The sequence below is a fragment of the Cheilinus undulatus genome, linkage group 4 (assembly GCF_018320785.1).
Source record: "Cheilinus undulatus linkage group 4, ASM1832078v1, whole genome shotgun sequence".
Classification (NCBI taxonomy): Eukaryota; Metazoa; Chordata; class Actinopteri; order Labriformes; family Labridae; genus Cheilinus; species Cheilinus undulatus.
In genome coordinates, this window is record NC_054868.1 from 7,802,012 (window position 1) to 8,378,727 (window position 576,716).

At 39.5% G+C, this 576,716-nt stretch overlaps 1 protein-coding gene across 3 annotated transcripts; it reads right to left on the reverse strand.

Annotated features, from left to right (window-relative positions):
* Window positions 1-9,968: 9,968 nt before the first annotated feature.
* Window positions 9,969-473,654, reverse strand: sorcs3 (sortilin related VPS10 domain containing receptor 3). 3 transcript variants are annotated; one of them, XM_041785632.1, is made up of 27 exons: window positions 472,809-473,654; window positions 293,124-293,191; window positions 223,287-223,386; window positions 205,515-205,673; window positions 146,537-146,610; window positions 141,493-141,557; window positions 140,718-140,836; window positions 131,042-131,131; window positions 127,764-127,943; window positions 116,906-117,052; window positions 111,707-111,809; window positions 107,577-107,653; window positions 105,071-105,162; window positions 103,793-103,900; window positions 97,315-97,432; window positions 97,102-97,235; window positions 90,580-90,693; window positions 87,637-87,808; window positions 72,163-72,349; window positions 55,337-55,470; window positions 48,278-48,401; window positions 46,197-46,309; window positions 26,449-26,580; window positions 24,532-24,631; window positions 20,174-20,279; window positions 19,210-19,370; window positions 9,969-12,682 (listed from the first exon to the last, which is right to left on the reverse strand). In XM_041785632.1, exons 1-27 carry the CDS (start codon window positions 473,484-473,486, stop codon window positions 12,624-12,626), a joined length of 3,714 nt encoding a protein of 1,237 aa, XP_041641566.1. In that variant the 5' UTR covers window positions 473,487-473,654; the 3' UTR covers window positions 9,969-12,623. The 3 variants fall into 3 exon arrangements, with proteins under 3 accessions (XP_041641566.1, XP_041641567.1, XP_041641568.1); XM_041785633.1 differs by lacking the exons at window positions 293,124-293,191; window positions 472,809-473,654 and adding an exon at window positions 225,581-225,617; XM_041785634.1 differs by lacking the exons at window positions 293,124-293,191; window positions 472,809-473,654 and adding an exon at window positions 225,477-225,575.
* Window positions 473,655-576,716: the final 103,062 nt, after the last annotated feature.

The following is a 576,716-nucleotide window of genomic DNA, read 5'->3' on the forward strand; positions in this document are numbered from 1 at the left end:
GAAAAAAAGCATTCCATATTTCTTCCCTCTCAGATTTTGTGAATTTAATAACCTCTGGGGACTAGATGGGAAGCTGCGAGGGACCTGATGTAGCCCCCGGGCCTCCAGTTGATTATACCTGCAGTATGTAGTTAACGAAGTTTGGCGCAACAAGCTTTGCAAACCTGAACTTGAGGATTTTCTGCCATTTTTCTTTGTAAATCCTCATGAGCTCACTCACTCAGGTTGGATGCGGACTGAGGGTGGTCTGGCATTTTCAGGTCTCCCCAGAGATGTTTGATAGAATTTTGCTAAGTCAGAGCTCTGGCTGGACCACTCTTCACAGAGTGTTCCCCAAGCCGCTCCTATGTTGCTTTGGCTGTGTGCTTAGGGTCGTTTTCATGTTTGAAGGTGAACCTTTGTCCCAGTCTGAGGTCCTGAGTACTATGATAAGTTTTTCATTGAGGTTGTTTCTGTACTTAGAAACACCCCCACAGCATGATGCTGCCACTCCCATGCTTCACTGTTGGGATGGTATTGGTCAGGTGATGAGCGGTGCCTGGATTCCTCCAGACATAACATTTAAAACTGAGGCCAGATAGTTCAATCTTGGCTTCATCAGATCAGAGAATCTCATTTCTAACAGTCTGAGAATCCTTCAGGTGCTTTTTTTTTTGCAAATTTAGAGTGGGCTTTCATGTGTTTTGTACTGAGGAGAGGCTTCTGTCTAGTCACTCTGCCATAAAGCCCAGAGCAGTGGAGGGCTGCAGTGATGGCTGTCCATCTGGAACTTTATCCCATCCTAAGCTCAGTCAAAATGACCATCGGGTTCTTGGTCACCTCTCTTACTAAGGCCCTTCTCCATTTGCTCAGTTTCACTGGCTGACAAACTTCTTCCATTTGAGAATTATGGAGTCCACTGTGCTCTTGGGAACCTTCCGTGCAGAAGATGTCTTTTTCTTATCCTCCTCAGATCTGTGCCTTGAGAACAGCAGCAATCATCACGTATGAAGTCAGAAATTGTGGATTTACATCCTGTAAATATGACAAAATTGATAAAATACTACTATTCCTTCTGCTATCATGGCTAAATCTTTTTCCAAGCAGGGGCTGAGCTAGGGATTTTGGGCCCCCCAGAAAGAATAATTCTCACTCATCCCCCGCCCCAGTTAACCAGGGCGTGCCTCAAGGCTCTGTTCTTGGACCTCTCCTTTTCACCATCTACATGGTTCTACTAGGACAGATTATTCACAAACACGCTCTCAGCTTCCACTCTTATGCAGATGACACCCAACTGTATCTCAGCACCAAACCATCCACTCAGCTCCCTCCCCACTCCCTGGTAAACTGCCTCCATGACATCAAAGCCTGGATGACCTCTAACCAACTCAAACTCAACAGCAATAAAACAGAGCTCATGGTTGTGGCCCCCAAAGCACTGCTGCAGAAGGTTGGAGATCTCATGCTCGATGTGGACGGGACCTCCATCTGTCTGTCCTCCGACGTCCGAAACCTGGGCGTCATCCTGGACTCCACCCTCTCCTTCCAGCCCCACATAAAGTCTGTCACCAAATCTGCCTTCTATCATCTCAAGAACATCTCCTGGCTCCGACCATCACTCCCTGATTCTGTGGCTGAAACACTCATTCATGCTTTCATAACCTCCCGCCTGGACTACTGTAATGGAGTCCTGTCTGGAGTTCCCAGCAAAACCCTGGACAGGCTTCAGTACGTCCAAAACTCTGCAGCTAGAGTTCTCACCCGCACTAGACCCTGGCAACACATCACTCCGACCCTCATCCACCTCCACTGGCTTCCTATCAAGTCCCATATCAACTACAAAGTCTCCTCCTCAGATACAAATCTCTCCATGCTCTGGCTCCCCAGTACCTTTCTGATCTCCTCCATCCATACACACCATCCCGCAACCTTTGATCTTCAGACACCGGCCTACTTTCCATGCCCAAAACCAAACTCTGAACCTATGGAGACAGATCCTTCAGTGCTGCAGCTCCCACCCTCTGGAACACTCTTCCTGCAGACATCTGTAGTGCTCCATCTCTGGACATTTTCAAAAAAACGTCTCAAGCACCACCTGTTCACCACAGCCTACAGTCTTCACTAAACCACCCCTTACACTCATCCTACCCCTCACATAGTTTGTCCATGTCTATGTGTTCCTGTAAAGCGTCCTTGGGTTTCTTGAAAGGCGCTATATAAATTCAAGATATTATTATTATTATTATTATTATAGTACACAGGGCCCCCTGTAACCCACTAGCCAAGCTACAAATGTGTCATTTTACAAATATCTATGTATTTTAATGTAGTTTTGAACCATAATTTCCCAATATACAAGCAATAATTTTTCTATGGTTAAATTAAATTTACTTGCATTATTTTGCAGTGCTGGACTACACCATTTGGACTTTTTTAAGAGAGGAGCAGGGGCCCCCGTATTGTATTTTACTCTGTTTGATTCAAATTTCAGCCTGTTGACCAATTCATTTAGTCACTTTTGATTCAATGATCACACTTAAAAAATAAATAAAATCACACTTTTCATTGCATGCTTCTTAAGGGCCCCTCCCTACAGTGGGCCCAGGTAATCAGTACCCCACCCCACCCCCCGCTGCCACGCCCATGTGTCCAAGTACATCCCTGGTTATGTGTGAAGGCTCTAGAGGAAGCATTTTCATTTTTCTTCTTTCATCCCATATCAAGAAACTTACCTCTGTGATTCTGAAGGACAAGTTTGTAAAATCCCATTTGTAAAGTGTCAATGGGGCACACAGTGGCTGACTCATGAAGACCACAATCCTGCAGCTCACATTTTCAATCATTATTCCTTCCTATTTTATTTTCTCTTTGTATTTGTATTTGTACTTTGAGGGGTTGGCTTTCACACATATACAAGAGATGCTAAAGTCCTTGGGTGGTTGAGTTTTAAAGGTCAGTTGCTTCCAATATCTGGTGCCCTTTGTAGTATTAGTTGAGGATAAATGCAATGTGGATAGTGTTTTGAGTGTTTTGATGGCTGCTTCAATCAGCTGTAAGAATGAACCTTTCAGAGTAAAAAAATCATAGAGCCAGGGGGTTTAAAAGGGAAGCCACATGATCAATTTCAGCTCATTTCCATCAATAATTGTACTTTTATCTGCAGGGCAAACTTGGTTTGTCTGCAAACGCTAATAGTTTAGTCAATTATTAAACCACCTCACATGGAAATGAAAAGGCACACAACAATATAGTCAGTATGCACCATTGCTTAGAACAGTGAATCTCAACGTTGGGGTCAGGACCCCAACTGGGGGTTGCGGGACACTGACAGGGGGTCTTTAAACCACTAAGAATATTGTTGAATTACACTGTTACTACTTAACACTGGTTTTGCCTAATTTTAACAAATTTTTGTTACTTTTCCCAACAATTTTAACACATTTTTGCAACTTAAAACCCATTTTTTGTCAGTTTTAAACCCTTTCCACCACATTTTTCTGCCTGTTTTTGCCACTTCTAAACCATGTCTTGCAACACTCTGCCTATTGTTGGCTCTGTTGACACATTATTGCCACTATTAACCCCTTTTGCCCCCATTTAAGCCACATTTCACAATTTGATATTCCCATTTTTGCCAGTTTCTGAGTTTTTCTGCCTCAGCTAACCCTTTTTTGCCAGTTTATATCAATTTTCATCACATTTCACTAAATTTGTACCTATTTTTGCCACTCTAACACCATTTCAGACACTTGAATCGCCTTTTACCACTAAATATGCCTGTTTTTGACACTTTAACCCATTTTACCATTTTTTTTTTGTTATTTTGCCACTTTTACCTAATTTTTGACATTCCTAACCCATTTCTGCTACTTTTAAAATCCAGTTTCACCACCTTTCCCACCATTTTTAGCCAGTGTTAACCCATTTTAGCTATTTTTAATATATTTTAATTCTGTTTTTAACAAAATGATTTACATTTTTAAAAGAGGGCTACTTACTACACAAATGAATCAAAATTTGTGTCTTTAAAAAGAGTGGTTATTTTTCAGGTTAAATATAAAATACCACAGCTTAACTTTACAATGGACTATGATTTTGTTGGCCCCCAGTTTGGCTGGGCCCCAGAAAGCTCTCCCATTTTTCCCTCCTTATGGGCAGCCTTGTCTCCTCATGACTGTTCTTGAATGTGCATAGCTGTGTTCAACCACCTTCAGGTACAGTGGGGGTCCCCGGTCTCTAGCACCTTTATTTTGGGGGTCATGGGCTGAAAAGGTTGGGAACCCTTGGCTTAGAAAAACATTCACTGTTAGCCCTTGTTTGTGCTTCAAGAATCAAAAAACCTTTGTGCTATTTTTCCCTCAATAAAATCTTCACAGCACCTTAAAAGTTCTGATGCAGTGCTTGGATAGGCTGCAATCAAGATCTCAGATTTACCACTAACATCCCTCATTTGTCAGTTCAAGAGCTCCATTGAAGGGAGCATGAAAGCCAAACAGGCAGGTGTCAATCCATGCTCAAATTTTAACCTGTGCATCTACTTAAATTACAGCGGAAAAATGTCTCCTCAAAAGACAGCATCTGGTGGTAGTCAGCTACTGCTGAATGACTTTCAGGCTGAAGAGGCTTTTAGAAATAATCAAGAGCTTGTAGATTTTCTTTCTGTTTAGATTGGGCCATAATACCATGGAAATACAAGATACCATATGTTAATGTTCTATAATTGGAAGCATCTGCTCTTGACAAAGTATTCATTTAGATTAAGCAGCATCATTTACTCATAGAATTGGTGATTTTATATATTGCTCATCAGAAACAGTAGCTTTTTTAGTCAAAATATGCATCGTATGGTTAGTTTTTTAACTAAAGCTGCCAAGTTTTCTAATATCTGGGTACCACTAAATAAGGAGAATTTCAGGGTTTGGGCTAGGCCCCTTATCTCCAGTGAAGGCCAATCTTAAAGGTCATATATTTTACCCTTTTAAGACAAGTTTATATTGGTCTCAGAGGACCCCAAAAACATGCCTGTGAAGTTTGTTGCTGAAAAAAACACTCCAGTATTGGATTTTTTCGTGTCCAAAAAACCCCTCTGTTTTAGTCCTGTTCAGAAGTAGCTGTTTCTGTGTCTGTGGCTTTAAATGTTAATGAGCGGTCTCTGCTCCTGACTCTGCTCCTCCTAGGAATTGGATGTGGCTCTCCTGATCCTCCTCTCAGCTGCAAGCTGAGATTAGGAAAGGAGGGCAGAACTTTATTCTAAATGGGAGGGTCAACCAAATCTGGGGGCGGGGCTAACTCCCCACATGACATCATGAGGGGAAAGTCTGAGAACGGCTTGTTTCTGAAAGGTGGAGAAAGAGAGGGAGGGAATGGATTTTTCTGATTCTTGGAGGGATTGTGGCCAGGAGCACATATTCTTAATAGAAATAAGTGACCGTCAATGCTTCAGCATGCCAACGCATTTTGGATAATGATATGCTGCCAACTTTGTGGCAACAGTTTTGGGAAGGCCCTTTTCTATTCCATTGCACAAAGCAAGGACTACAAAAACATGGTTTGATATCAAAGAACCTTACTGGCCCACACATAGGCCTTTCAGACCAGCAGGGCTCCTTGCTGGTCCTGGTTCTTAACCTAATCTTAAACTGGCCGGTGCGTTCAAACAACAAAAAACATTGGTTTGCAACCTGAAAAGTTGGTTGTCAGCTGGGACCAAAATATAGTTGGTTCTTCCCTGCAAACTTTGACCTCATCAGCCGGCGTATCCTATTCTAGGTTGTGAAAGCAAATGGAGGGGAGAACAGAATGGAAACTGGTGTGAATAAACTGAAGGAAAACACCAAGGTTCTGAGAAGCCAGAACAGAACCAGAGCCAGAACCAGAACCATGTCAGAGCCCTGACCTCAACTCAACAGAGCTCCTTTGGGATGAACTGGAGATTGTGAGCCAGGCCTTCTCATCCAACATCAGTGCCTGCTCTAAAGCAGGGGTTCGCAACCTTTTCAGCCCGTGACCCCCAAAATAAAAGTGCTAGAGACCGGGACCCCCACTGTACCTGAAGGTGGTTGAACACAGCTGTGAACAATCAAGAATAGTCATGTGGAGACAAGGCCATCCATAAGGGTGAATAAAGGGGAGAGCATTCTGGGGCCCAGCCAAACTGGGGCCAGCAAAATCGTAGTTCATTGTAAAGTTAAGCTGTGGTATTTTAGATTTGACTTGAAAAATAACCCATCTTATCAATGAAATGATCTCAATGAAAAAAAGAATTAAAATGGGTTAAAAATGAAAAAATGTGTTAATATTGGCAAAAAAAAAAAGTGGAAATAGTGGCAAAATTGGATCTTAAAAGTAGCAGAAATGAGTTTGAAGTAGCAAAAAATGGGCATAAATAGTAGTAAAAGGGAATTAAAAAAGTGTCTGAAAAGGCTTTTAATTGGAAAAAATGGGTGGAAATCTGGTGAAATGGGAAGAAAATCAACATAAATTGGCAGAAATTAGTCTCTAATTAGCCTTCCTAAAAATGGGTGTATCAGATAGTGAAATGTGGTTAAAATGGTAATATTGTAAAAATTGGGCATTAAAAGTGATAAAATGGGGTTGATAGTGATAATAATGGGTCAACAGAGGCAACATTTGGCTTATGTGGCAAGAATTGGTTTAGAAGTGGCAAAAACAGGCATAAGAAAGTGTTGGAAAGGGTTTACAATGACAAAAATAAGTGTTAAATGGCAAAAATGTGTTAAAATTTGGCAAAATTGGTGTAAAGTGGCAACAGTGGAATTTAAAAAACATTCTTAGTTTTTTTTAGGGAATCTGGAGACCCCCTCTTGGTGTCTCGCACTTAGTGTCTCTGCTCTGTAAAAATGAATGGGCACAAATTCCCCCAAAAACCTTCCAAGGAGAGTGGAGGCTGCTGTAGGAGTAAAAATGGGACCAGGTCCGTATTAAAGTACATGTATTTGAATACAGTGTGATTACAGTGCCTGTGGAGTAAGGGTCAGGTGGCCGGATACTTTTGTCTATATAGTGTATGTTAGCGCCTCCATGTCGTGTGTACAGAGGAGGAGCAGAGTGACAGAGAGTGCTGGTAGATTTTCAGTCTCTCGGTGTGCTTCGACTACAGATTGGTAGCGGTACATTGAGTCATCATTGCAGCGTAATTTCCAGCGAGCATCATCTTCTTTACACCCTCCAGTTCACAGGAATTTCATCAGCCAGAGAACAAATGCACTGATGTACAAAAATACATTTATTTGAAACAATTTCAAAATGACAGTTTCTTTACCGTAGAAATATCGAAATAAAGATGAAACAGAACATTACTGATGATGCATGCATTGTAGATTTTTGTGCACTGAAGAACATTACAATGCATTTGCCTTCTGTTAAATCATGAAAAGAAGAATCTCTTTCATTTCAAGTATAGATTCTCCAAGAGATGTCCGAGCATAATGTGGCATTTAAAATGTCAGATGAGACTGCAATTTCCATTGATCAAAGTGTGATTGAATGCACAATGAGGAGATAAACTCTCTGCAACCGCCCAAAGTGTGTACTGAGGACAGTTTCAATGCTTCCATGCAGATATACAGCACTGCAGTTTTAGCTGCTTCACTTTTCTTTCTTGACACACTTTTGAATTGCTGATTCGCACCCATCAACACTTACAACATCAGCCTGAATATGAACCAGGGTTATCATTGTGTATTTCTTTACAATTTCAAAGCTATAAGAGAGAAGAAAGGGAGTGGAGGGGATATATGGGTTGGATGGAGGGTAGTAACGTAAGTATGATTGGAGTTGCTTTTTTGATATTTATGTTTCTGTTTTCCTAATCCTGCTTTGCTAATAAGAATCTCAACAAAGTGACGCCATCAAAGCCCCCATCCAAACAAACTCCAGCCAAGCAAACAAGCCTTTCGCTTGTGACGTGAGTAGAATCCAACAAAGCTATAAAACAATCTTTGTTCAGTGTGTATTCTGTCTGCAATAACAAGACTCTGCTTGGCTGTTCGGTTGGAGATGAGAATGCTCTGCTCCAAGTAATGCATATGTGATCTGACAGACTATATCTTTGTGCAGTGTGTTTCCTGCCCCTCTTAATTCTCCCGCAAGTGCCGTTTACTTGAGTGGGAATGCTCTGTGTGGAATGGGTGGGGGGGGTCTTCTGCTCAGCATTACAGCTTTCTCTGATTATACTGGATAGTTGGGAGTAAGCTGAGGTGGCCTTGTTTTGTTATAGGACTGGAGGACACAAAAAGGCTGCATAAGAAATGGGTGTGGTCTCTGAATCAGGACAATTAAGCCACAGTGGACGCACCCTAGATCTACATCTTTCTAAGGCTAGCAAGGGAAGACTGACTATTTCACACATCCTTGGGCAACCCCCGATAGATGCTGAAGGATCCATAAATGTACATAAATGTTGTCTAGTAAAACCACCACTATAACAGTATCCACACTGATCTCCTCACCAGGCACCATTGTTAACTGGTCTACAGCATCTTTACCCACATCTCTCTCCCATAGCTACTGCCTCATTCTCCACTAATGGTGCTGAGTGGCTGGTCATTCTCTGGCTTTGCAAGATGGATCTGCCTGAGGACAGACAGGGAATCTGGTCAGTGCATCTGCTTTGTAAGGTTGGTTATAGGAACATATCCCCATAAAACACAACTACCAACCTTAGTGAGGCTGTGAATTTAAGATTAGTGGGTTGTGAGATTTTCCAACAAAGTTTATAGAGAGACTGACAGACTTTGAGGCAAACTTTACCCTTCATGGATCTATGCTGCTATCAAAGCATATCCTCCCTAAGATAGTGTAAAAGAAAAAGTAACACTGAGGGAGTTAGTGACCAAAAATGGCAGCATACAATTAAAATAATACATATCAATATTTTTCCAACTGTTTTTGCATGAACTTTTAAGAAAAATTAGATCTGATCATAAATATCAAATATTATTTTTTTTGTGAATTTCACCCTTTAAATGACAGTTTGAGAATCAATTTTATGCATTATTATTTTTCCAATTGTATGATTAAAAAAAGTTTAACACTTGGGGTGTTCATGACCAAAAATAGATGCCATACAAAAATAGAAATAAAAATACTTCATACATATATTTCCCACTTTATTGCAATGATTTTTCATTCGAGATTAGACCTGATCATATATATATATATATCAAATATAGATTTTTTTAAGGAATTTAAACCATTAAAAAAACATCTTCTTCATACTACATGTAAATTAGATTTCCTTGAAGGGGATTATCCCAGCATTTAAAATTTTAATAATGAACAGGGCGCAGGTGGCTTAGTGGTTTAAGGCGCGCCCCATGTATGCGGTTAGAATCCGGCCTGAAGCCTTTTACCGCATGTCTCCTCCCCACTCTCGTCCCTGTTTCCGACTCCACCCACTGTCTTCCTCTATCAAATAATGGCACAAAAATTCCCAAAATAAATCTTAAGAAAAAAAAAAATTAACAACAATTTGGACTGTATGCATTATTATTATTTTTTAATTTTGAGTTTTTAATAAATTATTACACTCAAGGTCTAAGTATCCACAAATGGAATAACATATAAGAAAACTAAAAAAAAATAAAAATAAAAATAAATAAATACTTCGAATCGAAAAAAGGAATGCTCCCTTAGTTCAGCATTAGTTTTTTTAGATACAGATCAGAGCTGTTCATAATAATGAAATGGTAATACTTGTTGGGAATTTAACCCTTTAATGTGCAACAAACTTTGATTTTTGGGCATTATTATTATTATTATTATCTTAATTTAAAGATTTTAAAAATTGTTATAACAGTGCAGTAAGTCTGCAATTTCCCCTCCAAATATCCAAAAAAGGCTGGCATTTTATGACAAACAGGATAAACTGCAAATTTCAAGCAATGACTTCAGAATGAAAGCCTAATATCATAAAATGTATGCTTTTTTTTTTTTTTTTTTTTTTTTTAACTTGGATGGCTGGAGGATCAAAAGTTTTAATGGGTTTCAATGGGGCATTTTTGGTCACCAACACCCTGAGTTAATACAGACAGGGTACAGAGTTTCTTGTTGACCTGTTACAGGTTCTAGCAGTAGAATTTCTAAATGCTATTGACAAAAAAGTACCCTCAAAATGTATGCTGTTAGTATCAACACAGTCAAAATTGTCAAAAAAGCATACACAAATGACCAAAAAAAAGCCTCTGAGGGCCAAGCTGAGATTTGTTAGCATCAGAGTTTATCAGTTTCATCAGTTTGTCTACAGTAACTGGAAGCATAATGCAAGAAGCTATTCAAACCAAGCAAGAGGCACACACTCCTGAGAATTACCCTTATAATGTACCACATACAGTGCCTATAAATGGTATTCACTCCCTTTGATGATTTACCTTTTTATTGATTTCATAAATCAATTATTGGTTATATTAATTAGCTTTAAAAAGAACTCCTCTATGTCAAAGTGAAAACAGATTTCTACACAGTAATGCCAAATAAACAAAAATGTATACAGTAAAATAAGTGACTGCATAAATACCCCCTTTAAAGTGACTGACCTAATTCAACAGAGGTCCAGCCTTAAAGTGCCAGTAGTTTCACAATTAGTGAAATGATGTCTCAACTGACTGTAGCATAAAGAAACCTGTTTCCTGAAGGACCAATCACTGGTTAATCAGAATCCCTGGCTAACATTACACTATGATGACAAAAGAACACTCCAAGCAACTCAGAGAAAAGATTATTTCAGGGGGATGGATGCAAAGAAATTCCAAGGCACTGAACATCCCCCAGAGTTCAGTAAAATCTGTCATAAAGAGCATATGGCACATGTGGAAAGCTGCAAAGATCAGGCTGTCCTCACAAACTGAAGGAGACTAGTGAGAGACCACCAAGTCACCTATAATTACTCTGAAGAATTTACAAGCTCTGCAGACAACAACTGTTGGCCGGGTTCTTCACCAGTCAAAGCTTTACGGGCAAGTGACAAGAGAAAGCCCATGTTGAAGGAAACTCTGATTAAATCTGAGACCAAAATGGAGCTTTTTGGCTAAGACAAGACACCAAACACTGCACATCACCAGAAGCATGACATCCTCACTGTGAGACATGGTGGTGGCAACATCATGCTATGGGGATGCTTCTTGGCAGTCGGCCCTGGAAGGCTTGTAAAGGTAGAGGGTAAAATGTATGCGGCAAAATATGAAAAAATCCTGGAGAAGGATCTTATTCAGTCTGCAAGAGAACTATGACTTAAAAGATTTATTGTCCAGCAGAAGGTTGACCTGAAAGACACATTGAAGCTACAAAGAAATGGTTGAAAATCAACAAGGTGAATGTTCTGGACTGACCAAGTCAAACCCAGACCTCAGTCTAAAACAGAAGAACGGAGTAACGTTGCAGTGTTCAGATGTGCAAGCCAGATTAAGACCTATCTGCACAGACTCAGCGCTGTGAGGTGAATATTCATGCAGTCACTTATTTTACATCACATATTTTTATTCACTTTACATTACTTTGTAGAAATCTGCTTTTGCTTTGACATTAAAGATTTTTTTTTTTCCTCTTTTAAATGCCAGATTATTATGGCCATGACTGATATTCTAAAATTGAAGAAAGGCTGAAACATTCAACGGGGTGAATACATTTCAAGGCAGTGAGTTTGAATTCAGTAATGTTTCTCCTGTCAAAGTGCACAATGTCAGTCTGATCAGTGGAAGCCACAATATGTTCACTACTCATAATAAGTCATCTTTTCTGAGGCAGAATGAGAACTGTTGTAACAGAGGCAGGAATGCAATAATGATATTGGCAAATAACCTTTTTATCAGACTGTAATCAATGTAAAAATGTCTAAATATCTATTGTATATGTTTAATGAAAATATAAACATATTGAACATGATCACGTTCATGTTGATCCTTTTCTACTAAATACATATTGCCCAACAGTTACTGAAAAAAACAAAGCAAAACAGAATTCTGGGCAGAATCGATTGGGCTCTTTTTGATGAATGATTAGAAAATAACTATATACAACACTTGCTTATCTACAACACAGAGATCGTGTCCTTAATAAGAACATGCACAAGTCAAGGACCTTAGCAAAACAAAGTTGATTTTTTTAAAGTAATGTTCGACTTTAACACACTTTCAAAAACAGACCATTGTCAGATCTTCTGTCCTCGCCATGGTACTTAGACTACGAGCATGTAGAAAGTAATAATATATACATTAAACAGAACTGATGATAATTTTGTACATTTTAATAATATTCCCTGTTTGACTGAGACTCAGACATTATAGTCTATATATAGGCAGAAATGATTTTCAAAGCAAACTTCTTAGGAAATTTACAGAACTCTTCATATGTTTTGACAAAGATATTTCACTCTGCAAATGAATGTCGTTATGTAGCTTATACATCCACAAAACGGAATATGTTTCTCCATTACTTACAATGAGCTCATCAAGTAAACTGACGTCTGCAGCATGGATGTTGTTGGACGAGGCATCCGTGCAAGTCTGTATAAATGAGGTCCCTTAGAAAACTATTAACATCAGTTGTGTTGAGAATTACAAAACAGAAAAAGAGAACCCTCGACACAATAATGCTTCGCTCTGTACATGAACCGCTGCGCTCCGGCTTTACACGCTAGTACAGTTTGGAATCTCCCTTGTGCTCTCGCAGGCATTGCCCACTCCTCCTGTGCAGAAATACAAAAGGACAAAAACAGGGGAACAACATAATTAGCTTGGTGATTAATTCAGCCTCTGTGCTTTAATTAATGTAAAACAAATAACTTCTCTGACAGTGACACATTATTGTAATTACTGAACTTGCTCTGTGTTATTTTATCAAAGGCGCTGAGGCTCATAAATAGCATGGAAATGAGAAAATGACCCAAAATGAAAATGTGTCTTTTCTATTATTCCTGCTGAACGAATAGGCAAATACAGATTACAGTGTTTGTTGTTGTTAGAAGTCTATCATTTTAATTTGTATGATGATGAGACAATAGGACAGCTGCATTATATGAATGTATGAGCAGAAGAAATGCATCTATCCAAGGGACAAACTTCTGTACATTATGTAGATTCAGCCACCACAGGGCTCTTAGGGATGGAAGCCCATTTCCATCACTTGAAAAAGAAAAATGGGAAAGCTAGGCAATTAAAAAAAAAGAAAAATAAAGTATCCTAAGTCATAATAACGAAATCAAAATTATCAGATAAAAGTCAAAATTATAAGACGAAAAGTCATAATTATCAGATAAAAGTTGAAATTATGAGGAAAAAAGGCATATTTATGAGATAAAAAGTCAAAATTATCAGGAAAAAAGTCAAAAATGTGTGATAAAAAGTCAAAAAAATAAGATGAAAAGTTTTGAGATTAAAGAATAATGATGACTAGATAAAACAAAATTATGAGATTAAAAGTCATAATGAGATCAAAAGTCATTATTATCAGTCCTAATTATGAGATGAAAACTTGAAATTATGAGAAAAAAAGTCAAAATTCTGAGATAAAAAACTCAAAAATATTTTTAAAAAAGGTAATACTAATGAGATAATAGACACAACTATGAGATAAAAACACCTTATTATGAGATAAAAAGTCATTATTATCAGATAAAATAAATCCAAATTATGATAAAAATTCACAATAATGAGATGAAAAGTCAATTATAGGAGATAAAAAGTCATAATTTTGTGATAAACAGTCAAAATTATGAGATAAAAAAGTCCTAATTATGAGATAAAAAGTTGAAATTATGAGATAAAAAGTCAAAATTATGAGATAAAAGTCAGAATTATCAGATAAAAGTTGAAATTATGAGATTAAAAGTCATAATTATGACACAAAGAGTCAGAATTATTGATAAAAAGTAATTATTATCAGATAAAAGGTGAAAATTATGAGAAAAAAGTCAAAATTGTCAGATAAAACTCTATTTATGAGATAAGTCAAAATTATCAGATAAAAGTCAAAATTCTGAGATAAAAAGTTAAAATTACCAGATAAAACTCAAAAATATAAGATAAGTCACAACTATGACATAAAGAGTCATACTTATTGATAAAAAGTCATTATTATCAGATAAAAGTCAAAATTATGAGACAAAAGTCACAGTTATGAGATGAAAATTAGACATTAGGAGATAAAGGTCATAATTTTGAGATATAAAGTTGAAATTATGAGAGAAAAAGTCATAATTATGACATAAAGAGTCATAATTATCAGATAAAAGTCAAAATCGTGAGATTAAAAATAATGTGATTATGAGATTTAAAAAATGAGTTTTTCAGGATAAAAATTGAAATTATGAAATAATAAGTTATCTCATAATTTTGACTTTTTTTTCCTCTTAATTTCGACTTTTATCTCGTAATCATGACTAAGATTTTTTTTTAAATAATATTGTGAATTGCTTGACTTTCACATTTTTGTTCTTAAGTGGCAGTAATGGGCTTCCATACTTAAGGCCACCCATAAGGGGTAGAGGGGAAAGCTGGAAGGAGGGGTCCATGGAGGTTAGCATTAACACAGTCCATCCAGAGTTTCAGCACTGATAACATGTATTTGAATGACGCCTGAACACTCACCAGTATTTACAAAAGAAAAAAGGCAAACAGAGAAAAGTGTGCTCACTTCATCTAATGCCTGTTTCTGGCTGGGTGTGTGTCTGCTACAGCAGGCACACGTGTGCTGCAGGTTGGCTGTGCTGTCACAGCCCTGACTTTCTTACCTCATAGAATCTCACGACAAGTAATTTGATTGATTGTGTACATAGATCTGTCAACATCCCAGTCCTCCTCATGTTGATACAGCCACAGTCTTAAGACATTTTTTGAATTTCCAGGGTAGATGATGCCTTTACATCTGCTTATCAAAGATTTTTTGGAACCATTTATAATTACAACACTATCATGAATTACTAAAGCATTAGGGGATACATATTTTATTATTTCTAAAGAATTACAAACACCTTTTTGTCATTTCTAAACACACTTGAATGCTTTATTGATGCATTCATAAAAAATGTAAGAAGGAGAGCAAAGGAGGATGGTCAGCTTTAGGTTAAGGGTTAGGGTTACTAATGCTTCACCAATGCATTTACACAGCTGCTTTCATGAATAACCATGTATTGTAAAATCTAGATAATTAAGTCTCCCAGTGCTTGCTGCTGAAAAACATCCCCCCAGCATGATGCTGCCAGCACCATGCTTCACTGTTTGGATTTTATTGGGTTGATGATTAGGGTTCCCTGATTTCATCCAGACGTAACATTTAGAACTGAGGTCAAACAGTTCAATGTTGGTTTGATCAGACCAGAGAATCCTGAGTCCTTCAGGTGCTTTTTTGCAAACTCCAAGCAGACTTTCAAGTGCTTTGCACTGAGGAGAGTCTTCCGTCTAGCCACTCTGCCATAAAGCCGAGATCAGTGGAGGGCTGCAGTGATGGCTGTCCTTCTGGAACTTTGTCCCATCTCCACACAGGATTTCAGAGTGACCATTGGGGTAACAGGGCCCTTCTGCCCTGATTGCTCAGTTAGGCTGGCAACCAGATCTTGGAAGAGTCCTGGTTATGCCACACTTCTTTCCATTTGAGAATTATGGAGGCCACTGTGCTCTTGGGAAACTTAAGTGCGGCAGAATATTTTTTGTAGCCTTTTTTTTTTGTTTTTCTTTGTCATGATGAGGTACTGAGTGTAGATTAATGAAAGCAAAAATGAATTTAAACGACTGTAGCATCAGGCTGCAACATAAATTTGAAAAAAAGTGAAGGCGGTCTTAATACTTTCTGAATATACTGTACATCAGGGTTCATCAAGTACCCAGACAGAGACTGGGGTCCGGACTTTCAAATACACCAAAATTTAGTAAATATTTTGGTCTGGTTAATATATTATTGCAGTAGTATTTGTATTTTCTTTCTAATCGCAGGACATTTTTAGGCATTACCAGTGAGATCTGTCCCTATTATCTATCATGCAGCAGACCACAAGGAGACAGGTCTGACAACAGAGTTGGCTGGGCCCCTGAAAATCTCACAGAATGGGCCCTCCACAATTGCCATTAAGTACTAGTATTAACTCATTTTAACCCCTTTTTTTGCATCTTTAACCTAATTTTTGCAATTTTTAACCCCTTTAAACCACTTTTCTGGCATGTTTTATCCCCTTTGAGCCATTCTTTTCCATTGTTGTCACTCTTCTTCTTCTTTTTTTGTTTTTTACTTTTTAACTTCTTTTCACCCATTTTGCCACTCTTTGACCCTTTTTTGCAACTTTCCTGCCAATAATTTCCCTTGTGTGCCACTCTTGAACACCTTTTCACTAATTTTCCAGGCTATTTTTGCTGTATTTTTGCCACTTTAACATATTTTTCCCCCTTTCTGCTTCCTTAACACAATTTTTCGCCATTCTTTAACCCATTTTCTTCATTTTTTAAAACTATTTTTGTCATTTGTAACCAATTTATGATACTTTTTGCCCCTTTTTCCCTCTTTAACCAATTTTTGCTTCATTTTTACCTCTTTTCACCACTTTATCTGGTCATTTTTGCCGCACGTCTGCCAACCCCAACCCTATTTTTAAAAATTTACTAATAATGACAGTAAATTAATGTGAAACAGATCAAATGTTAAGTCATTCTCACACTTTTTCAATATCTAACAGCTGCAGACATTTGAAGCCAAAGGATACTACTAAAACTTGAGCATCTTCTTTTCCTCCTTTTCTGAATTTAATGATCTTTCGGGGGCCGGACAGGAAGCGTTGGGGGCCTAACATGGCCCCCGGACCGCCAGTTGATGATCAGTGCTGTATAGGTTTTGTTTGCATTCAGTATAACAATCAAAACATATTTAATTCTAGAGGGAAATTCCAAATCTTGTCCATTTTTAGAGCGTTTTTGCAACATACTATAAGAACAGTACTATCTTTTCAGTCTATTATTCTGGTCAGAGTTCTTTTTTTTATATTTTCAGATTCAGTGTGAGCCTTAGCCACCATCGAGTTGAGCCTCTACATGATTTTAGAGCTGACAGAATCGTCTCTGTGGAGGATTACAAGTTCAGTGCAAAAGATAACAATGGACACTGAGCTGAATAAAAATATTTAGCTGTGCATGAAGCAGAATACCAATAACGTTGGTGCTTGAGGATGTCCACTGCTTTGTAAAACTGAAAGTTTTCTGTTCTCTACAGTTATCCTGAATTTTAACACCTAGGTCAGAATCAGAAAACTCATAAACTGTGAAACTACAGGAGCTTCATCCATCTGGTAAACTATCTCAGAGCCTTATGAATCCAGGAACAGCACTTGCCAGTTGACCTGAGCTGCCTTCTGACGGTAAAACTGCAAAACAGACTGTGTTGTAAGGTCAGAGAAGGCGGTATCAGGCTGCTTTGCTTTGACGGCATGCTGCTTTAGTGGCAGATTGAGATATTCTTTTTAAACGAGTCATATTGTGACCAAACATAAACTGATTAAAGCCTCTGTCTGAGCTCCTGCTGGCTTATTGAATCTGGAAGCTGCATGCCTAAACATGTTATTAATTATTCATTGTTCTCTATGCTGCAGGCATTGCTAGAATCTATTCTTTACTATATTAAAACCCTCCCAGGACTGTCTCTACTCTGTGGCTCCCTCTGCCTCCCTCCCATAAATAATTAAAAATGTGGAAGAAAATTAAGTTGCCAATTCTCTGTTTAAAAAATAATTCAAATTAAACAGCGAGAGGGCGCCTGGGGTGGTGACTGTGCACCCATTCATTCTATACTGTGTTGATACTGTGTTCAAAGCTAGGAAAACAAATCTGGTCTCACATGAGCAGGCCAGAATCTGTTTTAAAGCAACATTATGTAACTTTATCCCTTAAAGTATTAGTGTTTTAGTCCAATTCAGCAGGGAACATGGCATTCACCCATTTCCAACGAGCAGAGTGGTCATTTTCTTTCTGCACTATGTAACTTTGGGAGCGAGCCATGATTCTCTTGAGAAAAAAAAATACTGAGTAGTTTTGATAAGCTAGCCACTCCTTGGAAGGTTCACCACTGTTCCAAGTTTTCTCCATTTGTGGATAATGGCTCTCACTTTGGTTCACTAGAGTCCTAAAGCTTTAGAAGTGGCTTTGTAACCCTTTTCAGATGGATAGATATCATTAACTTTGCTTCTCATGTGTTCTTGAATTTTTTTAGATGGCGCCATGATGTGTTGCTTTTTAAATCTTTGAACCTACTTCACTTTGTCTGAGAGCTTCTATCTAAGGGATTCTGGACTCAAGAGGTAATCAGACCTGGGTGTTGCATTTACTCAGGTTATCTTTGTCTAATATTAACAACGTTTTTGATGATCGGAAATATTAAAGTGTGAACAATATGCAAAACAAAAAAAACAAAACAAAACAAAACAAAACAAAACAAATCTCAGGAAGGGGGTTATATAATTTTTAAAGCACTGTAATTATCAGTCATCAGATCACAATTAGAACTGAGTTTTGCAAAGTACATTTTCACAAACAGGGAATTTGACGTGGTGTTTTTGTGTAAAACAAATAAAGAAGACAAAGGACATTAGCAAGAGGATACAGAAACAGCAGTATTTCTGCTGATGAGGAACTAAAGGTATAAATAATAATAGTTTCTAAACATTTAGAATAGATTATAAAGAACAGAAACTGTATGGTGCAATGAAGGAGCTGTGCAGATGTGCAGATTGGTGATCAGTTATAGTGCAAAAATCTAAAGGAATAAGATCCACACAGTGTAAAGTAGTAAACAGAAAATCTGAAGTCTGGTGTGTTTAAGACGTCTATAATTTTTGTCTTCTGGGTCCGAACTATGGAACTATGAAACTGCTGCTCTGGCTTGGACTGTTGTCTACATTGCTCTATTGGGAATAGTGTTGCAATGTTTGGTCAGTACCCAAAAGCTTCATGGGAAATCTCAGAAATATGCAGTTTACACATCTAGCATAAATGAGCCTTTATTGGAACTGGCTTGGTTTGGAGAGAACTTGCACAGGCTCAGGTTTGGCTGGGCAAGAATTTTGAGTCCAATCTAGGCTCTTATGTCAACTATGGTCTGAAGCTAAGACTTATGTGTGTTACAGCAATGCAGTTAAACTCAGAGACTAACAGCGGGCACCAAGATGCACCAGCCAGCAGGTACAGTCATTTCAACTGATTGCAAATCAAATGAAATTCAATGTGAAATCAGTTTACTTACTTTTAACCCTGGCCTCCAGCTCCTTCTCCATGAGCTCCTTGGATGTCGAGAACTCACTCAGCGTGATTTTAGGCGTGCTGTCACCCTGACCCACCGAGCCAATCATTTCCTGCTCTTTCTCCTGGTTCACCTCAGCGTATATGTTGATCCAGGGTATTTTTCTGAGGGTTTGTACAGGAAAAGATTGGCAAATAACACATAAATTACAAAACCATGAAATATTAATCAAAGCTGGAGTGAAAGGAAAATGTTTTATCCCAAACTGTGAAAGTTTGACCGGCAAACTTTTCTTAAAACTCTCCCCACAAACCTCAAAGAACCTAGTTCTGTTTTCTTGTGCTTTGGACCTTAAATTTCAGTCATTCGAGCTTTAATTACATCTCAGTAACTAATTCATAGGCAAATTACAGTAACAGTGGTATCTTTTCCCATCTGCATATATAACACATAATATACATCTTTATTTAGTCACTAACCAATTTATTTCCAATTACTATTCATTTTAGTTATTAATTGCTCCGTTTTGTCAGCTGTGAGATTCCTTGAAAAAAAATGCATCCTCTTTAGACTAATGGGAAAAATTTCATATCCATAATTAATGACAGCTTTTCCATTTCCTCCGACTTTTCAAGAGAATCATTTTGAGAATGAATAATTTATTCAGCAAATAACAGCCGAGGCACAGCAAGTGCATATTAAACCCTTTAACGACCGTTTTCTCTGCATTTTATCACTGATTGGTGCCGGTGCCTCATGCATGGGAACCCCGGGAGAAGTTTGTCTTCAACCCCCCAAGGGGGACGTGTCAAATTAAACTCTCAAACATGACTGTGATGGATTGGTTTAGGCTGTGCTAATCTGGTACCATCAATAATGGATCAAATGGTAATAGAGCTAGAGTATAGCAGGGCTCTATGTGGACATGCTGTGAGTCGCAGGTGGAAGTAATCACAAAGGTGAGCACCTCTTGAATTTGTAGATGAGGAAGACGGCTAGGCCGAGGAACACCACGGATAGGAGCATCAGCATGGCTGAGCTGCTGTGTCGGGGGTTTGAGTCCACCAAGGGTGCTGTGGGAGGGAGAAAGAGCACAGGAAAATTAATAACATCTTTCTTTTTTTCGTTCATCTGAAGGATAAAAGAGAAAAAAAGTTTCTCTATACTTCTCAAGGCTTTGATTTCTGTTTTGGCCTCTCAGGGAAATATTTGCCTCACTCACTGTTAAATGCTGTTTGGTTTTCAGGTTTTAGCTGGAGAAAAGCAGCCTAATCAGCCAAAATGTACTCACTGAGAAGGTTGAGATTAAACAAAAATAATTAGAATTGAGACCTGGACCTTTAGCAGTCAGCTGCATTCACAACAGAGGCCTTTGACTAAAGAGGAGAGGGACCATCCAGCTTGTTATCAGAACACATTTCTAAAGCTTGCATCTCTGATGGTATGAGGTTGCATTAGTGCCTATGGCGTTGGCAGCTTACACATCTGGAAAGGAACTATCAATACTGAACGACATGCAGAAATTTTAGCGAAACATATGCCTCCATCCAGACATCCTCGCTTTCAGATCAGATTTTATTAATATTGATGCTATTTTTGATTCCTGTGAATTTTCTTTTGAAAAAGTAGACGATATGGGTTTTCATTGTTAACCCTTACAGCTCACAGCTATTTTTTTCACCATCATGTCTCGTCTGGACTTTTTTCCGTAAAAAGCTTGTAAAACAACAACCCTGTGGTGCACAGTCAAGCTCTAACATCTTTTTTCAGGACAACCTGGGCTTTAAGAATATATCTACTACAGTAATGTCACTTGAACTTTTAAAAAGTTATAGGACTCTAAAGACAAAAGAAAAAAAATCGGAATTTGAAACTCAGAGATTTTTATTCATAACACACAGAAAACATCAGTGACTAAGCCTTTTCTTTGCACAGACTTGTTCTCCCATCTCATGGGGACACAATGATGAAAAAATAATCATTTTGTGACAGTTTTCAAATTATTTACATATACACAAAGAAAAAGTCCATGCACTGTTGTTGAAGTTAGATTCATTTGTGCCATTCCTCAAAGCAGTAGAGACTCAACTGGTTGACTGCCCCTCCCACAATGCATAGCGGTAAACAACATGGCGATGCCCTTGGCTAGAAGGTTGAAGTAAATGATCGAATATGGATATAAAAAGGATAAAAAAGAAGCTTATTATCCGATCTAAGAATGTGGATTCAACCTTTAAAGACCATGAAAGGTCACCAAAGTTCCGGGCTTGCTAGAATGGCGTTCTTTAGGGCTACGGAGACATCAAGGGTAGCAAATGAATGACAAGAAAGTCAGCTTTCAAAGAGTCAGAATCTATGACTTATGGTTCAAAAGTTATTAATGTTTTTATAAACTTGTCTCTTCTTGTTATTTACAACAACACCGTCCTCAGAGACCCTGGAAAGCCAGCCAAGTTCTGGGCTCAGCTACAAATGCATGGAGAACATAATCAGAATGACACAACAGAGAGCTTTCAGATTAAAAATAAATAAATAAATAAAAAAACAACAACAACAATTAAGTGCCTATGACTTACAGTTCAAATGTTAACATGTGATTTATAAAGGCATGTGCCTGGATCTGTGCCGCATGACCCTGAAGGTTAACTCAAATTTCATTTAGTCTCTATCTCTCTGAACATTGAACCAGAAGTATGCCAGCTTCAATGATAGTCGATGACAGAAACACTTCAATTACCGGCTATAATAAACAGTTATGATTACTAAAAATGTTAAAAATCAAGTGTTTGAGAGGAGAAGATGCTAAAATACACAAAAATTCTCTTTTTTGTTGGAAATATTTCAGCTAAAGTAAACTGCTCTCTGGAACTTCAACCTCTGAACTTGAATTAGAATACAATACTACTGCTAATTTTCTTTAAAAGGTAAAACCTTAAAATAAACAAAAACTAGTCTCTGGATCCTAGATCTCTGGACATATAGAAATAAATTAAAATCTTGTACAAAATTAACTGCTCTTGTGCAAAAATATGCATGCCGTGCATGAAATCACTGTTCAACAGACGCTGCATATTGCTGTTATAACCACTTTAGCCTGTTTTTGTGACTGTCTGCCATGTTTGCTTCCTCAACCTTTCTATTCTTGTTCAGGGTGACTGCCTCTCGCAAGACTGCGTTTTTTGAAGCATGCGGAAATAAGACGTTGATAAGGGAATTGTTAACATTAAATGTTAATGTTGTACTGGGTTGAACCAACTGCAACCGGTTTTTGATTCCCATCCCTAAGAAAGACAATGCTAAACCCCATATTCTATCCATCACAACAGCATGGCTTCACATTCGAAGCGTCTGGATGCTGAATTGGCATGCCTGCTGTCCAGTTCTTTCACAAATAGAAAACATTCGAAGCATCATTAAAAAAAAAACAGCCAAAATGACCAAGGACTGTTGAGCAGTTGGAACCCTACATCAGATGAGAATGGGACAACATTCCTCTTCAAAAACTCCAGCAACTGGTCTCCTCCCTTTCCTGAAGTTTACAGACTGTTGTTCAAAGAAGAGGGGATGCTACACAGAAGAAAACATGGCCCTGTCCCTACTTTTTTGAGATGTGTTGCTGCTATCAAATCCAAAATCAGCTCATATTTTTCATGAAATGGTAAAATGTCTCAGTGTCAACATCTGATATGTTGTTCCTGTTCTTTTTAAAATAAATATGGGGTTTATGAGATCTGTAAACCATTGCGCTCTGTATCAATCTACATTTTATACATTGCCCCAGCTTTTTTGGAACTGGCGTTGAAGATAAAGTTGCTCAAAACAATCATCTTGACTATTTTATTTCAATTTGGTTAAATCTGCTTCATTTACATTACAAATAAATGTAACAAACAGGGTATCTAATAATAAACACTCAAAAATGTAAGATATTGTTATTTTATGTTTATGTCAAAGTTTCCATTAATATGCAAAGTGCAGCTATTCTTATTTTTCCTGGCTGCACATTCCTATCAGCTCCTATGTGACTTTAAACCATGTTTATTTTGATCCACTGCTGACTATGGTTAATGGAGGTATAGAAATGACAAGAAAGGCAAAAAATGAGATGATACTCTTATCTTAATGCCTCATATACCATGAGCTGAGGTAGCGTGAAATAGAAGTTTCTATAGCTGGACTGAGAGGATGCTGACAGCAGATAATTCCAACATTTCTGTTGGATTTGAAATAGTCGACTGCACATGCATTTATTTCAAACAAGAACCCGACCAAACAAGCCCTCACTATGATTAATGTCACACTTGGTCTCATTACTTTGAGGAGTGCATTAATGTCCTCCATTGTAAGGGAACCACACTGCAGTTCACCATGTTACTGCGCTACTCCCGAGCCCATCAGCTCAGATGCGGCGATGCGTACAATGTTGACCTTTCTCAAGGAGCTTGAAGGCTTTTTAGACCTTTTCTTGGAGGGTGGAATAAAAAGAGGGATCCAGCTGTGTACACCTGTGATGTCATTAGAGTGCAGCACAGAAGCGAACGTTGCAGAGCAGCACATGCCAGGCTGTTAAACCTGGCACTTTGAGCTGCAGACAACTGTGTGCCTCCAGAGACTGCACGCCTAATGAAACCAGCCAAGCAATGAATACAACCTAAGATCTGTCCAGCACTGAACCATGGGAGTTACTGAGGCCCAAGCCAAGAAAAAAGTTTTTCAGACAAGCAGCCACATTTATAATCGATGTGCCTCCATGAATGCAGCATTGATTTCATATTTATAACAACATTTTGATTTTTTTTTTTGGGCAGCAGCATACTTTTCTTTTCACAAACATCCGCCAACCTCCTATTTCCAACACCACAAAGCTGAACAGTGCTGCTGACTCTTCCAGAAATTTGGGATTCTGCTCCTGCCCTGAAATTGTATGCTGCTCCTTCTCAAGGACTAAATAATCAACATAATTATACTCAGTGTAACACTCATTTTGTGGTTGGATGGCTATAAAAGGAATAGAACAGATGTTCAGTTTTTGATGGCAGGCATAAAAGATCCCTCATCTCAAGGAGCTCCACTTAAAATCAAACCCCACCCGATAATTCCCCTCGTGTTTGCTCGCCTGGGATGGAGGCAGACTGACAGGAATTTTAATTGGTGGACCAAAGAAAAATCCTTGTTGTCAAAACATGGTGATTAGAGCAAATTTCTCTGCACTTCTAAATGAAAAATAGAAAATGCAAGGGCACGCTCAAATCAGCCGTCCAAGTAAATGGAATGGTGGATAACTGGAGGGCAGTTTTGAAACCAGTCAGAGTAAATGATTCTTACCCAGTGTTAACTGTGTGTTGTACACAATCACCCTCACACCAGGCTTCAGCTCGAACTCCACCAGATTTTGGTTCAGGGCACTTACGATTATATCAGATGCCTGTAAACACACAAAAAAGAACATTTATGTGCTTTTTTACATAACTGACATGATTTTTCATATTTTTCGGGGGCTGTCAAGTGATATTTTTCAATGTATAGCCATTTCAACCACTATTTAATTGAACTATTTTCCACTTTAAAACACAAAAAAATCTATATTGACAATATGAAGCAGCTTTCAAAAGTGTGTTAAGTGATCAAATGAAGTCCAATATTTGCCATTTATGTTATCAACTCTTATATTTATGAGTTAAATACAGTGCATTCACAAAGTATTCAGACCCCCTGCACTTGTTTTCAATTCTGTTATGTTTCAGCCTGATGCTACAATTTAGATGTATTTTTTTCTTTCAGAATTTTAGAAATATATGCAAATTTATTAAAAATACAAAACTGAAATATCACATTGGCATAAGTATTCAAACTCTTTGTAACTACACTGTAAACTGCGCCCAGGTTCCTCCCATTTCTCTGGATCATTGCCAAGATGTTCCCACATCTTGACTGGAGTAAACTGATTAGGCATGATTTGGAAAAGCACACATCTGTCTTCAGAAGGCCTCTGACAATGATATCAGGGCAAGCCATGAGGTCAAAGGAACTGCCTGCAGAGCTCCAAGACAGGATTGTTGCAAGGTGCAGATCTGGGGAAAGCTACAAAATATTCTGCTGCACTGAAGTTTCCCAAGAGCACAGTAGCATCCATAATTCTCATATGGAAGAAGTTTAGCACAACCAGGACTCTTCCAAGAGCTGGTCACCAGACAAAATGAGCAATCAGAGGAGAAGGGCCTTAGTAAGAGAGGTGACCAAGAACCCGAATGGTCACTCTGACTGAGCTCCAGAGATCCTGTGTGGAGATGGGACAAGGTTTCAGAAGGAAAACCATCACTGCAGCCCTCCACCAATCTGGGCTTATGGCAGAGTGGCTAGACAGAAGCCACTCCTCCATGCAAAATGCACAAAAGCCCACTTGGAGTTTGCAAAAAAGCCCCAAATAAAAGCCAGGCTTCCATCTAGCCACTCTGCCTTAACACTCAGATCAATGGAGGGCTGCAGTGATGGCCGTCCTTGGCTCAGCTTTTCTGAAGGAAAATGGTTAAAAAACATTGACTTAAGCCCCCTACAGACAGTGCATTTTTAGCAATTGTATAAGTTTCTGGCATACTACACTGCTAAACATGAATTAACATAAAGTTTTTGTGTGCAGACTGTATGATGACAACTCCTACTAATTGCAGCTGAATCACAGGCAACAACGTACATCGATATGCAAGAAATAAATGTCATCCATTTTATGCCACCAGTGCTGGGGTAAATAATGAAGCAAAGCAACAATGAAGCCGTTGTAATTGTTAAGAAAAACATCTGAGATCAAGATTTTCCTCCTTGTTGGAGTCCCACAAACTTCTGTATTTGGTATTGCATCCATTCTAATGCTAACTTGTATGTTTGCTGGCACCAGTGCCACATTTATTGTTATGTTATTTCTTGCTACTTTCCTAGTGGTTGGTTAGCAGACGTAGGTTGTAGCAGTTGTCACATTGTGAGATGGTCATCCTTAATTCCTGACACTATCAGACTTTTATCCCAGGCTCTTTGGCATCTTTTAAAACAAAATGAGACAGTCATCACCTCAGTAGAGTCATTATTTTCCATCAGTGTGTGAGCAGATGCTACGGTGAGTAGTATCAACCTGCTGCCTTTCTATGGAAGATAAATTAAGGTGCATCTAAAAGGCCAAAAGAGCATTGTGATTAACACAGACTGAAAGCCCTCATTTTTGCATATGAAAAGGAATCGCAAGCCACATACCTGTTCAAGCTCCTCCTCTTTCTTTTTCTTGCCCTCTGATTGGTTCTTGTGAGGTAGCAGAAAGAGCTCAGCTGCTGTAGGAACGCCAGGAAACACGGCCACCAAGAGCTGCTCCTCAGGGAAGTCGGACACCTGGGATAAGATGGAAATATGCTTTTTAGGTAAAATACTGTCATTATTATTATCATTACAGACTTTGTGAACCATTCTGCATTCATTACTGATATTACTGGTATATAAAGGTGTGTGTCCTGTTACATCTGGCATACGTAGAACTAACACATTGTTTTAGACCAACAGTCAAACATGGTGGTGGTAGTGTGATGGTCTGGGGCTGCTTTTGCTGCTTGCTGTAGTAGATGGAACAATGGATTCTGCTCTCCAAAAAAGACCTGACAGAGAATGAATCATCAGTTCATGACCTCAAGCTCGAGCGCACTTGGGTTATGCAGCAGGACAATGGACCGAATAATACTTGCAAATCCACCTCTGAATGGCTTAAAGAAAACAAAATGTTGGTTTTGGAGTGGACTTGTCAAAGTCTAGACTGACATCTGATTGAAATGCTTTGGCATGATCTTAAACAGGCTATTTATGCTCAGACACCCTCCAGTGTGGCTAAATTTAAACAATTCCGCCACACTTTCACACTTTCCAAACACTTGCTTGCAGTTGTTGCCACCATGAGTGGCACAACCAGTTAGTACATTAAGGGGGCAATGACTTTTCCTCACAGGACCACGCAGGTTTGGATGGCTTTTTTCCATTAATAAATGAAATCATTATTTAAAAACTGTATTTTTGTATTTAATTAGGTTATCTTTGTCTAATATCAAATAAGTTTGATAATCTGAAACATTTAAGTCTGACAAATATGCACAAAAGGTAGGCTTGCCACTCCTGGGAAGGTCCATTTGTGGATAATGGCTCTCACCATGGTTTCGCTATCCCAAAAGGCTTTGTTACCCTATCTAGACTATATCCTGCTATTTTTGATGTCCTCCTGAGCACAATGGAATCATTCCTGAACGTCGTTGTTCCATGTTTGGAGGATGTTGCAAGAACGTTGGGGGTCTTAGTGTTAAAGGGATTAGAACCGAGGAGGAGTACTGACCACTGATGGCTGGTCCAGTGTTAAAGATATTTTGGTATTTTTAGTATCAGTTCTACAGGGGCCCCAAAGGTATGGGCCTAGGTCGGCTTCACCCTTTCTACCCCAGGTTCCCTGCATATTTGTTCCAAGCACATCATAATTCATGTAAACACAATGCGCTTTAAATTATAATGCAAGAGGTAGATCGGTACCTTTATTCCATTTCAAATCCTGACAAACTCTATCGTGTTCTCAAGCGCCATAATTCAGTCTGTAATTGCTTCCATCCATAATTGCCTGCAGATGAGTCACTGCTAGAAGGTCAGTGATGCACATAAAAGCAGCAGCAGTTCACACTGGTCAGAATCTTTACTTTGCAGACTTCTCGCTGTCTGCATAAAGCTTTGTTGTCTACATTTGATGCATTTTTTATGTGCTGTTTAGTCCTTTGTCACATTCTTCACAAATAAACTGACCTGCAACTTCATTTTTTATTATTTCAAAGGAAATAAATCCAGTGTAAAATTTCAAACATGACTGCCTTGGATATTACTTTTTATGTATGAGAGTAGAAACAATAGTAGGAGGTAGACGGCATGACTTTCAGACAGCAGCAGAGATAGTTTCTTTTCAGTCGTCTGTAAGGTTGGGTGACGACCTGTATTTCGTTTTTTGTTTTATTTGAATCCGTCCGGAAAATGCAACAGTTCACCACGAGTTCACATGCCAGTATTGATGCAAACAGAGAGAGAAGCACAGAAGTAGAAACGGAGAGAAGCAAAAAGATGAAGGGATAAAAAGAGAGGGTGGAACACACAAATAGCAACAGAGTGAGAAATAAAAGGAGACAGTGTTTTTCGAGTATAATATTTGGGAAAGAGCAGACAACAGGTTTGGTATTCTCTTTTTATTTTTCATTTTTAGGTTCTGGTTTTCAATAGCACAGTCGTACAACCTGATATAAAACCAGCAAGCCACAACAATTTTCCATCATCAGATATATGGATACAAGAGGAGGTCAGCTACAGAGTACATGCTGCTGGCTTTAGAAGGAATTGATCTGAGGGAACAGCCTGATATCCATGGTAATGCCAAGCTAAAAGTTAAGGCTAAAATGTGAAGACTTTTTGTGGACTAAATCTAGACTAAAATGTTTTTGAGTATTCATTGACCAAAACTATTAAGTATAGAAATTACTAAAATGTGACTAAAACTAAAATGCATTTAATCTAAAGACTAAGACTGAGATTAAAATTAAAAATAGAATTTGAATGCGTATCCATTAAAGGGAGTTTTAAAATCTAATCTCCCATGAATCCGCTGCAGGGAAGCTTGACGCTCAAAACCTGCTGCGTGTTGGTACGGATTTGGTTACATCTACGGCAGTTGTCTTGATAATTTTGAACAAAAGACAAAAGCAACGGATGATAGTTCAGGGGCAAAGTCCGTACGTATGGCAAAAGCCATGTATAAGGGTGTAAGTATGATGACAGGATCTCGTCTCCACTTCAGTCCACACGTACCACGCCATGTTGTCTCAAGTGACTGGTCATGTGACACCATATGTCACGTCCTGTGACTTGTAAATGCAGAAAAAAGTGTTTCCATCACATTTTTACACCATACTTCTATATCGAAATGCCTGATGGGCCAAAAAACAATGCTGGTGCAATCATACACTATGTTTAAAATTTTCGAAGCGTTTTATTTTTCACCCAGAAAGCCTCTTTGTTTGGCACTGTGGTGGGAATTTCTAAAAAGACAGGAAAATTAAGACACCAACAACCATCAGCAGGGGAAAATTTCTGGATTTATTTTGACACCTGCAAGTAGACACACCAACCATGACCACAGAGTGGCCATGGCAGAATGGGCCCCGGACCTTTCGTCCAGTGCTCTTTTATATTCCAGTTTACAACAGTCATTTGCATACCTACAATTAAGGTTACGCATAGATTGTAAAATATGTTGTTAAAAACCTGTTCCCCGGCTTAACCCCTCCTGGGCTAGAAACCCTCAGATCAAAGATCCTTTTGGTTGTCCCCAAAACTTCCCCAAGGGGGGGAACACTTGGTTAGACATTGTTTTCATTACTCTACAAGGTTAAGACACAATTTTCAATTACAGCTCTATTTTGCGATGTATGCTACTGGCTGTCTTCTTCCGCCTTCTTCAACTTTCCAGAGATAAATTGGAAAACCCGACCCTGACCAGAAAAGCTGAATGGAAATTTGTCATCCAGGTCAGTTCAAGGCTATTGCTTTATTCTTCTAATGGCTGATAATTAGACAAGCTAGAAGGCTTATGCCACTACTATTGCCAAGTAACATTTACAACCTAATTTCAAAAATACCGTAATATCCCTTTAGTACACAAACTTTGTCAACATAAGTTGCAAAAGAGGGAATTGACCTATGGCTAAGTCCTGCCCTCAAACACAATGAGCCAATCACAGTGTGTATAGCCATTCTATACACTCGGACAACTGCTGCCTGGACGTCCATTGAAATGAATATGAAAAAGTCAGTTTTCGTCGGGTTTCATGAGGTTTTTTTTTTAGATTTTAAGTTTAAAAATAGTCAAACGGTGTTCATGGGGTACATGCGACTCCAACACAAGGCATCCTGAGAGGCTGAGGCGACAGAGTGTATTTTTTTTAACCCTTCCCTAAGCCACATCTAAACCGAGAAAAGTGTCTTCTTTGGATATATAATTGTGCGGTAGACCACAACATCAACTCGACGTGGATAAAATTAACACGGCTGTCTACATCTTTTCTAAGGTAAGCCAACATTGTATTCAAGGCTACATATTGTCACTTTACTGAAAAGAAATATAAAGTTATTTTTAACATCTCTAATGTTAGCTAAAGTTAGCCTAACGTTAGCTCCTAGCTGCGTTGTTCTTTGTGTCATGTTGTTTGTTGGGAGTTCATTGGACTATTTTGTTCTAGTTTTTGTACTTTGGGGATCGTACATCATTGTTAGCTGTTGTCCAAAGGGCTCTGGGTAAACTAATGTTAACTCCTGGAGCTTAGCTTCATGAACTTATCTGTAAAAGCCGAGATAACAAAGGTTGGCAAACATTATGCTGAATGATTCAATGTTAATACTCTAGCACCAAACTAATGGAGAGACACTCTTGGTAAAGATGGTAAAAAGGTTGTTATATTTTTCTCATATTCTGAGTCTAAAATCTTAACTTCAGTGGTACTTGTGATGCTCATCCGCTATCTTCTGGTCTGAGATTGTGATGGCAATGAGATGCGGTTTATCATGTTTGCACTGGGACCTGTAAATGGCTTGTAACTGAAGCTTTATATCGACCTTCTCAACAATAAAATGATTAATATATCCCTCCAGTGCGTAGTTCAGACCCTTTTGGTGACTTCTAGATGATATGTGATCTTTCTGTCTCCAAAAATCATTAATGGCCTCCAGTGAAACGTCTCCTACTGTGATACCTGCAATAGCGTCTGTCACTGAATGTTCATTGTTTGTCCAAGTGAGTGGACGGGGCGTGGCTTAGCCATAGGCCAATTATATGGCTCGTCTTTTCAAGGCCAAGGTTTTCATGTCCACAGTGTCTGCAGTAGGATTCCTTTACATTGTTTTCATGTTATCTTGGTGATAATTTTTCTTGTGAAACAGGAAATATAAAGCCCAGGGAGGTATGTAAAAACAATCTTACTGTTGCCACTGACAAGTCAAATTTGAGAAGTGCTCTGAAATGTAGGTTGTGAATGCTCTAAACCTGTGTTGTTCAGTGTTAAAATTAATGATTCTCTCACTTTATCCACATACAGATCAAATAATCCACTTTTGTCACTTCTGGATGAAGTTATATATAATTATCTTATTTCCACAAGCTTTTAATTAGCCAACAAGTCATTTACAAGAAGAAAATCACTGGGGTGAGAAGACTAAACAACAAATTCAGAGATGGAGAAAAGAAAGTTAGTTGTATCTGTCCAATCATGACCATATGGTGTTCTCTTGAGGGGAAGAAATTCTCTATATATCTTATTTTGGAGGAAATAGTCCTAGTCACAGTCTCATACTGTTGATATAACTGTGAGTCATTGGGAAAACTACTCTCTGGCATTCAATTTAACTATTTAAAAAACTGAAGGGAATAATTTGATAAAAGCTTTATAAATAAATCCACTTTCAAGCCTTTCTTACCTGAAATGGGAAAAATGAGGCCTTACAACTGTGTAGGAAAAAAAAAAAAAAACCCTTTTAGGCTCCTGCACTTTACCATTTTATACAAGAAAAGGGAGGCCGGACCTGGGTGGTAATCACTCTTGATTTTAGAGCCTGTGATGTTTTTATGTTTTCTCAGTGGCCTAGGCAGACAATGGAGTGGGCATAGCCAAAGAACATCAATTGTCAAACACAGAAATCCCCATTTGAGCACCAAAGAAGTGGACAAATGATAGCCATGGGCATGACGTGCATTGAGAGCAGCGGAGGCAGAGGGAGAGATTAAGTGAATAGGATGACAGAAGATGCAATAGGCCCTGAAAGGAAAATCAATACTCTTTGACCATGCTAGTTCTCATCGCTATCAGTCATTAGTTTAAAAAAACCTGCCTGGGTCATACTGAGCGCTCCCATTTGATGGTTTGCAAATGTACTGCTGGATACAAAAGAAAGATTTAGTTAGATGTGAGGAAGAGGTGAGACACTCAGTGAAGACGCTTACCTGCTGCAGGGGAGCCTGGCTCAATTTGGTTTGATATAAACATTCCACAGTGCAATATTTTGCAGGTTTATTTGAAGGAATACTATTTGGAGGAGATCAGCTCTGGAGGGATTCAGCAAAGAAATGAAACCATATGCATGCAAACTGAAAGTTATTGCACCTCTAGATACTGTTCATATTTTTTGTGCTCAACTCACTTCTGCTTTCATATGCTCTGTTTAAATTTAATATGCATAAACCCCTTGAGATGTGCCATCTAATTTTTTTGGCAATTCAATACAATCTTAAGGCAACACTTGATCTGGATTAACCCAGTGTTCATGGGTTGTTTAGTGCTACAGCCAAGCTAACGCCTCTGTGAAGGTATACACTGGTACACTGGCATGTAGACTTTCGACTCTTTTGCCTTGAAATAGCAGTTTTAAAGACGATCCAATGGTGCAATAATCTTTCATCGGGTAAGGAGTATGTGCCGGTTTGACACTTCACCACTGATGACCATCATCCAGGCGTGTGCCAAACCCATGCCCCATCTTTCCAGTGGGACGTTTCCATTACATTGAGCAGCTTTGCTCTGATTGGTTTGACTTTGCACAGCAACCCTGAGTGGCAGGGGATTTGCTTTTCCACCACAGCTGAGCTGATGATATGATGACTTGATTCAATGAGGTTAAATAGCTGAGGTACAAAGTTTGGTGTAGTGATTGCTACTTAAACATGTCTATGAGTCATCCATGAATGATGACGAACCGCTGTGACATCACTGTGGCATGCTTGGAGGTGGGGTGGGCATGCTTGGGCCCTGCATCAGGGCAGGACCTTTCTGGGTGCTGCACGGTGTAGCCTGGAACAGCCAAACTGATCTTGTATCTTGTTTCAGTATCGTCTAGCTGTACATTTCATGCATAACACAAATTATGATTTGAAATGTGCCACTCAACATTCGGTGGTAAGGCTGCAACAGCTGATCTACATGAGGTTGGTCATTGGGGATGTGTAACAATCCCAAATTTATAGAGTACAGAACAACATCCAGAGCATCAACTGCATAAAAACTGTAACAAGTATCAGGAAAGGTTCAAATTCAACATTAGACATCTCCCTTTCTCATACATAAACCCTTAGAGCTCACAGCTATTTTAGTCACCATCATGTCTCCTCTGGAGTTTTTTCTTAAAAAGCTTTTAAAACATCAATCCTGCGATGCATGGTCAAGCTCTATACATCTTTTTTTTTCAGGACAATCTGAGCTTTAAGAATATATCTACTACAGTAATGTCACTTGAATTTTGAAAAAAAGTTATAGGACTCTAAAGACAAAAGAAAAAAACATATTGGAATTTGAAAGTAAAAGATTCTTATTGATAACACACAGTGAACAATAGTTACTATGCATTTTCTTTGCACAGACTTGTTCTCCCAAATCTTGGGGACAAAACAGTGGAAACAATAAAAAGTTTTTCAATATATCTACATTTATACCAAAAAGTCTATGTGCTTTTTGCAGTTAGATTAATTTGTGCCATTCCTTTAGGCAGTAGAGACGCAACATCTTGCTTTTGGAGGACAGCCCCTCCCACAATGCATTATATGTAAACATTACCCTCAACAAATATGGCGCTACCCACCAAAGAAAGGCAAAGTACATGATCGAAAATGGATTAAAAATGAACAAAAAGACACTTATTATCCAATGTAACACCGTGGATTTTATCTTTAAAGAATCTGAAAAGTCACCAAAGTTCCGGGTTCGTTAGAACAGTGTCCTTACAGAGGGTAGCAAACAAACGGCAAAATGGTCAGCTTTCAGAGGGAAAAAAAGATTAAGTGTCTATGACTTATGGTTCAAAAATTATTAATGTTTTTCTAAAAAGTGTCACTTCTTGTTGTATACGACGACGCTGTCCTCAGCCCGGATAGTCAGCCAAGTTCTGGGCTCACTAGAAAATGTTCAAAAAAAGTTCAAAAAATTACCAAGCAATTTACAAAGGGGTGTGCCTGCAACACAGATCCATGCTGCACAAGCTCTAAGCGTTAAGGGTAGGGATGCTTAACTTTCCTTCTCTGTCTCTGTCTGATCAGCTGTTGTGCACAACATTGCATTTATTTAATGAAAATTCATCGTGCATTTTTATGTCTCTGCAGCCATGCAGCACCCTCATGTTATGTTTCAGAAATGCCTGATAGTACATTACAGACTTCCGCCGATCCTGTGTGAATGCACCGCATCCAACACTGATGTCAGGGGGCACTACAGAGGTCCACAGGCTAAAGTAGTCCCATATGAATAGTACTTTGGTTTATGATTCTTTTTTAAAGTATGAAGGCTAAAAAGAGGCTTCATGCATTGAGACATTTGCAGGAGTACATGTACAAAATGACTATTTGTCTACCCTGTGATCTGTTGTAATCACTTCCACTCCAGGTAAATCGGTTAAATTGTGAATAGTGCACTTAATGTTTATATGAATTTTCTGATGACATTTGCAGTAAACACATCTATTTAGAGCTGAAAAGTATTAACCTTCCTCTAGTCCCATTCATTCCTAATGGCTGTCCCCCACTTTCTGCCCCCCATCAGGCATTCCAGTGTCACTGGGATCATGTGACTGAAAATAACCTACATGGAGGTCCATTGTATAACCAGCCTTAAAATATAGAGATTTAAACATGTGACTCACTTAAGTGGAAAAAGTGAAGGCTTCAGGTTTGGAGATCAGGTTTGGAAGAAAAATGCTATTAGGGAATTCTTAAAATCCCAAATGCCCCAAGGTTATTTAAGTGTGTGCTCATTATAATACAGTTGTTAAAGTGTCAGGATAAAAACATAACATGACTGCATAAATAACTAACCATCAACCAGCTTGATAAGAAAATGTTTGAGGACCTTTGGTGAATACTGTAAATAAGGAGATAAAAGCTTGAAAACTAGCAGTAACCTTTAAGGAAAGCCTTGGCGAGTAGGGACATTGTAAACTGAGTAACATTAAGGGAATGTGAGCAAAGGGTGACTCAAGACAGACTGAATGAAATGAAATAACCTCGATTACTGAATGTGCATTCAGGAGTGGTTTGCAGCCTCTCCAAAACAAGCCCGGGTGAAGAGTGCAGAGTCATGACTTATAAGCCTCAGCAGCAGGGCCGTGCAGCTCCCCAGTTAAATGGACCTTGACTCTGATTGCACGTTGTTCACTCTCTCATCTCCTGTTTTATTGTTGCAGAGATGTTTACTGTGTTAAAAGGCATCGGTCGTTGGATTGGCCTCTGTCCCGAGCAAGTGTTCTCAACCCTGACAAAATTTGAGAAAAATAACCCTTCCTGTCTCCTCTCAGATAATGTGTTTATCTGTAAATGAACCTTGTGTCAGCTCCAGGCTCAGCGCGTTGGCAGCTGATGTCAGATTCTAACAGGATTGTTGGAAAAGATTAATATAAACAAACAAGTATTGAAGTTGTCTCACACAAAGCTCGGTTTTAATACTTCACCTCAAGAAAGTCGCCGTAAGAATATTCAGGGATGGAAAAGTAGAGGGACTGCCTGGCAGCTCCACAAGGTATGTGACATATGTGTGAAAATATCGACCCTCATTGTTAGACTCTGTTATTAGATTTCATCCATTCAGGTATCTCCTTGCCTTTCAGCCTTTGGAGAATATACACCTGTATATACCTGTTTATACCTGTAAAATACACTGTGGGAGGTAACAATGACGTATTGGAGAGGAGCAGATGAACCACACACCATTATTTCCTGGAGGAAGAACTTGACATGATTCACAATATGCAGTGTTACTGGATGTTATTTTCAAACTCCTACTGAGGTGCACTGTGAGCTTCTACAGGAAGGATTTACTAGACCTGTGGGCGACTACTGATTCCTCCTTTATCAGTGCAAGTACGCTTTGTAAAAAATGAATTAATGCACAACTAATCATTTGGTCTGGCATTGTATTAAACAGGTTCACGATTTATAAATCCATCTTAAAGGACAGATCTTTTTTAAGAATAGTGAGAATGCAATTTGGATCCTGTAACAATTTCTAATTGTTATACTGAAGAGATCAGCTCTCAAAGTCTGATTCAGGATTTGATTAAGGTCATAAATGATCATGTTTTATCCTTTTTATTGCAGTAACTACATGCTTGTAGAAAGCTTAGTGGGTAGTAGTCTTACACTTGTGGTAAAGAAAAATTTAACTTTTTTTTTAAATTTTTTTTTTAACCATTGTCTGTAACTACTTTCATTTACTTACAGTCGTTGATGTTGTGACTTTTGATTGACCAGAAGTTCCTCATTTCTTTCATGTAGCCAAATAAGGAGTAAAGGGCCTCTAATTTAATACAAAATAAAAACATAACCAAGAAATTGTTACTGAGAAACTCCATTATTGTTAACCTTAAAGGGGACATATGAGGCAAAAATCACTTTTTCTGGCTTTTCTAACACAAGTATGTGCCCCTGGTCTGTCCACAATCCCCTTAAGTACCAGAAAAATCCATTCCCTCTCCCCCTCTCTTTCTCCACCTTTCAGAAAATTTGTGCTGAAACAAGCCGTTCTCAGATTTTGCACCTAGTGACCTCACATGGGGCATAAGCACCCGCCCCCATGTATGGTCAGCCCTCCCCCACTTGGAGGAAAGTTCCGCCCTCCTCTACTGATCTTCTCAGCTGGATAGCTCAGTGGGTTACCATGCGGTACGGGAGATTGATGGTCCGAATCCCAGTCAGGTCCTAAACTTTAGATAAAAGTGTCTGTAACATCAGGAGTGCTGCATTGTTTCCTGCAAGGAGTGTGGTCAGGGGCAGAATCAGCTAATTACTATTTAAAGCCTCAGACACAGAAACGGCTCATTCTGAGAAGGGCTCAAACTGAGGGGATTTTAGACATGCAAAAATCTAATACTAGAGTGTTTTTTTTCAGCAATAAACTTCACAGGCATGTTTTGGGGACCTCTGAGAACAATATAAACTTGTCTTAAAAGGGTAAAATATGTCCCCTTTAATGAGGCAACTTACACAGGTAGACTGGGTAACTTCAGTTAGTCATTTTGTACATGCAGCCCTGCATATTTCTGAATGTATCACAGAGAAAAACACAACATTTAACTGAATTTTGGAGTTGCCTCCTACCTGTAAGTGATTGTTTCACATTGTCAATATAAAACCCCAATTCCACAAAGGTTGGGGCGCTGTGTAAAATGTAGATAAAACATAATTCAATGATTTGCAGATTTCCTAAAACCCATATTTAAGTCACAGTAGAACAAACAAGAAATCAAAGGTTAAAACTGAGATAATTTACCATTTAAAGAAAAATATTAGCTCATCTCAAAAAAGTAGGGACGGGGCAACAAAAGGCCTGAAATGCAAGTGGGACTAATGAAAAAAGCTGGAGACTAATTTGCAACTTGACTGGGTATAAAAAGGATAATTTTAGAGTGGCAAAGTCTCTCAGAAGTAAAGATAGGTAGGAGCAGTGGTGTGCATGGGGGTAGATCGCCCCCCCCTCATGGCCCAATTGTTGAAAAACGCGTGCTAAAGTGCCCTCTTGGGAGCTAAAATGCATGTTAAAGTGCCCTCGAGAGCCAAAACGCGTGCTGAAGTGCCCTCTTTGGAGCCAAAACGTACACTAAAGTGCCCTCTTGGGTGCCAAAACGCGTGCTAAATTGCCCTCCTGGTTGGCAAAACACACTAAACTGCCCACTTGGGTGGTAAAAATGTGTGTTTAAGTGCCCTCCTGGTTGGCAAAACGTTGCAATGACTTTTATGTTGATCTATATTGAGCCAGAGCTATATCTCACAGAACCAGTTTGGATTATCTGGTGCTAATATGGTGTTAAATGCACTAGAATACTAGAAAAGGCATCTATTTAATTGAAAGTGTTCTGGGGGAAGACCCCCAGACCCCCTCGGGATTTATTTATTTATTTCTGTGTGTTCTTCACAGTTCAACATTGAATCTACACAGTTTTTGTGGATGCTGATCCTAACTACAAACTAACTTGAGTAGTCTGTCTAGTTAGTCTGTTTTAAGGCTATATAATGTGCCATATAAACATGTCTAAAGTGGCCTCAAAAACACACAAAGCTTAGTGCCCTCTTCAGTGGCGAGAATGCGCTGTATGAGCCCTTTTTTTTCTTTTCGCTCCTGCCCTTGAAAAAGTCTGTGCACGCCACAGGGTAGAAGTTCACCAAACCTGCATCTAAAATTATGAAGAAAATTCAGAAAAAAAGTTCTTCAGTGTAAAATTGCTAAGACTTTTACTTTCCCACCATCTACAGTACATCCATCCATTTTCTATACCAGTTATCCCGTTGGCAGTCACGGAGGAGCTGGAGCCTATCCCAGCTGTCATTGGGCGAGAGGCGGGGCACACCCTGGACTGGTCACCAGTCAATCGCAGGGCTATCTACAGTACATTTACAATTTACAATGTCATTTAACAAACACTTTTATCCAAAGTGACATTTGAGAAAGGTGTTCTTGTTCCTGGGGCCCACACTAGACACTCATGCTCTGACTGAGATTTGAACCCCAAATCTCCTACACCACAGTCAGCGATGTAAACCACTGAGCTATCCAGCCACCTTTAATACCACAAAAAGATAAAGAAAATCTGGAGAAATCTCTGTGAGCAAGGGGCAAGGCTGAAAGGCCCTCAGGTGACACTGTATCAAAAGCAGGCATGAATTTGTACTGGAGATCACTGCATGGGCTCAGAAACACTTTCACAAATTGTTGTCTGTCAACACAACCATGCTGAAAGTATATAGGGGTTTTAGAGCAGCATATGCTCCCATATAGACGTCTCTTTCAGGGAAAGTCTTTCATATTTCAGCAAGACAATGCTAAACCACATACTGCATCCATCAGAATAGCATGGCTACACAGTAGAAGATGCTAAACTGCCCTGCACGAACTGGTCTCTTCACTTACCAGATGTTTTGTTTTTAAAGAAGAGGGGATGCTACACAATGAGTGAATATTTTTCCTAAAATGGTAAAATATTTCAGTTTTATCATTAAATATATTGTTCATGTTCTATTGTGGATAAAATATAGGCTTATAAGATTTCAAATCATCCAAATAATTGCATTTTGTTTTTATTTTACACAGCATCCCAGCTGTGTTGGAATAGGGGTGGTACACTTAAACAAACTTTGAAATGCAATTCTGATTCCAACCAACTCTGTGTGTTACTGCAGTAAGGCTAGCCTGTCCTGGGAAACACAGGAAGTGAATTTAAGCTTAAAAAGCCTGTTTGTTTGGAAGATATCCATTTGATCCGTCCATCTCAAACTGTGAAGCATCATATTTGGTCCAGATAAACAGTTGGATATTTTTTAAGGGCTGGAGGAGGACTGTTGATGTTTTTCTCCATCACATAAAAAAGTGGAATTGAAAGAAATCTCTTGGAGGGGGATCCCACTCATTCAAAACCTGGTCATATATTTGAGTCCAGATGATGAAGAGGTGTATAAAGTCTGGAACTGCTCCATTAGTTTGCTTTAGCCGTCAGCTAAGAGAAGACTGTGATAACTTTTATCTAATCCTGAGGGGAAATGTGTACCAAAGCATGCTTGTTTTTGCAACTGATGGACTCATACACTAACTCAAATTGTCTGAGAGGGTTATGTCTAACACAAGAAACTTGTTTTTGGCTAAATGTATATTTTAACAGGTGTCATCGTTTAATGATTCTTTCACAGCAAAGCAGAAAGGATGTCTGGAAATGCAGATTATGTGGATGCTAGTGCACCACTTCATCAGTTAAGGAGTTATGCATCTGAAAATCTATGCAATTCAAAAAAACAGCAACATAACCCCCAGGTTCCTGAGAAATGTAGTGAAAGTAGCGAGGTCATTGCTTGTTGCTCTACTCTTGGCGTGCAGAGCTTTTTATCTACTTCAGGAAATGGCATCTGAAACTGAACAGACCAAATAAAAGTATGAGATAACAAGAGCTGAATACTTATTTTATAAGCTCTAAGTTGGAAGCAGACAGACAAAGCAGGCCAGTAGACACTGACACTGCAATCATCATCTGGGGTTTTTCCTCGTGGTGGCAAACAGGCTGTTCCAGCTTTAGGCTAAAATTACCCCACATTTCTCTATTGTTCTGGGGAATTTACCACTTGAGCCAAATGCATGCATTAAGATAATATCAATTATCTTAGGAGACAAAGTTCATGCCTCAATTTTTAGTCTGTTACGTCACTGTACCTCAAAGATGTTTCCTGTTGTGTGCTGCTAATCTCAGTTCTGAGGAATGATGATGTAACAGGGTTATTAGCTGTGCCTAAACTGTAAAAGCATAAACACTGAGCACCACAGTATGAATGAGACCGTCCAAACTTTATTTGGCCAAATATTATCGTGGGGTGTCGAATTTTTTTGCTTTCCCAAGACTGAATGTTAGCTCCAATATAGCATGTTAGCACATTAGGCACTACCATTTAACAGCAAAATAACCTCCACAGAACAAAAAACACAAAACAGGGATGCTCCTGGTAAGCTGAGTAAAGAGCAAAATCCAGATAACAAATAAGCTGGTGCTAAATTTACGTGTCAGTTAAACTATCCATCATATCCTATAAACATGAGCCTGAAAACCTGGTCAAATGCTCTTTTAAACCTATAATGAAGCTTCGCGTTACTAGTAGCAGTGGACGCGGCCTTCCTGCCAAAGCTTCTCCCTGAAACTTAGATGGACATAAACATGAGAAGCTTAGCACTTAGCATGTTGTAAGGACAGAACAGTATGACAGGATTTTTAATTTAAAAATGGAAATAATGTCCTATGAAGGCTGTTGAGGGTTATACTTCTGTACAGCTATTAAACTGAAGTGATGAGTAATCACATTAAGGTTGATATTAATCTGCAAAGGGGAAAGAAAGCTAGCAGAGCTAGCTGCTATCTTTAGCCACACTCTAATCCAGTGGTTCTCAAACTTTTCAGCCCACAACCCCCAAAGTAAAAGTGCCAGAGACCAGGGACCCCCACTGTACCTGAAGGTGGTTGAACACAGTCATGTACATTTAATAATAGTCATGTGCAGACAAGGCTGCCCATTAGGGGGGAAAATGGGAGAGCTTTCTGGAGCCCAGCTAAACTGGGGGCCAGCAAAACCATGGTCCATTGTAAAGTTAAGCTGTGGTATTTTATATTTAACCTGAATAATAACCACTCTTATCAAAGACACAAATTTTAATTCATTTGTTTAGTAAGTAGTCCTCTTAAAAATGTAAAACCTTTTGTTGAAAACAGAATTAAAATTTGTTAAAAGTAGCAAAAATGGGTAAATAATGGCGAAAATGGAGGGAAAGGTAGTGAAATTGCATTCTAAATATAGCACAAATGGGTTAGAGGTGCACAAAAATAGATAAAAGTGGCAAAAAAATGACATAGTGGTAAAAGGAGTTTTAAAAGGGGGTTAAAAAGAGAATTAAAGAGTGGCTGAAATGGCGTTAAAGTGGCAAAATAGGTGGAAATTTGGTCAAATGGGATGAATAATTGATACAAACTGGCAAAAAAGGGTTAGCTGAGGCAGGAAAAGGCAGAAAAGGGTTCAACTAGCAAAAATGGGCATATCAATTTGAAAGAGATTTGGTTTAGAAGTGGCTAAAAAAGGCAGAAAAAAGTGGTGTAAGGGTTTCAAATTGACAAAATTGGTGTAAAGTGGCAACAGTGTAATTTAAAAAAATATTCTTAGTTTTTTAAAGGCACCTGGAGACCCCCTGTCTGTGTCTCGCGACCCCCAATGAGGTCTCGACCCCAATGTTGAGAACCACTGCTCTAACCAGCATACCAGCCGTGCCATGTGCGCACTGACACATTGACTCTGCGATGAATTTGACTGTTTTCTGAGCATTTTCTCCTCCTTAGGCTTGTTGGTTAAATGTAATTTCTTGTAGACCAATAAGGATAAAACGCTCTTGGAACATTCTTACCACAAGCCATTACAACAAATGGCTAACCAGCAGTCAGACAATGTTGGAATACACATAAAAACTATAACCTTGCAAAGCAGATAGATACACCCGTTTCCTTATTTTTCACTGGCGAATCCATCTTGCAAAGCTCCCATCTGAACCGTTTGGGCCCGGTTAGAAAGTGACAGGACCAATCAGCTACGAGGGGCAGTAATTTCAGGTGCAGCAGAGTCGTGACATAAACAAGCAGCAGCAAGTGCTGGTGCAGTTATGGAGGAAGAGGTTAGCGTGGCTGCGGCTAAAGGGCCAGTTTTATCAGAACTTGACCACATTTCTCCGTTAAAAGAAGAACAGAGAACTGCAGTGAGTTGTTTTTCTTTTCAAAACTGACAAAAGTCGAGTACTTTCATGTCTATAGTTGCAATGCTTCGCGTTATTCCTCAGTAGCTGCGCACACGCAGCTCAATAGCGGCTACGTCACGTGTTTTGTTGCTCTTATTGGCCCGTAGAGATGTGACAGACAAAACATTCATCTAATCACACTCTTACAATTTTTCAAAGCCTCTGCCTTTTCTCAAACATTTCCTATTGAAGCTTTCCCAGATGGATGTGTTAAAAAATCCATCTGGCATGTCAGTTATAAAAACTAAGCATTTCAGATAAAACTGATGTCCTTCCAATTTCTCATAAGCTGATAAACTCAAATATTGCCGTTGTTTACTTAAAACCTTAGCCTAATGGTTAAAACCATGTGATGTGTTAAGCACTAGACATGATGCATCATGTAAACAAATATAAGATAAAAATCTGCCTGGGCCTTTTATGGCCTACATTGATGCAGTCTTGTGCAAAAACTTAAATAATATACAATAGATAAAAATCATATCTATAAATATTTTCTATTGTAAGCTGAGAGCTATTCCTGAGTCAATGTGCCCATATTGTCATAAAAAAATAAATACGCTTGCCAGTTTCAGCAGGCTGCAGTTACAGGCTACTGTAACCTTAGTTGGTGCTTATGGTATAATGGGAACTCAGTGGATAATTTTACTTTGAGGCACTTGTATGTTCTTTCATCAACAAACTAAACTGTGGCTGAACTAATAGAGAACATGCCATTTTTTTTCATGTCAGCCTCAGTAATCAGTGAAGTACACAAGCCAAGCTGTGATTGCATCAATTTCCCTGGTGATTAATTTCAGAGAGAAATTTCCAGCTTCAGTCGAGTGAGTTCAAACAAAAACAAGACTAGACTGTCCATGGGGTCGTTCATATCGATCCTGTCTTAATAATTTAACTGCAGCTGGTTACTCCTGCTCTTGATGGAGTTATTTATGAAAAGAAAAAGTTCAGTTTGGGCTCTTAAAAGGGAAATGTATATATGCAATATCAAAGCCAAAAGGATTATGAGGAATCCAGAATAATTTCACTGTGATTAAAATAAGAAACCTAGCTAAACAAATAACATCTTTGGGCCAGTAAAGGAAAAATAGTTCGAAAACAGTAAGTAGTTTAATGGGATACTTCAACATTTTGGCAAATTTGCTCATTGCCATAATCCCTATAGTCTTACTAGTAGGTTCGTTACCCTTAGTAGGGGCAAGCTGTTTTTAGATCGGTGGTGCCGAGTTAGGATTCTTAGGATGGTATCCCGGCTTTCCCTCATCAAACTCATCAAATACACAATCCAATCAATCCACACAATCCAACAACTCCAAAACACTCTCGTGGACAAGTTGTGACCTGTACATTCAATACGCTATGAAATAATCATGGAACATTACGAGACGGAGATGTTTTAAAGTTAAATGCAAAGCCGGAACTACACTCCAGACGTGGCTGCTGCACTGTGTCACTCCGCCCAGTGGTTTACTCAAGAAATAGTTCCCAGTATTTGCTTCATGTGTTGTAATGTTACATAATTATTAGTGCTGTCAAATGATTAAAATTATTAATCAGATTAATCACAGGGTTGTTGTGGATTTATTTAGATTAATCATGATTAAATATTCATTTTTAATCTATATTAATCGTGTTTCATTTTCAATAAGCAAACAGACTCAATCTCTGACAAACGTATGCTTCGTGTTAATGTGGTGTTTTAAGCTGGAAGTGCTTTGGTGAAAAGAAAACTCCTTCCTGCAGAATGTGCATAAAACTTTATGTTGCTCGACTGCTCCATCTTGGTGTTTTTTTTTGTACTCAAATTTCCCATCGAGAGGGCCAATGTGCTGTTTAGCGTCTTCCATTTTGGGTTGGTTGGTCACTACCGGATCAACGGCCCATTTGCGCATGCTCGATGGCATGCTCCATGGTAACCCTACTTGGACAAACTGCCCGAATTGCGTTGCCAGAGACGTTTCAGGGATTTTGAGTCATTCTGTGCTGTAGATGGGTTAATTGCGTTAAAATTTTAAATCAGATTAATCATGATGATGGATTAATCCGTATTAACACGTCAATTTTGAAAGCCCTAATAATTATACGTTATTGTTTCATAGCGTGGTGAATGTGCAGGTCACAACTTGTCCACGAGAGTGCTTTAAGGGTTGTTGTTGTGTATTTGATGAGTTTGATGAGGGAGAGCTGTGATATTATAACAATCTATTGCATTGGCAGAGCAGCTGGAATCTCAGCACCGCCGATCTAAAAATAGCTTGCACTGAAAACTAAAGGTAACGAACCTATTAGTAAGACTATAGGGATTATGGTAATGCGCGAATTTTGCCAAAATGTTGAAGTATAATTGTTGAAGTATCCCTTTAATTCAATTCAAGTCCGAATTCAGTCTGGTGACATGCAAGATGGCATCTTCTCATCCTTACAGTGGCAGTCCTGAGTCCTCTGATGTCATTTAAAGGTGGCACAGCATTAGCTTTGCACACACTGCTGGAATGCTGCATTCAAGACCACCAGACAATCCAGTTTCAACTTGACCCAATGTTTATTACGCACATGAAAACCAGTCTAAAACAAGTTACACAACTGAGAAGAAAAGCAAATGAAGAGGAACTCTACATGCATATCATTCCTAACAATTGGCCCTGACACATCGAGCTCCTTTGGGATGAAGGCGCACCAGGCCTTCTTGTCCAACATCAGTGCCTGGTCTCATAAATGCTCTACAGCATGAATGGCCTCAAGTTCCCACAGAAACTCCTCAAAATCTTGTGGAAAGCCTTCCAAGAAGAGTAGAAGCTGTTATAGCTGCATAAAGGGGGCAACTCCATATTTAAGTGCATGTATTTGGATACAATGTCATTACAGTCTCTGTTGGTTTAATGGTCAGGCCAACCATGTGTTAGATGTTAATCAGGCTACTACTGACTTGAATTTCTAGAGTTTTTACTGTTATCAAACAGGAAAACAGTGATTATTTGTCTCAATGGTCCTGGCCTGAGTCTGGGTTATCCAGGTTATAAATGAGCTCCACTTCACTCATTTAAATAATCCAGCAGCAGAGCCCACCTGCAGCTTTATCGCTCAATATGTTGGTGAGACGGCCAAGAGCCCATTACAACTAAAGCCGTCCACTATTCATGAGCAATGAATGGGTAGATGAGTAACACTTAACAATGATGGGTTAGCGTCCCACACACAGTAAGAGCACTTACACCCCTCCTACGATCAGGCACATTAACACACACAGAAACACATCAGACACAGTGACAGCTACAGTCGCACCACGAGCCCCCAAACAAGACCCTGCACTTCAAGTTCTGAGATCATTTAATTGGTGACTTTTAGAATTAAAGTGTAAGCAACGATGAAGCCATCTTGGGAGGGCAGGAAAGCAGAGGCGGCGGCACACCTGTCTCATGATGAATCACAGGGTGCCCCCGGGGGCGTTCTCGTGCCGCACCACTGAGCCCAGAGCATTAGGCAGCAGAGGTAATAGGGGAATAAGAAATAACTGAGAAATATCAGGGTGAAGAAGAAAGGAAGAGATAAGAAGACACACAGAAAGATGGAAAGAAGAGAAGGGGAAGGACAGAGAAAATGAAAATCACTCACTTGGAGCAGAGCCTTCTTAATTACCCTCCCCACATCCTGTCTCCACTCAGGTATGTCGGGGTTGAACTCATCCAGATTAGGGGAGAAAGATAAAAGCAGAGATTTGAAGAATTCTGTTGAGGAGAGTCAAGGGAAAATCAGCCATTAATTCACGAGGATCCGGGGGCATTATTCTCTGAGAGCAGTGCCAACTGTCATTTTGCTGGAGCTGAGTTTCAGGTAGTTAACACTTGATGAAAAGAAGAGGCTTTCTCATATCCCCCGCACTTCCCTTTGGCTAAATGTACCAGATGCACTTCTAGATAATTAGAAAATGTCACAGCTTTACGCCTGCCATTCCACTGGTAATAAATCACAGCATCTTAAAGATACTTGCTGCCGCATTACTTCATTTCAAATGAAGACATATTCTTTAGAGGTTCGAACAGTAATGTGATATATCTTACACAAGTAGGGACAGTTTTATGTGTGAGAGAGCAGAGTCAGGCAGTGATGTATTCTGAAGATTCTGATTTACATAAAACTACATTCTCAAACACAGATTAGACTTAAGAGAAGCTCACAGACCAGATTTGAACAACATTTTAAAATAAGGTACACAAAAGCTAAGGTGAGGAATGAGGATCTAACTAATTAACCATTAGTTAACATGTAGCTTCCTGTTGACCATCATACTGAGCCGCTGCTAAGTTTACTGGTAAACTGTCAGTTAGCTACTAGAAACTATTATAGATCGGTGTAGGTTTTTTAGGTGGTTACTCATTCCTTCCCTGGTTAACTAGCAGTCACTTGATCATTCTCTCCCTTAAAACTATGACAATCTGGTTTAGGTTGATAATTAGAAATACTATTTTTTCTTTGGTTAACGAGCAACTAATCACTCATTAACCAGTAACCATGCCAGTTTGGTTTAGGTTCAAAAGCAGTTTATTATCATATAATTTCTTGTTTCTCAAGCCTCTGGTTCAGGGGTGTCACAGTCAATCACAGCAGGGGTCAGATTCTGAATTTGGGTCTAACCTGAGAGCCCAACAGAGTCAATATTCAGATAAGATTAGATAAGATAAAATTTGGAATCATTACTTTAAAAGGTCAAATATGAGATAAAATCCCAAATCATGAGTTAAAAAGGCACAAAATAAGAGATAAAAGTCAAAATACTTAATTTAAATGGTCAAAATGTGAGATAAAATTCCAAATCATGAGATTAAAAGGTCTAAATATGACTTAAACTTTAAAACTGTCATTCTGAAAAGGATAAAATATGAGATAAAAAGTCAAAATCATGAATTGAAAATTCTAAATATGGAATTTAAAGCCAAATCCATACGTTTAAGTTGTAATTGTGAAATGCAAAATTGAAAATCTGAAATGAGAAATACGTTGTGCTGGCAAACTGCATCACTTCAGTCCTGACGGACGTGGCATCTTAGTAGTAGTAGTCTACAGTAGTAGACTTAGAGCTGCGGTCTGCAGTCAGACCACCCTCAAGTTACTCAGTCTTTGCCTTTATTCTATACCTATAACTAAGCAACTTTGGTATCAGTTACTAAGCAGTTAGAAATCTTTCTGTTCTTAGTGAACTAACACCTACTTAGACATCCACTACCTGGTAATTATACCTATTTATTATGGGTTCAAACAGCAGTTTGTTACTAGTTTATTAACAAACCACACCTTACTCATTTGATCCCTGGTAACTTTAGTTATTTACTCATCCATTAATTAGTTAAGCAGCATTTTGTTATCATTTATAAAACGTCACTGCAAATTTCTGTGTACCTTTTTATAAAATGGGTAATACTTTTCTTGTCATTAGTAACTAATTACACATCCTTCATAAATAAAGTCATACATGCTTTATCATGCATTAAACAAGCATATGCAAAGAGGTATGGCTAGAGTAAGGGTTACTAATGCTTGCACCAAAAGAGCACTAATCCTTCACTTTATAAAAGGCATATAAATAATTGACAATGCTTTATAAATTATGAGCCAGGTATTTACAAAGTGCTACTGTATTCAGACCTGTTGACAGCTGCTCTCAGCTCTATGGACACAGTCAGAAAGCACCCACTCACCTTTGACTGCTATGGTCTTTGTATCCTGCAGGATGGTGTTGGCTGCAGCCACTTGGACTGTGATGGTGTGCATTCCCTCACTGTGGAAGGTGTATGAAATACTCCCCTCCAGCGTAATTACTGGCTGCAAGCACAAAGGGAACACAATTTTCACAGTATGTCCTCCAGTTGTCTTTTTTTCTTTGCTGTTTAAAGGTTTTTTCTGTCTTCTAACTATTTCTACATTTGTCTGACCTTCCTGACTCCCATGGCTTCACATCCCTCCTCAGCCTCCCTTCATAACAGTTATACATTTTCTTTGTTTTTTTTTTTTTTGTTTGTTTGTTTACCAGGTTATCCTAGTTACCATGTACTTTTTCTTGGGTTCTGCCCTTGTGCTTTTTCTCTACTTGAACCTTGATCTGCCTGCCTACCACCTACCTGTTTCTGGTTTGCCCACCTGTCTGCCTTAATGACTGTTAGCTAGCTTTCTTTTCCAAGTCTTTTAAATGCACTACTCCAACAGTTTCCATCTACTTATGAGTCTCTAACCTTGAGTCTGACTTTCTATACTGGACACAAAATGGTGTCATCCTTTTATGAGACGACAAAGAAAATTTGAATACAACCCCAATTCCAAAAAAGTTGGGGCGCTGTGTGAAATGTAAATATAAACACTGAAAAAAATAATACAAATATCATCAACCTAAATACACAATAAGGCATAAACAACATATCAGATGTTGAAACTAAGACATTTTAACATTTCATGAAAAATATAAGCATGGTTTGAATTTGATTGCAGCAACACATCTTAAAAAAAACTGAGGGTGGGACAACTAAACTGGAGGACCATGGAGGTCAGCAAAGTAAGTGTCCACTGTAAAGTTTAGCTGTGATATCCATATTTCATATTTAACCTGAATAATAACCACTCTTATCCAAGAAACAAATTTTTAAATTAATTTGTGTAATAAAACTTTCCTTAAAAACAGAAATAATTAATGTTAAAATTTTTTTTTAAATGGGTTAATAATGCCAATAATAGGTGGAAAATGTGGTGAAACTGGAGTTGAAAAGTAGAAAAAAATAAAAATTCGAAAAATTGGGTTAAAGTGCCAAAAACAGGCAAAAATAGTGGTAAAGGTGACTAAAAAAGCTAAAGTGGCTAAAATGGCTTTCAAGTGACAGAACTGGATGGAAATTTGGTGAAATGGGATGACAACTTATAATAAATTGGCACAAACGTGTTACCTGCGACAGAAAAATGGGCAAAATTTGGCAGAAATTGACATATCAAATGGATAAATCTGGTTAATATGGGCAAAAATGGGTGTAAAAAGTGGTTAATGTACATCGATGCACTTTGGATAAAAACATCTGCTACATGACATTGTAACATTGTAATAGTGGCAATAATGGGTCAACAGAGGCAACAAGAGGTGAAAAGTGGCAAAACAGGCAGAAAAAAGTGGTGGAAAAGCTTTAAAATTGATAAAAAACATGTTAAAAATTGAATAATTGGTGAGAAAAAGTGAAGAAAACAGGATAAAATTTGGCCATATTATGTAAAGTAGTAACAGTGTAATTTAAAAATGATTCTTAGTTTTTTGAAGACATCTGGAGACCCCCTCTCAGTGTCTCATGCCCCCCAAAAGGATCCCAACCCCCACATTGAGAACCACTGATGTAAACAAAAAGCCAAAATGCAGCAATAGGCTGAAATCTGTGAGTACACAGGGCTGAAAACAAACAATAAGATAATATGCCTCTGATGACAGAACATTACTGCATGATATTCCTTTCAGGTTGGTCCTGAGGATGACTTTGGATTCACTATCAAGCAGGGATGAATTATGGATTATCCTGGATTTTTTTTAAAGAGAGAATTAGAAGGATATGTTTAGGTCAACCAAAGATCAACTCCATAATTAGTCAGTGATATCCATAAGTATTAAAGGATTAAAGAGATTTGGAAAAAAGCTTTTTAGCTCCAGGGATGGCAATGTCAGCCTGTTCTGTAATCTACAATGTTAGTCCACACTAATGAATGAACTCTTCACTGAGGTGAAGTTCAGTTTGATTCTGATGTTCATGGTTCCCAAAGGAGAAGGTCCACTGGCATTTGGGCTGAGGGCTCACCAAGCTACCCCTTATCAACTTGAAGTGATACAATCCCACTTCCAAAAAAGTTTGGGCGATGTGTACAAAGTAGCACCAGTGATTTTTAAATCTCATAAACCCATATCATATTCACATTACAACACAAACAACATTTGAAATGATGACACAGGGAAATTTTACCATTTCATAAAAATATGAGCTCATTTTGAATTTGATGGCAGCAACACAGCTCAAAAAAGTAGGGACAGAGCCATGCTTACAATTCTTCTTTTAACAACTGTCTGCAAATGTCTGGGAGACCAGTTACTGGAGAGGAATGTTATCCCATTCTTGTCTGATATATTCTGGAATTGTCATTTTATGATGCCCCAATTGTTTTCCATCAGTGAAAGGTCTGGACTGCAGGAAGGCCAGTTCAGCACTCTTCTACTGTGAAGTCATGCTGTTGTGATGGATGCGGTAGAAGTTCTCTGGATAGAAGCATACAGTCACTAGAAAAAGTATGTGAACCCTTTGAGATTTCTTGGATTTCTGCATAAATTGGTCATCAAATGTGTTCTCTTCATCTAATTCACAACAATAGACAAACACAGTCTGCTTAAACTAATACTGCACAAAAATGACGTTTTCATGTTTTTATTGAACAAAACATGTAAACATTCACAGTGCAGGGTGGAAGAAGTATGTGAACCCCTAGGCTAATGACTTCTCTAAGAGCTAACTGGAGCCAGGAGTCAGCCAACCTGGAGTCCAATCAATGTGATGAGATTAGATGTGTTGGTTAAAGCTGCCCTGCCCTATAAAAAACACACACCAGTTTTGAGTTTGCTCTTCTCAGAAGCATTACCTGATGTGAACCATGCCTGGCACAAAAGAGCTCTCAGAAGACCTACGATCAAGAATTGTTAACTTGCATGAAGCTGGAAAGGGTTACAAAAGCATCTGTAAAAGTCTTGATGTTCATGTGTCCATGGTAAGACAGACTGTCTACAAATGGAGAAGGTTCAGCACTGTTGCTACTCTTCCTAGGCATGGTTGTCCTGTAAAGATGACTGCAAGAACACAGCAGAGAATGCTGAGGTAAAGAAGAATCTTAGAGTGTCAGCTAAAGACCTACAGAAGTCTCTGGCACATGCCAACATTTGTGTTGACAAATCTACAATAAGTAAAACATTAAACAAGAATAGAGTTCATGGGAGGAAACCACAGAGGAAGCCACTGCTGTTCAAAAAACACATTGCTGCACGTTTGAAGTTTACAAAAGAGCACCTGGATGTTCCACAGCACTACTGGCATATGATGCTTATTTTTCCAATAAGGGATAAAATACACAACTTTATATATATATATATATAAATATATATATCATCCCCTCATGTCTTGCAACCCTTTTTGGGGTCCTGACCCCCCATTTGGGAACCACTACCGTAGATGGTGGTGTATTGAAAGTCTTCACAGAGACTCTGCCTCTGTAAAATGCTCCTTTTACATCCAGTCATGTAACTGACCTGTTGCCAATTAACCTAATTAGTTGCAAAATGCTCCTCAAGCAGTTTTTCATTTGTATAATTTGCTTTTCCATTTCAGATGCTGTTTGTGTTCTATTGTGAATAAAATGGCTTCATGAGATGAGAAACCATGGCATTCTGTTTTGATTCATACTTCACATTGCACCCACACTTTTTTAGAATTGGGGTTATTATGATCTTCAAATGTCTTACAACACACACACACAAAAAAATCATCCAGTACTTCCTTGACTGTTATGAGTGCATTAAATTAGGAGAATTTGGAGGTCTTTGTTGTAATGCCCTGGTCACACACAGTGTTGACACAATCAGCAGCACATACCAGTCTAAGCACAGCCTCACAGACCTGCTGGCTGTTTGTACATTCATGGGTTTCTGTCAGATTAGGAGCAGATGTTGCTGCTGCCTCTGGTTGCTTGAATGTAAACATGACGGCAGACATGTCAGCCAGGTCTGCGGCGGTGTCAGGCAGAGGGAGGGTGGACTGCTGCTCTGGTGGATGTGAGCAGCTCATTGCTGCTGCAGTCAGGGTTCAACTTTTATAACTTTCCACTCCGACTCACTGTGTGACTATGGCAACGACAGAAACTGCTGTGAGAGAAATGATCCAAGAACGGATTTCAGAGGTGTCTGAATGCTCTAACAGAAGATTCCTTCTCCAGCTGAGAAGAGGGAGATCTGAGGGAGAAACATCAGCTACAAAATCTGATAATCCAATCTGGGATGATAATCAATATTTACGATGCTGACAGGTTGAGGATATTTCCTCTAATGGTGATACTCCTGAGTACACACTCATGACAAATTGCAAACTACAGTTATGATTATCATTCTGAATCATAATAGCCTTCATAGGATTATGGTAGAATAAACTATTTGTTACTGGCATAACTTATGGTGTGTTTTTGAAGAATCTTTGGTTTTATTAGATTAGTATTAGCAAACAGTAGTAGTTTCAGTGCTCAGTGACTGAGTTTAAAAACCTCATCAGCTGATGTATGTCGCTGCACTCTCAGTGCTCTTGGTTGAAAGAATTTCAGCTTTTGCAACACTGCCACACTTGTCAATGGTACTCCCTCACTGATCAAAGAAAATGAAAGATTTATGATTAGAGATGCAGCAGATTTAACATTTTGACAAACGCCATCCACGGGTATGAGGGATGAACCAATGTCAGTTGCAGATGTTTGTGTCCTGATAGTTTAATGCTGCAATTGGCACACCTATCAGCAGGTTTAGAACCCCACTTTGATGTTATACATACCATAAACTATCATTTGAATCATACATAATAACTGTAATTTTATTGCTAAAATCTAACAGTAGATTCTGCATCTCTGGTTAAAATGAAAAATTTAATTAATTTTTATTGTCTAAATGGTTTTAATTATCAATACTTGTATGAATATGGATCAGTGAGTATAAAAACATTAATTAAAACCAGTTTAATGTGTTCATTTGGGGGGTTTATTCCAAAAACTTGCATATTCCTTTCTACTTCTATTGTCTTGTCAGACATGCCTCTGGCAATCTAGTGGAGACATTTATGTACGGCCACCCAGTCAATGTGGTGTTTACTGGGGTGAGTTGTGGCACGGTACAATTTGTGTCATGATACTCGGGTCATAATATAACAGTATTACACTATATCACGATTCCCTGATATTGCAATATATTGTAATATTCTGAACAGTTAACTTAAAGGTTAAACATTTTACTCCTCTAGGACAAGTTTGTGAAAAAAACACTCCAGTATTGGATTTTTGTATGTCTAAAAAAAACCTCTCTGTTTCAGCCCTGCTTAGAACGAGCTGTTTAGGTGCCTGTGGCTTTAAATGTTAATGAGCTGTCTGACTCCGCCCCTGACCCCGCCTTCTCAGGAAACTGATGTGGCCTAATGGATGTGGCTCTCCTGATCCTCCTCACAAGCTGAGAAGAGGATCAGGACAGGAGGTCGGAACTTTCTTCCAAGCGGGGAGGGCTAACCAAACCTGGGGGCGGGGCTTACTCCCCACATGACATCGTGAGGGGAGAATCTGAGAAAGGCCTGTTTCAGCACACATTTCCTGAAAAGTGGAGCGGTGGGGGGGGTTCTGATTCTTAGGGAGATTGTGGACAGGCCAGGGGCAGATATTTCTGTTAAGCCTTAAAAAAGTGTATTTTGCATAATATGTGACCTTAAAAATAAAAGATTAGAGAGGGTGAATATGTACTGTATTACATAATATTGATCATCCAGGAAGGAAATTAAGTAAAAACTACTTGATTACAGAGCTAAGAGGAGTTTTTACCACCTCCTATACCTCTTTCTACATCTTAGGCACAGCTGTGTTCACCCTGTGGACATTTTGCAGTATCTTATGACATGTCTTCAAAGTATGCACCGTCCACCTAAAGCCAGCGTTGTCAACCACATTACAAGTGCAGCTCTTTAGAAATAAAATGCACAATCGATTCCGTGAGTACAAGCCAATCAAGATGGAGGAGAGTCATCCAGCGTAGTTTGTTTCGACTCAAAAGGCGTCTGTGGCGTCCTCTGTGCTGATATTTCAGCGGGGTGTCTTGTAAGATGAGATTGCAAGTTGGCGAGCTCCATCCAACCACAGTTTCACTTTGCAGGAAGCTTATAAAATGTTACAGAGTACTTCAGTGTCTTACCAACAATAAACTTTATCTACATTTCACCTTAAAAGGGATAAAGATAAGTTTAAATGTTTTTAAAACCTTCTATGGTTTTAATTGTGTCTAGTGTTGGTGCTGCAATTGTGGTTATTAATAAACTTAGAATTTCTCGGATCTACCCTCAGACAAAAGAATTAAAGTTTTTTAAACCCACCATGGATCACAGTATACAGCCAGTGGTGCACATTTACTGGTTTGGCTTTAACAGTTCGACTAGGGAAGACGATACCACAGTGCCAGCCAGGTGCCAGCCATGCCATACTATGGCGCGTGAGGATATATGCGCCTGCATAGATGTGCACGGTCACTTCTTTAATCACTTTAAAAGCATCTTCACATACAGGAAGAGGTGCTGCAGGTGGAAATGGAAAGACACTCTCAAGGCATTTATTATAAAAGTGTGCTCGTTATGCAGCACCGTCTGCATGACGGTAATTAAGGCAATACCATGCTATTTTTCAATACCCCAGGATATGTATTACTGTATTACTGCCTGTTGCTCACATGCAGCCTTGTGGACATTTGCTGACAACTTCAGGAGTTCATGTGTAAAGAAATAAAGCCTTTTGTGTCATTCTGCACCATTTTTGTGTAACAGTAATGTTGAAAAGTTGAAAACAAGTCTTGGGATTCTCTTCAAACCACCTTGAACTCAAGTTAAATGACACTTTTAAGTGGCATGAAAACAAACTTAGACTTTGGTAATGATAATGAAGTGGTAATGAGCCTTGTTGTAAAGAATTACCTCAGTATTGTTGCCCAGCCACCAGAAGTAGGTAACAGTCCGTGAGTGGCTGGGTAAGACAACTGCCGTGATGTTCACCTCCTTGTTCCTTATGACCACGAAGGGGGCGAGAAGCTGGACATGCTCCACTGGACCTAAGAGAGAAACACCACAGAGGAGATAAAATCCTGAAGGTCATGTCTAATGAGACACTGTTTACTCTGGGCCTTTAAGCTAGCTGGCAGGGTCTCAGCCCTTAAGTACATGTGTTGTAAAGGTTGTTTCAGGTGGAGAAATACTCCAAACACCATCACTTTTAGATGACAGCGTGGCGCGTATGGGCGTTCTCTCACAGAAATAAGACCTGCATCTCAGGTGGAGTGATAAATTATCCAAAGGTGTGCATGAAAGTGTGACCGTGTTTCTCTGTGTCTGTGTGAGATAAACTGGCGGGGGTTTTCTATCATCTCAGTGCATTCTAGGATAAGATCCACCTCCATGACCTGAAGATAATCAGTGAACGAGAGAAATAACAAGATTTGATTAGAAGCATTTAGAGACAATTATAGATTCCCAAAACTAATTTTCTAATAAAGAGAAGCTCTGATCTTGTGTCCTTGTGTGATGTATATTAAACAATTGATTGAAATTTTTTGTTTTGCTTATAACAGAATCAGACTTTTTTATAGCATTTTCAGAACATGTTGTTTCAGAACAGTGTTTGCTTCACTGAGAAAATTAAAGTGAATTAGCTGCTGTGGAGTTTTATGGGATTCAAATACTGGAAGTGGCAACACATCATAGAACTCTAACACCTTTTATAATGCAGTGGTTCTCAACAGGTGGGTTGGGACCCAAAAGTGGGCAGGGAGCTGTTTTCACAGGATTGCAATTGCCTTGCAGTTAGCATCCAATGTGAGAGCTAGTCTTCTCAAAAGTGGTCCTGGTTCAAGTCCAGCCAGTTGCTCCTTTCCTGCATGTCATTTGCAACACTCTCTTTCTTATTTCTTTATCCTTTCATAGGCCATTCTTTGCTGTTTTCAGCTCTGCTTTTTGGGTCATTTTTCTGTTGGAGGACCCATGACCTGCAACTGAGACAAAGCTTTCTGACACTTGGCAGCACATTTAGCTCCAGAGTGTCTTAATAGCCTAAAGATTTTATTGTACCTTGCACAGATTCAAGACACCCTGCGCCAGATGCAGCAAAGTAGCCCCAGAACATAACCGAGGTTCATCCATGTTTTACAGCAGCTACAGTCATCTTTGTAGGCTTCGTTTTTGAAGAGGATATTGGACTGTCTTATTTCATGAGACGCTCAGGATCAGTGCCACGATGAGCGCGCCAATAAATCAATTAGTCCATCTACGTAGCCCTCAGTGGCTTTAAGTTTAGCCTAAGCCACTTTAGTCATTGTCTTTCTAATCTTCTAGGACAACTGTCTCCTTAGCTTTCTCTGGTCCATATTCAATGTGGTACACACCATGATACCAAACAGCACAGTGACAAATTTTCCTCCTTAGTTAAGCAGACTGACTGATTACAAGTTTGAAGACACTTCTGATGCTGATTACAGAATATACTTTCATTTAACACGTCCCTATGGTCACGTCATTTTACATCTTTTCTAAGGGCATCATCAGTTTGGTCCAGGCCAGTTTCATAAGTTTGTTTACAAAATTATTTTTTTGAACCACAATTCAAAAGTAATGTATGATTTTCATTATTAATTTTCAGTAAATTCTTATCTATTATTAAATTAGTCTGTTTCAAGTTATTTCAGTAAACATTGGTTTTTCTTTCTTTAACAAAAGGGTACCAACTATTTTGTCCACGTGTGCAGAAATTACCCCTAATTCAGATGATATAGTCCTCTGCCTCGGTGCTAAAATTAGTTATAACTCTGTATAACATAGTCTAGTAGATTATTGATAAAGTGAGTTAACATCTGCTTGAATCTCAAGGCCATTTAGAGGATGAGTAGGTTACCAACACTAAAACAGAGAACAAGGTAGCAAAGACTAAGTTTAATGTGATAGTTTTGGATAATGATGCAGAGGGGAATTTTTCCTTAAAAAAAAAAAAAAAATACCCAAAACTCAAGCTTGACAGGGTGATGCAGGATGTTTTTGGTGAGCCAGTAAAATGCATTTGAAGGGCTTTTAGAGCACTGGATGTATAGTTTAATAAAAGACAGAGATTAGTATTTTAAGTTACTGGTTGAGTGTTGAAGCTGTTGATAATAAATTATTAGTTGGTCTCTTACAATCGTTATTCATGACAGCAAAATATGCACTGATTTTGGTTTCTTATGAGACCAGTCCGTCATTTTATTATTTCTTACATAAGCTTCATTTGACCTCACCGTTTCCCTTTTTTTTAATCTGTTTGTGCAAACTACCCAATACCACCCCTGTCTTGTTCTATAGCCACAATGTAGACTACATGTTCTGTGCTGTGCTGCTGTGTTGATAACACCTCTAAAACTACATTTAAAGAAATACCTGGCATTTTACTGTGATCTTGTCTGTGTCTTATACCTGTCTTTAAAAACAAGGGGTGGAAATAAACAAAGAATGCAACAAACTTGAATGCCATTGTTCTCTAGTTCTTTTGGAGCTTGATTATTTATAGTAGGATAAATGTTCAGCGAGTCAGACAGACTCAGCCAATTAGAGAGTGTGAGGCTTACACTGACAGGTGTGCTTAGATCGCCTAATAAATGAGACATACATAGAACCATTTTAACAATGTGCACACTGAAATGAAAGACTTTATTCTTTATATACATTTCATTTTATGCTGTTTGATTCTACACTATATTTATATCTATGAAATTGTAAAAAAGAAGTTAGAACAATCCCTAAAAGTTTGCATTTTGCTTTAAATCTTGTCTTGTGTTTTCAGGGGAAAGTTCCTCAAATGGCATGCTTACTCTCTGATTTTCTCATTCTGTCTGTCAGCAGCCATTGCTTTCTTCAGGAGAATCTGGGTTTTAAACAGATGCACACTTTGGACTGATGATTTAATGATGAACTGTTTGAAAAAAAAGTCCTATAGAATGAGTTTGCATTCCTGAATCTCAGAGAGCACAACCCTGACGCTGTTATCTCCTGTTCACAAAAGCTGTGGTAGCTTTCATCAGTGTTGTCAGCTTAGTGTCAAAATCAACAAAGTTCTTAAGAATTTCTATTTCCATTCCTATAACAATTGGAAACAACCTGTACAGATGTGCCATCTCACCATCTCATCTCTGTTTTTACCCCATTCATTCCCTTTTTCCACTCAGTATGACCATAGCAATGCAGAAAAGCTTTACTGTTAGTGTAGTAGAGTTGTAATACACAACAGCTCAGTCTGAGTCATCAGCGTGATTCACTCTGACACTAAAGAACTTCAAGGTAACAATCCAAATGTTATCAGTCTGTGTCCGTGTTAATGTGCAGCACAGTAATCAGGAGGAACGTTCGCTCTCTGTTGTATGTCTGGGGCTTTAATATCAGCTGTGTGCTGCAATGGTTTAACTCAGTTTAGCATAGCACTGCAGCGACTTGTATTATAACAGCTTAAACAGCTGTTTAAAGGTGTGTTCAAACTGATGACTTGCTTGTTTTAAGTCCATGAAAATTCAAAGAAACTGGCTGTGGCATTAAACAAGGTCAGAGAAGCTGCTGTAACTACAAAAGCGCTCGGAGAGCGCAGAACTCCGCCATTAGCCCTATCTCCCAATAGTACAGAATCCTTTAAAAAAATCCTGGATCCAGACAGTGATCTGGATCAGTCCCAAAATCTAATCAGTTCTTTCTTATGCCATTTCTGACATTTCCTGAAAATTTCATCAAAAGCTGTCCATAACTTTTTGAGTTATGTTGCTTACAAACAAACAAACTAACCAACAAACAAACAAACCCACCTGATCACATAACCTCCTTGGCGGAGGTAATAATAGTTGCTCTGTACACTGATTAGCACCGATGCTAAACCTAAGTCAAATCAATGATCAATGGTTACTTCCAACAAGTTCTTCACAATGAAGTCCGTGGTTATTTTGCTCTCGCCTTTGTTTGTTCACACCTCAGCAGGAGAGAAATGAAACTTTAAACTTCAGGCACAGTTACATAGAAGTAAAAACAGGAACTTTTAACCCTCTGGTGGTGTAAAATTGCGACACTCTAAAATAACGGGATACATTAAAAGCAATAAAAATATATACATGAATATTTTTCCCACTTTTTTGCACTGATTATTTAATCAGGATCTGACCTGATCATACATATCAAATATTGATTAATTTTTCAAAATTTAACCCTTTTAGTGCCAGTTTTTATGCAAACCCCGCAATGTTTTCATATACTACATGCAAATTAAATTTCATTAAAGGGGATCATAATAGACATGAATATGTTAATAATGAACAAAAAAAAAAATCATGCAGTAATTTAAAGCAATAGATAAATATCAGACCTAATAATAAAATTTAATTATGATTAACTGTTAGAAATTCAACCCTTTCAGAGCAAGTGTGCCTCCCCTCCCACCATGTTTACAATGTAAAAAAAAATACATCAATTATTTTATATACCAAAATGCATGTTGTTAGCAAAAACACAGTCAAAATAATAAAAAAGATAACAAAAAATTATCAAAAAGCTTCAAAATGGCCCCAACATCCTTTTAGAGTTAAAATTATATTTTGAGATTTTTTATTTATCTTTTTTATTTATTATTATTATTATTATTATTTTAATGGACCATGTACAATAATAAACATAAATGTCACCATTTGATAAATTGAACCAGAGTTAGCTTGAAGCTAATTTACATCTTCAGAGTCTCAGGCATGCCATAGTTAAATTCAGTGTGCCATCACAGGCTTGGGTTGTAACACCTGAATATGCATTTAAATGCATTACCATACCACAGAGGTCTATAACATTACATATGGAATTATTATGGGTAAAATGAGTACAAATAGGTACACAGTTCCATACACAAACCTGCAAATGTGTGCAAAGATTTGTAAACATGTAAAAAGGTTTGCCAATCTGTACAACAATCCACAAATGCACCTATCTGCAAATGTGTAGACCAATTAGTTATTGTGGACTATTGTGAACATTTAGTTGTCAAAATACTCACAAGACATCAATTATAACTGACGCCTGCCTCAGTTGGCTGTCAATACATGTGACTTTTGCACCACCTATGCAAACGCGTACCTGCAGTAGAATTGTGCACACATTTTTTAATCTTTGTACAAATTTTCAAATCTTTTTACATACTTTATTTGCAAATCTTTGCATGCATTTGTGGATGTGTACACTTGTGGATTTGTGCCCAAATTTGCAGATTTGTGTACAGATATGTGCATGCATTTGCATTAGTTTTGCAAGACTAATAGCTCCATATCAGCGTTAGTCATCCGACCATTCAAAGCTTTCACACCTCAGGTTATGCTTACCCATTCACTCCACATTCACACACTGAAAGCCACTTATTCATACATGTTTCTGACGCAGAAGTGGGCAATGTGGGCTTAAGTGTCTCGCCCAGGGATATTTTGACATGTGGCTGTGGGAACTGGGAATAAAAAAAAAAAAAAGATGTTCAAAAATCTGAGTAGGTTTGCAAGTCATGTGTTGACTCCTTAATGAAATGCTAACTAAACATTAAAAACTCCTAAATGCTGTCATGTAAGTCTTACATAGGTAATGCTGCAAACCTCTCTACCAACAACTGAATAGGACTTGACAGTGGTCCAGGTGGCTTTACACTAATCTGAAGGATGAAGTTTCCTGCTGCGAGTGGATGTATTACACTACTTTAGCAGAAAAACTCCTACCAAAGGTTTGTGTAGCACTGCAGTCTGAGGTGTTTCTTCTTGCTGTGGCTCCTGTTAGCTTTCATCCTCTTTAACCAGAACTAATCTTTATCCCCACTCTCAGATGCTCACTGTGTATGTGCTTGCGTCGTGCTTGTGTGTGTGTGAACAGGAAAAGAGAAGCGAATCATTTGGTCGTAAATATGCTCAGCTGGGAAATGACTGTAGTAGTTTTTAGTTTTCCCCCTGAAAGCATCAACGAGGCTGCAAATAAATCGGTCTAAAATTACTCCGAAATCTGAAATGTATAAATAGAGAACACAGTGGCAGACACACCGGGGCGTCGAGAGGTTAAATATGACAAAAATACAACCCCAATTTTAGAAAAGCTGGGGCGCTGTGTTAAATGTAAATCTGAACAAAGTACTGAATTGTGAATCTCATAAACCCCTATTTTATTCACATTAAAACACAAGCAACATATCCGATGTTGAAACAGACATTTTACCGATTATGAAAATTGTACGCTCATTTTGAATTTGACAGCAGAAACAAATCTCAAAAAAGTAGGGACAGGATCATCTTTCTCATTATGTAGCAAAATAGACATTGTCTGGATGGGAGCATATGTTGCTCTAAAACCTCTTTCTATGTTTTTTAGCATTGAAGGTGCCTTTCCAGATGTGTAAGCTTCCCACACCACAGGCCAGAGATGTCCAAGCTTTTTTTTTTTTTTACTTTTTTCACTGTCAGAGCCACTTTGATATCCCTCTCTTTGATTGTATTATAATTAATATAACAAATAGAATGTAGGTTAAGATATGCATCGTAATTAGCTTGACATGATTTGTAAACCAGACCTTGAGATGTAGCAGACAGCAGAATAAATAAGCGCCATGCATGCAGCTATTTGCTGCTGTAATCCTTTTTCTTCATCAGTCAAGATTTTGTTAGAAATTTGATTGTCAATATGTTTACCTTGTTGTCTCAAATTAGTCTTGTATGGTTAATGTCATTTAATTCTTTTTGTCAAAATGTTTGTTTACAGAATTAACACAGACATACCGCCAAATTTTGAAAGTACAGTCATTAGCACAAGTGTCATGCTCTAATGTGGGTCATGTTTTGTTTTATTTTAAGAGTTTGCTGCAAGACAAATTTAATTGGGCCACAGATGGTCCCTGGGCCATAGTTTGGACACTCCTGCCATAAGCACTAATGCAATTCTATACCATCAGAAAAGCAGGCTTTTTAACTGTGCGCTTTTAACAAGCTGGATGCTCCCTCTCCTCTTTGGTCCACCGTACACAACGTCCGTGGTTTCCATAAAGAATTTTAATTTTTGATTCATCTGACCACAGAACAGTTTTCCATTTTGCCTCAGTCCATTTTGAATGAGCTTTGGCCCAGAGACTACAGCTGTTTTTCTAGACCACATATGGCTTTGGTATCTTTGGATGATACAGCTTTGACTTGCATTAGTGGAAGATGAGCCCTCAGATCATGAGTATCCAGTATTAACATTTTTTACCTACCTCTCAGTGATATCATGTACCGTAGATGGTGGCATATTCAAAATCTTTGCAATTTTAAGTTGAGGAACATTTCGAAAATGTTCCACAATTTTTACAACCACTTTTTTTTCACACATTGGTGAACTTTTGCCTGTCCTTACTCCTGAGACACTCTGCCTCTCTAAAAAGTTCCTTTAACACCCAGTCATGCCACTGACCTGTCACCAGTTAGCCTAATAAGTTACAAAATGTTCCTCCAGCTGTTTATTATAAGTACCAGCTACTTTTCCAGCCTTTTCTTGCCCTGCCCCTACCTTTGAGATGTGCTGCAGCCAACAAACTCAAAATGAGCCTATATTCATTTATTTCACGGTATGGTAAAGTACGACAGTTTCAACGTCTGATATGTTGTTTATGCTCTATTGTGAATAAAACACAGGTTTATGAGATTTGAAAATCACTGCATTCTGTTTCTATTTACATTTTACACAGCGCCCAATTTTTTTGGTATTGAGGTTTTAAATAAAAGACAAAATTAGGAGAAAAAAGGGGATTGCACGAATTTTGAGCAGTGCTTGTATGATTCCCTGAGATTTAAACAGTCATTTCATTGCTGCAGAAAACTCACCAGTTATATTAAGCCTTTGTTAATGGTGGTACAGTCATTGGTTAAATGACAATTAGCAGCAGTGGCCTTTGACGCGCACATCTATGTCTGTGTGTGCCCACAATAAAACTTGCATAACAAGTTTGTCATGACCTTCCTCCCAAAAGTTGTTCATCACAGCTGCTGTATTATATAAGAGGTCAGTGCAGTTCACTTCAGATGAGCAGAGCACAGATCAACAGTGTGGCTGTCATTCAGTTGAACATATTTCAGCACCTGGAGCTAAGCAACGGAAAAAATATACAACCGAGCAGCTCACATTGCTGCTTTGGGTTCAGTGTTTGTCTCTCTTATGAAACATCGGTGGGAAAATAAAACCTAAAAACATCTGATTGTACAAGTATTTTTGAAACTGCACAAAGCGGGGTTGTAGCAGCTCATAGAACAACAGCTTAAAAATATATGCGCACTCCATTTTCAACTGAAAGTATGATAGAAGCACCTTGCTCGAATGATCAAATCCAATGCAATGGTTATGCAACATTCTCCCCTTTATGGAGAAAACATTGTGCACTTATTGTTGAAAGTGTTTAAAAGATGTGCATCAACTTGAGCTGAGTGCTTTATCATTATACCAAGTTTAACAGGTAGATATAAACAAGAAATATCAAAAGCACAGCTCACTTCATCTGCACCATAAAATACAAAAACTCTATGGATGAAGGCTACTGTAGTATTAGACTTAATTTATTTTCGCAAGTGTACCTTTAGGCCAGAGATACCATCTTTCAACTACACAAAGACATATGTTCCCTGCATTGATCAGCTGTGCATGTCCTCAAAGGTAAATTGGGTTCCCTGACAATTACATGGACCTGATATCAAGTATACAAAGCAGAGCCCGAGGACACATCAGCTTGGTTCAACAGTGATGGATGTGAAACTGAATTAATGCCAAAGGTATGTTTATGCAAAGGCATCTAATGACAGTGACTTTTGTTTTATAGCTCAGGATATAGTGTCTGATTAACACCGCTGAATCAAATAGGAAAGACCTATTGTTCTATACAGATAAATAAAGTTGTCTTTGTAGATTAACATGATTTGGTTGTGCTTGACTGGTTAAATACTGTTATTTCTGAACACTTCATGAAGTGCACATAGCGGATGCTTTAACATTTTTAGCAGCTTAACATGAAAGTTGAGAGCTGTACTGTGTGAATTTGTTACATAAATAATAAAGTGAAGATTTAATGAGAACTACAGTAACCATCTCCTGTTTTAGCAATAGTTTTCTTTCCTCCAGCCTTTGTCGTTATTCCACATTTAACCCTTAGAGCTCACGCGGCAAGGATCCATGCTGCAGGTGCACCTTTGGTAAACTTTTGTGGCAATAATACCATACATAATTCCTTATACGGACATCCTGGGGTGTGTGTTGATTGGTCACATTTTCAGGTTTTAAAAAATGCGTTTCTGCATTTTCTTATGTGTTGTCATGTCAAAGTTATGATTAATTTCATATTGCACTTTTTTTTTTTTCAAATCCGAGGATGGTGTCGTGGTATATGACAAGAAGAGACACGTGTTGTCCAAAGTTAAATAACTTTTGAACAGTAAATTGTAGGCCCTACTTGTTTTTTTTCCTCTGAAAGCTATCTATTGTGCCATTCTAATTACGCCATCCACGCCTTTTTTAGCTCTTACAGAACATTTTCTAGCAAGCCTGGAGCTTGGCTGGCTTTTCAGGGTCTTCAAAGATTAAATCCACACTGATATTGGACATCTTATTATCCATTTATAATCTATTTTTCAATCGTTCCTACAGTTAGCTGGTTAGCCTGCAGCCGTATTGTCTGTTTGTATCCCAGAATGCATTGTGACTGGGCTGTGACAATCAATGGCAGGCTGTTACATCGTTACATCATGCTTTGCTGGACAGTTCATGTGTAGAGACTTTAAAACTGCAGAAGACAGCCTGAATCACTTATAATAGAGAGAAAAAGACACAGAGAGGCTGTGATTTGTCCCTAAGAGTCACTGCTCTTCAAATAATGACTCAGTTCCCAAAAGTGCAAGGACTTTTTTGTGAACATGTGATTTTGAAGACTTTTTGTCACAGAATTATCATCTTTTAATTCTTTAGTCCCAAAGAGAGAACAAGCTTGTGGGAAAAACGTCTACAGTCCCATGACTTTTTAAAGTTCAAGTGGCAACACACATATTCTAAAGTCCAGGTTGTCCTGAATAAAGGGTTTAGAGCTAAACTGTGCACCACAGGGTTGATGTTGTAAAAGCTATTTAAGACAGACAGTGCAGGTGAGACACTATGGTTAAAAAATAGCTGACAGCTCTGAGGGTTAAAAATCCAAACTTTTACCTAAAGAAGAGCCATTTAGGAGCCAAACAATCAGCCCTACTGAGCTGAGCCAAAGGAGCCACATCCCTAAAAATGAAGTTTAATGAGCTCTACCATGACAAAACTGTACTGAACCAAACTGGACCGCTTAGTTGAAATGGAGGTACATGTTTGGGGTGTGACACTGTCACCTGTCCAGGCTTTGATAGGCTTTTTAAATTCCTACCTGCTGCAGTTCTCTGTGAGCTTTCCAATTATTTGCCTGAATGAGTCACTACTTTCACTGCACAGAAGTAGTTTGAGAATCTTTTATTTTCGCACTTTTAATGGTTGGCATAAGACAAGGTTAATTTGTTTTATATAGAAATCCCTTCTTGCCCCTCGTCAGGAGTTCTCTGCTGCTGCGTGATATCATCTACAATGAACTAATTACAAAAAGCTGGTTTAACATTCTTTTTTACCTGGGCATGAGTAAAGTATGTGACTGGAAATAGACAATAAAGCAAACATGGTAAGTGTCACCGTTGAGGGTCAGTGTTTTTCACTGCCAGTATTAAAATGGAAAAAGAGCATCATCATGTAACATGCTATTTCCTCATTACTGTTTAAAAATAGCACAGAAAAACACAGAAAATGTTCCCAAGCCTCTTTCAGCCAGTTCAAATTAAATCAGATTCAGAAATGGTTAGGGTTAGGGTCGACCATATCCAAAAGAGTCTGCAACAAAGTTAATTCAGTCATATACATTTGCTGGAATGTTAATCAATGTACACTGTCCCTTTGCAAAATAAATTAATAAAGAAATTAAAACCATTTTTCATTTTCCATGTTTTTTTCTATTTCTATTTTTTGTTTGAGTATAATTCAACACAGAATCAATAAACATAATTTTATGTCTGGATCAGAGAGAGAAAAATTAGAAGATGGATCAATGAAAATCTGTGTATCATTCATTCAGTTTATATTTAATTGTTTATTAAAGAAAACAAAATGGTATTGTTTTTATTTATTTGTTTCTGGAACCAAACCAAATAATAAAAGAAGTCTTGTTTTCTCATTTTTGATTAAAAACAAACAAACAAACAAAAAAAGATTAGTAAAGAGTATTCAATTTAATTTAATTACAGCCTGCCATTGGTTGTCACACTCTGTAACAATGCACTGTAGGAAATAGCTATGGTGGCTATGACTGAAGCGAGCTAAAGGGAATGACCAAAAGACGGATTATAAAAAGAATAAAGGGACATTCAATGTCTGAGTTTCTGGTGTGGATTTAATCTTTGAAGACCTGGGAAAGTCCCCCAGGTTCCAGGCTCACTAGAAAACCTTGGATAGCGTCATTACAATGGCACAATGAAGGGCTTTCAAAGGAAAAAAGGAGTAAGAGACTCTGATTTATGCTTTCAAAGTTATTTAACTTTGGATAACACGTCTCTTTTTGCCATATACAACAACACCAGTCTCAGATGCTTCTTATATAATTTATGAACAACGTTCATCAACGCGTAATTAAACTGAATTCATAGATTTCACCATCTACAGTCCATAACATCATAAAGAATCAGAGAATCTAGAGAATTTCTGCATGTAAGGGGCAAGGCTGATGATCAACACTGAATGTACATGACCTTCAACTCCTCAGGTTGCACTGTCATCATTCAGAAAAGGATATTACAACATGGGCCTGAGAAACACATTTTAGACTCTACCATACAAAAGGAAAGAAAGATATCAACGACATCTACAGAATTAAAAAAATGGCCTATTTTCTCATTTTCATTTCTAAAACAAGAAACTATTTGCCTTAAGCAGTCAATTTCACTTTAATATTCATTTGAGTAACTCGGTGCAGGTGTTGTGCTCAGATAGGCCTCCCGAGAATCACATGCCAGTCATTAAGGAGCACAGTGCTAACTGTAATGATACACTGAGCACAAACACTGCTAGTGTGATGTGTCTTTGTGCACAGTGCACAAAGTGCACAGCAGGGAGGGATCCACGAAGCGACATAATAAAAGAACCTCATCAGGTCACTTAAATATTGACTTGGTTCGCTTCTATCTTATTAAAAAAAACAATTCTTCATGTTTTGACCCGCGCATCTCTTGTTGAGAAAATAAGGGGAGAATCCCTCAACCCTCTACACAAACATTCTTTCACCCACATGATGCAGAAACAGCAGAGATCAGATGATGCTGCTGTTTGTCCTTATAAAAAGGTGAAGGCGTTTGTGCTCTGTATATCATTAGAGGAAGTGTGCGGTCCCCAGTGATGGGCACGTGATTCTCTGGATGCTTTTCTGAGCACAACACCTGCAGAGTTTTCGCAAATGAATAATGTAATTAAATTGACTGCTCGTGAATCTACAATGAAAGCAAAATAAACCAAAATTAACAAAACTTAAACACAAAAGGATAGTAATAAAAGAACATATTTACACAAAAATATACACAGAAACACGTACAAAAACGTGTATGCATACATACATATATCCACATATACATGTGGATGCGTAAATGTGAATGCATACACACAAATGTAAAATAAAATGTTATTATTATCCTTTAACAGTATTTCATGTGATCACATATATTATTGGTGTACTTATACAAGTAAGAATACAATAAAAGTCAATCAAGAAATTGACTGCTCATGGCCATTTTCTGATATTATTCTTTGACCTGAACATAAACATTAAAAGAGAAACTGTTTCTTGTTTGTTTGAATTTGTTTCAGAAATAAAAATGAGACAGCGAGACGTTGGTTTAAATGATTTGATTTGGTTTTAAACAACAGGTAAATGAACAACGAGCCATTTTTCATTCATCTGTTATTCAATTATCAATCAGATAGCAACTGAACAAACGATACACGGATCACTGAAGATGGAAAATGAATTTTTTCCTCCTTGTGTGACCTGGTGCAGGTGTTGAATCTAATATATCCTACAGCCCCAGTAATCTCGGATAAAGATGCTTGGATAAAAAATTGTTCTTCTTTTATTCATTTTAAGAGAAAAAAAGAAAACAGAAACAATACTGGGTATTTATTGTCTTATTCTAAATCATCAAACTGCCTGAAAGGGCGAAGAGCACGTCTTTTCCCATGTTTTTTTCCCTTTTTTTAAATGGAAGATTGGGAGACTGCTTGTTTCTGATTTTACATTTCAAAATAAAATCTGTTGACCACACAGCAAGATGAAGAGAGGTTGACTAGAATAAAATGAAGGATGTGAATATCCCTCAACTCTTAAGAAACTGTCTGTGAAAATAGCGGAGGTGGGGTTTACAAGAGGGGTAGACCAGCTTCCCTGCTGCTGATGATCAGACCTACTCTGAATTTCTCTCTCCATTCTGTTGCTTCCTTGAGCACAACTCTCATGCTGAATGTGCATCCAGCAAGCACAGGGTTTTGGCAGGCGGGGAGGAAGAATGGAACTGAGACCAGAAACAGATGCTTGCTGATTAAAAGCTTGTAGCCATTTTCTGGTCATAGAAATAATAGGAAGAAGTAGGGCACTGAAGCATGTGGTGCACATGTAACAACTCCCACAGCACAGCCGATTGCACAGCCCTGTCTAACATCAATGCCATACTCAAAACAAGACAGGAAGTGTTTTAAAACTCGTTCTTCTGAAAACTTCTTCATCCTCTTCTGCTTCTTCTTTGTTGTGTTTTACAGTGGTTGAGAAACATTTTATGCATCACCCTCACCACTGGAGTTTGAAAGCAACAGGAAGTCTGAGGTTCATGTTATATTCTTGTTGAAATGAGTTGAGATGAGTTTGTAATGGAAAAAAGATTATTGATTGCATGCTAAAGTGTCAGATTAGGTTGTTACCATCACCTGTTATTCCCAAATGCACTCATAGCAGCAGGACTGATGGTTGGAAATAAAGGGATTCACATTAAAAAAAACAGGTAGGAAAACATGTTTGAGTTCTCTTTACAAAAAATAAACATGCTGAAGAAAGGACCATCATTTTTCTGTGAGCACAGAGCTGAGAACAGCAAACCTAGAGGGAGTTTGATGTCATGTTTCTAAGGAAAGTATTCGAGAATGTATGAGAAAAGACATGTTTGCTTTCTGCTACAGTAATGTTTAGATGTCACCTTTAAAAAAGCAGCACTAATTGGCCTGCTGACTTGTCAGCCTCCACAGAGGCTCATCTGTCTCACTGCTGCGGGTTGTCATGACTATAAGACGTCTCAAGGCAATACTCACAGATCTGAGTTTTTCTTTTTTTAGCAGTGTCTGTTGTTTGAGGTTAGAAACATTTTGCTGCATGTTTCACAACATCCCTGCTTAGCTACAAAGGTGACCACAATAGAAGGAGTTAACAACTTAAATAATGTTTATTGTTCTTTAAAAGCCTTTTGTTTAAGCCTTCAAAATGTGGTCATGTGGTCTATTTTCTTCCCAGTTACAAACTGATAATAATAGAGGCCATGCTGGTCATGAATCAAATACCTCCGTTAAAAACAGTTCTGGTGTAAAATAGAAAAAACACACATGCTTCTGGATCTAATTTGTTTTTTAATTTTTTTTTAACATGCCAGTTTCTAAAGCAAACATATTATGTCCTTTTCCACCTTTAACACCCCCTGTGGTCTAAATGAAATAGCTGTGCTGTGCTTTGATCAATGCATGCATAGGTGTAACCTCCAATTTCCACTTACAGTGACGACACCAGGTCAAATTGTACTGTGTGGCACATCAGTGTTAATTTTGGCAGCTATTTTTAATTTGAGTTGTAATCTTTAGAAGAAATGTCTTTTAGTTTTAGTCACATTTTAGTCATTTCTATCCGTTTAAGTTTTGGTCTAGTTTTAGTCAATGAAAACTCAAAACATTTTAGTCTAGTTTTAGTCCATAAAAAGTCCTCATATTTAAGTCTTTACTTTAAGTCCAGTCTTGCCTAAATCTGGTACCAAGTCATGGTAGTGTATCCTCTGCAAGCTGCCAAACTGGGGGTCCCTGCTTTCTACAGCTGAGAGGCAGAATAGCAGCAGATGCGTTGTTTTTTGACAGATTTACCCACAGTGGAGAAATAACACAGATTTTGAATGCGTGATGAAAACTACATTTCATTTCAGTCTAGATTTAGTCATCTTGACAAAACTAAACTTACTTTTTGTCAGTTTTAGTCATCACAGATTTATTTTTTTTCGTCTTAGTCTAGTTTTTGCCATGGAAAAAAAGGCTGTGGAAGAATATTTTTTGTAATAGTTCTAGTCGACGAAATTAACACTGAGCACATTGCTCCCTCTCTAGTCTATGAGAGCATTTCCACAGCCAGCACACAGCAGCAGCGTGTCCCTGGAGCGCCACTCTGCAGGTCTGTTTTCAGTAGAGGCCGCTGCCAGACCGGGTCAATACCCGTTGATCAGAAAACTCCCAACAGGAAGTCACAGGTGTAGAATATCTGGTTCTTTCAAAATACAACACAAAGCAGACTCTTGATTGTAAATCATCACTATATCAACATTACATCGTACCCTGTAGCGAGAGCAAAGGGTCACTAAAAGGCTAGTGCGTCACAGAGCTACAACGGCGCCATTAATGAGGAAAAGTTAAATTTTGAGGACATTTAGTCAAAGAATTTTACATAAAAGATCCTTTTAGTAAACACTAACCTTTTAACTTCCTAATGAACTCACCCAATGGCAGAAGCAATAATATCATGGACTTATACCAGAGAGGACGATAAATTAACCCCAAAAGGTAAAATCATCTGCTGGTGACATAATATTCCTGCTTGAAATCGCAGTTCTTGAAGAGAACAGAAATCTCCAGCAACACTTGTAGTTAAAAGAACAACTTTATTAGACCTATGTGTTACGGCATATAGCCTTCATCCGGGTCATCCTGAGTTGTTCTTTTAACTACAAGTGTTGCTGGAGATTTCTGTTCTCTTCAAGACACTCCTCATCCTCCGTGCACCTTGGGAGCTGGTGAAGTTGTGCCAGATTTACCCACTTCAGATCTACTGAAATCGCAGTTCTCCCACCATTTCTGCCCGCTGATCAGGGCTGCAAGCCGCGGCACAATGCTCTAGACATGCTTCCGGTGGGCGAGGTCTCTTGCCTTCGGTCGGAGCAAACCCATGGCGCAGTTGTCGTATGTGGAAATTAGGAAACTCTAGAAAAAAGATAACTGTTTCATTGGTGTGCATGTAAACACACTCAATGTGAAGAACGATAGACAGCCTAATCCACTCAGAGAAGCTGCACACAGAGGCTCAGTGGTGGAGTTTAGATGTAAGACTGTTTGGTTTAAAAGAAAAGAAATGAATCTGCTTCATGTTGCATATCTGAGTATCTGAGTACAGATTAGTCCTACTAACAGCTACAGAGAAGCAGAGTGGTCTGTTTTGGTCCGAGAGACTGGTGCTCTGCTGGACATCTATGCAGTCTGTATGTCCCCTATTCTCACTTTAGGTGTTTAAGGGCTCCTGGTTAGTACCTCAGCAGCTTTGTTAACTCTTCTCTTATGGATTTTTTGGTGTCAGGACGGCACGTGTAAATTTTTCAGAGAGCAGCACTTACATGTGACATGCAGGAAGAGTGTCGTGCTGTCATAACCCAGCATGTTTTCTGCCAGCGCTGTGACACGGAATATTCCAGCAGACTTGTAGACATGTTTGATCCCCTCCTCCGTCCAGCTCAGGTTGGAGTAGGACACAGCTGTGCCGTCGCCGAAATCCAACTGGATGTTGGTCCGCAAAGAGTCACCCTGAAACACAGCACGGGAGGGATTCAGTCACATGAACATAATACACTGACATCACATTTTCACATGAAACCATCCATCCAAAAGCAAAAATCATCTGATGGCTGCTTTTAAAGAGAGGGACTGTGATGGAGCAGAAATATGTGGCCTTTGGAAATTATAATTCACTCCATACAAAGACAGAACACTGAGTGGACTGATGATGCTGAACTTTACATAAATACCCAAGAAATGTAAGACTCTGTAGACAGTGACATCAGAGCATTATAGCACTGATTTACACTCATTACAGAGTACCTAATCGCTCTTTACTGCAAAGACAACAAAAGCAACTGGTCAAGTTGGATAAGTCACAAATAATAAATCAAGACACATCTCTTTACGTGCTCCTAATGCCATGTATGTATTTGTGTCTCACTCTGTAAAACTGAGTTGCTTTATGAAAGATTGCTGCACTATTAAACCTGCCTTACACATTAGCCAGCCCAAAAGAAACCCGGCCCAGTCTCAGCATGTGGCTAATGTTTATTTTGTAATGTATATGTACAGGTCATGATAAACCATATTGGCACCTTTCTTGTAACTGTTACATTCAGCATGGTGTGAAGCACTAAAAAAATACACTGAAACGTATGTAAAAATAAAAAGAAACATTCTATGAGATTTAATCACCTACAACAGGGTGTTCTTACTGTATGTCTGAGCCACATTCACTTCAGAGAGAAGGAACAGTTATTTTCAGAAGGATTGAGAGTGGCCAGGCACAAATTTACAGCAAACCAAATATTAATAAGCAGCGGAGCAAATATTAATATACACAGCCCAGAACTTCAATGTACCTAGCCAAAATATTAATATACAGCACTAAAAATATGATTGTGAAGGCGGATGGTCTGCCTATTTGAGATTATTTTTTCTGGGGAGATGTTGAAATAATACATTAAAAACAGTGAAGCTATATTAAATGACATTGTTCAATGTGAGAGGTTTCATGGTCATTTATGGAAGAGCTGAGTCAAAAAGTCATTGGTTTAACATCTCTACGCTTACAAGCAGATGGTGGAGCAGTTGGTAGAGACCCAAACAGAGCTAAACAGAGTAAATTTTAGACTTGATCAGAATGCAGGAACCCCTGAAAACAAAGTGAGTATTGGATTAAAATCATTCGCATGTGTATATTTACCCCTCTGCTGTTCTCAACTATTTTGCAATATGAACTTCAGAAATGATGTCAATTTTGCATTCACATCATGTTGGTCCCTCCTTAGAATGCCAAAGCATGAAGGCATGATTACTGACAGACCTATTAAATCAAGAAATCCCTCAGATAGAACCTGTCAGACAAACTGAAGCCAGCTAAAAGATCTCAAAAAGCTACAAAACATGCTGCCATTTAAAGAAAGTCAAGAACAGCTGAGAGACAAAGTCATTGGTGACTATCTGGAAAGAGTTACAAAGCTATAGCTAAAGCTTTGGAATGCCACTGAAACATGGTGAGAGCCATTATCCACAAATGGAGAAAATTTGGAACATTGGTGAACCTTCCCTGGAGTGGCTGGCCTACCAAAATGACTCCAAAAGTGCACGACAACTCATCCAGGGGGTCACAAAAGAACCCAGAGCAACATCTCAAGATGCAGGCCTGCAGGCCTGACTTGACTCAGTTAAGGTCAGAGTTCATGATTCAACAGTAAGAAAGAGACTGGGGAAAAATGGCCTCCATGGGAGAGTTCCAAGGCCAGAACCACTGCTGATCAAAAAGAACACAAAGGCTCATCTCACATTTGACAAAAAAAAAAAAAAAAAAAAAAAAAAAAAAACTTGATGGTCCTAAAGACTTTTAGGAAAATATTCAGTGAACTGACCAGACAAAAGTTAAACTTTCTGAAGGAGTGTGTGGAAGATTTACTGGTGCTTGCAAAAGTTTTGTCTGACTCATTTAGCAAAAAGAAAAAGAGAAAGTTTTGTCATAAGGGGCTTTGTTTCAAAGAAAATGAACAAAAACTAATTTGCAAAAACAAACTATTCAGTAAACAGAAATAAATTAAAGAGTGAAAAACCATGAAAGTTTGTTCAAGGAGTCCTTGCAGAAGCTCAATTGTTAGGATTTAATTCACAAGTTAAATAATTATGACAGTCAGATTTGACTTTTAATGACCTGCTTGTCTGTTCCTAGAGATTTATAGTGTCACACTCATCACATTAGTTGCTATAAAACCACACTAAACACATTCGCCTCGGAAAACAAGGACAGGGAATTCTGCATGCGTATCAGTGAGTGTGTACACATGTGCATCTGTGTACATGCAGCCCATCCCACCATGTTTGCCTTTGCATGGTGTGTGAGTCTTTAGCTGCTTGCACGTTGTCCTCTGGGAATCACATCTGGCATTATCCGAGGATCAGCACACAGCACGAGCGTTGGTGGCTCCAGCTGCCACAGCGACCGAGTCTGCTCTCATCCCGCAGGCCCAGGAAGGCAAACTCCCAGGCTCCCCTTGGCACATTGTAGCGCAATGCTACAGGGATCTTCATTTGTAATACTGCATTAGCGTGCCAGCCATGCCAAAATGCACAATAAAGCAAAATACATACAACCATTGTTCTGTCTCTTCCCTGCTCTTTAACTCCTTCATTTTCTCGCTCCCTGACTCCCTTCTTTGTGTGCTACGGAGTGTGAAAACATGGGAGGCTTTGTTGTGGCTCTTGAGGATATTTTATGTCACTTTGCCTGGAAAATGATATCGTCGATGAGTAGCTGGAGAGAATAGAGAACAGGGAAGAACAGGATTTGACAGTGTAGGCATTGTTAAGAGCTGTAATGAGCTGGCACACTAACAGGACTCTGGCTTGGTGACACCGATGTCACTCAGCCTTCCTCGGTGTCTGCTGTCCATTCTGCGCTCACGCTTGCTCTCTATATCAGCCACAATGGGACTGACTAATCTGCATGAGACTGATGCTGGCCCGCCGCTCAAAATGTCACTCTTTGTGTGCGTGTATCTCCCAGGGCAGAGCAGATCCAAATACATCATGGCTGGAGCCTTGAGGCTAGGACGTCAGTGTTGGTTCGCAATGAAAGCGCTGTTGTACGTGGTGACAGGAGTTTGGAAACACAGGGCCACCATTTGTAGAGGTGGGCAAAACCTGAAACCACAATGTCAGTGTGATGCGTGACAAGAAAAGACATCGCTCCAGAGAGTTATTGTACAATGTCACTTTTGTTCCCATAGATGACACAGCAGAGTCCCTTTTGTTTTACTGCAGCAAAGATGAATGTGTGCGCTGCAATATCCAGTCAGTGGCAGATTAGAAAAAGGTATCGGACTTTCTCTAAAATCAATGGTTAAGCTTAGACTAACAACATCAAATACATAAAAATAAGTTACATGGTATTACATGCCTCGCATTAAAGCATTCCCTATTTAATCAAGGCAATCATTCTTTACCTTTTTTTTATTGAAGTCTTGGACTTTTTGTTGGAAAATGAAATTTAAGGTAGTAGTAGTTTTTAGCAGGAAGCAATTTATATATTTATTACAGCATCAAAACATCCAAAATGGTTTTGCTCTTTTTACAAAGTATACAAATTAATGTGAACCAGGGTTTTTCCGATACCATTTTTTCATTCCCGATACAATTCCGATACCAAGGTTTTGCATATTGGCCGATACCAAGTCGATACCAGCCTGAACTTTCTGGACTAACTGTGCAGAGCACAATTTTTTTTTTTTTTTTTTACTGAGTTTTATTCCTAAATATTTACCCTTTAAGCGCCAAAGTTGCAAAATTGCGACAAGCAATATTGCTGAATAAAACAGACTGTAGCCGCAAATGTGGTGCCTAATGTTGTTACCACTTTACACCAGGAGATGGCGGACATGAGTAACTTCAATCCCAGCAGCATATGTGGGCGTGTTTCTTTTCAAAGTTTTGGAGAGAGAGAGTTTGAAGATGCACCGCCAGTCAAGGAGACGAGGAAGTGGAAGAAGTAGTTGTAGTCGATGCATGAAAGAGAAAAGAGAGTGAATTTTAGCCAGAATTCTCACAATTTCAGGAGGAATAGTGGAATATTCACCCCTGTGACAGTGACGTTCAGTCATCCGGTGAGACCGAGACGTCAGAGCCACATGAACTCCGTTCGCCATGAGAGTCCCCAAGCAGCACATACCAAAGCCAATGCTTTTCCTCATGGTGGCTGGGGTGGGGACATGGTGGGGGTTGCAGGGGTGGTCAAAATACAAACATTGACGGAGGTAGTGGGAATAAAAAAGCACCACGGAGGTAGGGGCAGATGTGGTGGAAGTAGTGGAGGTGGAGGCCGCCTGGTGACATCAGAATATGCAAATTACATAAGTTAATTTACTCCCACCACAAACTTTGGGTCAAACTGAAGAGTTTTCTCATTTACAGTATGCCTTTATCTCTAACCACTTTCAAGCTACTGCTTTTTGAAATCTTGATATCACAATTGAATATTTTCTTGAAGAAACTGTGGTGCCCAAAGGGTCAAAATAAAAATAATACAGGGAGCTGCATCTGGGCGGCATGATGTGATTATAGAACAGCCTTCAACTGGCTGACAGACCCCCACAAAGACTACACAATATGGCGGTTAGCATTTACCTTAGCATTCAAGCAAGTGGTTATAAATGATCATCAATCAAGTAAATGGATAAAAAAGACTTTCAGTGTTGCGTTTACTAGTGTGGATTTAATAATTAAAGTCCTCAAAAGTCACACAGGCTCCAGGCTTGCTGAAAATGCTGCCGCAAAGGATTCAAAGGCATCAACAGTGTCAATGGAAAAGCACAACGGCTAGCTTCAAGAGGAAAAAAAAGTAAGAGCCAATGATTTATGGTTTAAAAAGTTATTTAACTTTTGATAAACTGTGTCACTTCTTGTCGTGTACGACATGCTCTGTTCAGATTGGTGCATAAACTCATGTACCAGCCAATACCAATACCTGCATTTAAGTAGTATCGGGCATATTTCCAATACTGATATTGGAATCGGATAAACCTTAATGTGAACCACTGTTAAAAATATACAGAGGGGTTAGGCTGCAGATCTCCACTTTCAGGCATCTCTTCAGACCTGAAGTTAAACTTGCATTGTTATACAGTTGCTGGCAGTAATGGGCCTTTTATTAAAACGCTGTCTTCTGATATGACTCTTGGAACAACCACACTGCCAAGTCAACACATTGACAATCACCAAAACTACAACACCAATTCAATGCAAAACCACATACCGCATCCATCACAACAGCATGGCTTCACAGTAGAAGAGTCTGGGTGCTGAACAGACCTACCTGCAGTCCAGACCTTTCACCAGTACAGAACATTTGGAGCATCTTAAAAAGACAATTCCAGCAAAGACAACCTGAGACTGTTGAAATGCTAGAATCCTTCATCGGATAAGAGTGGAACTAACCTGACACGCCAGATGGATGTGTTTGACACATCCATCTGGAAAACCTCCCATAGACAGCATTTGGGAAAGGGCAGAGGCTTTAAAAAAACACTTGGAGGGTGACTGGATGAATGCTCTGTCTGTCACATCTTTACAGGCCAATCAGAGCAACAAAATACGTGACGTCGTAGCCGCTACCAAGGAATAAACTCCAAAGAGAACTGCATAACGCTAACCATGGCGACTACAGACATGTCAGTACATGACTTTTGTCGTTTTTGAAAAGAAAACAACTCAGTGTTGTTCTTTGTTCTTTTGATGAAGAAATGTCGTCAAGTTCTGATAAAACTTGCGTTGGCAGCATCCAATACTGATCTCTTTCGCCATAATTGCACCAGCCTCTTGTTGCTGCTTGATTACGTCATGATTCCACCATGCCCAAAAGCACTGCCCCTTACTCCTGATTGGTCCTGTGACTTTCTAACTGGGCCCAAACGGTTCAGATGGGAACACTGCAAGATGGATCCACCAGTGAGAAGCACAGAAGCGGTCTAATCCATCTGCTTTGCAAGGTTAGAATGGGAAAACATTCCTCTCCAAAACTCCAGTAACTGGTCTCATCATTTCCCAGACAATTTCAGACTGTTGTTAGAAGACAGGATGCAACAGAGTGGTAAACATGACCCTGTCCCTACTTTTCGAGATGTGGCGCTGTCATCAAATTCAAAACGAGCTCATATTTTTCATTGACTGGTAAAATATCTCAGTTTTCAATTCTGATATGTTGTTTATGTTCTATTGTGTCATATAAGTTCACAAGACTTGAAAATTATTACATTTTGTTTTTTTTTTACATTTTACACATTGTTCCATCTTTTTTGGAATTAGGGTTATATGATAGAAACATGCTGCTCCTCCAGCTCACTCATAACATTGTCTCTACTCCTTCATGTGAGTGTGTGGGTTGAAGCTGCTGTTAGAGAGCTGAACCCAGAGTGTGATGAAAATTGGAGGAGGGTTTTGATTTCTAAAAATAAAAAATGACTTATAAAGTCAAAAATAAAGAAACTTATTTTTAAGGTTAAACACCTTCAGTTTTCCTCTGGCTTTATTCTGTTTACATTATATAGCAAAGTAATGTCTCATTGTTGTGATTAGGTATTATAGCCTTGCTTTTATTATTTACCTTAACAACAGAAGAGCTACACATCGGGCTGCTGTTGGAGATGATGGTGAGCTTTCTGAACTTACACTTCAAGTGGGCTGTTTCAGCCTTGTAGATGTTATGTCTAGCTTCTTTTTCTGTTTAAGAAAGCATGTGCTCCCGAAATGCTCTGTGATATAAAAAGTGTTAGCTCTCTTTAACAGACACCGATATTTCTGACATAAAAGTCAATCAAAAGTGTGACTTGATTTCGGAGGGCACTTTTGGGATGGCTGTGTCTCAGAGGGAACTGTCTTCTGATCTCTAGACTGACAGTTTGATCTGCATCTGTAGTTCAAGTGTTCTTTGGCAAGATGCCAAACCAAGAAATGTGCTGCCTGCTTTTTGTCAACAGTGTGCCAATATGTGTGAGTGAAAGGGTGGCATACTGCAAGGTATTAAGACCAGTCTCAAGACCTCTTCTTGAATGTCTTGGTCTTGTCTTGGACTCGAGAGCATTTTTACTCAGTCTTCCCTTGGTCTTGGACTGGCCGGATTAATGTGATAATAAGGAGAAGCACTTGCTAAAACAACAACAAGCTTCAGCTGCAAAACTCTGATATTATTCTAACTTATTTCTAGTCAGAGATATCCCTGAACACTTACTTTAGGCCTCATTCACCTAAAAAATCTAGATAACATCTCATTTTCAGATATTTAAAATAATTCTTGACTTGTCAGTGGCTTTTCAATACATACAAGGATTTATTTTTTACAAGAAAATAGCCGAACAAATTTTTAAGATTTGAAATTTTTGCATGTTGTGCTTTGAAAGAGTTGCAGACACCTTGTTTTTAATCACTCAAATTTTATTAAAAAGAAAACTAAAATTAAAGAGACAATGCTCTTTAACTGTTCAACCTTGTCAATTGATTTATATGGTTTTGGTCTTGGTCTTGACTCGGTCTCGACTTTCAAAAGTCTTGGTCTTGTTTTAGTCTCGGTGCACTCTGGTCTCAAGGGAGTCTTGGTCTTGGTTAGTGTGGTCTTGAGTACAACATTGAGCAAGGTACACCGAGTGTTAAGGAGTTGATCAGTGGTTGGCTGTCGTATTTACATTTTACACAGTCCCCTAACTTTTGTGAAATAGGGGTTGTACTTTGTTTTTTTTCTCTTCATCAATTTGGATGTTTTGGACTGAACAACTGTACCAGGACCCACGGTAGGTGTTCAAACTCTCTCATCAGATGTAGCACCTTAAATGTTAGTAGAACGTAAACTCCACCGCAAGATGAATTGTTCAAACAAGGCTAAGTTTGACCTTCTGCAGAGGTGGTGCAATCCCCACTTTAGCTCTAGACAAAAGTAAATTAATGCAGAAGCTGCAGAAAGGATTTTGTTTTTGTATTTCTACTTATTAGTACATTATTCTTCTGTTTGCTCTACCCTGATGCTTCCAAATGAGCCATAAATAGTTCATAAATTCATCCTAAATATAACATTTTAAAAACATTTTCTGGATACCCAAAGAAATATGAATTGTTTTATTATCTTTCTTGGACCATCACTTTACTTTATGAAAACCACCAACCAAAAAAGGAGGAATTTGAACATCTGTGCCTCATGGGAAATAAGACTAAAAGGGTGTTTACTTTTCATCTAATGTTTTGTTTGCTCATAGCTAGACATCTAATATAGTGGCTGCTCTGAGTTTGGAAATAAATGCCGCGGTAAAAACTTCCGCCGGGAATCCTCAGCAGTCGCACCTGTCATGTTTGATCACAGTGTTCATGTGCTGGGCATTTCATCTAGCTTTGCCATTGGGGAAAAATGTATTTTCACAAAAATGTAACATCTGAGAACAACAATGGAACATTCTCTAACAAATGTGACTAAAGTGTAAAACAGAGGAACGCTGAGATGAATTCAAAGTGACAAAAACAATTGTGAAGGAGATCACAGGGATATTAAAATAACCATGCATAAAACGATGGGTACTATGACCACAAAAAAGGGAATGTAGCACTGACTTAACTACAATTCAATAGTTATTAATAAATCTTTTTAAAGTTTTCAAGCCTTGAGGGGATAATTAGATAGAAAACACAAAACCTTCAATAACTTCTCAGAATAGTAACTAAAATAATGTCTAGAACAAAAAAGAACCCTCTCTCAAGTTTCCACACTACAGCTGAGGCACCGAGCTGGTGAAGCTCTTCTTACAATCAGAGCCAATTCTGATACTGAACCGGAGGAAGTCAATGCTCACTCTGTCTCATGATCTGATCCATGCAGATGGCTTTATCCCTTATTAATACACTTTGATATAAAAACAACAATTATTAGAGACTTTAGTGTCTAATTCTTAACACAGAGAAAGCAGAAGTGGTTAGATAAGTTTTGGTATTGTGGCTGTTCTGAGATCCCCCCTGCTCTTCCACAAGCCTATAACCTGTGTCTACAAGAAAGCCTAAGGCAGAGAGAGACATGGCAATACACCCAGAGCACAGCACGCATCATTGACTGACATTTACTAAGTCAGATGCAGAATGAAGGAGGAGCTGGGGTGGAGGAGGGTTGCAATAAGTGGCTTGCAGAGGGGGCAGCAAAGAGTAGGCAGCTTAAATATGGCAACATGAGTGTGCTAAGCCAAATAGTGTGCTTGGAAGCAAATCAGCTGGCCATTAGCTGATGAGGCTTGAGATCAGCTGAGCTCAGTTATGGCAGTGCTGTCACTATAGACTTAATTTCATTCAGAACCACTATGTCAAGAAACACATGACTACCAGCTGTAAATATTTCTATTTATTTCTCTTTAGCAGCCCTTAATTTTGCTCCTGTTGCTGTTATTTAGTATTGGGTGGTGTGGCTGTGCCTGCCCTCTATGAGCCTACATGAAAATCATCAAACAGGAACAGCACACACTCCTGCGTGATGCTCCTTTGTTTGTTGTTTCTGATTTTTTGTTGTAGTGTTTTTTTATTTCTCATTTTTCTTTTACTTTTCTGCTTTTATGTTTGTCATTTTTTGTGTCTTATGCTGAGTTTTTTGCTTGATGTTTCTCTTTTTTGGTTTCTCTTTTTATAGCTTTTATATTTTGTGTATCATTTATGTTGTTTGTCTCTTGTTTCTCATTTTTGGTTTTTGGTTCTCACCTTTGTGTCTATTTACCAGTTTTTGTTTTTTCTAATTTATTGTTTTAGGTATCTAGTTTTTTTTTTGTTTGTTTGTTCGTTTTCTTGTTTTTTTTCTGTTATCCATTTCTTTTGTTTGTTTCATGGATTGTGTCTCATCTATTTTTTGTTTGTTGTGTTTTATTTTTGTTATTTCTTGTTTTTTTTATCTGTTTTGTTTTGTTTCTCATTTTTTTGTCTCATTTGTGGGGTTTTTTTGCGCTTTTTGTTTTTTTTTTTTTCTCATATATACTGTTTTACATATACTCTATTTTTCCTTCCTTGTTTTTCATTTTCTAGAAGGAAATGATAAAATGAAAACAACAATAATAATAATTAAGAGAAAACATTTTTATCTTACCGTTTGGATCAAAAAAGGAAAAAAAAATCTAGAGAGTATGAAAAATTCAAATGTTACAGCCACAGTTATCTGTCTTTTGGATCTTCCTTTTTTGATGTCTTATTGTCCTTTTCAGCACACTTTGGTTATGCCATTGCAAGGTCTTCCTGCAGCTATACTGATGTAAAATAAGTCCACCACTGTGCTTTAATGTCTCATTTCAGTATAAAACCTCACAGACAGCTCTTGGAAACTTGCACCTTGGTTGTCAAACATTTCACCCTTTAGAGTTCCCTTACTTTTTTTTACAATCCATAATAGTTTCCCTGTTTCTGTGGTCAAATCTGGCAAAAGTCCCTTCTTTTCTTTTCTTTCAAAATAAATAAAACAGGGTTTTATCCAAACAGGAAGTCAAATACCATTAGTATAAGACCTTAAAAACTCAAAACTGTTAAAATATAAAATGTGGAATCTGAAAATGCAAAAAAAACAAAAGCATGATTAATTGCAATTGACTACAGATATGAAAATAATTGCATTTGAAAAAAATATCTATAGATTTACACTTTTCAGATTTAAAAATGTATTTGCGTTGCTTTTTCAAAGCCTTGAAAAATGTTCCAAAGTGTTCCAGAAACTATGAGCATGGTTTTAGATTCTGTTGCTCATAGAATGGCTTCATAAAGGTGTTTAGATTTATGTCTTTTAGCTCTGTGCATATATACCCCCATATTTACATAAGGCCATTCAAAGTTAATGTGATTAATACTAGACAACTATACTTCTCTATCCACCTCCATATCTCCATAATGTTGATACTCTGAACAACAATCATTGAACTGGTGACAACAAATTAAATAAACGAGTCCATTTAATTCCCAGCATCCTCACTTTGATGCTACATAATGTGAAACAGCAGTTAAATATCTCCTGATTGGTTTGTGCTTTATGTCACTGAGGCACGATCCATCCAGTTCACAGCCAAACACTTCGAGAGAAGTCAGTCTCTTTCCAAAGCACATCCATGGATGTAGTTATTGTTTTGTGGCAGAGGTTTCACAGTGACTATTAAACCTTTTCTGTCTAGTAAATGCTGTGATATTGACTGTATCATATCTCATAACTTGTCCTTTTTTGGGATTTCCGCCAAGAGTCTTTCAGCCATTAAATATTTAAGGGTCTTAGCTCTCCCCATGAAATACAGCCATCGCAGCCTTCATGAATATAAATTAAAGTCTGAATTCATCTTGAGAATTTTCTCAAAGACGGCTGATGCCACAAGGATTCTTTAAAACAGCTTTCTTTTATCACATTGTTTTGCCACCCACCTTTCTGCCCACCCCCTCCCCCTGATGAAACAAAATAGGCCTCAATTCCTCGACTCATCACTCTGCAATATGACAACTGGGCACAGACAGCACCTTTGGGGACATACACTTACCTTGAGCTGTTGCATTATCTGGAAAACACTCCAGTTGCTAATGCCCTGCGGCCTGTAGTTAATATCAGCGGAGCATATTCTAGCTGAAAACTTATGAGGAAGTTTCCTTGTGATGAGTCCGCCTGGCAGGCCTGGCTCTAAACACAGCATCTCTCGCTCACTAACAGGGTCTCTGGTGAGGTCTTTTACTTTTGCTTCTGGCTCAGAACTCTTTCTTTGTGTGGGCGATTTGGAGCCATTTGACTCTATTAAACTTAAGAGAGTGTTTAGAGCAAGGCCTCTGTGGGAATCACTAGACCCACTAAAACTTTAACATTCCTGCTTCAGGGTTCTGTGAGCTATATTTGACAAGTTTTACAAAGTAATACACCTTTTAACTCGGTTTCTTTATTGTGCAGTGACAGGCATATTGACTTTTATTTCATTCTTTTAAACCACATATAGATAATGTTTAAAGTATTATATCGACCACACAAACTTGAATATAGGCCTCACAGGTTTCTTTGTTGGAACTTTTGGGCCTTTCATGTGGTTTTATCTGTGATACATTCAACAAGTGAATCAACAGGGTTCCTTTTGCAGTCAAGTGAATCATCAAGGTATTTATAACATCTTAGGGTTAGATTTGTCTGGAGTTTTAAGATACATTTTCAACTAAACCTCAGCCGACCAAGTAAAGAGCCCTGAGGGACCCCTAATACAGCATGCAAGTAGGGCTGGGTGATATCCAGTATACTCGATGTATCGTGACTTTTGCCACGCTCAATGTATAAAATGACTATATAGCGAACATCGAGTGTTCGCGTGCATTTCCCACAGGAGTTTCACTTCTCCCATTGTCCCTGAACATATCTCTCTTACAGCAGAGCTCACTCCCATGCCAATCCAGAAAACTGTCCTCTGTGCATGATGTGCATTTTTGTATCAGTGGAGAGAAACATGGGAGAGTGAAGGAAGTAAAGAGAGCTGCAAAATGAGTTAGTGGCATTCAGAGATGGACAACAAGGAACAGCACTGGATCTGTCGTCTGGCAGTGGTTATGATTTAAAAAGGAAGAGGGAAGAGAGAAGGCAGCCCAGCAGGGGACAAATGCGATCCACTTCTCCACAACTACAGAGCCTCATCTCAGTTTTACAGTTTAAAACACTGCTAATGAAGAGTTTAAATGTTTATGCCTCTATACAAGCGTTTTTCCCAGGAGAGTTTCTTGAATAAGGTCTAAAGATGCTCTTATGTCATGAACTTGTCAGAAACTGGTCCAGGGATCATCAGCACAGATAACAGGACTAATATAATCAAAGCTGTGAGTCTGACTGGTGGACGAGACCAGGGGTTCCCAAATTTTTAAGCGCATGACCCCCCCAAAAAACGGTGTCAGAGACCCCCATCTTCCCTTAAGGTGGGATAAAACACAAGATACTACGCAAAACATCATGTACAAAACTTGCATCTTTGGTAGTTTTTAGAACTTTTACTTGCATTTAAGCACAAATATCACTTAATAACTACATTTTGATTTTAATTTGAACTCATTTTAACAATATCTTTAAAAATAGTAGAAAAAATGTATGATTTTAAATAATTTAAAATGTCTCTTTGTTTTATGGAAAGCATCCCCCTTCACTGTCTTGCAATCCCCCTGGGGGTTCCGACCCCCACTTTGGGAACCACTGGACTAGACTGCAGGGTTTTGGTCTCTGGTTGCATGCAGGATTGATAAGCTTTGTATGGGTTTGTTTCACCCTTAATGAGGAAAAAAATTCTTCTATATCAGCAATAGTAAACAGAAAACAGAAAACATTTCAGAACTTTCCATACACTGTAAAAGACCCAGTATTTCACAATTTGTGTATTTTTTTTGTTTAATTGTTTGTCTTTTTTTGTGCCTCCTGGGATAGTATAATATTTTGCTTTTTCAGTTACACGGATGAATATGGTCAGTGAAGTTATAAGTGTGGAAGGGCAATTATTTATATAGCAATGAAATCTAATTTTTATATATTTCTCCCTAACTGTCAAAGAGAAACACCTGGGCAGGTGTGGGCGATGAAGACTTCATGAACATAATGTTTTGTCAGGGGTTTTGTCTCTCTTAGGCTGGCCACACACTACAGGATTTTTACATCTTAAACTATTTGAACATGGGAGATCACAGACATAAGGAAAATTTCAAATGATAGTTCATTTTATAATCCTCTAAATGCACACACCATACATCTCAGCCAGACTGTCAGACCACAGGAGACCACACATCTGCCAACCTGCCAACGACCTCACAGTGAAGATTCCCCTCACACGAGATTTCACAGAATATGGCACAAGAAAAACAAACATGGATGTCTATTGATATCCTCGAAACAATCATCAAACAGTGAAAACAATGAGGAAGAAATCCTGGCTGGGATGAAGGTACGCTTGTGTTTATATTTGTGAGTGCATAACATCCTGCTCGCTCTCATTGGTTGCTGTGGTTATTCTGTCTGGGGCACTAGAACCACTAGAACTAGAGCACCTAGAATTGTGGATATCGAACAGGTTTAAAATTTAAGGTTTAAGATCAGGGAGGTTTTAATTTCAGATTTATAACTTATTGTCTCAGATTAATGACTTTAATTTCAGATTTATGACTTTTTTCTCAGAATTATGACTCTATCTCAGATTAATGACTTTAATTTCAGATTTATGACTTTTTTCTCAGAATTATGGCTTAAATCTCAGAATTATGACTTTTTTTTTCTCAGAATTATGGCTTTCATCTCAGAATATGACTTTTTATCTCTGAATTATTGCTTTAATCTCAGAATTATGACTTTTTTCCCCCGCCCTAATCCTCTTCTGTAGGTTTGAATGCTCTAGTGACCAGTACAAAAATGTGGGGACTACAGACATGCCCCTCTCACATAATAGGAAAGTGCAAATCTGGCTTAAAGTCAGACTTAAAATTGTGGCCAGCCTAACTCAGTTGAACAAGCGTCTGACTGGCACTTTGCTTATCTCATTTTGCAGACTGACCTGATGAAACATGATTTTTGTCCACATCTACAGAGTCCTGTTGTTAGGGACTCCTCTAACTCTGGTCAATTAACCACAGAGAACCAAGGGAGGATTTTCCTTCCAGCTATAACATTATGCTGGCAGTTGTCTTCCAATTTAGAAATTGTGAGGTGAGCCTGAGCCATTTAAAAGGTTTAATTTTGGACATTGATTAGCTTCAAAGAGCTTGACATTACTATAGGCAGACTGAAAACAGAGCAGCATATTGATGTTACCAATCCAAACAAACCATGTTAATAAAATGGGTTATGTTTTGTGAACACAGATAAACACAAATGATCCTGGAGTCAAACATGAGAGAAAAACGTGAAGAAGATACACATTGATTTTGTTCTGAATGCAAGACAGAAAGATCTCAAGAGAGGCTCGATGTTTTACCCTCTGGATATTATGCAAATCGGGCAGATACTAAAATCTGAGGTCTGTTACATAAACAGAAGAGATGGATGATAAAAAATATGCTCAAAATGCTCTAAGGCTGCCCTTGCAAGTACTTTTAATGTACAAAAACACATTGTGCAGCCAAGAACGCAACTTCAAATGCACGGTGAGTTCATGCCAAGTCTGCTTAATGTAAAGGAGAAAAGTATTGCTAATCTGTTGAGGAAAAAGAAGAGTGGATATGGTATCTCCCTGATGTTTCTTCTTCCTTAAAGAGAAGGCTTCAAATCAACTGAGTAAACCAGTGCTATAGAGTGAATTAAGAGCCATATTTGTGCTTACCTCATCAAGGTGCACCAAGAAGGTGACATTATGTCCCAGGTTGGCAGTGAGTTTTCCATCCCTGGTGGTCACCTGGAGTCCTTTCGGAGGTCTGTTGGGACACTGCTGCTTTCTGGCTGTGTACATCTCTTTAACCCCTTTTGTGCAGTTGTTCAACACCACTTTACGGTACCTTCAGAAAGATCCAAAAAGAAAATTAACCAGCATCCCTCTAACTTCACTGTCTTCCTCAAGTTGAAGAGGCTTTTGATTCAATCCTCTGGATGCTTCGTGTGCCTTGTGGTTTAGCAACAATTTTGTTGAACTGAGCTGAGTGTTGCCGTCGTACAGCTGTCTGACAGCAAAAATTTAAAAAAAGAGACTGGAAGACAACTGACAACACAAGCTGTGTCAGAGGCTGAGACACCTTTCAAAGCTTAATAACAGTGGTAGTGTATAAAACACTACCATTGTGATTAAGACTTGCAAGGTGTTACTCCAGTGGGAAGCTTCAAACAAACAGAAGACACAGCCTGCTGGAAGAGGTGAGGCAACAGACATGAGGGAAATAATGACAACATAAGTACAGTCTTGTTTTAAATATAAAGCAGGGGCCTCTGGGAGTGGTAACATTTACTACCTTACTTAAGAATTTTAGCTATACTATATCTGCATATGAACAACAATTCAGTTGAGTTTAATCACATTGGAAGCAGAAAGTTAAATGCTCTAATCAACTAAAAAGTGATTGAAAATGCCTTTTTGCCACTACTGTTGATCCATTTTACCACTTTTTTGGAACTTTATGCCACAGTTAACCCTATTTTTGCTACCTTTTGCCACTTTTTGTGAAATTTTGTTACTGTTTGGACATTTTTTTCCATCACTTTTAATACCTTTTCACCACCTTTTACCAACTTTAACCCTTTTGTTGCCACTTTTCTGCCACTTGTGATCTATTTTGCCACCTTTTTGACACTTTCAACCCATTTATGCCACCTTTTTGCCATTTTTTTCCTACTTTTGCCTTTGTTTGACCACTTTTTTGCCCATTTTGGCCTTTTTTGTCACTTTTAGCCCATTTTTACCATAACATTTAAATCTTTTAGGCCACTTCTAACTCATTTTGCCACTATTTTGACTCTTTCAACAAGTTTTTGCCAATTTTAACTCATTGTTTGACTACTTTTTTTTTTGTTTTTTTGTTTTTTTTTTTACCAATTTTCACCCATCTCTCACTTTGTTTTGCCCGTTTTTGCTCAATTTTGCCATGTTTTTTGATCACTTTTAACCCATATTTGCCCACTTTTGCCATCTCCATGATCCCCCAGTTGGCTCTCTCCCCTTTACCTCCCCATATAGGCCACCTTGACTGTAACACTATTTAAAAAGTCAATTTTGTATCAACTAAATATGGTGTGCCTTGGGGTTTTGGCTTAACCTTAGGTATGCCTTGGGTGAATAAAAGTTTGAAAAACAAGTGGTTTAGAAGCATGAAACATCCTAAGGTCTCAGTTCTCAGGTATCAGTTCTTAGATAAAAAGCACCAGGAATCAGGAAAACATGAAACATAAATGCATTTATGGATATGTTTTCCGACACCTTTTCCATGATTTCTCCCCAACATATTAAAAACCAACTCATAAATTCTCTTGAACTGTTATTAAAAAAAAGAAGGCTCCTCCTCCTGAATGCTCTGGAAAGGACACAAGGGTCTTCTAAGGAAAAGAGAGTGAGCCAGATAATAGGTCCTGATAAATGCTCTACAACTTATAATACATTGATGAATAAAGGCTTTTATGGTGTAATTAAAAATATTCCAAGCTGAATGCTAAAGTGGCAGCAGCCATTGTTTTTGGCTTCCCGTAAAATGAAACCCTGTCCGTAGCTTCCGACTCATTCCCCTACAATAACGCTGATTGGTCAGATCTGATTTCAGACCTGATATACTCATTTCATAATGCAGCTTTGCAAGATCAATCAGCCTTATGACGGACATGAAATCTAGCCAATCCTTCTGCTTTGCATTGTATTCCTTACTGAACCAGAGCTGCCAAAAAAGTGGGCTGTCACTGTTGGGTTCAATTTTTTTACCTACTGATAATTTTCAGTAAAGTTGAATTTTTGTTTTCCTACATTTGGACTAGTTTGTTGGCCTGAATCCAGATATTACTTTAACTGATTAACCCTTTAAAACCTATGGAGCAATCATTTGCATATCTTTTTTTAACCGCGGGTAAAATTGTAACCAAATGAGATAGAGCAGTAATTCTTTTTGCATGTACAACCGGAGGAGTAACACTAACATATCACACTTTCAATGTCTTCCAGAGTACTGTTTCTTTCTAGAAATATCCTTGCTTCTTTTGCAGAAATGTAGTTCAAAGCGCACACAACAAAAACATTATAATATAATATAACTTGGGCTATAATCACGTTGTTTTCTTGCAGGTTACGAGTCACACTTGCATTGTATTGCATGCTCAAAAGTATGTGGCACACTTAGAGATTTGATTGCACTACTGTAAATATTTATATAAAGATGAGTTTATTTCAAAAATGAAGTTATGAACATACTCAAAATATTTTTTTGTGGTTTTAAACAATCTTGTGCAACTTTTTTACAATCACAATTTTGAGGGATACAGCTATGACATCTCTGTATTTAGGAAAATCTGTAAAAAACACAAATAACATTTCATCTTTCTTGCATTTTTTTGCACATTTGAGCAATTTAATTTGTTATTATGGAGTTATCACATACATATCATTAAAATTTAGATTCTAATGATTGTATTGATGTATAGCCAATTCAAATATTGAAAGAAAATGGCACTACAGCATGTTAATATGTGAAGATATTCTCTGGCAGGCTTGTTCTATGGTAGGTCATAAAGGGTTAATGAGAGAGAGATTATAAAAACATCTGTAACTCAAATATCTCATTTGGTAAATCTCACTTACCCTGTGCTGTTGAAGTAGTTTTGACCTTGGCTGCAGCTTCTGGACACGGTGGAGGGATTGAACCAGAAAGCCGGCCTGCAGTTCCCATCTCCGCGCCGCTCATAACCATAATCACTGTTGGACAACAAAAAGCACATCCAAACACCTGATCAATATCAGCATGTGCAAAAGGACATATTGCCATGCAGCGTGTTCCACATCCCTCTCTGTTTTTATTACTGCTGACCAGGGACCTGCTCAGCCCAGAGACACATCATTATTATGTATTGATCAAGGCCTGTACACAACAGCAGTGTCAAACAGTACATATGAAATCACACCCTGGAGGGGAGATGAGGAGGATTGTTTGTTCCCATACAAGGATGACTAACTCTTACTTGCCCGCTGGCGTTTGCAATCACAACATGATTTACATCTAACAAAGCAAGGTAAGCAAGTGCCCATTCTAATAAAGAGTGTGACATTGATTTGTCAATTAATCACCAAGCCCAGCACATAAACAAAACCAACAAGCCAGTGGCTGACTAGTGCACTTTGATTCTGTGGTTACAGCAGTGTGAACTGTTCATTAACAAGCTGTCAAAGCAGATTGGCAACACAGGTGCATGTGGACAAAGAGGTTAAAGGTTATCATGGTGTCTTCTGGAGAATGAGAGGGTATAGAGGCGCATGTGGTGAAGTGATGTAGTTTCTAGAAAACATTTAAATGTTAAAATAACTTTATTTGCTACTTAAAAACAGCAGGCTAAATGTTCTGTTTTGATGCTGTGATGATTAGTTGTGTGCACTTGGTCTGCATGGGGGAAGGAAACTCTATTGATTGTTCCTGCAAGAACTTTTTATTGACATTTTTAACCAACTTTTGAATAAAAACTGCCTAAATCAGTGCATTCCATACGCCTCTTCACTCTCTGATTTCCTGGTGTGTGCATATACTACCATCACATCCAATAACCTCACTAAAAAGGTTTCTTAAATGGATTTTGAAAGTTCATTATTGACTTACAGCGCTGCCTTCCTGACTTTGCATTTTGATGCATATTTTTCACACTGATCAGCAAACAAATTTTAATATTGGTGTTCAATGTATTAAGGTGAATAAAATCCAAACCTACTTGGCCCTTTGTGAAAAAGTAATTACCCCCTTATGAATCGTGAATTAACTGTGATTAAAAATGTTTATCTGGAAAGCTGGGTTCAATTCTGCCAGCCACACTCAGGCCTGATTACTGCCAGACAAACTGAATCAAGAAATCCCTTAAATGGAACCTGTTTGACAAAGTGAAGTGGGCTGACCAATCAGCGATGAGGGGCAGTACTTTCAGGCGTGGCAGAGTCGTCTGCTATGCAAGCAGTGACAAGAGGCCAATGCAGTTATGGTGGAAGACATTAGCGTGGATGCTCCTAAAGTGCCAGTTTTATCAGAACTTGACAACATTTCTTCGTTAAAAGAAGAACAAAGAACAGCATTGAGTCTTTTTCTTATCAAAAATGACAAAAACGTGGTTTGCGTTATGTAGTTCTCTGTGGAGTTTACTCCTCAATAGGGGCGCACCTCTGTAGCGGCTACATCACGTTTTGTTGCTCTGATTGACCCGTAAAGATGTAACAAATAGAACGTTCATCCAATCACCCTCCGAGTTGTTTTTGTTCAAAGCCTCTTTCCCAAACGCTATCTATGAGTGGTTTCCCAGATGGATGTGTTTCACACATCCATCTGACGTGTCAGGTTAGAACCTTCCCAGGAGTGGCTGAAATTGGCAAAAATTACTCCAAGAGCGCATCAGCGATGAATCATCCTGGGAGTCACAAAAGAACCCAGAACTACATCCAAAGACCTGCAGGCCTACCTTGACTCAGTCAAGATCAGTGCTCATGATTCCACCATAAGAAAGACACCGGGCAAAAATGGCATCCAGTAGAGAGTTCCAAGGCCAAAACCCCTGCTCTTGTTGATCCCCAAGACTTCTGGGAAAATATTCTGTGGACTGGCAAGACAAAGTTTAACCTTTTGAAAGCCGTGAGCCCTGTTACACCTAGAGTAAAACCAACACAACATTTCATATAAAGAACATCATGCCAGCACTCAAACATTGTGGTATTAGTGTGATGGTCAGGGCCTGCTCTGCTGCTGCAGGATGTGGGTCACTTGCCATAGTTGATGGAACCATGAATTCCTCTCTCAAGGAGAAAATCCTGAAAGGGAATGTCGGGCCATCAGTTCAGGACCTTAAGCTTTATCCCATTTGGGTTATGCAGCAGGACAATGATTCGAAACGCACCAGCAAGTCCACCTCTGAAAGGCTTTAAAAGAAACAGAATGAAGGTTTTGGAGTGGCCTAGTCAAAGTCCAGACTTAAATCACATTGAGATGTTGTGCCATGACATTTAACAGGCCATAGATGCTAGAAAACCCTCCAATGTGGCTGAATTAAAAAAAAAGAGAGTGGGCCAAAATTCTTCCATAGGGATGTGAAAGCCAGTTATCATAAAAACCTGCTTAAAGCTTTTGTTGCCAAGGTTGGCATAGCCAGTTATTAGGTTTTGGGGCAAATTACTTTCTTACATTCGGTCAGGTAGGTAATAAATGAAATTATCATTGAAAAACTTCATTTTGTATGTGATCAGTTATTTTTGTCTAATTTTGTTTTAATTTCTTTGATGATCTGAAACAATAGCGTGACAAATGTGAAAAAATAAATAAATCAGGGGCGCGCAGATGGTCGAGTGGTTTAAGGTGCGCGTGAGGCCCGGGTTCGAATCTGGCCTGTGGTCCTCTGCCGCATGTCTCTCCCTCTGCCCTTAACCCTGTTTCCAAGTCTATCCACTGTCTCTGCTATCTAATAAAGGCATGAAAAGGCCCCAAAATAAATCTTAAAAAAAAAAAAAAACAGGAAAGGGGTAAATTCCTTTTCACCGTTCTGTAAACGCACTGAGACAGAATTACAGGTATGGATGTTTGCTGTTTTCACAAATTTTAAGATTTTCAACAAACTAGCAGCCATGTTTCATATCCCTCCAAAGTGGATGCAGAATCTAACAGAAAAAAGTCAGATTTCTATTCCAGTACTGAAAATTATACCATATTGGCTGCCATAACAGTGAAATTTCTTTTCCAAAATCGGGATCTCTGTCAGTGTCAGACATGCTATATTTGTCTGACCTTAATATCTGGGACTGAATGTGCACTAAGATGCTAAAACTGCTCTGTCTACAGAAAAGGTCTGCTACTTAAAAAGAACCATTGTTCCATACAGGGATAACAAGTATGTCCTAAGGCTCAGTATGCGGCAGGCAGACTCTTCACACCTCAAATTGAGTAAAAAAGGACCTAAGCTGTTTTTCTGTATTGATTTTTTAATACTCTCATTTTGGGATTTTAGGCATGCTCCAGATAATTCCCTGCAGAGAAGAGATGGGGCAAGACAGACAGACACGAATCAGCCTCAGACACAGAAAAATAAAACAAACTTCACACGCGTTCAATGGGAACCAATTAGCACTCACTCTCTGACCTTCTCCAAACACTATTTACATAACAGCTGTATGTTAAAGATGGCTTTATTCTGCTCACTGTCATTACAGGATAAAAAATATAACCATTAAGGATTTGCATACAAATTGAAACTATTTACACCATCCCCTGAATTCCCTCACCACCACTACCCATATCGTCTCAGCAGAATTACTGAAGTAGCACCGACGGATGCCACAGAGAAAGACATTATGAGCAAAATGTGTAGAAAGATCCCAGTTATCAGGTTACTGGAAAAAACACAAAGCAAATGGAGTAGATTAATGAGACGTGAGGAACTTATGTAACAGATTCCAATTAAATGGTTTAAAAACTGGCACACCAGGATGAAGAGTGAGTATGGTGTTGATATGAAACTTCTGTAAGCGTCTGTTGTTGCACTGCTAATTCATTCAACATGATACAAAGGGAGAAATCACTCAATTCAAATATTATTCTGTCTCTCATCACTTCATTTCTCTCCTGAAACAAACAAAGAAAAGCACACTGCTGGAGAGCTGGGTATTTCCCACAGCCTCAGAATTGAAAACAATTCCAATGTATATTGTTGTCCCTGCAGAGATACAGATGTTCAGAATATGGCCACAAATGCTGCAATGGCAGTTAGGCAATAGGTGGCATTAAACAAAGACACTGGAACTTAAGGGTTTATTCAAACACCTGGAAGTTGGGGTTGGACATAAGTCATGAAATATGCAAGCAGTTTTAAAACAAGGTAAAACACTGCAGCAACACCAGTCTTCATCAACACCAAATAAGACACTAGGCTAATAAGCCGTAAGCATCAACAGCTAGGCTCACAACACCAGATCGGTTTGGCTCATCCAGACAAGCACTGAATGACGCTGTAACTCCTCAATTTCTGAACAGGACCACGGGATCACAAGCAGAAGTTTAATCTATCTGTAAAGATCTGAGCTGTACAGAGTAGCTGATAAAAGGATTTAGGAAGCCGGTAAAGGAGTGTTGATCATGCTGTTTAATCTGCACTCATTGGTTTAGCACAGAAAACTGTGGGCTGTACATTTTACAACCCCAGTTCCATAAAAGTTAGGTCGCCAAAAACCTGATATATTAAAAATACCAAATACATTATTCACAATAGAGCATAAACAACATATCAGATGTTGAATCTGAGACATTTTACCATTTCATGAAAAGCTCATTTGAATTTGATGGCAGTAACACACCCCAAAAAAGTAGGGACAGGGCAACAAAGGCCTGGAAGGAGAAGCTAGTCGCAAATAATTAGATTAATTTGCCAGTAACGTTGAAGTAAAGATTGAAGAGGTTCACCAACCTTCGCAAACTCATGTTTACCATTGTGTAGCATTCCCTCTTCTTTTAACAGTCTGTAAATGTCTGGGAAGTAACGAGACCAGCAGCTAACGTTTTGGCTGAGGAATGTTGTCCCATTCTTGTCAGATGTAGGATTCTAGCTGCTCAACAGTTCTGGGTTGCTGGACTGCAGGCAGGCCACTTCAGCATCTGGACCCTTTTACTGAGAAGCCATGGTGTTATGATGATGCAAAGTCTTGCAAATCCAAGTGGGTTATTCATAAAGCAGAACCAGAATTTTATTATTGTATGAACAACAACAATAAAGACAACAGAGGGAGTCATTTCAAGGTAATAAATTATTAAAATTTGGTGCATTCATGAAATGCTTAGAGATTGTAAAAAGAATACCTTCAATTTATTTCTTGAATCTCTGAGGACCTAAATTTCAGTCTTTTACAGTGTAAAATTTGCTTTTGCTTTTATTATGTACAACAAATAAAAGCTAACTGAAGTGAATTCACTGTAGGATAAGTCCATTATCCAAAATCAACATGGGAAATACACAGCCCTACTCATGATACTATACATTTCACAAAACACATTGATTTTAACATGTCCTTAACAGAACTCACTGCATTACATGTTCTTCATTGCTGTGTCTCTTGCTGTTGTTTGTGATACAGAAAAAGGAGTCTTTTTGTATTCACAGGGATGCCTCTTTGCACATCTTTAACAAACGCAGGCACAAAAGTTTCTGTGATAAAGCCAATGGGTTGGAATTAAACAGCGTGACTCACACTCCCTACACAACTGCCTGAAGCTGTCATTACTAGCTTCGCTGTATTGCTCAAGTCTTCACAAAAAACATAGACATACTACTTGTAATCTACTGATCCCATTCAAAAGTTGAGGGGAATGTTGGCATGCAGACTAAGCTATCAGATGTCAAAGCATTTGAAGCACACATAGAGGTGAGGTGGACATGTGTAAATAATAGGGTGCAACAGACAGAGAACGCTTTTAGGTGTACCAGCTGTGCAACAGGTTTGCATACCATCTATAACAGCAAGATCAAATGAGTCAAGTTTAACTCATTAATCAATTTCCTTAATGTTATGCACTGATGAATATCCTTTGCAGTGCACTTTAAAAGTTTCACAGTCTTCCCCATGATTGCTGTGCACAAGTTTTGTTTGACAATAATAAAGGCCGGTCTCTTATTGATGCCTGTACCAAATAAAGGCAGACTAGACTAACATAAATAAAAGCTCTGGCTATCAATACAAGTTTTAAGGTAATCTAGATCACATGCATGCAGAAGTCTAAGGAATGCAATGTATTAACCATCAATCCTCTCAATCACTCATCTATATTTAGAAGGATGCACCCTAAAAATAACATTGGCATGAGGACGTGTAGCAGCTCCTTTTATCCGTCTACTTCAACAAACAGGAGCTTTCACTTTGACTTAGTAACCTGTAGAGTCACTTTCAGATTGTCTTCAACACCCACGTTTGGCAGCCACCCAGGACAAAACAATTAAAACACTAACATACAAAATCCTACAAAGATTAATGAAAAACACTTCCTTCTAAAGGACGCTGTCATTAATGAAGCTCTCCTTCAGCAGACAATGAGGGGAAACATAATCTCCCTGGACGATTATGAAGAAAGGAGCTATTGAACAAAGGCGCTCATCCTCTTACCATTCAAAGTCATGAGCTCGGCAAATACATGACTCAGCTGAGAGGATCCTGGAGTAGTCTCTTCCCAGCATGCAGTAGTTTCCAGGCCTGCGCTTCATGTAGATTTGTTTCTGTCCCATCACACATGGCTCACCCTGTTGTAACAATAAATACTATAAGGGTTTTTGTTCTCTTTTCAGGCATAAACGTTCACATTTCAGGCAGTTGTACTACCTGGTTGTGCAGGTGCCAGGTTTGATAGTCTTCTTCGGTGCATTTCCTGCTGTAGATGGACTTGTAGTCTATCTTGATGAGCTGCCACTCTGAACGATGGCTGAAGTGTCCAAAAAAGCTGTAGAGGCAAATCACAAAGTCATAACATTTTACAATCACTATTACTAAAAGAAAAAAAAGTAAATGACAGCATATGAGACTATTAAAATAATTGGAAACATAATTGAAAGCCTAAGTTGAAGATTAAAACACCATTTTTATTAGAAAATGCTGCCTTTGCCATGAAATTTCTTCTCCATTTACTTCTCTCAGACAATGAGTTTTTCATTTGCAATTATGATTTCATTGTCATCAGACATCCTACTTACAAGTTTTAATTTGTTAGTTTTTTGCCTCTATTTGTTACCACTTTATGTCTCTATATTTCTCTGTTATCTATGAATAAAGGCAAAAAGCTCCTAAAAAGATATTTTTAAATAATATATCTATGTCTTTACAGCATCCAAGCACTGGATATAGTGTCACATCGACGCTCTCACTGCATCTATTAAATATTATCTTCTCTGCTCTCTGTATTTCAGTCCCCCTTGCAAACAACATGACATCTAGGGCTTTTATTTTGAAGGGTTAACAGACGTGTGGTGCTTTGCAATGGTTTGACAGCGATAATACAACTAATTCTGGTCCAGTGCTAAAACAAGTCAAACATTTCAAACATAGATATGGATATTACAAATGCATCACTGTCTAAGACAAAGCTAACAAGCTCTTCTAAGAAAGAAAAGCAAGAACATTTTCTCAGAGACTTGGAGTCCGTTCGAAAAGTCCAAAAAATGACCTCCTAAGTCCTTTCCTATCCACTTTTCCTTAACCCTGGTGAAAAACGTCACTGGGTCAAGGAAGGCTGGGATTAAGAGGACAGTAAAGGAGAACAGTGGTGATTAGGGAATCTGACTGCACTTTCCCGAGGCGGTTGTTACAGATGTGATGTGTGTTATTTGAGTAAAAACTACAATTTAACATTGATGGACTGCAAAATTCACACCTATCACTCGGTGCGTTCTCCGTGTTGTTGTGTGCAGCGAATGAAATGTGAAAGCTTTGGTGATAAATATGAGCTCATTAAGATTTTTATATCCTAAAGTCTCTTCAGGATGAGGAACTGTGACTGTGAACATCTAGAACAGCAGAAACAATAAGACTAGATGAAAAATATTCAAGTCCTTTAATTTCATAATGTATTAAATCGTTTTGTTTTATTCCCTATCCATCATGTTTTTCTTTTATTCTCTCATCTGTGAATTTCATAGTCTACTCTGGTTCTCTCTTTCTTTCAGCTCATTATGTGAGAAATTCTATAAACCATGTCTTACTTAACATGTCCTTATTATCATTTTGATGATAAATATAATAACAATATGGCAACATGCCAACTTTATTGCTTGAATTGGTTGTGATTTACAAGCTTTTATCATATTTACTTCAATATTTCAAAATAATGAAACAAATGCAGTTTGACATACTGACTAATCGGTTTACTGTTAGAATAAAAATGGAAATGAGAAGAAACGAAATCGTTGTCATATGTGGAATGAAATAGTTTACATGTCTTTAATATTCCTCTGTTAGTCCCTGTTTCCTTCCATTTATTGCATGAATCATAAGTTTGACAATGAATTTTACTGTTTAAATCAGGGCTAGTAAAGTTACAGTGAAATTGATTGCATGTTTTGATGAGCGGTCAACAGGCAGGTCATTTTAAATGAAGTTCATGCAAAGAACTGTGGGTCATCTGTTCATCTCTCCTTTGGTAAAGGATGGTCCAGTGTTTCCTAGGCTAAAGGAGATAATAAAGGAAGTAATGAAGCTCCTTTCCTTATCAGTTAGAGATTTCAAATGGCCTTTATCACGGCCGACACTAAAATACCTCCGGGTCGTTTCTCTCAGTTAGGAACCTTCCTAAGCAAAATGGACTAATCAAACGCATGCACCTGATGCTAGCTTTTGCCACATGCAGCTTTAAGTTGGTCTGAGAAGAAATTTCTTCCAAAGAACAGTCAGTGAATGAGGCCCAATAGTTTAGACTGCTCAGTAAGTCATAGATATGCTAAATGGACAAAAGCATTTGGCCACACCCATTAATTATTGAATGTATTATTATGAAATGTATTCCCCCAGAAAGGGGCAGGCCAGGCATCGTTTGGGCTGTGTTGAGTGTCTGGATGGGTTGCTCTTTTCCATAGCTGGAGAGTCAAGAACTTCCAGTGGCATTAATGGAGGCACAAAAACTGTGAGGTGGGATCTTCATGGAATGGGTTTCCATGGCCAAGCAGCTCAGTGCAAGCCTCAGATCACCAAGTCCAATGCCAAGCGTCAGACAGAGTGGTGCAAAGCACACCAGTTATGGTTCAGTGGATGTCAAGAGAACATTACCTGCCTGACTGCTTTGGGCCAACTGTGAAGTTTGCTGGAGGAGGAATAATGGCATGGAGCTGTTGTTCAGAGTTTGGACTAGGCCCCTTATCTCCTGTGAAGCATTGAAGACATTTTGGACAATGCTATGCTTCCAACTTTGTGGCAACAGTTTGGGGAAGGCCCTTTTCTGTTCCATCATGACTGTGCACCAGTGCACAAAGCGATGACTATAAAGACATGGTTTGATGAGTTTAATTTGGAAGAACTTCACTGGCCTGCAAATAGCCCTGACCTCATCCCATTGAGCACTGGGATGAACTGGAATGGAGATTGCGAGCCAGGCCTTCTTGTCCAGCATCATGAATGGGCACAAATTCCCACAGAAACACTCCAAAATCTTGTGGAAAGCCTTCCAAGAAGAATTGAAAAGGGGGACTACTTCCATTTGAAAGTACATGTATTTGAATACAATGTTAACACAGTCCCTGTTGATGTAATGGCCAGGTGTCCAAATACTTTTGTCCACACAGTGTATCTGAAATAATTAAAGCCCCCAACAAACTTCTCACATGGCTCCTTTCTGATAACCATTTTAGGTCAAACGAGAACATAATCCAACACTTCATGACTGACAAAGATATTTTAAAAGAAAAAAGACAACCCCACCATTTGCATCAACCATCTTACAACCCTTTAAATTTACATTGTGCTGACAATGATTTTGATCCTGCACTCCTACTGTACTTTAAGAAGGTATTTTTAGTGTTTGGATTGGCATCTGTGTGGGTGTAAATACAAATTTACAACAGAGTGGAACTAGAATCAATTAGAGGTGTTTTGGTCTCTGTCAATCAGATTTTTACAAGTACACCCACACAGTTCTGGTGTGACAGTTTTTAAGATAAAACTCCAAATACAAAACAGCTGAAGACGTGTTGAGTCAATAGGCACATTGTCTCTTTAGTTGTGTCTCTTTCTTGTGTTTTTCACCCCCCCACCCCCACCCCAGAGATGCACAGAGAAACCCGAGTAAATGAAGGGAGGGGGAAAATAAGATGTTTTAAGTGGCACGAGAAGTCCTCTGCAGCACCACAGGAAGTTACAGCTGTGTATAATTTTGGTAATAGCCGATCATACATCAGCTGATTGTGTCTGTTCTCCTGTGTTTAAATCCTAATAAAATACAGACTATAATAGTATTTCAATATGACTGCACTCGCAACATCCAGGGCCAAAGCGTTGATGTTTTTGTTGAATTTGGATTTCTGTACTCTTTGCATGAACATATGAGGGCATTACATCTTGGCTTCCCTACAGTTATAATTTCTACAATTAGAATTTTTCAGATGTTAGTCCAGATTTTTTCGAGGTGGGATATGTTTGCATATTTTGGAGAGTTTGAGTTAAGGCTTTGTGGGGATTCACTTTAAGATTTTAAGGTATTTTAATAAGAATTTGAGGAATTCATTTATAGATTTTTGGGGATCGATTTGAGATTTTCAGGATAATTTTGACCTTTAACATTACCTGATTTTTCATGGAAATTTAAGGGAATTTGTTTTCATTTTGGGGGATGATTCTTTAGAAATTTTCTGTAAATTTCCATTAGAATTTTTGGTGGTATGTCTTTGAAAATTTGGGAAAACTTGATTGGAAATATTGGATGGGATTTCCTTTGAGTTTCATGAGTTTTTTGAGAGGTTTATTAGAATCTTTTGAGGGGTTCACTTTGTTTTTTGTTTTTACACTCGATGGAATTTGGGGAATTTATTTTCCCATCCCTGGGGAATTTGATTTAAAATTTTGTGGGAAATTAATTACCTTTGAACATTTCCTGAATTTTCAGGGAAAATTAAAGGAATTTGTTTAAATGTTTAAAAGGAATTTGTTTGGAAATTTTCTGTAATTATAAATGGATTGTTTTTGGGATCAATTTATATATCTAATTCTTTGGGGATTTGATGGGGCACTTAGAATGGAATTTGCTTTGAAATTTTGGGATATTTGCTTTGTAATTCTCATACAACACTTTTGGGGATATATTTGTACATTTTGGAGATTTTTCACTTTAATTTTTGGGACAGAGATTTGCTTTGAAACTTTCTTTGGAATTTTGGAAATATATTTATAAATCTTTAGGAATTTATTTAAAATTTTGGAGGTAATTGGTTACCTTTGAAAATGTAAATTATCGCAGAAACTTAGAGGATTTGTATAAATGTTTTGGTGTTTTCTTTCCCTCTTTCAATAAGTATTCTGTGATTTCTATGAATTTTGTTGGAATGTATTATTTGTACATTTTCTTTGAAATGTGGGGGAATTTGCTTGAAAATATTAGGAATTTTCATTCAATTTTAGGGAACATTTTTATTTCAAACAGTTGCCTTTTTCAGAAAGTTTCACTGAAACATTTTGGGATTATTTTAGGAACTTAAGGAGTCTTTTATGGAATTAAAAAATTTTTTAAATTTAGATTGAAAATTTTCTGGAATTTATGTTAGATTTTTATGTTTTGGAAATCTGACAAAATTTTAAGGGATATTTTTCCAAGACCTTCTGAATTTTTTACGGGAATTAAGTCCATACTTGGCCTCAGCCAGTTACAGTGGTCAGTCATCAGAAAAAAGACAGCACCAGACATCTCTTAATGGCTGACACCAATTCTAACTGACTGAATGTCCCCCTACCAACTGGTCAACACAAAACCTAAGGCCAAAAACCTGCTCAGCAATGTGTTGTTTCTGCAGAAACAGGGGATGTGTTGTGCTTCTAGTGAACCTTAAAACCATTCTCTCTGATAACGAAATTAAATGAAATATTCTTTTTTGTGTTGAACAGTAAGATAACGCTATTGCCCTCACATACAGATATATGTTTCTGGTGAAAAACCAAAGCTGAGGTTTGAACTTATCAGGTCCTACTTTTACCAAATAAGTGGCAGAACTAAAAATGTATTCTAAACAGGATCTCAGGTCTCAGGATGTTAAATGAACATCAGTGCTTCTTTATGATTGTTGCATAAAGAAACCCACTAGATTTCTACATTTTGGAGAAAATGTCATAAATAGTTCTCATGTTGGCTGCCATTTCTGCATTTTGCAGTCTGGGTAGTGATGCCATTTCACTGCATATCTCCCCCCGAGTTTAGAACTTATTCTAGGAAACAATGCAGTCAGTTCAGCTTAAATAAAAGGAGCATCAACATTCAAGTGTTTATTTACATGACAGAAAAGATTTCTGTAACATGATTGGGTTTTTTGTATCCATCCCCTGGCTTATACTTTTCAATAACCTTTTCTCTGAGTTGCTTGGAGTGTTCTTTTGTCATCATGGTGTAATGGTAGCCAGGAACAGTGATTAACCAGTGACTGAATCTTTCAGACACAGGTGTCTTTATCAGGTGATCCCCATTTCACTAATTGGCTGAGCCTCCGTTAAATCAATTCAGTCATTTTAAAGGGGGTGAATATTTATGCAATCACTAATTTTACCCCACCCTATTTAAAACATCCGAAGGGGTTAACACTCTTTATACTAGACTATAATACCATTACCACAAAGGGCACAAAAATGCAGCCGTATATTTAGGCCACATTTCACAGGCCTACTGAGGAGTGAGAAACATTGTTTTAGATTTGACTCATGCTGCACATTGGTTGCTTTTTTTAGTCTTTGCTATTCTATCACTCCAAATTATTTTTTGTAAAGTTTAAAGGTGTAATATGAGTAGCTTTAAGTTTTAATTGAAGCAGGCTCATTAAGAGGTGATTCTGTTGTGATCAAACACATTTTTCAGCTGACCTTATGTCTGCAAAGGTCTGACTAACAGCCTACACAACCCTCTACCTGCCACTCACAAACATGGCTTAATAACGGTTAAATACCACTGAGCTTTGTATGGACGCCCTCTGTAAAGGTCCACCATCCGTCTCGCCTTTCTGCCGAGAAGATGAAAACCCCTCAGGGCTGAACAGAAAACAAAAACTGCCATTCACCTTTCACTCAGCCAACACCACCCCCTTAAAGGACAGAGAAATCATCACCCTCTGAGTACTGGACTTACGTCATGATTTGGTTCTCAGCCCCGGCCTCCACCAAGACTCCATCCACGAACAGAGGCACCGATGAGAAGCTGTGCTGGGTCCACTGCCTCCCTTCGTCAAAGCTGACCCTGTGTGCGAGTGTCAGAACACATTCCCATCACAAGCCCAGCAACAGCAATGGCACGGAAACAGACACTCTCTATTAGAGCCCGGTCATAGAGGGGGGTTTAGGTGGGGATCAGGATGACTGGCTTGTCCTAACAGGCGAGTCTCAGAGTCTCAGTGCAATTAGCTACTGTAGCTTTGGGTAAATATGAAAAGCTGAGCATTAAAGGGATATTTAAGAGGCAGACTGTCTGCTTATCAAAGCGAAGATGCCCAAAGCTGCTCTCAGATGCCAGAAAGAAAAAGAGCGACATCTCTGGTCCTGGGTGAAGTCGACGCAGGGGTGAAAAAAACAAGACCAGAATAGAACTGTTTCATGTCTCAGTGCAAAACTGCAGAGCGAGGAGGAGGCAGCAAAGAAAAATTGGACAGCTTTCATCATCGGGGCCCGGGCTCTATTGATTCTGACAACTTATCAACATTGGTGCTGAAGTGAGAACAACTAGGAGTACCTTAGTGTGACATGGCCTGTGTGTGGAAGAAAGAAAAGCCTCCCTTGTTGACTTCAAACACCCCCCACTGCCTTCATTTGGCTAAAAGCACTGACAACAGAAACGCCGTTGACATGCACCTATTATGAGATTCAGGCCGGGGAAGTGTTTAACTTAACGCTGGCTTAGAGAGCTACACTGCTCCATGGCTGCTGTACAACGTCTGTGGAGATACACGGGCTTCTTTCTATCTGTCATTTTTTTCCCTTCTCCTCTACCATCACACTTAAATTGGTTGAGAGACAAAAACCCAGCAGGCTACACTTCAGTGGCTCTAAAACTAATTTCAGAATCGTTGCGAAAGTGACTGGAGAACAGATCTGGTCTCACTTGGATTAGCCTGCACTGAGGCAAAGCAAGGCCCCCGATTTGGCAGGAGGAAGGCAATGTGTTAATGAAAACACTAAAAGAGGTGGGGAGGGAGGCTCACACTGTGGGCTGTTAATGATAAGTGGCTTGAAAAAAAATTATCTTTCCAAAGGCCACAGTCTAAGTGCATCGCTAAATGGATCAAGTTTCACATATAATATAAGCTCCCTTTTTGGACCATGAGGGTCGGGTTGACCTAAAAATAGCTGTGGAAAATTGAAAAAAGCAATTTAAGACAGGAAGACTGTCCAAAAGTTCTTTAAGTGGACGTACCACAAGTGTCTGGTTGGCACGGATGGCTGCTTGACCGCAACAAGGGCGCCTCCTTTATCCAGGAACCACACGTTGTGCTCCTCTTCAAATATCTGGACAGACAGGAAGAGATTAATCCCAGAGAGTAAAACATGGAGCTAGTGCACTACACTCAAACAATGATTTAGGAACAGTTAGGATTAAGAGCTTCTCATTAAAGTACAAGGAGCACAGATGCTGATAACTTCCCTTATCACCTTTTAAACCCCAAAACTGAGGATCACAAGTCTGTAATTATTGATTATTGATGGGTCACGTTTGTTAGTTTTTAAGAATGGGGTAATGATGAAGATAGCCATCCAGACTCTCACCATTTAGGCTAATTTTTCTTGATAATCAAGTAAATGTCATGTAACTTGGTTCTGTCATGCTATGTTTCATTGCAGGATGAAGGAAACCATTTAATTGTTGTTGCAAGTAAAGTCACCTCAAAGTAACAAGTAACATCTAAGGACTAGACTGTCAATAGGCTCTATGCACGGCAGGGTGTGATGAGTTTCCAGAGGAGAATATGACAGCTTTACAACTTCCCCCAACGTTACGTGCTAAACCAAAACAGAAACGAAACTATACTGCATTTATTCAACAGTGTTTTGTTTTTTTTCCGATCATTGTTTGTGTTTACTCTTTATCACAATTGCATCCAAACGTGCAAAAATGATGTTTCAAAATCTGATTTGTAGCGCTTCTGGACATCATTGCTGTGTGCTACAATGTACTAACCTAGTGCTTCACACACCCATCTGGAAAACCACTCATACACAGGGTTTGGGAAACGGCAGAGCCTTTGAAAAAAAACTTGGAGGGGGATTGGATGAACGTTCTGTCTGTCACATCTTTACGGGCCAATCAGAGAGACAAAAAAACACGTGACGTAGCCACCAGTGAGCTGTGCCCCTACCGAGGGAGTAAACTCCATGGAGAGCTGCATCACGCAAACCATGGCAACTGTAGACATGTCAGTACACGACTTTTGTTGTTCTAGAAATGAAAATAAATCACTGCTGTTCTTTGTTCTTCTTTTAACGTAGAAGTGTCACGTTCTGTTAAACTGATGCTATAGCAGCATCCATGCTAATGTCTTCTGCCATAATTGCACCAGCCTCCTGTCGCTGCTCGCTTATGTCACGACTCCGCTGCGCCCAAGTACTGCCCCTCAATGCTGATTGGTCCTGTCACTTTCTAACTGGGCCCAACGGTTCAGATGGGAGCTTTGCAAGATGGATTCTCCAGTGAGAAACTAGGAAACGGGCAAATCCATCTGCTTTGCAAAGTTAGCAATGTACATCTTCAGCTATATTTAACTCGTCATTGACAGTCAGCTTGGGTAACTCATGTAAACAGTGAGTAAACCGCAACAATTCTGCCATCATGCACTGTTCTCTCCTGCATTTAATTTCCCGACCAGAAGTTTGGGAGCTGCCTAATGCCATATGCGGAAATGATTTGTGCATGGAGCCCATTTGCTGATTCACACCACTGTCCAGTAGGTGGCAGTAACCAGGTTGAAGCAACCGAACCTGGGGGCGAGGCTAACTCCCCACATGACATCATGAGGGGAAAATCTGAGAAGGGCTTGTTTTAGCACACATTTTCTGAAATGTGGAGAAAGAGAGGGGGTAGGGAATGGGTTTTCCTGATTCTCTGGGGGATTGTGGACAGGCCAGGGGGAAATATTGTTAGAAAAGCCTGAAAAAGTGTATTTCGCACAATATGTGAACTTTAACAATTAAACTGTTTACAACTGTTTTTTAAGTGTTTATCAATTACTAAGTTTAAAAAATCAGAAACTGATGTCATGGCAATTTTTAATGTCTTTTTTTCAGGGGGTTACTAGGCTGAAAAGAAATTATCTGGGGGAACATCACTGAAAAAAGGTTGAGAACCAGTGCTTTAGAGTGATCCGAGGGCATATGGAAATACAAATGCTTGGTGCTGGAGACTGTTGTTTTCAACATTTACAGCATCACTTGTTTACAACTTTACTGTAGTGAAATGCAGGTTTTTGTTCTTTATGATTGTTTTATTAAATACAGAGACCCATCATAAAATTGCAGAAACGGCTTTCTTCTCTAACTGTGAAATTTGTGGGAAAAAAACGCCTCATACTGATCGTGGGCTCCTATATTGAATCCAATAGAAATCGTATCATGGCAGATTTGTGGTATCAGAAAATATCATAGTGTGTCATGATGAAACAGGTGATTTACACCCCTTCTATCCACACATTTCATATTTTATTCAGTAAACTGGCGCCCTCTGTAGACCAGAAATAATGTCTTTACTGGGTACTCTTTTGAAGTTGCTGTTTTCCTTTCTTAAAAAAGGCTGCATTGGTCCAAAGTTTGAGCCGGATAAAAAGACATCAGAACAGAATATAGATCTGGAAAGCTGGTAGCTGTTACATCAATCTGTCAAACTGTTGAACAAAACTGTCAGTCTGTGAAAATCTCAGCATGAAGCTCACCTGTCTCCAGCTATTGCCAGCATCTGATGATATGTACATGCCAACATTGTTGTAGGACAGCTCAGCTCCAATATTTCCTGCAGAGGGGAAAAAAGCCAGGGAAAAAAACGAATACTGTAGTGAGATCACACAGATCATACATGTTATACATAGATGCTGCCAGTCACATCACATCTGTGTTATCTTGAGGCTTTTCTCCCATATCAGATAACCAGGGTTAATTTCTACCTGCACCAGTACTTCACAGCATGTTGAGGGCGGTTGCCTCCCTTGCTCTGACAACATACAACAGATTCTTTTTCTTTAGAAAGTGAAGCAGCTTCCCCTTTTCTTACCCTGCTCTATGATCTTGGCCACCGCTCAGCAAATAGGCACGTGTTTGATCTGGATGGTGTTTGTCATGTTGGTGAGATGATCTCTGCACCAGCTGACGTCTTAAAAGGCACAGCGGGCAAAGTGAATCACAGTGCCAAAGCAAAGACTCGGCCAGCAATACACACGCGCACAAACACACACCAACAGCGACACACTGTGCAAGCATGGCCGCCAAGATGAATGTTTATTCAGACTTCTCACAGACCAAAGACAAAACAGATAGATCTAAAGACAAACGCACATGAACTCACGCACACACGCATTACACAGCACCCAGAGCGAAGGCAGACTTTTTTATGCTGACACTCCACTGCTGCTCACACGTCTGTTTTCTTTTTTAAATCTCTGAACTCATCTTTCTCTCTTGCCTCAATTTTTTCAAAGGTTTGTGCACTTGCAAGAACACTGATGCTGCACATCATAAATGCTGGCATACAGATGAGGGAGAAATTATGAGCCACCTGAGAATGTCAGTTTTTCCCAAGTATTTCCCAAGTACTGTTAAACAGAGCAAGGAATTATTAACACAGCTTTTGCAAACATCCTAGTTTTATTTTGGATGATTACACAATTCTACTTTGCACACAGATATAAAATAATTTCACAAAGACTCGACTCTACCAGGGTCTAAATTATTAACCCCCCTGATGCTATAGTTGTTTCTCCTTTTTGCTGGATAACAGCCCGCTGTCGTTTGTTGTAGTTCTCAACAAGCCTCAGACTTGTCACCTAAGGAGTCCCAGACCTTCTTTGACCAATCTCACAAGCTCCTCCAGATTTGATGGTCTTCTGGTATGGACCTTGGTCTTCAGTTTGACCCACTGACTTTCAATGAGATTCAAATCAGGGCTTTTAGCAGGCCAGTCTGTTAAGTTCATTCTTAAAGTTCTTCACCAGGAGCCACGCAGAATCCTTCCATCCTTCTTCTTCATGATTCCTTCCACCTTCACAAGATTCCAAGTTTCAGACATATGACGCACAACATAACACTCCTAATGCCATGTTTCACTGTGGGGATGGTGTTCTTTTGCCCTCTTTCTCTAACGTGAGCAATGTCTCTATGGCCTAGAGCTCTACTTTAGTCTCATATGACCAAATGACGTGCTTCCAGTATGCAGGATCTTTCTCCAGGTTGTCCTCAGCATACTTCAGTCTGGCTTGAAGGTGTCTCTTCAGTGTCTCTTGATCTGCAACCTCCGACTATTCCTATTCGTGGCTGTAGTGATAGTCCTCCGCTGCTAAAATTCCTGACTTGGCTAGATCATTCACTAGTGTCTTGGCAGTTGTTCTGGGGTCTTAGACACATCTCTCACTAGTTTTCTTTCCAGAGTCTTTGAAATCTCTCTCTTCCTGCCACTTCCAGGCTAGTTCTGGTCCGTGTGGATCGCTTTGAATTTCTTGATGATCCTTCTCACTCCAGCTCTTGAAACTTAGAAACGCTGTGATAACCTTGTAGATCCTTCTCCTGCTTTTTGAACATCAACATTTATTCTTCTCAAGTCTAAGCTGTTCAATCTGTTTTTGCTACGATGCTTTCTCAAATGCGAGCTCAAACCCTTATTGATTTTTTTATATCGTGTGGTGAATTGGAAGATGAGCCTCAGTTTTCACTTGATTTTACAGCTTTGAGCACTACTAAATTAGAGCACATCAGCAAAGAGTTCAGTTCTACAGTGGGGGTAACAATTTAGACCCTAGCAGTTCTTGTTTTTTGTGAAATAATTTTGTTTGTGAGTTTGAATTAAAATGATGTAAATGTAAGATGTTTGGAAAAGCTGTGTTTATTATTATTTTCTGTTTAACAGCACTTGGGAAATACTTTACAGAAACTGACATTATCATGTGGGGGCTAATAATTTTATCCTCATCTGAAAATGTATCCAAACAGCTGGACATGTGATCGTCAGAAAGATGCTCCATGTGACAGAAAAGTGCAAGCTTGAGAGTCTAGTATGTTGTCTGGAAGCCTGGCATATGCTAAAAAGACTTTAAAAATCTTTAAAACAAATTAATGTGAGTAACCTCATACATGGCAAGACATACAGGCAGGTTTAATCGTTTTGTTCTTGTGCAAGAAGATGGCCAACAGGAATGTTTGCAGGCAGTTATTTCCTTATTTGGCTTAATGCCCATTTAAATTGTGTTTAACTGACTAGTCTAAAGAGGACCAAAGGCTCAGAAAACTGCAACATTCATCACAGGGTCATTGTGTCAGTGAGTATATAATGTGAAGCTGCTGTACCAAGGTGTGGCTAAAGTTAGCAGCTAGCTCCACCAGCTTTGGTTCATCTTTGCAGATTAATATTGTGCTTAATATGGTTCATCGCCACTTCAGTCGAGTAGAAAATAACCCTCAACAGCCTACATACAATTTTATTTCCATTTTCAAGTTCAAAACACTGTCATACCACACTGTTCCTACAACACGCTAACTGCTAAACTTCACATGTTTACGAGTGTTGGGCAATCAATTGAAGCTACAGTGACTACATTCAAAGCCACTATGCCTTGCGCTCTAGCAGCATTGTCCAGCTGCTCGTTCCTCAGGTCAGGACTGAATTGGGGAAAAAGGCGTTCAGTTTTGCTGCCCCCTCGGCATGGAACTCTCTCCAGACTGACTTGAAATTGTCTGAACTCATTTCACTTAGGGCATTTCGTTCAGTTTTAAATGACAGACATCGTGAGACCTCAGAACAGTGCCTGTGTTTCTGAGTCATTTCTGGGTCATTTCCCATCACTTTATCTGCAAACACCTGTGCACTTTCTATAGTATTGTTTGTTTTTAACTTATTGTTGCGATCTGACACTGAAATGTATTATTTATTGTGACGTGTGCTGCTGACCTCTTGGCCAGGTCGCCCTTGTAAAAGAGATCTCGATCTCAATGGGAATTATCTGGTTAAATAAAGGTTAAATAAAAATAAAAAAGTTTTACAAGAGAATTTTACAGGCATTTCAGGCCCCTGTTCTTGAAAAGTGCTACACATTCAGTTGAACTAACTTGTGAATCTTTTGCCAGCTAATTTATATCAGAATTTAGCCCTTTAAGCAGCTAACTGACCAACACACCACACTAACAGATCTGTTCACCAAGATCCACAGTCTCTCTACTCAAAACTAGAAATTTCACGTGGTCAAATGTGCTAGCTTTTAGCTACTTGCTACATCCATTTTGGTAGCATTTTCAGTCCAGCTTCTTCCCTTGTGGTATGTTTTATGGTTGTGTCTGTTGTCACAAATCAACAAGTCTTCATTCCATATCTGTCGTCCATCTACCTTTATACTTCACATTTATATCAGAGTGGCTCTGATTGTCTTCTGAGCTGATTACAGAGGTAAAGATCACTCTTGTACACCACAGAAAAATCTGCCAGGATTGTCTTTAGAACCAGACAATATTCAGGCCTTTGCTGACTTTTGGTGGAGACGGAAGAATCAGGCTGAAAGTCGGCTATCTTGTAGTGTGGGCCAAGCTCAAGGCAATTTTCAAATCCTAACCAACTTTGAAAGCCAACTGTTTGAAAATGTTTGAATACAGGTTTTTATTATTATCACAGAACATCTGGGATATGTGACCTACAGAATAATGCCTGTTGAAAAAATTGAGATCCTGCATCCTGAAAATTGAAACATTGTTGAATCAATTAATGAAATGGTAAAGTGGTGATAACTGCTAATAATAATATAATATGCTACTGTTATCCTATATTTATTTTTTTTCTAGTGTAAAACTTGTGTTATGTATTCCGTCTTACCCGTGGCGACGATTATCCCTGGTGCAGAGTTCTTGGTGGAGATGGTTCCTGACAGGTACGGGTTCTCTGACATTTGCAGCTGAAGGTGGAGCGAACAGAAAGGCTACAGAAAAAAAAAAAAATTACAATGACGAATATCCACCTGTTATTTTTCATGTGAAACACCTGCACCAAACATACAAACCGCCTTAATGTCATGAGGCAGACTGTCGGACCAGGGCCACCCATAAGGGGGGTAAAAGGGGAGAGCTTTCTAGGGCCCAGACAAATGGGGAGCCAATGAAGGTCAGCAAAAGCATGGTCCATTGTAAAGTTAAGCTGTGATAATCATATCTTACATTCAACTGGGGTAGTAACACATACCACAGAAACAAAAATTAATTTCATTTATTTGTGCAGTAGTGCATTAAAACCTTTTAAAAAAATGTAAACCCCTTTTCTGGTGATCTTAACAATGTGCATGAGTAAATTGACTAAACCACTTGGAAAATAATGTCAGACTTCAAAGCTAAGTCATGATGTTCACAAATGTAAAGATTCCAAAAAATGAAGAACAACCTGAGACAACTTTAAGAGAAAAAAAATGCAAAATGGGTTTGAGGTAGCCAAAACTGGCAGGAGAAGTTGTGAAAAGGGGTTAAAATTGTCATAAAGGGTTAAAGATGGCCAAAAATGTCAGGATAGTAAAAGGGGTTAAAAAAGTAAAACAAAGGGAAAAAAGTGGCAAAAGTGTCTTAAAACTGGCAAAAATGTTGCAAAATATCCAGATAAAGCAGTGAAAGGGGGTTAAAAAAATCACAAAATACTGACTGGGAGAGGAAAAGAGGGGCATATAGTATCATAAATGGTTATATAGAGGCAAAAATGCCAGAAAAAAATAGTGAAAATGGGTGAGAGAGTGGGAAAACTGGGCAAAAAGTATCAAAAATGGGTTAAGACTTGCAAATTTTTTTAAATATTGGCAGGGATGAGCTAGGGAATAGGGTCAAAGTTTTAAAAAAAAAGAGGGGGGGAAACAGTGGCACAAATGTTGCAAAAAAAATAGTAAAAAGATGTTGAAAAGTAGGAAAAAGAGGCTAAACTGGCAAAATGGGTTAAAAGTGTCATAGACATAGCAAACTGACCAAATATAGAAAGTAGTGAAAGGGGTTAAAACTGTCAAAAAGGGTTAAAAATGGCAACAAAAAAAAGGTCAGGTAAAGTAGAGAAAAGGGGTTAAAAAAGGTCAAACAAAGGGAAACAAGTTGCAAAAGTCTGTTAAAACTGGCAAAATTGTTGCAAAACATCCAGAGAAAGCAGTGACAAGGGGTTAAAAAGTGGCAAAAATGGGTGAAGAGTGTCAAAATCTGGGTTAATACTGGAAAAAAGGTGGCATTAATGAGCAAAACAGGGATAAAAGGGGGTTTAAAAGTGTGAGGATTAAATTATTTTGATATCAGGATCAATAACAGCTTGACAGACCAATGCTACTGATTCAAGAAACATGCCTCAATATTATCTATGAATCACAACTGTGACAGGCCCATTCACTGGTTTGTCAGGGGCCCAGCGAGTCTGGTCAGACCTTCATCAGGTTTATATTTTTGTTAATTCTGAACAAAACTAACCCATTAGCTGCAGAAAATGTTAACATCTTTGTTAATAGGGAATGAATGGGTAACAGAGTTGCATTCTTAATTAACTGTCACTGCTTCTGGTGAAAGTCCATGTCAGTTTATTTTCAGTTTTCAAAAGGAAAATTAAACCGAAAAATTGGAGTTCTAAACACTGTTTATCAAAACACACATTAAATTGTCTGAAAAATATAATCTCTTAACTACACATCCATTAAAAATACAGATAGTTTTCACAGGGGAATGTTAAAGTAAACAGTTTCACAGTATGATTTAAAATTAGAAAATAATAGGGTCAGAAAAAATGAAAGGACAAAAACAAAACCACCACAAACAAGCTTGATTTATTTGTCTCACAAAGTGCACTGACTGTGCCTTCATAAGTTTTGCTAATTGCATTTAATCTGTCATTAATACAAAGAGCCATGAAATTTGCATTTAAGTGTGACGACAAGTCTCCGAGGCATGCACACAACAGAAGACAATTACATTTGTTCACAGAGCAGAAAAAAAAAAACGTGTCTGCTTTCATCTTTGCAGCAGACAGCGTGTGACTGGTGTAAGGACATGGAGGGCAGCGGGACTGAACAGGGTAATCAGAAGGAATCCACAGCAGTAATTAAAATGTCACACAAATGCGCAATCACAGGGAACCTGTAAGCCCTCAAATCACCTCTTAAACAGCAAGAAGTCCCCTGAATGTCTCTACCATGACTCCCCTGCTTTGTGTGAGTATCAGGAAAGCTGCCTAATGAGGATGGAGACAGAGGAAGCATGTGCACTACATCTGCATCAGTCTGCATATTATCTGCCTTAATATTAGGGCATCTACAGAGTTTATTACCTAAACACGTTCATTATACACGAAAATTAGCTTTTGCCCCAAAATTAGTAGATTCATTTCAATATATGGAAAATTATCAATGTAATATTAACCTCAAGAAGCTCAGTAATTCTTTTTTTCCTCTGTGGGGGATACGAATCACCAGAGGATATTTTAAAACATTTTAAGTTATCAAACTGAAAGCTAAAGTGGCACGCAGAAGACATCCTGTAACACGGAGCTAGCCTAGAGGTTAATCCTCGTATGTTTAGGTTAAAGTCAGAGTTTCTGTCATCAAGCTTGCTCTGTGTAACCTGGCTAGAACATTCCTACTTTAAACTTTAGCAAATGATCACAGTCAAATAAATAAATGATACATAAATTCATATCCTAACAGGATTTCAGTGGCTATCTCAGTAACCCTGCAAGATGTGAGGTGTAGTGTTCAGAACTTTCGTGGGTGGCTTTCTTAACTTTCGTGTGCTGACTTTCTTAACTTTCATGTGCTGACTTTCTTAACTTTCGTGGGCTGGCATTCTTAATTTTCGTGGGCTGGCTCTCTTAACTTTTGTGGGAAGGCTTTCTTAACTTTTGTGGGTAGGCTTTCTTAACTTTTGAGGGAAGGCTTTCTTAACTTTTGTGGGTAGGCTTTCTTAACTTTTGAGGGAAGGCTTTCTTAACTTTCGTGTGCTGGCTTTCTTAAATTTTGAGGGAAGGCTTTCTTAACTTTTGAGTGAAGGCTTTCTTAACTTTTGTGGGTAGGCTTTCTTAACTTTTGTGGGTATGCTTTCTTAACTTTTGAGGGAAGGCTTTCTTAACTTTCGTGTGCTGGCTTTCTTGACATTTGAGGAAGGGCTTTCTTAACTTTTGAGTGAAGGCTTTCTTAACTTTTGAGGGAAGGCTTTCTTAACTTTCGTGGTCTGGCTTTCTTAAATTTTGAGGGAGGGCTTTCTTAACTTTTGAGGGAAGGCTTTTTTAACTTTTGTGGGTAGGCTTTCTTTACTTTTGTGGGTAGGCTTTCTTAACCCTTTTGGGTGGGCTTTCTTAACTTTTAAAGGAGGGCTTTCTTAACTTTGTTGGTAGGCTTTCTTAACAATTTTTGGCAAGGCTTTTGTAACTTTTATGGGTTGGCTTTCTTAATTTTTGGAAAGGTTTTTATAACTTTGGTGGGTTGGCTTTCTTAATTTTTGGAAAATTTTTATTACTTTGGTGGGTTGGCTTTCTTAATTTTTGGGCATGCTTTATAACTTTGGTGGGTAGGCTTCCCTAATAATTTTTGGGAAGGCTTTAAGAACCTTGTGGGTTGGCTTTCTTTAGGTTTTTTTCAGGTTGGCTGTCTAAACAATTGTGGATAGGCTTTCTTTATTTTTGTGGTTAAGGTTTCTTAACCCTAAGTCTTCTGACTTTAAAGAACTTTTTGCACTGGCTAATTTAATGTTTGTGTACAGATTTTGTATTGTATGGGACTATTTACCAATCGCAGCAAGTACAGGTGGACAAGGCATGCTGAGGACAATCTTTTGCAATCCACTGGGAGGCATCAGACAGGCAACAGTGTGAGTAATTTACGTTATTAAAAAGGTGTTTAAAAAGGTCATTTTTTGTATTTCAAGAATGTATTTGTTTGATTTGTAGTTTTTTGTTCTTTAAACATAAATTATAATTTATTTGTAATCACAGCAGATACTGAATGTACGGCTTCATAAAGCTTTCTATGTTGATTTTTTAAAGATATTTTTGGCTACCTGAAGAATGATAAAAGAAACCTGTCACAGATTAATCTGATTTTGAGCTAATGTCAGGTTGGCAGTGGTTTAGTTTGGTGTTGGTGTGCAGATGAGTCGGTTCTAAAATCTAGTGCCTTTTTTAAGCAGTTGGAGCTAGCTCCAGGTTGAGAGCTGTTTTTTTTTTCATCTGTGTTTATTGCTGTTTTAAAGACACAATGAAGGCAAAATGGTATCAAGTGAGGAGCTTTTTGGAGGACTGGCTCTTCTTACTGAGCTGAAACAAATAATCTGGATCTCTTAAAAGAGCCAAAAGTCCTACGTATATATCCCTGAGCAAGGCTTAACAGACATACATAAAGCCAGTTTGTTTTTTATTAACTAGTTTAATAGTGCAGATCACATCAGTTGACAGACTGTCTTTAATGTGAGCATTGCATCTGCAACCCCAACCCTGATATTTCATGGTCCAGGCCACCTTAGTATGTAGTCAGAGCTACTGAATATCTATCAGGCTGTTTTCAATAAGCATTGAGGTACATCCAAACAACGCTTCAAGGATTACCACTTTGTTCCTAAACACCCAAAGCAGATAAATACAGTATATGTGCTAATGCATTGTTTAAACTGGCTAACAGGGATGCAGGCCAGCTTGTGCATTTTCGCAACACACTTTAACAGCTTTTCACCATCTTGCATTTGAAGAAAACAGCTGTATACTATGTAAATATACATTGTAGAGTTCTGGTTTGATCAAAATGACTCATTAGTTTAAGTGGCCAGAGACAAGATGACTTGCAGGCTCCAAGTCCATTCTCAAAACTATCAGGAAAAACTCTGAGCTTAGCTACAGCAAAGATTACAATCATGGAGACGACAGATGGTGCTTACAGAGCGACACATCTGCACAAGAAATGCATGTTGTGGACTGTGTGTGATGCAACAGAAATAATCCCAAAAGGAAGAATGTTTAAACCTTTTTCCCTCGGGGGACTGTAAAAACTAGATTTTACAGAACATTTAATGCAGAGTATCTTACCAGTATGCAGTGAATGTCATTTCCATCCAGGTCTGTAGCAGGAGCCTGCAGGAGCCTCCAATCTCTGCCTTTATTGTAAGTGATGAACGTCTTCACTTGGTTGTCTTGTCTCTTGTTAGCGATCAGCATGCCTTTGATTCCCGCCACCTGGTGAACACAGAGGACACAGCAACTTGAGCCAGAGAGTATTTTTGTATTTATTCACCCCTGCAACAGTTTAGTTCTCCACTGCAGATGATGAGGCAAAGCCAGCCACCTCATCAGAAAGGGCATTCTGGGTATTGAGGCAGTAATCTTCACGACACTAGCTCAGTTAAATGCAAATGGTGTGCTTATCCTTTCTTGCTGGGTCCGACAGTCTGGCAGACACCATCAGCAGAGTCTGCTGCGTTTTCTTCTACTGAGCTAAGTGCTATCTGTAATTGTATCCTCACACGTCTCAGCAATCCAGACAGTCCAAAATGATGACTGTTGGGAAGTGACACCTTGTATGTTTCCTTGCAGTCACTCTGAATCCCCCAGAAACACGTAAAAACACATACATACTCATCACTTCTATCCCAAAATCCTCCCTGCTAGCTGTCTCTCAGGGATTAGACATATCCCTCAACCCCACCAAAGTGTGACATGTAATGGAAAGGACAGAGTCACTCGGAGTGGTTGCCATCATGAGGGGCTCCAGTTGGATGTGTTTCCCTCCCTGCAGGGCCTCGTCAGTGTAAGTGGCACTAATAGGCATCACATCCGACATTTTCATAGGAACATGACGCTGGGGATGGATGCTGCTAACGAGGGTCCCTGCATCCTTGTCCAGCCGGACCTGTCAATCACTACGGTAATTATTTAGTGCCTCTGCCTCCTCTATCACTCACAGTCGTACACCTGCACTCAAACAAGAACCGCACGTCACTCCCACCATGCACTTCTTTCAACCCGTCGCTTACACCTCCCACACTCTACATTTTTAAATTGAAGGACACAGACATGGATTTGTTCTCTACAGCACTGATTACTATAGCACAGATACATTAAAGAAAACTGACATTTGGGACAATTTGCTCATTCATTGCCTTGTAAAAAGTCAATTTAAAGAGGCACCAAAAACCTGCGAAGTGCCAAAATGAGGGGGGAAAATGTAAAAAGGACTGAAATTGTGCAGCCGCCTATGGTCAGAGAGGGTGAGCTGAGATGAATGAGTCAAAAGCATGGACTGAAAATACATGGATGTCACCCGGTGGGTTCTGGAACTAGTCACTGGCACAGATCAGACCAAAGACTTTCAATGATATAATTTGAGGACATTGCAAAGGACAGTTAAAGGTGTATGAGCTGAGCTGTTTGCCTCAGATCATAATAATATATGATTTTTTTCAACTCTGTGTACCATGTAGTCATGATAAATAATTTCACCCTCTGATTCCATACATTCTGCTTTAAACAGGAGCCCCACTGCTCTCTCCCTATCAAACTCCACACAAATTCCCTAAAATTTCAAAGGAATTTCCTCAAATTACTTCAAATATTGTCCAAATGTTTTGGTTAAGCTTTATCATAAAGTCCAAACATTCCAATGAAAAATTTCCCCAAAAATTCAATGGAAATTCCTTGAATTTTTTTTAAAGTTTTTTTTTTTTTTTTAAAGCAAATGACCCCTTCAATTTATTATCGAATTCTCCCAAATTATTCCATAAAAATGATTCAAACACATTTCCTGAAAATTCCTTGAAAATTGAACATTTCTTTTCTACTATATCCACTTTTGAAAAAGTAACAAAAATAAATAAATAAATATTAAAACAATTTTGAAAAAATTCAAGGCACATCTCCCAAAGTTCTGAATCAAATTCGCCCAAAATTTGAAATTCCAAATAAATATCTTATACTTAAATGAAAATACTCAAGGAAATCTCCCCCAACATCCAAAGAAATTTTCCAAATTCCCAGGAAAATTATTTAAAAAAATAACTACAAGCTAATTTAAGTATCCTGTAAAAAGATCCGATAGATTTATTCAAATATTCCCCAAATATTTCAGTGAAAATTGATAATAAAGCCTAGACATTTCAATGGAAAATATCCCCCAAAATTCCATGTTATTTCCTTAAATTGGGCTGTAAAGTTAGCTTTAGCAAATGTAGCTAATGCTAACATAGCTAAGTTAGCTGTGTAGGAAACAGCGTGAGCTTACATAGCTAGCCTAGCTGTTAGCTTTAGCTATATTAGCTAAGTAGTGTTTTATGTGATTATAATATTGGTGTATTTGATTTGCAAAACTGCTAAAGGTGTACAGTTATAGCTATTTTATTTATGTAGCTTACTTAGCTAACATAGTTTCGAAGCTTTAGCCTTAGCAAAGTTTTATTAAGGTGTTTTCACGAAAAAAAAAATGTTTCTCCTTTAGGCAGACTGTGCAGTCAGTTTATTAAATTTTTTTTAATTTGGTTTTTCAGATTTTTCATTTTTGTATCCTAACCCTAACCAAAAGTTTATCAGATTTGACCTAGAAAGTGTTAGCATGTGTCTCCGTCCTGACAGAGGTGGCATCTTACAGTAGTGGTCTGCACAATGGGGCATCTGAGAGCTGCAGTCTGTCTTGGCCAAGGACCATAATGCATAGTATTAATTCGATCAAAAGAAAAACACGCACTAATTATGGACCTTTAAACTGCATAACGATTCTAAGTTATGCATTACACGCTTTTCTATTTTCACTTAGCACCCTGCTGCTGTTACGGACAGATAATATTATAGACATGGTTGAATCCAAATCTCTTAAGGAGCAACAAGTTCACTTTTATTCTTAGAGTAATGTCTTGTAAACATCAGAAAAGAACAAAACCAAAGGAAAGGCTTACAATGCATTGTTCTTTTCTTTAAAAACACTCCACACAGCTTACTCAGAGTCTGAAGGCTTAACACAACACCTTTGAACCCTGTTTAAGGCCTACGAGCATTACTTCAAATAATCCTCCTTATTTGCTGAGACTGTATTCACACTGGACTCGGCTGACTTGGTCTAATTACCATACAATAGGGAGAAAAGAGAAGGATGGTGAAATGATGTGTCAGCATTTACTGCACATCAAAGCTCTGTGGACTTTTATTTTTGCATTTCAGACAAATGTAAATTTAGCCTATGTAGCCATGTGTATAAGGGAAATAATGTAATCACTGAGGGGTGTATAATTTGATACATCAATAAACCTTCAATCTACTGTGTCTATGGTGTGTTGATAAGAGTTTCAACCCCGAAAAGGTAAAATAGTCCTTTGTTGATCTCTGCCCTCTGATCTGTGCTATGTGCAGCGTTCTAGATGCACTTTCAGCATGGAAGGTCGCCCCCCTTTGGTCTAAGCAAAACCGTGACTCTATGGAGTGCGACTTACCCGTTGTATGTGGAAATTGCGGGTTACGCAAATTTGTGACCCCTGAAAACTGTTCTGCAACCCACTTTTGGCTCCTGACCCACCAGTTGAGCCCCATTGGGTTAGACAGAGAGCCCAAAGGTGGTATAATTTACATGTCATGTGTTTAAAAAGTCTTTTTCAATACAGATTAACTAGAAAATATTTTTCTTCATAATATAGTAAAAATATGTGTGAAGGTCACCAAGAGTAGACTCTGTGTTTAATTTCTCATTTTTATGTTATTTATCTAATCACAACTCCCACATGGGCTATTTTGGTAAAGCACTTTTCTACTACAGTGCTCTACAGGGAAATGAAAAAAGTCAAAAGACAAATACATTTATTATGAATTACTGGTATTTCTGTATAAAGGGTAAAAAAAAAAAAGTTATTGATCAACTTTCAGAAGTGTAGTGATTTTTCTTCTGACTGTCTGATAATTAATAAACAATTTTGGCATGCTTTTAGCTCAAATCTTAGGATTTAAAAAAAAGCCAAAAAGACAAATAATGTTTGAATATTGAAGGTCAAACATGTTAGCAAAGGTTGAATTTCAACAAGTCAGATGCAGACAGAGCAACTGGTTCATCCATTAAATATCCAATCTTCTCTGTTTACTCTGTTTTTTGCTCAACTGAATTAATATGAGCCGTTTGCCTAGAAGGCTGGAGAAGGTCAATTATTTTAGAAGCATTCCTCGTGTTTTTATTAACATCTCCACCCTGTCTTCACAGCAAATCAATTTTCCCACTCCAAATGAAATATCTGTTTGGTAATTGGTGAACATACTTTGTTTATAAAAGCTCAGTTGTTGTCTTCTAACTGCTAAAAGCCCTTTTATTCCCCATGTCACATTCACCCATTCACTGATGGCAGAGGCAGCTCTTTATCATGGCCATCAGTGTAGACATGTCAATATAATACCAATACATTTCAGAGTAATTGATAAGAAACTTGAGGGGTTATTTGCTTTGAAATTTTTAGGTATTTTCATGGACATTATGGAAATGTATATGTAAACTTGGGAAAATTTCATAGGAATTTTGGGGCGTGTCCCTTGAAATTTTCAAGAATTTTCATGGAAATTTCAGGAAAATTGTTTAAATGTTTAGGGGGTCATTTTATTGAAATTTTGGTGAATGTATTTGTAAATTTAGGGGAATTTGCTGGGAAATTTTAGGGGGAATTTGCTTTAAAATCTTTAGGTATTTTCATGGACATTAAGGAAATGTTGGGGGTATTTCATAGGAATTTTGGGGCGTGTCCCTTGAAATTTTTTAAAGAATTTTCATGGAAATTTCAGGATATTTGTTTGGATGTTTGGGTTGTCATTTTGATGAAATTTTGGGGAATTTGCTGAGAAATTTTAGAGGGAATTTGCTTTGATATTTTAAGGTATTTTCATGGAAATTTAGGAAATGTAAATGTAAATTTATAGGGATTTGACTGAAAACTTTGGGAAGTGTCCTTTGAAATGTTCATGAATTTCATGGAAATTTCAGGGAATTTGTTTAAATGTTTGTGGTGTCATTTTGATGAAATATTTTTTGACTGTATTTGTAAACTTAGGGGAATTTGCTAAGAAATTTTAGGAGGGATTTGCTTAGAAATTTTGAGGTATTTTCATGGACATTTAGGAAATGTGTACATTTGGGGGAATTTCATAGAAATTTTGGGGTGTGTCCCTTGAAATTTTCAAGAATATTCATGGAAATTTCAGGACATTTCTTTTGTATGTTTGGGAGTGTGATTTTGATGACATTTTACTGAATGGACTTAATTTAGGAGAATTTGGAGGGAAATTTGTATTTTCATAGGAAATTGTACATTTTGGGGAATTTCACTTGAATTTTGGCAGTGTCCTTTGATGCAATGGAAATTGAAGAGAATTGGTCTGGATTTTTTTTTTCATTCATTTTGATGCAATTTTGGGCCATGTATTTTTAAATATGAGAGAATTTGACAAGAAATATCGGGGTGAATTTGCTTGAAAATTTTCAGGAATTTCTATTGAATTTTGGGGGAAATTTTAACTGGAATTTTAAGGCTGAAGCATTTGGCGCTGGATCATTTGGAGAACATCTGAAGGTACTTTTATTAGGACTTTTTAGCAAATGTTTAATAATTTTCACAGAAATTTTGGATAATTTCTTTGAGATTTAAGGGAATTTTTTCAATGAAAGTACAAACCACTGCTAAAATGTGCAGCCACGTTAAATGACAGCTAATGGTTTATTAAAGACTTGAAGTTGAAGATCTTTTAAAATGTGCAAATGTGCAAAATTATTTATTTTGCTGTCATTAACAGTTATTTAAAGGAAAAAAATCCATACCAGTAGGTCAGATCAAGATGAAATCTGAAATCAGAATGGCTAAGTAAATTGGAATCAGTGCATTTCTAGGCCTGTTTTTTGTTGATTATTTGATCAACAAGATCACACACCATCAAATCACCCGACTGGCTGCAGAATGTCAGCCCTACTAAACAGGGATAATTGTACTGATTCTAGAATAAATATACCACCTTTTACAAATAGAAATAGTTGCATTCATAAGTTTTTTCAATCCACATAATGAAAGCAGCAATAAAATTCAATCAAAAAATCCAAATATACATAGCTCAAAAGAACCATAGCACAGGCAACTTTCCAGTCATTGCCAGTTAATTCAGTATAGTTTTAAGTGCTGTCTATTAGCATTTCACAATACTTAAATCACAGAGCTCATTTTGAATCGCTGCTTTGACAGTTTAAATGTGCCACATCTTCATGAGTGCCGGCATCATCCTGATCATTTAATACCCACCACTGATAACACTCTTCTCTAAGTCTCCAATCAATCATTCAGAGCTGATTGTAGCAAGAAGAGGGGGGGATATTAATGATTTATAATGTCGTAAACCCACGCCAATCAGGGCGATAATTGTCAAAGACCCACCTGCTAAACCAGCTCCAAGACTGATGGGAAGTTTAGCGAGTGATGCTGAGCCCTGATGTCAACAGAAAATTAGTTTGCACAACAAAGGCTCCTGATTACAGAAATTGCCCTTATCCAATCTGATTGACAATAAAATAATCCCTCTAATTTAGAAGATAATTGTGCAATTTTCAGTGTGGAAATAGCATAATTGATTTTGGAGAGGAGGACCCAAGGAGAGCAGAGACAAGACTTCTAAATGGAAGAACAAAACAACTTTCCCATACTCTGCTGCCTCCCCTCTGGTCTGACTCGGGCTGCATCTTCTCTCTGGAACATTAGGTCTGTGAAGTGCAGTTTGTCAGAGTCTAAAAGCAATAAATGGGATGAGTTCCACAGCATATATCTTCCCATGTGTAATGCGTCTGATACTAGAAACTGCAGAGTATCATCTATCTCTTGTTTAGGTTCTGATCAGGAACAGAGCTGTGACTGCTTGACAAACAGAATTAAACCTCCTTATCATCTCGTACTGCATGCTGAAATACCTAAACTACTGTTGCATGGTAATGGGAACATTCTCAGAGCCACACATACACACCACGTCCTGTGCTGGAGAGGTAATGGCATTGTTAATTACCATACTGCTGCCACTGCTGCTGGCCAATATCTCACTTCCTTTACTCTCTCAGTCACACCTGCCAGTGTGGGAGTGATAAAATGGGTTCAACAGGGAGCAAAGAAGAGGGAAATTCTACCTCCCTGCTATGAATGCTAATGCAAACACATACAGCGGCTATCCAGTGAGATAACAAGGTCATTACAAGTCCAGAGGTGCATGGCAGTGAGGCCCATTAAGCATGTTCCTCATACTGTATGTCTGCTGTCAGGAAGATTGACGACAACAGCCTGCAATGCACACCAGCAACACAAGTAACAGGCACACAGACTCAACAGCATGTGTTTGCAAAGAAAAAAGTGGGAGACCAATCATTTTGCATCTACTTTCTTTAACCAACCATGGCCTGATGTGACCAATCAACACTTTTATTCATAGCAGACAAAGGGCTGTGTCCACAGCTGAATTTACAAAACAAAACCAATGTAGTCAAGCGTTTCTAAAGGCATGCATCCTGAGAGCAAAAATAGCCTCAGTGTCAGCCTTTTAATCAGGGGGCTCACAGCTGGAAATAGTTTTGATTTTGGAATGGCTGAAGCCTCCTACCTTTAAGCCCGTTTTAGACTGGAAGCATGACGCGTGTTTTGACGGCGACATGGCTGATTATCAGTTGCGCCACTTCTCAAGTGCCTGATACAGGTGCACAAGACGTGGCGCACAAGCAGATTGTGCATATGCACATGTGCATTATTTGATGAACAGAGAGCCATATTCACTTGGTTGTAGCAAATATGTACGTCCGCATTGGTAGAATATATTTGTAATCTGTTTCTAGGCTTTCTGTTTACAATACAATGTGTCAGAGGAAAGACAAACACAGTATGAGTGCACTTCTGGTTCAGCTTTTCATAGTAAAAGCCCCGTTCAAGATTTCTTTGGAAAATGCTTTTATTTTGAAGGGTTCACGATACGCTTCCACTATACACTGAATCAAGTCGCTTGGTGGGGTGTATTGGGGCAAATCTTTTGAAGAATGACAGGGTTGTAACAGTATAACCTTGCAAAGCAGATGGATTCGCCTGTTTCCGTGTTTCTCACTGGCAAATCCATCTTGCAAAGCTCCCGTCTGAACAGTTTGGGCCCGGTTAGAAAGTGACAGGACCAATCAGCGATGAGAGGCAGTACTTTCTGATGGGCGGAGTCATGACGTTTGCAAGCAGCAACAAGAGGCTGGTGCAATTATGGCGGAAGAAATTAGCATGGATGCTGCTAAAGTGCCAGTTTTATCAGAACTTGATGAAATCTCTTCATTAAAGGAAGAACAAAGAACAGCATTGAGTTTTCTTTTCAAAAACCTCGGGGCGCAGCAGGATAGCAGCTACATCATGTGTTTTGTTGCTCTGATTGGCCTGTAAAGATGTGACAGATTGAACGTTCATCCAGTCACACTCTGAGTTTGTTTTCAAAGGCTCTGCCCTTTCCCAAACGCTGTGTATGAGAGGTTTTACAGATGGATGTGCGAAACAAATCCATCACGCCGAGAGAAGCAGGAGAGGACACACACGGGACACTCAAGCAGCAAAACACGCAGCCAGTCTGGTGTAAATCTCAGCACCCCTAAAAATTAGGAAGTACATTAGCCAACCTGATTTTCAAAATCAGAATGGTATTTTGCATTTTTTTTCCTAGCTATCATATGGAATAAAGTAGTAATAATCAGCACTTTGTCAAACTTATGTGCCATATTATTTATTCTGAAAAAGGGAACCCCCTCTACCCTCTCTACAGCAGGTTTAGTCCAAAAACCATGCACAGACATCAGGTAAACAAACACACAAGATGAAATCACTCCATTCTTGGATTTATGTCAAAAAAGGAAGTTAATAATTGAAATGATAGTCATATAATTAGGTGTACTACTTGAAAGCAATATTCATTCATGCATTAAGAATTCATTCAACCTTTATTTAATCTAGAGAAATTATTGAGCACCTGCCCTCATTCTCAATGACATCTAGAGTATAATTTAAACAAACAGACAAAAAGATAGGAGAGGAAAAACACAAACTGGATAAATAAATCATGAGCATCACAAAATAAGCAGACTGCAGTCAGAAGTAGTTACAATTATGAGAGGAGTAGGTTATAATCATGTTTTTTAATTCACCCATGCTGACAGGTGTGTTTTAGTGTGCTTTATATTTGTAAGGTGTTCCAGCTGTGTGCCTTAGCTTCTTGGCACCTTAAGTGTCAGCCAGTTACTGAATCAAGTTGGGTAATGACCGGGGGGGTATGGGGTAGGCAAACCAGGCTATTGCGCCTCGGGCCTCTAGATGGAAAGGGGCCTCCCAGAGACGTCCGACATTGGTCAGTATCAACAGCATCATGGAATCCTCTTTAAACACTGCAAGGACAACAAGTCAGGAGTCCCCCAATGGGGCCCCCTACTAGCCACTGGCCAGCAAGAGGGCTGCCAAATGTGTATTTCTGGTGGATGGCAATAATTGGTGCCCACCATGAAGCGAATCCATCCTTCAGGCCATACCCAAAGAAAGAAAAGGCAAGAGGAGGATGAAAAGAAAAAAACGAGACAGAGGTAAATGAGAATGTGTTACATTACACATCCACAATCCCCTCAAGTACCAGAAAAATCCATTTCCTCTCCCTGTCTCTTTCTCCACCTTTCAGAAAATGTGTGCTGAAACAACCCATTCTAAGACTTTCCTCTCATGATGTCATGTGGGGAGTTAGCCCCGCCCCCAGGTTTGGTTGGCCCTCCCCCACTTGGAGGAAAGTTCTGCCCTCCTCTACTGATCCTCTCAGCTATGAGCTGAGATGTCGGATAGCTCAGTGGGTTACCCTGCTGACTACAATCTGGGAGATTGATGGTTCAAATCCCAGTCAGGTCCTAAACTTTGGATAAAAGTGTCGGTAACATCAGGAGTGCTGCATCCATTTCCTGAGAGGGGCGGAGTCAGACAGCTAATTACCATTTAAGGCCACAGAAACAGCTCGTTCTGAGCAGGGCTGAAACAGAGGGGTTTTTAGACATGTACAAATCCAATACTGGAGTGTTTTTTCAGCAATAAACTTCACAGGCATGTTTTTGGAACCTTTGAGACCAATATAAACTTGTCTTAAAGGGGTAAAATATGTCCCCTTTAAGGCAAAATATTAGCTGTAAATATGGGCAGAAATGTTCATATCCGCCAATATCGCTATCATGCCTATAATATTGTGCATCCCTTGTTCCAGCAGGTGTACTGACAATTGCACCCCTGAAGTTCTGATTCTAAATTCAACCCTGCTTACCACTTTTGTGTCTGAATAAGACAAATGTGAGGAACCTGAGGACGTTTTTTATGTGATAGTTCAGATCAGAGTGAAGTGGATGTCCATAGGATTGGAAGTAAAATAGGGCATAAATATTTGAAGGATGAAGCTCAAATATTTTTGAGTAAATGCTAGTCAGAACCAGTTTTACAGCAGATTTTTTGATACGAAATCAATAAGCAACACCAGCGGACAAATTCAAAGAGAGCTATAAATCACTATGTGACTGAAAAAGGTTCCAAACCACACAGTATTTCTGATTTACCAGCAGTGCCTTTGTGTTTTATTTTAAACAGATGAAGTTTCTTACTTTATTACCCTGAAAAGTCAGGTTCAGCAAAGGGACTGCTGAATTACTTATGGAAGAATTTTGAGATACTGTACAGTCACATTTGGAACTATTGCACAAAGAAATCTCTGCTCTGGTGTTAGTGTGTTAGTTCACACATGTGTGGGTGTTTTATGGCAAACCCTAAGAAGAAGAGTGGGAAATTAATAGTCCCTGCAGCTTTCTATTGATTCAATCATCAAAAACCTCGCTGTATGTTTCCCCCCAGGAAGACCAGTGTCATTAGCAGCCTACCTCGTACAAGTCCAGCATCTGGTTCCCTCCTATTCCCCTCGTGGTCTTGACATTTTCCATGGCCAAAGTGAAGTAGATCCCTCTGGTGTCAGACAGGTAGAGGTTATAAGTGTCGTTCTGGTTCCACTCCTGCACCGCTGCAAACACTTGCTTCTCATCAGTGCTGACAATGTGTAAATCCTATCAGGGAGCAGAGAGAGATTAAGAGGAGTTATGACTGGAGGCGGGAAGGTGACGGATTAGAACCTGCTGACCCTGTGGGACTGGTCATGAGATCAATGCTTTGGTGTGAATATAAATGCTTGATGACATACTGTAAGGTATAGCTCACCCTGGTGTGGTGTACCATAAGAGTATGACTTTAAGAAGACACAGTTCCGGATTTAAAGGAGGAAAAATGAAGACGAGCTTTCAGATGCCTGTGGCTTAATGCAGATTTTTTTTCAACCAATCTACATAAATTTACCATCTTGACAGAATTAATTTTAAAGGCTCCAAGGAAAAAGAAAGAAGTACCAAGTCTATTTTTAATTAACCCTGACATATCTAAATGAAAATTATTTCACAGTAACAGTGTTAAAAGTGGAGCTTGACCCATATTAGCTGACATTAGTTGATATGTTGGCAGTGTTTTTTTTTGTGTGTGTGTGTTTATTCCCCTGATTGAAGAGAAAATTTACCTTTAAGACAGCATATTGTTTAGTTCCAGGTGATTCAATTTCAATTTAAGCTTCACACAATCATTTAAAACAAGATGATCTTGGTTAAATGATTGCAGGCCAATACTGTGTCAGAAGGGAAATACAGCACATGCTAAAACTTTCAAAATAAAATCCAATTCAACTTCCAGTTAGTGATGGGTTAGGGTTAAGGCAAGGGTTATGATTCCAAAAATTAAAAAGTCAAAACTCTGACCTGCAAAACCTAATTAAAAAACATTTAATAAAGCCGACTAAACAGTCTGCTTACAGGAGAAAGGCTTGTCTTCCATGCAGCTGATGCTAAAGCTAACAAAATGACGTTAGCATATAAGCCTATGCTACATTTGTCAAAGCTATGTTAGCTATGTTAACTACATAGCTTATGCAGCTATGTTAGCTTTAGCTATATTTGCTAAAGCTGCATTTCCTTAAGCTAATGTTGCTAAAGCTAAAGCCAAAGTAGCAACACTGACTTACGTAGTAACGTTAACTACAGTAGTTACATTAGCTTTAGCTAACAAAGCTAGAGTCAGCCACCTTTGTGTAACTACTTGGATCTACACATAATTCAATCCCAGATTAGACCTCTGACCTTTTGTTTCTGTTTTGTTTATGAATTGTTGCTTAATCTGTAATGTTTGTAATTTGGTTATTTTATGAATGTAGGTATCAGACTTTATGAATAAGGCTAAATCAATTAATTAAAAAAATCCAAAATATTATTCAGGCAAAGTATGTCACTCTTGTTCTGACAGAGGTGGCGTCTCATTAAAGTGGTCTGCAAGAGTGAGCGTATGAGAGCTGCTGCCTGTACAGACTGTATTGACAAAGCTGACACCAAATGCATCACCTGCCTCCAGTCAGTCATGAAAAACATCAACTGTGGTAGGCTCAACCTGGAGAAGACAGTCATTGTGCATATTTCTAACCAGTATTAATTTTATTGACAAAAATATGACTTGAAATGTTTATTGACTGCTCTTTTTCCATAAAGACGGGGGCTAAAACTGATTTTTGATGATAAAACGTCAGAGGAACATGTGGCTTTCATCAAGGAGACTAAATAAGACCAAAACGTAGCTGGACTTCAAGACGTTCAAAATATTTCTCTGATGCACAACACAAGCAGGGATAAGTTATAAGTGTATGTTTTTACAACTATATTTGAATTAAAGTATTACTAATGCTTCAATACAAGTGTTTGACATTTGTCATGACTTTATAAATTGGCTGATGAAATCTTTATCAAAGGTCCTGACTAAAATGTAAAGACTTTTTATTGACCAAAACTGGAATAAAAAATGTTTGAGTTTTTCTCAACTAAAATGAGGCTAAAACTTTAAAGAATGTAAATGTTTAAAGTGTGACTAAACCTAATGTTGTAATTAAAAGATGAAGACTGAGACGACATTTAAAACAGCCATCCTAATTAACACTGTTTTTAAAATTATAGCTCATTATAAATAAAAGTAAGTACAGATCTATAAATCTACTCAAGTAAAAGTAAAAAGTAATCCATTTAAAATGTAGCCAAAGTACCGAAGACTGAGTGCTGAGTAGCTACCAAGAAGCTTTCACAGTGAAATATGACCTGTCCTTAATGTGAAACAACAACAAGAAAATAGAGATAAGGTTTGACATAAAGTACAATGCAACAGCTGTTGTGGAAGGACATCTGGAATCATGCTCTCTCTATGTGCATGTACTGATCTTCATGTGTTCTGAAAGCCAAACGACTGGTCGTTTTTATGTTGTTGGCAGAAAGCTTTGACCGCCTTGTAACGACTTTAGTCTTTATTTTCTTACTCAGTGCTCGATGCTTTTAAAAATTGAATTAAGTATAAATACTTCTCTCAAAATATACTTCAGTAAAAGCAAGTGATTTTAAAAACTACTCAAAAAATTACAAGTACACAAAAAGCTGCTCAGTTACAGTAATTGAGTAAATGTAATTAGTTACTGTCTACCCTGGTTGTTATCTACAAAATGTGTCTTTTTTGTTTGTAAATCCCTCAGTTTTTCCTCAAAGGAAAACCTCCATGGTTGAAAATTGAACCCAAAGTGAAAGTGGATAAAACTGCAGTTCCTCTAGTGTCCACTTGAGGCTGGCAGCAGAAGCAGCAGAGGTCGCATACACATCCATGTTAAAACTCTGATTTTTACAACAGAAACGTGTTTACAACCACAATGATTTTGGTTAACTTGTCGCTGTGGCTTGTACACTGCCTTTTCTGAATTATTTTACATTTTGTGCCTTCATTCTTAAATGTTTTATATACATGTTTTGTGCTGATTGCTTGTCAGCTTGTTTCCCATGCTTTGTCTTTCTCTGAGTTGTGTTTTGGCCTCTAATTTGTTCTCACTGGTAATGAGAGGGGCCACATCAAAATCACTTAGTTGTAAGCCCTGGTTGAACAAATTCAGTGGCATTATTGCATTTATTTAAATAAGCAAACTTAATACATAAACATTTGCTATTTGCAACATTTGCAAATTGTTGTCTTTATCAGTCTCATACATTTAACACCAATCAGACTCCGTAAAATTTCTTGTCAGTCAAACTGAGCTGCAACTTACCTTGGGCAGAGAGTACTTGGGGAGTTTGGTTTGTATAAAGGATTCTCTCTTGTAGGATACGTAATAGGTGGCTCTTCCTGATGTAGGAACCTATAACAGAAAAAAGAAGTATTAATTCATTGTGTAGAGCAGTGGTTCTCAAACTTTCCAGCCTGCGACCCCCAAAATAAAGGTGCCAGTGACCGGGGACCCCCACTGTACCTGAAGGTGGCTGAACACAGCCATGAACATTCAAGAATAGTCGTGTGGAGACAAAGCTGTACATTAGGGGGGGAAATGGAAGAGCTTTCTGGGGCCCAGCCAAACTGGGGGCCAGCAAAATCATAGTTCATTGTAAAGTTAAGCTGGAGTTTTTATATTTAACCTGAATAAAAACCATTCTCATCATAGAGACAAATTTTCAATTCATTTGTGTAGTAAGTAGCCCTCTTAAAATGTAAATCCTTTTGTTAAAAACAGAATTAAAATATATTAAAAATAGCTCAAAAGGGTTAATAATGGGAAAGGTGGTGAAATCAGAATTTTGAAAGCAGCAGAAATGGGCTAGAAATGCCAAAGATTAGATAAAAGTGGCAAAAAAAAAAAAAAAACAAAGAGGGTTACAGTGGCAAAAATGGGCATTTTAAGTGGTAAAAAAGGATTGAAAAAGTGGCTGAAATGGCATTTAATGGCATAAATAGGTTGAAATTTGGTGAATTGGGAAGAAAATTGATATAAACTGCCAAAAAAGGGTTAGCTGAGGCAGAAACTGGCAAAAGTGGGCTTTTCAAATCGTGAAATGTGGCTTAAAAAGTTGTAAAACAGGTTAATAGTGGCAATAATATGTCAACAGAGCCAACAATAGGCAGAGAGTGGCAAGATTTAGTTCAGAAGTGGCAAAAACAGGCAGAAAAAGTGGTGGAAAGGGTTTAAAATTGACAAAAAAATGGGTTTTAGGTTGCAAAACTATGTTTAAATTGGCAAAATTGGTGGAAAAGGTGATAAAAAATGAGTTACAATTAGGTAAATGTGAAGTGTGAAAAATGTAATTCCAAGATGTTCTTAGTGTTTTTAAGGCATCTGGAGACCCACTCTCAGTGTCTCGCGACCCCCAATGGGGTCCCCACCCCAACGTTGAGAACCACTGGTGTAGGGTACCCCCGCATAGCTTTCAACAGAAGATTATGATTAATTTTAGCAAAACTCCTCTTGTTTTTTATTGCCTGCTGTGCTGAAGCTCTACTGCTGGACGAATGCAGAGAACGCATCAAGGCCTCATGTCTGAACTCATTACTGACACCATATTTTATGTTCTCTGATCAGTTAAAGTGATGGGTGATAGTGCACATCAATCTCTCCATCTCCCTCTTTGTCCTCTCTAGCAGTCTCCAGGCTTGCTTTCAGAGGATTCTGGCCTCTCTAGGTGTCTATGCATTTAGTGGTTTCAAAGCGGACTTTGGTAAATATCTCTTAGGACAATCAATAGTCTAATTATTCTTTGTCAGGAGAAATCTTTAAATTGTCTAACCAATGCTCATCAGACGCTAGGGAGGAAAAAAAGCCGTTCTTAATGGTCTAGACCCTTTGCAAACACTCCAAGCTGTTGGGTGTTAGCTTATGCGGTGAGACAACACACAGCCGGTGGGTGCCGAAGCCCTGTCATTAGCCTGAAGGCCACGGAAGCAAAGCATTTTATACACATAGAACCATGCAAAGTAAAGTAAGCCTGCAGCTTTATAACCCCACCAGTCAATAACGTCAGGGAATTCATTAGAGGCAAACCTTCAAATCAAACCTGTGGCTCTCTTCTAAGGAGGAGTGATATCATTATTAATGTTGTATGACTGGGCTGATTCTTTTACTGATCAAGTAAGTGCTCTGAATGGCCCAGAAAAGAGAAAACAAGCTCAGAGAGGAAATACAGCGGCCTAGCGGTGAGCACTACAGAACAGTCCCACATGCAATCGAGTGAAGAAGCAGGAGATCGATGGCAGGGTAACCAGAGGCAGTTTGAACTTTAAGACGAATTGGTATGATTGATTTTTTTTTCCTTCCCATCTCTTTCAGGATCTTTCATCTGTGACGCATACGTGTTTAAATGTGAAGGTGCTAGAATTGAAGGGGCGGTTTAGGTTGAGTACCTGTGAGTTTAGTTGAGACTACGGAGAGGTCAAACAGCATTGAAGGTTCTTTTGAGAACAACTCTGTTTCTTTATCTAATGCTGCCAAGGCCAGTGAGGGTTCAGGAGTTAGGACTTGTCTACAGTTGGCTCAGGTAAGTAAGAATCTTGGAAAAGTCTCAACTCTCCTCTGTGTTCAACATTTAGTGGGATTAAAGAACTTGGAGAGTAACACTTTATCTACAACTGCTACCGAAAATAACAACCAAAGGAAACTTTTTTTGAAACATGCAATTCAGGCCCGACTTCAACCCTTTTCAGGGCAAGGAACCGCCTGCAGTCACTTCAGTAGACTTCCATCCCCATCTCTCTGTGATACAGTAAACCAAAGGGATTTTTCTCAGCCAATCAGTGGAGATCAGTCAACACCACAGGAAGTGACATTACAGCATCTGGCACCAATGAGCACTGGCCCTTGATAAGTTGATTAAACTCTCTTTATAAAGGTGAATACTCATGATAAGTTTTGTTTAGGTAGGGTTTCTTTCAGTTGAAAACCGGAAGAACCGTTTTTGGACGTACACCCATTTAAGGGGTGTAAAATGTGTATATGTATGTAAATATATATATATATATATGTATGTAAATATATATATATATATATACACTGAAATCAGGTGTTCCAATCTATTCCATGGCAACAGTGGCATGCAGACTGTTTCTACAAACATCTGTGAAAGAATGGGTTGCTCTTATGAGCTCAGTGAATTCCAGCGTGGTACTGTGATAGGATGCCACCTGTGCAACAAGTCCAGTGGTGAAATTTCCATCTCCTAAATATTCCATAGTCAACTGTCAGTGGTGTTATAACAAAGTGGAAGTGATTGGGAACAACCGCAACTCAGCCGTGAATTGGTAGGCCACGTAAAACGACGGAGTGGATGCTGAGGCGCATAGTGCGCAGAAGTCACCAACTTTCTGCAGAGTCAATCGCTACAGACCTCCAAACTTCATGTGGCCTTCAGATGAGCTCAAGAACAGTGCGTAGAGAGCTTCATGGAATGGGTTTCCATGGCCGAGCAGCTGCATCCAAGCCATACATCACCAAGTGTAATGCAAAGCGTTGCATGCAGTGGTGTAAAGCACGGCGCCACTGGACTCTAGAGCAAAGGAGTCGCATTCTCTGGAGTGACAAATCGCGCTCCTCCATCTGGCAATATGATGGATGAGTCTGGGTATGGCAGTTGCTAGGAGAATGGTACTTGTCTGACTGCATTGTGCCAAGTGTAAAGTTTGGTGGAGGGGGGATTATGGTGTGGGGTTGATTTTCAGGAGCTGGGCTTGGCCCCTTAGTTCCAGTGATAGGAACTCTGAATGCTTCAGCATACCAAGAGATTTTGGACAATTCCATGCTCCCAACTTTGTGGGAACAATTTGGGGATGGCCCCTTTCTGTTCCAACATGACTGTGCACCAGTGCACAAAGCAAGGTCCTGAAAGACATGGATCATTTTTTTTTTTTTTTTAACGCATCTAATTCTGACAACATCAGAGCAGACCCCCCCCCCCCCCCAGGGCTGGGAGCCAATGCTCTTTGCTCATTCAGGCACATTAACACTGATATGTATTTATGATATGCATGCCATAATATGTATGTGAATAATGCACATTTTCCTAATTCAGCAAACCTTATAAATAAATAAACACGGAATTTGAATTATTTGTACTGAGATGTTGGGACCCAAATAGATCAGTGGCACTGTTCAGATTAAGAAAAAAGGGGTGGTCTTGGGCTTTATTTACCACTGAATATGGTCAAGAAAGCTTGTAGCTTTGTTGTGCTGGATTTCCTATATGAAAAAAAGACAAGATAAAGCCCAGCTAGGACAGACAAAGAAGAGGGTCTGTTTAAATGTAGGGAGCCATAGGGCCTCAGGCCTCACTTTGAGGCCTGAGTAATGTCACTAATATATAATTTTAATGACATTAAACCTTGTGTATATACATTCATAGAGGACTCTCAGTACTGAAAATGGATTCATGTTTCTAGGCAGATGTCAGATGGACAGGTGAGGGGATCAGGGTTATGGCTATTGTTTTCTGAACTGGGGTCATTGTTTTTGGAGGACATGGGTCATCCTTTCTCTCCAGCAGGAGAACGCTGCATCAGTTTAGGATCAGCTGGTTCTGAAAATATTAAGTTTTACTTGAAGACGATAGGAGGAGGGTGGCAGCAAGTAGCGTGTTAGTCGAACTGTGGCCTTTTAGAAAATAAATTCTGAGCAGGGGAAGAGTTGAGCATTAAAATGTGACCATATAGATTCTGTCTGTAAGTACAGGTGATAAAAACACCTTAAGCAGAAAGAGTAAGAGCAGCTGTTGGAGATAAATCTGAATAAATGTAGAGCTGTGGTAGACTATGTGTAATTATGCTGACTTCTCCTGTTGACTTTTAAATGTATGAAAGCTCATTTGCACAATGTCAAAGGAAATAATATTCATGCTGTGGATAAAATTAAAATACAACCCATAAATTGCATCTGCATTACTTGAAATTCAGGACATTAACATTTCAGATTCTTCTGCTGTACAAATCATGATTACAATGACACCCTGGGCAGCGTAAAGGGTGAATATTTAAGTATTGTACTTCGCTTATGAAAAAATCCTGAATTCAGGCAAGAGGGATTTTTGACCTATTTTTACTGTCATTTATAAAATTGAAAAATATTCTGAACATTTACATACTTTTGTTGGATTTCCGGACAGTAAAACTGTACTAAAAGTGATGATGTGGTGCTGTTAAATTTACTAATTCATATTTCTAAAAATGAATGTTTAATGTGGCTGAACCAGTTCTTATGCTGAACAAGATTTAGTGGAACAAACAACCATGACTGTCTTCATAAACTTCAATTTAAAACTTGATAAGACTGTTGTTTGAGTTTTCTAATTAAGAGATTCATTAGCCTTTGTACAAATGAATACCTTTTACTGTTAGAAGATATAACAACAAGCAGCCTACTGGCAGGGTCCGAGCCAGAAGGTGCAAACATCCCATTCTAAACTGAACAGACGTCCTAACTCTTATAAGGCTGTCTCAGACTACACAAAGTCAGATTTAAGCCTCCCTGCAACGTTGCAGCTCATCGTCAAACATCCAACCCAATTATGGGCATCTGTAAAGACAATTGCTGTGGTAATGTGGCGTAATTAATGACGAATCCAAGACGCCCAACAAACATGATTCAACAAGATAAGTATGTCAGATTTTCCTTGCATGGCCTGACGTCAACGACATGAATCCCTCCTAATAGGAGAGTATTGCTCCTTGTATTTCTGTCATCATTTACCAGAGTGACATTAAACAAGTCCCCACTTCTTCTTCCCCAGGGGATTGATGTGTAAAATCCAGGAAGATTGTTTGTATTAGCAGGATAAATTTTCTTGACGTTATCACATTCATATGCCAAGTTCTATATGAAAGTCGTCTTCTTGATTTACATCCAGATGAGTCCATAATTGTTTCCTGTTTGGTTTCTTCTTGTTTTCAGAGCAAAAGACCACTAGAATCATACAGAGTGCCTCTGTTGTAGCTATGATCCAGCTCTTTGACCCGCCCCCTTGATGACCGGTGAACTTGCACAGTCATTGAGACAGTGGTGATGTCAGAAATACACTTGTCTATGCTGTCAGCCAAGACGGGGCAAGAATTTAGTTACATAGTTTGACATGGTACCGTGGTGAAAGACCAAAAAATGGCCTTAATATGGTTCTTCCTCCATTAATGACAATGCAGGTCACATATGTGGCACAACTTATCAAATGCACAGTGCAGGACTGTTTCCTAAAATCCACTTCCACTCTTTTTCTGACTAACCTTGCAAAGCAGATGGATTTAACCATTTCTGTGTTTCTCACTGGTAAATCCATCTTGCAAAGCTCCAGTCTGAACTGTTCGGGCCCAGTTAGAAAGTTACAGGACCAGGGGCAGTACTTTCAGGCACAGAGGAGTCGTGACGTCAGCAAGCGGCAACAAGAAGCCGGTGCAATTATGACAGAAGAGATCAGAAGAACAAAGAAGACTATTTGGGTTGTTTCCTTTTCAAAAACAACAAAAGTCTACAGTCGCCATGGTTCGCATTATGCAGTTCTCTACGGAGTTTACTCCTCAATAGTGGCTATGTCACGTGTTTTGTTGCTCTGATTGGCCCACATAGATGAGACAGACAGAACGTTACAATCACCCTCAGAGTTTTTCTTTCCCAAACACTGTCTATGCAAGGTTTTCCAGATGGATGCGTGAAACAAATCCATCTGGCGTGTCAGGTTACTTTCTGACCATGACTGCCCACTCCTGCATCACGTATGTCTACCATTTGCTGTGTAAGTAATGCATTATATACCCTGTGGGTCAGATCCACAAAGAATATCTCTGCTTTTTGTGCATGCTGGACATGTAGAAATGATAGAGAAAGGAAGCCTCCAATCTACAGAGCACAAGCGAAGGGGAAATCAATGCAGATTGCCCTCAACCTGCATGCAGATTGCTCTGCAAACAAGTGCACCTGTCCATTTGGGGAACAATGAAAGAATATTAAAAACTTTGGCACAAAATAGTTCCTAAAATAGCCCCCTTCCTATGCAAATTAACCCTGAGTGCAAATAGCAACTAATTCACAAAGACCAACATTAATCACCAGAGACAGTGGGGAAAATTTTACGTTAGCTGAACCCATGTTTTAAATTGACACTATCCTTCCCCTTTCCAGTTCTTACTGTGTACCCTGAAATAAATGTGGTGTTTGGAACAATGTGATGTTTGAGTTTCAGCACAAAAGTTTCTTTTCCCTTCAGTTACCACCCACTGAAACTAGCTTATTTAAAGTGACTTTTTTATGTCTTTCAAGTAGCTGACACCTTGACAAATCAAGGCACTTCACTGTGAGACAAGAAAATACATAAAACTAATTAAGTACACATAGAAAATAATCAAGGTGGAAATAACTCAGTGTTACAGAGCACATATTGTACTCAGGTCTGCTGATGTAGAAACAGTACAACCACCCTTGTCTTAATGACTGCTTGAACCCTGCCTGTATGAACATGTAGTCAACTTGAACCGAAAGACCTGATGTTCATCTATTCATTGTTTACCATATACAATATGTGACAGTGAATGCACACAGGAGATAACATAAAAGAAAATTTGAGACTAGTAAGCGTTGTGTAATAGTTCACAGACTGATGCCATACAGTCTTAAGGTAAACAGTGCTCATCTGTCTTTTCTTTCAATGCAACTACTGACAAAAATCAAGACACAACACTATAACCACTCTGTGTAAAATGTAAATAAAAACAGAAAATAATGCTTTACAAATCTCCTAAACCCGTGTTTGATTCGCAATACTACATTAACTACGTATCGGATATTTCAACTGAGACATTTTAATAAAAGATATTAGCTCATTTTGAATTTGATGGTCGTCTTGCTAAAATACGCAAGTCCTTCCCTGAAAGCAAGGGACTTTGTCTGGATGGGAGGATAAGGTTGCTCTAAAACCTCTGTATACTTTTCAGCATTGAAAGTCTTTCCAGGTGGGTAAGCTGCCCACGCCATAGGCACTAATGCAACCCATACCATCAGAGATGCAGGCTTTGAACTGTGTGCTGATAATAAACTGAATGGTCCCTCTTCTCTTTATTCCACAACACACAACCTCTGTGGTTTCCTAAACAAATGTCAAATTTTGATTCATCTGACCACAGAACAGTTTTCCATATGCCTCAGTTCAATTTAAAAGAGGTTTTGCCAGAGAAGTCTTTGATTTTAGTTCAATTTGTTTATATTATATGGACAACCTGAAAGCAGAAAAAAAAGCTTCCCCCACCCAAGTTCTCTGGTCCCCCCCACCATGAGGTCCCAGATTGGTTGGGAACCAATGCTATACATAGATGATGGGATATTCAAGGTCTACACATTTTTTCTGAAACTTTTCTACAGTTTTAAGCCACTGTTTTTCACAGATTGGTGAACCTCTGCCTATCTTTGGGGCGGTCCACATGGAGATGAGTTTAGGACTAACTGCAAAAGTATTTCATCGTATCGGCATTTCATCCACATGGTACTGGCATTTTGGGAGCCCGAAAATACTACTTTTTGAAAGCAAGTCCCAGTATGAATAAATCTGTATACAGCAACTGTCTTGTCTCCATGTGGATGACCAGGCTAGTCTTTCCTGAAACCATCACGTCAACCTGCATGTGCGAGCCCAGCCAACAATGATGACAGATTGCATAATTGTGTTCCTGTTCCTGCACTTCATCTACCACCATGAACATCAAAGGGTCATGGAGAACAGCAGACGCCACATGTTCTTAGATCCATGCAGAGCACCACTAGAAGGGCAGCCAGGAGAAATTTTGTGTGGGAGAACATTTTTGGATGTTTTTTTTTCCATCATCTTCTCTGTTTTTTGTGCATATTGTGTTAGCGTGGCAGCACGACTTAAATGCCTGGCATACATACTACAGTATTTAATGTTTTATGATTACGGAAAACTTTTTCAAACAGAAATGCCTTCATTTCTGAGAGGCTCTGCCTCTCTAAAATGTTCCTTTTAGACTCAGTCATGTTTCTGACTTGTTGCCAATTAACCTAATACAAGGCAAAATGCTAACCTGGCATGCCAGATAAATTTGTTTCACTCATCCATCTGGTTAACCTTACACAGACAGCGTTTGGCAAAGGCCAGAACCTTTGAAAAAACACTCTGAGGGTGACTGGATGAAAGTTCTGTCTGACACATCTTTACGGGCCAATCAGAGCAACAAAACGTGATGTAGCCGCTACTGAGTTGTGCAACTACCAAGGAGTAAACTCCATAGAGAACTGCATAGCGTGAACCATGGCGACTGTAGACGTGTCAGTACACGACTTTTGTCGTTTTTGAAAAGAAAACAACTCAATGCTGTTCTTTGTTCTTCATTTAACAAAGAAATGTGGTGAAGGTATGAAAAAAGTACGCTATAGCAGCATCCACGGGAATGTCTTCCGGCATAATTGCACCAGACTCTTGTTGCTGCTGCTTATGTCACGACGCTGCCGGGCCTAAAAGTACTGTACGCTGATTGGTCCTTTCACTTTCTTACCAGGCCCAAACAGTTTAAACATGAGCTTTGCAAAATGGATTTGCTGATAAAAAAAAAAAAACATAAACGGGCAAATCCATCTGCTTTGCAAGGTTAGCAAAATGCTTTTTCAGCTGTTTTTCATCATAACCATTTACTTTTCCAGCCTTTTATTGCCCCATCCCTACGTTTTTGAGATGTGTTGCTACCATCAAATTCAAAATGTGCTAAGGGATTTTGGTAAAATGTCTCAGTTCCAACATCTTTTTTTTTTTTTTCTTTGGTTCAATTTTGAATAAAATATTTGAAAATCAATGCATTCTATTCTTAGTTAAATTTTACACAGTGTCCCAACTTTTTTGGAATTGGGATCATACATAGGCTTGTTATGGGTACTTTCCATCATGTACCTTATATTAAATGGGGCTGATGGTTTGGAGGCTTACCTGTATGAATATGTAGTCGTCTTGAACCACCAAAGAGCTGATGTCGATGAATCCGGAGAATGGGTAGTTCCTGTTTGCTTCTGTGCACATCTGAGCTCTGCATGTGACATACTGAACATCTGTCACATTGGAGGGAGACACACAGAAAGTGTGAGAGGTTTAATAAGCCGTCATGAAGTACAGTATATTCTATGTATGCTGCATTAACTACAGAATAGGTAGGGGCATAATCTAATGGTGTGTTTTTTTTTTCAGATAAAGAGGGGTTTATTTATTTGTCTGACTTCAGTAAGACATGAATAAAAAAATAAACAAGTGTGTGGGTGTCGTTGTACTCCAGCTGTCAATGTTGACTGATATTTTCTCTGTCTAATTTGCTTCTCATTCCAGTGCAAGATGTATTCTTATTATGTGCACCACAAACAAGCATCTCCGCCTGTCAATCATACCAGAGTAATATGGGAAAAAAGCAAGGCTTACGTCTCACAATGATTCCACTTTGACATCACAGGCTGGTATAAACAGTTTCACCTATGTCACCTATAGAGGCCTGTGTGGTACTGCCATTCAGAGTTATGGAGCTGACATTCAGCGAGGGAAAAGGATGAGGAAGAAAGGCCATATTAATCAAGAATCAGCACTGGGCTTATTGGAGGGGTGAGCCGTCGCCGTTTCCTGGGGACGCCGACTTTTCTCCAGGTGGAATTCGTTCCCATAGAGACCTGTTCATTACTCATCTTTGATGTTTGCATGTGTATGTGTGGAAAACACTCACTTCCATCTGCTGTATGAGCCTCCATGTGGACCAGATCAGGCTCCTTGTCAAGACCCGAGACAGACCTTTGAAAGAGTGACAGACCGTGGGAGAATACATAATCATAATGACAATGAATTCAAAGGGATGTAAAGGACAAAAAGAAGAAGAAAAAAGAGCAGAGGATTGTCAGTGCAGAGGGAACATGGGGGAAGGAAATGAAAAATATCAAACAGCCAGAAGGATTCTGCTCCACTCACTGCTATTTCTATCAGAAAAGCAAAAACTAAAGGAATAGTTTGGTAATTCTGAAGACAGGTTGACTGACACACTTTTCAGTATTCCCATGCATATGAAAATGATTCATCCACTTGAATGTTTAACCCTTTCATTGATTTATAAATCAATCGTGGTCAATATAGTTTGGCTTTTTTGACAAAAAATATAAGAAAAACTCTTTAATGTCAAAGTGAGAACAGATTTCTACAAATTAATGTCAATTAGACACAAATATGTGATGTAAAATCAGTGACTGCCTAAATATTCGTCCGTTTTCAGGAGATGCATCTTTGGCTGCCATCACAGCACTGAGTGTGTGGATAAGCCTCAGTCAGGCTTGCACATCTGGACCCTGCAATTTTACTCCTTTCTTCTTGGCAAAACTGCTCAAGCTCTGTCAGGTTGCACAGGGGTCCAGCCACAAATTCTCCCTTGGCTTGAGGTCTGGGCTTTGACACAGCTACTCCAGGACACCAGGTCACGTTGTTGTCTTTGGACCATTTCTGCGTAGCTTTCGCTGTTTGCTTTGGGTCTTGTCTTGCTGATAAATTAATCTGCTTACAAGCCGTAGTTCTCTTGCAGACTGAAAAGACTGTCCTCCATGAGTTTCCCATATTTTGCCGGATTTATTTTACCCTCTACCTAACTTTCTTCCACTTGACCATGGATTTACTGTAGTCCAGATTTTATATGAGTTTTCTTCAACAGTGTCTTTCTCTTTGCCACTCTCCCATAAAGCTTTGACTGGTGAAGAACAGCTGTTGTATGCAGTCTCTCCCATCTCCACTGCTGAAGCTTGGAACTCCTTCAGAGTAGTCATAGTTGTCTTGGTGGTCTCTCTCACTAGTCTCCTTCTTGTACACTCACTCAGTTTGTGAGGACGACCTGATCTAGGCAGATTGACACATGTGCCGTATTCCTTCCATTTCTTGATGATGGATTTAACTGACCTCCGGGGGAAGTTTAGTGCCCTGGAATTTTATTTGTATCCTTCCCCTGACTTATACTTTTTTAATAACCTTTTCTCTGAGTTGCTTGGAGTGTTCTTTTGTTTTCAAGGTGTAATCATAGCCAGGAAAACTGATTAACCAGTGGCAGGATCTTGTACAGCTCCTGCTGTCCCAGAGCAGTCGCTGGTTTAAGTCAGAAACATGAAACCAGTCCAGTCATCTGACCATTTAACACCTCACTAGTTTCAGCGCAAAGGCACAGAGATCTTCTTTTACCTCCAATTTCAATATACAGCGTGCGCCCCGCGGGTTTGCTCCGACCGAAGGAGAGTGACCTCGCCCACTGGAAGCGAGTCTAGAGCGCAGGGCCGCGGTGCACAGTCCTGATCAGCAGGAAGAGATCATGGGAGAACTGCGAGTTCACGCAGGAATAGTATGTCAACAGCAGACTATTTTACCTTTTGGGGTTAATTTATCATCCGTTCTGGTATAAGTCCATGATATTATTTGTTCCGCCATTGAGTGAGTACATTAGGAAGTTAAAAAGTTAATGTTTGATTAAAGGATCTGTGGTTTTATGCAAAAATCTTTGCCTAAATATCCCCAAAAGTTAACTTTTCCCTGTCAATGGCGCCTTTGTAGCTGTGTGACCCACTGACCTCTCAGTGACCCTTTGCTCTCACCGCAGGATGAGATGTAATGTTGATATAGTGATGATTTACGATCGGGAGTGCGTGCATTGTCTTTTATTTTGAAAGAACCAGATGTTCTACGCTTGTGACTTCCATGGTTGGTGCTTTCTGAACGACAGTGAATTTACGAGGTTTGGCAGCGCTGAAAATAGACCTGCAGCGTATCTGAAACGAAGCAGAGTGGAGTGGCGCTCCAGTCACGTGCTGCTGCCGGTCTGGAGCGCCAGCTCTGATAGACTAGAGAGGGAGTGAAGTGCTCCGCAGTACGAGTCACTGGCGTTCTGCGGCTCGCAAGCTGTATATGGAAATAAGGGGTTACATAGTTTTGTGCAGATGAGAATGAAAAGATTATATATATATATATATATATATATATGTAACCAGGTGGTAAAATGGTTGTTTGTTTTAGCCACTAGGTATATTTGGTTCTATGGTTCTAGCATTCAAATCTACATTTTATGTTATTTTCTATGTGTTGGATGTCATTTTACTTTTTAATAAATGGTAGATTGTAAGTGGTTTTCCACAGGGAGTTTCAGATTATGGGCACTAGGTGGCAGCATCGGCTTGTAAAAAACGTCACTCCGCCAAGTGCATTATGGTCTTTCTTCCCTTTTTCCTGTTTCCACGCGATCATTGGCGGTTCTGCTGAGATGACCCCGCTGTTTCTGTGCTCAAAAAATGGTTAAAACAGTGAGTAAACATGGGCATCTTGTTGAATATTATGGTAACCAAATGTTTCTGTAAGTATCTTAACAAGATGATGTGTTTTAGGCTCTGTAGATGTTTACGGATTTTCCACGGACACTGTTTGATTCTGAAGGTAATGGCGGCTAGTTTAAAAGCATATGGGAGTTTGTAATGCTAAGAGTACATGATGTACACCTTTATTTATTTTTGTTTTAAAGGAGGAAATTGGAAAGGCGACTGTAACCTGTGCCACTGTCATATTTTTGTAGTGATTAAAATGAGACTTGTGCTACAAGAACCCCAAACTATTGTGTCCTGTGTGGATACTAAATTCTACGGGCTACATAAAGTAAATTTTGGTTTTTAATTCATTGGAAGCTTAAATTACAATGCATAGATTTTTTAAAGATGACATCATGCAGCAGTGGTGAATGCCAGATGGGGGCAAGAAGTAATTTCTACATAGAGAAACTCTACTAAAAGGCTGTTTTATGCAAAATATGAATGCCAAGCATTCAAATTTTATTATTATATAATATGTAATTTCTAAGCGTCTTATGGGTCCTGAAAGTAGTTGCACATTCAGTGCAGTCCGGTTTGGTTTAGTACAGTCTTGTCATGGTTTAGCTCATTAAACTCTGATCTCACTTGTGTTTCCTCAGCTGATGTCCATCCAGCCTTGCCCTTGTGAAACCAGTCTCTTTTAAGAGATCCAGATCATTAGGCTATACTTAGTGGAGCTGGTTGTTTGGCTCCCATATAGCTCTTCATTTGGTCTCAGTCTGGCTTTTAAAATGTGGATTAAATAACGACAAAAGATGAAAGGAAAGGAAACTGGCACTTAAACAGGAACAAGCAACTGTCACATTAAAGAGCTGCCCTGTAGGACAGGCTTGTTCATTAAAGGTACATTATCACTTGATTGCTTACCCCACAAAGTTTCAATGGTTCATTGTACATCACCGTTTCAATTAAAAGCATATTTATGACACCATTCATTCCTAATGGCTGTCACTCACTTCCTGCCCCCCATCTGGCATTCAGGATCATGTGATTACAAAGAACCTATTTATCAGCAGCAGTAATGTCTTTGACTCTCTCTGCTTTCACATCTAGAGGCTTTTATATGCTAGGGGAAGGGAGAATAAGCTTGTTGGTCTAATAGCTCTGCTGCTCTTGCAACTGAATCAAACTTTCATGTGTTTTGTTGTTCCTGCTTCTTCCTCTCTTTACCCATTTAACAGTTGCTTGATTGGTGTGAGAATATTTGCCTTTTTTCAGATGCATTCATCATGTGACTGCATGCACTTTACCATGAGCCCAAACACAAATACTTACAATTGACAGGAACTGCTTACAATGCCACTTCAAGAATACCAAATTATGACTTGAACCTAACACTGAAAGTTTTCCCTTCACTTTAAATTGTCCAATTATTGCAATCAAAGGCTATCAACTCAAGACACAAACCTTTCCAGGAAAAAGCAGCAAAACAAAACCATGCAAATCTTTTCCTCCTCATTGCCTTGGTGGTGCAGGGTCACTGCATTGTCAGACTGTGAGTATATCTCTGTGTAAAATCTAGCTTTATTGTTCATTTCACTGCTCGTGGATTAGACCAGCTTTCCCATTGTGGCAATATTTCATATCCCTTGGAGGCTGATGAAGCCATTGTCCAAATACAGCCAACTGGAGGCCTGCCTAACCATTGCTAGAGGCCCCTTCAGTGTTCAGATGTCCTTGAAGGGGCTTTGGCCGTGAAGGGCGAAGCCAGCGATGGATTGTGCACATTATTTAGGATTACACCACAATGGCACGGAAGATGCTCCAGATTTATGCAAGTTCCAGCGGTTGTAGCCATCGGCGATCCCAGGCACACCACAGTCACCTCAGAGACGAGGTTAGGAGCACTGAGTTGGAATAGATCCGGGCCTACATTTGTGATGAGTGTGCACTTTCAAACATAGTAGGTACACTGCAGGGGATGTGAGCTGCGGACGTGACTGGATGGGAAGTGACAGCGACGTCCTGGATCCATTATTAGTCATAGCTCCTCATACTGTACTCAAGCTTCGGTATCTGCATGAAAACCAGCCCCCTCTCCTTCTGAAAATAATAATTCAGTATTTATGTACAATATGCCTGGTATGAGCAGAGCTTGTGTGTGAAATGAAGTGGAATGCGACATTCCCTCACACTGAATGCAGAGCGTGTTCCGACGGAGGAGATTAATCTCCTGCCTGATTGTATCAAGGGGTTGAAAATGTGCAGGATTTCAGCAGCATCGTCAGTCAGTCGCACACCTTGTTCTAAGTCATCAGTATCACCTGCTCAGTGGCGCAGAACACTAGTAACAGTCTCTGCATTCCTGAGTAAACAAAACTTTAGAGGAGGAGGGAAGGAGTGGGATAAAAGAGAAGATAAAAAGAGAAGATGTGAGAGAGAGTGACTCACCAGTAGAATCTGTTCGGCGTGACGTGTTCGTGGATGAGCTGCCATTTTCTTCCAAAGTCCACAGAGCTGTACAACTGTGGGGAATCAGAGAGAAGACAGTCTTGTGAGGCTGGCTACACACAGATGATTTCAAATCTTAGTTGAGTTTCAAAACATGGGAGACCAAATACAAAAGGTCAGTTTTAACTGATTTTGAACATTATAATCCCCTCTATGCACAGTTGTCCAGCCTCAGCTGGTCTAGCTTCAGGACCCAGGCTGCCTATAAGTGGGGGGATAAAGAGAAGAGCATTCTGGGGCCCAGCCAAATGGTTCAAACAAACGATGGTTCACAGTAAAGGAAGTGGCAAAAAAAAAAAAAAGTGGCATAAATGGGGAAAAAAAAGTGGAAAAATGGCATCATGAGTGAAAAGTGGCAAAACATGGCATAAAAGGTGGCAAAAGTTGGAACAAAAGTGGCCAAAATGGACGGGAGGTGGCGAAACATAAAAAAAAAAACTTGCAAAAATGTACAAAAAGGGTGACACAATAGCAAGAGGTTCAAAACAATGGGTAAAAGCGGCAAAAATATGGTGAAACAGGATAAAAGTGGCAAAAATGAACAAAATATGGGGACACAATGGAAAAAGGTTGCAAAACAATGGGTAAAAGCAGCAAAATCATGGCAAAAACAGGATAAGAGTGGCAAAAAAATCTCCAACAGTGGCAGAAATGGGTTAAAAAAGTGGCAAAAACATCTGCAAAATGTGGCAAAAGTTGGAACAAAAGTGGCCAAAATGGGCGGGAGGTGGCGAAACATGAGCAAAAAATGGCAAAAATGGACAAAAAATGGTGACACAATAGCAAGAGGTTGCAAAACAATGGGTAAAAGCAGCAAAAACATGGCAAAAACAGGATAAGAGTGGCAAAAAATCTCCAACAGTGGCAAAAATGGGTAAAAAAGTGGCAAAAACATCTGCAAAATGTGGCAAAAGTTGGAACAAAAGTGGCCAAAATTGACAGGAGGAGGCAAAACATGAGCAAAAAGTGGCAAAAATGGACAAAAAATGGTGAAACAATAGCAAAAGGTTGCAAAACAATGGGTAAAAGTGGCAAAAATGGGATAAAAGCAGAAAAAACATCTCCAAATTTGGCAGAAATGGGTGAAAATTGGCAAAAACATCTGCAAAATGTGGCAAAAGTTGGAACAAAAGTGACATAGACAGGCAGGAGGTGGCAAAAAATGAGCAAAAAGTGGCAGAAATGGACAAAAAATGGTGACACAATTGCAAAAGGCTGCAAAACAATGGGTAAAAGTGGGGAAAAAAATATCCAAAAGTGGCAGAAATGGGTGAAAAGTGGCAAAAAGAAGTGGCAATAATAGATGAAAAAAATAGCGAAACAGTTTTAAAAGCAGCAAGAATAACTAACTCCAACATCAGAACCCAATTATAGCTTGTCACACTTTTCAGCTTCAAAAACAGGCAACTGTATGATTTCAAGTCAACCCTATGGTTTTATGCATGTATTGCAGAGAGAAAATTATTGCAATGTCAGTTTTTTCCACTATCATTTTCCCTATGTTACAGAGGTGACAACTTGCAACCAATGACAGAGAATGATCATGGCTCATCACCAGGAAGCAGTACAAAACATGAATGGAGTGCAGCAACAGAAGAGCATCTTCCTGTAGCAGTCCCCACTGCATTATGTAGCAGTCTTTCACATAACATCCAACATTTCCTTGGCCATAGTGGCGCCATCGTGACAGCCCCCATAACAAGACATGTCCCATTGCATTTATTAAAGTCAATAATTTATCTGGCTTTGAAAACTGTTGTGAATGCTTGGAGGTAATGTAAGAACTCAACTATATAAATAACAGAGGAGCAGTCATTTTTAAATTATTCTAGACATTTCAGTGCAGAAATTCAAGGACATGTGTGCCTTGTTATCTCATGAAACCAAGATAAACAAGTCTATATCTTGTGAAAATAAAAATTCTCTCACACCAAAAGGGATGAAAGTAAAATCTATGCATTTATGCCCACTTTCATACCTTCCGTACCCCGTACACGTAACCACGGCATGGGATATACACTCCTGATTCAAATTTTAAGACCAATTGAAAAATTGCAAGAATTTACATTTTGCACTGTTGGATCTTAAGAAGGTTCTACGTAGAGCTTCAAAATGCAAAACGACGAAATGGGAATGAGACCAAAAAAAATGTGAGTAAGGAATTTATTGAAAACAAACAACTAAACTGAAATAGGCTGTTCATCAGCTGATCAAAAGTTTAAGACCATAGCTAGAGAAAACAGAAAACCCCCTCAAAACAGAAATAAAAGTTTCAAAAAAGGACTCAGTAATGAGTAGCTCCACCATTCGTGTCCACCGTTCTTCAAAAATTTGTTGGTCATGCTTGATGCGAGTGTGTCCAGGAGGCTAGTGGGAACGTTGCTCCAAGTGGTGAAGATGGCTTCACGAAGGGCATCCACTGTCTGGAGCTGATGTCCATTTTTGAAAAACCCAGTCATTACCACACAGACGAGGGCCCTCAGTCATGAGGGATGCCCACTGCAACATCTCCAGCTGCTGTTTGACGCCCCTGCACAACCTGAAGCTCCATTGTTCCATTGAAGGAAAAAGCAGCCCAGATCATGATGACGCCCCCTCCACTGTGCCATGCTGTGTAGAAAACATCTCAAGTGGGATCTTTTTGTCGTGCCAGGAACATTGGAAGCCATCAGGACCGTCAAGGTTACATTTTTTCTCATCAGAGAATAAAACTTTCTTCCACCTTTCAGTGTCCCATGTTTGGTGCTCCCTTGCAAAGTCCAAACATGGGACACTTTGTGGCGTAGAAGAAGATGAGGCCTTTGAAGACGTTTTTTGTTTTTTTTAAGCCCTTTCCTCGCAGATGTCGTCTGATGGTTATTGGGCAGCAGTCGGCACCAGTAATGGCCTTAATTTGGGTTGAGGATCGTCCCGTGTCTTGACAGCCAGCCAATCGGATCCTCCGGCTCAGTGCCGGTGAGATTTTTTGGGTCTACCACTTGACTTTTTTGTTCCATAACCCTCAGGATCTTTTAAGAAATTCAAAATGACTGTCTTACTGCATCCAACCTCAGCAGCGATGGCGCGTTGTGAGAGGCATTGCTTACGCAGCTCAACAATCCGACCACGCTCAGACAGAAAGCTTTTTTGCCTTTGCCATCAGGAGGTCATGACAGTGTGAATACCTGACAGAAAATAACATTGAATCAACATTTTTGCACAGATTTTGGCTTTTAAAGGCTGTGGTCTTAAACTTTTGATCAGCTGATGAACAGCCTACTTCAGTTTAATTGTTGTTTTCAATAAACTGCTAACTCAATTATGTTTTTTGTCTCTCTCCCATTTCTTCTTTTTGCATTTTGTAGCTTTACTTAGAACCTTCTTAAGATCCAACAGTGCAAAATGTAAATTCTTGCAATTTTTCAACTGGTCTTAAGGTTTTTATCAGGAATGTACTACATCCAGCTATGCAGTACTCCATGGATGTTTAGGACTCAGACTTAGGATTTTGACTTTTTATTTCATACTTTGAGCACATCAACTCATGATTTTGACTTCTCATATAATATTTTGAGCTTTAAGATTCATAATTCTAATTTTTAAGTCATAATTTGACCTTTTTAACCAATTATTTTGTATTTTACCTCCAACTCCCAACTTTGCCTTTATAATCCCACAGTTTGACCTTTTAAACCCACAATTGAAAAATTCGAATCATATTTCGACTTTTAATTTCATTATTACAAATTCTATTTCATATTTTGACCTTTTAAACTCATGATTTTGACTTCTTTCCAATATTTTTGCCATTAAAAAACATAATTTTTCCATTTCAATTTCATGTTTTGACCTCTTTGAACTAATAAATTTACTTTTCTCAGATTGTGAGCATTTACAGTTAACCTTATAACTTTTTAAATGTCAAAATCGTTTATCATCAGTGCTAAGATTTTTTTTTTTTCATATTTTATTACCATTGAAACAAGGTTGACAGTTTATGGTTAAAAAGGTGACGCTTTTATGCCCTCAGGTTAGTCCTGAATCCAGAATCCGGCCCCTGCTGTGATTGAGTTTGACACTCCTGCCTTAAATTGTCTCGTGTGTAGCCAGCCTTAGAAAGATGAATGCTTGTCCCTACAGTGTTTGAGCTTCTAATTAGAGCGGCTGATTTAAAAGTTGTAACAGTGACAGGCGTGTTTGAGACATGGCTGAATAATTCAGGATGGAGGTTAGTTGAAGGCCATAAAGCATCATTGAGGATGATGGGCTGACAGCACGTTGGCTGCTATCATCATTACCCACTGCCCATTTAAGAGAACATATTATCACTGATACAGGCATCACTAATCCCTTCCCTTTGTACAAATTAGAGCTATAGGTTCCAATTAGGCCCTGCTTAGGAATAATGAATGAAAACTGAAATAGAAATGACACTAATGTCGCCAAATTTAGCTTGATCAGCAAATAATTTGGTTTGATTCAGTAGGTTTCAAATGTTTCTCCTGCATGTAATAAAAAACCCACAGTGCTGTGGAATGAGTGCACACAAGTTCAAGGAATGATACATAGCACAGCTGACGTGAGGGTGTAAAGTACGTGGGCAGTGGCCCAATTTCAAGGCGCTAATTACATTTTCTGGTGCTCTGGCAAACAATTAATAACCCAGGTGCATTTCCCAACCGTGTATTGATTGATTTTGTAGAGGCGGCTTCCTTCTACCTCGCCCTGCATGCATTGTTTTTTTCCTCACAGTGCGGCTGCCCCAGTTGAGCTCTATGCTAATGTTCCTACTTGTTGTCTCTCATCGCAGCAAATCTCACACTTACTCAGATAAAAGGATAAACATTTGTCACCAGATGCAAATTTATTTATCAGCGACACAAGGGGAAATCTATCTGTGTCAGCAGGTGTGTCTTCCATTTAAAAATGACACTGGCGGTGCTCTCAAAACGCATTCAGCAAGAGTGCCCTACATTTGCAGATTGGAGCAGTTATCTGCTTCTGATTTGAAATTGGCGTGATTCTTCTGCTCTTCACATGAGGCTGTCAGGCCTCCATCATGTAATCAGCACTTGAAGGGCCATGTGTCTTTTTGGAGTGTTTGACAGTGATCGCTGGCGGGTGAGCAAAGCATCCATATCCGTGTCCGATGGAGACAGTGCTGTGAAAAAACAATTTGCCTCCTCCTGATTTCTAATTTTTTGCATATTTGTCACACTTAAAAGGTCAGATCATCAAACAAATTTAAATAATAGACAATTGTAACCCCAGTAAATACAAAATACAGTTTTTAAATGATTAGTTAGTCTGTTAAGGGAAAAAAAAAAACCAAACCTACCTGGACCTATGTGGAAAATGTCACTTGTTAAAATCATGAAGTAGCCACATTTTTTTGGTAAGCTGAGTTCAGTGTCACTAGCCACACCCAGACCGGATTCCTGCCAGAAATCCCTTAGAGAGAACCTGTCTGACAAAGTGAAGTAGGCTAAAAGATAATGCTGCCATCTGAAGAAATTCAAGAGCAGGTGAAGAACAACATCACTGACGTCCACCTGTCTGGCGTGGACTGGCGCCCACCATCTTTAAATGAGTAATTCTCTGTAACTACAGGTTCTATCTGAATGATCAAGGTACAATAATGACAAGGGCATTTGTGAAATTTTTTCAGAAGTGTAAATGTGTGTATGTATGTTACTGGGTCAGAGTGAACCAAGTTGGCACACACATTATTAATGGAAAAGTTCATTTTCGCCTAATTTGTTTGCAATTTTAGCAAATACATCCCATAGAAATAATGCAGTTAAAGTTCAAAAATCTCTAGGAGAGTTTCGACTTGTATGCCACTAGAGAGTTATGAGGGCAAAATAAGAGATTTTAGTAAAAAAAAAAAAAAAATCCCCTCTTGTGCCATTTGGGCCCAATTTGGTACTATCTGCCATTTGAAAAATCTCAGGTATCTAACTTTTTTTTTTTTTTTTTTTTACTCATATGCCATTATAGGTGGTCACTGCATCATGGAATTATTTTTTTACCCCCTCAAATCACCCAGACCCCCATATAGTTCCCTTTTAAAGAAATCTTACAAAGGAACTAAAGTTTGACACCAAGAGGAGCAGATTTATTTTCAATAGCAGAAAAAAACAACACAAAATAAAGAGCAGTAAGCTAAAAGAAACTGTTGATGGAAATGAATCTTCAGCAGAGACTGGCCTTTCAAATGAGACAATGTTTGTGTCTGTAGTACCAGGCTCCTTCCAATAGGGGGTGTCTGGCTATGTAGCACTACGGCCGCTATATGTGGTCATTGATTTTAATCCTTTTAGAGTTGTTTGTGGTGTAGGTAGAAGTGGTTAATTTGAGCTTGAAGCTGAGAGTCTTTTGTTTAATTTGCTGTGTAACATGACTATTTTTGTGCAAAACTGGAGTGCCCAGAGCAAGTTTGTTCGGATCAAGGCGAGCAGGACCAAATTTGGTCCCGCTAGGGTTCAAGAGGTTTTAAAAACTCATTCGAAGGGCTTTGGGATTCCAGGCAACCATGCTGAGAGCCATCCATCCATTCACTGCTTATCCCATTGGGGTCGTGGGTCCCAGCTGTTATTGGGCAAGAATGGACTGGTCGCCAATCAATCACAGCCAGTTTAGAGTCACCAATTAAGCAATTCTTTGGTGGTGGGAGGAAGCCAGAGTACCTGGAGAGAACCTATGCATGTGCAGGGAGAACATGCAAACTCCACACAGAAATGCCCTGATGGGGAAGAAAACCTTCTTAATGTGAGGCAACAGTGCTAACCTCTGCACCATCATGCAGCTAATGTTGGGAGCCATTATCCACAAATGGAGAAAAATTGGAACAGCGGTGAACCTTCCCAGGAGTGGCCAGTCAACCAAAATTACTCCAAAAGTGCATCGACGACTCATCAAGGAGGTCACAGAAGAACCCAGAACAACATCTAAAGACCTTCAGGTCTCACTTGATTCAGTTAACACAAACCAACACAAAGGCTCATCTCACATTTGCCAAAAAACATCTTGATGACCCCCAAGACTTCAGGGAAAATATTCTGAGGGCCGACGAGGAAAAAGTTGAACTTTTGGAAGGTGTGCTTCCTGTTACATCTGGAGTAAAACTAACACAGCATTTAATCAATAGAACATCAAACCAACAGTCAAACGTGGTGGTGGTAGTGTGATGGTCTGGGGCTGATTCAGGACCTGGACGACTAGCAGTAATTGTTTGAACCACGAATTCTGCTGTCTACCAGAAAATCCCGATGGAGAATTTCCGGCAATGTGTTTGTGACCTCAAGCTCAAGTGCACTTGAGTATGAAGCAGGACAATGACCAGAAACACCAGCAATTCCATCTCTGAATGTTTAGGAAAAAAAAAAAAAAAAGAAGACTTTGGAGTAGCCTAGTCAAAGTCTAGACTTATTGAGATGCTAGAGTATGACCTTAAACCGTCCGTTCATGCTGGAAACTCCTCCAGTATGGTTGAATTAAAACAAATCTGCCAAAATTCCACCACAGTGGTGTGAAAGACTCATGTGGCACACCCAGTTGTTATATTTATGAGGCAATGACTTTTTCACTTAGGGCCAGGTAGGTTAGCTCTCTTTTCCTTTAACATTCATCATTTAAAGAGCGCAATTTTGTATTTACTCAGGTTAAATTTGTCTAACATTAAAATTTGTTTGATGATCAGAAACATTTAAGTGTGACAAGATTGCAAATAATACAAAATTTAAACAAAACATCAGGAAGGGAACAAATACTCTATCACAGCATTGTAGATCACTGTAGAGTTAGTTTGGAGCCAACATTTGTCCAAACCTTTATGAAATTGAATGCAGTTTAATAAAAAGTATGCATTGGCATCTATTCAGCAGAAAATGAGATTCCTTATGCCTCACGTCTCAGTTAGAAAAGGTCCCCCACTGGAGCCGTTGGGTGGGTGTATCAGGGCGACAGGCAGGCTCCCTCATCACTTTGGACAGTGACATATGACGCCAGCAGGCAGGCTCAGCCTCTCCTCCCTCCATTCATCAGTTCAATGACATCTTAAATTTTAAAGCTTCTGAGCTGTCACAAAGTAAGCTTCATAGTTTCCTACTCACTTCAATAAATCAAACACGCAGCCGGCCAGCTGCCACGCCACCGATGGAGTCTGTGACAGCGGATGGAGCCGACAAAGAACGACAGCTCACTGGTGATTGAGGAATTACAGAGAGCACCTTAAAGCTCATCTATTCACACTGATGCATTAAGAAAACATTTGGGTCACTTGGATCATGTATAAAGTGAATGTAAGGTTGGACATTTATCTCCAAGTCCTGTGAGGTTCAGTATGTAGTAATGAATAAAAAAATCCTTAATCAAGGTTTTTCCACAACACAAGCGATTTGAATGTAAAATAAGAAGTCACCTTGAAAGCTTAATTACCTTTGAAGCCAGAGACAGGTTTGGCTTTTCAACTTCATGCTCCTGAAGAATAATTAATCACAACCAGAACCGGGAATATGTTCATAATCTGTTGTAAAAATGATACATTAAAAAAAAAAAAAAAAAAAAAAAAATATATATATATATATATATATATATATATATATATATGGACTGGCCTTCACTGGAGAAAAAAGGCCCACCCAAAACCCATAAAAAGAGCCCATACCATGATCCGTTTCCACCAAACTTTACAGTTGACACAATGTAGAGATGAGAACTCTGGCTCTTTTCAGAGATCTGGATCATTCAGTTCAGTTCAGCAAGACGAGCCGGCTGTTTTGGTTCCCAAACAACTCTTTTTTGGCTTTTGAGAAATCAGAAAAATGAAGCATTTTTGACCAACAATTGATATGCCTGCATGTTTTTGTTTTTTTTTTAATTGTCAGACTAAACCTTTTAGTTCTCAGAATAATAAATCTTTTACATATTGCTTGATATAAAACAACATTTTCTAGTTAATCATTTAATAGTTCTATAACTATTTAATATGCTGAATGATGGTAGTATTTTGTTTGTAGTGCAAGTAGCATTCTGTTATTTCTATTAAAACAAGCAAAAAACATGAAATAGCACTGATTTGTAAATAATATCCCAAATAAATCAGACTTTAATTGGAGCAGGGGACAAAAAATAACCTTTAAAACTCAAAGCAATAATACGTTTTACTAACATTCTGAATAAAAACTGTTACACACTCTTGTACCAGTCCTTATTTATAAGGAAATCAATGTAACTGGTTGCTTAAAATTATTTATATTTTCTCCTCCCATCTCTCTCTCTCCCTTTCTGTGTGGAGACTGATTGGTGTATGGACCCCTGAGTAAAGTTATCCCTCCTTCCCTCTTGCTTCTCCGTTCTCCAAATCTGATTGGTTAAAAGGCAAGCACACACGCACACATCAAATCAACCACAGCCTTATGTAAATAAGGAAGTTTCTTTATGGATAACAGCACTGCCACATTAAAGAGTCGTCACATAGAGCCAGCTTGTTGGCGACCAACAGCACAATGCAGTCAGGTGGATACTGTTCTCCCGGTATCCGCCAATTAAACCCAGACTCACCAATCTGACAGAGAAGCATGTTTCCAAACTCCACAGATCACATTTCCACTGCTCCACCAGTGTCAGTGGGCTTTACACCACTCTATCTGATGCATGGCATTGGACTTGGATATGTTGCCTGTAGCTGCTCGGCCATGGAGACCCATCCCATGAAGCTCCCACTGCCCAGTGTTTGTGCTTACATTAATGCCACTGGAAGTTCAGAACTCTTCAGCTATGGCAGGGGTGTCGAACTCATATCAAGTCCAGGGCCAGATTTGCTCCGATGAGAAGTCCTGAGGGCCGGACTATTAAGGCCAGGATTGTGAAAGTCAATCATAGATTCTGAATTTAGGCCTTACATAAGAGCCTAACAAGGTCAACATTTAAACATAAACTGTCAATTTCATTTTCACCATTAGTAAAATATTTAAGAAAATAAATAACACTGATAATATATCATTCTGTGAAGAAAAAAAGAATAAAAATGATAAGCTAAATGGCTCAAAGTCTGAGATAAAGTCAAACTTATTTGTTCAAAAGGTCAAAACATGGAATTTAAAGGCAAAATGTTATTTTTAAAAGGCAAATAAATGAGACAGAAAGTCAAAATCACAAGTTTAAAAAGTAAAAATATGACAGAATTTTTGTATGTTTTGTTTAAAACATGAAAAAAGTCAAAATCATAAGTTTAAGTCAGAATTGTGAGATACAAAATTGAAAACATGAAATGACAAGATTAATTTATTTTCCAACTTTCCTGAGTTTTTATCTAACCTCTTTTACTCTTAACCAGGAAACACTAAAAATATTACTGCACTTTACTCAATTAAATCAGTGATTTTTTTTACACTCAACACTCAAGTATTAAGTAGATTTCAAAGCTTTGTAATTGAGTAAAATAAATCATTAAAAGTTAGTAAATATAACTTATATTTTCAATTAAGACTACATAAATTGAGTTAGTAGAATTACCAAATTAAACTGAGTAAATGTGATTGAAACACTTTGTAAACCAGAAAAAAAGAGGAACAACAACAACAACAACAACAAAAATAAGTACACACTGCTCTTTTTTCTTTCTTTTTTTTTTTTTTAACTAATTTTGTCAAAGTTTTATAAGTGGTGGAATTTTTTTTTTTTTTTTTTTTTGAGTAATCATTACTCATACAGTTATGTTGGGTACTTTCCATAAAGCTACATCTTCTTCACATATCCACAACTGCAAATTTCCCTTTTTTCTTTCACGTACGTTAACCTTTAATGTTAACGCCTCCCATGGTAGTCCAACTTAAGCGGCTACAAATGACAAAGTGAAAAGTGCACTCTGAATCAGGAAATCCTCTTTTGTCATCTTCAGACTACCATTCACTGTAAATCATTCCTGTCCCCTACAGGCAGAACTTTTCTCACTGAGTTAGTGTCCTCACTTATAGTGCAAAAGTGTCTAATGCCCAAAGGCATTCTGGGACAAAAAACAATTACAAAGATTCAGTTCTGTTCACCTACAACTAAAACTGTTCATCACTCAGAAAAATAGAGTTGAAACAGCTATTTTGGATTTTTAAGTTATCACAACCTTTTTTTCTTTAACCAACCTTCAACTGTTCATTCTCAGTGTCCTTATGTGATGCTTCTGTAACTGCTGTGTATGCAAAAGTAAAATATTGTTTAAAATTACTTTGTAGTCTTGTTGTAGTCCTAAGTCTGGTCAGACAGAGAGTAGCTGTTCCTGCCAAAACTGCACCATTTGAATCAGAACCGTTAGAGAATGACATCACTCACTCAGTTATTTGGAGTAGATTAGTCAGGTCACTAATAATGAGAAGAACTGTCTAACATTTTTTGTTCTGAAAACTGATAACTTTTCATAGTGTATACTAAAATATATTATTGAAACACAAGGAAATGATTAAAGATATTCAAACAATTTAATCTTTCGGTCAAGTCATTATTTTAATCAAATTAACTTGTTTAACATATGTAGATTTCACTCAAAGATTCACATCTAAGTTTTACTCAAGAATATTGATCATTTTAACCCAAATACTCAAAATAATGATGTTCATTGGTTTTATAAGGTAAAAATACCTGAATATAACTGTTAGATTTACTCTGCCCTTGAATGATTTTTTTATAGTGAAGGACAGTCTTCTAAGGAAAGAAAGTGAGCCAGATTATGGATCCTGAAAAATACTCTACAACTATTAATATTTATTAATAGTTGTCATTAAGCATTTTAAGGTGTGGATTAAAAAAAAATGGTGCGTGCTATGTATTGCCTGTATTTCAATCCTTCTTACATCCTTGATCAGATATTAGGTCTTTAAGGGCCTTGTCTCTGTAGAAATCTGTTCCTGGCAGCGCTGCCTTCATCACATTTAGCCATCAAACAATTTAAAGCCTCCTGCAGCCACACAGGCATAATGAAGTGGGTTTGTACCAATACTCCTAGTTTAGAAGTTACCCAGTGCTATTTGATTTCAGCATATATGTACAGGGAATAAATCCTAGGGTTTATGCCGTTGGTATTTGTTTTTTTCTTGATGCAGCTTTAAAATGTGCTTTACAGGAAACATCTACATGGGGAGGTGAGGTAAATCAAACATAGATGGAGCCTAAATGAGAAATAAATTGATTCAAAGTCTCATCCCTCACAGGAGAGCACACACATCAACCACTCAAAGATGAATTTCATGAAGCATTTTCATGCTTTTTTTCACTCTTTTTTAAAGGTGTGCAGAAAATGCTTGGGGGAAATGTACATTATTGCATTTGCTTTTGCTATCTGACTACTTAAAGGTTGTTGTAAGTGCACTTTGGCTCAAGATGAAAAATGAATCCTGATAAAAGATGAATGACTTGTCTGCTGTGGCTGTCTACCCTTGAAATCAATTAGAGAAGAGTCATGGTGTTACTGGTGTAGAGACATGTCCCCTGTGGACAGTGTGACACGAGTTTTCATACCGCTCTCGCACACATAGCACAACAAGTGACCCTACTGCTTGTTTTCTGCTACAACAGGCTACTTGTTAGCTGTAATGGGACTGTACCATCTACCAAATCTACTGATTGTCACACAGTACCGGCTAAAATGATAATGATGTCTTTCCTTGACTCTGGCTGTGAGGAGTGAAAGAGCCTGCAGTGAAAAGGATGCTTTAAGAAGACAGAGACAGAGGGACAAACCATTATTCTCACAGCAGAGGATGAAATGTACTGGACCTGTGCAACCAATTAGTGACAGGAAGCCCATGTGGGACTGTTTTTTGACCCTGCACATGCCCCGTTCCTGCAGGACTTCCAACCATTACCAGATGCACCATGCTTCTCTCGCCTGCTCCCACCGCGATTCTGATCACTTTTCCCCACAACAATGTTCTCCATTGACAGGCTGTCTGCTTCAGACTGCTACAAAAAATAAGCTATAATGGATTTTGCTGGAGGCAGCGGGAAGAAACCGGAGACAAATGTTAGAAATGGTGTCCGTGCTTCTCCACTTTTTTTTCCCTTTATGCTGGTTTCCCATGGTAACAGATCCAACCAGACACTGAAATGCTACCCTTCACACTGGCAGTGATATGATAGTTTATATAACTGAGCTGTAATAAAATTTCTTTATGATAATGTCATTTTGTTTCATAAACTTTGATTGCAATAGAATTAAAAAGTAATTAAGTTTCCATATTATCTCAAATGATTTCTAGCTATGGATTTTGTTTGTCCGCATTTTAAGATACCTGCTCATGATGTTTCTGCCTCCAGCCTGCTATAACAGAGATTAATGGGATTTCATTTTGAAAGCACTTATACAGACAATTTAAATTAAAACAAACTAGAGGCATTTGTTTTGTACTTTTTATGACAACTCTGGAGATTTAGGAGAGATAAATTACTCTCCATCATCATTTTTTTGTTTGTTTTTCCACACTGCTTCATTGTAACCTTGCAAAGCAGATGAATTTACCAGACTCCATCTCTGTCATCTGGCAAATCCATCTTTAAAAGCTCCAATCTACAACATTTGAGCTGAACCGAACTCAACTTTGCCCCTTTTTTTTAGTAACTGATTATAAGTCAATAAAAGTTAAAGGCAATATTTATGGCATACATCACCTATAAAAAAACATTGGACCCTTTCATTGATTTTATAAGTCAATCTTGCCTAATATAATTTGACTTTTTTGATGGAAAAATACCCCCCAAAAAACCTCTAATGCCACAGTGAAAACAGATTTCTACAAAGTAATGACAATCAAATAAAAATTTGCAAGGTAAAATTAGTGATTGCATAATTATTCACCCAATTTAAACTGACTGATCTGACTCAACAGAGGTCTAGCCCGTTGGTGCTATAGTCTCACAGTTAGTGAAACGAGGATTACCTGAGTGCAGTGAATGTCTCTCAAAAAGACACCTGTGTCTAGAAGTTCCAGTCACTGGTTAATCAGTATTCCTGGCTACCATTGCTCCATGAAGACAAAAGAACACACCAAGGAACTCATAGAAATGGTTACTGAAAAGTATAAGTCTTGGGATGGATACAAAAACATTTCCAAGGTACTGAACATCCCCCAGAATTCAGTTAAACCATTAAGAAATGGAAAGTATATGGCACATGTGTAAATCTGCCTAGATCAGGCCATCATCACATACTGAGTGACCTTGCAAGGAGACTGGTGAAAGAGACCACCAGTACCATGACTACTCTGCCTCAGCAGCTGAGATAGGAGACTCTGCATACAACTGTTGCTCTGGTTCTTCAAGCTTTATGTGACAGCAGCAAAGGGAAAGCCACTGCTGAAGAAAACTCAGATTAAATGTTGACTCAAGTTCACCAAAATGCATGAAGGAGACTCCATGGCCAGTAGAAGAAAGATCCCTTGGCTGATGAGTCCAAAATGATGCTTTTTGAACACCAGACAAGACACTTTATTTGGCAGACACATCGCTACAAACACAGTAACCCCACTGTGAAGCATGGTGGTGGCAGCATCATGTTGTGGGGATGCTTCTTGGCCCTTGAAGGCTTGTAAAGGTAGAGCGTAACATGAATGTGGTAACATATAGTAAAATCCTGGAGGACAATAATATTCAGTCTGCAAGAGAACTACGACTTGGGAGAAAATGTATTTTTCAGCACGACAATGACCCAAAGCATGAAGAGAAAGCTTCACAAAGAGCAACAAGGTGAATGTTCTGGAGTCAAAGCCTAGACCTCAGTCCAATAGAGACTGTGGCTGGACTTGAAAAGGAATGTTCATGCCCGATCTCCGTGCAACCTGACTGAACTTGAACAGTTTTTCAGAGAAGAACAGAGTAAAATTGCAGTGTCCAGATTTGCAAGCCTGACCGAGACCTATCCACACAGACTTAGTGCTGTGATTGCAGCCAATAGTGACTCTACTAAATACTGACTTTAAGGAGGTGAATATTTATGCAGTCACTGATGTTTATTAAAGTTACATTACTTTGTATAAATCTGTTTTCACTTTGATATTAAAGAGGGCTTTTTTGTACTTCATTGTCAAAAAAGCCAAATTATATTGTGCATTATTCATTTATAAAAACATTGAAAGGATGAAACATCCAAGAGGGTCCATACTTTTTATAAGCACTGCATGTTAAGCCCTCAAACATGTACTGGAAGGCTCCTTTGTCTGCAAAGAAGTATGCATATGTTGGCTGCAATTGAAGGAGTCTTTGAAATGCCATTGACACACTGCTAGTAACTGACCTTCAAATGCACACTTTAAAGGATGCAGCCTTTACTAATTAACTACTCATGCTACATTGTTTTATACTGACTAAATGAGTGGTGTAGTGAATAGCTAAGAAATATCAGCCCCAAAGCCATGAAAATCAGACAGGAGGATTCTGAACCTACACTGTTTTTCCTCATGTTTCTCAGGATGCCATTAATGTCCAGGCTTTATGACTTGTTTGCAAAGTGATCAACAAGTCTTTTGATGAGATTTTAGATTTAAAAAAAAAACAACATATAGAATAGAGAAAAGAAATTTCCCACTTGGCAGAGAAAACATATGACTCAGTACGACTCATTTTCTGACATGGCTTATGTCCTTATGTGGATAAATGTGTGTAAGTTTGAATATAATCTTTTCTCTGACACTGCAAAGCAAAGTAAAGGATTTCTGCCCTTTTGACATTTGCACAGTTCAACATTGAAGCAACACTGTGCCACCCAGAAAGCTTTGAGTATTTACATCCAAGCACAAACAGCTTCAAAGACATTAAAGTTCTCAGAAAAAAAGACTCAAGAGTTATGGGAATTATAACTGCTCCATTATAAGAAGCAGTTCTGCACAATTTCTATAAGTGACTTTTATAACTTCTAATTAAGTCTCCTATAAATTCTTGATGCATCTCTGTACAGTGCTTTCAATCAGAAAGCTTCTTTGGCATCGGGGCGTTCCATATGGCAGAGCAAATGAGGGCTGGTTTTATACCCCACAATTTATGGAGCCTGCAAAGTACACAGCAGTAAGGATGCCCCTATGGAGCGAGGTATAGGAAAAGATGTATGCAAATGAACCGTCTGGACAGTTCTGAGGGAAGGAGGATAAGAACAGGAGTCTTGTTTCACTGAAGCACAAAAAATAAAGAGCAACCCAATTTCAAAAAAGTTGGGACGCTGTGTAATGTGAATAAAAATAGAATGCAATGATTAGTGAATCTCGTAACCCCATTTTTTATTCAAATAGAACATAAATAACATTTTCAGACGTTGAAGTGAGACTTTTTACCATTTCATGAAAATATTCGATCAGTTTAAATTTAATGGCACAACACATCCCAAACTAGTAGGGACGGGGCAACAAAAGGCTGGAAAAGTAAGTGCTACTAATGAAAACAGCTGGAGAAGAATTTTCAACTAAAAAGGTTAATTGGTAACAGGTCAGTAACATGACTGGGTATAAAAGGAGCATTTTAGAGAGGCAGAGTCTCTCAGAAGTAAAGATGGCAGAGATTACCAAACCTGGGATAAACTGCATCTAAAAACGGTGGAACAATTTCAGAAAAATGTTCTCAACAAGGTAGCAGTGTTACTTAACGTATCTGGAGAAATCTCTGTGCATACAAGACAAGGTAAGGTCTTTATTTGATGCCTGTGATCTTCAGGCACTTGCATTAAAAACAATCATGATTCTGCATGGTGGCACAAAGGTTAGCGCTATTGCCTCACAGCAAGAGGGTTCGTGTCTGTGCAGAGTTTGCATGTTCTCCCCGTGCATGCGTAGATTCTCTCCAGGTACTCTGGCTTCCTCCCACCACAAAAGACATGATTGTGAGGTTAATTCGTGACTCTAAATTGGCTGTAGGTGTGAATGTGAGCGTGCCTGGTTGTCTCTATATGTCAGCCCTGCGAATGACTGGCAACCAGCCAGGGTGTAAGTGGTATGGAAAATGGATGAATGGATGATTCTGTATGGGGAATCACTCCATTGGCTCAGGAACACTTTGAGAAATCACTGTCCATCAACACAAGCTGGGTTTCCATTACAGTTTTTCACAAAATAAAAGCGATATTTCTAAAATTTCAACAAAGTACAACGTTGCTTGGAATATATTTCCATTGAAAAGTGTTTCGGGGATGAACCTCATAATTCTTGTAAAATCTCATCTCGCGAGCATCCGCTGCAAGGAAGCTGGACGCTCAAAACCTGTTGAGTGTTGGTACAGTTATGATTACATTGATAATTTTGAACAAAAGACAAATATGACGATGACAGTTCTGAGGCAAAGTCCGTATGTATGGCAAAAGCCACGAATAAGGGTATAAGTAGGATGTTAAGTCCACACGGGTACACACATACAGCGCCATGTTGTCTCAGAGTGAACTGGTCATGTGACACTGTACATGATGTCCTGAGACCTGTAAATAAGGAAAAAAGTGTTTCCATTGCCAGTGTTTTATTGCGCTATTTATTGTTTGCACATTTCTAAAGGTAATGGGAACACAGCTACAGTTGGATGTGCCGTCCACAAATGCATGTTAAAACTGTACCATGCAGACAAGAAGCCGAATGTAAGCTTAATCCAGAAACGCCACTGTTTTCTCTGGGCCAAAACTCATTTGAGATAGATTAAGGCAAAATGGAAAACTGTTCTGTGGTCAGATGAAACAAAATTTGTAATTTGTTTTGGAAATCATAGATGCCATGTCCTGTGGACTAAAGAGGACAGAGACTATCCAGCTTGACATTAGCACACAGTTCAAAAACCTGCATTTTTGATGGTATGGGGTTACATTGGCACCCATGGCGTGGGCAGCTTACACATCTGGAAAGGCAATGCAAATGGAAAGAGCTAAATTAAGACACTGTCTGCTTGGGAGAGCAGTTTGCAGTTTCCACCCTTTCAGGTGGATTGCACACTAACTTGCAGTGTTAATTTTGGCAGCTATTTTTAATTTTAGTCTTAGTTTTAGTCTTTAAATGAAATGCATTTTAGTTTTAGTCCCATTTTAGTCATTTCTATCCTTTCTTACTTTTAGTTGACAAAAACTCAAAATATTTTCGTCTAGTTTTAGTCCGTTAGAAGTCTTTACTTTTAGTCCAAGCATTTATTCTGTTGCTGAAATCTGGTACCAAGTCATGGTAGTGTGTTCTATGCTCTCTTTTAAACCTGGGGTCCCTGCTTTCTACAGCTAAGAGGCAGAAGAGATAGAGCTGCATTGTTTCTGGAAAGATTTACCCACAGTAAAGAAATATAATTGATTTTAAATGTCCAACAAAAACGAGATTAAATTTTAGTCCAGTTTTAGTCATCTTGACAAAAACTAAACTTACTTTTTGTCACTTTAAGTCATCACAGATCTATTTTTGTTAGTCATAGTCTAGTTTTCGTCATCAAAAAAAGGCTGTCGATGAACATTTGTAGTCATAGTTTTCGTGGACAAAATGAACACTGTGACCTTATTCTCTCATTTGCACAAGATTTGAGCCTGAAAAGCAGCTCAATTCTCTAGTAACTCAGGCCCAACATCTTTGCCGGATCAGGCATACAACTAAGGTTGTATCAATGCTGCTCTAAAATAACAAGAGAATGTGCACTGAGACACATCATCACAGATAAAGAAGATCTGAAGTTTTTCAAAGTTGCTGCATTATTGCCTCAGTTGTGTTTAAAACAAGTTACTTATGTTGTTAGAAGATGGAATGTAAAGGATAAGGTGAGGTAAGAGGGGCTGTATTATCTGTTAAAGACACTTTAAACCTTTTTGACAGATTAATCCCCTGCCAAGGTTCCTTTGCAAACTTTTCCAGAGATAAGAAATAGATGTATGACTCACTGTCCAAATTACCTCCACCTCAAGTCGAATAATCAACCTACAAGTGACATTTATACCAAAGCCTTCACCATTTTTTCAAGAGTTGTGTTTTTTCTTAACTGCATAACCAAAGGAGCATAATTTACTGTGATTATACATCCAAGAGGCTTTGAAAGATGGAAGCTTTCATTAGAAATGATGGCTTGTCATTTGTAATTTCATGCTTGTAGGACGGTAATTGACCTCATAGTGTCATGCTATTACACTAACAGTCTCAACTGATGTAACAAGGAACATTAAGATGTACAATACAATTATTTCTTTAGCTAATCAAAAATGCTCCATATGTGTTCATGACCTTTTCTTATTTCAGAAGTGAAAGATGAATACAGACAGTGATTTTTTTCATCCATCAGAGGTGCAGTTCTGTGTACAGCTCTTGTCATTGTAGTTTAATGATGATTATAATTAGAGTGAATATCCTTTACCTAGATAAAATATTTATGTCAGAACATAAAGAGCATCTTGCCACATGAACTCTGGGGATTTTGTAATCCCTCACTGCTTGAGCATGCTCCTCAGATTAAAATACAGCCCATATGATCTTCAATGTCAAACACTAACATGTGCCCAGCCAAGTCTAACAAATGCCTCCCCTGCGGCTCTGTGCTCACTTTCATAATGCACCGCCTCTTCTGGGTTCCCTCAGTAATTCTTTGTTCTGCTATCTTGTTGCCTTCTAGCAACATAACAAATGATAGCAGGTGGCCCACCTGCCTGGCAGCAACACAGGTACTGTTTGTGCTCTCAGATGACAGTGAGACGGGCACTTCAGGATTTTATCCTGCTCTGATGACCCATCTCTGTAACAACATGTACTCAGAAAAGCAGCTACCTATTTCCTTCATGTCATTGTGGGTCTATTTAAAGTCCTCCCAGTGATTTAAATCTGAACCACAGATTTTGAGCCCCTATGATTTTTACTCTTCTATGTACATAAAACCCCCCAAAATTGAGTCAAGGCTTTGATATGCAGTGATCCCTCCAAAGATGTAGGTCTTTCTAAAAAGATCCAGGTCCACTGAGTAGTGAGGATGGAAAGCTGTGACGAAACTGTGAGTTGTCACAGAAGTCGTCACACTTAGTAAGCAGCGTCTCTGTATAAACATCGATGTAGTCTCAGTAGCCCAGTGAGGGCAGTCAGCATCTGAAAAATGCTCAGACTGTCAGTTAGCCCAGCAGGAGGCAAAGAGGTGGAGCTGAGGCGGGCTCCAAGCCTGCCGCAAACATCAACAACATACTGGCCTGTCTTTCAATGCAGTCACACCACTAGTTTCGCTTAACTCTTAAAGCCACTTCAGACTAAAAATTCACAACTTAACTATAGTGTCTTAAAACTCTGCAGGGGGGACCTTTGCAGCAATGTGAACTGAGCTTAATGAAATTTTCATTAAACTTTTAAAACTGTGTTTAAAGTACAGCTTCCATTTTTTCACTTTTATCTGTCAAAGACATTGTGGTCTTAAGGTATGTTGCACAGATTTTTTTAAGCGGTTCCTATCAGTTGCATTGGCCTAAAACAGGAAAAGGGCCTAGGGGCTTCTACTTTTTCCTGACCTTTTCCCCAGAGCCCAGATCATAAAAGGAGAATCGTCATGAATGAATGCAACTGAGGGGGTACCTGATTCAGACTGTCTGGTCAGGACCACCAGAGGAGGCAGGGCAGACATTCAGGATAAAACTGTGAGAGCCAGGCGAATCTTCCTTGTCCCCAGCTTCAACAACTCTTTGCTATTTTTGTCTGACATACTGCAGCAACAGCTAAAATAGTTTAGACCCTTTGGGCAGAGAACTGGCTGTAAAAACCTCCTGTATAAGGGGAGTGTTTGCAGGATCTAACAAGACACACCGGGTGTTGGCTGCAGATTTTATTGGTCATCATCAACAGTCTGTACATTGACACTCGTCACATGGGTAAAATCTACCAAGTGAAAGTTTAGTTTGATTCATTTATCTGTCTTTTCCTGTCCTCTAACTCAAACCTTTCCTTGATCCTGCTACATTCATTCAGGGTCAAGAAAAAGTGGCTTTCAGGGTGTTTTTTTTTGTTTGTTTGTTTGTTTGTTTGTTTGTTTTTTACTTTTAAAACAATTTTGGTATTGGCTGTATAAGGTACTTGACAACAGTGTTAATTTTGTCGGCTAAAAATGTTCGTCAACAGCCTTTTTTTTCTATGACAAAGACAAAGACTAGCCAAAAATAAATCCTTGATGACTAAAACTGACAGAAAGTAAGTTTAGTTATTGTCAAGATGACTAAAACTAGACTAAAATGTAATTTAATTTTTCTGGGACATTCAAAATCAATGATATTTCTCCACTGTGGGTAACAATGCATCTGTATCTCTTCTGCCTCTCAGCTGTAGACAGCAGGGACCCCAGGTTTGGCAGGGTGAATAGATCACACTGCCATGGTACCAGATTTAGGCAAGAGAATAAATACTTGGATTAAAAGTAAAGACCAAAATGTGAAGACTTTTTATGGACTAAAACTAGACTAAAACTATTAAGGGTAGAAATGACAAATGTGACTAAAACTACATTTTATTTTCCACCCAAGAAGCCTCTGTGCTTGGCACTATTTTGCAATGCAAGCTTTGGCTACCTACCTGCACGCCCTTCTGCGTTCAGCTGTTTGGATGTAGGCTTCTTCAAAGGAAATAACAACAAACTTAGCAAAAACAAAAATAAAATTTGTGATTTCTGCTTTAGTGTCAATGACGTGCTGTTTACTGTGGATTTGACAAGATAATTCAATAACTTAACTTTAAAGTAAACTGGAGAGCAAGAGAGATCCCGAGTTACCTGCTGGTGTTAGTGTGTAAACTGTTAGCCCACAGGGAGCTGCTGCTGACATAAGTGGGATTTAAAAATACTTCTTTAGGATTTTTCTGAGGATTGTAGCTCACAGATGCCTGCAGCCTGCATCACTCCCAATCCAGAGTTCCCTGCTTTACTGAACGCTGGTGTTTCAGGCCTTCTTCAGCTTTCCAGAGATAAATTGGAAAAAAACAATGCCGACCAGGAGAGCTAAATGGAAATGTTTTATCCAAGTAAGTTAATGGCTGGAAAACTTAGCTGAAATAACTAGTTTTAGTTTAGTTTTTTGTTGTTGTCTCTGACAAAGCCCCCAGACCCAAGTAGCTGATAGCTGAAGCTTGCATTGCAAAATAATGCCAAGCACAGAGGCTTTCTTCAAAAATATTCATATAGCATACAATTCAGACAACATTGTTTTTTCACCCATTTTTATCTAAAACTTGCCAAATGCCCTGAAGTGACTGTACCCATTTGTAGTGCTGTACAGCCTAGCTTCCCAAAGGCACCACTGAAATCTCTGGGGAATAATGCCACCACTATTGCCAAGTACTTTATACAACCCAACTTCAAAAATACAGAAAACATCCCTTTAATATGATTGTTTTGTTTTTGTTTTTTTTTCCCCCTCACGAAGACAATCAATCTCTCAGCCTCTGTGTGTGAGAGATAGTGCTGTTATTTGAAGCCAGAGGCAGGAAATACCCACTAAGTTCAGCTATTAATGCCTGAAGGTACATTAAACAATTTGCAATGCATTAGATGGGTCAAAATGTACATAAACCAAGGCCTTATTATGTTTGCATAATAGAAAGTGTCTACTTAAACATGCCTTCAGGAAATCATTTTTCTCCACTTAGCCATAATTATGCTCCAAAATGCTAAGCCCATATGCATGAGAGGGAGTCCTGTTATCTCCATTGTCCTAGCAAGTGTACTGTCTGTATTGTCCCGATCATGTGTTTCAAATTAAAGTCCATTAAAAGAACCCCGGGAGGGCGGTCCCACTGCAGCTCAGTGGAGCGCTGCAGAGCTGTCGCAGCTCAGGACAAGGAAGCTGAGCACTAAAGATACCTGCCATCTGGAGAGTCATTGAGTTGAGAAATGCACTGAAGTAGCTGAGCAGCCTTTTTGGCTCAAACTCAACTCCACCTTTCCGATGGGGGCAAGAAAGGGCCGGAAAGTGGATCTATTCAGACAGAAACACTTTAAGAGATTTGTAGGAAGCAATTTGGTTTGTGGAAGGATTAGGATCTGCCGTTTTGAGTGGGTAAAATACCATGATTGATTTTTATGCATCTGCATTCAGTACTTATTTCTGCATGTATGCACTGTCCCATTTAATTTAGGGAACAAGAATGCTTTCAATTCATTTGATGGTTTATACCAGTGAGGACACGGCGATTGCCTTTCTTTATTCAATCAATTAATTTTTAACCTTTTTGGCCCCCCAAAAATAGATTTAAGTACAGCTTCAGTATGTTGCCATTCTCTAAACTGTGTCTACCTCAGAGTGAGACAGAGAGCAAGAGGGACACTACCTGATATGTTTATCGAGGCAACTCCTGTTCAATATGTTTGTGTAAGTTGTGGAAATGCAGCTTTTAATTGTTGTTTTTTTGCTTCAGCGCTAGCTTGTTATAATAATTCAGACAGGAAATATGTTGGACTAGTCCTTGCATTATTCTCTCTCCTTCTGTTGTGATACTTACCTGAAGGTAGAGGAATAATCACAACATCCTGTCTCAGCGTAACGGATGACATTCACACATTTAAATCTCTAAACTACTGTAATAATCAGGATTAGCAGCTCATTACTGTGGAAAATGCCAGGAAATAATGGGGGTCAGGAATAAGGTGTGAATTACTTATTGTTTTATATATACAACCTCAATTCCCAAAAAGTTGGGGTGCTGTGCAAATTGTAAATAAAAACAGAATGCAGTGATTTATCAATCTCATAAAGTTCTATTTTATTCGCTGTCTTCGCCTGACACCCCTACATGGGTGTAGGCCATTGACACACTTGGGGGGGGGTACACCCCAAGTGTTGCTACCTTGTTGTGGTGGGGTTGCCTGCATGCCTCCATGACTCTGAAGGCTATATCGGAGGGGGTTTATACCCACAGTAGGTTTAACCATGCTAGGCAGGTTTCTGGAGTTTTCTGGAGTCTAGAGTTTCTCGAGGCCAAACAAAAAGCAGTACCTGGTTCTCCAGGTTGGGGGTTAGGCGTGGGGCTAACAACTCCACCCCAAAAAGCATCTTACTGTTTATTTGCGGTAAAACATAAAAATACACATCAGGTGTTGAAAGGGAGACAATGTACCATTTCATGACAATATAAGCTCCTTTTGAATTTTATGGCAGCGTTTACCATTGTATAGCTATGATTGTTCTTTTAACAACAGTCTGTAAACATCTGAAGCAGTGTTAATTTTGGCAGCTATTTTAATTTTATTCTAGTCATATGCCCCGTCTATACGTCAACATTTTGCTTTGTTTTCCGTTTCCATTTCCAAAAAGTTCCACGTTCAAACAACGTTCCCAAAATGATTTCCATTTACACAAGACTGCGGGAAACACCAAAAACGATGTAGTATACATGTCAGGCCAGTCGATGGCGGTGTGATTTTCGTGCCTGCACCAGATTCTGACTCGACCCATACGCCCTTTCGACAGCGTATGGGTCGAGACAGAATCTGGTGCAGGCACGAAATACGTTTCCGCTGATCCAGGTGATGGTGAGGTAAATCAACACTTTGTTGGAGAAGTACAGTTAAATTCAAAAGAGTGAGGAGCACGAACATTACACTGGTGTCGGCCATCTTTGTTTTGGGTTTCCCATCCGCACGTGTTATAAGCCTATTTGCACATGGATATTTACTGCAGCCACAGTGCGCATGTTTGTTTTCAGAAAGTGCCGTTTTCCCTGTTTACATGGAGATGGAGATGGGGGCATTTTGAAAAACTTCCACTCTTGAGCCTGTTTCCAAACAGTTCCATTTTCGGGCACCAGAACGCTGTTGCCGTGAAATGGACAGCCAAAACACTACAAAACTTTCGCATTTTCACTTGAAAACTTGTCGTGTAAACAGGGCGTTAGTCTTTAGATGAAATGTTTTTCAGTTTTAATCACATTTTAGTCTTTTCTACCATTTTTAGTTTTAGTCAAGTTTAAGTCTATAAAAAGTCCTCACATATTAGTTTTAACTTTAAGTCCAAGCATTTATTTTCTCGCCTAAATCTAATACCAAATCAAAGTAGTGTGTTCTCTGCACGCTGCCAAACCTGGGGTCTCTGCTTTCTACAGCTAAGGGGCAAAAGAGATACAGATGCACTGCATTTTGACAGATTTACCCACAGTGGAGAAATGTAATGGATTTTGAATGTCTGACAAAAACTACATCACATTTTAGTCTAGTTTTAGTCATCTTAACAAAAAACTAAACTTATTTTTTGTCAGTTTTAGTCCTCAAGGATCTATTTTTGTTAGTCTTAGTCTAGTTTTTGTCATGGAAAAATAGACTGTCCACGAAAATTTTTGGTCATAGTTTTAGTTGACGAAATTAACACTGATCTGAAGTGAGGAGACCAGTTGCTGGAGTTTTGGGAGAGGAATGTTGTCCCATTTTTGTCTGATGTAGGATTGTAGCTGCTCAAAAGTCCGGGGTCTTTATTGCCAAATGTTTTATTTTATGATGTTTTCTATCAGTGAAAAGTCTGGACTGCAGGTAAGCCAGTTCAGCACCTGGACTCTTCCACTGTGAAGCCACGCTGTTTTGTTATGGATGTGGTATGTGGTTTAGCATCGTCTTGCTGAAATACGCAAGGCCTTTCCTGAAAGAGACATTGTCTGGATGGTAGCATTTGCGCTCTAAAACCTCAGCATAATTTTCAGCATTGATAGTGTCTTTCCAGATGTGTAAGCTGCCCACGCCGTAGATACTAATGCAACCCCATAGCATCAGAGATGCAGGCTTTGAATTGTGAGTTGATATCAAGCTGGATGGTCCCGCTCCTCTTATGTCAGCAGGACACAGCATCCATTGTTTCCAAAAAAGAATTTCAATTTTTGATTTATCTGACCACAGAACAGTTTTCCATCTTGCCTCAGTCTATTTTAAATTAACTCTGGCCCAGGGAACGTGGCATCACTTCTGGATCATGTTCACGTATGACTTCTTCATTGCATGCAGCATCTTTAACTTGCTTTTGTGGATGACATGGTGAGCTTTGTTGACGATGATTTCTGGAAGTGTTCTTGAGCCTGTGCAGTGATTTCCAGTACAGAATCATACCTATTTTTAATGCGGTTAGGGCCCGGCGGTCATGCAATATGACCTTGTTGAGTCATAAGCAGTAGATTCCCTAGTGTTTAGGTCACTCCACATATAAATGGCGGCCCGGGTTCAAGTCTGGATTGTGGCTCTTTCACCACATCATTCCCCACTCTCTCATCCCTGTTTCTGACTCTATCCACTTTCCTATTTCTGAAATAAAGTTTAAAAAAAAAAAAAAAAAAAACACTCTGAATAAACCTTCAAAATAAATAAAGAAATGTTATCTGGGTGTGAAAAAACTGCCACTAATCTCTTCACCAGCCACTATTGTTTACAGACTTGCAGAACAACCGAACCACACCCATAGCTAGCATAGCTACATCTTTCTCATCCAATGATGTCTCCACATAGTTCCGCCATCCTCTGACTAGGAAACATGAGTTCAGCTTGAAGTATTGCAAGATGGATCTGTCTGGTGATAAACATGCTATCTAGCCAAATCATTAGGAAGCCCTAAGTGTTATTTGATGAAAAAGCAAAGCCAGTTGTATAAGTGCTCTGCTTGCAATTATTTAAATAACACATCTAAATGAGAACAAAGTCGTCCTACTTTTAACCACTCCTCACTATAATCACATTGTGATAAAAGTAGAATTTGCACTGATTTACTCTGCATGATTATACGACAACACTACTTTGTATGCGTCCATATTAAAGCTTTAAAAGCAGAATCATATTAAGCAGGGAGAAAGGTGTCAGCTGAGGATTACAATGACAGCAAAAGATCCTAAAAGGAAAGCACTCAGGGATGTATTCTCACTGCTTCCTATTAAATTAGCTTTAAATTGAAGGAGCTTAAACAAAGAGGACCCTTCAACACAGGAATCTACAGCCACAGACAACAAAATCAGCCATATTAGGAATGTTAGGAAATGGAAAATGCAAATTCCTAGTTGATGCAAATGAAAAGGAAGAAAAGAAAGACGGGAAAACGAGTAATCCTGAATAATGTCTTCCCCCTCTCTGCCTTATTGAGTCTGATGTCCCCATTGCATTTCTGAAAACGTTTAGCCAGGATGCAATTCAGCTAGAAATAATTAACAGCATAAATTTGCATCATTAGGGTGGATTAAGTCAAACAATGTTTGCATGTCGAAGGACTGAAGGGACCGTACAGCTCTGTCTGAGACGAGGTTCCTTTCACATTCTAGGTGGGCTGTCGGCTGCTAAGCTGAGAATACTCCTTCTTTATCTGGGAAACAAATGTGCCGACATATTATTTTGGGAGAAAAATGTTGGAGCAGATTTGTATGTTTGTGTATGCCGGTGTGTGTTCGTGTCGGAGAACAGGAATGGAAAAGAATGGCAATTACCAGCAGCAGGTGGAGTGTTTTAGTCGTCCCCTGAGCCTCTTCCAGTCACAACCTTAGCTGCCAAAGTAACTTGCTCATTTTCCTCGACAGAGCATTTTCCATTTTCCAGGCTCACTCTGCTGACTGCAAACACAACGCTCCAAAATCTAAGGCCCTGACAGAGCGGGACAGCTTATCCAGATTGTGCCTTCACCTGTTTCTCGGTATCTCTGCGGAGCATTCACTGAAGGATGAGTAAAAAAAAAAAAAAGCACTCTGTGAGAAAAAATACAGTTTCCCCCAGAAATATTTGTCCAAATGTGTTCAGCTCTGAAAGGCTGACCTTTGTCATTTTTAAAGGCGAGTGTAAAAGAGACATCCCACATGATTTCCATAGCTACAGACACTAAAGGGTGAGGGCAGATCTCGAAAGAAAGTGAAAGGAATGTGGAAGGATTTTTTTCACTTACTCTGAAGTGTTACCTTCTGTCTGCTCTTCAATGTTCATTTAATCCTTCTGCTGTCACTGTACCATCACCCCCGTCTCTCATTCTTCCTCTTTCTCTCTGCCTCTCAGATTACAACGATGATTACTGTTTGTACTTTTCATTTGATTAATGTTGACAATGCAGACGACAAACCAAAAACATTCTGAATAAATCACAGAATTTTGTCAAATATATATGGGCAATAATTACCACACCGTAAACCTAAACTGGTGAACACTTCATAATAACTGCATACTATTATGTATCAGAAAAGCATTAGTAAACACGAGGGGTGTATGGTTCACGGAGCTCACTGTTCAGTTTCAGCCTTGGTTTTGTGGTCATGGTTTGGTACGGGTTCAATTCATCTATGAAAAATAAAAAGTCCCAGATTTAAAATTCTAGAAGCCCCTGCCTTATTACCATCATAATTTCTTTATTAATGTTAGTGCAGCTTATATTTTTTTAAAACATGTTTAAAATATTGATTTGAATTAGTCAATCAATACTTTGATCAATCTAGAGTTATTGAGAACTATCAGTGAGAGTTGGTACAGCCTGTGATATATTAAACATAAGACAAAAAAAAAGAGAGAGAAAGCAAATTAATAACCAAAAAATGAAAACTGTCTAATATCTCATGATTTAAAAAATAAAAAATAAATACAACATAACATGCAAATTAAAATATGTGCTTTTTAGAGCAATGTATCATATTTATGATTTATGAAGCATGCTGTAAGAACGCTTTCAATCAAAAGCCAATGCAGGGAATACTTGTGCAAAATCCTGACTCATCTACATCTGTGAATGACCCCAGACTGGCTGACTTCAAGCGTGGTACTGTGATGGATGCCATCTTAATGCGAAGTTTCTGTCAACTCTACAGTCAACTGTAAGTGATATTAGTAGGAAGTGGAAGTGTTCAGGAACAACAGCAACTCAGACATGAAGTGGGTCAGTGCCTGCTATGGTGCAAAAAGGCAGCAAACACTCTGCTGATGCCCAAAGTGACACACATCTGGGATAGTTGTTACATGGCATTAAGGAGTTTGCCCAAGGTCCCACACTAGACATCCACTGTGCCACAAATGGGGTTCAACCCCCCACCTCCTGTGAGGAAGTCAGCTATGTAAACCACTTAGATTCAACAGCTAAAGACATCTCAACTTCATCTTGAATTAATGTAACAACAGGGAAGCAGCAGCTTCGTGGACTGGGTTTTTATGGCCAATCCGCCGCATGCAAGCCACACATCACTAAGTCCAATGCCAAGTGTCAGATAGAGTGGTCTAAGGCACATGGACATTGGACTGTAGAGCAGTAAAAACATGGTTTGATGTGGAAGGACTTTCCTGGCCCTTGTCTGACCTCAACCCTATCAAGCACCTTTGGGAAGAACTAGAATTGAGATTGTGCACCAGGCCTTCTCGATGAACATCAGTGCCTGACCTCATAAATGCTCTACAGAATGAGTGGGCACAAATTCCCACAGGAACTCAACAAGAACTTTTCCAAGAAGAATGAAAGCTGTTAAGTCCATACTAAAGTGTATTTGAGGGAAATGTTATTACAGTCCCGGTTGGTATAATGGTAATGTGGTTGAATACTTTTGTCCATATAATGAGGCCCATGTCATGGTTGTTTGAGAGTTTCCATTATTAGGCCGTACACTTAACTCTGGGGAAGGCTGTTCTTAAGTGTCTCAAAACTATTTACAAATTTCCGTCTCTTACAGAAATGCACAGCTGTGCACTTGAACTCAGATCCTACCAAGGTCAGAGCCGTCCAAAGAGGCCTCCTAAGACCTCATAATTTCTTCAGGGAGCGAGCGCCTGCGACAACATTACCTGAACTGAAAATGATTCAGTCAACTTAACTCAGTCATCACCATTAGTCAAGCGGAAGAGTAATTGAGCTCATCCCCATTACACGTAACACAACAATATGGCACGGGACGACATTAGGAGCAGGAGGGGGAGAAAGTGATGAAGAGCTCACTGGAATGAGATTGGATTTAAACAAGTGCCGCCGCTCCTGTCCTGGGGGTCTTACACGGATGCTCTTTGAGCGCATAGGTGGAGGCTGCATAATGATGAGACACTTAGTTTCCCTACCGTTCAGATTTATGGGCTCTGAGGCCTGTTACGATCATTAGGGGGACTGTGAAAGGAAAAGGGAAATGGGGTTGAGACTATATGGCTTGGGAGGAGGTGGAAATTGCAGAGATTTTTTTCTGGTAGCACAGCACTTTTGAACCATAAATCTTTGATCCTCTCCTCCCTATTTGTGCAATGGCATTTTATAATGGAAGACTCCCTATAATTTCACACTCCAATTAGTAAATTACTAATGTTCTGATACGCGAGGCTGGAGGAGGTTATAAACAAACAGGTCATACCCTGAGGGAACCTGGTTAACGGAAGAAAAAATATATTTCACACAAGGTAATAAAAATAAGTGGCGTTTGTTTGATTGTGGTGGAGATTAACCAGAGAACCCTAAATGAACTATATCAGCACTGAATTAGCAGGTTTAAAAGAAAAAACTCCCCTCAAAACAACAATCTAATTATTAGTTTTATCTTTGCATAATGCCTGTAAGTAGACCAGAAGAAACTTCACTGAGCTGCATCTCTGGAAAAGGATTTACAAACATCAGCAAAAACGAAGATGAACTGGAGTCATTAGGCGTTTGGAACATGTTGAATTATTCATTTTGCATAATCACCTGAAATCAACAGAAAAATGTATTCCTGTGTTACCTGGGGTTCATTTAAAAGAAGAACAAAGCCAATATTTTTAATCTGAGGGTTTATAAAACCAGAAATTATCTCAATATGCTGCTTAATTGTCCAGTGAAACCAGACCATGGAAAACACAACAGGACACAATTATTCTGCCACATAGATCTTTGTCTAGATGTGTAAGCAGGCACACAAAATCCATGATATTTCTCCACTGTGGGTAAATCCTTCATAACCCAGCATATCTGTACATTTTGCCTTGGCTCTAGGGTTTATCAGGCACATAGAAGACACTAGCATGATGGCTAGATTCAGACAAAGAGAATTCATGTTTGGACTAAAAGTAAAGACTACATTTTAAATGCTTTCTATCAACTGAAACTCAACTAAAATTTCTTTAATTTTTTATCAATTAAAATTAAAAGACTAATCTAATTCAATGAGATTAGTACAACCTGAGGACCTCTGGTAATGTGAAATCACATTACCCCTGCAATATTAACACGGTGCAAATGGAATATTCTTCTTATTATTATTATTATTATTATTAGTAGTATTATTACTATAATAATAATAAGAAGAAGAATAATAATAACAAAAATAATATAATTGATAATTTTATTAAAATTACGGTTATTATTATTATCATTATTTTATTTTCTATTTTTTAATCACTCTTATTATTAATTTTATTAATAATATTTTTATTTTGTATTATCATTGTTGGTGTTATAAAAATAACACCAACAAAGATAATAACAACAACAACAACAACAACAACAATAATAATAATAATAATAATAATAATTTATTATTATTATTATTATTATTATTATTATTATTATTATTATATTAAGACATAATATCATCAAATAACTACATGTTCTTGAAAAATAAACAAATTAAAAAATAAGATAACTTTTTTCATTAAATTATTGTCTATTCTAAATCTGGTCTGTCGCTTGTGTCCTGTTGTGAATAAATTGGTTTGATGAGGTTTGACAATCATAGATATCTGTTTCTATTTACATTTCCCACTGCTCCTTAACTTTATTTGAATTGGGGTTGTATTTAAAACTCATGATTTGGGATCAGGAACGCTCAGACATGCTCGACATGGAACAGTGCAGTAATAGTTTTGACACCACATACTTGGGGATTATTTGGACAAAAAAATCATCTGGAACGTGCTTGGGATTGGTCCACACCCTAATCGTTGATAACTATCATTAGAATATCATGCAGAGTGTAATTACTATGACTAACATTTTGCCTCTGTGCCCCAGCGCTAAAGAAAGTAAATGTTTCAGTGTCTCTTGAGCTTCAAATAAAAAAAACTGATAACACTTCAGGGGCTTAAAACACTACTAGGAACATAAATCAATACAAAGCTGGAGCTGTTATTTTGAAAATCCAATTTATTCTCCACAATATAGAGCTGACACATAGCAGTGACAAGAGCGTTCCAGTCAGGATTGGGTAAATGATGTTCAGTGCCCCCGTGTAGCCCTCTGTTTCCTCACACTGACAGCATTACTCGTGGGATGACAATGACTAAAACAAATATCTTAATCATCTGCAGCTCAAAAACATACACCTTGACTCCTCGCTACGAGAGAACAGCTCAGAGACGACCCCACATTTGTTTAGCTGCCAGCGGTCTCAGAGACAACTGGAGTCAATGATTTCAATTGTCACATCTGCCACACAGCAGGGCATAAATATGCAAACTGTTGATGTGTTTTCCATTACCTCTGTGCTATCTGAAAACGAAGAGGTTTGCTGCAAAGGAGTGATTTTAAGCTGGTGTGTCGTATCTGAGCTTGGCTCTGCTGAAGCGTCATTGGAGCAGGAGATGAGGAATCACACGAAGGCCTGTTTGAAAACTGATAAACAAGCTGATAAACAGATCAACTAATATCTATTCATCTGTTGTCACACCAGTGGAGGATGTCAGCGAAGCCTCTATCACAGATACAAATTAGTTATTAAATAAGAAATCAAGCGTGATCCATCAATCTTCATTTGCTCTCATTTATTGGTTCATTTCCCCCCTCTGTTCCATGGTCTACCTCTCTGCCACCACCACCAGCCTCACACGCACACACCTGCCAACAGCCCCCTCACCTTCAGCCTCTTTCCTCAATCCCGTTCACCTGACAGCTTTGTTTCTCCTCCACGAGGAGCAGAACGTGGACTGACAGCCCCGCACAGCTCAAGTGGAGCAGCCAGGTAAGCAAAGTGTAAAGGTTACGACGGACGCTGAAATATCAAAGGCTCCTCCGTCAGCCCCTGAATTCTAAACATTTTCAGAGGACACGGGGTGTTTTACAAGGACAAAGACACTATCCTTTACCTTTGTCCACTAGGGACAAAGACAGCACTCATGGGATCTTTTGACTCTCTGGGAAAATCTTCCAGCTTACCTTAAAAAGATTTTTTCCCTCATTGTGTGAAATCCATGGTATACCGCTGTGTAAATCCACCTTTTCAGTTAAAGAGACTCCTCAAACTTTTGGAATTTTTGAGTTAATGTAAGGACTGCCCTAAAAACATGTTTATTGGATTCAGTTGTTTCAATCAGACCACACATGCCACAGGTGTATAAAATCAAACCTCTAGCCATACAGTCTCCATTTGCAAGCATTTGTGACACGAACTGGGTTGTTCTAAAGAGTTCAGTGTCTTCAAGTGTGGGATTGTGATGGATGCCCCCGGTTGCAATAAGACTGTTGATGAAATTTCTTCCTTGCTGGATATTCCACAGCCAACTACGTGATATTATTAGAAAGTAGAAGTATTTAGGAAAACAGGACCTTAGCCACAAAGAGAAAGACCACGTAAAATCACAGTGGGTCAACAACTGTGACAGCACATGGTGTGTAAAAGGGAACAACCATATGCTGATTCCATAGCTGAAGGGTTCTAAACATCCACTGACATTAATGTACACACAAAAACTGTGCAGCAGGAGAGACATAAAATGGGTTTTAGTGGCTGAGCAGCTGCATGTAAGCCTCACATCACCAGGTCCAATGTCAAGTGTAAGATGGACCCATGTAAAACACACCCACACTGGACTGTGTAGCAGTGGAAATATGTTCTGTGGAGTGACTTATTATGCTTCTATGTTCAGCAGTCAGATGGGGGAGTCTGGGTAAACAGGACCTTCCTGAGTGCACTGTGCCAGCTGTGAAGTTTGGTGGCGGAGAGATAATGGTATGGGCTGCTTTTCAGGATTTGGGCTAGGCCCTTTATGTCCAGTGATGGACAGGTTTAATGCTTCAGCATCCCAAGACATTTCTGACAATGCTATGCTTCTGATTCTGTGGCAACAGTATGGGGAAGACCCTTTTCTATTCCAACATGACTGTGCCCCAGCGCAGTCATGTTGCCCAGACCTGCACAGAGCCCTGACCTTAACACCTTCAAGCACCTTTGGATGAACTGGAACAGAGATTGCAAGCCAGGCCATTTTGTCCAACACCAGTGCCTGATGTCATAAATGCTCTTCTGAACTTTTGGGCAAAAATTCCAACAAAAGAAACCCCAATCTTGTGGAAAGCCTTCCAAGAAGAGTGGAGGCTATTATAGCTTTAACGGGGGACCCACTCCACATTGAAGTGCATGCATTTGAATACAATATCATTACAGTCCATGCTGGTGTATTAGTTGGGTGGCTGAATACTTTTGTCCATATAATCTAGGTAACATAAGAGAAGTCACTTTTTAAATTCATGTATACATTTAGGGCACAAATTCTACATACTCTTCTGTAAGGCTCAGTGGAAAAAAAGATGCAAAATGGCGCACAAGCTGGAAGTATCTGCATCTGGAGGTTAACAGAATACTGTGCAGTTTTCATCTTTGGACACCACCTTTTCAGCATCATTGGTGACATGGATAATCAAGCAATAACACCCTAAAAACACAGCAATCTAGACCCATCAGATCGGTATGCTCTCTTGAAACACGCTCCCTGCAGAGGGCGTAGTTTGCCAAATCTTTTGATGAGGAAAGATGAGCCGTGGAGCTGAATTTCAAATGCCAGTCACATCTGTCTCTGACAGGTTTTGACACCAATTAGGCATCATGTCAGTTTCAAATAAGACAACAGTACCAATTAAATGTATTTAAATATAGAAAAGCCAGGGCATGATTGACTGATGTGGGCAGTGGCACTAGTAATGGTTTCAATTTATGTTCCAGACAATCAACTAAAGTTTCTGGATGCCTCTATATACATTCCTAAGAAAGAGTACCAGGTTTTAAATAACACACTTATCACATTAGGGATGCTCTTCTGCACTCATTACATGGACACCAGTGCGTCACACTGTGAATCAACGAGGGCCATGGTGTTGTGACTACTTCTAGTGGCTATAATTCTTTGTTACACCCTCAAAACTCAATTGCAGTTTAAGTCAACTATGCAGTGTATGTACCAATTTGGCATTCAAGTCCTTCTAAGCATCTACCTCACTAACACCCCCATGGTTACACTTAAAAATCAGGTTATTTGTAGATCATCCACTCCAGCTTCATTCTCTAGTCTTAAGCAGGTTGTGATTAGTGACCGGCACAGGGAAAAGAAAGTCTGGCCCTGCAATGCACTTTTACTGGGTACAAGATTTATCTAGGTCAAGATGTATCTAGGTCAGGCAGAGAGAAGTATAATTTTCAGTGAAAGATGTCAACTGCAGTTAACTGGAAATGCATAAGTTAAGAGTAGTGTTTGTTTTACATATTTGTCACTGTAATGGTGTTGAAAAGAAACTACAAACACAACTTGCCAAATTTACTTGCTGGATGTCGGCCAGTGGAACTGACTAGTTGTGTCGCCATCTGCAGCCCTTTATGCCACACTAGAGTCCATTAAAAATGCCCATAGAAATTACTCAGAGACTGGCAGTCACCTGTGCTTACCAGTGGACCAACTATAGGGCTTTTTGTCTGAGTTGTTTCAATGTGTGGTTTACTCTTTTGAGGAGGTGCATGCTTACCACCACTTTAGGCCTTGGCAGAGGGCTCAGGGCTATGTGGGAGTTTGATATAGCTTTGATGCAGAAGCATCAATCAGACATAAATGACTGTTACAAAGTACATTAGATGGACAAAAGTATTCGGATGCCTGACCATTAAACTATAGGGGATTATAATGACATTGTATTTGAATACATGTACTTTAATATGGAGTTAGTCCCCCTTTTGGTGCTATAACAGCCTCTACTCTTCTTGCAAGGCTTTCCACAAGATTCTTGAGTGTTTTTAGGGAAATTGTGCCAACTCATTCTGTAGTGCATTTATGAGCTCAGGCACTAATACTGTGTGGGAGGCCTGGCTTGCAATTTCCAATTCCAGTTCATCCCAAAGGTGCTTGATGGGGTTGAGGTCAGGGCTCTATGTAGGCCAGTCAGGTTCTTTCACACCAAACTCATCAAACCATGTCTTTATAATCCTTGTTTTGTGCACTTGGGCACAGACATGTTGGAGTAGAAGGGGGCTTTCTCCATACTGTTGCCACAGAGTTGGAAGCATAGCATTGTCCAAAATATCTTGGGATGCTGAAGAATTAAGATTGGCTATCAGCGGATACAAGGGGCCTAGTGCAAACTCTGCTACCAGAGAGAAGCATTCCATAGAACATGTTTCCACTGCATCACAGTCCAGTGTTGGTATGCTTTACATCACTCCATCTGACACTTGGCATTTGACTTGATGATGTAAGGCTTGCATACAGCTGCTCAGCCATGAAAATCCATTCCATAAAGCTCCCGCTGCACAATATTTTTGCTTACATTAATACCAGTGGATGTTCAGAATCTTCAGTGTCTTTTATGCACCTTGTACATTTGCAGTTGTTGCCCCGCTCTGTGATTTTATGTGATCTTTCACTTTTTTGGCTGAATTGCTGTTGTTCCTAAACACTTTCTAATAATATCACACACAGTTGATCGCGGAATATCCAGCTGGGATGAAATTTCATGAACCATCTCATTGCAAAGGTGGCATCCATCACAGTACCATGCTGAAGTGAGTGAGCTCTTCAGAACAACCCTTTTGTATCACAAATGTTTGCAAATGGAGACTGCATGGCTAAATTCAATAATTAACAGGTGAGACCAAATACGTTTGACCATATTGTGTATTTCCAACCCTGGTTGCCTCTTGATTTGTTCTGTAACAGGCCTGCTGTGGCTAATTAAAACTAAAAGACTAGCACAATACCCACTAGTTTTGTATTTCCCATTAAATCAGTGCTATATAAAGGGCAACCTTTAGCAAAAGCTGCTAACTTGCAGAAAAGTTTCTTCCCCTTTCTGTTGATATAGTCCATTGTCAGCTTGGCAGACCTTCTCCATCTGCTGTTTTGACAACACAGTGACAATACATATCTGCTATTCCATCAGAACGTGATACCCCATCTGTTCTGCCTCTTCTTGCCATGTAGCCGTCAGTGCTTCACTGTATCCATAATTTCCCTTTGATTTCAGAGCTGCTTTCCTCGTTTCATCATGCAAGGTGCCACTCAATCACAGTAAACCTTAGCACATGATTCAAGGCTATGCATAACCTGTTGTCTTCTGTAGGTTTCAACCAAGTTTTTTTTATGTTGAACTCTGTTTGTTTCGGTACTCTATATCCTGTTAAATGTAGTATTTTTTCCTGTGTGTGTGGATTTAATCTGTTTTATAGTAAATACAGTTTCCACAAAACTGCTTATGACCCTGTCTAAGCTGCAAATGTTGTTTTTTAAGCATAATTCTACCACCAGGAATTAACCTGCCAAAGACAGCCCCCTCTCTGACCATTTAGTCATGATCTATTGTATTATTACTGTGCAACTCTAAGCCATCCATCACCTGACTAATGACATTAATCCTCCGTCTGTACCGGGCTGCCAACTCAGGGCCATAGAGAGCTTTGCCGGAGTCCCATATGTGTTGGGGTTCAGACTCAGTAATGTAGTTGCTGTAGCCACTGAGTCACCAGCTTTCAGTGAAGGCAGCCTCAGCCTTAATGGATTGCCACTCCTCCAGTGGAAATACAAACACACAAATTAAATGTTTGCCTGGACCTAGAGGCTGTTGTGTACCATCGTAGGGTAATGTAATTGTGCTGCAGTGTGAATATGCACTACATTTCCATGTGGATGACTCTTTATGAGGTTAGAGCTGAACCAATAAAGCCCCTGTCCTCGTTAAACTCAAGGCTTGCAATGTGAAAATATACCCCAGTGGCTCTCTTTGTTTCTCTAAAGTACAAGTTTGGTTATTTGCTGCTTTGGGTTCAAAGGAAATGCAAGGAGGGGGAATTTCAATTTGTCAGCGCTCTGCTTGTGTTTGTGCAGGCTGCTCAGACCAGCGGGAAACATGAAATATACCTTCTGATTATGTTTGCCAACGCATGGCAGACCACTGTTCAGAAGTGGCAGGAGCCTGACAGACACATTTTTGAGACACAAGCACAAAAACAAATGTGTCAGTCATACATCCTGAAAGCAGACTGGGTTTTAAAGGGCACAGTTTACTAGTTTTAATGAGTCAATATATAGAATACAAGACTGTGGTGAAAAGGGATATGAGGCCCACTGGAGCTTTATCTGGTGTTGGATCTGTGAGGATGCTATTAGGGGTTTTTCGGCTTGGTTGTGAGGTACAGCAGGAATCAGTTAGGCTTTTTGCCACAAGAATGTGGTTTAACTCAACAATAATCATGAAAATGTTCACAATCATTGACAATCCACATGACTTAAATAGTGGTTTTTCTAAAATATTGGATGTGGTTTTTATTTTGGCTGTTGGAGGGAATATACAACCCCGATTCCAAAAAAGTTGGGGCGTTGTGGATATTTTAAATCTAAAAAGAACTAAATTATTTCCAAATCTCATAAATCCATATTTCATTCCCAATAACATAAACAACACTATAACATTTTACAAGTTCATAAAAAATATGAGCTCGTTTTGAATTTGATGGCAGCAACACAGCACTAAAAAGTAGGGATGGGGCCATGTTTACATTGTGTAGCATCCCCTCTTCTTTTAACAATTGTTTAGGAAGTGAGGAGACCAGTTGCTGGAGTTTGAGAGAGGAATGTTGTCCCATTCTTGTCTGATGTAGGATTCTACCCGCTCAACAGTTTTGGGTCCTCTTTTAATTTCCTGATGCACCAAATACCTTCTATTGGTGAAAGATCTGGACTGCAGGCAGGCCAGTTCAGCACTTGGACTCTTCTAAGGTGAAGCCATGTTAGATGTGGTAGGTGTGAGGGCGATCACACAGGGCATTCACTGAGGGTGAACCAATCAGTGCTTTGCCAGGTGTATGTGTGGCTGATTCAATCAGGGCTGTGCCAGGTGCGTGTGGCTGATCAGCACTGAGTGAGACCAGGAGTGGAAAGCTTATATATGCTCTTGGGTTGCAGCACTCAGTGCAGACTCATTATCTCACCTTCAGAGATATTGAGAGCATCTTCTCTGGGTTCTCCTTGTGCGTTTCTAGTGAAGTTTCTCAAGCATTGTTGACTCTTGTCTCAGAGCATTTTCCTTAAAATTACTAGTTACCCCAGAGTTTTAGTTTGTTGCTACTGGAGACATAACCAGCTTTCCTTTGTCTCTCTCTTGAACCCCAGTCTGGGAATCTTTGAGTTTCTTCTGAAGACAATTGTCTCACCCTCCCTAGAAGTCTGTTTCTTTTCAGCTGCACGGCAGCAGTGGTTCTGTTTCCCTTGTCAACTATTTATTAGAACCGGAGTTTATTGGTTTGGCTTGTTATCATTTTTGCTTTGGTATTCTTCCTTTTCCCATGTATTGCTTGCGATGTAGTGGTAATTGTTTTAGGATAACTTTTTGAAACCTGCTGTCTGCATTTGTGTCCCACTGCCCCTCCCTCTTGACAGTATGTGGTTGTCTGCATTGGAGCATATGTTGCTACAAAATGTCTCTACCCTTTTCAGCATCGATGGTGCCTTTCCAGATGTGTAAGCTGCCCACGCCATAGGAAATAGTATAACCCCATACCGACAGAAATGCAGGCTTTTGAACTGTGCACTGATAACAAGCAGGATGGTCCCACTCCTCTTAAGTCCTCAGGGTACGGTGTCCATAGTTTAAAAAACGAATTTCAAATTTGGATTCATCTGACCACAGAACAGTTTTCCATTTTCCCTAAGTCCATTTTTAATGAGCTTTGGCCCACAGAAGATGGCAGTGTTTCTGGATCATGTTCACAAATGGCTTCTTCTTTGCATGATACAGCTTTGGGGATGACACGGTGAACTGTTGACAGACAATGATTTCTGGAAGTGTTCCTGAAATCATGCAATTATTTCCAGTACAGAATCATGCCTGTTTTTAATGCAGTACCACCTGTGGGCTGAAGATCCCCAGCATCCAGGACTGACCTCTGGCCTCGTCCCTTGCGCACAGAGATTTCTCCAGATTCCCTACATCGTTTGATATTATGTACCATAGATGGTGGGATTTTTAAAGTCTTCAATTTAATGTTGAGAAAAATTTTCCTGAAGTTTTTCCACAATGTCAAGAAGCTGTTTTTCTGCAGACTGGTGAACCTTTGCTCATCTTTACTTCCTGCCTGTCCTGTCTGAAAATGCTCCTTTTAAACTCAGTCCTGTTAATGACCTAATGAATAGTTGCAAATGGTCCTCCCGCTGTTTTTTCCATTAGTACCACTTAATTTCCAGCCTTTTGTCAGCCTGCCTCTACTTTTTTGAGATGTGATGTTACAGTCAAATTAAAATTGAGCTAAAATATTTTCCCTGAAAATCTAAAATGTCTCTGTTTCAATATCTGATGCGTTGTTTATGTTCCACTGTGAATGAAATATGGGTTTATGAGATTTTGCAAATCATAACACCCTGTTTTTATTTACATTTTACACAGTCCCAACTTTTTGGAACTGGGGCTGTAAATTTTTTCTAGATTACAGATTTATTGCTGATTTTCAATACATAACCATGCATCTTTAAAATAACACTATTCTGCATTATAAAACCATTTTAAGCCCATTGTGATGATGTGAATCAACTCCTATCAGTGTCTATCTTGGACACTGCAGTTCCAGTTCTTCTCCAGACATTTACACACCAACAAAGGTTAATTCTCAGATCTTGGAGTCCTCTCTGATAACAACATAAGGCAAAGCAGAGGTCCTAATGGTTATAATAACAACAATTATTATTTATGACAGTCAGCAGCAGAGAAAATACTCCACTCTGTAATGGGTCAGTTACTCTCATTAGGAAATAGCTGATAACTAACAATGTTTGATTACAGTGTACAGCGCTGAACTCTTCGTCTCTGACGCAGTCACTAGATGAGTTAATCACTGCATAGTCCATTAGAGAGTCATGGCCTTGTCTCTCAAGTTTGTTGAGGCGTAAGCAGCAGTATAAGAGGAATCACTGGAGTGATAGAAGCTGGATGATCATAAATAACTAATGCTATTCAGATGTGTTCATTTTTCCTACACTGCCAAAGCATAAACCTGAGCAAAATCTTTGTTGGCCTGATTAACACACTACTCCAAGGTCTAAAAATAAAAAAAGACTTGCTTGCAAAGATATCTACCAGTTGGCAGGCAGAATTTACCTGCTGGGTTTCTCAAAATAAAAACCCATCTGCAATTATCATTTATCACTTTCTGATAAATGGCCTACCAGTAAGAAAATCATTATCTCCTAAACTTTAAGTGTTGGTCAAATGGACAAGTGGATGGGCACATACCCATAAAGGCCCACCCATGGCTGGTGGTTAGTCTAACTTGGGTGGTTATAACATCATGGCTGATTACTGACTGCCCTGTGGAGCAAATGAATGTGATATTAACTGAATCACACAGTTTTACCAATCTTCCCAAGGGCATCCTTCAACATCTAAAGATGCCCCCAATTCACTCATGACCCTCTCTGACCTCAGCATCAACTTTCTCAACATTTACTGCCTGTGCAAACAGTTTAACCACTCTGGTTGTGGCCCACAGGAGACTCTGGAGGAGAGAAGTCATCGACTTTAATTGACATTTCAGTCTCAAAAGTGACACTGCTGCTTCTCAATTTGTTGCTTATGGTTAAAAAAAAAAAACTAGCTAAACAGGATCATCAGTTAATGTGTGTGTTGCATAGATTCAATAATGACAGACCGAAGACATGAGTGGACATGTGTTATCTCCTTCCACATCACCCAACCATGTCCATACAGACACTATAAGGACTAGTGTATTTGGCCACACCTGTTAATTATTTTTCAAATGTTTCAATAAGACCTGTTGCCACAGGTGTATAAAATCAAACACCTAGCCATGCAGTCTCCATTTACAAACTTCAGTGATACAAAATGGGTTGCTCTGAAGAACTCAGTGACTTCAAGCATGGTACTAAGATGGATGCCACCTTTGCAATAAGATGGTTCATGAAATTCCAAAAGAGGGGCAAGTCTGGGTTTTGCAAATGTTGGAAGAATGTTACCCGCCTTGAATATTGCATTGTGAAGTTTGCTGGAGGATGGATAATGGTATGGGGCTGTTTTTCCAGGGTTTGGCCCAAGCCTCTTATCTTCAGTGAAGGACAAAAAATGCTTCAGCATACCAAGACATTTAGGACAATGCTATGCTTCCAACTTTGTGGCAACAGTTTGGGGAAGGCCCTTTACTATTCCAGCATGACTGTTCACCAGTGCACAAAGCAAGGACAATAAAGACATGGTTTGATGAGTTCCATGTGGAAGAACTTGACTGGCCTGCACAGAGCCCTGACCTCAACACCATCAAGCACCTTTGGGGTGAACTGTAAGCCAGACCTTCTCCTCCATCATCACTGCCTGACCTCATAAATACTCTACAGAACAAATGGGCGCAAATTCCCACAGAAACACTCCAGAATCTTGTGGAAAACCTTCTAAGAAGAGTGGAGGCTGTTATAGCTACAAAGCGGGCTATCTCCGTATCAAAGTACATGCATTTGAATACAAAGTCATTACTGTCTGGTTGGTCAGGCAGCAGAAAACCTTTGTCCAAACAATATTTTTGTTTTTAGGCATTTTTTTAAATTTAATTCAAGGGTAGATTCACCTTAGCAAAAAAAAAACAAAACAAAACAAAACAAAAAAACTTGTGTTTAGTTACAATCCAATATCTGCAACATATGACCTCATATGCTATATGTTTGTAAAGCAAAAGTGCTAGAGGGTGAATATATCGGGAAATGGTCTCTGTCTGTGCTGTGGTCGCAGTAAAATAAAGTACTTTAGGCCCAATGCCCTGACACATAGTCAGCTGGGAGCTCAGACAGTTTACAGGGAATAAAAAACCACAACTCCTATTCATCGTATGTGTGGAGCCGCTTCCCTCCACTGTTCTTCTGTGTCTGCCTGTTTACATAACTCACTCACTTGGCAGCAGCAGCATTGGCCTTATTCTCAGTAGCCAACTTGGGACTACATCAATGAGTAATTGTCTCCACAAAAAAACCTCACAGAAGAGATAAGAGCCGGGAAAGGTCAGCTGGAGTTCTTAATCTAAAAATACCTTCATTTACTTCAGGAGCCGGACTGACCTGAATGTTAATTTTTGAAAAGTAGTCATAAAAGAGAATCAAGAATTACAACAAATACTTCACTCCCGCCCATTTGTCCTGACATGGGTTTTGAAGCCTCACTAAAGACTTTCACTCTTCCTTTTTAAAGTTAGGTCCTCAGGGCTGCACTTAACCACGGTTAAGCACCGACTTACAGCTGATTAAATTCAGAGTGACCCAGTCTGCAAACTATTAGCCAGTTACAAGCTGAAAATGAGCATATTAAAGCTTCTAGCTGCTGGCTCAACAGTGGAGATGAAGCGTCTAGGCTGCAGGGGGAAATCAGGTCAAATTAAACAACCTTTAATATCAGTGTACACCTCTTTTAACTAACGAGACGAGGAACATATTCTGTATCTGCAATAACAGCCAACGGCAGGGGGTTTCACTCTGTGGATAACACATGAGGAGTAGTGTTTTAAGATACATTCATGTGTTTTCTAACAGATATTATTTATATTAATGCAGTTTATTTTGATGCAGATTAAAAGAGTAGCTGCACACCAGTAGGTGGTAATTTTTGAAAATGCAAGTGTGCATTTTGTCCTTTCTTACACAAGCAAACAGTCTTTAAGGTTGCTGAAAATTACCTTTTGGACCTGTTCCAGAGTGCAGATTTTTAGAACCTCTGGACACTGTTTATGTATAAATGAGGAAAACAGAGTCTTTTGGCTCATAACATGAAACTGTGCCGTGTTTTTTTCCTCTGTTTTGAGTCACCAGTGTGCAGTGATTTACTTTTATTTACATGGTTGCTTACTGTGTGGTGGTTTACATTGTTAACTGTGCTATGTTCAAGAACAGAGGTGCCTGGTTCAGACCTGATTCAGGTTAGTGGGATGACTGCAAGAATGAAAATCTCTTTGTAGAAGGAAGTGAGAAAGTCTTGGCATGTCAAGGACAACAGCGCTGTCTGTGAGTGAGCTACTTCACCTGCTCAGTGAAGGACAGACTACAGCTGACATGGTTCGCCTTTAAAAGCACCTAACAGTGCATTTTTGCATTATCATGTGGACCAGGATGCTTTTGAGAGGAATATTTCTCAAATTGACTTTATTTAACTAGCAGAAAAACCTCATTGAGATTAAAAATCTCATTTACAGCAATGTCCTGGTCAAGACAGGCAGCAGAACATTTAACAAAGACACAGACACAAAAAAACCAAAGCAATTACAATCACAGAGATACCAAATCTGAGTCGCAGATCAGAAAGTCATCAGTCAAAACATCTACAACCTGATATAACATCCTCCAGTGCCTTCAATCTACCTTTAAAAAGATTAAAGAAGGCCAGCTCCTTAAGACATAAGAGCCGTTTTTACACAGAGATTCAGCATTAAAGGCGAAAGGAATGCCCGTCTCTGTTCTGCAATGAGCAATTCACACAAAGGTGTAACAGAGCCGTGCACGCCCGAGCTTACACACACACCCCGGCATCCTGTATTCAGATGGCAGCCGCTGCCCAAGCTGCTGCTTTCAATGAAACTTGAAACTCTGGATTTCTCGGTTCAAAACTTTGTATTTTCTAAATGAAATACGGGAAAAATAACACGAACATTCATTTTGATCGATTAGATCCAACAGACTTTTTTCCTCCATGTTTCTGAGTTGGAGGTCCGACTTTAAGCAGTGTCACGGCGCACGTATTTGCATCGGAGGTTGGAAACTTCAGAGTACTGAGCTCACTTGAACACATTATGGAACTTTTCAGATGCTGCTGTGAGCAGAGATGTGTCTGCTCTCTCCTCTCCTGTGCAGAGTGTGATCACCCCTTTAACCTCGCAGTCTCTCCAGTTAATCCACATTATTCTTTGTTTTATCCCCCTGTTGTTTTCTCTGGTGGAATGCTGCTCGATTAAACCGCGCTGGTTTTTAAATCTCCCGTTTATGGAGACAGCACCTCACACTCGCCATTGTAGAATGCTGTGACGTCCTTTCACACTTGTTGTAAAAAAGTCTGTTACAGCTCTGATACTACCTCTTGATCCGGATCAGAGGTGGGGCGAGATCGCCCCCCCATTGCTGAACGGTTGCTTTCATACAGAACGGCGTTGCGGAACGAAGGCGTAACAAACACTGAAAAGAGAGGCAGTGTGAAAGTAGCTAAGGTGTCCTGAAGAAGATTCCAGGCTGCAGGAGCAGCAAACCTGAAACTCCTTTTATTCATTTCAAGACAAACTTTGGGAACAGAGAGCGGCAGTAAATTTTGTGACTGAGTCACAGGCTGAAGATTGAATAAAGCCTCATAAATAAGAATATGCCAATGATTTAGCCTACATGTCATCAAAGAAGGCCAAGCAACTCAGTTGTACAGGGTACAATGACGAGCTAAGGATGTAAGGTTCGCTGTAAACCTCAGTTCCCCATGGTACACAGTATCCAAAGATTTAAGGCATTAAGAAGATGGATGCATTTACAGAACATCACCATAATCAAAGACATAAAAGTGGCAGAAACAACCTTTTTTTTTTTTTTGCTTCAAACAAAAAACAACACTTATTCCTGAAATAAAAACCCAGCCACAAAGTTGATCAATATGAAGCTTAAGAGTCAAAGAATCATCATTCAAGAATCCAAGATATTTACAAGATGACACAGACTCAATCACATCACCCTGAGACGTAGTGACATGAGGAAGGTTCAGCTCTTTTTTCTTTGATAGTGTGTGTAGATGGGTTTATTTTGGAAAACAGAGGTAAACCATCATTTTTAAAGAATACCCACCTACATGTAGGCCTTGTATTAAAAAAATGCTGGAAACTCCTGCATTTATGCATTTATTGTTTATTAGCATGGGGAACAAGTTAATCCATTTGCATACACACTATATCATTTATAGCCTGAGATAATTTTATTCATTTATTCATTTATTTATTTATTTATGTTTGCACTAAAAAGAATTACAGCTTGTGTGTACAGCTTTCACAATGTGAATTTGTGCAGGTGAGGTAAGGAAACAAGATAAGTGCTTTTAATTTGCCTTGTTAAACAGATGGGCTGGCTAGATTCCATCAGGCAAAGCCATCTTGCAAAGCTCCAGTTTGAAACAACTGTGTGAGTCCTGAAAAAGCTTCTGACCAATCAGCTTCATTCAACCCTCTAAGCCCCATTCTATTTTAACTATTTTGTCTTGCCTGGACTTTTTGTCATAAAAAGCTTGTAAAACATCGACCCTGTGGTGCACAGTCAAGCTCTAACCATCCTTTTTTTTCAGGACAGTGTGGGCTTTAGGAATATTTATGCTGCAGTAATGTCTCTGGAATTGTATAAGTCAGAAATAATTCAGACTTTCTTCTTAGAATTCTGACTTTAATCTCAGAATTCTGACTTTTTTCAGAAGTAAATAAAAAACAAAAACTGCGCGTCATTTTTTTTTCAGTGGCCCTAATCCTCTTCCGTATCTTTCTGTAGTCTTTGATGCCACATATTTCATCTATTTATAACATATGGTATTTAAAAGTATATGAATTTTGACGCTCTCAATAAAAACAGAAATGTTTCCAATCCTTTTGTTCAGTTTAGACTGTGTATAGGAGATTTTTGGAAGTCACTGGGTGTCTACAACTTATATTTTTTTGCTACATATATCATGTCAAGTTCCATTCACCCAAAAATATCAAAGTATGACATTTGGTCCATATCGCTTGGCTCCAATCAGAAGCAGCATGAAAAAGGTCTAGCTGAGGAGGTTATCATACCTGGCTGGGCCTCCTGCTTTAGATGCTGCTGTGCCTTAATGATTATTCAGATTACATCCACATTAGCCACAGTCTCTTATAACCTGTAATCTTTTCACGCATTGACCTGGACTGCCTTGTTAATGTTGATTTGAAAAATCCAATTCAGTGCCGCCTCCACCTTTTTGAGCTTTCTACTCTGCTTGATATATATCCCACCTTCATGACTGAGATGTATTTAATCACAGAGATCAATAGCTCATAGCATCATTGATCTTGTAAGTCTATTTTATGGGCCAACAAGGACACCTCCTGTTTTGTAAACGCTGTAATTTTAAAGATAACATAAGCCACTGAGGGCTGTTTTTAATTAACATTAGGGAGAATGTTTTGAAGTTATGTAAAAGCTGTGACTGATGACTAGTTTCTAGTCCTTGCAATCCATCTGAATAATTTTAGATTTTTTGCCCAGAACCTTGGCTGAAGGCTCACAGCACCTCTCTTTCAACTACACTCCTACCCAGACTTCACAGGGATTTAAACTTCTTGAACCTGGCTACTGTGTGCACCCTAATAGTCGCTCCTGCAGTCTAAAATAGCAGCAGCTGAATTTTCATGCAGACTTTTAATGCTGGAGCAAAGAAGTGGAGCTCAAATTAAAGTTTTGATCTCTAAGACTTTTTTTTACCCTTGGTGTCAGAATGGTTGATGTGTGAAGTAAGATTTTAAAGTCAGGGTAATACTGTAGAGTAGAAAATGATTCTGAGAAGCCAAAAAAGAGTGACATATAATAAATATGACATTTTATGTGATATATGATGCACAGCTTATTTTACAAGGCCTTCATGTCTGTCAAGCATAATTAGTTCTCAGAATATCTGTCTGACTGTGAGCTCTTTACACTGAAGTTTCTGGTTTAGGCACAACTTGCTGGAACTTGGGGGACCCCATTTTTCCTTCATACTGCCTCTAATCTGCATGGCACACACTGAACTAGATTCTGGAAACATTCCTCCAAGATTCTGGCCTATGGTCCCATGATAGTATTGCACAGTTACTTCAGATTTTGGCTGCAATGATAGTCTGTCCATGTGCATCCCAGCAACATACTGCAGCATCAGCATCCTTTGTGACTTTGTGCTGAAGATGTTACTGTAATGTTTGGCCTTCCTTGTAGCTGCATGGCTCGCTTCTCCCTCTCACCTCCTTTGGAGCTTAGATAAAACCCCAAAAATTCCAGCCTAACCCTTCCTGAGCCTTCCCGTGCAAGTTCTCCACAAGCCTGGCTTGTCCCATTAACTGTACAGTATTTATGGGCTGGCATGATTTAAACCCAACATTTCTTTAAGATGGTTTTAAGAATTCAACTTTGAACTTTGTGAAAAAGTATTTTTCTTCTTCCTTGTTAACCACATATTTTAGAGAACAGAGATTAATTCCACTAGCCACGTCCAGGCCAGGTTACTGCCAGAAGTTGAACCAAGAAATCCCTTAAATAGAACCTGTCAGACAAAGTAAAGTAGGCTAAAAGATCTCAAAAAGCAACACATCATGCTGTCATCTAAATAAATACAAGAACAGATGAGAAACAAAATCACAGACATCTATCAGTCTGGAAAGGGTTATAAAGCCATTTCCAACTAAGGTGAGAGTCATTACCCACAAATGGAGGAAACCTGGAACAATGCAGAACACTCCAAGGAGTGACCGACCTACCAAAATAACTCCAAGAGTCCTTCAACAGCTCATCCAGGAGGTCACATAAAAAAACCAGAACAACATTTAAGACCTGCAGGCCTCACTTGACTCAGTTAAGGTCAGAGTTCATGATTCAACAATAATAAAGAGACTCTGCAAATACAGCATCCATGGGAGAGTTCCAAGACCAAAACCACTGCTGACCAAAAACTTACAAAGGCTTGTCTCACATTTGCCAAAAACGTCTTGATGATCCCCAAGAAATATTCTGTGGACAGACAATTCAAAAGGTGTGTGTCCTATTACATCTGGCATAAAACTAAAACAGCAGTTCATAAACACCAACAGTCAAACATGATGGGGGCAGTGTGATGGTCTGGAGCTGATTTGCTGCTTCAGGACTTAGACCACTTGTTTGAACCATGAATTCTGCTCTGTACCAGAAAATCCTGAAGGAGGATGTCTGGCCATCAGTTTCTGACCTTAAGCTTAAGACTGCTTGGGTTATGCAGTAGAACAATGATCCCAGACACATCAATAAGTCCACCTCTGAATGAAGGTTTGGAGTTGCTTCATCAAAATCAAGACTTAGTTATAAACAGGCTGTTTAACCCTCCAATATGGCTGAATTAAACAATTCTGCAAAGAAGACTGGCCCAAAATTCCTCCACAGTGATGTGAAAGACTCATTCTGAAGTGCTTGCTTGCAGATTTTCCCGCTAAGGGTGGCACAACCAGTTATTAGACTTAGGGGGCCATGACTTTTTCACATAGAGCCAGGTAGGTTTAGATGTCTTTTCCCAATTAATCTGAAACATGTCAGTGTAACAAATATGCAAAAAAGAAAGAACCCTGTTCAGATGAGATCTTAAGCAGCAAACATAGAAGCATGAATTACAGATGTGGCCTATTTGTTGTTAATGATGAACAGAGCAGTGAGGATGAGGAACTGACACGCAGACATCACTGTGCACTGAATGCTCAGAGAGCATTTACAGTTTGCACCGCTCTGTACTAACTTCAGTGATAAACTGAGTTGCATTGAACAGATGATCAATTGAAATATTTGCCTCTTTTTCCTCCACCTGACTGTAATTGCAGGCTGTGCTCCCTGTCCCTCACTCAACCCCCACTGCACTATTTTTATATGTTTGTGGAGCTAAGCAGGCTGGCAGATCTCCAATTTTGAACACCAGCTTTCCCTCATTATGTCAAAAACATACATTTAAAAAATCTACAGTGTTAGAGAAATCAACTGTGTTTTAAAAGAGCCATAATAACAGAAACACAACCAGCAAACCCAGGCATCATGTCTCATGGTTTATGCAGTGGGTCTGCACTTCGGTAGGTCATTTTGAAATTTTTACAAGAAAAAACTGCCAAAACTGCAAAAATCAAGGGTAAAAATATAATTATGTCTTTGACTCCCCTTGAGCCTGACCCACACTGAGCCATTAAGGAGTGATGAGGATCATGGCTCGACCTGGTTCCAGACCACAGGCTGCATAGGACTGGTATCAAGCTCAGGCAGAGAATCTAACTTCTAGTCTCCCTGGAGTGTCTCTTACTGAATTCTGTGTTTTGCCAAGTAATGACAGCTAAGATTATATTTACCCTCAAAACAGCTCTTTCTTCTTCTACACTCACAGAAATATTCTTAAGATTTATGTATGTCAATTGCATATAAAATTTCCATCCATTTGAATTACTTAGATTAAACATAAACAGGCCAATAAACTTTATGTGCTGGATATTTGTCACTCTAGATCAAACTGGATTTATGTTAAATCTAAGTAATTCAAATGGATGGAAATTTTATATGCAAATGAAATACATAAATCTGAAGAATGAGGCCTAAATATTTCTGAGTGTAAACTCCACAAACAAATACATCTGTTTTCATCATCCTGTTTCCTGGACCTGGATCCCATTTGAGAGGTTTTTTTTAGTCATTTGATTGACAGACCAGGGATGATCTTTTCTCCACATCCCTCCACCACAGGAACCCACAGACTAAAGACTTGTTATTAATGTGTAACATCAATGTTTATGCCAGGAGTTTAATATGGCCCAGCCAGTGAATCCCAAAGGCCTTGAGTTTATGATCCCTTGATTAGAGCTTTGTGACAAGGCACAGACCTGCTGGAAGTAGCCATCAGAAGATGGGTACACTGGTTGTAAAAGGATGGACATGGGCAGTAACAACATTCAACTAAGCTGTGGCATTTAAATTTTTCTCATTTCATACTTAGGGGGCCAAAGTGGACCAAGAAAATGTTCCAAATACCATTACAGCAGCAGCAGCCTGAACTATGCATACATGGCAGAATAGACCCGTGCTTTCATCAAATTATGAACCTATCATCCAAATGTTGCAGACGAGGCAACATTTCTCCAGTTGTCTATTGTCCAGTTATAATGAGCCATCTGCAAATTTCAGCCTCAGTTTCCTGCTCTAAGCTGACAGGATTGTAACCCCGCTTTAAGGATCAGTGTGTTAAGAGATGTTCTTCTGCATACTTTGGTTGTAACGGGTGGTCTCCTTTCTCAAACACTTCCTATTGGCAGTTTTTCAGATGGACAACTGCCAGTATAACCCCAATCCTGAAATATAACCCCACTTCTGAAAAATTTAAATGCAAACATAATGCAATAATGCCACATCTCAAAAAACCATGTTTAATTCACAAAAGAACATAAACAACATATCAGGTGTTGAAACTGAGATATTTTACCATTTCATGAAAAAATATTACCTCATTTTCAATCTGATGGCAGCAACACATCTCAAAAAAGTAGGGACAGGGCCACAAAAGGCTGCAAGTAAGTGGTGCTAATGGAAAACAGCTGGAGAAGCACTTTGAAACTAATTGGGTTAATTGGCAACAGGTCAGTAACATGACCAATTATAACGGGAGTTTTTAGAGAGGCAGAATCTCTCAGAAGTAAGTTTGCTAGAGGTTCACCTATTTGAAAAACTGTGTCTAAAAACTGTGGAACAACTTCAGGAAAATGTCCTCGACTTAAAATTTCGAAGACCTTGAATATCCCACCATCTGCAGCATTTAATATCCTAAAAAAAACAGAGAATCAGGAGGAATCTCTGTGTGCAAGGGACAAGGCTGAAGGTTGGTATTGGCTGCTGGTGATCTTTGGGCTCTCAGTTGGCACTGCATTAGAAACAGGACTAATTCTGTACTGGAAATCCCTGCATGGGCTCAGAAACACTTCCAGATATCATGTCTGTCAACCCAGTTTGCCATGCTGTTCATAAGTGTATATTTCAGCTGTTTAATGCAAAGAAGAAGCTATATGTGAACATAAACAGAAACACTGCCGTCTTCTCTGGGCCAAAGCTCATTCAAAATGGGCTGAAGCCAAATTTAAAACTGTTCTGTGGTCAGATGAATCCAAATTTGAAATTTCTTAAAGAAGCCACAGACGCTGTATCATAAGGCCTTAAGAGGATGGAGACCATCCAGCTTGTTATCATTGCACAGTTCAAAGCCTGTGTCTCTGATGGTATGGGGTTTTATTAGTGCCTATGGTGTGGGCAGCTTATACATTTGGAAATTAACTATCAAAACTGGAGAAAATAAAGGTTAAACATGCTACAATCAAGACCTCGCTTTCAGAGAAGACCTTGCATATTTCAGCAAGACAGTGCTAAACCACATACCACAAACCATCCATCACAACAGCATGGCTTCACAGTCCGGTGCTGAACTGGCGTGCACAGAGAAAACATTTGGTGCATCATGAAAAAGAAAAATCTGGCACAAAAGACCCAGGACTGTTGAGCGGCTAGGATCCTACATCAGACAAGAATGGGACAACATTCCTCTCCCAAAACTAAAGCAGCTGGCCTCCTCACTCTGACAATGTTCACCATTGCCACACAATCTTAAATTGTCCTGTCCCCTATTTTTGGGACTGGGGTTGTATATCCCATACCATGAATATATAAAACTGTCTAACTGGCATGTTAGGCTGCCTCACTGGTGCTGACACATAGCATTAACTTTTGATAAAGTGATGAATATTAAGCTTATTATGGGACCACACTTTTAATTGTGGTCACTAAGGAAGCAGGGTTACATCCCAGGCCCTGCTGATGGCTGGATTTGCCAAACGCTTTGACTGATTAATTTCCAAAGTGGACATTCCCGCTTTGAAAATGCACCAAAGACTTCAGCTGGTACTATCAGGACACACCAGGGCCTAATTGTCTTTGTTGTGACATACTGTAACACCAGATGTAAACTTATTAACTCTGAGCTGTCTGTGTGCCAAGACAAGTATGAATTCCAGGTGTGGACAGAGAACCGTGTTCTCTGTGAAATTAGAATTTCATCCAAGTCGAAGTCTGACTTTGGCTCATGCCCTGACAACCTTTTCAAAGCAGTATCACTGACAAGCTCAATACATCTACCACTGTTCGCCAATCGTCACCCTCTTGCTCTGTGACCCCCCCTGCAGGGCGATTGCTGCGGCTCTCGGGTCAGAGTCATTGACCTTAATGGCAGACTTGAGCTGGGAACAATCTCTTTTCACTGTGTGAAGATGGTTTGCAGAGCTCCATGCTGAGCGTTAAAGCCCAGTGAAGGTGACACCATGATGAAGACTGGTATGGAAAATGCTAGGCTGAGAAACACTTTCAGGGACTGATGATGTTTTGTGGCTGATGTAGTACAAACCATTACATCTGAAATAAAAGCTGTAGCTCAAACACTGTAACAGCCAGGTCTCAGATAATAACTCGGGCTAGACTGTTCAGAGAAAAAAGGGGGCCAGTCAAAAATCAAGCCAGGGAAAACAAACACATTACTGCTACCTTTAAAGTAATGGCTTGCATGGTGTTTGCAGCATTGTGTATTTCCATCAGCGTAACAAACCACTCTGTGTCTCTTGTTGGCTACAAAATAATATTTCTGCTCACTGAGAAGTCATTTGGATTGGCTTTCACAATGCAAGCCTTCTACTGAAACAGGCCCTGTAAATAAACCAAGTGAGAGTTTTCTGTGGCTCATGTTTTCCCAGTATTGTACTAGGAAGGTTTCAGAGAATCAGACAGCTAAGAACACATTATTAACAGGATGGGTATTTGTAAATTGTCTTAGAAATAGCTCTCACAAAACTGGAGCCTGTTTCATTCAAAAATAAGAATGTATAGTCTGTCTGCGAGCAACAGTATATATGAACATTCATGAAAAATAACATTTCTGCATCTGGGCTACAAGCTGTCATCTCAAAGCTACATCAGCCAGAGCTCACACAGTGCAAAAACTTCAATCTCAGTATGTGTTTTGTCTAATTTTAGGTAACATATATGTATCAACACAGTTATGAAATTCTAAATTATCACAACAAGACCTCAAATTCCTGTAATAAAGCTGAGTTCAGTTTCACTGGCCACACCCAGGCCCCATTACTGCCAGACCTGCTGGATTAAGAAATCCTTTAAATAGAACCTGTCCGACTAAAGTAGACTAAAAGATCTAAAAGAGAAACACATCATGGTGCCATTTTAAATAAATACAAGAACAGATGAGAAACAAAGTCATTGGCATCAGTCTGGAAAGGGTTACAAAGCCATTTCCAGGGTTTTGGGACTCCAGTAGACCATGGTAAGTGAGTCATTACCCACAAATGGAGAAAACTTGGAACAGTGGTAAACCTTCCCAGCCTTTCATTAATGACTTGTCCATGAGGTCCCAGTAGAACAAAGAGCAACATCTAAAGACCTGCAGGCCTCACGTGACTCAGTTAAGGTCAGTGTTCATGACTCAACTATAAGAAAGACACTGGGCAAAAATGGCATCCATGCGAGAGTTCCAAGACCAAAACCACTGCTGACCAAAAAGTACACAAAAGCTTGTCTCACATTTGCCAAAAAACCTCTTGATGATTCCCAAGATTTGGGTAAAATGTTCTACCAACTCATGAGACAAAAGTTGAACTTTTTGAAAGTTAAATTTGGCTTAAACCTAACAGCATTTCATCAAAAGAATGTCACACCAACAATCCAACATGGTGGTAGTGTGATGTCTGCTTTGTTATTTCAGAGCCTGAACCACTTGTTGTAACTGATGGAACCATACATTCTGCTCTCAACCTGAAAATCCTGAAAGAGAATGTACAGCAAGGTAAGAAATTAGCTTTTTTGCGTATCTGCTTTGGCTGGTGGATTCAAAACCCATCAGCTAACACGAGCATTAACAACCAGCTACAAGTAACAGAGATAAAGCCCTTGCTATAGGTCAAAGTGGTCCATGCCGTTCTGCACAACATGATACAGTTCTACTTTATCTGAGAAATGGTCATAGGTAGATTCACCCACCCAAGTCCACTAGAACTCTGCTCGGCATAGGCCTTTATCTCCCACCTGCTGTCTACACTTCCCTTTTTTCAGCTTCTTTATTACTAACTCAAAATCCTTCCATGCCGCTGATGTTACTGAACCTTTATTTCACCAGAAAAACCTCACTGAGATTAAAAATCTGTTTTCAAGAGTGTTCTGGTAAAGATTTCCCTGCATTGTTTCCACTAGCTTTAGACTCCCTTGGAGATAGGCTTGGTGTGACGGCATCCACACTGATCTCATGAATATTCACACGCCTTAATTAGCCATGTGCTTGCTGCCTGAATAGATAGACAACCCCGGCACTGCTCAGAAAGTAGGTGTAGTCAGATGACTTTGAGTTTATGTTGAAGAATTCTTGCAACATATCTTCTAGGTAACACAATACATCATACGTATGTATATATTCAGTATTTACTAAGTGGTCATTGGCATATTTTCAGGTGGATATTTTGACCATTAATGTTTGTACCTGCCAGACATCAGCCTTTGAAACCAGCCAAAAATCGCCCAAAGCCGGTTAAGGGAAACTCAGGTTTAAACACCTTTCATGGTTAGGCCAGTTGTAGCACTAATTATATGACACTGGGGGTCAATCCCATTCCTACTCCTCACCCTTATCTTAGCCCTTCCTCTTGGTTTTGCGTGTTCATGTAAGGTGAAGGGGTGTCCCATCTCTCTTTTGAATTGAGGGCTAAAGGCTATAGCCCCTGAATGAAGAATTTTCAGGACCACACTTGAAACCAAGGGGTATGATTAGTTTCCAACCATGTACTGCATTGACTTGAAAAATGGCACTACAGACAATGTAGGAGACCTGTAAATGTTAATATTTTTGGCATTTATAAATTATTATCGAAAAAACAGTTGAGGTTTTCTCATATATTCAATCTTTAACTACTAGGGATGTGAGTTTATTGTGTTTTCAGTAGGAAAACATGTACAACAGAACTAGTGACTTTATAAATAAATAGAGATCAACATGGAGATCCATAGTATGAACAAGATGGTCGAAGCTTTATTTCCACCCCGATGACACAGATATTTATCAGCAATGTGTGATGATGAATGCCAATCAAGTGGTGTCTCATTTCTTAAGGGAAGGTTTTCACCCCGTACCCCTTACCACTCTGTTTCAAGGGGCAAGGTGAAGGGGTAGACTAAGGGGAAGGGTTAAGGGGTAGAAATGAGATTGGCCCTTAGTCAAACCCTCAGAGCACACAGCTGACTGCAAACATTTGACAGCAGTTCTGACACTAAGAGGAGTCAGGGTCCTTCAATCAATTAGTGGTTAGGTCTTCTCGTTTCTGGTCATAAAGTCAGTAGAAACAAGCAAAAATAGGCCTCAATTTATTTTATGTGCCATCACAAAATGAATTGGTTATGTTATTTTTATATGTCTGCCACAGTGGTGAGGTTCAGAAAATTCTCAACACAATGTGCAAAAAAACTTACATTTTGGCTGGTGATAGTGCTAATTTCTCACCCCGATATTCAGCCATCAGTTTGTAGCCTCAAGCCACACGATGCCAGATGTCACAAATGCATGCGGGCAGTTGCTGTCCAAGGGTGGCACAACCAGTTATAAGGTTAAGGGCAGGGGTGTCCAAACTTTTTCCATTGGGGGCCACAAACAGAAATATATAAGGATGGTGGGGCCACTTTCATATGCCTCACCTTGATATTAACTCATTGAGTGCCAATGATGTGTGTATACGTCAAAGTGTTTTTTCAACGGCAGGCACAAGGGGGCACTCTCACACTTGCTGTGAGTAATTTTGAAGCTTCTGGGATATGTAGTCGGAACCCGGAAGACGGTAGATCAAAAACAACTGAGATCAGAGCAGGAAGTGGAGACGCAGGGATGGAGGTAATCTAAGCTCAAAGTTCTAAAATATTCAGTATCGGCACAAAATGCCCCCCAAAAAACTGAGGGATCAAGTGGCCAGTTTTGCCAGCGGACACTGGAAGAAACTTTAAACTTTTGTGTGAGAAATTGGTAACTCACTGAAACCGACAGTGAGCCCGCCATCGGCGCTTTCATTCATCTGCTTTGGCCGGCCAAGAGGCTAAAGACTGCCGCCAGGTCTCCCCTGTGCGTCGGCATCCACTGGCCAGCTGGATGCAAACAGCGTCGACACTTCAGAGATGGACTTTTCCGACCCAGACTCTGAGGAATGGCTGCCGAGTGAGCGGAGCGGATCTTGATCTCCGTCCCAGAGTGATGGAGGTAAGTTAACGTTAGGAACCCACTGATTATTCAGCCAAATTTATCAAATAAAACCATCACTTATGCGTTCACTCATGTGATTTCAGAAGCAGACCTGAGAGAGGAGTAAGCCCCATGCAATTCTGTAACACAGTGTTGGCAGAAAAAGTGGTAAGAACAAAAAAAAATCTATATTATATATTATATATTACATATTATAGATTATATTACTTCTATAATTTACAGGCAGTGCCAGGGGACACACAAGCAGGAGAGGACATGGGCGTATGGGGGGTCCCTGGCGGCAGTCCAGTTGTATTGTACTGTATTTTGTATTTATTTTATTTATTTTACAATAAAATAACATTTGTAATTCAATTTTCAGATGTCTTTTATGTCATTGAAGGCAAAATTATAACATTCAAATCACAGTTCTGCTTGACAGACTCTCTTTCATAAAAATGTTTTTTTTTCTCAGCTTTCTAGCAAAAAACTGGTCTTTTTGGTAAAACTAGCCTCTATTCAACTTCAGATAATTCAAGAATGGAACAAGGTGCAAACAAACGTTTTTTTTTCCATGATGAAATAGAGGGTTTGCTCTTTCATTTGCGCTATTCTGTGTTTTCAGAGTCATAGTACAAAATATTCTGTGGGTCTTGAAAGATGACTCAAAATGGCCAAAAACGCTGGCACAAGCCACTTCCCATTTTATAAAAGGCTGGCACTTAATGAGTTAAAGTAAGTTAAACCAATCTAATGTTGGTTAAAACATGCTCAGTGATTGGGTATGCTTAAATGGCTAGTTGATTGCTGATAAGGCAAATAGCCAATCATTTGGAGGATTCTGGGGAGGCCAAACAGATTTCAGGGGACCTCTGAAGCGCTGAGCACTAGCTCCCACTGGCTCCGCCCATGGAACATCATTGGTGCTGCTATTTGCTGCTGTAATCCACTAGGGAGCTATAAATCAATATATCTTCACTATTTGGTAGCCATGTGTTTAATATTATAGTGTCTCAATTTAGTCCTTAAAAAACAGTATTAAAACATGTCAAAATGTTTGTTTACAGTATTAGCATGGTAGCACTGCCTTGTGCTGAAATTAAGAGGAATAATACAGTCTAGCAAAAGTGTCATGCTCTATTTAAGGCAATATTTTAATCAAACAAAAATGGGCCACTGGCCACATTTGGCCCCTGGGCCATAGTTTGGAAACACCTGGTTTAGGGGGATTACTTTTCCACATAGGGCCAAGTTGGTTTAAATTGGACTTTTTCCCCTTAACAAATGAAATTGTTTATCAAAAACTGCACTGATTTTTCACTCATGTCATCTTTGTCTAATATTAAAATTTGTTTGATGATCTAAAACATATAAGTGTGAAAAATAAGGAATCAGGAAGGGGGTAAATACTTGTTCACAGCACTGTATTTAAAGGTAATTGTCAAAGTTGCTTGGTCTTGCCTTTATGATGTGACACATCCAATATAATATCCTTCATTATAATGCTATGGCCCTGCTCCTCAGTGGATCCAGACGAATATCAATTTGGTAAACTGATACAAACAATAATGAATCCAGACATTATTCTTCCATTAATGGTCTCAAATGATGGTTCTGTTCCCCCATAATTTACACATTTAAGCTATTCAGAAGGCTTCATACTCCGCAAGTGATAAATACCCATCAGATGAAGACTGCCGTTCATTTTGAAGAAGTACTGAGTGTAGTACAAAGGTAGAAATGTGTCTCAATAGACCACATAGATCTTATTATGATGAGAAGAGAAAAGACAGACGACATGGAGTTCAGTCTCACCTTCTGGTCGTGACTGTAGGCCAAGGCCCAGTCCTCCTCACTGGGGTGGAATAAAAGGCTCAGCACAAAGAAGGAGAGGCGGTACTTCTGGTAACTGGCCCCTTCATCAGAGCTGATGAGCACGCTGCTCTCAAACTCAGGATCTGTCAACACCATAATCTGCGAGAGCCGAGAGAGGAGATGGAGAGGGAGGGAGGGGGCACACATGCAAGGGAGTGGGGGGTTTTGAAGATGAGGGAGGGGAGGATTTGAAGGGTGAGATGGAGTAAAGATAGGGAGATGAGAGAAGGTAGAAGAGAGATGTTAGAGGCAGGAGCAGTGTCAGCGGAATAAGGCATGGCTTCTTGGCACACGTCAGGCTTCTGCCTGGCAAACATCTCGTCTACATTTCCAGCTTCATTTCATGAGGGCGACTCTGTTGCCATGGCTCTGTGGCTCTTTCTTTGCACTGTGAGGTGATGAACTGAACTTTTCATCCCGTTTTTTCAAAAATAAGATCAAGGTTGTCACAGTAACAAGACATAATGAAGCACGTAAAACAAAAATAGACATGAGTGGTTTGGGAAATCCTGAGAGCCTTCTCTATGTATGAAAGAAACATGGTGGAGCTAATAATCTTGTGACAATGAAGCTCTGTACAAACAGAAGCTCATGCACCCATGCATGAATCTACATATTCAGTATGTTATTTTCTTTATCTGCCCGTCCTTTTGCACATTATTTCTTTGCATTCCTCCCTTCTGGGAAATTGTACTTTCAAATTTAACAGCACCCTAGTAGTAGCCCCTCATTTCATGCTTGAAATATTTCCAGCAGAGCTATCACAGCTATTACAAAATTCAATAAGAACAGGAATTCCACAATGCATATTTCTTTCTGCTAATGACGTTTAGAGTCTTTGTGGAAGGAGCAAAAACGGTCACAGAAAATTCTCCTCGACTAAAGAGGAGCTGTTTGAATAGGTGTGTAATATATTTAAAGAACGTTGTATTCTTTTGAGGCAGACTACTGAATACATGTGTTCATTAATGAGAGGCTTGAAGGATTAATCCATCCGTTTATCCTGCAGACAATTCATCAGGACAATTCTGCAAATTTACCACAAATAATATCAAAAGGGATTTGTGCTACTACTTATAAGTGTATCAAGACTAGATTGAAAATAAGAAAAAGGAAGGTTTCGAAGGACATTTCATATCACAACCCCACTTCCAAAAAAGCTGGGGCACTGTTTAAAATGTAAAAACAGATTGCAGTTATTTGCAAATCTCATAAAACTCTTCTTTAATTACAATAGAACACAAACAACATAACAGATGTTGAAACCGAAACATTTGAACATTTTATGAAAAATATTAACATGTTTTGAAATTTGAGTGCAGCAACACATCTCAAAAAAGTAGGGACAGGGCAACAAAAGGCTGGAAAAGCAAGTGATGCAAATGATAAAACAGCTGGAGGAGCATTTTGCAAAAGGTCAGCATGATTGGGTATAAAAGGAGCATTTTAGAGGGGTAGTGTCTCAGAAGTAAAGATGAACAGAGGTTCACCTATGTACTACAGCCTGTGTCTCAATGTTGGGGGAAAATTTTCGGAAAAATGTTCCTAAATGTGAAATTACAAAGTCTTTGAATATTACAACATCAACAGTCCACAATTTCATCAAAAGATTAAAGAGATACTTCAACATTTTGGCAAATTTGCCCATTGCCCATTGCCATAATCCCTATAGTCTTACTAATAGGTCCGTTACCTTTAGTTGTCGGTGCAAGCTATTTTTAGATCGGCGCTGCCGAGTTGGAAGCTGCTCAGCTAACGCTATGATGTCTTATGGTATTCCGGCTTTTCCTCATCAAACTCATCAAATACACAATCCAACAACTCCAAAACGCTCTCGTGGACAAGTTGTGACCTGCACATTCACCACGCTATGAAGACCGCTTTAGTGGTCTTCCACATTGTGGCTTAGTTGCTGCTGTTCCTAAAAGCTTCCACTTTCTAATAATATCACACAGTTGACTGGAGGATCCAGCAGGGATACAATTTCACAAACTTCTTGTTGAGCTCTTCAGAACGACCAATTTTATATCAAAAATGTTTGTAAATGGAGACTGCATGGCTTTGTAACTGTTGCAATGGGTCTGATTGAAACACTTGAATCCAATGAATCACAGGTGTGGCCAAATACTTTTGGTATAACTTCAGGCTGTTGCTCTTCAGAAGCTGCTTGCTACCATTTAAAGTATGGTGCAGCTTTAAAAGGGACATATTATGCAAAAATCACTTTTTCAGGTTTTTTTTAACAAAAATATGTGCCCCTGGCCTGTCCACAATCCCCCCAAGGATCAGGACCAGGACCCCACACACACACACACACATACACACACACACCCCTTTCAGAAAATGTGTGCTGAAACAAGCTGTTCTCTGATTTTCTCCTCATGATGTCATGTGGGGAGTCAGCCCTGCCCCCAAGTTCAACTGGCCCTTCCCTGAAACAGAGGGGTTTTTAGTCATACAAAAATCCAATACTGGAGTGTTTTTCAGCAACAGACTTCACAGGCATGTTTTGGGGACCTCTGAGACCAACATAAACTTGTCTTAAAAGGGTAAAATATGTCCCCATTAAAACTGCATATATTCATCAAGTATAATTGGTCTGAGTGAAACTAGAACACCCATGTCTCTTTAAGGCCCGCGTGCAGGAATTGTGGGTAGAAGCGGAGCTCGTGGCTCAAATGGATGTGTTCTCTCTCGTCACTTCAGTTTGGATTGGAAAAACAGCAGCACATTTGTCACTGACACAGATGTTAGCCCTCTTTCCACAGCTTTAACCGAGAACCCTCCCTGGTGGTGATTTAGATAAATTGTTTTTCATTAAGCACCAATAAACAGGCAGCAAATTCTCAACCTGGATTCCTCATTGGCCAGCGCCCACAGATCTTACCATTCATTACGTGTCACTGTGCAATGCCAAAGCCTCCTGATATCTGCCAGTGTCTTTGGGGCTTGTCAGATGTAATTTGCTGTTTTTAAAGCAGTAATCATTTTCTATATTATTATAGTAAGCGGCAGAGTCCATTATGAATGGGAAATTACATTTTGCAGTGCTCTTTTTTGAGTCGGCTGTCAAGGCTTTCAGTTAAATTGAAAAGCTGAAAAGCCTTGTAGAGGTGGATGAACATACTGTGTGTTTCATATTAAAATATTCTCTTTTTTTCTTGTCAAGCGTGTTATATGTTCTTTGTGCAATTGTGCTTATCTTGTCTCAAACCTCAGCTCAGAAATATGCTTTTTTCAAAACTGGAACAGCTCCTTGAACACATTGATGCATTCACATTACTCATTTATCATCATATAAAGAGTGAAAACAGCCCCAACATTACACATTACCCTAACAATCCGGTTCTGTCTGACGCCACTGCGATTATAAAGAACCCACAGCCATTTCCAAGCCAATACAAAGGCGGGAAAAGGAGACGTGGCCAATTTCTCTCCTGCCTACGAAAACAATCAACCTGAAACAATAATTACTCACTCCCAAAATCACAGTGACTGATGGCATTACAAGGGGGTGATTAAGATTTCCCTCACAGCATCCACTCAGCCTGTGTGAGGAGGGTAACAATACTAAATCGATAGAGGTTAGGGCGATAACCGCTGTGTTTTATCAACCTGATGTTGAGCTGTGCATAAGCTGGAGCACAGAGATAGAAGCAGGTAGTTGTCGGATCATGAGGTAAGTAGAGGTATGGATCAGACAGGGAGGGAGAGAGAGAGAGACACCCTGCGGCAAATGAATCACGTCACGCCAGATCAATTGAGCTTAGTCTGCCTTTGACGGGAGGCTTTAACAGAGAGTTGTCGCGGCAATATGCTCATTAACCATGGATCAGGACTTAATCACCCACATTTAGCTATCATGTTTTCACTGTCTCGCTTCCTCAGTGGCATTTTAAATGTGCATGTCTTTATTTTCAAATTAACCCAATCCACCAGCCATTCAATCAATCCGCTCAAGCTCTATCTTGCAGAAATGACATCAAAATATAGCCGAGAAGATTCATGGGAAGCGTCATTTTCAGAGGCTTTGCACTAAATGCCATTACTATCATTCAAATCTATAATGTGACACGGGAAAAGGTCACCGCTTCAACTTTTTCCCTGGACGATGTAAAAGGGAAAATTCCACCTGTGCTTCCAGCGGACATGTAATGATACTTTTATTGAGGTTGATAGGAATACCAGAAAGAGCAGCAGACGATTTTATCTAACTGTGAGTGATTAGGCATCTACACAGCTCCTTTTTTCGTAAACAAGGCCGCCTGGAGGCTTGGAAGCAATGCAGGAGCGGAGCCGGGTAAAGTTTCATCCATCTCCAGGACGGCAAATGGAAATAATTTGATCAGGGATAAGGTGCAGAGGGGGAATGGGACCATGGCCAGTGCTGGAGCTCAACCATTAGAGTAAAATATTCCCGTGGGATTGTTACATGTTCCTGGATACAATGGAATTAAATAAACTTTTTCTTTATTTTCCACTAAGGCTGTCATTTGTCTTGAACAACATCTCATTTAATAAAATGCACCCAATAGAATGTTGCTTAGCTTTGGCTAATGTTATCTATATTTATCTAGCTTTATTGGTTAAAAAAATATGATTTAGTGAAGCATTCATCAAATCTGTTTCATTTTTTTTTTAAGTAAAAGGACTGCTGTTCTTCATGAAAAACACCAAAGCAGTTACTTTAATTATCTTAGGGGCGGCGCCACTAAAGCAGCTTTTCTTCAAAGTTCAGTATGCTGTGGCCCACCAAAAACCCTTCTGCAACCATAACATGAGACTCCCATTTATCATTATTTTGTTTCATTAAATCGTAATTTCAATGCAAACACTCAGCGTTCAGATACATTAACATTACACAGAAAGTGTTCGTGAGGTCACAGAGTACAGAGATAATTTTGACAGCTACTGTATTTTTAATTTCTAGTCTCCATCTTAGTCTCCAGATAAAATGCCTTTTAGTTTTAGTTACATTTTAGTAAATTCTACCTGTTTTAGTTTTAGTTGACGAAAACTCAAATTTTTGTCTTGTTTAAGTCCATAAAAAGTCCTCACATTTTAGGCTGAATCCCAATTCTCCCCTTAACCCTCAATCTTACCCTGAAGCTCAACCCTCAGTTTTAACTCGCCCCTCAAAACCAAGTGTAAGGGCCATCTCGTGACTTAGAAATGGGACACCCCTTTATAGCAGTTACAATTTCAGACTGTAGAGGGCTGTAATGTGCAAAAACTGCGTAGTCTGTCGATTCAGTGGAAGAAGAAGAAGAAGAATGCGACGTCACGGTTACCGGCTTACAATTGTAAAAATAAAAGTAAATGTTACAAAAAAAGCAAATAATCCATAAAATAACATTAAACTGAGATATTGGAGTGGTTTTCATCATTTTTAGATCTCTATTAACAAAGAAATTTACATTTGTAGCTCGATTTCTTCCCCGCATTCGCTGCTGTCTTTCTTTGAGTGATAACCCTCAATACCAAGGGAGCTCCAGGAACATCTCAAAACTGAGGGAGATAAAGCCCTCAAACTCACCCCTCAACTCTCAGGAGAATTGGGACAGCCCTCGCACTTCGCGGGAATGCACATTTTGTGACTGAGGGTTAAGGGGAGAATCGGGATTCAGACTTAGTCTTTACTTTTAGTCCAAGCATTTATTCTCTTGCCTAAATCTAGTACCAAATCATGCTAGTGTGTATGCAGCCTGCCTAATCTGGGGTTCTTGCTTTCTGCAGCTGAGAGGCAGAATAGCAATAGATGCATTGCATTTTGACAGAGTTACCCTCAGTGGGGAATTAGAATGGATTTTGAATGTGACAAAAAAACAAAATCACATTTTAGTCTAGTTTTAGTCATCTTGACAAAAACTAAACTGACTTTTAGTTCATTTTAGTCATCAAAGATCTATTTCTGGATAGTCTTAGTCTTTCCCAAGCAAAAAAGTGTTGACAAATTTTTTTAGTGAGAGTTTTAGTTGAAGACATCAACACAGATGAGCCACTGCCATTCAGTTTGTTTCAATCAGGCATCTGCAAAGTCACCTAAAAATGTATTTTTTAAATAATTATCTCTGTAAACATTTGTTGTGGCCAACAATGTCTTTTAATGTCCCCAAAGACACTAATCAATCCTTCAAATCAGGAAGTGATTGGCATAGTAGAATGTTTAACAGAATCCAACACCACTTAAACTGTGACACTGGTTCTATACATCAGACAAAATAAACGATCAACAGGTGACGTGTTGAAAGTTCTTGTTGTGTTTTGTTACTTCTGTGTCTTTTCTGCACATGATCAAATTTCTTCCCGTTTACTACAGCTATCTGTCTATGAATTGTTTATGCTTCTGCACAATGAAACAACTGTGCCATTGCTCAGAGTGCAGACTGCACTTGATGCATTTGATTATTGTTTTGAAAGGGACACAGTGAGCGCATATGGATGATGGAGGGATTATCTTTCAGCATGGCTGTTGGATGAAAATATAAATAACATCTGTCCTAAAATAGTTTGATTTACCTGTAAAAAAAAAAAAAAAGAAGAAGTAAAGAAGACTGTAGTGTCTAATAACAGACTGGTGTTGTCTCAGATAAACAGCTGTGTAGTCAACATCACTACTGTAGTCTGTTGCAGTGTGAGCTGCTGTTAATCATCATGGTTAAAAAAAAATCCTGAACATTCAAATAATATAATTAATAAAATACTGAATTACAAAGCTAGAAGTTAAATGCCAGAATGACTCCTCTCAGCTCTAACTGACCACTGACTGGTTTCTAAACTTACTAGTTTGTATGATAATAATGTGTTTTACATGACATTATAGCAACCCTAGAGACGAAAGTCCGTGGTCTCTGCATTTGGCTTTATTTCCAGTTTCTGAATTGCATATAGTCATCTAATCTGCATCTACACATCTCAGCATGAATAAATACTCTGACAGAAATGTTTATTGTTTTTCTGTCTCAGTAGTGTCGTTATCGGAGCACACAGCCACTGATGTGCCACCTGGCCTGAGGCAAAACACATGCAAAGTACACTCAAAAAAAGGAGCTATTAGCAGACTCAAATCTTAGGCTAAACTTGCTACTTTTAGCACAGGCACAAAAAAATCTTAGTGGATCTACCCTTTAAGCCTCCTTTAGACTGTGTGATTTTTAGCAATCTTACAGGTTTATGGCATGTCACAACGTGCGACATGAATCTCATATGACATCATGTTCGATGCGTGCAGACTGTTATGATGACAACTCCCACTAAATGCCGCTGAGTCGCAGGTAACACTCGCTTACACCGATATGCAGAAATAAACTCTATCAGTGTTCACCACATCAGTGTACATCATCCATCTACGCCACCAGTGCTAGGGTAAATGATGAAGCATTCCTTATTGGAATCCCACAGACATTCACTTTTTGGCATCATCTCCACTCTAAAGCTAGCTAGCTTTATTGTGGTGCCAGTGTCAAGTTTATCGTCATTTCTTGCAGCATCAGAATCAGATTTGGGCTTTATTGCCATGTAATTTTTCACATTCAAGGAATTTGACTTGAATGGATTGTTATATAAAAAAACCCTAGTGGTTTGTTGGTCGAGGTAGCAGCAGCCACATTAGTAGATGGTCATCCTAAATTTCTGACACTGTCAGATTTTTATCCCAGGCTATCTTTGGTTGCAAGACCATGACAACAGCTGTTTGTCCACTTGTTTCACAGTTGAATGTAGGACACGACCAAAGATATCGCCCCGATTGGTCATCTTTTATCTGGGACAGCCCAAAATCACAGAGTATACCAGGCTTTGGAGGTCTAATGTTTTACATTGGTGGGTGCACTCCATTGGAGCCCATTTACCTGTTTTTTTGTTACATTGCTGTTGCATTGTGTGGGTTTCTGACTGTAAATTTTAGTGGAACTCATTGAATATTTTGATGGTTGGACTATTGAATGACTCAAAGAGAAGAAAAATACCATGAGTATCATGATTGATTGATTGTACTTTATTTACCTGTCATGCACAAAAAGTGCCCAACCCCTCATGGGTTTATAAGACACCCAAAAATACAATTGCAGTGTTGAGTATCATTAGTGTCTTTTCTCTCCATGACGGTCACTAATGCAAGTGGAGAAGTTTGGTTTTCTAAACTTTGTCAAAAACAAACTTCAGTCAGTGAGGCAGACTGAGCATCCTAATACTTGTGTCCACAGAGCATGGTCTTAGAATAAATAACTGAAGAGTTTACAGTGGAAAAAAGCATGTGAAAGCACCTGTGCTTCTGAAAGTAAGACAACAGCTGACTTAAATGCTGTCTGTGTGATGATGATGATGTGGGTTTGTAGTTGAAAACACTGACTTTGCTCATTATTGCCATGCAAACAGAATAGCTGTAGCTGATGTCTTTACTTTTATCTTTACTTATTGTTGACATCAGATGATTGTCTCATTCAGGTGTTTCAGTTTGTTTTAACTGATTAAGGCTCTTTTTACCTAAGAGGTATACGTATGTTTTTTCAACCCTTGCATGTTTTTGCAAACGAAAGGAGAAAATATGTTTGCACCAGGGACTAGTACTGGTATTTTGTACTGCTGTTATAAATATAAATATGTAGGTATTTATGAAGACTGCATCTCTTTAACATGCTGTCTTTGATGTTTGAGAGAGTGAATTTTATTTCCTATCTTTATTTTATCTTATATAACTGAAATAACAAAACGAAAAGTATGTCAGATCAGCAACAAAAAGGACCTCAGGGACTATTCCTGCTACGCCCTTGATGTGGAATTAAATTTCCTCCACATAAAATAAGGCAGAACGAGTGAGTCATAAGGAGTAATCAGCAGCTGCTATGATCTGTTCCTCACCCTGACATGGTTTCGCTCAACAGTGCGGGATCCTATTAACTTCCACGCCATGCAAACGCATTCAGGGTCAGTACCTTGGCTCGGCCTCGAGAAAGTGAAGCTGATGAACCCGAGCACCTTCACGACTCCCAGCACGTCCTCATCACACGCAGGAGTCAGCCTTTCTTTTCTGTGAGTCTGTTCCAGTTTTGTTTCTACAACAATTATCTGACATGGCAGTTAAACCAGAATGAAGTCATTATTTTCAAGGAGAAAGAGTGTTGTCGAAAGTTTTTTAACACATGTAGCATAGCAGGAAATGTTCTCAACTCTATTAACAGTTAGCAACGACTTGTTCTTTATGCTAATGTCCAATAATATTCAAAGCTTCTGAATTTTTCATAGGTCCTTGAATCAGTGAAGACAAACATCTCACATAGCTACTTATTCATTGTAATTTATGCCAACATTTCTTATTAAAGACCAGAAACACTGAGGTTTTTACATATGAATGAAATTTATAATTATTTTATGCCACATTTGTGGACATTGTCTAAAAATCTAAATTTATCGCGTTACTTTTATTGCCTGTTAAAGTTTTCAAAATTAAAACTGCTGTTGAAACACCATTATATGAGAGAAAATGTGACTTTTAGAGCCTTAACACATTTCAATTACAACTTTATTGTACTGTATTGTATTACTTTAATAGTGATCTTATCACGGTCTGAAATAATGGTGCCTTAATAATGCCTTTTTTTCCTCTTTCGTTAACACTTTATGAGGTAAGAAACCATATATGGTCACTTCAGTCGACTTCCTCTCTGTGATACAGTAGAATCAGTCTCGTTTTTCTCAGCCAATCAGTGGCCCCATTCGTCTCAAACTTCCTGTTTCTTCCAGAAATTGCGTAATGCAGTTTTACATCTCTTTGGTCCCACACAAACTGCCCTAACATCAGAATTAACCATAGTAAGTTCATGAAACTCACACGTTATAAAGGTGAATAGTAGCGCTACATGTCATGATAGGTGTTATTAGCATGGGATTTCTAGCAGTTACTGGAATTTGGGTGTAAAATGGAGGTGCAATATTTGATCATACATCTGTTTAGGGGTGTAAAATAGTTTATATATTCAGACATATGGCCAGATTCATTTAGCAAGCCATACTAAGGGTATTATAATGACAATTACTTATTGTAAAATAGGATAACAGTCCTCTGTAGTTTAGTTAAATGTTTCAGGTTTGTAAAAAATTAAAGAATAATGCTGTGGTAAATGTTTACTAATTTATAGGAATTTTTAAGAAATAAATAGTAAAATAGGAGTGTTTTAGTTTGTTTTACAACTTTATTACATTTTATCATACATACAGTATGTGGTTTTGTAATGGCATTGTAAATGAAGAAGTTACATCCGCCCCCTTCAATCTATCCTTTTGATGCTGTTCAGTTGTCTTTCATGTAGTTCAGCCTTACAGACAAAGGGGACAGACTAGTTTTAAATCTATTTGTGATGTGGTCCAGTTCTGACAAAGGTGAGTTTTAGTTGTACTGTAAGCTGGTATATATAAATTAAAAGAAATGAAACTTTTACAGTGTCTATATGAGTCCTCACCACAGAGTATTGATTCTTTTTGGAGTAAAAAAAAACATCTTTAAATTTCTTTTTAACACTAACCAGTGAAACTGTAGCTCAACACTTTTTTGTAGTGTTAGAAATCTCATAGTGTAACATTATCAGAACAAAAAAAAACAAAACAAAACAAAACATCCTTTCAATTTGGGTTTTGATTTAAAATTTTGTTACAATTTGTAATTATTTTGATATTGTAATGTACTATTATAAATACTTTCAATTTTTATTTTATATTAAACACTAGTGACATTGTCAGGCATTTTTCTGTCAAAGATGAAGCAGGGGGACAAATACAGAGCTGGGAATCATATTTTGGTTAGAGTCAGCTCATTATCATTTCCTACAGATAACTCAATGCCACATGTGTGAAGTCACTAACTCAGTGGATAACTCCACCCATGGTGCAGATGTGACTAACATCGACAACAACACTCCACCAGAAACATGACTAAACTAGAAAAGCACTCAGAGAGAGCAGACCTCCACCCTTAGCCCTATCTCCCAATAGTGAAGAATCCTTTCAAAAATTCCTGGATCAATCCCCATGTGCCCCCCACCACGGCATTCGCTGATTACTCCCTCCCTGGTGGGGTGGACACGTGGTGAGGCAAAGCAATGGGTGGACTGTCATGGTGGAAGCATTGCCTGCTGGTGCCAACATATGCACTGACAGTCTCACCCATGGTCTCACTAGACAACTGGAAGTCATGGCAGAGAATGAATATTCCTCTATTCCTCCCAGCATTGTGAGTATTCTCACTACAATTCGCTATCTTTCTCTCTGTTACGCTCCGACTCATCTCCTTGACCAGGCATGTGTCTTTCAAACTCTATAAACTCCAAAACTTTGAATAGAAACACACCCAAAATGCTGCTGGGATTGAAGTTACTAATGTCCGCCATCTCCTGGTGTAACAGCGCAGACCTCTGCCATTAGCCCTATCTCCCAATAGTACAGAATCCTTTAAAAAATTCCTGAATCAAGACAGTGATCTGGATCAGTCCCAAAATCTAATCAGTTCTTTCTTATGCTATTTCTGACATTTCCTGAAAATTTCATCAAAATCTGTCCACAACTTTTTGAGTTATGTTGCTAACAAACTGACAAACTAACTAACCAACAAACTAACTAACAAACTAACATCCCACCCGATCACATAACCTCTTTGGCGGAGGTAATAATCCCAGCAGTGATAGCTGTACAACATGCAACATCTTAATACATCTACAACACATCTAACCACACAAGGCATGATGGGAAAACTCTGTACCCCAGACTTGAAATGGCAGTTTGTGTTTCTTGAATCAGTTGACCCTCTACAGAGTTGAATTAACACTGAATGCATTTAAAGTTGCAGTTGACCTTTAGGGCTACCATACATTGAAGATGTTTGAAACAAAACCCCAAAATAAAGCAAATCAGGGAAATACACTCATGAAATATGAAACTAGTAGATTATATATTGCACTCTGCATTTTCATCAAAATTTTCTTTATTAAAAAAAAGAAAAAAAAAATCTGAGCCATTAACTTTAAAGTGCTTTTTCTTCATGGTCTTTATGAATGATCCCTGATTTAATGTGTTGTTTTGAAGTTCAAAGCAGTTTGGATAGTATTAGTTAAAGTCAAAGGTCACCTGTAATTGCTGTTTTACTTCAGCTTTGCAGGATCTGACTGAGAAACACTGTTGAAGTGTATATTGAGTGGAATGGCTTCTATTCCCATTATATCAGCACTAATTGCCTTTAATTATCATGTCAAGCTCCCTGTAAAATCATAATGTTAATGCCTCCTGCTCTGTGCAACCAGAGGAACAGATCAGTTTGATGCAATGTAAACTCTGCCTCCACCATGTGCATGGAATCTGTTATAAGAAGCTATGGAATGCTAATTTCAGAGCTGGATCAATTATCATATTTTATATGATTTCTGAAAAAGAAACTGGAATTAAAGATGTATACTGTAATAAAAAATGGCCCTTGGCAGTCCACTGTGGAGAGTGAACTCCCACTCTCACTGAGTGCCCTTCAGCCCTCTAACCTCCACCTCTATACTTTTACACGTCTATCAATTCATTGTTGAGAGCAGACGGGTGGAGTCAACATTTACTGCCTGATTCTGGGGGCTGTGTGTTTTTTTTCTCTTTCTTGAATCACACTGTGTGTACTTCAGCTTTTTCTGTATACAAATCTTTGCAGTATGTGATGCAGAAATAAGTATAATCTTTAAAAGGATCATTAACCTCCACAGTTCAACTGAGCTAATGTGAATTTTAATGCCAGGAAGGTTAAAAAGATCTTCTATAATTCACATTAAATTAACATAGAACTGAAGCAGATGGAAGAAAATGAAGCTAAAACCATCTGATCGGTTTGCTAAATTCTCTGATGTCAGAAAAAAAAAAAAAAAAACATTATTGACAGGATTCTCAGGCAGATTAAAAATGTTGGCAGATGGTTGGCAGCTGGCAATGCTCACACGTTTTTCTGTCTTTTCTGTCACTTTAAGTCCTTAAAAATCCACATTTGGTGGCTCCCAGAAACATTTGCTGCAGGGACTTGGATAGTTTTCTCTGTCTTACATCATTTTATCCAGAAAACGTACATTTATTTTTTGGATGGCAATGTCATAAACAAAGTAATTCTGCTGGGGTCATCTATTGAGCTTCCTACAAGAAATTCTCAAATAAAAGGTTGTAATGAGAGAAAAACACAATGACAGGAAGGGGTGTTCCCTGGGTATATGGGTAATATTTCATAATTTTTTTTTTTCATTTAGTAGAATGTCTAGATTATACCTGGAACAATTATTACCATGTCTTATTTATTTATTTCAGAATAGGATATTCCAAACTTCACTGCAATAAGAGCAATACAAAGAAATAGTGAAGAAATTACAAATTGATCAAAAAAAAAAAAACATAGATAAAAGTTGTTTAAAAATACTTAAAAATGGCAGCACAGTCTTGCAGTGGGATAAATTTTGTAATGAAATGCAAGCAGAAGAAATCTGAAATATGCCTTGGCAAAGCCTTTGTCTTAAATTGATAAATTAATGCACACCTTGCAACAACCAAACATTAACATTATCAGCAGAAATGCAGCCTAACCTGACAGAAAACCCTCCATTTGGGAAAAGGCAGAGCCTTTGAAAAAAAACCTTGGACGGTGATTGGAGGAACAGGTCTGTCACATCTTTACAGGCCAATCAGAGCAACAAAACACATGATGTAGTCGCTACTACCAAGGAGTAAACTCCATAGAGAACTGCAAAACGCGAACCATGGCGACTGTAGACTTCTGTCGTTTTTGAAAAGAAAACAACTCAATGCTGTTTTTTGTTCTTCTTTTAACAAAGAAATGTCGTCAAGTTCTATCAAAGCTTACACTATAGCAGCATCCACGCTAATGTCCTCCGCCATAATTGCAACGGCCTCTTGTCACTGCTTGCTTACATCACAACTCTGCCGTGCCCGAAAGTACTGCCCCTCGATGCTGATTGGTCCTGTCACTTTCTAAACTGATAAGATGGGAGCTTTGCAAGGTTAGCGCACTACCCGATCAGCTAACAGGGGGATGATAATTATAATAATTCGGGGGGGGGGGTTGCTCCTGGATTTTTGACCAATTGGTTTTCTGGTTACGCCCAAATTTCTACAGAGAGAGCAGAGCCAGGAGCAGAACTTTAAGGCCTTTTACTTTGTAAACTGTCAGACAGCTGTGGGCTGTATGAGGTACTTGGTGAAGGTAGTGCCTACAGAGATTTCAGTGTGCGTTTCCCCTTTAATAGGAAAGTGACTTGAGAAGCTAGGTTGGTAGCTCCATTCATGGGTGTATTTTCTCAGCATAATTTAACAAGTTTAAGGTAAAAAAAAAAAAAGGGGGACAGAAGGCAATGTTGGCTCAACTGTACGCTATATGTTGCATTTTTGTAGCATTTTATTTATCACCCAGAAATCCACTGTGCTTAGCCCAATTAATGCAAGCTTTTACTATGCTCTTCCCCCTCAGCATATCTGATCAGCTGTTTGAGTCTGGAATCGAACCTGGGATGCCCACATATATTAAGGTGGGCCTTAAACCACTAGGTCATCTGCGACCCAAACAGTCTATTCTGCAGAAAAAACACCACTAAACTGAGTTCAAACGGCTTATTTCAGATCACTTCAACAGCTGAAAACAACACACTGAATAAAAAACACTTATTTCAGCTCATTTTGCACCTCACCAGCTGACACAGCGTTTTCATAAGGTAAACATATCTAGTCGATGGTGTCCTGTCTAGTTAACAGCCATTAGATGAATTAAACCACAGTCATAAACCTTCTTGGAGGACTGTGACAGAGCAGCTCACTGACACACAAACAATGCCAAAGGGCACATACATATAGCCTGGCTTCTCAAAGCGATTTCTTATTAAAGGGGAAATGCACACTAAAATCTCTGAAGGATAATGGCACTACTATCCCCGAGTACCTCATACAATCCAACTTTAAAAAATCCAAACTATCCCTTTAAATCATCATGACAACAGCAGGGATGACTTTCCAACAGTAAAGTGGGCCACACACATGATAACCCTGCTGATTGTTGGGCTGAGTCCTCCCGCATGACCAAAGTCAGCAAAGGCTCGATAATCAGTATTCTGGGTTGTGTTGAGTGAATTCTTCCCTCATCATCAAGATCGGAGGTGCTCTGACTCTACAGTAGATCCTAAATATAAAATATTGTTATATTTAATATACTGAATATTAAGTATTTATGAGCAAAAATCCTGTTGTGTGAGACATGACCATCAATCAGAGGAATAGCCAATCAGGCAACTGATCTGATACTGGTGTAAACTTTCTGGCCTGACTGTTCTGTGGAAGACTAGCCAATTACTTTAGCCCTACAGTGAACTCAAAACATGGCTCAACAAATAGAATCATAATGTGCAGCCTCTCTGTGACCCCTAAAGTAGTTTTATGCTGATGAGTGTGAATTTTACTGCTAAATAGTAAAATAAAAGTAAGACGGGGCTGCATCACAGGATCTCTCTCGCTTTCTCTCCATCATGCTCTATTCAAGCAGCATGGCGTGATGACAGAACAGCCTGCTATTGGCTGACAGACCCTCACAAAGGGAAACTAATATGACAGTTAGCATTAAAGCTAGCAGTAATAAATGATTGAAAATGGATAACAGGATGTTCCTTACCAGTTTTACTGGCGTGGATTTAATTTTTAAAGTCACAAAAGTCACCTGAGTTCCAGGCTTGCTAGAAACACTGCTGTAAGGGATTCAAAGGCATGGATAGCGTCAATGGGACGGCACAACAGCTAGCTCCAAGAGGAAGAACAAGCAAGAGGCTTGGATTTATGGATTGGAAGTTATTTAACTTTTGATAAACTGTGTTCCTTCTTGTTGTGTACTACAACGTCAGTCTGGAAGGTTTTTTAACAAACACATATAGAGAATGATTCTCATGCAGCCTCCAAACTCTTCTGCTGCAGAGGGGCCTTTGGTTCTTCTTCACTGCTCTGAAAACAGCTTGTGAACTGATTTACAGTTTATAATGCTAACATTTAGCTTGGCTTACCCGCAGTTTCCACATACGGCGGTCATTCAGTCAAACAGAGCAGGCCTACTGCCTGCGCGCCAGTCCAACCAGCAAGTCCCTTAAGTGCCACTCCGCTGCGCTTCATCGGGAATACATTGCTGGTCTACAATCACTATCAAAACTTGTCAATTCCCGTCAATGAGAAAGCTCCAAACAGGAAGTCAAAAGCATAGAGTATGCGGTACTTTTAAAATACAACACAATGTGCAGACTCCAAATGTAAACCAACACTATACATTGTGTCTCATCCTGCTGCAAGAGCAAAGGGTCATCAGGAGCTGGCCGTTGCTGAGGAAAAGTTAAATTTTGAGGACCTTAAGCCAAAAAATTAAACGTATAACCACAGATTCTCTAAGCAAACATTAACCTTTTAACTTCCTAGTGTACTCACCCATGGCAGAAGCAATAATATCATAGACCTATACAGGAATGGATGATAAATCAACCCAGAAAGGTCAAATAAACTGCAGCTCCTGCTTGAACTGCAGTTCTCCCAAGATCTCTGCCCTCTGATCAGGACTATGCGTCACTCTAGACACACCTCTAGTGGGCGAGGTCTTTTGCCTTCCATCAGAGCTAAACTTTGGCACTGCAGAGCGCTGCGCAGCTGTTTTAAGTGGACGTTGCAGGTGAACAAAGCAAAATAAAAAGTTGAACAAAACGGTATCGGATCAGTGCATAAACACGTGTAGTCACTGATACGATACCTGCATTTTAAGCAGTATCAGACGTATTTCTGAGGACACTGGACAGAAATTGCAACTGCAATAGACTTAGCATGCAGCTAACAGCTAGCCACAGTAGCGCCTTCACTTTAGAAGGACCCTGCATGATCAGACAAGTTCATCTTATTGGATAGATATTTGTATCTCCCATAGTTATATTGAACTAAAACACTCACTAGATAACTGCATTTTTAGTAATTTGAGCTTATAAACGCACCAGAAGGTTGCCATGTTGTGGTACGCGCTGTGACATCACAGCGCCGCTGCACTCTTCGCCGTTCCTATGCAGTATATATGGAATATCTATCCTTTTTAAATCATGTTTGACTGTGCAAGATTTGGCGTTTTGAGAGACAAGACCTCTGTTAGTGAACAGAATCTGTTAATGTGTGGTGCTGAGTTGATCCTCTCCTTCTACATCACACACTACACAATCTAAACAGAAAATCAGTGACTATCTGTTGCCATGTGTGGAGTCTCTCACATTAAAAATATTGGTTAAGATTATAAAAGTCTTTATGTGTGTTGCAGGCTTTACTGGTAAGCAGCTTGTTTTCTGATTTTGGATGTATTTCAAATAAAAAGTCTGTTGGCCGTTAAATACACCGACCATTTCTTTGTTGTTTTTATTTTCTAACATTTGGTTTTGTTTTCCTCTTTTTTGTATCATATTACTCAGCAGGCAGTATCATATATCACAGCTAATTCTTAACAACACGCGATGAAACAAACTTTATCAGTCACTGCTGTTTCAGGATTAAGGAAACCGAGGAGTACAGATCCTTTGCTTTCTGTCCTGTCAAACCAAATTGTCCTGAACGGCACACATCAAAGCAGAGGTACGAGCCAAACCATTACACCCCTTCTACCAACAGAGACTCAAAAATAAATGTAAATAACTATCTTACCTTTCGTTTGTTAGTTGGGCAGACGTACAGGTAACTCAGAACAGTCTTGGATCCCACTTTGTCATTCATCCTCTCATACGTGGAGCCGTAGTCAGTGGATCTGTATTGGAGGAGATAAAGGGAAAATGCACTCAGAGGCAGGCAAATACTATAGCAGATAAAAGCATAGCACTGACAATCTAATGGGTAAACAAACAGACTAAAGACTACTGGGACTTTGCAGGATTCATGTCAAATGATATTTACTTTGCAGTGATGAAAAAGAAAGCAATATCACACCCTGCAGGAAAAACAAAAGGCAGATAGAGGCTGGTGTGGTATATACACAGTTACTGTGAGCTGGGGAGAAACCTCTGGCATTAGAACAAGGGGAGGTTAACCAATCATCTATAGCTGCCGACTAAAATGAACCATTGGAAAATGTCTGGGGACCCGACGCTGTTAATAATTAATCCTCTCCCGATAACTACTATGAAATAAAATATGACCAGAGCAAAAACATGTGGATGTTCCTGGACCCATGGGCTTTAATAATTTAACAGTGGGAATGAGCCTGTTAGCCAGCCTAGTCCCTAGAAACTCCACATGAATCCATCATCACTAGTAACTACCAAATCTGCCTTCAAGTAGAATATTACAGCATTTGCAGGACTTCACTCGCTTTGCTTTTTTCTAATGTGAAAGCTGCATTTATGTGCCCAGGATTTTCAAATATTTCTCTCAGTGGGGACAGAAGCACCCACCCACAACCGTGGCAGAACTCCCATTTGGATTGGCAGGCTACTTCACGGTGTTGTGAGAAAAGTAGAGATGATACCTATTTCAGTAGTCGTTCCTTTTTTTGGTTAAAGCCCGCTGCTTGTAGTGCTTCAGCAAGGAATGGGGATTCAGGGTAATTGCAAAGAGCTCCCCGTCATTCAGATACATCCCTGAATGCCTCTTACAGACAGCAGTTGCTGCTGTAACAAAGCACAGTAATGAATCTGACTGACAGCATATTAAAAAGGATGTACAGAGGAGGCTGAGATTGATCCGCATTCAAAGCGGGGTGATGAACTTCACAGTTGGCCTCTGTGTAACTCTGCTGGAGCCTCCTGAGAGGAAACTTCATAAATAACACCAAAACATATGCTGTTTTTGGCATGACGCGGTGAGGTCTGCTGCCAGGCACGCCTTCATCATCTGGTCACCGTAAAGCAAATGCTCAGATGTTTTAAACGGAGAGTGCTGAAGTATTTGGCGCGGACACGAGGGAGATGTCAGCTCTTGGATGTGAGCCGAGAGAAAGTGTGACCCCCTGCGAACATGCACATACTGCAAGAGAGCTGATCAATATGGAGAGGAGAATGAGCTGATATTATTAGAGGAGATGGCAGAATGACAGAGGAAGTTATCCATTCTCATCATACTTTTTGGACCGCTCTGTGGATGGTAATGGAATTAGGAAATGGTTGAGCGAGCAATGGCGAGTCTACAGGAGGAATGAGTGTACTTCTTTTCAACAGGTAATGGTTTAATTCAACACACTTTAATCCTCTGAAGACTCTATTCCTGTCTGGCTTCTGCATTCTTGAGACTCCTCACACCGCTAGTTCTGTTGATCTGGTCTGACTCATGGACCAGTTTGTTGTATCTGTCTGGTTATCTCTATTCGTCTTATTGGGACATTTCCAAGCTGACCAAAATGCATGATATGCAAAGAAAGTGCTCTCTAATTGCCTAATAAAAACCAGATTTAAAAAGAAAAACAGAAGAGGAAATTAATAATTCTGGTTCACCAATAAGATAAGACAACCTTAGATGATTGGCCTAGCTGCTAAGGTAAATCCTACCAATGGGAAACAGTGGATGTATATTACTTCTGTATTCCACTATAGACAAAAGTCCTCAGCAACTAGGGGTGTAATGTTCCTCGGTTTTGAAGTCACTGTTTGGTACGTTTTTGGTACAGTAATTACAGCGAATAAACAGAATTAATTTTTTCTTTAATTTTATTAAATTGTATTTAATAAATTGGCTGAATAGATTATATTAAAATTATTAATAATGCTGCAACCTCCTTCAAAAAGCTCTTCAATGAGTAAAAATACTAATGAATGAATAAATATATTTTTTAATTACTAGTTTATTTTAATTGATCTGTTGACATATTTATATCCATTCTTTAATTACTTAAATTTCCCAACCAACCTGGACATGTCAGAGTTCAGGAAAATCCAAAAACAAAAGGCAAAGGACCCAAAATGCAGATAAAATAAAAGACTTATTTAATGAAACATAACAAAATAACTTACTCAAAATAAATCCAGGAATCAAACTCAAAGTCCATGAAACAAACCAAAATCCAGTGGAGGCACGAAGAAAGCACGAGGAGTAACAACGGGGAAGACATCTGACGAACCAACAAAGGACAGGGAGAAACACAGAGCTTAAATACACAGGGAGTGATTGCACTATGGAAGACAGGTGAGGACAACGAGACTCAGGTGAAACTAGTGAGGGTAATCACAGAGGAGGGAAACTGAAGCAGGAAGCAAGACTGGAATCACACACAAGGGAAGGAAACTATAAAGTAAAACAGGAAACATGGAACACTACACAAGACAGAACCAAGAACTTCACAAGGACAGAGAGACAAATCCAAACACTAGAACTAGAACTAAGGAAGCCCAGAAAACACAGGAGGATACAAAGAACCAAACACAAGGAGGGAAACTCAAACACAGGGAGGAAAACTGAACATGGAATAACTAAACAAGAAGCACAGGGAAAAACTACAGATGAAACACAAGAAGTAAAACTAAACATGAGACACAGGGAATGTAGAACTAACATGAAGCAGGGAATTACTAAACCTGAAACACGAGGAGTAAAACTAGACATGAAACAAGGAATAAACTAGACATGAAATACAAGGAGCAACTAAACATAAAACACAGGGAATAAACTAAACATGAAGCACAGCGGAAAACCTAATACAATAAAAAACTAGAAACATGGAGATCAGCACAAAATACACAGAAACACAAGGACTAAAGAAAACATCAAGGAAACTAACTAAACACGCAGAATCATGACAGAGCACATCATCATACAACTGTAAGTTAGCTTGTTAAGTATGCTAATTAGCATCTATCCTGCTGATTGCAACACAGACTTCAACGCTGGATTACTTTTTTAATCAATGGGGCCTAATGCAAAGTTTGGGAGAACTTTTCACAGCCCATCTTGGCAGATAAAGAGGTTAGAGTTGTGTGAAATCTGAGGATAACTTTACCAATGACGCCGCTGCAGACATGATGGCGGCCACCCCCCATCCCACACCCCACCCGAAGCTGACAGTTGAAGGTACCACATTTAGAATTATTTTGACTCACAAAACCAGATCACCATTGTTAGAATAAAAAGATGTTAAATCATGGGAAGTTCATGACTGGCTGGTGAAACTCATTGTTGTTTCTCCTCATTACAGTGATGTTCTTGTTTGATTGGAGCCTTTTTAAAAAGTCTTGATTGATCCACTGGATGGCGTGCTGTCAGCGACACACCTGCTGATTAATGTCAGCGCTACTGTTGTTGTCGTTGTCCACTGTTGTTTTTTACTGGGAAACAAAGTGTTCCTAAACAGGACACTTTTATCTGGGAATATTCAGGTTGTTGCTGTTGTTTGTTGTGGTTGTGTGGTTTCCAGGACAGTGTGACAGTGAATTATACTCTGGTTTTCTGTCTGTGTAGAAGCTTCGTTCCACACGTATCCGTTCAGTACACATCTGTACCGTACCAAGAGGCCCGTACTGAATCAGTACGGTACGAATACACGTCCCTTTACACCCCTAACGGCAACACTTGTCAAGTATTAAATTCAGGTATTTTAGGCCCCCTCCACACAGAGATGAATTCAGAAGTATACGCAGAAGTTTTTTGTTGTATCGGCATTTCATCCACATGGAACATCGTTTTGGGAGGCCGGAAATGCTACTTTTTGAAAACGGGTCCCGGAGTGAACAAATCTGTAAACGGCTACCATTTCGTCTCTGTGCGAACAGCGAACTGCATCTTTCTTAAACAAATATGTCATACACAGAATAGCCCACTTAAGCCACATGCGTGGGTCAAGCCAAAACAACAATAACAGATTACAGGGTTGTGTTTGTGCTGCAGAAGCTACTGAGCTTATTATGGCTTCTACAGCAAAATCTGATGCTCCTTTACCACCACCGCAAACAACAAATGGTCATGGAGAACATCATACACCAGATATTCTTAGATCCACCGCTGAGATATTATATTACAATAGATTATATGCATGCTCTGTAATCTTCTCTCTTTTAGGTGCATTTCTGTGGCTGCGTTACAACGCCATTTACAGGCTTGGCATATATACCACATCATTATTAATGGTTCCGTGCATACGCAAACATTTTCAGAAATGATCCTGTGACTACAGAAAAACATTTTAAAAATGAAACCGAGATATATCTTTTTTGTCTCCATGCGGACAAGGCCAAAGTCAGGCCTGTTGCCACTGGTGTTTAAAATTAAGCACCTAGCCATTCAGTCTCCATCAACTGTCACCTGTAAGTGATGTTATTAGAAAATGGAAGCATTTAGGAACAACAGTAACTAGCCACTAAACTGAAGACTGTGAAATCACAGAGTGGGATCAACGACTGCTAAGGGGCATAGTGCATAGCAGTTGCCAACACTGTTGATTCCAAAGCTGAAGAGTTCAAAGTTCGTTATGAGCTTGACTGCATTGTGCCAACTGTGAAGTTTGGTGGAGGAAGGTTAATGGTATGAGGCTTTTCTTTTTTAGGGTTTGGACTTGGCCCCTTATCTCCAGTGAAGGACAATCTCTACGCTTCAGGATACTAAGACATTTTGGACAGTGTGATGCTTCCAACTCTGTGGCAACAGTTTGGAGTAAGCCCTTTTCTATTCCAACATGACTGCCCCAGTGCACAAAGTGAGGACTATAAAGACATGGTTTGATGAATTCAGTGTGGAAGACCTTGACTGGCCCACTCAGCGCCCTGACCTCAACCCCATCAAGACCCTTTATCATTAACTGGAACAATAAATGTGAGCCAGGCCTCCAACATTACTGCCTGACCTCATGAATGCTCTACAGAATAAATGGGCACAAATTCCCACAGATGTACTCCAAAATCTTGTGGAAAGCCTTCCAAGAAGAGCGGAAGCTATTAAAGCTGCAAAATGGGACCAAGTCTAAATCCAAATACACATGTTGAAAACCAATGTCCTTAAAGTCCCTCTAGGTGTTGTGGTCAGGTGTCTGAATACTTCTGTCCATCTAGTGTATTTCTCACAGCAATAGTCTGATGAGTAGAAGAGAAAGGCTCCATCAGGTCATGTTCTCACTACAAACCAACCACAGAGTCCAAATAAAATCAGACCATGACCCATCCTTTTCCTGTGGTCTCAGTCCGGCTTAGACAACACCAGAGATCAGAGGACAGCTGTCACAACAGTGCAAAAAAAAATAAAAAAAATAAAAAATAGCAAACAAGCTTAAATTTGTTTAAGCTGAATCAAAAGGTGAGCTGTGAAAGCACACCTGGTTCATCTGAGAACAAAGGTAAAAGTTTAGTCCCTAAGGGTTAAAAAATAAATTTTGAATTACTGAACTGAGGTTCCACTACCTAATGAAAGGAACAAATAGAACAGCAGTGTGTACAATAAAGGTGCAGTGATGCAGCTTCTATGGTGAAAATAAGTGGTTCTGCAGAAACCAAACTCCCACAACCTGAAAAACATAATTAAAAAAAATAAATAAATAAAATAAAATTGTTATATGCTATTTGTTATAATAAAGATCATAATAATAAAACCAAATTAAAGCCTCTATATAGCAGTACAATTGATTCAATCATTGGTTCCACTGCTTGAAAAACCAGATAACATTTTCTTCAAGTAAATGAAGTCATAATCAAAGTCTTTGTAGCAGGATCAGCCGGAGCTTCGGGACACGTCGAGGCTGCCCTTGGCTCGCTAATCATATTAAGTCTTCAGGAAATGACAACTCCAGTTTGACCTTAGCTGTATTATTAAGCATTCTCTGTGATGCAGAGAGGATTATCCATGCTGTTTTCATTGTACACCAATTACTGCAGTGCCTTGTATGACTAAAAAAGCTTGGCTGTATTGTTTTCTGATCTTTTGATTTGAAGTTAGCTGCTTTTTCTTGTGTTACCTTCTTTTTGTTATTGTACATTTAAAGGTGGGTTTTATTATCTGTAACCCTAGGAGCGCTAGTTTTAATAAGGCTATACAAGAATGTGCAAATCCACCTCCTATTTGCTTCTGGTTGCATATTTCACTGGAGAATAAACCTGTGAATGTGAAGACCTTGTGCTACACTCCACTTCACTGACACCAGTTTTATGTTGGCTACATCACCTGCCACCTCCTGCACAGCGGCAACAATAGGCAGGATGTAGCATTTATTCCGGCTGACATCCTGTATGCTGACGGTCGGACAGGTTGGTGTGTGGAGAGAAGCATTTCTGCCTTTTTGCTCTTTGCAAAACACATGCAGGTGTCATGTGTCACCACTGTGTGACGCTTTGGTTTCTATGTCACTGTCTCACAGCAGAGCGCACAGTCTTCAGGCTCCAATAACTCAGCCTCAAGAGCTCTACGTGATGCGGAGGCATGAGTTAAATAGTAAGATGGTTCTGTTGTGAGCTGAGACTAATGATCTAAACACCAACAGAGAACTTTAACCTCCCCAACCTTTACATTTGGGCTTTTCTACAACAGAGTAATAACTCCTGCTATGCATTTATTTAGATAATTGACAGTGAGTTCCATTGAAGTTTCTGGAGGCTGGTGCACTACTATTACCAAGTACCTTATACCAGTGGTTCTCAACATTGGGGTTGGGAATCCCTTTGGGGTCATGACACATTGAGAGGGGGTCTCCAGATGCATCATAAAAACTAAAAGCTTTTGAAATTACACTGTACACTTTACACCAAGTTTGTCCAATTTTAACCCCTTTTCATCACTTTTTCCTCAACAATTTTGTCAAATTTTAACACAATTATAACCCACTTTTGTCTACCACATTTTTCTGCCTGTTTTTGCACCTTCTAAACCAATTCTTGCCACTATCTGCCTATTGTTGCCTCAGTTGATCCATTATTTTCACCACTTTTTAAGTCAATTTTAGCCCATTTTAACCACATTTCACTATGTCATAGGCCCATTTTTGCTAGTTCAACCCATTTCTGCAAATTTCTGACTATTTGCCTTCCTCAGTAAACCTATTTTTACCAGTTCATATCAATATTTCATCCCATACCACCAAATTTCCACCCATTTTTGCCACTCTAAAGGGAACATATTGTGCAAAAATCACTTTTTCAGGCTTTTCTAACAAAAATGTATGCCCCTGGCCTGTCCACAATCCCCTCAAATACCAGAAAAAAAAATCAATTTCCTCCCCCTCCTCTCTTTCTCCACTATCAGAAAATGTCTGCTGAAACAAGCCGTTCTCAAATTTTACCCTCATGACTTCATGTGGGTAGTAAGCACCCGCCCCCAGGTTTGGTTGGCCCTCCCCGCTCAAATTTCACCATCTTTTGTCATTATTAACCCATTTTAGTAATCTTTAACACATTTCAATTCTGTTTTAAACAAAAGGAATTTACATTTTTAAGAAGACAATTTACAATTACAAATGAATAAAAAAATATATTTTTTTGTTTCTTTGATAAGAGTGGTTTTTCAGGTTAAATATAAAATATTGATGTCACAGCTTAACTTTACAGTGGACCATGATTTTCCAGACCCCCCAGTTTATCTGGGCCCCAGAATTCTCTCCCCTTTATCCCCCCTTATGGGCAGCCTCGTCGGCAGATGACTATTCTTGAATGTTTATGGCTGTGTTCAACCACATTCAGGTACAGTGGGGGTCCCTGGTCTCTGGCACCTTTATTTTGGGGGTTGCGGGTTAAAAAAGCTGAGAACCATTATAACCACTTATACAACCCATTTAAAAAATACTGAAATGTCCCTTTAACATGGGATAGTATGAGAGAGATCTCTATTACTTGTCTAGTGTGGAACAAAAAGACAGTCAAAGGAGGGTCTAAAAGCAGGCAATGAAGGCAAGGATACTTGAATTATTATCATTTTTATACAAAAGGCTTTTGATTAATGATCAGACCAAGGACAGAAACTAAGAGAACAGTTTAATGCATGCAAACTAAATCAACGAGTGGGCAGGAAAATCAAGGGTGCAAAATAGGGCAAGGTCCAAAAAAAACAAAGAAAAGGTTCATTTTCACACCATCAGAGGCTCGAGAGCTTAGAACAAAGCATGAAAGAGAAGTGGAACGGCGATACAAACTTAATACATTAGGAAGGTGAAGCTAATCGGGCAGAGGTGAAACAATGAAGAAATTTACACAAAGAGAGATGAGAAACACGAAAGAAAACAAACTGGTAACACAAAGTAGTCTTGACATCACATGCAGCCTTGTAAGGCTTCATTCTGTTCTGCAGAAATGTTCCATTCAACATAAAGACAATCAATAAAAAGCTTCATAACATTAACTCCTGTGCTTTACTTGATTATATGCTCTGTAAAAAGGTTTTGTGGTGGAGAGGGACTTTACTGCAGGGTAAACAGACCGACACTAATTGAAGGTTTTATGAGAGTATATCCTCTTTTACTTCGTCCTATAAGAAGCATCCCTGCCGTTTCAGTACTGACCTTATGCAGGCTTTTGGGCCTCAATCCCCAACAGTTCATAGAGAAAAACCTGCTCTTCAAAACCTTCTGAAATTTTCAAGAAGGTTCTGACACTCATGAAAGTTTTCCCATCTTGGATTTGGTCTTATCTCACAAAAAAACACCTAGAAGCACCATTACGAGAATGCAGGTTTGAAGAAATCTGCTGTTTAAGAAAGCTTCATAAATCCTTCTAAGGCTGGCGAAACGCTCAACTGTTTTCAGATATTAACTGATTTTAAAAATGTGGTAGACTACAAATACAGGGGCAGCTTCAACCAGTTAATTTTCCAATATTTTAAGAGGGGACGGTTTCTCACAGCAATGCGCATGATTCAAACTTGACTTCACAAGAAAGCCAAACATGCTGGCCAGCAACATCCTGACCTGTCAATCCTGGCGTACGTTCTGCTTCCAGCAAAAGAAAAACACTTAAAGGAATATGGGTGAAACCCTGGTGGTTTTGTTCATGTTCACTGACATTTCTGCTTAGTGACCCTTTCCAATCCACTCACTCTCATTGGCTGTATTCCTCTGAGGCCATCTGATCTGAAATTATGAATATCATACATGTTAGATTTTCATGACACAGGATTGGTAAGGCTCCTACTCAACCTGAGGCAGTGAAACAATTGACACCACACAATTAAAGACATTTTGACAAAAAAATTGGTTTGGACTAGTCTGAAAGGGTTTTGGCCAGCCTTAGTTTTATCTTTGGATCTTACCAAGAACCAATTTTTTGTAAGATCTTAGAAAGATAATGCTCAATGAGGCCCACTAACTTTGCATATGCCTCTTAAGCATGCTTGTTTGACTATCTAAGCATAAACATGCAAATGTTCACAAACTCTCCAGTGCTCAGCGGTTATTCTTAGATCAAAGGTTATGTTGCATAACCATCATTTTCTGCAAACAAAGGCATCTTAATATTAATGAAACACTGCGGAGGAAAAAAAAAGTCTCTTTTTAAACAAGTATTGAATCTGATCCAGTGTTAGTTTTGGCAGCATGGTTTCAGTCTTAAGACAAAAATAGTTATAGTCACATTTTAGTCCAGTTCACCCTTCATAGTCTAGTTTTAGTCGACGAAACTCTAGAAACACTTTAGTCCAGTTTTAGTCCTTACATTTCAGTCTTTACTGTTTAGTCACATCATGTTTTCTGTCTTAGAAGTAGCCAAATTGTAAACATTAAAAACTTGTTTTATACAATCAATAGCCTACATGTAATAATCTGTGTGAAGTGATGAAAATACTAACATATATTGGACAACAGACTTTTGTGATGAGAATCATTCATTTCTATTCATAATGGTACTCTCATTAACACACCTTAATTATCAAAATCTTTATTGATATTAGGGATATTAATAGGAATATTGGGGCACTCTAGGTGGGAAAATGTGACATGTTTTTAACTGTGAACTCATGTTTGATATTTATTTTATATTACTTTATATTACTTTAAGAACAACATCAACTCAGCCATGAAGCAGAAGAGCACATGAAATCTGAGAAATCTTTTTTTTTAATATATCTTTAAAATGTTTACTAATAATAGCTGACAAGTGAATTTTTGCAAAAACAGATCAAATGTTCTAAAACTAATTCAATATTAATCGTTTTGGTGGATTTAACAGCTGCAGAAATGTAACACCAAAAGATACTCTTCCAACCACAGCATCTTCTTTCCCTCTTTTTCTGAATTTAATGATCTTCTGGGGTCCGAATAGGAAGCCTCGGGGGGCCTGATGAGGCCCTCCGGCCGCCAGTTGGTGATCAGTGGTTTAGATTATATTTAGGAAAAACCTCACTGCGGACTGATTGGAGCATCTCATTGACAGATAGCACACAGGCAGAAGCTACCTTTCTGTCAACCAGAATGCTAGCTAGCTAGCTGACAGGAAGTCAAGCTTAGTTAGGTTGATCCAAAGTTCGGTTGAGACGGCGATTTCAATATGGAGGCCACCACGGATTGGCTTCAAGAGCCGTTTGAGTTCACCTATTGAAATCGAACAGCTGCCGTCACACAGGCTTTGTCCAATTCTTTCTACAGTCTATGGGTGTGATGTTAAATAAATTTCAAATGACATATCTACTCTAACATTGCCAGATTTACGCTGCAAAGGGAGCTAAATGAGCCAGACCTGGCGTGAGATTTGAGCGTGTTGTATGTTCACGTTCAGATCGATAAAAGCTGATATGTGCACAGCAGCCATTGTACACCCACATCTCTGCCGTACCTGCATTTGATAAATGAGGGCCACTAAGATGCACGTGTTACAGTGACATTTATACTGATAGCTTAGATTTATAAAGCACCTTCACAGTAAGCAGGACACTTTACAGAAATTCTGATGACAAAACACAAACTGACCATACGGGATGGGGAGGGGGTGAATAGGTGGTGGTTGAGGAGTTTTTCAAGCATGTCTAAAGATGGAGCATCGTGAATATTTTTAGGAAGGATTTCCAGAGGATGTTTGCTGTAGCGCTGAAGGCCCTGTCTCCGTGGGTACAGACTCTGGTGTTGAGGATAGAGAGCAGGCCGGTGTCCAGGCACTGGAGGTTCAGGAGTGTGGTGTACGGATGAAGGAGGTCAGAGCGGTGCTGAGGAGTCGGGGCAAGGAGGGATTTGAAGGTGAGAGGAAGGATCTTGTACTTGATGTGAAACTAATTGGAAACCAGTGAGGGTTTGGGTGGTAGGCTCTGTGGCTTAGTGCAGGTGAGAACCTGGCAATGAGTACTGTAGCCCTGGACAGGACTCTAGACAGGACTCCGTTTCAGTAGTCCAAAGAGGAGGTGAGTCTGAGAGCTGTAGCTTGAGCTGCCGTTGGAAGGTGATACACCTAAAATGTTTAAACTCTGTCAGTGTTAGAAGTTTTACTCAAACTAGGCTCATAGTTGTAGCAACCTAGTACAGACTTGTTTTTGAAAAAAAAAAAAAACAGCCTGCTTCCATTTTTATTTAGGCGAGCAGTGAGCGAGCCCTCCTGTGGAATTATTGGCTGTTTCATGCTTGCAGGAAAGATGAAGATAGAGGCTGGAAATGTTTTTTGTGCATATCAGTGAAAGAGATTAAGGCAGATTTGAATCAGGATGTTGAATTAGACTCTCTGGAGTGAAAGATTTTCTCAGTAAGTCTTTGACCATGAAACAGACTTTGCAGACTGGCAAAATTACAGTTTGTTCTTGGAAGAGTTGGTATTTAAAGAGCATAATCAATTGCGGTACATAATAAAGCTTTCCCTGAACACCCTCTTTTTTTTTGCAGGCTGTCTTTAAAGTTGTGAAGAGTTGGACAAAAAGAGATTAGGAAAGGCCAATAAATGAGACTTTTTATGAAAATGAAACAAATTCAAACGTATCTAAATGGCATCTGCTGTATCCACACAGTCACAAAGTGGAGGTTTCCATTTGTTTCGTTTGCGAAGCCCTCCATTAATTCGAGAGCCAGAGAGAGATACAGTGTGGTACATTGCCGTGTGTGAACATCAAATGATTGGGAGAAAAAGCAGGCAGAAATTGCATTAGGGAATGTTTGTGAGGTTTTGCCAGATGGCTGCCAGTAAAGCAGAACAACTCTGCGTTGGTGTACAACACTGTTGACCATGCTCTCGGGAAGAAAGAGAGGGAGAAAGAGAGAGAAAAAGAGCTATTCACTTCAAAGACTGAAGGATGAAACTAAGTAAATCATCTTAGTTTCTCGAGCTGGCACATGAAACACAATCACCCTGAAGCATGCAGGAATTAAGAAGCAAAGTCTGCTGCAGTACTGTTCAAATGAAAACAAAAGGTTACTGATCTTAGCACTCCATACTGTGAAGCTGACATTGGCTTGGTTGCTGTTGAACACAAACTGTTTGCAGATGCATGCATGGGCACACGAAATGGTAAAGAGACACAATGAGAACAGAAAACACCAAATCAATATTCATCAGACGTCCGAAGATGAAGGCATCATCAGGTGGCTGTCGCAGTTGAACGGAAGCAGCAACAGCTCAATTGACTGTCACGCAGAGACGCAGGAGGCTCAGAAAGCAGGAGAGGAAAGGTTTCTTAGCAGGGAGAACCCTGCGGCAAAATCAAGCCTGAAGACTCTGAACACTCTCTGAGTGATGCGCCTGAAAAACATTCTCTGCACTGGTGAACCGAAGCGTTCTCTGCAATGCTGAGGGGTCAGAGGTAGAGACGCCTGAATGCGTTGCAGACATTTCCACTGCAATTGTCTGAAATGTTGCAGTCTTTTGCTCAAGGAACCCACTCCAGAGGGATGACAAAGCCAATTCTGCTCCAGACACAGGTCCCTGACACTAGCCTGCTCTGGATACAATCCAGGGAACTTTGGTTGAACAGGAAAAGAACTAAAGAGAGCTGTCGACAGAACAAAGCGTAGGAGAGTTTGATGACAAAGGGTGGTGTTTGCACCTGAATTTGATTGCTTTAGTCTGAATCATTGTTGCATAATTACCACAGGTTTGGTCTTTGTTCACATGGGAACATTCAGACCAAAATATGTGATGTGTGGATGTCTCTTTCTTTATTCATCTTTATCATTCCTTACAAATTAAGATGTGTTTTAAGAGCTGAATTTGTTAGTCTTTTTCATCATCAAACTTTATATGGTGCACTTTTAGAACTTAAGTTATTGGTCTGAACTAAATTTAAACATTGGTATGGGCTATAATTTGTAAATAGAAGAAATGTATAAGAAGTTGTAAAAGCAAAGAAATATCGCAAAGCCCTGATAAAACTGGCGCTCTAGCAGCATCCACATAAATGTCTACCGCTATAATTGCACCTGCCTCTTGTCGCTGCTTGCTTACCTAAAAGTACTGCCCCTCATCGCTGATTGGTCCTGTCGCTTTCCAACTGGGCCCAGACTGTTTAGAAGGGAGCTTTGCAAGATGGATTCACCCGTGAGAAACATGGAAATGGGTGTATCCATCTTTTTTGCGTGGTTACCCGTATCATGCATCCATAAAAATACTCCTGCCTGGCTGTGGCTGATCCAGTAACAGTTTCCAAGTTTAAAAGAGATGTACATAGATTGATCTTGGCTCTGATCTTTTTTTATATTATGCATTTATTAGTGTAGGCAAAATCTGGTCTTAAACACATGTCCAACTGGCTATGGCAGTTTGTTAATTCCAAAAAGTGGGCTGCTTCCTAAACCTGACATGCCAGATAGACTGGTTCATATACCCATTGCATGGGATGTATTTCACATTCATCTGGAAAATCTCCCATACAGTGTTTGGGAAGAGCAGGACTTTTCATAAATTCTCAGAAGAGGATTAGACAAACATTTTGTCTGTCACATTCATTACAGGCCAATCAGAGCGACGAGACAAAATAAGGTAGCAGACACATGCAGCTCTGGTAGTAACCTGAGCTAGACAGACAAACTCTGTTGATTGTGGATAAAAGTCAGTTTGAGAAAAGTGCAAAAACATCTTCTATCAAGAAAAGCTTTCAGTGTGGCTTTTTGTTCTTGTGTTAATAAAGATATGTAGCTCAGCTCTGATAAAAGTGCCACTATACTATAGCTACATCCCAGCTAATTTCTACAGTGGTGGCAGCCATTGTAAATACCAGCTTAAGGCTCATTTACATTCTTTGCACATACAAAAATGATTCTGTTTTAAATGTTACAACTGACATTGCCCTCATACTAATGAGTGTCCATTACGTTGAAGTGGACATTTAAAACCTCATCCACTGGAGGTCTCCATCTCTCTCGGAGCTACTATGATGCTGCTTCATCCCCCCTTCAACTGTAGAAAGTCTGTCTTTGTGCCCAGGTGTTTCCATCATTCAAAATAAGGAGAAATGCCACAGAAAACTCTGCCTTTTTTCAAATAATTCTTCTTTGTTTTATTTTGCTACTCTAGGTTGAACTGTTGGCTGCATTGCCCCATGGTTGTTCATGGTGTTGCTACATTTGATCCTCATCTGTACGCTTCGAGAAAATGGATGAAAGGCGGACGAAACACAGAGTACACAGACAGAAAGGTCCATCTGTATCCGTATGCTTTTCAGATGTAGAGCCTTAATAGTCCAACTAAACCCCTCCTGTAAACACTGCAAACTCATGCTGAAGCAGGTCTGGAGAACAAAAACATCTGTCATGAAACAAGTGTTGTTCTTTGCACTTTATCTAACATAAAAAGGTTGAAACATTCTCAGGCTTGGCTCAGTTGATTCAGATTGGAGCTTTGCAAGACTGATTTGCCTGATGATAAACAGAGAATCTGGACAGTCCATCTGCTTAGCAAAGTTAGAAGGCAAATGAAATACTGTAGCTTTAAATTTAGGTCCAACTGTAGCTTGAAAATAGTATGTACTGGAGTTTCTGAAGGTGTTTATCCAGACAGTTCAGGAAAAGGCATATGATAAACCTTTTAAACCCTTAAAGCCAGAAAGAGCAATGTTTCGTGCGGTTGAGTTGGATTGAGCTCATAATACAAACAAAGTCCACCAGTGTCTGAAAAAAAAGGTATGCCGAGACCTCCTTTTATAAGCAACCTTATTATGGTTGTTTGGTCCACGGCAAGGATTGACTGACAGTTTTCACACCAGCACTAACGAACAGTACTAACATGAAGGAAGGACTCAAGTTCGTTTCAACTGAACCAAACTGAAAAGGAGTAAAAACACCCTTAGAGACCAAACTCAGGTCAGTGGATTGTTATTTATCCTTACTATTGCCACTGTCTCTTTTTCTTTATAGAATTGTACTTTGAATAAATTTGCTGACATACGCTGTACATAAAGAACAAAAGATCTTTTTTTTTTTCAGTCAGGTACTTTGTCAAGTTCTGGTGTTCTTTTCATGTTTGTGTGGGTTTTTTTCTCTGCTTGATCTGATGTCCTCCCACTCCTCAGACATGGCACTCTGCTGAATTTAAACCTCCACACTAAGCCCTGATTTACTGATCTGTAGGTCAGTGACACTCAGGGTGCTTGGTGAAAACTAAACTGGGTTGAGGAGGAAAGTTTTCATCCAATTCTTTATTTTTTTATTTATTTATTTATAAGGCAGTGATACAATTGATTTTACTATTTGCGATGTATTGCTAATTTGGAATTTATATGGTAAAAAGTATTCTGCATCTAGGTTGGTTAGGTTTGACTATTTACAATATATACATTAACTGATGAGTGGAGACTCCAAACAAAATTAGATAGCAAAGCTTGCTTGGGAAGTTGAAGCCCCATGAAGGCCTCTTAACTCTGCCTCAAACCCCATAGTGCCTTAAAGAACCATTACTGCTTCAGCCTATTTTTGGATGTGCATATCAATGTTACAAAGAACACATATGTTTAATGTTTTCAGCAAGTCTTAGAAACATTCCTTGCAAACATTTTCCTGTTTTTTGTACCGTAAAAGCAGGCCTGGATAAGCATACCCAGTTTTTAAATTTAAGTATAAGTCAACCTCTGCTTATTTGTTTATGACTCATTTGAAGTAAAGAATTTGATGTGTTTTGATTATTTAAGAAGGATAAAGGCTCATCTTTGTTCAGCAATTTAACAAAAAGCGCCATTAATTCTGTCACTAAAACTATTATGAGCATAGACAACAGTTCTTCAAAATTAATGGTTTATGTAGTGGCTATTTTTCTGAAAGAATTTATTTTGTTTTTCTGTTGGATGGCTTTTACCTCTGCAGCTGATGCACAGCCCCCCAACTGAGGAGCAAACAGCATTTTCCCTCCCAGCAAAAGAGAAAAATGAGTCAGGACAGGGATGATGAATGTCACAGAGCGGTGACAAAATGTGTGATGAAAGCTCTGCACCATTTTAGCACAGCAGACTCTCTACAGTTATAGTAGTATGCTACTGTGTGAAATAAATATGCTAGTTTTGAAAAAAAAAATATACACAAAAAACACATGAATTTCCATTTTAAGGTTACATGGAAGATTTGATAAGATACTTGTTTCAGATTTAATAACATTCAATTGTATGATAAACCAATGTAAAATCCAGGATCATGCTCTAGAACTATACCAGCGTTGTGCTTTTGTGTTCCTTTCTTTTTGGTGACTGGTGATCTGAAAAGTTCCAATCACTTCCATGGCCACAGGTGTATAAAATCAAGCACCTAGGCATGCAGACTGTTTCTACAAACATTTGTGAAAGAATGGGTCGCTCTCAGGAGCTCAGTGAATTCCAGCATGGTACTGTGATAGGATGTCACCTGTGCAACAAGTCCAGTGGTGAAATTTCCTCGCTCCTAAATATTCCACTGTCAACTGTCAGTGGTATTATAACAAAGTGGAAGCGATTGGGAATGACGGCAACTCAGCCACATAGTGGTAGGCCATGTAAAATGATGGAGCAGGGTCAGCAGATGCTGAGGTGCATAGTGCACAGAGGTTGCCAACTTTTTGCAGAGTCAATTGCTACAGACCTTCAAACTTCATGTGGCCTTCAGATTAGCTCAAGAACAGTGCGTAGAGAGCTTCATGGAATGGGTTTCCATGGCCGAGCAGCTGCATCCAAGCCATACATCACCAAGCGCAATGCAAAGCGTCGGATGCAGTGGTGTAAAGCACGCCGCCACTGGACTCTAGAGCAGTGAAGACACGTTCTCTGGAGTGACAAATTGCGCTTCTCAATCTGGAAATCTGATGAGCGAGTCTGGGTTTGGCGGTTGCCAGGAGAACAGTACTTGTCTGACTGCATTGTGCCAAGCAGAGCATGTGAGCAGAGTGGAGCGGGAGCGAGTGGGGAGCGCGAGCGGAAGGATTTTGGCCAGAGTGCGGAGCGTTTTTTTCAAAAAAGCTGGACCGGCACCTTATCTTGCGCTCCATTCCGCTCCAATTTCGCTCCGGTACCGCTCACACCATGCGTCTGAAGCATGTCTCACCCAGAATGCATCTGCAAGAATTTGTATCCGTGCACAGTGTTGATATACTAATATTAACACCATCAGCATTTTTTAAAAACATCAGTATTTCCCAGTGTCTGAAACCGAGAAGATGGTAATGGTAATGCGCTTCCATGTTGTCGTTGAGTGAGCGGTGAGTGATTGGAGTGGATCAGATAGATATTTGAGTGGAAGGTGGAGCGATAATGAGCGGAGCGGCGTGAATCCCCTCTGAGCGGACGAGCGGGCGCAAGGAACAGCTCTGTGAATGAGGAGCAGGAAATCTCATCGCTCCACTCTGCTCACATGCTCTGGTACCAAGTGTAAAGTTTGGTGGAGGGGGGGAATATGGTGTGGGCTTGTTTTCCAGGAGCTGGGCTTGGCCCCTTAGTTCCAGTGAAAGGAACTCTGAATGCTTCAGCATACCAAGAGATTTTGGACAATTCCATGCTCCCAACTTTGTGGGAACAGTTTGGGGATGGCCCCTTCCTGTTCCAACATGACTGTGCACCAGAGCACAAAGCAAGGTCCATAAAGACATGGATGAGAGAGTTTGGTGGGGATGAACTTGACTGGCCTGCACAGAGTCCTGACCTCAACCCCATAGAACACCTTTGGGATAATTTAGAGCGGAGACTGAGAGCCAGGCCTTCTCATCCAACATCAGTGTGTGACCTTGCAAATGCACCTCTGAAAAAACTGTAAAAAATTCCCATAAACACATTCCTAAACCTTGTGGAAAGCCTTCCCAGAAGAGTTGAAGCTGTTATAGCTTCAAAGGGTGGACAGACGTCATATTAAACCCTGTGGATTAAGAATGGGATGTCTCTTAAGTTCATATGCGAGTCAAGGCAGGTGAGCGAATCCTTTTGGCAGGATAGTGTATTTGTGTGCATGTGTGCATCAGAGGAGTGTTACCTTTTTCAATTAAAATAAGTTTAAATAATGTAAACTGGTTCATTTTAACCTGTGTAATCTGAACTTTGACCTAGCTCACACTGAACTACACACAATCATTAGACATCAATTGTGTAGTGTAAAATCTTCAGCGATGAATGTAAACTCTTTCAGGTTGTTTTGAGACTTGCTGAGTGTCTTGTAGGAAGCATTGGACATGTTCCTGTGACTCATGCTGGCCTGACCTCTTACTTGGACACCTCATGTTGTTTCTAACCTTTCTTTGATATGCCACCCCAGTGTAGTTCATCTTGTAAAAGGCACCTGCTGACTCTGAAATACAGTTTTTATACAGTATGACATCAGCAACGGATACAGCTTACAACAGTTACAACCTACGTATCTAAAAACAGCCTTGTTTTTAACCCACAGTAGATGTCTAGACATCAAGACAAAGTGCCGATCAATGCTCGGTGACTCAGAACTGCCCACAGTGGACGTTGTAACATGTTAGTCTGTGTGCTGGCCCTGCAGCGACTGCTGACCTGTCCTGGGTGTTTCCTCTGTGTTCTGTCTGAGGCACAAAGTAAAAGATTTCAGCCTCCATGTGAGGCTGAGGATGAGCAAACAGGGAAAACGAAGGGATGGATGAGTTGCCCGGGGCAATTAGTGTGTGACTTGCTGCCTGTGTACTGCCTCATTCAACCAATCGATTATTAAGTGCTCTAATCCCAAACACTAAGCCGGCACTTGAGACAACATTCAGGCAGACCATGCTGTTGTTATTTTTTGCTGTTATGGCAGGAATGGTTCACTTTGAAATAATGTGTCTTTGTGGAGAAGCTTTCCTGACCGTTTAGACACAATAGAGGAGAAAAAAATAAGTCCTGCTACTGATAGGAATCCTGGCTCTTTTTAGAGACCCAGATCATTTGGCTCAGCTCATCAATAAATGCTCTTTCAGCTCCCAAATGGCTCCTCATTTGATACTATTTTGGCTTTTATTAAAACAGAAAATTAAGCAGTTTTTTACCCTTTGGCCGATATGTGTAAGTGTATTTTGGTCAAATTGTACTTGATATTTATTTCTTGAAGCAAATCTCATTATTTTCTAAAATGGCCTGTCTCCCCAGAATGTCTTTCAAGGCTGAATGAAATACTTGTGCGTGTCATTAAAGGTCACATATTAGGCAAAATACACTTTTTCAGGCTTTTCTGACAAAATATGTGCCCCTGGCCTGTCCAAGATCCCCCCAAGAATGAGAAAAATCTATTCCCCCCATCCCCTCTTTCTCCATCTTTCAGAAAATGCGTGCTGAAACAAGCCGTTCTCATATTTTTCCCTCATGATGTCATGTGGCAACGCCCCCAGGTTCGGTTGGCCCTTCCTGCTTGGAGGAAAGTCCAGCCCTTCTCTCCTGATCAGGAGAGCTACATCCATTTCTCGAGAGGGACGGAGTCAGACAGCTCATTAACATTTAAAGACACAGAAACAGCTCGTTCTGAGCAGGGCTGAAACAGAGGGGTTTTAGACATGCAAAAATCCAATACTGGAGTGTTTTTTTCAGCAACAAACTTCACAGACAAGCTTTTGGGACCTCTGAGAGCAAAATAAAATTGTCTTAAAGGGTAAAATATGTGACATTTTTATTGTTTTACATTTAAGTCAAACCACTACATAACATGCTCTAATCCTGCCTATTTCCCCTTTGGCTTCACCCCCCAGCTCAGCTTTGGCAGATGATCGACATGAGTCTAGTTTTGTGTGAGGTTTTAGGTGGTAAAGATAGTTTTTCTAAATGTTGCTTAGTGCTGTGCTCAACATGTTTATTTTCTCTGCAGTAAGATTACAAAGTGCTCCATAGGTTTTATATTTCATACAACATTATCGTTCATCATCACATACCCTTTATTAAACCACTGTCTTGGTGAATACTCAATTCTGATTGGTTCTAGAAATTCCATTGTGTCCATTAACTTCTGATATATGGACACCATTCGAACTTCACAAATAGTTCCGGTTAATAAAAGAATCATTATACTGTTCCAAATTAATGTGCAGCAGCCGTTAGACGATAGGAGTAACTATAGCAACCTGAGGCAATCATATTTTCTGAGCAGGGACTAAGAGCCACCAGCCTAAGGAGCCTGCAGCCTGGCATCAACCGTCACTTAACTGACTTATAAAATAACAGACTCCAGGTTTAAGACGAGTAATGTAAGACGGTCTTATTAGTGTTAATTAAAGGTCTTCATTTATTCATAATTTTTAGTAGTGCCGCCAAATAATTGACCCTTTTTATCGTGGTTAAGCTCATAGGTTTTAACCTTGCAAAGCAGATGGATTCGCCAGTTTCCATGTTTCTCACTGGTGAATCCATCTTGCAAAGCTCCCGTCTGAACAGTTTAGGCCCGGTTAGAAAGTGACAGGACCGATCAGCGATGAGGGGGAATAATTTCAGGAGTCGTGACGTAAGCAAGCAACGACAAGAGGCTGGTGGAATTATGACAGAAGACATTAGTGTGGATGCTGCTATAACGCAAGTTTTATCAGAACTTGATGACATTTCTACATTAAAAAAGCATTGAGTTGTTTTCTTTTTAAAAACAACAAAAGTATACAGTCTTCATGGTTCGTGTTATGCAGCTCTCTATGGAGTTTACTCCTCAGTAGTGGCGCACTTCAATAACAGCTACGTTATGTGTTTTGTTGCTCTGATTGGCCCATAAAGATGTGACAGACAGAACGTTCATCCAGTCATCATTGGAGCTAAAGGATCTGCCCTTTCCCAAACACCGTCTATGGGTGGTTCATCAGATGGATGTGTGAAACAACAGGAGAATGCAACAATGGTGACAATTCGCAAGCTGACATGACGTCAGTGCAACCCCCTATTGTTGTGTGTAGCTCCACCTTTTTAGGATGGATAGGCAAGATTGGTACCCCTACGGAAGGGCGCTGAAAAGTGGTACGTTACAGGTCGTTTTTGTTGGGACCCTTTTGCTCTGTGGAAACGCAAAAAAATGTGTGCCATTTCACACCAAAGTGAGCCGGACTGCTTGGTAGAAACGACCTATATGTGATTCCTGATGCTTCTGCAGACAGCCTCAAGTGGACATTAGAGGAACTGCAGGACTTTGCACTTCCATATTGGCTTAATTTTTCTGAGGATAACTAATGTTTGCCCATGTTAGCAGTAAGTATCAGCACACAGAAGCCCTGGTGTTCCAGTTTAACTGGTGTTAAATCAAACAGTGACAGTCAAGGTACAACTTTCCGGGGGCATGGCTTTTGAGGTCTTCTGATTTGCCTTCCAAATGATGATAAGCATGCAATTACACTACAATTTATTGGTGCCTGTGGAGACATTAATGTCCTGAGAACAATGCATGCAGAGGCACAAAATAAAGTGTAAATAATTGGAATTAATTTGTAGGTGGCTGCACAGCTGGTAGTGACCGTTAAGAATGTCTTGTTTAAAGTAAAGCTTGTTTGAGCATGATCATTGTTTGTATTTGATGGATTTGGGGATAATTTGTTGTTTCATTGCTATTAAAAATCCTGTTTTGGTTCAAACAGTTCATGTGTTTATGGGTACGCACTAACCTTACATGCTAGATGGATTTGTTTCACTCATCCATCTGGAAAACCTCCCATAGACAGGGTTTAGAGGAGAGCAAGGCCTTTGGAAAAAAAAACTTGGAGGGTGATTGGATGAACGTTCTGTCACATCTTTATGGGCCAATCAGAGCAAAAAAACATGTGACATCGTAGCCTGCTACCGAGGAGTAAATCCATAGAGCTGCATAACGCAAACCATGGCGACTGTAGACATGTCAGTACATGACTTTTGTCATTTTTGATAGGAAGTCAGCTCAATGCTGTTCTTTGTTCTTCTTTTAACAAAAAAATTTCATCAAGTTCTTACAAAACTGGCACTTTAGCAGCATCTACACTAATGCCTTCCGCCATAATTGCACTGACCTCTTGTCACTGCTTGCTTATGTCACGACTCCACCGCGCCTGAAAGTACTGCCTCTTGACACTCGGTACTGTCACTTTCTAACCAGGCCCAAACTGTTTATGGGAGCTTTGCAAGATGGATTCGCCAGTGAGAAACAAGGAAATGGGCAAATCTGTCTGCTTTACAAGGTTAGGTACACACTGTACTAATAATATTTTTTGAGCTGGCCTGTTTTGGTTTAAAGAGAATATTGATGGCAGCATTTTCAATATGGCAGACAGGGCATATTGGACTCAAAATCCCCTATCAGTAACCAAATGGCTGATGTCACCCAGGCTTTGTCCAATATTTTCTACAGTCTATGTCTAAAACATACAAATACATGTTAGATAAGAGCTCCTCAGTAGAGAGGATGGACATGCTCACTTTATTCACTTGTGATACAATCTGTTTGCTCATGTTCGATTAAAGGGGACGTATCAGAGTCTATGCCAACCTTTTAATACAGTCCCCTGTAAAACATCTGTGCTGTGCTTTGCTCAAATTTCAATGTGGATCGAGCACCAGAGGAGTTTATTAATAAGCTCTATAAAGCCTTTCTCAGAACTGTCTGTTGGTCTGTGTCTCTGATATGAGAAAAGCTGTGGGCTTCCATGGTTGTAGGCAGAGATTTAGACTACATTCACTAAAGTATTCGGACACTTTACAATTAGGGACTATAATGGCATTTTTATTGTGCTAATTTTGATAGGTCAATATGTCAATTTTTTCTGATGAAAGACAGTGGAAAGCCAAGGTGCTTAACCGGATTAAGGCCAGGGTTCTGTGCAGGCCAGTCAACTTCTTCTACACTGAACTCATCAAACTATGTCTTTATAGTCCTTTCTTTGTGGAATAGAAAAGGGCCTTCCCCAACTGTGTCTTGGTGTTAAGATTGCCATTCAGTGGAGGTAAGGGCCTAGCCCAAACCCTGAAAAAAGGCCCATTCCATTTATCCCTTCTCCACCAAACTTCACAGTTGGCACAAAGCAGTCAGGACATCACCCATCTGACTGCCTAAAAGAGAAGCATTAATGACCACTAGGGCAGCACAACAGGTGTTAGCGCCTGGTTCGCTTCCCGGTCAGGGCCTCTCTGTGTGGAGTTTGCATGTTCTTCCTGTGCATGCATGGGTTCTCTCAGTACTCCGGCTTCCTCCCACCACCAAAACATGCTCGTTAGGTTAAGTGATGATTCTAAAAATTTTGCCTGTAGGTGTGAATGTGAGCATGCCTGGTTGTCTGTGTCTATATGTCAGTATGAGTGACTGGTGATCAGTCCAGGGTGTACCCCGCCTCTTGCCCAATGCCAGCTTAGATAGGCTCCAGCCCCCCCCCCCCGTGACCCCCAACAGGATAAGCAGTATGGAAAATGGATGGATGGATGAATTCATCACTACACAGAACACATTTCCACTGCTCCACAGTCCAGTGTTGGCATGCCTTATGCCACTCCATCAGATGCTTGGTATTGGACTTGTTGATGCGAGGTTTGCATGCAACTGCTCGGCCATGGAAATCCATTTATGAAGCTCCCACAGTAAAGTAGCATCAGTGCCAGTGAAAGTTCAGAACTCTTCAGCCACGGAATTGACGACTTTTAATCGCCTTTTAATCGCCATGAGCCTTAGCATATGCTCCATGGTTGCACATGGTCCTCTGCTTGTGCCTCAGCACACAAACCATGACTATAAAGACATGGTTTTGATGAGTTTGATATGGAAGAACTTGACTGGTATGCACAGAGTCCTGACAGTAGGGATAAACTGAAATGGAGTTTGCATCCAGGCCTTCTCACCCAACATCTGTGCCTGACCCAAAAAATGCTCTACAGCAGTGGTTCCCAGGGACCCACCCAGGGGCGTGAGGCTTTGCTTTGAGGTTGCCAAAAATTAGATTCACCCATACTAACTAAAATCATAATAAAACACTTGTGAATAGTTCATACAAGAGTCTCTTGAGAAGAAAACATTTGTGTAAGGCTATTTTTGACAGATTTGAACAATGAAAACTCTTAAATTGGAGCCCTCAGCTTCTCTACAATACAAGTAAGGGGGGCTCATAGGAAAAAAGGTTGGGAACCACTGCTTTCCAGGATGAACTGGCAAAAATTCCCACAGAAACATTAGTCAATCTTTTGGGAAGCCTTCCTGTTGGTGTGATGTCAGGTGTCTGAATACTTTTGTCCATATGACATAAGTTTAATCAGTTTTATTTAATGTAGACATATCAGTGTGAAGATTCAACATTTTGTATGTTGAAGAATATCCGTGTGTCTGATTGTGCAGTCCACCATTGTAAAGCCAGCATGTCACAAACATGTGTGCAAATGCACACTGCTTTTCCTCTGCCTTTGATCAGAAAGAAAAATGTTTTTATGACAAGAGAAAATGTATGAGAGTTAGCATGCTGAAAACCCCTACAGAATAAAATAGTGACAATACATGAGATCTGTGAGATAGGAAAGAAAAAAACATGAAGATTGTGCCGCAGCACGTCTTATGCAAAGGCAGAAAAACATCCCTCAGGTTTTAATAATCACTGCTCCCATCAGCAGAGCATATCTCAGCAAGGGGAGTCATAATGTACAAGCTGTCAAGGAGTTTATCTGTGGAATATACACTCACCCTGAGCCGCACTCCTGTGAAATCTTGCATATCTACTGAAGCGAACACACAATCCTCCTCAAAGGGGGCGCACAAACACACATATGTGTGCTGGCATCTTTCCATGTTTTCACTTAAGGCAACTGCTTCACAATCTCTCCTCTAATGCAGAATCCACTGAAGCATAATTGAAAATGACTTTGGAGAATCGACACATTAAGATGAGGAGATTCTGTATTTGCAGGTGTTTGTGTGGGACAGTGCTGTGTCATCTGTGACACGTGGGAGCAGAGGACGGTGAAGCATGAAAAAAATAATGGAACCTCAAAAGACTGAGCAAGTCTGTCTTTCTTTCAATAGATTAAGAAATGTGTTTATGTGTATATCCGCTGTTGTGTGTGTTAATGTATGTGTCTGTGTTAGTGGGAGATAGAGAAAGGAAAATATAAAAACAACCCATGTGTGAAACAAATAGAAAACAGGAAATGTGCCTGCAGACCGTGCAGCAATTCATGCTGCTGCTTCTACAAAGAGAAAGTAGGAGAGGATCCTTCGGTGTAAAAACAAAGGATTTCACATAACAAACATGGACTGGGAGAGTGTGATACATGTCAACAACAAAATAGCCAGAAAGCAGAGAACGTGTTTTAAAAGTTGCATTAAAATGTAAAATTGTACTAAAAAAATCACCCTCACAATATCCATCTGCCAGTGGGCCTTACCAAAAATAACCCTGGTCGCATCACTGCACAATGCCTGACGAATGCAGCGTGGAGGAAATACCTTAAAGGAACAAGCAGAGTGGGACAGAAGTGCTGACATTCAAAGATTGCTCTCAGTGACAACATTTGTCGTGTATCCCTCTCACAGCCCGTGTTCTCCATTCAACCTTGACAGCTGGTAGGCAAGTGTCTTTGCTTTATCTCCTTCCCGGAGCTCAAGAACGCTTTTTCCAGAATTAATCTTTAAATAAAGTATCAAACTTTTAAAAAATCCCTCTATACCTGATGGTATTTTTATGAGGTCTAGGAGGACATTTTTGACATTACAAAAGATAAATGTGCTTTTCACATCAGCTGAGGTTGTCGGCTGCCGAACTCGGCCATGTCATCTCATGATTTAAGGTTTTTAGACAATGAGTGTGGTTTTTCTGGATGTGTTTTTTGAAACTTGAATTTCCAGTGGCCCTGAAGTGCAAAAACACCCCATAGAAATTCAAAAAGAACAAAAATTAAAGGCACAGTCTATACTATTCAGCCTAGTAGCTGAAAAGCTGAATTTTGCATCTTGCACGTTTCTACTGTACCACAGAAGAGACCAACAGATGAGCAGTTTTTAATTCCACTGATTGCCGTTGTTACCACCAGAAGTGAGCATTGCAATCTAAAATCTGACTGTCCATTGACGCTAATATTCTCACACTCACAATGATTTCAAAAGAAAAAAAATGTAAAAAAAAAAAAAAAAAAAAAAGGAACAGAGAAATCAATGAGACAACAGGACAACAAAAAACAACATGAACTTTGTGACTCAAATCATCATTTACTGGACAGTAGGCCCAAGCGACATGGCATAAATATCACGGCAGAAGTGGACTGACAAACAGGGACACTAGAGATTTCCCAGGTGGGCCAGTGTGCCTGTGGGCTAGGCAGGGAGAAAAAACACTCTTGCTGTGACTGTGGGACAAGCTGTTAGCTCTGATTTGGCTGTACAGGTAGGCAAACTGTGTGCAAACCAAGGGAAACCACACAGATGTCCCTCTCTTTTCCTTCACGCTACTTTCTTTCATGCTACACACTTCGAGTACTCGGTATGCTCCCCCAGCTGATATGTGCAGGTTTACCTGCCTTTGCACATTACGACACATCATGACACATCTGCAACCTGCAGCGGCACCTGATAGTGCAACCTATCAGTTACTTGGTATGGTGACCTATGAAAAACACTGAAACTTGATAGCCTGGTTCATACACAAAGGATCTGAGGCCTCAGTCAGGATGTCATGCATGATTAAGTCTGTTACACCATGAACTCACGGCGATCACATGATCAGCACCATGGACAGCACTTCACATCAGTGAGCTGTAACAACAGTGAGAGCTTAGAGGGCATTACACTCTACTAACTCATCATCAACAAATATTCAGAGAAAATGAGAGATAAACAGCTGCTGCAGAAAAACAAGTAACAAAACAACATATATTTATACACTATATAAACCTGAGAAAGCAGGTTGAAGAGCGTGGATTTTTTTTCTCATCACTGTGGTGTCTTTATGACTACAATGATTTAAACAGAGTGGACACCAGCAAAGGAACACTGACATGTACAGGTACAATGAGTGGGGCTGGGTAAGCAATGATATCATACCTAAATTAGGTCTAAAATCAGGTCAAATACACCTGAAATCGGCCTTTACACCTTGGAGCTTGTTTCTTTCTGTTTCCTAATATTTGCTGTGATTTTGGTGATGAGTCCATGGAGTCTGAGTGCTACTCTTCTTGAGAATTCAAACTTGAAGACATCATTGTCCACATCTTTTTAAAAGCGCTGTGAAAGTCATGAGAATCTCTTTGTGCACTGCCGCCTGTGGGCCCGAAAATAGAGATTTAAACAGATTCTCTCAGTCTTTTGTTGATATTAGGTACTGTGGATAGTTGGACAGTCAAAGTCTTTGAAATTGTGTGTTGAGGATTATCTTTCTGAAATTGTTCCACAATTTTTAGCACAATCTTTTTGCTGAACATCTGCCCATCTTTAAATCTAAGAGATTCTGCCTTGCTTAAACTCTCCTTTTATACCCAGTCATGTTACTGACCAATTAACCTAACTAATTCCAAAATTTCTCCTCCAGCTGTTTTTCATTAAGTACCTCTTACTTGAGCTTGAGTTTTTCATGAAATAATAAAATGTCTCAGTTTTAACATCTTATATGTGGCTCATGTGCTATTGTGAGTTTATTAGATTTGCAAATGATTGCATTGTTTTATTTAGATTTTATGCAGTGCCCAAACTTTTTTGGAATTGGGATAAGTATAAACAAGATAAGTTTACACAAAAAAATCCCAAACTTGGCTTTTATTATGAACAGCTATGACATACCAATGAGGAAATGCATGTCTCCTCAAACAAAGTATTTTCCTGTGTATTTTGGCTGAGTTGCAAAATAGTCTAGCCTTCTATTCTCTAGATCAGTGGTTATCAATCTTTTCAGCCTGCGACCCCAAAATAAAGGTGCCAGAGACGGGGACCCCCACTGTACCTGAAGGTGGTTGAACAGTCATGAACATTGTAGAATAGTCATGTGCAGACAAGGCTGTCCATTGGGGGGGGGGCTGGAGGCCCATGGAGGTCAGCAAAAGCATGGTCCGTTGTGAAGTTAAGCTTTGAAAACCAAATTTGATATTTGACCTGAATAATAACCACTCTTATCAACAAATATCTTTCTTTAGTAATTTAGCCTTCTTTAAATGGAATAACTTAATAGTATAATCAAAATGAGTTAAAAGTTGTATAAATTAACCAAAAAAAGGTGATAGTGACAAAAACCGGCACAAAAATTGATAATGGCTTTAAAGTACAGAAAAATAGGTTAGGGTGGATAGAGGCAATAATGGCTCAACAGAGGCAACAATAGGCAGAAAGTGGCACGAATTTGTTTAGAAGTTGTAAAACCAGGCAGATAAAAGTGATGGACAGGGTTTAAAATGGACAAAAATGGGTTTTCAGTGGCAAAAATGTGCTAAAATGTACCAAATTGGTGTTAAAAAGTGATGAAAAAGGTTTACATTTGGTAAAATTGGTGTGAAGTAATTTAAAAAATATCCTTTTTTTTTTTTTTTAAGGCATCTGGTGACCCTCTCTTAGTGTCTCGCAACCCCCAAGGGGGGTCCCGACCCCAAGGTTGAGAACCACTGCTTGTGCATCCTTGCACCATGCTAAGAATGAAAAAGTCAGATGCAGAGACAGAGTGCATCTTTTCAGTTCAGTCTTTGACTTTCTGCAGTTGTTAGTACATATTTTTCTATTATGTTCCTTGGCTAACATCCACTCTCAGAACATGTCGAGGCTTGTTTTCATGAAAAACCAAGAGGTGCGTCACTTTAAATGAAGTTCACCCAAGAAACTGAGGGTCATATTTCTTCCAAAGGATGGTCCAGTGTTTTTTTTTTCTTTAAGGAGATACTAAAGGAGATACTAAAGGAAGCATGAAGCCACTTTCATTATGTTTTAGAGAATCTGGACACGTTTTCACGAATTTCTGGATGGGTCATCTCTACAATGGAGGTCAATGAGGTCAGGACCTCTGTATTTTTCCGAGGTGTATACCCATTAAAATGCCAAAGAAATGTCTTGCTCCTCTGATAACAGTTATTGATTGTGTGGGAGGGTGGATGATGAAGAAAGTGCTTTTGCTGCAAACAATCTTTGCTAGGTGCTGTGGTTTTTGGTGCTCAAGTATTCACTGTATTCAAAGAACATTTGGAGACCGTCAGATACGACAGACAAGGGGACACAACAAGATCACGTTACTTGTAAAGTGATTGTTGTTTAGTGTTATTCATCCTCAGTCAGACATCATTTGAGGTGTATAGAGTGATTTTAATGGACAACATGCTATTTAAGTGGCATAAAATCATATACACTACCACTCAAAAGTTTGGGATCACTGGCAAATTTCTTTGTTCCCCAAACAAAAACATGCAGAATCCATGCAGTTGAAAAACAGTTATCAGCAACTGTCAGTCCTCTGCATCAATCTCCTAGTCTGGCTGCTAATCCAAGTTAATCATGCTGCACAGCTAAAAACCATTTTACTAATAAGGGAGCAAAAAGACTGGACACTGGAAGGCGAAAGAAGGTGTTGTGCATGGATGAGTCCAAGTTTGAGGTCTATGGATCAAACAAAAGAACATTTGTGAGATGCAGAGCAAATAAAAAGAAGCAAGAACAGTGCTTAAAACCATCAGTCAATGGAGGTGGAGGCAGCATGATGGTCTGGGGTGCTTTGGAGGTGGTAGAATAGGAGATTTGTAAAGATTGGAAGGGACCTTAGGGAAGAAAAGCTATCACATAGATTTTGCAATGCCATGCCATACCCTGTGGACAGCACTTGCTTGGGACTAATTTCATCCTACAACAGGATAATGACCCATAACACACCTCCAAAATGTCTAATTTAAAGAGTAAGCAGTCAGCCAGAGTTCTGAGTGGCCAGCACAGTCTTCAGATCTGAACCCTATTGAGCTGTTGTGGGAGCAGCTTAACAGTATGATATGAAGGAAGACTCCATCAAGCCACTTCATCTTGTTGGAGATGCTCCAGGAAGCATCTTACCTTGAAAAACTGACAGCCAGAATGCCTAAGGTCTGCACTGCTGTAATTGCTGCAAACTGTTTTTTACTATGAAGATTAAGGAACATTTTTCATTAAAATCATTATTTCTAACTCTGACAATGTCAGCATGTCCTGTCATTTGCTTTATTTCCTATTCACATTAACTTCATGAGTTTTTCCACCAAAACAAGAAAAAATACAAGTAATCCTAAACTTTTGATTGGTAGTGTACATAAAGTTCCCATTTCTGTGACGGTGAGGGGAGGTCATCCCAAAGCCTGGTGCTGTATTTAAACCCTCCTTCAATTTAGAGAGGCAGAGTCTCTCAGAAGTAAGGCTGGAGAGAAGTTCACCAGTCTGCAAAAAAAACTGCACCTAAAAATATGGGAACAGTGTCAGAAAAGTGTTGCTAAACGCAACATTGCAAAGACTTTGAATATCTTACCATCTACAGTCAATAATATAATCAAAAGAGTCTGAGAATCTGGAGAAATCTCTGTGCACAAGGGACAAAGCCGAAGGTCAGTATTTAATGCTGGTGTTGTTCGCTCCCTCATGAGGCGTTGCATTGAAAAAAGGCATGAATCTGTACAGAAAATCACTGCATGGACTCAGAAACACTTCCTCAAATCATTGTCTGCCAACACAGCTGGCTGTGCCATCCACGAATGCACGTTAAAGCTGTATGATGCAAAGAAGAAGTCACGAACTGGAACACGATCCAGAACATCATCGCTGGGCCAAAACTGAAGGCAAAATGGAAAAACTGTTCTGTGGGCAATCCAGCGTGGACAGTGAGTGTGAAATGCTGTGCGATTTTACATTTTGTCTGACCTTTGCAAGCAAGAACATGGTGTTGAGTGCTGTAACAAAGTATTATCACTACCCACTCCTGGGCAATATCCTGCACACAGAAAAACAGACCATTTATCAATTTCAAAATAAATCACCTGGTACAGACTGCAGGTTGCTAATCCATCACTGAATCAACATTATGCCAAAGCAGAGAGCAAATGAATGACAAATCAGCTTGGAAACAAGAAGCAACATGTTCTTCATATGTGTCCTCTTAATCCTGCTTGAACATGCAAACTCATGACCCTGCTCCTCTAGGCCAGTGGTTCTCAACCTTGGGGTCGAGACCCCCTTGGGGGTCGCGAGACACTAAAAGGGGGATCTCCAGATTCCCTAAAAAAATAATGAGAATATTTTTCAGATTTCACTGTTGCCAGTGGTATTAACCAGTTTTCATCTTTTTTTTCCCCAAAATTTTAACACATTTTTGACATTTAACACTTATTTTTGTCATTTTAAACCCTTTCCACCACTTTTTTCTGCCTGTTTTTGCCAGTTTTAAACCAATTCTTGCCATATAAGCCTAATGTTGCCTCTGTTGGCCCACATTTCACTATCTGATACGCCCATTTTTGCCAGTTTGACCAATTTCTGCCAATATCTGCCTATTTTTTCTTTCTCAGTTAGCACTATTTTGCCAGTTTATATCATTTTTTTCTTCCCATTTCACCAGATTTCCACCTATTTTTGCCAATTTAAAGCCTTTTCAGCCACTTTTTGATTCCCCTTTACCACTATTTATGCCCATTTTTGCCTTTTTAGTTATTTTTTGCCATTCTAACATAATTTTTGTCACTTCTAAACCATTTTTGCTTCTTTGAAGATCCAATTTCACCACCTTTTCCACCATTTTTTGCCATTATTAACCATTTTTTAAATTTTTAACCCATTTTGTGTTTTATTTTTTCAACAAAATAGATTAAAATTTTTAAGAAGGCTATATACTACACACATGATTTAAAAAATATATTTGTATCATTTTTAATAGTGGTTTTTCAGGTTAAATATAAAAGAAGGATATCACAGCTTAACTTTACAATGGACCATGATGTTGCCGACCTTCATGGGCCCCCGGTTTGACTGGGCCCCAGAAGGCTTTCCCATTTATCCCCCCTTATGGACAGCCTTGTCTCCTCATGACTACTCTTCAATGTTCATGGCTGTGTTCAACACCCTCCGGATACAGTGGGGGTCCCCGGTCTCTGGTACCTTTATTTTGGGGGTCAAAAGGTTGAGAACCTCTGCTCTAGGCTGTGATGAGAAATGGACTCAGTGGGTGTGCTGTAAAAACCACAGCTCAGAGGGACAGACTGCTGAAACCCTGAAGAAACTGTGGGTGACACTTAAATAATTCAGAGTCATTTCACTACGGTAAGAGCCTTACCGACCAAAAAAAGGACCGTTTGTTGTACCCTGTGTCACCCCACCCACTCTGGGGGGGAACCAAGTTTCACCTGCAGTCAGTCACAGATGTTATTGTACAGTTTGTGATTAAAATCTTAGTCAGGGTGCAGACTCTTGAGCAAAAGAAGCCCCCAGTGTATCCTTCAACCCTGCCAAGCTGGCGGGCAAGGAACAACCAGAAATGACTTCCATTCATTATTCATAGCGCGAGAAGGCCTGAGAAAACAGCAATCTGAGACTAGATTATTATAAAGCCTGAGAGAGGCAGTGCACCGTAGTAGATAGTAGCCTCAAGTTTGTGCTTCAACAGCTCTCTGGAGTGTTGTTAGAGATGATAGCTGATATGTTGGAGTCAGGAGAAAGAGGAAATCCAAGCGCCAAAAAGGGGACTGAAGCTGGTGTACTCACAAACACGTTTATTCGCATTATCTTATAGAATATTGGAAATTCAATCAATGTTTGCATCTTTTTAGATATTTTCTACACAGTTTAATGAAAGATTAAGCTCTTAAATTTTCAAATGCAGCTTCTTCTTGCCAATTTGGCCAATAAATCCACGGATAATGAGCAATTATGAGATGAAACAATACAATCAAGTTGCCTTATTTATTAAAAGTAATACTTTTATTTTCTCCTCTAACTTCAGCTTGTTGACACAAATGTTCCTGTTCACTGAATACATTACAGCATAATTTGATATATTTTATACTTTGATTAATCACATTTACCATCATTTTCCTAAATAATTTTCAGAACAAATCATGCTATTAGAGCTCTTGTGAGGAGGTCTAAGTGATGAAACAGATTGAAATAAACACTGATTCCTCTTTATGACCCACAAAACCAAATACGATTCATCATAAAGAATAATTACGTATCTATAGGTTTGCAATAACATGATGCTGAATGTTTGGGTCAGGAACACAATAGTAAATCTGGAACCGTCCCTACTTTTCTGAGATGTGTTGCTGCTGTCAAATTAAAACAAGCTAATTTTTTCATGAAAGGGTAAAATGTCTCAGCTTCAAAATCGGATATGTTGTTTATGTTATATTATGAATAAAACCATTGCATTCTTTTTTGGAATTGGGGTTGTTAAAAGTGGCATATTTTACCCCTTTAAGACAAATTTATATTGGTCTCAGAGGTCCTCAAAACATGCTTGTGAAGTTTATTGCTGATAAAACACTCCAGTTTTGGATTTTTGCATGTCATAAAACCTCTCTGTTTCTGTTTGTATCTGACTCCACCCCTAACTCCTCCCCTCTCAGGAAATGGATGTAGCACTCCTGATCCTCCTAGCAGCTGAGAGGAGGATCAGGACAGAAGGGTGTCACCTTCCAAGCGGGGAGGGCCAACTAAACTTGGGGGCGGTGCTAACTCCCCATATGACATCGTGAGGGGAAAATATGAGAACGGCTTGTTTCAGCCATCAGAACTGGACAAACCCTGTGTGAGGTCAGCCGTCTGTTTACGATAGGTGGACTCAAACGGCTCTTGAAGCCAATCCGTGGCACCTTCCATATTGAAATCGTGGTCTCAACGGAACTTTGGATCAACCTAACGCCCACCCACTTAGTTTGACTTCCTGTCAGCTCGCTAGCATTCTGGTTGCCAGAAACGTGGCTTCTGCCTGTTGAGCTATCTGTCAATCAGATGAGACGCATCAATCGGTGCATAGTGAGGTTTCCTAAATATAATCTAAACCACTGTGGTACAAAAAAAACTGACCCCCGTGCAGAGTGAGAACATGAAGACATTAGCGAATGAGACACGTTTGTTTTTTTTTTTTTAAACCAGGCTGTAAACCAGTTTATTTTTAGTGTTAAAAACGGCTGTTTAACAGGTCTTCAGATGGGACTGCAGCCAGCCTCAAGTGGACACTCGCTGTATTGCATTTTTTTGCACTTCTGCATTAGCTTCATTTTTCAGGACCAGAGGTTGCAGCTTAGTTTCAGCATACATTTTCTGAAAGGTGGAGAAAGAGAGGGCAGAGGGAATAGATTTTCCTGATTCTGTGGGGGGTTATGGGCTGGCCAGGGGCGCTTATTTTTGCTAGAAAAACCTAAAAAGTGCATTTTGCACTTGTCACCTTTAAAGTAATACTATACATGTCATTTGCGAATCTCCAGACTTAATGCAACACAATTCTGTTACAGTATGTATTTATTGCTGAGTCATTGAGGCCCACCGTGCTGTAATGCATTGCCAGCTGAAGCACTAGCCTCACTATTAGTCTCAGTGATGACACTCATTAAGCAACAATATTTGTTCCATGTTTAAGAAGCTTTTGCTTAAAGAGCAGCTGTGAGAGACCTAATGCACATATGTTGTTTTCAGAAATAAACTGCTTGCTGGAACAAAAAGAGAATATTTACGCCTGGTTCATCAGACCACATAAGGGAGAGAAAACACAACCACTGCAGTGATACACTATGGAGTATTTCATCATTAAAAAAGGAAATAAATATTTGAAAGAGGAACAATGATTTGGAAAATTGCAAAATCTGTGTGGGGACAGGGATTGAATTACCAATAAAAGTAGGCAGAGTACATAAAACCTAATGAACAGGCAGGAGCAAAATGCCATTCCCTTTTAATATCAACTGTATCATCATATCTAGTTATGTTTACAGCTTTGCTGTGATTTTTTAAGTATATTTTGGTATTTTCTGTGCCTTATACTGCTGAAAAATAGCTAACATAGAGCTCACTTCATCCACATTCATCAGCGATACAGCATGAAGTATAAGGTCTGACTTGAAGTTAATGCACTACCCCATTTTCTTGTCTCCATTTCACACATTATTGCCTCGAACTTATCGATCCCATGGCATTTAGAGATAGCTTAATGATCCGCCTGTAGACCTGCTGAGTAATTCTGCAAATAGACAGGCATAGCTTGCATTTTAAAAACTAATACAACTGATGAGACAAACAGAGAATGAAATATGTTTCTATTTTAATGTGTTTCACAGACAGCAGGGACCTTCGTGAATCCTCTTGCGTTGTAATGGATGAGAGCTGCAAACAAAGTTGATTTATATCTGCTATAATTCCTGTGGATTTATGCACATCATGCTCTCTGTCTGCGGAATCGGAATTTTATTTTTTATTTTAAATCATTCCCTCCATTTTTGTCACCAGAGAGTCTCTTTCTGAGGTGAGGATGAATGACTCACATATACAGGCATTTAGCCGAGCACCAGCTGTTTCTCTGGTGGAGACTTGGTAAAAAGAGGAGTGATAAAAGCCAGGCAGGAGTGTAAGAAGTCTGAGCACGCTCTGTGAGTCTTTTGTTTGATCGTCTGCTCATTTGGCGGCGTGCATCCTGTTGCAGCAGCACAGGGTAAACACACGTTTTGTTTCCATTTCCAAAGAGAAGAGGGGAAAGTGTTCTCCTGGAGGGTGAGTGGGAGCTATCCTTCACGACTCTGCAGCGCCTTTATCTGCTACCTTTCTTCTCTCTGATAAGGAGCTTCGCAGCCAATCATGTGGAACTTATAACTCAGACATGTGAAAGTGAAGTTTTACAAAGGTAAGTAAGGAGACAGGAGGGAAATGTGGATGATAAACTTTCTGCCAACCTTTTAAAACTTTCCGTGCTGCACGTATACTCACCGTTCACACTTTCAGCTCTGGCAGCGTCTCTCTGTGTTGGCAGCAACCTGTTCATCATATCAACATGTCTTAGCCTGTGGCCTGTGTTGACTATATGTTGAACTGTTGTGCAGGCAGCAGGCAGCTGGTAAAAAACAAAACACGCACCTAGCTGTAGCACCCACGGCACTGGCCACATCACCAGCCACCACAGTCCAGCTCAACGCTGCGGGCTAAAAGTGTCAGAGTGTTGTCCTCTATGGGAATATTTATGTCATTTCAGATAAGCAGCAGAGTCAAAGCTCGCAGGCTACTCCTCACTGTCGTCAAACATGGGACAATTTGTCACACATTTGAGGCTCTAACTGGCCTCTATGCTGAATTAACTCATGAATTAACTGTAGAGAGTTTTATTGGTTTTTAAATTAGTTGGTTAAAATGGACGTGCAATGTCACCTTTGTAGTTACACCAAACCTTTGGCTGATTAACCCAGAGAGGGTGTTGAGGCTATCTCGCAGCTTTTTGGACTTTTTGTTTTCTTGTTGACTGTGTTATTGCTAACAACACACGTTTTGGAGGGTTTACTTTAAAAAAAAAAAAAAAATCAAAGTCCATAAAATTTTGAAAATTTTCACACAGAACCTGTGAAAAGTCCATAATGAGCTCTACACACTTTTTTTGTAATTCTCAGGGTGTTCAAGACCAAAAATGCCCCATTGAAACCATTAAACAATTTTTGATCTCCCAGCCATTACAGTTAAAATAAATAAATAAATAAATTGATATTTCAGTTTTTCTTGTGTGTCACCAAATTTCAGCCATTTTTTCCATATTTGGTATGAAGGTTTAGTGCATTCTATTTTTCCTAGTTTCCTAAAGGGGCACTGTTGTAACAATTTATTAAAATCTTCGGATGTAAGAAAATAATTATCTATTAAAATTACAGTTTTTGCTCAGTGTTAATATATTCAAGGCTATAAAAAAACCTTCAAGAATATTCAATTTGCATGTAGTACATAAGATAGTATGTAGGATCTTTGTCTTTTTTTATGTTGCAAACATCAGGATTTTTGTTGTTTTTTTGTTTGTTTGTTTGTTTGTTTTTTTGCATTTAAAGGGTTAAAAAAAATCCCAATATGATAACTATTTTATATTCATGATCTGGTCTAATCTTGATTTTAAAAATAAATTGCCAAACAGTGGAAATTCTTTGAATGTTTATTTTTTTACTGGCATTATGAATGGCATCCATTTTTGGCCTCTTACACCACGAGTGTAAAAAATGTAATGAAATCTTGAAATTTTAAAAATACTAATGCATACAGTTCAAAGTTGTTGTTCATTATTACAACATTCAGGGAAGCTGTGATAATCCCCTTCTTGGAAATTCAATTTTCATCTACTATAAGAAAAATAGTTTATTTTTTGTGGTTTTTTTTTTTTTTTTTTTTGTCTTTTTAAGACTTATTTTTGGGCCTTTTTCATGCCGTTATTGAATAGAGGAAGGACAGTGTATAGACTCAGAAACAGGGAAGAGAGTAGGGGGAGATGCAGTAAAGGCCCACAGGCGGGTAAGAACCCGGGTCACCCGTGAACATGGGTAGGGCCTTAAACCACTCAACCATACGCGTGCCCCATGATTTGGTCTGATCTTGATTTCAAAAGGAGTAATACAAAAAAAGCAAATTTGTTTATGTATACTATTCTTATTGCTATTTACATAAACTGTCTATTTTTTATTACCCTGGGTTTAAAAATGTATTAAAATCTTAATATTGAAAAACAGAATGACAGTGCATTAAAATCAAAGTTTTTGCTCAATATTAACATATTCAAGGCTGTAAAAAAAAACATAAAACCTTCAAGAATATTCAATTTGCATGTAGGATATAAAATGGTATAAAAGATTTTTGTTTGTCTTTTTTTGCGTTGCAAACAGGTTGTGATAAGCCACTTCAGGGAAATCCAATTTGCATCAAGTATATGAAAAATATTTCAATTTTTGGGGTGATTTTTCATTACAAACATCAGGGTTTTTTTTGCACTTTATCTGGCATTTAAAGGGTTAAATTTCCCCATATTAACTGATATTTGATATTTATTATCAGGTCTGATCAGAAACGTTAAAAAGAGGAAAACAAAACAGCGTGATGAGAAAAAAAAAAGCCCCACAAAAATGTAAAAAACAAAAGATGTTCTTTTAGGAGTAAATGTGTCACTTTTATGATTTGTGCGATTGCATAATCTTCAAATGCTGCAGGATGCTCATCCATTTGTTACTAGCGAACAGTAAGTGCAGCAGTTATTCATGCTCAATGACGTATCCCTCTTCTGATGTTTTAAGTCACTGTGGGTTCAATTTTTCATACACTGTCACTTTAATCTGTGTGGTTTAAAGTTCCCTTTCGCTCCTGTCATCATTTATTAGGCTTCTGAGTTGTGATAAAGTCGATATATCATCTTGATGAAATATCTGTGGGGCGCTTTAGTCAAAATATAATACGGAGGTTTTTGATCCTGTATAAACCAGCTCAAAACTAAATTTACTTAGTTTTGGTATGTTCCTCTTTAAATGCAAATGAGACCCTTCTCACCCCATGCGTCTCTTCTATTGGCTGTGCCAACATGAGTGCATTTGTGTGCTTCCATGATTGTGGGTGGAAATGTATGTGTGGAGATTCCAAGTGAGGGGCAGGTATCATAATAATGACTCAATTTAACTTCACAGTGGGCACAGATTCTGAGCAGACTGTCAGACTTCATGTTTTTAGACAGAGGCAGACTATAACACCAAGGACAGGGCTAGCTTATTTCTTGTTTTTATGGGTTTGTAGATGCTGAGAATACCCAAATATATGTGCAAGAATACTAAAAAGTGTTTTTTTTCATATTTCCCCTTTAAAGTTGGCATATTACACCCCTGTTCCACCTCTAAATTCAGTCCCCTGTTATCGAAATGAAACTTCTGTGCAGCATAAGCACCAGAGGAGGTCTTAACTGTCCTTACTTTGCACACTTAGTCTGGGTGTTTGTCTCTTTAAATGTAAACGAGCACCCTTTCGCCCGCCTCTCTCTTCCGTGTGGGGTACTGACACAAGCTGAGCTGTGCGCCCCTTGCCTGTGGGTGGAGATCCATAGGCAGATATATGAAGTAATTGGTATTATTATAGTGACTCATTGTCACAATGGGCACAGATTCTGAACAGGCCGTCACATTTTATGATTTTCAGATGTAGGCAGATCACAAACAAAAGGACTGGACTGGCTTATTTCATATTTTGTGGGTCAGTAGATACTCTGGAAAGCCAATACATATGCAAAAACACTCAAAAGGTTTTTTAGATTATTATTTCATATCCTTTATGAGCCTTTGAAGAGGCAACCAGCCTCTATCTTCCCTGTGGTGTGGGCAGCGGTGTGTTTTCATGGCTGTGAGTTGAGATTTAAGGTGGATATACCAGCCAATGTGGAAATGCCAAAAAAATAGCTGTTTCTCAAGTCTTCACTTTAGGCTTCAGAAGTCACATGTATACACACCCTGTGTTAAACTGCTCACTTTATTAAGAGCACCTAGATGCAGTGGAGAACCTCCACTTCACACCAGATCGGAAAATCTCCCATCGCATATTTTGTCTGTGCAAAGTGATACTTAAATTTGGATCATAAATCAATTTATTAAAATTAATGTTACGCAATCGCTGTGCTTATTAGTCTAAAAACTCTTGTATTTTTTTTTGTCTACTTGTATTTCCTTATGTGTCAGACCTGCCTACATTAATATGGCAGCGATGCACAAAGAAAACAGCAAAGTGACTACAGATATTAGAAGATGAGATATGGCGGCACTCGTCCGACTTCCGGTATGAAGTGGAGGTCCTCGGCTGCATCCAGGTCCCTCTCTACTTTTTGAGTACTTTTTGAGCAGCATAATACATAAAAAGTGGCATGCCTGATATGACCCCAAACCGGTGTGTCACAGCTGAGGCTTTCTGATTTAGCTCCATCTCTGTCTCCTACATAGACTGGACAGTATTTTTAATATGCCCACTGCCATGGATGACCTTTAGTGAGCAAACCGCTCAGACAGTGTGCAATGCTGGCCAGATGTATTAATCATACACTATATGGACAAATTTATTTGGCCACACCTGTTAGTTATTGAATTCAGGTCTGTAAATCAGATTCATTGCCACAGGTGTATAAAATCAAGCACCTAGCCATGCAGTCTCTAGTTGCAAACATTTATGATCATTCTGAAGAGCTCAGTGACTTTAAGTTTGGTACTGTGATGGATGCCACCTTTGCAATAAGACGGGGTGTGAAATTTCATTCCTGCCGGATATTCCACCTTCACCTGTGATATTATTAGAAAGTGTAAGTGTTTAGGACCAACAGCAACTCAGCCATGAAGAGGAAGACCACATAAAATCACAGAGCAGGGACAACAACTGCTAAGGCACATTGTGTGTGAAAGTTGCAAAAGTACAACTGTCATACTCAAGTAAAAGTCCAATAACTTTGGTTAAAATTCAAGTAGACTTACAGGTCTGCAACTCAAGTAAAAGTAAAAAGTAGACTGTTAAAAAATACTAAAATAATGAGTAGTTACTATTGGCTATCCAAGAGGCTTTTACAGTGAATATAATTTCCCTTGATGCGAAAAAACAAACATTTATTATAAAATTGGACTTAACCCAAAGTAAAATACAACAGCTGTTTTTGGTTGAAATGTGGAATCAATCTGGCATTACATGTTACTGACCATCATGTGTAATCAAAGCCAAACTACTGGCCTGCTTTTTAAATTGCAGTCAAGTACAACATTAAACCCAAAATATATGTACGTATAGATAAAATTAAAAACTACTCAAAAAAGTTCAAGTCACCAATGTTCTGCTGATTCCATAGCTGAACTTCCACTGTAATGTAATAAAATGTGCAGAATGGAATGGGTTTCCATGTCTGAGCGGCTACAAGCAAGCTTCACATCATCAAGACCAGTGCCAAGCATTAGATGGAGTGGTGTAAAACACCAACACTGGGCTGTGGAGCTGTGGAAAGGTGTTCTGTTGAGTAGTGAATCACAACACTGTTAGCAAGCCAGATGGGCGAGTCTGGGTTTGACTGCATTGGCCAACTATGAAGTTTGGTGGAGGAGGGATAATGGTATTGGGCTGTTTAACAGGGTTTGGGCTAGGCCCCATATCTCCAGTGAAGGGTTATCTTAATGCTTCAGCATGAAGAGACATTTTGGACAATGCTATGCTTCCACCTTTGAGGCAACAGTTTGGGGAAGGTCCTCTTGTATTCATACATGACTATGCCCCAGTGCACAAAGCAAGGACTATAACGGAGACTCGAGCCAGGCCTTCTCATCCAACATCAGTGCCTGACCTCTACAGAATGAATGGCTTTCTACACATTCTTGTAGAAGGCCTTACAAAAAAGTGGAAGCTGTTATAGCTACAAAAGAGGGACCAACTCCATATTAAAATACATGAAAACAATGCAGTCCCTTGGGGTGTAATGGAGAAGAGGCAAAATACTTTTGTGCATGCACAAACAGTGCTTGCTCAGAGAGAGCAGGTCTTGAATGTGACCTCAAGATTGAAGCCTCATGATGAAACTCTCTAACAGCTGTACTGACAGCAGCCAAATGAGTATGAGAATGGGAAAAGAGCCTAGGAGTCTGTAATTAATAAGGTTAGATTTTAAATAAACAGGATCAATACAAATGACTTTTTCAGTAACAGTGAGGGAGATTTATGCATTAAATCTGAGGTAGCCCATGAAGAGGACACAAAAAGGTCGCTGCGATTCCCATGAAATTTGTTTTAAAAGAGAATGCATGCGATAAATGTTTTTCAGGGCGCCTGTAAATCAGCGCTGTCAGGATTTTCTCCAGAACCATTAAATTTATGATGCACACAGCCATGCTTGTTAATGTGATGGCTTTTTCAAGTCAAGTCAATGTTATTTAAGCAGAGGCAAATAAAAACAGAAGTTAACTCAGGGCACCTTTCACACGAGGCGGGTGTAGATGGAGCTCTAAGTCTTTATAATTTATGTTCACTGCAGTTTGACAGCTCAGTGAATTATCCTGTTCAACTAATGTTTGGCTTCTTTGGGACCACTGTGATCTTTCAAACTGCTTTTGTGAAATGAAAAACCACTGACCAGGACCAGCACTGTATGTAATTTTAAATCAGCTTGACATTTTAAGGTGAACTCGGGCTGGTTCACAATATTCTGTATTTTTGTCATGGTCTCATTGATTCTCCTGCTCCAGTGATTCTATGTTCCTAATAACTCCTGGAAAACTTTGTTTACAGAAAAGCAAATTTCACTGTTAAGGTCATTTTTCTAAAATGATGCTCTGTTGCTAAACAAGTGCTGTTTTATTAAGAATTTAAAGTCCCCCTGCAGCAAAAAAAAAAAAAAAATAAAATAAAAAATAAAAAAATAGAGCATTAGCAGCACTGATTCAACTTTTGCATCAGAAAATACACAAAATCCTGCAGTCAGCATAGTGCAAAAACTCAAATCAGAGCAAGTTTATTTGTTTTTCTCAGTCAGAAATATCTCATCTCTCTTATTTTAAATGCATACATTTGAAAAGTCCAGCTAAACATCTTGTGCCAAGAAACAAAGTGCCAAAAAAATAAGGACTGTGTTGGAGTTAACGATTTCTTGCTACTATCTCCTGTGATTGGTTTTCTACTTTGGTTGTGGTACTCACACTGATACTGAGGTGTGTTCTTGTGGATTTCTTTAAGGACTTGTGCTTTGTGTAGTATGAGACGCTGCTGTCTATACTAAGAGAGCTGGACTTGGCAAACTGGCCATTAAGCAGATGCCCATATCTGTCATCAGTCAAATCCATCTTGAAAAGCTCCAGTCCACAACATTTGTGCTGCACTGAATACAGTTTGCACCAATCAGTGTCAGCTGAGGAGAACAAGGCAGTAACAATGGGCGGGGTTTGGTTGTATTCCAGGCTGTTTGCATGGCGGTGATTACCTTGGATGTAGCTTTTGCATAGCGTCAGTATTGCCTTTTCACTCTTCTGCTGACCTGCTTCAGCAAAAGTTTGTGATCATTACAGGGTGAAAGGGTTAAAGAGTTGTGTGAGTGGTTGTGCACAAGGGTTGCTAGTGGAGTGATTAGCTCGGACTTAGTCACTTAGCAGTTTTGTCAGAACTGGACATTTCTTTATTAAAATGAGGGCAGAGAGCAACACTGAAAGCTTTTCATGACAGAAAAGCTGTTTTTGCTCTTCTCCCGGTCGGCCTCGACACAAGTTGGTGATTGTTACAGGTGGGGTCGGCCATTGTGTTGTGCATTGACCACATTTCTTTTTAAAGCAAGAGTTAAAGCTTGTCTTGGCAGATAAGATGTTTATGCACGTCTCTCAACCGGTCTAGGCATCAATTTCATTTACAGAGACGCTCCACCATTAAAAATCTACAGCAGCGGTAGCCTGTAGGGCTGGGCAGTTAATTGCAAATTAGATTAGATAGCAATATGGCCTGCTGCTATTTTCAAATCGCAGAAGTTGCAATATTTCTTTAACTTGAAATGTATCAAAATACCAGTTTAATAAATCTATTTTTTACAGCGGCAGAGATTGATTTTGTGCACATTATGCAAACATTCAAGTGTCAATTTTTTTATTATAGTTTACAAAAATCCTACTTTTTTGTGTTTTATGTATGTTTTTCTTAATCAAAATGAGAAATAAAAATGATAACGCCCTTAAGCAAAGCAGATGACATCACATTTGCAATATGAGCAAAAATTGTTCGCTCATTCTATCGAAAACTGATGAAGCCGTTACTTCACGAAAGTCATACTCCAGCTGTGATCTGCTTGTACTCAGCCTCACCCCCCCCCCTCCTTTATAGCTTAAAGCTTGTTGCACCCCCATATTCAGATTCCTGCTATTATGGAGTAATTGCTTCAGAAATTATTTCATTGATTTCAATACACATGGTCTTATTTATGGAAGTATTTATTGCTTGAATTTGTCAAAAAAATACATAAGATTAACCCACGAAGAATCGCATAATAAATTGCAATCGCAATATTTGGGGAAAAAATTGCATTTAGATTGTTTGCAAATGGTTCAGCTCTCGTAGCCTGTCAGCTGAAAAGATGTGCATACACAGAATGTAATTTTGTCTTGTCGCTCTGATTAGATGGCATGAAAGTGACAGACAGAACGCTGCTCCAATCACCTTCTGAGAATTTTTTAAAAGTCCTGCCCTTCACCAAACACTTTCTATAGGAGCTTTCCCAAATGAATGTGAATTACATTCATGCAATAGATATACAAAACACTCTATCTGATGTGTGCACCAGCCCATAGAGAAGGGGCAGTGGTCTATTAGTTGTTCTTTATAACAATGGTAATATCAGTGAGGTGTCAATCAAGATTCCAGAAAAGTTGCAAAGACTGCAGTCCGTGTCGGTCTGATGCTTTATGTAAGTTCATGCTGAAGAGGAGAGGCATGAGTGACAGGAAGGCAGAGGTACATCTTGAGCTCAAGGAGAGCAAAGCAGTGGGTGAGTACGCTCTCCAGAGCAGTGATTTTCAACCTTTTTTCTCCCTGACACACACCAAAGATCAAGCAAAAATCTCTAGGCACACCATATCTATCTTCATACAAAATAGCCTCTGTGAAACATGGTACAGTAACTTAAAGGTCACATATTTTACCCTTTTAAGACAAGTTTATATTAGTCTCAGAGGTTCCCAAACATGCCTGTGAAGTTTGAAAAAACATTCCAGTATTGGATTTTGTTATGTCTAAAAAAACCCGTCTGTTTCAGCCCTGCTCAGAACGAGCTGTTTCTGTGGCTTTAAGTGTATTACTCCACCCCTCTCAAGAAATGGAGGTAATTTAATGGATGTGGCTCTCCTGATCTGAGCAAAGGGTTAAGGGGGGGAGGGCAGAACTTTCCTCCAAGCTGGGAGGGCCAACTGAACCTGGGGGCGGGGCTAACTCCCCACATGACATCATGAAGGGGAAAATCTGAGAACGGTTTGTTTCAGCACACATTTTCTGAAAGGTGGAGAAAGAGGGGGAGGGGAATGTGGACAGCCAGAGGCACATATTTTTGTTAGAAAAGCCTGAAAAAGTGTATTTTGCACATGTGACCTTTAAGCTTTTGTATAGTTGTTGTACTAATCAATGGTTGCACAAATACCAAGACTTGACACACAGTATTGTGCCTTGCCACACCATTTGAGAAACACTGCTTTAGAGAATCATAGTGTAAGCCAATGGTATGGAATCTGGCCAATTTATCTGCTTTTCAAGGTTAGGCAAGCAAAAGCTTCCTACCAATGTACACTATGGAGAAGTTGATGGCATCTATAGCCTGCTGTGTTTTTGCAAGTTTTATTTATTTTTTTTTATAATTAAAGAAATTTGTTTGACTGGATGAGCTACCAACAAGGAGACAAGCCCTGGTTATATTTCTACAGAACCCCTTCAAACAAAGAAGACTCAGAGAGGAACAAAGAGCATATCAGTGCTGTTAGACCTTATCCTGATTCTGACATTATATAATGTACAATGAATGATGCATAAGGAAACAATTAAGTTTTCTGTAAAGCCAAAAGAGGCATCCAAAGCAGCTACAACATCCATACATAAGGCTGACAGGACCTGATAAGTGACCCACTAAAACCTTCGCACATCACATTGCAGATATCAAATGGAAATAGAGTTAACATTTTACTATTTTTATGATATTTAGACAGCCAACTGTAGAAGCATCAGCCTTGCCATTTGCAGAGCACTTTCATTGAAGTGCTCTTGAAAAGTTCGGGCGAGCTCAGGCTGGCGAGGTTTTATACGGGAAATACCGAGTCCAATTGCAAAAGGTCAGAGACATCAGGTGGGTCTCACGGAGAGAGCCAAGCCCTTATTATAGGCACTGACCTGTGAAATATCACACAGCCTGTGAGCATGCTCAGCAAAATGATGCAATTTGAGAGGATGTCACTCCTCACCCCCAGGTGACCCCATCCTGGCTCAGCGAGGAGAAATGCAGTCTGCAGCCAGGGAGTGATAACGCAGAGTTATCTCCACTTTCTCTCTCCTACTCTCTCTTTCTCTAATGGAATCCTGTTTTAGGAAAGGGAATCCCCTCAGACATGACCGTCCTCTTTGAAAGTTAAGGTGGGGCTGATGTTTAAGGTTTTTTGTTTGTTTGACGGTGAAAATATAAGCTCCTGGCATCTGCACCAACCCAACCCAACTGTTATGATGAAACCACAGTGCTGCACAGCCCAAGACCATGTTTTCACCTCTGCTAGCTGAGATAGCACTGCTGATAGCCTGAAAGGCAGCCATGATGGTAAAAAATGTATCTGGTATATTTGAGCAATTATCTAACCTGACATGTCAGATGGATTTGTTTCGCACATCCATCTGAAAACCTACCACAGATTGTGTTTGGGAAAGGGCAGCGCCTTTGAAAAAAAAAAACTCGGAGGGTGATTGGATGAATGTTCTGTCTGTCACATCTTTACGGGCCAATCAGAGCAACAAAACACATGATGTCGTAGCTGCTACCAAGGTGCACCACTACCGAGAAATGAACTCCATAGAAAACACGAACAATGGAGACTGTAGACATGATTTTTTTTAAAAAAAGAAAACAACATAATGCTGTTCTTTGTTTGTCTTTTAACGAAGAAATGTTGCCAAGTTCTGATAAAACTGGCCCTTTAGCAGCATCCACGCTAATATCTTCAGCCATAATTGCACCAGCCTCTTGTCACTGCTTGCTTACATCACGAATTTGCTGCGCCCAAAAGTACTGCCTCTTACTCTTAATTGGTCCTGTCACTGTCTAACCGGGCCCAAACTGTTCAGTTGGGAGATTTGCAAGATGGATTCACAAATGAGAAACACGTAAACAGGCAAATCCATCTGCTTTGCAAGGTTAACAATTATCACTATCAGCCAACATTTTCTCCTTGTCTTTCTTTCTTTATGTATTTGATTTTCCTTTGGTTGTTCAGTACCCCAATTGACTTGTGATGCTTTCTAAACATCAGATTTTAGTTCCATAAAATCGCCAACACTGCTGATATCTTTGCTAAAGAGTTCTGAACTTCCACTGGCATTAATGTAAGCACAAAAACTGTGTGAAAGGAGCTTCATAAATGGCTTTCCATGGCTGAGCAGCTGCATACAAGCCTCAGATCACAAAGTCCAATGCCAAGTGTTGGATGGAGTGTTTTTGTAAAGCACACTGACACTGGACTGTGGAGCAGTGGAGCATGCTCTGTGGAGACAAATTGTGCTTCTTTGATTGCAAGTCAGATGGGCAAGTCTGGGTTTGGCTGAATATTGCCAGCTATGAAGTTTGGTTTTGGAGGGATAAAGGTGGTACTCTTATCTCCAGTGAAGGTCAGTCATAATGCTTCAGCACACCAAGACATTTTGGATAATGCTATGCTTCCACCTTTGTGGCAACAGCATGTAGAAGGCCCTTTTCTGTTCCAACATGACTGTGACACAGTGCACAAAGCAAGGACTATAAAGACATGGTTTGATGAGTTTAGTGTGGCAGAAGTTGACCGATCCGTATAGAGCCCTGATCTCAACTTCAACTAGCACCTTTGGGGTGAACTGGGACGGGGATTATGAGCCAGCTCTTCTTGTCCAACATCAGTGCCTGACCTCATAAACACTCTACAGCAGGGGTCCTCAAGCTTTTCAGCCCATGACCCCAAAATAACGGTGCCAGAGACCTGGGACCTCCACAGTACCTGAGGGTGATTAAAGCATAGTTGAACACAGCTATGCATATTCAAGAATAGTCATGTGCAGACTTAAGGATTTTTAAAATGTTACTTCGATTAGAGTGTCAATCTCACAAAGTTACTGTGATTTTATTTATTATTTATCTAATTCTATATTTTTTTATATATATAAAAATGGCTAGAATATACCATTTGAAATCAATTTTGGAAGCCATCTGGCGACCCCCTCTTAGTGTCTGGCCACCCCTTGGGGGTTCTAACTCCCAGGTTGAAAGGCCCATTGCTCTACAAAGTGAATGGGTGCGAATTCACACATAAGCAATCCAATATCTTGTGGAAATCCTTGCAAGAATAGTGGAGGCTGTTATAGCTGCAAAAGGGCAGCTAACTCCATATAAAAAAAAATGATATAGTAATGCCATTACAGTCTGTGTAGGTGCAATAGACTTTTGCACTTTTGTGCATATGATAAAAGGACTAAACTAGGGTTCACTTTTTAAAAAATAACGCTGAAAGTGGGAATCATACAAGCTTTCATGTCTCATTGTGCATCAGTGAAACTGTCTTTAAAATTCTCATCAAGAGACGAACACCATACATGAGTGCAAGACTGCATTTTTATTCTTTTACTTGTGTAACAGTCAGATCTCAGATGTATTCGTCCAAAGTGAGGCAGCAGAGGTTGAGACATCCTGACATCAGGCCTTATATGGGTCAGTCCCAAGACACACTTTTGAATTATGCAACCATGTGCAGTGTGTTTGCCTTTATTCCTTCCTGCCTGGTTTTTGGTCAAAGAGATGAAAAAAGAGCAAGATGACATCTTTAGTGGTTGTATTCTCTACTGTAAAAAAGCTGAACCAGAGGCAAAGAAGGCATTATTCAACCATTGCTCCAGTCTAAGCAGGACTCCCCTGGCAAGTAAACTGACATTAAAATTGTTGGAGCTCCCTTGTAGCTTCTTGCTAATCATTTTTTCAGACTAGAGCGAGCTATAGAGCTGAAATAATCTCCCCTCCAGCAGTCCAACTGTTGCCAAACACTCCATAATCCTTGTCATTTCAGTAAGGCGTGTTTTTTTTTTTTTTTTTTTTTTTTAAGGGAGTTATCACCATAATGAACATTTCTTCATACAAAACATCATTACAAGTCTAATCAGCATTTTAATAGGGGACAGAATAGAGTGAAGAGAATGCCTTTTTTGTATTATCAGATCAGCGTTAATTTGCTGAAGGCGAGCATAAGACCAATTAAATCAAAATAATTAGACTGATCATATGCGTTGAAACTTTGCATGCCTTAATGTGATAAGACAAACTCAGTACGACTGCAGCAATGTTCCCCGGAGGGTGCAGAGAAAAGCCTGACAGTTAGAGCATGGTTGTTGGTGGTACATTGGCATCATCATTTAGCAGTTCAATAAGAGAGAGAGATGCTCAGTCTCACAGATATTGATTCTGCAATCTGAGACCACAGAGAGAGCATGGTGATTGTTAAACTGAGAGGTGTTTCACTTGATGCACAGCAGGTAAAGATGTAGAGCCTTACTCTAAGTTTCCAGTAGAATTTACACCTGAAAAATACCACACCTCTGAAAATACAGAGTGTTACAAACATACAGGGATAATCTTCAGGTGTGTAAAGTAATATCATCTATGAGTCAATACCTCAGAGACCCAAGGGGAGGATTTCACTCCGTTGCCTTATATTAAAACCTCAAACCAGTAACCTTAATGCAATAAACTCACATAAAATAAGCTGCTTTATACGGCCCCTTTGAGATTTTTCTTAGCTGGTTATGAAACAAACACAATTCAACACAGATTCCTCTACATGGTCTGCAAAAGCAAACCAGGTATTACAAGTGCATCTCAAAAAATACAAAGTGAAATATTTCAAGACTTCTTTTAAAATCTTGATGATTACAGCTTATAGCTCACACAAATCTAAAATCTTCTCTCTCATAATAATAGAATATAACAGAACATTCCTCTGAGATTCTCTACAGCAGGGCTATTCAATTACAAATTCAATTGGGCCAAATTTTAAAATCAAGACATGTTCGGTGCCCAGTAAGTAGCTGGTAATGTCAAATTTCAAACCAATACAGACCAATTTGATGAAAAATATGCACTTTTTATTCATAGTCTCCTTTTAAAATTTGGCAACATGACAAAAGCCCATCAAAAAGTGCATAAAAACACAACATCAGTGCTGTATTTGAACATAACCTGAGGTAGTAGAAATGCTTTTTTTCACTTGAATTAAAATAAAATAAATACAATTAAGAAATAATATATAATCAGTAAATAATTTTGGTCACATCTTACCCAGGCATATCTTTAAAGTGCATTAAAACTAAATTTACAGAGCTACAGTTGAAAAGGACGTGTTTTATACTTGGTATTTTGGGGCTACTTCTGTCAGTATCGCTAGCCATGCTTCAAAACAACGCAGTGCGTTGTAGGTAGACTGTTGCTAGGCTACGCAGTGTGTTACCTTTATGGTTTGAAATACTGTGAGATTTTATGAAAACCAGCGAAACAGGTTTCCCTCTGCATCTCTGGCATGACCACAGGCTGGGCCACTTGGGGGTTGGTTCTGGGCCACTTATTGAATAGGCCTGATCTACAGGTTTCAGGTCAGACTAGTTGGCTGGCTAATCAAACGCAGTAACACAATGGTCAGCAAACCAGTTTCTCGTAGTTTTGGCTTCACTGTGTTCAGGTGCCAAGTCCTGCTGGAAAAGGAAATCAGAATCTCTGTGATGCTTCTCATTGAGACAGGAATTGCTCTTAAATCTCCTGGTAGATGGCTGACAGCATTGACTCTGGACTTGATAAAACACAGTGGACCAACAGCAGCAGATGACCTGGCACTTCAAACCATCACTGACTGTGGAAACTGAAAACACTGGACTGTAAGCCCCTTGGATTCTGTGCCTCTCTGAACTTCCTCCAGACTCTGGGACCTTAATTTCCAAAAGAAATCTAAAATTTACTTTCATCTGAAAACAGAACTTTAGACTGGATCTTTTTCTCCTTAGCCAAGGTGAGAAGCTTATGATATCTGCTACTCAGGAGTGGCTTGGCACTAGAAATATGACACTTGTAGCCCGTTTCCTGTACCCGTCTGACTGCGGTGGCTGTTGTTCCACTGACCCAGGTTTATTCGGTTGATAGTATATCACAGTTTAAATCAAAAGCATGTTGGTGAAATTTTTTTTTCTTTTACATGTAAGGGCTCAGCTAGCCTCTTAGCTCAGTCTACCCTCATCTCGCTAGACCATGTTAGATGTTGGGAGGTCTGCAGGACGGAGTAATTTGCAGCATTGATTGCTCCAAGCCAGGTAAATCAGTTAAACTGCGGGGGAAGTGAAGGGATGGTACTCCATGTATTTAGAAATATTCAGATGATAATTGCATTGTACAGGTTGATTTAGAACTGTAAAGTACTTTCTTCAGATCAGAGGCACTGCAATGCAACTTTTTCTTATGCATACATTGCAACTGCAATCAAAAAACAATACACGATACACTCATTCTCTTTGACCACACTATCCTCCTCAAATGCTAAACCAAATACCTAAGCATTACCAGAACTGCTCTCCTAGTCTCAGTCTTACCCCTCAGACAGTCACGATCAGCAAGTCCCGCTCTCCCCCAACCCTTGTAAACCAAGGCGTACCCCAAGGCTCTGTTCTTGGACTTCTTCCTTCATCATTTGCATGCTCCCTCTTGGTCACATTATCCACAAACACGGTCTCAGCTTCCATTCCTACGCTGATGACACACAGCTCTATCTACACCACACCATCCACTCAACAGTCAACAGTTTGCAAGAAATTACAACATGAATATCAACCAATAAACTCAAACAGAGCTTATGATCGTAGCACCTAAAGCACTGCTAAGGAGGGTTGGGGATCTCGAGCTAAATCTGGACGGTAGTCTCATTCGCTTATCCTCCAAGGTCCAAAACCTGGCTACCATCCTGGACTCCACCGGTCCCTTCCAGTTCCATATCAAATCTGTGACCAAAACTGCCTTTTTCTACCTAAAGAACACCTCCAGACTTAGATCATCTCTTACAGACTTGGTATACGCATTCATCTCCTCCCGTCTGGATTACTGTAACAGAGTCCTGTCTTCAGTACCAAACAAAGCCCTGGAGAGGCTCTGCTATGTCCATAACACCACTTCCAGAGTTCTCACCCACACCAGACCCTGGCAGCACATCACCCCTATCCTCGTCCATCTCCACTGGCTCCCAATTAGATTCCAAATCAAATACAAACTCATCCTTCTCACTTACAAATCCCTTCATGTCCCTGTGTTGTGTCTTGTATTTTCTGTAAAGCGACCTTGGGTCTCATGAAAGATGCTCTGTAAGTCCAAGCTATTATCATTATTTATTTATTACTATACCAGTCTAGTAGACATCTCCACTCTGTATAGTCAGTGGAAGTTATACTTCATCACGGCTGTGGCTGAAACCCCTTCCGTCTGAAAGCAGCGCTTCTGCATTATTTTGTGTCTGTCATTCACAGCAGTCACCAGATGCAGTCAGACGTTTGGTTTGAGATTGTGCTGTTTGTTCTTGTACTAAACCATTACAATATTTAAACCTTTGCTTAATTGCTGCAATATCTGACTCACAGAGGATCATCATCAAATATTAATTAAGGACTTGACATTTGCTTTGGCGTACCTCAGTGGGACAGAGAGACCGCAGCTCATCTCAATCTTTTCAGTTCAGTGATTTAGAGAGGCACTGAGTACAACTTTAACTAACTTTTATATAATAGTGAGAATAACTGATGCAGAGGCTGTTCTGCAAAAAGTACAAATGTCAGATTTATACAATGCTAGGAAGGATATCTAAGCTGACTTTGTTGTTGGCATTAATTTTCCCACGTTTGAATACCTGCAAATGAGTACAGGGCTTGTCATATTTGATCAGTTTCCTTCTACTTATAGACAACACTCCAGAGACCAGATGAGAGAGGCTGAAAAACTTTGAAGAACTGTTTTGCTGAGTTGATTTATTGTCAGCAATGAGCAGCCTGCTTTGTTTCTCTCTTCTCGACCACGCACATATCAAGGCTTCTTTGAGAAATTATGCACAGACAGACTGATCAGCTTTCATTGTTTAAGGTCAGAATGTTCATTAAAGTTGACAGACTGACTGGGCGATACTTTGAGGTGTTGCCACTGCCTTGACCTTTGCAAAAAAGGCTGCGTTAGACTTGCCATTTGAGACGTCTTCCTGAGAAGTGATAAACATTCATGCCAACTGCTCGCCTTCAGCCGGTATCAGAGCTGTGATCTCAATTAACCGGCAACAGAAAGACGAATCGCAGACTGGAGCTGACATGAGTCAGCCAAGTTTCTTAGCACAGCCACAGATGAGCTGATTCAAGAAAACTGCAGCTTTAACAAAGAGCTTGCCCTTCATCTTCCCTTGTTTTATTCTAACTTTCATCATATTTCTATATCTTTATTATCTTTTAAATCTCAAATGCAGGTAGTTGCTTACAGGCAGACTGTTTATTGTCTGTGTTTTTTAAAACACAATCTTGCATCTCTTCAGACAGTGACATATTGGCAAGTGAAGCTTAGACGGACAGCTGCTCCCCTCACTGTAGGTTTATGGGTGAGTGACAGGGCCGGGAGTGCTGCCAATAACGCTGATCTTCAAGCAGAGTGATGTCCCTGTCCTCACATCATGGATAAGTTACTTCACCTGATTACATCTTCCCCACAGAGTTAAACTGTCAGGCACATTTAACTGTGATGATAGATCCGGGGTTTGTGTGAGTCCAGTCATCGCTCGTGAGCCAAAATTAGGACGAGAGTAGCAGAGGGTAACTGTAAGACATACTACTCATGTGCAAGAAGGTTTTAATGTCTGTCGGTGTTTAACCTGCTAGTGTCATTATAAACTATTTTGTCCAAATGAGTAATTTTTCACATTTTATTTAATCTGTTTTTCACAATAGCAGTGCGTACAAATGTATTACCTTTCAACCCTTAGAGTTCATGCAGGATCTGTGCCACAGGCAAGCCCCTTGTAAATTGCTTGGTAACTTTTGAACCCTATCTCATTGGCACTTGTTTTTTTTCCTCTGAAAGCTCTCCGTTTTACATTTCTAAAAAGGTTCTCCATGCATTTGAAAGTTTTCTAGTGAGCCTGGAACTTTGCTGACTATCTTGTGTCTTTAAAAATTGAATCCACACCAGTAACTCCATTTTGCGTTTGTTCCTGCAGTTAGCCCACTGCCATATTGTCTATTGGTATCCCAGAATGCATTGTGACTGGGCTGTGACAACCAATGGGAAGCTGTTCCATCGTCATATAATGCTTTGCTGAACAGTGCATGTGTACAAACTTTGAAACTGCAGAAGACAGCCTGAATGACTTATAATAGAGAGAAAGAGACACAGAGAGGCTGTAAATTGTCCCTCAGAGTCATGCCACTTTAAATAATGGTTCAAATTCCCACAAGTTAAAGGACTTTTTTTGTGAAATTGTGAATATTTTGAAGTTTTGTCACAGAATTATCATTTTTAATTCTTTAGTCACACCCTTAGTCACTAATTTGTTATTATTATCATTATATTTTATAACTTTTTGAAAACTCAAGTGACATTGCTGCAGCACACATATTCTTTAAAGCCCACATTGTCCTTAAGAAAAAGAAGTTTAGAGCTTGACTGTGCACCACAGGATTGATGTCTTACAAGCTTTTTAAGACAAAAAGTCCAGGAGAGACACAATTGTGGAAAAAAATCACTGTGAGCCCTATTTGCCCACTTTCAACATAGTCATAAAAATATTACACATATTAACAATTTTCCAGCTTTTATGTGTTTATTATTTCAATAAAGAAGAGTCCTGATAAAACTACTGCTATTTTTCTCCTAAATTAAACTATGACATTGTAAAGTGCTGGATTATGTTCTTTTATGGCTGTGAGGCTAAAAATGGGATTTTTATGAGACTGAGTAACTCAATGTCTTATTAATGTGATACATTTTAAATTGGACTCTGCACAAAATCTTATTGTGCAACAAATGCTGATACTAATCTTTGACATATTCAGGACCACCATCATTGATAATGTAGAAAATAAAGGTCTTTTTGTGTGCTTTTATATATGAAACAGCAGCATTATACATTAAAACTAGCAAATTCACACAAGAGCTGTCAGAATTAATGCAGCCAATTAAGGTAATTAATCTGTGCATTTTAAAAGAATCTTTTATTGCAGACATCACATGCTTTAGTCTAAATTTTAGTACACTTTGGTTAAACCACTGCAGTGTCTCCCTGCAGCCACAGTGATGTAAAATAAGTCCATGACCATAGGTCAGATTTCATTTTAAAAACTCAGCAGACAGCTGAGTTGACAAATCAGAAGTCATCTGAGCCTTCTGTTATCAAATGTTTACCTTTTTACTGTCGTCTTATTTCCTTTACAATCCATAACAAGTTCTTTTTCATGGTCTAATCTTGGCCATCCAATTCAATCTACCCGAGGTTTCAAACAAACTAACCAATGAGCAAGCAAAAAAAATAAAAATATATAAAAGGTCTGGAGCCAGGAGAGTTAAATATCCAGGGCTTTGCTAAACTCAGGAAGATCTGGAGACTTGCTACCTAGAAATTGCTTAACAGGGAGTTATATGGAGTTTTTTTAATGCCAACTTTATTTCCAAAAATTGAAACTTATAATTTATGCAAAGTTTCCGTTTTTTTCTCATACAGAGTACCATAAATAACAAAAAAGTCATTAACCCTTTAAATCCTACCACGTCGCCAATGACGCACTGTTGAAGCAAACTTTGCATGATTGCATGACTGTTTGTGTTATCGGAAAAATTCAAACAGTTTCTGAAAGCCGAGAAACTGTGCTTCTCAGCCAGCATGTGGTTATTACTGTAATTTCCCCTTTTCTCACTAAGATTCTAGCATAAATTTCCCCCATTTTTGTGTTTTTTCATTTTAAACTGTTAAAACACTCTTAACATGCAGTAAAATGTGTTTTACCCATGTTAATTATTTTTCAGTCGTCAAGTTATGATTATAAGGGTTTTCTTCGTTTTTTAAACTTATTCGGCCGGGAGCTCCTGGTTTTAGCTGTCTACAGTCTCATCTACAAACCAGAAGTCCCAACATGCAGTAAAATGTAAATTACTGCCATATATTAAAAGTTCTAAGTATTGTGGAAAAATGGACAAAAGCACATATTCACAGGATATTTTCTGGGCGCCTATGGTTAAAATAAGAAAAGAGCCCAGAAACTCAGGTTTTAAAGGGTTAAGGAGTTATTAAGTTATAAAGGATAAGAAAAAAAGATAGATGGATTTGGCAGCATACTGTATGATGAAGCAAATTTGAGCCCTCCCAGTTAGGTTTGGTTCTTAACACTACTTTACTTCCTCTTGTATAAAGTATCAATTTATTTTAGAGACAATACAATAGAAAAATAACAGAAAAAAGATATGCTCAGGTCCAGAAATAAATCAGTGTAACGACTGCAAACCATTCATCACATTTTAGTCGACGCAATGCATCAATGAAAGCTCTCCAAATCTCCCTGATTGTTGTGGGTCTCTTCCTTATATAATTGAGGCTCTTCTCTGGAGTACAGTATGATGTCAGCTCATTGAGCCAGTGTCTTTGTGAGACATGGAGGTCAAATTTCCACTTTATCAAAATGCATTTTTTACTGGCAGTGCTGACAATCAAAATAAAGCACTTGGCATAATTATTTTTGTGTAATGACCGCGAATCTCCAAGGATCCACAATTTAGGGTCTCTTGGAAAGTTCTCTTCCCCCAAATAACTGAGAAAGTTTTGATGATACAGCTCCAAAATTCTTTCATCACTGGACAATGCCAAAACTTAAGACCTGCATTTGTTGCTTTATAATTCTGGCAAATAGGCAAAATATTATTGCTCAATTTATGAAGCTTTGCGGATGTATAATATGTCCTGGGCATGATATTACATTGGCTAAGTCTGTTTAGTGAGTGGTTTTTCATATTCATAAGTGTTGTTGATAAGGATTGAAATGTTTGTCCTTTAGTAGAGGTATGTAAAGATCTTAGCAGCTGTTCCTCCAGAGGAGTTTCTGTTGGTCCTGCTGGAAAAAAAAGATGAGTCTGCTTTAACCCAGTGTCTGATTTGCAAATACACAACATAAAATTAGAGAATGCACATCTATATATAAGTGTCTAACAGTTTTTAGTCCATTATTGATTCATCTTTAGAGAATACTAAAGGAACTGGAATGTCCAGGTTGCTCCATAATGGGGTGTTTTTAGAAAGTGACCCTCTGGGTTTGAAAGTAGAGTTAGCCCCCATGAAGTAAATATTTTTCGTATTATTGGGTTCTTGGTGATAGAACTAAGCACATCTTTCTTACTCAAAAAGGAAATACAGAGGTGTGGGTTTGCAATTCATAATGCTAGCCATCTGCTCTCACTTTCCTCTGAGTGCAACCAAGTCCATAAAGACCTAAGCTAGGAGGCACGGTAATATTTTCTAAAATTAGGAAGGTTTAAGCCACCTTCTGAAAAAGGCTCTGCAGAGTGGAAAGCTTGACTCTTGTTGGTTTTTTTGCGCCACACCAATGATGATATGATGGAATGCAGTGGAAGAAATATATACATTTAGGTCAAATGTACATTTTCATTGTTTTTCTTCTTCCAGTCAAGGACGGAGATAAGTCCATCCTCATACTGTCTGTTATGTGAAAAACTAATCCACTAGAGGTTGTTGTCTCTCACATAGCTACTTTGATGCTGCTCAACTGGTCCCAAAGAGTGATGAAAGAATGGTCGATCCTCTGCCCAGTAAGCCCAGGTAAGCTTAAATCATTGATATACTTGTATTTTATAAAAACAAAATAATTATTCTTCTATATTTCCACAGAAAATCTTGATGAAGTTAATTTAAATGTGGTTTCTTCATCATGTTTGCTACTCTGGGTTGAACTGTTGGCTAAATTGCTCAACACTGCCCCCTGATTGCTGGCGGTATTGCAGCGTTTGACCCATATCCGTACGAAAGCGGACGAAAAACCGACAAAATGAGTACGGATGTATGTGGTTCAAAGGTAAAGCTTTTTGTATTAGTAAATGAGCCTGAGGCCACCCCGTCGCCCCACCTATGGTCTGCATCCAAACAGGAATTTAATGACCCCTTATTTTAAGACAATGCAAAAATTCAACATTTAAAAAAAATGTTTTAAATGCATTTAATGATATTCTTTTTTAAAATGCAACATAAAGGAGATTAATTCAGATTAACTATAGAAATTCTGAGATTAATTAGTTAACAATTGAATTCTTTTACAGCCCAGTTTTAATATTTAGCAGGTTTTTAGGAGTGAAGATCTAACAAGAAAAGCTGGTAATTTATTGATAGCTACTCCTAAAACTATAAAATTCACATGTATAAGATTGGTACCAACATTAGCATATAAAATGTCACACCAGTAGTTCTACCACACATCATAAGCCGGCAATCTTTGGTCATGTGCTGGCAGAGAAGTTCCCATTTTCCCTGAAGCTTTGGTGAAAGGGGCTCTTAAATGTTCACATATTGCTATTACCTACTTCAGTGGGAGTGAATCTTTCTTTACTAAACCACAGAAAACACAGACGTAGATGGAGCTCTGGTTAGCCATGAGTTCTGCTTTTTCAAGCACTGAAATCAGGGCCAGGTCAGCTTTGATTCAGATCAAGTGAGGACTATTTAGAGCAACACATGTCAGTTTGAAGCTTCATGTTGACTGCTTTGGAAATGACATGTCACTAGATTTTTTTTTTTTTTTTTAATCTCAGCAAGGGATTTATTCCCATGGTGCAATTTTACACAAAGTCAATATGGAGATGTTAATGTTTACACAAAATCTGTTCATCTGGTTTGATATCAGAGACAGCTGGTGCATCATTCTTTAGGGCTGTGATGTATGCGTATTACTTTAAACACATGATGGCAGTTTAATTGCCACTTCAGGACTAATAGAATGATCACAGAGATAGTGTTGTTTTGAATTAACAACTGCTTTTATTTAGTTAAATAGATTGTTTTTTAAGTTAACATAGAACAATAGTTTATTAGGAATATTTCAGTATTTTTGAAGCTGGGTTGTGAAAGGTGCTTGGCAATAGTAGTGGCATTAGCCTCTGGTGATTTCAGTGAGTGTTACCTCTTTAGGCAGGATGTGCTTCAAGAAGCCATAGGCTACACAGCACTACAGTTTCTCTATGTAATATAACAAGCCTTAAGTCAAAATGAGCCAAAGCACAATGTTTGCCAAAATGTACATTTTTAAGCTCTTAAATTTTCCCCAAGAAAGCATCTGTATTTGGCACCATTTTGCAATGCAAGCTTCGGTTTTGTGCTCTTCTGCAACAGAGTATCTGTTATCAACACACAGTTCAAAAGTCTGCATCTTTGATGTCTTGCTAATACATCTGGAAAGACACTGTCAATGCTGAAATATAGAGAGGTTTTACAGCAACATGCTCCCATCCTAACCTGACAGATGGATGTGTGAAACACATCCATCAGGTAAACCTTCCATAGATAGCGTTTGGGAAAGGGCAGAGCCTTTGAAAAAAAACTTGGAGGGTGATTGGATGAATGTTCTGTCAAGCCTTGTTTACGGGCCAATCAGAGCAACAAAACACATGACGTAGCCCCGGCTGGGGTGTGATGCTTCTGAGGAGTAAACCTCATAGACAGCTGCATAACACGAACCCTGGCGACTGGAGACATGTCAGTACACGACTTTTGCTGTTTTTGAAAAGAAAACAACTCACTGCTGTTCTTTGTTCTTTTTTAATGATGAAATGTCGTCAAGTTCTGATAAAATTTACGCTATAGCAGCATCCATGCTAATCTCTCCTGCCATAATTGCACCAGCCTCTTCTCGCTGCTTGCTTACTTCATGCTGCGCCCGAAAGTACTGCCCCTTGTCGCTGATTGATCCTGTCACTTTCTAACCGGGCCCAAACGGTTCAGATGGGAGCTTTGCCAGATGGATTCGCCAGTGAGAAACAAGGAAACAGGCAAATTCTTCTCCTTTGCAAGGTTACTCCCATCCAGACATTGTCTCTTTCAGGCAAGACAATGCTAAACCACATACTGCATCTATCACAACAGCATGGCTTCACAGTAGAAGAGTCTGGGTGCTGAAACGGCATAACTCCAGTCCAGACCTTTTATCAATAAAAAAAATGTGGACCATCGTTAAAGGAAAAAAAACAGCAAAGAAGACCTAGGACTTTTGAGCATCTAGGCCTTACATCGTACAAGAATAGGACAGCATTCCTCTCCCAAAACTCCAGCAACTGGTCCTCTCACTTCCCAGATGTTTATAGACTGTTGTTGAAAGAAGAGAGGATGCTACACAATGGTTAAGATTGCCCAACTTTTTTGAGATGTGTTTTTTCCATCAAATTCAATATGAGGCAGGACTTTCCATGAAATTTAATCAGTGCCCAAATTTTGGGGGAATTGGGGTTGTACCAATTTCTTTGAGATTTAAATGTTTAAAACAAAAAAAGTTAACTAAACCAAATTTTGAAAGTACTGCAGAAAACAGTGATACCATGCTGGTGTTATTTTAGATGCAGCATCTGTGTGCCTTTATGCTTTTGTGACATTTATGCTTTCTGCTGACTATGCTGTCTCCAGCAGCCTTCATCCAAGGCAGAAAGCTTTGAATATTATTGATGAAACAAAGATCCAACATTCATGATTGTTTATTCAAGTGGGTTTGTTCTCAAAACAGAATCCCTTCATAGCTGCATTGATTATTTCAGCTCTCTAACAGAGCACAGCCTATAAAGGCACCATTGAATATAACATGAGAAGGCTTTATCTCACATGGGTCGATCACTGAGTGTGAATGAAGATGGCAAATTTTCAGAACTGGTTTTTTTTTTGTTTTGTTTTTTTTTGAGAAATGCATCACAAGTTTGTCCTCACCCAAGTTCATTTCAGCTCCATTCAGTTTGCATTATGATGGTTTTCACCTCTCCTGTAGGCTACATCATGTCCTCTCTCTGCCATCTGTGGTGGTTTCAACGGGGACATGTCTGGGGGACTTTATGTAACTGTAGGGATCATCAAAGTGTACCGGGACATACTGTAGGAGCTCTTTTTCTAAACTTTTCTTCGTTGTATAACAGGATAAACCTGGGAGAAAAGCGAGCTAAAGTTTGAGAGGACAGAAGGTACACACAGTTTATACACGCAGCATGTGGAGGCTTATCACCAAGCAATCGCTGAATTATTTACCAGCTTTAGATAGACTCCTTTATGATCCATAGAGTCTGCAGTTAAATCAACTGTCTTTTCTACAGACTTTCAGTCTGCATTTTCTTTGCGCATTTTCAAAAGCCAAACATGCTCTTTTTTAGCCTCCGGGTCTGAATTACATAGAAGCTGTCTAAATGTCATAAGCGGCTAGCAGTCACTTCTGCACAGCTTCTCAAACTACTTCAAACTGGGCAGAGTAAGCAAACTTGATAAGTTCAAATGTTTGGGGCTTTAAAGGACTGTCGGATTAAAAAAAAAAAGTGAAGATGTAACACTGCTTCTTTATCTTACAGCAAATACAGCTGCAGAGACTCAAACCCATGAAAACACTTTATGTAATACTGCATCTCTGCAGACAGAGTCATCAATAACAAATAACATTGTAATTTTATGAAATAAAAAAAAAAACAATGCTGTGAAAACATCCAGTTTGTTCAGCGTTCTTCATAAATAATAAATACAATGTTTTTAAGACATTATAGTTATTTATTTAATTGTAAACATTACACTTTTCCAAACTGACAATGCAAAGCATGCAGGAGTGCATGAACAAAATGACTAACAGAAGTCAAATGACCCCCTGTTAGCATGACAGCTCTTAGTTTAGCTGCTCATTTTAAAACTAACTCATTTAAGGTAAACAGCAAACCTAAGAGAGCCTGTTATTGTTAAAGCTTTACTTTGTAATTTGTTCTACTACTTTACTTCATGTCAGGATAAACAAGTGCTTTCTTTGAGTAGAGGTGTGAAGAGATGTCGCAGGACTGAGACGTCATAAAATTTCTCGTCAAGGTGAAAAATGTCTTGTGAGATTTAGAGGCTGCGTAGATGCAGAGCGCTGCCATAAAGCGGTCCAACTGAAGTGAAAAGCTGTTCCTGAAACTTTAAAATCAATTGTATGAAAATATGAAAGCAGTAAAAAAAAGGAGTACAGCTGATTGTCTGTAACCTGTCTGAATCATCACTCACTCATCAGAGCTGCACGTTACCTGCAGACTAAATCTAAGGAAACTAAATCCTGTGTTAAAACCAATCCACTGCCACTAAATATCTGTGGAAAGTCACAGTGAGAACAATTCAGTGTAAATTAATGATGTGCATTACTTCCTTAACAAATACTCCTCTCCTTGCTGCCTTAACTCTCCTCTGTTGATTGTGTGTGTGAGTCTAGCTGGTCTGTAGCAGCTACACCTACAGCGCTCTCCACCCTGTCACCTGTGTAGGAGCTAATGTTGGAGACGCAGAGGCTGACACACGGTGTAAGGAAGTGATATTCAGCTTCTTTTGATAACCTGCCAGTACAGCATACATTTTGGGACATCCTCAGCTCTCGGTGTGAGGTGTCAGGTGTCATATGAAAAAGCATCAGGTCTCAGGAAAAAAGGCATCAGGTAAAAAAAGGGCCAGGTCTCAGCAAAAAGGTGCAAGGAAAACAGGCGTCGGAAAAAAAGGCATCAGGTCTCAGAAAAAAGGATTCGGGGGAAAAAGGTGTCAGGTCTCGCGAAAAAAGATGTCAGGAAAAAGGCGTGACCTGATGCCTTTTTTCCTGACACCCTTTTACCTGAGACAAATTTTCATATGACACCTCACTCTGAGACCTGAGGATGTCCTAAAATGTAAACCGTATGCCAGATTTATGTAAAAAGAAATGGTTGGGCGTAAGTTTCAAACCTTGAAACAGGGGTGAGTGAAGCTTAAGATTCAAACAGTATGAACAATGCAAGTCCAAGACTGGTAGCGTGAGGAGCCACCAGGAGAAGTGATAATCGACCTGAATTGGAGTATCAGTTTTTTTCCAACCTAGTCCTAGACATATGTGTGATCTAAGTTTTCCAAGTCATCAATGCCTCCAAAAATAGGTTTAGTTTAGGTTAGGTTAGGTTTTAGGTTTGAGTTGTTTTTTGATAATACTGTATAATAAAAAAAAACTACCTTTAGTTAAATTTAAATAGTTTTAATCGATTAATAACTATCAAAGTCAACTTTTTGTAGTTATCAAAGTTAATATTTTGATCCTAGCCTCTGCAGATGTGTCTTTTGCTTAAATCACACACTAATGTGCTGAGGTGTCATAGGGAGGAAAAAGTGCCACTTCAAGTGACCTACTTTAAGCAAAGATGTCAGAGCACTGAATATTAACTTAATATTACTTAAACATACTGCATAACCTGCAGTCCTGAGGAGCCACTGAATGAGAGATACAGGGAGAAAGTGGACAGAAACACAGACAAAAAAATACTCCTTGGATCCTAAAGCCCAGGAAAAACTCAGGTTAATTAGTTGGATGTTTGACTTTTACCCCTGACCTGCTCATTTATTATAATCACCAAAGACATTTGTAGTTTTTATCCTGTGTGGACTGACCATGTCTGTAATTTCTGAAGTAAAATTACTCCAGAGAATTATATTCAATATTTATATTCAAAATTTAAGCTTAAAATATTTTTTTTTTAAAATGAGGCAGTAAAAATCTGCTCCAGGAATGTGTGGGTGTGTCAGTTTAGTGAGCTGAGGCCACTCCCACTCATGAGAAATACAGTCCTCTCAGGTTAAAAAAAATGCTACAACCTAAATGGAGGAACCATTTATCTGCTCTGCTCTCAGCTACCAGAGAAACATTTATGTCATGACAGACGGACGGTTTAGAGCTAACAAGTCTCAGTTTGATTTTCTCATCCTGTATTAACTCTTCAGGTTTTCTTTATATTTAATTTTCCCTGAGTTATGTGACATTAAGTCTCTCTTCTGTCAATGAGACCTCTTATGCCCTTCAAAATAAAAGTCTTCAATGATGATTAGCATTGGAGGCTTTTATTTTCATAGACATGGCAGGAATAGAATGTGTCTATCATTGTATTCTTTACTAAACCTTATCATCGTGATGCTAACAGACATGAGGGATTAAACTGTTTCTGTTTGTAGGGAGACAGCCACAGTTGGCTTTTTTAATCATCCAGCCAGGGGCGTAACACAGGGGGAAAACAGGGTACTGATTACTCGGGCCCACTGTGGGGAGGGGCCCTTAAGAAGCCTGCAATGAAAAGTGTGTTTTTATTTATTTTTTCTTAGTAACTAATGTCATTATTGAATCAGAAGCAACCTAATTAATTGGCCACAGACTGGAATTTGTATGTAATAGAATAGAATAAAATACCAGGGGCCCCCTGCCCCTCCCTTAAAAACATCCAAATGGTGTAGTCCAGTGCAGCAAAATAATGAAAGGTAATTTAATTTAACCATAGTAAAAATGTTGCTCATAAATGGGGAAGTTATGGTAAAAAAAACATACATCAAATGCAGAGATATTTGTGAAAATGACCCTACATTTGTTGCTTGGCTAGCTGGTTAATGAGGCCCCTGTGTAATATTATTTCCTAAATCCAGCACTAAAGACAAGTGAAATATGGCTTAAAACACACTTTCAGCAGGTCAAGATGTTTGTTCTTGCTGCATCTGGTTCAAGTAATAACTCCCTCCAGCATTTAGCCTGCCCCCTTACCTAATGCTCAGAGTGCAGCAGCCTGGCTCTGTGCCAGAGCAGAGACAAAGTCTTTCTCCTTCTTCAAATCTCTCTGTAACGATGATATAAATGATCAACAGGACTCTGTGGCTGATTGATTTAGGAAATTTACCTCACATTGAACAAAAAAACAGAATTTAACTGGCTGTTAATGCTCAGTTATGATTGAATCAAGGTTCTGGTGGTCCTCAGAAGATTTGCAGGTCTCAAAGTAGGCCACCGTGCTCTGAAGTCTGGGATCACTGTTCAAGATGGTTTTACACCATTCTGCCCAATCCACGCCCACTTAGAAGGATCAGCCTAATTCAAGGCCTGATGTAATGAAGCCTTGAGTAAGGTCATGCAGAACATGGTAGTCATACGCACAGCTGTGATCAGCTGATGTCCAGCTGATCCTCATTATTGCCTCCCAGCTCCCACAGCCAATCACAGCTCTCTCTCTCAACACAGTGGTGTGTTTTAATGCGAAGCACTTCTCACCAATCCCTGCTTTTATTAATGCTGATGCATGCGGCTGCTGCTACTGGCAAAGCTCAACCTCCTCCACCCTAGCCTCGTCCTTTATAGCAAAGCTATTCAGATTCTTGCTATTATGGATTAATTGCTTTTGAACTAATCTCATTATATTCAATATCATGATTTTATCTATCCATTTCTACCTATGCACTCCCTGGAAAGTCAAAGCATGCTGCATGACTAACACAGAGCCTTCTCCCCTAAGTAAAACCGTGTATCCATTTTGCAATAAAATGGTTATATGTAAGACGAGAGTTTTCCTGAATGAAACAGATTATTTGTCAAAATAATGCACATGTGTGTAGCAACTCAAAACCTCCATCATCTTGAGTTAAAACCCTCAAACTTTTTCAAGTTTATGATTTTATTCTGGGCTGCCTCCAACATCATATCCACAATAGCCAATAAGAGTCAGCAGACCAGGAAGCATCACCAACAGGATGTTGGGTACCTTTACAGCCCACAAACATGGCAGCCTACAAAAACAACTGTGCCCTGAGCCAAGTAGAATATTGAAAAAGAAGACAAGCGTAAGGAATTATGGTAACACTGCGAGGGCCTGTATAATATTTCATGAAAGACATATTAGAGTAGGGCGAATAGCCAACAGAGAGCGTTGATTGTTCATAATAGCTTTTCTGCTGGAGTCCCATTTTATTCAATGAGTTTCTGAGAGATTTGTTAATGCAACCGTTACTACAAACAGCAGGTGTGTGGTTGTGCAGTCAGGCTAAATCTCTGTTGTGTGCTGCTGGATGATAAAATGTTCAAAGTTATTTAAAAGTGTCCCTGTATCTGTGGTATTCCACATCTATAAAATCATACAAAATTTTAAAATGGTTTCATGTCCAGCCAGTCTTAGCAGTGACAAGCAGAGGTTTGCTTTCTCATGTGTGTCTCCTCCCTAAGTTGAATTTACCTCTCTGAATAAGCCCTGAATTGCTTTGAGAAAAAAAAAAAAAAAATACTGCTGAAGACAATTTAGCTTCTCATAACTCTCCAGCCTTTATTCAATCCAACACTCTTTGAATTGCTTTTACCAAGCAATGCCTCTGTGCTGGTTTGCTCGTCAAGCATTCAGTTGTTGTGAAGCAGTTTACAATCATAGGTCGGAGATTTCACTGAAAGCCTCTGCAATTTTGAGCTTTCATGCTTTGATTTCAGTGCTAAGCAGACAAAGGCAGACTTGTCAGTTTAGGATAAAAACAGTCAATTTTTTGTAAAGTGGAACGACAACTTCAGCCAGCAGCTCTTTCTTAGCTGTAACACAATCTTCTTAGATTTGAAAATGGGTTACATGCAGTTTCAACTCATCAGGGATATGTTACCCATCCCTCTGCTATTGTGTTTTTACTCTTTACAAGCAGTCATGTTGTTTCAGGAGTGTGTGCACATGTGTATGTGTATTTATTTTATTCCCAGAACAAGCGAGGAAGGGAAGGACATGAGAAAATGTGCCAGAAACAAGAGAATGGCAAACAGCAGCCTCTATCCTGAGCGCCCTGTTTGACCGTGCGTGACACCAGAACATACTGTTCACAGCAGCAGAGGAGCCGATACGGGAAAGGATACTAAGAAGTGCACACAGGAGGGAGGAAGCGGCTCATCTTTCAAAATAAGTTGAAAAAAAAAACCAAAACAAAAACAAGATGAAGAAGTCCTGGTGTACAGTGGCATAAAAAATTCTTATACCCTTTTCTGGTTTATTTTTCCAAATATATTTGTCACAATTAAATATATCAAACATCAAACAAATTTTGATATTAGACAAAGATAACAGAGCTTAAATACAAAATGAAATTTTACACAATGGTTTCATTTATTAAGGCAAAAAGCCATCCAAACCTCCCGGGCCCATTGTGATAGGGAATTGCTCCCCTTGTTTAATAATGAATTAACTTTAATTAACTGCATTTTTTTTGGAAGCTGAGTTTAATTTCATAAGCCACACCCAGGCCTGATTACTGCCAGACCTGTTGAATCCAGAAATCCCTCAAACAGAACCTGTCCGACAAAGTGAAGTACGCTAAAAGATCTCAAAAAGCAACACATCATAGCGCAATCTAAAGAAAATCAAGAACAGAAACAAAATCACTGGCATCCATCCATCTGGAAAAAGGTTAAAAAGCCATTTCTAAAGCTTTGGGACTCTACTGAACCATGTTGAGACCCATTAACCACAAATGGAGAATAGTTTGAATCCTCCCAGGAGTGGCAGGCCAACCAAAATGACTCCAACAGCGTATCAAAGACTCATTCAAGATAAAGTTTTGAGGAGATCTGAGGCACTCAGAGGGACTGTTGGCTACAGAATCAGAAAAAACATGCCAACATGTTTCAGCCTTATGGGCCTTCATCAGGGCACATGTTGGCATGATTTAATGATTCTGCAGCCCTCATGAAATAAAGGCTTGTTATCAACAGTCCCTCTGAGTGCCTCAGATCTCCTCAAAATTTTAAGGTGTATCCCCACACTGAAGATCACCAGAGAGACACAATTTTAAAGCATTTTTAAACTTCTCAAAACCCATGCATCACTCCATGCAACTGCTTTTCTACTCATCCAAGATGTTTCAAAAGAACTCCGAACAACATCTAAAAACCTGCATGCCTCACTTGACTCAGTCAAGGTCGGAGTTCATGATTCAATCATATGAAACAGACTGGGCAAAAATGGCATCATGGGAGAGTTCCAATACCAAAAGCACTGCTGACAAAAAAGAACAAAAGGCTCGTCTCACATTTGATTAAAAAAAAAAAAAAAAAAACATCTTGATCATCCCAGAAACTTTTGGAAAATATTCTGTAGATTGACAAGACAAAAGTAACAGTATTTCATCAAAAGAACATCATGCCAGCAGTCAAACATGATGGTAGTAGTGTGATGGTCTGTGTCTGCTTTGCTGCTTCAGGATCTGCACCCTTTGCCATGATTCATAGAACCATGAATTCTGCTCTCTACCAGGAAATCCCGAAGGAGAATGTCCAGCCATTAGTTTATGACCTCAAGCTTAAGCACACGTGGGTTATGCTGTAGATCAATGATATGAAACACATCAGCATGTCAATCTCTGAATGGCTCTAAAAAACAAAATGAAGGTTTTTGGAGTGGCCTAGTCAAAGTCTGGACTTACATCTGATTGAAGTGCTGTGGCATGACCTTCAAAAGGCTGTTCATACTTGAAATCTCTCCAATGTGTCTGCTAACAATCATGCTAAGAATAGTGGCGCAAAATTCCTCCACAGTGATGTAAAAGACACATTGCTATTATAGCAAACACTTGCTTGCAGTTGTTGCCACTAAGGGTGGAAAAACCTGTTTTTAGGCTTAGGCTGGCCACACACTAGATGATTTTTAAACCTTAAACGATTTTAAAAACGTGGGAGACACAGACATAAGAATAACTTTGAACGATTTTTCATTTTTAATCCTGCAAACGCACACGCTAGACGAGTCAGCTAGACTGTCAGATCACTGGAGACCACACACCTGTCGACCTGCAAGCAACCTCACGTGATCATGTGACTTCAGAATAAAAAAACACTGATGTCAGTCGATATATCCTCTTGCTGTCCCTCCACAAGAGGCTGTCCTGGCAAGCGTTACAGGTGCAGCAAAAATCATGAAACAAGGGAAAGACTGCAGATGAAATCCTGGGTTTATGGTTATGAGCAGTGAAATTACGTATGATCCGTCTGGTGACACTGCCCCATCTGCTCGCTCTCATTGGTTGTTGTGGGTACTTCATCAGAGGCACTACGACCTAGAATCATAAAAATCAAACATGTTTGATATTTACGATTCAGGGTCTGGGAGGATACAATGCGATTTGGAGCAGTAAAATTATTGTGTTGACACCACACACATGCAGACTATTTAGACAAATAATCATTTGCAACAGGCGCCACTCGGGGTACGCCCCCACGATCATCAGAGGAGGCAAATTTGCCTCAAATAGGGTTTAAAATCCTGTAGTGTGTGGCCGGCCTTAGGGAGCACTTTCTTTTTATGTAGGACCAGGAAGGCTTGGATGGCTTTTTCCTTCATAAATAAAATCATCGTTTAAAATCTGAATTTTGTATTTATTCAAGTAATCTTTGTCTAATATTAAAATTTTAACTTTAAGTACAACAAATATGCAAAAAAAAAAGCAAATGAAATGCAGTGAGAGACTATTAGTTAATCAATTAGCTGAGACATTAATAAAAATCACAGGCTCATCATTCCAGGCTACTTCTGCCCAGTGGCATTTCCGGAAGCATTACGAGTTTCAAAATCATCTACAAATGAATATTTTAGCAGTTAAAAGCTCCTGTGTACTCACCTCCAAAGAGTGCTCTCAGTGACGCTGCCAATGTGGAAGTCGTACAGCTTGGTCAGGATCAAGATCACCTGTAGAAAGAGGAGAGATTTAATCATGAAAATCTTTGAACGCTCTTAAAAGGACATCAAACACCAAGAATATCACCTTAGTTTAATTATTGCTCATGATCACTGTCTTTGACCAGTTTTAGGATTATATCATCAGGTCTACAGGTGATGATCAATAGAATATAGGATCAGCAGGTTGGATAGCTGTACTGGACTGCAGATGCATACAGCTGACAGAGGCAGAGGCTCTCCCTACTGACTGATCTACTTTATAACTTTACAGTCTCTGTAATTCTCCTATAAGTGCAACTATTTGTCTTGTTGGCTGTCGTAGTAATATGTTAATTACAGTGAGATTAAGATCTGAAGAAATGCACTAGATGATTTTAATCACAGTAATGTTTTGTTTAAGGCCCAAGTCAGCATGCCGGAAAAACTGTTTCACATATCCATCTGCATGAGACATATTTCACTGCCATCCAAAAGGTGTCTTTTATAAAAATCTTGGATGGTGACTGAAGGAACATTTAGACTGTCACATTAATTAATTAAGGGCCGATCAGAGCAACAAAACAATGCAGTAGGCATCCACATTCAAACATCTAGTTGAAGCCAGCTGGTACCGGTACAAAAACAGCTTTCATTGCAATTTGTTGCTTTTCTCCTAATAAAGAAATTTTGTCCAGTTTTGATAAAACTGCCACTATAGCTGCATCTACACTTATCTCTTCACTGGCAGTCATTGTTTACAGGCTTGAAGTACAGCTAAACCACATTTATTGCTACTGCCTAGTTCTCTTTAAATGGCACTGATTGGCACAGGTTCTTTGCAGATGATGCTGTCAGGAGCAGAGAACACTACTTGGGGAGCAAGAAGTGATTTCTGCATAGAAAAAGGCTGCCAAAAGGCCATGTTTTGAGCTGTTAATGCCTATGTCAAGCATTCAAAGTAGAAAAATATAAACATTTTTAATTCAAGGCTATTTTTGTGTCCCAAATGACATTCTGAGAAAAAAATAAAATAAATATAACTCACAGAGAAAAAGTAGCAATCAGAATTCAAAAAGCCTCAGTCTAAAGCCCAGATTAACGGTGTCACACAGCGCTTTTGTATGATTTGTTTCCAACGCATTAACACATTTAGCACCTTAACCTCTGATCTTGCTGATAATACCTCAGCTGATGTCCATTCAGTCTCTCTTGTTGTGATGGGAAATCAGTCTATAAAAAGATTCAGACTATTTGGTTCAGTTCAGTAGAGCTGGTAGTTCGGTTCCCAAACGGCTCTACGTGTCACAACAGTTCAGCTTTGGCAGAGCTCGGCACTCAAACTGGAGTCGACTCCCAAGAGCGGGTTCATAGGGCTTGTTCATAAACAGCACATCTTTGTCCTGTCGCTCATCCCACAAGGTTTATTCAGTTGATAGCACCTCACCATTTCATTTAAAAGCATGCCTCTGACTAAATAAGGATTTTTTCTTTATGTTACAGAGACTCAGCTGTCCTCTTATCCCAGTATAAGACTCCTCAAGACTCTTCATCTGTCTCTAGGTTACACTAGATACTAGAAGGTCTGATGGACTGAGTAATTTGAAATATTGATCCACTCCCTGCCAGGTAATCGGTTAAACTGTGGAAAAAAGCTAACTTTTTTTTTTTTTTTAAGTTTGGGGATTGTGCTGAATCAATGTAGAAATTTTCTGAGGATATCTGCAGAGTAGAGGTCCATTTAAACCTGTGAAGTACTAACTTTGCTCTGTTCGCATTCATTTCTAATGACTTCCCCCCACTTCCTGCCTCCCAATGAGGTATTTTGGATCACATGATTGCAAACAAACTACCCTTTAACCAAAGACAAACATTTTAGAATTCAACTGTTGAATATAGCCAGCCCACTGGCTTTGCAAGGTTCAGCTCACATAGCAGGGCTGCAGCTTGATACTACTCACTGTAGTATCATCCTGCTCCCTTTTGCGAAAAAAGGACCCTGCTTGCTTCAATATTGAAATTTTAAGCAGTTAACTTTTTTCTTTAACCTTGGTAAAGCTAGTATAGTTACTCCCAATCTAGCAGAAGTTCCTAACTATCTTACACAATGATAGCATTTATTCACTCAGTCTCATGACACTACAAATTACAAATTAAAAGTAAAATAAATACCAGGGTTTTTTTTTTTTTTTTGGTTTGTTTTTTTTACGATTCTCTTGCATTAAAGGTCACATATTTCACCCCCTTTTTTGCATATCTAAATCAACCCTGTTTCAGCCCTGCTCAGAACGAGCTGTTTCTATGTCTGTGGCTCTAAATGTTAATGGGCTGTCTGACTCCGCCCCTCTCAGGAAATGGATATGGCACTCTTGGAACTTAGGAAAGTTCGGCGGAACTTTCTTCCAAGCAGGTAGAGCCAACTGAACCTGGGGGGCGGGTCTAAATCCCCACATTACATCATAAGGGGAAAATCTGACAACGGCTTGTTTCAGCACACATTTTCAGAAATGTGGAAAAAGATTAACCTGATACTGGGAAACGTTTGAGAAAAGGCAGGGGCTTGGAATGAAACTCGGAGTGTGAGGGTGAATGTTCTGTCTGTCACATCTCTACAGGCCAATCAGAGCTGCGCTTGCGCAGCTACTGAGGAATAACGCGAAACATGGCAACTATAGACATGTAAGTACTCGACTTTTGTCGTTTTTGAAAAGTAAACAGCTCACTGCTGTTCTTTGTTCTTCTTTTAACGAAGAAATGGTTTCAAGTTCTGATAAAACTGGCACTTTAGCAGCATCCACGCAAACCTCTTCCTCCATAACTGCACCAGCTCTTGCTGCTGCTTGTTTATGTCACGACTCTGCTGCACCTGAAAGTACTGCCCCTTGTCGCAGATTGGTCCTTTCACTTTCTAACTGGGCCCAAACGGTTCAGATGGGATCTTTGCCAGATGGATTCGCCAGTGAGAAACAAGGAAACAGGGGTATCCATCTGCTTTGCAAGGTTAGAAAAAGATACGGGGAGAGAATGGATTTTTCCAATTCTTTGGGGGGGACCCAAATATATGTTAGAAAAGCCTGAAAAAGTGTATTTTTCATAATATGTGACCACACCAACTGAACTTCATTGGACTTCATTGAGTCATTTTGTACTTGCCCTCCTGTGTGTATGATTATGCATGTCAGTGTTAAACAATGTATTTAACAGAAAATAAATAAATAAATAAAGCTGTCTCCTGCCTGTAAGCCATAATTTTTGACCACTTAGATGTAGCAGTGAAGCACATATTTAAATTATAAATCAGGACTGAAAATCACGAGATACTTCTCCTTCTGAAAGCACATAACAAAAAATTGGTGTGCTGTAAACTTAATTCTCCTCCAAATCTGTAGGTCTTTTTCATGAAGCTGCTACTGTTAATAGATGAGCATGTTGGAGCAAATTCTTTCTATAATTAACAGACTGTAACCATCACTATGTATGTCACTTTGAAACTTTTTGTAGTGATGGAGCATGCTGCTATCTTCGCCCCTGTGGAGAAGTCTGATCCAACAGACTCAGCATTCACAGCTTTGGTCTCTCTGCTCTTTTTGAAAGATAATCAGCAGGCAGGGAACTTTGATAAGCTCTGTGAAGTTCTCCGAGCGAAGCACAAGACATGAAGGCCGAGCCGGCTGTGACAGGATCAGTGGTCAGCTGTGATTCTCCTCTAAAAAGTGGAGAGGAGAACAACTCGAGTGCAAAGGGACAGCTCAAGAAGTGAACTAGTGTGAAGAGGAGAGGTGATAAGCTTAATTAGAAGAAAAAACAAACATCCTTTAATACACTCAACCATCTGGTAAAATCCATAACTGATATGTGCCTCTGGTAACAGAATGAAGTCATTGACGCATGAAAAAATGAGTCAACCAAATGTGAAATAAGTGTGCACACACAATTATTAAGCATTTATCGCACACTTGACCTGACCTCAGCGAGGGAAAAATCCTTTTACATAATAGATGCTATTTTCATCTGTCAGTCCACGTGTTGTTTGGGTTACTTTTTCCTTCCCTGCAAAAATGACCGCTGCTTGTCCTCATTAGCATCACTTGTTAGTATTTCCTTCCCTGAAACAAGCTTGTTTAAAGCATCCTGACAAGCCTGACTTGAATCACATGGCTGGGAGGGGAGGGAGTGGGGGGGCTGGGAGGTGTGGCTGTGTCTCCTCTGACGGGGATCAGCAGTCAGGGCTACATGAGGAGAAACTGAGTCTCTGTACAGTTTGAAAAAGAAGCCGTGCCCTGGAACCCTCGACCTCGCCGAGTGCTCATGTCCTCTTGAAGCTTTGAGGCCGGCAGACTTCTGAGACCTTTCCACCCCTGGCTGAGCTGCACTGTCCCAAAAAGCCCTCTGAGCAAGCTAGCCGCTCACGAGGGACCCTTGGATAACTCTTGTGGGGAAGATGTGCCACACGCCCGAGGGATCCTCATGCTAAGACTATGAGCATATGGTTTAGGCCGAGAAGGAGTACAGTGCCAGGAAGGGGCAGTGCTGGATATGATGAAAATTGATTCTTGCCATGCAGCTGCAGGTGTTGTTACTAGATCAATGATCTAGATGATGATCATGATCACTGATCATGTGCCTATTTTTGTGACAGGATGGGCTGTGTGCAAACACAAAAGGCACATTAGAGTGAAAAGAGAAGTGGCAATATATCAGTGATATCCAAATTTAACTAAACCATAATCACTCTTTAGACTCAAAGAGGAAAAAATACACTGAGATAGTTCTTGAGTGGATGCAGCGCTGCTCCAAATGAAAATTAAAAAGGCAGTCACCAATAGTGGATATCAAATATACAGTGCTGACAAAAAGTATTCACCTCTTTGAATGTTTTACCTCTTTATTGATTAAATAATTCAATCTTGTTCAATATATTTGGCTTTTTAAAGCCAAATTATATTTCTACAAAGTAATGTCAATTATATTTAAAAATGTTTGAGGTAAAATAAATGTGACTCAAGTGATTGTGAAATAAAAGACACCTGGATCTGAAAGGTCCAATCACTAGTTAATCAGTATTCCTGGTTACCATTACACCATGAAGACAAAAGAACACACCAAGCAACAAAGAGAAAAGGTTATTGAAAAGTCTAGGTCTGGTGATGGATTAAAAAAAATCCAAGGCATTACACAACAAGGATGGGACAACATAGGAGGAATATAGCAAATATGTGAATCTGCCTCAATTCAGTGAAACACCAGTGAGAGAGGCCACGAAACCACCTATGACTGCTCTGAAGGAGTTACAAGCTTCAGCAGCTGAGATTGGAATGAATCAACTACAACAGCTGTTGCCTGGGTTCTTCAAAGTTTTATGTGAAAGTGGCAAAGAGAAAGCCACTGTAGAAAATTAGAGTTTGCCAAAAAAGCATTTAGGAGACTCCATGGTCAAGTGGAAGGAAGCTCTTTGGTCTGAGGAGACTAAAATGGAGCTTTTTAGCCATCAGACAAGATGCTAAACACTGCACATCACCACAACCAAACCATCCCCAAGGTGGTGGCAGCATCATGCTGTGGGGATGCTTCTTGGCCGCCGGCCCTGTAAGGCTTGTGAAGGTAGAGGTCGAAATGAATGTGGCAAAATTTAGAGGAAATCCTTGAGGACAATCTTATTCAGTCTGCAAGAGAACTGCAGCTTGGGAGAAGATTTATTTTCCTGTAAGACAATGAGCATACAGAGGAAAGCTTCACAGAAATGGTTTAAAGCAGTGGTTCTCAACTGGTTGAGTCATGGGACCCACCATCAACTCATCAAGGAGAACTGTGACCCAAATTTTGGAGATCTTTTTGGTCTATCAGATATATTTAATGAAAAAATAGTAGAGCATGGGCCTATGACAGTACAATGTACCAAAACAATGAAACAGGACAAAACGGGCATGTTTTATAGAGTCTCAAAGATAATTTGGCAGAATTTTTTCCCCAGGCAAACATCCGCTACCCACTGAAAAGCGCTTCGCGACCCACTTTTGGGTCCCAACTCACCGGTTGAGAACCACTGGTTTAAAGACAACAACGGGAATGTTCTGGAGTGGCTGAGTCAAAGCACAGACCTCAGTCCAGAAGAGAATCTGTGGTTGGACTAGAAGTGGGCTGTTCATGCCCAATCCCTATGCAACCTGACAGAGCCTGAGCAGTGGTACTTTCTGTACGATTAAATGTGAGAACATTCTATCATTTGAAGCAGTGATACTCAACATGTGGCTCTTTTGTGATTATTTGTGGCTCTTTTATGTCTTAATTTTAAATTTGATTTCCCCAGAAATCCTTGGAAAGGGGAAATTTCTTTGCCCTTTTTTTTTTATCATTTTTGCCACTTTTCACCCATTCAAGCTACCTTTGGCCTTTAAATACAACTTGTTTCTTACTTTTTGCCCATGCAGTTTTGTCAATCTTAACTGCTTTTTTCCATTTTAGACACTTTTAACTCTTTTTTTTTTTTTTTTTTTTTTTTTTTTCATGTTTTTGCCACTATTGGACCATTTTTTTGCCACCTGTAACTCATACTTTGGTAACTTCTCACCCATTTTTGCTACTTTCTGACTCTTTTCTCCCCATTTTTGCTGTTTTTTCATCATTTTTGCTATCTTACACCTATATTTATTGCTACTTCAAGCCGTTTTTGCCACTTTTCACCACTTAGATTGTGGCTCTTGCAAAGGAATTTTTCAATACCTTTGGCTCTTTGGTTGAGCAGGGGTGAGTAACACTGATTTAAAGCATGTAGTATCTACTTAAGTATTACACTTGTTTGTATGGTGGCTGGCCAGACCTCCATACTAACACGTCTTTCAGCTGTTAGAGATGTGTCGTGCTTCTCAAGAGGGTCTTAACGTGCATCTGAAAACTATCTTTTCATCATCCTTCAAAGACTCTCTAATTAAGATTGAATGCATTAAAGCTGTCTTTGTGACCTCGGATGAATTTCTCACAGTTTCAGGAACCACATCACAGATACTCTTCCTGTTTATTTAAATCCTTGCCCTTGAATTTTATTTTCTTTTGTTTTGCAGACAGGTGCAACTGAAGGACAAAACTGCAGCACACATTAAAAAGAAAAAAAAAAAAAAAAAAAAAAAACTTCATCTAAAAGCTCAGTTGCCTTTAATTATTTAATCAAAGTGTCAGTCACATTGCACCTACATTAACCTCTTTGCTTCTGCAATTAACCAGAAAACATATGATTAGCAGAGCTAAATGTCCTTCTGTCCTCAACCCAAGTCAGAGTGCCAAATTAAATTTTGGATTTCGTTCCCTTGTAGCTTTGTAATGAAAGTGCTCGAGGATTTTTTTCTGTTTTCGTTTTGCAGTTTATCAGTGATGATGTGAAGAGTTTTCACCTTCAGTTAAAGATGGTGGGAAAAGATCGGCTCGGCAAGGACATTATAATCCTCTTTTTCATGTAGCCAAATGCAGTGAAATGGTTTTTTTTTCATGGTGAAAGATCTGATAATTTAAAAAGCCAAAGCTAAGCCAATGTTGACTCTGTCCAAGGTGGTTGGCTTTGATTCATATTTTGAATAAGGTAAAAAAAAAAAAAATCTGTATTCAAGTTTCTTTTCATTTTCCAACTAAATCAGTTTCTCTTAGTTTTACTTCTGGGATTTCTTTGCCCAGCTCTTTGGGAATGATCCAGCACTTGGTACTTGGTAAATAGTTGTTGTGAAGCCTAATGAATGGCAATTAGTGATCCCACATTTTCCTTGATTCATTGTTGCTGTCTAAAAACAAAAAAAAAAAAAAACAAAAAAAAACAAAAAAAAAAAAACCAAACAAAAAAAAAAACTACATAAACAACGTATATTTTAGGTACTCTGCCTTAAACTCTACACGGCAGCACTTGCGTCCAATTGAACCTGAAGCACTTGATGGCACTTACTGATGTTGTTTCTTCTTGTCTAGATCATTGCTTGTGTTGTTCTTGCTCTCAAATGTACGTCGCTTTGGAGAAAAGCGTCTGCTAAATGACATTGTAACATTGTAACATTGTAACATAATTGATTTCAATCCTCAAATTTAACTCTTGAGTCAACAAGCTATCATCAAATAGCACAAACAACACAACCTACTCATTGCAAAAGGCAGAGATAATTGCAGTGCCATAAAAAACTATTTGCCGCTTTTCTGATTCATTTTTTATTTTATTTTTTTGTAGAATAGTCACACTAAAGCGATTCAGATCATCAACCTGATATGAATATTAGACAAAAATAACCAGGGATAATATAAATTGCATCTTTTAAATGATGATTTGATTTACCAAGGGAAAAAAAACATCCAAATGTACCTGGCCCTATGTGAAAAAGTAACTGACCCGTTGATGAATTATTAATCGACTGTGATTAACCACGTTTTTTGAAAGCTGAGTTCAGTTTCAATAGTCACATGCAGTCCTTCATGCTGCAAGACATGTTGATTTAAGAAATCTCTTATTATTATATATAGAACCTGTCTGACAAAGTGAAGTAGGCAAAAAGATCACAAAAAGCCACAGTGAGAGCCATTATCTACAAATGGAGAAAACTATGAACAGTGGTGAACCTTCCCAGGAGTGGCCGGCTTACCAAAAGTAATTCAAGAGTGCATCAACGACTCATTGAGGAGGTCCTAAAATAACCCAGAACAATGTCTAAAGACATGCAAGCCTAACTTGACTCAGTTAAGGTCAGAGTTCATGATTCGACAAGAAGAAAGACGCTGGGCAAAAACGGCATCCACGGGGGAGTTCCAAAGCCAAAACTGCTGCTGACCGAAAATTACAGGTTTGTCTTGCATCCTGATGATCCCCCAAGACATTTGGGAAAATATTCTAATGACTGACAAGACAACAGTTGTTATATCTGACTATAAACTTACAGCATTTTCATAAAACGAGCTTCATATCAACAGTATGAAACAAACTGTGTTTTGAACCCCATGTTGATGCTACCTCCAAGAAGGTTCAGCAAAGATTGTTCTTTTTGAGGAAAATGAGAACCTTCCATGTTTCTACTGAGATGATGACTCTCTTTTAAAGAACTTTTATTGAATCTGTTTTAACCTTGTGTATTGTTGCATGGTTTGGAAACCTGAACCTGTCCAATAAGAACCGTCTCACTAGTCTTGTTAAAACTGCTGGAAAAATCTCAGGAAGTCAGCAGGCTGGGGTAATGTCTATGCATAACAGACAGGTCCTGAGGAAGGCTAATGCTATTCTGGATTGTCCTAATCATCCACTTGGAAACAAGTTTGAGCTTTTGCCCTCAGGCCGTCGTTTTAGGGTTCCTATGAGGACGACTAAAAGACTTCAGGTCTCTTTTATCCCCAGTGCAATTTATTTACTTAATGGCAATTAGCCCTAAGGTTGCTCCTGTTCTTCTTGCACTATTATTGCTCATTTGCACATCCACACAAGGCACTTTTTTGCAATACTTGATAGTTATTTTCCATTTTTGGTATGAGCTCTAGACTAAACTTCAGTGATTTTGTGTACGTGTATGGTGTTTCTTATATTGTGTTGTTTTTTTAAATTTGTCCGACTTTTAGACTTTCTGCTGATGTTGTCATTGTGTACCTTGTCTTTTGAGTGCCCCTGCTGCAAAACTAATTTCCCTTCATGAGACAATAAAGAGATTCTGATGCGGATTCTGATTCTGACAGGCTAACATGGTGCTGTCAGTGTGATGGTCTAGGTCTCCTTTGCTGCTTGCTGTGATTGATGGAACCATGATTAATGGGGTCTACCAGAAAACCCTGAAGGAGCCATCAGTTTGTGACCTGAAGCTCAGGAGTACTTTAGTTATGCAGTGATGTGAAGAACTCTTTGCCAGTTGTTCCAAACGCTTGCCTGCAATTGATGCTGCCAAGGATGGCACAACCAGTTCTTAGGTATCGGAGGCCATGAGTTTTTGTATGTGGCCATTAAACATTAAAGTATGACAAATATGCAAAAAAAATGAGAAATTAGGAAGGAGCCAAATACTTTTTTACAGCACTACCCATCTGAATGTAAAATCATATAAGCAACAGGTATTGCTGGTCTGCCTCTCCCCTCCCCCATCCTGATTGGTTCCTGAGTGCACACACCTATTTATTACTCTTTTCTTGCTCCATTTTCCCTGCACAAATGCATTGCATGTACGTGACACGGGGGTTTTCTCTCCCTGAGTTTTGCAAACAAACTTTGTGACTCATCCTATGGGCCTCAAAGTCAACCATCAAAGCGACTCTAAAGACTCAGAGTTGAATCCACATCTGAAGCATATGGAGATGATTTGAATTTCTCCCACACACACACAAAAAAAAAAAAACACCCAAAGACATCTGCTTTGAACACTCCTTTCTGAACAAAAGTGTTGTCTCTGCCTTTGATTGCAAAATGTCCTGGTACTCTATTATTGACTGTCTCATACACAACTGGCAGCAAGCTTTTAGCGGTGTGCAAACAAACGTCAGGCCAGTCAACACAAAAATGGCAGCTGGAACTGATCATTATCTAGAAGTGATTAAGCCTCTCAGTAGCATGTCAACAGCTGAGCAATTACTCTGTCAATTGGCGAGAGCTGTTTATGAGACACATTGTCAACTGGTGGCAACAGAGCAACCAGTTAACAGCAAGGCAAGGCGGAAAGACGCTGAATCCTTTCACACAATCTGGCATGACTATTGGGGAAAAAGCTGTTTATTTGATGGTAAGTGGATGAATACACAGAGTTTTTTCAATAATTGTAAGGGATAAGAGAAAGAGGTGAAATAAAGAGGCTGACAACAATAGGATCCATCTGACATAAGAAAAGCAACCATCATCTGTTCTTTTGTTTTCCTGCTACAAACAAACAGGGCTGGGCGTCAAGAGCTTCCACCAAAGCATGAGTCAACAGGATAATGAATACTCTCACTGAAAACCTCAACAACAAATACACATTTTCTGGAGACTGAGGCTGCACAACTCAATATTTTCCCTACAATCAATCACAAAGAGTAACTGATTGTGAAACAAATGAAAAATTACATTATTACCATTCTTTTAGTCATTAAATTATTTAAGATCTATGATTGCTGGCAACAGTAATGGCAGTGACAAGAATGGGTAGGATGAAGGGATCACACAGAGCTTATGAGAGAAAATGTAAAGTTTAGTGTGGAATTTGTGCTTTTTAATACCCAGTTCTCTATCTAAAAAGTTGGTTATATCCATATATAAGGGTTATGATGAGATGCACTGCCCTGCCATGGTACTGTGATGGATGCCACAGTTTTCAATTAAACAAAAATGTCATATGTCAGTATTTCATATCCCACAATCAACTCTAAGTGATATTATTAGAAAATCAGAGCATTTAGGAACAACAGCAACTCAGCCATTAAGCAGAAGACCTCATAAAAAAGTAATGACTGCTAAAGTAAATGTTGAATGTCATAAAGTCGCCAGTGCTTTGCTGAGTGCAAACCTCACATCAGCAAGTCCAATGCCAAATGTCAAATGGGGTGGTGTAAGGCACACTGAAACTGGACCAGGACAATTTCAGAGGAAATCCTATCTAGAATTTCTAATCGGTTTCCAGAAAAAAAAAAAAAAAAAAAAAAAAAAAATCCCCAATTTCCATAAAAGCATCTTAAAAATTTCTGAGCAAATTTTGCCAAAACTTTGAAAATATTTCTGAAAATGTATCAAAAAATCCCTAGATTTCAAAGTAATTCCAAGCAAAATCCTGTAAAATCCACATCCTTTCACAAATTAATGGTAACAACATACCTAAAATTTCCAATAAAAATCAGGAAAATTCCCCCCCCCAAAAAATTAAATAAATAAAAGCATATTTCACAGAATTTCAAAGCAAATTCCTTTCAAGAATTTTAATCAAATTCCAAACATTTTACAAATAATTTTTCCCATAATGCCAATTAAATGACAGAATAAATTTTCCAACCATTTTAACAAGCTTCATCAACTTTCCATTAAAAAAGCCAAGATTTTTCAGAAGATATTTCCCTTTCTTCCCAAAATGTTGCAAATTTTTTCCCAAATTCCCAGTTAAGTAAATCACTGTTTTTTAAAGAAAATTTCCTGAAAATTTAAAGTGAATTTTTCAACATTCAAAGCAGATTGCTTTAACTTCTTTGGACATTCCAGACAAGTATCTCTCTGATAAAAAAACGAATAGCATGAATTATAACTAAGTTGTAAGAAACCTAAATGTAAAGTCTTCAGATGTACATGCAGGGTCTCAGGAGGTTTAAGAATCTTTTTGTTTGATCAGTAAGTGTGTTTCAGGCTGCAGAAGAGGCATCAGTTGTAACCTGTTTTTGTTGTTATGGCAACAAACTCTACTCGCCATGGCAATGATAAGACAAAATACATATTCAATAATCATATCAGGCTGAACAGACTAGACTTTTCAAAGCAAAAGCAAAATCCCCCCTTTTATAGATATCCAAACTCTTCAGTCCTCCGTCATTGAGGATGGAAGATTGAATCTCCATCATTCCATCGTTCTTCTCATTAATGTAACCTTTGTGTGGTGATATCTCTCCACTCTTTGCTCAACCATCTGTCCTTTGTAAGGAGCCATCAGTGTCTCATACAGTGCATTTTCTCCATAGAAGTAACCTTAAATGACAGCATTAAGCCATTAGTCTCTATCCTCATTGTCTAGCCTCCACTTCAGCTTCTGAGATCATTCTTTGGAGAAGAAGAGGATTACATGGGAGCTTTGTGTGTTGTTTGCCATGATAGAGTGTGCTGAATGCCTCCTTCATATGTCCATGCAGGCCGTTTGTGGATGATGGGAAGAGAGGTAAGATGTAAAATGAGTAGTGTTTGCGTGTGTAAATGCAGTCCACCAGGGTTTGTTATAGCAGTTGGCGTGTTGTATTCCCAACAAGGCCACACCAGGGAGAAGGCCGCGGTACTGTGCTCCTTCTGGACATCACTCACTCGGCTTCCTCGCAGCATCCTCCTTCTCCTCCTCTCTCTGTCACTCTGCTGCTCCATTCTCACGCTCTCTGTCTTCATCTCTCTGTATCTGAATCACTTGCTCCTTTTTTTTTATTTCTTCTTCCTCCTCCTCTATTTCTCCCCGGAGTGGAGTTTCTCTCATTTATTGCATCCGTCATTTGTCTGTCGTTCCCCAGTTCCCTCTTTCTCGTCGGCCACATCTCACCCAACCATTACCTTACCGACTCAGAGTGTTCCTCCAGACTTAATCCACTTTATCTCTGTTTATCTGGGCTTGTCTTTTTTTTCCGTCTTCCTTTTGTCTCGCTCCCCCTTAGTTTATCTTCATGCCTTCTTCTTATCTTTATTCTCTCAGTTGTTTCTCATATTGTCTTCCTAATGTGTCCCAACCTCTGCTCCTCACCTTCACACTGTCACTTTTACTCTGTTTATCTCTTGGTAACGCTGCTCCCCCATGTCTCCCAGACTTTTTTCTTCCTTTATCTTGTCCAAAAATTCTGTACGTTTGACTTTTTAGGTGGATAAGCATTGCAGTTACATTTCATCTATTATACTGAGAAAATCCCTGATTACCTTTGTTTTGAAATGAAGGAATTGTTCAGTTTCAGCATGAACAAGCAAACCTATAACTACACAATCCCCACCTGAGAAACATGAAGATACAGCATCCCAATTCCATAAAAGTTGGGACACTGTAAAATGTATATAAAAACAGAATGCAATGATTTGCACATCTCCTAAACCCATATTTTATCCACAGTAGAATAGAAACATTGCATAAGATGTTGAAACTGAGATATTTTACCATTTCATGAACAATATTAGCTCATTCTAAATTTTATGGCAACAACATATCTCAAAAAAGCAGAGAACGGGAAAAAAAAAAAGGCTGGAAAACTAAGTAGTATCAATGAAAAATAGCCAATAAGGTTAACTGGCAACATGTCAGAACCAAGACTGGGTACAAAAGGAGCATTTTAGAGAGAGAGAGTCTCCAGAAAGTAAAGACGGGCAGAGATTCTGCAAAAACTGCATACATTTGCTAAGACTTGGAACATCCCACCATCTACAGTAAAAGGTTTACAGAATCTGGAGAAATCTCTCTGCTTAATATACAAGGTCAAAGGTCAATGATGCTTGTGATGCTTGTTATCTTTAGGCCATCAGATGACATTGCATTAAAAACAGACATTACTTTGTACTGGAAATCCCTAACCTTGCAAGGCAGATGGATACGCCCGTTTCCTTGTTTTTCACTGGCGAATCCATCTCGCAAAGCTCCCATCTGAACCGTTTGGGTTTAGAAAGTGACAGGACCAATCAGCAACGAAGGGCAGTACTTTTAGGTGTGGCGAAGTCGTGATGTAAACAAGAAGCACCATAAGCTGTTGCAGTTATGGAGGAAGAGATTAGCATGGATGCTGCTTAAGTGCCAGTTTTATCAGAACTTGACAACATTTCTTTGTTAAAAGAAGAACAAAAACGACAAAAGTCGAGTACTGACATGTCTATAGTTGCCATGTTTCATGTTATTCCTCACTAGCTGCGCATGCGCAGCTCAATAGCAGCTACGTCATGGGTTTTTTTTGATGCTCTTATTGGCCCGTAGAGATGTGATACACAAAACGTTCATCCAATCACACTCCGAGTTTTTTTCAAATCCTCTGCCTTTTCTCAAACATTTCCTATTGAGGCTTTCCCAGATGGATATGTGAAACAAATCCATCTGGCATGTCAGGTTAGGAAATCCTTGCATGGGCTCAGGAACACTTTTCACACATCATTGTTTGTCAACACAGTTCGCCGTGCCATCCAAAAATGCATGTTAAGCTGTATCGAGCAAAGAATAAGCCACATGTGAACACAATTCAGAGACGCCCACGTCTTCTCTGAGCCAAAGCTCAGTAAAATGGACCAAAGTAAAATGGAAAACTGTTCTGCGGTCACATGCATGAAAATTTGCAATTAATTTTGTTGACCACGGATGCACTGTCCTGTGGACTGAAGAGGAGAGGGACCATCCAGCTTTTTATCAGTGCACAGTTCAAAAGCCTGCATCTCTGATGGTATGTGATTACATGAATGCCTATGGCATGGGCAGCTTACACATCTGGAAAGGCACTATCAATGCCAAACAATATATAGATGTTTAAGAGCAACATATCCTCCCATTCAGATGTCTCTTTCAGGGGAGGTCTTGCATATTTCAGCAAGATGATGCTAAACCACAAGCCGAATTCAGTACAATAGCATGGCTTCTGAGTAGAAGAGTCTGGGTGCTGAACTGACCTGCCTGTAGTCCAGACCTTTCACCAATAAAAAACATCTGATGCATCATAAAACAAAAAAACCCTGCAACGAATACTCAAAACTGTTGAGCTGCTAGAATCCTACATCAGACAAGAATGGGAAAACATTCCTCTCCAAAAAACTCCAGCAACTGATCTCCTTGCTTCCCAGATATTTACAGACTGTTGTCAAAAGAAGACAGGATGCAACACAATGGTAAACATGGCTCTGTCCCTACTTTTTTGGGATGTGTTGCTGCCATTAGATTCCTAATGAGCAAATATTTTTTCATGCAATTGTAAAATATCTCCATTTCAACATCTGATATGTTGTTTATGCTATTATGAATACAATATAGGTTCCCAAAATTTGCAAATCGTTGCACTCTGTTATGCACTCATTTATGGATGGCCTGATAATGAGGGAGAAAAGCTGTTTAAAAATGTTGCTTTACAGGTTTGCATTGCAAGCAGCTTGCAAAGATTGCTTGCAGTGTGTAGTGGGAAGGTAGCGCCACTTTTAACTAGTTTTCTCCCTAATTATTGGAAATTCATCCAAAAGACAAAAACATCTTACGGCTTCATAAAATTTCTAGTGTGACCAGACCGTACGGGTTGTGGAAGGTTTCACCTTTGAAAAATCTGGAAAGATTTAAATTAATATTTGGTGCAACACTGGAAGTAAGAGTTGACATAAAATCCAGAGACCAACCTTCAACATCTGAAGGGATTTTTCTGGACGGTGGATGGTTTCATTGGACATTAAGTGTTACATCTCTGTTATAGATAGACTCATTGTTACTCTGAGAGCTGCTACTTTGTACCTGCTGCACTAATCAGTGTCTTTCTACATGAACGAAGACTTAAATTACTCTTTTAAAAAGTGACTGTTAGCGACAAAAACACAGAAAAGAGACAATACTTTCCAGTTTGCCTCCGTCTTAATGAGCCCTTTGGTCTATTTTAGACTGCTGTTTGGCTTTTCTTGCCCACACCTGTCTTTCATCTGCCTCCTTTGCAGCCACAGGAGGGAAGATTGTTTTTGTAACAATAGAGACAGCTGCTAAGTAACCTTACTTTTTTTTTTTTTTGCTTACATATTCATCCAGACAACCTTTAAAGGTGATAGCATGTCAAATCTGCCTGTTATGCTCACACAAGTGGGAAAAGATCCCTAAATCTTCTAGATAATTCTCACTTAGTATTTAAAAGCCTTAGGCTTGCAACACACTAGACAAGAGCCTCCCTGATGAAGAATGATAAATATCAAATGACTGAAATTCCCATTTCCAGACTTGAATGCCTCCAGCTAAATACCCACAGCAGCCAATTAGAGCAAGCAGACTGGCAAGCGTCACCGACTGGATCTTAGGCACTTGTAGCACCACAGCTCCACTTAACTGTGCATCTTCAGATCTTGTGTGATAGCCAGAGGAGGTTCAGGCATTATAATTCTTCCAGTCGTGTGTTTCAATCAAGAGTTCAGACTTTTTGCATGCAGTTAAGGCATTGTAATGGCGAAGAGCACTCTGGCCAATCACAGTACCAGTGCGGACCAAAACATGTCGGCCTCCTGGTGAGTTAACAAGCTCAGGTTTACTCAAATTGCTGATATCTAGGACATCTAGTGAGTTTTTTTAGTTCAACATACAAATATATATCCACTAAGGTGAACCTGGGTTACTCTTAACGTCCATCCAACCATTTTCTACACTAATCATGCTGTTTGGAGTCATGGGGTGCTGGAGTCAATCAGCTGTCATTGAATGAAAGATGGGGTACACCCTGGACTGGTTGCCAGTCAATCACAGGGCTGACATGTAAAGACAAACCATCTGGCAAGCTCACACTAACGCCTGCAGGTAATTCAGAGTCCAGTGAGCACATATTTGGTCTGTGGGAGGAACCTGGAGTACCCTAGGACAACCTGAGCATGCACAGAACACATGCCAACTCCACAAAGAAGGACCCAGTCTGATCTGGATCCAAACTAGAGAGTCAGAAAAGCATGTGTAGACGGATCTCTTTGTGTGAAATCTTGGTGTCTGACAGCATGGTATCTATTTTTCTTTCATGTGGGTCATTAGGGGTCTCATGTTGAGATAAAGATATAGGGGCCTGCAAGGACAAAAAGGTTGAAAATGACTGAAGTGTGAAGGCATGCACAGGTTAACACACTATGATGAACTGCTTGCCACTGGTTGATAGCCCCTCATAAAAAATTCTGAGAGAACAATATGGCATTTGGCATTAGCTGCTAGCATCAGAAACAATCAAAAAAGGATTAAAAAAAATCAATAAGAAAGACATTCAATATCACATTTACTTGTGTGGATTAAATCTTTAAAGTTCCCAGAATGTCACCCAAGTTTCAGGCTCACTGGAAAAGCTTCTGTAAGGAATTTATAGGCATGGATAATGCCATTGGGATGGCACAATGGCTAGCTGCAAGAAGATAAAAAGCAAGAGGCTACAATTTGTGACTCAAAAGTTGTTGACTTTGACACTTCTTATCATATCAGACAACATCTGGGAAAGTTAAAAAGCCTTTTTTTCAGCATACGTTTTTCTCCTACTTCCTCCAATTTACTAACCTGACACACCAGATGGATTAGTTTCACACATCCATCTGGTAAACCTTCCATAGACAGTGTTTGAGAAAGGGCAGAGCCTTTGAAGAAAAAAAAAAAAAACTCAGAGGTTGATTGGATGAACATTCTGTCTGTCACATCTTTTTGGGCCAATCAGAGCAACAAAACACATGTCGTCATAGCCACTACTGAGGAGTAAACTCCATAGAGAACTGCATAACGTGAATCATGGCGACTGTAGACATGACAGTACATGACATTTGAAAAGAAAACAACTCAATGCTGTTCTTTGTTCTTCTTTTAACAAAGAAATGGTGTCAAGTTCTGATAAAACTTACACTTTAGGCCTCTGCCGAAAGTACTGCCTCTCGATTGGCTGATTGGTCCTGTTACTTTCTAACCGGGCCCAAGCACCACATATGATGACAACACAAGCACCATTTGAAATAGAGCACAGACAAAAAGCATTAGAAGCATCCCTGTTTAAAAGAAAAGCTTGTTAGTATTGAGTATTTATTTCTACAGCAGAGGAAAAATCTGCAAGCAAAGCGATGTCAGTGTGCATCATTTATGTACTGCCTCTGCATTGATTCAGAATAAAACATGAAAACGTTTATTCCAAATACCTCTACTCAAGTTACTTTAAAGTACCTTTGCAATGATACAAAGGTATTTTATCATAAGAAATAGATTCAGTGTTGCTGCAGCCTTTTTGTCTGAATAACTTTGAGTTTAACTTAACAATAGATGGATATCATTCCAGGGCCAGAGCCCTTCATTGGATTGCTTTGTCATTGAACACTTAAAGTTTGTGCTCAAGCAGGAGACATTGCATTCAAAAGCGAGGGGATCAATATGGTGCTACAAGGTGAGGGGACAGTCAATTGATAAAGAAATCAAGTGGTCTGCATGGTGGTGGTGAGATTGTGAGTTTTATCACCTCAGCTGGACTTGAGAGAGGAATAACCTTCCCAGCACACCGAGATAAACCTGTCGTATTACCCCGTGCAATCCTTCCCCCAAAAAGTTTTCCATTTCACACAAGCGTGCTATATCCTCCCTCAGCTTCAAAGACTGGAGATAGAAATGTTACCATAACAACAGCTGTCTGTAAAGCAGCTGCAAATGCTCACAGAGCCCCAGCCATTCTGGGTCCACAGTTTCTAGAAGTCGAGAGAAACCCGCTGCTATCTCCTTCAGAGCGGATTTATAATTTGTCAAAAGCAGGGATATTCTGGCATGGGAGAAAATGAAGCGCACCTAAAGTCAAAAGGAATTGGAGAGTGAGGTTTTTTTTTTTTTTTTACTACTTTTTGCAGCGCTACCATGAGCTGCCAGCATATATGCACAGCTTGATATTGAGCTGCTGTTCTTAGCATTAGCTGCCATTCTGAATGATAGCAGTAGGCTGGAACATAAAATAAATAAGAAGTGACAGTCCTTCAAATTTGGATGTTTTTGCAAGTATATTTTGGCATTTCTTCCTACTTCATGGAAAAAATTCTGCAATGTTTCCTGCAGAGAGCCACTTTTACAGTGGAAGGTAAGTCATCGGCCTCATTCCAACACCTAATTAGGCCTAACTAACTCTAAAAATATTTGCAGATTCAGAAAGAAACTGTCTTTGTCTTAAACAAACAAAGGAAAGGCACTTAGGCACAGCTACTCAAGTCTTTGGTTAATAGGAGAATAAATTCAAAGTCATTATTTATAGTTTAATTTGCATTTGGCTATTTAAGGCATTTGAAGAGCATGCAGGACACAAGTTCTCCTATATGCCCATTATTTCCTTTCCCATGATGCATCTGTCTCTCAGGCCAGCTCCGGAGGAAGTCAAGCGAAGCAAACACTATCTGGCTGGCTGTGAAGCCGGCACTGGGGGTTAGAGCTTATCTCAGTGCAGGCAAGGGTGCAACCAAAACAAAGGCTATGTGGACTCCCTGACTTTAAGCCCATCATATTTTATAACACAGAGACAGACAGAGAAATGGAAGCAGTGGCATTTCATTGACACAGACTCAGACTTGCCAGACATCGCAGTGAAATCAAACATCCTGCATTCTTCTAAGCCAATCCTGATTATAGAAAAAAAAAAAAAAAAGAATGTGAAACCACAAAGCTTATGCCATTAAACACATGGAGGGTTTACCCAGCAGGAGTCCGCAGTGACAATCTGGGAGATGTTCAAAGAATTTTCCATCCCTCTAAAGGAGACTGTTTTCACCAGAATGCAGCCCCGTGTGTTCACTAATTAGAAAACAGGGGAAGCTGCTGCAGTGTAAATGGGATGCAAGTGATACCTCGTGATGAAAAATGGACTGCGGCACAGAAAAAAAGGAATGTCACTAATAAGATGCTCTCGGAAATAGCCTATTAGTATGTGCACGACTGTTTGTTGCTACAGCATGTTCTCCCACAGAGAACTGAAGTAGTGTAGGCTAATCATCATTACAGTCCAAGAAGAAGCAAACAAAGAGCAAAGCCCTTCCATATCAAAGAGGCAATTTGTCAAAGTAAGAAATCAAAATGCAATGCTTTATTTGCCTGCTAGACATGCTACATAATAAGCTACCTTTTTAGAGATTGTACTAGCCTGTTTCTCCTCTTGAAGTGTTGTAATGAAGTCAGCAAACATCAAGTCTGAGATAAAGCTGCTGTTTCAGCAACTATAGTGTCATGAGCATTCTTGTAAACATACTTGCCTATATGTGATGCATGTGACCGCAGGACACCACTAGAGGGCACACGAGAGTGTGGGCCACACAGCTACCTGATGTGTGTGATGTAAAGTATGAAAATGGGAACACTCTAGAAGATTTTTTTATGTTGATTCTGAAATAAGAACTTACTAAATATATAAGCATTAATAACCAATAGTGACATCAGAACAGCTCAGACTAATGATTGCTGGTCAAAACACTCCATCTCCACTTTGTTTCTACAGTGTTTTCATCTGCACATGTGCGTAATGCTCCTGGTTTATCCATTGAAAGACCCCGTAGAGTGAAAATAAATAAATATTTCAGTTCTGTGTGTCAAATAAAACATCTCTAAGTTTATAAATTAAGCTTCAACCTCCTGAAAAATTAGGCAGCAAATTCTGCTCCAGAAAGGTGTGGGCGTGTCTGTTGAATAAGCTAAAGCCACTGAACAGAGTGCAGCTGCCTGGCTCTGTGCCAGTGAAGAGACTAAGTCTGTTTTCTGGCTCAAATCTCTGTTATGATACTTTAAATGATCCATAGACCACTGTGGCTAATAGATTTGGCAAATTTACCTCACAATAAACCAAAAAAAACAGCATTTGACTGGCTATTAATTTCAATAAAGGCAGTGACATCAGCTAACAATGGACTGGACTGAGATGAACTGCTCTGTGATTTTATATTGTAGTGTTAGAGGGGCGGGGTCATTCCCTACTGTGGGCACGTGACATCATGAGCCCACATATTTGCCCCACCTACATGAAACCAAGCCAGGAAAGAGGTGAAAAACTTAAATCCTAAATTCAGTCACATGTAGATCTCAGTGTTTTTTTCTTTGCATGTTTACTAACAACCATATTTCAACATATCTAGTGTGCCAAGACAAACATTTTGGATTTCACTTGACAGGGTCTTTAATTCAAAACAGTCTGACCGCAGCTCTCAGACGCCCCCCTTGCAGACCACTACGGTGAGACGTTGCCTCTGTCAGGACAGCTCATGCTACAAACTTACAAAATAAAATTGGATTTAACTTCCAGTTAGGGTAAGGGTTAAGATACAAAAAGTTAAAAACCTGGCCTGCAAAACGTTGCAAAAAGTTTAATAAAGTTGATTAATCAGTCTGCTTAAAGAAAAAAGCTAGCTCTCCATGAAAACAGCGTAACACAGTTAACGTAGCTATGAAGCTAACAAAGCTATGTTTGCTACATGCACTTTTACAATGTTTACTACAGCTAATGTAACTACATTTGCTCTTGCTTTTGCCACATTGTTGTTACCTATGTAGCTAATGTAACAATGTTAGCTTTAGCAAGGTTTGCAAAAGATCAAAAATAATTGGGCTAATATAGCTACATTGGCTTACCTTGCAGCATTAACTGCATAGATAGAGTAGCTACAGTAGCTTTAGCTGAAGTTAACACGAATAAAGCTAAAATAGGTCACATATAATTTAATTTCAGATTTAACCCCTAACCTTTTTATCTTTTTTTTTTTTCTTTTTTTTAAATGAAATGATGCTTAGTATGGGATGTTTGCCATGTTGTTATTTCATAATTCTGGCTTTTGTTTATGGATAAAGTTGATTTTTTTTCTATAAAAAAGGGAAATACAGTAGATTAAGTCACTTCTGTCCTGGCGTCTCACAGTGGTGATCTGCAGAAGGGGGTGTCTGAGCTCTGCAGTTAGAAGACAGACCCCTCTTTATTAATTAGGGACTATTAATTCTTAACATCAAGTTGACTGCTTTTGTAGATGTTGTGTTTACAACAGACAGATCAAGTATGGAAGCATATGCTGTTTCAGCACTTCACTGCTCCAGCCTTGGCCCTGAACTGCCCTAGCTCACTGATGGATCAGGCTGCATCAAGGTCATGCCGCATCTCTCCAGATACCAGCTGGGTCACCTGCTGACAACGTAATGTTAATAGCAGCAAATGCCAGAATTACAGATCTTGTTTACTGATGACCTTTGAGTGTGTGCTGTATAGGCTGACCCGGCTTAACCCCACTGATATAGATAATGAATAGATTTGTGTTAAGTAAGTTGGGCCTATTCCACGACCATCTGGTTTAGACAAAGCACGATGGTATCTGAGGTGCATTGTAACTTCATTCATAAAAACTGTTGTTAGTGAGTGAGTAAAAGCACTCACAACAGTGTAATGTGCGAAAGATTAGTGGAGTGTCCCCTTAAAAGGTAATTCAGGATAAATCAGATCATTTCCACTAAAGTGGTGAAATGCTGCCAAGAGGAGACACTCTGCAAACTGCTCCTCCATAATCTGCTTGATATTCTTCTGGGAGTCTAAAAATTGGGATGATTTTTCTTCATGTGGAGAAGACCATGAGGAGGAGGATGTAATTTAAAGTTCTGGTAAAAATGCCAAAGAAAGTAGGGAAAAAAAAAAAAAAGTAGCTGAGAAGTTTTCACCTGACAGACGCAGTATGCATTTTCTGCTAGAGGGAACAAGGTGGACGAATGGTCTACAAGTGACAGACACCTGACTGTGAAATGTGTGAGAGGGAAATATAAGTTTTTGGCAGGAAAATGGTCCGTGTTTTTAATAATTTGTGTGAAAAACAAATTCCCACGTGAAGAGCAACACCAGAGTGTACACGGTGTCAGCGCGAGGAGTCAGAGCCAGGGTGGGAGGTGTCGCCCACCCACAGAAATCAGTAATGAAATGAAATGACACCTGTTTATTTCTTGCTTTTGTTTTGATCTAAGGCTGGCAAGACTGGACGATTTTCAGATCTGACCTGATATAAAACATGAGAGGCCACAGACATAAGAACGTCCAAATGAACAGTCTAGATTATCCAGTGTTGGCCCGCAGCCCACATCAGGCCCCTACATCTTCCCATGCAGGCCCCTAGAACCTGATCAAATTTAGAAATATACAGAGGAAAAAAATATGATGAAGTATATCAGGTGTCTTTAAAAAATCTTCAACCCCCCACAAAACAACTGAGATTGAAAAAAATGTCCATGTTGGTTCAATATTTGATACATTTTACAGAAATCTGCCTGTCAGCCATTACTGGAAAATGAGATACATGATAGAGGCATACTCATTCAGTCTTTATTAACACTGTGGTTTACTTTAGAATTCAGGTGTTTTCCTGCCTAAGAATCAAAAAATAAATACCTGTTTCTTTTTTCAACAGTTAGGACATCGAGAAATAACCAGGAAAAATATCTCAATCGCCCCCTTGTGGCCGGCGATGACATATGGACTGATCTCATTTTAAGATACTTAATGTGGCATACATTTGAAAGAGAAAAAAAAAAAAATCAAAAAGAAATATTTTAATTCAACCAAGAATTGTCATAAATCTGCAGATCATTAGCTATGATGTCATTAATAAATATCTTACATGCCGTTTTCTGAAATCAGGGTGAAGCATGTTGTTTTTCATGGATACATTTTGACTGCAGTGACTCACAATTTTTCTTTATTTTACCAGTGTACCATGACAGAAAAAAGCCTGAGAAATGCTTAGCAAGACCCTGAAACATCACACCTGTGATCTGTAGTAATGATTTCACAGCTATTATTTCACTAGCTCAGTTCACAGTGACATGAGCGCTGCACCCTCACTACGAATGTCAAAGAGGTGTCAAAAGGAAGATGACATGATACACCCTCTTTGCGATTTTTTGAGGTGATAAAAGGTGTTAAAAGAGGTGAAAACAGGATCAGCTGAGCCAGCAGGTGAATGCAGACTTTGCACATTTCTGATGGTGTATGAGACTCCTGTTGTGCCATGCTCTCATACCATCCTGCAATGGTAAAATGCACTGTGAAGGACCACGTAATATCACACCTTGGTGGTAACCACAACACTGTCTCACATACAGCTGATTATATTGGAAAAAAACACTGGAATATTTTCTTTTTCTTCTCTCTGTCTTTATTTGTAGGCACAGGAATGGTAAGAACATGTGCTGTCCCTGCCTGATACTTTCCCCATTGGCCATGGAAGGGCAGGGCTATCCCAGATATAAATAACAGCAATAATGACAAGTGTGCCCCTGCCATTAAGAGACCCTACAATAATGTGAACCTGATATTGATAAAAGCAGCAAAATACGCTCATAATTGAGTGTCTGCCTCGAGCACCTTGCTGATGTATCTACAACGTAAGCAGAGCTCAGTTCTCTGATTGCAGATGGGTATTTGAGACAGGATTTTGATGGAGATTAGTCATAAAAACAAGAAAAGACTTTATTTTAACCAGCGTTAGTGCTTCTGTTCTCATCAAATAACACTGGAGTGACAGCATGACATGTTTCGTATCATGTGACTAACATTGAATTTCCTGTGATGGGACTACTGTTCATGAGCTCATTACCATCCCTTTTGTAAAAGGAAATATTGCTCAGTCTCAAGACATAAAGACAGCGGGACATCACTCTTGTGGGTGGAAATGTTAGCAACAAGACCAGCACCAACGAGTCCACAGCAAACTCAATCACAGCAGGGGCTATATTCTGGATTCAGGACTAACCTGAGGGCCTAACAGGGTCACCTTTTTAACCATAAACTGTCAACCTCATTTCACCAGTAATAAAATACAAAAAAAAAAAAAAAAACTTAGCATTGATGATAAATGATTTCTAAATTATAAAAGTTAAAAAGATAAGTTTAAAGGCTCACAATCTGAGAAAAGAAAGTCAAAATCATGAATTTCAAAGGTCAAAATATGATTAATTTTCTAAAATGTGAGTGATAAAGGCCAAACTATGGGATCAAAAAGTCAAAGTTAGGAGATAAAATACAAAATAATTGTTTAAAAAGGTAAAAAAATGACTTAAAATTTAACATTATGAATCTTAAAGCTCAAAATAATATAAAAGAAGTCAAATTATGTGTTGAAATGCGCAATGTACAAAATAAAAAGTCAAAATCCTAAGTTTGAGGCCAAATTGTGAGATGCGAAATTAAAAATATGAAATTAAAACACAAATTACAACATTCCTGACTTTTTGTCTAATTATTTTCACTCCTCCTGTTACAAGGGCGGGATTTGGCCCCCGGGCCTTGAGTTTAACGCTCCTGAGCTAATACAACAGATATGTTATTATAAAATAAACCACATATGAGAGGGCCCATTCACTTGGCTTTTCAGGGGCACTGCCATTACTATGGGCAGGCCTGCTTGTATGAGACATTTCTGTGGCATTTGTATTGTTACCATAATTTTTTTAAAAAGTATTTTTTAATTGGTGTTCCTCTTGTCTCTGTGCATGGTTGTGTTTATTTGTATTAGCATAGTTGTAAGCAGCAGCAGTATGCAATATCTAGTTAGTGACGCTTCTTGGTTTGCTCGCTCCCATTGGCTATTGCTGGTTTTCGGTCAAAGGCTGCCCTATCTGGAAATGTTAATATCAAAGATTTGAATCAAATCGTGGAGGCAGTAATGCAATCATATTGACACCCCACACTTGAGGATTATTTGGACAAATAATCTGTTTAGACAAGCCTTGAATCAGGCCATGCCCCCAGACTGCTGGAGAAGGGGGCCAGGCCAAAAATTGGGCCTTAAATCATCTAATGTGTAGCCAGCCTATGACAGAAGGACACGCTGGGTTCTATTATCACAATGAGGACTGCTAGCTTTGATTCTCAAAAAGGGTGAATCACCCTGACAGCTGAAGGTCTGAACACATCCTCCAGCACAAGCTCCCATTAATCTAATCAGAGTCATCTTCCACTGCAACGAGCCGGGATATGGTTTTCCACAGGCACATCATTTCTGATTAGAGCAGCATATTGCTCTTTATTCTGCAAACGAGCGACAGGAATTAGTTGGAGTCTTTCATTTACATCTTCACATTATTTCCTTTTTTTTCACACTGTTACTCTGAGCTCGGGTAATTTTGTCTCCCTGGTGTCAGCGGTAGCAGAGGAGAGACGGTAGGCAGACAGCGTTAACTGCGGGCGTTCTCATGTGTCATCGGGAATCTTCTCTGAGGTGACACTGTATGGAGGCAGCAGGACAGCTGATTAACACCAGGCTCTGTCTCAAACTCTTAAATACACTCTCCCCTCACTCTGACTCCTGTCTCTGGATTCTGCCAGCTAATGCAGGTGTGCCCGCCCCGACTCTGCAAACACACTAAAAGCAGAAGAAGTGAGTGGGGCGTAATTAAAATTGCAACATGTTGTCCTTTCAGAGACATTATGTTATCCATCAGGCAGTTGATCCATCGGCCCGGCTCGACAGAGGCGGCCCGCTGATGACTCAGAGGCTGCTTACACCAACATCTGCTGTGACAACGCTGGGCTAGCTGACACCAAAATGTGCTGCTGACGCCATCCTGCCGTGCCATCCATTACTGTAATGCCTCTACCTGACTGCTCCGCTGTTTGGAGAGTCATTTCAGGTCAGACTGTTTTATCTTGATAGTCTTGATAGTTAAAACTTTGAAAGAGCGAGAGATTTTTTTGGCCATGCACCATCCCTTTGTAAATAGTTCCTGTAACCTGAGAGATATCAGTCATTTTACAGGAAGGACCGATAAGAGGGTGCACTCATGATCATGAGAAACCTTTCATGCAATTTGTCCCAAGGCTATAGCTTGATTACTGTAACTGGTAGTGGTGTTGAAAATGACAATTTTAACGATGCATTGTGATGCAGACATGAACAATTCTGCATTGCTGCAGAAGCATAAACAATGCAGATGGATGCTGCTTTCCCCCTACAGCTGGACCTACCATCAACACTCAAATAATGACTGGCTTTCCTTCCAAACAGGGCTGCTTTCAATGCATTTCAGTGGTACTCTATTTTACATAGTGCAGCTTTTCCTGTCTTTGCAGTAGCAATAGTCACATGTGACTACCACTCAACTGTGCTCACACGTCAACCTGGAAATACTCTCTGCACTCTGCAGACTGCACTTCGGACAGAAACACATACAGTCATGGACAAAAGTATTGGCACCCCTGGAATTTTTCCAGAAAACACAACATTTCTCCCAGAAATTTTTGCAATTACAAATGTTTTTGGTGAACACATGTTTATTTCCTTTACATGCATTGGAACAACACAAAAAGAAGAAGGAAAAGGCCAAAATTGACAGAATTTTGCACAAAAAAAAAAAAAAAAAAAAAAAAATGGGCTGGACAAAATTATTAGCACCCTTTTAAAACTGTGAGTAAATCATTTTATCTCAAGCATGTAATGCTCATTTAAACTCACCTGCGGCAGTAACAGGTGCTGGCAATCTAGAAATCACACCTGAAGCCAGTTAGAATGTCTAAAAGTTGACTCAACCTTTGTGTTTTGTGCCTGTGTGTGTCACACCAAGCATGGAGAAGAGAAAGAAGAGCCCAGAATTGTCTGAGGACTTGAGAAGCAAAATTGTAGAAAAATATGAACAATCTCAAGAGATCTTGAAATTCCTTTGTCCACTGTGTGTAATATAATCAAGAAGTTCATAACCCATGGAACTGTGGCTAATCTCCCTGGATGTGGATGGAAGACAACAATTGACAAAAGAAAGCAACACAGGATAGTTGCAATGGTGGATAAACATCCTCAGTCAACTTCCACACAAATTCAGGCTGTCCTGCAGACTCAGGGTGCAAAAGTGTCAGCTCAGACCATACGTCGTCATCTGAATGAGATGAAGCGCTATAGCAGGAGACTGAGGAGAACCTCACTGCTGACAAAGAGACATAAAAAAAGCCAGACTGGAGTTTGCAAAAATGTACCTGAGTAAGCCTCAATCCTTCTGGGAGAACATTTTGTGGACAGATGAGACTAAGGTAGAGCTTTTTGGAAAAGCACATCATTCTACTGTCTACAGAAAACAGAATGAGGACTACAAAGAAAAGAACACAGTACCTACAGTAAGGCATGGAGGAGGTCCAAAGATGTTTTGGGGTTATTTTGCTGCCTCTGGCACTGGGTGCCTTGACTGTGTGCAAGGAGTCATGAAATCTGGAGACTATCAAAAGATTTTGGGCTGCAATGTAGGGCTTAGTGTAAGAAAGCTGGGTCTGTATCAGAGGTCATGGGTGTTCCAGCAGGACAACGACCCCAAACATACCTAAAAAGCACCAAGAAATGGTTGGAGACAAAGCGCTGGAGAGTTCTGAGATGGCCAGCAATGAGTCCGGATCTAAATCCCATTGAACACTTATGGAGAGATCTCAAAATTGCTGTTGCAAGAAGCTTCCTTCAAATCTGAGAGACCTGGAGCAGTTTGCAAAAGAAGAGTGGTCCAAAATTCCAGTAAGAAGCTTGTTGATGGTTCTAGGAAGTGATTGGTTTCAGTTATCTTTTTCGCAAGGGTGTGCAACCAAATATTAAGTTGAGAGTTCCAATAATTTTGTCTGGCCCATTTTTTGAGTTTTGTGTAAAATTATGTCAATTTTGACTTTCTTCTTTTGCTTTTTTTGTGTTGTTTAAATTTCCATAAAGGAAATAAACATGTGTATACCAAAAACATTTGTAATTGCAACAATTTCTGGGAGAAATGGTGCATTTTCTGGAAAAATTCCAGGGGTGCCAATACTTTCATACATTCACATCGGATGAATATGTTTAAAATCTGTTTCTTGATGACCTTGAAAGGCCTTCAGCTAAATTTACTAACTTATGTAAAAATAATAACTTTCCTCTATTCCCATTCATTCCACACAGCTGTCCCCCCACTTCCTGCCATCCATTGGCCATTCCTTTGCCATCAGGATCAAGTTGTTGTAAACAACCTGTTCCCAGAGAGTGACACAATTAAGTCAAGATCTCAGGGAAATAACCAAAATGTAATTTTTATCACAACAAAACTGAGTTATATAAAATGAATGAATTAATGTCTGCTCAGGGCTTCTGTAAATCTGTTTTTTCCTGGCTCAGTCACAACCCGCTGAACCCACTTCTAACTGAGTAGTAATTCATTAAATGTCTAAAATATTTACACAACCCTGCCATTTAAGGGTCAAGGGGAAAACATTTCTATAATAGAGACTAAAATGATTTTACTGCCATGTTAACATCTCTGTGAGTTTGAGCTGAGCACAGTGATGCTATAGTCAAGATGAAATATTTCAGGAAGGCTTAGCTGCTGTCCTTAGTCTGTCCTCTCTACTGTAGCAGACAGGTTAGAAATTACAGGAAGGAAGGACTTACACAACCAAACATAAAAATAAACAGCAGACTGCTTCAATGATAAATATTTCAAATGCAGACCTCAGTCTGAATTCTTTCTTCTCCGAGTTGTCTATTATTGAGTTTAATTCTGCTCGCTAACATGCTTTGAATAATAGTGCTAAACAGATAGTCCTCAGTTAGTAGCATGTTCATTTTCCTGTTTAAACAACAAAGTAAAATATACTTGTACTTTTCACAGGCACAAACACTTAAGATGTTGAGTTTAAGGCGATATTTAAATCTCCAAATATGTGACTGAATTTGCAAAGAAAGAAACAAATACACTGGTTACGATAAAGTCATTTATATATTTGGCTAAATTATTGTTACAGAATTCCAGTTTTTACCTTTCTACATTCTACTTTCCAGTGAATGTGATTATTTTAATGATATTATTTGATCATTTGACTATAGCTGTCCATTAGGACACAATTATCTCCAGATATTTTTTCCCTTAATGTGGGAGTTTTAAAATCATCTTCAAATATGAAGCACTGCTGAAAATAGTAAGATTATTATTATTTTTTACATTTTTGGTTATAATCATGAACCAGAGTATTAAGAAAACAGACATGGCTGTTGTCAATGAAAAGGTATTTTGAGTGTGGCATGATCTGTGTAGTATATGATCTGTGACTTCACTGCACTGAAATTAGTGTCTTAGTGCCCCATGACGGGGCTGCAGGAAAGTTAGGAATGTAGCATCGGTGATGATATATTAGTTTTTGATTTTGATTTGATTTGATTTGATAATACTTTATTGTCAGAAGCAAGATCTGAAATTTGTTTTGCATTAAAACAGCAGCTCCGTCATACACAATTCAAGGGACGATATACATAGACATACATATAACATTCAACAAGGACAATTAACAAAAAACCGTCTACCCAATTACGACCTCATTGATTTTGTGTGATTTTGTGAATTAAGCTCCTCATTTAGCTTTAGGATGGACTGATGTATGAAGGACTGTTTGAACCTGACCCTATTAAAGCGTGGCACAGAGTACCGACGCCCTGATGGTAACAGTACATATTCTTTGTTTAGAACATGGCTGGGGTCGGAGATGATGTTCTTAGCCAATCGCATGGTGTTATTGTGATAGGCAGCTTCAAACAGTGCGTCCAGAGGTTGGCCCACAATCTTTGAACAGATTTTAATCAAGTGTCTTAGTTTTTGAAGTGTGATTTTGAAAGGCAACTGCCATATTTAATTCTAGCGCTGTTATTCAATTTTAAAAAAATCATGATGAATCACAGCATTTCTTTAATAGTTTAAGCAAGTTGTTGCCAAACTTAGTCATATGGTTCAAATGTGTTATTATTCTTTTAACATGTTAAGGTTTCAAGATTAATTGCAGGGTTTAATGTTGACAGCTCCATTTAATACCTTAAATACTGTGGATTCTTCATTGATGAGCCGCTGTCGTTTAAGCTTCATATTGAGCAACTTGTGAAAAAAGTTTAAGTTGCAGCTGGGTATTTATTTTAGAAGTCTTATTTTTTTCTTTTACTGCAAAGAAAATACTTGTTGCTGCCACTTTTACACCACTGATTGATTATGATGATGCTCTAGATATGCATGCATCTTCCATGTCGTCATTTTCAAAGCTGAGGCTTCATCATTAGCATATCTTTATTACACAAGGTTATACTAAATCTGCTTCCATATAACTTGTGTGATTTCATTCACATGAAAAGTTCTGGAAGCTACAGCCTGACTCAGTCACTAGAGTTACTTTGCTATCTCCCAAAGTCCATCTTAAAATGTGTAAAAAGAGTTTCAGGTATGCTGCTCCTGCAGCCTGGAATCTGCTGCAGAAGACCTTATGTCTTAAAGAGCTGGTCCAAACTCTTTTAAAAGTAGACTAAAGGCACAGGAGGATGATGCTTTCAGTTGTAGATGTTTCGACTGATGATTTTGCGCTCTGTGACTCAGGATCAGTTGGTCTGTGTTTGCATCTCTGTCTGTAGCTCTGTTAAATGTGCTGCTGCCTGTCCTGGTGAGGATACTCTTGTAAATGAGATTATTGATCTCTATGAGTTTTTCCTGCTTAAATACATTTTAGATGTTGAAAGACATTTAAATATGGGTGTTAATGGGACTTTTGGGGCTTCTGAAGACAGCCTCAGGTTGATACCAGAGTATACGCACATTATTTTTTTTCCGATTTCTCCAGATCTTTATTCTCTAACAGAGGGGGTTGTGGCCTGATTTTCATCCTCTCCCCGCCATGCATATCTGTATGATTTTCAATGTAAAACTATCCTGTCATGACGAAAATGACTGAGCAAACCGCAATTTCCAGATCAATACAATAAGTAGGGCTGAAAAGAAAAGTTGCTTCTTATTTCATTCAATAATACCCAGAAAATCAAGTCTGAGATTTGATCATTCTCTAAGTATTTATCTGGTTGAAAAGAGTGAAAGTAAAAGGGATGAATAGTAGAAAAATGACATGATACAGTACATTGTAATAGTTGGATTACAGAGTTTGGACTGAGCTGACAGCTTCCACAGATCCACTCTCAATCTGTTTAATGACTATTTTTCAAAGACAAATATCTCATCTTTTCTGAGACTTAAGACATTATTCCAATAGAGCCGTGGTGGAATTTAAGAAAAGAAAATCCCAGAGGAAAAAAAAAGCTCTGTCCATCCTGTTAAAATCAGCTCATCAAACAGCATAGTTCCATAGAAAGCATAACTGTCACTGCGGTGCAGCTCTAGAGAGACGGCACTGCTTTCCGTCCATCTGACATACTGGGGACTGGAGCTTCAGGAAGCCAGCATGTCTCAGCTCATCATCCAGTGCCATGGAGGCTCATGGGCAGTGGGCATCACCTCGCGCCAGCAACAGTAGCCCAGCAAGCATAACAGTTGGTGCCATGTGTTTTTCTGGCATGATTCATTTTGACATGCTGAACGTCCAGCATCCTCACAGCCAAGGCAGTTTAAGTGAGTCATATCTGAGAGTCAGCTAAGAGTCCAGAGTGATGCTGTGGTCTGCTAGTCTGCAAACATAAGCTGGCATAACTGTGTTAAGGGTTGGGCAGGCTTTAAGGACATGAAGATGAAATGGAGGATAACATGAAGAATACATTCTATTATACAAACAAAATCAGCTGTCTAGTTAACACTGGAAGGAAAAAAAGAAGTCTGCATGTCCATCTTTAGTGAACAAGATGCTTGAATCTTCACCATGAGTAATGGACACCATGCCTTCTGCATTTGTGGGAAATCTTCTAACACATCATCTTGATGTTGTCCTCTGTCAGTGTGACGGTGAAGACAGCCTCTTTCTACATTAAGAGCCAAATTTCAGTGCACTGCATGGACCAAAGTCACAATATTTGAATCTGAATCTCACCAACACAGTATGTGTAAGCCCTCAAACTCCACAGTTCCCATCTACCTAGCAATCAACACGTGAAGCACACTCCAGAGCATATCGCTCTATTTCTTGTCAACATTTTCAAATCCACTGCACATGCTCTGGTCAGTCTCCAGTATGAGTTCTTTGCACATGACATAATGCAGTAGCAGATGGGGGGCAAGTAGTGATTTCTGCATGGAGAAATGCTGCCAAAAGGCCATGTTTTGAGCTGTTGCCAAGTGTTCAAAATATGAAAATTAAATCACGTTTAAGTTACTTTTGTGTCATGAAAGTAGTGAAATATAAAGGCAAAAATAAAAAAGGAAAAAATGTTTAAAAAGCTCAGAAAAATAAGAGCAGGGCGGAATAAATAAGCACCGTCCAGATCTGGCACTCATATGGGAGCTAGCTACAGTGGCTCACATAAAAGTGTCATTTGCACATCAGGCTGAATGCTCAAGGGTCTGCAGCACTGAGTAATTAATGATATTTATTATTTCCATGTCAGGTAAATCACTAAAACTGTGGAAAAATTTCCTTTTTGTTAGGTGTAGGGATCGTACTTAATGTATATAGACATTTTTTATGGTAACTGCAGCATAGATAGAGAGCTATCCACTGGAAACATTTTCACGACCCACTTTTGGGTCCCAACCCACCAGTTGAGAACCCCTGGTCTTAACCTCCACTCTTTGTTTTGCTTACCACAATGATACACTATGTCACAGAAAACACAAGCACAGTAAGAGTACACTTACAAGCTTGTGCTTTTCAAAGTAAAAGCCCAGTTTAGCATTTCTTTAGAGAAACTTCCTTTGCGTGTACAGAATGCTTTTATTCTGAAAACCTCTCAATATAATTCCCCTACACACTGATTGAAGTCACTTGTAGAGAGATTTATTGAGGTAGAACTTATGAAGAATGACAGTGCTTTTACAGCAGGGAGATGCAGCCAAGATGCAGCTTACACGTGCTTTAGTGTGAAAGCTGCAACAGCAGAAGCCAGTCTGAAACAGCCGTGACGGCTGTCCCCCACTTCCTGCCCTCCATGAGGCATTCCTGTGTCATCGGGATCACTTGATTGCAAACAACCTATGCGCCAGAGGCACCACTCAGCTCTGCTCTGATCTAGATATGCACTGGGTCTATTTTCAGCATAGCCCACTGCCAAAACGTGTCAACCCACATAGATCAGAACCAAGAACAAAAGCACCGTTACAACACAATGCAAGGACACCTGATATTACAGCTCATCAATATATCAACATTACATCGAAAGCGCTGGGACAAGCCACGGCTCACCAGCCCGTCAGAGAATCACAGAGGTAATCTGACAGCATGGGTGATGAAAAGTTATTCTTTAGATGGAAAACCACAGGATTTTATATGTCACCACACATCTTTTATAGAAAATGTAAACCTTTAACTTACTTATTTACTCATATATGGTAGAAGCTAATAAAGTTAGGTTCAGGTTGGGACACAGCAGGAAGCAGAAGTAAATTAGACCTTTTTTTTGGAACTCTTGGCAGTTGCAGCTCAATCTTTGTGAAACAGACCCTGAGGTGTGTCATAGTCTGTGACAGCACATAGATGTAAAGAACAAGGATATCACTGATTTCCTGATCAGAAACACTAAAAAATGACTGAACCAGAATAACTCTGCTCCACACCAGCCAGTTTTAGAACTTCCTTCAATGTGATTTCGACTGTTTCTGATTGATTTATAAGTCAAATAATCAATTTTCTTTGATGAAATTAAAAGGATCAAACTTTTCCATGGTACATGAACAAAACAGCTATTTACAAAATCATGCGTGACATGACTTCAGTGACTGCTTTACAAGCCCAGTGCTCACATGAGGGAATTAAAAAAAAGAAGCCTTCACTTAGCCCGCCAAGCTTCAGTGCAGCTGTGAGAGACTTCCCCTAAACCAATTAGGGGAAGAAAAGGTCATACAGTAGCCTTGGAGAAAAAGAGATAAAAGCCTGATTGGATTTGTTCATGCTCTAATTTTGACCATCAGACTTCTCACAAATGATACAACTGAGCAGAGACGAGAAGATGAGAGCCTCTTCCTGCTTTAGTCCGTCTAGTGCTGCTGATAAAAAAGAGCAGACTTATCAAAATGAATTGCCAGCACACAGATCACTGTGTTCGTGTGATGCAGAAAGATGAAAAATGATCACAATCTATAATGAAGTTTGGTGAGAATAACAACAACATGAGACATGAGTGGCTTATCAGTGAAAACAAGAAAAGAGGAGTCGGCCGCTGCATGGAAAATCCCAGCCTGGATGGTGCAGCGTGCACACACAGTGTTTGTAATGAGAGCATGAGGTTTACTGTGTGAGAGTAGAGCGCAGTGCATGATATACAGCTCAGACTTACACGTCCCCTGCAGGTACACTTACACGCTCACATTTACCTTGATTAAATTAATTATGTGAATTTGCTGCAGCATGCAGACTGTGTTTGGCAAGGTTGTTCCTTGAAGCTTTGGTGCCCCAGGCCAAATATCCAGACAAACCTGAGGCGATTCATCTTTTAATCACATCCAATATCTTATGAAAATCAAACTGTTTTCAAAAATTCAGAATTCAGTTTCTAATTATAATATTAGACACTTTCAGTGATAGGAATGTGTGATCAGTCACTGTCTGCAAATGATCAGAGCATAACAGTGTATGCATTTTAAATCATTGGAAAATAAAAACACTGGGCCTTATCTATAAATAAAAATGTACTGAATATTGACTTGAGAAAATCAGACATTGATTTTGAATTCAACAGAACAAACTGAAACAGGCCTGGACTAAAATGATGGTTCCCTTAACTTAATATTTTGTTGCACAACCTGCTGAGGCCATCACTGTGATTTCTGCTGTTAATGAGACTTCTGCACCTGTCCACAGGTATTTCGGCCCACTCCAGCCATCTCAGGCTTGAAGGGTTCCTTCTCCAAACTGCCTGTGTCAGCTCCTTCTACAGATGATCAGTAGGATTTAGATAATTGAAGGCCACTTCAGAAGAGTTTAGTGTAAGGTGCTGTTAGTTTAAGAACGGTGGAGCTTGCTGATGGATAAAAAAAAGTGCAAAAACATCTGCCAAGAGAAGCTTTTAGTGTAGCTCTTGTTTTAATAAAGCTCTGATAAAACTCCAGGGCCACCCATCAGGGGGAAAAAAAGTTATGCTTTCTGGGGCCTGAAGAAAGAAGGGGCCAGTGCAATAAGTAAAACACTGTCCATCCTAAACTTAAGCGAAGCCAACCAGAACCTTATTATTTACTTTTAGGTATGGTAGCAGTGTTAATTTCATCGACTAAAACTATGACCAAAAATGTTGGTCGACAACCTTTTTTCCATGACAAAAACTCAACTAAAACTAACAAAAATAGATCTGTGATAACTAAAACTACAGAATGACTAAAACTAGACTGAAATGCATTTTAGTTTTTGTCAGACATTTAAAATCTGTGATATTTCTCCACTGTGGGTAAATCTGTCAAAAAACAATGCATCTGTAGCTATTCTGCCTCTCAGCTGTAGAAAGCAGGGACCCCAGGTTTGGCAGAGTGCAGAGAACACACTACCATGATTTGGTCCCAGATTTAGGCAAGAAAAATGCTTGGACTAAAAGTAAAGGCTAAAATGTGAGGACTTTTATGGACTAAAACTAGACTACAATGTTTTGAGTTTTCCTCAACAAAAATTAAAAAGGATAGAAATGACTAAAATGGGACTAAAACTAAAATGCATTTCATTTAAAGACTAAAACTAAAATTAAAAATAGCTGCCAAAATGAACACTGTATGCAAGCAACTTTTTACTTTCCTGTTTCAGTGCAAACCGCTTCATCTGAAAGTGACACAACCCTACATTTAAATCATTTTATTTTTTGTCAAGACAGCATCATAATGGGTGCACCAAGGTTACAAAGGTTTTGGATTGGCTGGGTTTGTTAGTTTAGTTTAGTTTTTCTCTTGCAAAAATGCTTCCATTTTAGTTCAGTTTTTATTAGTTTTAGTGTCAGGGCTCAGTGAACATCATACATTTTTAAAAACATCCCAATCCCTGTCCAATCCAAATTTCTTTATACAGCACATTTAAAAACAGCAAAATGCTGACCAAAGTGCTGTACAGTAAAAATTTAAAACAATAAAACATAAATGCAGGACCAAAGTAAAAACTGGAGGACATAAATGGATCAATAAAAACAGAAAGGATGAAAAAGCTAAATTCCCAAACAGAGTCAAAAGCCAGGGAGAAATAGTGCATTTTTAAGTTTGATTTAAAGACAGGCAGCAAGGGGGACAAAGAGGAAGAACATTCCAGAGCTTTGGTGCTGCTACTGAAAAAGCTCAGCCACCCCCGAGCTTCAAGTTTGACCTCGGGACAGGCAACATATTTAAACTCTTCACTTATTATTAAAAAAAAATGTTTGAATAAAGCTCCAGACATAAAACTACCACTGTGTAAAGTCTTAACCAATCATTTCAGGCCATTTTACACTCCCCAGGCTTGGGTGTAGGTGCCTGTCAGTCTGGTTGTGTCGAGGTAGGACTAAGGATATTTTGTCCCTGTTTTTATTTTATTTTAGTTAGTTTTTGGGCACACTATACAGTTTTAGTCAGTTTTTCGTTTTTTGGTAAAGCTTAGTTTTTATTTAGTTCCAGTTAACTAACATGATTTTTGAATTTTAGTTTTAGTTATTTAGTTAGTTTTAGTTAACTACAATAACCCTGGGGTGCACTCATTGTGTCTAACTGCAAGTCAAATAATGTCAGAGTGGTAGAAATGCCAGGACTTCAAAAGTTGGGATACCGAAACAAGGAGGAGAAAGTCCTTGGATAAGGTTTGACCCAAGGAACTTCTTTGGAAATTTGTCTACTACGAGCTCCAGAGACAGCTGCAGTCAGGCCAAAGTGTCAAATATTAGCAAGGAGGCGAGTGCCAACACTGATATAACACACATTCATTCATATTAATAAGTGATACATGGTCCGCCCCATGTACTGGGCTTTCAGGGGCCCAGCCATTTTTAAATTCATTTTTTTAAATTCATTTTTAACAGCAGCAGGCGTACATCTTTATGTATCAGTAACATTGCATGAATTCATAATGGCAATTAATGATAAAACTAGAAAAGCACCCAGAGAGTGCAGACCTCTGCCATTAGCCCTATCTCCCAACAGTGAAGAATCCTTTAAAAACATTCCTGGATCCAGACGGTGATCCGGATCAGTCCCAAAATCTAATCGGTTCTTCCTTATGCCATTTCTGACATTTCCTGAAAATTTCATGAAAATCCACCTATGACTTTTTGAGTCATGTTGCTAACAAACTGACGAACAAATGAACAAACGAACAAACCCACCCGATCACATAACCTCCTTGGCGGAGGTAAAAATACATTGCAAACCTGCAGCTAGCTATTCTTAGTTTCAAAAACCCCAACCCTTCCCTTCCCCAGGGGTCTTTCTCTGCAGTATCTAACTCAAAAGATCTTTACAATACATAAAAAGGGCCCAGCCATTTCAGGCCTGGTTGCATCTGAGCTAAACGCTACACTGACGGCAGCCGTTCCTGTCAGCTTCCAGTACAGCCAAACCCCTGCCCATAGCTACTGCCTAGTTCCCCTCAAAAGACGTTGATTGGTCAGATCCATTTTCAGACTGGAGCTTTGCAAGATGGATTTGCCTTATAGCAGACGTGGATCTGGCCAATCCAGATACTTGCTTTGCTGCATAAGCGGGTTTAAAGAACACATTTGTTCTTATGAATGGTTGGTGAATGAGGCCCATCATTAGGCCCAATGTCAACAAGTCCTCTGTTTGAATGACATCCAGTCATTTTTCTCATGTGTTTTGTTTATATATTCTAAAGTGATACATTTTTCACAATATTCAGAAAAAGTGCACAGCCCCTAAATCTAAGGAGTGATGTTCTGAGAGTAAAAAGCTGAAAAATCACTGCACCTCCTGTTGTTTGGGCATTTAATCTGCTTTGTTGCCTCGAATGCAGAAAGAAAATAAAGGATTTTCTATTGATGCAGAGAATTAGGACCATTAGGTCTCATTAAGGGACTCGATCAGCGCCTGCTCGTGTGCTCTTTTTTTTCTGTTCTTCAGGCTTGCTCGGGAGATAGTGAAGGCCTGAAGTGATCGTTACAAACAAAAGCACATTTATTCTTTCTGTCAGCCGCTCAGACTGTGGATGCTGCCAATGAATCTCTAATTTCTGAAGCCACTGAGACGAGGAAATTTCCAAAAAAAGCACAGAGCAAAGCAATGTTTGTTCTACTTTTACTGCTGCTGTTGTTGTTTTGGCACCAGGGAAAGAAATAGATAGGGAGGCTCAATTGAGAAGAAATAGTGGAGAGCAGATTATCTGTTTGATCTTTTGTTTTTTTTTTAAATATCAAATTGATTGGTATCACAGAATCCAAAATAAATGTATGGGTGTGTATGTAGAGCTGCTGTTTAAAACACCAACTTACATTTTTGTGCTGCCATTTTTTTGTGTTTACCAGGCGTCTGCACGTCTTTTGCATCTTTTTCTTTTGTGCACTGCGACATCTAAATCTTAAAGGTTCAGCTTGACTATGTGCTGCACTATTAAACTTACTTTTCAGCTGCCTCTCTCGGCTGCTGTTCTCGTTATATCTACAGCAGCATTGCTAAGCTATAAATAGGGATCCTCAGAAAAGCGGGGTAATAAAAGTGTCAGGGTTTTGCGATGAAGAATGATGCTTCTGCTGTTAAGTTTCTCCATTGGGCTGATGTATCATTGGGGTTGAGCTCTCATTATCAACTCGTAGGATTATAGGCCCTAACTCTCTCCGAGGACGGTACTGTCTGCTCTTCTTGGATCAGGTGTAATTCTGCAGTTCAGAGACTCACTGCCGGCTGAATGGGGACATATCTATCCTGTGCTGCATCTCTCAGACCGCCCTCCTCCTCATTCTCTGCTCTCTTTACTCTTCCACTCCCTCCCGAATGTCTCCCTGCCGTGTTTCCCCTCTTGGCCATTTTCCTGCCCCCTATCTCTATCGCCTGCCTTCATTTCTTTCATGCTGTCTGAAAGTTCAAGGCTTTCATTGACTTTGCTGACTCTCGGCAGACTCTGAGGACAGCTAGAGCTCTGAGTTCCAATGCTGAAGCTGACACCTCTTCTCAATTAAATCTGGGACTTTAGCCGCAGTGTGTGGTGGCTTTGGTGGTCAATTAAAAGAGGGATTTGGTCCTTTATAGAAGCACATCGAGCGGGATAAAGGAACAAATCCGGTGCTTCGCTCAGATTTAAATTAATATCATACATAAACATACGGCATCCTTTATAAACACTTATCTTAAAAGGGCATCCTGCATTGCCTCCCATAGTAGGTTAATTACTGACCTTAGAAAGTAGCAATTAACCCTTTATGGCCATACAGCAACAATGACTTTATCTCAGTTCAACAATCCCAATTCCAAAAGTCAGGGTGCTGTTTAAAATGTAATGTGAAAACAGAGTGCAATTTCACAAACCCCTTTGGTTCAGGGATATTTCGCCATTACTTTAGCTCATTTGAATTTGGCAGCAACACATCTAAAAAAAGTTGGGACAGGCCATATTTACCTTTGTTCATCATCCCTTCCTCTTTAACCTCTTAAGCCCAAGCAGGACCAAATTTGGTCCTGCTCACCTTGATCTGAACAAACTTGCTCTGTGCACTCTGTTTTGGCACAAACATAGTCATGTTACACATCAAATTAAACAGAAAAAGCTCAGCTACAAGCCCAAATAAACTATTTTTACCTACATTACAGACAACTCTAAAAGGAATCACATCAATGACCACATATCAAAGTAGCCATAGCGCTACGTAGCCAGACACTTCCGCCCCTAAAGGGATGGTGCCTGGTACTACAGACACAAACATGGTCTCATTTGAAAGTCCAGCCTCTGCTGATTCCAGCCATATCCACCATTAATATCTGCAAGCAAAATTTGCAGAGTTATAATCAAAAATGCACATCAATCACTAACCTGACACACCAGGTGGATTAGTTTCACACATCCATCTGGAAAACCTTCCATAGCCAGCGTTTGGGAAAGGGCAGAGCCTTTGAAAAAAAAAAAAACTCAGAGGGTGATTGGATGAACATTCTGTCTGTCACATCTTTACGGGCCAATCAGAGTAACAAAAGCAACCAAGGTGTGCGTGCGCAGCTACCGAGGAATAACACAAACCATGGTGACAACAGACATGTCAGTACACGACTTTTGTCGCTTTTGAAAATAAAACAACTCACTGCTGTTCTTTGTTCTTCTTTTAACGAAGAAATGTCGTCAAGTTCTGATAAAACTGGCGCTTTAGCAGCATCCACGCTAATCTCTTCCGCCACAATTGCACCGGCCTCTTGTTGCTGCTTGCTTACATCGCGCCTGAAAGTACTGCCCGTCATCGCTAATTGGTCCTGTCACTTTCTAACTGGGCCCAAATGGTTCAGACGGGAGCTTTGCAAGATGGATTCACCAGTGAGAAACAAAGAAACAGGTGTATCCATCTGCTTTGCAAGGTTAGTCTCATGTAGGATTCCAGCTGCAAAACAAATCTGGGTCTTCTTTGCCAGATGTTTTTCTTTTATAATGCACCAAATGTTTTTTATTGGTGAAGGTCTAGACTGCAGCTAGACCTGTTCAGCACCTGGACTCATCTACTATGATGAATGTATATGTGGTTTCAGTGAAATATGCAAGAACTTCCCAGAAAGAGCCGTTGTCTGGATCAGTTTGTCAATCAGTCAGTCTTTGTTTGCATGGCACCAATACATAAGTGAAGCAACCTCAAGACACTTTGCAAAGATGGCAGGTCAGGACCGCACTCTCTGATGTAGCCTATTAAGACCAGCACTTATCGCCATTAGCCACGCAATGGCCTATTTAGCCTTGTCACAGTGACAAGGAAAAACTTTTTCTTTAAAGGCCAGGAATCTCAAGTAGAACCAGACCTATGCTGACAGCCGTCTGCCAAAGCTGTGCATATGTTGCTCTAAAACCTCTATATACATTTCAGCATGCCATAGGCACTAATACAGCATCCCATCAGAGATGAGGCTTTTGAGTTGTGTGCTGGTAACAAGCTGTTCCATGGTTTCCAAAAGGAATTTCTCATTTTGATTCATCTGACCACAGAACAGTTTTCCATTTTACTTTAAGTCTGTTTAAAATGAGCTTTGGCTCAGAGATGACGGTGGCATTTCTGGATGGTGCTCAGATATGGCTTGTTCTTTGCATGATTCAGTTTTAACTTGCATGGCCAACTGTGTTTACAGACTATGATTTCCTGAACCCATGCATGGATTTTCAGTACAGAGTCATGCCTGTTCAGGCATCAAATACTGACCTTTGGTGAGTAAGTAAAGCTACAGACCAGGTGTTGACAAGATCCTCTTATAATCATCCATCATACTAAACAAGTGTTAGCATGGATCTACATCTATCTTTTAGGGATGCTGTGATTATATGGGAGTGATTTTAATGTAACATTTATAGTTTATGTACCACTGGCTTTAAAGACCAGCCAGTTTCCTTGTTTGAGCATTGTTGAGCAGCCTCTTTAAGCAGACTATTGCATGGTATCCAAATCTGGTATATTTGTATTCACACTGATCAAAAGAGCTTGACTTTGAGGTCAAGTGTACACTGATCCAGGCCCAGGGACCTAAACTGAAACCACCCTTGAGCTCACCGAGAAAACATGGATGCTTTCAAGAAAGTTTGTGACTGCTGTCGAAAGTAAAATCACTGATTTCAAAGGGGATTCTGAAGGTGTTTACAGCCCTTTATAAGATGAAGAGGTGATTTAGAAAAGTAATCCTGGCAAACATTTCCATCTGTGTGACATCTTCGCAGCCTTACTCAGCAATAAAAAGAGAAATTAGAGAGATTTAGGGATCTGATCTTCAAGGATTACATCAAAGATTTTCTTTCTTCCTTCAAAGTGCTGTGAATCAAATATCACATGAATTTATCCTCTAGCTGCAGACACATTTGACTTTCAGCTACAAACAGGAAAATCAGGGAGACATGCATGTTATGAAGCCATAGAATACAAGAAACATGAGTGTTTATGGTAGCTGAGACATACGCTTTTACTGTGAAAGTTTTTGATACCATATGTTTTTAAATGAATGTAATGAAAAATAGCACTGAGGAGTACAGGAGCTTTAAAAATGACATCTACATCATGTGAAAGAGGCTTAGGGTAAAGGATTAACCCATCAAAAATAACAAGAATACCCCACTTGTGGTTGCCCATGTGAACTACAAGTGTGGATCAGCCCACAAGAGTACCATATATGGCCCATCTAGAGATCATTGCCCATGCTTACTACAAGTAGGATCTATCATGGATCTCCAGAGATGGGGCCTATATGGGTCTCTTAAGGGCTGATCCACACTTGCAGTTCATATGGGCAATCACAGGTGGGGTCACCATGGAACCAGTGGACGAACCCACATGGGACCCATACTGTAGCCTTTATGTGGGGCCCATAAGGACATGTTGGCTGGGTGGTAATGCTCTGGATGTCTTTGCATATTATCAGAACCATGGGACAAAAAGTCCACACCTTTAGGGCAGAGTAAGGGGTAGATATGCTGAGTAAGCATGGCCTCCCTGTCAGAGTTGCTATGAGCCTCTGGTCAAGCTGGGGTTGTCCCAAGGGCCTGTAAACTGCTGGCAGTCACCAGCCATGACTGTATGTCTACACTTTCTGACAACCTCTATCTATACACTAAACTCAGCGTTATTAAAGAGATGTGAAAAGTTGTAAAGATGTGAGCTAAAAGCATAGTTACTCACCATAAGATTGGTGGTTTCTTGTGCTAGCGCTTGCTTTAGTAGTTATTGGCAGTGGAAAACAACATTGGTGCACCAGCTCAAAATTCCTCAAGTTTTTCTGATCCAGCTGATTTCAGAAAGGCTAAAGTGACGCTCCGGATTTGTTTACCCATACAGAAGTATGTGTAAATAAAGGCCCTCTCAGCTGATTCAGTCTCTAACAACAAATCACAGCAGTGTCATAAACAGCATCCCGAATAAACAGGTTGTTCTTTCCCAGAACCACAAACTGGATCCCTGTGCTGAAAACTAACTTGTGTTTTAACCAAAATGTGATTTTGCAGAGCTGCAGATCATTAATTTTAAATATGGCCAGGGGACAGTGCACTTAAAGAGCATGTTCTCTGATCTTACGTGTGAAAACATGCAGGATACCCAACTCACACGAGTCAATGAGGAGCTATGCTAAGGAAAAGGTTGTCACACATGCATAAAACCTTTCCTGATTTGCTAGTTGACAAACTCTGTCTCCAAACCAAAATGTGATGTGTGAGATAAAGTCGTTTCTTCCTGCAGTCCGTGCACTTTATGTTCAACTAAAAATAAGTGCTTAAATCTGGCTGTCAGCCCAAGAGGGGCTTTGCTGAATGATGGTAAACACAGGAGAGCTATGTGTAAGAGAGAAAACAAACATAACATTTAATTTAGCGGGTAGAAGAAAAACCCAGAGCCATGAATCTGCGTCCTTACATGACAGAGAAAATAGGAAGTGCTGCTTGTATTCTTCTAAAACCCAGGAAAAAGGAATTTGTGTTCAATTTAAAAATCAATTAAACAAAGCCGCTGGACCATGGGAGCTAAAAGGTGCACAATTTTAAACCTGGATCATGTTTTTAAATGTGTTTTGCCTGGCTATGAGCTGAAAAAGAGCAGTAATTCTCTAAAATCAATGCTTCATTTAGGCTTTCATTTCTCATACTTGTTTCTGTGCTTGAACGGCTTGACTGCAATGCTGCAAAGTGCATTTACAATCAAATCTAACCTGCCTCCTTACAACATTACATTTCTATAGAAAGAGCAGGGCTTCTTTTTTATCTATTCATCCACTTCACGATTTCTTTATGCAATACATGAATGAAAGCATTGGCTCTCATTCAGCCAGTGCTATCAAGGATTTTGTTATTTTAGCGCGCAGACAGATCTCCATGCCTTTTCATCCTAATGGCTCTAGGAAACTGAATAAGCCATTACACTGCCTCCTGATTACATTTCCAGAAGAAAAGAAAACAGTAAAAGATTACGCCAAAGAACATCTGTCAGTGTATCCATTACAGTGCAACAGTCTGACATAATCTTTTAGAGCCTGAGAGGTATGATAGCTACACAGATTTAGAGAAAAACACAAATAAAAAACACAATTCGTGTCTGCCATGTTCCCAGAAGAGATATAAATGAGCATTTAAATGGATTATTGTAAGTCTTTATGGGCAGGGGAGTCAAACTCAATCACAGAGGGGGCTGGATTCTGATTATAGGTCTAACCTGAAGGCCTAACAGGGTCCACTTTTAACCAAATTCTTGCCAGTAATAAATTTTGGGGAAAAAATTGGCACTGATAATGAATGATTTTGAGATTTAAAAATCAAAATGACAAGTTCGAAGGCTCAAAATCTGAGATTAAAAAGTTTAATTTATTAGTTCAAAAGTTCAAGGGTTTTAGGCAAAAAATAGGACTTAAAATTTAAAATAGTGCCCTAAAATCTCAAAATAGGAGATAAAAAAGTGAAAATAATACATTGACAAAGTCATTAGATGAGATAAAAGTCAAAAAAATAGATTGAAGTCATAATTGTACAATGCAAAATTGAAAATATGAAATTAACACACAAATTAGTTTCTTTTCCCACATTTCTTTGTAGCTAATTATTTTTACTCAGTCATAATAAGAGTATGATAAGATCTTGCTGGCTGAGTGTAACTGTACCATGGGCCGGATTTGGCCCCTGGGCCGTGAGTTTGATACCCCTGCTTTAAGGGTTTGAGGAAGATTAATTAGCAAGTCTTGACAGGAAAATCTAGGGAGTAATTTCTCCAGAGTAAAGAATATTTTACTCAAAAATGGTAAAATTTACTCTTTTTTGAGTGTATTTATTACCAGCCACCACCAGAGTTGGAGTAAAGAAACAGAGTAATTTCTGCTGGAGTAAAACTTAAACCAAGTTTCAGCTCAGCTGGTGTCACTCATGGCTGGTCACGGCTGCAGTTTGTTAGCTGTCCCAGCTGCAGCTAATCCTCTGCAATCAAGACCTCCTCACCTGGTGATGAATTTTCAGACACCTGTGTACTACAGCTTCTAATCAGGTAACCTGGCTCCTCTTCAACCTTTGATAATCTAGTGATTTTTCAGTGACTTTTTGCCTTGTCAAACTCCATTTTGTACTTTTATTACAGTGTCTCCATCTCACTGCCAGTGATTCTGCCAACCACCGGCCAGCTCAGCATCATTTGCACTGATGTAGTCAAATAAACTTCTTTAACCTCACTACCTCATCTCGTACTCTGCACCTGGGCCCTTGTCGTTTGTTCATCACATTTGTTTCTGTAATATTTGAACACTATGTCTAATACATATAAGCAAAAAAAAAAAAAAAAAAACTCCTTTGTTGTCATGCCCTTTATAGGTTGAAAGGCAGATTTATCTATTAAGAGGAAATGTAGCTCTTTATATAGAGGAAGATTAATCTATTTAGAGTGAGATAAAGTTCTACATAAGCATTACTCAGTTGTAAATGGAGCAGAAATTGTTCCGTAATGGGTAAGAAACATTTCTTAATGGAATGAAAAACAGCTCCGAAAAGATTAAATATCACTTAGTATTAAGAAAAAAACACCTCTATAATGAGAAAACTAAGGTCTGTATTACTCTGTAGTGAGTACAGTTGCTGTAGGGTTGTTTTTAATTTGTTCATTATGGAGCACATAATCATCATTTAGAGTTAAATAAAAACACTTTTTAGAGTAAAAACACTCTGAAAACATTACTCTGTAAAATTGTATTTAATCTGAGTAAAATTTACTAAGGCAAATTTACTGTGGGGGGCCAGTATCAGATTTCAAATGCACGACTCTGACTCTGACTCTGTTTGGTCAGTGTGAATGTAAGCATACTGGCACCATGTCAGAGTCTGCTTGAACAGGTGAGTCTTGGACACTAGAGAGACAGTCCTAAATGTCTCCTTTCCCTCAGAAACCATTTAAAACCATGCAGCACAGACTCAACTCAGTCCTCTGAGCTGCATGGAATATGAGACAACGAAGAGGGTTATCAGTATCTCAGAAAAAACTTCTAAAGGAGGCCTGGAGGATGGACTTCAATGCATGAAGCAGTTACAAATGTCAACCACAGTTATTGGATTTACAATAACCTGACACGACAGATCAACTGCCTCATAAGATGTATTTCACATTATCTGGGAAACCTCCCATACAAAGCATTTGAGAAGGGCAGGAGTTTTCGAAAAATCATCAGAAAGTGACTGGACTAACGTTCTGTCGATCTCATTCATTACGGGTCAAACTGAGCAACAAGACAAAATGAGGTAGCAAGCATGAGCAGCTCTGGTAGTAACCTGAGCTTGACAGTAAGGCACTGTCATAGTTTGTGAACAGTGGATCTTTGCTCTTATTTTAACAAAGATGTGTGACCCAGTTCTGATAAAACTGCCATTATACTATATATCTATACCACTGCTAATCGCTCCACCAGCGGCAGCCATTGTTTATGCAGCTAAACCCCACCCATAACTATCCCAAACTCATGCTGAAGCAATGGGAGAAGAGCAGAAACATCTTTTCTGTCACAAAAAGATTTCAGTGCTGTTCTTTGCTCTATATGGAAGAAAGAAATTGTGTCCATGTCTGACTGAACTGCTTCTATGCTATAGCTACATCCAAGTTAATTACTACACAGGTGGCAGCCATTACTACCCTATCCCAGTACCACTAAACCCCGCCCATAACTATCCCAAACTCATGCTGAAGCAATGGGAGAAGAGCAGAAACATCTTTTCTGTCACAAAAAGATTTCAGTGCTGTTCTTTGCTCTTTATGTAATAAAGAAATTGTGTCCATGTCTGACCGAACTGCTTCTATGCTACAGCTACATCCAAGGTAATTACTACACAGGTGACAGCCATTGCTACCCTCTCCCAGTACCACTAAACCCCGCCTGTTGCAACTGCCTCATTCTCCTGAAATGATGCTGATTGGTCAGGTCTGTTCTCAGATTGGGTATAATCGTTTTGACCGAAGCGTTGCATGATGGATTTGCCTGATGACTCCAAAGAATCTAGAATGTGTAATTTTTGGTGAGCTGCAGGTATTTCCTGGGCAGAATAGATAGGAAGAGGATAAATAGAGAGCGACTGTATGTTTACCCTGTGTTAGCATACTCTTCAGAGTTGCACATGCACGTTGATAGTCCCACCAGGAGAGGATAAGTGAGGCAAACATGCTCCCAGTCTAAAACAGCTGTGACAGCTTCAAATACTAGCTGCCTTTATCCCAGGCTCTTTTTGCCCTCCAGGTCTTTGTGCTGGTCATGTGACTCAAAGCTATGATAGACTGTTATGCATGAAAATATTGCTACTTAATTTTAATCAAAGAAAGTAAGTGTTTAGATTATAGTGTTGTGTTTGTAACATCATTAGGTAATGCCCTAAAAAGCCTCCTCCCATACTTCACCAATACACAATACACTTGATGAATTAAAATGGCAGAGTGCCCACAAAAAAAAAAAAAAAAAAATCTTCAATGGAATTGTCCACAGTCCACAAACCACAGAGGGAGAATCATTATCCTGAAAAGCTATTGATTGTTACATTTTTAAAGATATGAGTGAGGATGCTGGGTTTGAATAAACAAGTCACTTTGGACATTTTTGTCAAAAAAAATTCATTTTAACTGTGCCGTCACATTGTCTGTGTTGCTGAAAATTGAATGATTTTTCTATAGAAAGTTGTTTTGGGATAAATTTGGAGATTCAAATTCAAACTTTCTAAAGGCCCTGAGTGTACCAATTGTGCACCCTAAAAAGCCATTCAAGACAAAAAAAATGTCCACTGTGAAAACAATCATTCAAAATATACATATAAAAATGTTTTCTACACATGTATTGCTGCCATGCTTGCCTTTGAATAAGAGATGTTTGATCTCAGTGAGACTAACCTGGTTAAATAAAGGTTAAACATGTTTGAAAAATTATTTTAATTGACTTCAGTCCTGACAGTAATTATCAAATATATTATATATTAATATTTCAAAGATTTTAACCCTTTTAATGCCAGTTTGAATACATGTTGTCACTGTTTTATAATAATCATATGTGACAAAGTTGTATTTATATATATAATCTATCTATCTATCTATCTATCTATCTATCTATCTATACACATATATAATTCACAATGGTGGTCTGGGATTTTTTTTTTTTTTATGTTCTTGGGTATGTTAAAGATTGGCAACAAAATTGGTTTTGATTCATGTTTTCTTTTTTTTTTATTATTATTATTTTATTCCAGGGTCTAATTTAAAGTGTTGTACTCTGATGAACCATTTATAGACATGTTACAGCCTCTTAAAAATGATCAATTCAAACCACAAAAATAAGGCTCATACAAAAGAGACCAACAACATATAAGGACACAGACAAATGATTTGGAGTTTCAACAAATTTTTCAAACTTTATTTTATGAGCAAAAATTAATCAGTAAGTAAATCAATGAAATTAAAAGGGCTGCAGCTGCCGGCCAAATAGAACAAAGAAGGGGTGGTGGACGTGGCTAACCGCGCAATGGGCCATTGGACCAGCCACCACCCCTAACTAAACCTACCTGACCAACAGAACCTATTTGATCAAGAAATCAACGAGAAAATAGGACTACTGAACCACTACAGCCAAACTAAAATAACAAAACCCAGCAATCTGGACATGCATGGGGGGAAAAGAAGGAACAGGAAACCAAAACGCTTGGGAAAAAAAATAATTAATTAATATTCAACGAAAAAGAGAAGGTGAACCAAACAAACAAACCTCAGGTTTGTCCAGGGAGTGTGTGTATGGCTCTGTGTCTCCTCTGCTCTGCATGCTCCTCTCCCTGCCACTCTAAATACTCCCCTCCTCCACCCTGAGTGCTAGCAGCACTCAGATGGGCTGCAGCCACACAGGTAGAGGGAGGAGGGAGACCAGAGGGCCAGGGAGAGAGAGGGCATGCAGCACTCTAGGCCACACGTAACAGACAAGAACAAACCCACTATGAAAAACTAGATATAAAAAATAATAAAAAAGTACTTCCCCAATTTTTTTTTCAAATAAACTGGCAAAAAAATTTAAAATATTTGAATGTTGTGGGGATTTTAACACTTTAAATGCCAGATTAAATACAATACGCAATGGTTGTTTTTTCTGAATAAATTACAAGAAAAAATGTTGATTAAAAATAAATAAAAATAATGTCAGGAGTCTGGGGATTTCTTTTCAGCATAGTCCTGGATATGTCAAAGATAAAAAAAAATAGATTTTGATGCATTCTTGTTTTATGTGACTCAAAATTTAAACTTTGCACCCTATTGTTCAAAAACGTCTGCTTACAAAAAAAAAAAAAAAAAAAAATGCTAAAAAGGATATTACACAATAATATCCTTCCACTCTTTTCAGAATAAATCTTTCAATCAATTTCAGTACAAACCAGAACTGCCAAATATTCAATGATTTTTTAAAATTATTTTTACCCTTTCATTGCCAGTCTGAATACATGGTGCCACTGTTTTATATGAAAAAAAAAAAAAAACACAAAATATCAGTTTAGTATTGATATAATAAATGATGGAAGCTGGGGTATTTTTTCAAATGAAAGTCTTGGGTATGTCAAATATTAGCAGAAAAGGGATTTCATTGCATGATTAGTTTCTGAAGGGTCCAAATTAAAATTTTGCACTTTTATAAGCCAAGCATGGACAAAAAAACTGCCATCAGAATAGTATGCATTCATTTATCTACTCTTTTTGGATTAAATCTTGTAAAAAGCTTCAGTCCTGATCAAAACTACCAAAAATTCAATTATTTTCAGGATTTTAACCCTTTTATTACCAGTCTGGATGCATGGTGCCACTGCTTTTATGAAAATATCACAGAAAAATGAGTTATGATGGAGGGGCTGGGATATTTTTTTAAATATTACAGACTTGGGTATGTCAGCCATTAACAACAAAATTGATATGATGCATGTTTGGTTTTTCATCATCTCAGATTTAATATTTTGCAAACTAATAAGCCATTCATGGACAAAAAAGACCCTTTTACTCCCATTGTTATCTTGTTTTTTTATCCTCTCTGCCATTGCAGAATAAAACCATGCATTCTGTAATGCCAGTGATGCATTTTTGTCCTGGATGGCTTATTAAGGTATGACATTTGAATGATATCGGAGGGCTGAAATGTTCACAATATATTAATAAAAGCATAATCCCTTGAACAGAGCATCAAAAATAACATGGCATATGCTGTAAAAAGCTCAATGTAGCTCATTTAGTCCTCAGCCCAGAGTCGTCCAGTTTCAGCTTTTAAAAAGGAAAATTGTACAACACACAAGAGTTTAAACATGCATATTAGTGCGAGTTTATCCAGTAGTCCAGTTGTTTATTCATGTGAAATTCTTTTCTTTTGAAAAATTCAGACAGCAAAGCAGCAGCTGCGTTCTATTTGCAGTGAGTGTGACCTGTTGAAGGTCAGTCTCTCCTGTATTTACATAAAAATCCTCTTCGGTTTTAAATGTTTCACTTGTTGGAGAAAATGAGCTGTATTTGTTTTCTCAGCAGGCTCTGTTGGAGGAATCTGTCAGGAGTCGGAGCTGCAAGTGACCTTTCCAGCAGCCAACACTCACAGCAGCCTCCAGTCACCTCCTCAACTTTAGCTTGGCGTGTTAAGACTCCGCTGAAGGCTCCCTGACACCCACCAGCTCCGGCACATCTCCCTTTGGATGCACACACGACACACACAATACACACTTGTTTGCACACACAAAGAAACCACAAAAAGCTGTCTGGAGACTCTGCCAACCTTGTGTACGCAGTCACCTCTCAGACGCTGGCTCTCTACTCCCCCTCTCTCGCCTCTATCCCTCCACTTTCTTCACAGCCACAAGCAAACACACTCAGTGGATCAATCTTCTCCGATTGGATTGATGGCCCGCAAGCCTTCTGCTGACTAAGGCGATGCCAAATATGGTGAGTTATTGGGGAAATTATGCTTAGCTGCCACTCTATCTGGGAAGGAGATCCACTTTGTCAATCCTGATCTTTAGCTGCTGTCACCGCAGCACCACCCAGCTTGCCTCTGTGACCCGGCGCCGCTAATGCAGACAGAGCAGATGTCACCACAGGCGTGATAAATGCATCCCAATGAGTTCAGTTGTTGCTTGTTTTGATCAATAGAACCGAACACCAAAGAAGGATGTTATGTTACTGAGATGAAATGTAGTCAAGTACAGGAAATTAAAGCACATGGGTGTTGAACTATTGGAAGTAAAACAGCTGGTACTGTGCACTTTTTTCTGACAGAAACAGTCAAAGGAATAAGAAATATAGAAAACAAGTGCCTGCGTGTGGTCTGAGGTTAGAGAAACAAAGGCACACTGAATTTCTCTTTCCCTTCATGCCCGGTCATTTCCATATGTCCCCCTTGCTCTCCTGCCCATCCATCACATTTCACTCTGGGCAAGACAGCTGTCTGAGGCTGAAGCATATTCACAGTTCAGCAGTCCATCAAATTGCACCAAATACAGTAATTCTTCAGTCAAGCTAGAGGAGGGGGAGAGCAGGATTGAGGGGCACGAGGCAAAAAGCATCAAGGAGGCAGAGTCATGTTTGTGAACTAGACGAGCCTTAACCATTCTCAGGATTTGAGAACAAGTTTACTTTGTTTTACATGCAATACATGACTCGCTAAATTTTTGTCTCTATACAAGTGAGGCTGTTTTTCTTTCAAATGAAAACACTATTCATACACTATGTATTTGGATACCAGGCCATTCATTTTGGTGTGTTTTTGTGGGAATATGTGCCCATTCATTCTGTAGAGTAGTGTTGCTCAACCAAAAAGCCGAATTGTTGAAAAACTACAATCTAAGTTGCCACATGAATTCTAAGGGTTAAAGATGTGACAGACACAACGTCTATGGCGGTGGTTCTAAACTTTTTCAGCCCGTGACCCCCAAAACAAAGGTGTCAGAGATCGGCGACCCCCACTGTACCTTAAGGTGGTTGAACACAGACTGGGGGGGCAGTCAAACTGGGGGCCAGCAAAATCATGGTCTATTGTAAAGTAAAGCTGTGTTTTTTTTATATTTAACCTTAATAATAACCACTCTTTTTAAAGAAACAAGTATCTTTTTAATTCATTTGTGTAATAAGTAGCCCTCTTAAAAATATAAATCCTTTTGTTTAAAACAGAATTAAAATACTTTAAAAATAGAAAAAATTGGTTAATAATAGCAAACAATGCTGGGAAAGGTGGTGAAATTTGAGTTTAAAAGTAGCAGAAATGGGTTAGAAGTGCCAAAAATTGGATACAAGTGGCAACCCCCCCCCAAAATGACAAAAATTGGTTAAAGTGGCAAAAACTGGGATATTACGTTGTAAAAGGGGATTTAAAAAGTGGCTGAAATGGCATTTAAGTAGCAAAAATAGGTGGACATTTGTTGAAATGGGGTGAAAAATTGATTTAAACTGGCAATAAAGGGTTTGCTGAGGCAGAAATAGGCTGAAATGGCTTAAACTGACCAAAATGGACGTATTAAATTGTGACATGTGGTATAAAAAGTGGTAAAGAGGGGTTAATAGTGGCGATAATGGGTCAACAGAGCCAGCAATAGACAGAGAGTGGCAAAATTTGTTGTAGAAGTGGCAAAAACAGGCAGGAAAAAAGTGGTGGAAAGGGTTTAAAACTGACAAAAAAATGGGTTTTGAGTGGCAAAAATGTGTTTAACTTGGCAAAATTGGTGGTAATAAAGTGATGACAAGGGTTGAAATCTGGCAAAATTGGTGTAAAGTGGAAACTGTGAATTCAAAAATATTCCGAGTGTTTTTAAGGCATCTGGAGACCCCCTCTCAATGTCTTGCGACCCCCAATGGGGTCCCGACCCCAATGTTGAGAACCATTGGTCTATGGAAAGTTTCCAAGATGGATGTGTGAAACACATCCATCTGGTGTGTCAGGTTAGTCTGATGCTGCAGTCAAAAAAAAAAAAAAAAAAACACACAATACCACATGATAAAAAGTGAAAACAAAACTTTAAAAATCTTTACAAATGTATCAAAAATATCACGTCGAGTATTCAGAGCCTTTGTAACATCATTTGAAATTGAGCACAGGTTTCTTCTGCTTTCTCTCGATATTGGTTGATATGTTTCTTCACCTTGATTGGAGTCCACCTGTGGTCAGTTAAATGGATTGGACCTGATATGGAAAGGCACACACCTCTCTATGGAAGACCTAGCAGCTGACAATGCACATCAGATCAGAAACCAAGCCATGAAGTCAAAGGAACTACCTGCAGAGCTCAGAGACAGGAGTGTTGAAATGCACAGTTCTGGGCTACAAAAAAGAAAAAAAGAAAAATCTGCTGCTCTTAAGGTTCCCAGGAGCACAGTGCCAGGACTCCAGGTGGACACATTTATATTCTGAGGAGAGGGTTCTGTCTTTGTCCCATCTCCACACAGTATCTCTGGAGCACAGTCAATAGCTACATTTCATTACAGCTTTTTGCAAAATTAAAGCGATACTTCTCAAATTAGTACAATTGTGCTTTGATTGCGTTTCCATGGAGGAGAGTTTTGGGCATAAGCCTCGTAATTCCTGTAAAATCTCATCTTGCCAGACTCTGCTGCAAGGAAGCTGGACACTCAAACCTGTTGCATGTTGGTAGGGTTATGATTACATCCACAGCGACTGCCTTGATAATTCTGAAAAAAAAAAATGAAGGCAATGATGTTGTTCAGCAAAGTCTGTATAAATGGCAAAAGCCACATTTAAGGGTATAAGTAAGAAATGTCTTGGTCTCCTCTTCTGTTCACGTACTGCGCCATGTTGTCTCAAAATGACCTGGTCATGTGACATCATACGTTACGTCCTGTGACATGTAAATGTGGAAAAGTCTTTCCATTGTGATATATTTCTATATGGAAACATCTGGAAAACCTCCTCATGAGGGTGTAAAAACTTTTTAGCGATATTTAAGAGTTTTTTTTTAATTTTTTTTAATACAGGTGTTTCCGTTACCAGTTTTTAATTGCACTATTTCGATTTTTGTGCATTTCTAAGGGTAATGGAGATGCAGAGTGATCATCAGATTCTTAGTACAGCCTTTCTCTCGAAGTCAAATGCCTGTTCATGCTTTTCTTATTAAAAAAATGTATAAATTATTTAATAACTGCTTTATCATCATTTTAGTCAATATTTGCAAATCTTGTTTTGGCAGCCTCAGAGCAGACAAAGGCTAGGATCTTTGGCACCCCTCCCGGGCGGTCCCGGACCCCAGGTTGGGAACCAATGCTCTAAGGCAGGGGTTCTTGACCTTTTCAGCTTGCAACCCCTAAAATAAAGGTGCCAGAGATCAGGGACACTCACTGTACATGGAGGTGGTTGAACAACCATGCACAATCAGTCATTTCCAGACAAGGCTGCCCATAAGGGGGGATAAATGGAGGTCTGCAAAATCATGGTCAATTGTGAAGTTAACCTGCAATATTCTTATTTTATATTTAACCTGAATAATTACCAATCCTAAAAAACAAAAATATTTTTGTATTATTCTTTTGTGCTGTAGTAACTAGTCTTCTTAAAAAATGTTAATCTGTTTTCTCTAAAACAGAATTAAAATACGTTAAAAATGGCAAACACTGGTGAAAAAGGTGTTGAAAGTGGATTCAAAAGTAGCCAAATTGGTTTAAAGTGGCAAGATGGGTGGAAAATTTGGTGAAATGGGAAGAAAAATGGGTTAAAACTGCCAAAAATGGACAGAAATGGGTTAAACAGGAATGAAATGTTGTTAAAATGGGCCTAAAAATGGTTAATAGGAAAAAAGAAAATGGAAAGAATTGGTTTTAAAAGTGACAAAACTTTCCAAAAAAAAAAAAAAAAAAAAAATGGTGGAAAGGGTTTAAAATCAACAAAAATGAGTTTTAAGTGGCAAAAATGTTTGAAAATTGGCAAAATTGGTGTGAACTGGCAAATATGTCATTTAAAAAATATTCTTTTTATTAAGGCATCTGGAGACCCCCTCTCAGTGTCTCATGACCCCAACATTGAGAATCACTGCCTGAAGGAACCATTTGCTTTAAATTCACCAGACTGAATTTTAAACATGCAACTGTAATTAAATACAATTAATTCTTTCGGGCTAAATTTTTTTAAAGAAAATATTCAATTGTGATATCAAGATTTCAAAGGGCTGCAGCTTTAAAGTGGTTACAGATAAAGGCCTTCTGTAAATGAGAAAAATCTTCAGTATGACCCAAAGTTTGTGATGGGAGTAAATTCACTCATCTAATTAGCATATTCTGACATCACCAGGCAGCCTCCACCACCATTGGCTGTGCGTTTTTTCCCAAGTCTTCTAACATGGCTGCCCCTACCTCCACGGTATTTTTCATCCCCTACCTCCATCACTATTAGTGGTGTTTTGACCACCCCGATACACCAAACCACGTCCCCCTCCCTCCCACAGTGAAGCACAGCATCAGCCTCAGTGTGTGGCATTGGGAGTATTCTCGCTACAGTTCGCTCTCTTTCTCTCAGTTACGTTCCGACTACAAGCACCGCTTCCTCGTCTCCTCAACTGGGGGTGGGTCTTTCAAAACTCTCTCTCTCCAAAACTTTGAAAAGAAACAAACCCACAAGTGCCGCTGGGATTGAAGTTACTCATGTCCAACATCTCCTGGTGTAAAGTGGTAACAACATTAGGTACCGTATTTGCAGCTGGAGCCTGTTTAATTCAGCAATGTTGCTTGTCACAATTTTGCGACTTCGGTGCTTAAAGGGTTTTACAACCCTGATATAAATATTTTCAAAACCAGAACCAATTTTACATGTTGTTTATCTGTGAGGATTGGCTGCTTTGCTTGTTTTAGACAGTTGAACCTATACTGCACTCTATGTGAAAAAAAATGTTGCTCAAGCAAGAAAGTCACTGTAATAGTCCACAAGGTTGCAGAGGACGTGTGATATCAGGCTCTTGAGATCCAAAGGGAAATCAAACGTGAAGGTGCGAGATGATTGTGGGAAAAAAGCTTGGTTTGTCTACTTTGTTGCTGAGGGTAGGTCTAATAAAGTGGCACCACAGAGAACAGCTTTATGATTTCATTTGGTATGCCCTCCTTAAGATGCATGTTTTTACTAGCGTTTTAAAGAGCATAAAAATAGAAAGCACAAAGGATTAAAACAACAGGATGGAAGATAAAGACTGCTCAAGGGCTAAAGCACTTCTCCTTTTCTTCTAAGAGCACAAATAAAAGCAGCACTGCAGAGTGATATTCAAAACGTCATTTTAAAACATGAGGTACAACCATTTCATTTCCTGTAAACACAGCTGGACTCTTGTGAGAGGTTTATTATTGCTGACCTCTTTCTTTCCCCCCTCTTTTCCCTTTGAGAGGTTTATGACTTTTTGGAAAGGCCTGGATTGGAATGGGCCTTTGTTCTCGCTTGGGCATGTTGATTCTTCACTTCAGAGTGCCTTGTTAACCCACTCAGCCAGCACATGAGTGCACTTTACTTAATGCATGGAGGTGGCACCCAGCCAGCTGCTGCACAATTTTATATTATGGCAGGCTTCACTCAAATCCGCTCTATTAAAAAGCTGCCAGCTCCCACTCCCGCAACTACTCATTATGTCGTGATCAACCTGTGGCAGCCTTCTGCACCATCGGCTTGTCCCTCTTTTCTTCCTCGAGACAGGCCTAAGCATCCGCAAGAATGCAAATGAAAGGAGGATTATGCAGTGAATAAAAAAAGCATGTCATAGGGATTCAGTCCCATGTGGGATTTCTTGAAAGCCCTGGTTACCCTAGAAGCATGCTGCCATCAGAGGCAGTAGCTCCTGGTTGGTCACCTAAAGACAAATTGGTTTGAGGTGAGAGGCTAGGCAATTCATAGACCCCTATGTTTCTCATGTGGGAAAGACTGAACCCTCCCCTGAAGCAGGGGCAGCTTAAGAATAAGTGCTTTACTCATGGGCCCTGTTTCACTCTGCTCAGAAAAGGAGAAAAATGACACTGCTGCCATGTGAGAATACTACCTACAAGGAAAGGTGCGGCCTGTTACATAGCTATTCAGAATGCAGGAATAAGTTCAAGCTTTTCTGGGCTGAGTCGCTGCTTTACATCAGGTATGCCCAAGCTACGGCCTGGTGGCCAAATACGGCCCATGGTTCATTTTTTATTGGCCTGCAAGATTTTCTAAAAATAAATTTAAAATGGCCCACATTACAACATGAAGCTTGTGGTTGACTTCTTCTGCCTTCTTAGATTTGACACTGGATAGTGCAGCTGTGCTCTGTAAACAAACATTTTACAAGAGTTCAACTGCAGTACCGTGCAGAACTTTCAGGCATGTCCAAGCCAAACATTGAGACTGGTAATGACAAGTAAACCCATCTGAGCGCGCCAAAAGGCAGGAAGGAGGATTGTTGTTCCAATAGTGCTCTGGATGTAGTATTTTGTTATTTAATGCACAAAAAAAAGCCAAACCGGTAACAAAAGAGGAGCTGTTTGGGTGCCGATAAACTGGCTTTTATTACTGAGCAAAGCCAAATGGTCCAGATCTCTTAAAAGAGACAGATCTTCCACCCAGTGTTAATTTCATCAATTAAAACTATGACTAAAAATGTTTGTTGACAGCCATTTCTCCATGACAAAAATTAGATCAAAACTAACAAAAGTTTAGTTTTCCTCAAGATGACTGAAACTACACTAAAATGTAATGTAGTTTTCGTTGGACATTCAAAATCGGTGATATTTCTCCACTGTGGGTAAATCTGTCAAAAAACAGTCTAGCTGTAGCTTTTCTGCCTCTCAGCTGTAGAAAGCAGGGACCCCAGGTTTGGCAGAGCACAGAGAACACACTAACATGGTTTGGTGCCAGATTTAGCTAACAAAAAAAAGTGCTTGGACCAAAAGTAAAGACTAAAATGTGAGGACATTTCATGGACTAAAACTAGACTCAAATGTTTTGAGTTTCCGTTGACTGAAACTAGACTAAAACTAAAAAGGGCAGACATGATTAAAACGTGACTAAAACTAAAATGCATTTCATCTAAAGACTAAAACTAAGACTGAAATTGAAAATATATGCCAAAATTAACACCACTGCAAACAAACATTTTACAAGAGTTTAATTGCAGTGCCATGCAGAACTTTGCGGCATGTCTGAGCCAAAAATGATGGCTAGTAATGACAAGTAAACCCACCTGAGGGCGCCACTGGACAGGAAGGAGGATTGTCATTCCAGTAGTGCTCTGTATGTGGTAGTTTTTTTATTTAATGCACATTGAAAAGCCAAACCGGTACCAAACCAAGAACTGTTTGGGTGCCAATAAACTCGCTTTAATTACTGAGCAAAACCAAATGATCCAGACCTCTTAAATTAGACAGATCTTCCATCCAGACTCGTGAGACTGGATGGGCATCAGCTGTGGAATTACAAGAGAGATCAGGGTTTACCTGGCCAAACTGTGCTTAGCTGTACTGATCCAGCACTTGGTGAAAATGGACCATACAGGAGCGTTTTGTGATACCACACCATCAGACTTCAGACTGAGCTTTATAATCTGTCAAGCATGTCAATTCAGCTCAATTCAAATGGCTTTATTGGAATGGAAATCATAACTTTCATTGCCAATGCAGTTCACAATGAAAAAGACTCACAAATTTACACATTCAAATTGGCAAATTCAACGATTTCAAAAATTCACAAAATCAAAGATTTCAGACTGTTGGTTGAGAGGACACTGAATGTCTCATGCCTCTGTGAGCTTTTAGAACTATTCTGCCTGAATGTGTCAGTACTTTAAAGGAACCCTGAATGATCAGACAAGTTCAGCTTGTTGGAAAGATATTTCTACCGCTCATATGCATATTTAACTAAAAGAAACTCACCAGATATCCTAAATATCTGCATTTTTAATAATTTTGAGCTTATAAACTCACCAGGAGGCCAAGATGTTTTGGTCCATGCTGGTACTATAACGTCACTAGCGCTCCTCACTGTTGCTATGCAGTTCAGACGGTTTTGCTGCTTGCAGCTGTTGCTGCCATAACAGCTTTCATACCAGACACGAGTTTGCTGCATGTTTGCTTTGTCTCCCAGCTGTCAAAGCTCTGTCATTCCTCCTAAGATTTACCTCAATAAACCTCCCTACAAGTGACCGGATTCAGTGTGTAGTGGAAGTGTGCCGGTAGCTTTTCAAAATAAAAGCATTATGTACATATAAAAGGAAATAAATGCAAATAAATGCTAAAGTGGGCTTTTCCTTTGAAAAGTGCAAACCGGATGTGTTTCCATACTGGGTTTATCTTTACCTGCAACATTTGGAAACAGAAAGCTTCATAGATAGTCAAAGTTTTGGGATCAGCTTTATTAAACAGATGTGTTTAGCTCCTGGTCTTCATCTGGTTCATCAAGAAATAGATTTCAAACATATTCTACTGATGTGAGCATAAATATTTGCTACAACAAGGTAAATATGGCTCTGTATTTATCATTTTCCTGTCTAGTTTGACCGATAACCGCTCATGGTGTAGGAAGAAATTGAAGAGGCCTCAAATCTTAAAATCCTCTGTGCATGAGACGTGCAGCGTCTCTGAGATGCAGCCCTAACACTGGCTGCCAGTCTGAAACTGCAGTTACTGAGAGCGATGCAGCTCTGTGACGTCACACTACCAGTGTGGACCAAAACATGATGGCCTCCTGGTGAGTTTATAAACTCAACTTTCTCCAAATGCAGATATCTAGTGAGTTTTTAAGCTCAACATGGATATGAGAGATAAAAATATCTATCCAACAAGATGAACTTGTGTGATGCAACAGATTGGGGTTTGATTAGCAATTTGATTAGCTAGCATGACTGTAAACAGCGCAAAACTTTGGCATTTTGAGGAGGCAAGGTTTATGACCTTTACTGCAACCAGTTGCGCTGACATAATGCCACTCTATGCTCCTTAAGGTTAAACACAAATATTGTAAGTTTTGCTGCCAGGAGGCTCTCAATCCAAACGATGATAAAGTGTACTATGGTCTGGCATGGTGATGGTGGTAGATGAAATTGACCAGATGGTAAGATGCAGATAATTTAAAGGGTAAAACTGAAGCAGCTTTTCAGTGTAACACTGAGACCAGGGACAGACTACCAGACAGAAACATTAGTTACATTCTACAAGGGCTCTATGTAGGTTCCCTTAGTTTGAAATAGAAACAAGACCCAGACACAGTCATTTGAGAAAACTTGTGAATGTAGTGACACATTTAAAAGTTAAGAGGAAGTTGGAGAGCAGATGAGCAATGCTTAAAATTGAGCATGTAGAAAAAAGAGTCAGCCCTGTTCAGAGTTCTGGAGCTGGCATGTCTAGTCAGGATGTACTTGAGGGCTTTATAAATGAGTCTATTTCAAGGACAGGATGGTGAACTCAGGTATGCCCGTGTTGTATGAAGTAGGTCTACTCTCCTTTGCATTTATACAAGTGGTGGCAGCAGTGTGGAAAAATCTCATACTAAGGGTTCTTGGTAGATGAAGTTTTTTTAAACTTGAAAACACTCGAAGACATGAGATAAGTTAGGAAAGAAAATATTTGTCAAAACCAGCTAGAATGAAAACATCTAGAGCCACACTTCTCTGGTTCGAGGTCCTTTAGCCTCTTCTTAAAAGCATCCAGTCCAGACTAGCTCATTAAGGTTTCACAATAGGGACCCTGGCCCGGATCCAAGTTAACCTAACCCCAAGGTCTGGTTCATTTTATTCAATTTTGGTGAACTATAGGGCAACAGACTTTGTTTCACTTGAAAAGATACTTGAGACTCGTGTACTTGAACATAGCGTGCAGGAGATGTAAATGCATCCGTGTCAAGGACGGGGGCTGTCAGCGTGGAATTGTTGGATCGGCACACAACAGGCCCATGTCATGCTCTGGGCTGCACAGTAGAGGTGTCCCATAACCATAGCAGGAAGAAGTCAGTTGTCTGCATATGATGTCTACTAATATGACTCAGGTAATGCTATTTGTGGTTGCCATAATTGCTTCTTCTTTCTTGTTCTTGGAAGATTTGCATGCCAACTACTGCCACCAAACAAACAGTGTGCATGCACAAGAGTTCTCTGTGATGACATTTGATAGATCAGTGCATTTCTGAACCCAGCAGAGGCCTACACATCTTCCCAGTATGCACCTCCACCATAATGCTTCTAAAACTCAAAACCACACAGACCATAAGCATTATGATTGGTAGAAATATCTTATTTCAGTGTTGTTTTTGCCCTTTGATTCAAAAAGCAATACTTCCAGTTCTGATTAGCTGCTACAGCATAGCTATAGCCAAGCTAATCACTGCACTAGTGGCAGCCATTGCTATTAGCTCTAAGTACAACTAAAACCTGGCCTTGCAAAGCAGATGGATTCACTCATTTCTGTGTTTCTTACTGGTGAATCCATCTTAACAGGACCAATCAGGAGTAAGAGACAGTGCTTTCGGGCGCAGTGGAGTCGTGATGTAAGCAAGCAGTGACAAGAGGCCGGTGCACTTATGGCGGAAGAGATTAGCATGGATGCTGCTAAAGCATAAGTTTTATCAGAACTTGACGACATTTCTTCGTTAAAGTAAGAACAAAGACCAAAAATGAGTTCTTTTTTCTTTTTCTTTTTTTTTTTTTTTATGAAAACCGGCAAAAGTCATGTACTAACATGTCTACAGTTGCCATTGTTTGCGTTATGCAGCTTTCTATGGAGTTTACTACTCGGTAGCAGCGCACACCTACAGTACTGTGTAGAAGTTTAAGGCATGTTTTGGCTGAAATTTGAGGCTAAAGTAAGCCGTTTAATGGTGAGTACCCCCACCTGAGGGCCCCATCATGGTCATGCTCTGGATGTCTTTGTACATTACCAAGGGCGTGGGAAAATAATCTGATGAAAACAAAACAAAAAACACATCTTAAGAGCGGAGTTATGGGTAGATGTGGCACTTAAACATAGCCTAGGGTACTGTTAGGGCGGGTAGGAGGGTTGCCACAACCCCCTAGTTGTTGTGTGTATGTTCTAAGCACCTGAAAACTGTTAGTGGTTGCTGGGCACATTACCAGGGGTGCAAAGGCCTGGACAAAAGAAATGTTAAGCTCGACATTGGCTGCTGAGCGACACACATACATGTTGACACTGACTCTGGCCGCACTCCCTCCTCTCTTCAGCCCAGGGTTGTGGAACAACAGGACCTGTGAAGAACCGTTTGCGCTCTACATGCCTAAAACTTCTGCACAGTACTGTACATCACGTTTTGTTGCTTTGATTGGCAAATCCACTACCTTTAAAGGTTATTTTCCCCATTTCAGTTTTGAAATTTGGAAACGAGAACATGAGAAGGCTGTAGATTGTAAGTTCCTGTATTCTTCAGATAAGTAAAAGGTATGAAGGAAGAAGACCTAAAATAGCCTTGTAGATAAAAATATGCCTATATTTAAGTCTATGCATGGATCATCCAATAAGTGCATACCACAAACAATGATGAATAAAAGCTTTAAGGGCATTTTTAACCAAGAACACACAGGAAGGATTATTTGTACTTTGATTATCAATCAGAACGAGCTAAAGGAAAGTCTCACTTGCTGGGCCTGCAGCAATGACAGATTCAGATATGCTGTGGTAATAACTAAGTGGGTGGCTTTGTTTACCTATTAATATGTTTCCTTTCATACCAATCAGAACATCCATTTAAGTTTCTCATGAAAGGAAAGTCCTTTAGGTAAAATTAGGTTATGAACTGAAAGAAAGCAATTATACCACTGAACTACAGTTTAATCACATTCACTCATTAGAAGTAAACTGGGAAGGGAGAGAGAAAAATGACATCAAAGCAGGAGGAAAAAACATCAGAATAAACACCCAGTGAGATTGTTTCTACACCGAGATGGAGAAGTGTTGCATTTTCACTGTGAAATGAATCGCTACTTGTCATGCAAAAACACAAACAAGCGACGGCAGTCTGGACAATGAATACAGATTACATATCAAATATTAGCACAGTTAATTAACTCCAAATCATGGCCGGGTAAACAGTGCAGCAGTCTTGGAATATCAGTCCCTGGCTTTGAATGAATGTGTCAAACTGACAGTAATTTCCTACCATTTCAAATTTAATGGAAACGTTTGAAACTGGCACCGGCAATGACTAGAATTCTAAGTCATTTTATTGAAGAAGATCATGCTGGAAATGAAACGCCAGTGCTGTGACACCACCTGAGACTCCTAACTTTTATTCAGATGTTAAGTTTGCAAAAGTCTACCAACTTTCCTCCCAGTAGTTTTCTCTTTTTTTCAGAGGAGAAAATCAGTCTCAAGATTTAAATTATGTACTTGCAGAAGTTCACAATGCTGTACCAAGATCAACAAATATTTCACTTTTTTCAAAACTGACAGTAAAAGAGTGTGCTGTATTTTGAGGAACAATCTTTTGGTTTGATGTGTCTGCTTTCACACATATCAGGGCAACCCCAATTCCAAAAAAGCTGTGGCACTGTGAAATGTAAAAAGCAGAATGCAATGGTTGTCAAATCTCAAAAACAGATTTATTCACAATGAAACATAAACAACATACCAGATGTTGAAACTGAGACATTTTACCATTCAACTCATTTTGAATTTGATGGCTGCAACATATTTCATAGAAGTAGGGACAGGGCAATGTTTACCATTGTGTAACATTCCCTTTTCTTTTAACAGTCTGTAAACCTTGGGAGAGGAATGATGTCCAATTTTTGTCTGATGTAGGATTCTAGCTGCTCAACAGTCCTGGCTCTTCCCTGCTGGATTTTTGGTTTTATGATGCAGCAAATCTTTTTTATTGGTAAAAGGTCTGGGCAGCAGACAGGCCGTGCTGTTGTGATGGATGTGATATGTGATTCAGCATTGTCTTGCTGAAATATGCAAGGTTTTCTCTGAAAAAGAGATTGTCTAGGTGGGAGAATGGAGCCCATAGTTTCCAAAAAGAATCAGAAATTTTCATTCATCTGACCACAGAACAGTTTTCCGTTTTGTCTCACTCCACTGTTGATGATCTTGAACCTAGTGTTTCTGGATTCTGGTCACATGTGGCTTCTTCTTTGCATGATGCAACTTTAACTTGCATTTATGGATGGCACAGGCTAATTTGCAGAGGTGTCAAAAGTATTCACATTCATTACTCAGGTAGAAGTATAGATACTAGGGTTTAAAAAGACTTCTGTAGAAGTTGAAGTATCAACTCAAGCTTTAACTGAAGTAAAAGTATATAAGTACTGGTTTCAAAACTACTTCAAGTATAAAAGTAAAAGTAATGTAAAGGGAAAAAAATTTCTATTAAGGACAAAGGCTTAGGCTGCGCCACAGGGGCCAATTCCATTCTACCATTCAATCCCATTCCATTTCATTATACTTTTCATTGTATTCTACCATTCCATTCTACCATTCCATTCTACCATTCCATTCCACCATTCCATTCCATTCTACCATTCCATTCCATTCTACCATTCCATTCCACCATTCTATTCCATTCTACCAATCCATTATATTCTACCATTCTATTCTAATCTACCATTCCATTCCATTCTACCATTCTATTCCATTAAACAATCCTTTCTATTCTACCATTCCATTCCATTATACATTCCATTCCATTCTACACTCATCCATTATACCATTCCATTCCATTCTACCATTCCATACCATTATACATTCCATTCCATTATACATTCAATTGCATTCTACTATTCCATTCCATTATACATTCCATTCCACCATTCTATTCCATTCTACCAATCCATTATATTCTACCATTCTATTCTAATCTACCATTCTACCATTCTATTCCATTAAACAATCCATTCTATTCTACCATTCCATTCCATTATACATTCCATTCCATTCTACTATTCCATTCCATTCTACCATTCCATTCCATTCTACCATTCCATACCATTATATATTCCATTCCATTATACATTCAATTGCATTCTACCATTCCATTCCATTATACATTCCATTCCATTCTACTATTCCATTCCATTCTACCATTCCATACCATTATATATTCCATTCCATTATACATTCAATTGCATTCTACTATTCCATTCCATTATACCATTCCATTCCATTATCCATTCCATTCCATTATACCATTCCATTCCATTATACCATTCCATTCCATTCTACCATTCCATACCATTATACATTCCATTCCATTATACAATCAATTCCATTCTACTATTCCATTCCATTATACATTCCATTCCATTATACATTCCATTCCATTATACCATTCCATTCCATTCTATCTTTCCATTCCATTATACAATCCATTGCATTCTACTATTCCATTCCTTTCTACCATAGTGAACTACCCCACCTCCCCAAAAAGCATTTTTCTAAAGGCCATAATGACTATAATGTTATATCAAAATTTTTTAGTTTTAGTACAAGGCAAATACATTCATGAACCATATATGTGAACTACCAATCTCCTCACTGGTGCTTGGTTGGGACATTTCGCTCCAGTTCTCTTGAGTCTCTGCCATGGACATCTTCGTATTAGGCTACATACGTCTGCTATTTCCTTGCTGGAGTGTGATGTGATTTGTGTCATGTCCGAAGGTGCAATGGATTGCGTACAAACCAATAGGGTGTCAGAATGGTATTATGTTTATACTTCTCATCCAACCACAATCAAATTCACTCTATCCGGATGGCGCGATTTATCTGGATAGTTTTTTTTTGTTTTGTTTTGTTTTGGGGTTTATTTGTTTTTTTTTGTTTGTTCTTTTTTTTTTTTTTTGAACGATGTCAAGCTGGAAAGAAAACAAGCTGAAATAAAATAGGAGTAATAAGGCTATTTTTAAATGTAAGGAGTAGAAAGTACAGATAATTGCATGAAAATGTAAGGAGCAGAAGTAAAAAGTCTGCTGAAAAATAATTACTCCAGTAAAGTATAGATACCCAAAATTTCTACTCAAGTAAGGTAACGAAGTATTTGTACTTAGTTACTTGATACCTCTGCTAATTTGATAACAGGTGTTCCTGAGTCCATGCAGTGATTTCCAGTACAAAATTATGACTGTTTCAATGCAGTGTCATCTGAGAGCCTGAATATCATCAGCATCCCATATTGACCTTTGGCCTTATCCCTTTTACACAAAGATTCCTCCAGATTCTCTGAATCTTTAGATTATATTATGGAGTGTAGATGATGGGATATTAAAAGTTTTCACAGATTTGCATTGGGGAACATTTTTTTGTAATTTTCCACAATTTTTAGATGCAGATTTTTGCAGATTAGTGAACCTTTGCACATTTTTTTTTTTAAATTCTGGAGACTTTTTCTCTCAAAAATGTTCTTTTAATACCCAGTTATGTTTCTGACCTCTTGCCAATCGTACATCGACCTCTGACCTCTTGCCAAGCTGATTTTCATTTGTACCACTTACTTTTCCAGTCTTTTGTTGCCCTACTTTCTTGAGATGCCATCAAATTCAAAATGTGGCAATATTTTTCATGAAATGGTAAAGTGTCTAAGTTTCAACATCTGATCAGTTTTTATGTTCTATTTTAAAGGAAATATGGGTTGATGAGATTTGCAAATCATGACATTCCACTTTTCTGTGCATTTGGCACAGCGCTCCAACCTTTTTTGGGATTTAGATTTTTTTTCTATTTTAGTGGTGGTGGATGTTTGCCTTTATTTGAGAGACAGGACACTAGATGATTTTAGAAATGGGGGAGAGAGACCAGAGAATGACATGCAGCAAAAAGTCAAAGGTCAGATTTGAACCCAGGTTGCCTGCTTCAAGGATAACAGCCTCTGAATATAGGGCGAACTAACCACAAGGACACTGCTGCTACTGGTTTAAGAAGATTTATACAGAAGAATGAAGTCATATGACCCATGAAATAATCATGGAACATTACAAGACTGAGAAGTTTTGAAGCTAAATGCAAAGCCGGAACTACACTCCAGACATGGCTGCCGCACTGTGTCACTCCACCCAGTGGTTTACTCAAGAAATAGTTCAGAGTATTTGCTTCATGCGTCGTAATGTTACATAATCATACCTTATTATTTCATAGCGTGGTGAATGTGCAGGTCACAGCTTGTCCACGAGAGCATTTTGGAGTTGTTGGATTGTGTATTTGATGAGTTTGATGAGGGAAAGCTGGAATACCGTCTGCTTACATTGAGTTGGCACATCAGGTCCAAACTCGCAACAGCGATCTAAAAATAGCTTGCACCGACAACTAAAGGTAATGAACCTATTACTAAGACTATAGGAATTATGGCACTGGACGAATTTGCCAAAATGTTGAAGTATCCCTTTAAGAATTTCTTGGATAGGACCCCCAGAACCCCCTTTAACTGTCCCACACAGTTTTTTTATGCTTCTGACGGCCATGTTTGTGGATGATGTTACACATAGATTGATTGTCCACTGTGAGTTACAGCTATTAAAGTCCAGTCATAACTTCAATATAAAAAAAAAAACAACAAAAAAACCCACACTGCATTATGAGAGCTGGCGAGTCATTCCCTGTAATGTTTTATTAATGCAGCCTCTGTGCCTGAGGGGTAAATGTTTCTTTTGTAGTGCCACATATCCACTTTAAGAAATCAATCATTCTGCTCACTAATGGCAGATCATCTTCTCTGGCATGCTAGCAACATCTTTTCAAAGCATCCTATCCCTGAGCTTTTGCACTCTGATCAGACACTGCAGATTAAAAGAGAACAGCGTTGATGGAGATGAAGCCTTTTCTGTGCTGTAAGGTCTGAAAAGGGTTGATGAGAAAAACAGAATAACTTTCACTCTTCCTATTAAGCAGGTATATTTCATATGAGCCTTTTACACCAGGGCACGTTGCTGTTATTTGGAGACTGGATTTATTTATTACAGCACATTTTAAACAAATTGAAAAAGAAATGATGTGGTAACACTCAACTTTCAGCCATCTCCTTTTAAATTATTCAACACTGTTTATAGGAACGTCCATGACAAAGATGCTTGATGGGGCTTAGGTCAGGGTTCTGTGCAAACCAGTCAGGATTTTTCCACAAAGAACTCATCAAACCATGTCTTCACAGTCCTTGCTTTGACACGCTGTATATGGAAAATCGGGGTCAGTCATTGACACAAACATACTTGCTGGCATCGACACCCAAGTCTGGGGAGTGTAAAATGGCCTGATCTGATTGGTTAAGATTTTTCACAGTGGTAGTTTTATGTCTGGAGGTGTATTCAAACATCATCATTAAGTAAATAAATGATAAATGAAGAGTAACTTGTTGTAACATGTTTTTAAAAATGTATGACGCTCACTCAGTCCCGACATCTATCCGTAAAAAACTAAAACTAACACTAAAACTAATAAAAACTAAACCAAAACGAAGCTTTTTTGCAAAAAAAGAAAAAAAAAACTAACAAACCAGCAGTCAAAACTAATAAAAACTAAACTGAAATCGAACACAGAAAGTGAAAAGCAAATATTTAAAATCCCAAACTATTATAACCTTGCTATATACGCGGGTGGCCCGGGTTCAAATTCGGCCTGAGGCCCTTTACGCATGTCTCTCCCCCACTCTCATCCCTATAGAGTCTGTTCCTACTCTATCCACTGTCCTCTTCTATCAAAATAAAGGCACGAAAATGCCCAAAATTAAATCTTAAGAAAAAGAAGCTAACAACTGCCAGTGACTGCCACTGAACACTGCCTGATCAACAGTCCATCACTGGCAGCAAAACAAAGCCCTACACTTACACCAGACTTGACATTCTGTGTATAAGAGACTTCTTTGATGACTACTGCAAAGGAAGCTTGCAAGGGAAGTTATATCAATGCAGATTTATAAGATGTACAAACCTGCAATACAGCAATTTCTATTGTCTGTTCAAATGCTGATCAATCAGATGAGTGTATAATAAAAGTAGTTTGTCACATTCCCTTGGTTTTTACATTATTTAAACCTAAAGCATAGCAGTATGATATTATAGAAGTATTTCAACATCCCACCAGAGCTGGAGTTAAAAGAAAATGGCCTCACTGCGAGTCTGATCCCTCACAGCCCTCCAATCCAACATCACAGCCAACACTGGATGTTGGAATACTTGAACTACACAGAGATACCTCCTCTGAGAATGATACCCCATGTCTTTGAGGTGGAAAATCTGCCTCTGCACTACCTTGACACATACTGCCTTCAGACTTGATTGTTATGGATGGTGTGATTAAACTTAACAGCTGGGGACAGTCTGGAGCACATCCAGGCACAAAGGCACGAACAAAAGTGAAAAAGATGTTCCAAATCTGACGTGAAACTAGCAACAGCAGGAACTCTCAGGCATCCAAAGGAGGCCTTAGATTTGCAGCCAGCAGCCTGTGTGTGAGAAGTGTGTGAGAAGTTTTAAAGTCTCTGCAAACCTACACCTAGACTGGTAGTGATACCTTATGGTTTATGTATGCGCCTTTACAAATGAGGAAATAACTGCTAGGTAGCCAGGTAACAAAAGAGCAATTAACTGTGAGTAAATCTTAACTAAAAGCAATGTTGTTACTAGGTAACTAACAACTAGGTAACCAGGAAAAGTGTACATACTAACTGTTTTTAACCATGGTACAAAGAGTAGTTGATCACTAGTTAGTCCAAATGGCATTTAGCATGGTTACTTGGTAAAGAACTCAGTAACTAATTTCTAAGTACTCTCAAACCACTTAAAAATTAGTAGGTAACTGTTAGTTAATCACGGGGTGAATGCACAAATAACTTTTTGGTAATGCAAACAAAAATAGGCATACTTAGTTACTGATGTGTAACTACTTCCAGTAAAGACTAAAACTGACATAAATTTAGGTAGAGGATGAGCAACTAACTCCAAAAAATGTCCACAAAAATGGCACAGATACTAGGAAATGAATGGGTAAATAACTGCTAGTCATCAAGGGAACAAACTGATAGCTAACTTCTAAGTAATCAACACTAAAATGTGCTTACTTTATAGTTAATGAATGAAACCTAACTGCTAAGTAAGCAGATAATAAATGCCTATTTACCTGTTGGTTTGTCAAGGAACAAATGCACAACTAACTGATGAGCACTGTACAGAAACTGCTATAGTTTCTACGTGACAGATGAGTAGCTACTGCTAGTTACTCTACATTAAAATGGATGTAGTTTCCAACTGCCAGGTAACCTGGGAATATATGGGTATTTAAAATGCATTCATAAATTATTAAGACCACCTTCACTTCAAAAAAATTTTTGTTGCAGCCAGATGCTACAATCATGCTAAACGACATCCCCACAGCATGATGCTGCCATCACCATGCTTCACTGCTGGGATAGTATTGGGCAGGTGCTGAGCGGTGCCTGGTTTCCTCCAGATATAACATTTAGGCCAAAAAAGTTGAATATGGGTTTCATCAGAGCAAAGAATCTTGTTTCACATAGTCTGAGAGTCCTTCAGATGCTTTTAAGCAAACTCCAAGTGGACTTTTCTGTATTTTGCAGTGAAGAGAGGCTTCTGTAGAGCCACTCCACCATAAGCCCAGATCAATGGGGGGGCAGCAGTTTATTTATTTATTTTTTTACCTTTATTTAAACAGGAGAACAACCTCAATGACATTAAAAATGTCTTTTTCAAGAGTGTCCTGGCCAAGACAGCAGCAGCACAGCCAAAGTTACAGACAAACAACGGGTACACATACAAGTGAAATAAAACAGTAACCAGTACACTGAAAGAGAAAGCAGCAAGTAATTGTTAAAACCAGCTATGATCAAACACATCATTCAAAACATTTGCAGACAGATCTGGCTGCCTCCAAGTCAACCGACCTCCTCTGAAAAGCTTCCAATGAGACCAGTTCACTAAGTTTTAGGTCTTTCTGTAAGTCATTCCAGGCAGAGGGAGCAGCAAATTTAAAGACCCTATTTCCCAGCTCAGTTCTGACCCTGGGGACAGACAGTAAGAAAAGATCCCGAGATTATAAGTTCTAAGCAGTGACAGTTGTCCTTCTGTAACTTTGTCCCATCTCCACGCAGGATCTCTGGAGCTCAGTCAGGGACAATCGGACTTGATCACCTCTCTTGCTTTGGCACTTCTCTCCTGTTTGCTCACTTTGGCTGGGCGACCAACCCTCAGTAGAGTCCTGGTTGTGCCAAACTTCTTCCATTTGAAAATTATGGAGGCCACTGTGCCTTTGGGAGCCTTCAGTGCAGCAGATGGTTTTCGTAGTCTTCTCCAGGTCTGTGCCTTGAAACAATCCTGTCACTGAGCTCGGAAGACAGTTCCTTTGACCTTGTGGCATGGTTTTTGCTCTGAAATGTATTTTCAGCTATGTGGCCTTAGAGAGGTTCTTTCCAAATCATGCCCAATCAGTTGAATTTACCACATTTGGGCTCCAGACAAGGTGTAAAAACAGCAACAGTAAAATTAGATCTAAAGCAATTAATCCATAGTAGCATGAATCTGAATATGAGGGTGCAACAAGCTTTATGTTATAAATGAGGAGGCTGGGGTGGAGGAGGTTAAACTTTGCTAGCAGCAACAGTACTGTGGTGCATCAGCATTAACGCAAGCAGGGAGTAGTGAGAAGACTGTCGTATTTAAATACACAGCTGTAGTGAGAGAAAGAGCTGTGATTGGCTGTGGGAGCTGGGATTGGCTGGCCATCAGGTGGTCATGGCTGGGGGTATGACTACAGTGTCCTGCATGAAATAACACTGCGCTTAATTCACCTGTTATACTATTGCTTTACAGACAAATGTAATGTGATTGCAGAAATGCATTACTTTGTACCACGTCGCACCCAACACATATTAATAAGTGGTTAACAAGCAGTTAATTTCTACTCCATTTCCTGGTTAATTAGCAGTTAGGAACTCATATGTTAGCTAGTGACATTGCCAATTTCTGTGTGCATATTTTTAAGTGTTACAAAGAGTGACTTCTCAACATGATTACAGTAAAATAAAACCTACACAGGCACTCCTGTCTCTACCAATTTTTGATTCCTTTCATACAGCAAAGCTTTTATCTACATTCCTATCTGCTTTATTGGTTTGTGAAATTCCATCTATTTTTAGCCTCTCAGTTCCTGCTAAAATCCCACGGCCCTCCCGCTGAGTTTTCTTTCAATTTCCTATCTCTTTCTAATTCTCTGATATCTGGAGGTTTACAGGCACCATAGTCTCCTAAAACATCTCTGTTCATTGTTGTGCATATTAAGATGCAACCTCTAAACCAACTCTCTTGTCGCTGCTCTTCATACAATACCTGTCTGACAGACCTTCCCTGGCTCCGTAGGTGCACCAAACAGCAGCGAAGGAAATGCAGAATAGCCACAGAGCTAACCTTGACCACAGCTGTGACTGTGGGAGGCTGATGGAGGAGCGGGGGAGTGGAAGAGGAAGAGGTCATGAACTGCCCCTCTGGTGCTAAATGGATAATTCAACTCTATTCCACTAAAACACCTACTGGAGCCAGGAGGCAGTGAAGTTTGTACAATACCTCATGCCATCAACAACATAACAAGCTCCATCACCTCTTGGAATAAAGGAATGAAATGGTGGGCAGCCCTCTCCACATAAACACCTCCTACCCCCACTTTCTTTTCTATTACTTATTTCTGCCGTTCCCTGCCTGTAGCTCGATACAATCCATCATCTTCTGCTGCGGCTCAGTCTCCTCAGGTTGAGCAGTGAGTGCTCAGTGCACCATATGGCTTCCTTAACAAAACATTTCTCCTCCCTGAATCCAACTCTCTCTGCTCAAGTTCTTTTGACCTCTTGTTATTTATAGACAAGATACGGGGCAAACCACTTAGGGAAACGTCGCATTTTTAGCACACATGAAAGAGTCAGAAATTATTTCCCTCTCTTTGTGTCCTTGCCTCTTGGTGTGTTTTCATTTCTCTTTCATTGCACCTTCAGATTATTCTGGGTGTTTTGCCAAACATACCATTCTCCATGGCTCTGTCATTTATATTTCAAATAGAAGCTTCTGATACTTCTGATTTGGCAGTTAGGAACTGGCATGGTTCGCGCTCGCTCTCGATATGAAATAAAAATGAGTCAAAATGCAAAAGTAATGCTCCAGAAAGGGACTCTTTATCCAGCCAAAGAAAGAAGAGCAAGAAGCGGCTCTTTGTGCATTATTGATAGAAGTGTTCTCACGCAGACTTTAATAACTTGTGACTGAGCAGATTCTGTTTGGGTGGAATTGGTTTAGAGTTTGCTGATGTCAGGCGAAAACTGCATTATAGCTAAATAAATGTTTGCATGACTTGAAGCACTAACAACTATTGAAACGAGTAATGGTCATATGGGATTAATTCCAAATCCAGTTAAAGGCCCATTGTACTTTAGTCAACTAGTCTAAAGTTAAGGAAACATCAGGGCTTGGTCAAAACTGAGCACTTGTTATTTAACCCTCTGAGGTTGCACACACAACACTTCTTTCTCCAAAGTCAAAAGTTTACACACATGTCCGTAGTATTCTGTAGAATTGCCTTGAAACTGTATAACTTGGGGTATCTTTCCACAAGCTCTTCACAAGAGTTTGCTGGACTTTTGGCACATTCCTCCAGACAGACCAGTGTAACTGAGTCAGGTTTGTAGGCCACCTTGCTTGCACATGTCTCTTCAGCTCTACCCAAAAATATTCAATAGATTGAGATCAGGGCTTTGTGACTGCCTCTCCGAAACATTGACTTTGTTCTCTTTAAGCCACTTTGTCATTAATTTGCTGGCAGGGGTGTCCAAAATGCGGCCCGCGGTCTATTTTTGGTTGACCCCAGTGTTAATTTTGGCAGCTATTTTTCAATTTTACTCTTAGTCTTTTGATTAAATTTCTTTTAGTTTTAGCCATGTTTTAGTCATTTCTACCCTTTTAGTTTAAGTCTCGTTTTAAAAGACCTCACATTTTAGTCTTTACTTTTAGTCCAAACATTTATTTTCTTGCCTAAATCTGGTACCAAATCATGGTAGTGTGTTCTCTGCACTCTGCCAAACCTGGGGTCCCTGCTTTCTGCCGCTGAGAGGCTGTAGATGGTTCATATTTTGACTTTGTATCATGGATTTTTAATGTCAGAAGAAAACTATATTACGTTTTCGTCTAGTTTTAGTCATCTTGACAACAACTTAGCTTATGTTTTGTCAGTTTTAGTCATTGCAGATCTTTCTTTGGTTAGTTTTAGTCTAGTTTTCTTCATGGAAAAAAAAGGCTGTCGATGAATAGTTTTAGACATAGTTTGGTTGACAAAATTAGCACTAATGGCCCCCAGCAAATTCTAGAAATAAAATGAAATATGGCCCCTCTTCCTGATTTCTTGGCTGATTTCTTTAGATTTTTCCAATGATGTCACACAAGGAACAGTGTGTTAGAGGTGTGCCTTAATCCACAGGTGTGCCTCCTATTAATTCAAATGTTGTCAACAAATCTATCAGAAGCTTCCATAGCCATGGCATCCCCAATTCTTAAAATGCACAGTAATCTTATAATATACAAACTTCTGGCTTTGAGGACTGTTAATATCTTGTTCATTTGTTTTGAGACAAACATGCTGAGCATAACTTTGCTAGCCATAAGAGTGAAATACAGCATAATTGTTCTTATTGATGAAAATAGAGAATTCACCCAGACCATGACACAAGGATCTTTATAGGAGCCTTTTGTCCTTCTGTTAACTTCTGCTGTTACAGTTGACATATTCAAACAAGCACATGCATCGTGTTCTTTCTATTTATATTTACAATGACTGTGTTCTACAGCATTATATGTATCTTTTCAGCCTACAATTGAAGGTCACTGTGTTTTTCTTTATGGATGAAAAGAGGAAGACTGGTATGAAAAGATGTATACAGCTCATTATATATTCCAACCTCAGGATGTACAAGGATTAGTCACAAAACCATTTATCTATAATGTTGTGTGTTGCTTTATCCTGTTTTTAATGGAAGGATTATTTTGTACATTAGATTGGCTCCATTGTTTTTCTCTGACTGTATGTGTTTATCCCTGGCTTACTGATAGACCCAGCACCAGATAATGATGGGTTGCACTCGTCTCCATAGCTTGTGTGTTGCACCGTAACAAAATCTTCAGAAGAATTCAACATTTCTCAGGTGTTGGTGTTATCAAAAGTGGCACGAACTGCTGCAGAAACAATCAATACCCTCGGTTTCTTCAGCATGTAAACTCAATACCTCTCCCAAAACTTAAATGCCACAGATTCTGTAAAGTAAAACACAGCAGCTAAAATGTGTGGAGGGAAAAAAAGCAGACATAGGCGCAACGGCAGCCAGACGGTGGAACTGCCAAACATTAATTTAGGAAAATCATTAAAACCACCTTCAAAGACCTTATCGAGGCAACTTGTTTCTCGGCTGCCTCAAAGGGGTAAACATATTCCGTCAGCAGCAAAACAGTTTTGTTAAGACGCTCACTTTTGTTGTAAAGTCAAATGAAGGATAAAGAAACAATCCGTCTCATGTAGCTCATTAGAGGAGAGATGAGCCGGGTGCTCCCAGCAGAGTAAGACCCATCAGCTGTCAAACACCTGCTTTCTGTGTCTGGAAGACAGGCAGACAGGGAGCCTCACAAAGCGGAGTGCAAACTGTCGGTGCCACTGTAAAAGATCCAAAACAACATCAAGAGGAATATGCCACATCATTATGACTGCAATCCAGTCGGCAAATACAGAATACGATAACAGCTCAGAGCCTTTGTTGATGCACAAAGCGTCGTCAGCGCTGTAAAAACAGGGACAAACACCTGATGAAGCTTCATTTAGATACAGTAAAGATGTGCTTCCACTCCAATCTCTTATTTAACTATGCTCCTGTTGGAATGACACACAAAGCAGCTCCTCTGCAGGCTTTTTTCCAGCCTTCCAACCCTGAAAAGGTCAGACTGAGTGAGGAATTCATTAGATCTACGTTTCCATGCCAAGGGTGTAAAGATGAATTGTCCCTCAGGCTAATGCTGGTCCCAGGAGAGCTTTGAGGAAATCCCTGCTCGGTCTTTCTGACCACCTGTACTGATCATTTTATGTCAGAGTAGTTTAGACTAAAGGCATTAAAACCAGAGCTTTAACAGCTTTACTCAAATATGCATCAAGAGCTTTTCTATGCTGCTATTGGCTCAATGCTAGCAGACATTTACATACATAATGGAATAATAATGTACTCATATTTAGATATTCCTTAATTCAACACCTGCCAAACCATGATCTAAATAATGACTGCTTTAATCACATGCAAATAAAAGCATTTCTACTTTCTACATTAAGCTATATTTTGAGGCTTTTTATGCCTCCATTCAGAGAGGAGGACGGAGTCAGAAATGGGATGAGAGAGTGGGGGTGAGACATGCAGGAAATAGGTGCAGGCCGGACCTGGGCCACCCACGTCCTTATGGGGCAGCCTAACCGCTAGTCCGTCCATCCATCCATCTTCTTCTGCTTATCCGAGACCACATCATGGTGGTAGCAGATTGAGCAAGTTAACCCAGACATCCCTCTCCCCAGCAACACTTTCCAACTCATTCTGGGGGATCCTGAGGACCAGACAGGATATATATAATCCCTCCAACACATTTGGGGTCTTCCCAGTGGAACACCTCTACAGGGAGGTGCCCATAAGGCATCCTGATCAGATGTCTGAACCACCTCAACCAGATCATTTTGATGCTAAGGAGCAGTGGCTCTACTCCTAGCTCCTTCTGGATGTCTGAACCCCTCACCCTATCTCTCTCAGAAGAAAACCCATTTCAACTGCTTGTATCCACAATCTCATTCTTTTGGTCATTAACCAGAGTTTATGACCACAGGTGAGGGTTGGGAGGTAGATGGCCGGTACATTGAGAGCTTTGCAGCTCCCTCTTCACACAATGGTCCAGCACAACGCCTGCAGTACTGCTTCCGCTGCACCAATCTGCCTGCCAATCTCACCCTTCCTTTCACCCTCACTTGTGAACAAGACCTCAAGATACTTGAACTCCCTCACCTGAGGCAGAGACTTACTCACAATCTGGAGGGAGCAATCGTCCATTTTCTGTCAGAGAACCATTTCCAGTCTTCTCCTTACATACTTCAGCTTTAGTTTGTGATAGTTTCAGGTGGGATTTAGTTGCACTGCAAGCTGGTAGCAGTGACCAAGGCTGCCCATAAGGGGGGATAAAGGGGAGAGCTTTCAAAGGGCCCTGCCAAATATGGCCAGTGGAGGTCATCACTATCATGGTCCATTGTAAAGTTAATAAAGTTAATCTTAGCAATGTGGATGGGCACATTGGCTAAACCATTTGGCAAGTAATGTCAGACTTCATAGCTAAGGTTATGCACAAAAACGTCAGGTTGATGGAGAATAAAGAAGAAGAAACTGAAAAGGATTTTAATTAAAATGAATAAATAAAAATCGCAAAAAGAGTGAAAATTGGCAAAATTTGATTAAAAGTGGCAAAAATGCAGGAAAAAAGTAGTGAAAAGTGGTTACAGAGTGGCAAAAATTGGTTATTTATTTATCCAATTTGCATACATATATGATTACATAAAAGCAAACTAGAAACATATAAAAATGTGTCAGGAGAGGTCAAGAAGCCATTAGGCTTATACAGGGGACCTCACCTTTCTATGAGACAAAAAGGGAGTTAAAGATATGTGTAGAATGGGGAAAAGCGGCTAAAAAAGTGGCCAAAATTGGTTAAACTTGGCAAAATGGGCAGCTTAAATACATCACAAATGGGGAGGTCCATTCACTTGGATGTCCAGGGTTCCAGCCAATTCTTTTGTCAGGCCTGGCAGTGACTACCACCGGTGAAGCTATCACATGGAATGCAGCTTTATTGATAGTTTTTATCAAATCTGGTCAACATTTCTTTATTGAAAGAGGAGCAAAGAACCACAATGAATGTTTCTCTTGGTAGGGAGGATGATTTTTCACTTCTTCCAACCACCGTCAGCATGAGTTTTATCCAACAACAAGCTCCACCACTCATAAAATATGACAGTGCCTTACTTCTAAGTTTATGTTATCTAAAATCCTTCCCTTTCAAAACACTTAAGGGGTTTCCAAGAAGAATGGATATATGAAACAGAGCTCATCCACTCCCCAAAAATATATAAAATCTGCAAGTCATCAATTCTCTGAGCTAAAGGGATGAATACATTTCAATTCCACCTGTCACTGCAGCCTCATAGACAAAATCTTAACATTTTAACACAATTTAGTGCAAGATTCTCAACAGAATTTTTTTTAAAACGTTTTCATCCCCCTGAAACTTTCCCCTGAGTTCAACCGGCACTTCAACTTTTCTTAGTGTTGGAAACTCAACTTTCTCTATGGAGCTAAGGAATGCTGGAGATGGAGCGGCATTTATATTTAATTTTGAGTTTTGGTGTGACCAGTTTCTGATTCATGTCTGCTTTCATAAGAAAGAAAAACAGCACTTCTATCACATATTTTCTCCTCTGGAAATTTCTGTTAACATAAGGCATTCAGGTTGCTAGTTATTCAGATAAACCCCGAGTCTAAAAATTCTTCGAAACATCACAAATGAGCAGAGTTATTGTGATATATAGGGCAAACCCCACAATCCTCCCTCCTGCAACATAACCGAGAATCTGCTTTATGCTCTCACATTTATTAACACCATGAAAAACTAAAAATCCAACATTATTTGACAGCGAGAAAATGTAGGAAGTAAAATTACTCAGTATTACACCTCACTTGTGGCTAAATTCAACCCTTAAATCACACACGTCTTGGCTTAAGAGGAAAGCTCATTTTGTCAGAGGGGTAAATGATCTTCTCGCTCCCCTGCCTTTGCCTTGTTTCACCAAGAAAAGACTCACTCTTAATCTCTTCATGAAATGAGACTATAAACAATGAGAAATTCACCAGACATCTCCTATTCCATTCCACTGGAAAAGGTTGAAGTTAGCCTTGGGCGAAGCTGTTAGTGCTTCATGCTCCAGCAATCTGGCAACTACTTCTGTTGGGGAACCTTCGTGCAGGGGTGAGAGGGTTGTGTATCTTGCCAGGCAGCATGATATGTTTTTCTTTTTCTGTCCTTTCTTATTCTCTCTCTCTCTCTCTCCCTCTCCCTCTCTCTCTCTCGCTTGTGTTTTTAAAATCAGTCCTTGGGTTGGTGGTGTACGGAAGAGAAACAGAGGGAATATGGGTGCTTTAGTTCTGTCGCAGACACATTTCAAACAAGCCGTTCTTTGTGACTGATGCTGCATTCAAGCAAAATGGAATCTGAATTAGCTTGAATGACAGAGATTGTAAGCCGTGCCTGTTCATATCTAAGTAGGCAGCTAAAGAACAGAAAAGCACATAAAGAAGGGCTGGCTGTATTTATAATATCCATTATCTCTTTATGTCGACTAGACAGGCTGAGGATCCTATCTTATAGAGGATAACCTGCTCTATCCTCCAGTTTGTTGTCCATATCATGAAATCTCCATGGTCCATTAAGATCAGATTGAACTTCTTTTTGAATTGATTGGATGTTGCTATCAGAACAGATACATTTGCCTACATTACATGCACACATAATCCCGCCTATGGAAAAGCTGCTGCATACTCTTTTCACCAAAACCGATGTGACCACACACTTTTACAAGTCATTATGCTTTCCTTCTAAAGGCAGCTGTCGTTGAGAGTTATATTTTATCTCCCTCCCCTCTTTTTCTGCATCACCCTGTTTTCTCTTTCTGCTTTTCCCTACACCTTGCGGAGTGGTTTGATCGGCCAGATTCCATGCCTGTCATCAGGTATCTTGCAAAGTTCCAATCTGAAATGACTGTTCTGAAAACAAACCTGACCAAACAGCATCATTTGAAGCACATAAGGCAGTAGCTACGGGTGGCATTTAGTACTGCTCAAAGCCCACAGTGGGCTGAACAGCGGCACAGGGCTAAGTGCTGTTGCCACTCAGCAAGAAGGTCTGGATCACATTTCTTTATCAAACCAAGAGCAGATGTTAAAAATGTTAATGCAAAGCCTTCCCCAACAATTTCAAAAAATCCTGGAGGAAACCCTGGGCCAGCCATAAGGATTAAATGGGAACAGAGGAAAGTTAGTACTTCACTAATGTTCTATATGCATTGAATACGATCCCTACACTTAATAATGAAGTGATTTTTACCACGCTTTAACAGATTTACCTGGCGTGGAGGTGAACATGATCACAAATGATTCAGTCCTGCAGGCCTCCTAGCGTGTTAAGTCGTCTAGCCAGATGAAGGGAGGCAAAGGTCTAGAGCTGTGGTTCTCGATTGGTGGGTAAAGACCCAAAAGTCAGTCGCAAAGCTCTTTCTAGTGGGTCGCAAATGTATCCCTGGGAAAAAAAAAAAAAAAAAAAAACTGACAAAGACTGTCTTCATAGAAGCCCTAAGTGGACATACAGTAATTTTTAGTTGTAGTTTTTTTTAGATTTTCCTATGATTAAGAGTGAAATTAAGTTTTTTTTTTGAGAATTTTACCTTTTTATATCCCCTTTGTTGGGGAATAAAGCTGCTTTACCCAAGGAAACTTTGAGGGATTACCAAACTTCCATGCTATCTCAGGAAAATGGATTAAAATAAGATGTATGCATGCAAATCCTTCTGTAATAATATGCTTTAATGTGTTTTTTTTTTCCCCATTGATTTGCTAAATAGTTTTTTTCTATTTAGAGTCCAAACATCAACAATTTTGGGGGTGTTCTTATGTTTTCATGATGCAATGGTAGCCAAGAATACTGATTAACCAACATTCCTGAAATAAATGATTTTTGTATTTTTTGGGGGGGCTGTGATTTCTCTTCAGGAGAAGGTGGTGGGTCCTGATGTCTGACCAGTTGAGAACCGCTGGTCTAGAGAAGTCTTGTACTGAGTTAAGAGGCTAGATGAGGCCTTTTCACATATAAAAAGTTCATGTTTGTAACAAAAAATGCTTTTAATCGAAACAATGACGTACTATCAACCAAAAAAACCTTGTGGGATGAGCTAATGAGTGACAAGGCGTTTACGAACAAGCCTGTACTACAAAGGAGCCCTTTAATGCGAGTCACTGCTAGCTCCTGTTTGAGTGCCAGTTTCCTGTCTCCATCCTTATAAATTATTTTATCCCTGTTTAAAAAAAAAAAAAAAAAAAAAAAGCTAAACTGTGACCAAATGAAAAGTCATTTGGGAGCCAAATGACCAGCTCTACTGAGTTGACCCACATGATCTAGATCTCTTAAAAAAGGAAATAAAAAATGCACTGCAATATTGCCTACATGCCAGGTATGTAGTTGAGCCAAGCTTTGTGATGAAGCAACATGCACTTAGGCACATCAGCTTATTTCTGCAAAGTTAATTGAGTAAATTAGGAAAAAAGTCAAATGGGAATTAGCAGCACAAGCAGAGCTTGGTACTCTGTAACTGTTATTGCTGTCCACCCACTAGCATGTGCCTATCAGCCACAACTGAACTACTATTGTGTTTGCACACTGAGTCCGTATTTTCATCTCATATTGATGCACATTAATAAGAAATAAGATCTAATGTTGTCTAATACGTTGGACTTCAAAACCTTTGTCAGACATTCTTTTTCTTTTCTGGACCAGGTAAGATGTTTGTGTTTTTGGCATCTATCCCGATCATTTAATTACAGGATTGACGTTTTAGAGCTGCAGCAGTAGTTTCTTTCCCTTTTTCTCTCTCCCTCAGTCTGAAACTTTACTTTGCTTGTGATTTGGACTGAAACCATGGAACATAAATAAAGGCCAAAGTTTGTACTCACAGCCATGTAGCAATGAGACTCAAATGAAAAGTTGCTCTTTATCTCTTCAACTTGGAACATCGTCATGCAGACAAGCTTGTGCAAATAATCAGGTCTCTGTTGACCCAGTCTTTCTCTTTCCAGCCATAGAATTGTTTTCACTGCTTTTTTTCTATGCCATCATGTACTGCAAATTTTTAGAATGAATAAAAAATAAATACATTGGACTTGGTGCAAGGTTTGACCGTGTGACATGTTTTAATATCAGGTTACAGATCCAAAAAAAAACATAAAAAACAGACTTGGTTTTTTCAAAGACCTTTAGTCTCTGTTTTCCAAGGAGACTCTACTGCAAATTTGCATGACCACTAAACGATAGCTTTTGCAAAATTTTGCACTTTGGCAACCACTTTAAACAAAAACAATTTTCAGGCACCCAAAACAACATTGTTGACACAGCCAGAACACAACAATGAATGAATTCATTGCCATGTGGCCTCTCTTTTATGGTCAGCCTAAACTCAGCATGAGAGGATCTGCAGTCTGTGGCATTTCTATGCCTGCTTTATGCAGCCATAGTCTTCTAGCAAACTCTCTCGCCAGGCCTTCTGCAGACAATTCCTCTGCTCATTAACCTTTTTGCTCCAGCAGCCCCCAGGGGCCCAATTTTTTGTGCACATTTGCTTCTTTTATGTAACTCGGGGTCCGCATGCTGGGCCGTTTTACTGCTTGACCAGATGCCTCCTATCACTCCCTCTGAACCTCTTTAGCACATTTCTGCCTTCTTCTATCTGCCTCTGTCCTCTGATAAAAGTCTCCTATCGTGCTGGTCGCAGAGTCCTCCTGTTCTCCTCTGCGAACCACCAGAGGGTATCCTCTAGCTCTGCTCTGTCCTAGCGCATTAAATCAAATATATGTCCTCTTTAAGCAGACGAAGCCTTATGCCATCCCTCCATCTTTCAAAGGGAGAATCTCATAGAAATTCAATGACAGTCATACAACAAGCTTTTTACAACAAAACAGCTAGGCAAGGGAAAAAAACAAATAAAAGCACTAGACATTTCAATTGGGGATGCCAGATGAAATTTCCAAACTGTTATTTTTCTCTCAACACTTGCTTAGTACCACTTAAATGCAAATTCTGGTTTCTAAAGGGCCATTGAAGATAATGTTGAGGAATAAGGTAGGTTACATTCGGCAGAGAAAAAAAGACTACTCTGATTCGAAAGAAAGGTGTAGAGTGTAATGCTGAGGTCTTAGCACACTGTCTGTTATGATGGTCACTCTTTAAGATAAGGTGATCACAAAGTCAGATAGGTTGTTTCCACCAGGCGGTCCGGTTCAGTTTGGTGCGGAAAGGCACACATTTATTTGCATTTCCATAGAGCAAAAGTTGGAAAGGGTCCCGAAAAACGGACCTGTACCACCCCACTTTTAGGCACCCTTCCGTATGGGTACCAATCTTACCTATCTGTACCAAAAAGATGATGCTACACACACAACAATAGGGGTTTGCACTCACATGCAGGGCTGCAAAATGTGGAAATCTGCATTGGGAGGAGCGTGCAAAAGCGGGGGAAAAACTGACGAATATCTGCTTAAATCTGGGATATTTGGACTCAACAGAGATCCAAACTGTTTCCTAGTCTGTGGATATTGATATCTGGCCACAAATCAAGTTTCCTGGTGTTTATCTGGACCTGATTTTAAGTACACAAAGCAGAGCCTGAAGGCTCACATCAACCTGGTCTATCCGTGATGGATATGAAACTAAATTAATGCTAAAGTTTTGTGAATATGAAGCCTTAGATCAGTTGATTCTATGTACTGTAACTAGTTATTCATTTACTTCTTACTTTAGGTAACCTGTGAAAACATCGCTCTGTGGTTGTTGGACGTGTTTATAAAACTTCAGGCTGCAGCCTATTTTAAAACGGATTTCTGACTTAGTTTAGTTTGATTTTAACACCAGCTAAACTTTTACCTTATTATTAATGTGGCAAATTCTCACAGTACAGCTCTAAGCTTTCATATTTTGTTGTTAAAACTGTTATAGACTAGATATATTCATATATTAATGTACAGTTATGACACAAAACGATCTGTACTGACAGCTGTTAACATAATTAAGATGTATTTATTTTTTAAAAGCACTGTCCTGCCCATCCCAAATGCTTTGGAAAGGAGGTTTCCCAGATGAAGGTGAAATGTGTATATGAAACGAACTATCTGGCCTACCATATTTCTATTTCTCGCCAACATTTCTCTTTTTTCAGTCTGTCATGGTAATCTTTCTTGGGTGACTGATGTGACAAAACAAATCTTTGAAGGTTGAAAGAACATGTTGGACTTCCTCTGTTTGGAGGTTCTGAGGTGTCCCTAAAGTGTGGCCTTGGTTTGTCATTCACTGTGACTCACCACATAGGGATAAACAGTAGATTTTTTTAGGCCTGATGGGTCCCGAAACCCTCCGTTAGCTGGATCCAGCTATGTATATTAGTGCTGATAATGTGTAGTCTGACCTTTGCATCAAAATGAAAGTAAATCTTAAATTTATCGGCATTTATTAGGCCTATATACTTTACTTGTTGTTGTTGCTCCCTTCTCAAACATTTATAAATCTGTAAAACAAAATCTTTCCAGCTCTAGATGTATGAATTCATAACACATAACCCCGACTGTCAGCTCAGACATCAAAATAGTGAAATCTCTTCTCAATATGCAACCCTCTGTCTTCAAAAACATCCCATCTTAGAAATCGTCTCACCTGCAAATCTCCTCTGAACTCCATCATTCCTAATCCCTGATAAGAGTTCCCTGCAGTCTGAGTAGTTTGTTGTGTGATATGTAACTCAAATGCCTGTTTAAGACTTATTATGACTGCTAATGTGGAGAGCTGAGCTTAACTTCTGTTCTGCATTAAAACTCCTCCAAAACTTCCAGCTCCTTTGAAAAAACATGTTTTGAAATAAGGCTTTTCTCTTTTCACCTAACCTGACATGCCTGACATGGACTGTCTCATATCTCCATTGCATGGATATATTTTTCATTCATCTGGGAAACACAGAGCTTTTCAAAAAATGTGGCCCAGATCTGATAAAACTGCAAGTATACCATAGCTACATCCAAGCTAATTACTACACCAACGGCAGTGTGATTAGCCCACAGTGCAGCTAAACCCCACGCATAACGACCACAAACTTACCAAAGAAGGTCTATGGAAGAGCGGAAACACCTCTTCTGTCATGAAAAGCTTCCAATGCTATTCTTTTCTCTTTGTTTAATAGAGAAAGGTTGTCCAATTTGTGATTAAACTGCCACCATACTGGAGCTACATACATCCAAGCTAACAGCTACACCAGTGGCAGCCATTGCTTCCCTCTCAGTACAACTAGTCCACTTGAAGTTAACCTTGGAAAGCAGACGGATTTGCCAGACCCCATGTCATCATGTCATCAGGCAAATCCATCTTTAAAAGCTCCAATCTACAACTCTTCTGCCGAACTGAACACTGGTCAGACCAATCAGCGTCATTTGATGAAAACGAGGCAGTAGTTATAGACAGGATTCAGTTATACAAGCCTTCTACAATGGCTCCCTCCAAAAATGAGATAGTCTCGGATGTAGCTACAGCACAGCAACAGTTTTAACCGAACTGGACCAATTTTATGAATGAAAAATAAGAGTTAAAAAAATACTAAACTTTACATGACAGAAAAGATGTTTTCCCTCTTTGGCATGTGTTTACAATCCTTCCAGGTGGGGCCTGTAGATGTATATAGTTTCATCGACTGGACCACATTTTCTTTCAAAACAAGTGCTAAGAGTCACACCAAAAGCTAGTCTTAGCAGAGAAGATGTCTTTACACTCCCAACCAACCTTGGCATGAATTTTCTTCTCAACTGCAGCAGTCTGGCAGTCCAGGCGCTGTGCATGCGCACAACCTCATTTATCTTGTCGCTCTGATTGACCCGTCAGAAATGTGACAGACAGAACGTTCCTCCAATCACCCTCTGAGAATTTTTTGAAAAGTCCTGCCCTTCCCAAACATTCTCATTCTCCTTAAGTGACATTGATTGGTCAGGTCTTTTTTTAGACTTGGCACAATCATTTCATACTGGAGGCAAGGCAAGGCGGATTTACCTAATAAGACATGGAATCTGACCAAGCCATCTGCTTTGCAAGCTCAAGTTCTGCTTTTCAAAATCTAATTTTAAGGTACAAAAGTAAAATAATCAAATGATAAGGAAAAAAGGACTAGTTAAAAAAAGACTGATATGAACAGAAAGTGTCATAATTGTTGATGCTCAGGATGTTTATCAGTTTTATCATGGTTTTACAACACTTCACAGAAAGACAGATAAATTAGAATAGTTGCTAGTTAATGAATGAGCAACTAAGTGTAGAGTCCTACCTGTGTCGGATGGGTGTAATCTTGCAGTTTTCTGAGTTAAAAAACAAATACAGATCAAATCTGGATGTGAAAATGAACCAAGAGTGGCAGCCTCACTGCTGCATCCCAAGATTGGAGGAGATGTTTTAAAGGGAGTCATTCATCTTCAGTTCATCTTAGCTAAAAAATAAATAAATAAATAAATAAATAAAATTTGAAAGAAATGATTGAAGCAATTCTGTTTTGACCTCTGAGAATAAAAGGTTTGACTGATGTTGTCTTCAGTGTATTTCATATGTTTATGTGTTGTTCTAACCTTGAAGGTTTTGGAGGGCTTGACATTATTTTAATTTTACAAAAGGGGGAATATAGCCACCACTGGCTTAAATATCATCACAAGAAACAGATACAACTTGTATCAGTACAGTGTTTGCCTCTGAAATATCATAACATAGAGAAGTAGGGCAGAATGGCCAGTGTGGTAGTTACACCAGACCTGTACTCGAGTGCATGTCTTGAGTAAGTGTACTCACTCTCAGTCATATTTTGTCCAGGACATTCTTGTAAATGTGATTTTTGATCTCAATCGGTTTTCCTGGTTAAAAAAAAATAATAATAATAAATAAATGAAAATGAAATAATATATATATTTTTAATTTTCTTCTGGTTTTTTTGTTTTGTTTTGTTTTGTTTTGTTTTGTTTTGTTTTTTTGTTTGTTTGTTTGTTTGTTTTTTGTCTACACAAACAAACTTCCAACAAAGCATAAGCATGCTGTGGCTGATGATGAGTAGATACTGACATTTGTGGATCTGAAGTGCAAACATTGGATGTGTTTTAGACCAGAGCATTGAAATGAAAGAAGCGAAAAGCCCTGCAGGGCTGTGTGAAACTGCAGTTTGTTGCTTTTTCATCACCAGGAATGACTTTCTACTCATTAAATATTGATAAATTCTTAAAACATTAAAAAAAAATTTAAATGCAACTTAGTGAAGAAACATGGGTTTATCATCCTATTATCACACAGTAAATATAACTGACTGGATTTTTTAAAAGATGAGAAGAGTGCAACTTTGCACAAATGTCCACTCTGACTCAAGAATGAACTGAACAGATTTAGAGACTAAAGACAAAAGTTCAGGTCACTGGGCCTCATGTTGATCCTTTGCTTGTAGATGGATTAACTAAAGAATGCAAGGAGGGATTTTCTGCACATTTTGCACAGTTGCCAAATGCCAAGGTCACTGGCCCTTATGTTCACCCCTTGCTAGGGAAAGTTAACCCTTTGTCAACCAATTTAAGGCTGCAATTTAGACTACAAGGACAAAAGTATTAACCACACATGCTAATTATTGCATTCAGGTGTTTCAATCAGACCTGTAGCAACTGGTGTACATGATTATGCACATAGCCATGCTGTCTCCGTTTGCAGAAATTTATGATAAAAACTAAATATTCCACGGTCAACTGTAAGTGATAATATTAGGGAATAGAAGAGTTTAGGAAATACAGAAACTCAGCCAGTAGAAGACTATGTAACATCACAGAGCAGGGTAAAAAATTGCTAAGTCACATAGTATGTAAAAATCGCCCTGCTTGCTAATTCTAGCTGAAGAGTTTTGAACTTCTTTGAGTTCTGGTATTAATGTAAGCACAAAAACAGTGTGATGGAGCTTCATTTAATGGATTTCCATGGTTGAGCCGCTGCATGCAATCCTCACATCACCAAATCCAATGCCAAGCTTTGGATGGAGTGGTATACAGCACACCATCACTGGACTGTGGAGCAGTGGATGGTTACCATCCTGAGACTGCTTCTGCCAACTGTAAAGTTTGGTGGAGGAGGGATAATGGTATGGGGCTGTTTTCGGGGTCTCGTCTTTGCCTTATGTCTCCAGTGAGGGCCAGTCTTAATGCTTCAGCATACCAAGACATTTTGGACAATGCTATGCTTCCAACTTTGTGGCTACAGTTTGGAAGCCCTTTTCTGTTGCAACATGACTGTACCCCAGTGCAAAAGCAAGGACTTTAAAGACATGGTTTGGTGAGTTCAGCTTGGAAGACCTTGGCTGGCCCAAACAGAGCCCAGACTTCTGCAGGGGAGAATTATCTTCAAACTTTGCAAAAATGTCTACTCCGACTGAAGGATGACATGGTTGGATTTTGGAGGTCAAAGGTCATGGTCATTGGGGCTTTGTGCTTTGTGCAAAAATGACACCAGCCCTTCTTCCTGACCCACCACTGTATTTCCACCACTCTGTAATTCAAGTTTTATTTCAAATATACAAGGCAACTCAGATGTATACGCATGTTTTTTTTTTCATCCAGTAGCATTTTTTATCCCCAGGACAGATTGCATTAAGTCTGTCACATGGTTGGACAAGCTACTTGTAAAATGTTATGACCTTGGGCACTGATTACAAGGGCTGTAATTGTACTTGTATAAGTACTGAACAGCCACATTTCTGGGAGTTGCATATGCCTGAAGGGACAAAAAAGGTAGTTGCACATGGCAGTATTTACCAACCAATCAAGGTGGAAGATTGGAACTGCTCGTAACTGTTTTTTTTTATCTGAAATTGACAACCAACAAAGAAGAAGAGGAAGAAGCCGAAACCACAAGGGACTTTGATTTGTCCTGATTAGCCAAACCAGTACTGAACCATGACCCCAAACCAAGGTATAAACTAAGCAATGACCTCTGTAAACCATGACAGCCCTGCCAGTTACTCTACCAGTAGGTGAGCTTCCCCACACAAAATCTACCACCAGATTAATATTACACTGCAGACAAAAGAATGTGGAAATGGATGGTAAGAATGCAAATTTGACGAAAACTCCTTTAAATTCAGCTCTCTTTGCATCCACAGTGAAAGCCAGCTGAAAAAGCAAAGTTTTAAATCTAATTCTAATGCATTTGGACATACTTTATTCATATATGTACTACAAGCGTTCTTGCTTCCCTCGATGCTGTTAATGTTCTGGTGGGAGTTCAGGACCTTTAGTGGAGTAGCGAGGCATCAGCACTGTTTGGATCTAATGAAGCAAAACCGACGCTGCTATCCATTTGTGTTCCATTTTAATGAAATGACTAAATATTGCCTTCAGGCTTAGATCTCAGCAGAGCAGTAAAGAATGCAATACCCCGAACAAAAAGGCTTTCGTGTCTTTACTCATCACACCCCACGTAGCTGCAGTATGTCACTGAATTTAAGCACTTTTTTGAAATCCAATGTGATGAAATTGTTCTCAATATCCTGCCCTGAGGTTGCTCAATAACAACATTTGGAAAGCCCTTTGTTCTTCATTAATGTCTGTTTTCTTCAAAGACAAGCTTGATGAAAAACCATTCAGTTGAAATACCGTGCAACACCTTGGCAAAAACGTTTTCATTCTGTAGTAGTACAGTTAAAACATAAGGCAAGTATCCACCGACATAACTCTACACTGTCATGAAATATTTATCATTCTGCAGTACGCAGCGATTTCCTGCATTATCACACTTTAAAATTTATCATGAACTTAAGACAACTTCCACTTCCCTCAGTTCACTTTTCTCCCTCATTGTCTTCTTTCCATCTTATTCACAGATCATCACAAGCTCCAACTTTTGTCATTTCCAATGTCTTCCTTATCCTCCACAGACATTCTTGTCTTCCTCATCTTCTTCCCACCTTTAGTTTCATTCCCCTGTCTGTGTCACTTCTACTTCCTGGGCCCCAGACTGCCGCCGCTGCTTTGCATTCTAATGAAAACTGGGTAAATGCAGAGACATCCCAAACAGGGTCCTTTGGCACTGATTGCCTTAATCCTATAGCTCCCTCCTTACATCTGCCTCTTTCCTACAATATCTTTGCAAAGTTCCACACAGTTTCCTCAGACAGTTAGTCTGTTCCCAAAGATGTATTCAGTCTCTTCACCGTCTTATCCCCAAATGTCTGCTTTAAAAAAAAAAAAAAAAAAAAAAAAAAAAGGTGTTTTCTTTCAAGTCTTTGCAGAGAATTTTGTGACTGTAGGACCCGTGCAAATATGGTAATACCATATCCCGCCGTATCAAATAATAGCTATAGTATTGCTTTAATTACTATCGTGAAGACAGTTCTGTGCAATGAGTGAAGATTTATAACAAACTCCTCAACAATATGTGTCTTTTTCCACCACCAGCAGCACTGCCTTTGTGTGAAGATGCTTTAAAAGTGATGACTGAACTCCTATTCATGATGTTAGACCATTTTTGAAAAAAAAAAACAAAAAAAAAACAGAAAACAAAAAACAAATGCAGGCATATACCACCCGCACATATAATTGCATGCCATAGAACGGCACTGACGCAGCACTCAGGTTCTCCTGAAAGCCAAGTTGTCAAACGTGCATCAATGGCTGTAATATCTTGCATGGTAACAAGCATTAAAAAAACATTTGAATGCTTCTTTCTGTGTGTAGATCAGTCAGAAATGATTGTTTCTTAATAAGCATAAGTGCCACACTCTGCAGCAAAAAAAAAAAAAAAAAAGAATGTCATGAATGTCTGTCATGTTATATGTCTGGGTTTGATACTCATATGCTGTGTTGTGATTGGTTAAACACTTAAAGGTAACAGGCCTATTGTTTTGATTCTCAGGAAGGAAGAAAAAAATATTTTAAGAGGAAAGCTGATGCAGAAAACTGCAGGTTTAATCGCATCTGAATTGTTGGTCTTGCATCATATTTCCTAATAACAGATAACAGGTACCTTGACATGCCAGATGGATTTGTTTCACTCATCCATCTGGAAAACCTTCCATAGATAGCATTTGGGAAAGGGCAGAGCTGTTGAAAAAACACTCAGAGTGTGATTGGATGAACAATCTGTCTGTCACATCTCTACGGGCCAATCAGAGCAACAAAACACGTGACGTCATAGCCGCTACCGAGGTGTTAACTCCATAGAAAACTGGATAACACCAACCATGGCGACTATAGACATATCAGTACACGACTTTTGTCGTTTTTTTAAAAGAAAACAACTCAATGCTGGCGCTTTAGCAGCATCCATGCTTATCTACTCTGTCGTGATTGCACCGGCCACTTGTTGCTTCTTGCATGAAAGCACTGCCCCTGGATGCTGACTGGTCCTGTCGCTTTCTGACCAGGCCCAAACGTTTCAGATGGATTTGGCAGTGAGGAACATGGAAACTGGGAAATTCATCTGCTTCAAGGTTAGATGACACATTCCTGTACAACACCTTAAATGTAAGGTCATTCTTGTTAAAACTAGACAAGATGCTATAAAAACCACAAAATCCCACTCATAGATATTTTTATACCTAGAATGGGAGATATCTCATTTAAGAGAAATTCTTGATTTCATTTACTCGAGTTTCACTGGATAAGTCCCTGTCTCCTCCATTAGCTGTGTAGGTAAACAGGGAGCACTGCACTACCACTTCACTGATGTGGCTAAATCTGAGTGTAAACAAATGTTGTCTACAGTAGATAACTCAGCTATAATAGGTAGAATCTTTTTGTGTGCCAGAGTGGGAGAAACTGCACCCCTAACTTTCAATGGTCATGGCAAGAGTATGGCAGCATTGTATCAAAGAGAATTAGTGATGAATTAACAGATTGGCCAGATTCCATGTAGTGTAGGTCTGTCTTGCAAAACTGACTTTTCTTCTCGGGCAGAGAATGGTTGCATCTATTAGCAACACTTGAGGAGGCTGAGGTGGTAGTGACAGACGTGCTTTCGTTGTACTGCAAGCCTGTAGACATAGCTGGTGGGATAAGCTGCATAGTGGCAGATGTATAAGAATTTACCAACTGGCTCCACTGATGGTGAACAATGATAACGGCTGCCTGTTGAGCTGTTTGTAATGTAGTCCCACCTACTTCATCTTAACTGTGTTATTCTGATTAGCCTGTAATGAATTTGACAGATAGAAAAGTCATCCAGTGAGTTCTTTTTGAAAGACTCTTCCCTCCCAAACCCCATCCGTGGAGTGTCGCCAAGATGGTTGTGAAATATCAAGCCTGTCAGGTTAGTGACGAATCATCACTATGTAGGGATTACGCAGCCTTGTTATCATGAAGATAACAAGGCTTATCAAAAAAGAGGAAACTGTCAATGTCTTAGAGAAACAGAGCAGAATTTCAGATTGTTTCTACAGGTTGCTCACAGTGAACATGCTATATATTTTTTGCCTTTAGTCTCACAGTCTTTATGTTCAAGGTCTAAATAATCTAAGAAGACACAGTCTCTCATTTCACAGAGAACTTTTTGTTCTATCTGCCAAACTAAACAGTGGCAGCCAGGGAGGGAGGAATCCATACAGCAGATTGAAGGGGGAGTCAGGATAGCTGGCCTTTCTCTGCAGCGAACACTCAAGTTTGAGAGATGACTAGAGGTTTTCTAAATGAGCCTGGTTCATTTTGTACACCCACCCTTTCACTGGTGATGTGTTTGAGCAAGCGGTGAGTTGATACGCTCCACAAGGTCTGTTAACTTCTAGTCTAATAAATAATCAACTCGGTTGGCTCACAACAACAAAAAGAATCTCATTAAGAGTGGAGCACTGTTGTTAACTTTTTAAATAGCTATTGAAACAGCCTTGGGCAAAGACTGCAGAACTTTGATAAGTTACTGTTTGTCAGTTGTTCACTCCACTCCAGCCCCATGTTTTAGTCTGATCTCCTCTTATCACACAGGATCTATCGAGGGCAGATCTCTGAGAGCACAGAAACCATTTACAGTATGCTGAAACATTCAGAAGGTTAATTTAAACTGCTGTGGACATTAGCAGAGGTCTGGTCATGATGACATTGGAGCTGTTTGTTTGGTAACTCCCAGTGGACGTCCTAAATCTAATTAAGGTCAACTCTGCTCCCAAACACTGCTGTGACATTTCTTCCCTTGTCACATTACTGTGCTTTCTGGGATTTCATCTTCTCCAAGAGAAAACACAGATGGCACTTCGGAACTGATGTGTTCGGGACTAAATGGGCCATGAACATTTCAGCTTGACCTCCTGCAAGAGTGCCCATCCCTAAAAGAGAAAAATGCATGTCACCTTTGTGGAAGTTTTCTTTTTGCAAAGCTTTGCTTTCCTCCTTTGTTTCTATAAGTCAGTCAGAGGTTCCACTTATAAACTTGGTGCAGTCCTCGTCAGTGCAACTTTCTCCAAGTCAATAAGCTTCGTGCCAGCATGACTTTAAGTTCTAAGAGTTGAAGTCATTTGCAGTTTCATGTTGTGACTCCACAGGGAAACTTCAAAATGGACATATGGACAGAGGCTATGAGACTGTGAAAGTCATTGCAATTAGTTTATTTCCTTATTGAGGCCATCAACAGCTTGTCAGTGCGGCATTTCATTGCCACGTTCTCAGCAGGATAAAACTAACAACACAAGCGGGAGGGGCAATAACAGCACCTGTCATGTTAAAAGCTTCGACATTCTGTCTAAAGGCTAAATATTATTATAATGCATTTATTTATTTATCTATTTATCTATTTGTGCCCACACACTGAGGGCCTGATATGCAAAAGGACTATATGGCTACTGTGTCTACCAAACCACTGCCAAGGAAACCAAAAAGCAATGTATATTTTACAAAGCATAACAGATGGTAAAATGGCCAACTTTCCATGGTAAGTCTGTCTGTCTTTATTTCTTTCTTATCAAGCCAGCTGCCCATGAAGGCTTCTCCTGAATGATTTACTTTTCATTTTTCAAATGTTTAAATGAATGACTAGGTCAAAATTCCCTGGATGGGGTTGTTTCCCTGTAGTGTGCTTGTAAATATTTTATTTATTTTTTTTTTTTACAATGTTAAAAAAGTGAAAAGTGGAAAAAAAAAAAGAAATTTTCTTGTATAGGCCATAATTTGCTTTGAAAATGAAGAAATCTGCACAATAAAACATTGTTTCTAATGCTGACCTTTTTTGATCCACTCATGTAAAGTGCAGGGTCCAATCACTTGGACATCGTAGGTTAAAAACCAACAAAACTTGCCTGACATCTGGTCAGTCTGGTTTAGCAGTCAACTGGAAAGTGACACATAAATTTCTAGTTAATTAGGAATAACAGTGCTCCTTTTACCTATTTCCTGGAAGGATACAATCCCACAAATCTGCAGTAAAGAAGTACATATTTTTGACACTGATCAGCTGTTAATAAAAGTGTCAGTGGGACATTTGATCAACATTAATTTGACTTAGAAGTGGCAATGTTTTTGTAATTCTTTGTAGAAAAAAGTAGTCAAATATGTATCTTACACTGCAATTGGGCAAACAAAATGCCATTATTTTGTGTTGGAGTGTTTCTTGTGGCATTTTTTATCTTTCTTCTGTCCGAAACTAAGGATAATTGACTTCCTGTTTGAATACAGACCTGCTTTTATTGGTAGACGGAGGAAAAAGTACCTTGTTATGCATTAACAATGAAATAAGACAGCATTAAAAAAGGTTTAAATGACTTCTGACAGGGCTAGGCAATAAATCGAAAATTAGATTAAATTGCAATCGCAGAGGTTGCAATATTTCTTTAACCTGAAATTGGAGGTAAAAACAGTGGTGTAAAACTTTTTTTTTTCTTCTTTTGCAGCAGCAGCAGCAGCAGTAGAGATGTTATGCATTACATATCACGCAATCACTCAAGTACCATTTTTAAGAATCGCCTACAAAAAAATCCTACTTTCTTCATTTTTTTACATTTTTCAGATTAAATATGCAGATGACATAAAAAATGGCTCTCCTTTAATACAATAATTCATATCCAGTTTGCAATACAAGTCAAAATAATACGAATTAGATATGTTTTAAAAATTGTTCAGCCCTAATTTTATCTAATATCGTATTGGTTATAATACATAATGACTTATTGCTTGTATTTGGTATTTGTTAGAAAATAAATAAGATGAGGAAAATCAAATCGCAATTGCAATATTGGGGGGAAAAAGTATATATATATATATAGTGCTTAACAAATTTATTAGACCATCTGTAATATTTGTCTCAGAGACCATCCAGCATCATGAAGTGTTTTAATGCGGACTCTTTCATTTTCAGTGAGCTCTCTATGTTTTACCAGTTTGAACAGGAATGAGGGATTTCAAACTGAATTCACCTTTTTATACCCAAATTTGAGCTGGCTCACTGGGCTTCTCTGAGAAGTCAGAAATTAATCAAGCAAGTTTGGGGTGGTCTAATAACTTTGTTAAGCACTGTATATAATAGGAAACTGCAGCCAATATTCCCTGAGATATTAGTATAAATAAATTAATAAATAAATGGAAAAGAGAACGAATCTACACAAACAGACAGCTGATAAACACAGATCCTCTGACCACTGTTGTTGCCTGGATCAAACTGTGTCATAACCTTCCTCTATGTCTCAACATGTGACTTGACACATCCTGCATCATCATGTATGTACACACACTGTCTGCTGACTCAGATATATTCTCATCAACATGCACGCTGACCTTTCTCATAGTTCATGCAAGTGAAATGGTTCATCTGATTTGCTGCAGCCAGTTAGTGTGACACCACAACAAACACTGTGACAAGAGGATCATTTCATGGCTCCTCATCTGCACAGTTAAGCATACTGTAAATTCAGATCATATGCTTGAGTACATCTCCCCAACCAAGTGCACTGATGTGTTCAGCTGTTAAGGATTACAGATAAGAAATCCCACTGCATAAAGATCCAGAAGCGTGAAAATGCTGAGCATTGACATCCTCCTCAAAAATGTTATTTATCTGTTTCACTGATTCAGTGATTTTGTCTGTTAGTTTGCATGTAGAAGGTACAATATGTAGAAATTTGGCACTTATATGTCTAAATTAATTTTTAAAAATTACTATTTTATTTATTTTTTTAGGTAAATACTTGCTTACATTAAATCAAGTATTCCCAACAGTTTACAAAGCCAGAGAAATTCTTAATTTTTCTAGTTTAACAGGATGGACTTGGGCTTTTAGCGCTTTTCTAGTGATCTGATTCCATGTGGTTTGGGGTTCGATTACCATGATTGCTATTGTGTTATTCTGACAGTCTGCCAGCAATGCAGCAAAATGCAGTGCAATGTTGTTCCCCCTTTTTTCCCTTTTTCTTACAACTGATGCACTATGATGCCCATAAATGCATTGAAATACACAGAGATAAAAAAAACATCAACATTAAAGCTTTCTTCCTTATTTCTTGGGGGAAATTATTAGACCATCTATTTTCAACAAGAGCTCCAAGCCAGAATGATCACAGATATTTTTGGTCATCTGATGTTGTGCGTACAAAGTGGCCCATTGTGCAACATTAAGTTTCGTTCTGGGTTTTGTAATGTCCGATTTTCCATCTAAATTTAAACTGTGTATAGCTAAAATCCGTCAGATGCATCACTCCAGGCTGTTCTCTTTGTATTCTGTGTTCTTTTTCCATCCTCAAACTCTAACCCCTCACTTGTCAAAAGTCAAAACCTAACCCACAACTTTTAATGATACATAGCTCACCGCGTCCCTTTAGATCTCTCATATTTTGACTTCTCATTCCACAGACAGATAGAAAGCAGCACACAATGATAATTGTGTCTAAAGTGCATTCCTGTGTTGGAAGTTTATGTTAACACTTCTGCAACTCTAAAGATGATGCATAACTCTGCCTTGTTTTACTATGTGTAAACTCGGTTCATTTTAGACTTTTTTGATCCAACGCTATAGGATGAAAGTTGATGCATTTACTTTTTATTCCTTTTAAGGATAGATTAAAAAAAAAAAAAAAAACTTAGAGCAACTTTTTGCTGGAGAAAGAAGTTTGTAGGCATTGCAGGGGGGCACCAGTAAATGACCCATGCAATAGCCGAGACGGCTTTGAAGAGGCTTTAAAGCCACTGTGAGCATGTTTGTTTCCCTCCCCATTTCTCTTAGTCAGCATTCACTACCCAGTACTGGAAATATTTTGTTCCATCCAAATCCAGATAAACACATCAACTGGCCCAAATCACTTTGAATAGGGCTAGAACTGGATTTTGTCTGTCAGTTTAGTGGTGTATCAGGGTCAGAGCATAATCACCAGTGGTAAATTGATAAGCCCCAGAACTGATTCCATTCTGTCCACTCTGGTGTAAAATTAACACTCCTCCAAATGTCCCACTTGCTCTCAGAGTTGTTTAAGCCAACCCCTCCCTATTCATAGCTTTTACATGATGTTACACTTGGAACCGCTCCATGCTGGGCACCGACTTCATTACACTGCAGAGAAGGTGACGTCTCAGATGCCACCTATGTGGTCAAGCCATCGTTTCTGTTCAACTGAGCACTGATCAATGAGGAGACAAGGCCGGGTTATAAAACAAGATTTCCAAAAAAGTTGGGGCGTTGTGTAAAATGTAAAATGACAAATCTCTTCAACCCATATTTCATTTACAGCAGATCATAAAGAACATATCAGATGTTGAAACTGAGACATGTTGCAATGTCACTAAGAATATAATGTCATTTTGAATTTGATGGCAGCAACACATCATAAAAAAGTAGGGACAGCCCATTGAGTAGCATCCCCTCTCTTCTTCTCTTAACAGTCTCTAAATGTCCGGGAAGTTGAGAGACCAATTGCTGGAATTATAGAGGAGGAATGTTGTCCCGTTCTTGTCTGATGTATAATTCCAGCTCTCTGGAATATCTTTTTTTAAGGCATCCAAATGTTTTCTATCGGTGAAAGATCTGGACCGCAGGTAGGCCAGTTCAGCACCTGGACTCCTTACCCATGCCTGATGGATGCAGGATGTGGTTTAGCGTAGTCTTTCTGAAATATGCAAGGACTCCCCTGAAAGAGACGCCTGGATGGGAGCATGTGTTGCTCTAAAAACCTCAATCTACTTTTCAGCATTAATAGTATTTTTTCAGATGAGTAAGCTGCCTACGCCTGTTTTTCAAAAACGTTTTTACTAGTGACCAACTTTTTACAAGCCATCATGACCCAATAACTTTGTTTGTCGTACATTATTGCTTACCTGTCTGCCTTCTGCGCCATACTCAGCAGGTTGGTTGTGCTGATAGCTGGTGATAGCTTAGATAACTTAATTTCTTGACTCAATCTGATCCTAACCTGGTGGTTTCTGTTTTACAAGCCTGGAAGAATCCACTTCAACTCCATCACATAGGCTTTCTTTGTAAGCTCAGCCCCACGGACCTTCAGTGGCTGTCTGGTCTGGAACAATGCCTTTATTTTCATTAGCCAAGTATTACTAACTACACATTAGTACTTTTGCCATCCAGTGGTTGGTTGTGCCTTGTTTTGCATTTTATTATGGTGGAGAGGATGAGTGTTATTTGGAAGAGCGCTCCTCATGGCTATAATGTGTACTGCAGACATCAATCTCACACTACTGTCGCAGAGAAATTCTAAAAATTTATTTGGTGACCAAAAAAAATTTCCCACGACCCAACCATGAGTCCCGTCCCAGACTTTGAGAATGAGTGGCCTATGCCATAGAAATTAATGCAACCCCTACCATCAGAGTTGCAGGCTGAATGGTCTCTCTCCTTTTTAATCTGGGTAGAAATGATAGAAAAATTTTCAAAATTTGATTCATCTGGCCACAGAACAGTTTTCCATTTGCCTCAGTCCATTTTAATTGAGCTTTGGCCTGTTTCTGAATCCCATTCACATATGGCTTCTTCTTTACATGATAAAGATTTAACTTGCATTTGTGGATGTCATGAATGAACTGTGTTGACCAACAGTGATTTCTGGAAGTGTTTCTGAGCACACATGGTGATTTCCAGCACAGAATCATGTATGTTTTTAATGCAGTGTCGCCTGCGGGCCTAAAAGATCACGCGCATCCTATACTAACCTTCTCCATATTCCATGACTCTTTTGATCATATTTATGGACTGGAGATGATGGGATATTTGACACCCTTGTAATTTTACATTTTTCTGAAATTCTTACACAGTTTTTAGATGAAGTTTTATTTGCACATTGATGATCCTCTGCCCATGCTTACTTCTGAGAGATTCTGCCTCTTTAAAATGTTCCTTTCAAACCCAGTCATGTTACTGGCCTGCTCTTCTAGCTGTTTCTATTGGTACCACTGACTTTTCCAGTCTTTTGTTGCCACCTTCCTACTTTTTTGAGATGTGTTGCCGCCTTTAAATAAAGAAAGTCTCCGTTTTACATTTGAAATGACATTTGTGATTAAAATACCGGTTTATGATACCTGCAAATTATTGCATTCTGTTCGGTCGATTTTTCACCACACCCCAGCATTTTTGGATTTCAGGTTGTACTTCTCCCAACTGGCTTTGGCAAGAGTTTGCCTCACTAATAACAGCTGGTGTTAGATTTTGTTGAGATGGATGTGAAATAGGTGCATATGTGAAACAATCTATCGCACGTAATCTCAATAGCAATGTTCTTTCTTTTGCATCTGCTGATCTGCTTGAGCATATTAATCTGATGCTGGCTGTGAAAAAAATAACATTACTTTATTGTTATCGAGGAAATAAAAGACAGGAAGAAAATAGTTTGGTTGAAGCTACAAAGGGCCAATTTATACATTGTTCAACAATGTATAAAGAAACACAACTGACACACAAAAGGCTCGCAGTACTCTAAAGACCTGCTGATAATTGTCCTCACCTAGACAGTGAAAGCATTTCATCTGTCTGAAGAGATAATGATTTCATCCCTCTCAACAGCCCTTAGAAGAATGCTTGAGCTGAAGAGGGACTGAGTGCTCAGAATATAGCCAGAAAAAAAGCTCCATTTAATATTTTGAACACAGACAACATTATCCAAGCCAAACTTCATCTCACTTGAGTATAATCACAGTATAATCTAATGCAAGCCTATTGGCTGGGAGACGAACTGCTGTCCACAGATGGAAAACCTCAGACCACAATCAGGGATGCTCTCTATCCTGTAAAAGCTTCCTAACAAGATCAGGGATTGAGTCATCCACATTGTGAAAAAGGGTTCCCTTATCTCAGAAACCAATTAATGGCAGGAGCTTGAATGGTGCTCACCATGGGAACTTGCTAACGCAACACTTTCGACACAGCTTGACAGTTAAAGAACATCACTCATGAGCATGATCAAAGCGCAGATGTCGAAGTATGTGGCGTGTTCTTTTGCACACTGATGTGCAGGGATATTTTTAGCCTACTTGGAAGAAAGATGAAGTGATTAGAGTGAGTCAGTGAAAGGATCGGGAACCTATAGTTAGCTTATTAGAAAGGAAGGATTAATCTGAAAGATGGGGTATTTAGTTTACAGTTCAATGCCATCATTAGAGGTACAATATGTGGATTTTTTGCACTAAAATGACAAAAGCTATGTGATGCATTTTAAGGTGACTACGTGCATTACTTTGAACATTTTCAACAGTGTTCAACATCAGAGAAATCATTTATTTTGTTATCACTGTAATGGGATGTGCCTTGTTAGTCAAACATATACAGTGCTACATCACAACCCTTCACTCCAGGAAGGGTCATCTTCTGTTATTGTTTTGAAGAGCCTCCTGGTAGTGGGATAAACATGCTGTCCATTAAGTTATGAAAAGTGCATACTCCACTTATCAGGAATGTGTTGGCGGTGCCAGCAGGCTAGGCAAGTCAACCCAGACATCTCACTCCACAGCAACATTTTCCAACTCCTCCTTGGAGATCCTGAGGCGTTCCCACGTTGGACAGCATATAAACCCCTCAAGTAGGTTCTGGGTCAGCCCTGAGGTCTCCTCCAAGGTGGATGTACCAGGAAGTCCTCAACAGGGAAGTGCCCAGGAGGCATCCTGATCAGATGCTCAAACTGCCTGGCAGTGGCTTTACTCCTAGTTCCCTCCGGATGTTCAAGCCGCCCACCCTGTCTCTAACACTGAGTCCAGCCCCCCTCAGGAGGAATCTCCTTTTAGCCGCTTGTATTCAGAATCCCATTCTTTCAGTAATTACCCAAAGCTCATGACAACGGGTAGGTATTGGTACGTAGATCAACCAGTGCATCTAATGCTTTGCCTCCCAGCTCAGCTCCCTCTTCACCAAAACGGTCTGAAACAACACGAGTAATCTCAATCTCACATTCCATTATACCCTCACTTATGAACAAGAGCCCAAGATACTTGAACTCCTTCACTTGGGGCAAAGACCTACCCACTGCACTGAGGAGGCAATCCACCATTTTCCAGCAGATAACAATGTCCTTAGACTTGGAGTTGTGGACCCTCATCCCCACCACTTTGCACTCAGCTGCAAACGCCTTTACGCAAAAAGCAGAGATGGAATTCTGAGGTCCCAAACAGGAAACCTTCTTCCATCAGGCTGAGCTTTGAAATCTGCTCCACGAGAATCACAAACTAAAGTGTTCTTTTATTTTTCAAGAAAAAAGTCTTTGCTTTCTTTTCCTTGCTTTAAAAAAAAAATAGTTTTTTCAGGGTATGCAGCAATAACAGGGGAAACAGTATAAAAGTCAAGGCTTCACATGAATATTTTAGTAAACTTTTGCCTTCATCTGATTTAATATTAAGCAGAAACTTTGCAAACTCCTGAAAGAGTCCTGTCTTTTTTTTACCTCACGTCCAAAGCTCATGTAATGTTGAAGCCCTGGTCTACTTCATTAATCTCTGAGAACTAGAACTACCACATGCTGCTTATTTGCCTCTGTGAGATGTGCAGTTGCCAAACACTGGAATTACAGAGATGGGTCAAGATAAGGCTGAAGGCTGACTGATGAAAGGAAGGGCTGAGGTGGATTTGTGGGAGGGTTTTTGGCAGAAATGTTAATTCTCCAACGCTGTGAATGCATGTTTTTTTCTTGAACTACTTAGTTAAGTGTATGGGGCTCAAATTAATCGTCTGAACCCTAAAATAATATGAACCATTTTGTCTTGTCTGGGCATTCTGTCATAACAAGCTTGTGAAACTTCAACCCCATGGAGCACAGTCAAGCTTGAAACATCCTGTTTTTTTTTTTTTTTTTCCAGAACAACCTGCTTTAAGAATATGTGTGCTGCAGAAATGTCACTTAAACTGAAATGGAAATTAAACCTAAAAGCTTTATTTGTGCCATTATTCAAAGGTTCCTGTCTGCAGAGACACAGAGGGCCACATTACAGCTCTCTGTCTCTCTTTCTCTCCCCCCTTTGAGTCATTCAGGCTCTCCCCTCTAGTTTCAAAATGTTTCCACATGCGCTGCTCGGCAATTCATGATGTGACGACAGACAGCCATTGGTTGTCAAAGCATGGTCAAAATACATTGTGGTAAACAAACAGACAATAGGCATTAACCGCTAGATTTAGGAACAATTAAAAAATTAATTTTAAATGATAAAAAGACGTCCAATAGCGGGGTTACTGGTGTGGATTTAATCTGTAAAGATCCCAGAAAGTCACCCAAGTTCCAGGCTCGCAAGAAAACTTTCTGTAAGAGCAACAAAAAGGTATGGATAACATCATTAGAATGGAACAACGGAGGGCTCTTAGTGGAAAAACAGTTAGCTTTGATTTATGGTTCCAAAGTTATTTAACTTTGAATAACATGTGTCTCCTCTTGTCAACAACACCAGGCTCAGGGAGTTAGTCTCTGAAAAATACAACTACCATTTGCTAGATTTTTGCCTCTGGGGGGTGTGCAATTGCCAAATACTGGAAGTACAGAGGCAGGTTAAGAAGAAGGCGAAGGCTGACTGCTGAAAGGAAAGTCTGAAGAGGTATTTGTAGTAGTGTTTTTGGCTGAATCCTTGATTCTTCTGACATTTTGTTTTAAACTTTGGATTACATAGTTATAACAGAGGCAAATCTACCTGCAACCAATTTTTAGATTAAGTGGAACTGTATTAAACACAGAATCATGTAATGTCAGAGAGTTGTAGGTCGTTTGGGCTGGAGGCGAGAACACCATCTTACTTCCCCGTAGCCTGTGCTAACCTAGCCTATAGCAGCAGCAGCAAAGATGACGTCAGCTGCAGGGGAGAGCCATCAATGAGAGGAGGACAGCACTGGACTATCCACAGTGGACACTTTTGTCTTTCTTTGGGACTTTGCCAAAAAAAAAAACAAACAAAAAAAACACACACACAATGGTTGGATTTCATAGTTTAAGTGGAGGTTACAGTTGAGATCATCAGTTGATAGGCCTAATATTGGATACTTGATGGTAAGACTCAATTGTCATTCATAACATCAAGTTTTAAGGTTGTCTAGTCAACAGGGCAATGTGAGCTTTTTGTTTGGATGATTTCTTGGTGTTTTTACTGGAGGTTGGTATTTGACTCTTGTAAGCTGCTGAGCCATGGAGCTCACTTGAAACTAGGTGTTGCTGGTGTTTATGTGTAACATAGGTGAATATGGTGCAACTGGCTGCATGTGTGTGAGGAACAGCTCACAGCTGTCATTATGCTTGTTAAGACAACTTTCCCAAACATAAATAAAAGAATGTCTTGTCACAGTCATGTCCAAGGTCGGGTCATGAATAATATGAGTCAAGCGGGCTGTGATAACAGGGTAACAAGAACTTGGTCTTGGTTTCTAATGTGTTGAACTTGAACCAGTTTCAGACAGACATGTTTCTTCAGTCCTGCTTTAGCTTGAACATGAAGCCATGTCACAGTGTTTCTGTTTTTTTTATGGAAGTGACACAAGGTTTCGGGCTCAGTGATAAATCATGGGTGTAGTTAATATGACTGTAAGCCAGTACATTGTGTTAGGGTTAGGGTTATTGCTGTTTTTCCCGCTGCGGCTCCATCTCTTTGCTTGTTTCTTGATCAGATGTTAGATTAAGACAGCAGTTTCAACATGGTGACTGCAATGGATTGACATCAAAAGATCATCAAACATCACTCAGGCATCTTAAGAACTCTGGAATAATCATGGAAGTACTAACACCTCTAACTAACACCTCTTCTGTTTAGCAGTGAATTTAACCAATGATTCACCCACAATGTTCTTTGTAAATGTTTCAGCTTCATGAAGTTATTAGTGCTAGTTAGTCCTGGGGCACTTTGCTTTACTTAATCATAGCATGAACAAGGCTGAAAAAGATGAGTGACAAATACAAAATAATGTCCTCTGTGTTTATAGTTGCATTATGTTCTTCCACAAAGACCCCTCCAGTCATTACTGATTCATAGCTTTTCAGATGGTATACTTAAGGCAAGCATGGAAAATTGGTTTTAGAAATGGCACATGAATAACCATTACCATAAGATTGGCGTAGTAGTAGTAGGAAAATGTGACCTTATGATAAACCGGCCTGCGTAAATGTATCTAATGAGACTGCTTAATGTAGGATCATTCTTCAGTCTCTGGCTGTACACTGTCAACTGGAACAAAAGATGGTAAACCACCAATGAACATGTGAACCATTTCTGCCTGTCTTTGGTTCTTCCTCTCATCAGTCAGCATTTGCCTCATCTCTTTCTTTTTTTTTATTTAGCTTTTATTTTTTTCTGTCTTTCACTTGGGAGTTACTGCATATTCCTTTGGACAGCGAAGAGTTTGTGGCCCCGGCCTTTTGGAACAGCACATTATGTTTGTTCATGTGTGCTTTTAACTTAACAAGACTGCTCCAATTCAGAAAAGTCAAGTCGGAAACATTTAAAAGCTTAGCACCACAGTAAGTATAACTGTGTTTAGTAGGTTATTTCTTTTTTTCTAACATTGCTTCTTGGCTCTAAATCTTAAACCTGTTTATTTCCTTCCAAATGGTGCAACATTTGTAAGGTAGATGCATTTGTGGGAGAGCTAAATATGTGGGTTACACACATAAAAAATGTGCCAAATCTTGTCTGCCGATACCAGCTTATTTTGCTGATTCTGATTCTTTTTTGGTCTTCTGGTTCCCCATGGTACTGACCATCAGGTACCTTACTGGCACCTGTTATGTTCAGCGATGAGTCAAGATTCTTACTACCACAGTTGGATAGTCAAAGAATGGAGAAGATGTGGAAGATGATTGCTACCCTGATAGAGTAACGTATTTTGGTGGAGGTAGTGTGATGTCTGGGGCAGCATATACCTCACTGGCTTGTCATCATTGGAGGCAATCTCAATATAGAGGAATTTTAAGACTAGTTTTTGCAACCAGCGGCAATCCCATATCTCCACAGTCTGGGACTGACTCTATCCTCCAAGATAGCAACACACACACCCCCATAGAGTGGGGTTTATCAGAGACTACCTCCAGAATTTGGGAGTGGAGAGGATTGAATGGCCTGCCAGCAGTCCTGACCTCAACTATATTTAAGACTTGCGGGATCAGCTTGGGCAGGCTATTAGTGCCAGAGTGACCAACACAACCACATTTAAGGATAGGTATTGTTTGTTGCTGTTTTTTCTGATACTGGTACTAAGCTGATGCTTTTTATACGGTACCGATGTCTAAACTGTGCCTGAATCACTACTTTTGAGAGGAAAAAGGTGTGTTGATAGTCGGCAGGAGACTAAAAGCCGTCTGGGTATCGTAAATGATAGACAGAATTATCTTTAAAAGATGCCAATTAAATTTTGGATGAGTAAAGCAAGCTGATGTAACTTAACACATAAATCACACAAATTCCATGACAATGTTCTTGCCTTTCATTGGGTTGGTGGGGTACTGAACTTAAGTATTGATTTCTGTGTTTTACTTTGGACTGGTAAGTATCAGATATGTTGATACTGGTTCCATGTCTGTATCGGATTTCGATACTCATCCCTAACCACATTAGGTGCATCATGACAAGTCCTGATTGAAGAATGGGATGTCCTCCCACAGCGCTGTGTGACCAGGCTGGTGACCAGCATGAGGAGGAAGTGCCAGGCTGTTGTGGCTGTGTATGGTTTTTCCACACTCTACTGAGGCTCCTCTTTGTTAAATGAATAAATTGTTAAATTAACAGTATGCCTTTTTTCTTCAGACTTCAATCATCCAATCCACCAAACATCAAACAAGAGTCAACAGCAGAATAAGCTGTTTGGCATTGGCAGAGATTTGGCAGATTATTCATGGGTGCAACCCACACACTCAGCTCTGCTGCTCATCCCACAAATGCATGTTCCTTACAAATGTGGCACCATTTAAAAGGAAATAAAAAGGCTTTCCAACAGTATAAGATTTATAGCCCAGAAGTATTGTGACAACAAATAAATAACCCACCGAACACAAATTTTCTTACTTTTTGTGCTAAGTTTGGAAAACTTGAGAGTTAGATTAAAATAACTCTCTTGATCATTGCCTCACTGAAAAGCATTTTATTAAACTTACTTTAAAAACAAGGCGACAGCTGTGGAGAACTGTATATATAATAATTTGACTGATCATTTGTACCAAGAAGAAAAAGAAACAGATGTAGCTAAACAGCTTTAAAGCTCTCCCTTTAATATTACTTCTGTTTGAAATAAACACCTTCCAAATTAAAGCATAAATATCTTCAAGTATGCTTGTGCAATCAGGGACTTTGTGTTATTTGACTGCCTAAGTACCTCTATATGAAAGACTATGAACAGACGGAGCAGCTTGGCTCATGGACAATCTCATCCAAGTGGTGCTTCAGTGTTTCTACTGCTCTTTTTTCTGTGCATCGTGCTTTTTTTGGGTAAGAAAGCACCGGATTCTCTTAAAAGCTTGCCTGACAACAGAGTACTGTGAATGTTTTTTAGGTCTACTTCTTCCTTGGTAAGGTAATACTACTCACTGCTTTTCAAATGCATCAGCTACAAATGTAGATTTGTTTTTCTAGGGCTGGAAGAAATGGATAGAAACTTTTGATATTTCTGGTACACTAAAACACAGGCAATATGTCTGATCACTTGATAGCTCATGCCACAGGTGTCAAAGTCAAGGCCCTGGGGCCAAATCCGGCCTGCATGATGATCTCATATTTCTGTTATAACTGGCTCATCAGTCTGAGGTCTGAAGATTTCCTCAGGTATAAAAATGTGAACTTATCCTCGATGATTTAAAATATCCTTGTTAAGTCACAAAATCTGAAATAGTAAGGAGTGAGAATATTTAGATAAGAAGTCAGCAATGTGGGAAAAGAAATTAATTTGTGTTTTAATTTCACATTTTCAATTTAGCATCTCACAATTAGAACTCAAACTAGGTATTCTGACTGTTAATTTCATACATTAAGCATTTCAACTCGTAATTTTGACTGCTCATAATATTTTCAGCTTTAAGATTCATAATTCTAATTTTTAAGAGATATTTTGACCTTTTTAATCAATTATTTTGTATTTTACCTCATACTACCAACTCCAAACTTTGACTTCATAATCCCATAGTTTGACCTTTTAGACTCAAAATTTAAAATTTTGAATCATATTTTGACTTTTATTTTCATGAATACAAATTTCATTTCATGTTTTGACCTTTTAAATTCATGATTTTGAGTTTTTTCTAATATATTTGCCATTAAGAAAAACATGATTTTGCAGTTTCAATTCCATTTTTTTGACCTTTTTAAACTAATAAATTTACTTTTCTCAGATTATGAGCCTTTAAACTTCTTTTTTTTTTAATGTCAAAATCATTTATCATCAGTGCTAAGTTTTTTTTTTTTTTTTTTTTTTTTCATATTTTATTATCTGTGAAACAAGGTTGACAGTTTATGGTTAAAAAGGTGACCCTGTTAGGCCTCAGGTTAGTCCTGAATCCAGAATCTGGCCCCTGCTGTGATTGAGTTTGACACCCCTGGTTTATGCAAAGGGATGGAGATCCAAACCTAGTTTCATAAGGATCTGGTTCTAAGGTTTTTCAGAACCTGGAAATCAGTTCTGTTTTTATTGATTAATATTGCTATCAAGTTTCCATCGAGTGGGTTCTGTGTGGAACATCTTGACTGACCCGCACAGATTCCCTGTCCTCAACCCCACTGAGCACCTTTGAGATGAATGGGAAAGAAGACTGCAAGCTAGACCTCCTTGTCCACCATCAGCCCTTGACCTCATAAATGCTCTACAGCAGTGGTTTTCAAACTTTTTTCACCAAGTCACACCTAAGGTTAAGCCAAAATCTCAAGGCACACCATATTTAAATCGATATATATACCAAATAGACTTTTTAAATAATGTTACAGTCAAGGTGGCCTATAAGGGGAGATAAAGGGAAGAGCTTTCTGGTGCCCAGCCAACTGAAGGATCATAGAGATGGCAAAAGTGGACAAATAGTGGCAAAACAAAGTCAGAAATGGGCAAAAATTGGTTAAAAAAAACAAAACAAAACACAGTGGCCAAACAATGGGTTCAGATCAGTAAAAACTTGCTGAAAGCGTCAAAATAGTGGCAAAAATGGATTACAAGTGGCCAAAAAGGATTAAATGTTGTAAAAAGGTGGTAAAAATGGGTTAAAAGTGATAAGAAAAGACAAAATTGGGAAAAAAAAGTGGTCAAAAAAGGCAAAAGTGGGCAAAATTGGCATGAAGTTGGCATAAATGGGTTGAAAGTGTCCAAAAGGTGGCAAAATAGATCACAAGTGGCAAAAAGTGGCAAAAAAGGGTTAGATTCATAAGAGGTGGTAAGGTTGAGTCAAAAGTGATGGGAAAAATGGCAAAAAATGGCAAAACAATAGTAAAATTGGATGAAAAAGTGGCAAAAAGGTAGCAAAAATGGGTTAGATATGGCAAAAAGTTCCAAAAAAGAGTGTCAAAAATGGGTCAAAAGTAGTCATAAGAAGTGGCAAAAAAAAAGCAGTCAAAAGAAGTGGCAAAAGTGGGTAGAAAAATTGGTTAACTTGGTTAAAAATAGCATGAATTAATAACTTTAACACCAATTTAACCCAATCATAGCTTGCCATGCTTTTCAGCTCTTAATGAGATAACTGTTAGCCAGGATGCTCGCACCAATGCTACTGATCCAACACACATACACTGATATTATCAATAAATCCCAACTGTGGAGGTCCCATCCTCTGGGGTTTTTCAGGGGTCCAGATCTGTGGGCAGGCCTGGTTACAGTATAGATTCCCACCTAGACTTGCCTTAAGACACACTAGTGCGCCTTGGCACACCATTTGAGAACCACTGCTCTACAGGATGAATGGGCACAAATTCCCTAAACACTCCAAAATCCTATGGAAACTCTTCTTAGAAGAGTGGAGGCTGTTAAAAGCTCTGTCTCCATTTGTGTTTACTGATTCAAAGTAAAAAGAAAAACTGGTCAACTACAATGGTCAGTTCTAATCCTTCACTACTGGAACTTGACCAGTGGAAACTTAAATAATGTTGAACTTAAAGGACACAAGGCTGACTCAGACTGTCTGTGGAGCTAAAACGGGCCAAGACATCTTTTGCGGAGAAAGATTGGTGATACGGCCATGTTCAGGGACACATGCCTGATTATTAAAACTGATGGTAAAAGATAATACATTACAGGCAAATTAATAGGCATTTTAAAAGACAAATGAGACAATTCTAGCAAATGGGTAATGGCTCATTATATTGTGGGGTGATTATTCAGTGAAATTCAATTTAAGCGAATTCAGCTCAGGGAGTCATTATGCTCAGAGTGAGTCCTCGGTGTGCAATTGCACTGCCATGCATGATGAGAAAAATTCCAAAATGTACTGAGGTGACCAGATGGGTCAAACAGGGTCAACACAGAGAGAGGGACAGAGAGAAAGTTCCTGCCACATGCAGTGGGATCTCAGTCTTTCACAAAAACCCACAGCGACATGTTCAACTACAAATAAGCACAATGTATTTATATGAAATGAATATTCAAGTAAGGTTTTGCAGCATTTGCATTGCTAACTAGCTGGAAAGCTAATAGTGGAGCAAACATCAATTCAACCTTGAAGCAGCTAACATCCACTGTTGTGCATTTACTAATGACCAGCTGGAGTCGGACATGACCTCAAAGTAAGAGGATGAAAGCCTTTATTCAATGAAGATTAGATATTTGCTTGATCTCTGAGTGGAGATGTGGTTTTTAACTATGACCAAGAAGACAAACCTTGACCTGAAGGTTGAATGAAGGAAGACATTAGGAGAGAAAGGCATGGACATATTAAGGGCATCCTTTGACAAAGTTAAATAAACATCCTAGAAGATCATTCAACTTCTGTTGTAGGGCTGCCCTAACTTTGCAAAGTAGATAGATACACCCCTTTCCATGTTTCTCACTTGTGAATCCATCAAACAAAGCTCCCATCTGAACCGTTTGGGCCGGGTTAGAAAGTGACAGGATCAATCAGTGACGAGGGCCATTACTTCAGGCACGGCGGAGTCTTGACGTAAGCAAGCAGCGACAAGAGGCCGGTGCAATAATGGCGGAAGAGATTAGCGTGGACGCTGCTAAAGCCTCAGTTTCATCAGACATTTCTTCCTTAAACAAAGAACAAAGAACAGCAGTGAGTTGTTTTCTTTCCAAAAACAACAAAAGTGGTGTACTGACATGTCTATAGTCGCCATGGTTCGCGTTATTCCTCAGTAGCTGCGCACGCGCACCTCGGTCGCGGCTACGTCATGTGTTTTGTTGCTCTGATTGGCCCGTGAGGATGTGACAGACAGAACGTTCATCCAATCACACTGAGTTTTTTTCAAAGCCTCTGCCCTCTCCCAAACACTTCATACTGAAGGTTTCCCAGATGGATGCGAAACACATCCATCTGGCATGTCAGGTTAGGGCTGCTCAATTCTGGTAAAAAAAGAAAAAAAAAAATCATATCCAGGATTTTTTTTTTTTTTTATTGATATTGAGATCGCCACTAAGCAGATTTGATTTTACAACATCTGCAACTCTGCGTGAATTACAGTTGATTCAAAGAATGTTGTATTTCTGGTCAAAACTGTCTGATGTTATTTTGCATTTTTCCATATTCAAAGTGATAAAACAGACCTAAGGCTTACCACCAAGGGAAGCACAAATGAGCTATTTTAACCTAAACACAGCAACCGCTGATAAGAAATACTCTGAGTCTATGAGTTCTTCTAAAAAGGCCACCAGTGTTGAGGAAGCGACAAGTGCTGTTGATATGATGAGCTATCAGCTATTGCTGAAAGCAAATTATCCCTCATTTGGCATACACTTAATTGATTTGATTTTGACCTAATTTTTTAATAGCCCTCATAATGCTGATGAAACACTTGTGATAACACATTCTATAAGAGCTTATGTAAAGCCAAAGCATCTGCAGTAGGTCTGTAGATTGAAGTCCATCACGTCCACATATTCTGCCTCTGCAATTCTTTACTTGTTTCTTTCTTCCCTTGGAAATCCACATTAGTGGACAGATATTGGATCTCCTTTACTTTCAAACAGAGGGTTCCCTTCTAATTCCATGCAAGTTCAATGGCATCAGCACCCTTCTTTGAGGACTGACAAGGTGGGATCCCGTCGCCTCTCCTGTTTAATGTGTACATGAATGATCTTTCTGAGCAGTTAAAAGTGGACATGGGGTGGGTGATGTATGCTGTTGACTTGGCCATCCCATCGCCTTACAGGGCAGGCTTACAGAAACTTGTCATAATCTGCTCCAGTTATCTAACAAGCCAGATAGACAGTTTCAAATAGCCACTGCATAGATATATTTCACATTCATCTGGGAAAGTTCCCATAGAAAGCGTTTGGCTACAGGTGCCTACAAGTGGAGGTGGACCATCTGGTGACCTGTTGCAGTCAACAAAACCTAGAGCTCAATGCTCTAAAGACAAAGATGGTTGTAGATTTCCAGTGGACTATATCTGCTTGCTGTGGACCCTCATCACCCAGGAGCTGAGCATCAAGAAACAACATGACAGCTTCCAGAAGATGATGGTGCACTTCTACACCACCATCATCGAGTCCATTTGCTCTGCTGAGAGGATGTTCAGCTGCAGCCTATCTCTCTATGACCTGTACATCTCCATGATGCAGAAATGCACAGAGGTGTTCTGAAAATATTGCAGCAAACCCCACTCACCTCGGCCACTGCCTTTTTTGAGGCCCTCCCCTCTTGCTGTTGGCTGAGGTTCATTGGGACCAAAATCTCCCACCACACAAAGAGTTTTTCCCCTCTACTGTCAGCTTTATGAACAGTACTCTGACCCTCCCCCCACAGACTCACTGACCCCAGATTCTGATTCTGAGTTTCTTATCACTCATGTTGAAAGTATAGTTACTGTAGAAGCTCTTAAAGGACTTCTCTCAAAAAGGGTACCTCTGTTAAGAAACTCTCAGTGGTGTTACTCACAGAATGACAGAGGGATTAATAGAAGAAGCAGCACAGTGTGACGCCCTGTGTATAAAAAGTACTCTATAGGTGTGTGATCTACAGACAGAGAAGATAAAAAGTGCTACTGCTAAAGCTATACACCATAAATGTCTTTCTCTATTGCAAAATAACTAAAAAAAATAAAAGATGCAGATTTGTTTCCAGCTATATATTCTTTAATTAATCATCCATACTCAGCTTCTATTTTTGTCTTCTGTTTAGAAGTGTGTCTGTTTAAAGCCTCTCCTCACAAACCTTGTCCAAATTTACATTTAAAAGAAAGCACAAGCTAGATTAAAGATTTTAAAGTAATCTTTGATCTGCCAGATACAGAGAAGCATTCTGTTCACATTCATGTATGAAGGCATTAACTATAATTACCCTGATACTTGCATCCTACTGGCCGGAGTACAGAAAAGTTAAAAACTGTTCTGCCACACTGTGAAAGCCACACTGAGTTATGTTAGTCACTAACAGTTCTTAAGTTGGGGATTTCCATTCAGGAAATGTGTGTTAAAGGTGCAGTGCGTAAAATTGGGGAATATTAGCAATCAAGCAGGCAGATTCTAGATTGCAACGCTCAATGGCAACAGTGGCAATCGGAAGAATTTCCAAAAATAGGTTTCTGTTATAGGTTGTTTGCAGTCACATGATCCTACAAGTTTTTGGGTGGCAGGCTGTGTAGGACAGCCATTAGGAATAAATAGGAATAGAGGAAAAGTTAGACTTCTACGCTGCAAATATCATAATGAAATATCTACATACATTTAGTAGGATCCCTACACTTTACAAAAAAGTAATTTTTTTCCATAGTTTAACTGATTTACCTGGCTTAGAGGCAATCAATATCACAAATTACTCGCTCTGTGGACCTACTAGTGTTTAGCATCATGTATCCAGATGAAGGGAGACAAGAGTCTAGAGGAGTCTTCTACTGAGCTAAGAGGCTAACTGAGCCACTTTAACCTGTTTTTAAGAATCCTAATTTTGTCACAAACATGTTTTTAATTGAAATGGTGATGTAAGATCAACCAGATAAACCTTGTTGGGTAAGTGACCAAGTAATGATGTGCTGTACATGGACGAGCCTGTTCTGCAAAATGGCTCATTTATGTGAGCCACAGTAGATATAGCTCCCATTATACTGCCAGTTTCCCCCCTTTCATCCTTTGTTGCCATTTAAAAGGCCAAACTTTTAAAAATTGAAGATCCATTTGGGAGCCAAACAACCAGCTCTGAGTTGAGCAAAATGATCTGTATCTCATAAAGGGGATGGATTTCTCTTCCAGTGAGAGAGACTGGACAGACATCAGCTGAGCAAACACGCGCAAGTTTAGAGTTTAATGTGTTTAACTGTGACAAATGGTACTGAAACAAACCACCATACATGAGTGTTGGGTGTCACAGCCTGTCCAGGTTTTAAGGAGGGTTTACTAATTTTGCTGCTGTTTCTCCATGAGTTTTTTTTTTAATAACTGGCTGATTATTTCACTACTTTCAGGACACAATAGTAGCTTAAGAATTAAGAATGTTTTAATTTTTGCACTCTGAAGGCCTGGCATAGTCATAAGGAGCTCAGAATATGGCCTATAGGGAGATGTTTCTTTATGCAGAAATGATTGCTCCTGCGGCTGCATGACACCATGGCAGACTCTATGGAAGGGATCCTCTCTATGTAATCATACAAGGCTTATTATACAGTCAATAAAAAAAGACAACAATTTTAAATACTAAGATGATTAAACATTTATTCAGAATGGCCTACTTATAAACTATTACTTTGCCCTGCTAAATGCAACTAGGCTAAATATTACACAATATACCAGGCATATAAGTTAGCAGCTTTTACTGAGTCAGCCTATTTGCAGAGATGAGAACAGTCTATCAAAAATTGTAACGTTGGTACTATTAATCCTGTAACACAGACGTTACCCAAGACAGTTCATCAGTTAACCCTTCATAATTACCTGAAGTTAAGTATTAACCATTTTTCTAAAAAAAAAATCTTAATTTTTAAAGCGTCAATAGATTGAAGTTCTTCAGACAACATGTTCACTTTTAAACTTTAAATGACACAGTTACATTCAATACATTTTTTTTGAAGATTTACAAACAACATTTGATGTATAATGTCAAATTTCATGACCTAGAGGTCCATAAAGTTACATAGATCAAGCAGCATTTCACAATTAAAGCATGTAGTGAGGAGACAGGAATGTGGACTATGTCTGATTGACCTCACCCATTTAGTTACTGAATCCTTCATTTGAAGCCAAACTGTGGAAGTCTGTGGAAAGTCCTGCACAGCAGTGTTTGATCCACAAGAGGAAGAATTTGAAAGATATAGTCCTTTTTAAACTTGACATGCCAGATGGTTTTGAGTTACACATCCATCTGGAAAACTTTCAGTACTAGGTGTTTGGGAAAAGGCAGAGGATTTGAAAAAAAAAACTCAGTGTGATTGGATGAACGTTCTGTCTGTCACATCTTTACGGGCCAATCAGAGCAACAAAACCACATGATGTAGCCGAGACCGAGGTGCGCAGCTACTGAGGAATAACATGAACCATGGTGACTGTAGACATGCCAGTAGCGTACTTTTGTCGTTTTTGAAAAGAAAACAACTCACTGCTGTTTTTTGTTCTTCTTTTAAGGAAGAAATGCTGTCGAGATCTGATAAAAATGAGGCTTTAGCAGCATCCACGCTAATCTCTTCTACCATACTTGCACTGGCCTCTTGTTGCTGCTTGCTTACGTCACGACTCCGCCGCCCCTGAAAGTACTGCCCCTTGTCACTGATTGGTCCTGTCACTTTCTAACCGGGCCCAAATGGTTCAGACGGGAGCTTTGCAAGTTGGATTCATCAGTGAGAAACAAGGAAAGGGGCGTATCCATCTGCTTTGCAAGGTTAGTCCTTTTTATGGTCTGTTCTGAATTTCTAATGAAGTGTTAATAAAGAGAAAGAAAAATAAAAAATAGATTAAAAACAAGTAAAGACAGAAGAAAACTAAACAAGACCACAGTCAAAAAGAAGACCTTAAAAGATGGTTTAAATCCAGTTTAAAATGAAGATAAATCAGTGTCTCTCTTCCACTGTTTACAAAGTTTTAAAACCATATTTCAGCCTTCATGCCAGGAAATAAAATGTATTAATGGTATTCATGAAATGGAATATTTCAATAAAACAAGTTTTAAAATTCAGAGAGTCTCAGAAATCTGGTCTGAGTTGTCTGAGCGTGTTGCACTGAGGGGATCTTGAACTTCTGACCGGTGTATTTTTAGATTCTTGGCAAAGGCGTTGACATCTTTGATGGTATTCATGTAAATACGTCACAGCTGATTGTCTGTGTGTGTCTATGCTGTCTGAAGATGGAAACCAAGCCCAGCTGGAACCAGACTAATCCCTGCAACTGCTAAATGCAATTATTTAGAAGCAAAGCTTCTGAAATGTACAACAGTGACATTTGTAATTGTGCAGGGAATATGCAGATGCTCTCCTAAGAGTGTTAAATACCTGAAAATCAAGTTGAGCTAAATGACAATTGGCAAAGCTCCTTGAGTGTAATGCTTGTGGCTCAGTCTGAATTAAAAGGGGATTTTCCGACAACTCTCCGTGAAAGAATTCTTCTCATCACCGCTTTCATCTGTGTGTGTACAGCCTCTCTGTTCTGCTCCGCCGTCAAAGCATGAAACCGAAACTATATCCTCTGAATGGAGGAGCACTTTCCACCAGGCCGAGGGACAAACAGTGCCAGCTTTGTCTCGCCTTTGAGCCAAGAATGCTAATAAACATATCTGAAGGCTCTCCATCCAGGAAACAAACAGGAAATATCTTAATTTATAGATTGTTTATGGGTCGCTGTGATGTGTCTGGGTAAACTGCTGTGCATTCATCAATTGCTAATTTACTAATGATGATGATAATGTTATCTCTGTCTTCATCATTCTGTCCTGGTTGATGAATCAAACTGGTCAATGAGATTTTTCTTAGGGTCTTTCCGCATAAAAACGTCACCCTCCATTCACTGCTTTGTTGATTGCTGTATTGAAACCTTGAGTTTCATGGTAAGCCCATCGCCATGCTGACGACTGCTTGCCTGATGAAGGTCTAGTACTGAAACACTGCAAATAAACACCCTTTTGCAAGGTGGACAGTGTGTGGGAGTTTTCCTTGAACCAGAGCCAGAAAAGACCAGATTTAGTTGAGAAGGTAGTGTTAGAAACAGTTTGGGAAACACTTAATCAGTGTAGCAGTGTCAACAATATTCTTGACACCTTTGTTTGGGTGTTACAAAGAAATCAATGTCAGATCAACATGAAGAAGCTAACAAAGCACTTACAGTGTGCTCTCAGACTGACTGCTGTGCGAATACAAATACAAAGTTAAGCTCACACTGATTAAAATGAACACGTTTTACAAAGTGGAGTCGCCGGGGGCTCTAAAGGGGTTGTGGAAACTTGGAGGGAAAAGGAACAAACAAAAAAACAACCCCTTATGTTATTTTTCATAATTATCTTTTAAAATGTTACTAATGGATATTAAAATGCTTCTCCTATATGCAAAGACAAATGGCATTTTTATGTCCAAATGTGGCATGAGACTGCAGGGCTATGTGCACACACAGAAGGCCCACAAAAATGAACACCCACTGGACACCAAGAAAACAGGCCAATATAGTTCTAAAGTGGAAGTAGTGTTGCTTAATACAGTGGTTCTCAACCTCGGGGTCAGGACCCCCTTGGGGGTCGCGAGACACTCTGAGGGGGTTTACCAGATGCCTTAACAAAACAAAGAATATTTTTTAAATTACACTGTTGCCACTCTACATCAATCTTACCAAATGTCGACACTTTTTCATCAACACCAATTTTGCCAATTTTAGAACATTGTTGCCACTTAAAACCCATTTTTTGTCCATTTTAAACCCATTCCATCCCTTTTTCTGCCTGTTTTTGCCACCTTTAAACCAGTTCTTTACACTCTCTGTCTTATGTTGCCTCCGTTGACCCATTGTGACCCCATACATTTTCCTAAATACAGAGATGTCATAGCTGTATCCCTCAAAATTGTGATTGGAAAAAGTTGCACAAGCTCATTTCAAACCACAAAAAAACAAAAAAATAATAAATAAATATCTTGAGTATGGTCATAACTTCATTTTTGAAATACACCCATCTTTATAAACTTTGGCAAAAACAACAATAAAACAAAATGGTGCTCAGTTTGCAAAAAAGAGTACATTTTTATAAGAAAGAAACTATTTACAGTAGTGAAATCAAATCTCTAAATGTGCCAGATACTTTTGAGCATACATATGTTTGCAGAAGACCATGTTAAAACAATAAAAAGTGAAACTCGTAACCTGCAAGAAAACAACACGTTAATAGCCCAGATTATATTATACTATATGGTATTTTGATGTGTGTGCTTTGCGCTACATTTATGTAAAGGAGGAAGGATATTTCTAGAAGGAAACAGTGCTCTGGAACACACTGAATGTGTGATATGTTAGTGTTACTCTTCTGGGTTTATATGCATGGATAATTATTGCTCTATCTCATTTGGTTACAGTTCTGCCCATGGTTTAAAATAGATGGATGCGCTGCAATCCCGTAAGTTTTAAAGGGTTAATTTAGCACAAGGATAAGGACAAAATGAAACCCTCTTCTCCATCATATCTGTTCTCAAATGCAGAGTGCTCCTAGGTGTGATTTAATTTTGTTTCCAGCTAAGATAAAAATTTTGGTGAACACCACAATCTTCTTTTTAATTGTTCAAGTGGTTTTAAGGACAAATTTCTTCTGAAGAACAGTTGTGAAAGAGGCCCTTTGTTGAAAGCAGATGCTGTCGGCCTTGACAGTTTCACCATGTTTTTAAATAATATATTAAATTATGAATGAATGGCTCAAACAGATCAACTAATTATGATTAAATGACTTTGAGAGAGTAAGGCGGCCTTGTGACTAACATCAGACCCCGCATGGTTAAAGACCGGGTTGACACGATGGGAGAGGAAACACTCTCGCTGTGGGTGCATGGTACAATTAATGAACTGATGACATTATATATTTATTTATAGTCATTAGGATTCAGGGCCTGAGGAGTCACATCCTCTCCCTGCCAAGGCTCTCTAAGGAGCATTCATTTTGTTTGGTCTACATAACAAAGAGAAAAATTAAAAGCTGGCATAGAAGCCCCCAAGCTCACAAAGCTCTAAGTTTGCTCTGTTGACAGAGAAGCTTAAGCTGGGAGAGGGAATTCTGTGACTGAATGTTTATAGATTTAATTAAATTACAAGACGAGACAAAAAGCCCAAAGGCAAAGCTCTATAGTGTTTAACAGAGGCTGAATATGGCTATTGTTTGGAGTGAACAATCAGCTGGAATACCTCTTTGAGTCTGAATACTGCTTTATATTCTGCACAATATGCTGACTTAGAAATGGTATCAGTGGGTTTATTAAGTAATGGCTGCACTGTAGAACAATTCTCAATAGTGTGATCGGGGAAAAGAAACAGCAAGCATAAGAGAAACAGGGAGAAGTTGTAGAGAATTTGCGAGTTTGCATTTGCAAGAGTTTTTTAATTAATGTTGCACGTGACTGCTACATTTATTATGTGAATAATATATGCTGTAGGTGTGCAGATCATTTATCTGCACTGCCCTACTACCTCCTTTCACAAGCCAGAGGTGATGAACTGGCATGGAAGACTGCCATCATTATGTTATATCATCAATTAGTCTCATCAATTAATCCGATGACATAACATGCCCTCTGACTGCACTGAGAGCTCATTCTCACTGTGCCCTTGCCCGTGTGTATCCCCTGTGACAAAAGCCACAGCGTTGCCAAGCCCTGATATTGCCGCACGGAAGGTCGTGTTAAACGGAGGGGCTCGCCCAAGTGCTGATGCTATTCACTTCTTACGACGCAATACCCTCCTGCCCTCCCCTCCCAATACAACAGGTCTGCAGCACAGCTCAGCCTCTAAAACTATGACCTTTGTTCGCATGGTGTAAATGTCAGTGAGCATGTGAACTTCCAGCATGAAATGAGTGGAGGTGGGTGAAATGATCGAAATAGAAAACAGCATGAAGAGATAACCAGAAGCTGAGGTCAGGATTCAAGGTAAAGGAGCTACAAATCAGCTGTCAGTCTGTTAAGGGTAAATATCATGGAAAACCCCACTTGATTGTACTTTTGCACATACATTATATGGACAAAAATATTTTGCCACACCTGTTTATTACTGAATCCAGGTGTTTCAATCAGACTGATGCTACATGTGTATAAAATAAGATACAAAATGGGTCGTTCTGGAGAGCTCAGTGACTGTGAAAGGATGGCACCACTGCAGTAAGACAGTTTGTGAAATTTCAACCCGGCTGGATATTCCACAGTGCTGATTCCATGGCTGACGAGTTCTGAACTTCCACTGGCATTAATGTAAGCACAAAAAACGTGCAGTGGAAGTTTCATGAGCAACTACATGCAAGCCTCACATCACCAAGTCCAATGCCAAGCATTGGATGGAGTGGTGCAAAGCACACTGACACTGGAATGTTACTTTACCTGCCTGACTGCATTGTGCCAGCTGTGAAGTTTGGTGGAGGAGGGATAATGGTATGGGGCTGTTTTTAAGGGTTTGGGCTTGGCCAGTGGGGGATGGCCAATCTTAACGCTTCAGAATATCAAGACATTTTGGACAATGCTATGCTTCCAACTTTGTGTCTACATGTTGGGGGAGGCCCTTTTCTATTCCAACCTGACTGTGCCCCAGTGCACAAAGCAAGGACTGTAAAGACATGGTCTGATGAGTTCAGTGTGGAAGAACTTGACTTGTCCACACAGCGCCCTGACTTCAACCCCACCAAGCACCTTTGGGATGAAGTGGAACAGAGCTTGTTAGTCAGGCCATCTCATCCAACATCAGTGCGGAACCTCATTAATGCTCTACTAATGAATGGGCACAAATTCCTTCATATTAACTCTGGCGGCTGAATATTTTTGTCCATATAGTGTCAAGGTAAATGTGACCTAGTTCTCTTTTGGGCAATTCCCCCAGTGAAAATACACCTATTCATGATTAGTATTATTCTGAGAGGCAGAGGCATGGCTGCATGTAGTTTACACTGCAAAAATGATTCACACCATACTTGGCATTTATAATGTTATATTTTCTTATATACCAAAACACAACATTTGCTAATCTTGAAATGCAATGACACAAGAAATGATCCAAATTATTTTGGTCCTTTCTCTTTGTGAAAAGCATGCACATCAACAGCAAATCCACTTGCTGCGTGACCTGCACAAGATGAATAAAACAGCATGAAGCTTGAAACCAATTGGAAAAAAGACCAGAATCATAATGTGATGATGAAAAGAATTGAGGCTGGGATATTACACCAACGTTAAATACAAAATCCCCTTTGCATGTCTGGTTTTTGCTCGTTATTGTGAGAAATATATTTAGAAAATAGGTGTTCATACTGACAGTGTTCTCAGAATTGCCTTGGAAAAAGAAGCAGCAATGCTCAAGATTATGTAAAGTTCATGCAAAGTAAAACTGAAGATTGTACTCCCACTCATTTATTCTCATATTAGTTTGAACCCTCACCCCTTGTTGCGCTCCCAGAGGGCAACTGGCCAGGTGTTTTTCAGGGGGTTACTGGGCCAGCACGACGCTGCAGGGACGGCGGTGAGTGAGTACTGAGGCAGAAATAGGTCAGCACTGAGAGAGTATGGCAAATTGGCAGTGACACTGAACCCCCAGTGGAGCAGGAGAATGTGAGGAAACAGTGATGCTCTTTAAATCAAGAAATATCACAAGTATCTATTTCAGAAGTTTACAAAAGTGGCATATTTGTTCTTCAAAGAGCTGCGTGTTTATTAACTTAAGTGCTGAGACTCTGAGTCTTGAATAGAAATGAAGTGGTTCAAGAGTTCATGGCTCACAGGCACAGCGGCCTCCTGCTGTGATGAACTCTTAATGTAGGTTAGAAAGGTGGGAAGAGAGCATCAAAGACGGCGTCCAGCTGGAAACACACAGAGCTGTGTTTCCCAGCCTTTGTGTGAAGAGCCTGTTAAAGTACACACAATAAAAACCATCACTGAAAGCAGAGGTAAATCTTTAAAATGTGCATTTTATAATTCATTAGTCAGAGTGTTGCTTGAGAGAATCTGAAAATAGAATTAAGGGAGGAGAGAGAGAAGAGATGTGGATTTTTTTTGTATTGAATGGAGTGTTGATGTTATCATCAAGCCTATTTTCTCTTAAAAGATTGTCAGATTTTCATTTGTACTACTACTGATCTTAGTGAAAGAACCTGGATCATTGAAAGACTGCAGGCATTAAACTCTCTAAATATATTGTAAACATTACACATTAGAGAGATTTTCAGAAGCACTTTTCTGATACAATCCTGGTGCTGAATATCATTCCAATCTTGACTCACATTGCTTGATCAAGTATCAGTAACAAAAGGTCGAGCCATGGGGTGGTCAGTTCTACGACCTGTGCATTTAGCCAGCCAAAACAACATCCAGGGTGCTAAGCGCTCTGGAGGTATTTAATGCTTACTGTGCTAACAGCTTCTATGACTACAGGCAATTTCTGCACAGTTCAATGGTCAAGGGTTGGTGGTTTGAGCATGAGTTTATACAAAGACGTAATGAAACACAATTCAGTCAGGAGCACTCTCACACATTTTACCATTTTATTGCAAAATGGGTATACGGTTTAACTTGGCAGAGAAGGCTCCACTCAAAAGATGCATGAGTATGCTACGTAGGTAATGTAGCTGCAGACTGCATGCCTTGTGCAGTTTTTAAAATCTTAAAGCTGATGACGCTACATTAGCCTTATACTATTTTGCTAAAGCTAAGTAAGCTTGGTTAGCTACAAAGCTACAGTATGTTACCTACACAGCTAGATTAACATTAGCTATGGTTGCTGAAGCTCATGTTGCTGTAGCTAAAGCAAACGTAGCTACATTGGTGTATGCAGTAACACTGAATATGTAGCAAGCGTAGCTATGTTAGTTTTAGCTACAGCTAAAGCCAACCACAGTTTGAAAACAGGTCTGTACATATATGAACCCTGGATATGATGACTGTAACTGCCAGATATTTATTATTAAAAAGTTAAATATACATATCTAAAATGGGAAATATGATGGGGGGTGGCTTAAAATAGTATTGTGTTGCAAGTCTTTTTTGATGTAAAAGCTAAAGGCTTACACTCTGACACCCAGGGCTACAACAATATAGTGCAGTGTTGCAGGCTCTGACTATAAACATCCAAGGATCACACACCAGTGACTTCTACTAACAAGGAAATGCTTTATCAGTCTATTAAAGTGCATGATATATTAAGAGACAAATAACATGAAAGACATAAACAACATGGGAGTCCCAGTCTACTTTGTACATAGCTCTCTGTCAACAAGGGTTGACGGCGACAGCAGAGGGTGAGTGCTATTATTGGGAATGGTACACAGAACTGTACCCTCTAATCTCCACATACAATGGATACGCCATGATCCGCCTACAAAGCACACTGTAGAGAAAATCATTCCCTCACTACTCAATTGGAGAAGATCTACTGCAAATGCTTTGGTACGTCTCTGAAACATCGCTGGAGAGCCATTCCACTCTGCAGGAGATACCCATTGGATCTATTTTCACCGCTGGCTGCTGCCAAACCACATCAATCCATGTAGAGCAGATTGATCAAAACAGCCTGGACAACGCGTAAAGTCTCCAGTCAACTTAAAAATACAACACAGTGCATTGACTCCTGATAGTAAATCATCACTTTGTTGCATTACCACCCATCCTGTGGCACAAGCAAGAGGTCATCGGGTTGTCAGTTGGTCACAGAGCTATACGGCACCACTGAAAAATAAAATTTAACTTTTGAGGTGGAAACCCATGGAATTTCACATGAAACCACACATTTTTATAGCAAACATACACCTTGTTACTTCCTAATGTATACACTTATGGCAGAAGCAATAAAATCATAGAGTCATGTAAAAAGTGCTAAATCTCTTTACTAGCAAAGGCGTTTGGCCAAGATCCAGGTAAAAAACAGGCTGATTTGATCCAGATCCAGGTCAAACCTGTCAAAATTCAGCCCAGATCTGGATCCAAGATGGCATATGTCGTGCCAGTTTTGAGCCAGATCTTGGCCAAATGTTTTTGCTATCAGAGATATTGCAAAGATATCTGCTGTACCAGTTTTGCACCGGATTCTGGCCAAGTTTTAACTTGGTTTCTATTTATTTGGACCCATTGTGCAAAATGGCACTGGGGCAGACCCGTTTTCTCAGTTTGGACCAAAAGTTGGAGTACATCCCACCCATGTCTGGTCCAGTCACATTTTTCTATCTGTTAGGTTGTTTGACAAAGTTAGGAAAAACCTGCCACTGTCTTACACATATAGCTCCCAGTCTCATTGTCACAGCAAGGAATCTTGATTTAACACCGGTAGCAGACTGGGTCACTCAGGATTGGCTCAAGTGTAAAGATCTATAATGTCTTCGGGCTGCCAGTTGGAGGTGTTGAATGGTAAAAATGGGGCTGGGTTTTCCAGTGGGACTGCGTAAACGTATCTGTTGCATGCATTTTAAGGAAACCCGTGGCTTTAAGGGTGTTTTTGACTGCATGGAGTGGCTAGCTGGCAGTGCTGAGGACAAGAGCACCTCGAATTTCTATGAATAAAAGCTTTGCTCCCTTATATCTACCTCTATTCATGGTGCTGCTTTTAGAGAACTGCCATCAGATTTTATTAGAAGTGCTGCTTTAGTGGTAGAATTCATTTCTTTTAACTCAACACTCACATTGATACCATATAAGTGTTGAGTTTTGCAAGGCCAAAGAGCTGCTGGCTCCCCTTGGCAGAGTCCTGTTTCCTCATTTAAAATTACAGCGCTTATTCCATTAGCCTTTTAAATAATCTATTAGCATCAAGCTAACAAACAAAATTGGTCCATCTGTGATAAATTCCCATCACTGATCTTTCTAAATTATCCTCTATACTTTGTTATAATGTTTCCTGTATAAGAGGTGGTGAGTAAGTACTGCTTGCTGACATTTAAGACCGTGCCTTTATTGACTAAAAGAAATGCTTCAAAATGTTTCTCTTCTCCAGCTTTGATTGCAATGAGAAAAATGCAGTAGGGCCTCTTATTTCTCCTTGCCTCCAAATCACTAGAACAGCCTCTGCTCACTGCTCCACAACTTACTTTTCTACTTCACACTCACTGCTTTAAGAGTTGTTTTCCAGCTGAAACTGTTCCCAGCGAGAAAGCTCCCAAAATCCACAGTACTCTACCGGCTCAACACCAAGCCGAGGACGGAGGCAGTTAGCATTTAGCAGCTAGAGAGTCAGGCTTTTCCCTCAGGACTTGGCTGGGAACTAAAATAGACACAAACATGACTCTGAATCAGTTATTACGTTGGTCTGTACCTGCTGGATGTGAAAATAAGCAACTGTTTGCTAACAAGTTTGCCCACATTAACTTCAGAGGTGTTGATGTCCCAATTTAGTGTTCACAGCTTGTTTGCGCTGCCCCCAAGGAGTGAGAAAAAAAATAATTATTGCAGGATTAAGGTGGAAAACACACAAACAGGACAATTTCAGTCTGCTGGCTGATCTTTTGTAGTATATTTCCTGTTACTGTGATGAACAGTTTTTCAGCTACGATGGAAGTTTCAGGAGGAATTATTTAGAACAATATGTGGCAATGGAGAATACACACAGTATTAACTAGTTAGCAAACCTGCAGAGATATAACAATCTGTAGGTTAAAGAAATGGAGTGGTGGTTGAAAGGGTGACTGCTTAAACTTTTAGAGCAGTGGTTCTCAACTGGTCCGGCCTCAGGACTCCCCAGTCTCTTGTGACAGATCATAGCCCAAGTTTCCAAAAAAAAAATAAAAAATTCAACAATGCATGTTTAGTTGATTGAATATGCTGCAGTTTGGAGCAAGATTGGACCAAAACATCTGATACAAAAAAGACAAGGGACAAAACTGTCAACTTTTATACCCTCTTTCCCCATCATTATGTGTGCATTTTGCCAATTTTCCAGAGATCTTGAGAAATTACTTCATTATCACGGGAAAAGTAGCTATTTATTGCAAGAAAAGGAGATAAATTAGTTGAAATATCGATCAAACATTTAAGTTGATTCAAAAGTGAAACAGGGTAAAAGAAAAGGTATGAATGCATGTCCAATAATCACTTTAGAACTTTTGCAACCATTTTTTTCAGATACCTAGTCACACTATTAAAAAGTAACAGCATTTTTGGGATAATCAAATTCCACTTTGACGCTTTTTCTGTCTTTATGTTAATTTATGCAATTTGGGCACATTATTTACAATCTAAATACTACATTGGCCAGGAGGTCTCACGTAAATGCATGTCCAAAAATGCTTTGCATTCACAGAAAACACCAATGCAAACAAGTGAAATACAACCCCAAGCTATAACCTGAAAATGCAAAACAGAAATAAACCGACAATAGAAGTCTTTGCTGTAACAATGCTGCCATTGGCTAATTGTGAAGCTGCCTCTGTCTGCGAGCTAACCAATAAATGAAATCCAAAAAGAAGTGCCAGTTAACCTAAAGGATGTACAGTTGTCACAGTAAAACAAATTCTAAACATGCATAACCACAAATGATTTTTGCTTTATCAAATTAATTCTGACTTGTTTTTGTAACTACAGTTTGACCCAGCGTGTATCTCGTCTCATGTTGATGACACCCAGGAAAGCAGACAAACTTGTTTTAGAGCGCTACCTCTTTTCATTCCATTTTTCTTTTTTGTCATTCTTATCACTTTTTTCCTCACTGCACTTATAACTTTAGACCATTGCGCCTCACAGATGATACCAGGGGCTAGGGATTGCAACCCTCCTCACAAATTTGGCTTAGAAACCCAGAGCACACTCGCAAAACAATATGAATTATGAAGGGAACCAACCCAGCCATGAGCAGTTAAGCTGATGCTTAGCAGCAGAGAACAAAAACAACATAAGCACAATGTAGAATTAATGAATAGCTGCGTGACAAAAGCTTTTTTCCCAAATGTATTATATTATGACAATCGAAGCTGTTATGGAAATAAAGTCTCAGTCAAGTTAAACATGATGAGATGAAATAAAAAATGTAAAATCCAAAAGGATGAATATTTGCTGTGTCAGTGAGCTGTGAAAGCCTGCACTTCAAAAAGGGACTGAAGATGAGTGTTGCAGGAGCTCAAGTGTTTATCTGCTTTTGTCTAATCTCTGTTAAACCCTGTTTACTTAAAGAGGAACTTAAGATGTGAATATTCATGTTGTCATATACAGGCAGACACTGAGATAATCAGCTTTTTAAAGCCACTATATTACAAAGGTTCAAAGTAAGTGGTGTGCAGCAGCCAAATTGAAGCAAACGATTATAATGTGCAAAGCAAATGTTCTCTAAATCTTTCTGTCAAAAGTAGTACCGTGTTGCACTGTGTAGAAAATTGCCTAAACTTCTATGAAAATTCAGATCAATAATCTCACAGACTCTAAGAGCAGGATTTATTTTGTTGTAGGGAAGCCAAAATGTGATGTCCTTATATGCACACACAGGGTCTCAGGAGGATGTAGCTTGGACAGAAAACAACAATTTACAAGTTATTGTGAGTATAAATGCTTGTTGTGCGTGGTACAAATGAGTCTACTTTGTTTTCTATTTGAATGGTATACATTTCCTGGGTGTATTTATCTATTAAAAGCAGAACGAGTGGTGAATGCATAGAAAGAGAAAACTAAGGAGATATTTTATATTGGGATATTTGCATTTTATTTTTCACAGCAATGTTCTGTAACATAATCCTGCAGAACAAAAGGACATTTAAGAGATCATCAGTTTTATTTACAGTAGTGTATTGGCCATTCTACCAAAATGGTGAAATCTGTGGTCAAAAACAAATGTCTAAAAGTGGTTTTAAACATGTATATTGAGCAATGTTTAACTAGTACCTCATTAAACACAAACATAAACTTCAGATATTTCTAAGCTACATTTCTGTTAAATACCCATTTACAGGATACTTTTCATCATCAAGTGGGTGTCCCAAAACTCAGGATTTAATTTCAGAATAATATTGACTCAATTTTTGCAAATTTTTCAGTTTCATTTTTCAAAAATACATCTTGGATATATTTCTTAAAAAATATAAGTTTTATAGATGTGTTTTAACCATAACACTGCTGCCACTACCATATGATGGCATTATCAGAGGTGTCAAAAGTATTCACATTCATTACTCAGGTAGAAGTATTGACACTAGGGTTTAAAAAGACTTCTGTTGAAGTTGAAGTATCAGCTCAAGCTTTTTACTCAAGTAAAAGTATAAAAGTACTGGTTTCAAAACTACTCAAAGTATAAAAGTAAAAGTAATGTAAAGGGGAAAAACTTTCATTACGGACAAAAGCTTAGGCCGCGCCACAGGGGCCAATTCCATTCTACTATTCAATTCCATTCCATTTCATTATACTTTTCATTCTATTCTACCATTCCATTCTACCATTCCACTTCATTCTACATTCCATTCCATTGCATTCCATTCTACCATAGTGCATTACCCCAGCTCCCCCCCAAAAAAAACATTTTTCTAAAGGCCACAATGACTATAATGTTATATTAAAATGTTGAAAAATTTGGGATGCACCTGTTTCAGCCGTATTTATGCCCATTGAAAATGAACACATTTTAGTACAATGCAAATACATTCAAGACTGGTGCTGGTGGTTAGTTGGGACATTTCGCTCCAGTTCTCTTAAGTCTCTGCCATCTTTGTACTAGGCTACATACGTCTGCTATTTCCTTGCTGGAGTGTGACGTGATTTGTATCATGTCTAAAGGTGCAATAACCTTGCAAAGCAGATGGATACGCCCGTTTCCTTGTTTCTCACTGGCGAATCCATCTTGCAAAGCTCCCATCTGAACCGTTTGGGCCCGGTTAGAAAGTGACAGGACCAATCAGCAACAAGAGGCAGTACGTTCAGGTGCAGCAGAGTCATGACGTAAACAAGCAGCAGCAAGAGCTGGTGCAGTTATGGAGGAAGAAATTAGCGTGGATGCCGCTAAAGTGCCAGTTTTATCAGAACGTGATGACATTCCTTCATTAAAAGAAGAACAAAGAACTGCAGTGAGTTGTTTTCTTTTCAAAAACGACAAAAGTCGAGTACTTACATGTCTATAGTCGCCGTTATTCCTCACTAGCTGCGCACGTGCAGCTCGATAGTGGCTACGTCACGTGTTTTGTTGCTCTTATTGGCCCGTAGAGATGTGACAGACAGAACGTTCATCCATCACACTCCGAGTTTTTTTCTAAGCCTCTGCCTTTTCTCAAATGTTTCCTATTGAAGCTTTCCCAGATGGATGTGTGAAACACATCCATCTGGCATGTCAGGTTAAGGTGCAATGGATTGCGTACAAACCAATAGGGTGTCAGAATGGTATTATGTTTACACTTCTCAACCAACCACAATCAAATTCACTCTATCCGGATGGTGCGATTTATCTGGATAGTCTTTTAGGTTTTTTATTTGTGTTTCTTTAAACGATGCCAAGCCGGAATGAAAACAAGCTGAAATGAAATAGGAGTATCAAGCTATTTTTTAAAATGTGAGGAGTACAAGTAAAAAGTCAGCTGAAAAATAATTACTCCAGTAAAGTATAGATACCCAAAATTTCTGCTTAAGTAAGGTAACAAAGTATTTGTACTTAGTTACTTGACACCTCTGGGCATTATTTCTCAAAGATAAAACATATTAAACCATTTACCTTTTACAAGAAACATATAATTACAACTAGAGAAACATTCAAAAATAAAAATAAAATATCGGGTAACTGTCAAAATACACAGCAAGTGATAAAAAATGTAGAAATGCTAACCTTGAGTGTCCATCCATACGCAGGTATAGAAATATGTTAGGATTATTTTCTTTCAGGATATTTCCAACCTGGTAGAATTGTCCATATTGTATAACATAACAGTGTTTCCACTGTGTTATTCAGTGAAATACATCAAATGTCCTCATATGAGGACAAAAATTTTCTGAAAACTAGTAGTTGTTTAGATTTAATGTGTAGTTGTTTTACTGCTCAGGTCTAAGTAACTCCAAATAAGTAGGAGATATCAAAAATACATAACAACAAGTATTATCTTGTCTTATCCAGCATAGCTAAGGTATTTTCAAACAAACGTATACTTAGATTTTTGCGCTTCCTTCAGAGGCTGATGTGACATTTTACAAGTGAATGCAGTGCATGGTGGGAAATTCATCATACCCCAGTTTCAAGTGTGGTCCTGAAAAAAAAAAAAACTTTGTTTCAAAGTCTATGTAGCCCTAGTCCTTGATTCAAAAGAGAATTTGGATACCCCTTCATCTGACATAAATGCACAAAACCAAAGGGAAGGGCTAAGATAAGGACGAAGGGGTAGGAACAGGATTGACCCATAACGAGTCAGCATACCAAGACATTTTGGACAATGCTATGCTTCAACTTTGTGGTAACATTTTGGGGGAAGGCCCTTTTCTATTCTCACATGACTGTGCCACAGTGCACAAAGCAAGGACTATAAAGCCATGGTTTGATGAGTTTGGTGTGGAAAAACTTGACTGACCCGCACAGAGCACTGACCTCAACCCAGTGGAGCCAGGCCTTTAAGTCCAACAACAGTGCCTGGTCTCATAAATGAATGGGCACAAATTCCAACAAAAACACTCCAAAATCTTGTGGAAAGCCTTCCAAGAAAAGGCAGGCTAACTCCATATTAAATTATGTGTTTTAGAATACAGTGTCTTTACAGTCCTGTTGTTTCAATGGTCAGGGAGCCAAATTCTTTTTTCCATATACAGTAATGTACCTCTGATGGTTGATTCACTCTGTAGTGTGTAGCACCTTTCAAAATAAAAAAGCAACAGAGATGAATACCATGTCCTGATTTGAAATTATAAAATAAATCCAACAAAAAATCTAATTAAATATGTGTATCCTGGAGAGTTGTATCATATTCATAATTTAAAAGGTCATGTAGTTGTTAAAGAACAGCGGGTGTAGGGGTTATCTGTGCTAAATCACTGCTTGGCTCATAGCTCTGCCCTGTCATCTTGATTATTTCTACACAACAGCATGTAACTTTTCTTCTTTATATGTTTTGTTGAGCCTGCTCCACTGTCATTTTGTGAATCAGTGGTTAGAAAACAGCTACAGGAGTTACCGCAACCTGGATTGGAGTGTGCATAGCGTGCTGAGGCAGTTAAGACTTATATGTTGTGTGGCTACCATGATGTCTGAACCTTGACTATCCAGGATGAATACAGATATCTCTAAAACCACTATTTTAATGGTGTCTAGTTTAACCAGAATTGAATCGAAGGGCAATAAACTGATCTGAATGTGATCAGGCTTGGCCAACTATGTTGTTCCTTTGGTTTTTCAGGACTTCTGGTATTTTCTAATGACCCATTTTTGCTTCACAGTGGTTCATTTTCTGCACTGATTATTGCAGCAGGAGATCTCTATGTGGAGCCAAGCTTTGGAAGTGCACTGACTGTGAGACCTTAGGATTGACAGTCCACCAAAAGAAACCCACTTTAACTTCCAGAGTCTTGCAAACATTAAATCTTAAGCATGATACTAAGAGAAATGAGAAAATAATTATCTTTACTCTGGTGTTGGCGGGGCTTTGACAGACGAGAAAACACACAGTATCTGCTGGGATGTAATTTAACTCCATGTCAGAAAAGTCCAGCTACATGTAAATTGACTGCTGTTAATTAAAATGGTTGCATGGTATTTCCTCATATGGGCACAGCCTCTTTAGAAGTAAAAAGTGGAAAGATAAAGGTAGACCTTGAGCAAATTACTAAGCGAGACAGAGCGGAAGACATCATGAGGGAGACGAGGGAGGGGCGGTTTGATTAGACGGGCTGCATTCGGTGTGAGGGCCGTTAATTACCACTGCAGTTCAAAACAACCTCCCTCTCCTGCTGAGTTCCTCCCTCCTTTTTTACACCATCAGCCACATGCTCTGTCACACACTAGGGTCTCTAGGGCCTGAGAAACGCATCATATCCTCATCACCCCAGATTGGAGCAGATCACCCTCTCACCCTGTAATTAGCTCTCATCGTCCAGAAGCTACGTTCAAAGTCCTGCAGCGTCTGCTGTACAACGGTCCTTCTGGATTTCCTTAACACTGGAAGGTACTTGTCAATGCTGTTGTTTACAGAACACATGACAACACTTACTTGGCCTTGTAGGATCTGTGGACCTGCTGAAGAGGTTGAAGTCATTCTGCACCTTGACATTACCATATCTTTTCTCCTGACTTAGGTTGCATTAGATGTAAAAAGTCATCTTGAATCACTTCAGTGGTAAACATCATGTCCTCTAACTATGAAAAGAATGCTAGCTCTATCATGAAGAATCTTCATTCAGACTCAAACCTTTTGACCAGGAGACATTTTATATTCCACACGGCTATCTTTTCAGTGCTTAGAAATCTTGTCTGTACTTACTTCATTGATAATGACTAATAAGAATCAGACTTTTATTGCTAAGTACATTTTCATGTATGAAGAATTTGACTTGAAGAACCAGGTGCATTGAATGTTGAATTAAGCCACTGTGAAACTGCGTTATTTGAGATGACTCCTCTGAAGTCAGTAGTCCCACTCTACCCATTGTATTGAGGTCTATTACAAAAACAAAAGATCTCTGTAGGGAGAAAATTAAACTGCTCACTAGTTGTTGATTCTGCTAAACATTTTCATGCCCGTGCATGGGGGGAGGGGGGCTATGAGTGCTTGAACACCTGCTCTTTCAACCCTGATTTTCTAAAGTGTCCCTTCTTCAGGTCTTTTTTAAATGTTGTTCAATTTTATTCTGAAGCTACATATGAAGCTTGTTTTGATCTTACCTAAATAAATAAAAATATCCATCTATCTATCCGTCTTTATCTGCCTATCCAAGGTCTGGTTGCAGCAAAGAAAGTCAACCCAGACATCCCTCTCCACAGTAACATTTTCCAGTTTCTCCTGAGGGATTCCACGCCACTACCAGGCCAGATGGGATATATAATCCCTCCAGCAAGTTCTGGGTCTGCCCCGGGGTCTCCTCCAAGTTGGACATGCCCAGATTACCTCCAAGGGAGGCGACCAGAAGGTGTCCTGAGCAGATGCCCGAACCAACTCAAATGGCTCCCTTCGATGTGAAGGGTGAACTCCGCCCACATGTCCCCCAGATTTAAAGTTGCCACATCGCCGCCAGGATGACAATTCATAGCATGCCCAATAACCATTCCTGCTAGTGAATCACACCTCTAGGTTCCTACGCGCACTTATACCAGCAAGCTGCAAGGAAGCTGCACGCTCAAAGCCTGTTGCAAGTTGGTACAGTTTTGATTGCATCTACAGCAGTTGCCTTGATAATTTTAAACAAAAGACGAAGGCAATGGAGGATAGTTCTGAGGCAAAGTTAGCAAAAGCCTCATGTAAGGGTATAAGTATGATGTTAAGAAAAGTCTTGCTCTCTTCTTCTGTCCACACATACTGCACCATGTTGTCTCAGGGTGACTGGTCATGTGACACTACGTTAAATGCAGAAAAGTGTTTCCATCAAGCAAAAACTTTAAAGCAATATTTGAGTTTTTTCAAAATGTAGGTGTTTCCATAACCAGTTTTTTGTTGCACTATTTAGATTTTATGCATTTCTAAGGGTAATAGAAATGCAGCTTCTGTCAAACAACTTCAGCACTAAAGACAATTCAGTGTTAAAATTACACTTAAATCAACTCAGAAATGTTTAACCCTGAGATACCAACCCTTCCGTTTTTGCTGCTTTGGGATGTGGTGTGGAATTGTTCTCTCACCATGTGCTACTGTGAGGTGGAAAAAGTACAAGAGTAAAGTACTCAAGTAAAAACACAGTTACTCTGGTTAAGAATGAATTTCTGGGGGAAGTACTGATTTCAAAATGTACTCAGTAATCCCCCCAGAAGCACTACTCGATTACAGTAATTTGAGTAAACATAATTAGTAGAATGTAAGGATTAATAATCATGATTTCAATATTGATGAAAATAATGGTAATTAGGATTTTGGCTATAATATAACTATGACTTAAATTCATAATTCATCATGAGAGTTTACAGTTTTCGGGGGGTTTTGTGTTTTTTATTTGCCAAAAATGACTCACACTAAGAATCAGTGGTGGGCAACTTACTGAAAAAAGTAACTACTTAGATATAAAGCTTATTTGTGATAGAAGTCAAAATCATCACAATTAGTTCTTTTTTCATAATTATTCAGTCCTAGTTTAATCTAATTTGTGTTGTTATAACAGAGTGATTTATTGCTCGTGTTTGTTGGACAAAAGACAAGATGAGGAACTAAAGAAATAATTGCAAATAAAATTGCAATCGCAATATTGGGGAAAAATAATCACAATTGGATCATTTTCCCATATTGTTTAGCCATAAATCAAGCTCATGTTGTTCTGATTATTTCTGCAAACTGATGCCAAACTTTCATCCATCATTTTTTTTTTTTTTTTTTTTTTTGGAACAGGATCAATTTTGCTTCAGTCCACATTATTTAGATGGGTGATTCATTATTCAGATCAGCACCTGCTGCTTCCTTCTCACTCGCTCACCAACCTTCCCTCTCTCTCTTTCTAGCACTGAACCTTCACTTTAAACACCATCATTTGCCTGTGTATTTTGTGGATATCATCCATGGAAATATAACAGATAAAGGCATAAGTTTGTAGCCTACTCACAGGTCGTAACAGAGATGGAATTAAAAAAAGTTGTTGTCCATCTCTCCAACCTGGCATGGCTCTACGGTGCATGAGTGTGTGATGTATGAAGCTCTCTGTCAGGTTGGATGGATTCAGGGGGATTTTAAAGGAGTGACGGAGCCACAGGCTACAGAACAATTCGCCACATTGGATGAATTTTTGCTGTGAAGGCAAATAAAAACACAAGTGTGCACGGCTCGTGACACTTTTTTTTTTTTTTTTTTTTTTTTTTTACAGGCCTGAAAAAACGCATCTGAAAATAACAGACCCAGCTTTAAGCACCTGCCCCTCTAAAGGTCTCTGCACAGACCTGAACATTTTTCTGCAGTTGCCAAATGCCAATTTTCTTCAATGTAACCTGATAGTCAGAAAATAGATCAAAAAGAAAAACAAAACAAAACAAAACAAAACAAAAAGCTAATCAGTAGAATTCAATGGTTTTCCCGTAGCTTTTACTCCAGACATACACAGCATCTCTCATCTCTGCTTAAAGCTTGCATTGAGCAGTTTTGTGAGCACATTGTGCTGTTCTGTATAGAATCAATCTGCTGTGACAACTTCCTGGTACACTATATGAGAACTATCAAATGAAGTAATACTGATGCCAACGTTTGTACTAGAGTTTAAGATAAATGGCTCAAAACTCTCTCACAGAGGGTTCATATCTGTGCCAGGGAGGCACGGCAGCCATCTTCCTGGAACAGGAGCCTTTTAATGCAGTACTCTAATTGATCAGCATTCATCCCTCATCCACAGTGGATTTACGGAGAAGCAGCCAGTGGCTGCCATAGTGCTGCCAGACCTAAAGAGAAATGGCCGGAGGAGCCCTTCCATCCACCATTCACACCGGGAGGTTTCAGACGCCATCACCACATGGGTTGTTTACTAATCAAGATTTACGCCATTTGTTTGTATATATCTATAAATCAGCTGTGAGTGTATGTGAATGACCATGAATCTAAAACAGGAGTAGATCTCTAATTGCCTCTCACAAGGCTGAGGCAAATACATACCATTGGTTTTACCTCCTAGAGTTTCATGTAAAGCTATGGGGAACCATTGCTTTGTTTTTAATTGCTATATAACCCTGGCTTCTGGGGATATTTTCATATTTACGCAGCTTTAATAGCAAGTAGAGATCAACCCAAGTGCCAGAGGCAAGGCTGTTGATTCATCAACCACACATTCAACATCATGTTTAGAGAAATTTAATGTCTTTAAAGTCCCTGTTGAGAGACAAATGTGTTTTCTAACTTTGGGATGAAATGATCCAACCACTAAACTTAATGCGCCTCTGAAGACACATTTTCAGATTTAAAATGTCGTCCTCTGATTAGGGTGAAATGTCAAAGTCCCTGAGGTTTAGCCAGTGGCTTTCAAAGATGGATAGAAGAGGATATTATACGTGTCAAATGGAAGGAGAGATATCGTCTCAAGGTCGCAAAGTGAGACCAAGAAAGACAGAAGGACCCTTAGAGGAGAGAAGGAGGTGCAGAGGCAGGGGAAATGGTTTAACTTCCTGTCCTTGGGGAAATCTCCATCCATCTGGGGAGCTGTAGGGAGAGCAGCCAATTCATATGCACTAACAGGCCCTTAATTTGGAGAAACATATGCCACTGCTAAGGACCTTTGGCATCAATTCACATGGAAGAAATTGGTTGTTATGGTGGGCATTGGCTAATAGGCTAAATGAGGCATAAATAAGAATATTCATAAGTGATGTAAACATAACACTCTTCCATATCAATGCATGTATTCACACCCCATTATTCTCGGTGACACTAAGACATATTGAATTTTACACATCACCGTATGGTAATTTTCAAAGACCACAATCTGGGCACACATACTGTAATCCATGACACAAAGTGGCCTTCATGTATGGGGATAGATAAAAGTCAACCATAAATCATTCCTTAGCCAAATCCCTGTCTGAAGCTGTTGATTAAGCAAAATCAAAGGATCAGGATTTGCACAGGTAGTACATCAACTGTTATAATTCTGGCTTTAACATGCAACCCAATTCCATAACATTAGGGCACTGTGTAAAATGTCAATAAAATGCAATGATTGTCAAATCTCACAACCTTATATTCAGTCACAGTAGAACACAAGCAACATATCAGATGCTGAAGCTGAGATATTTTACCATTTCATAAAAAATGCTAGCTCATTATGAATTTGATGGCAGCAACACTTCTCATAAAAGTATGGACATGGCAACAAAAGACTGGGAAAGTAAGTGGTAGTATTAAAAGAAAGCTGGAGGAGCATTTTGCAACTAATAAGGTTAATTAGCAACAGGCCAGTGACATTTGGAATTTCCCCTTGTGGAACTAATATCTTATCTTATGATTGGGTATGGAAGGAGCATTTCAGAGAAGCAGAGGCTCTCAGAAGTAAAGATGGACCGAGTTTCACCAATCTGTGAAAACTACTTATAAAAATCATGGAACAATTTCAGGAAAATGTTTCTCAACATAAAATTGCTATCGCTTTGGATATCCCACCATCCACAAAACACAGCAACATCAAAAGATTCAGAGAATCTGGAGAAATCTCTCTGCACAAGGGACAAGGTCAGTCAAAAATGGATGCTCATGATTTTCATTCTGTGCTGGAAATCACAATCAAATACTTGTCTGCTAAGGCAGTTGGTCAATCCATCCACAGATGCAAGTTAAAGCTGAAGAAGAAGCCACATATGAAGATGATCCAGAAACGTCGCCATCTACTCTGGGCTAAAACTCATTTAAAATGGACTGAGGCAAAATGGAAAACTGTTCTGTGGCTGCATTAATCAAAATTTGAAATTATTTTTGGAAACCATGGGTGCCTAGCCCTGCAGAGCAGCTTGACGGAATCTCTTTGTCCAGATCTCTTCACCTCTGGTGCAATGCCCAAAGACTGGCAGTGATTTTTGATGCTTACGACATCCATAGCATGACCAGGACCAGTATCAACCCTAACACCTGCCTGTACAGTGCTCTTGGTCAGTGGTTCCCAGTATTTTAACTTTGAGCCCCGCATTGGGAGAGCTAAGAAAGTCCAAGTTCTTTAAAGGCAGACATGCAAAAAAAAAAAAAAGTGATAAATTGTGGTGAAATAAATACCAATTTTCATTTTTTTACTGTTTAAATGTAAACAAAATAGCCCTAAATAAACATGTAAGACCTTTACATGAACTATTCATAAGTGTTTCATTATGATTTTAGTCAGTATTTGCAAATCTTATTTGAACTGCCTCAGAGCAGATAGAGCCTTGCGTTCACCACCGAAATATCTGGCGCCCCCTAAGGGGGTCCCAGACCCCAGGTTGGGAACCAAGACCCTAAGCCCGGGGATCATCGACTCAATTCACTCATGGGCCAGCTTTTTCTTGACAGACACTTTGGGGGCTGGACATTGAAATAAACTAAACTAAAATCAAAATTTTGGTCGAGCATATTCTTGTAAGACATTTTCTTCTTTTCTTTTTAAAATGAAAGGAACTTTATGCTTTCAACAGACAGGCATATACTTATCACCTCTTATATACTTATCACCTATACTGAAGCCAGCCACAAGGGGGCGATTGAGATATTTTAGCTCCATTTTTCTGGAGCCCTCTTGATGTCTACCACTGAGTTTGATACTAATAAGCAGTGGTGTGATTGGTCAAATACACATGCAGGAAACAGATCTTTCGCGTAGATTCTCAGAGAGCAAAATTGCACTTAAAGAGCCTTAAAAAATGCAGCTTAATCAAAACAAGAATGATAAGAAAGACAATACCTATTTGCTTCTTGTTTGAAAAGGTGCTAAGGTAGGTTTTATTCAAACTTTAAGAAAAAGTAAAACAATAGCATGCCATCTTTTTGCCTCCTCAAAGGGCCGGCTCAGAAGCTCTGTGGGGGGCCTGATGTGGCCCCTGGGCCTCCAGTTTATGATCACTGCCCTAGGCCATGTTTACTCATCAAATCCACCCCTTTCTCTGCCCTAAAGGTGTGGACTTTGTTATTTCTTCAACAGATTATTTTCCCATGCCCCTGATTATATGCAAACACATCCAGAGCGTTACCAGGGTTGTGTCAATCCTCATTCCCAACCCATGGTGCCCTAGGGTAACCTTGCGAAGCTGATAGATTTGCCCGTTTCCGTGTTTCTCACTGGCATATCCATCTTGCAAAGCTCCCGTCTGAACCATTTGGGCCCGGTTAGAAAGTGACAGGACCAATCAGCATTGAGGGGCAGTACTTTCGGGTGTGGCGGAGTTGTGACTTAAGCAAGCAGCAACAAGAGACCGGTGCAATTATGACGGAAAAGATTAGCGTGGATGCTGCTAAAGTGCCATTTTTATCAGAACGTGATGACATTTCTTTGTTAAAGTAAGAACAAAGAACAGCAGTGAGTTGTTTTCTTTTCAAAAATGACAAAAGTTGTGTACTAACACATCTACAGTCGTGTTATGCAGTTCTCTAAGGAGTTTACTCCTCAATAGGGGTGCACCTCGGTAGTGGCTACAACATCACGTTTTGTTGCTCTGATTGACCTGTAAAGATGTGACAGACAGAATGTTCATCCAGTCACCCTTTGAGTTTCTTTTTTCAAAGGCTCTGCCCTTTCCCTAACACCGTATATGGAAGGTTTACCAGATGGATGTGTGAAACAAATCCATCTGGCGTGCCAGGTTAGCCCTAGGAAAGCTTTCTCACCACATCCTCGCCTTACATCAGCTTCAATTTTTGGCCCCTAACATGCCTGAAAGTTCTGCACAGTACTGTACAAGAGCAACCAGTATTAAATATTTAGAGACAATTTCATTGCACTGTAATTTCCCCAAAGCTCCATCATGGGCTTGTGCTGTCGAGACCACAGTCATCCACCAAGAGCAATTAGAAGAGATTAGAAATTTCTCTCACTCATTGTATATTGGAAGCCCCTGCTTTCCCGCGCAGAACTTGGAGTTTTGCATAGCAACCTAGCTGGATGCATTTATTTCAACAGCATGCACCCCTTATTACAGGCATGCATTGGAATAAAATTACGTACTGTATGCCCATATTTCACATTATACAAACATGACGCACTCAGGCTAGAAGTAAGTTGAAGATAAGTCAGGCATAGAACATGAACCAGATGGTGCTCTCAGCTTCAAATTAATTTCCCCAAAGGGACACTAAAGTGTATATAAAATTGTAAATTTATTCTGGAAAAAAAAAACTTGAAAGGTAGTCTCATATTTTGGCAGGCTCTTCTGTAAAATTATTCATCAGTTCCAAACAAAATATTTCTAAGAGAAAGAAGTAATGTAACTTATCTTGACAGCACTGAATAATTTTCCCTATCTTATAGCAGTGAAAACTCTAAGATAAGGATATGTTTTTGACATCTTAATCTGCAAAGAAACCAGTAACACTATCCATCAACTAAACACAGCAGATTTACTTGGCATGTGCAGTATTTCTCTTTTAAGCACAGTGGTGCAGAAAACAGCTTAAAATGGCAAAACAGAAGCAAAGCACAATCAACTTACAGTACAACTATGTGGAAAGGTCAAAATAAAGGAATAGCTTTGTTTTATTATGGTTCCCTGCAGCGATGAAACAATCTTGGCCACCACTACACAAAAATACAAGTCCCTTCTCTTTGAATAAACAGATTTCCCAGAGGCCCCTGCACAGCCACCATCCGTCCAAGCTCTGTCTCCTGCTTACCGGCCTGAATAGCACTAACATCTCAACGCTGATTATTCACGCCCAGCCGTAGCTGCGATAACGCCACAGTGTCAAGCTTGCACTTTACTCTTTTACAGTCGCTCCGAGCCTCAACTCTATCCCTCTGCAGCACAACGCCACGGTGAGAGAAGTTTTCTACCACTGTGGCAGCCCCAGAGGGAGCGCAGAAAAATGTGGAGTGGGCTCTTTCAGTAATTTCAGTCCTGGCCCCCACCATGCACATCAGAGCCTGAGGAGCAGATATGGTCCGAATTGTGAATCCACCCACACTGCATGTCACTCTCTATAACACGGGAAGTGTGAGCATGCTATCTACGCCGACCACACATACATACATGTGCACACACCTACTCATACACAGAGTCTTGCAGAAGCACACAAAGAAATAGAAAACTTTGCATTAAAATATGATGTAGTACATACACTGTAGATAACAACAGCTATCAGATATCCCGACATTGTTAATGCACTTATTTCAGAGAGCCTCCAGTCATGCTTCTGTTCTAATTATCTTTAATCTTGTCTCGATGTTGCATCTAAGGTTGGAGTATGAGTGGGAGCTTGGCATGTTGGCACGCTTTTTGTCTGCCTCCTGATAGAATGCTTTCCACTCGGCTGAATTACCCACTCCATGATGACTCGATGCAGCAGAGCAAAAAATGATGCTCCCCAGACTCCCGTATTCAGATTCAAATGGATTCCTCAGCCCCCCAACCCCCCCCCCACCCACCCCCACCAACGCTGCAGTAGTAGCAGGAATATAGCCTGTTATAGATCAAGCCTTTTTGATATGCAACTGATAAGAGGAATCTACTATGGTAGGAGGATTTTTTCAGATCGATTCCAGTTGATTAAGTACCTATGCATATGTGCATGCATATAGTTCTGGGATTTGACCTCTCATAGTAACATGGCTATTATGTATTGCGTATTATGGATTAATAGAATGTGTATTCTAGAGTTAAAACATGCTTTTCTCTTGACACTGTGTTGCTGCATTCTTGATAAAGTCTTAATGAAAAGATCACTGACCTCAATAGGACCAACCTGGCCAAATAAAGGTTGAATGTACAAAAAGAAAACATGATGTCACCCACTAGAGCAGTGGTTCTCAACTGGTTGAACCCTGGGACCCACCATCAACCCCTCAAGGAAAACTGCCACCCAAAATTTGAGAGATTTTTTGCTAATCAAATGTATTTAATTTAAAAAAAAGTAGAGCTTGGGTCTAAGACAGTACAAAAGATGCAACAAAACAATGAAAAAGGACGAAACATGCACGTTTTAAAAGAGTCTCAGAGACAGGTTGGTGTATTTTTTTCCCAGACAATCATCTGTGACCCACCAAAAAAGGCTTCGTGACCCACTTTTGGGTCCCAACCCATTTTAACAGAAGCTACTGCATATTCTGTGCATTTCGGAGCCATTAAAGCTCATAAAGACCAATAACCAATATAAGAAATGATATTTATAAACAACAAAATAAAAATTGTTCAGTGAAAATTCTGAATTTGTGTAAATAAGTAAAACAGCAATAAAGGTGAGTTTTATCTCTGATGACTGCACCTATTACAGATCATGTGTGTATAAACTAATAATATAAGCACCCCCCAGTTTCAGTAAATTAGAAGAAATTAGGTCTCTGCACACTGAGTCAGTTATTTTGGGATGCTTTTTTTTGGAGGGGGGTATGCACTTGAACCTTGCATACTGAGTCTGCTTGGTTTTATCTGGATTCACTGCAAAAATTCATAGTGTGGCCAACTGTTAACCTTGCAAAGCAGATAGATACGCCCATTTCTGTGTTTCTCACTGGCAAATCCAACCTGCAAAGCTCCCATCTGAACCGTTCGGGTTCAACCAGCGATGAGGAGCAGCAGTAATTTCAGGCGCGGCGGAGTCGTGAGGTAAGCAAGCAGCAACAAGAGACCTATATGGAGTTTATTCCTTGGTAGCTGCACACGTGCACCTCGGTAGCGGCTATGACTTCACCTGTTTTGTTGCTCTGATTGGCCCGTAAAGATGCGAAAGACAGAATGTTAATCCAATCACTCTTCAAGTTTTTTTTTTTTTTTCAAAGGCTCTGCCCTTTCCCAAACACTGTCTATCAGTAGTTTTCCAGATGGATGTATGAAACACATTCATCTGGAATGTCAGGTTAGCAAACTGTTTCATACTGCGATGAAAATATGCATGGAGGAAGAGCCTGTGGCTCTGTCACTCCTTTAAAATCACTTTGGATCCATCCATCCATCCTGAAAGAGATCTTCATACTGCACCAGATTGTACCTCACAGCTTTACCAGAGATGGAGAGCAACTTTGTCACTCAGTCTGTGTTTAGTGTTTGTGAGAACAAACGTATTCCTTTACCTGTTTTATTCCATGATCGACATCCACATCATACAGGAACAAACCCCAGTGTTTAAAATGAGGTTTCAGTGCAGGAGAAGGAGAGAGAAAGGGAAGGGGGGACTAAGCGAGAGGGAAGGAGGCAGCTAATCTGAATCATCAATCACCATCCAAATGACTTGACCAATGTAAAATAGGCTATGTAAAAACTGAATCAGTAGACAGAGTCGGTGTACAAACATAATTGGAATATGAGATTTAATTTCTTTTAACATCTGAAAAAACTGACTTAGTGTGCAAAAGCCTTAAGTCTGCACTTAAAATCTTATGGAAGTAAATGTAACTATGTCAAACTAAATATACTTACAGTTATTTTACTGGGACTAAAGTAAAGCTGCATTTTAAAATAATATGTTATAAGACTATATCATAACTACTGATCGATTGTTTTAATCACTTAGCTGTTACAGATTGTTAAGCTGGACCTTATCAGTATATATAGCTTAATTATAGTATCACATGAATGTTTAATTATACTTTTATTCAATAATCTAAACTATTAATCAAGTCATATAAATCAACAGTTTTAATAAAACTGCGGTATTTTTTTCCCTCTTAAATGTGGTTTTGTAAAGTTATATGCAAGCATTTATGAAGCACCTCAAATCTACTGTACTCGAGTAGATTCCCACTCTTGGACTGACAGAGACCAAAGATACAGCATTAAGTCTAAAGCAGGGGTGTCCAAACTTTTTCCACTAAGGGCCACATACAGAAATACATAAGGATGGAGGGGCCACTTTCATATTTCTCACCTTGAGAATATTTAAAAACAATAAAAACAATATAATGTAGGTTAATATATGCAGAGTTACTGAGTAGACCTAAATGGCTAATTAACTCCTAACAAGGCAAATAGACAGTTATTTTCAGGATTTTGGGGAGGTCAATCAGATTTCAAAGGGCCCTGTTTGGCCGAGCCTACCACTGGCTCCGCCCCTGAAATGTTTCTGGTTCTGCTATTTGTTGCTGTAATCCATCAGGGAGTTAAAAATGAAGATACTGTTATGATTTTGGTTGCAAATGTATTCACTGTTTACAGTTTTGTCCCAGTTTAGTCACAAAAAAATGCATAAATACATTTTTGTCGAAATGTTTGTTTACTAAATTAACAATTATGAAGTTCAATACAGTCAAGCACAATGTTGATGTTCAAATGTGGGCCGTGTTTCATTTTATACCACAAATTTACTGAGGGCCAACCAAAAATGGACAGCGGGCTGCATTTGGCCCCCAGGCCATAGTTTGGACATCCCTGGTCTAAAGTCTATTACAGTGATTCCCTTATCTCTATAGAGTTGCAGACACAGCTCAATGCTCTATGCTAAATGCTAAATATACAATGTGTAGATATCAAATACTGATATGCCAAACTTATGGAGCTTTCCTTGCAATAAATGTGCACTACACAGATGCGTGTACATTCTGATGCTTCCAATCCACATCTGTCTTATTTCCATGTCTTTCGGCACATTAGAAGGCTACATTAGCCTTGCCTTTCAGCCTGCCTACACCCCAATGTACATTAGGTTTGAAAATGTAGATTACAGACTACTGTGCAGGATTTGTGGAGTACAGTATCTGATACAACAGACCTTTAAGCATCTTTATTACAATGTTCAAAAAAGAAAACAACTGCAGGCTTCACTAAACTGCTAAAATGTGTGCTTACTTTGGCATTATTTGATCCTCATTAATTCCCCTTTCTGAACATATTTGTGGATGTGCTGCAGTTCAATTCAGGATAATACCATCACTGGAAAGAATAAAATTACACTTCAACTGTGCCAAGGAATGAAATTGCTCCATTACCAAGTGGAATAACAGGACAGATTTTAATTTAGATTGTTTTAATTTCCATGCAAAAGTGCCGTTCAGTGCTTGTGCAAACTCGCACATCCTTTTATTAAACAGTTTAATTGCAACCATGTGGTGACTTACTCCTTTTTGTGTCACTGATTACCTTGACCATTCACCTCTGTCACTGGCTGCCAGGCGCCAATCATGCTATGAGAAGGCGGGGGGATGCTGGCAACATTCCCCCTGACCTTTGAACCTGTGTTGACAACTCAGCCGCATCAATCCACCGCAGAGACTCATACGTGTCACATCTGGCATAGTGATGGCATGAGAGTAATGCATTGGGAGGCGTTTATGTGACAATCTCTGCAGGAAAATAAGACAGCATGGGAAAAATGAAAAATGTATTTCCATTTTCTTTTGAAATACAAATCTCAGCATGAAAATATGATAATTTAACTGGCAAAACAATTTACAATTTGTAAGACTGAACTTGTTTCTACATTTAAACAAGAAACCGTGTATGTTTTAATGGTCTTATGCAATCTAGGTCACATCATCCCATCTCTCTTTCTCCTTTCCTGTCAATCATGTGACAGGAAGCAAAGTCTTAAAATAAGCAAACAGCCCAGAGACAGTCAAGTGGTAGATTCCACATCTGGAGCCTCACTGGTCAAGGACAAAATCCCAACCCCCCCCCCCCCAAACCCAAGGTTTCATTTGCAGTTGGAGAAATGTATGAAAACATTGCGATATTATTAAGGATTTGTCTGATCTCACTCTGTTCTTTATTTTTCTTTATTAGTGAGAGGTTTTCTTTTACCTAAGAAGACACCTTTAGGCCTTAGTCTGTAGTCAATCTATAGTCTTTAGTATGGAGAGCAGTTATTTCCGCTATCAACTTTTAAATCAAGTAAATGCAAAGAAATATATTTTATGGTATTTTCTTGTAGATTTTTTTAAACAAGTGCTTTTACAACAGTGTGGTCTGAAGCTTACAAATGCTCATTCTGTGAAATATAGTGTTAAATGCTGTTTAAAATTCAGGAATATGCAGGAGTGCATGTACAAAATGACTCAAGTCCAAAGGAAGTAAGGATCTGTTAGTCTGAAGACAACCAGGTGGCAGCCTCCATGGTTGAGAACTGAAGCAGTGCATAAAATGGCACTTCTTTGAGTGTCCATTTGAGGCCAGTTACAGAAGATCCAGAAATCACAAACACTCTCCATGTTAGAAGGCCAGTTATTATGGTGGAATTAAAAAAAATGTGTATAGCCTGGTTAAAAAAAAAGTGACCTTGGTTCGAACACTTATGGGCAAAAACTGTATGTGGGTGTTTGTGTTAACTCGCCCGTAGTGGTTTTAAAAAGGACCCAAGTTATGTATAATACAGGGCATTGTTGGTATGAATACAAGCCAGGATGGTGTAGCTGTTTGTAAGGAGCTTAAGGCCTCAGCTTCACCTCTTTGACCTAAAGTTAGGCTAAGATGGCGTTTTTCAATATGGCAGCCACAGATGAATGGTGATGTCACTCAGTCTTTGTCCAATATTTTCTACAGTCTCTGGCAGGGGTGGGGTGTCTTTGTTCATCCTCATTCTTTAAATTTAAAATTGTGTTACAAGGACTTCTTTAGTCATCCTTATACAATGAAGTCTTTTCAAAGCACAAAAGTTTTAGGTCTGAAATATAATTTATATACTGGTATCAGCTAAAATGAATCTGTAAAAATCAGAATATCACATTAGGTCGGGTATGGGAGCATGCGCTGGTTTGGCACTTTGCTGTGTCAGCCTTGGTCCTGCACTGCTCTGGCCTACACGTGGCATCCTCCAGGCCTGCACCACGCCCATGACCCATCTCTCCAGGTATCTTCCAAGCTGCCCCCTCCACAATGCCCACAGTTATCCTCGGTGTCTGGACTAGCCCAGTGGGTCCTGGGCACCCAGTATATGGTGAGCTAGATCAGGGCTGGGAAAGAGCGCCATGTGCCCATAAAAGCGCAGGTGCTGTTCTAGTATCAGGTAGCTGACCCTTCCTATACCTGCTCTCCTGAGCACGTCAGCATTAGGCGCATGGTCTCACCAACGATGTACAAAAATGTGCCTTGTGCCTTGGAGTTGTCACAAAAGAGTCCAGTCGGCATCTCTGGCCATCAGTCAGCGTCAAGGCCTCATAAGAATATAGTAAGACCTGAATGACCAAAAGACTAACACCACACTGTCTTGCTCAGAAAACCCATCATCCCATGTGCGAGTCCAAGCCTGGATTACACTGCCAAGGTAGGTGAACTGTTGTACAACTTCCACGTGCTCAACATTCACAGACACAGATTCAATGGCAGCATCCAAGGCATCCCCTAACGCTTGAATTCTTGTTTTTGAGATGTTCCTTGCTCAACAAGAGTCCCCACAAGAATCACACACAGTCCATACAGGTACTGAAGAGCATAGAGCTAAGACGCACCCCTGCCTTACCCCAAAATTAACTGGGAAGAAGGCAAGAGACGGAGCCAAAACACTTCACAGCACTCTTTGTGCAAGAATATAGAGCAGGCATCAGCTGGATAAAGGTACAGGGGATCTGTGGAGCTCCAGAATCCTCCAGAGGGCATCTCGACTCACTGAGTCATAGTGATGCATAGTATGCAATTAGAAGAAGCTGGTAATGTTAAATTTTGAACTAATACAGATCAATTTGATGAAAAATACACACTTTTATTCATAGTCTCTATTTTCAGTTTGGCAATATGACAAAAGCACAAAAAGTGCATAAAAACAAAACAACAGAGCTGTATCTGAACATAACATGAGGTTGTAGAAATGTTTTTTTTTCACTTGAATAAAAATAAAATAAATATAAAAAAAACAAAACAAAACAAAATGAAATTCAACAAATGATATTTTGATTGATCTTACCAAGGTAGATCTTTAGGTGCATAAAAAGTAAATCTGCGCTGAAGCTACAGTTGAGAAGGCCTTTTTTTTAACCCTCCGTATCTTGGGGCTACTTCTGTCAGCATCGCTAGCTTCAAAACAACGCAGTGCATTGTAGGTACATTGTTGCTAGGCTACGCAGAGTGTTGCCTTCATGGTCTGAAATACTGTGGGAATTTATGAAAACTTGCGAAACAGGTTGCCCTCTGCATCTCTGGCATGACCTCAGGCTGGGACACTTGGGGGTTGGTTCTGGGCTGCACATGGACCCCAGGCCATGAATTAAATAGGTCTACTGTACAGGACTAGCACTGGTAATTTTTTAATAATTTCAGCATGTTGTAATTTCTTTTTAAAAATCTTTTTTTGAAAGGTGTTGTGTTTTTGGTGGCCCTATATCTAATACAGTAAATTAAATTCTAAAAAAATATATTTTTCATTTTTAAAAGTTGATGTAGTGCCAAAAAGATTATACCAAACATGAGCATGGTATATAGTTTCTGAGCGGTTTATTTTGTCAAAAGAAAATAAACAAAATAGCCAGTGGACCTCTAAGGGTTAACTACAGTGTGCCCAAATTACAAAATAGTATGCAATTAAAATAATGTCATGTGTAATTTCAAACTCATGATTAACATGTGAGCCCTGACATCAGCAATTTTAATGGTTTTTTTCTACATTTAGAGTAAGCAACCTTTGCATTATGATTTTATTTTTACCTTTGCAATGCCAAATCGCTTGTTTGCACAGAGCTTACTTTTCAAAGTACTAATAAAAAGATAATCTTGGATTGGCTTTTTTTACTTGTCAAAAACAAACAGAAATATGTCGTTTTCCAATATAAGACATATCCACAGTACAATTAAGCAGATGCATCTTAACAGCTGGTGGTACAGATGCAGTTCTTCTCAAGCTTAGTTAATCAGTTTTTGTTTTATCATTATCAAAAAGATTGTTGCTTATGAAAACTGTTGGTTTACAGTTAATTTCTAGAGTGTGTCCTGATAATGAGGCAGCAGGAGAATGATAAGAAACTACTCTCTGTAAGTCTTAAATAACCAACAAAATGCTAAGACAAACCTTGGAGACGTATCCCAGATGGAACAGGAAGGCTGAGCAACGCTGTTGTATCCAGCAGGGCAAAATAATAAAGGTTAACTGACACAATTTCTTTAGGGAAAATGAATGACAGAGAATTCATATGCCACCCTGTGACCACTGTATCCTGAGGCGCAGCACTGCTCAGATTTAGCTCCACATAAATTCCCTCTCCCAGTGATGGCTGAAACTAAAGCTCCTTAAATGCAGAGATAGGCTTCGGAAGCAAAGAATCTTTACTAGCCGGATTATCTCTCTTGTAGCAGCCCGCTCTACAAATGCTTTTCTATCTGGTAAACCATGTAGCTCTAAATTCAATTAGGGCCACATAAACATTTTCATGTGTGGCAAGTGAGCTGTGAAAGGGCAGCGCACAGGCTCAGGCTGCAGCTGGGAGAGACGAGCAGAGCCGGATCTGCTTCTGAGGAACAGAGGAGGGAAAAGATTTCAGATGCTGCAGGAGATGTGCTGTAATATTTAGCATGCACAGAACTCGCTGCTTTGTGAGAGTCCAAGAGAGCGGCCGTCTCTTTATCGCTTCGTATGTCTGCAGCTGTCATGTTTCCATCCATCTCTCCAACCCCATGCCTCCCCTTCTGCCCTCTCTCATCACATACAAACACTGACTGACAAACAGTGCAAACACCATATCTCTTGATTTCTATCAATCTCTGAATCCTTTTAATCTAGCATGAAAAGCAGTTTTCTTTGCAGGATTTGTCTAGCAGCATTCATCCAGCAACACCCAGCATTTACAACGAGCAGCATATTCATCATTTAGTATCTCAGTGCACTGAAGCTGTACGAAGCACATTGTGGCTACAGCTCTAAAATAAGGGTAATGAATAATCAGTGGTTTCTCCCTCTCGCTCTACTTCTCTCCATGTCCCTCTGTCCTGCAGCTCATACTACACTTCATTATTCTTAAGGCTACCCACTCCCTCTAGTGATGGACAAAGGCACTGCCTAAGGAGCAGCCGGCAGGCAGGCAGGCGGCAAATGTGGGACCACAAGAATGACAGGGAGAGCCGGCCTCCCTAGCTGCATGCTGGATGCCGTGCCAGGGCTGCCGGTGGGAAACACAGCGGCGGACTGAGAGGAACACTTGTGTGACAAGAACACACTAAACAATCACTACCTTCTGCATAAAAATGACTGAGTGCAAGTTCTGTTTTAGGGAGTGTGGAGGGCTGAAGTGCTAAAAGGCAGAAACAAACAGAAAGGACACAAGACCAGGAGGAAAGCAGGCATGCACCAGGGCTGGGAAAGAGAAATGTATTTCTTAAATATGTCAATTTCAAACAAGGATACAACTGTATGTAGATAGATTAGGCTGATTCTGAAAGAAGTAGATATGAGGCCTAACACTAACAGTAATATGCTTATGACCATACAATCTGAATCTGAAATTAAAAAGTAGAAGTCTTAAGTTGGCCAAACACTAGACAATTTTTAATCCAAGTTTCGGCCAGATTTGCCTCCTCTAACATTCAGTTAGGCATGTCCCAAGCTGATTATTTCACTGCTCTCTACCTAGAAATGTAAACGTCTAATCTTTCATGGCTCCAGGTCTGGCTACCTACAACAGAATACCCATAACAACTGATGAACAACCTTTATTCTTTCCCTGTTTGTGTGGTGTGTGGTCTTGTGTGATCTTGCAGTCTAGCTGAACCATCTTGCATGTGTGCTCAGAGGATTATAATGTTAAAAATCTGTTGAAACAGCCCTTATGTCAGTCTGACTTGCACAAATATGTTGGCAACATTTGGATAAGTGGGCAGAACTGGCGAGTAGCAAGGGTTTCCATCCAATTTCCAAAATGTTCCCATTGTATTTCTGGAATAAAGACGTTGCCCTCTCACTTTTGGACATGTCTGGTGGTCGTAAAACCTGACACACTGGTAAACCTCCTATAGACAGCATTGGGGAAAGGGCAGAGCCTTTGAAAAAAACTTGGAGGGTGATTAGATGAACGTTCTGTCCATCACATCTTCACGGGCCAATCAGAGCAACAAAATACGTGACGTTGTAGCCGCTAGCGAGGTGTAAACTCCATAGAGAACTGCATAATGCGAACCAAAGCGACTGTAGACATGTCAGTACATGACTTTTGTGGTTTTTGAAAAGAAAACAACTCAATGCTGTTCTTTGTTCTTATTTAATGAAGAAATGTCGTAGTTCTGATAAAACCGACGCTAAGACCAGCATCCACACTAATCTGTTCTGCCATAATTGCCCCGGCTTGTTGACGTCATGACCCTGCCACGCCTGAAAGTACTGTCCATCTACGCTGATTGGTGCTGTCACTTTCTGACCAGGCCCAAACTATTCAGATGAGAGCTTCACAAGATGGATTCGCCAGTGAGAAACACAGAAACTGGCAAATCCATCTGCTTTGCAAGGTTGGTGGTTGTAGGCCTCCACGAGAAATACATCTGTAGGATGGTGAGAGCACAGCAGTGGGTCAAAAAGAAGGGCTGGTTTTTGACTTTAGGTTTGAATCTCAAAACATTTTCAGTTTATCCTTGAATCAGAGTGGAAATTTGTACAAAGTTTTAAGAAAATTCCTTTCAGCATTTTTGAGATGTGTGCAAAATAAAGGGATGGGCATGGGGCCCCAAGACCTTGACCTTTGACCTACAACATCAAAAATCCAATCAGTTCATCCATCAGTGGACATTCATGCTAAGTTCGAAGAAAGTCCCTCCTTGTGTCCTTGAGCTATCATTTTCACAAGAATGGGGCCAACAGATGGAGCCATAGATACACTATATGCACAAAAGTATTTGGCCACGCCTCCTAAATATTGAATTCAGGTGCCACAGGTGTATAAAATCACACACCTTAGAATGAATCACCTTGCCTTCAGCTGATGAAGACTTGTGTGAGATCAGCGGATCTCAGTTATATGGCAGCACTTGACTCCATGGCCTGCCTGAACTAATGCTATACACTTGATTTACTCTAACATGTAAGAGGCTGTTTTGTATAGATATGGTTTTGGTGTGCCTGGAAATTTTGGCTTGATCTTAGGTTTGCCTTGGGAAAAAAAAAAAACAGATTGAAAAACCACTGCTCTACAGAATGAACTGGCACAAATTCCCACAAAAACACTCCAAAATGTTGTGGACATCTTTCCAAGGAGAGTGGAGCCTGTTAAACTCCATATTAAAGTGGATGTGTTTGAATGCCATGTCATTACAGTCCCTGTTGGTGTAACGGTCGGGGTGCAAAATATTTTTGTCAATATAGAGTATTTAACATCAACTCAACTAAAACATATGGAGAGGTTATTGTTGGACCATATTGCCCAGCCCTAATACACACACAGACTCACACAAACATTCTTGATTAAACAGCTTTCTGCTGTGAAAAAGCATCTTCATTTGTATTTAAGTGGCACAACGTGATAATTACCTAGGCTGGGTTTCTCCTAAACTGCATGCTTCTCTGTGGGTTCTCAACAAGGCCTAGTTTCCCTCAGCCTCCACTCCACTCATCCATCTCCCCGGTGTGGATGATATAGCGCTGCTTTCAGTTGCAGCCCTACCTCTGCGAATGTTAATAATCATACACAGCCTCCACTTTCACATCTGCATTCCCTGCACTTATCAGTGGGATATCGTCTACCGAAGATAAACACGTGGGGCAAGATAAAATAGAAAAATTCCAGGTCTGTAGCTTTAATAACCCATCAGTTATTATATCAGATTATGTGTCCATGTCCTCAAAACTGAGAAGATTGGCCACTTAGAATCTGGCTGCATGCATAGGTACATAATGAATATAATAGCTCACTCCAGAGCTGCATGTGCTGAGCAGATTAGAAGGTGAGTGCAAATTCAACATGCTGAACTCAATAGAATTCATTAAATAAAGTTGATGGAGAGCACTCTGCATGCAACAAATCATTGCTTCTGTTTGAGTGGTCTCATTTAAATTCCATTATGTCCTTACACTGACATGTTTAAAATCAGACAGGGACTGGAATGAGATCTATCCCCTTCAAGATAATTGATACCGCCAGAGTCTGGGCAGACCACACGGCGAAAATGGGGCATTATTCATAATTCATCAAATTTTACATAACTGACTTACTTTTGAAGATTACACAATAACAGTCATTGTTCGGGGGGGGGGCCGTGGTCAGCCCAAACGACACATGCATTGTTGAAATCTCTCACATGTGTTTTGTGTGAGCCCGGCAGTGTGTTGACAAAGCACTTATCAACCACTGTGCGTGTTTAGTGTTGGATCCAGGTGTTTCCAGAGTAAACATTATCTCACTGATGCTGGCATGTTACAGGTTTTCTCTATTTCCTGTCGTTTTCCAGCCCTTCCTCCCAATGAAAAGGTCAAGCCTGAGCTAAGGCTCCTGCTATTACATTGTGACGGCTCTGAGATAATGTGTGATAATTAAAAAGGCTCTGGCATATGGCTAGCATTGCTAACATGCTGTGTGAGTCCATGGGAGCTATTTTTGCCTTGTGGGAGAAAGAAAATTAACTGCTGTTTTGGACAGAGAAGCACTACTGCAGTCAATGCTTGACAAGGTTAGCAAACTGTAGGAAAGCGCTTATGCTCATCGACAAAAAGGACTTTAAAGACATTTAAAATATCATCTTTCTTTAATGAAATTACTTTGTATGGTCAAGGTGAGCAACTAAGGGCATACCAAAGTTTCACAGTGAGGAAACTTGTGATGACTTTTTCTTGCAGGCAGTGCAGGTTAACGTAGAGGTACAAAAGAGAGATGTGCAGGGATGGGCAATAACAGCATGGTGGCATCAGCAATTTTTCTACATTTTTCTCTAGCCTTCAGGTCACCTCATTGTTTTCTAAATCAGTTTTTCCGAAGCTTAAATGTTTTATAAATTGAATTGTGCACTAGCATCCAAACAAGCAATTCTCCTCAAAAAGAAGTGGACGAGTGCAGCAGAGCTCACTGTAATGGTCTGAAACAGGGCCGTGTATAGCTTTCTGGGGGCCCTATGCAAAATGCTGTTTGGGGGGCCCCTAGTTTGCAAAACTACAGTAGAGAGATTCCTAATCCAGTAGATGATCCACGAACATGCTAATGATGCATGCATGCATGATATGCATGATAACATCTCCTATTCAAATGGAACATCTTAAATTGAGCCGCTCAAACAAAATAACAAGGAAAACAAAAGTCATCGATATGTCAATAAATTAAACATATATTGAGTGTTTTTTAAAACTGTTTATTTTAAAAGCAAGAACATAACTGATGTCACTCACTAACTAGCTTTCATCCGAGACTAGTAGAGGACAAATTATTTTGTGACCAAGAAAAAAAAAAAACAAAAAAACAAGAAAACTTTTTTTTTTTTTTTTTTCCAAACAGGAAATGGATCTGCCAGAAAATACACTGACCCAGTCATTCCCATGCTACCTGTCAGTGAACCTCACTCACTGCGTGACAGTGGAGGTCAACGATTTTGACTTAATTTGACTCAAAAACACCCACAACAGCTTAGCATTGCGACATATTTCATTCTGATACCCTACTTTTATTTTTAAGCATATACAGTAATGGATAAAGACATGTTATCTTAATTCTCCTCAGATGAGGCTAAACATTCAGCTTTGGGGCCCTATGCATTTGCACAGTCCGCGTATAGCAAGAAACAGCTCTGGTCTGAAATCAAACATCTAAAGCCTTGTCCACACTTAGACAGGAAATTCTGAAAACTAAGGTTACCCTCTCTTCATTTATAAAAATTATCCTATCCCCACATGCTTACCTACAATTTTCACATACAACAACTGTTGCTGCACCGAAGCACCGCGGGTTTGCTTTACCGAAGGCGAGCTGCCCTGATCAGCAGGCAAAGATCACGGTAGAACTGTAAATTCACACAGGATTAGCATGTCAACCTTTTGAGGTTAATTTATCATCCATTCCAGTATAGCTCCATGATATTATTGCTTCCACCACTGGGTGAGTACATTAGGAAGTTAAAAGATTAATGTTTGCTTAAATGATCTGTGGTTTTATGTTTAATTCTTTGGGTAAATGTCCTCAAAAGTTAACTTTTCCTCATCAATGGCGTCGTTATAGCTCTGTGACCCACTGACCTCTCGGTGACCTTTTGCCCTCACAGCAGGATGAGATGTAATGTTGATATAGTGATGATTTATGATCAGGATATTTTGCATTGTGTTGTATTTTGAAAAAAACTGATATTCTACACTTGTAACTTCCTTTTTAGAGCTTTCTGATCGACGTGAATTGATACGGTTTGGCATCAGCCACTGCTGAAAATAGACCTGCAGCATACCACGGACAAAGTGGAGTGAGGTGACGCTCCAGGGGACGCACAGCTGCCAGGCTGGAGCACCGGCTGTGGACGCTGTATGTGGAAATTGGCAGTTAGGCTGGTATCAATGCATCAGTAGTTACATTTCTGCCTCAGATTAGATGCACCAGTTTAAGTGCATGTGTTGTGTTAGCAGAGCAGAGTTATACGTGACAAATAACAGCACAGTCTGAGTCTAGTCATCAGCTCGTTTTGCTCAAGCATCACACGCAGCTGGGTAACTGGTCAAACTTCACCACTTATGCTGTTGTAATCAAGCACAGTTAAGAGGTAAACTATGTGCTCTTTCCTCTCCAAGTTTAATGGCTGCAACAGCAACTTAAAGTGAGTGCGTTGTCCTGTTTGTGGCTTAAACACATGATGCATACTGCATTGGTTCACCTTAGTTTGAATTTAGCCCAGCACTACAGTGATTCATCTTCAAACAGCTTAAGCAACTGTTTAAAGGTGTTTTAACTCATGACTCTCTTGTTTTAAATCCTTGATAAGTCAAAGTTTTACAATCAGATAGCTTGTATACGTCTGACTTGGATATTTCTGACAGTATGGCTAATAATCAAATCAGCTATGGAGAAAATAAATGAAAGTTTTACTTCCAGAACCACACTGTTGAGCTACTTCTGCATGACAGTGGCATCACTGTCTAATCCTTGATGTCTACATCTCTGCAGCTGGTAAGCGTGCATGTATACATTAAGCTTAGCATTTGTTCTTGCAGGACAGGAGAGTCATACACCCATCTGCAATCAGCTGATGGCTATCTGATTTGAATCATCCTCTCCCAGCAATCACAGCTTTGTCTCTCGACATAGTGGTTCATTAAAACATGACATCCTTCTCCCCAATCCCAAATATAAGCAAACATAAGCATGTGATACCAAATTCACCACAGTAGGGATGTTCATTTACTTTTCAGGTAAGCATTAAAACATTTACTTTTGTTCCAGGCTACCTGATAGAAATGTTCTCTACATTTTTGGTGTGTCAGACGCACTGCTGCTGCCAGCGGTGTGTAAGCAGACTTGTTAACATGCACACCAAAATGAAACCTGAGCCGTCACGCAGCTGCCATGCTTGCAGCCAGTGTGAACTAAGAGTAAGTCAAATTAGTTTGACAGTGAGTGTAATCCTTAAGCTAAGATTTGCAGATGATTGTCACTGTCCTCCACACATTGTTTCTTGCCAAAATGGCAGCCCATGAGGAACAGAGAGACTTGTAAGAAGTGGAACCCATCACAGAGTCATTTGATTTATTGCTGATGTCAAATGGATTGATAGATGCAGTTTTATTCCTTAAACCAGAAGAAAATACAGCACACCAAAAAGCCAGACTGAAGCTGAACTTATTTTCACTGTAGCCTGAGGGCACATGACACACCAGGAATGATACTGAGCACCATTGATTGTAAAGACCTACTATCAGTCTCTCTATGACAGGACTGGGGCAGCACAGTGGCTACCTTTTCTGAGAATTACTAGGATTTAGAAGCTTTAAACTTCTACTTTGGGGCTCAAAATGCACTCAGAAGAGTCTGGTTTGTGATGACTTCATGTATTTTTGATCAACAAATGGCACAGCAAATGGAGGCAAATATTCAGAATGCACAAATTACGGCTGCAAACCCAAGGTGATAAAGCTTAACATTAAAAAAGAACAAGTCCTTGTAGATGCTGTTTTTTTATGTGCTGCTCTCAGCAAGACGAGCCACACTGCAGAAAATCACTGTGCTGTTGATGCAGGCAAAAAGAGGTTTGCAAGCTGAAGCACGTAAAAAGTGTCAGACCAAGGGTATTTATTTAGTTACACGCCTGTTACCACTCATTACTCAACATTACAGCTTGTATTCACTGCAACCTGAAGTGACGACGCTGTGAATAAAGTGCAGGAACAAACAAAGGAAGTGGGAAAACGAGGAGTGAGTGTCCAAGTGGGGCCACTTGGGGACGTCTTTATTACAACAGGAAGAATAAGACAAAATATTTAGCAGTGCTGGGTAATGTAGGAGTGCTTTATGTTTCATTACAGCTTTATTATATTTACATTCAAGTCTTTTTCAGTAGTGTCCTATTTTGTCTTTTATCTATTTGCTGCAAGCAAACTACTCCCTGGGGAAATGGTTAAAAAGCTGAGATGCTGCTTTATCAGTTAACAGCAGCACAGCTGACATCTTTCGCTTCAGCATGCTTCCTTGTTTTTTTTTTTTTTTACAAATTACCGGCAGCTTGCACTCGTTCAAACATACAGCACACTTAAGAGTTTGCACAGACTGGGACTCTGCAGTGGGGTTTTGAAGATACAGTACTTGCTACATTTTCAAAAGAGCTAAACCAGTGATTCCCAACCTGTGGGCCACGGCCCCCTGGTGGGCCGTGGAGGTATTGCAAGTGGGCTGCCAAATCATTTCCAAAATAGTATGATGTTTGTGTGTGGGGGGGGGGGGGGGGGGTTGTAATTATATAAAAATAAAAATATACAGAATAGTGTTGCTGAAAACTCCCTGCCAGAGTCGTACATGTCAGAGAGAAGACGTCCAGCAGTGGAAAAATGTGATCCACTTCTCCACAACAATGGAGACTTATCTCAGCCTTACAGTTCAAAACACCGACAACGAGAAGTCAAAATGTTCCTGCCTCCAGACAAGCTTTTCCCCCATGAACACACAGGAGAGCTTCATGAATAAAGTCTAAAGATGCTCTCATCTCATGAACTTGTCAGAAACTGCTCCAGCATTCATCAGCACAGATAGCGGACTAATATAATCACAGCTGTGTCTGAATGGAGGACTAGACTGCAGGGTTTTGGTCTTCATCCATAATTGGTCAGTTTTGCTTCACCCTTAATGAGGAAAATAATCATTTTATAATCATCAGTAGTAAAAATAACACAGAAAACATTTCAGGACTTTCCTTACACTGTAAAAAAATGTTTTTTTGATTTATTAGTGAAAGATTGAATGAAGTCCTTTTCAAAATAAAACAGCTAAATTTGACTTTATATTGATTTTTACTTTCTGCATATAATTTTATTAAAAATCCAATAGAACAGTCTATTTTTATCACCAAACTAGTGCCATTTGGGGCTGAATTTAATACAGCTGCTGAGAGGCCATTTCAAAATATCACGATATATTGTGTATCGGGATATGAGGTCAGAGGTGGGCCGCGGAAATTTTTGAAACTTAAAAGTGGGCCCTGAGTTGGAAAAGGTTGGGAACCACTGAGCCAAACTATATTTCCTATTTCAATAGTTTATGTTGCATTTATATGTTTTAAGATTCTTCCAACTTCATCTGTCCTTTGGTGAGTGTGATGTTGAATGCTGAGAGGAGGAGCAGAAGAGCCACATCCATTTCCTGAGAGGGGCGGAGTCACAAAGCTCAGCAACATTTAAAGCCACGGACACAGAAACATCTTGTTCTGAGCAGGGCTGAGACAGAGGGTGTTTTTAGACATGCAAAAATCCAATACTGAAGTGTTTTTTTTTGTTTTTTTTTTTCAGAAACAAACTTCACAGCATGTTTTGGGGACCTCTGAGACCAATATAAACTTGTCTTAAGAGGATAAAATATGTCCCCTTTGAGAATGTGTTCGCCAGGTCTGGGCATGGTGTTGCAAGTATGGTTGGAAATATTAAAACTGAACTTCATTTGAAAACTTATCATATTCTTCAAATATAAGAGCAGCTTTTAGCTACAATTAAGACTGCTGTGTGAATGATGGAGCTTTACTTCTGGTCAGAATGTGAAATGTTACACTCATACATGAAGCTCAGGATGTTAAAATTGTTCTCATGACTTCAGTGCCACTTAACAAAAAAAAAAAAATTAATGAAAACTAGGAGCATAAAAGCAAACTCAAAATAAGAAATACAGTGTTAGTGCTCAGAATTTCCTGGGAGAGGACTCCACACCTCAATTATGTTGTAATTGTATTTAATAGTTGGCATTCAATCATTTAACTTCATTCATTTCTGAATTACAAAAGCCTTTTGCCATCAGAACGTTATCACACCTTTGCACTAAAATACATCTTCTTTAGAGAAGCAGTTAATATATACAGAAGTAGTTGTTCATTAAGACATGGGTGTCCAACAAACGAGCACCAAAGATCTCGGTGGGGGCACAAGGCTTTGTCTGCTCTAAGGCTGCCAAAATCAGATTAGCACATATTGACTAAACCATTAAAATGTTAGTAAAATAGTTTATACAAAGGTCTTTTGGTGTCATTTTTTTTACCATGCGGGGAGATCTCACCTAGGGTTGAACTATTTTTGGGAAAATTTTCTGATCATTTCTCTTGCAATTTGCTATTGCAATTTAATATGCGATTACTTTATAAGTTCTCAATCTTATGCTTTTTCAACAAATACAAGCAATAAATGTTTCTATATTTTATGCAGCAAAAACTGGGGCTGAACAATTCTGAAGAAGTCCTCTGTGATTATTTAAGCTCATATTGCAAATTTGATATACAGTGCATTGAAGGAAATCTTATTGTCATTCCCGTTTTGATTAAGAAAAACATACAAAAACAGAAAAGTATTCTAAACAAATTGGCACTTCAGTTATTGCATGATGCTTAGAATATAAACCTCTCTACTGCAAAATATTATATTACACTGCACCTTCTGTGATTTAGAAATTGCAGTGGGACATATTGCGATTTAACCCTTAGAGCTCACAGCTATTTTTCTCACCATCATGTCTCGTCTTGACTTTTTGTCTTTAAAAGCTTGTAACACATCAACCCTGTGGTGCACAGTCAAGCTCTATACATCCTTTTTTCAGGACATTATGGGCATTAAATATTTCTACTACAGTAATGTCACTTGTTTTTTTTTAAATGTTATAGGACTCTAAAGACAAAAGAAGAAAAAAAATTGGAATTTAAACACAGATTTTCATTTACAACACACAGAAAACATTTGTGATTAAGCCTTTTCTTTGCACGGACTTGTTCTCACATCTCTTGGGGACACAACGGTGAAAAAATAAAGATTTTGTGACTAACAGTTTTCAAAATATCTACTTACATGCAAAGAAAAAGCCCATGCAGTTTTGCAGTTAGATTCATTTGTGCCATTCCTCAAAGCAGTAGAGATGCAACTTGTAGACTGCCCCTCCCACAATAGCTGTAAACAACATGGCGAGGCAAAAAGCCGAAATGGATTAAAAAGGGATAAAAAGACGCTTATTATCGGATCTAACGATGTGGATTCAATCTGTAAAGACCCTGAAAAGTCACTGAAGTTCTGGGCTCGCTTATGGTGACTTGTGGTTCTTATGGACTTATGTCACTTATGGTTCAAAAGTTATCAACATTTTTTATGAACTTGTCACTTCTTGTTATTTGATACAACACCGGCCTCAGGGACCCAGGAAAGTCAGTTAAGTTCAGGGCTCTGTTCTGTAAGAGCTACGAATGCATGGAGAACATGATTAGAAAGGCACAACAGAGAGCTTTCAGATTTAAAAAAAACAATTAAGTGCCTACGACTTACGGTTCAAACGTTACCATGTGATTTATGAAGGCATGTGCCTGCAGCACGAATCTGTGCTGCGTGAACTCTAAGGTTATTCTAAATATCCATTAATTGCGCAGCCCTAGTCTCATCTATTCTTAGGTAAATGCAATCTTGTTAGATTACTCAGTTACTCGCCACAATAATCGATGGAATACTCAGGTACAAAAAAAAACTGATAACTGCTGCCCTAATCACCCTTAAGCTGAATAATATAAAGATATGATATTAGTCCAGCCCTATCAGAGACTTTTCCATCCAACATTTCATCTCTAGAAATGTCACACCTGGAAGCTGCTGCAGTCATTTCCAAGACGTTTGCATTTCTACCCAGCAACAAACAGGAACATGGACGGTACACTCCTCTCTCATCTCTGTACTGGAAACAGACCAGACCAGCATCGGACAGTAACCGCCACATTCCTCTGTGCATATGAGCATAAGCTAAACAACTTGATTACAGGTGGCAGCAGCTTGTTGTCTGTTGAATCAAGGCGCCAACTCTCAAAGAGCTTTTAAAGCAAGCATCAGCTGAAACAACAATTCAAATACCACTTGGCAGACATACTGCATGAGCTTCTCAAACAGAGTGCCAGAAAAATAGAAATCTTATAATACAACAAACCACAACAGTGCTGTAAGGAATCAACCCTATTATTCCATCCAGCCTTCCATCAGCCTTCTTATCTAGAGCCACAGGCTCAGCAAGTAAGTCTAGACATGCCTCTCCCCAGTTAAGTTTTCCAGCCCCTTGGAGAACGTCCTGGGGCAACGTTGGGCCAGATGAGATATGTATCCCCGCCAGCATGTTTGATACCAGCCATGGGGTTTCTCAGCATAGCCTTAAAAACTTTCCAAGGGAAGGCACCAAGAGGCTTCTTTATCAGATGTTGCATCTATCTCAACAGACTTTAAAATGGTTATCAGTGTCTGATACATCAGTAGGCAAAAACTGCAACTCACAAAAACTCCAGAAGACAACAGAATGTGAAGAAAACTTCAAAGATCACGTCCAGACGAGTCATGGCACACAAGCAACTGTGGTTAATCGTGGTTTATGGATTGCCTCAATGGAAGATGCCGGAAGCAACCAGGACGCCCGGCTGAAATCGAGGCACATTTGACGAGATATTCATGCTGATTTTGGGTCAAATTTTCTGCTTTCTTTACACTGAGGCGCATTTAGCTGACCTGTATTTTCAGTGTCGTTCTTTTGCTCACAACCAAAAGCCAAATGGTGAGGATAAGAGGGGTGAGGGTTAGTTTGACAGTTTGTCAATCCAACAATATTTCTAACTTGCACTTGAAAAATACTGGTTCTCCTTGTTATAGAGGACAAGCCCATTAATCATCACCTTGAGGACTAAACATCTCATTATTGTACACTATTAATAAAGATTTTTATTAGTAGTAAATAACATCCAGTCAAATTGTTTAATTTATACTAGAAATAGTGAGTATTTACAATTTAAATAAACGTAATAAACTGCCCAGAAACAATGGGTATGTACTACATGCATTACTACTTGTTCTTTTGCCTGATACTGCTGTTGGATTAATTAGCGAGACAGCGGGCGGGGTGTTCCTTTATACTTGGATCCCTTTAATTGAATACTTTGGTGTTTTTGTCAGGAACCAGGATTTTCCTCTCAAAACTCTGATGAGTGCTGCTGCCTAGAGGGACATTTTCCAAGTGATCCTTGGCAACTACAGCATCTGTGTTGAGCAAAGGGGACGTCACCACATCTCCAACCATGGACTACAGATGGAGGCACACTGTGCACATGCAGAGGAAATGTCTCCTAATGGATGTAACATGACCTGAAAACACTCCTGAAGTTCTTTCTTTCATTTGAAGAGACCAACAGTCTCTCTAAAAAAAAAAAAAAAAAACCTGAAAAACTTGGCCAGAGTTTTCCCAGAATGCCCTTGGGTATTGTGCTTTTGGACTGAAAGTAAGAGTGTGTTAAATGTGTTCTGATGATGTCTGATATCAGTAATCACTGTTAAAATTCCTTTCACATGTATTAGAGTCGCTTTTATGGTCAGACAGTTTGGCACCATGAGTGAAGTTACCTACTCTGACCCTCTGGCTTTGGAGTTACATGTGACTAACAGGTGAGTTGAACTTCACTGAAGAGTTCTTTCTTGTTTAGAGTTTGTCTGCCTACTCATTATGAGCTACTCGGGCCTGCCACAATGCCATGGATGTACCTCAGTGGAAGGGAATTAGTATCCAAAATGTTTTTGTATGAAGTCAATGAAAAAAAGGGAAAAAAAAATCAGGGTGAGATATCTCTTATGTTCAAATAAAGAGTAAATATTATTCATTTTTAAGGCATAAGTTGTGTAATCTATTTATACATTTTAAGTAGAAATGTACCCACTTTATTATGAGTCTACTGTAGTCAGTCAATTAAGGTACCATGTACTGAAAACATTAAGTACAATTTACACAATCAACCTGAGAACAAATTGTTCTTCATGGAGTAGATTCTACAGAGTACCACTAGCATACTTCAAGTAAAGGCCCATCCAAAGTCCAGGACCAACCTCATTTACCAGCCTGATATTGCAGCGAGACACAAAAGATGTAGAGAAATGTTTAACCCTTTTAAATATACTTAAACAACTAATTTATGATTTTTTTCTTCAGTTAAATACATGTTAAGCAAAAACAAGCATCTGATTAAGTTCATTTTACAAAAAAATGTATCGGTCAATAACCAAAAAAAAAAAGGAGTCTGCTGAAGCCAGTGGCTTATTTTAGCCTATCATGTACCATCTGAGGAATATCACAGAAAATCAGCAATGGAAAAAACAAATATACAAGAGTTTAAAATAGAAATAATTTTTATCAAGTTTTACTTCAGATTGTAACCTTTGATTCTGTTACATTTTCAAGTTTTTTTGAATACTAACAGAGAATTGAACATTTTCAGTTCATCATTAAGTCAGTTCCATGACTTCACTCCCTAAACTGACATACATCTGTATTTAACATTTGTTCCTACTATGCAAATTTTAAACATTAGCGATCCCCTTAAATTATAATTTCCCTCTCTTAGTTTAAATATTTTTTTAATACAAACTGAAATGTTCCTTTCTAACACACATAATATAATTCAGTATAGTAATTTTGAGTATACAAAGTCCAGAAATGTTAATGTGGATGATCCAATAAAAACTGATTGGTGGATTCACAGGATCAAACTTTACCGCTGTGAACTCTATGCCAAATCTGGCTGGCCTTCTCTGAGTGCTCGCAGGTACACTCACTGGCTGACTCCAGTTTACCTGGCTCTTCTTGGCTTGGTTCCGTCTTATGTACTCTTCTTCAAAGAACTAAAAGCCACTATGCCTTGTGTTCTTGTGATATTTTCCACCGGCTTGTTCCTTGTGTCAGGACTGAAGAAGGGAAAAGAGCGTTCAGTTTTGCTGCCTCCTCTGCATGGAATAATCTCCAGACTGTTTGAAACTGTCTGAACTCAGATCACTGGAAAACTTTCGCTCTATCTTAAATGACAGACAACGCGAGACTATGGAACAGTGCTTGTGTTTTTACATTGTTGTTGTGACTCCTATTCTAATACTTTAAAATGTGAACTAGCTCTAATTCTTAACTGTTTGTTTTATCATATTTTTACCTTCTCCAGGGAGGTTATGTGATCAGGAGGGTTTGTTTGTTTGTTAGTTTGTTAGCAACATAACTCAAAAAGTCATTAACGGATCAGATTTTGGGAGTGATCCGGATCATCGTCTGTGTAACTATTGGGAGATAGGGCTAATCGTGGAGGTCTGTGCTCTCCGAGTGCTTTTCTAGTTTATTATCTGTCTGTGAATTTGCATTATTTATTATGACGTGTGCCGCTGACCTCTTGGCCAGTTCACCCTTGTGAAACAGATCTCGATCTCAGTGGTCTTCATCTGGTTAAAAAAAGGTTATATTAAAAAATATATATATTTTATTATTATAAATTATTATCAGCATAGCACTTTTCTGCAGTTTAATTATTGGATCTAAGTTGGTTTTATATGCATTTCTCTAAATTTCAGCACTTTTTGTCCTATTAGGGCATTACAAGTGAACAGTACAGCATATGAAGGCAGTTCTTATTCAGAATAGAAATAGACTTTGCTATTCCAATTTTATATTTTCTATGTGAGGCTTCTAACAAAGTTTAACTAACTAGTTTCATAAACTCTTTCAATTACAAAATTGTTAAAATTCAGTTTTACATCAGAGTCGCCCTTTTACCACCAAACATCAATTTTGTTTTAACTTCATTTAGTTTTAACTTCTTTAAGGCAAACCATTTGTTGAACCTGATAATTTTTATTTCTACTGTTTCAAACAATTCTTTGATTTTCACTCCAGAACAAAGTTAAAAGGTGTCATCTGCAAACATTTAAAGTTTTAAGTCATCATTTACTATACCAATATCATTTATATATACAAATTAAAGAATTAGGTTAAAGAATGAGTGGCTTAACGCAGTGGATGTTGTGGTACTCCACAGGTTACTGTTTTTTTGATTAATCATTATGAAGAGTCCCAAATCTTGAGTCATATTTTAACCCAAACTCCCGCTTTCTGTCTGAAATGTACAAAAACAGAAGCAAATTCTAAATTTTGAATTAAAAGGCAGTAGGGTAGGGTTAGTTTGTGTGTTTGGGTGTTCTTGTGTTTCAAATACATGGGCCAGATGTGGCCATCCAACAGGCTGGGTGGATCTGGCACCATGTAGTTTCTAGAGCACCTCCTCTTTTTGCATTATTTGTACCGGATGGAAATAAAGTAATGTTGGTTCAGCACATTGATCAAAGGTTCATAGGTGTAAAGCATAAAGTCTTCCATACTAAGGATGTGAGTCTCCTCCTCCTTAGTGTCAGACTTTTGGACGATCTCAGTGTCCAGAGAGTTATTAACGCCATGAGATTTTTCAAACTTCACCAGGTTATCCAACCATGCGTAGATTGTACTCATCATGACATCCATGTCCAGAGCATGCACGTTTAATAATGCACAGATATATTAGAATCCCAACAACTTTCTAATTATTAAAAACAAAAATGACCAAATGTTGTGTCAAGGGTTCAATTTTGTTTATATGGTGTCAAAATATATATAACTTTAATTCAGTCTTCCCAAAATCATATCAGAGATAATGATTTGTTCGTTGATTTTGAACACAGTTATATATTATATCTGATGCCTATTCAAAAGTCCTTTCCACATTTGCTATGCCCAAGTTTTGTTGTACATTATTAAAAGCCTGTTTTATACTGAAGCTTGTCCTAAATAAAGGCCTGGGAAAAAGCAGGAAAAGTTAGATGAGCCTTATTTTAGGGTAATCTATTTTTAAGTTAACTACTATTAGTGCCACAAGCTTCTTGTTTAACCAGATTGCAGCAGCAAAACCCCAGAGTTTACTACTCAGAGTGAGATTTAAAATTTATGAATTACGTTTAATTTTTAAAGGACAACAGTTCAAAAGTTGCATAGTACCTCAGTAAGAGCTATGATCTAATAACTAGGCAAAACTAAGGAGTTGTGCTCAGGTCAGAGAGGTCATGACCCTCTCTGATGTATTAGAAACATGCAGTGATCAGCCCAGTCTGATCTCTATTCACAGTGAGGTTATAATAGTTTTGGATTTTTCAGTTGTTTTTGTTTTCATTTTTTCACTTTCCTTTTTCAATTTCAGTTTAGCTTTAATTAGTTTTTACTGCTGGTTTGTTAGTTTACTTTAGTTTTATTTTGCAAAAATGCTTTGTTTCAGTTTTGTTTTTATTCGTTTTAGTGTTAGTTTTAGTTTTTTTCTGATACATGTTTGGGCTGAGGGAACATCCTACATTTTTAACAAACATATTCAAACAGGCTACTCATCCTGATCATTTCATTTACTTAGTGATGATGTTTGAATACAACTCCAGACAAAACTGCCACTGTATAAAGTTTTAACCAATCAGTTCAGGCAATTTTACTCTCCCCAGACTCTGGTGTCAGTGCCAGTCAGTATGGTTGTGTCAAAGATTAAAACTAAGGATATCTTGTCTCCATTTTCATTTTATTTTAGTTAGTTTTGTAAGCGCACTATACAGTTCTAGTTTTAGTTTTTTCCATAAAGCAAGGTTTTGATTTAGTTTCAGTTAAATAAAATGATTTTTGAATTTTAGTTTTAGTCAAAGTAGTTAGTTTTAGTGAACTATAATCACCTTGATTCACAGGTAGAATATGGCAGCTACGTTACAAGATAGTAAGTCACAGCAGAAACTGAATGTAGGTAGTACATTAAACATGAACTTGTGTCTACATAACAAAGCAGGGCTGCTGGAATTTCAGTGTTAGTGTCACCTCTTTTCATTGGCTAGCCATAGGGATTGTTAGCACTTTCTTTGGTTTGGCCTATTTTACTCTGTGGTGTTCAAAGTAATATCTCAGCAGGATTATGTAGCAGCACTGTACTTTCTTTTCAGCCAAGGCTTCACCCTAACAGAAAACACCTATAAAAGAGCTGGAGGATTAATAATTCATTGATATCCATGACCACTCACACTCTCTCCTTTATAAGGCAGACTTTTATTAGCGCCGTACCCGTCAGGCAGTTCAAACAACTCTTACGGCACCATTAAAGTTTTAAAAGCAGCTCAGCTGGGGGGCTTGGTAAATAAGAGACAATTATTGTGTCTGATAGAAATGTAATGTGGTCCCGTTTCAGAGAGGTAAGTGCAAACCTTGCAGGAAGGAAAATGACTTATAGGCAGTTGAGGGATGATTTATTTAAAGGGCACTTTTCAGACGGAGTTCCACGCCAGATACTACGGGTGGTCAGGAGTTCAGTCACGTATGGTGCTGCTTAGGTATTTCGTGCTGCTTGAGCGGGGCATTAAGGGGAAATGGAAATCCAAAATCATGAGCATCTATCTCCTGCTGCTGTCAATGAAAGATGCTAATACAATCTGTTTGGTAATGGGGGATGTTTAAGCAGGTTATTACCATTAAAATCCACATAGGAATAAAAAAGCAGAGCAGATTGTAAAGTTAATGCAGCGTAGACCCATTTTACAGCCGCTTTCAATCTCTCATAGATAAACCAGTAGATCACTTTAATTAGACAATGTGTTAATTGACTGCAGGTCCTGGGGTGTGATGTGTCAACATTAGTCTCCATCAATGACAACCACCTCCAGGCATGACACCACTCACTCCAACAGAGAGAGAGACACTGAGGATGACCGAGGCTGTGCGTGTGCATGCTCGAGTGTTTTTTGGACATCAGTGTCTGTGTCTGCCTGTTTGCATTGGAACAAGTATGTCTCTGGGTGCCTGAGATTTTCTGTGACCTAGTGAAGGCATATCAATGCGTGGGAGGGACAGTGGCTGCTGAAGGAGGACAGGGACAGGGAGAAAAAGATACAGAGTGAGGCTCAGAGAGAGCGAGAAACACAGCATGCGGTCTATCGCTTCACTGTGGTCTCACATTATTACGTGCTCATCGCCTGGCCGCTCTCCCTCGGCTCGCTCGTGTTTGGGAAATGGCAAGGGACATCAACATTACAAGGTATCGCACTTGGCTCTGAAAGAAAAAAAAAGTGGGTAAGGTCAAGATGCACTGTGCCTCTGGGAGTTGGAAGATTTGAAGCCCGATATTCTTTAAGTCAATCCATAGGTGTTCAAACTGTGCACAGTAAGGGAAGACAGAAAGAAGCAGACGCGCTGCACTGGTAGGTGGTACCCCACATTCTCTGGTGTGAAAAAAAGCATTTAATAGAATAGAAATGAAACCAAATTAAATCTGACACTGGGGTGTACCAGAGTAATTAACACACATACTTACCCTCACGCTTCTCTCTGCCTCACACTCTTTTCTGCACATGGATAATGTCAGCACCCTTGTACCGCTGAACGGGATCAGTGGCCAAGCGTATGATTGTACTCAAGTCTCTGAAGTCATGGCTTCCATCAGCACCTCAACTAACGTGGCAATCACACAGGGAACATAATGAGGCCATTAGTTTTGGTGAACGCAGCCTTCTTATAAGGCTGGCTGAGTTTTTTTCTATGCACATGCCTATATACCTTCAAAGCTTTCAGCAGTTTGATGTGAACAGAGATCTCAGCACTGCAGCAGCAGATGCAATGCACCCTGATTGGATGGGTTCCTGAATGGCTTCTTTAATGTGAAGGCGTTTCAGTGCCCGAGCGCTAAGGAGAGTTCTAACACTGTGACACTTTGAAGTGCATCCGGCGACCTTTCACAGGAAATATTCAACCATAAATATCTTCCAATTGTGCTGACCTAGTTAACTTCACAAAAATGGAAGAGCGGGGTTTTTACATCTGAGTAAATTAGGATAGGATGTTGGAGTGTTTGACAGAAGTTTGGACATAACTGTATTACTTTCTAGTTACACTTTACAACAGGGTTCTCAAAAAGTGGTATGTTTACTAGTTAGTAAATGAGTAATTAACTACTAGTTAGCCAGAAAATCAATGAGTGTGTAACTGCTAGTTTACCTCCATTCAAATCACCATAACTTAGAGCTACAGAATGAATATAAAACTGCTGCTTAGTTCCTTATTTAGAAAAATAAATGATGGCTCAACTGCTAGTTAACCTTAACTTAAGTGATACAGTTACAAGACAAAGATTTAGTAGTTCGCTGCTTATTAAATAGTGACTAGATGAGGACCTAATAACTAACCTGGAAAATGAAAAATGTCAACTAACTGCTAGAAAACCAGGGAATAAATGAGTTTGAAACTGCTGGTTAACCAGAGACAAACTAATGAGTAACTAACTGCTATTTTAGCAGAGAAAATGAATTCTGGTAAACCAGAGAAAATGTGTCACTAACTGCTGGTCAACCACAGACAAAAATAAGTAGCTAACCCCTAGATAACCAGAGTCAAACTAATGAGTAACTATCTGCTAGTTAACCAGAAAAAAAAGTGACTAACTTCTAGTAAACACAGAAAATCCATCACTAACTGCCAGTTTGCCACACACAAAAAAGAGTAACTAACCGCTGGTTAAGCAGAGACACATAATGAGTTACTGACTGCTCGTGAACCAGAAACAAGAAATGAAAAATGGCTGCTAGTTAACTCAGAGACAAAATAATGAGCGACTGATAGTTAACTACAAACAAAAATGAGAAACTAACTGCTTAATAACCTAAGACAAATAAAGATTTACTTACTGCCAGTTGACAATAAATGAGTAACTTACTGCTAGTTTACCAGGGACAAAATAATGAGTAACAAACTTCTAGTTAACCACAATAAAAAATAAACTGAGTATCATCACACTATGATTTTCTGTTAAACAAAAAGTGTACCTTGTGCATAGGTAATGATGAAGTAATGATTCAGTATGAAGAACTACCCATGACAAGGGGACTCATTTATTAACTCATTCATAAAACTACCGATATAATGTAGGTTAACTAGCTGTTAGTTACTGATTCATGACTTTGTACTTGTACTGATGTTATGTAGGCTAACTTGCACTTAGTTACTCATTCATTAACTAGGTACTCTACAAAGACTATGTGGGCTAACTAGAAGGTAGTTGACATAGTTATTAACTAGTACCTCTTCCAAAACTATGTAGGGTAACTGGCACTTAGTTACTCATTCATTAACTAGTAACTTTACCAACATTTTGTCTGCTTATCAGCAGATGGGTACTCATTCATTACCTAGTAACTCTGCAAATATTATGAAGGCTCACTAAGATTTAGTCACTCATTCATAACATAGTACATCTGCAAATACTATGAAGGCTAACTAGCAGTTATTTAACTTGTAACCCCACTAATATTATGAAGGCTCACTAGCAGTTGGGCACTCATTCGTTACCTAGTAACTCTACCAATATTATAAAGGCTTACTAGCATTTCTTTAATTTGTAACCCCACTAATACTATGAAGGCTCACTAGCAGTGAGTTATTCCTTGGCCCCCTAGTTGATCACCACTTAAGTACTCATTTATTAGCCTGTTACTATGCTATATATCACTATGTTTATATGACATCAGGTATCTCTAGATGCCTGTCTGTTAAAATCTACCAACATCTAATTTTATTCTTTGAGTCACAAAAATCTGCTACATGGAAATAAATCCAGAAATTCAATTTAACAAGGCATAAATTTGGACTGTAAAAGCTTATAGTACAGTTAGCACTGGGTGTCAACGCCCTTACAAACCACAGAGTATGAAATAAGGAGGTCAAGAGTGTAAATGCCCACTGTACGAGGAACTGCAGCCAAGAGTTTAGCTCTCGAGGCCAACCAGGACAGATTCTCCATTCATGTTTTGTGGCACATGGCTCCATGCCATAGAATCATACTTCCGAAGAAAAGAAATAAGGGACAGGAAGCAAACGTGTAGACACTAATTAGGTGGGTGAGAGGAGGGGTAGTAGGGAGAAGAGATCGAGGGATTATGGGAGACATGGCCCACTGGAACGGCTACATTATTTATGACACTCTCGTTTTCTTCCCCTCTCTTTTCCTCCGGAGCACAGGGCCACCAGGGTAGCAGGAGAGGGGAGAAAGAAACAAGTTTATAATGTATTACCATCAGTAATTTAGGCTGAGGGGTGAGATGGGCTGAGGGAAAGTGAGTGGGAACCAGACCTGCCTCTACATCCTAAATCATATCCCTCCTGCTGCAGAGACTCCAGTTGGAAATGCTACGCACAGCTCCGTCCTTGTTGTTGGGTCTCAGGGCTATTTCACATTATTGGTGGTGCATATAATGACTGTAACATGCAAATAGTACCCAGCCAGGCTGATAAAGAATTTCACAACATTTTTGCAGTATGTGCGAGTCTTTCAAAACAGAAATCGTTTATCAGCTCATGTTTTAAAGAGTCATTCCTTCAGAAATGTGTTTGTTCTGTACTTAGCTTATGCATAGAATCTGTGTTTGGATTTGCTGCATGACATTTTGCCTTCAAATGCCACTCATGAGAGTCTGCGTGTGTTCCTCTGGCTCTCAAGAGGGATTTGGGAATTTCAAACACACACAGCTCTATTGATGACTTGCCAGATATGACTGACCTGTCTCTGTGTGAGTTCTCACGACTTTAAAGACCACTCACGTCGAGCCCGTACTCACTCTGTCTTATGCTAATGCCTCAACGGATGAAGGGACATCAAAGACACCACCATGTGTGGTGGTATGTGATTGAAAAAAGGAATTAAAAAAAAAGCAGCTCATCAGCAAAAATGCTAATGACAGAGCTATCGATATGCTAACATTTACAGTGTTCTTAATAGAACACATTTATTGTGATTTTGCTATTGAAAGTGCTGCCAAGTATTGAAAGTACTTGCCATCCATTTTGTATCCACGCTGTCAGTCACAATGCCATTATGTTCATGTCTGCTCAAGGTGGAGGGATTACAGTCTCAGAGATACTTAAAGTGAGAACTTCTCATTTCCCTGTCGTGTTGCTTCACTGAAATTATGATTAAGAATATTCTAAACCACAACACATCCACAGTTGACATTCAAGGTTCAGGCATCAAAATAGCCCACCACAGCCGGAGGTACAGACATGAGGACACGTGTGACAGAGTGAAAGAAAAGGGAGAAAGTGGGGGCAAGAAACAGCAAGCTGGACAGGTAGAGAGAGAGACAGAGAGAGTGCATTAGCTTTGTGTACACGCCTCAGAGGACACGCCATTCCCTCCCCAGGGAAACCACAGCAGCGTCAAGTCCTCCCAGAGGTAGTCACAGTACAAGACACAGCCGACCAATCTGGCTGAAATAAGACACGGAGAGAGTCTCTGGACCAAAGATGTTGTGGATTTATGGTGAATGCCAGGGTCGCTCAACCAAACAGGAATGGAATATTTGAACTTGTAGGAGTTCAGGTTTTTGACTGAAGGTCAGTGGAATATCTTCCAACGCTGACCTAGATGAGAGTTCACTGATCTGGCAAATGTTTGGTTGTGGTTTGATTACATGTAAACCTTGCAGCAAATGACAAAAAGGGAAGGGAGACAAGGAGTGCTGTTGTCAAGGTTTCAAGAGACTATCACTGACTGTAACATAAAAAAAAAAAAAAGTTGACAGAGTCAGACTAGATGCATCAATGTTCAATGATGTCAGCCATTGGTGAAGTTAAATGTACTGTGTAACATTAGATTAGAGCAGTAATTGCATAGCCAGACTATCCATTTTTCTATAACCACTTATGCTGTTGGGGTCGCAGGGGGCTGGAGCCTATCACTGTGCAAGGGGCAGGGCACAACCTGGTCATCAGTCAACTACAGGGCTGACATAAAGAGACAAACAAGGAGGCACACTCACATTCACACCTTTAGAGTGATCCGTTAACCTAATGAGCACGTCTTTGGTGGTGGGAGGAAGTCTGAGTACCTGAAGAGAGCCCACGTATTCCTGGGCAGAACATGAAAACTCTACATAGCCAGACTAGGGTGCCTGGATATACATCTCATTTGCAGCAGGTCATAAAAGCAAAAGGGTGCTTCACTAAGTACTAGAAAGTGCTTGCCTTGAAGGGGTTGAATAATTTTGAAACTGGAGAAGTCATTATAAGTTGCATTTTCAGTTGGATACAGGGAAACCACTCGAAGCATTTGTTGTGTTGAGCTAATTCAATTTCTGTTGTTTGATTTGTTCATAATAAACAGCAGAAAGTCTGTAAATTTTCACAATAAACCTGATTTGCTATGAAGGTTGAATAATTTTGGTTGGTTCTTTGCAGATGACATCACGCAGCAGCAGAGAACACCACTTGGGGCTTTAATAAACGCTACCAAGAGGTCATGTTTTAAGCTGTTTACAACTATGCCAATTGTTCAAAGTTCTTTGTTCTTAAGCTACTTTTGTGTCCCAAAAGTAGTGAAATATTCTGGGAAAAATGTTTTAAAATTCAAAACCTCACAGGGAACTGGGATGGTCTGTGGGAATGGGATGGATCCCATTCTCCCTTTTGAAAGTTACAGTATGACTGTTAGTCAACAAGGGAATGAAAAATGTTCTAAACTACTTCTTAATCAGTGCAAGGAGGCAAAAACTCAACATTTTCAATCAACGTAAGATTGGTTGTGACAGTATTTGACAAAATATTTTGACAAGGGAGTTTTGTCCTAAGGGAGCACAGGCAAATATCACTGAAGATGTCGGCTGTAGAACATGAACCTTATAATGACTAATACATGGAAGTTAATGGAGAATGGATTCAAGCTTGCACAGCACTTTTCTAGTCTTCTGACTACTTAAAGTGCTTATTTATCTACATGTCGTTTTTATCCATTCACACCTCATTTACACACTGATGGCAGAGGGTCCATCAGTTTTCACTAACGCTGTTCTTATATGCATTTACACGCCACCGATGTAGCAGCAGAGGCAATTTGAGGGTCAGTGTCTTGCCAAAGGACATTTCACCATGTGGCTAAAGGAACTGGGGAATAAACCCCCGACCATCTGGCTGAGAGATGACAGTGTTAGACGTGCCAGTTAGTTTGTTCATGTCACTCAGTTTGTCCCATCTCACATTAAATATTACTGCTCCCTGATTTGAATCGTTAAGATTGGTATTTGATATTTCCAATTTCAGATCAGACAGCCTCTAATGGAAAACCCAAATCCACCAATGAAGGTGAGCTGACCTAAAAACATCACCTTCCAGATGTTGGTTACTTTTCAGCCCTGTCCAGACTGAAGACTGTAGACAAAGCCTGTGTGACATCAGCCGTCTGATTACAATAGACGAACTCAAACAGCTTTTGAAGCCAATCCGTGGTGGCTCCCACATTGACTGAACTTTGGATCAACCTAATGGCAGACAAGAGCCCGCCCACTGAGCTTGACTTCCTGGTAATTAAGCTAGAGCTAAAGCCGTCCTTCTGGAGGTAGCATCTGCCTGTCAAACTATCTATTAATCAAATGAGACATGCAAATCAATGTGCAGTGAGGTTTTTCCTAAATTTAATCCAAACAATTGTGGTACAAAAAATTAACCCCCATACAGTGAGATGGCATGAAGACATTAGCTAATGAGACACATTACTTTTTTCTTAACCATTGAAAACATTTTTCTCTCTTCTACTCTCTTCTACTGTGAAGCCATGCTGTTATGTAGTGATGATGTAGTGTGTAGTTTAGCATTGTCTATGAAACCTCTATAACCTTTTCAGCACCGATAGTCTATCCAGATGTGTAAGCTGCCCACACACTACTGCAGCATAATACCATCAGAGATGCAGGCTGTTGAACTGTGTGCTGATAACATGCTGGATGATGCCTCTTATTTTTAGTCCACAGGACATGATGTCCGTGGTTTCCAAAAAATATCTGATTTCTATTCATCTGACCACAGAACAGTTTTCCATTTTGCCTCAATCCATTAGAAATGAGCTTTGGCCCGGGGAAGATAGCAATGTTTCTGGATTGTGTTTACGTATGGCTTCTTCTTTGCATCATACAGCTTTAACTTGTATATGTGGATGGCACAGTCAACTGTTTTGACAGATGGTGATGTCTTGAAGTGATCCTGAGCTCATGCAGTGATTTCTAGTACAGAATCATGCCTGTTTTTACTGCAGTGCTGCCTGGGGGCCCAAAGATCACCAGCATCTAATACTAATCTTCAGCCTTGTCCCTTGTGCACAGAGATTTCTTCTGATTATCTGAATCTTTTGTTGATATTCTTAACTGTAGATGGTAGGAAATTCAAAGTTTTGACAATTTTACAAAGAGGAACACTTTTCGGGAATTGTTCTACATTGTTTCAGATGCAGTTTTTCTCAGATTGATGAACTCCTGCCAGACTCCACTCTTGTGAGACACTTCCTCTCTAAAATATTCCTTTTATACCCAGTCATGTTACTGACCTGTTGATAATAAACCTAACTGGTTGCAAAATGCTCCTTCATTTGCACAATTCATTTTTACAGACTTTGGTTCCCTATCCCTACTGTTTTTAATTATGTTGCTGCCATCAGATTCAAAATGAGCTAATATTTTTGATAAAATGATACAAACGTCTCAGCTTCAACATCTGATGTTTTTTTTTTTCAATTGTGAATAAAATTAACCTTACAAAGCAGACAGATTTGCCCGTTTCTGTGTTTCTCACTGGCAAATCCATCTTGAAAAGCTCCCATCTGTACTGTCTGGGCCCTGTTAGAAAGTGACAGGACCAATCAGTGATGAGGGGCAGTGCTTTTGGGTGTGGCTGAGTCGTGACGTAAGCAAACAGCGAGAAAAGGCCTTGCGCAATTATGGCGGAAGAGATTAGCGTGGATGCTGCTAAAGCATACGTTTTATTATCACTTGTCGACATTTCTTCGTGAAAAGAAGAACAAAGAACAGTGCTGAGTTGTTTTATTTTGAAAAACGACGACAGTCTTGTACTGACATGTCTTCAGTCATTATGGTTATGCAGCTCTCCATGGAGTTTACTCCTCAGTAGCGGCACACTCGGTTTGGGATTACGACGTGACATGTTTTGTTGCTCTGATTGGCCCGTAAAGATGTGACAGATATAACATTCATCCAATCACCCTCCGATTTTTTTTTCAAAGGCTCTGCCCTTTCCCAAACACCATCTATGAGAGGTTTTCCACATGGATGTGTGAAACTAATCCATCTGGCGTGTCAGGTTAAAATAAAATATGGGTTTATGAGATTTACAAGTCATTGCCTTTTTTATTTGAATTTTACACAGCATCCTAACTTTTTTAGAATCAGGGTTGTACCTTGAAAAATATTTGTTTGGGTTTATAGCCTTCCAAAAAAAAGAATTTGATTTCCCATTTCATACTTATCTGCTTGCAGCACGTAAAGGTACCAGCATTAGCCAGCTTGATTCAGGGTTTGAGGCCCAGTTTGGTTGCAACTGTTAGAGACAGTTTGTCACCTGGAGAATCCTTGGTCTGGAGTGGGCTTTACAGCTAATAAACATGACTCAAAAGGTAACCTGACTTTATGATTTTATCAGCCACATATTCTTTTACTTATCTTTTGTTTATTTGCTGCAAAACAGCAAACACCAGGGTAGCCACCTGATGACGTTTATGGTCCTCCATAATAGTTTTTTTTTCCTTCAGATTTGATTTCCTACAGCATGAATGCTTTGCCACTTTTGCCCTTGTTCAACATGCTACAGTATTTTTTCTCTCTTGTCAGCCTTAACAAGACCAGGTGGAAGCCTCAGGATGTGAAGTGGGTAACCAAACAAAGGGCATAATGAGTGAATAAAAGCCCAAGATTAAAGATGAAGTCATCTATCAAAACAGCTGTTCATCCAGCTAACTAGCCATTCACTCTCACTTTAACTAAAGCGCTGCAGCAGTTCAGTTCGCAGACTTCAAGCTCAGACTCTTTGTCTACCCCTCCATTCATCACCACAACAAGCACCGACCGCCAATGAAGATTAAGTAGCAGATCTCCTCTCTTGAGGATGCTCTCTAGGCCAGCCCTGATTTCCCTTTTTGTGCTGCAAAAGGAGACTTTGAAAAACAGAGGCCTTGTTCTCCTAGATAATAAAGATTTAAAGCTGAGGGGCAGCAGCACAAAATAACCTCTGCACCCTCTCAGTCCAGCACACGCTCATAGTCTCACATGCACAAACAGACAGAGAAATGGATGCACACACAAACCACGTTCCCCACACATCGCCTCAGTCTTCACTGCGGGTTAAAAAACAAGTTCATGCACCGTGCGGTAATCAGCTCAGACAAGACTGAATATGTGGGATTTTTTTTTTTTTTTCAAATGGAATAAAGCAAAAGGGAGAGCCACAACAACAAATTAAGCTCGTAAAACCACAAAGAAGGGCCCATCGGCTCCCTGTGAGCTTACACGGTTGTGTAAATGACTTTGATTCATTTTGTCTCATTATTCTCTCCCTATGAGGGCTCTCTTGTGTAAGAAGGGCCGAGTTTGCATCCAGTATGTACGACAAACATGCCTCAGCGTGGTCAGCGTCATTTAGGAAAAAAACAGCACAGTGAGAGCGGCTGCTGCTAAGATTTACACATTATGACAGCAGGTCGGCCCTGCCTTTGACCTGTGTTGTTATGTTGTGACACCTAAAGGACTGCACGTTGTCTGTGCGCACCCAGAGGGCAAGGCAACCTATTTAGACTTCACTTTTTATGATGAAACGTAAATCTCTTAATCTTGCAATGATAATGCAGCATTCTTAAACTGTATTTTTTCATGCAGGGGTTACAAAAACCCCTAGCTTCCATGTTTTGTGTCACTTTGGCGCAGTGTGAGACTCCAGAGTCTCTATCATCAGGCCTTACGGTTTTAAGAAGGCAGGATCTCCCGCTTAGAAATGATGCAAAAATACAAATGCTGAACCCCCCACCCCCTTTGGAGAGTCTGCAGTAATGCATCCAGGGCTAACACAAAATCCTTTACAATAATCTCACTGCTGTAATACATAGCAAGTGTGCTAAATAGTCAATTAACTGAAATTATAGAGGGGTGGGGAATGCATCAAGATTGAATCATTGTTATGCCTGTTATTTTGTCACTTTTTGGGGGTCAATTTCCCAAATACATGCTGACATTTTGGCTGGTTGTTAATAAAACCATCAGTGTGACATGTGGTTCACATGGATTTGACTTAGATGTGACTGTTGCTATTAATTTTTACAGGAAAAATAATGATATGCATCTTGTATCACCATTCAGCTTACATATAGAGATTTGATTTTAGGTCCATGTCGCCCAGCCCTAATCCATCCACTGTGCTCAGTTCAGTTAAACTAAAAAATCAGGGGAAGCTTTGGATTTTTTAACAGAGAAGAAATTCTTAATCTAAAGAATTTAAGGGCTTATTGGAGAATGAGCAATAATTCATGAGTCCCTCCTTCCCCAATCAATTAGTTTGGATGAAAACCCCTAACATCATTGGGGAGGAATGAATCATGCAGCGAATCTCAAATATAACATTAATATTTTCAAACCAAGGCTATGAATTGGATAAACCAAAAATTTTACTCGGAATTTACGACTGTCAGAGCACGCAGAGAAGGATTCCAAAGAAGATGAGAGCAGAAACATTTAAAGGGAAGCTGTAACAGAGAGGGGGGCTTCGTGCGTAATTTCTGTGGAAGTCAAAGGTCGAAGATACGAGTCACAGTCCCTGCACATGCACATGTCTGGCATTTAGGGAACAGTGTGCGTCGGTGCGCATCTGTAGCCTCCAGTGCACCTGTTAACAGTGAACCTCAACTCAGCGGCACGACAGAGCAGAGTCTGCGCTCTGTGCGTCACGGAGTTTGTTCATCCAGACGCTAAAACACGCCACTCTCAGGGAAGAGTTCGTGTCAAACGTTGACTTGTGTGAGGAAAACCGGTTGCAGAGAAGGGGGAATGATAACATTGATGTTTACTTACGCTGCTGTTCTGCCCTGTCCAGTGGACCACCGCGTGGTTATGGGCAGAGTCCCCCGTCAGAGCGAAAGTGCTGCTGCTGAGCTTGGGCTCATCCTGCCTGTTATTCCCTCTCCCTTCGTCCCTGTTCCATCTGAACTCGGACCTGCCCTTGTTGAGTCCGTCCAACAGCGAGCCCCGATCCTCCGTTGCGCCCGCATCCACGCCGCTCCATCCGTTCGCGCTTAACTCAGCAAACTCAGGACCGCTTCTTTTTGCTCTCCGGAGCGCAACATCCTCACCCTTACCGGGCTTTACTGCCTCATTACTGCCTCCGTGACTTTCTTCCATGGAGCCCCGCGCGTCCTCCTTCGCACCAACTCTATCCAAACTGACATGCTGATAGAAGCGGGAGGCATCCTCGCCAGAAACGCCTTTCTCATCGTCGCTCTCAACTCCATCATTATGGTCGGTTACCCCGAGTTCCCTAAACTCTACTTGGACGTTTTTTAGGATGCCCGGCTCGTCTGTCGGGTCAGAGCGCATCCCCAGCTGTAATTCCTCCAGTTTGAGTTGAAGTGGCGACGGGCAAGATGCGCACGTTATCTCCGCCTTGGCATTTTGTAGGGTATGAGCGGCTATCATCAGCCAGATACCCAGAGATAAGTGCAAGCCTGGGTAGATGCCAGCCCAAGTCTCCATCGCTGACAGAGATTTGGGGGGTGAAGTGCCGTTGGAGACCTTATCCGATACCTTAACTCCTTTCTCTCAGGTCGATACGGAATAACTGACGCCTTTTTAGTCCGTCTGCTTGTTTGGGGGGGAAGAAAAGTGCTCCTCAGCAAAACTGTTCACGTCCAAGGATCTTTGGTCGGGAAAGCCACCACACAGGAGGGAGGAGCTGTATAGCAGCCAGCTGCCGAGTGTGCGCCCGGAAGAGACAGTTAGAGAGAGAGAGAGAGAGAGAGAGAGAGAGAGAGAGAGGAGCTGTCCGTGGTGCTGAGCATGCTCCTATTCGAGAAGTGGTGAAAATTTAGCCACGCAAAACAGGTTCCCCCACGGAAACTCCACTTTTTAACCGCAGTTTCCGACAAATATAATAGAATAAGGTTCTTTTAGGTTTACAAAGAAGCGAAGAGAGGAAAAAAAAGCTTTAGTGACATAAGCAAAAGAGATTTAGCAGTGTCATTTGTCTGTGTTTATTTGTCTTTTTAATTCATTTTCATGCTGTGATGTTGAAATATGTCAGATACTGACGTAGCAGAGCGGGGAGTACACCAATTAGCATTACATCTGCAAATGCACCACTTGTAGAGAGGGTTGCAGGGAGGAGGAACGCCCCTCTTGGTGCTCTAATGTTTGAAAAAACGCACCAAAGTGCCCTCTTAGATGCTCCTATGTCACATCAGATGTGATGAAGTGTCCTCCAGGGTGGGAAATAAGTTATAAAGTGCCCTCTAGGGTGCCCTCTTAGCAGATAGCATGTGATTAAGTGTTTTCTAGGGATCCCTTCTACTGGACAAAACATGATAAAGTGCTCTCCAGGATACCCTGTCATTGGGCACAATGTGATAACGTGCCTCTCCATACCCTGCAATCTCCTCTAGATACCGTATGTCACATCCCCAGTGACAGCTGCCCTGAGTAGATTGATCTTCATTCTCCAAACTGAAGTTGAGGAAGACCCAGCTCAGGAAAAGACAGAGAAGACTGGCTTTCCCATCGTATGCTGCCATTCATTGAGAGGGGGACCCCACTCTTATCTTCAGACACATGGCCAAAAAAGAATTCTGCTCTGATTCCAGCACCCCGACAACCGCTACCCTGACTGAGCTTTGACACTGTACAGAACAACATCCGTTTTACTCAGAAACATTGAGTTGAATTAACTCCGTTTTTCATAACCTGTTCTAAATACTTAATATAAACAAGTAACTTGTACTTCTTGGCCATAAAAGCTAAAGGGCTCAATTTACTTTAGTTTACTTGATTTAAACAAATTAAGTAAAAAAGGGGGTAAAAGTTGTGTTTACTTAAAAATCCAAAACAGCTATTTCAGCTCTATTTTTATGAGCTGATAGAACTCATTTTAGTTTTAAATGACTCAAACAAGTTAAGTATTTTTCTTGTTACTCAAATTATTTGAGTTATGACAAATCTGCAGTTTTCCCAGAATGCCTTTGGGCACTAAACCTTTATGCACTCTTTTTGCTGCTGCTGTCTTGGCCATGACACTCTTGAAAAAAAGATATTTTTCATCTCAAAGAGGTTTTCTCCTGGTTAAATAAAGGTTAAACAAAATAAATAAATAAAATGCACCACAAGTGAGGTTGCTGTCTCAGTTACATAGGGGGCGATGTTAATGTTATCAATGTCTATGGGTACTGGATGGCACACTGACATTAATGAAATATCAACTACTGGTTCAGTGGGTCACTGACAGCCATTGTTGCAAAAGATGGCACACACCGCGCTCCTCATTATTATGCAAATGACATTTTTCTCTTATTTTCCATAAATATTAATGCAAAAGACAGTCAGAATATTTTTAAAGTCACCAGCCATTGGAGCATAATTCAGATGTTTCTGAACAAACTTCATAATGATAACTGTTTTTTTTTTTGTTTGTTTTTTGTTTGTTTTTTTTAATAAAAACCTCAAAATGCACTGTTCCACATTATTATGCAAAACAGAGTTTTAAAAGATTTTATAGGTTGTAAAGAACTGAAAATGGTCATTCATTGAATTTGCAGCATTAGGAGGTCATATTTACTGAAATTTACATGTTAACATAGAAGACATTTGTGGCTGATTCAGAGCACAGATGGCTTCGTGCAGATAAAGGCATAATGGGAAGGTTTCTGACGGACAAATACATTGGATTAAGAGAGCAGATGCTAAAATGTCATTACAAAGCAACAAACAAGTATTTGAAGCTGCTGGTGCCTTTGGAGTCCCACCAACTTCAAGGTGTATGATCCTCCAGAGGCTTGCAGTCTTGCATAAGCCTACTTTTCAGTCACCTCTAACCAGTGCCCACAAGCAGAAACAGTTGCAGTGGGCCCAGAAATACATGAAGGCTCATTTTCAAGCAGTCTTGTTTACTGATGAGTGCCCTATAACCCTGGATGGTCCAGATGGAGGAGTAGTGGATGGCCACCATGTCCCAACAAGGCTATGACATCAGCAAGGAGGAGGCAGAGTCATTTTTTTGGCCCAGAATCATGGGGAGAGAGCTGGTAGGCCCCTTTAGGGTCCCTGAAGGTGTGAAAATGACCTCATCAAAGTATATAGAGTTTCTGACTGACCACTTTGTTCCCTGGTACAAAAAGAAGAACTGTGCCTTGAATTATGTTCTAACCGCTGACAACTTGAAAAATATTCTAACTGTAATTTGCATCGACTTTTTAGGAAAATCAGAGAAAAATATTGTTTGCATAATAATTTGGAACGCTGTGTAGTGCATGTTTCTAAAGGTGTGCAGTGTGCAGCTATAAACAGTAGAGATAAAGTCAGCTGTGTATTAATGTGACACACAAAGTCTGTAAACATGCATTCTTCCGTCTGCTGGTTGTAGGCCCTTCCCACAGACTTTCAAAGAGATCAGATCAATAAGAGTCTGTATGGGGAGGGCCGGAGTACTGTTCATGAGGATGACAGCAGAAAGAACCGCTCTCATAGTGGGTGGGTTTGGTCCCGATGGACCTCAGCCAGAGGGAAGGGCCCTTAAAAAGTCTGGGGTAAGAGGGGTCAGCCGTAATTTTTACCTGCACACTTCAGAGAACTGGACATGTAACGTTTACATCATTACAACCTTTTCAAGTTTGGCTTTTACATATTAATGATCTTAAGATATCACTGACTATTTCATAGTGAGCGAATAATCATCTTTTTGTGCGTTGCTTCTCTAGTTCACAGTTTAACTCAAAGCGTGTGTAAATATTGTGACAACTTAATAGTGTGTGTTGAAGTCATCTCAACAAATGTGATGTTTTCCAACTTTTGAAAAGGGCAAAAATTAAATCTATCTGCATAAACATGATATACCTTAAACTAAATTTGACCTAAATGGGCATGGATTTCACTGATGGGACAGAGCAGCCGCTAATCTAATGAGGCCACAATCATCAATGCACTGGTTCCAGGACTGAATCCCAATTCTGGCATGTGGGCATGCATTAGAGCCTGTTATTTAGAAAATAAAATAATTGATGATGAAATTTCAATTCATAAAATATAGGATTTTTTTTGTTGTTGCAAGTAGAATGGGGCTTAAGGCAGCAATATCATCTTCCATTACAAAGCAAAGAGAACATGTTCATGAGGATTCAGTTTACACTTATTCTATTGAACCCCATCTTTCATTTTCAACAAAAAAAAGTGAATTTAGGGTGATTGACACATACAACTTTAAAAAAAAAAAAACACTTAAACAAGTTTTTTTTTTTCCACCTGACTGTTTTTGTTCCCAGAGCTAAAGCTTTAGAATGGACTGAGATTGCTTCCCCTAAACGGTGTGATATCACACATGTGGGTGGTACAAGCTTTTAACCAGACCCTGTGATTCATCCGATGATAAAAATGACATTTTCACCCAAAGATCATAAATAATTCAGAGCTAATAAAACTGCTAGATTTTTTTTAATGTATCTTTCATTATGTATTTATGTAAAAAATGGAAAATCAGTGGAAAAATTATTTTAAAAACCTAAGAATGCAATTACTGAGGCAACTGAGATGTGAATGCTGCATGCTGAACGGTTAATACCCAGCTACGAATGCTGCAATTAAGAAAAGAGAGCAAATGATCTGAAAAATGTTCTAGAAAAGTTGAAGAGTATAATCCATGAAACAAGTTGGACATATTGTTGAAGGGCTTGTGCTACACATGTTGAATGTCGTTGAATGTGCATGAAGGATTTGAAACTACACTGTTTATGTCTGGATGTTATTGAGCACTTTCTAGCTCATCTCTCACAGCTGCTGATGGATCCTAACTGCTGGAAGACTCAGCTGATTTGAGAAGCCCCTCACTGCAGTGTGCAATAGGGGGGTGGAGCCCAATGTGGGCAATGCTCAACATTGAGCATCGCCCACTCAACACTGCCTTACCCTCCCTATGAAACCTGTGGGGTAGGAGGAAAAAGGCACTGAAAAGCTTGTTTGTGACCCACCAATAAAACAATACTTAGACGTGCTAACAATGAGTATCTGACAAAAATCATCATAACTGAAGGCTTAACAACAATATTAGTGGAATAGATTGACAGATGAATTTTACGTGATAAAAAATATGTTTTAATTATTTGAATATTAAAAATCAAATTAATCTTTCTGTGTGTTACACTTTATGCATTATAAACTACGTCGTAATAGATTTTTGAAGATAAATAACTTCAGTAAATGTTTTTGTTCATTTGTTACAGACGTCTCATGGCGCTAGCTGGTTAGCCTGCTAGTTATCCTGAAGTGAAAACAATGATTAGAAACAAAGAAAATGCATGTTTGAATGTGAAACATGTTGATGCCAAATGGGGAGATGATAGCAACTAAAACATGAATTTTATCCATATATACCTAAAAACACAAAACAAACAAACAAACAAACAAACAAACAAAAAAAACATCTATCCAAATGTTTTATTTAAACAAGTATTTTCCATTCACCGTTCAGAATCATTTTTGTAGCCAACGGTTTACTTCCTGTTTCTTGAAAGCAGACGTGCTGATGTTGGTCAAAGGTGATGATGACGTAATGATGTAGGCCAAACATCTGATTGGACGACAGCTTGAAAGTGGGCTATACCCAACGCTCAACAGTGGGCGGTGTCAAACGCTCGCTGGTCATTGCCTACTATTGCAAAATGCATTGAGGGCTACTAGGCTGATTTAAAAGGCATTTTACTTGAGGACACCCTGTCAAAACTCCTGTCAGTGTGCTGAGGCTGTAACTGCTATCATCAAAGTGATTACACTGTGAGCATCACAAGGCACTGACGAAGCAAACATGTTAATTTCATGTTGCTAGTGTGTGAAATGGGGCCATGGTGGTAATTTTTATTGGGCCCATTTCCTGATGTCCTCCTGAGATGTCTGGCAACTGTTTTTCTGTGACAGTTGCCTGACTCCTGTCCAAAGGGTCCTTTCTATTGATTAAGTCACTGGTTTTATACAATCAGGACAAGATTGCCTTTGCTTTGATGCATTTGTATGTATGTGTATTGAAAGTGGCTGAATATCTCTGAAAGTTTGAGTGACATGTCATTCCAATAATGTCCTAGTTTGGCTGAATATTTTGATGTTTGAATGCTTTGAAAAAAACGAGCCGCAAAAGTGGGAGTGGGAAGAAAAAAAAATGACTGAGGAGAACATTATGCTGTAAATGCTGACTCAGCACTGACAGCAATTATGTTTTTATGTTTGGAATGAGGTTGTACTTATGCTGTCCCATCTATGCGAAATAATTTTGGGTGATTTGGAGTGTGCTTAAAAGGCTTCTAATGTGAAGAAAATGACCAACCTTGTGAAAGAAAACCTTTATGCATATTTAAGAATAAGTGGCTACCAGCCTTGTAGTGTGCATGTAGTGTGATGTTTTGCTTTTGTAAGCAAAACATCCATCCATCCATTTTCTATACCGCTCATCCTGTTTGGGGTCGTGGGGGGGCTGGAGCCTATCACAGCTGTCATTGAGTGAGAGGCAGGGTACACCCTGGACTGGTCACCAGCTAATCACAGGGCTGACAACCAGTCACACTCAGACCTAATTAAGGGTCACCAATTAAGCTAAAGAGCAGGTCTTTGGTGGTGGGAGGAAGCTGGAGTACCCTTAGAGAACCCCTGCATGCACGGGGAGAACATGTAAACTCCGCACAGAAAGGTTCTGACCAGAAAGTGAACCAGGAACTTTCTTGCTGTGAGGCAACAGCACTAATCCCTGCTCCACTGTGCAGCCCTCAGCCCAGCATGCCAAGTGAAATCCTGCTTGCCTTTGAAATAAGGAACTCGACAATATGTTTATAAAATGTGTTCAATGATATCTTATTTTGAAGAACTATTTGAAATCAACTAATGCCACTAATCACTCTGTATTGCTTGTCTAATCTCCCAACTGTTACCTGAAAAGCTGGTTTGGGAACATTTTACACAAAAGTGTAGATTATTCTCCCTTGAACTATGATAAAACCTTCATTTCCCCTTAAATGAATGGATAATTACCAATAACGTATTTGTATAGTACTTTTTAAACAAGGGAAACAGCTTCAGTGTTACAAAGAAGTTTCACATACTACTTTAATGGAAAGAAAGCGAATAAAAAGCATCAATTAAAATGTTGTTTGAGTATCCCTGACATTACCCTTCAAAAAAAAAAATCTATGTGCAACAGAAACTAAATATACAAATGAATCTGTTAAGCAGCCCTCATGATCTCTCCTCTTCTCTCCATGCACTAAAAATATTATTTTCTACAATTTCTTGAACAGACCCAGTTTTTGTGTTCGAGCTCCATGTTCCGACTGTTCCACAAATCAATCTAACAGATTGTTAAACACTTACTCTTCATTGTTGCTCAAGTACACAGTCTCTTGAGGTGAAGGTTTCCCCTTGAGATATGAAAAAATAATCATAATATCAATTTTTGGCATATTATATAGAAGGAGTCTGTCTGTTTTCATGCATGCACTGTGTTAAATCCTACCAGGTCAATAACATTAGAGATGTGATTTTAAAAACAGCTTGGAGCAGTGGAAACCTGTTCTATGGAGTGACAAGTCACGCTCCATCGTTTGGCAGTCAGATAGGCGAGTCTATGTTCAGCAGTTGCCGGGACAGCATTACCTGCCTGACTGCATTGTGCCAACTGTGACCTCCAATTTCCACGATCCGCCGGCGAATGGCACTGCGGGGCAAATCGCTCTGTCTCTGGTCTATCAGAGCATTTCCACAGCCAGTGCTCTAGTCCCCCAGTGGCGCGTCCCTGGAGCACCACTTCGCTCCTTTTCGTTCGAGATACGCTGCAGGTCTATCTTCAGCACCGGCCACTGCCAAACCGCGTCAAGACCGGTCGATCAGAAAGCACCAAAAAGGAAGTCTCAAGCTTTGAATATCCATCCATCCATCCATCCATCCATCCATCCATCCATCTTCTTCCTCTTATCCGAGATCGGGTCGAGGGGGCTGCAGCCTAAGCAGGGAAGCCCAGACTTCCCTCTCCCCAGCCACTTCGTCCAGCTCTTCACCAGGGATCCCAAGGCGTTCCCAGGCCAGCCAAGCAACATAGTCTCTCCAGCGTGTCCTAGGTCTTCCCCGGGGCCTCCTCCCAGTGGGACTTGCCCAGAACACTTCAACATGGAGGTGTCCAGGAGGCATCCAGAACAGATGCCCGAGCCACCTCATCTGGCTCCTCTCAACGCGGAGGAGCAGTGGCTCTACTCCGAGTCTCTCCAGGATGGCCGAGCTTCTCAGTCACAACCCACAGCTCATGACCATAGGTGAGGGTAGGAACGTAGATCGACTGGTAAATCGAGAACTTTGCCTTTTGACTCAGCTCTTTCTTCACCACAACAGACCGATGCAGAGACCGCATCACTGCAGACGCCTCACCGATCCGCCTGTCAATCTCCCGCCTCATTCTTCCCTCACTCGTGAACAAGACCCCAAGATACTTGAACTCCTCCACTTGGGGCGTTGAATATCCGGTCTTCAAAATACAACACAATACACACACTCCTGGTCGCAAATCATCACTATTTTAACATTACATCTCATCCTGCAGTAAGTGCAAAGGGTCACCGAGAGGTCAGTGGTCACAGAGCTACAATGATGCCATTGACAAGGAAAAGTTAACTTTTGAGGACATTTAACCAAAGAATTTTTACATAAAACCACAGATCCTTTAAGCAAACATTAACCTTTAACTTCCTAATATACTCACTCAATGGCAGAAGCAATAATATACCGAAAAGGATGATAAATTAACCCCAAAAGGTAAGATAGTCCACTCTTGACATACTATTCCTCGCAGTTCTTCCATAAGCTCTGCCCACTGATCCGGGCTGCGCGCCGTGGCGCAGCGCACTAGACTCACTTCCAGTGGGCGAGGTCGCTCTCCTTCAGTCAGAGCAAACCTGCGGTGCTTCGGTGCATGGCGCAGTCGTCCACTGTGGAAATTGCAGGTTAAGTTTGGTCGAAGAGGAGTAATGTCTCAGGGTTTGGGTTCCAGCAAGGGCCATCTTAATGCTTCAGCATACCAAGACATTTTGGACAATGCTAGGCTTCTAACTTTGTGGCAACAGTTTGGGGAAGACCCTTTTATATTCAAATATGAATGTGCCGAGGTGCACAAAGCCAGAACTATAAAGACATAGTTTGATGAGTTTAGTGTGGAGGAACTTGATTGGATCACACAGAATCCTGACCTCAACTCTATCAAGCACCTTTTGGATGAACTGGAATGGAGGTCACAAGCCACATCAGTGCCTGATCCCATAATTGCTTTTCAGGACAAATGAGCATAAATTCCCATAGAAACACTCTGAAATCTTGTGGAGAGCCTTCCAAGAAGAACAGAGGCTGTAAGCTGCAAAAGTGGCTGCAGAAAGTCAAGCAATAGCTTGACCAAAGTGCACTTAAACAGACAATAAACCATGCAGTTTGCAGTTTTAAAAAAGTATGCACTAATCATGGACTTAAATCGCATTGTGATTAAATGCATAAATACAGACAGCCCTCCTGTTTCATAAATACACCATATGCAGCACAGTTCTCAGTCTTAAAGAAGTGAGCCAGGGAGCTGGGCAGAGCTGAGCTGTGTGTCTTGTCTCTACTCGTCTAGCCCAGCGACAACGTTACAGGGGGTGGTTACACCATATCGAGGTGAGCTTAGGTGACTCAACTCGCAGCCGCTGGCAAAGAATAATTGGTCCATCGCAAGTAAGCAGCACAAAGCATTTATATTAAATATGTGGCTGCTGTCTGTGATCTATTCACAGGGAACACAAAAATCTAGACAATATGAAGAATGGGGAAGAATCAGGGGCAGATCCTACATGGCGAGAAGATCCGGTCACTCATGGCGTGGAAAAAAACAGAAAGCATCAGAGCACGTTGAGTTTCTGGGGGTGGGAGTGGGGGTGGAATTTGAGCATCCACTGATGGATTGGGAAGAATTGGCAGTGAGTTGCACCACTCCTGAGGGGAAATAAAGCAGCGCCTAGAGGCATGATAGGAGGATAGAGAGAGGGAGAAAGAGAGGGAGAGGGGATGCTGGTACATGGTGGTGCTGTGCTCTGAGCATCAAAGTACAGATAGGAAGGTGATATAAAAGAAGGAAACATCAGAGCATGCGTGTGTGAATGTATCATGAGTGTACCAAAACGAGTAAGCTTGTATGAGTGTCTGGGTGTGTTTCCTTCAGTGCAGCAGGGTTACTCATTAATGATCCAGTGTGTTGTGCCCTTGTCCATCAACCTGACGGCCCACAAATTGGCCGTCAGGGAACACTCAGGGACGGCGTCTGAATTTCAACAAATTAGCAGTCATATCAGTGTGAAAAGGACGGTTTTGTGAGTTTCTAACTCATGCATCAGAGCAACCAGAGATTGCTTCATATGTAAAAATATTACTTGGAGGAAATTGGAGCTGCATTAGTGAAGCAATTCCTCTTTGTTAAGAGGAGCAGGCAAACACATTTTACCCAGTGATCAGGGGTTAACTGTGCTGCAGCGTTAATGAGCCTACTTGCTAGCAGTTGCTGTTATTTATCTACTACTTTGGCTGTGTTAAATTCTCTTTTTGATATATTCTTGGGAGCTTATTGGACTTTGTGTAATATGAGTGCCCTCTCCAAGGACCCCTGCAGACTTATCACACTCATAATTTTTTTCACATTTCTTTGATATTGATTTGTGTAATTCAGTGTCATTATGTTGTTCTGCTTTGCTAGCTGAAATGATAACTTCACTATTCCTCTGAATGGTGTAGCTTGTAAAAGAACAGTCAGCTAAATTATTTGTTTGCTGGTTTGCAGCTCATGAGAGACCTCAAATGCTTCTGTTGTTATCAGGTTATAGTGGGCCCAGCACCACAAGGGGCCATGCTAGAGCCTAGCCCCCTCAGATACATTTTCCGCCGCCTCAGTGTAAGCCGTAAACCTCAACCTGTAAGATACACTATATTGCCAAAAGTATTCACTCAACCATCTAAATAATTGAAATCAGGTGTTACAATCATTGCCATGGTGTATAAAATCAAGCACCTAGGCACGCAGACTGTTTCTACAAACATTTGTGAAAGAATGGGTCGCTCTCAGGAGCTCAGTGAATTCCAGTGTGGTACTGTGATAGGATGTCACCTGTGCAACAAGTCCAGTCGTAAAATTTCCTCGCTCCTAAATATTCCACAGTCAACTTTCAGTAGTATTATAACAAAGTGGAAGCGATTGGGAATGACAGCAGCTCAGCCATGAAGTGGCAGGCCACGTAAAATGACGGAGCGGGGTCAGCAGATGCTGAGGCACATAATGCACAGAGGTCCCCAACTTTCTGCAGAGTCAATCGCTACAGACCTCAAAACTTCATGTGACCTTCAGATTGGCTCACGAACAGTGCATAGAGAGCCTCATGGAATAGATTTGCATTGCCAAGCAGCTGCATCCAAGCCATAGATCACCAAGTGCAATGCAAAGCATCAGATGCAGTGGTGTAAAGCACGCCGCCACTGGACTCTAGAGCAGTGGAGACGCGTTCTCTGGAGTGATGAATCATGCTTCTCCATCTGGCAATCTGATGGACGAGTCTGGGTTTGGCGGTTGCCAGGAGAACAGTACTTGTCTGACTGCATTGTGCCAATTGTAAAGTTTGGTGGAGGGGGGATTATGGTGTGGGCTTGTTTTCCAGGAGCTGGGCTTGGCCCCTTAGTTCCAGTGAAAGGAACTCTGAATGCTTCAGCATACAAAGAGATTTTGGACAATTCCATGCTCCCAACTTTGTGGGAACAGTTTGGGGATGGCCCATTTCTGTTCCAACATAACTGTGCACCAGTGCACAAAGCAAGGTCCATAAAGACATGGATGAGAGAGTTTGGTGTGGATGAACTTGATTGGCCTGCACAGAGTCCTGACCTCAACCCAGTAGAACATCTTTGGGATGAATTAGAGCGGAGACTGAGAGCCAGGTCTTCTTGTCCAACATCAGTGTGTGACCTGACAAATGCACCTCTGAAACAATGGTCAAAAATTCCCACAAACACACTCCTAAACCTTGTGGAAAGCCGTCTCAGAAGAGTTGAAGCTGTTAAAGCTGCAAAGAGTGGACTGACGTCATATTAAACCCTATGGATTAAGAATGGGATGTCACTTAAGTTCATATGAGTCAAAGCAGGTGAGCAAATACTTTTGGCAATATAGTGTATCAGCAACTAAAGGCAGAGCTAAAAAAGTTGAGTATAAGGAAGCCCATTCTCCTTAACTTTTTATTACATACGATAAACTTTTGATCAATTTAATTAGACTTTTTTGACAAAAGAAAAACAAAAGTAAAATGTTAAATTGGAAACAGATATCTACAAGTTAGATAAAAATGAGAAATATATGATGTGTGACTGCATAAATATTCACCCTCTTCAAGTCAGTATTTAGCAGCCTCACCTTTGGCTGCAATCACAGCACTGAGTCTGTGTGGATAGGCCTCAGTCAGGCTTGCACATCTGGACACTACAGTTACACTGTTCAATCAGTGCCAGGCTATAGATTCCCTACTGGACAGAGATCTGGGCTTTGACTCGGCCACCCCAGAACATTAACATTATCATTTTTATACCATTTCTGTGTAGCTTTCACTGTGTTTTCAAGTCATTGATAATCTTGCAAAGCAGATGTATTTGCACATTTCCATGTTTCTCACTGGCGAATCCATCTTGCAAAGCTCCCATCAGAACCATTTTGCCCGTCTATAAAGTGACAGGACCAATCAGCGATGAGGGGCAGTACTTTTGGGCATGGGGAGTTGTGATGTAAGCAAGCAGTGAGAAGAGGCCAGTGCAATTATGGTGGAAGACATTAGCAAGGATGCTGCTAAAGCGCCATTTTTTTCTTAATTTAATGCCATTTCTTCGTTTAAAGAAGAACAAAGAACAGCAGTAAGTTGATTTCTTTTCAAAAATGACAAAAGTTGTGTACTGACATGTCTACAGTCGCCATGGTCCGCAATATGCAGTTCTCTATGGAGCTTACTCCTTCAGTAGGGGCGCAGCTTGCTGGTGGAAATGTCACATGTTTTGTTGCTCTGATTGGCCTGTAAAGATACGACAGACAGAACATTCATCCAATCACCCTCCAAGTTTTTTTTTCAAAGGCTCTGCCCTTTCCAAAACGCTGTCTTTGAGAGGTTAACCAGATGGATGTGTGAAACGCATGCCAGGTTAAGTCATTGCCTGACTGGAAAATAAATCTTCTCCTAAGCCGTAGTTCTCTTACACATAGGAGGAATAATCCTCCAGGATTTTCCTATTTTTTGCCGTATTCATTTTACCTTCTACCTATAAAAGCCTTCCAGGGCTGGCTGCCAAGAAGCATCCCCACAGCAGGATGCTGCCACCACCATGTGTCACAGTGGAGATGGTGTGTTTATTGTGATGTCCATAAAGAACCATTTTGGTCTCCTCAGACCTAAGAACTTTCTTCCACTTGACTATGGAGCCTACCTCATGCCTTCTGGTTAACTGTGGTCAAGATTTAATCTGAGTTTTCTTAACAGTGGCTTTCTCTTTGTCACTTTCCCATAAAGCATTGACTGCTTAAGAACCAATGCAACCGTTGTTGAATGCAGAGTCTCTCACATCTCAGCTGCTGAAGCGTCTAACTCCCTTAGAGTAGACATAGGTGTCTTGGTGGCCTCTCTCACTAGTGAGGACAGCCTGATCTAGGCAGATTTACACATGTGCTATACTTCCTCCATGTCTTGATGATGGATTTAACTGAACTCAACCTAACTATTCAGTGCCTTGGAGATGTTTTTGTATCTATCTCCTGGCTTATAATTTTAAATAACCTTTTTTTGTTCTAAGTTGTTTGGGTTTTCTTTTGTCTTCATGGTGTAATAGTAGCCAGGAATACTGATTAATCAATGACTGGACCTTTCAGACACAGGTGTCTTTACACTACAATCACTTGAGACACATTCACTGCACTCAGGTGATCCTCAATCAGTAAAAGAGTAAAACATCCAAGTGGGTTAAAACTTTTTATAGGCACTGTAGGGTTTGGAACTTTATTCATTAAATGTTTTAAATAAGAAACATCAATTCATCATTAAATCTCTCTTTGAATACCTTTATTTATATAGAACTGTGTCATTAGTGATGATAGTCGGGGCTTTTTATTGCATTCATGTTCTTGTGATCTGCTCTGTCTCCTACCACAAAGCTCTGAGTTTACACTAATATTCTTTTTCTTATAAAATAGAAACAATGAACACACTTCTGCCTTATTAATGCCACCATACTTTAAGGGTTACTCATCCTGCATAAACTTAGTAAGTATAGGCCTATTAATATTTATCACCTGTGCGTGTTAAATGGTTAGATTTTAAGCAGCTCAGTGCTGGAAGAATAAGCGTAAAAAAATAGTCTTGAACTGTGTGCAGCTGCGGCTTTTCAGCCTGCAAACCAATCAGGTCACAACGAAAGACTTTAGCGGAGGAAAGCCTGGTGCTTCCTCGCTCTGAGCTCCTCTCTGCTCTCTCCTCCATCCTTGCCTCCTCGCCTCCTCCAGGTTCATTTAAGGCATAGGAAGATCCTTTATCATGGTGGAATGAGAATGATTTCCAGGTCAGTTGAGGAGAGAGGTTATGTACTGAGAAGCACCCATGGCTGAACGTCTCACTGTCAGTGGGACAGCACTGTCTGTTCTGTGCTGACACAAGATTTGACTCTCAGAGTGCACTGTAGTGATAAAAGGTTTGAAAAGTTACCTCTCTCTTTCGCTTGTCTGCAGAATTTTTTCAACACTGCTTTGGTGTTGCTATTTCATGAATGACAATAATACATCTTGATGTAAAGTGCTGTTCAGTAAACTCAGTGACACTGAGGTGTAGTCAAAAAGACATGATAAAGCCCTCCCCCATCCCCCCGGTTCCCTGCTTGAGTTGGGCAGAGAGAGAAGGTTGGTGGAAGCTACTGGAGGAAGTGTGATGGTGTCGGAGGTCAGTGAGGTAGGAGGGGGCTGGTGATTAAGGGCTTTATGAGTGAGGAGAAGGATTTTAAACTGGATGTTGTATGGGAGTGGAGGTTTTGAAGGACAGGGCTGATGTGGTCACAGGAGCGGGTGAGGGTGAGGGAGGCTTGCTGCAGAATTCTGAATGTATTGAAGTTTATTGAGGACTTTGAAAGATGCACCATAAGGATGCTATTGCAGAAGTCTAGAACTGATGTGATGACTTGATTCCATTTTAATCAATACCCAAATGGAGTTTCTTAAGGTCTAAAGGTATTTCCTAGATTTTAACACCACTTTTTAAATTCATCTTGAAAGATACTTGCAAATAAGACAATATCCAAGTGTTTTATATCAAATTTTCAGGACAGTCTCAGCTTCATAAATACTGAGGCCCATTTTTTCCCTAAGGACTATGTAAAGAATTATTTTAACCCAAATGCTGAATTTAGAAATATGATTTTTTTTAACTGTTTTTACTCTCTCATGAAAACACACCTTCACTCATGTGAATGAATTGTTTTTGTGCATGAAATAAGTTTACCAAAGTCTTTCACAAAAGTAGTGACATATATGAGCAAAACAATAAGTGTAGAAAACATGTCTGAAAGGAAATTTTGTTATATCGTTTTTGAGCATAAATGTCATCTTTCTATTTTCACTCAAATAGCTGTGCTGTCTTCATCACTGATTCTCACTATTTGTTCCAAGGCTTTTGCAACAATCAAACGTTTCGCCATTACCGAAGATCAACAGGTCTATTTCTCTCCTCTCTTGCCTTATTTCTCCTGCAAAAACTGCCTTAGGGATTCCAGAGTGTCAACTATAGCCGGACCCCAAGTCTCTTATAGATCGGCCCTCTGTCCTACTGATTCGCTCAAACCAGAGGTAGTTTCTGATCCACCGTCTTAAGAACCGTGCCAAAGACCTTACATGGTTTTAAGACCCAAGCCATACGACCGATGACTGGGATTTGAAGACCAATGAGCAAAGACACATGAGAGCAGTCTTCCCAGAAGTCTTTTTACTCAAAGACATGCCCCCTTATTGGATATCACTCTCTGGTTGGACGCTGCTACACAGTGGATGTCAGTGAAACTTCACAACACCAGCAGAGACAAATAATGGAGGAGAAACGGAGTTTATAACAGACAATAAACAGACTCTGAACAGAATAGAAACATCAGAAGTTTTAAAAGGCTCATTAACTGATGGGCTGGGATTTAAAAGAAGTGTTTGAAATAAGCATTTATAGTGAAATACTGAGAATACATTTAATCAAATCAATGCTAACGAGTGAATCAGTATGGAGTTTAATATTTGATTTCTTTTGGATTCACCTTCAAACTTTAAATGTTAAAAGCTCATAAAATCAAAAGATCTATATATAAATCTACCCTTTCCAACCAAACACCGACATTATTTAGACTTTTTTTTTCTACATTCAGTCCGTCATAGCATTAATTTAGTCAAAAAATAGTCGTAGAAAGTTGAGCCATGCTTTGGCCGTCTGATTTGGTCCAAATTTAACCCAATAATAGTCATTAAAAATATGACCATATTACAGCCATGTCTTTATAGAGACGTCTTTCCAACGACCTGAAAATCTTTTAACCTTTCACTTTTCTATTAGATCTAGATGTTGTTTAGACAGAGTGGAAACATTTTTTTAACGTCTTTACAACTAATATTTGCTGGGTGGGTTAGTAGTCTATTTAGTAGTTATTTCTGTTTATTAGATTATGAAGAGAATTAAAGTCAGACAGCAGCAGTCTGTCTGTCAGGAAGAAACACGTTTAAATCATTGCAGGGTAAACAAAGTTTCAATCTGATGGTTAGTGAGCGTCAGGTTTGGTCATTAGTGTTCACACTGAATAATTAGGATAATGAATAAGTTTATAACAGCTTTTGCTGGTAAAAAATAGTCTGCATGCTTTTTATATAATGCAGGTTTCTCTTCATGCAGGTGTTTTCTGATCCACACTGAGATCAAACACTGTAAATGTGGAGAATAGTTTAGAATAAATACAGGACAAATTAATGCAGACACAATCAGCTGTTTATGCCTCCTGACAGGTGATGATCAGCTGTCACCGTCATCATAAACTGACGTCGGTTCACGTGACGCTGCAGAGGTAAGGACGTCCCATGGACGTTAATCGTCGGTCTTATGGCTTCAGTCTTCCGAGTTGATTCCTCAGTCTCTCCATGAGTCTCAAGTGGGCGTGACTAAGACTCAAGGAAAAGACTCACGTCAAAGACCCAAGCCATATAACAGAAGAAGTGAGACAAGTTGACGGACAAAGGATTCCTCCAGTGGCGCACAGTGAGAGGTGACGGCATGTGCCTATTGCTCTCTTATTGGCCCTCGTAACTCCAGCTGTGAATCACATGGGATTGCAAGCGAGAGCGGGAGAGAAGGATGCGATTCTCCCTTTTAGGGAAGTTTTTGAACCCTATTTTTACAGCATAAAATGACAAAATACTGATAAAACATAATCACTGGTGAGTGTACCGACATCAGAGGGTTTACAAAACAGTACAACAAAAAGACTCCAGTGTGGTTCCACAGCTCCAGCACCTGCAATCATGACGCCAAACTTTAACACGCCAACATAAAAGTCCCCTAGTTAAGGTTTGTTGTATGAAATGTCATGAAAAACATCTATATAAAATTGAGCTTCAAAATCATGAAAAAAGAGGTTACAATATCTGCTTTAGGCCCCTCATGAGAAAAACAATCCTCTTTCAAATAAAAGAAAAACATACAACCTGAATGGAGGAATAAGAGCGCTCTTCATGAGACACCAGGGAAACAATCATATTCATGTGATGATAGAAAAACAGCTCAGTGATAAAAAAGTTTCTCATCCTTTAGGAACTAGTAATATTTCATTTGAAGTGAAGTTTGATGTGAAGATGTGTCTTTTTCCCATTTATATGATGTCTTTTGTAAAGTTGCGGCTGAAAACTCAATTTCCTGGTGCTGCTCTTCAAAATAAAAGTCTTCAGCAAAGATTTGAATGGAAGGATTTTATTGAGACAGACTTGGTAGGCATAGATAGAATAGAATTACTGATCTTTAGCATCACCTCACTAACAGACAGAAGGGATAGAACCAAGTTTATTATAGTTAACTGAAACTAAACAACTAAAACTAAAATTCAAAAATCATTTTAGTGAACTGAAACTAAATCAAAACTAAGCTTTGCTGAAAAAACGAAAACTAACTAAAACTTTATAGTGCGCTTACAATACTAACTGAAATAAAATAAAAATAGAAACAAAATATCCTTAGTTTTAGTCTTTGACACAACCATACTGACTGGCACCTACACCAGAGTCTGGGGAGAGTAAAATTGCCTGAACTGATTTGTTAAGACTTCATACAGTGGCAGTTTTATGTCTGGAGTTGTATTCAAACATCATCTTTAAACAAATATAATGATAAGTGAAGAGAAGCCTGTTTGAATATGTTTTTAAAAATGTATGGTGTTCCCTCAGCCCCAACATGTATCTGAAAAACTAAAACACTAAAACTAATAAAAAAGAAACTGAAACAAAGCAGTTTTGCAAAATATAAACTAAACTTAAAAAAAAAACAGCAGTAAAAATTAATTAAAACTAAACTGAAATTTAAAAAAAGAAAGTGAAAACCAAATAAAAATAAAAACTATTGAAAAATCCAAACCTATTATATCTTTGGATAGAACTGTTGCTGCTTTGAGAGAGACAAAGCCACAGCCTGGCCCTATTAATTATCCAGGATTAAAATCATTCAAAAATGAATCAAAACACAATTTCAACAGGTAAGATTTTTGGTTCCTGCTGTGCCTGGTTCCAGTAAAAACAAAACAAGCACTCAAGTAATTAGCCTGCCCCTGTTAGCCTGTTTTCTGTCACAAATTTCTCTGTTATGATACTTCTAATGACCCTTGGACCACTGTGTCTGGTAGATTCGGCAAATTTAACTCACAATGGACAAAAACTCAGCTTTTAGCTGGCTATTAATTTCTTTGAACCCACAATCATCCGCTAACAACAGACTGCATTGAGATGAGCTGTTCAGGGATTTTATATGGTTTTAGCTGGGGGGTGGTGGGATAATTCACATAGCACCTGGTGACGTCATGGGGCGCTACATTTTTGACCTGCTCAAATTAAACCAAGCCATCAAAGTGTTCAAAGACATTCTGTCTAAATCCAAATTCAGTCACACATAGATCTTGGTGTTTTCACATTTACTTCAGACTTACTCCAACATATTTATTATGTTTTGACACAAATTTTTGAATTTCACTTTACAGGGACTATAAGATAGCAGGATTTTACTAAAGAGAACAGGACTTTACTGAAGCTTTAAGACAGAAGAGTGGAAGGAGCTCTTGTTTAACACCAGCAAAGGAGGCTGCTACCTTTCTAAATGGTCAGACAGCATTTGGCTGCTTGATTTTATTTTTTGTAGCCATTTGGCATGTTGGACACTGATACACCAACTTATTTTGCAAAAACAAGTATTTTTATTTGCTTTCCTGGATCAGCACTTTTGATTGTGTGCACTGCCAGGAGTGTTAATAATATGGCTGGTTTTCAATAGTTTAGTTTCTGTTATGCAACAGATCATTAAATTGCTGTTTTCAGTTTATTCAGAGAGGAGCTTTTTTATCGCTCTCTCTTTTTCAAACCAGCTCATCAGGCTCTTTGTTTGGATCCATTCATCATGACGCTGTACAAGGTCCTGAAAGGACAGATAAAACGTATGATTTTAGATCAGTTTTCATATTTTTTCATTCCTTCCTGCTTTCCGTGGTTAGAAATTGCAGTTTTGCCCCCTGATCTATTTTGTTCTATCACAAATTGACTTTGGATTATGAGAAAGTTACATTTCAGTAATAGAGAGAGGGAGGGGGTTAGTGAGGATGGGTTGAGGGGTGGCGTGAGCAGAAAGACGAGGTATAATGTTTTGTTTGGTTTTATTTCAGTAGTTATGTGTTTAGAACTATCACATAAAATACCATTGTCATAGGATGAGACAATAATGCAGACATTGATGAAGTAGGATGTGAAGAGAACATAAAAGAGAGTAAACAACTGTTACATCTGTCCTTAGCATGTTCTCCCTGTGACCACGTCCTCTCTGGGAGCCCTGGCTTCCGCTGACAGTCCAACGCCATCAGGTTAACTGTCTGCAGGTGTGAATGTGAGCATGGCTGGTAGTCTGTCTAATGTTCAGCTCTGTGATTGACCTGACAGTGCTGCCTATGTCGGATGGGATTGACCTTTCATCGACCTGTGAAAGGTTAAGCAGGTGACAGATAGGATCAATTTAGCAGACCCTATGAAGCATATTTAAAGTGTTCTTTGTCATAATAAGAAGGTGGTATATATCGATGTGAAAGAGGCTGCTTTGGGCAATGAATCAACATCAAATTATCAGCTGAATCAGAGTAGTCAGAAACAAAAAATGAAAAAAAAATCTACTTTTTTGATCTAAAGGAGTTTGATCCTGAAGGATGGGGATTAAATCCTGTGCGAGATCAAAAGACAAAACTGAATTTACCTGCATTCACCTGCTGCTTGAAATTTTAAGAGTCATTCCTGTCTTTGATGTGTGTTTATGAGCTTTGAGCCATAAAGGAGGAAAAACCCAGAGACTTTTTTTTTAACACCATATAAAAAGTGAAGTAGGTTGTGTCCAAGTCCCGCTGTGAACTAAACGCAGAAGATTACATCAGAATTCTGTTTAAGAAATACAAACATGGAGGTAAATAGTTTGAGTCATATGTTATTGTTGGATGAGGGCTTTTGATGGCTGCAGAAGATTTTCAGCTTTCAAATTGGGCTGCATCAAACCCAAGTTTTGGAAAGGCCATGTGATGCTATAGAGAACTAGACATGCCAGGTAGACTGTTTCATATGTATTTCACACATCTGGGAAACCCTGCTCTTGTTTTAATAAAGAAATGTAGCTCAGTTCAGATAAAACTGCCGCTGTAGCTACATCTGAGCTAACTGGCCCACCAGCAGCCATTGTATATACCAGCTTATACAACAAACCCCCCCCCCCCCCCCCATAACCATCCAAACTCATGTTGAAGCAGGTCGGGAGAAGAGCGATAACATCTTTGCCGCCATGAAAAGCTTTCAGTGTGGCTCATTGCTCTTTTTTAAAACAGAAATGTGGTCCAGTTCTGATAAAACTTTGCTATAGCTACATCCAAGCTTCTCACTGTACCAGTGGCAGCCATTGCTACCAGCCTCCTGTACAACTAAACCCCACCTGTAGCTACAGCTGTCTCATTCTCCTCAGATGAAGCTGATTGGTCAGGTCCATTCTCAGACCTGGCAATATCATTTTAGACTGAAGCTTTGCAAGATGGATCTTCCTAATGACAGACATGGAATATGGCCAATCTATAAGTTTTGCATGGTCATAGGAAAGCTAAGAACACTACTGTCCATAGGTTCTTTGCAGTCACATAATTCTGAAACTCCACTGGGGATCAGGAAGTGGGGGACAGCAGTAAGGAATGAGTTGGAACTGAGGAAAATTAGCATTTTCAAGGTTTAAATGGGCCTCAACACTGCAGGTATCATCGGAACATTCCTACATATATTGATACAATCCATACACTTTAGCAAAAATAGATTTTTCCACACTTTAACTGATTTACCTGGCAAGGAGGCCATCGATATCACAAACTGCTCAGTCCTGCTGGTCTCCTAGCATCTAGTGTTGTCTATCCAGATGAAGCGAGACTTGAGTAGTCCTGCACTGAGGTACAAGGCTAGCTGAACCTCCTGGACACATAAAAAAAATCATCATTTTATTACAAACACCATTTTTATTGAAACGTTGATAAACTTTATTCTAATTAATCTTGTGGAGTAACTGACTGATTAATGATGAGCCGTTCTTTTACGTTACCCGGTTCTATTCAAGATTCAAGAAGTTTTATTGTCATACTAGCACACGTTTACACGTGGATAGCAAGAAATTTCACCCTCAAGGTCCTGTTTTTAAGCCCAATGAGTATGTGCAGGATGAGTGGGGTCTGTCATGATGCAGGTGGCCCTCTTTCTGCATCTCATCCTGCAAATGTCTGTGGTGGTGGTAGGCCGCTTCCCACAGTCCTCTGTGCAGCCTTCACCACCCTCTGCAGAGCCTTCCTGTCTGCAGCGGAGCAGCTGTCGTGCCACACAATAATGCCGGTGCTGAGGATGCTCTCCACCACACATCGATAGAAGCTCTTCAGGATGGAGCTCCCCAGTCCAGCGCACTGCAGGTTCCTGAGGAAGTAGAGCCGCTGGTGCGCCTTCTTAATCAGGCAGGAGGTGTTTTGACTCCAGGTAAGGTCCTCAGTCAGATAAACACCCAGGTACCTGAAGCTGGAGACCACTTCCACGGCTGCTCCTCTGATGTGCAGGGGAAGAGGGGGATGTCTGTTCCTCCTGAAGTCAACAACAATCTCCTTGGTTTTTTTTTACGTTGATGTGGAGGTTGTTCTCCCCGCACCAATCCACCAGGTGTTCCACCTCCTCTCTGTATTTGGACTCATCCTTGTTGGTGATGCATCCCACAACTGCCGTGTCATCCGCGAACTTCACTACATGACAGGTCGGGTGTTTTGCAGAGCAGTCAAATGTTAGCGGAATGAACAGGAGGGTGCTCAGTACACAGCCCTGGGGGGAGCCAGTGCTGAAGGGATGGACGATGAGACAGTGTTGTGGATCCTGACAGTCTACGGTCAGTTGGTCAGAAAGTCCAGGACCCAGTTCCCCAGTGAGGGACTCAGCCCGAGGGTTGCCAGTTTCTGCACCAGGGTCTGTGGGATGATGGTGTTGAAGGCGGAGGTAAAGTCCAGAAAGAGCAGGCGTACATATATTTGAGTACCAGTTTCCTTTCCTCCATCTTTTTTCATTATTTAATCCAAATTCAAAAAGAAAACATTAAGCATATGAAGAGCAGTTTGCTCTGCTGAGCTGAGCCAAACGATTTGGATCTCTTAAAAAAGATGAATTTCCTGTCACATGTAGTGAGTCCACAGTGCCATTCCAAAGATGCTATCCACACCTTCGTAGCTCTTACAGAAGGTTTTCTAGCGAGCCTAGAACTTGGCTGACTTTCCTGGGTCTTTAAGGATTAAATCCACATCAGTAACTTTGATATTAAATGTCTTTTTATCCACATATAATTCATGCTGGTTAGCCCACCACTGTATTGTCTGTTTGTATTCCAGAATGAGTTGTGATGGGCTGTGACAACCAATAGTAGGCTGTTTGTTTGTCACGTCATGCTGTGACTAACAGTGCATGTGCACAGACTTATAAACTGGAGGAGAGAATTTGAATGACTCATAATAGAGAGAAATAAACACAGGCAGGCTGTAATTTGTGCCTCAGAGTCACTGCAATTTAAATAATGACTCAAATTTCCAAAAGTGCAAGGATTTCTTTTTGTAAAAATATGAATATGTTGAGGATTTTTTTGTGTCACAGAATTAGTATTTTTAATTCTTTAGTCTCAAAGAGCTAAAAGAACAAGTTTGTGAAAAAAAAAGTTTTTCATTAACTGTGTACACAAAAGTCTTTGATTTTAATTTCTGATTATTTTTTTTTTCTTTTATATTTTTTAGCCCCATAACTTTTCAAAAATTCAAGTGACATTACTGCAACACACATATTCTTAAAGCCCAGGTTGTCCTCAAGAAAAATGATGTTTAGAACTTGACTGGGCACCTCAGGGCTGTTGTTTTCCAAGCTTTTTAAGACAACAAATCCAGATGAGACACAATGTTGAAATTAGGGCTGTGAGCGCTCAGGTTAGCATTAACATGACACGCCAGATGGATTTGTTTCACATGTCCATCTGGCAAACCGTAAAGGGCAGGACTTCTTGGAAAAAAAAAAAAAAAAAACCTGGATGGTGATTGGGTGAGGGTGATGAACGTTCTGTCTGTCACATCTTTACGGGCCAATCAGAGCAAAAAAACATGAAGTTGTAGCCCCAAACCGAGGTGTGCCGCTACAAACGAGTAAACTCCACAGAGAGCTGCTTAACGCAAACCATGGTGACTGCAGACATGTCAATACAAAACTTCTCGTTTTTGAAAAGAAAACAACTCAATGCTGTTCTTTGTTCTTCTTTTAACGAAGGAATGATGTCAAGCTGTGATAAAACTGGCATTTTAGCAGCATCCTCGCTAATGTCTTCCACCATACTTGCACCAGCCTTTTGTTCTTGCTTGCTTACATCACGACTCTGTCGCACCCAAAAGTACTGCCCCTCGATGCTGATTGGTTCAGATGGGAGCTTTGCAAGATGGAGTCGCCAGTAAGAAACACAGAAACTGGCGTATCTGTCTGATTTGCAAGATAAGGTTAGTATACCACATACAGTAAATGAGTGCTGTTACAGTTTACTAGTGGGTTGATTTTAGCTACAGTCCTTCAAATCTTTATGAAATAGTTTCTGCACGTTATCCTGGACAAACTAACAATGTTATAATGATGCAGGTTCAAATAAATTGGCTTAATAAGGAAAAGATCAAAATTCTGGTGTCACAAAGGCATGAGCAGAAGTCTCATGTGTTTTTTTTTTTCCTTTAAACCGTTCAGATTGTTATGAAAATGGATTCTCACTGCTATTATGTAATGTGCTCATTTAACACAGCTGGAATGTTGAATTTTCCACGTACCTTAATAATTATGTAACTTTTCAGCTCTGTGGCTTGGTGTTAGGTTTTACATTGACTGGCTGTGCTGCCAGCCACCTCAGTTTACTTCCTCTGCACTCTTATATTCAACCTCTAATGCAGAAGGCAGCTGTTCAAGTGGACAAAAGCAGTGAAAAGCCTCTTTACCAGCAGTGTGAAAGGCATCAGAAGCATTGAGCGGCTGCTTGGTGAAGGAAGAGGGAACTTTAGCAGCTAAAGGTAGAAATATTTTCTTTAAAAGTGGGTAGAAACCACGGACCGAGCTAAAGGAAAGTAAATATAGAGTGTTTCCCCACCAAATGAGAAGAAACATGACTTTACAAGCAGTGTTTGTGTTTCTCTCTCTCTCTCTCTCTCCGCTCATGTGGCCTAATCATCAAAAATCAAAACTGCAATATTACGGCACGGAAAGAAAGGCCATATATTATACAGATAAGAATCTTTCCTCAGACTCTTGCCAAGATGAAGCCCTGTGTGAGATAAGAATGGTCTCAATCTTTTCACATAAATCAAGGCAAGGAAATAAATAAATGCATTGCCGAAAATGTCATACATTGTCCTTAATGAGCCCCATGACGTTTGCCCACTCAGCCCTGCAAACAGTATGACCAAGCAGACTGTCACCAAAGCAGCTCCGATCAAAACAGAGACAAGGACTGTTTGCCGAGACTGAAATATTTCAGGGAGAGAGACATGTAATGAGATTTTAATGAAAGTGAATGAAAGTTCTCATCTCTTGTGATGCTGCCATTCATCAATTACCATAGCTTACTAATGGAGTGGAAATTATTAATCCTTTTTAACGATAAATCAGATGGAATTTTTCATATTAATCAACATCCAAGTAAGATGTATTTTGTCTCTTGGAGAAGAGGAAAGGGAGCTCAGACTTTTTAAGTCCATGCCGTCTTTAAGGGCCATTCCCCATGTTTGTGTCACATGATCGCAGAGGCCTGCAGGGCAAAAAGAGCTCAGAATAGAAGCAAGCACTACTGTAAACACTTAATTTACCATGTCTTCAAACAGACGCATGTTTACATCACTAAAGGAGTTTTGGAAGAGGAAAGCCGTCCCATTCTTGCTCATGTGGGATTCTACCTACTCAGTAGTCCTGTTTTTGTTTTGTTTTGTTTTGTTTTTGATGGATTTTTCATTACAATGTTTCCTATTGGTTAAATATCTGGACTGCAAAAAGGCCAGTTCAGCACCTGGAATCTTCTACTGTGAAGCCATGTTGTTGTGGATGTGGTATGTGGTTTAGCATTGTGTTGCTGAAATATGCAAGGCCATCTGAAAGGGACATAGTCTGTCCACTGTTCAGCATTGATACCAATGCTCACAGACTTGTATATACAAGAAATAATACCAACAAAGCTTGTACATATCTAAATCTTAATTTGACACTTTTGTAAGTGTACTTATTTTTTAATTTAACATTTAATTCCTGTACATTGAAAGCAAAGCTAACCAGAGTCAAATTCCTTATGCAGAAGCATACTTGGCAAATAAAGCTGATTCTAATTGTGATAGAGCTTTTCAGAAGTGCCGGGTGCCCGCGTCATACTCCGTCAGAGATGAAAGCTTGAACTGTGCACTGATAACAAGCTGGATGGTCTTCTCTTTGGTCCACAAGACTGTGGTTTCCAAAAAAGAAAAGTCAGATTTTGATTCACCTGACCCCGGAACAGGGCTGCACCCTCCCACCGCCAAAAAACATGCTCATTAGGTTAATTGGTGACTCTAAAATTGGCTGTAGGTGTGAGAGTGAGTGTGCCTGGTTGTCTGTCTCAGCCCTGCGATTGAGTGGCGACCAGTCCTGGTTGTACCCCGCCTCTCACCCAATGAAAGCTGGGATAGGCTTTACACTGAGGAACATTTTTCTTCCACAATTTTTAAACAGTTTTTCAAAGGTTGTTGAATCTCTGTCCAATTTTAGCCCTGAAAGACCCTAATTTTTTTCTTTTATACCCAGTCATGTGACTGACCCATTGTAATTAACCTAATTAGTTGAACAAAGGCTCCTCCAGCTTTTTCATATGAGGCGGTCATATGTCCAAGCTTTTTATTGCCCCATCCCTACTTTTGTGTTGCTGTCATCATATTGAAAATGAGCTACTACTTTTGATGAAAAGGTAAAATGTATTAGTTTCAACATCTGATTTGTTGTTTATGTTCAATTGTGAATAAAATCTGGATTTATGAGATTTGCAAATCATTGCGTTCTGTTTTATTTTCATTTTACACAGCGCCCCAACTTTTTTGGAATTGCAGTTGCATTACATCTCAGTGGGGGGATTGAAATTTCCTAAAGAGAAGATAATGCAACGGTAAACACGGCTGAGGTCCTTAAAAGATAAATTTTCAGCCTTCTCTTGGAAATAAAAAAATGTAAACCATTTATCATCCATCTCTGAGAAAGTCACATATAGCGTGATAATTGCTGTTATTGATGTCCCTATACCAGCGTGTGATACTACATTAAAAAAAGTTCCTGCTGGGCAGTGACTCTAGAATAAAGCTTTACCAACAACAAACTCTACTTAACAGCATGCAAAACAAAGAACTTGTTCTGTTTCCAGCAAAACAAAAAAAAAACAGTTTAAACACAAATGACTCACAGAGTTAAGGTTCAAAGGGGGCAAATTGAAGTCTGCTCCCCTGTGAGAAAATGAATAACAAATATTAAGAGTTGTGATTTCATACAGTAACAAAACATGATCTTTGAGAAACAGCATACAGTTTGTGCATTCAGGGGATCTATCTTAAAATCAGAGGTTCATCCTGAAGTCCCATAAGAGAGCTGGAGGTAAAAGAATGAAAAAAACATTTCTTTCTGTGTGCTCAAAGATTTGCAGCGAAGTCTTCTGCTACCCAAACCTCGGTGCACTGCTTCTGTTTCAGGGATAAATAAAAGAGATCATGTTCTTTACTTAACCCAGTAAAGCTCAATGAGTCATATGTGATACTCAGTGTTCTGAGACCTTTTCATCCTCAGTGAGATTATTTTCCCTTCACAAACAGGATGAATACAATCAAGAACAGAGAGCACAAATATCTGTGACCCAAAAGACCCCTGTATGGCACATCAGACATGCTGGAGGTCAACCATTTACACAAGTGGGATTTTTCTGGAATATTTCTGCCAAATTTGAAAAGAAATTGAAAACATTCACACTGATACGGGGCTGTGATATTTCACACTGATGAAACTGCCTCTTTGCATGGCTACACAAATCACACAGTCCTGCTGGACACCTACAGTCTAGTAAAAAGTCTTGCCCCTTCCTGATTTCTTATTTTGTGGCATATTTGTCACACTTAAATATTTCAGATCAAATTCAATCAAATTTTAATATTGGACAAATATAACAAGAGTACATAAAAAATGCAGAATAAATGATTTTATTATGAGGGCAAAAAGCCATCCAAACCTACCTGGCCCTATGTTGAAGAGGTAACTCCCTCAACCACCCTTGTTAAATCATAAATTAACTGGAAAGCCGAGTTCAATTTCTAGCTACACCCAGGTCTGATTACTGCCAGACCAGTTGAACTCAGTGATCCCTGTAATAGAACCCATCTGACAAAGAGAAGTAGACTGAAAGATTTCAAAATACAACACATCATGGCACCTCCTAAAGAAACTCAAGAACAGATGAGAAACAAAGTCATTGACATCTGTTAGTCTGATAAGGTTACAAAGCCATTTCTAAGACTTTGGGACTCCAGCAAACCATGGGGAGAGCCATTATCCACAAATGGAGTAAACTAGGAATAGTGGTGAACATTTCCAGGAGTGGCCCACCTACCAAAATTACTCCAAGAGCACAATGGGGACTCATTCAGCAGGTCACAAAAGAACCCAGAAGAATAACTAAAGACGTGCAGGCCTCACTTGACTCAGATAAGGTCAGAGTTCATGATTTAACAAGAAGAAAGAGGCTGGGCAAAAACGGCATCCACAGGAGAGTTCTAAGGCTAAAAAGAACACAAGCTTTAGTTGAAGAAATTAATAGTGGACCTAACAGTTAGTGTAAAATGAGCACAGCATTTCATAACAAAAACAACATCATACCAACAGTCAAACATGGTGGTGGTAGTGTGATGGACTGGGGCTGCTTTGTTGCTTCCAGACTGGGGTCACTTGCTGTAATTCATGGAATCATGAATTCTGCTCACTACCAGAACATCCCGAAGGAGAAATGCAGCCATTCTTTAACCTTGAAGCACACTTGGATTATTTTGCAAAACAATGATCCAAAACACACCAGCATGTCCACCTCTGAATGGCACAGTGTTAATATCGTCGACTAAAACTATGACTAAAAATGTTCATGGACAGCCTTTTTTCCATGACAAAAACTAGACTAAAAATTTTGTCGGACATTCAAAATCCATGATATTCCTCCACTGTGGGTAAATCTGTCAAAAAACAATGCATCTACTGCTATTCTGCTTTTCAGCTGTAGAAAGCAGGGACCCCAGGTTTGGCAGAGTGCATAAAACACACTATCATGATTTGGTACCAGATTTAGACAAGAAAATAAATGCTTGGACTAAAAAGTAAAGCCTAAAATATGAGGACGTTTAATGGTCTAAAACTAGACTAAAATGTTTTGAGTTTTCATCGACTAAAACTAAAAAGGAAAAAGGAAATCTGGGGAGTTACACTAACATTTCACACGTTTCACACATGAAAAATGGTGAATGCTTCAGAGTGCGTTTGGTTGCAGTGATGGGTTTGTAAAAATACACAATAAAGCACACAAAAAATCTTTATAAATGAGACCACGGGTATTTGCAGCACTTCCTATGTTAAAATAAACGTCATCACGTTGTGGGCATGATCTGTCACATGATTCTTATGTGTCCCTACCTGATAGCCCCCCCCCCCCCCAAACAACAGGAAGTGGCGTATTTTCTGGCAGTTGTAGTTTTTTCTGTGGAATACACTGAAGAACTTAGCCTGCACACATACTCGCCCTAGCTCTCGTTTCACCCCTACTTTTTTACAAAAACACTCAGACACACAACCCATGCACACCAGACATCCATCACACACACACCTTAGACACACTTCCACACATATGTAGTTATGGATTTGCAAAATCCTGATCACTCCAAATGGTTTTACAGCTGGCGCAAAGCTTTCAAACTAATTACAGCATCAGATGAAGAGTCCAACTACTCGTCTGGCTTGGTTTTTTTTTTACAGGTTACAAAATTGACTAAATCTCAAAAAGCAAGTTATGTACAGACTCCAAATACATTTCCTGTGGTTCCAAAGGATATTATGCAACTTTTTTATATTTACAAATTTTAGGGATACAGCAGTGCAATTTCTGTATTTTGAAATATATGTGAAAAGAACACTTGAAAGCTATTTATTGTAGTAGTTAAGACATAAGTCAATACATATTATTAAAACTTGGGATAAAAGGGTTATATTGATGTAAAGCAAATAAAAATACTCCCAAAAATGGCACTACAGTAAGTAAAAATGTAAGAATATGCCCTGGCGGATTTGCACAATGGTAGGTCTTAAAGGGTTAAAGGAGCAGCACTCACCGCAATCACTGAAGGCTAATGCCACTTTAAATGCTAGGTACCTGATACGGCCCAACTTTAAAAATACTGAAATATCCCTTTAAGACCCTGCAATCTTAGAATGTGTACAGTGAGACACTACAGCCAACCACAGCATGCCCAGCTGCTTCCAAATGGTTGGATGGAATTCTGGCATGTTGGATATTTTGGTCACACGACTGCACACACTCGCACAGTGAGTGAGCAGATTCTTCAACTCTGAGGCAATTTTTCCTTTGTAAACAGTTGGACAGCATCTTAAATCAGCATGAAAACAGCTGAAATGCCTCTTTGGTGCATCTTCTTCTTTACAATAGAAATAAACGAGCAGGAGCTAGGCCTAGCCACAGACCTCCTGCTGATATTTATTATTTAGCTGCTATACGCTTGCTGGTGATGCTGTTTGTGAGTGTGGGATAGAGATAAAGCGAAAGAGAGGCACGGTATGATTATATGACTTCTACCTCAGTATGTAAGACTTTTTCAAAGGAATGTCCACTGATGTTTGTCCTAGTATGTCCCCTCTTCACTAAGTCAGTGTGAGCTCTCAGGTCATGCACAACCTCAGGACTGTATAGTGAAAAAAGTAACTAATGTAATTAAAATGAATGATTTTACAGAATTATTATAGTTATAAGCCTACAGGAAGATTTCCAGAGAAAAAAGCATGCTGTGAGAACTGTTTCAAAGGCTCTGACTGCTGTTAACAGATGTATATACATAGAATTTGTGTGCAAATGACACTGCCATACATGCATCCTGAGCAATTACTGTAGGATTTCAGTGTAGGAGGTCACAGGTACTGAATCAATAAGGGGGACAGTAAACACTCTAAAGCCTGGGGAATCAAGTGCTGTCAGGAAACATGTGACATTTGAAGGAGGCTCTTGTGGGTTTTCTGGCACATCAAGCTAAAGGTCAGGCTATGATAGAGAGTCCTTGGACACGCAACTGTAATTGACCTTTTCCTTTGATAATGGGGCATGGGTTGACACATGCTTCTACAAGGCCCCCAGCTTTTTTCTCTGCAGTATACATATAATTAGTTAAGTTGCTCTGGGAGTCATTAGGTACAGTAAGAATTAAGCTTAGAGGACAACATTTAGCCATGGTGCTGGAAGTGCACACAGCTTTGTGGCAGATTTGCCTTAAAAAAGCTGAAATCATACAGACAGACCACGTTAAGATGGACAAATATAAGATTACAATAAAAACTTCTGTCTGTATCTACAGGTTAAACTTCAACAGAAAATGAAATACTGATATAATGAAAAAAGATCTTCAGTGGTGGGAATATTAACTTTAGTACTTTGCTGAAAAAGACCAGTCAGATGGATTTAAAAGAGGGCTGGGGTTACAGAGTAAGTGTTGTCACTTTAGCAAAGTGAGGCCTTGTCCACATGGAGAAGCAGTCGATCTATTTCTATTTCTTTTTGAAAAAGTTTTCCATAAACATGACATTGCTTCAAGAAATGTCTGCGTAAGCACCATTCATTATGGCTGAAAATGCTGAAGTATACATGCCAGGCATGTAAGTGAACCTTAAAAGCTGCTATGGAAATGCACCAGAAACAGAGAAGATGATTATGGATCAAGCACACCCAAAACTTTTCTCTTAAAAGGAACCCTGCATGATCAGACAAGTATATCTTGTTGGATAGATATTTGTATCTCTCAAATGTATATTGAACTAAAAAACTCACTAACTATCCAAGATATCTGTAGTTTGGGTAAATTTGAGCTCATAAACTTACCAGGAGGCCGCCATGTTTTGGTCCGTGTGACGTCACAGTGCCACAGCGATCTTCGCCGTTGCTATTAACCGTTTTTCAGATGTTTTTTCTGCTTGCAGCTGTTACTGCCATAACAGCTTTCATACCAGACACAAGGTTAGTGCGTGTTGTTTTAGTTCCCCTGCTGTCAAAGCTCTGTCATTCCTTCTAGTTTTACCTCATTAAAACTCCCTGCAAGTGACTGGATTCAGTGTGTAGCGGAAGTGTGCTGAGAGCTTTTCAAAATAAAAGCAGTATGTACATAGAAATAGAGTTTCTCCAAAAAAATGCCAAAATGGACTTTTACTATGAAAAGTGCAAACCAGAAGTGCTTTGGTTCTGTGTTTACCTGAACCATGTGGAAACAGAAAGCTTCAAAAACAGTAGAAGTTCGGGGAACAATTATATTAAAGAGACGCGTTCAGCTTTGGCCTTTATCTGGTTCATCAGGAAAAGGATTTAAAACATATTCTGCAGATTTGAACATAAATACTTGCTACAAGAAGGTAAGTATGGCTCTGCATTTATTGTTTTAACAAATTTAACCTAACTAGAATGTGAGGTCATTAAAGGAAATACACGTTTTTAAATTAATAATCAATTATTTAGTATTTCTAACTGAATTTCCTCCACAAAATGACACATAAATATTTACTAGAATTCAGGGAATTCAGGATCAGATGCTCCCAATTTCCGCAAGTCCCCCTGACCCCTCTCTTATTTATAGTACATGCTGTGATTTAATAAACTCTGCACTGTTGTTTACCACCAGTCCAGCTCTCTAACATCTGGGCTACCTAGAGCCCTCTCAGAAATTTCTATAGCCCACCCTGATTTTAACAGGTCATCAGCATGTTCAAAAGCATTGTTCTGATTTTTAATAGTAATACTGTTTAGAATCATCTCAGCACAACAGCAAAAATGTGTTATGATCAACATCATCATACACTGTATATCATCATAGATTGCATAGAGGCATTGAATTTGTCAGAAAACATCAAATTTAGATATTTATGGCCAAAAAAAAGGTTTGCTCTATACCAGGGGTCATCATCTATGTTTGTGCAAGGGCCCGATTTTGTCTTGACAGGTGCTTTGTTGGCCAGATTTTAAATTACCAAAAATGAAATACAAATCTTGGTCCAAATAACATATTATTGTTTTGTATTTTCTACATATTTCTAGTCTGCCATGTCATCCGTCGCTAGGTTTGACACTAATATGCTGCACTCTGATTGGTGAACAAACAGATGGAGGAAACTATTATTTCACACTGATGCTCAGGCAAGAAAATTACAAGCCTCTCTACAAGCCTGGAGTGAAAAGTTGACACAGAAAACTGCAGATTTAAACAGGACTGGACTGATAAGTAAGTGATTATCATGCATTATGTGTACTTTTAATAACTGACAGGTGGATTTCTGCAAAAAAAAAAAAAAAAAAAAAATAAAGATAAAACTGTTCCAATCTTGATCATTTTGGGGTTAATTTGATATCTGTAGGGATTTAAAAACAAAAGATACCCTAAAAACCAAGCCTTTTTCCCTCCTCACATTTTCTGAGTTCTTTTTTTGGAGGCCAAATGAAGGGCTTTTAGAGTCTGACTTCACCCAGCTGATGATCACTGTCCTATACATTTGACATTTCATAAACAGTGCATTACATCAGAAAATTCTGCCCTGGTCCGTTGTACTGAGAAAGATCACATGGCTTTTATTTTTGACCATTTGCTGCGCAAAAAGTGGTGTTAATATTTCTCAATTAAAGTCTTAAAAAGTCTTAAATATTCTTCTTAAAAGTGCATAGGAACCCCGAAATTTTAAAGCTGATGTTGGCGATGTAAAGCTATCCTTACCAGATTTGTCTGATTAAGGAATTAAATGACTGCAAAGTATTTTGTGATTATAACTTTTTATCTGATTGGTGAAATGAGTGCTGCACTGCTGCACAGTGTGGTCTGTAACCATAACAAAAAAGTAGGAGACAGCTTCAAAGTGATTGCTCTGTGAAATAAGTTCTTTTTAACACAATAGGAAATATGTAGGAGTGCATGTACAAAATGACTCACTGATGTCCAGTGATTCCCGGCTCCAACCTCATTTTCACTGTCAACAAGTTCATGTTTAGTAACTTTCTCTGTGTAGGTATCCCCTGATCTTTGTTAGGCTTTTACTTTGTAATTTATTTTATCTTAAGCCATGATAACTTTACCTTCTGTTCAGATAAACTATAGATGAAAAAATAACTGGAATGTGAACACTAATGAATAGTTGGATCTCATAAGGTACAGTGATGTTCTTATTTTGAAATACAATGTGAGCAGGAAGGCTAACCTGAGTAGCATCCAGCTGCTGCTAGCATATAGCAATCAAAATAATGTGTTTATAATGCTGAATGCCATAATGAATGTATTTTTATTGCTTTATTTGGCAGGGACAGATGCGGTATTCATAGAGAGCTGAACAACACATTTTCATGTACACTACAGCATTTGTAGCTAATGCTACTTTCCAATGTCCCAGAGAGGGCATCATACAAAACAGAGAAAGCTACTAACATGAGTCATACAGTGCTCTGCATTCAATTACATTCATATATTCAAGACTTGCATGTATACATTCATATCTCATGTGTAAAGGTCTATATTCGCGGATGTACGAGCATACATTCATACCTGTGAAAATAAAAAAATATATATATTAATAACTAGAAGGTATAAGTATACACAGCTAAGACACGTCTAGTGAAAAACACCATCTCTGCCATCACCACTCCTACACATGACTACAAGATTGACTCACTTTTAAAATGTCCTTTAGTTTTGATTTTAAATTTTGGTGGCTTTGGTTGACTTTAAGGTTGGTAGGGAGTGTATTCCATATGTTAGCTCCTTTTACAGCAAAGGATGTCTGACTTAAACCTTCTCTTTAAAATGGCACTTTACAGTCCTTGCAGGTCAAGATCAAACTGCCTATAAGGGTTGCATCATGTCATGTAGAACCCGAGGGGCTTGGTCATGTAAGCATTTGTGGATGAAACTGGCATTTGCATGATGTAGTTTTCGAAACTTAGCATGTATCGATTTCTCAGAACATGACAGTGCTGTTTACACAGTATTTTTAATTTTAATGATTATATAACCTTGCTAAAGTTTTGTCACTGAAGGAGTTGCTATTGATCATGAGGTGATGCAGTAACTGAGATGAGGGATGCATGCTATGATTCTGATAAGAAGTTTGGGCTGCATCAAATGTTACGCAGTCTCTAATTAGTCTAAGGGTGTACAAATATACTTAATACTTCCACAAATTTCTCAAATTCTCAGGTGAGAATCCAGCATCAGACCTAAAATGTGACTTCTGAGTTCGGATTTATTGACCAACTGTTGACTTAACATCTATTGTAGTCCAGTGGTTCTCAACCTTTTCAGCCCGTGACCCCCAAAATAAAGGTGCCAGAGACTGGGGACCCCCAATGTACCTGAAGGTGGTTGAATACAGCCATGCACAATTAGAATAGTCATGTGCATGCAAGGCCGTCCACAAAGGGGGATAAATGGGAGAGCTTTCTGGCACCCAGCCAAACTGGGGGCCCATGGAGGTCAGCATAACCATGGCCCATTGTAAAGTTAAGCTGTGATATCCGTATTTCATATTTAAAGAGGTTTTAAAATTGCTAAAATGGGTTAATAATGGCACAAAATGGTGGAAAAAGTGGTGAAATTGGATTTTAAAAGTAGCAGAAATGGTTTAGAAGTGGCAAAAATTACATAAAAATGACAAAAAGACAAAAATGGGTGTAAACAGCAGCAAAAAAGGAGTTAAAATGTGGCTAAAATTACTTTTATTTGGAAAAATGGGTTAACTGAGAAAGAAAATATAGGCAGATACTGGCAGAAATTGGTTAAAGTAGGAAAATTTGACAAATTGAATGGTGAAATGGGATTAAAATGGGAAAAATTGAGTTTAAAAATGATGGGTCAACAGAGACAACATTAAGCTTAAGTTGCAAGCATTGGTTTAGCAGTGGCAAAAACAGGCACAAAAAGTGGTGGAAAGAGTTTAAAACTGACAAAAATAGGTGTTAAATGGCAAAAAAGGGTTAAAATTGGTGGGATAAAAATTGTGAAAATTTTGACATATTTGGTGTAAATTGGCAACAGAGAAGTTACAAAAAAATTCATAGTTTTTTTTTTTAGGGCAACTGGAGACCCCTTCTCAGTGTCTCCCCAAAGTTGAGAACCACTGTTGTAGTCAATCTGGGCAGCTTCCCAGAAGAAAAGCATATGTAAACTGTATTTTATTTCTTCTCACACCTCTCTATTCCTTTCTACCTTTTTATTCTTCCCCTTGTCTTCCAGGATTAGAACACTTCTAACACTTAACCTTTTCTTCTTTGTAAATGACCCTGCTGTATACTTTGTTGCTTTGTCCTGTGCATGCAATTTTAAATCATTAACATTCCTAACATAGAGATGAATACAGGTTTGCCCTCGTCTAATGTCGAGACAGTTATCATGGCTTACTTTGCAAGCAGCACTCTTTGGTTGACAATTCAAAGTCCCTCTGCAAGCCATCATTATCTCACACAGGCTAACCTGCTTTATTGGATTTTTTCTGTGTGAAAATGAGTCATAGCACATGAGCTAAATCTATTGGCTTTCAATTTATAAATGAGCTTTAAATTAGCCGCAGATGTTGATTAATGGAATTTACGGCACTGTCTTCTTGTAGTGCCAGACTGAGTCAGAGGTGCATCAGCTGCAGCTTACAGAGGAAGACTCTTCAGGTCAAGTCTAATGCTGTAATAGAGGCAGTGAAGCCATTACTGTAAGTGGACATGGATCAGAAACACCTTCTAAGAGTCTGAACACTACAAGAGCAGAAATTGACGGAGGTATAATTTTTTGAGGTTTTTCCCCAAGAAATTTCCAGCAATATCCCAATTTTTTTTTTTTTTTTTAGAAATTTCAGGGATAAAACTGAGTTCTTAAATCATAATAATAGATGTGGGATGACATTGCATAGATGGATTAAAATGCTTTGGGGACCTGAGCCCTGATTCTCTTTTCTAATTTTTGAGTCAATCCCTCTGACTCTATTAAATCAGCTTTTTTCTTTGATTATGTGAAGCAAAAGTCCATGTGCTTGCATGGCTTTTTGCCTATTAAATCTGTCCTAATGAGTCAAAAACACCACGTCTAGCTTAAACACGAGCACACTATTTAATGCTCCCCTAACCTAACCTTTTTTAACCTTTTGTTTTCAAACAGAATAATCCATTTATTTCTGATAGGAAATGGGAACCATGCATGGCAGCAGAGTAAGCTAGCTAATAACAGATTTAATTTTTAGGCTTTTTATTCTAAAGTGGCTCATGCTGAGCTCCTACTGGTCCCACAGTGCATTTATGTTAACATAAAGCTTATTTTGGGATACACAGTAACGACTGCCTGAGGTGGGAAGAGAAGAAACGGGAGGGGGGAGTAAGAAATAGCACCAGTTTAATACCTGGTTTTATTTCCATGTAGAGCTGAAGTTTGAATACTCCTCCTCCTACTCCTCATTCACACACGTTAAAAGGCCGGGTCGCTGTTTGCTCAGCTGGGTAGTTTATGTGCATTTTGTGTGTGGTTAGCATGGATTTCCCCTTTGCATGTGCCCTGTTTGACCTGACACAATCTTTTGTGCCATTTTTGGAGCTAAAAACCATGCAAAAAGCTGCACTACTCTTTAATGAATCTGCCCCAAAGTGTTTGAATTATGGTGCTTAGTTTGACTTAAGCCTAAACTAAAAGGCTTACTTAATCACTTGTTTATGCGATTCTCAGTGTTTAGATTTGGTTTTTGTGTGTGTTGGAGAGGAGTATCTCTTCCTCTCTCACACTGCAGGCTGGTTGGTGAGGGCAGGAGCACTGGCAGGCACAGCTGTAGCTAGTTAGGTGTTGCAGCTTCAGGTAATTCTTTGAAATCAGCTTGTGTTGAACTTTGAGAATCTGTTAGTGTGCTGTGTTGGTTATCTCATTGCACACCACACAATATGAGAACAAACGGTTAATTATATCATAAATTGTCATCATGTTTGTGATATCTCACATTGTCAGCATTGGAAAAGACTTTAAGGACCTACAAGGCTTAGGAGACACAAAAAAGCACACAACAGAACCAGAATATTGTCAATGCCATATGATTTGTGCATCATATTATAGGACAGAGAAGATAGCAAGCAAATGATGTGCCATTTCTAAGGCTGTTAGCGGTGGCAATCCATCCTCAGTAACATCAGGCTTTTAGCTGCTTTATGTCAAATTCTTTGTAATGGCCAATGGCTCAAATGTCTACAAAAATAAGTCTAATGTAGAGTAGAGCTCAGATTGGGCCAACAAAATTAAAGCTTGACCCGACCCAATCCTTTGCACTTTCTCTTGGCGCCTGTCCCAACCCATCCCATTAACTGGAATTATAGGTCTGAGTCTGACTGAAACCTGACACTTTATTAATAAGTTCACTTTTATAATTAATGGTTTGAATGACTATTCTGAGATTTTTACTAACAAAAATCACTTCAGACAAGATCTTGATGAGCACAGCAAGAATTAGAAATGTGGCCTATTTAATGTTTATGGCAGACAGTGCAGTGAAGATAAGGAGCTGAGACGCAGACATCACTGTGTGAGGACATCTGCTCTTTGCTCACGTCATTGGTAAACTGAGTTGCATTAGAACGGATACTCAGTGGAAGTTTTTGCTTCTTCTTCCAACTTTGTGTAACTGTGATATCCACTGCACTTTTTTGCACTGTGTGTTAACAGAATGGAGCATGCTGGCAAAGCTACTTTGTAACAGCTTTTCGTCCCTAATTGAGTCAATAAGTAACATAAAAAGATGAAATAAAATAAAACAAAAGGCCTCATGGATTCCAGTGCAACTTGGCAGCGAGTTTTGAAATATGTGCAAAATAAATATGTATTTTGATGATATGAGTGTGTTGTCTCTACTAAAACACAGTGGTTCCGGATTAATCTCCCTGAAGAGGCATCACACCACTTATAATGTGAATTTATCAGTCTTTTTATTGACAACAGATAAAAAACAATCGCTGTTATGTTTCTGGGATCACTCAAAGAAAGTACCACTGAGAGCTATCTTGGCTTACACACTGTCACCTTTATAAGCAGTTTCAGAGCCAGCAGCCCAAAGCTATTGTTTAGTATTCTGACCATTCCATACACCTTGTTTACAGCTACAGGCAACTGTTTTCAGCCCCCAAAAAGTGTCCAAACACCTCTGCAAAGAGGTGTTGATGTGAACACATTTGCTCTCACTTTTTGACTAGAAGAGACACTATTTACTGGACTTTAATTTCACACTGCATGCTCGTTGAGACTAATACCACACTGTGGAATACAAATGGTGTTTTCTTTTCCTATTGACTGCAGGACTGGAGTTAGTTACTGATTCAATGTCCTGAGCAGCTTTTGAGAAAACTGTCTGCAGTAACAAGATTGACATGAAAGCTAATGAGAAGGCATGTCAGTTCCAGCCTGCTCTCTCACCCAGCTTGTCAAAGAGAGCAGCTTAGTCAGTGGCCCAATGCTTAAAATAAAACAGTGTTAGTTCTCTTGTAGTCTCTCTCCTGTAGTCTATTGTTTAATGTGCCGCAAAGGTCCATTTATGTAGATAAACAGCTGGAGAGTCTTCCTGACTGGCTGTCATCAATGGTGATTGCCAAACAAACTTATGTTGTGTAGATTGGAGTTTTTCTGGCATAATACCAATATTAAATCTAACTTCTGAATGAACAATGTTAAGAACGCTATCCACGTACATACACTATATTGCCAAAAGTATTCACGCACCCATCCAAATAATTGAAATCAGTTGTTCCAATCACTTCCATGGCCACAGGTGTATAAAATCAAGCACCTAGGCATGCAGACTGTTTCTACAAACATTTGTGAAAGAAGGGGTCACTCTCAGGAGCTCAGTGAATTCCAGCGTGGTACTGGGATAGGATGCCACCTGTGCAACAAGTCCAGTTGTGAATTCAAAAGGTGCTTAATGGGGTCTGTGCAGGCCAGTCAAAGTCTTCCACACAGAACTCATCAAACTATGTCTTTCGAGTCCTTGGTTTGTGCACTGGGCCACAGTTAAATGAGAATGGAAAAGTGCCTTCCAAAAAGCATAACGTTGGCAAAATCTCTTGGTATGCTAAAGCATTAAGACTGCCCTTCAATGGAGATAAGGGGCCTAGCCCAAACCCTGAAAATCTGCTCCATACTATTATCCCTCCGCCACCAAACTTCACAATTGGCATAATGCAGTCAGACAGGTAATATTCTCCTGGCATCCCCAAACCCACACTTGCCCTGACTGCCAAACAGAGTAGGGTGATTCTTCTCTCCACAGAACATGGTCCCACTGATCGACAGTCCAGTGTCGGTGTGCTTTACACCACTCCATCCGACACTTGGCATTGGACTTGATGATATGAGGCTTGCATGCAGCAGCTCGGCCATAGAAACCCATTCCATGAAGCTCACACTGCATAGTTTTTTTCTTTACAGTCATGCCAGTGGAAGCTCAGAACTTAGTAGAGTGTTGCCTTAGCAGCTGTTGACCCCGATTGCGATTTTACGTGGTCTTGTGCTTTGTGGCCAAGTTGCTGTTGTTCCTAAACTCTTCTGCTTTCTAATAATATCAATTACAAGTGACTGTGGAGTTTCAAGAAGGGATGAAATCTCACAAATCTGACTCGTTCATTTGGGCCCAGTTTGAGGTCCAAAATTAAAAGAATATTATTTCTTTAATGCTTTTCTGTCCTTTTAGGTACACGCTACCATAGCAAGACCAGAGCTGAATACTACAAACCATATCATCTTCCTGCTTTAATATTGAAGGAAAACAATAGCATCTCTGCTCCTTTTGAGTTTCTCTTTTCACTTCAGAAAACAGGCCGACAGCTCAGCGGACAAGTCAAAGATATCTTAAATTGTGATATCAAAGGTTTCATTTAATTAATGCAGCTAATAAACCACCTTCCTGTATGTAGCAAGTTCTTTTTTATCATGTTTAAGCTAAGTACCTGAAGTACTTGCCTTCTCCAAAGAAAAATAGGGCTTTGTCAATAACTTGAGATAAACACTCCTATACTAAGGCAGAAAAATATCAGAGAAAGGCAAAACAAAGAACACTAAAAAAATATATCCCAGCTTAATTGTTAACCCTAACTGTTACTAACATGAAAGCAACTTAAAGTGAATCATGTTTAAAACAATAGTTTGACAGCCCTAGCCTTCATAAGTCAGGTATAAGTCTTTGCAGGTATTGCTTATTTGACCATGCAGCTCTGCACTAGAGATGGGTGATACCAATGTTTTTTAATTAGATATGATACCAATACTTTTTGATGTAATTGTATCAATACTGATACCAATACCCATAGTTTTTGATGTAATTTCATCGATATTGATACCGATACTTTTGAAGAAAGAATAAAATATTAGACTCACAGGCTTTCAAAAGGTACACATTTCAGGCAAATAAAAAGGTGTATGCAGGTCATTCAGAAATTCATTTAGGGAGAAATTTCAATAAAATTTAAATGTTTGTGTAAGCAGGTAAAAAATACAATAAATAAAACTAGAAAAGCACTCGGAGAGCACAGACCTCCTCCATTAGCCGTATCTCCCATTAGTATAGAATCCTTTCAAAAATTCCTGGATCCAGACGGTGATCCAGATCACTCCCAAAATCAGATCAGTTCTTCCTTATGCCATTTCTGACTTTTCCTGAAAGTTTCATCAAAATCCGTCCTTAACTTTTTGAGTTATGTTGCTAACAAACAAACTAACAAACTAACAAACGCTGTCGATCACGTAACCTCCTTGGCGGAGGTAATAAAATCATAGCATAAACTTGTATATAGAATTAAAATACAACATAAAAATGCCCAATTTATTTTCTTATTTTAAAATTCAGATAGAAAGGCTGGTCTCAGTATTTTTTTAATGGTTTCTTACAATTTTGAAAATTACTTAGGGACCACATTGAGTGAGAAAGACAGCCGGGTTCACATCACGGACTGCAGAATAAATTCATATGCGCAAGTGGAGTTGCTGAAATCTGTTACTCATTCATGATTGGTCCCCAAAGTCACATGGTACGGCAAGATCGACATGTCCGATTTTTATCCAAAGTCACGTGACACGGATGAGCAGTAAAGCCAAAACAGTGTTAAGGAGAGAGAGGCAGAGAGGCACTCAGCGTAGAACTTTGCTAGAGAGATCAATACCAAAAGTGTTCTTAGTGAATATCGATATATCAATACTGTAGGGTGATACTCGCACTACTTCTCTGCACATGCAAAACCAACACCGGAGGATGATCTGCATCATCATATTTCAAGTGTTTAACCCCTGACCAAGCTTCTGTACAAGATCATTTGGATGTGAGAACATGTTATCAGACATCTCCTACCTCCATAGCTTCTCTAGCTGAAGTCTTTGTTCTGATCTCACAATATTCCAACGCACACAAGTGGTCATCAAGAATTAAATGAGCAGTGTTGGACATAGTGAAGTCACTCAATCTGTTTTCATCCTCAAACATCCAAAGCAAGGAATAAAGCAATTGTTCTTGTTGTGTTTCTAACCTAAAATCACTTCAATACATCACATTGTGTCTCTACTCTTATGCTTATCACTTCATCTGCCTTCCGCTAATTGCCTGTTCTTTTCACTATCACATCTGGCAGCCTAATTACTTGTACTGCTTTTGTGAGTTATTTTTCTTCAAGAGAAGCACAGGTGATAAATCTAGCCCTGAGCACTGTGCTTTTATGTGACTAATTGTAGCAGCCTTGAGGCATCGCTTCAGTGGATGTCATTTGTTAATGGGAAAGGATGCAAGGACTTAATATAAACGTAGAAGTTTTGAAGTATTTCAGAGCCTTCCGTTTAGCCGCAGAAAGCATGAGGGGCAGGGTGAATGGTTTCTGTATCGATTACTGCTTTAATTCTAAATAAAGACTGACAGTTCAGGCAGCTACTGGATCCTCCAATGGCTGAGTCAGTGCCCTGTCGCTGTCACAGCTATGCTTGCCCGTGGCAGGTTTGTTCCCCTATCAGTGGATGAGGATATCCATCTTCACACCTCAGGGTTCTCAGAAGGCAGCAGCTCTCCCAATCGGCTAACTTTGCTGAATCCTCGCAGGGCATTTCAGGTAACCAGACTCTCTCTGGGGTGTATTATTTAACCATTCTGCAGGGAGTTTTTTGGTGCTGGTGCAGGGAACTCAGGGGTAATACTTTGAACTCTATCATACCTTTTCTTTGTGTGTGATACATTTTATGATTAAGTCACCGTGTGCCGAAACATGTCCTGGAAATACATGGGGAATTGGATATAACACATCCACTGAGGGAAAAGGACAGCATGATTCAAAGAGCTGAGAGGGTGGTATCAGGAAGCATCTTTGACCAAGTCGCTGATCATCTAAAATTTTTGTTGAAAGAGGCTCCAGCTTCTGCATTCACATGTAAAAGTGTCCTTAGGCAAGACAATGAACCGTTAACTGCTCCTGCTGCTACATCAGCATCAATGTCTATGAGTGGGATTAGCTGATTGGCAGCTTCAACCATCAGTGTGTGAATGTGGGGGGAATAGAAGAAGAAGTACGACTAGTACAACTGCATGCACACAAGCAAGGAGTACAGTGGTAATGACTGTTCCTCCTGTCAATCATGTAAAAAACATCAGTGACAGAAAACTGACCAAAAATAGTCAAAATAAGCCACACACGAGGTAAGGCTGCTGCCATGCTAACTTCTTTTAGAAAACTATCAACCTTGCATAGCAGATGGATTCTCCCGTTTTTGTGTTTCTCACTGGCAAATCCATCTTGCAAAGCTCCCATCTGAACAGTTTGGGCCCAGTTAGAAAGTGACAGGACCAATCAGCGTCCAAGGGTAGTACTTGCGGGTGCAGCAGACTCATGACCATAGACTGTAGAAAGAATTGGACAAACCCCATGTGACGTAAGTCGTCTGCTTACAATAGGCGGACTCAAACGGCTCTTGAAGCCAATCCGTGGAGGCTTCCATATAAAAATAGCGGTCTCAACCGAACTTGGATCAACCTAACGGCCTGCTCACTAAGCGCGACTTCCTGTCAGCCTGCTAGCTAGCATTCTGGTTGACAGAAACGGAGCCTTTGCCTGCCGAGCTATCTGTCAATCAAATGAGATGCGCCAATCAGCTTTCATCTTAAATATAATCCAAATGATTGTGGTACAAAAAAAATTCACCCCCCGTACAGTGGGAGCACAACAAGACACTAGCTAATGAGATACGTTTGGTGTTTTGAACCAGGCTGTAAACCAGTTAATTTCTAGTGTCAAAACCGGCTGTTTAACGTGTCCAGACGCGACTTCCTGTTCCTGTAGCCAGCCTCAAGTGGACACTCGCGATATAGCAATTTTTTGCACTTCCGCATTGGCTTCATTTTTCAGGACTGGAGGTTGCCGCTTGCTCATGATGCAGCGAGAAAAGGCCGGTGCAATAATGGCAGAAGACATTAGCGTGGATGCTGCTATAGCGTCAGCTTTACCAGAACTTGATGACATTTCTTCATTAAAAGAAGAACAAAGAATAGCATTGAGTTGTTTTCTTTCCACAAAAAGGACAAAAGTCGCAAACTGACATGTCTACTGTAGCAGGTGTTGGCGTTATGCAGTTCTCTATGCAGAGTTTACTCCTCAGTAGGGGCGCACCTTGATAGGGGCTACGTCACGTGTTTTTTTTGCCATGATTGGCTCGTTAAGATGTGACAGACAGAAAGTTCATCCAATCACCCTCCGAGTTCTTTTTCAAAGGCTCTGCCCTTCCCCAAACATGTCTATGGGAGGTTTACCAGACGGATGTGTGAAACAAATCCATCTGGTGTGTCAGGTTAATCTAGCAAGTTAGTTTCAAAAGTAACACCACCCAACACTATCAGTTACTGAAAAAACAATTGTCCTAAAGAAATTTTACTTTGATGAGGTAAAAAAATACACTTTTCCAGAAACCTCTGCCTAAACACATCTAAAACTGTTAAAAATAATTAGATTACAGACATGGCATCTGGCTATGAAAAGATAGGTTTGATTTGGATTAAAGTCAAACTGAACTTCTCTGAAGAGTTCAAAGGTGATGCTGTTTTTTGTGTGTTCTGGTCACCGTATATATTTCATAATGTTCTTTTGAGAGATACTAGTCTTGACAGCTTCAGATATTTTCCTTAATTAAAAAACACACCATGCACAGCACTGAGAAAGCATTTCATTTGTAGCAATCATATTTCAGAAGAGTTTTTTTTAAACAGTGCTTAATATACCAGATAGACTATCAATCCAGCATGAATGATTATGATGAATAATTAAAATGAAATTAGAATCTGATAAGTTTTCTCTTTCACCCTCTGAAACAAAGATTTCATTAAAGAATCTTCTTGTCCTCGCCTTATTTCATCTTTCCTTTTATGATATTTTTTTTCTTATGTCTTGAATTTGTTATTTCTCTCAAACCAATAAGAGAGACAAAGCTAAACTAAGGCAAATATTTACAGCATGCCAAGACACACAGAGGTGTTAGTGTTGACAAAAGTGGTGCCAAACAAAAGGACCACTTCACAGCTAGACCATGCAATGAAAATAAAAATACTGTAGAGTTAATCCATTTTCCCCCTGATCTTGATATCTTCAGTATAAATCTGAGCTTCATATCCAGCCAGAAACTCTTCACAGTAATTTTAAGAAGCTGCACTGCCAACATTTACAAGTTCATTTCATGCACCCTTTTATGAAACATTGTTATATTCTACAGCAAAACTATTTTACTCTCCATATGTAAAATCACTCTGTACTGTACAGATACGGTATGTTTCTATGTAGATTCCCCAGCCACGAGCACATGCTCTGTTGAATGTTTTATGCTGAGGCTTGCTGTCAGCTCATGAAACATAGCATGTGCCTGTGTTCAGGGACTTGCAGTATTCTGGCGATGTATTCTTAGCAGATGTTCCTGAAATGTTGTAGTCTTGTTTCTCAGCTGCCCAGGCCTGTGAAAACATCCTGCTCAGTGTGGGGAACATGTCTCTGTGACTGACGCCAGCTCAATAAAATGCTGCTCATAAAAAAGGGCTCAAGAAGAATAAACACAACACATTTTGAAACTGCAACTTGGGATGAGCAATGAATGTATGATAAATCACAGAGACTGGTTGCACTTGCCTTCTGCTTATTTCCACAGAACAGTTAAGCAGCTACAGCAGGCATCACAAAGAGTTGGACGCATGTGACTACAGAGTTGTTGCTTGAATTTTGTAATGGTTAGCAATACATATTCAAAACAAAATAAATATACCATAAAGACAAAAGTATTTTGCTCCACCTGTTAATTATTGAACACAGGTGTTTCTATCAGATCCATTGAAATCAGTGTTTAAAATCAAGCACCTAGCCATGCAGTCTCTTTGTGATTTCACACATCCATCCGGTAAACCTGCCATAGACTGTGTTTGGAAAAGGGCAGAGCCTTTGAAAAAAACCCCTCAGAGGGTGATTAGGTGAATGATCTGTCTGTCACATCTTTATGGGCCAATCAGAGCAACAAAACACATGACATAGCTGTTACCAAGGTTCGCCACTACCGAGGAGTAAGAGAACTGCATAACGCGAACAATGGCGATGTTAGACATGTCAGTACATGACTTTTGTCACTTTTGAAAAGAATGTTGCCAAGTTCTGATAAAACTTACGCTTTAGCAGCATCCACCCTAATCTCTTCCACCATGATTGCAATGGCCTTTTCTCACTGCTTGCATACGTCACGACTCAACCGCGCCCGTAGGTACTACCCCTCGACGCTAATTGGTCCTGTCACTTTATAACCCGACCCAAATGGTTCAGAGGGGAGCTTTGCAAGATGGATTTGCCAGTAAGAAACCCAGAAATGGGCGAATCCATCTGCTTATAAGGTGGGTCATGCTGAAGAGCTCAGGGACTTCAAGTCTGTGATAGGTGCCACCTTTGCAACAGGATGGTTCATGAAATTTCATCCCCACTGGATATTCTACAGTCAACTGTAAGTGATATTCTAAGAAAGTGGAAGTGTTTAGGAACAACAGCAGCTCAGTCACAATGCAGTTCACATAGGAATACTATGTCAACAGAGGATTATTTTGCTGTTTTGAGGTTGATGTGCTGTTCATTTCGACATGATTCCCTGATTTCATTGCTTCTGCAATGGGTGAGTACATTATGAAGTTAAAGGTTGTTGTTCTCTACAAAGAATCTGTGCTTTCATGTGAACTTCTGTGGCTTTTTACCTCAAAAGTGAACTTTTCCCTGTCAATAGCACCATATGACCCACTGGCCCCACATAACCTTTTGCTAATGCTGCAGGATGAGACCTGATGGTGATATAGTGATGACTTACAATCTAGAGCAGGCCTATTCAATTAGCGGCCCGGGGGCTGCATGCAGCCAAAAACTAACCCCCAAGTGGCCCAGACTGTGGTTATGCCAGAAATGCAGAGGGCAACCTGTTTCGCAAGTTTTCATGGATTCCCACAGTATTTTAAACCGTAAATGCAAAACTCCACATAGCCTAGCAACATTCTACCTACAATGCACTGCACTGTTTTGAGGCGTGGCTAGCGAAGCTGACAGAGGTAGCCCAAAGATACTGAGTATAAAACATGTCCTTTTTAACTGCAGCTACAACTGGGCAAATTTAGTTTTTATGCACTTTAAGGGATGCCTGAGTAAGATATGACCAAAATTATTATTTACAGAATTTCATTTTATTTTTTCATGTTATTTATTTTATTTTTATTCAAGTGAAAAAAAGCATTTCTACTACCTCAGGTACTGTTCAAATACAGCTCTGTTGTTGCCAAATTTAAAAGAGAGACTACAAATAAAAAGTGTATATTTTTCATTAGATTGATCTGTATTGGTTTGAAATTTGACATTACCAGGCCTGGCTACATAACTTGATTTTGAAATTTGGCCCAGTTGAATTTGTAATTGAATAGCACTAATCTAGAGTCTGTCTATTTTATTACCTCTGCCAAGGAGGTTATGTGATCGGGTGGGTTTGTTCATTTGTTAGTTTGTTAGTTTGTTTGTTAGTTTGTTAGTTTGTTTGTTAGCAACATAACTCAAAAAGTTGTGGATGGATTTTGATGAAATTTTCAGGAAATATCAGTAATGGCATAAGGAAGAACTGATTAGGTTTTGGGACTGATCCAGGAATTTTTTAAAGGATTCTTTACTATTGGGAGATAGGGCTAATGTCTGTGCTGTTACCACTTTACACCAGGAGATGGCGGACATGAGTAACTCCAATCCTAGCAGCATTTTTGGGTGTGTTTCTATTCAAAGTTTTGGAGTTTATAGAGTTTGAAAGACGCACACCTGGTCGAGGAGACGAGTCAGGGCGTAACATAGAGAAAGACAGCAAATTGTAGCAAGAAAACTCACCATGCTGGGAGGAATAGAGGAATATTTACCCTCTGCCATGACTTCCAGTCGTCCAGTGAGACCATGGGTGAGACTGTCAGTGCATCTGTTGGCACCGGCAGGCAATGCTTCTGCCGTGACAGTCCACCCATAGCGAAGCCAATGCTTTGCCTCACCACGTTGCCACCCCACCGGGGAGGGAGTAATCAGCGAATGCTATGGTGGGGGGCACAAGGGGATGGATCAAGGAATTTTTTTAAAAGATTCATCACTACTGGGAGATAGGGCTAATGGTGGAGGTCTGCGCTCTCCTAGTGCTTTTCTAGTTGTATTTTGAAACCAGATAACTTGTACTTTTTTTTTTCTTTTTTTTTTTTGGTTGTTTAGATTGATCTGCTTGACATGGATTGGCACGATTTAGCAGCAGCAGGCAGCAAAACCCAGGCACGTCCTGGCACATATCTCCAACAGAGCAGAGTAGGGTGGCACATCATGGACATGCCAGAGCTGGACTGGAAGTGGGTTTGCTCCAATTGACTAGAGAGTGATTTGCCCAGCAGCACAATTTGCTGGCAGATTGCAGTGCAGCTGTTAAATGTGGAAATTGGAGTCATTATAAGTGAGTGTAAGTCATCATAAGTGATACTATTAGAAAGTGGAAGCGTTTAGGAATAATAGCACTTCATCCATGAAGCGGAACACAATGTAAAATCACAGAGTGGGGTCAATGACTGCTGAGGTGACTGGTGTGTAAACGTCTCGAATGCTCCGCTGATACCAAAAGGGTTCTGGACTTCCACTGGCATTAATTAAAAAAAAAAAAAAACTGCACAAAAACTGCAGATTGGAATGGGTTTTAAGGCCCGGGAAGCTGCATGCAAGCCTCGCATCACCGTTGGATGGTGGTGTAAAGCACACTGACACTGGACTGTGGAGCAGTGGAAAAGTGCTCTGTGGAGTCAAGCCTCTCAGTCAGATGGCCGAGTCTGGGTTTAGTAGATGCTGGGAAGCATCACCTGCCTGACTGCACTTGTTTGATGATCTAAACATTTTACTGTGACATATATGCAAAAATAAAAAATGTAATAAATCAGGAAAGGGGCTTTTCTTCTGCACTTTATAAAGCAGAGGCAGGTTTCTTCTGAATCCTCATGTACATCAAACCTAGACCTTAAATTTGCCCTAAAGTCTCTTTCTTTGTGTCCTGACAGTCCTACTTCTATTATAATGCGGGCCATCAGTAAGTACAGTTTTCTGGAAAGGGTGTTTTAAGGACATTTCTGGTACTTATTTCAAACCGGCGCTGTACTTTTTGTTATGTGAGATATTCATGACAGGAACAGAAGATTTGAAAAGACTTGTAAAGAGTGGACTGCAGTCTATGATCAATAGAGGCCATTCTTTTTAATTTCTCAAGATTTTTGTTTTACTATTATAAAATAACTGTGGTTTATTAAGCTCCTGATAGTGGCTAAACCACCATCTGATGCATTGGCATGGAGTAAATAAATTATTAAGTCAAAGACAAAGCACAGCATGAATAAGAATAATCTGATTCTTACATCTGATCTTCTGAGAGACGAGCCATGCAACTACACTTGCTGAGGCTGTGCCTTTTTCTCTCCTTTGAATTTTTTAAAAGTGATGTTTTTAATTACGCAAGCATCGAAATCGTCACCACTTCTGTGCCCTTTCATTTGCAATTCTCTCTTTCCTCTTTAAGAGATAGAAGAGGCAAACCGCTTTATTTCAGTGCCTCTGAATAATTGATGTGTAATGCTGTTGTGAAGTGGAAAGCACCTCATGGTGGCTGCTTGAGTGAGCAGGAGAGACACGGTGCACCTTTTCAAGCTTCCTTCTACTGGTTTAAGAACAGAGAGGAAGAAAGGGGAAGAGCAGGAAGAGGAGTCTGACAAAGGAGAGTGGCGAGGAAAAGACCCCCCCCCCCAGACCCCACGGCCACTGATATCATTGACATGGCTGGCGGTGCTTCCCTGCAGGATAAATGGGAGTTGGCGGCTGAGAGAGCAGAAAACAAAGAATAAGGCAGGGGCCGTTCTAGGGTCGGCCGAGATCTACAGCCTAGCTTAGGAACCCTCAAACAAGTCATATTTTCATTCATTATTATTGCAATAGTCCACTTTAAGTCCACTTTAATGAATAACTGTCATTTTCATGGGTAACACTGATGGATTGAAAAAAGAACAATTACTCGTAAAAAGAAAAGAACTGGAATGAATGAAAACTCACTTTATTGCCACTTCTTCATCAGGAGTTCTTCTACATAGACTTTATTTGTAGCTCTCTCCAGGTTGTTTCTTGGCATTTTATTAGTGTTGTTGATGGAGTTTTACTCATTAGCAATGAGATGAAAGATTATTTATATATTGATAGGAATGTCAGAATTAAAGGGATATTTCAGGATTTTTGAAGTTGGATCATATGAGGTACTTGGTGATAGTAGTGGTGTTAGCCTCCAGTGATTTCTATGTACACTCAAAAAAGTAATTATTTGGGTTTACTTAACAAAGTTATGTCAACAATTTCCACCAAACTCAGTCATGTTAGATACAATTGTATAGTTTTATTAATATGGCCATAACTGACTTATGCACAGTCAACATAACTGTGCTACGTAATGCCAACATTATGTGATTAACTTGGATTAAGAGAATTGATTCATGTCAGTTTAACTTAAAAGTATATTTGGCCCAACTTAACTTTGTTATTTAAGAGTAAAGTCAAGCTATATTGTTACATGTACTTTACTACATAAATGAAGCTAAATAGTATGAATGGCTCAACACAACCTGAATGCATTGAACTAGCACTTATGCAACAAGCACCAGCAACTATCTTTTATTTAGAATACAAGTACAGACACATACAGGTGGGGTAGTCTGCAGCATTAACCCCCTCACTCATGGTGTCATACTTGGAAAAATACTTTCCCCTAAAAACATGAAACAAGAAACAAAACATACATAATTATAACTTTGCAATGAAACATGAACATTATAGAAAGGTAGAAAAGCAAATTCTTTTGCACAAGACAATCCCAGAAGTCCCTGCTCCATGCGACTGCTTCCTGGATCGCCACAATATGATTATGAGTTACTTAATTTAATGCCTTGGGTTAAGAGATTACCTTTTTATAATATGAAAATGAACATAATAGTAATTATTCAGAAAATAAGACATTTTTGACACAGTATTTATATATTCAGCGATTTAATGAACTGTAATAAAACACTCAGTAATGAAAAAATCATAAAAAATGCAGTAGAAGACAATAACTAACTGTTGATAACATTTCAGCACCCTTATTGTTTTCTGTTCGATGGATAATAAAGGATTAATCTTAACTTGTTCCACATGTGATGTTACATCTCAAGATGACTGCTCCTCGACTTTGCCGGGGGGGAGGGACACACCTTTTACCATGGCCTTTGACTGATATAAAATAGAGAGGGGTACCCCTAATTAAGAATATGCACATTACTGCCACCTACTGGTCTGGAGTTGTAAGCAGAGGTGATTTGCAATTTCAACTTATTGGAATTAGGTTGCGTTAACATAAATTAGTCAAGTAAATTGTAAGTTGTTACATGTTATGTTAAAACTACATGATTTGAAAGTGTTTAACCATAAAACTTGATTTTATTTAGTAGAAGCTACATGTTAGATTTAGGTTCATGTAACAGACACCCATGTTGGTTTTTTTGAGTGTAAGTTGCTCCAATGGGTATTACGAGCTCAGAGAGATCCACGGCATATTGGCTATAGAAGGGAACCCTTTCTTTGTACGTTTAGAACACAGTGTACAGGTGAGTCAACATATTTTATTGGCCCACTTTTATGTAAAACTCGTTTAACTACGCAGAGAAAACGTTCCCATCTACAGCCACTATGCCTGGAATCCCTCTGAGCTCATAATAACCACTGGAGCAACTTTCACAGAAATTACTGGAGGCTAATGTCACTACTATCACCTAGTACCTCATATGACCCAACTTCAAAAATCCTGAAATATCCCTTTAACTTGTTCTCTGCAGTGTAGTAAAGTCCAACACAAATTATTGTTTAAAATCATATTAATCATGTGCCATGTTGTCATTGTTAGGTTAATATTAGTTAGTAGCTGCTGGATGCTACTCATCAGGACCACCACTGGCCAAAGTGAGGTCCTGATGAGTGTTGATGTGTTGGCCAAAGTCAAGCATGAAACATGTTGACACACATGTGTTGCTCAGCCCCACTGGTGGTTTTCAGGCCCTTGAGACTTTCAGGGTATGACCAGGGGCTTGTGGCAACCCTACTAGCTGCCTAGATAGCATCCTCATCCATGCTTACTTTCCACATACACTGCTTACTCTGCCCTAAAGGTCTGAACATTTTTTTTTCCAACAGAAAATGTTCCTATGCCCCTGTTAATATGCAAGGACATCCAGTCACTAGATTGATGGATAATGCTGCTAAGATAGGTGAACTGCTCTACGACTTCCACACTCTCACCATTCTAAAACACAGATTTTATGGCAGCATCTATGCCAGGATCTTTGTTTTAACCTGGGAGACATGCATTTCCAACATTTCATCCTCTTCACTCAGCGAGTTAGGAGCCCCCACATTGACAGCAACAGTCTCTGCAAGATGCACCCCTGACTCATTGAAGTAGTCAGAGATGGGGCCACCATACTACACAGCCCTCTCTGTACCAGAATATAGGCCAGACATCAGCTGGATGAGTGCACATGAGATCCAGAATCCTCCAGAGGGCTTCTCTGCTCACTGAGTTGAATGCCTTCTGGAAGTCAACATAGGTTGCAAGCAGCCCTCTACTGAACTCCCAAAAGCGCTCATTGAGGACCCAAAGTGCCAGGATGTGGTCTACTGTAGACCTCTTAGCCTGACTGTTCAGACTTTTGGTGTTGGAGCAGCAAATTATGGATCCTCATCAGAAGAATCAGTGCAGGGACCTTACCCGGCCCTGAGAGTAGTGTAATATCTCCTGGAGTTGTTGCACTCTTGCACATCACCCTTTTCCTTCCTGATTGGAACAACAATGCCCCTCTTCCAGTCTGGGATGATGCCTGTTCCCCGTACCAGTGACAAAAACGTTTAAACTTAACCAAGGTGTTGGTATATTTTCACCTTAAATGTGTGAGAACTTTTTGTGCCATGGTGCCTCACTGCAAAAAGCACATGCGTTAGCCAAGGCTGATGATAAGGTCTAAAGTGTTGGGTAGATGAAAAACACTTAATCTGTAATACTGTAGTGAGTTTGAAAATTTGGGTCCATACTTATTAAAGTTTCTACGAAGTAGTTTTAGTTTTTGTCCCCAGTTTTGTTGACATTCATGAAAGTGGTCCACTGGAAACTCTTCTGATTTTGTACTCCTACAGCACCAACAGGATGAGAACAAAAACAACATGCTGTGACCATTCCTTTAGAACACACTGGTGAACGAGAATCTAGGATCTGGGTTTGGTACAAAAAGTTCTTGGCTCTGTTGAAAACATTTTCGGCATAAGACATGCTACGAGCTGTTTGGACTGGTAGGAGGCCTGAGTGTAAGATGGAGATTAAAGCTACAATCACTGCTGGGCTGAAGAAGCAGCTGGAGCCAGAGAGTGCGAATTTCCATTTTTCAATTTCTCATCATCCAATATTTTCACAGGCCAATTCATCTAAAAGCCCCCCACCCCCTTTGAAGAAGGGAGGAAAGCATTTGGTTCATGGCAGTTCTTAAAACAGGCCTGCATGTGTTTGTGTGTGGGTGTGCATTCACAGAAGGAGAAAATGGCAAACTATGTGTGCACACTGTATATGAATGTGAATGTCTACAAGTGGTGTTGCTGTAACTGATCTTTAAAAGAACCAGCAACTTTTGATGTCCTGGAGAAAAACAGTATCTCTAAAATCAGATCCAGCTATTCGTATAAATGTATAAATATTAATGCAACTGTGCTGCCAACAAGCTTTAAAGAGCTGTACTGTCAGATTTGTTACTGACATTTTTTTTAAAGTTGACACTCAAAGCTTTTATTATATTTAGACAGATGCTGACAGAAGGTATCACAATCATGATCTCAGAACAAGAGGAACGCGCTCAGTTGTCTTTAGTTACAGTGATAACAGTAACTGACAGTACAGTGAGGACAGATCAGAGTGAGATTAGAGTGTTCCCACTCTCCTCTCCATTTAACATCCAGGCATCTACTCTGCTGGTGCTGTGTGCTTTATAGAAGCATAATGGATTTCAAATGAATATAAAATGACTAATAAATATATTGAAGTTGAACAGTGGCACATTGTCTGATTACTTGAAACCAAGAAAATGCAAAATGGTCACGAAACTCTAACAGCAATGTAGTGCTGTGTCAGTCATAGTTGCAGTCACACACTGTAATAACAAGCAAGCATACAAGTCTTCATGTGCTCAGCTCAGTCCAGACCAGTCAAGTTCCTCCACACTGAACTCTTTGAACCATGTCTTTATAGTCCTTGCTTGGTGCACTGGGGCACAGTCATGTTGGAATAAAAAGGGGCCTTCTCCAAACTGCTGCCACAAAGTTGGAAGCATAGCATTGTCCAAAATGTCTTGGTATGCTAAAGCATGAAGATTGGCCTTCACTGGACATACAGTCCTAAACGAACATATTGGCACCCCTGGATTTTTTCCAGAAAATACACCATTTCTCCCAGAAATTGTTGCAATTACAAATGTTTTTCGTAAACACATGTTTATTTCCTTTATGTGCATTTGGAACAACACAAAAAAACAGAAGAATAAAGACAAAATTGACGTAATGTGACACAAAATCAAAAATGGACCACACAAAATCATTGGACACCTTTTAAAACTGTGGGTAAATCTTTTTTTTTTTTTTTTTCAAGCATGTGATGCTCATTCAAACTCACCTGTGGCAGTAACAGGTGCTGGAAATGAAGCCTGAAGCCAGTTAGAATGTATAAAAGTTGACTCAACCTTTGTGTTGTGTGCCTGTGTGTCACACCAAGCATGAAGAAGAGAAAGAAGAGCCCAGAATTGTCTGAGGACTTACAAAGCAAAATTGTGGAAAAATATGAACAATCTCAAGGTTACAAGACCATCTCCAGAGATCTTGAAATACCTTTGTCCACTGTGCGTAATATAATCAAGAAGTTTCCAACCCATGGACGTGGACAGAAGAGAAAAATTGACAGAAGAATGCAACGCAGGATAGTTGGAATGGTGGATAAAAATTCCAATCAACTTCCACACAAATTCAGGCTGTCCTGCAGACTCAGGGTGCAAAAGTGTCAGCTCGGACCATATGTTGTCATCTGAATGAGATGAAGCGCTATAGCAGGAGACAGATGAGAACCCCACTGCTGACAAAGAGACATAAAAAAGCCAGACTGGAGTTTGCAAAAATGTACCCGAGTAAGCCTCAATCTTTCTGGGAGAACATTTTGTGGACAGATGAAACTAAGGTAGAGCTTTTTGGAAAAGCACGTCATTCTACTGTTTACAGAAAACAGAATGAGGCCTACAAAGAAAAGAACAAAGTACTTAGAGTCAAGCATGGTGGAGGTTCAAAGATGTTTTGGGGTTGTTTTCTTGCCTCTGGCACTGGGTGCCTTGACTGGGTGCAAGGAATCACGAAATCTGGAGACTATCAAAAGATTTTGGGCCACAATGTAGGGCCTAGTGTCAGAAAGCTGGGTCTGAGTCAGACGCATGGGTGTTTCAGCAGGACACTGACCTGAAACAAACCTCAAAAAGCACCAAGAAATGGTTGGAGACAAAACGCTGGAGAGTTCTGAAGTGGCCAGCAATGAGCCCAGATCTAAATCCCATTGAACACTTATGGAGAGATCTCAAAACTGCTGTTGCAAGAAGGCACCCTTCAAATCTGAGAGACCTGGAGCAGTTTGCAAAAGAAGAGTGGTACAAAATTCCAGTTGAGAGGTGTAAGAAGCTTGTTGATGGTTATAGGAAGCCATTGGTTTTAGCTTATTTCTTCCCAAGGGTGTGCAACCAAATATTAAGATGAGTGTGCCATCAATTTTGTCAGGCCCATTTTTTGAGTTTTTTGTAAAATTAGGTCAATTTTGGTTTTATTTCTTCTGCTTTTTTGCATTGTTTCAATGCACATAAAATAAATAAACGTGTGTATACAAAAAAAAAAAAAAATTGTAATTACAACAATTTCTGGGAGAAATGATGTATTTTCTGGAAAATTTCCAGGGGTGCCAATATTTTTGTCCATGACTGTAAGGGGCCTAGCTCAAACCCTGGAAAACAGCCCCATACCATCATCCCTGCTCCACCAAATCCACAGTTGACACAATGCAGTCAGGCAGGCAACATCGTTAGGCATCCAAAAACCTCACACTCGACCTTCTGACTGCCAAACAGAGAAGTGTGTGTTGTCAATTTGTTAGTGTGTTTTACACACTCAAGAAGCTCCCGCCACACAGTTTTTGCGCTTACATTAATGCCAGTGGAAGTTCCAAAATCTTCAGCTATAGAATCGGCAGAGTGTTGGCAACTTTAACATGCCATGCAACTTAGCAGTAATTGACCCTGCTCATTGACATGGTCTTCTGCTTCCAGGCTGGGTTGCTGCTGTTCCTAAATGCTTCAAGTTTATAATAATATCGATTACTATGTAATTTCCAGCAAGGGTGAATTCTTATGACCCATCTTATTGCAAAGATGGCATCCATTACAGTACCCCGTGACTGCCATGAACATGACGCTGAATGAGCTTGACCTTTGATCTCTAAAACCTGACCATTTCATACTTTAATCTAAATTTAAAGAAATCCCTCAAAGTGTTCTTGGGATATTGGATTCAGAATAAGGGGCTAACATGGACCTTCATGATCTTGATCTTTGGCTGTTACACCTGTATTTAATACATTCATCCTAGAGTGAGGAGGGTAATTTTTGCAAAGTGTGACAAAAAAATCATTCAGAGTGTACTTCTAGTATCACATGGATGTACATTAGGTCTAATGACCTTGACCTTTGAACACCAAAACCAGATACTTCAATAACTTAGTTAGATTGGACATTTGTGCAAAGGTAAAGAAAAATCTCTCAAAGCATTCTTTAGCTATCACATTTACTAATGAACAGAAACATTAGGCCTGCCTGCCTTTGCCTTAAACTATTAAAACCTGTGTAGTCTGTTGTGTCACAGTGGACATTTGTGCAGAGTCTGATGAAATAAGGTCTTGAGATAATGCATGAACATTTGAGAGAAGAATGTAAGGCCCAATAACCTTAACCTTAGATTTTTTTTTTTTACCTTCACAATCTAATCACTCTACCAATGAGTCAAAGGAGGGAATTTGTGCAAAGTTTGAAGAAAATCCCTAAAACAGTTTCTGACATATGATGTTGATGAGCCAGACACATAGATGTATGGATGGACAACACAGAAATATACTGTCTAAATATACTGTCTCTGGCCCTTGCTACAGCTTGGGTGAAGGTATAGAATATTTGTTTAGGACAGTGAATGCAGGCATGTGAAAATAAAGAGCGCATTTATTTTACATGTCAGCAACTCAGCTATGAAATCAAATTAAGTCTATAACTGCTTTTACATTTACTTTGCCAGTACTTTTATTTGCTGCCCACTATTAGGGTTAAAAGACTGTTTGCCAATTTCTATAAAAGTAACTAAAAGTTTTGAAGCATCAGCTTTGCTTTTGCTGCAGTTCTTTGGCAGTACATGTTACATCCATAATTAGAACTTTATGTTCCGTCTGATGATATGGTTTTTGCTATCAGTGTAGGCTTTTAATTTAGGCTTCAAGATTAAAAGCTGGCAGTCTTGACAGACTTGTACATCTAACCTAATACCCACAGGATTTTTTTCTAACTACAACAGAAAAAATGAAATAGCAGATATTTACTGTTTTAAGTTAAACAGTAACAGAACATAACATACATAACATGGTAACATAACATAAATTTAAAGTACTTATATAATGTCTTTCATATCTGACCAGACATGTCAGTTTGTAAGAGTCCCAATAAATGGACTTTATAGTGCTTTCCTAATCATCTGACGACTAAAAGCACTTTTACACTGAAAACCACACTTACCCATTCACACACTCCACACATTGGTCATCAGTGTTAACGAATCTTATTCATACACGTGTATGTGAACATGCCACTGACAAAGCAGAAGAAGCAAACTGGGCTTAAAGACCCTGTAAAGTGAAAATAAATCTGCATTCAGGTTTGATGTATGTTAGGTCAGTTGCTCCATGAAAGTGTGGGCATGTCTGTTGAATGAGCTGAAGCCACGCCCACTAGGAAGAAATACATACTCTCGAATGTTGAAACAAAGTCTGTCTACTGGCTCAAATCTCTGTTATGACACTTTAAATCAGTGATTCCAACTTCTGTCACGGGACCCACCATCAACTTGTCAAGAAGAACTGTGACCCAAATTTTGGAGCCTTTTGGTCCATCAGATGTATTTGATAAAAAAAAGTAGAGCTTGGGCCTAAGACAATGCAAAAGGTGTAACAATGAAATGGGACAAAGCATGCATGTTTTATGGATTCATAGAAAATTTGGCACATTTTTTTCCAGACACACAGCTGCGACTCACTGTAAGAGGGCATCGGGACCTGCTTTTTTCCCGACCTGCCAGTTGAGAATCACTGCTTTAAATGATCCATAGACCCTGAAGCTGACAGATTTGGCAAATTTACCTCACAATGAACAAAAAACATCATTTAACTGTTTTTTTCTATAAAGGCAGTGAAATCAGCTAACAACAGGTTTTAAGATACATCGCTATGATGCGCTGGGATGCATCTTCAGTGATGTTCTGGAGGTCATTGGGGGTTTGGAGTCCTTCAACATCATAACTCCTCGCCCAGGTAACCCAGCTGGGGTGATCAAGTCCCAGCTTGTATCCCAGCAGCTCCCCTCTTTATCCAAAGCCAGGTTGTGGCTTTCTCTGCGGCTTTTGTGATGGTGCATTTGGCCCCCCTCTTGTGGCTCTGGTCACACCCAGTGGTGTCAGGGCTTTGCAGAGGAATTGCCCCAGGAAGCCTCAGCAGCCCACTTCAATAGCGAAGCTGGGTGCCCACCACCCATGATGTCTGCACTTGTCCACCAGCTCCTGGTATTTGCTCATTTTCCTCTCATGGGCCTCCTCCATACGTTCCTCCCATGGCACGGTGAGTTCACACATGATGATGTTCTTGGTGGAATCTGAGAAGATGACCAGGTTGGGACGGAGTACTGTGAAGGTGATGTGTTCGGGGAATTTCAGCTGCTTGCCAAGGTCCACTCTTCAGCTGCCAGTCATGGGCTTTGGAGAGCAAAGATATTTTCATCTCATGTGGTGGTGGGTTCTCGCCGTGTTTGAGGAAGCTGATGGAACTATTCCCTGGGCGGAATTTACTGTCCTTGATGACTGTGCTAACCACTTCCACAACTGCCTTAAGCACCTGGTCATGGCACCAGCGGTAGCGACCATCAGCCAGGGCTTTTGGACAGCTACTGAGAAAGTGTTGCAGGGATCCTCCCCCACCACACTTGGAGCAGGAAGGTGACTCAGCTTTGCCGCATGTGTGGAGATTGGACATACTTGGTAAGATGATGTATACAGCCTGGACAAGGGACCTGACGCGATGGAAGTCAGACCACTAAAAATCTGACCAGGAGATCTTACAGACCTAAGAAAGTATGCCAGGTGCCCGCAAAAGCTGTATCAGTCATGTATCGGCCAACGATACCCGAAAATGTGCCAAAGAAAAGTTGCCACAAAGGAGTCCAGCTGGCACCTCTGGCCATCAGTCAATGTTCAGGCCTCACAAGAGTATAGTAAGACCAGAAGGACCAAGGACTGAAAGACTGACTTTCGTCCACAAGCTCAGATACTGGGAATGCCACTGACACTGTCTTGCTCAGCGAACCAAACGCCCCTGGTGTGAGTCCATGTCTGCTGTTGATCTCAAACTCACAGACAGCGGATCAATGGAGTACACTGCCAAGGTAGGTGAACTGTTCTGCAGCTTCCACACTCTCACCTTTCACAGACACAGATAAGATGGCAGCAACCAAAGCATCCCCAAATTCCTGGATCTTTAATTTGGCCCAGGGGATGTGCATTCCCAATGTTTCGGCCTCCTCACTCAAGTTAAGAACCCCCAGGATCATAGCATCATCAGCAAAGTCCAGATCAATGATCTGGACATCGCTTAATGACACTCCACAATTTGCTGCCCCATTATCCAGTCCATACAGATACTGAAGAGCTCAGGGCCTTGCAGAAGTCAACATGGGCTGCAAGCAACCATCTTTTGAATTCCTGAAAGCATTCAATGAGGACAGGAAGTGCCAGGATGCGGTCTACCATAGATCTCTTGGTTGTATAGCTTGACTGTTGAGGCCGCTGATGTTGGAGCAGCGGCTCAGCTGAACACACCAACACTATATGGAAAAAAGTATTTGGATGACTGACCATTACACCAACAGGGACTGTGATGGCCCTGTATTCAAACATATGTACTTGATAAGGAGTTTGTTTCCTTCTGCAGCTATGACAGCCTCCGCTCTTCTTAGGCTTTCCACAAGATTTAAGAGTGTTTCTATGGGAATTTGTGCCTATTTATTCTGTTGAGCATTTATGAGATCAGGAACTGATGTTGGACATGGGGGGCTGGCTTGCGATTTCATTTCAGGTTCATCATGGAGGTGCTCCATGGGGTTTGGGTCAGGACTCAAGGCTAATCAAGTTCTTCCACACCAAATTCATCAAACCATGCCTTTATAGTCCCTGTTTTGTGTACTGTTAGAAAACGTCATGTTGAAATAGAAAGGAGCTTACCCAGACTGTAAAGTTGAAAACCAAGCATTGTCAAAAATGTCTTCGTATGCTGAAGCATTAAGATTGTTCTTCACTGTAGATACAGGGCCTGGACTGGACCCTGAAAACAGCCCCATACCATCACCCCCCCCCCTCCAACAAACTTCCCAGTTGGCACATTGCAGTCAGGCAGGTAACATTTTCCTTGCCCTATAAAGGGGAAAGGTGAGAGGCTGAAAGAGATTCAGTCTGTTCTAGAATAAATACTTAAACCTGCCATGTAATTTGAAAAGGCCAGCGTGCAGCCACACCCTGCTTTTAGAAAATAGAGAGCTGACACCTTGATTGGTTTGATTCATACTCCCCAACCACACCCATGTATAATCAGACAACTTCAGTGCCGACTGGATTGTGCAACATGTAAACATCAGAATGACATTGGCCCATCTCCCTGTGCACCATGTTCTTTAGACAGTAAGCTTTACACAGCCAAAATAGGCCCTTTAGTGTTTACTCTGTGCCAACATGTCATTTTCATACTGTTGCTGCCATCAGCCCCCAACACTGTCAAAGAGATGTGTTCATTTTGTGAATTTCTGTGAAAGCCAGCTGCCAAATGAAGTCATCCTGACATAGACCAATTTTGACTGTTTCAGGCAGCTGAAAATAAACAACTACTGCCAGCCATAGAGGAAATCAGGCTTAAGTGACATCAAAAGCATTCTCTTGAGCTCTTTAGTTAAAAAAAAAAAAAAAAACACTTTTGATAAAATAAAACAAAAAAACAATGGCCTTTTTTCTTACTGGTATTTTCATATAACATCTCTGGAAAACAGCATTCTCAGCACTGTCACATTATACCTAATCTAAACAGCCAGTGAAGTAGCCAGTTAACCATCAAAGCCTGAACAAAGACAATTTCCTGTTTTATTCATGGGGAAAGCAGCAGAAAAAAGCCATAATTGTGGACTACAGTAGGTTTGTTTAATTCATCCAGGAGTGGCTAATCTGGTAAAAACGTGAGAATTCCAGGCTGATGTACAATGACAGTAAAAAGATCATACAGGCTGCACTCTCAAGGTTTCGGCACAAGCACTCAGGGTTTGAGTAGCATTTTCCCTCACAACTGTTACCGTCTAACCTTGCAAAGAAGATGGATTCGCCCGTTTACGTGTTTCTCACTGGCGAATTCATCTTGCAAAGCTCCCATCTGAACCATTTGGGCCCGGTTAGAAAGTGGCAGGACCAATCAGCAACCAGGGGCAGTACTTTTAGGCACAGCGTAAGCGAGCAGCAACAAGAGGCCTGTGCAATTATGGTGGAAAACATTACCGTTGATGCTGCTAAAGCGCCAGTTTTATCAGAACTTGATGACATTTCTTCATTAAAAGAAGAACAAAGAACAGCATTGAGTTGTTTTCTTTCCAAACATGACAAAAGTCGTCGGTAGTGGCGCATCTCGGTAACGGCTACATCACATGTTTTGTTGCTCTGTAAAGATGTGACAGACAGAATGTTCATCCAGTCACCCTCCGTGGATTTTTTCAAACACTCTGCCCTTTTCCCAAATGCCATTTATAGAAAGTTTTCCGTCTGGCGTGTCAGGTTAGTTAATCCCTCTATCCACTGAAATTCAAATCAGAACAAACAGAAGAAGAAGAATAATCATTAAAGAAGCTGACATGGCCAAATGCGTCAAACGTATGTTTTTTTTTTTTTTTTTTTTTTTTAAAAGCTTGCAGCTCACTGCAAACGTACCAGGCAGAGATAACACAGGTAAGCAGGTGGTCCCTGATGTGCAACATAAAACACAACATATAACATGCAAACAACTATCCAAGTTCGTGAATGACTTGCATAGTGTTATATAGCCTCAAATATATGCTATAATAGGGATAAGCTCTATGCAAATAGCAATGTTACCACAAGAAGTGAATGTAAAAAATTACCATGAACACTGCCTGCAGCAGCTGCAGCCCCTCACCCTGTTTGCTGCTTAGAATGAGAGGGGGAAGAGCCACCACCATCAGTGTTGATGTCATAAAGAGTACAAGCTATAGGGCAAGGGTCACTAACTGGCGGACCGCGGTCCGGGTCCAGACCCGGACGCCATCGGATACAGACCTGGACCCGGATCTACAATCATTAGATTAAAAGGGAACTTTAAATTTGACGGGGTGCTTCTATTTTCACCGGCACAGCTATTCTAGGATTTGCGGTACTGGTTTTGCAGATCAGGAAATGCACAGACCAATTGCATGTGAGTTAAGCCATCTCACATGACGCTACTTAGCCAATGAACTGTCTGCATTCCAGGCGGTAAACACTGAACTGCTGCATTTATACAAGGGCCAGATGAGAAGAAGACAGAAAGAGAAAAGAAAAAGCAAAGAAAGAAAGAAAGAAAGACAAGTGAGATGAAACAAGGAGAGATTCACAGATGCAGAAACGGGTGAGCCGTAGACTCAGCATTAAAACTAATTTTGATATTTTATAAGTGCAACAAGTCCCTGAAATCGCATTGAGATCCACATATCACACTAATTCAAGTTAGACATTATGATGTTCTGTAACTTTGGTTTAATATATTTTCTCTGACTGGACCTCTTTGATTTTAGTTGATTAGCCCTGCTCTAGGGCTACCTGCTGTATTTAAAAAGTGCCTGGAAGAAAATTTAATGATTCAGTGGTACATATATAAAAGAATGGAAGACTTTTACAACTGCAATTAAACAATAATCATAACTCATGGTTAGTCATAATCATGAGGTAACTTTTTATAATTACGAGGCAGTTTTTAGACTTTATTTTTATATCAGTACAGTGCTAGGACCCAGTTGCACGCCTAATGCATGACACTCCAGGGCTGAAGGTGAGTCCCTGACTTCATCGGCGATTTGCACAGTAAATGACTTTGGTAAAATGGATCACTCAGAGCTACAATAAAGAATACAGGGAGAAGTGAATGATAGCTGCATTGGCATTTGTTGCTTCCTGCTGATGTTGATCTATTTGGAATTCTTAGATTTAACTGCAGCAAAAAAAATTCAAATTTGTTTGAGGCCAAAGATGACGATTATTTTTTTCACTTTTCAAAAGCAATTTCCTAAGCTTTGCTGCTATCCACTTCAAAATCTATGAAAGACTGCTGTGATAAAACCACACTCTCCAAAAATCAATGTCACTGGAATTGATAGACTCTGGGACTGTAATGAAGGATTCTTTGATGCTTTTCACAAAATCTGCAGCAAACAAACAGCAGCAAAATAAAGGCTTTCTCAATGGCTCTCTTTTTTCCCTTTTATGTGGAAGATACTCCCAGCTCTTGAAATGCAACAGTTAGTACGTTAACATTTAAGTTAAGTTTAACATTTAAGTTAATATTAATTGGATTTACAGATATAATGTCATTTAGCCATTTAATTGGGAATTGTCCAGTTGTGATGTAACCAGTGCAGAGGCCTGGAGGGCAGAAAGAGCTTAGAACAGTAGCAACTATCATTGATTGTTGTGTGGAGCTGCATCCTCATGAGTTTCAATCCTCCTTCTCCTCAAACTATGCATGTGTTCATCACCTGACGGCCACAGAACAACAGAGAAATTGATTTAACTGATATGTTTTTTGGGGCTGTTCCATTACATGGCATGGCTCGGGTTATCAGTAGCAGAAGGGGTAAACCCCGTGGCAAATCGTACCCTGCGAACCTCTTCAACGTCAGCACGGCGCGCTTGGAGGTGGGGCTGGCTTGCTTTTGCCCTGCTCATGAGCCGGTGTGATGGAAATGCAAATCACCACGGCTTGGTTTGGCTCGGCGCAGCCAAAGCCATAGTGGAAAAGCTCCGTTTGTCACCCTAAAGACTGAATCCATTATTTTTAGATGCGTTTTTTTTTTTTTTTCTCAGATCTATAATCTGAAAAAATGTCACTCACTCAAACCAGAAAATGATTTCGTATGGCGAACCTGTGGCTCTGTCAGTCTTCGGATCACACTGGATCCATTCAACCTGACAGATAGTTTCGTACAGCACACGCATCATAGCACTGGGCGAAGTTGGAGAGACAACAGTGGTTGTATTCAGTCTCTGTTATGACCTGTGAGTAGGCTTAAAAACCTATGCCCTTGTCTTTTTATTTCTTTGGTTGATATCCACATAATACACAGGCAAACTACGGCATTTAAAGTGAAGTTTCGGTGCAGGGGAAAGAGAGTTAGAGAGTGGACGCGTCTGACAGGGTTAAGCGAGTGCAAAAAATACATAGGCCACTGTTTTGAGTCATCAATCACCCTTTCAAATGGCTTGGACTGATGTGAAAATTTGCATAAAATCAAATCAAAACCAAAAATTTTCATGGATGAAAATTTCAGTAACAATTTATTTGAAATTTATTTATGAGACTGACATTATGCTGTCATAATCACGACATTTCACCTGTCATTAACATGAATAGGGCTCCATGAATGTTGCCACTAAGTGTCATCAAGTGTCAGTCGCTAAATTATGACACCTTTACCGCAAATGTCAAGTTATCATGATTATGCCTTCCGAAAAAATGTCAACTTTGCTGTAAAGGTGTCATAATTTAGCGAATGACACTTAATGACACTTAATGGCAACATTCATGAAGCCCTATTCATATTAATGACAGGTGTCATGTCGTGATTATGACAGCATAATGTCAGTCTAATGAATAAAACTTCAAATTAAGTGTTACCAAAATTTCTGTGCCAGTGTGCAAACATGATAAGAGCATAAGCTCTATTTTATTTTCTAACATGCCAAAAAATGTGGACGAAATAAACAGACTCAGTGTGCAAAGGCCTTAACACTGCAGAGACACTATTCAGATTGTTAATCTGCAACTCTTTGCCATGACTTTGCTGGTGATGTTTACCTACCAGTAGCCTATACTCAAACTAGTGGAAAATTCTTCTCCTTACTTCCTGCAAGGATTAAAGTATGGAGGATTATGGACAGTTTCATGCATTTTCAATGTGTGGACATCTTTGGACTATGGGAGGAAGCCTTAACCTACATCCATCTAGTAAACCTTTCATAGACGGTGTTTGGGAAAGGGCAGAGCCTTTAAAAAAGAAAAATAAAAAACTCGGAGGGCGATTGGACGAACGTTCTGTCTGTCACATTTTTATAGGCCAATCAGAGCAACAAAACACGTGATGTAGCCGATGTAGGTGTAAACTCCATAGGGAACTACATAACGTGAACCATGGCAACTGTAGACATGTCAGTACACAACTTTTGTGGTTTCTGAAAAGAAGATAACTCAATGCTGCTCTTTGTTCTTCTTTTAATGAAGAAATGTCATCAAGTTCTGATAAAACTAGCCCTTTAGCAGCATCCATGCTAATGCCTTCCGCCATAATTGCACCGGTCTCTTGTTGCTACTTGCTTATGTCACAACTCTGCTGCACTCGAAAGTACTGCCCCTCAACGCTAATTGGTCCTGTCACTTTCTAGCTGGGCCCAAATGGTTCAGACAGGAGCTTTGCAAGATGGACTTGCCAGTCAGAAAAATGGAAATGGGTGAATCCTTCTGCTTTGCAAGGTTAAGAAAGCCTGGGTACACAAAGAAGAGATGCAAACTCCTCACAGAAAGTCCCTGTCCAGGGTGCAGATGGCCTAGGGTGTAGGTCTTGAACCCCTGGGTGCAAGCCCAGATAGCAGCTCCATTCCCCACATGTGTCTCCCAACTTTATCCTCTGTCCTTCTCACTCAAAGTAAGAATAAAGACATAAAAAGGCATAAAAAGCCCAAAAATATATCAGTAAATAAAGGAAAAGGAAGTCCCTGTCCAACCAGGGTTCAGACAAGAAACTTTTTCGCTGTGATGCATCAATGCTAAGCCCTAAACAAACATGGTGTCATATTAAACAGCCATCAGGAAAAGCACAGATGTTGCATAACTGCCTTCACATAATGGATGACAACATCTGATACATTCAAATGAAGTCTTCATCATTTATCATTAGCAGCGTGCCAGACAAATGTGATTACAGACAAACAGTAGGTGTACATTTCCAACATATGAGAGGTAACATGATTACTATTGCTTTAAATTAAAATTCCATTCCTCTCAGTCACAAAGAGATCAGTACTCACCAATTACAATTTCATCTTGCAGGCCTTGAACTCAGGAAAGTCCAACTCAATACTTTTCATATCAATTTCCTGGCTCTGCTGTCTCCACTAACCTTGCAAAGCAGAAGGATTGGCCAGATTTCATCGTCTGTCATTAGGAAAATCCATCTGGTCTAAACAATTGTGCCTGATCTGAAAATTGACCTGACCAATCAGTGTCATTTGAAGAGAATAAGGCGGTAGCTACAGGTTGGGTTTAGTTGTACTGGAAGCCGACTGGCTGCAGTTCAGTGTTTAGCTCTGATCTAGCTATGGTATGCCAACAATTGGGACACCCTTCCCTGAGATGTAAATGTACTAATAGTAGGGCTAGGGCTAAGTTGTAGGGGCAAGAGGCAAATTGGGACTGAGCAAAAGTGTCAGGTTTTGAAGCTTTGGTCATATAACCAAGCTGCCAAATTTGACAGGGGTTTTCTCTGTTTCTGCAGAGCCTCACTGGTTTTAAAGTTTAATGTCTCTGCTCCAGTCTTCTTCTTACTAAGCAGTGCTAGCTAATTACAGTGCTAAGACAGTAGTTGTCAAGCAGCACGCAGCATTTGGCATGCCCCCCCCCAAACTCACCTTCCTCAGGCAGCTTCAGTAATTAACTGTTTTGGATTGTACCTCAGATCTGCCTTAAATGAAGCTGTTTGCAGCAGGGCATTCTCTATATATGCAACAAAGAACTCCCTTTATCTTTGCCGTCTATACTGGCTCTAGACAGATTTAGAATCATCGCTGAATATATCCCTTTAGCCCTAAAAAAAAATGCAAGATCATTATAGGCCTTTTTTGTGATGTAAATTTATTCAGGTTTGGAGCAACATATTAAGCACATCATTCCATTCAATTTCCCCCTCGCATTACTGATTTTAATATGTTCTTTGATAACAAAGCTCTGTGAGAATGCACAGCAGGGATTTCATTGTGATGGAAAAGTGATGGATTCATTTTTACAGGCAGCTTAGGGATCAGTCTTAATTATCTCAGGTTTTGGACTTTGATCTGATTTCCTGTCCACGTCTCCTGTTGCCTGAGGTGTCCTTATGCATCATTTGAATGTATTTGAAGTATGTGCTGTTGGGCATATGCCTTTTTAAGGACCTCATAATGGAAGCAAAATGCTTTTAAAGGCGATAAAAACCCTTGTGGGACAGGGTAGTGACGTGTGCGAGGGTTTTCTATAGGAGGCACACCTAAAATAATGTAAAGGGTTTTCAGTATTTTGTGCTTCAACAGGTTTTTATCCAGATGTATAAAATATTCAGTGGTCATATGCAGACCCACAGCATTATCAATAGCAATTGATCACATTTTAATTACATGTTTCTATTTCATTTATGTAGCATTTAAAAACAAAATTTTAAGTCCATGATTGACAATTTGAGGAAACTCCTACAAATGTGTCGACCTGAATGTCAAATATCCAGCTGACTGGATCCAAGAGATTTACGTTGTTTTATGATGATGACTTTTAGATTGATTATTAAAAGGAGTGCTGTGCAGCTACACCCTTTTGGCCAAATACCATGACTAAGGCTGCAGTTACACTTGAATCTGATTGACTGATTCCTAATGACAGCGAGAAGCACGTCATTAGGAGTCTGATCTTTTCCTATCAGATTAGGCTTCTTTCATATGTGGATCTAAATCATACAGGTTGGATTCTGAACAGCCAGGTCTATCAAGAGCATATTGTTCCTGCTTTACAGACTCAGAGAAAATTATTATGATAGAAAAACATGAATATAAACACATCTGCTGGACTAAAATCAACACTGCGAGAGTGGCAAATGCATGAAGGACTTGTTGAAAGCAAACGAAGACTGTAAATGCACAAATTAAGGTTTATTATATCATCTTTAGTGCATGGTGCACAATATCAAGTCAAGTCAGTTATCTAATCATTTATCATCAATTTAAGACTTAATGTTTTAGCTGCAGCCCTGATGATATATGGAGCAATAAGGGGCTCACAAACCTGAACATGGAAATGCAATTGAAAGCAATTATTTTATATTGTATACATAGAAGTAGAAACTTCAGCTCTTTGTTGAGTCTCTGATGTGGAATGGTCACAGTAAAGCTTTAACAATTTATATCCTATCATTTATGTTGTGCTTCTTTCATACATGCAGGTCAGTTCTAACCTTGCAAAGCAGATGGATTCGCCCATTTCCATGTTTCTCACTGGTGAATCCATCTTGTAAAGCTCCCGTCTGAACCATTTGGGCCCAGTTAGAAAGTGACACGACCAGTCAGAGTCAAGGGGCAGTGCTTTCAGGCATGGCGGAGTTGTGACCTAAGCAAGCAGTGACAAGAGGCCAGTTCAAATATGGTGGAAGAGATTAGTGTAGATGTTGCTGAAGCATAAGTTTTATCAGAACTTGATGACATTTCTTCGTTAAAAGGAGAACAAAAACAGCAGTGAGTTGTTTTTTTTCCAAAAACGACAAAAGTCATGTACTGACATGTCTACAGTTGCCAGGGTTCGTGTTATGCAGTTCTCTATGGAGTTTACACCTCGGTAGTGGCTATATTACGTGTTTTGTTGCTCTGATTGGCCTGTAAAGAGGTGACAGACAGAACGTTCATCCAATCACCTTCCGAGGTTTTTTCAAAGACTCTGCCCTTTCCCAAATGATGTGTATAAGTGGTTTTTCAGATGGATGTATTAAACACATCCATCTGGCATGTCAGGTTAGGTCAGTTCAGAACCCTGTCCTGTGCTTATTGGAGTGCAATAATGGGCTACATTTAAAAAGAGATGTAAATAGAGGGGAAAAAAAAGTTTACATTTAAAGGTGTTGTGTGTGAAGTTATGGAATATTAGCAACATGTACCAGTCAGGTTTTAGATTGGGATGCTAACTTCTGATGCTCAGCTGGCAAACAGCACTACTACAAAAAAATGAGTTTCTGTTTTTTGGCCCCTTCTGTGGTACTGTAAAAAAAATGTAAAAATCCAAGAGGGCACACTCCATGGAGTGCATCCTTCTTTTGTATGAATAAAAGGTCTTTTCTATGTCAATAAAAAAATATCATAATTATATATATTCAAGTGATTACATACTGATTTAGATAAGCATATTTATTCAGATCATGCCTTATTTTTTTTTTACCAAAACTGACACAAATTTTCTCCTGCTTGCCCTTCTGGTTGTTCTTTGGGTGGATTTAAGAACATCTGGTCTATGCTGTTCTCAGTGGTGGTAAAGGAGCATCAGATCTTGCTGTAAAAGCCATAATAAGCTCAGTAGCTTCTGCAGCACAAACAGGTTCCTGTAAACCGCTATTGCTGTTTTAGTTCGACATGCGCATGCCATTGTCAGACAGGTTCTAGTTATTTGTGGATTTAATAATTTTGGCAGTAATCAGGCCTGAGTGTGGCTAGTAAAACTGAACTTATCTTTCCAAAACGTGGTTAATCACAGTGTATCCATGATTTATTTTTTCACATAATGCCATTGTACCTCCTGCCCTCCTGCTCTTAAAGCTGCCTGGCCCACCAGGAATTATCCTGGCTCCCCAGATTAGCCACTCCATGTCTGTCATGTGCATAAATTCATTGACACAATGTAAACTTTTGACCTCCAAAGGACTACTTTCCAGATTAAGCTGAATCTAGTGGGGATCCGACAAACAAATAAAGCTTTGCTTAGTTTAACTAAGTGGTAATTCAATGCGATTACTGCATTAATTTTGGACCTCAGTCAGCCCTGACAGCCTTAAGATATTTTGCTTTTGGCAGAGCAGGTCTGCCACTTTGAACTGTCTGAACTCTTGGATGATGTCTTCAACACTTATCCACCCCAAATACTTTCACTCAGATAGTCCAAATCAATGTTGAGCCAGTTTGTAGAAAGAGGCAAAGAAAATGCTTAAAATATTTTTCCAATTGTTGGTTTTCATTTCAAGGATTGTTGTTTCATAACAGCTTGTATTAAGTAGGGCATGGTAACATTTTTGACAAAATTTTACTTCGAAGAAAATATTCATCTTGATATTTCAATTTAGAATTTTTGAATGAACGAACTGGACCCTTACAGTCCTCAAGGTCTGTAAAACAGACGCACATTTAAAAGGAAGCAGGAGAACCACATCAGCCCCTGGGCATCCATCAGATATTAATAATTTTCAGCTCAACAATGCAAAGGCCAATGGCTGTATTTGATTAACAGATTGTCTTTATGCAAAACAGCACAGGATGGTAATTACATGGAAATGACTTAGAAATTCGTGGGATTAAAGTATGATGGCTCCTCACTCCTGCCGAAACTCATGATTAGACTGGAGGGAAGTGGGCCATATTTGGTGCCGCCATGCTTGTCTACCAAGCCAGAAATGAAGCCACACTGCCACACTGAGTGAACAGATTGAGCTTTTGTTATAACATGCACAACACATGTCAAATACAACTAGGGCACTGGGAGAGGGGGATCACTATTTTTGTCTTAAATCCCACCATATCTTCCATCTGCAGCAGTACCATAACAGTTTCTTGGTTTGTTCTGTTTGACCGTATGGTCACACTTTGATGTACGATGACACTGTCTGCACCTTTGTCCCATCAAGCTGGACTATGCGTATCATCAAACCTCATTTTAGATTACTTTTTCTTTCACTTGGGCCCTCCTCTTGCCTCCCTCCAATCATGTTTAAACAATACCTACGACTTGATAATGAAGCATGATGAAGCCTAAGTAATGAGGTGGCAGCGAAAGACCCTTGTATAGCTTTTCCCAAGCCCTTTAACACAGGGCCCTGACCTTTTTAACTAGCAGAATTAATTGGGCTGAGCTAACCTTTTAGAGGCTAACTGTGAAATAGGACCAGCATTCCCGGGTTGCCTCATTATATTACACTAGCTTTGGAGTGCCAGTGTTCCTTTTTCCCCCTATAGTTTGGGGACGCAAAGCAGCCAGTCAGCGACTCAGATGGGGAATAAATTTCAGGTCAGTTCTATTGAGCCCATTGCTCTCAGGCTGGTTCTTTATACTGTTCTGTGACATTGAAATTATTTTGCAGCAGAGCATTCACAGAGTTGTCCTCTCTAGAACTTACAAATTGAATTGCTCCCAGTGAACTCAACTATCACATTACTCTACAGTACAAAGATGGAATTAGGGGCAACATACATGTACATAATTCCGCAATTAACCACTACTGTTTTATCTTTAAAAATAATAGGCGTTAGGAAATGTAACTCAGGTATTGTTCGGGGGAGTTTTGACACATACTGTTAAGAGGGTTCAACTCAAGTGGGACCTCCAATTTTTCTCCACAATCCGCACATAAGGTGTGCAACAGAGTAAAACGCCCCCATTTTTGTAGATCTGTGCAATTCCACTGCGCGCCCCCCGGTCTGTCTCTGGTGTGTCCTAGAAGTGCCCCGCTGCTCCAATTGAGATGCCCACCAGGTCAGCTCCAGTTTGTGCAAAAATGCATCAGTCCTGGAGGGCAGATCTATCCAAACAGAAAGATGCAAATTATCTGGTCAGCTTCAAAATGCACAGATTTGCAATAGTAAATCAGTGTATCAACATCAGTTTCTAATTTTTTGCCTTAAGCAATAGTTCACTGGTCCGTCAGAAGGTCACTGAGCTACTATGGTGTCATTGAAAAGTTAATGTTTGAGGGGAAAAACCACATTATATCACATGAAACCAAACATCCTTTGTACATAAATCTTTAACATTCTTATGTACTCACCCATGGTGGAAGCAAAAATTATTACTGAATAAATGAACGATGGCTGAAAGAAGGCCCCCTTGGCTCTTTTCCCACTATCTTATGCAGACTAATTATTCTACCCGCTCCTATCTGGACACAAGCCAAAAATGCATAAAAAAAATACAATGTGCTCAAAAATTCCAAAGTCAGTTGCTAATATATACAGTTCTGTGCAGAACTTTAATGCATGTTTGGGTCAAAAATCGAGGCTGAAGTAAGGCGTAGATGTGGTAAGTTAGCCGCCTGGGGGCACAATGAGGTGTGGGGGAGGACTGACACAAACCTAGTCATGCTCTAGCTGCCTCCCATATGCATTGCATTATTCCATAATCACATAAATCACTGATCACCAACTGGCAGTCGGGGGGCCATATCAGGCCCCCCAAAGCTTCCTGTCCGGCCCCCAAAAGATCATTAAATTCAGAAAAGAAGATGCCGTAGTTTAAGAGTATCTTTTGGCTTTAAATGTCTACAGCTGTTAAATTCATCCCACAAACAATTCATATTGAAATAGTTTGAGAATGACTTAACATTTGGTCTGTTTCACAGAATTGTACCATCATAATTAGTAGATATTTGAAAACAGAAGAGGTGGGGGACTCGAGTCAAGTCACGTGACTAGAGTCCCCAACCTCTTCAGACTCGAGTCACAAATTTGAGGACTTGAGACTTGCTTGACGAACACTGATAAAAGACTCGACTTGCTTGTGACTTGGTCTTCATGACTTGAGACTTGACTTAGACTTGAGACAGATGACTCGAAAGGACTCGACTTTTTAAATTGAAATATTTGCATTTTTTGCATTTTTTAAAAGTTAGATTACGTTAGAAATTATGTTTTATTTTGAAACATGATCGGGTGATTTGACAGTGCGATGCACGCAGCACGCTGCAGGGACGAACAGCGGTCTGCAGGTCAACACAGGAGCAACAGTCATGGAGGCTGCTAGACCAAGAATAATTCAGTTTGGGTTCAAGGATTATGATGTGAAGAAGAGAACGGCGGTATGCAAGGTCTGCAGCTCAAAAATCAGTGACACGACCACCACAACGTCCAACTTCATCCGTCACTACAAAACCCACAAAGAAAAGTAAGCTATGTGAATGTGTCTTTTAGCTGGCTGTTAGAAAGTTCACGTTTACTAACACTAACATAGCTTAAATAAGCTACCTAATGTTTATGTCTTCTCAATAAAATATATAGTAAAAGTGTCTTTAGCTAACTTATTGGCTTGTCAAATGGGTCGAATGTTAACTAGAAAGGATGTGTTTGCATGTATGTGTGATATGGTTGTGTTTGCATGTGTGTGTGTGATATGAAGTTTGTGTGGATTAGCTTTTCGTAAGCAGTTTGATTCATATTTTTTGTCCAATGTGGACAGATTGACTGCTGCCTTTCTTTTTTTTTTTTTTACATTGAGGCAGCAGTGTATATACAGTCTGATGGTAATGTTTGCTAACATGAATGCTAACGTAGCTTATTAAACCAGCGTCAAGCTTAAGATGTGCATAAGATTAACGTGACGTTATATGAATTAATATTCATTTCCTGATATGATGACCAGGCGGAAGCAGGGCACCAGACACCCAGGTGTCCTGTGATTACATCCCAGGTGTTGATTTTATCATGGCAGATGTTGCTTCATTAATAATTAATTAAGTTACATTATTTTCTGATGATCAAATTCATTGTAGGTGTTTTTCCTGAAAGTCCCTGAAAGCCATAAAATGTAGGCCTTGTTGAGGGTCAGTTAATAGCTTACACATGCACAATAGGGGGAATAAGGGAGTAAAGGGGAAGTAAGCAGTTAAGTAAGTTACATAATTGTAAGCAGGGTGCAATAGTTTGACTTTATGTTAATGTTGAAATAAAACTCAACTTTTGTACCACTGGGGTAGATCATCTGATTTTTGTATGACTTGACTTGTGACTTGCTTTCCCTGAGCAATGACTTGACTTGTGACTTGCTTGACTTATAGCAGAGACTCAACTTGACTTGCTTGATTCTCACCACAGTGACTTGGGACTTGCTTGAGACTTGAAGATTATGACTTGAGACTTGCTTGTGACTTACACGTGAGTGACTTACTCCCACCTCTGGAAAGTAGGGTTAGGGTAGGCAGAAGTGCTGAAAAATGACTGGATAAAGTGGTGAAAAGAGGTTAAAATATAGCAAAATTGATTAAAGGGGGGAAAAAAGGGGCAAGAAGTACCATAAATTGAAAAAAAATGACAAAAATAGTCCAAAAAATAAAGAAAATGGGTGAAAAGATAGGCAAAAATAGAAGAAAAGTAGCAAAAATGGATAAAAGAGTGGCCCAAAGGGGATAAAACATGTAGGAAAAGTGGTTTGAATGGGTTAAAGAATGGCAAAAATTTGGTTAAGGAAGCAAAAAGGGGGAAAAGTATCAAAAATGGGTTGAAGTGGCAAAAATACAGCAAAAATAGCCTGACAAATTAATGAAAAGATGTTCAAGAGTGGCACAGAAGGGAAATTATTGGCAGAAAAGTTGCAGAAAGGGGATAAAGAGTGGTAAAAATTGGTTAAAAGTTGCAACTCTTGTTGAAAAAATGTAATGAAAAGAGGTTAAAAAGTAACAAAAATAAGAGAAAAGTTGCAGTAATGGATCAGAGAGGCACAAAGGGGATAAAATATGCCGGAAAAGTGGTGTAAAGGAGTTAAAAAATGGCAAAAAAATTTGGCTAAGGAGGCAAAAAGGGTAAAAGATGAGTTAATACTGGTGTTAAATCACAATAGTGGAGGGCCCATTCTCTGGGATTTTAAGGGGCCCAGCCAACTCTGTTGTCAGGCCTGTCTCCTTGTGGCCTGCTGCAATATAGGTAACAGGGATAGATCTCACTGAAAATGCCTAAAAATGTCCTGCATTTTGAAAGAAAATACAAATACTACTACAATGTTACCCAGACCAAAATACTTATTTAATTTTTGTCTATTTGAAAGCCCCCTGAATTTCTGTCATGACTAAATCTGGCCCTTGTGCAAAGGTACTTGATGACCCCTGACATAAAGCGAGAAATACAGATAACAGGTTTTGAGTTGGAATAAAGAGATCGACCCTAATGCTCAACAAGCATTTTAACATGCTTAATATTTTAAACATATAGTTTATTTGGATGTCATTTTTCATGTCCATGTTGACATTTTACAGCTTGCTGTTAATGGAAGTGCCTGTGACTTGCATATCTGCTTTCTGGTTGGGTAATCTGAAAGATAAAACCTGAAATGTTGTTCAGTGAAGAGGCAGGAACACAATTTTACCAACAAATAATTTTTTGCATGTGTATTTCTTAGTGTTGAAGTCAAAGGGTTAACTTTGCAGACCTCAGATAAGCTCAGTGTTATTGTTCCTTACACTGAATTCAACGAGATCAAGTATTATAGACGTCTGATTAGGATGCTCCCTGATCTTGGTTTCAAGGGGTATCCAACAATGAAGACATAGAGGCAGACCAAGAGCATGCTTGAAGGATATGTCCTGTCCTAAATGACCTAGGACAAATCAAAGAAACCTAATGGATTAGCTGAGGAGAAGTGCTGCCAGGCTATTTTTTCCATGGCGAGAAATCATAACAGCTTATACCAATAATGGCATCAAGACATACAAGAGTAGAAACTTGTATCCCTGTGTAATTGTGCACACACCCAGCCAACAAAAATCTCCCCAATCAAATACTCTACACAGGAAGGCTTGAAAGCGGTTTCTTTCCTCCTTCTCAGAAAACTGCCACCTGGGTCAGGCTGACTTCAGGTTGTTGACAATGTGGAGTACATGGGAACAAGTATTGCGAGAAGAAGAGACATTGTGGCTGTCACACAGAGAGATGAAAGAAAAACATTTCTGCTGTCTAAAAGTAAAGAATACGCACCTGAGTACGACCTTGAATCGCATCCGACGGCCTTGCACACAGAGTTGTCAACATTTGGTAGGCTATTGAAAATATTCATGACAGCTCACTCAATGGATCAGGACTGGAAATTAGCCAAGCGGATCAAAAGTGGCTTCAAGCCGGAGCCATTGTTTCAAAGTCAACATTTCAAGGATAAAAATAAAAGAATGAATCTTCTTATGCTGTATGCACATTCACCATCCAACACACATTGAAGCTTGTTCTGTTTCCTTCTGTCTTCAAACACAAAAGCTTCAACAGGAGCGAACAGGGTTGGTTGGTCAGTAAAACACAGGACCTGAAGCAAGGACATATATCTGATGTGATGACAATAGTGCTCAAAGCAATCGATAAAAACTATGACTAAAATGCTTGTCGACAGCTTTTTTTTTTTAACAAGAAAGACTAGACTAGCCAAAAATAGTTCTTTGATGACTAAAACTGAAAAAAGGTTTTCATCAAGATGACTAAAACAAGACTAAAATGTGATTTAGTTTTCATTGGGTGATATTTCCACTGTGGGTAAACCTGTCAAAATACAATGCTTTTCTGCTTCTCAGCTGTAGAAAGCAAGGACACTGTTTGGCCAGGTGCGTAGAATACACTACCATGATTTGGTACCAAATTCAGGCAAGAGAATAAATGCTTGGACTAAAGGAAAAGGCTAAAATGTGAGGAACAAAAAGACAAAAAATTAAAAATAGCTGTCAAAATTTAACACTGGCTCGGAGTAGAATCATGGAGTTGACTTATTTTTGATACTACAGCCTCACTTACATAGGATCATTTTTAGTCCAAAACAGCAACCAGTTATTCTACGTCTAGTGCCTGACACTGAAAAGTTTATAAAACTTGTTCCAGTGTGCAAATTTATGAAAAAGAGCACTATTTCCAAGCAAATCGCCAATATGTTGTTCTTCTTAAAATGGGGACTTATAACCTGACACGCCAGATGGATTTGTGTCACACATCCATCTGGTAAACCTGCCATAAACAGTGTTGGGGAAAGGGCAGAGCCTTTGAAAAATCCTCGGAGGGTGACTGGATGAACGTTCCGTCTGTCAAATCTTCACGGGCCAATCAGAGCAACACCACACATGACGTCGTTGCCGCTACCAAGGAGTAAACTCCATAGAGAGCTGCATAACGTGAAACATGGCGACTATAGACATGTCAGTACACAACCTTTGTCGCTTTTGCAAAGACAGGAACTCAGTGCTTTTCTTTGTTCTTCCTTTAATGAAGAAATGTCGTCTTGTTCTGCTAAAACTGGTGTTATAGCAGCATCCACGCTAATCTTTTTCACCATAACTGCACTGGCGTCTTGTCGCTGCTTGCTTACGTCATGCCTCTGCCATGCCCGAAAGTAGTGCTCCTCGATGCTGATTGGTCCTTGCACTTTCTAACTGGGCCCAATCTGTTCAGATGGGAGCTTTACAAGATGGATTTGCCAGTAAGAAACAGAAACGGGCGAATCCATCTTCTTTGCAAGGTCAGGAGTGGATGGTAACCTCCAATTTCAATATACAGCGTGCACGCCGCGGAACGCCGGCAAATCGTACCGCGGAGCACATTGCTCCCTCTCTAGTCTATCAGAGCTTTTCTACAGCCGGCACTACAGACCGGCAGCAGCGCTTGCCTGGAGCGCCACTCCGTTCCGCTTCATTTCAGAAATGCTGCAGGTCTATTTCCAGCGCCAGCCACTGCCAAAGCTCGTAAATTCACTGTTATTCAGAAAGCACCTACCATGGAAGTCACAAGCGTAGGACATCCGGTACTTTCAAAATAAAAGACAATGCACGGACTCTCGATCGTAAATCATCACTATATCAACATTACGTCTCATCCTGCAGCGAGAGGAAAGGGTCACCCAGAGGTCAGTGGGTCACAGAGCTACAACGGCACTATTGACGAGGAAAAGTTAACTTTTGGGGATATTTAGCCAAAGAATTTTGCATAAAACCACAGATCCTTTAAGCAAACATTAACCTTTTAACTTCTTAATGCACTCACTCAATGGCGCAAGCAATAATACCATGGACTTATACCGGAAAGGATGATAAATTAACCCCAAAAGGTAAAATAGTCGGCAGTTGACATGCTATTCCTGCGTGAACTCGCACTTCTCCCGTGATCTCCTCCTGATGATCAGGGCTGTGCACTGCTGCGCTCTAGACTCTCTTCCAGTGGGCAAGGTTGCTTGCCTTTGGTTGGACCAAACCCGCGGCGCTTCAGTCTGCGGTGCAGTCGTCCTATGTGGAAATAGCGGTTATTAGTCAGAAATCCAGCTGGAATTGGCAGGAGCTGGATTAAGAAAAGCATCCAGCGCAGGGATCTAGTTTATTTAATGTGCGAAAATTCAGGATGAAAAAGGCACTCAGTGTGCTAAAGCCTTTAGGACCAACACGTTTACTATTATCCACCATGTTTCTCAAGGCACTTTTTCCAGCCTTATTTACATCTGAATCATGAACCAAAAGAGACAAAAGACCCCACTTTCCTGCTATACATTCTTACTATTGTCCCACTTATGCAGGAGTCATCCTTTTAATATCTGCCCCTGCCCCTCAAACAGTGTTGGAGGGAATATCCGATGTTCTGCTCTTGTCTCAGTCACAAAACAGGAAAATGACTATGACCTTTTAATGATATTTCACTTTCATGGGCATAATTTGATTTGCCAGTTTAATCCTCATAAGAGCATTAATTTGTTGTGTGACCTGCTTCATTTTCTTTGAACGACTGAAAGAAACAGAAACTTGATGAAGTCAAATCGAGCCATGTTTTTTTTTCACAGCTTTTACTATGAAAAAATGTAACATGCAGTCTCATTTTTCATACTTTCACATTTGTGGCAATTTCCTCGTCCTTGGCAGCGGGTAAAGTGGCGGCCTGCCTTACCAGTGTGATGTTTAGTTCACATGGTATTAACTTGGCTTATCCCTGCTGTGACTGATGAGCTTCTTATCCCTGTTAACCCACCCAGTCCGTTTTGTTCTCCTCTTGAAACTCCCGTCTAAGAAGAACCTGTGAGAAAGCTCAACCAGCAGTAAGCGTGTCAAACACAAACATGCATTCAGCTAAATTTAGGCTTGGCTGCATCTGAAATAAGAATATGAAGCTCCCAGAAAGGTGGTTCATGTTTTGATGTTCACTGAGTTCCTTTCAGCATGTGAACTAATTCTTCTTCAGTGGTTGCTTATTACTTTATTGGATGATTCATGCATGATTCATCCTAGAACTGTGGTATTTAAGGGTTGCATCCAGCCTGACTGGATAATTGCACAGTTGATATTGTCTTTCCAAACAGAGAGAATGTTATTTTTTTTTATTCTGTATAAGGCCTAATGAGGATTTGTCATTTTTAATTACATTCTCAAGTGGCACGATGACATCCCCGCCCTCACTAAATTCCAAACGCCACCCAAACATTCGAATCAATCCAGCCTCAAATTGTGGGTGCCAGCTTTCGTCAGCGCAATTCAGGTTGAAGAAAAATAAAAAAAACAATTCTACTTTATATGCTAAAGATTTAGTCTAGGTAAGAATTCCTTATCTATATGCAAATTATAAGTTATCAACTTCAATAACTGTTAAACGAGGAGTCTCCAAACATGCTATTGCCTTCATTTGTCAGGCTGCCAGTGCGGCCCAGTTTTTAATGCAAAGCATTCAATCTTAAGGGAGATGGCAGCAAACACAGACAAATAGTGCATGGAAAAGGGAGAGGATAGTTAAGAGCCCAAAATGCCAGAGATGATAATGAGTCTTGTTTGTGTCGCCCACTTCATCTTTATAGCAAATGATAAACCAACTAGTCAACACCAAATGAAAAACACCTCTGTAATGCTAATTGAAACAATTTCTGAGCGCAGCACGGGGGAATGAGCAGTTTGAGAAAGCAGAAATTGTATCCTTAAGAGGATCCTGAGACACAACACTATTCAACAGCTGTCTTCAAAGAAAGAGAAAAAATGACAGGCATAATTTTAAAATAATGGCTGACATTTTCATTCAATAGCGTCCCACTTCATTTTGTAAAGAAGTTATTTCACATGGCCCCAGGGTAGCTCCTTTCATCACATGTACTGCTGCCGTCACAAAGGCAATGGCATCAGCGATCTCAGAGTAGAAATGTGGAAATCACACAGATACTTAATTTCTGCTCAAAAATGTCACCGTGACTGGAGGCAGGAGGGCTGATGAATCACTGATTGTATGTGGGATTATATAGCAATGTTAGGAAGACCAAACCAAAAGGTCATTGTTTTGTAATGCAAATAAATCTTCTTTTATAGAATTCTTAAGGGGAACCCTGCATGATCAGACAAGTTCATCTAGTTTGATAGATATTTGTATTTCTCATATGCATATTGAACTAAAAAACTTACTAGATATCTGCATTTTGAGTAATTTGAGTTTAAAAATTCAACAGAAGGCCACCATGTAATCTGCACTGTTAGTGTGACGTCAGTGCTGCAGCGCTTCTCGCCGTTCCTCTGTTTCAGACTGGCAGCCAGTGTTAGGGCTGCATCTCAGAGACGCTACAAGGAGAATTTTAAGATTTGAGGTCTTTTCTATTTTTTATTTGCACCAGGAGCTGTTATCGGTCAAACTACACACGAAAATGATAAAGACCGAGCCATATTTACCTTGTTGTAGTAAATATTTATGTCCACATTGGTAGGATTTGTTTGAAATCTGTTTCATGATGAACCAGATGAAGGCTGCAAGCTAAAACACATCTGCTTAATAAAGTTGTTCCCCGAATTTCTACTCTTTATTAAGCTTTCTGTTTTCACACAGTTCAAAATGTTGCAGGTGAAGATAAACACAGTACGAAAATACTTCGGTTTGCACTTTTTAAACTAAAAGCCCACTTATCATTCCTTTGGAGAAATTCCTTTTGTTTGTACATAATGCTTTTATTTTGAAAAGCTCCTGGCACACTTCCCCTATACACTGAAGCCTTGTCCACATGGAGATGAAAATGTTATATATCCGTTTCATTTTGAAAAACTTTTCCGTAAATACAGTATTGTTTCAGGCAATGTCTGCGTAAGCCCGAAACCACTGAATATGCCAAGCCTGTACATAGAGCTGTCTTGCTGCCATAGAAATGCAACAAATGAGAGAAGATCACAGAAAACTGACACAAACTTTCTCCTAGTTGCCCTTCTGGTTGTTCTCCGTGTTGGATTTAAGACCGTCTGGTGTCTGCTGTTCTCAGTGGTGGTAAAGGAGCATCAGATTTTGCTGTAAAAGCCATAATAAGCTCAATAGCTTCTGCAGTAGAACACAACCCTGTAAACCGCCATTGTTGTCTTGGCCTGACTCATGCCTACCCTACGCTATGTATGATGTAATCGTTTCAAGACAGATGCGGTTGGCTGTCCACACGAAGACGAAACAGTAAGCGTTTACAGATTTGTTCACTCTGGGACCCGGTTTCAAAAAGTAGCGTTTACAGCCTCCTAAAATGCTGTTTCAATGTGGATGAAATGCTGATACAACACAAACTTTTGTGTATACTCCTTGAATTCGTCTCTGTGTGGACGGGGCCTAAATCCACTTGTAGGGAGGTTTATTGAGGTAAAACGTAGGAGGAATGACAGAGCTTTGGCAGCAGGGAGACAAAGCCAACACACAGCAAACTCATGCCTGGTGTGAAAGCTGTTATGGCAGCAACAGCTGCAAGCAGCAAAACCGTCTGAAAACCGATTACTGCATAGCAACAGCGAGGCGCACTAGTGACATCACAGTACCAGCGCAGACCAAAACATGCCAGCCTCCTGGTAAGTTTGTGAGCTCAAATTTACTCAACATGCAGATGTCTAGGATATCTGGTGAGTTTTTTAGTTCAATATGAGAGGTAGAAGTATCTATCCAGCAAGATGAACTTGTCTGATCATGCAGGGTTCCTTTTAATACAACCTTCCTCATTCATCTACTGTGCAACGAACAGTAAATAGGACCTTGTTAATTTCACTTGGTGGATTAAGCCCATCAGACAATGTGACAGGATGAAATTCTTCCACAGTTGTATTATGTCAAAGTCTTTTTCATGTGTTAGTATGTTGGTGATGTTGTCTATGGCTGCAGCTTTGTTGAAGTGCCCAAGACAAACTTCTCACTCTGTGAGACAATAAAGTTTATTTATCTTACAAAACATGTCAACTGAACAAGTAGTATACAGTTTAGCACAAGCTTGATGTTAGCATGTAGACCAGGGGTGTCAAACCCAATCACAGCAAGGGCCAGATTCTGAAATCAGGTCTGAAAGCTTAAGCCTCAGGATGTGACGTAATGTTGATATAGTGATGATTTACGATCAGGAGTCCGCACATTGTGTTGAATTTTAAAAGAACCGGATATTCTATACTTGTGACTTCCCCATCTGGAGCTTTCTGATTGACAGGTATTGATGCAGTTTGGCAGCAGCCAGCAATGAAAATAGACCTGCAGCGTATCTCGAAAGAAGCGGAGCAGAATGTCGGTCCAGGCATGCGCCACCGCTGTTGGTCTGGAGCGCCAGCTGTGGAAATGCTCTGGTAGACTAGTGAGGGAGAGATGTGCTCCACAGTGCAATTCTCCGGCGGTTCATGGCGTGTTAACAGTATGTGGAAATTGAAGGTTAACAGGACAAACATTTAACCATAAACTGTCACCAGGAAAACATTGTGGGTAAACAAATTAAGCATTTTCACCAGGAACAAATAACGTACAGAAAAATGCCAAAATGAAAGTTTAAAGGCTTGAAATTTAGGTTAAAAAGTCAAATTTATAGTTTTAGAAGGTCAAAACACAAAATTACAAGTCAAAATAATGTTTTTAAAAGGCAAATACATGAGATCTAAAACTGAAAAAACATGAGTTGAACAAGTTATAATACGAGATAAAATTTGAAATTTAATATGAAGTAAAATTTAAAATTGTGAATTTTGAATGTTAAAATCTAAGATAAAACATCAAAATTTGAAATTGAAAAATATAAAATAAAAAGTCAAAATCATAAGTTTAAGTCATGATGGTGAGATACAAATTTAAACGATATGAAATGAAAATACAAATGATCTTTTCCCAAATTGCTGACTTTTTATCTTTTTTTCACTTAAATCTTTATTAGCATATTTTTAAACAAAAGCATTTGTTCAACACACACAAAAAAAAAAAATTCGTATATAAACATAGACAGAAACATCAGGAAATCAAAGGAGCACTGCTTGGAATGAGCCTTCATGTTCAAAACAGCCTGTCAGGTTACATCTTTGGATTATTGTTCTTGTGTAATGCGGTCATTCTGAGTCTTGTACAGAGTCCACTTTTCCCATTTCCTTTCTAGATACGGTTCTTGTCGTCTCAATATATGAGTCAGCTTTTCCATTAAAAAAATTCATCCACACTTGCTATCCATTGGTCCTTTGTTGGTGTCGGTTCCTTACCCCAATTTCTTGTAATAGCTTTCGTGCGTGCTACCAACAACATTTTGATCAAATATGTTTCCTTAGCACTAAAGGTTTTTTCACAGAATTTGCACAGGTAAAGTACCAAATAATTCTTGGGGATCTCATATCCTAGCATTTGTTTCAACTTCTTACAAACTGTCTCCCAAAATACTGTACTTTTTTGGCATTTCCAAAAACTTGGGTATGGCCATCTCTCGACTTTTAATCTACTTTTTTAAATCATCAAGGTTATGTTTACATTTTTGTACTGGAGAAAATCTGCAGACCTCACACCAGTGGGCCAGTTATGTTAAAAATATATGATCTTGCAGGTCAGGTATAACTGTACCACAGGCCAGATTTGGCCCCCGGGCCTCAGGTTTGACACCCCTGATGTGGACCTAATGTCATGCTATTTTTAGAATTTGCTGCAGCTCAATTATAATGAACCACAGGCTGCAGTCGGCCCGCGGCTGCAGTTTGGATCCCTCGGATAGGGGGGATGATATTCATTCCTTCAGCAGTTAAAAGAAATTGCGGAATAATTCTTATGAAAGCTGACAGAATCTTGTATTACAACACAGTCTAAGAAAGTAGATTTTTTCCCATATTTTTCTGTCTGATGAGAGAGACTCTGAGTTTAGGCTGCAACAACAGCTTGAACATGAAAGATTGTAGAAAGGCAGACTTTCTTTTAAATGTTTTTCTCTTTTATCTTGTACCCATGTCATCCTGCATTAAGCATTTAGACACATGTTTGTATTGTGCAGATTTATTTCATGGGTTCTAGTTTTTACTAACATTTCTGTCGGGAGAGCATTTCTCTGGAGATTTCTTTTTTCAATCTTTTATGTGCTCTAGACGGCATTTGTAGCACTATTTTAATTGGAACACACTTTTTGTTTTGTTGGTTGTAGTATTTTGGGATATTGAGCTTGTTAGTTTTGCTTTCTACCTTGGATAAAAAATTGTGGTTGGGGCATTCTTTTATTGAGGGTGTATAAGCCAAGAAAAGTAAAGACAAACAGAAAAAAAGTGAGAAAACACAACTGTTTCCCAGACACATACAATTAAAGACATAACGACAACCCTAATACCTCTGTTAAAGAAGCCCAGGTTAAAATGATATGATTAAAGAGGCAGTAACTATGAAATAAGCTCCTTCTTAAACATCCCATCACCTTTTCTTGGACATACAGGTTCAGTGTGAGGATGTAGGGACTGGGTCGCCAGCACACGCCTGCTGAGAAGAGCCTGGCTGCATATTCTTCCATCTGTCTGCTCACGGAAACCCTCCATCTATAAAGGCAAATTGTCACAGAAACCCGAAACGGAAAGAGTCTCTTTGAATGTCAGGCAAATGCATATATCTAATACACTTGAAGGCAAAACTGTTGAGATCCAGCGAGTCTCAGGGAGATGATTTGAGCCTTAGAAGCCCCTAAGAGCTATAGTGCTTATCTGGTCCTCCTTCCCTCAGCAGACAGCCACTGTAGGAACGTCTCCTCCAATCGTCTGTGCTGCAAACGCTCTTATCTTCGCTTCACTGCATACCTTCTCCCTGCACTCACAAAATTGAGCCACAATTCATTTAACTGCATGTTGAAGCTCTCATCCCAAATGTGATATGTGATATATCCATTTGGAATAAAAGGTTCTTGATATATTTCCTATTCAAACGTATGACTGTCCCCTAAAATAAGACTGCTTTTTATAAGTGAAGGTTAAAGAAGGGCACATGACTGAAGACTTTCTTTTTTTCATATCCCCTTTTCGCCCAAATGACTACATTTATTCCACCTGCAAACATATGCCCACTTAAGGTAGTTGACTGCATGTTTGAATTGCATGTTTTGCCGCATCAACCTTGGTACTCTACTGCTCTGGCCTCCTGATGGCCATCATCAAGGCCTGTGCCAAGTCCACGCTCCATCTCTCTAGGTATCCTCCCAGCTGACCGGTCCAGGATGCACGCAGCTGCCCCTGACGTCTGGACCAGCCTACCAGGTCCCAGGCACCTATGTGGTGGGTTGGATCAGGCCCAGGAAAGCACTCCCATATACAGCAGCTGGCTCTTCCCATCCCTGCTCTCCTGAGTACCTCAGCATTGGACAGAGGGTCTTGCCAGTGATACTCAAAAAAAAAAAAAAGCGCCAAAGAGAAGTTGCCACAAAGGAGTCCAGCTGGAGCCTCATCCAGGCCTCACAGTAGTATAGTAAGACCAGGAGGACCAAGGACTGAAAGACTCTGACTTTCATCTGGTTGCACCAAAACTGGGGGCACCACATCGTCTTGCCCAAAGAAACTCATCGCCCCATGTGCAAGTGCAACCTGCCGTAAAGCTCAGCCTTGCAGTCAGGAGATCGATGGATTACACTGCCAAGATAGGCGAACTGCTCCACCACTTTTACCCTTTCACCATTCACGATAAAGATTTGATGGCGACATCCAAGGCATCCCCCCATAATTGTCAGTATTCCCAAACCCACCCGGCACCCCTCACCCAGGGTAACGCTGGAAAAGGAGAAAGTCCAGCCCGGCCTCTGGAGTTTGGTTCTGGAACCAGCGCTGGGCGTGGACATGAGCCCAACTATGTCTAGTGATCTGCCTCCTACACCGACTCCGGCTTCTTCCCTGCCAGTGAGATGATGTTCCATATACCAAGAGCCAGGCCTAACTCCAAGGTGGTGCTCTGGTATAGAGCTCAGCAGAGCTCACTATTTCAGCGCTGCTTTTTCCAGAAGCAAGATTCGCCATTCAAATTCCCCATAGAAACGCACATTGAAACTCATGAATATATTACTTGTAATTCATGAACAATATTACCAATTATAGTTATTGTTCTTATTGCACACATCTTGTGGGAGACATACACACAAAAATCAGGAATCAGGGAAACAGTTTATTTAATCACGTAATAAAAGTCGACAGTACCACCCATTCTTACAAGTCCAAATGTCAATATCTGGTATGACCTCCATTTGCTCACACCAAATCGGCCACTCTCCGAGGCATAGATGTTATGAGGCCATTCATCCGTCTCTGTGGGATCGTCTGCCATTCCTCCTGAAGAGCTGTACACGCCTACACATTTTTAGTCAACAATTTATCCCATCCCAATATTTCACTCACCTACCCAGTTTATACACTTGTGAGTACAACTCTCATGAATTGGTCTGTGGTTGAGAAAAGGCACAATCAGTCATGCAGAACAAAGGTATATTGTGTGTCTGAGAAGTTATTTGAAGCATCTGAGTACATCTCATGACAATTCTAGCAAATTTTACAATGTGCGTTCTTAAAGTTACTTTGTATATTTACCAAATCCTTATTACAACACTTTAAATGCATGAGTTAATCTATCAAACTACCTGAACACTCATGACTATAAACCATTTGAACTGGTGCAAATAAGGTGTATGAAACCTGTGTAGCCATATCTTTACAAGGTGGAAGGACCCATGTATCCTACAAATCATTGTGATGGACAGCCCTCGATCGCAGGCTTGGTAGACATTTATATGGTGACCAGTGACCTCAACAATCAGAGATGTCTCTGTGACTCAAGGATCATGGGTATCATAGTATTTTTGACTAAGATCCCTAATAAACTATGAGGTTTATATCTTAGAAACTTTTGTCCTCTAAAGGAGCTTATCTCAACGTTTAACCCTCAGGTATCCTGTGGTAAGCCTAACCTGGATAATTCTGAGAATCCATTTCATTATCAAATCCGCTATGGAGAAAATGAATGGGATTTTTACTTCGGGAACACACTGTTGAACCCTATTCCACATCCGGTCAAGGTGTCTTGGTCCCCAATTTGCCGATTCATGGGTATTTTGACTCCCTCTTTGTCTAGAGAGACCCTACCAAGGGCCTGCAACAACACAGTTCCCAGGTTTACAGGGCCATGCAACCCCACCCCCCTCCATGATAAGGTGGCGATTCTTAGGGGGGATAGATAATCACAAATCTGTTTTCATTACATCTCTGACCTTTAAGAGCCTCATTATGTATTTCTATTAATTTCTCTAATCTTCACCTCTATCTTTATCTCACTTTTTATCTCTTTATCCTTCGACATCTTTAGCTTCATTGTACTGTATACTTGGTGTATTAGTCAGTCTTTCATTACAAACTTGAAAATTCAGACGGAAAGAATGGGTACATGTGTTTTTCCTGCTGTTTGGTCATACTTCCCACCAACTGCCCATTCCTTTACATCTGCAGCCCACTGCAACAAAAGCTCACCTGAGCATTGAAGCTCTCTTTTTAGTTTCATACTTAGTTTTGCAATCTCATCCAAGAGTTTATGACATGTCTAAGAAAGAGTTTTACTCCATTAAACAGAATAATACCTTTGCCATGATTAATAGCAGGCCAGGTACACATAAAAGAGAACAAAACAAAACCTCATAGACATATCTTTTGGACAGTGCCTCATGCAGAGCTTCACTGCTTTTGTTACACCCCTTTGCATGCATGTGCTGTGGAAAGGAAACTTGGTTATGGCATGCAATATCAAAAAGGGTGCAGTACAAAATATATGCACAGAGGACTTTTTGGTAATTGTCACATCTTCACTGAGGGATTTTTTTTTTTTTAACTCAAATCAAATTTGAAGCTTTGGTAACATGCTGGAACAGCCACACCATTTGAGCTTTGCGTGTTTGGTTAAAAACTGTCGGGACTGTTTATGACTGTGACTAATTAAACAAATAGAACAAATGGATAGAATGGGAACAGTCTATGTATACAGGGTGCCCAGACCACCAGGCTACCAGCACCCCAATGAGAATACTTCTGAATATCAGAATCAAACTCATTAGTAATACCTCAATGCTTACTCCCTCTTGGACCTCCAGCAAGTTTAAAATTCTGAATATAATCACAGATAACAACAGTGTCTGGCCATAAAACTGCCTCTCAGAAATGCTGTAAGAGCCCAAACAACAAAAATCAATGGCTTGAGGAAGATTAATGCTCCTAAGTACCACAGCAGCTTAAACAATAATTTTGTTACAGCTGACTTAAACTCCCTGCATGCCTTGGTAAGGGTTATTAACAAAGGTTGTGTTCCTAATGGCTCTGTCCAGCCAGTAAAACAAAGGGAAAAATGTGTTTGTGCATGAAGCAGAGTGGAACACTGTATCACTGTAATTGAGTGCATGCAGGCAGAGCAGTAAAGATGTTCAGTGTCCAAACCAGTGCTTGTGTTTGACATGCCAACTCTTTAAAACACGCAAAGTGAAGTTGTATAAAAATAAACCTTGTACACCTACTGGCAGTCAAACCTAAGGAAAAAATGTCTTTTAGTTTCTGTCATTTTGGGCAAAATTCTCCCACAGTCTTACTGAATAAAGTCCTCTCATAGGTACAAGTTTCACTGCAAGTGTTTGCTTTAAAAAAAGCAAGCCATCAAAAATACAATATGACAGCTGTCTGCAGAGGGGGGAAAAAACAGTAATATGCCCAGTGTCAAGATGACAGTGTTTTAAGCTGACAGGAGTTCCTGCACTGTAAAAAAAAAGCCCATGCCTCTAAATTCTGCAAAAAGGCAGATATGCTGAAGTGTGTTAGGGTGAGAGAAGTAATTTCACAGTTAAAGAGTCATAATTTGACAGCATAAGGTTAGCTGTCGAAAGCAGGCAGTAAAAAGTGAGTGGGGGCATGTTTGACAAGACGTTGCTAGTTTAGCAGTGTTAAACTTCTGCACTTTAGGTCTTTACACACGAGGTCTGTTATTTTCAATGCGTCTTTTTCAGATCCGTAATCTGAAAAAACATCACGCACTCGGACCTTGCACACTGAGTCCGATGTGTTTTTGTCTGCCTTCACTGTGAAAATTCATTGAATGTGGCAAATTGTTTCGTATTGTGAGCCTGTGGCTCTGTCAGTCCTTCAGGGGATCCATCCCAAGCGGCAACCTCCAGTCGTGAAAAATGAAGCCAATGCAGAAATGCAAAAAATTGCAATACAGCGGGTGTCCACTTGAGGCTGGCTGCAGGAACACTGGAAGTTCCATCTGAACACCTGTTAAAAAGACGTTTTTTACATTAGAACTAAACTGGTTTACAGCCTGGTTCAAACACCAAAAGTGTCTCATTAGCTTTATCTTCATGTGCTCTCACTGTATGGTGGGTGATTTTTTTGGTACCAAAATGGTTTAGATTATATTTAGGAAAACCTCACTGCAGACCGATTGGCACGTCTCATTTGATTGACAGATATCTTGACAGGCAGAAACTATGTTTCTGTCAACCAGAATGCCAGCTACATAGCTGACAGGAAGTGAAGCTTAGTGGGCAGGCCGTTGGGTTGATTCGAAGTTCGGTTGAGACCACGGTTTCAATATGGAAGCTGCTGTGGATTGGCTTCAAGAGCAGTTTGAGTCTGCCTTTTGTAAGCAGATGGCTGATGTCACACAGGGTTTGTCCAATTCTTTCTACAATCTATGATCCATCCAGATAGAGAGCTTCATACAGCACCTGCTCATGCGTCACAGCGCTGAGCCAAGTTGAAGAGATGGAGAACAATTTTTTAATCCAGTCTCTGTTATGACCTGGGATTAGGCTACAAGTGCAGACCTTTATCTGTAATATTTCCATGGCTGATATCCACATAATACACCAGCATAGTATGGTGTTGAAAGTGAGGTTTCACTGCAAGAGAGGGAAAGAGAGTTGGCGGGGTTGGGCGGGGGTGAGTGAGCGGGGAGAAAGGAGCAGGCACTGTTTTGAACCATAATCACCCATTTAGAATGACTTGGACTGATGCAAAATTTCGCATAAAATCAAACCTGTTCCGAAAAAAAAAAAAAAAAAATCGGACAAAAATTTTGCCGTCAGTGTGCAGCCATGGTTGGAACAATATGAGTTCAATTTTATATTTTTACACGCAAAAAATTCTGACGAAACAAAATGGACTCAGTGTGCAAAGGCCTTTAGTGAGACCCAGAGCACAAAGAGGTTGGATGAATTAACTATATTGATAAAGATGTGTTTTTGGAGTAACATAAATCAAATCAGAGAGCCAGCTCTTTTCCCTTTAACCCTTTATGACCCACCATAGGAGGCAAAAAATGAAAATAAAATCAAATTGTGCTCAATTTGCAAAAAGACAGCATGTTTACCATGCCTTACCATGTTTAAAAAAAAAAAAAAAAAACATTTACAGTAGTGCAATCAAATCTCTCAGTGTGCCAGACACTTTTGAGCACACATATATCTGAAACAACAAATGCAACTCGTGACCTGCCAGAAAACAACATGATAGGTTAGTGCAGACAAAACGTCACCGAGCTTCATCACATACGCGTAAAGCAGGAAGTGCTCTGAAAGGCAGCATATATTATAGTATATTGTTTTTGATGTGTGCCCTTTTTACTAAATTTCTACATAAGAGGGAAGGATACTTCTGGAAAAAAACAGTACTCTGGGACACATCAAATGTGTGATATGTTAGTCTTACTCCTCCGCTTTTATATGCAAAAATAATTATTACTCTATCTAATTTTGTTGCAATTCTACCCGCGGTTAAAAATAGATATGCAATGGGAACGCCAGGATGCAGGTTCTCCTGCAGGCTGGTATAGTATTTACATTGCAGATTTCAGTTTTTAATCACAGACTGAGCTGCAACAAACTCATTTAACCTCTGTTCTTTCACCATGAACACAGAGAATGTATACAGAACAATGTATGGTAGTGGCAGTGACAAAACTTTTTTTTCCCACTGGCCATATTCCATATCTGTTATCAGGTAAATCCATCTTGAAAAGCTCCAGTCTTACACATGTGTGCCAGGTCTGAAAACTGACCTGACCAATTAGAAGAAATGGTTTAGTTGTACTGGGAGTGGGTAGCAGCAGCTGCAGCCAATGTAGTGTTTAGCTCAGATGTAGCAATAGTATAGTGGCAGTTTTATTAGGACTGGGTCACATTTCTTTATTAAAGCAATAGCTAAGAGCCACACTGAAAGCTTCTCTTAGCAGAGAAGATGTTTTTGTACTTCTCCCGACCACCCTCGGCATGAGTTTTATCCACCAACAAGCTCCAAAGTTCATTACCTACACCAGCCCCTGCCTGTCGAGCTCAGGTTACAATCAGAGCTGCACATGCCTGACTCTTTTGTCTTGTCGCTCTGATTGTCCTCTATGGCTCGTGACTGACAGTGTTTACTGGTACACAAGGCCATGTGTGTTGTAGGATGTACAAAGGGTGTAAGAATGATCAGAAGTATAAAATATGTAAGGATGTGGGCAGATTTATGTGAGTTAAATGATTTATCATTTAAGATACTTTACATTAATTAGTTGAAATGTGCATATGAAGTGAGGTTTGTTACCACAGTAAGTTTCCTTACAGTACTTAAGTTACAGGAAAGCAGTAAAGAGACAGTGCAGGATATTTTACATTAGGGCTAAGGGGCTGTTGAGATGAAAGTTACATTCTCCGACACTTTGTGACAGTAAAGTGTTCATCAGAGTGACAACCCAGGGGAAGAAACTGTCCCTGAGTAAGTTTTGGTGTGCAGAGCCCTGTAACACCTACCAGAGAGGAATTTAAACAGTTTATGTCCAGGATGTGTGGGGTCTGCAGCAATGTTACCTGCCTGTTTCCTGACCCTGGACTATAATAAGTCCTGGAAGGAAGGGGGGTTGGTCCTGAGAATTTGCTCTGCAGATCTGATTGTACGTTGCAGTCTGTTCCTGCCCTCTTTGGTGGCAGATCCGAACTAGACGGTGATGAACGGGCAGAGGACAGACTGGATGATGGCATAGATAATGATCAGGCTCTACTTCCTAAGCTGTCTCAGGAAGTACCTTTGCTGGTACAGAGTCTACAATGTTCATAGTAAACACTACTGCTCAGGATGGTGAGAGGGGATAGAGTATGGGGGCTCCTCCTGAAATCCACTGTCATTTCAACAGGTTCTGACCACACCAGGGAGGACCAGCTGTTCCACCTCCTGAATCTTATTGTCTTACACCATGAGTATAACAGATCTGCTTTTATTTTGGAGAAGGAGCATGACATGGACTTTTAAAGGTCAGTAAAGTATAAAGGTAAGTGCTTGATAACACAAGGTTCAGATGAGTTTTGACTTGTCCACTAAGCTGTGAATTCTTTAGAGTGAAATGAGACAGTAAGGAGCAGTGGTGGACTTATTTTACATCACTGTGGCTGCAGGGAGGTGCTGCAGTGGCTTAACCAAAGTGTGCTGTAAGGGAGAACAAAGCATGGAATTTATGTGAAAATGAATACACTGTTTAAAGGGATACAACAACACTTTGGCAAATTCGCCCATTGCCGTTATCCCTATAGTCTTAGTAATAGGTTTGTTACATGTAGTTGTCAGTGCAAGCTGTTTTTAGATTGGCATGTCTGAGATGGGAGCTGCTCTGCCAACACAATGGAGGCTTATGGCAAATCCGGCTTTCCCCCATCAAACTCATCAAATACACAATCCAACAACTCCAAAATGCTCTCGTGGACGAGTTGTGACCTGCACATTCACCACGCTATAAAATAACAATGTATAATTATTAGGGCTGACAGCTTTAATTCGATTGGTTGATTAACTGATCGAAAAGCTTTAGTTCGACCAAGATCACCCTGATCGGTGAATCGTTTTTTAATGAATTATTATTATTATTATTATTATTTTTTTTTTTTTTACCTGAACGACCAATCGATTAATTGGTGCCTGGGTGCGATTTTGGTCGACCAAGTTTTTCTTTGGTTGACTAACCCTAATAATTATATAACATTACAACACATGAAGCAAATACTCAAAACTATTTCTACAGTAAACCACTTTTACCATTTTATAAATCACTCCGCCCAGCAGCTGTGTCTGGATGTAGTTCTAGCTTTGCATTTTTCTCTAAAACAGCTCCGTCTTGTAATTTTCCATGATTATTTCATAGCGTGGTGAATGTGCAGGTCACAACTTGTCCACGAGAGCGTTTTGGAGTAGTTGGATTGTGTATTTTATGAGTTTGATGAGGGAAAGCTGGAACTACCACAAGACTCCATTGTGTTGGCAGAGCAGTTCCCATCTCAGACGCGCCAATCTAAAAAAAACAGCTTGCACCAACAACTTAAGGTAATGAACCTTTTACTAAGACTATAGGGATTATGGCAATTGGGGAATTTGCCAAAATGATGTTGTATCCCTTTAAAGAATTCTATTAATCTTGATTTATGATTGCAGCCCTGAGGAATAATATTCTTCCTTGTGGCTCACAGATTATGGATGTCTGCATTGAAGTCTAACACTTTTGGTTTAACAATTTCTTAAGTCTGGATTATCCAATATTACATCAAGGTTTTAACTATGACAGGATTTTAATGGGGATTATTTGCAAGCTCTTTTTAATTTTAATCGTGAGCTAAAGAATTTTTCAAACCTCTTTATCTGTTTCATCATTCAGCTCTCTTTGCAGTCTGCTCTGCAATCCTGCTCACCCTTCAGCACAGGAGCCAGTGAAACAGTGAAAACTTCCCCTCTATGGCTCCCATGGGGGCCATCTTCAATTTGCTTCAATTTATTCCAGCCTGTGCCTATAAATCTGACTAATCGATGGGTTCAAAGTCTTTTTATTAAATAAAGCTGCACCAAGATGTTAAGGCTCCTGAGAATATTTAGTACAATTGCATTTTAATGTAACAACATAGCTTAAATCATCTGAAATTACAGCTGAGATGCAGCTTTTAATAAATGAAGCTAAATGCTCATAAGGTTTATCCATTTTTCATTGAATTTACCAATATTTCATTTTATTTTATTGCTTTCTGGTGAAGGACTGTATGCAAATATTATATATATTAAATTAAACCAAAGTTATGATAGGGCTTCTTTTTCCCAAACAATATTCATATAATTATATAAAAGTGCATTACTGAGTTACAGTGAAATTTGTGTAAACACAGAACAGGAAATGCTCATACCTGCTCTACATGTGGTTCAATTAAACCCAGAGAAACAAATATGCATGCAAGATTCACTTATCACAATGAGCTCATAAAGCTAATGGATAAATTGGTCCCCAGAGAGGGCCATGGTTAAACACTGAAGTGCACATTAAACCCACAGACCACAGCATGCACCTCCAAGTAGGAACACTGCCTGAGTGCTCTCCACAGAGAAAATGTATTTATTTTCAAATACTCATTTAGACATCCATGCATTTTGTGGCTCTGTTATCTCTTTTAGCTTTACTTTTTATGTTATAATTTTTCTAAAGCCTTTAACTATTTATGTTTAACTCGGGGAATGCTGATGACATTTTCATTGTAAGCTTATTGCATTGTAATTATTTGTGTTTGACTCATTCATTTTGCTATTGTTATTCCTTACTTGCAGATTGTGTAAATTGGTTTTCAAAGTCTCTCATACTTTAACTTTTGCATTTTTTTCTCCAGTAACTGCTTAAAACAACTAAAGAATGCCACTTAATTGAGCAGATCCTGCAATTACTTTTGTGATGGGAGCATTTGTTTTATCTAAAACCTCTATATACTTTTCAGCATTGATAGTTTTTCCAGATGTGTAAGCTGCCCACACCATAGGCAGTAATACAACCCCATACCATCAGAGACACAAGATGGTGAACCGTGCACTGATAACAAGGTGGAAAGTCCCTCTCCTCTTGGTCTGCAGGACACAGTGTCTCTGGTTTCCAAAATGGACTTCAACTTTTGACTCATCTGACCACAGAACAGTTTTCCAGTTTGCCTAGTCCAGTCATTTTAAATGAGCATTGTCCCAGAGAAGACGATGATAGTTCTGGATCATGGTCATGTATGGCTTCACGTATGGCAGCTTGCATTTGTAGATGGCACAACAAAGAGGTTACCAGACTAAGCTTTTTGGAAGTGTTCCTGCACCCATGGATTGATTTCCAGTACAGAACCATGCCTGTTTTTAATGCAGTGCCACCTGGGGACACAAAAATCCCAAGCATCCAGTGTTGACCTATGGCCTTATCCCTTGCACACAGAGATTTCTCTGGATTCTCTGAATTTTCTGATGATTTTATGTGCTGTAGATGATGGGATATCTAAAGTTTTCACAATTTTGCATTGAGGAACATTTGTCTGGAATTGTTCCACAACTTTAGGCACAGTTTTTGCAGATTGGTGAACCTCTGTGCATCTTTACCTCTGAGACTCTGCCTCTCTAAAATGCTCCTTATATACCCAGTCAGTTACTGACCTGTTGCCAATTAACCTAATTTTTTATAAGATGGTATAATGTCTCAGATTGAACATCAGATATATTGTTTATGTTCTATTGTGAATAAAACATGGGTTTATGAGATTTGCACATTATTGCATCCTGTCCTTCTCTACATTTTATACAGCGCCCAAACTTTTTTGCAAAATGGGTAACAAAATGTGACCTTCTTAAGAGGAGTTCACCAGTAGGTGGGGTTGTAGGAGGGCGCTTTCCGTAGAATCTCAAAGTCAACACCACCGGCTTCAATGTTTTCAGTTATGCTTCCCCAGTGGTACAGAATGTGATATTTAGTAAAACCAGAAAGTGTAGCCATTAAAGACTGTAGTTTATTACTTGTTTAGGCAGCATCCAATGTACATATCAGATTTGTAATAGGATATTCCACGGTTACTGGTTTTCAAAAGGACCCCATCTTTCATCATTTACTTATCTTTGCATTCTACGCTTTGTTTGAGCTGGGAAAGGGAGTCCTTAGTGAGGTCAAACAAGACGTTATCATTGTAAAAGGCTAGCATTGTCCATTAACAAAGAGATAAGGGCACATTATTGTGTTTTCTCTTAATCTTTGACCAAAGCTCCCCCACGAACACACACAAACACAATGATATGCACCTTTTCATCAGCAACCAAGGGCATGAAATCAATCTCAATATTCATACTCTGCTCACATGAGTTCATCGCTCAGGGTAGAACATGTGTTGTGACAGATACCATCAAAATGAGGTTCGTATGACAATAACTACGGTAGGAGCAAAAAGGGCTCATTTTGCCTGAGACATGTCCTCTTCATTCTGCAGCAGAAGGCGAGGCCCTGTAGGACTCAAGGTTACCCTCTATCACTGGGAGAAATCATTACAGCGAGACAGGAGACAAATCTACAGAGCCTGGTCTCTATTCCCTTAGCATCTCCAGCAGCTAACCTGTTTATTGGTATTCTAACAATCAGAGCACATGTGGTGTTAAAGCAGCGAGACCAGCTTTTTTTTTTCAGATCTCCCCTCTATGCACAATTGGCTGTTCAGCACATTTCTAACATTAAAATATGCTTGGCAGCTCCCTGGTGTTACTCTCTTCTGCACCACATGCACTGACTCGTGGCATATCATAACAGGGTGATGTCCATCAAAACGCTCACCGTGCTCACGTCTTCTCTCAGCCCTGCTGCAATATTCACAACGCAAAAGTTTCACATTAGCTCTTTTTTCTTTGTATTGAAATGCTAAATGGACAAAAAAGAAGCCTAGCTCCCATTTTGTGAAATACCTGACTCAGTTTGCAAAGGTCTCGGGTGAATGGATATATTTTGCAGTGTGGTGTCGGACGTGAAGTCTCTTAGCGGAGGAGCACTTTACTGTTCAGGAAAGAACAAAAGAAGGAAATTTTTTCACAGAAGGAACACAAACAGGTATAAAATTAGTAGGTAGTGAATAAGTAACTAACTGTGAGTTAACCAGGGAACAATTGAGTCACTAACCGCCAGTCTGACCATCGAATCTGAAACGATTTTAAAACCACGAGAGACCACAGACTTAGAGACAATTTCCAAAGATTTTTCATCTTTAATCCTCTAAACGCACACACTAGACGTCTCGGCCAGACTGTTAGATCACTGAAGACCACACACCTGCCGATCTGCCTACTACCTCGCATGATCACGTGACTTCAGAAAAATAACAAAACACGGATGTCTGTCAATACTGTCTTGCTGTCTCTCCACAACAGGCTGTCCTGGCATGCACTACAGCTGAAGCAAAAATCATAAAACAAGGGAGAGACTCAGGATGAAATCATAGCTGAATTAAGTTAAAGTTGTGTTCATGGTTGTCAGTGGTGAACGTACGTATGATCTGGCTGTGACGCTACCCAGTCTGGTCACTCTCATTGGTTGTTGTGGGTACTCCGTCAGCAGCACTACGAGCTAGAATCGTAAATACAAATATGTTTGATTTTGGAGGCTACAACACGATTTGGAGCAGTAAAACAATCGTGTTGACACCACACACGAGGATTATTCAGACGTATAGTAGTTTGCGACAAGGCTCCTCGTCATGATCGTCAGGGAGGCAAATCTTGCCCAGAATCAGGCTAAAATCCTGTAGTTTGCAGCCAGCCTTAATTATGAAAAATAAATAACCAATGATACAGTTACACAGATTCAGCAACATTTCTCAATAATCCATAATAACTAAATGCTAGCCAGGTAAACAAGAGTAACCAAACCAATAAGTGAACTACAGCAAAACTGGTATAGTAACAGGAAATGAATGAGATACCAGCTGCTAATAAACCTGCACAAAAATTGGCATAGTTACTAGGCAATGAACAAGTAACTCAACCTGACACACCAGATTGACTCATTCATATTTCCATATATTTCAAATTCATCAGGGAAAGCTCCCATAGAAAGTGTTTGGAAAGGGCAGGACAGGAATTCTCGGAAGGTGATTGGAGGAACATTCATGTGCACAAGCGCAACTCTTGAGCTGACAGTCCATCGCTTCTTTGGATTGTTAATGGCGATACTAATACCAATACTTTTAAGAAAGACTAATATTTTGGACTATTAATTTTTAAAAGGTACACATTTCAGGCAAATACCATAATGTATCAGGGCCATTCAGAAATGTATTCACTTCCATTATATTTAATTTGATAACTCAAATTTAAATTTACTTCAATTTTAACACTTAACTTATAATGAAATTGTTATGCATGCAGGTAAAAAATAAATGGATGAAAATAAAGAATAAAAATGAAAGTAAAAATGAAAAATATCTACAACATAAAAAATGCCCTTTTTTTCTTTTTTTTTTAAATTGAGGTAGAGTAAATCAGAGAATCAAAGATTTTCATAGAAATATTTTTTTTTTTTTATGTTTGTACTATTTGGTCTTCATACATTTTTTGGTATTTTTGTCAAAGTTTCTAACAATTCTGAAAATTGATCTGCAGAGACTTGTTACTTGTGAATGATTGGTCCCCAAAGCCACATGGTACAGAAGGGAAGAAATGTCTGATTGGTCTCCAGAGTCACGTGACCCGGACAAGCAGTGAAGGCAACACAGTCTGGAGGAGTGAGACAGGGAAGCACTCAGGGAGAAGTGGTGGCAAGACGTATTTTAAAGTTCTCATTTGGTATGGATACTTTGTGAGAGTAATCAAAACCAAAAGAGTACTTTGCAAGTATCGATATATCGATACTTAAGTATCGATGTATGGATAATATTACAATGTTTCAATGTTAGAGTGTCATTAGGCAGAAGTTTTTATCCAAAGCGACTTTAGTATTAATACTCCCACCACTATTCCAAAGATGGAGACTCAGCACCACCTTACCCGCTGGTGTAGGTGTGTACACTGTGGGCCCAGAATCAGGATCATGAAGTGCTATTGCTGTCACGAGTAGGACTTTACAACACTTCTCCAGGACATTACTGATCTAGGAGAGTCACTCACAGATGCCTGCAGCTTGCATCAAGCCCCATCTGAAGTTCCCCGCCTTACAGGACGCCAGTGTTTGACCCATCTTCAACTTTCTGAAGGCAAATTGGAGAAACCAACCCAGAGCAGAAGAGCTGAGTGTGAATTTGTCATCCAAGTAAGTTTACGGCTGTCACTTTGTTCTTGTAATGGCTGATAATTAGACAAGCTACAGCTGGCATATGTCGCTTTGCATTGTTAATTTGAGGATTAGGGAACAAGATAAAATACATTTCACTCTTTTTAAGATACCTCACATCAGTGTTCTCCATGCACAGTGTTTACTCTATGCACATTTACTATTTTTCGAACTTATAATTGTATTCATTTTCAGAAAAAAAAAAAAAAAATCAAGAAAATTAAGATTTCTGTGGAGGCTGATGATCCAGATGTCCACGTACATTGTTGCATTTTCTTGGTAATGAATGAATAAGTATCTACAAGTTAATAAGGTAGGGAATGACAAACTAACTACTAATAAATCTAAACAAAAATGGCACATTTACCATGTAATAACTAACTAATAAAGGAATGCAAATAAAGCTAAGTGCTGGTTAAGCAAGGAACCACTGAGAAAAATAACTGCTGGTTAAGCGTTTGCTAAAAGGGAGATGATTCTTAATCATCACTCCTCTCATCACCTTGTTCCAAAGTCAATTCTTGTGTACCTTTATGTAAAATGTCTTCCAAAAGAACATAAAGAATATTAATTTTAAAGGGTTAAGTGAATCTGTTAACTTGATCTTTTATCCGGCATTGAAGCCTTTTGCAATTAACAGGCCGTTTGTATTTCTTAATTGCTGGCCTGGCAGGTGGCTGAAGTCTGTTCATTTCCTCCTGAGAGCTGTGGCCGCTCGCTCCCCGCCTGACGCCTCCATTGATTATAAAGGCTGATAGTACCGTGCCATCAGGGAGTCCATTCTATAAACGCTCTACACTGTTTTTTTCCCTCGTGTGCTGGCTGGGCTCCACTCTCACTCAACTGAAAGGTTATGTGAGGGGTTCGTGTTGTGTGTGTGTGCGTGTGGTGTCTGTGGACATGCAGTCAGACAATATAAGGGAAGATAAACAAGTGAAGGATGACCAGAGGTGAAAGGCAGACAGCAGGAGAGTGAAATAAAGAGGTAGAATATGCAAACACTGCTGTTTTCCTTTGTCCTGTCATTGCCTTAGCTCTCTATAGAATCTCTATATGATTGACTACACAGGTATTTGAGATATGCAGTGATGGGAAAAAAACATTTGCTCCCTTCCTGATCTTGTTGTCTTTCGTATATTTGTCAAACTTAAATGTTTCAGATCATCAAATAAGCTTTAATAATAAAAAAATAAATAAAATAAAAAAAACCTGAGCAAATACAAAATGCAGATTTTGAATGATAATTTCACTTATTAAGTGGGATAAAAGTCATCCTGGTTGTGCCATTCTTGGTGGCAACAACTGCAAGCGGATGTGGTAACTGGCAATGAGTCTGTCATATCAATATCGAGGAATTTTTGCCTACTCTTCTTTGCATAATTGTTTAGACCGAGCCCCTTCAGAGGTGGACTTGCTGGTATGATTTGGGCCGTTGTCCTGCTATATAAAGTCACAAAGTGATGGCTGGATCCCTCCATCCTTAAGAATTTTCTGGTGGAGACCAGAACTCATAGTTCCATCAATTACAACAAGTGGTCCAAGTCCTGAAGCAGCAAAGCATCTCCAGACTATCACACTACCACCACCATGTTTGACTGTTGGCATGATGTTTTTTTGATAAAATGCATTGTTAGTTTGACATCAGCTGTCATTGGACACACACCTTCTAAAATGCTTAACTGTTGACTTGTCAGTCCCAAAAGTCGTGGGGATCATCAACAAGTTTTTGGCAAATATGAGATGGGTCTTTGTGTTCTTTTTTGGTCAGCAGTGGCTTTGGCTTTGGAACTCTCCCTTGGATACCATCTTTGCCCAGTCTCTTTCTTATTTTTGAATCATGAACTCTGACCTTAACTGAGTCAAACAAGGCCTGCAAGTCTTGAAATGTTGTTCTGGGTTCTTAGTGACCTCCTGGATGAGTCATCAATGCACTCTTGGAGTAATTTTGGTGGGCCAGCCACTTCTGGGAAGGTTTGCCATTGTCCCAAGTTTTCGCCATTTGTGGATAATGGCTCTCACCATGGTTCACTGGAGTCCCAAGGCCTTTGAAATGGATTTGCAACCCTTTCCAGACTGATAGATGTCAATGACTTTGTTTCTCATGTGTTCTTGAGTTTCTTTTGATGGCACCATTATGTATGTGTGTGGGTTTTTTATATGTTCTAGTCTACTTAGAAGCCTGGCAGTACTCAGGCCTGAGTTTTTACAGAGGGCCAGAGCCTTAGTAAATCAAATCAGTATTTAAAAACATCTAATATTAAAATTAGTTTAATGATCTGAAACATTAAAGTGTGACAAATATGAAATATAATAAATATATAATTTTTCACATTAGTGTATATCACTCAATATTCCAAATTTAGATATACCCGTGATGTCATACCCTAAGATTTATTCCCTCCTCCCAGCAAAACCAAAGGCAAATTTTCTTCCTTGGCTGAATTGTTAACTATTTCAACTAACAAGCAAGTGGAATACCTTAAATTACAGAGGACCTCAACAGAAATACAGTCACCATTGCCAGACTACAGTGTTCTTTCCCTCTCTCTCTTTCTACCATTTCTCTGTATCGGGCTGTTGTAGTAAATGGTGTGTAATATTGAATTGACATAAATTTAACATAGCCTTATTCAAATACCTTTAGCCGTAGTGGTGTACTGCTATTTATACAACTATCCATGCTGCTGTCACAGTCAGCAGGCAACGGCAGACGTTATGAAGTTATGGTAGACACCCAATATGGCAGGGTCCACAAATTTCTCAGACATGTCAAAGATGGGTCATTCTGTTTAGTTTGTCCATTCTTGGTTGTACAAATATTATCTACCACCCCTTTTTCCCTGGTTTCCTTCCCTTCTTCTTTGTCTTTTTTCTGTTCAGTTATAATCAGTAGCTTTCATAACAGGTGTTTACCTGTTTACCTATCCTTTGGCAATTTGAATGATTTGGTATAAAGATGGCAGATTAAGGGAAGGAGAGTGTGGTACTACTTTGGGTTAACAAGCTTTGGCCAATAAAAAAAAAAACAATCACCAAAATACACACAACACTAAATAAATGTAGCACACACTGAATTTAAAGAATAGGAAAATGGATATGAAAAGACTTATTCTTCTCAAATCAAGCCATTGTAACTTGAGTGCCTGGATAAAATGGTTTCTCTTCTCATTTTCTGAGTGGCATGCTGCTCTGTAAAGCTGATTGAAAG

Coding starts and splice junctions, on each gene's coding strand:
- sorcs3 (XM_041785632.1), bottom strand. CDS start 473,486: ATGGAGACTTGGGCTGGCATCTACCCAGGCTTGCACTTATCTCTGGGT. Junction 19,371..20,173: donor CTCATCTACAAATTCAAGAG/GTGCTCACCTTT, acceptor ACAAACCCTCAG/AAAAATACCCTGGATCAACA. Junction 12,683..19,209: donor GCTGGAGGCCAGGGTTAAAA/GTAAGTAAACTG, acceptor ATTTCTGCACAG/GAGGAGTGGGCAATGCCTGC.